Source organism: Pelobates fuscus, chromosome 2 (assembly GCF_036172605.1).
Source record: "Pelobates fuscus isolate aPelFus1 chromosome 2, aPelFus1.pri, whole genome shotgun sequence".
Taxonomy (NCBI): domain Eukaryota; kingdom Metazoa; phylum Chordata; class Amphibia; order Anura; family Pelobatidae; genus Pelobates; species Pelobates fuscus.
The window spans coordinates 14,010,549-14,528,316 of NC_086318.1; the positions used below are offsets into that span (position 1 = coordinate 14,010,549).

The window sequence follows — 517,768 nt, forward strand, 5'->3', positions numbered from 1 at the left end:
TTACTTGTACAAAAAGTAATGGTATGCAACACAATTTTGGCCTGCACAAATATGTAGAACAGGGCTGGACATACCTGGTTTGGGGCAAGGACCATGTTTCCTCTTGAAGACCTTTGATATTCAAAGCTCTTTAGATTTGGCCTCATCACACACAGAAGACTAACCCGGAACAGTTTCCAAAAATCTGCTCTTTTTCTTTCTTTCTTTGTTATAGGGTATTGATTTGAGAAAAAAAAAACCTCCAATATAAACAATTCTAGCTTAATGCTGCAACAAAAAAATGAAGGTCTCTGTACACTTTATGAATGCACTGCAGCAAATAATTCTCATTTATTTAACATGCATGTGCCATAGGTCCATAAACATTAAAATGGATAGAAATCATTGTGTATTGTTGCTCAGTAGGTGAATCAGGCTGTAGAGAGAATACGATTGACTGTGCTGGATTGCAGCTAAGTTTAATTATTGGATATTTTATTTATCCAGACATTAGGCCAGAGGGAGTAATGGTACAGTTAATCAAAACTGGTTTTGAACCTGTTAAATGACACGTTTTTGTCTCCATTTGCAGAAGCACCAACTAGTATAAATGCTTTTCTTGATTTAGCAATAACTAATAATGTTGACCTATTTTCAAGTTAGGGGGCCAAGGCGGAAATAGTGATCATAATATGGTATTACTTGGGATTAACTGATTACAAAAACGCTTAAAGGAACACTATAGGCACTTAGACCACCAAGTGGTCTGGTTGCAATTTCCATGTCACTTTAAGAGAACCTGTAATATTTACATTGCAGGGTTAAGCCTGCCTCTAGTGGCTGACTAAACGACGGCCACTAGAGGCGCTTACTGGCCTTTCACAGAGTTGACTCCGTGAAACAACGCTGGATGTTCACGCTTTGCAGGAGGCCGTCCAGGGTCTTCTAAATCCCCACAGGAAAGCACTGATTCAATGCTTTCCTATGGGGAAGGCCTAGTGCACGCGCACTTAGTTTTGTATTCCTAACATTATAGTGTCTTATAAAAGGCCAATTTCAACAGAATAATGGCATCGTTACAACAAATTGACTGCCAGGAACAACTTACTGACAAAAGCACAGAGGATAAATGAAAAGCATTTAAAGATATAATGCGTAAATACATTTTCACCCCAGATTAGAGGCAGTGCAAAATAACAATCACCTCGTGCAGCAAAAGAGGCAGGCAAAACTGTAAACAAATTCAGCCCCTTCTCATCCTCCACCTACTCCCAACACCAATATGCTCCGTGTTGTCTGCCTCGGAGCAAGTAGGTAGGACTTTATTTTCCAGACCAGGTAAGGCAGCTGTGGCTGGGAAGGGCTCCCCTTGACTGGAGAGCAGCTCTGCATGTGTGACTGGCCCTCATCCATCGAATGCTGGAACACATGCCTGTGCTCTGCGCTCCTATTGCTTCTGCCCAATTTATTCCTGTCCAGTCTCCAACAAACCTTTAGTGAGATAAAGGAAGCAGATCAGTCATCTGCTACCCCCTGAATGGGATGTAAAACCCTCACAGAAAAATAAAAAGTGTAAACACAGAGTTTTCAGATTCAAGTACCGATTCATCAGGAAGTTCAACTTCTAAAGACTTAGATGCTTCATCAGTGAGGATTTTGCCTTTCCCGGTGAATTTTTACATAAATTCATTAAAGAAGTTATTTGTTTATGGAAGATAATGTAGATCCAAGCAAGCATAAGAAAATTAAATACTTTTCTTTTCACCCCAATCTTAAAGATTTCATGCTTCGAAAGTGGAGATTTCTCTCCAAGAAGGCATTTCTTAACATACATTTTAAAACTATATTTTCTATTAAGGAAGATGACCATAAGAAATTAGAAGACCTTCCAAAGTCAACTACTGTGCCAATTATGCAGCTAGTCAAAAAGACCACTCTGCGTATTGGAGACTCAAGTTGCACGATGCCATGTTCAAAAAAGATTTTTCTAACCAATGCAGCACAAAGTTAAGCCTTGATTACAGGTTCTGCTGTAGCTAAGGCACAAGGTGCTTTTCTGGATTCACTAGATAAATTGTATACGTCGAAAGAAGATGCGGCCAAACGTGTGCAAAATTTCAGAATGACCTTTCTTAGCAGATTCGTCTTCAGAACCTTTGAAACTGGTGGCCAAATACATGGATCTCTCTAAAGTAGCAAGAAGGTGAAAGGCAACTTCTATCCTAAGTGACTCGGTCCCACTTAGGCGTTCTCTGGTCTCCGTTGCCGGCTGAATTCAGGGAAGAACGATGGAGCAAATAATGACACACGCACACAGTTTGCTTTCCAAAGATCTTTCAAATGTATTAGGGATTGATTGTTATATTTATACGGTATTGGATATGAACTTTGACTTACATAATATGCAATAAATGGTTACACAGGATACATGTTTATGCAACAAGCGGATATAGCTGATCTTGCACAAAAACCACACATACCTTGTGGTCAAGCATGTCTTATTCCGCGTGCTTCTTTTCACGGAATTATCAGGTCAATGTTAGTTTACGGATGCGTCTGGTTGTTATCAAAAGCAGAAGTTTAATATCAAAATACAGAAGTCCAAAATCAAAATAATCCTGTGGTTAGTCTGGTATTTAGCTATTGAGTAAATCATTAGAAAGAGAATATATTATCTGAATTTCTAAAATGAGATTCATTAACCCACATTAACTCTTTCTATCCCTTCATTTCCCCTCTTTGAGCAAAACTTGCTCATACCCTTTTAGGGTTGTTTTAGCCAGGGTAGCTGATCATGGTATATTCAGAATTGCTAGTCAATTCTGCAGGACTTTCATTACTTCTTCGGCCACTATTCCCATGGCATATACCCTGGCTAATGTAGATCACATGTAGATATTTTCAGGAGCATGGCTATCATGTATGTAAAATTGTAAGTATTCTGCATAAACTGGTGGTGGAGGTATTGGACGTGACGGTGGTGTGTTTTTGTAGATGCAGCATATCACTCTTATGAGTACATAAAAGAGGAGAGATATAGATGCTCCCATAACTATGATCAGGCCTAAGGTTTTTACTGTATTAAGGATGGAGGAGAAATTACACAAATCACCCCAGTAATTAACTATCCCAGAGTTACTCTTCATTTCCTTTGCTAAATCTTCTAATTTCTGTATAGCTAAAGTTACTTTTCCATTGGGGACAGTATTCTGGGGTATATAGGTGCAACATACCCCTGAGGCAATGTATTTACAAATTCCCCATTTTTCTGCTAGAATCATGTCCAGGGCCATTCTATTTTGGAAAGTCATTTGTGAAGTAGCTTGTAATTGTTCAGCAAGGCCTTGTAGGGCATCTCTAGTATAATTAATAAACCTTTGCTGGTTATAATATATGTAATTAATCCAATCAACATTTTTACTGGCGGTAATCATAGGAAGTATGGATTCAAATCCAGCTGCTACTTCATCTCTTGCCTTAAACTATTTAGGAACACCCCGTGGGATACCTATAGTATCTAAATAAATGTGTGGATCAAGGCTACCAATGGGCACTGCCCTCTTCCTGCGACTGGAGACATGTATTGCTTTGGATACAGAAAGAGAATCACTAAAGATATGTAATGGCATGATAATTTTAGCTGGGGTGCATTCGCCTCTCCATGGAGTGGGGAGCCTATATCTAATCTTCATGTCCCCACAGATCCAATATACATCTCCAACTGATAGTCTGGTTTAGTAAGGTGATGTTACTATATGAGGGACAAAAACCATTGGAAAAATTACCAAAATGTTTTCCTTTGTTATCAGTATTGTTACCCTTAAAACATGTATAATTACCAGGATAAATGGAGACGGCATCGTGTAATTTAACTTTAGACTCGCCTAAAGGATGCATTACTTTCCAGGTCTCACAACCATCTGTAGAATCATTTGTACCAGTGAATAGACTAAGAAAACAGTTCCAATATTCATCAGGGACAAAGAGTGGGGCTGTCCCTAAATGAGGCCTGGAACTGCCGCACACATAACAATTGGACCTGTTATTACAATGAGCATTATATTTCATCCATTCCAACCAGAGATTAGTGTCGGTGTATCCGGTTTCTAGGTCAACAGTATCCTCAAAAGTTGCATCTGCTATGGCCATCATATCTCCAAGGGTGTGGATATGTGGTTTGAGGGGGTTAACAAGTGTCTGATGTGAAGTAAGCTCCTCCCATTCTGTTGAGTTCCACATATCCTTAAATTGGAACCGTCCTTTAGTGGCAGGGGATACCATATCAATATAGGTAGATAATATGTACAGACCTTCATCATTTTTATTGGGGTTTTCTAGGTTAAGTATCAAGGGCATTCGTTTACCCAATTTCTTCCTATAACAGGAATATATGTTCGGCCTAGGATCAGTTCTAGTTAGGGTCAAACGGTCCTTAAGTGGTCTACCTGATTTGTCTATTCTGGTCATAGCACTATATGGTCTATATTCCCAATCTGTACCAGTGTTCCAGCCTACCGAGCCCCAATAATCACAATTGTTTCCCCAGTAGTCGTCAGTAATGCAAATATACTGTTGACTTGGTGGAGTGTATAGATAACATTCATTAGTACGTTCCTTAGGATTACAGGGTACTATATTACAGTAATCAAATGTAAATGTTGCTACTGATGTACTGGATGAGTTAAACCAGAACTGGAAAATGTTGTCTGTTCCCTTAATAATGGGTTACCTGAGGTTTGTTCTCAGAGAGACTACGTGGCCTACGTTTGAGGCTCCTTAATTTCCTTGGTAGGCTATAAGATGAATTGTAAGGAATGTTAGGGTGGTAGGTATGAGTGTTGTGAGGAATATGAGTGTGGTTGGTGTTGGTGGTAACCCCTGTCTCAGAATCATTCTGTCTATATTTGCAAAAAGGTAGTATAGGATTAGTGAAGTGATATGTAGAAAAATGCAAAGTTATGCACTTCGGGGTTAAGAATGCACAAGCAATGTACACCCTAAATGGTAGTGAACTAGGGATAACCACACACGAGAAGGATTTGGGAATTGTTATAGACAACAAATTAGGTAGCAATATGCAATGTCAATCTGCCGTTGCTAAGGCCAGTAAGGTTTTGTCATGTATAAATAGGGGCATAAATTCTCGAGATGAAAATATAATTTTGCCTCTTTATAAATCGCTGGTAAGACCACACCTTGAATATGCTGTGCAATTTTGGGCACCTGTTCTAAAGAAGGATATCATGGCACTAGAAAAAGTGCAGAGACGAGCTACAAAATTGATAAAAGGAATGGAGCATTTTAGTTATGAAGAAAGGTTAAAAAATTTAAATCTCTTCAGTTTGGAAAAACGGCGCCTTAGGGGATATGATAACATTATACAAATATATTCGGGGCCAGTACAAACCATTATCTGGAAATCTATTCATAAACAGGGCTATACATAGGACACGAGGTCACACATTTAGGCTTGAAGAAAGGAGATTTCATCTAAGGCAAAGAAAAGGTTTTTTTTACAGTAAGAGCAATAAGGATATGGAATTCATTGCCGGAAGAGGTGGTTTTGTCAGAGTCTATACAGATGTTTAAGTTGCAATTGGATAAATACTTGCAAAAACATAATATACAGGGATACAATTTCTAATTAGTGAGGTAATAGCTGCTTGATCCAAGGAGACATCTGACTAATATTTTGGGGTCAAGAAGGAATTTTTTCCTAGTTTGTTGCAAAATTGGAAGCGCTTCAGACTGGGTTTTTTGCCTTCTTTTAGATCAACAGCAAAAGCATATGTGAGGAAGGCTGAACTTGATGGACGCAAGTCTCTTTTCAGCTATGTAACTATGTAACTATGTAACTATGATATATACAGTCACTAATCAAATAGATCGGGAGATAATCACATAGGGAACATATCAGTAGCAGGAGCATTAATCTGGCATCGCCGGTCAGTAGTGTCGGCATTCTCGTCTTCGTCTGTATCGTTGCCTTTATCGATCTCTTTGTCTTTGCCTTTGTCTTGATCTTTATCTTTGTCTTTGTCTTGATCTTTGTCTTTGTCTTGATCTGTGTCTTTATCTTTGTCTTTTCCTTTTCACTCGCGATGCATGGATCCAGAGGTCCTGGGAATCTGTGAGGACAGCCATCCGAGTCACAGCGATGACGGTGGTTGGTGGGCCAAAAGGATATCCACCCTTCTTTTTCCGGTTACGTTGTCGAATGTATACGGTATCTCCAGGCTTGAAAGAATGAGTAGGTTCCTGTGAAGGCAAAGGAAACTGCGAAGAAACATGCCATATATACCATTCAATTTGATCAATAATTCATGCACATATTGTTCTTGTATTAAGTGTAGATCACCAGGCATAATTACCAAAGGTTCCTTGGCCCAGGGAGTGGGAAATGGACGTCCCATAAGAACTTCAAATGGAGATAATTTAGTCACTTTATGGGTAGTCATTCTTATCTCAGCCAAAATGGCTGGAAGATATTTTGTCCAATCTACCCAAGTGCCAGCAGTCGCCTTCATCAATTTATCTTTTATAGTCCTGTTCATTCGCTCTACAACCCCTGAACTCTGTGGGTGATAGGGAATGTGAAATTTCCAAGTTATCTGTAGCCATTTGGTTAGTTATTGAGTTATTTTGCATGCAAATGCAGGACCATTATCTGATTTGAAGCGGGCACCCATATCGTGGGATAATATCTGTGGTTAGGATTTTCACCACAGTCTTAGCATCTTCTTTATTAGTTACAAATGCTTCTGGCCAACGACTAAAGTGGTCTACAATGACTCGGTCCCACTTAGGCGTTCTCTGGTCTCCGTTGCCGGCTGAATTCAGTTAAGAACGATGGAGCAAAAAATTTACACACGCACACAGTTTGCTTTCCAAAGATCTTCAAATGTATTAGGGATTGATTGTTATATTTATACGGTATTGGATATGAACTTTGACTTACATAATATGCAATAAATGGTTACACAGGATACATTTATGCAACAAGCGGATAAAAACCACACATACCTTGTGGTCAAGCATGTCTTATTCCACGATTCTTTTCACGGAATTATCAGGTTAATTTTAATTTTAGTTTACAGATGCGTCTGGTTGTTATCAAAAGCAGAAGTTTAATATCAAAATACAGAAGTCCAAAATCAAAATAATCCTGTGGTTAGTCTGGTATTTAGCTATTGAGTAAATCATTAGAAAGAGAATATATTATCTGAATTTATAAAATGAGATTCATTAACCTACATTAACTCTTTCTATCCCTTCAGAAGGGTGGTCCGGCTAATAGGTTAGTCTACGGACTCTGCATGCAAACACTCCTTATGTGATATCCCAATCAAGCAAGGCAAACTGTGATGGATGATCTTCCAGTAGAGAAAAAGTATCGTTGGAATAGGAGATTCTTCAATAAAAGTAGATCTTTTTACAGAGATTCGTTTTGCAAAACCAGCTCACACAGCTATTAAAGACAGCCCTTTTGATAACAAGAACAAAGGCAAGTACTTGGGAAAGTAAAAAGAATATAAATTCTGACACAAAAAAAGACTCCTGGAGTATTTCGAAAAATGACATGATTTAGCAAAAGACGAATGGGTCACACAGAACTTGACAGTTCTCCTCAAACTTATTTCCTTTGTTCTATCATTCAATCTCACATGCCAGAAAATCTCCATCTAGAAGTTCAAACCCAGTCCAGAAAAGCGTAATTAAAGAACTTCAGCCTACACTCTACTTCAAATGGACCTACTCCAGACTGCTCTATCCTGAGAACATGGAGCAGAGATTAATCTACGCTACGTCACCTAATGAATATTTGACCGGACACAATAAAAAGTTTCAGTTGGTGGTAACATTCAAAGTTCCTCTCAGCCACCGGAGAGCATGAGATACGCTCGTGAAGACATGGTCTCGGTCACATACAACGTTCATGGACTCAACACTAGAGAAAAGTGCATGTGCTTCCTGAGGGACTTGAAGAAATTTGAGACCACGGTTGCGTTCTTTCAGGAGACACACTTTCAGGAGGGGAGAGCTCTGGCGCTATTTAGTCCTAATTCATGAAGGAAATCTCGGGGCATGAGGATCTTATTCTCTGACCTATAAGATTACCTTTATGGTACTGGAAACTGTGAGAGATCCACATGGCAAGTACCTTTTCACTAAGGCCATGATACAGGACCAGAAATACATCTACCTACATCAGGAGATGGACACCCGTACAACAACTGTAGGGACTCCAGACAATAGGCACGCTAAGACAATACGCCTTCTTCACACTTATCAATTAACGGACTACTGAAGAGCACTCAATCCAACCGTTTGGGACTACACGTTTTATTCTATGACTCACGACATATACACAACACTTGAGAAAGGAGAGAAAAAATGGAGGAACACTCACCAATATAGTGGGTGTAGTCCAGATTATCTCTCAAAAGAATATACCTCTTAATGTAAATGTCACATATATGAAAAAGGGGAACAAGAGTGGGGAAAGGAAGGGGGGGGTAAACCTTTATTAACACAACGTAAGAAAATATAATATAATACAAGTTGGTAAGTGGATAACCAATAGAAAAAGAATATCTCTAAACGGTGGGTGAGTAAACTAGAGTTAGAATGCTCAAATATAGGAGATATGTCCAGGGTAGAAAAGTACCTGGCTGGCTCCCAAATGTCTCTATGTAGGCTGGCTGGGGACTGCTTCTGTATAAAATACAGATAAATTGAACCAAAACCCTTTGTAAAAGGTGAAAAAGCAGTATAAGAATTAGTAGAAAGGGGCGGAGGGTGCCTGGCAGTGGTTGTGGTCAAGAGAGGGAGCAAAAGAAATGTTGTCTCTAATATAGGCAGCTGTATTAGCGGGGTATATACAGGGTAAACAAAATCTTATAATGGAGTAAAGTGGACTGTATCCACAGATCCCCTGTTATATGTCAGAATATGGGGATATCCACAAATATCCAAATATCATATATATCCAAAATAGGAAGGAGGTGTACATAGATAAAAGGATATCCCTCAGAGAACATGGAATACTCTCGCTTATACCATGCAAGAAAAAGCCACTTCACATCCCACCAAAGCAGTGCCCTAACGTTGCCCTAGGCTAGCTGTCTGGCTCACACACTGTGAGAGTATAACTAAACTGCTACTTCAAAGCAGCCTCAACACAAATCCCTATCATAGACACCCCATATCAGCCTAGCAAAAAACGGTGTAAAGGCAACGTTGCCTACTCCATGAGCCTAATAGCAATAAAAACCCACGAAAAAAAACCCTGATCCGAAGTATAAAGTAATGAAATTTAAAATAGTGAAGTAATAGGCATCGGCAGGGAGAAAAACGCTCAACGCGCGTTTCGGCGTTCAAACACGCCTTTGTCAAGAGCTGAATTAAAAAGCCGGGCTAGATGATAAGGGAGATAAGTCCCTCCCATCCTAGAGGGACCGCCAATCAGCGTGTGGGTCCCCTTCGTGCGGTTGCGTCAGAGTTATAACCCATCCCCTGTGTGTTCGTCCAATCGGGGGGGTGGGGGGGGGGGTGGGAGTGGTTTCTCTCCGTATCTCATTCATAATTGTTACGTGGTACTTGGAGAGACACCCCTCTTGCTCGTACCCAATGGGGGACCGGAATGGAAGTATTAGGAACTCCGTATAGGTGACTGTACTGGACACTATTTGTCCGTATCGGGGAGGTACTTCAAATGCCTATATATCAGAAAAAACAGATGAGTAAATGACCCTTCAAAGGTACTGTAATACAGGGACTTATAATCTAGAGGAAAAATAACGTATATAGGCAGAATCTGAAATATGTTCGAAATAGGGGAGCTTGAAAAGGGATCCTGTTCATTCAATAAACGATCACATAGTTTGCTACCCAATATAAAAGGTATTGCACCTATTCGATCCTTTATGGATTGCATCAAAAACAATCAATCTAGATTCAGCCAAAATGGATACATTAAATATGTGAAAAATGATTACGTTCATATATTATTCGTGGGATACCAGGAAAAAAAAAAGTCTTGATAGAATTAACTCATACTGTAAAAGGGGAAGGCAAATTGACTAAGTACAGACATCCAGAGGCAGTCTAAATGGGGAGGAAACTGAAATATGCCCCAGAAAAATGTGTACAGAAAATAAACACTTAAATACTTAAAAATAGACTAATTTGGCGGGTTAACTGTATCCGATGGTACTTCAATGAAGAAGAGGGTTCTTTTGGATACTATATTGTGCAAAACATACACAGAGCGATCAAGCAGTATATCAAATATATATATGTATACAGAACGGTCAAATCAATTATATTCGAATGAATCCATGTTTTATGGAGTCACAAAAAGATTGTATATATACATCAAAGGTGGAAGTTGGGAAGAAAATAAATATGAATGATAGAATGATGGAAAGAGGGAGAGAAACGGGTACGTATTGAATATTCAAAAATAGGTGTTTTACAAAACCGGGGGGGGGGGGGGGGGTAAATCATATGAAGGGGGAGAAAGAGAAACCCTCATTAAGGCCTCTAGGGCTTAGGGTGTTCAGTTTATAAATCCACCTGCACTCTTTTTGGCGCAGGATTCTGTCAAAGTCTCCCCGTCTCTGTTCACGTTTAACCAGTTCTAACCCACAGAACCGTATGTCTTTAGAGGACCCCCCATGTTTATCTTTGAGGTGTCTAGAGATAGGTGTCTCCATACGGTTTTTTGTACATCTCGCATGTTCTTTTATGCGTTCCTTAAAGGGCCGGAACGTCTTCCCCACATACATCAGTTTGCAGCTACAGGTAAGTAAATAAATTACACCCGTAGAGTTGCAATTGAAAAAATGTGCAATCTGGAAGGACTGTTTTCCTTCACTGTCATTAACTCTTTTAGAGTCTCTCAAAATGAACTTGCAGGCTACACACCTGCCACATTTATACGTGCCTACTGGAATTTTACTGCCAAGCCATGTGGTTTGAGGTTTTTGCTTTACCATAAAGTGGCTAGGAACCAGAATGTCACGCAAGTTTTTGCCTCTCCGGGCTGTGATTGAAACTTGTGGTGTGAGGACAGTTTTAAGGTGAGTGTCCTTAAGTAAAATTGGCCAGAATTTTTGGAGAGACCCTTTAACCTCGTTCCAGCCACTATCAAATGTTCCTATCATTCTGATGGTTTTATCTGCAGTAGTTTTGGAGTTCAGAGATTCCGACAGGAGATCATCCCTGTTGGTCATAAGGGCCCTTTTATATGCTCTCTTGAGGCATTTGTTCGGGTATCCCTTCTCTTTAAATTGTAGTCTCAGAGATTTCGCTTTCATTTGAAAGTCCTCTAGGTCTGAACAATTTCGTCGGAGTCTCAGGTATTGTCCAGTAGGGATCCCCTGTTTGAGAGCTCTAGGGTGATGACTCTCCCATTTAAGGAGGGAGTTTGATGCCGAAGGTTTCCTGTACAAGGTAGTTTTAAGGGAGCCATCATTACATTTTGAGATTGTTAGGTCGAGAAAGTTCAAAGAGTCGCCGCCGAACTCGGCGGTAAACCTAAGGTTATCCTCATTGTTATTAAGGAGAGAAACAAATTGATTAAACTCGTTGCTATCCCCTTGCCAGACTAGTAGGACATCATCGATGTACCTATACCAGGATGTGATCTTGGATATAAAGGGCATTAGTAAGCTAGAAGTCTTAATTTGTTCTTCCCACCATCCCAGGTGGAGGTTGGCATATGATGGCGCACAAGCCGTGCCCATTGCCGTACCTCTCACCTGGTGGTAGAATTTTTGTTAAATAGGAAGAAATTGTGTGACAGAATAAACTTCATTAGCTTAGTGATGAAGTCAGTATGTGCCTGGTATTCTATACCCCTTTTGGCTAGGAAGAACTGGATATGTTCAATTCCCCTTTGGTGTGGAATAGATGAATATAACGCTTCCACGTCTAAACTGCATAGGTTGGATGTGGGCAAAATCTTGAGGTTTGAAAGGAGGTGTGCAGCTTGTTTGGTGTCTCTGATGTAAGAGGGGAGAAGTTCCACAAAGGGTCTGAGGATCTGGTCAATATATAGGCTCCCATTTTGGGTCAGATTATCAATCCCAGAAACTATGGGATGGCCTGGTGGGTCCTCCATGTTCTTGTGGACTTTCGGGAGGCAGTAGAAGGTTGCTATCTTAGGGCAGGGATTGAGGATAAAGGAGTATTCCTCATTAGATAGCAACCCTCTACTGCGACCCTCATTCAAGATCTCCTTGTAACTCCCAAGAAAGGCATTTGTGGGATCGGTCTGTAGTACCGCATAGGTGTCTCTGTTACCAAGAACATCTTGGACCATCTTCTCATACTTGGGTACATCCATTAACACTACATTACCCCCCTTGTCTGCTTGTTTAATAATTATAGTCTCGTTATCTCTGAGATCTTTCAAAGCTCTCTGTTCTTTCTTGGAGAGATTCTCATTAGGAAATTGTCAGGGCTTACCTGGGTGTGGGAGTCCGGCAGGCAGAGAAGTATGCTCACCCTTGCAAGAAAACACAGGCCAAGGTGATCAGGCAAGAATTCACCTGACCTGTGAGTCGGTGCACGGGGGCTGTGCAGGGTAAATCCAAAACGCAGTACTGGAGCAATAAACCAGGAGAATAGTCGTGGGAAGCCAAGGGTCAAAGGAAGCCAGAAGTCAGGATAATCGGTGTACCAAGCCAGAGGTCAATAACAAACTGGAGAACAGGAAACAGCAGGATGATCACCAGAGTCAAGGAACTGACACTGCCTTCTGGGAGAGGCAGTGTTATATACCTGGCTAACGAGACATCAGGCTCAGGTGTAACTTGAGTGACAGGAGAAGTTCCAACAAATGTCCAGCTTCAGTACTAAATACTAGACAGGGCTAGATACAGGAAACAGAAGCGGAGAGATGGCTCAGAGGTAAGCCAAAGCACCAGAGCTGCCAAAGTCCCAGGTTCGAATCCTGACAGAAATGAGGCAAGGTTTTTAATTTCTATGCCGTCAATCTCATTTTTAACGGCTTCCAGGAACAAATCAATGTTTCTGAAGGTTGAGAAGTTTGGGGTAAAGCGGCTCTTAGGTTTAAGGCCTGTGTGTTTAAAGGATGGTCGAATTTTGTTCTCTTCAAGTAAAGACACCAGGTTATTAAGGCACTCAACGTCACTACTAGAGAGGCGTAAAGATCTTGCCCTCTTCTCCTTGTTTATTTCGTGAAATTTATGCAGTGCTAGCTTCCTCACAAAGAGGTGTAAGTCCTTTATCCATATAAACCTGGGGGGTCGGAACAAAGGATAGGCCCTTTTCCAAGATTTTATAGTGGGAGTCCTCGAGCTGAAAAGAGGATAGGTTAATGACTTGTAGCCTGGGGGTATCAGAGGATTGGGGAGTTAGTCTATCGGTTAGTACCGTCTTTTCCTCCCTCCCTCTCCCCTTCTCCCTGCTCTCCCTCCTTGGTTTCTTGATTGGTAGCGTGTTTGGTAGTTTGGGTATTCCTCCTGATGGCTCATTTCTAAAAAATCTACCCCTTTTTTAAGGATACCACGGGGATTGCTAGCGCTGGGTACTGCTGGAGTTTGGGAGGCTGGAGGTACCGTATTGCCGTCGGTGTCTGATGAGTCATATTCTGAAGTGATATAGTTTTCAGAATTTTGTCTCACTCGACGGTTAGGAAACTTGTAAATATTGCCCGTCTGATAATCTCGAGAGTCTCTAACAAATTTTTGGTGTTTCCTAAACTTGATGGATTCTTGGTACCTATCTAGGTTAAATTTCAGTTTGTTTTCTAGGTTAGGGAAATTAGGTTCGCCTTTGAATTGATTTAGTTTTTCAATTTCTTCCCATAGTTTTAGGTTGGTACTATCAAGTTTCGCTTTTTCAAAGGTGCAAATGATTTCCATAAACCTCCTCGAACAGGTACCTGCTGATAGTTCCCATTCCTTCAGTCGGGGTTATCAGTATAAGCTGTTGGGATATTCCGTACTCTCAAGACTCTGGGGATCATTTCTTTTTTAATATAATTTTCTAAAGAGGACACTTCCCAACACGTCCTAATTTGCTGTTTATAAAGTTTAGTGATTGAATTGAAAGATTGATTAATGTCTAAAGGGAGATGTTCATTTTCTAGTCTCTCATTGGAAAAGACATTATCGGCGTCTTTACACCATGTATTAAAATCCTGTTTGTTGGATAGAAAACCCGCCATAATTAAATTTGTCGTATAGGTAAGAGGATATAGTAACCTGTAGGTATTAAAACCTTTTGAATTGTAAAGAGAGAGAAGAGTATATGGTGCTGGGCAAACCAGCTCCACAGACTCAAGGGTAGGTTACACAAGGTATAAGGGGCTTAACCCCAGGTAAGTCAAAACAGAGAAAGGAGAGAAAAAATGGAGGAACAACAACTGTAGGGACTCCAGACAATAGGCACGCTAAGACAATACGCCTTCTTCACACTTATCAATTAACGGACTGCTGAAGAGCACTCAATCCAACCGTTTGGGACTACACGTTTTATTCTATGACTCACGACATATACACAACACTTGATTACTTTTTTTTTTTATGCCGTTCACCAGCCTAAAGCTCCTGACTGGATCGGACATTCTCCTGATGACCTGATCTGATCACTGCCAACTCGAATCAATACTATCCGGTCCTACCCTGGTTGCAGCTGCAACACAAATCCTACCGGAATATTTTAAATATAATGAAACTCCTGACATGTCTGCTCTGACACAGTGTTCAGCTAGAAAACGAGCAATGACCCAGGAGCTAGTGATCCTAAGCAAAGATATAGCAGACCTGGAGGCGGTACCACAAGCGCACATTGAATAAAAACACTTACAAGAACCTACTTCCTACTGAAGCAAAACCAGCTTTCAACGGTCATCCACCGTTTCATGCAATGCTCTTTCCAACACTTCAAACACCTAATGCCTGAGCATGGCAATAAATGCGACCGCCTCCTGGCACATCTCCTCAGACAATGCAGAACACTGTTATATATACCCAAGATCAAAGTTACGTCTCAAAACATCCATCACCTCCCGGATCGAATATCAGAGACGTTTCTTCGATACTATCGATCTCTATATAAATCTCAGCCAGACACCACGATAACAGACACAGAACGAATGTGGAGATTTGCAACTTCCTGCACTCGGCTAATCTGACACGCCTGTAGGACGAAGATTTGGAGTCACTGGAAACCCCAATAAGGATTGAAGAATTATCTAAGTGGCCAGGTCAAGATGGATTTCCACTTCTACACTACAAAACCTTCATACAGGAGTTACTTTCGAAGCTGTTGGCGGCGCTGAACTCCATCCTTGACGGCGCACAGCCCTCCCCACATTTCACCTCAGTAAATGTTACGCTCTTGCCCAAGAAGAGAAAAGCTCAAACGGTCTGTCAAAGCTACCGACCGATCTCCATGCTAAATGTAGATCTTAAGTCATTCTCTAAAGTTCTAGCCAACCGCATAGCACCCCTTCTGTCAGGGATCATACATACAGACCAAACAGGGTGTATCATGGGCAGGGAGGTCGGGAATAATACCATGAGGGCCCTGAAACTGATCGCAGTGGCCAAACTAAGCAAAACCTTGTCTACGGATGTGGAAAAAGCATTTGACTGGGTGGACTGGGAGCTAATACACAGTGTCCTACAAGAGATTGGTATAGGGCCTCAGTTCCGCATCAGCAAGATTGAGAATAAAAGGTGCCCTATCAGATCTATTCACGATACAAAATGGCATGTGGCAGGGATGTCCCTTGTCCACCCCCCTCCTTTTTTGATGTTGCTCGAACCATTCCTGAATAAGATAAGAGGGAGCGCCCACATTAGTGGTCTCACAATGGAGAAGAGCCAGCATAAGATCATGGCATATGCAGACGACCTTCTCTTCATTTTAACAGACCCGAATAAATCCCTAATGCTATGGCTCCAATTCGAACCTGCAAATAAATTACTCAAAGTCCGAGATCATGGATCTGTCCATCAGCTCGACACAACGCAAAACCCTTACATGCAGATTCCCCTTTAGATAGTGCGACACTCACATTCGATATTTAGAGGTGTGGCTCATGAAGCGACTGGCGAACTTATACGCGAATAACTTCCAACCGATCCTGCAGAAGGTGACCTAGGAAATGAGACAATGGAATACTTTATACACCTCCTGGGTGGGCCGCATAAACGCAGTAAAGATGACATTGTTGCCACAGCTGCTGTTCATATTCCAAACGTTATCAATTTTAGTTCCGTTTTCCTTTTCAAGACGTAGATTAGGAGATTTAATAGGAGGGGACAGTCGCCACTCCCAACTGGCACTCCCTACGATCCAAGGCAGGCTAGCCGTACGTGATTTCAAGTACTACCTAGCAGCTCATTTTATGAGAATTCTTAGTTGGACAATGCCATACAGTTGGAAGGAATGGGTACGACTCGAATCGGAGAGCATCCGTACAGACCTACAGGCACTGGATTGGGATTGGGAAGCGAGGATATGATCGCGGCAGACACCAACCCTTTTGTGAAGGCGACTATGTCAATGTGAACTGATTTGGACCCAAATACTTCTTGACCACAACCCTGAGCCCACTGCTTCCATTGAGAAGTAACCCTGACTTCCTGGCAGGAAATCTGGAACCCATGCACAGGCTTCAGGGGGGGTTTTAATCCCCCGAGTTAGGGACATGCTAGAACTGGAGTAACTAGTGAGGCAGGTCGAGAAAGTTTTTTTTCTGGATACACAACATACGTTTCTACACACTCGAACACAACTGGTTGGGTATATTTCATCCATTCCCCTGAAACCTTGCCTGAGGAGAGAAACTACAGATTTTGAACCTTTATGCCTTCAGGACTCCATAACACCGAGGAGTATCTCAATAATCTACAGCATGCTAGTGATAAACTGCTACTTGCTAGCCCCACCTGGACAGGGCAGCTGGGAGGAGGACCTTTAACAGCCCTTGACAGAGGCAAAATGGTATAAGCTGATGCTCCTCATCCAGAACACTCTGGTATCCGCTCGAATACAGGAAAACGCTTATAAGCTGTTTACACCATGGTATCTGCCCCCGGTGGCTCTACGCAGGTGAGGCCCCTCGGTTTTGGACAGTTGTTGGCGCTGCGGGGAGGAGAGAGAGGAATGTTAAGTCGCATTTGGTGGTAATGCTTTCGTCTCTGGCCATTGTGGGAGACGGTGAGTGGTTGACCCTCCTCCAGTGGACCCAGCAACCTAGTTACTACATAACACAGTGGAAGCGACTCAGAGCTACAAACAGAGATCCAGAGATTGCTAAATGTAGCATGGGGAAGATCGCGAGGAGGGTACAACAACTCCCTGCTTATGAGAGTTGAATAAGGGTGAAGCCCAAGATTGCCCACTCACAGTCTGGCATTCCTTTATTTATTAAGACTTGGATTTGAATATGCCCCTGTGGCTTCCAAGTTTCTACAGCCTCTGATGAAGTGGGGCGTGAGCCCCTCGAAACGCGTAGGGCATAAAGCATTCGGAAGCTCTTTGCAATAGACTACCGCTTGCTGCTGCCTCCAAAGTGATACCGGAAATCGATCCGTGAGGTGTAACAGGAGAGCCTTGGTGTTAGGCTTCAAATCCTATAGACTGTAAGCTCGTTAGAGCAGGGCCCTCTTGAACCTATCATTCCTGTAAGTTTTCTTGTAACTGTCCTATTTATAGTTAAAGGAACACTATAGTCACCTAAATTACTTTAGCTAAATAAAGCAGTTTTAGTGTATAGATCGTTCCCCTGCAATTTCACTGCTCAATTCACTGTCATTTAGGAGTTAAATCACTTTGTTTCTGTTTATGCAGCCCTAGCCACACCTCCCCTGGCTATGATTGACAGAGCCTGCATGAAAAAAATAACTGGTTTCACTTTCAAACAGATGTAATTTACCTTAAATAATTGTATCTCAATCTCTAAATTGAACTTTAATCACCTACAGGAGGCTCTTGCAGGGTCTAGCAAGCTATTAACATAGCAGGGGTTAAGAAAATCTTAATTAAACAGAACTTGCAATAAAGAAAGCCTAAATAGGGCTCTCTTTACAGGAAGTGTTTATGGAAGGCTGTGCAAGTCACATGCAGGGAGGTGTGACTAGGGTTCATAAACAAAGGGATTTAACTCCTAAATGGCAGAGGATTGAGCAGGGGCATGTTCTATACACCGAAACTGCTTCATTAAGCTAAAGTTGTTCAGGTGACTATAGTGTCCCTTTAAATCCCCCCTCTAATAATATTGTAAAGCGCTACGGAATCTGTTGGCGCCATTTAAATGGCGATGATAATAATAACGCACTGTGAAATGCACGCCGACCTCACAGGCTGCTCAGACACAGGACGGACTGCAGCTCCCACATACCTCATCCATCCATAGGGTCGCAGCATCAGGAATATTCTATTCAAATATATTTGTGAGGTTATTAATCTCCTGGACATTTCATTCTGGTATTTTAGTGACATGCTGATTATTTATAAGGATTGGTGACCCTATTCTCCAGTTTCAGCCAGGCTATCTCCCTTTATTTTATTGGACTTTTCTTACTCCCTCTACACTCTGTGTGCTATTTTTCTCCCTTTTCTGTTTTAATTGTTTGATTTCCATGGTGTAGCTATATCTCAAATTTATATATTTCTTTGGTGTTTATTTACTAAAGAGCAAATTGCAGTATATTTAATTATAAAACTGATGTAAAATGAGTTAAACCGTGCTTATAGTCAGAGAACTCTCCCACATTTATTATTATTATTATTTATTATTATTAGTATTAGTATTGTTTATTAGTATTTATTATTAGTATTTATTATTATTATTATTTATTATTAATTATTATTATGTTATTAATTATTATTTATTAGTATTATTTATTATTATTATTAGTAGTAGTATTATTTATTATTATTAGTATTATTTATTTTATTAGTATTAGTATTTGTTATTAGTATTTATTATTAGTATTTATTAGTATTATTATTATTATTATTATTATTATTATTTATTATTATTATTATTATGTGATTAATTATTATTATTAGTAGTATTATTATTTATTATTAGTAGTATTATTTATTATTAGTAGTATTAGTATTGGTTATTAGTATTTATTATTTGTATTAGTATTATTATCATTAGTATCATTATTTATTATTATTTTATTAATTATTATTTATTAGTATTATTATTTATTATTATTATTTTATTATTTATTATTATTATTATTATTTTATTAATTATTATTTATTATTATTATTTATTAGTATTATTTATTATTATTATGATTATTTTATTAATTATTATTTATTAGTATTATTTATTATCTCAGGCACACTGTTATTGTATTGGGATGAATTGCTCAGTGCCCTGTCACTAAGAGAACATGCTCATATGAGGAATCGATTGATTGACACTCTCCTATCGACCGCAATACGTTGCTAAGCAACCAGTTATCGCACCCCCTCTTGGGATAAGTGCGCATGCGCAGTAAGTTCCAGGGGGATCACGTTTCGGCCATTTTGAGTGTGGGCACCGCTGGGAACGCAGACCCCGCCCCATCACAGGGGACCAATAGCGGCTCATCTTAGGGTGGGGGAGAGAGAATGTGCTTTGATTGGCCAGACCGTAGTATCTGCGTCTCCTAGCAACGGAGACACCGCAATACTCGCTGATACAGACTGCGGGAGACAGGTATCCGACACCCAGGGGCCACAGCTATAAACAGGGGCCACAGGTACAATCAGGGGCCACACCTATAAATAGGGGCCACAGCTATAATAAGGGGCCACAGGTACAAACAGGGGCCACACCTATAAATAGGGGCCACAGCTATAATCAGGGGCCACGGCTATAAAATGGGGCCACAGGTACAAACAGGGGCCACTGCTATAATAAGGGGCCACAGGTACAAACAGGGGCCACGGCTATAAAATGGGGCCACAGGTACAAACAGGGGCCACTGCTATAATAAGGGGCCACAGGTACAAACAGGGGCCACTGCTATAATAAGGGGCCATAGGTACAAACAGGGACCACAGGTACAATAAGGGGCCACAGCTATAAACAGGGGCCACAGCTATAAACAGGGGCCACACCTATAAACAGGGGCCACAGCTATAAACAGGGGCCACAGGTACAATCAGGGGCCACAGGTACAAACAGGGGCCACAGCTACAATCAGGGGCCACAGCTACAATCAGGGGCCACAGCTATAATAAGGGGCCACACCTATAGACAGGGGCCACAGGTACAATCAGGGGCCACAGGTACAATCAGGGGCCACTGCTATAAACAGGGGCCACAGCTATAAACAGGGGCCACAGGTGCAATCGGGGGCCACAGCTATAATAAGGGGCCACACTTATAAACAGGGGCCACAGGTACAATCAGGGGCCACTGCTATAAACAGGGGCCACAGGTACAATCAGGGGCCACAGCTATAAACAGGGGCCACAGCTATAAACAGGGGCCACAGCTATAAACAGGGGCCACTGGTACAATCAGGGGCCACTGGTATAAACAGGGGCCACTGGTATAAACAGGGGCCACTGCTATAAACAGGGGCCACACCTATAAACAGGGGCCACAGCTATAAACAGGGGCCACAGGTACAATCAGGGACCACAGCTATAATCAGGGACCACAGCTATAATCAGGGGCCACAGCTATAAACAGGGGCCACAGCTATAAACAGGGGCCAAAGATACAATCAGGGGCCACAGCTATAATCAGGGGCCACAGCTATAATCAGGGGCCACAGCTATAATCAGGGGCCACAGCTATAAACAGGGGCCACTGCTATAAACAGGGGCCACTGCTATAAACAGGGGCCACTGCTATAAACAGGGGCCACAGATACAATCAGGGGCCACAGCTATAATCAGGGGCCACAGCTATAATCAGGGGCCACAGCTATAATCAGGGGCCACAGGTACAATTAGGGGCCACAGCTATAAACAGGGGCCACAGGTAGAAACTGGGGCCACGCTATGTAAAGGGCCACAGGAGACAGGTAGCCAGAGCAGGGGCAGCAGGTAGCCAGAGCAGGGGCAGCAGGTAGCCAGAGCGGGGGCCGCAGGGGCAGCAGGTAGCCAGAGCAGGGGCCGCAGGAGACAGGTAGCCAGAGCGGGGGCCACAGGGGCCAGGTAGCCAGAGCGAGGGCCACAGGAGACAGGTAGCCAGAGCTGGGGCCACAGGAGACAGGTAGCCAGAGTGGGGGCCACAGGGGCCAGGTAGCCAGAGCGAGGGCCACAGGGGCCAGGTAGCCAGAGCTGGGGCCACAGGAGACAGGTAGCCAGAGCTGGGGCCACAGGGGCCAGGTAGCCAGAGCGAGGGTCACAGGAGACAGGAAGCCAGAGCTGGGGCCACAGGAGACAGGTAGCCAGAGCCCGGCCACAGGAGACAGGTAGCCAGAGCTGGGGCCACAGGAGACAGGTAGCCAGAGCTGGGGCCACAGGAGACAGGTAGCCAGAGCTGGGGCCACAGGAGACAGGTAGCCAGAGCTGGGGCCACAGGAGACAGGTAGCCAGAGCTGGGGCCACAGGAGACAGGTAGCCAGAGCTGGGGCCACAGGAGACAGGTAGCCAGAGCTGGGGCCACAGGGGCCAGGTAGCCAGAGCGAGGGCCACAGGAGACAGGAAGCCAGAGCTGGGGCCACAGGAGACAGGAAGCCAGAGCTGGGGCCACAGGAGACAGGTAGCCAGAGCGGGGGCCACAGGAGACAGGTAGCCAGAGCGGGGGCCACAGGAGACAGGTAACCAGACCTGGGGCCACAGGAGACAGGTAGCCAGAGCTGGGGCCTCAGGAGACAGGTAGCCAGAGCGGGGGCCACAGGAGACAGGTAGCCAGAGCGGCGGCCACAGGAGACAGGTAGCCCCCCAGCATACTGTATATTACACAGACAGCGCAGCCCCCCAGCATACTGTATATTAAACAGACAGTGCAGCCCCCCCAGCATACTGTATATTAAACAGACAGCGCAGCCCCCCAGCATACTGTATATTACACAGACAGCGCAGCCCCCCAGCATACTGTATATTACACAGACAGCGCAGCCCCCCAGCATACTGTATATTAAACAGACAGTGCAGCCCCCCCAGCATACTGTATATTAAACAGACAGCTTCACATCCTGACACTGTTGTCTATCTAAGCAGTAATTCAGAGCCACTTGGCAATGTTTGCACAACTTTTCACAACTCAAATGGGGTTCTAGAAAGGCCTTTGGGGGAGGGGAAGCATGGCACCGCTGCCACTGGTTTTCCATTTGCAAATATACCAGACTGTGACCTAACAGCCCTGCATTTAGTGCATATTCCTATAAAGAAAAACTAACAAACAAAAAATATGTGTTTTATTTTTTCATTAGGTTTTTCAGTACTTCACCTGCTGTGCATTTACTATGTAGGCACCCCTGACTTGTAGCTAGCTGTGCCAAGCCAGCATCCAACTTGTTATACTGAACCTAAAAATGCAAATCTGCTGTTTGGCTGATATTGGGCCTAGGTTTTACAAGCCAGCTGTCGTCCAGCCACAGCTCACTAATTACTCACTAATTACTGAATAAACATGTTGGTGTGAGCCTGTGTACTGTGCATTATGATTCTTAGATGATTCCTGTCTATTCTGATACAGTGCCGGAAATATCATGAGTCTGAACTTAGATTTAAATGACGATGAAGAAAACAAAAACACCGGTCCATCTCTAAATTCAGAGGACCAGCAAGAACGAATCCAGGCACGGCGACTCCGTATAGCTGCTAGAATAGAAGCCAAGAGACGGTAAACTTTACATTTGTTTTTCAGAGGAATATTTTTCCACCCCACAAGGACAGGAGGCGTCCTTACTCTATGACCTTATATCTGCAGTTATAATAAACTGTGTGCAGGGAGACAGGAGATCTCTTTACACCATAACCTTATATCTGCAGTTATAATACACTGTGTGCAGGGAGACAGGGGACCTCCTTACACCATAACCTTATAGCTGCCATTATAATACACTGTGATGGAGACAGGGGACCTCCTTACACCATAACCTTATATCTGCAGTTATAATAAACTGTGTGCGTGGAGACAGGGGACCTCCTTACACCATAACCTTATAGCTGCCATTATAATACACTGTGTGCGGGGAGACAGGGGACCTTCTTACACCATAACCTTATAGCTGCAGTTATAATACACTGTGTGCAGGGAGACAGGGGATCTCCTTACACCATAACCTTATAGCTGCAGTTATAATACACTGTGTGCTGGGAGACAGGGGACCTCCTTACACCATAACCTTATAGCTGCAGTTATAATACACTGTGTGCAGAGAGACAGGGGACCTCCTTACACCATAACCTTATAGCTGCAGTTATAATACACTGTGTGCGGGGAGACAGGGGACCTCCTTACACCATAACCTTATAGCTGCAGTTATAATACACAGTGTGCGGGGAGACGAGGGTCTCCTTACACCATAACCTTATAGCTGCAGTTATAATACACTGTGTGCGGGGAGACAGGGGACCTCCTTACACCATAACCTTATAGCTGCAGTTATAATACACTGTGTGCGGGGAGACAGGGGACCTCCTTACACCATAACCTTATAGCTGCAGTTATAATACACTGTGTGCAGGGAGACAGGGGACCTCCTTACACCATAACCTTATAGCTGCAGTTATAATACACTGTGTGCGGGGAGACAGGGGACCTCCTTACACCATAACCTTATAGCTGCAGTTATAATACACAGTGTGTGGGGAGACAGGGGACCTCCTTACACCATAACCTTATAGCTGCTGTTATAATACACTGTGTGAGGGGAGACAGGGGACCTCCTTACACCATAACCTTATAGCTGCAGTTCTAATACACTGTGTGCAGGGAGACAGGGGACCTCCTTACACCATAACCTTATAGCTGCAGTTATAATACACTGTGTGCGGGGAGACAGGAGACCTCCTTACACCATAACCTTATAGCTGCAGTTATAATACACTGTGTGCGGGGAGATGGGGGACCTCCTTACACCATAATCTTATAGCTGCAGTTATAACACACTGTGTTCGGGAAGACAGGGGACCTCCTTACACCATAACCTTATAGCTGCAGTTATAATACACTGTGTACGGGGAGACAGGGGACCTCCTTACACCATAACCTTATAGCTGCAGTTATAATACACTGTGTGCGGGGAGACAGGGGACCTTCTTACACAATAACCTTATAGCTGCAGTTATAATACACTGTGTGCGGGGATACAGGGGACCTCCTTACACCATAACCTTATAGCTGCAGTTGTAATACACTGTGTGCGGGGAGACAGGAGACCTCCTTACACCATAACCTTATAGCTGCAGTTATAACACACTGTGTGCGGGGAGACAGGGGACCTCCTTACACCATAACCTTATAGCTGCAGTTATAATACACGGTGTGTGGGGAGACAGGGGACCTCCTTACACCATAACCTTATAGCTGCAGTTATAATACACTATGTGCAGGGAGACAGAGGATCTCCTAACACCATAACCTTATAGCTGCAGTTATAATACACTGTGTGCAGGGAGACAGGGGGCCTCCTTACACCATAACCTTATAGCTGCAGTTATATTACACTGTGTGCAGGGAGACAGGGGACCTCCTTACACCATAACCTTATAGCTGCAGTTATAATACACTGTGTGCGGGGAGACAGGGGACCTCCTTACACCATAACCTTATAGCTGCAGTTATAATACACTGTGTGCGGGGAGACAGGGGACCTCCTAACACCATAACCTTATAGCTGCAGTTATAATACACTGTGTGCGGGGAGACAGGGGACCTCCTTACACCATAACTTTATAGCTGCAGTTATAATACACTGTGTGCTGGGAGACAGGGGACCTCCTTACACCATAACCTTATAGCTACAGTTATAATACACTGTGTGCGGGGAGACAGGGGACCTCCTTACCCCATAACCTTATAGCTGCAGTTATATTACACTGTGTGCAGGGAGACAGAGGATCTCCTTACACCATAACCTTATAGCTGCAGTTATAATACACTGTGTGCAGGGAGACAGGGGACCTCCTTACACCATAACCTTATAGCTGCAGTTATAATACACTGTGTGCGGGGAGACGAGGGTCTCCTTACACCATAACCTTATAGCTGCAGTTATAATACACTGTGTGCTGGGAGACAGGGGACCTCCTTACACCATAACCTTATAGCCGCAGTTATAATACACTGTGTTCGGGGAGACAGGGAACCTCCTCACACCATAACCTTATAGCTGCAGTTATAATACACTGTGTGCGGGGAGACAGGGAACCTCCTCACACCATAACCTTATAGCTGCAGTTATAATACACTGTGTGCAGGGAGACAGGGGGCCTCCTTACACCATAACCTTATAGCTGCAGTTATAATACACTGTGTGCTGGGAGACAGGGGGCCTCCTTTACACCGTAATCTATGCAATAAACACTTAAAGAACCACAAGTTATTCTTGAAACTACAATTCAGACTGGATGTGAATTAATCTCTAATTTTAATGAAATTTGGGTAAAACAATGGTCTAATTGCAATGAGCACCAAGACAACGTTACTGCTCAATTCTCTGCCAAGTCAAATCACTTTGTTCATGCAGCTCTAGCCAAACCTCATCTAGCTGTGACTTACACAGCCTTTTTACACACTTCTTAAGAGGTTTGTTTTTTAAACCTACTTTATTGCACAGTGTGTTTTAAAGGGACAATATAGGCACCCAGACCACTTCAGCTCATTGAAGAGGTGTGGGTACAATGCCCCAGGTCCCTTAACCCTGCAATTGTAATTATTTAATACATTTAATTATTAAATAATTCATTTAATAATCTGTAATAATTACCTTTGAGGGTTAATTCCACCTCTAGTGGCTGTTTATCAGACAGCTACTAGAGGGACTTCCGACTTTTGGTCGCCTAATTGACGCTGGATATCCTCACACTATGCAGAAGGACATCCATTGACACCTGAAATCCAATGGGAAAGCCATTGACTTGCATTAGGTTCCCTATGTCAGCAGGTCCCAGCGCCGAGGGAATCAGGTAAGTGAAAGAAGTGTTTTTTTAACCCCATGGGAGTGAGGAAGGGGGAAATTTAGGGGCTACATTGCCAGGAAAACAACTTTTTTCCTGGCACTAAAGTTTCCCTTTCATTTCAAATCTCCTGCTCTGTAATTTACCTGCTAGAGCCCACAGCAGCCTCCTATGTGTCATTAAAGTTCAATTAAAAGAGCAGGAGATATAAACTCCTGACGCAAACACCCCGTGCTGTAAGATTTGATTGAAAATGAAACTATTTTTTAAATGTAGCCTGTGTGGTTAGGGCAGCATAAACAGAAACAATCGGGATTTAACTCCTAAATAGCAGATTGAGCGGTGAGACTGCAGGGGCATTTACACCCCAAACTGCTTCATTAAATGAAAGCTGTTTTGGTGCTTAGGAAAGTGTCCCATGAAATATCAGTGATTACTAAACGCAAATATATTTTATTTATTTATTTATAAAATATTTTACCAGGAAAGATACATTGAGATTTCTCTCGTTTTCAAGCATGTCCCTTATAGAAGTAAGGGATACGGGCGCTTCGGTAGGGAATGCAGACTTGAAATGGACACAATACAAAATTATGAATCTTTGACTAGTCAATGTGGTCCTTATCAAATCTGACATCTGGTATAATCTGAATTTGATAAATCTGATATATTCTAGATTTGATTAAGACCACATTGTGTGGTCAAAATGTCATTATTTTGTATCTTGTGTCCGATTAAAGTCTGCGTGCCCGGATCCTTTTCTTCCATATCTGCATTTGCAAGGGGTTTGCCCACTTTGTGTCCTCAGCTGCACTAATGGGTTATTATTCTATTGCAAGTGTGCAGTCCCTAAACACTGACCTGCCTTGTCACACTCTTAATAGGGAAGCACTTGGGGAGGATCCTAATGTTCACAAGGATAAGAAGGAAGAGCCCAGAAAGAGCCATAAGCAGATTGAGCACAGCAGACAGGTGAGCTTGCAATCTAAGACCGATGGTTTGCTGCTGGTTGAATGTTGCCAGTGTTTGCTTAAATCTCTCTCAGACATTTTCTAGATGTCACTGTGTACAGTCATGTCATTAAATGCATGATTCCTGAGTATAAATGTTTTTGGAGTGCACATGATGTGGAAACAAGCCACGGACACACTTTATATGACACACTATTTTCTAAAAACCAGGAAGTGCCTCTAGTCGCTGTCTGATTGACAGCCACTAGAGGCTGTCTTAACCCTGCAATGTAATTCTTGCAGTTTATCAGAATTTCCAATAACAAACATTGCAGGGTTACGGGGACAGGTACATTGCACCCAGACTACTTCAATGAGCTCTAAATATAACTGGGGGCAGGAAGACTATAGCATTAGAATTCCTATTCATAATGCTATAATGTCCCTTGAAGTAGCACACTGCCTATATTGTTTCCCATCTATATAAATTCAAGTTACTGGATCAGCACTGTTTAGCTAATTTTCTAATGGACCTTGCCTCACCCATAACTAATCAGTATTGCTTTGAGTCTTTATTCATCTATTCTCTACTAACTGTAACCGTTTAGCAGTCCACATTCTATAAAGAGTGGTGCTACAGCATGTATTTCATTTCTGAATTGTGAATTGACCATCGATAATGCCTCTTTCATGCTTTATAATGCCTTTTCGTGTTTATAGAATGATTAAACGTAGTTTCTATACAGTGTTAATCTTGCTTTCAATAAATGCAGCTTTCTTTATTCAGAAGTTGGTTGTGGTTATTGGTGACTATCGTCCACAAGGCTATACCTGTTGTTTAGTACCTGTGCAAATTCAATAAATAATTCAGGTTTATTTCCTTATAAAGCTTACATACACTAAGCGTATTCCACTGCACGTGGAATCTGAATGTAAATCATTTGTGATATCTCTCTCTCCTTCTCAGCGATTGACCAAACTGTTGAGGGATGGCACAGAGCTAGTGACTAATGTTCAGATAGCAGCTGATGCCAGGGAGACCCAAAGAAGGGCAGAAGAAGAAGAGCTGAGGAGACTAAGGTATGGGTTGTGGACACCATCCAACGATATATACATGTGGCGAACATGAAGTCACAAACATGTCTCGTCTGAACTTATTAATGGTTTTACACCCATTTAGAAAGACCGGCAGCTCTTCGTCATGAATAGTGGGTTATAGCATTAACTGATAGTAGCCATACCACTTTTGCTATCTTATACAAAACTAGTTTCAGGCTGTGAGTAGTGATCTACTAAGTTGTGATCCGTACATGTATGCAGAAAGTCTTGCTACTCTCCGGGAACGAAGAATATGGTTCCTGGTGGTAAATCCAGAGTGCACACACAATACACATCTCACTCAGAGGAGAACATCTGAGAGCCAGATCTGTATTCCTGAAATTGCAAAGTCTTGATGTGCTCACTTCGTTTCAGGGCCTCACCAGTGTTAGTAATTAAAACAAAAATAAATAGGGAAAAAAATGACTCACCTTCTCTCCACCATCGGGTCTTTCGCAACCTGCTCCTCGTCTGATGTTTCCTGGATGATGGTCCAATCTATTGCTCCTGAAAGATTAGCATTGAAGACTGTAGGTGAATGCACGGCGCTCCTGCCTATGATCCTGCCAAAGAGATTCTTTGAATACAGTGATACTCTATGGTAGACCGTGAGAGCACTGCGGATGCGCAGATGGCGTCACGGTATATTAGAGTGTGAAAGACGGGAAGTAACGGTCTCGGCTGGAGGTGTGGCTTGAAGCTTTGCTTCCGAGCCTTCAAATATTCAAATAAAATGTTTTTAGGAGGAAGGACTAAAGGCACTGTAACAACTTCCATAACATGAAGGTTGTTTAGATTTATTTATTTTTTGCTGGGCATGAAGTACAAAACACACCTACCACGCCATAATAGCATGCATAGGCTCAGTAATATCAAACAATTAGAAACACAGATGTGGCATGAGAAACAATAGCACAATTTTAAGGTATATTAAGCAGGCTAAGTAAGTATGTCTAGATAGCCAGAGAAATATATATGTGTGACGGTAGTAGAAAATATCCCCGTCAAGCATTCCCTTCTTCCCATAAAAGTAAAATCACCCAATATTCCACAAGTAGAAATATCCCTGGAATCGCCGAATAATCCACACATGAGCCAAAACTTAATGCTGGAACAAGACTGATTTACTGGCACACAGAACTCACAATTTATGCAACACAAAACTCCTCCTCTGGGCCAGGCTAGATAATTGAGTTTTAGCAATATACATAGCTCAATTATCTGCTGGCCAGAACATTTACAGTTTAACATACTTTTTACCTAACATTCATAACTATAAAACCATACATCACATTCACATAAAAATTACATATTCACAATCAATCCATTCGGGGGACAACATACTCAAAAATCATACGAATTGGACCAGGGGTTCAAAAGTTAGTACAAATGTGCATTTGACCTTCTGGAAGCATGGTTTAAGCAGATTTTATAGAGGCCTATATCCTGGAGACAAAGGGGAAAGTAATTCAATTATCCAGGGCTAGAGGCAGACTACATTAACCACATGGTTACAAAAAGACATAAAACACTTTAAAATACATTCATTCTTGACATTTGGAACCGAACAATATAGACCTTAAAATAGCAGGGAGAGAATTAAACTGAAGCATATAGGCAATTGAATAAAAGTCCTTCACAATGGCCCCCCTTTTTCTCCCTGCTCCGGCAACTCGGTTGGACCTTTCCTGGTCCAGTAGGGTTGACGGGTTCAGAGCTTTTAGTCCGAGGTTAAATCAGTTTGGCGTGACAATCCATCGGCATTCCCGTTTTGCTTGCCTGGGCGATAATGAATCGTAAAGTCATAGGGCTGTAAGGCCAAGCTCCAGCGTAGCAACCGGGCGTTGTCCCCTGAAACCCGGTTAAGCCACACCAAGGGGTTGTGATCGGTGATGAGAGTGAAAGCCCGGCCATAAAGGTAAGGTGTGAGTTTTTTGAGTGCCCATACTAAGGCCAAACACTCTTTTTCAATGGTGGCATAACTGACCTCCCTTGGTAACAGCTTCCGACTCAGGTATGCCACCGGGTGCTCTCCTCCATCCTCCCCGATCTGGCTTAGTACTGCCCCCAGTCCAAACATTGAAGCGTCTGTGTGGACAATAAATCTTTTGTTAGGATCTGGGGTAACCAACACCGGAGCATTAACCAGAGCAGTCTTTAGTGCTTGGAAAGCCACCTCGCATTCCGGGGACCACAGGACTTGTCGGGGTAGCTTCTTTTTGGTCAAGTCGGTCAAGGGTTTGGCCAGGGTGCTATAGTCGGGTACAAAGCGTCTGTATTAGCCGGCTGTGCCCAGGAAAGCCATGACTTGTGTCTTGGTGTGGGGAGTGGGCCAATTGGCAACGGCCTCGATCTTAGCCGGCTCCGGCCGTTGCTTACCACATCCTACTCGGTGGCCCAAATATTGTACCTCCGCCATACCCAAATGACATTTGTCGGGTTTCAGGGTCAGCCCGGCCCCCCTGATCCTATCTAATACTACCCCTACGTGCTCTAAGTGCGCTTCCCATGTATCGCTGTGGATGGCGATGTCATCCAGGTAAGCGCATGCGAAGCTCTGGAGACCCCCAAGTAACTGATCCACCATCCGTTGGAAGGTGGCCGGGGCGTTCTTCATCCCGAACGGCATAACCCGGAATTGGTATAGACCGAACGGGGTGATGAAGGCTGACTTGGGTATGGCATCTTCTGCTAGGGGAATCTGACAATATCCCTTGCATAGGTCTATTGTGGTCAGATACTTCCCTGCAGAGATACGGTCAAGCAGCTCGTCCATCCGTGGCATCGGATAGGCGTCCGTAACTGTCTTGTCGTTGAGGCGCCGGTAGTCTACACAGAAGCGGGTTGTCCCATCCTTCTTTGGCACTAAGACTACCGGCGAGGCCCAAGGACTTTTTAAGGGTTCGATTACGCCTAGCCGAAGCATCTCATCTATTTCCTTCCGCATCCCTTCCCGGACTGCTTCGGGGATACGGTAGGGAGGCTGTCTCAGGGGTGCCTGTCCTGGAGTCTCTACCTTGTGTATGGCTAGGAGTGTGTATCCAGGCTCCTGAGAGAATGTGACCTGTTTTGTTTTTAGTAAGCGGACAGCTTGAGCCCGCTCTTGCGGCTCCAGCTGTTCACCTAGTTGGACTTTCTCTATCTGGGTCATCCCTTCGTTACTGCCCAATAGGTCGGGAAGGGGTAGGGTCTCTGTGTCTTCTCCTGCTGGTGCACAGATAGCGGCTACCTCCTCTGCCCGTTCCCGATAGGCCTTGAGCATGTTGATGTGAAAGGTTCGTTTCACATCTTCATCCTCGCAGCTGGCTATCGTGTAGGTAGTGTCGCATATCTGTCCTATAACTTTATAGGGGCCCTGCCAGGCGGCCTGGAGCTTGTCTGTTCGGACCGGCCTTAATACCATGACCTTTTGGCCTATCTGAAAGCTCCGGTGCCTAGCCCGTCGGTCATACCATACCTTCTGGCGCTGTTGGGCCGCCTGGAGGTTCTCTCGCACTGTCTGGGCTAATTCCTCCATGCGGTCCCTCAGCTCCAGGACATAAGGTACAACCGGGGTCCCCTCAATCTCTGTCTGCCCCTCCCAGTGATCCTTGATGAGATCTAAGGGCCCCCTCACCCGCCTCCCATAGAGAAGTTCGAAGGGTGAGAATCCGGTCGATTCCTGCGGCACCTCTCGGTAGGCAAAGAGAAGGTGTGGCAGGAATCGCTCCCAATCCTTGTACGCCCCCGTGAACGACTTCAACATTTGCTTTAGCGTTCCGTTGAAGCGCTCGCACAGGCCATTAGTCTGGGGGTGGTATGGGGAGCTAGTCAGGGATTTAACTCCACAGGTTTTCCATATCTGCTGGGTTATCTCGGCCGTGAATTGGGTACCTTGGTCGGACAGAACCTCCTTGGGAAAGCCTACTCGGGAAAATACTTTAACTAGGGCCTTTGCTACGTTCTCAGCCTGTATGTTCGAGAGAGCTACCGCTTCGGGGTAACGGGTGGCGTAGTCTACTATGGTGAGTATATACCGCTTGCCGGAACGGCTAGGTTGGGCCAGGGGCCCTATAATGTCCACGGCTACCCTTGTGAACGATTCTTCAATAATGGGCATGGAAACTAGTTTAGCCTTTGGGTGGTCTCCCTTTTTACCTATACGTTGGCATACCTCGCACGTTTGACAATATGCCCTGACGTCGTCGGATACGCCAGGCCAGAAGAAGTTCTGGGTTATCCGATACCCTGTCTTGCGTATTCCCAAATGGCCTGCCAAGGGTACGTCGTGCCCAATCCTCAACAACTCCTGCCGGTATTTCCGGGGAACTACCAGCTGGCGTTTTTGCTTAGGCCCTGGTGCATTACCCCGGGTCTCGGTGAGCCTGTACAAGCGGCCTTTCTCCCAGATAAATTGCTCCTTCTCCAACCCCCCTTGGCCCCTCCTGGCTTTCTCTCGATACTTTCTGAGGGAAGGGTCTCTGGTCACCTCCCGCCCAAAGTCTTCTGGGGTGTCCCAGGGTAGGGGTTCTACAGTCAAGGGTAGGTTGGGTTGGCTTACCTGGGTCTCAGTAGGAAGCGAATGGCTCTCGGCAGCGCGACTTTGTGCTCTGGTGGTTACTGCGTGGGCCTCCTGAGCGGGGGTAGAGGCAAACGTCGAAGTCAGGGGGCCAATGTCGTTGCCCAAGATGACTTCAGAAGGTAAGTCTTTCATGACGCCCACATGAACATTGCCAGCTCCCGCACCCCAGTCTAGGTGTACCAGTGCAGTAGGAATACGGTATACTGCCCCCCCGCCACTCTCACAGCAATTGATTTCCCCGGTCTCTCTGATGCCTTAATAAGGTGTCTTTGTACCAACGTGATGGTCGCCCCACTGTCTCTTAATCCCCGGGCGGTTTTTCCGTTAACCATGACCAGCTGACAATGGTGTTTCCTGTTGTCCGTAATAACAGATTGTACCATGAGGGCTTCATAAAGGGTGCCCAATGGTTCTTCCTGACCCAGCTCCTGGGGATCCCAAGCCGAGTCTACACAATGGGCTGCTGCTGGTGGGCGGTAACCAGGTCGAGACCAATTTGACCTGGTGTTGTTGTCCATGGGGCAATTCTGCTTGATGTGACCCAGCTTTTCGCACCGGAAGCAGCGTTGTTCCTTGTCCTCCTGGCGTGGATAGCGAGGGTTAGATGTCACCGGTCGGTCTGTTAGGAGGTCGGTATCTAGCGGCTGGTGGGTGGTAGGGCACCGTTGGTCGTGGAGGTTGTACCCGTGGCGTGACTGGGTTTGTCTTGCGGGTATCCGCATATTCATCCGCCAACTTAGCGGCCTCTGGTAGAGTCATGAGCCTGCGATCTCTCACCCAGTCTTTGACATCCGTCTGGATGTTATCGTAAAATTGCTCCAGGAGCATTAGTTGCAAAATGTCCTCTGCGGTGGTGGCCTGGCTGCTGTTAACCCAGTTAGAGGCCGACAGGGATAACTGGCATGCCCATTCCACGTAAGAGTCTTTCGTGGTTTTGCGTGAGTCCCTGAACTTTTGTCGGTAGGACTCTGGGGTTACTGCATAACGAGCCAGGAGCACTTCTTTAACCCTGGCGTAGCTATGGATCTCCTGCTCTGGCACGGTCCGGAAAGCATCAGAAGCTTTGCCTGACAGTTTGCCGGCCAATATTGAAACCCACTCTCCTCTATCTATTCGGTGCAGGTTACATTGTCGCTCAAAATCTGCCAGGTAATTATCAATTTCACAGTCTTCTTCATTAAAAGCTTTAAAAGCGCTAAACGGAATCTTCCTTGTGTCTGCTGTGCTGTACTCACTGTTTGGAGAACGTGTGGCTGCTTGTTGGACTGCTGCCAGTTCTAACTGTAGCTTTGCGTCTCTTATTTGTTTAGCCTCCTCCGCTAACAGGTTCATCACTTTCAGCACCACATCCGCCGTTGGGTTCGGACCGAACCATGCTAGCTTCTCTCTCATTGCCTTGTTGGCTGGTGATTCCTCCTCCTGAATCACTGGTGTCTCCATCTCTTGTACTGCTGGCGTTGCTGCAACCAAGTTCTCCTGGTCTAGCTCCATTAATTCTGCTATGATGACCCGCTTGGTTTTGTTGCTAGCAATCCTTCCACGGACTTCCAGTAGTTCTTTCAGTGTATTTCTTTTAAGCAGGGTGTACCAGCCGTCCATTCACTGTTCCCAGTGTCTGCTTGGAATCCTGGTGTAAAGGAAAGTAGAAGGGAAAATCCCGCCGCTGCCAACCAGTTGTGACGGTAGTAGAAAATATCCCCGTCAAGCATTCCCTTCTTCCCATAAAAGTAAAATCACCCAATATTCCACAAGTAGAAATATCCCTGGAATCGCCGAATAATCCACACATGAGCCAAAACTTAATGCTGGAACAAGACTGATTTACTGGCACACAGAACTCACAATTTATGCAACACAAAACTCCTCCTCTGGGCCAGGCTAGATAATTGAGTTTTAGCAATATACATAGCTCAATTATCTGCTGGCCAGAACATTTACAGTTTAACATACTTTTTACCTAACATTCATAACTATAAAACCATACATCACATTCACATAAAAATTACATATTCACAATCAATCCATTCGGGGGAACAACATACTCAAAAATCATACGAATTGGACCAGGGGTTCAAAAGTTAGTACAAATGTGCATTTGACCTTCTGGAAGCATGGTTTAAGCAGATTTTATAGAGGCCTCTATCCTGGAGACAAAGGGGAAAGTAATTCAATTATCCAAGGCTAGAGGCAGACTCCATTAACCACATGGTTACAAAAAGACATAAAACACTTTAAAATACATTCATTCTTGACATTTGGAACCGAACAATATAGACCTTAAAATAGCAGGGAGAGAATTAAACTGAAGCAAATAGGCAATTGAATAAAAGTCCTTCACAATATGCTTGCTAGTAATCAAAACTTCCAGACATTCTAGATGTAAGACAGTAGAATATTCCACCCCAAAGATCCCCAAATCTATTAAGTAAGCTTCCAGGGAATAATGAGGCCTACACAGTGCTGCAGCCATCCACACTGTATGGGGAAACATGTCCTCCGCATGTGCAGGCTTGAGGGTAAGTTGCACCTGACTCTCACCCTTCTGGCCGAGTGTCTCTGCCGCTGCCGGGTCCTACGTTTGTTTGCGGTCCAGACCTTCCGCTTTGTTCCATGCGTTGGGTCCTGAGATGGCTGGTTAACAGAGGTAGCAGGCCTATTAATGACAGGAAAAGAAAGTGCAGCGCCTGAAGTATCCTTAAGGGAATGTATGCAATGACAAAAAAAGGGAAAACAAAAATGACTGATAGCGTATTAAGTTAAAAACGTCTTGTTAGAGTAAGGAGAATTAAAATTTGTACACTCACACATTCAGGGAGCTTAAATACAGCTCCGACCTGGGCAAAATGATCCACGCCTATGGATACATTGTAGTACAGATTCTTCAAGTTTTCCTTACTGCGATGGGTATCCTCATAAAACACAAAAGACTAAATAAAAGTATATAGTATAGTATGGTGAGCTAATAAGCAGGGGTAGGTATGTAGGTAGGTGTACACTCACATATTTTGAAGCCAAGGTATTGGCTTCAGAAGTTATACGTGAAGTGGTATGATGTGGATATTCCTCTGCGTATATATAAAAGAGAAATAAAAAGCCAAAATAGTGCGCACCATAAAACAGATTATAAAAACCTACACACATGCTCCAGAGCAAAATGAGGTTTGCTCAATCTACTTGGCTTGGGTGGTATTCTCCCCACCAAGGATATATAACTCAGGATTCAGCAGCAGAAGATCATGTCAAATAAAAAAGGCCTAGTAATGAGCTTGCAAGCGGTTAGTTTCTTTCAGAACAGGGCAAAGATCTTATTCAGCTTGTCCAGCACAGTCATCTCTCGACAACTGGGTTCGGAGAAGCACTGCTGCATGATATCAGCACTTCTGGGGCTCTAAGGCAGAGGAGCCACCTGGGTATAGACTTGGATCACCTCCACCAGTTCAAAGGGGTGGGGGGGCAGGGCACTAACTGGCAGTTTTCATCAGCTCTGGTCACTCCGGGCGGGAGAGCGGCTGCCTCTACCTTCTTCAGTGCGCACCAGGTCACAGAGTATTTAGAGCCTTCGCCCAAGGTGTGTCCATAGATAGATAGATATCTGTCGCTTATATTAGGTAGACCCAAGTTGGAGCAACGTACAAGTCAATGTAGAGTGTTGATGAGTCTGGTAATTAACCCCAAAACGTCTGATTTGCGAGCAATTGCCTGGAGTTCATGCAGGTCACGTCTTGCTGGCATAGCAGTCAGGCTGCCCACCCCTATGAAGGTTGTTTTAGTGCCTACAGTATTCATTTAATTTTGCAAATCAATGTAACTTCAAGGCACGCTTGGCAGGAAGACAAATCCTTTGTAATGGTACAATTTGTTATGGTGCTTAGACTGACCACTTTATGCTGGCAGGGGATTTGTGATACACTTTGTATTATTTACATGTTATTTAAGGCTTACAAAATAGAGCATGTAATGTAAATGTGATGCTATGTTTACATCTGCGGACATAGCCATGTGGTAGAGGAAAAAGTAAACGTCGGGTCCGTATAAAATTAACAACAGCAACAGAGGCTCCGAGTTTTCTCTCTAATCATTTGTTATCTATGCCAGTGACATTATCTGTGTTGTTCCTATTAAAACTCGGTATTTGAGATACCGCTTCTCTGGTAGAAATTCCTAGTCTGACACTACTATATCCTCTGCTCATTTTACCAGAATAGAGAAATTAGATAATGAGGCCAAGACAAGCCTGGACAAATTTGAGGAAATCACAAAAAAATGGTTGTCCACTGGAACTAAGAAGATCCCTCAGGAGCAGTGGGAGTTACTGAACTCTCAGCAGCAGCAATGCGGCCAACTCATCGAGGACAAGAACAAGCTCATTGGCGAGCTGCAACAGGTGGGTCTTCTGGGTAATACTTCACATATTTTAGAAAGCAGGGGTTCAGGTTAATATTGTGTATAATTTGGGGGGAGGGTACCTGGTAATCCACTCTGTCATGTTTATAATGTAGGGGTATCGGGTAATGGCCGCTGATATGTGTATAATGTGGGATACAGGGTAATACACTGACATGTGTATAATGGGGGGGTACCGCGTGATACACGCTGCCATATGTATAATGGGGGGGTATAGCATTATACACTCTGACATGTGTGTAATGTGGGATACAGGGTAATACACTCTGACATGTGTATAATGGGGGGAGGGGGTGCCACGTGATATACTCTGACATATGTATAATGGGGGGTACCGTGTGATACACTCTGACATGTGTGTAATGTGGGATACAGGGTAATACACTGACATGTGTATAATGGGGGGGTACCGCGTGATACACGCTGCCATATGTATAATGGGGGGGTATAGCATTATACACTCTGACATGTGTGTAATGTGGGATACAGGGTAATACACTCTGACATGTGTATAATGGGGGGAAGGGGTGCCGCGTGATATACTCTGACATATGTATAATGGGGGGTACCGTGTGATACACTCTGACATGTGTGTAATGTGGGATACAGGGTAATACACTCTGACATGTGTATAATGTCGGGGTATCGGGTAATGGCGCTGATATGTGTATAATGTGGGATACAGGGTAATACACTGACATGTGTATAATGGGGGGGTACCGCGTGATACACGCTGACATATGTATAATGGGGGGATATAGCATTATACACTCTGACATGTGTGTAATGTGGGATACAGGGTAATACACTCTGACATGTGTATAATGGGGGGAGGGGGTGCCGCGTGATACACGCTGACATATGTATAATGGGGGGTACCGTGTGATACACTCTGACATGTGTGTAATGTGGGATACAGGGTAATACACTCTGACATGTGTATAATGTCGGGGTATCGGGTAATGGCGCTGATATGTGTATAATGTGGGATACAGGGTAATACACTCTGACATGTGTATAATGGGGGGTACCGCGTGGTACACTCTGACATTTGTGTAATGTGAGGGGCCCCGGTTATACCTTTTGCCATGTGTATAATTGGGGGTAAAATTTATAATTTGTATCAGGTTAGGTAACATTGTAAAAGTCCTTGGTATGTGTTCTATAGAGTGTACCTCGTGATAGACTCTGGCATGTGTATTAGGTGTGTACTGATAAATTTTGTATGTAAATATGTTACTGCTGTCAATGAGCGTTTATTACCCTTTATCTTACTGCATGAAAACCCTGCATGACCGATTGCGTGTCTCTATAGGAGCTGAAAAGAAAAGATGATCACTACGTCAAGGACCTGAAGAAACAGGCAGAAGACATTGACATTCTGATTGAAAGGATGGAGGAGCAGATAAAGAATTTAATGAAGACCTACCGGGAGGAACTCCTGGAGATTGAGGTAGACAGACGCACGGCACTGCTCTGACATCACATACGTATCGGAAAGCTATTTACAGTTTGTAGGGATGGCACCTCTTACTGATTCTACCAGCCATTACACCATATACCAATAACTAGTGTTGTTGCAAATGCTTTGTTTCACCTTGTGCTGATGTTTGTATTTCGCAGAGAGCCTTCGAATCGGAGAGACGTGAGCTTTTAAACAGTAGCAGAAACAAGTGGGAGAAGGGAATGCAGGCTCGCAGGGACAAGGAGGTAACAACGTGTATAGGAACCAGCCTCTAACATGGAGTCCAGCATGTGTTATTTCACGCTTATTGCCACATCTTCAATGCTTCCCTGGCATTCACTGGCTCCATGACTGCCTGACTTCTGTATTCATAATGTGACTCTGGGATTTCTTTACACATTCTGAATTCTCTGCTGGCACAAGGCTGGTAGAGCATTCTGGGATTTGTAGTCCAAGAACCACTAATTCTTAGAAAAACTTTATACTAGGGTCACTGTTTGTGCTCTTGTGTCTGGATTAATACTTTATTTTCTTGTTAGAAAGTAGGGTTTATAAAAAGTATCCCCTTCCTCTTCTGCTAATAGATAAATAGCTGCACATTCACGTTGATTATACGATGCCCTGTGCAGGTTGTTTGTATGAGCCACGTCAATACACAGATTACAATATTAGTTCTTCTTAACGTTCGTTACGATGTATGCTTGGCCGGACATTATGAACTGAACACGTTCAACTTCCTCTTTCACAGCTGGAAGACCTGATGAACCGAATGAAGAAAGTGGAGGAATACGAGAATCAACTAAACCAACTACGGGTCCAGGATGGCGAGGAATACAACTTGATCAAAATCAAACTGGAGAATGACGTGCAGGTTTGAGAGGGGATTGTCCTGAGATCTACTTGGAGAATGATATGTAGAATATAGATGGTACTATGATCAATGATCTTACTCGAGAATGATATACAGGACAGAGAGGGGACTATGGCTCAGATAGTAACTGGAGAATGACGGAGAATGATATGTAGAAAATAGATGGTACTATGATCAATGATCTTACTCGAGAATGATATACAGGACAGAGAGGGGACTATGGCTCAGATAGTAACTGGAGAATGACGGAGAATGATATATAGAATATAGATGGTACTATGATCAATGATCTTACTCGAGAATGATATACAGGACAGAGAGGGGACTATGGCTCAGATAGTAACTGGAGAATGACGGAGAATGATATATAGAATATAGATGGTACTATGATCAATGATCTTACTCGAGAATGATATACAGGACAGAGAGGGGACTATGGCTCAGATAGTAACTGGAGAATGACGGAGAATGATATATAGAATATAGATGGTACTATGATCAATGATCTTACTCGAGAATGATATACAGGACAGAGAGGGGACTATGGCTCAGATAGTAACTGGAGAATGACGGAGAATGATATATAGAATATAGATGGTACGATGATCAATGAACTTACTCGAGAATTATATACAGGACAGAGAGGGGACCATGGCTCAGATAGTAACTGGAGAATGACGGAGAATGATATATAGAATATAGATGGTACTATGATCAATGATCTTACTCGAGAATGATATACAGGACAGAGAGGGGACTATGGCTCAGATAGTAACTGGAGAATGACGGAGAATGATATATAGAATATAGATGGTACTATGATCAATGATCTTACTCGAAGATGATATACAGGACAGAGAGGGGACTATGGCTCAGATAGTAACTGGAGAATGACGGAGAATGATATATAGAATATAGATGGTACTATGATCAATGATCTTACTCGAGAATGATATACAGGACAGAGAGGGGACTATGGCTAAGATAGTAACAGGATACAGATGTGCAGGGTGTAGGGAACATGATATTGTGGAACTGGATACAGATGTGCAGGGTGGAGGGAACATGATATTGTGGAACTGGATACAGATGTGCAGAGCAGTGCAGGAAAACAATGAGAAAATGGCTAAAGGGTCACTGTAGACACTGGAACTGCTTCATCTTATTGAAGTGATTATGATATCTGGCTGTCCTCTCCGTGGTCCTTGGGTTCATGCAGCAATGAGTGGCTGTGATTGTCTGAGAGTGTCAGCTGACCACTTTCAGCCTAACAGAGCTTTTATTGCTGGTATGAGTTGGTATGGGTAGAAGGAAGTGTATGATCTCTGCCTGGGATGTCGGTGGCCAGAACCCTCATTCAGTGTTAAAGTTCATGAAAATGAATGGGAGGATTGAAACAGTTCTAGTGCCTACAGTGTCTGTTTAATGTGGAACTGGACACAGATATGCAGGATGGAGTGGAGAATACTAATTCTGTTTTATTACCATTGTTTTCTCCTAATAATAAATAAATAATAAACCTGGAAAAGGTACAGATGAGAAGAGAAGAGTCACAAACATGTTTGTCCATAAACTGCATTAATAACAAGGACATATCCCTGTGGGCAGCTAAAATGACCGAGTGTTTATCCATCGACTGATATGTGTGATCTCTCCTCTACACATTGATATGATGACATAGTCAGCTGGACCCGGGGCAATTACCGGGGATATGATGACATAGTCAGCTGGGCCCGGGGCAATTACCGCTGTTATAATGACATAGTCAGCTGGACCCAGGGCAATTACCGGGGATATGATGACATAGTCAGCTGGACCCGGGGCAATTACTGGTGTTATGATGACATAGTCAGCTGGACCCGGGGCAATTACCGCTGTTATGATGACATAGTCAGCTGGACCCGGGGCAATTACCGGTGTTATGATGACATAGTCAGCTGGACCCGGGGCAATTACTGGTGTTATAATGACATAGTCAGCTGGACCCGGGGGAATTACTGGTGTTATAATGACATAGTCAGCTGGACCCAGGGCAATTACCGCTGTTATAATGATATAGTCAGCTGGACCTGGGGCAATTACCGCTTTTATAATGACATAGTCAGCTTGGCCCGGGGCAATTACCGCTGTTATAATGACATAGTCAGCTGGACCCGGGGCAATTACCGCTGTTATAATGACATAGTCAGCTGGACCCGGGGCAATTACCGCTGTTATAATGACATAGTCAGCCGGACCCGGGGCAATTACCGCTGTTATAATGACATAGTCAGCCGGACCCGGGGCAATTACCGCTGTTATAATGACATAGTCAGCTGGATCCGGGGCAATTACCGCTGTTATAATAACATAGTCAGCCGGACCCGGGGCAATTACCGCTGTTATAAATGTCTGTTTTATCACGTTAGCTCCTTCAGCAGCAGCTGCAGCAGATGAAAGCAACCTACCAGCTAAACCAGGAGAAGCTGGAGTATAACTACCAGGTGCTAAAGAAGCGGGATGAGGAAAATACAGTCACCAAGTCTCAGCAGAAACGGAGGATTACACGGTAAGGGCAGCCAAACGGTGCATTGTGTCCGTAACCGACAGATTCGAATCCATATTTCTTCTGGAGGAATTTTTTGAGTAAAAGTTTTATTTTGCTGACTTGCCATCTTCAATGAACGTAGGTCGGAATCTGACACTCGTGGTCTGTCTTGCTGTGGTACCGCGCATCCACACTGGACAATGACGTCTTCCCTCACCTCCTTGTGTTTGTGCGTTTTACAGCAGGGTGGGCTTTGCGCGTAATGCCAGAATCCGACAGTCAATCGAGAGAACATGGGGACATTTCTAAAGGAAATCTATATACAGCATTTCAAAAAAATCAGTACATTAAAGTAGTTGACATAAACTTTCAGCAATTACATTTTAAAATTTTCATATCAGTGTTACTTTAAAGGGACACTATAGGCACCCAGCAGACTTTATTTCAATGATCGATCTCAATGAAGTGGTCTTTTTTATTATTGGTATTTATATAGCACCAAATTATTCTGCAGCGCTTTCCAATGTTAAAAAAGGGGGAAATTTAACAATAAACGAGACCGTTACAACATGTTACGTTACAAGAACAATAGGTAGATGAGGATCCTGCTCAGACGAGCTCACAGTCTAAAGGAGGTGGGGTATAAAACACAATAGGAAGGGCAGAGTTGGGAATAGCAAACCGACAACAAGGTGGGGAAGTAGCAAAACTGGATGTGAGTGGAGTGTGGTCCTTTAGGAGAAAGTAAGAGACAATTTGTGAAATAAAAGTTACTCCGTGAGGACATAAGCATTTCTGAAAACTAGGTTTTGATGGACTTCATAAACGACTGAAAACTAATTGAGAGTCTGACGGGGGTAGGCAGGCTATTCCAAAGGAATGGAGCCACCTGCGAGAACTCCTGCAAGCGTGAGTTAGCTGTAAGGGTGTGAGCTGTGGACAGGAGAAGGTCACCGTAGCATGAGTTTGTAACGTAGGAAATCAGGTGTGGTGGGAGACTTTGTCCAGCAACGTTCTGCAGTATGGCAGCGCTGTTTGGTGCAGCCATATCTAGAGGGAATTGAAAGATATATAATAATTAGGAAATAGAAAGTAATGGATGATCATGTACCACAGAGAATTGATTGGAGTGCATGGTGTACAACACACTTCATACTTTATTAAGGCAGAGACAAGGCTTTCTCTGTCACTATGTCTCATCCCTTTTAGAATATTTCATTCTCGTGTTTGTGTTGAAGTGCAAATTCTTCCTTTCCCATATTCCTCTGATCTGTACTGAGAAAAGATTGCCACCGCTTAGGCTCAGCTCCCAGCACAGTCACAGTGAGTGCTGACTTGTTTTACTGTCCCTGCTAATTCCTTTCTCGTATGACAAATGCAGTTATTTATTTAGCACCAACATATTCCGCAGTGCAGTACAATAGGTAAAACAAGACCAGCAATTCTAACTAAACACGTTTGACATCCAGAAACCGTAGGTGACGAATGCTCTGCCCAAACAAGCGTAGAATCTAAAGGGATGAGGGACACATGCACAGAGGGAAGTGAGGAAATCAAACGCTGTGGATCGACCTGAAATAATAATTGCAAATAAACTTTTTATTTACAACCTTATTAGTGTAAGTGTATGCTGCACCTCGCAGGTTTAGTCACTAAACAGTAAAATAAATTGATGGTCCAAGCACTCAAGTTGATCGCAAAACAGCAGCTTGATTGGGGCAAGCACCCAGCAATATTTCAACCCGACCAGGTCTTTATCTAACTCAATAAACCTCATGCTCCACAAAGACACGGTCGGGTCGATACGTTGCTGTGTGTTTCCCCTATTAAAGCTGCTGTGTTGCTATTTACTTGAGTGCCTGGACCATCATTTTATTTGACATACTCAATGTGGGATCTGGGGGCTGGCCTGCCCCGGATCCGGTGTGGTAGCCAGGTGAGTGTAGTCCCCTTCAATTTAATACTAGTCACTAAACAGAGACACAAAGTGTATTGTCCATCAGGAGCTAGAGTTACTGTAAATAGGTTTATATCTGGCTGTAGATTTCTCATTCCATGTAAATTCCTTGTGATTGTCCATCAGGAGCTATAGTTACTGTAAATAGGTTTATATCCGGCTGTAGATTTCTCATTCCATGTAAATTCCCTGTGCCTGTCCATCGGGAGCTATAGTTACTGTAAATAGGTTTATATCCGGCTGTAGATTTCTCATTCCATGTAAATTCCCTGTGCCTGTCCATCGGGAGCTATAGTTACTGTAAATAGGTTTATATCCGGCTGTAGATTTCTCATTCCATGTAAATTCCCTGTGATTGTCCATCGGGAGCTATAGTTACTGTAAATAGGTTTATATCCGGCTGTAGATTTCTCATTCAATGTAAATTCCCTGTGCCTGTCCATTAGGAGCTATAGTTACTGTAAATAGGTTTATATCCGGCTGTAGATTTCTCATTCCATGTAAATTCCCTGTGCCTGTCCATCGGGAGCTATAGTTACTGTAAATAGGTTTATATCCGGCTGTAGATTTCTCATTCCATGTAAATTCCCTGTGCCTGTCCATCGGGAGCTATAGTTACTGTAAATAGGTTTATATCCGGCTGTAGATTTCTCAGTCCATGTAAATTCCCTGTGCCTGTCCTTCGGGAGCTATAGTTACTGTAAATAGGTTTATATCTGGCTGTAGATTTCTCATTCAATGTAAATTCCCTGTGCCTGTCCATCAGGAGCTATAGTTACTGTAAATAGGTTTATATCCGGCTGTAGATTTCTCATTCAATGTAAATTCCCTGTGCCTGTCCATTAGGAGCTATAGTTACTGTAAATAGGTTTATATCCGGCTGTAGATTTCTCATTCCATGTAAATTCCCTGTGCCTGTCCATCGGGAGCTATAGTTACTGTAAATAGGTTTATATCCGGCTGTAGATTTCTCATTCCATGTAAATTCCCTGTGCCTGTCCATCGGGAGCTATAGTTACTGTAAATAGGTTTATATCCGGCTGTAGATTTCTCAGTCCATGTAAATTCCCTGTGCCTGTCCTTCGGGAGCTATAGTTACTGTAAATAGGTTTATATCTGGCTGTAGATTTCTCATTCAATGTAAATTCCCTGTGCCTGTCCATCAGGAGCTATAGTTACTGTAAATAGGTTTATATCCGGCTGTAGATTTCTCATTCCATGTAAATTCCCTGTGATTGTCCATCGGGAGCTATAGTTACTGTAAATAGGTTTATATCCGGCTGTAGATTTCTCATTCCATGTAAATTCCCTGTGCCTGTCCATCGGGAGCTATAGTTACTGTAAATAGGTTTATATCCGGCTGTAGATTTCTCATTCCATGTAAATTCCCTGTGCCTGTCCATCGGGAGCTATAGTTACTGTAAATAGGTTTATATCCGGCTGTAGATTTCTCATTCCATGTAAATTCCCTGTGCCTGTCCATCAGGAGCTATAGTTACTGTAAATAGGTTTATATCTGGCTGTAGATTTCTCATTCCATGTAAATTCCCTGTGCCTGTCCATCAGGAGCTATAGTTACTGTAAATAGGTTTATATCCGGCTGTAGATTTCTCAGTCCATGTAAATTCCCTGTGCCTGTCCATCGGGAGCTATAGTTACTGTAAATAGGTTTATATCCGGCTGTAGATTTCTCATTCCATGTAAATTCCCTGTGCCTGTCCATCGGGAGCTATAGTTACTGTAAATAGGTTTATATCCGGCTGTAGATTTCTCATTCCATGTAAATTCCCTGTGCCTGTCCATCGGGAGCTATAGTTACTGTAAATAGGTTTATATCCGGCTGTAGATTTCTCATTCCATGTAAATTCCCTGTGCCTGTCCATCAGGAGCTATAGTTACTGTAAATAGGTTTATATCCGGCTGTAGATTTCTCCTTCCATGTAAATTCCCTGTGCCTGTCCATCAGGAGCTATAGTTACTTTAAATAGGTTTATATCCGGCTGTACATTTCTCATTCCATGTAAATTCCCTGTGCCTGTCCATCGGGAGCTATAGTTACTGTAAATAGGTTTATATCCGGCTGTAGATTTCTCATTCCATGTAAATTCCCTATGCCTGTCCATCAGGAGCTATAGTTACTGTAAATAGGTTTATATCCGGCTGTAGATTTCTCATTCCATGTAAATTCCCTGTGCCTGTCCATCGGGAGCTATAGTTACTGTAAATAGGTTTATATCCGGCTGTAGCTTTCTCATTCCATGTAAATTCCCTGTGCCTGTCCATCAGGAGCTATAGTTACTGTAAATAGGTTTATATCCGTCTGTAGATTTCTCATTCCATGTAAATTCCCTGTGCCTGTCCATCGGGAGCTATAGTTACTGTAAATAGGTTTATATCCAGCTGTAGATTTCTCATTCCATGTAAATTCCCTGTGCCTGTCCATCAGGAGCTACAGTTACTGTAAATAGGTTTATATCCAGCTGTAGATTTCTCATTCCATGTAAATTCCCTGTGCCTGTCCATCAGGAGCTACAGTTACTGTAAATAGGTTTATATCCGGCTGTAGCTTTCTCATTCCATGTAAATTCCCTGTGCCTGTCCATCAGGAGCTATAGTTACTGTAAATAGGTTTATATCCGGCTGTAGCTTTCTCATTCCATGTAAATTCCCTGTGCCTGTCCATCAGGAGCTTCAGTTACTGTAAATAGGTTTATATCCGGCTGTAGATTTCTCATTCCATGTAAATTCCCTGTGCCTGTCCATCGGGAGCTATAGTTACTGTAAATAGGTTTATATCCGGCTGTAGATTTCTCATTCCATGTAAATTCCCTGTGTCTGTCCATCGGGAGCTATAGTTACTGTAAATAGGTTTATATCCGGCTGTAGATTTCTCATTCCATGTAAATTCCCTGTGATTGTCCATCGGGAGCTATAGTTACTGTAAATAGGTTTATATCCGGCTGTAGATTTCTCATTCCATGTAAATTCCCTGTGCCTGTCCATCGGGAGCTATAGTTACTGTAAATAGGTTTATATCCGGCTGTAGATTTCTCATTCCATGTAAATTCCCTGTGATTGTCCATCGGGAGCTATAGTTACTGTAAATAGGTTTATATCCGGCTGTAGATTTCTCATTCCATGTAAATTCCCTGTGCCTGTCCATCGGGAGCTATAGTTACTGTAAATAGGTTTATATCCGGCTGTAGATTTCTCATTCCATGTAAATTCCCTGTGCCTGTCCATCGGGAGCTATAGTTACTGTAAATAGGTTTATATCCGGCTGTAGATTTCTCATTCCATGTAAATTCCCTGTGCCTGTCCATCGGGAGCTATAGTTACTGTAAATAGGTTTATATCCGGCTGTAGATTTCTCATTCCATGTAAATTCCCTGTGCCTGTCCATCGGGAGCTGTAGCGGCACCCCGGTGTAGTAGGGGTTTACGCCGCTGAGAAGGTGTCCTTTCCCCCAAGCACGAAGTCAGCTAAAGCATAACAGGTTCCCCATAATTACGACATCCAAGTAATAGTCATCCCCTCCAAGCACGAGACAAGACTCTGTGTTGAGGGTCAAAGTAGGAATAATGTTTATTCTGCAACTCGGGCTTTTATGCCGTACAACAACTCCTCCCCGTATCCGGAGGAGATAATACATTTACAGTGGGAGTCACTCCCACTGTACCGAGCAGAATATTATACAAAAATTACAGGTTTAATAATACACATAATATATAACGAAAATACAATGTGCTACGTGTACTAGGGAACGGAGATCTAGGGGAACAATATACGTGAAAATCCCCTAGATCGGTTGGGCCGTTCGCTAGATACACGTTCGCACCATTTACTCAGGAACCATATAACATAAACAAAAACTCTCTCTTGGATCCGGTGTCTCTATTTCGGTACTTTGGATCTATCGACCAGTATGGGCGTACGTTACCGGTAAGGTTGGAATTCATCGTGTGGAAAGTTCGTGATTGTTCGGTCATTAGTCCATGCGGTCAAAATGGCCGCGACCCATTGTTCTTTCCATGTGGCGGCGTGTATCGTACGGATCCACAAGTACCCGAAATCCCCAATAATCCAAATACAACGACAATTCTCCGAGATGGTATCTGTCACTCCCAAAAGGGGTCTGTCACACGGCTCCCTCCTAGTGGTACACTCCGGCAGACCTGGCTTGATCCTTTCGGATGAACTTAGGGATGACCGGAATTTACTTATCCGGAGAATTGTCAAGTTGTCGAGACAGCCAATCGGCGTTGCCATTTAGCTTACCGGGTCGATAGCTGATGGTGAAATTGTACGTTTGCAGGGCCAAGCTCCATCTTAACAATCGGCCATTGTCTCCTGCGACCCGGTTAAGCCATACCAATGGGTTGTGATCGGTTACCAAGGAAAATTCTTGTCCATACAGATAGGGAGTTAGTTTTTTCAATGCCCATACCAGGGCCAGGCACTCTTTCTCTACGGCCGCATAACTCACTTCCCTCGGTAACAACTTTCGGCTGAGGTATGCGACCGGATGCTCCTTTCCATCTTCCCCGATCTGGCTCAGCACAGCCCCCAGTCCATACATGGAAGCGTCTGTATGTACAAGGAAACGTTTGTTAGGCACTGGGGCAGCCAAGACAGGAGCATTAACAAGAGCATGTTTGAGGGATTGGAATGCGGCTTCGCAAGCGGGAGACCACAGGACCTGTCTGGGTAAATTCTTTTTGGTCAAGTCAGTCAAGGGCTTGGCTACCGTACTATAATCAGGGACAAAGCGCCTATAATACCCGGCGGTCCCTAAGAAGGCCAATACCTGGGTCTTGGTATTCGGTGTGGGCCAGTTCGCTACTGCTTCAACCTTGGCAGGCTCCGGTCTCTGGTTTCCACACCCTACCCGGTGTCCCAGGTATTGGACCTCGGCCATTCCTAAATGGCATTTCTCGGGTTTTAGTGTCAGGCCCGCGGCCCGAATCTTATCTAGTACTACCCCTACGTGGACTAAATGTTCTTCCCAAGACTCACTGTAGATCGCAATGTCATCCAGGTATGCACACGCAAACTCCTGGAAGCCATCGAGGAGCCGATCCACCATTCGCTGGAACGTAGCCGGGGCATTTTTCATCCCGAATGGCATGACCTTAAATTGGTATAAGCCAAACGGGGTGACAAAGGCCGACTTGGGGACGGCATCCTCGGCCAGGGGAATCTGTCAATAACCCTTGCAGAGGTCTATGGTAGAGAGATAGTTACCCCTGGCTATGCGATCTAATAATTCGTCTACCCGGGGCATGGGGTAAGCGTCAGTGGTAGTCTTTTCATTTAGTCGCCTGTAGTCGACGCAGAACCGAGTGGTTCCGTCTTTCTTGGGGACTAGGACTACGGGAGAGGCCCAGGGACTGTCTGATGGCTCAATGACCCCCAGCTGGGTCATTTCCCGTATTTCCTTCAGCATCCCGTCCCGGACGGCTTCCGGAATACGGTAAGGGGGTTGTCGGAGGGGGGCCTGCCCTGGGGTTTCTACTTTGTGCATGGCCAGGGTGGTGTATCTGGGCTCCTGGGAGAAGGTACTCTGTTTTTCCCATAGGAGCTGTCTAGCTTGCTCTAGCTCCGTAGGGTTCAGTCGTTCTCCCAGCTTCACTAGGCTAACTGGTTCGGGGTGAGTCTCCCTTTCTAGCAGGTCAGGTAGGGGTAAATTTTCGGGGTCATCAGTAGCTGGGGCACAAACAGCGTTAACATCTTCCTGTCGCTCTTGGTATTCCTTCAACATGTTCACATGAAAGGATCGTTGGATCCTTTCATCTGCACAGCTGGCAATAAGGTAGGTGGTATCACAGAGTTGGGCTAGAACCTTGTAAGGACCCTGCCACGCAGCTTGCAGTTTGTTGTCCTTTACCGGTTTTAGCACCAATACCTTCTGCCCTATGTGGAATAGTCGTTGCCGGGCACCCCTATCGTACCATCGTTTCTGTCGCCCCTGGGCCGTCTGGAGATTCTCCCTCACCAATAGGGAGAGTTGCTCCATGCGGTCCCGGAGTTTCAGGACATATGGTACAATAGGTGTCCCTGCCTGTTCGGTTTCCCCTTCCCAGTGGTCCCGAATGAGATCGAGGGGTCCTCGCACCCTCCTCCCATACAATAACTCAAAGGGGGAAAAACCCGTAGATTCTTGGGGGACCTCCCTATACGCAAATAACAGGTGGGGTAAGAATCTCTCCCAGTCTCTGCAACCGTCCGTAAAGGTCCTCAACATTTGTTTGAGAGTCCCATTAAAGCGCTCACAGAGACCGTTAGTTTGGGGATGGTACGGGGAACTGAGCAGGGGTTTAATGTGGCACACTTTCCATAACTGCTGTGTGAGTACAGCAGTGAACTGGGTTCCTTGGTCGGATAGGATTTCTTTAGGGAACCCCACCCGAGTGAATATCTTAACCAAGGCATCGGCTACCGTCTCAGCTTCAATATTCGGCAGGGGTACTGCCTCGGGGTACCGGGTCCCATAGTCCACCACGGTAAGAATGTACTTCTTACCGGACGGGCTAGGTCGCGCTAGGGGGCCTACAATGTCGACGGCGACCCTATAGAAAGGTTCCCCAATGATCGGCATCGACATTAATTTAGCCTTCGGGCGATCTCCCCTCTTACCCACCCGTTGGCAAGTGTCACAGGTTCTGCAATATTGTCGCACGTCCCGGTTAAACCCTGGCCAGAAGAAATTCTGGGTAATCCTATGGCCCGTGCGACGTACTCCTAAATGGCCAGCTAAGGGTATATCGTGAGCGATCCTCATGATTTCTTGCCTGTATTTTTTCGGTAGCACTAGTTGCTTCTGCGGGACGGGGTTTTTACCTGCTGCGGGCTCCTGGGGGATCCTATACAGTCTATCCCCCACCCACTCGTAGCTTTTCCCATCTGTCCCCGGTTCCCCTTTATCTGCCTTATCCCTATACTTCCGTAGAGTGACGTCTTCCCGCGTCTCCCTCCCAAAAGTCTCAGGGGTATCCCAGTCTAAGGGGGTTTGTCCTAAGGTCACAGTCGGAGGGTTAGATCTTACCTGGGTCTCCGCGACTGGCGGGCCGATTCCAATAGCACGAGCCTGAGCCCGGGTGGTGACAGGGCAGGCTCCAGCAGGGCCTTGAGGGGCAAAAGCGGACAATAGCGGGGCTAAATCATTTCCCAAGAGTACTTCCGCTGGTAGTCCTTTCATCAGGCCCACATTCACTTGGCCAGCTCCCACCCCCCAGTCCAAATGCACTCGGGCCGTGGGGAGACGATGCACCGCACCCCCGGCCACTCTGACGGCCACCGTTTGGCCAGTGTGTTCTTTTTCTGGGACCAGGTCGTGTCTCGTAATCCACTGACAACTTGTCCATTAACTCAGACTGTTTGTCGGTGATGTTGACGGTTGTCTACGGCAGCCGCATATAGGGGGTTGGCCTCGTGCAAAATTTCCCATTGCTCTTCCCCCAGGGGCTGGGCTTCAATGCAATGGGCCCCTGAGGTAAAGGGCCGGTGTAGCGGATTGGTACCGGGCTGTCCCACGACATGTATGAGAATAAGTGTATTTGGTCATATGGCTGGTTTAATGTGTATGTACATGTATAGAAAGCATGGTATCCGGGTATAATGACAGTTAAATGGATGTAAAGAATTGTATTCCTCTAGTTGTTCGGTAGAATCATTCAAATAAAACAAGGGAATGAAACTACCGAACAACCAGACCACCCAGGAATGAGTGTGCCTCCAATTACCGTTTGCAACAATGTTGCAAACAGGTAATTGGCAATCAGTGCAGTGTGGTCTTTGTCCTCTGGGTGGCCGCCATTCGGGAAACAAACACGTGGCGGCGGCCATCTTAAACTACCGAACAGCGGTGTTTTGCCGTCGAGTGTCTGGAACTAAAATCGGACACTTGACTAGGCAAACACCGCTGAGACCTCCATACTTCCAGAAATTCGTATGGAAACTACCGAATGACCCGCCGTTCGGTAGAAAGAGCCCCATAAACAAGGGAATTCATTCAAACCCTCTCCAGGCTCTATAACACAGGCAATTCGCCTGTTTTCATTCCCTTGTTTGTGACCGACCGCAGGGCCAAAATGCATGGAACTGTTTTCGGATACTTTACCCATGCGGTCGGTCAAATCTTTGGAAGCCCATATCTCACGAACCATTCATCCGAATGGGCTAATTTTTAAGTATGTTGGTCCCCCAGAATAGAGCTATCTGGGGATGTTGGATTTGTGGATGTACCCCAAGTATTTAGGGTACATCCAAAACTCGGGGAAAACTGTGTACACAATAAGGGGATTATGATGCTAGAGGAGGGGAGGAGATCTGTGGGAGGTTACTACTTAGAGATTGGATAATGTCTTAAGTGATAGAACCTCCTCCCTTGCATGGGAGAGGGCTTTATAAGGAACTGTGGAATAAAGCTTGTCAGTCTACTCCTGAAACTGTGTGTCGTCCAGTTATTGGGATTGCGATGGGGATACTGCTGTATTACTTTACCTGCTGGAAACCTTGCCTATGGACTTAACATCACCTTGTTCCTGAGCCTCACTGGAATCTCTAGTGGAGAATAGCTGTGCAAGATCGGCTCTCCGCTACAGCCGGGCGTTCCCTTCAGCGGGCTTCCTCCAAGAAGCTTGTCGAGCTGGATCTAGTGGGCATTTGTCTCTCAGGTGGCCCACCTGTTGGCACCTATGGCACCGCCGGCGGTCCGGGGCACTGGACTGGGCGAAGCGGGAGGGGGTGTTGTAGCTAGGTTGATTAGCGGAGGTGGTTGGAGTAGGGCCGACGGGGCGGCTTTCTACTCGGGGAGCTGCCTTTTGGACCGAGGGGTCGGGTTTGCGGGCGTCCGCATACTCGTCAGCCAGCCGGGCGGCTTCGGGTAGGGTAAGTGGTCGCCTATCCCGAATCCACTCCCTGAGCTCCTTGTCCACCTTTTCAAAAAAATGCTCCAACAAAAACAATTGTAATACCTCCTCCGCGGTGGTAGCTTGGCACCCATCCATCCAGTGGCCAGCCGTGCGTTGTAGTCGGCAGGCCCATTCGGTGTAGGAGTCACCGGTTTGCTTTCGGGATTCCCGGAAGCGTCTCCGAAATGCTTCGGGGGTTACTGCATATCGGGACAGTAGAGCTTCCTTGACCAATCGATAATTTCCCACCTCATGGTCCGGGATCGCCCGGAAAGCATCACTGGCTCGTCCGGATAATTTGCCAGACAAAATTTTAACCCACTCCTCGGAGGGTACTTTATGTAGGGCACATTGACGCTCAAAATCCGCCAGGTATTGGTCAATCTCCCCCTCTGTTTCTACAAAATTTTTAAAAGCGGCAAAGTGGACTTTCCTCTTTTCCTCGGGAGTTTGAAAAGTCCCAGCAATTGGACTGGCGCTGGTTGAAGTCTGGCGCCGGTTGGCATCGACCGCCGCAATTACTTGGGTCACGATCCTAGGTGAGGGGTTTGGTCCGTAGTGAGCCAACCTTACCCTCACCTCGTGGTCGAATCGTTCATCTTCCGGGGTTCGGACCAAGGCGATCTCCGGTTCTGGGTTTGGTTCGACACCCAGTTCGCCATTCTGTTCAGCTAAGTCCAATGCGACCAATTCTGCCAAAATGTCTCTTTTCTTTTTGTTGCTAGCCGAACGACCACGGCTCTCCAACAAGTCTTTTAGGGTAGATCGTTTCAACCTTCCGTAGTAGGCCTCCATCCTGATTGCTCTCGGTAGCTGTCCTTCTGGGGTGAAAGAACGATCCCGCCGCTGCCACCAATTGTAGCGGCACCCCGGTGTAGTAGGGGTTTACGCTGCTGAGAAGGTGTCCTTTCCCCCAAGCACGAAGTCAGCTAAAGCATAACAGGTTCCCCATAATTACGACATCCAAGTAATAGTCATCCCCTCCAAGCACGAGACGAGACTCTGTGTTGAGGGTCAAAGTAGGAATAATGTTTATTCTGCAACTCGGGCTTTTATGCCGTACAACAACTCCTCCCCGTATCCGGAGGAGATAATACATTTACAGTGGGAGTCACTCCCACTGTACCGAGCAGAATATTATACAAAAATTACAGGTTTAATAATACACATAATATATAACGAAAATACAATGTGCTACGTGTACTAGGGAACGGAGATCTAGGGGAACAATATACGTGAAAATCCCCTAGATCGGTTGGGCCGTTCGCTAGATACACGTTCGCACCATTTACTCAGGAACCATATAACATAAACAAAAACTCTCTCTTGGATCCGGTGTCTCTATTTCGGTACTTTGGATCTGTCGACCAGTATGGGCGTACGTTACCGGTAAGGTTGGTATTCATCGTGTGGAAAGTTTGTGATTGTTCGGTCATTAGTCCATGCGGTCAAAATGGCCGCGACCCATTGTTCTTTCCACGTGGCGGCGTGTATCGTACGGATCCACAAGTACCCGAATGTCAGGATCGGGACAGGGATCCAACACGCAGAGTACAAAGAGTGGAAAGGTACGTATACCGGGCCTTAGAATGGCCGGACTAACGTACCGAGAGTAATAGAGAATAGTCAGAGACAAGCCGAGGTCGAGGGAACGAGAAGACAGATAAGCGAGAGACAAGCCGGGTCAAGGGATAACAGAGATAAGCAGGGTAGTACAACAAGCCGAGTCAAAACCAATAGAGCAAACTAGAATACCAGAGCACTGAGTGACTAGACAAGCTAGAACCACGACAGGGCAATGAGCTGAAGTGAGAAGTAAGCTTAAATACCCTGGCTCCGGATGGTAGACACGCCTCTGACAAGTACCGATTGGATATCGGACACTTGAGTGGCAGGTCGCTCGTGATAGCGTCATGACGTCACGTATTGAGCGTCCCGCTAGAAAAGGACGTGGATTCCTCGCGGTCGGTGTTTAAGTGACTGGATGAACCGCGAGGAACGAAGGAAACAGCTCGTTTGGAGGGATAAACTACTAAGTCTCTACCTCTTTTAGAGGTAGAGACCTCAGGTACCCTGACAGTACCCCCCCTCTCAGATACGCCCACCGGGCGGAAGGAACCGGGACGAGATGGGAAGCGGAGGTGAAATGCTCTGCGAAGGCGAGAAGCATGAACGTCCTCCTGAGGTACCCAACTCCTCTCCTCAGGACCATATCCCCTCCAGTTGACCAGATATTGCAATTTTCCCCTTGAAATTCTGGAATCAATGATGGAGCTGACCTCGTACTCCTCCCGACCCTCCACCTGAACAGGACGAGGTGAGGAAACCTTAGAGGAGAATTTGTTGCAAATAAGAGGTTTCAACAAGGAGACATGAAAAGAGTTAGGAATGCGTAAGGCAGGTGGCAGAGCAAGGCGATACGCAACCGGGTTGATACGAGTGAGAACCCTGTAAGGACCTATGTAGCGAGGAGCAAATTTCATAGATGGAACTTTTAGGCGAATATTCTTAGTACTCAACCACACCCTATCCCCAGGAACAAAGACAGGAGCCGCTCTTCTATGCTTGTCAGCGTGTTTCTTGAACAACGAGGAGTTATGTAACAGAATTTGCCGAGTCTGATCCCATAATTTCTTCAGGTTGGCGACATGATCATCAACCGACGGTATCCCCTGAGAAGAGGAAACCGAAGGAAAAATTGAAGGATGAAAGCCATAGTTCATGAAGAAAGGGCTAGAGCGAGTTGAATCACAAACAAGGTTATTGTGTGCGAACTCCGCCCAAGGAATCAAACCGACCCAATCGTCCTGGTGTTCGGAAACAAAGCAACGTAGATACTGCTCGATCTTTTGATTGGTACGTTCAGCAGCTCCGTTAGACTGAGGGTGATAGGCAGAGGAGAAGTTCAATTTGATTCCCATTTGAGAACAAAAGGATCTCCAGAAACGTGAGACAAATTGAGAACCTCTATCAGAAACAATCTCCGAAGGAATCCCATGTAGGCGAAAAACTTCTCTCGCAAAAATCTCTGCCAATTCAGGAGAAGTCGGAAGTTTAGGTAATGGCACGAAATGGGCCATCTTAGTAAATCTATCCACCACCGTGAGAATAACAGTCTGTCTCTTGGAAGCAGGCAAATCTACGATAAAGTCTATGGACAAACAGGACCAAGGTTTCTCAGGAATGTCCAAGGGGTGTAACAGACCACAAGGAGATGTATGAGGTTGTTTAGTCTTGGCACAAGTCTCACAAGCTGCGACGAACTCCTCAATATCTTTTCGTAGTGAAGACCACCAGAAATCCTTGGATATCAGAGAGTATGTCTTGCGAATACCAGGATGGCCAGCTACTTTACTTTCGTGAAAACATTGTAAGAGCTCCAGTTGGAGTTCAGGAGGGACAAAGTTTCTTCCCTCAGGAGTGTTTCCGGGTGCCAGATGTTGTGACTTCAAGATCTGGTCAAGTAGCGGAGAATGGATCTTGAGACTGGTATTAGCAATAATATTGCATTTGGGTACAATGGAGGACAAAAGTGGTTCAACTGAAGCAGAAGGCTCATATTGGCGAGATAGCGCATCGGCTTTAGAATTTTTAGACCCAGGTCTGTAAGTCAGAACGTAATTGAAATGGGTAAGAAATAACGACCAACGAGCCTGCCTGGAGGACAAACGCTTGGCCTCTCCGATATAAGACAAATTTTTGTGGTCCGTTAGAATGGTAACAGGATGTAATGTACCCTCCAACAAATGTCTCCACTCTTTCAAAGCCTTGATAACCGCTAGTAATTCTCTGTCACCAATGTCATATCTGCTCTCTGTACCAGACAATTTTTTAGAGAAAAATCCACATGGATGTAATGGTTTATCAACACCCAACCTTTGAGATAGGACAGCACCTAAACCAGTCTCTGATGCGTCTACCTCAAGTAGAAAAGGCAGGGAAGTGTCGGGGTGAACTAAAATTGGAGCGGAAGCGAAAAGCTCCTTGAGAGTTTTGAACGCAAGAAGAGCTTCAGTAGTCCAATTCTTAGTATCAGCCCCCTGTTTGGTCATATTGGTGATAGGTGCGATAATTGAAGAATAACCCTTAATAAAGCGCCTATAGTAATTAGAAAAAACAATAAATCTCTGTACGGCTTTAAGACCCTTGGGCAAAGGCCACTCTAGAATGGACTGAAGCTTATCCGGATCCATCTTAAATCCCTCCCCAGAGATCACATAGCCGAGAAAGGTTACCTGGGTTTGATCAAAGCTACATTTCTCCAACTTGCAGTACAAGCCATGCTGGAGAAGCTTGTGCAAAACCCTCCTGACTTGCTTGTGATGAGTCTCAATCTCACTAGAATGTATGAGTATATCATCTAGGTATACAATGACGCAATCTTGCTGAAATTCCCTAAGAACCTCATTTATCAGATCCTGGAATACAGCTGGTGCATTGCATAACCCAAAAGGCATAACTGTATATTCATAGTGGCCATATCGAGTATTGAATGCCGTCATCCACTCATGTCCCTGCTGGATTCTCACCAAGTTATATGCCCCTCTGAGATCTAACTTGGTGAAAATTGTAGAGCCCTTCAAACGATCGAAGAGTTCGGTGATCAAGGGAATCGGGTAGGCATTTTTAATGGTTATCTTATTTAGGCCTCGATAATCAATACAAGGTCTTAAAGAACCATCCTTCTTTTTAACAAAAAAAAATCCAGCCCCGGCAGGAGAGGAGGACCTCCTAATGAATCCCTTGTCTAAATTTTCGTGAATATACTCCTCTAGAACTGAGTTCTCTTTCGTAGATAACGGGTATACATGACCTCTAGGCGGCATGGTACCAGGGAGTAGGTTAATTTTGCAATCAAAGGACCTGTGTGGGGGTAAGGTATCGGCTTTCTTTTTGTCAAATACTGCCTTTAAATCTAGATACTGAGACGGAATTTGTGTCTCTGTAGGATTGTCAGAGTTAGCCGAGGTGTTGGTTAAGCAGAGAGGTGAGACCTTCCGCAAGCATTTCTCTTGACAATTCTGTCCCCATGAAACTATCTCCCCTGACTCCCAATTAATAATAGGGTTATGTCTCCTCAACCAGGAGTACCCCAGGACTATGGGAATAGACGGAGAAGAAATGAGCAGTAAGGATATGTCCTCTCTATGTAGGATGCCAGCAGTTAAGTTAATCGGTATGGTCTCACGGAAAATAACAGGCTCAAGTAACGGTCTACCATCGATGGCCTCAACAGCCAGTGGTGTCTCTTTTAACTGGGATGGGATAGCATGCTTGGCAGCAAAACCCTGATCTATAAAGCTCTCAGCAGCTCCAGAATCGATTAGTGCAATAGTCTTTACTACTCCCTTTTCCCACTTTAAAGAAACGGGTAACAGAAGCCTGAGCTCTTTGTAGTTGTGAATAGAGGACAAAGTAGAAACACCCAAGGCCTGTCCTCTAGAGAAACTTAGGTGCGAGCGTTTCCCGAACGATTAGGACAATTTAGGCGTAAATGACCTCTGACTCCACAATACATACATAAACCCTCCCTTCTCCTGTACTGTCTCTCCCTCTCTGTGAGATGAGTACTGCCTATCTGCATAGGTTCAGAAATACGTAAGTCCTCGAACTCAGAATTTTGAAAGGTAGGCGCTAGTTTAAAGGAGGGTCTACGGGTCCTATCTCGAGTGTTCTGCCTCTCTCTTAGGCGTTCATCAATACGAGATATAAAAGAAATTAAATCCTCCAAATTCTCAGGGAGTTCTCTAGTAGCGACCTCGTCAAGAATTACATCTGATAACCCATTCAGAAACACATCTATATAAGCCTGTTCGTTCCACTTAACTTCTGCCGCCAAGGACCTGAACTCTAGTGCATAATCCACAAGTGTTCGATCGTCCTGTCTAAGGCGCAACAGTAATCTAGCTGCATTGACCTTTCTACCAGGAGGGTCAAAAGTTCTTCTAAACGCAGCTACAAAGGCATTATAATTATAGACTAGTGGATTATCATTCTCCCATAAAGGATTGGCCCATCTCAGAGCTTTCTCAATGAGTAAAGTAATAACAAATCCAACCTTCGCTCTATCTGTAGGATAAGAGCGGGGTTGTAATTCGAAATGGATGCTAATCTGGTTCAGAAAGCCACGGCACTTCTCCGGTGACCCGCCATAACGTACTGGTGGGGTAATACGGGAAGAAGCACCTACAGTGGCTACCTCTAGACCTGAGACTGCAGGAGAAATAGAAGGAGTACGTGTCTCCTCAGGTGGGTTACTAGCACGAGACAAAAGTGCCTGTAGTGCTAGAGCCATCTGATCCATCCTATGCTCCATGGCGTCAAACCTGGGATCAGAAGAACCAAGCTGACTGTTTGTACCTGCAGGATCCATTGGCCCTGTCGTAATGTCAGGATCGGGACAGGGATCCAACACGCAGAGTACAAAGAGTGGAAAGGTACGTATACCGGGCCTTAGAATGGCCGGACTAACGTACCGAGAGTAATAGAGAATAGTCAGAGACAAGCCGAGGTCGAGGGAACGAGAAGACAGATAAGCGAGAGACAAGCCGGGTCAAGGGATAACAGAGATAAGCAGGGTAGTACAACAAGCCGAGTCAAAACCAATAGAGCAAACTAGAATACCAGAGCACTGAGTGACTAGACAAGCTAGAACCACGACAGGGCAATGAGCTGAAGTGAGAAGTAAGCTTAAATACCCTGGCTCCGGATGGTAGACACGCCTCTGACAAGTACCGATTGGATATCGGACACTTGAGTGGCAGGTCGCTCGTGATAGCGTCATGACGTCACGTATTGAGCGTCCCGCTAGAAAAGGACGTGGATTCCTCGCGGTCGGTGTTTAAGTGACTGGATGAACCGCGAGGAACGAAGGAAACAGGTAGAAAGAGCCCCATAAACAAGGGAATTCATTCAAACCCTCTCCAGGCTCTATAACACAGGCAATTCGCCTGTTTTCATTCCCTTGTTTGTGACCGACCGCAGGGCCAAAATGCATGGAACTGTTTTCGGATACTTTACCCATGCGGTCGGTCAAATCTTTGGAAGCCCATATCTCACGAACCATTCATCCGAATGGGCTAATTTTTAAGTATGTTGGTCCCCCAGAATAGAGCTATCTGGGGATGTTGGATTTGTGGATGTACCCCAAGTATTTAGGGTACATCCAAAACTCGGGGAAAACTGTGTACACAATAAGGGGATTATGATGCTAGAGGAGGGGAGGAGATCTGTGGGAGGTTACTACTTAGAGATTGGATAATGTCTTAAGTGATAGAACCTCCTCCCTTGCATGGGAGAGGGCTTTATAAGGAACTGTGGAATAAAGCTTGTCAGTCTACTCCTGAAACTGTGTGTCGTCCAGTTATTGGGATTGCGATGGGGATACTGCTGTATTACTTTACCTGCTGGAAACCTTGCCTATGGACTTAACATCACCTTGTTCCTGAGCCTCACTGGAATCTCTAGTGGAGAATAGCTGTGCAAGATCGGCTCTCCGCTACAGCCGGGCGTTCCCTTCAGCGGGCTTTCTCCAAGAAGCTTGTCGAGCTGGATCTAGTGGGCATTTGTCTCTCAGGTGGCCCACCTGTTGGCACCTATGGCACCGCCGGCGGTCCGGGGCACTGGACTGGGCGAAGCGGGAGGGGGTGTTGTAGCTAGGTTGATTAGCGGAGGTGGTTGGAGTAGGGCCGACGGGGCGGCTTTCTACTCGGGGAGCTGCCTTTTGGACCGAGGGGTCGGGTTTGCGGGCGTCCGCATACTCGTCAGCCAGCCGGGCGGCTTCGGGTAGGGTAAGTGGTCGCCTATCCCGAATCCACTCCCTGAGCTCCTTGTCCACCTTTTCAAAAAAATGCTCCAACAAAAACAATTGTAATACCTCCTCCGCGGTGGTAGCTTGGCACCCATCCATCCAGTGGCCAGCCGTGCGTTGTAGTCGGCAGGCCCATTCGGTGTAGGAGTCACCGGTTTGCTTTCGGGATTCCCGGAAGCGTCTCCGAAATGCTTCGGGGGTTACTGCATATCGGGACAGTAGAGCTTCCTTGACCAATCGATAATTTCCCACCTCATGGTCCGGGATCGCCCGGAAAGCATCACTGGCTCGTCCGGATAATTTGCCAGACAAAATTTTAACCCACTCCTCGGAGGGTACTTTATGTAGGGCACATTGACGCTCAAAATCCGCCAGGTATTGGTCAATCTCCCCCTCTGTTTCTACGAAATTTTTAAAAGCGGCAAAGTGGACTTTCCTCTTTTCCTCGGGAGTTTGAAAAGTCCCAGCAATTGGACTGGCGCTGGTTGAAGTCTGGCGCCGGTTGGCATCGACCGCCGCAATTACTTGGGTCACGATCCTAGGTGAGGGGTTTGGTCCGTAGTGAGCCAACCTTACCCTCACCTCGTGGTCGAATCGTTCATCTTCCGGGGTTCGGACCAAGGCGATCTCCGGTTCTGGGTTTGGTTCGACACCCAGTTCGCCATTCTGTTCAGCTAAGTCCAATGCGACCAATTCTGCCAAAATGTCTCTTTTCTTTTTGTTGCTAGCCGAACGACCACGGCTCTCCAACAAGTCTTTTAGGGTAGATCGTTTCAACCTTCCGTAGTAGGCCTCCATCCTGATTGCTCTCGGTAGCTGTCCTTCTGGGGTGAAAGAACGATCCCGCCGCTGCCACCAATTGTAGCGGCACCCCGGTGTAGTAGGGGTTTACGCTGCTGAGAAGGTGTCCTTTCCCCCAAGCACGAAGTCAGCTAAAGCATAACAGGTTCCCCATAATTACGACATCCAAGTAATAGTCATCCCCTCCAAGCACGAGACGAGACTCTGTGTTGAGGGTCAAAGTAGGAATAATGTTTATTCTGCAACTCGGGCTTTTATGCCGTACAACAACTCCTCCCCGTATCCGGAGGAGATAATACATTTACAGTGGGAGTCACTCCCACTGTACCGAGCAGAATATTATACAAAAATTACAGGTTTAATAATACACATAATATATAACGAAAATACAATGTGCTACGTGTACTAGGGAACGGAGATCTAGGGGAACAATATACGTGAAAATCCCCTAGATCGGTTGGGCCGTTCGCTAGATACACGTTCGCACCATTTACTCAGGAACCATATAACATAAACAAAAACTCTCTCTTGGATCCGGTGTCTCTATTTCGGTACTTTGGATCTGTCGACCAGTATGGGCGTACGTTACCGGTAAGGTTGGAATTCATCGTGTGGAAAGTTTGTGATTGTTCGGTCATTAGTCCATGCGGTCAAAATGGCCGCGACCCATTGTTCTTTCCACGTGGCGGCGTGTATCGTACGGATCCACAAGTACCCGAATGTCAGGATCGGGACAGGGATCCAACACGCAGAGTACAAAGAGTGGAAAGGTACGTATACCGGGCCTTAGAATGGCCGGACTAACGTACCGAGAGTAATAGAGAATAGTCAGAGACAAGCCGAGGTCGAGGGAACGAGAAGACAGATAAGCGAGAGACAAGCCGGGTCAAGGGATAACAGAGATAAGCAGGGTAGTACAACAAGCCGAGTCAAAACCAATAGAGCAAACTAGAATACCAGAGCACTGAGTGACTAGACAAGCTAGAACCACGACAGGGCAATGAGCTGAAGTGAGAAGTAAGCTTAAATACCCTGGCTCCGGATGGTAGACACGCCTCTGACAAGTACCGATTGGATATCGGACACTTGAGTGGCAGGTCGCTCGTGATAGCGTCATGACGTCACGTATTGAGCGTCCCGCTAGAAAAGGACGTGGATTCCTCGCGGTCGGTGTTTAAGTGACTGGATGAACCGCGAGGAACGAAGGAAACAGCTCGTTTGGAGGGATAAACTACTAAGTCTCTACCTCTTTTAGAGGTAGAGACCTCAGGTACCCTGACACCGAAATCCCCAATAATCCAAATACAACGACAATTCTCCGAGATGGTATCTGTCACTCCCAAAAGGGGTCTGTCACAGGAGCTATAGTTACTGTAAATAGGTTTATATCCGGCTGTAGATTTCTCATTCCATGTAAATTCCCTGTGCCTGTCCATCAGGAGCTATAGTTACTGTAAATAGGTTTATATCCGGCTGTAGATTTCTCATTCCATGTAAATTCCCTGTGCCTGTCCATCGGGAGCTATAGTTACTGTAAATAGGTTTATATCCGGCTGTAGATTTCTCATTCCATGTAAGTTCCCTGTGCCTGTCCATCGGGAGCTATAGTTACTGTAAATAGGTTTATATCCGGCTGTAGATTTCTCATTCCATGTAAATTTCCTGTGCCTATCCATCGGGAGCTATAGTTACTGTAAATAGGTTTATATCCGGCTGTAGATTTCTCATTCCATGTAAATTCCCTGTGCCTGTCCATCAGGAGCTATAGTTACTGTAAATAGGTTTATAATCGGCTGTAGATTTCTCATTCCATGTAAATTCCCTGTGCCTGTCCATCGGGAGCTATAGTTACTGTAAATAGGTTTATATCCGGCTGTAGATTTCTCATTCCATGTAAATTCCCTGTGCCTGTCCATCGGGAGCTATAGTTACTGTAAATAGGTTTATATCCGGCTGTAGATTTCTCATTCCATGTAAATAACCTGTGATTGTCCATCGGGAGCTATAGTTACTGTAAATAGGTTTATATCCGGCTGTAGATTTCTCATTCCATGTAAATTCCCTGTGCCTGTCCATCAGGAGCTATAGTTACTGTAAATAGGTTTATATCCGGCTGTAGATTTCTCATTCCATGTAAATTCCCTGTGCCTGTCCATCAGGAGCTATAGTTACTGTAAATAGGTTTATATCCGGCTGTAGATTTCTCATTCCATGTAAATTCCCTGTGCCTGTCCATCAGGAGCTATAGTTACTGTAAATAGGTTTATATCCGGCTGTAGATTTCTCATTCCATGTAAATTCTCTGTGCCTGTCCATCAGGAGCTATAGTTACTGTAAATAGGTTTATATCCGGCTGTAGATTTCTCATTCCATGTAAATTCCCTGTGCCTGTCCATCAGGAGCTATAGTTACTGTAAATAGGTTTATATCCGGCTGTAGATTTCTCATTCCATGTAAATTCCCTGTGCCTGTCCATCGGGAGCTATAGTTACTGTAAATACGTTTATATCCGGCTGTAGATTTCTCATTCCATGTAAATTCCCTGTGATTGTCCATCAGGAGCTATAGTTACTGTAAATAGGTTTATATCCGGCTGTAGATTTCTCATTCCATGTAAATTCCCTGTGCCTGTCCATCAGGAGCTATAGTTACTGTAAATAGGTTTATATCCGGCTGTAGATTTCTCATTCCATGTAAATTCTCTGTGCCTGTCCATCAGGAGCTATAGTTACTGTAAATAGGTTTATATCCGGCTGTAGATTTCTCATTCCATGTAAATTCCCTGTGCCTGTCCATCAGGAGCTATAGTTACTGTAAATAGGTTTATATCCGGCTGTAGATTTCTCATTCCATGTAAATTCCCTGTGATTGTCCATCAGGAGCTATAGTTACTGTAAATAGGTTTATATCCGACTGTAGATTTCTCATTCCATGTAAATTCCCTGTGCCTGTCCATTAGGAGCTATAGTTACTGTAAATAGGTTTATATCCGGCTGTAGATTTCTCATTCCATGTAAATTCCCTGTGCCTGTCCATCAGGAGCTATAGTTACTGTAAATAGGTTTATATCCGGCTGTAGATTTCTCATTCCATGTAAATTCCCTGTGCCTGTCCATCGGGAGCTATAGTTACTGTAAATAGGTTTATATCCGGCTGTAGATTTCTCATTCCATGTAAATTCCCTGTGCCTGTCCATCAGGAGCTATAGTTACTGTAAATAGGTTAATATCCGGCTGTAGATTTCTCATTCCATGTAAATTCCCTGCGCCTGTCCATCAGGAGCTATAGTTACTGTAAATAGGTTAATATCCGGCTGTAGATTTCTCATTCCATGTAAATTCCCTGTGCCTGTCCATCAGGAGCTATAGTTACTGTAAATAGGTTTATATCCGGCTGTAGATTTCTCATTCCATGTAAATTCCCTGTGCCTGTCCATCGGGAGCTATAGTTACTGTAAATAGGTTTATATCCGGCTGTAGCTTTCTCATTCCATGTAAATTCCCTGTGCCTGTCCATCAGGAGCTATAGTTACTGTAAATAGGTTTATATCCGGCTGTAGATTTCTCATTCCATGTAAATTCCCTGTGCCTGTCCATCGGGAGCTACAGTTACTGTAAATAGGTTTATATCCGGCTGTAGATTTCTCATTCCATGTAAATTCCCTGTGCCTGTCCATTAGGAGCTATAGTTACTGTAAATAGGTTTATATCCGGCTGTAGATTTCTCATTCCATGTAAATTCCCTGTGCCTGTCCATCAGGAGCTATAGTTACTGTAAATAGGTTTATATCCGGCTGTAGATTTCTCATTCCATGTAAATTCCCTGTGCCTGTCCATCGGGAGCTATAGTTACTGTAAATAGGTTTATATCCGGCTGTAGATTTCTCATTCCATGTAAATTCCCTGTGCCTGTCCATCAGGAGCTATAGTTACTGTAAATAGGTTTATATCCGGCTGTAGATTTCTCATTCCATGTAAATTCCCTGTGCCTGTCCATCGGGAGCTATAGTTACTGTAAATAGGTTTATATCCGGCTGTAGATTTCTCATTCCATGTAAATTCCCTGTGCCTGTCCATCAGGAGCTATAGTTACTGTAAATAGGTTTATATCCAGCTGTAGATTTCTCATTCCATGTAAATTCCCTGTGATTGTCCATCGGGAGCTATAGTTACTGTAAATAGGTTTATATCCGGCTGTAGATTTCTCATTCCATGTAAATTCCCTGTGCCTGTCCATCAGGAGCTATAGTTACTGTAAATAGGTTTATATCCGGCTGTAGATTTCTCATTCCATGTAAATTCCCTGTGCCTGTCCATCGGGAGCTATAGTTACTGTAAATAGGTTTATATCCGGCTGTAGATTTCTCATTCCATGTAAATTCCCTGTGCCTGTCCATCAGGAGCTATAGTTACTGTAAATAGGTTTATATCTGGCTGTAGATTTCTCATTCCATGTAAATTCCCTGTGCCTGTCCATCAGGAGCTATAGTTACTGTAAATAGGTTTATATCCGGCTGTAGATTTCTCATTCCATGTAAATTCCCTGTGCCTGTCCATCAGGAGCTATAGTTACTGTAAATTGGTTTATATCCCGCTGTAGATTTCTCATTCCATGTAAATTCCCTGTGCCTGTCCATCAGGAGCTATAGTTACTGTAAATAGGTTTATATCCGGCTGTAGATTTCTCATTCCATGTAAATTCCCTGTGCCTGTCCATCGGGAGCTATAGTTACTGTAAATAGGTTTATATCTGGCTGTAGATTTCTCATTCCATGTAAATTCCCTGTGCCTGTCCATCGGGAGCTATAGTTACTGTAAATAGGTTTATATCCGGCTGTAGATTTCTCATTCCATGTAAATTCCCTGTGCCTGTCCATCGGGAGCTATAGTTACTGTAAATAGGTTTATATCCGGCTGTAGATTTCTCATTCCATGTAAATTCCCTGTGCCTGTCCATCAGCAGCTATAGTTACTGTAAATAGGTTTATATCTGGCTGTAGATTTCTCATTCCATGTAAATTCCCTGTGCCTGTCCATCGGGAGCTATAGTTACTGTAAATAGGTTTATATCCGGCTGTAGATTTCTCATTCCATGTAAATTCCCTGTGCCTGTCCATCGGGAGCTATAGTTACTGTAAATAGGTTTATATCTGGCTGTAGATTTCTCATTCCATGTAAATTCCCTGTGCCTGTCCATCGGGAGCTATAGTTCCTGTAAATAGGTTTATATCCAGCTGTAGATTTCTCATTCCATGTAAATTCCCTGTGCCTGTCCATTGGGAGCTATAGTTACTGTAAATAGGTTTATATCCGGCTGTAGATTTCTCATTCCATGTAAATTCCCTGTGCCTGTCCATTGGGAGCTATAGTTACTGTAAATAGGTTTATATCCGGCTGTAGATTTCTCATTCCATGTAAATTCCCTGTGCCTGTCCATCAGGAGCTATAGTTACTGTAAATAGGTTTATATCCGGCTGTAGATTTCTCATTCCACGTAAATTCCCTGTGCCTGTCCATCAGGAGCTATAGTTACTGTAAATAGGTTTATATCCGGCTGTAGATTTCTCATTCCATGTAAATTCCCTGTGCCTGTCCATCGGGAGCTATAGTTACTGTAAATAGGTTTATATCCGGCTGTAGATTTCTCATTCCATGTAAATTCCCTGTGCCTGTCCGTCAGGAGCTATAGTTACTGTAAATAGGTTTATATCCGGCTGTAGATTTCTCATTCCATGTAAATTCCCTGTGCCTGTCCATCGGGAGCTATAGTTACTGTAAATAGGTTTATATCCGGCTGTAGATTTCGCATTCCATGTAAATTCCCTGTGCCTGTCCATCGGGAGCTATAGTTACTGTAAATAGGTTTATATCCGGCTGTAGATTTCTCATTCCATGTAAATTCCCTGTGCCTGTCCATCGGGAGCTATAGTTACTGTAAATAGGTTTATAGCCCGCTGTAGATTTCTCATTCCCTGTAAATTCCCTGTGATTGTCCATCAGGAGCTATAGTTACTGTAAATAGGTTTATATCCGGCTGTAGATTTCTCATTCCATGTAAATTCCCTGTGCCTGTCCATCGGGAGCTATAGTTACTGTAAATAGGTTTATATCCGGCTGTAGATTTCTCATTCCATGTAAATTCCCTGTGCCTGTCCATCGGGAGCTATAGTTACTGTAAATAGGTTTATAGCCCGCTGTAGATTTCTCATTCCCTGTAAATTCCCTGTGATTGTCCATCAGGAGCTATAGTTACTGTAAATAGGTTTATATCCGGCTGTAGATTTCTCATTCCATGTAAATTCCCTGTGCCTGTCCATCGGGAGCTATAGTTACTGTAAATAGGTTTATATCCGGCTGTAGATTTCTCATTACATGTAAATTCCCTGTGCCTGTCCATCAGGAGCTATAGTTACTGTAAATAGGTTTATATCCGGCTGTAGATTTCTCATTCCATGTAAATTCCCTGTGCCTGTCCATCGGGAGCTATAGTTACTGTAAATAGGTTTATAGCCGGCTGTAGATTTCTCATTCCATGTAAATTCCCTGTGTCTGTCCATCGGGAGCTATAGTTACTGTAAATAGGTTTATATCCGGCTGTAGATTTCTCATTCCATGTAAATTCCCTGTGCCTGTCCATCAGGAGCTATAGTTACTGTAAATAGGTTTATATCCGGCTGTAGATTTCTCATTCAATGTAAATTCCCTGTGCCTGTCCATCAGGAGCTATAGTTACTGTAAATAGGTTTATATCCGGCTGTAGATTTCTCATTCCATGTAAATTCACTGTGCCTGTCCATCGGGAGCTATAGTTACTGTAAATAGGTTTATATCCGGCTGTAGATTTCTCATTCCATGTAAATTCCCTGTGCCTGTCCATCGGGAGCTATAGTTACTGTAAATAGGTTTATATCCGGCTGTAGATTTCTCATTCCATGTAAATTCCCTGTGCCTGTCCATCGGGAGCTATAGTTACTGTAAATAGGTTTATATCTGGCTGAAGATTTCTCATTCCATGTAAATTCCCTGTGCCTGTCCATCGGGAGCTATAGTTACTGTAAATAGGTTTATATCCGGCTGTAGATTTCTCATTCCATGTAAATTCCCTGTGCCTGTCCATCAGGAGCTATAGTTACTGTAAATAGGTTTATATCCGGCTGTAGATTTCTCATTCCATGTAAATTCCCTGTGCCTGTCCATCAGGAGCTATAGTTACTGTAAATAGGTTTATATCTGGCTGTAGATTTCTCATTCCATGTAAATTCCCTGTGCCTGTCCATCGGGAGCTATAGTTACTGTAAATAGGTTTATATCCGGCTGTAGATTTCTCATTCCATGTAAATTCCCTGTGCCTGTCCATCGGGAGCTATAGTTACTGTAAATAGGTTTATATCTGGCTGTAGATTTCTCATTCCATGTAAATTCCCTGTGCCTGTCCATCGGGAGCTATAGTTCCTGTAAATAGGTTTATATCCAGCTGTAGATTTCTCATTCCATGTAAATTCCCTGTGCCTGTCCATTGGGAGCTATAGTTACTGTAAATAGGTTTATATCCGGCTGTAGATTTCTCATTCCATGTAAATTCCCTGTGCCTGTCCATTGGGAGCTATAGTTACTGTAAATAGGTTTATATCCGGCTGTAGATTTCTCATTCCATGTAAATTCCCTGTGATTGTCCATCAGGAGCTATAGTTACTGTAAATAGGTTTATATCCGGCTGTAGATTTCTCATTCCATGTAAATTCCCTGTGCCTGTCCATCAGGAGCTATAGTTACTGTAAATAGGTTTATATCTGGCTGTAGATTTCTCATTCCATGTAAATTCCCTGTGCCTGTCCATCAGGAGCTATAGTTACTGTAAATAGGTTTATATCCGGCTGTAGATTTCTCATTCCATGTAAATTCCCTGTGATTGTCCATCAGGAGCTATAGTTACTGTAAATAGGTTTATATCCGGCTGTAGATTTCTCATTCCATGTAAATTTCCTGTGCCTGTCAATCAGGAGCTATAGTTACTGTAAATAGGTTTATATCCGGCTGTAGATTTCTCATTCCATGTAAATTCCCTGTGCCTGTCCATCAGGAGCTATAGTTACTGTAAATAGGTTTATATCCGGCTGTAGATTTCTCATTCCATGTAAATTCCCTGTGCCTGTCAATCAGGAGCTATAGTTACTGTAAATAGGTTTATATCCGGCTGTAGATTTCTCATTCCATGTAAATTCCCTGTGCCTGTCCATCAGGAGTTATAGTTACTGTAAATAGGTTTATATCCGGCTGTAGATTTCTCATTCCATGTAAATTCCCTGTGCCTGTCCATCAGGAGCTATAGTTACTGTAAATAGGTTTATATCCGGCTGTAGATTTCTCATTCCATGTAAATTCCCTGTGCCTGTCCATCGGGAGCTATAGTTACTGTAAATAGGTTTATATCTGGCTGTAGATTTCTCATTCCATGTAAATTCCCTGTGCCTGTCCATCGGGAGCTATAGTTACTGTAAATAGGTTTATATCCGGCTGTAGATTTCTCCTTCCATGTAAATTCCCTGTGCCTGTCAATCAGGAGCTATAGTTACTGTAAATAGGTTTATATCCGGCTGTAGATTTCTCATTCCATGTAAATTCCCTGTGCCTGTCCATCAGGAGTTATAGTGACTGTAAATAGGTTTATATCCGGCTGTAGATTTCTCATTCCATGTAAATTCCCTGTGCCTGTCCATCAGGAGCTATAGTTACTGTAAATAGGTTTATATCCGGCTGTAGATTTCTCATTCCATGTAAATTCCCTGTGCCTGTCCATCGGGAGCTATAGTTACTGTAAATAGGTTTATATCTGGCTGTAGATTTCTCATTCCATGTAAATTCCCTGTGCCTGTCCATCGGGAGCTATAGTTACTGTAAATAGGTTTATATCCGGCTGTAGATTTCTCCTTCCATGTAAATTCCCTGTGCCTGTCCATCAGGAGGTATAGTTACTGTAAATAGGTTTATATCCGGCTGTAGATTTCTCATTCCATGTAAATTCCCTGTGCCTATCCATCAGGAGCTATAGTTACTGTAAATAGGTTTATATCCGGCTGTAGAGTTCTCATTCCCTGTAAATTCCCTGTGCCTGTCCATCGGGAGCTATAGTTACTGTAAATAGGTTTATATCTGGCTGTAGATTTCTCATTCCCTGTAAATTCCCTGTGCCTGTCCATCGGGAGCTATAGTTACTGTAAATAGGTTTATATCTGGCTGTAGATTTCTCATTCCATGTAAATTCCCTGTGCCTGTCCATCGGGAGCTATAGTTACTGTAAATAGGTTTATATCCGGCTGTAGATTTCTCATTCCATGTAAATTCCCTGTGCCTGTCCATCGGGAGCTATAGTTACTGTAAATAGGTTTATATCTGGCTGTAGATTTCTCATTCCATGTAAATTCCCTGTGCCTGTCCATCGGGAGCTATAGTTCCTGTAAATAGGTTTATATCCAGCTGTAGATTTCTCATTCCATGTAAATTCCCTGTGCCTGTCCATTGGGAGCTATAGTTACTGTAAATAGGTTTATATCCGGCTGTAGATTTCTCATTCCATGTAAATTCCCTGTGCCTGTCCATTGGGAGCTATAGTTACTGTAAATAGGTTTATATCCGGCTGTAGATTTCTCATTCCATGTAAATTCCCTGTGCCTGTCCATCAGGAGCTATAGTTACTGTAAATAGGTTTATATCCGGCTGTAGATTTCTCATTCCACGTAAATTCCCTGTGCCTGTCCATCAGGAGCTATAGTTACTGTAAATAGGTTTATATCCGGCTGTAGATTTCTCATTCCATGTAAATTCCCTGTGCCTGTCCATCGGGAGCTATAGTTACTGTAAATAGGTTTATATCCGGCTGTAGATTTCTCATTCCATGTAAATTCCCTGTGCCTGTCCGTCAGGAGCTATAGTTACTGTAAATAGGTTTATATCCGGCTGTAGATTTCTCATTCCATGTAAATTCCCTGTGCCTGTCCATCGGGAGCTATAGTTACTGTAAATAGGTTTATATCCGGCTGTAGATTTCGCATTCCATGTAAATTCCCTGTGCCTGTCCATCGGGAGCTATAGTTACTGTAAATAGGTTTATATCCGGCTGTAGATTTCTCATTCCATGTAAATTCCCTGTGCCTGTCCATCGGGAGCTATAGTTACTGTAAATAGGTTTATAGCCCGCTGTAGATTTCTCATTCCCTGTAAATTCCCTGTGATTGTCCATCAGGAGCTATAGTTACTGTAAATAGGTTTATATCCGGCTGTAGATTTCTCATTCCATGTAAATTCCCTGTGCCTGTCTATCGGGAGCTATAGTTACTGTAAATAGGTTTATATCCGGCTGTAGATTTCTCATTCCATGTAAATTCCCTGTGCCTGTCCATCGGGAGCTATAGTTACTGTAAATAGGTTTATAGCCCGCTGTAGATTTCTCATTCCCTGTAAATTCCCTGTGATTGTCCATCAGGAGCTATAGTTACTGTAAATAGGTTTATATCCGGCTGTAGATTTCTCATTCCATGTAAATTCCCTGTGCCTGTCCATCGGGAGCTATAGTTACTGTAAATAGGTTTATATCCGGCTGTAGATTTCTCATTACATGTAAATTCCCTGTGCCTGTCCATCAGGAGCTATAGTTACTGTAAATAGGTTTATATCCGGCTGTAGATTTCTCATTCCATGTAAATTCCCTGTGCCTGTCCATCGGGAGCTATAGTTACTGTAAATAGGTTTATAGCCGGCTGTAGATTTCTCATTCCATGTAAATTCCCTGTGTCTGTCCATCGGGAGCTATAGTTACTGTAAATAGGTTTATATCCGGCTGTAGATTTCTCATTCCATGTAAATTCCCTGTGCCTGTCCATCAGGAGCTATAGTTACTGTAAATAGGTTTATATCCGGCTGTAGATTTCTCATTCAATGTAAATTCCCTGTGCCTGTCCATCAGGAGCTATAGTTACTGTAAATAGGTTTATATCCGGCTGTAGATTTCTCATTCCATGTAAATTCACTGTGCCTGTCCATCGGGAGCTATAGTTACTGTAAATAGGTTTATATCCGGCTGTAGATTTCTCATTCCATGTAAATTCCCTGTGCCTGTCCATCGGGAGCTATAGTTACTGTAAATAGGTTTATATCCGGCTGTAGATTTCTCATTCCATGTAAATTCCCTGTGCCTGTCCATCGGGAGCTATAGTTACTGTAAATAGGTTTATATCTGGCTGAAGATTTCTCATTCCATGTAAATTCCCTGTGCCTGTCCATCGGGAGCTATAGTTACTGTAAATAGGTTTATATCCGGCTGTAGATTTCTCATTCCATGTAAATTCCCTGTGCCTGTCCATCAGGAGCTATAGTTACTGTAAATAGGTTTATATCCGGCTGTAGATTTCTCATTCCATGTAAATTCCCTGTGCCTGTCCATCAGGAGCTATAGTTACTGTAAATAGGTTTATATCTGGCTGTAGATTTCTCATTCCATGTAAATTCCCTGTGCCTGTCCATCGGGAGCTATAGTTACTGTAAATAGGTTTATATCCGGCTGTAGATTTCTCATTCCATGTAAATTCCCTGTGCCTGTCCATCGGGAGCTATAGTTACTGTAAATAGGTTTATATCTGGCTGTAGATTTCTCATTCCATGTAAATTCCCTGTGCCTGTCCATCGGGAGCTATAGTTCCTGTAAATAGGTTTATATCCAGCTGTAGATTTCTCATTCCATGTAAATTCCCTGTGCCTGTCCATTGGGAGCTATAGTTACTGTAAATAGGTTTATATCCGGCTGTAGATTTCTCATTCCATGTAAATTCCCTGTGCCTGTCCATTGGGAGCTATAGTTACTGTAAATAGGTTTATATCCGGCTGTAGATTTCTCATTCCATGTAAATTCCCTGTGATTGTCCATCAGGAGCTATAGTTACTGTAAATAGGTTTATATCCGGCTGTAGATTTCTCATTCCATGTAAATTCCCTGTGCCTGTCCATCAGGAGCTATAGTTACTGTAAATAGGTTTATATCTGGCTGTAGATTTCTCATTCCATGTAAATTCCCTGTGCCTGTCCATCAGGAGCTATAGTTACTGTAAATAGGTTTATATCCGGCTGTAGATTTCTCATTCCATGTAAATTCCCTGTGATTGTCCATCAGGAGCTATAGTTACTGTAAATAGGTTTATATCCGGCTGTAGATTTCTCATTCCATGTAAATTTCCTGTGCCTGTCAATCAGGAGCTATAGTTACTGTAAATAGGTTTATATCCGGCTGTAGATTTCTCATTCCATGTAAATTCCCTGTGCCTGTCCATCAGGAGCTATAGTTACTGTAAATAGGTTTATATCCGGCTGTAGATTTCTCATTCCATGTAAATTCCCTGTGCCTGTCAATCAGGAGCTATAGTTACTGTAAATAGGTTTATATCCGGCTGTAGATTTCTCATTCCATGTAAATTCCCTGTGCCTGTCCATCAGGAGTTATAGTTACTGTAAATAGGTTTATATCCGGCTGTAGATTTCTCATTCCATGTAAATTCCCTGTGCCTGTCCATCAGGAGCTATAGTTACTGTAAATAGGTTTATATCCGGCTGTAGATTTCTCATTCCATGTAAATTCCCTGTGCCTGTCCATCGGGAGCTATAGTTACTGTAAATAGGTTTATATCTGGCTGTAGATTTCTCATTCCATGTAAATTCCCTGTGCCTGTCCATCGGGAGCTATAGTTACTGTAAATAGGTTTATATCCGGCTGTAGATTTCTCCTTCCATGTAAATTCCCTGTGCCTGTCAATCAGGAGCTATAGTTACTGTAAATAGGTTTATATCCGGCTGTAGATTTCTCATTCCATGTAAATTCCCTGTGCCTGTCCATCAGGAGTTATAGTGACTGTAAATAGGTTTATATCCGGCTGTAGATTTCTCATTCCATGTAAATTCCCTGTGCCTGTCCATCAGGAGCTATAGTTACTGTAAATAGGTTTATATCCGGCTGTAGATTTCTCATTCCATGTAAATTCCCTGTGCCTGTCCATCGGGAGCTATAGTTACTGTAAATAGGTTTATATCTGGCTGTAGATTTCTCATTCCATGTAAATTCCCTGTGCCTGTCCATCGGGAGCTATAGTTACTGTAAATAGGTTTATATCCGGCTGTAGATTTCTCCTTCCATGTAAATTCCCTGTGCCTGTCCATCAGGAGGTATAGTTACTGTAAATAGGTTTATATCCGGCTGTAGATTTCTCATTCCATGTAAATTCCCTGTGCCTATCCATCAGGAGCTATAGTTACTGTAAATAGGTTTATATCCGGCTGTAGAGTTCTCATTCCCTGTAAATTCCCTGTGCCTGTCCATCGGGAGCTATAGTTACTGTAAATAGGTTTATATCTGGCTGTAGATTTCTCATTCCCTGTAAATTCCCTGTGCCTGTCCATCGGGAGCTATAGTTACTGTAAATAGGTTTATAGCCGGCTGTAGATTTCTCATTCCATGTAAATTCCCTGTGCCTGTCCATCAGGAGCTATAGTTACTGTAAATAGGTTTATATCCGGCTGTAGATTTCTCATTCCATGTAAATTCCCTGTGCCTGTCCATCAGGAGCTATAGTTACTGTAAATAGGTTTATATCCGGCTGTAGATTTCTCATTCCATGTAAATTCCCTGTGCCTGTCCATCAGGAGCTATAGTTACTGTAAATAGGTTTATATTAGGCTGTAGATTTCTCATTCCCTGTAAATTCCCTGTGATTGTCCATCGGGAGCTATAGTTACTGTAAATAGGTTTATATCCGGCTGTAGATTTCTCATTCCATGTAAATTCCCTGTGATTGTCCATCGGGAGCTATAGTTACTGTAAATAGGTTTATATCCGGCTGTAGATTTCTCATTCCATGTAAATTCCCTGTGATTGTCCATCGGGAGCTATAGTTACTGTAAATAGGTTTATATCCGGCTGTAGATTTCTCATTCCATGTAAATTCCCTGTGCCTGTCCATCGGGAGCTATAGTTACTGTAAATAGGTTTATATCCGGCTGTAGATTTCTCATTCCATGTAAATTCCCTGTGCCTGTCCATCGGGAGCTATAGTTACTGTAAATAGGTTTATATCTGGCTGTAGATTTCACATTCCATGTAAATTCCCTGTGCCTGTCCATCCGGAGCTATAGTTACTGTAAATAGGTTTATATCCGTCTGTAGATTTCTCATTCCATGTAAATTCCCTGTGCCTGTCCATCGGGAGCTATAGTTACTGTAAATAGGTTTATATCCGGCTGTAGATTTCTCATTTCAGACATTATCTGATCTCTAATCCTGCTGACACTTTCTTTTCTTTAGCTTACAGGACGCCCTTAATAACCTGAGAATAAAGTTAGACAAGCAAATAAAACAGTGCAAGGCTGATAACCAGGCGCTGACAGACGACTTGAAGCGGATTGTAGATCAGTACAAGGAGCTTCAGAAGAAAATGAGGTAAGTTGTCTGCTTTCCAAGGTACTTTCTTTTTTTGAAATTCTTTATTTTTATTGTGCAGGTGGTTACAGGCTATCACATACGCCACAGCAGCGTGTTTCAAAGGTTCACAAGAGTTAGGTAGTGGCATGAGAGTTTGCACATTTTTATATTTATAACAAGTTTGGTTCAACGATATACTGTGTGTGCTTCTACGTGCTGACATGAAGGGTATTGGGTATAGAGAGGTTATGTGCACAAGACTAAGTAGAAAGATTTAACAATGCTTTTTGTAAACATTTTTAAGCAGTATGCAATATAAGCCGCATTGCATTAACAGTACAGATAATGCAGTTTTTACTCGCTAGTAACGTCACTTGACTAATGCTTTTGTTTCTGGTAATTGTTTAACAGTTAGCTTGTGCGGGATAACCTGTTAGGGTAGGGACACTGATAGTTGTACTGGTTACGCTTATGGCAGTGAATGTGCAGCTTGTTTGTAATGCGACATATTTGCTGCTAAGGCATAGTGTTGGGGCGGTCCAGTTGCTAAACTAGCAGAGATAACATTATGTGGTGGTCTGCAAACTAGTGTGTAAGGTGCATGTCTATGTTGCATACTAAATAAACAAAGAAATGATGGCGAAGACATTGCTCCTAGCCCTTCGCTAGCCAAATGTACATACAAGTGTCCAGGAGACAGCTGGGCAACGTATTGTGGTGCACCGAGAGTCTGTGAGGTGGTGCTGGTACTTCCCCCGGTGCTTAATAGAGGTGGTTAGGCCTCTGCCCATAGTTATTCCCTGTCAGCCGACGCCTGTTCTGCTGGGCCGTTGGCGTTGCACGTGGGCCCCTTGGATCGAGGTTCTGTCCCCTGCCTGTGTCTCTCGCTGGTATCCAGCCTCACTGCCCCCTGATTAGCGGCGCGGCCGGTGCTGTGAGTATTCAAACGTGGGGCACCACCTTGCCTGGTGGTGTCGGTTGGTGCTGGTGGGACCCCCTCCGGGGCTTGGGTGCGCAAGTGCTGGTGCCCCAGTCCCCTGGCGTTGCTTCTCTCTATGCTGGTCTCCTGTCCCGTCGGGGGGCCACTCTGGGTGTACAAGGAGGATTCCTGCCCATGTGGCGCCGGATTGCCGGGCGGAACCACGCCGCCACCTCTCTGATCGCCATCTTGTAGGGCTGTCTCTGGGCCCGGAGCCTAATCCACAGGCTGGCGCAGATCTGGTTGAAGAACTCCTGTAAGTTCCTGGGAGGCTTAAGTAGTGTGCGTTTTTTAGTAGGCTGTTTTTTAGTAGGCTGTAGCAGTGCCAACATCTTGTGTGGGCCGGGACAGACCCACATTGCTTTGGACTTTGTCGCTTGGTCAGGTGCTGGTGTGGGGGTAATCGTCCCCAGCGAGGACTGGGATATCCCCCGCCGGTCCAGAGGGGGGTTAGTAGGGTTGTGCTGGGTTCATGCCTGTGAGCAGGTCCCGTGCCGGGAGTTCGGCCATCACCCCCAGGCCTTAGGCTCCGCTCTGTTGCAGGCCGCATGGTTGTTTTGTGTCGTTCTGCCCCACATCGGTGCCGGACCGGTACCATTCTGTTTCTCACAATTTCGCGAGTGGATCCCTGGTCACCGTGAGTCGATTGCGTTACTGGGTCGATCAGTGGTGGCGTGTTTGTACTCTGTAGTGCACGAGCTCTTAGAGTGTGCGACCGACCATCTTGGCTGCCAGGCCCCGCCCCCTCCAAGGTACTTTCTGTGCTTAGAGTGAGAGAACAGAGATCTTGTCCTCTGGCCGCACCATCTCTCCAAAATAGTTGGTAAATATGGACAAAAGTCTGAACCCTTTATATATTTTTAACACATTTTTTTGAAACATCAAATGTAATAGTAGAGGTAAATATAGATCAGACTTGGACAATACCAAAACAACAATCCTATAGACTGTAAGCTCGTCCTATAGACTGTAAGCTCGTCCTATAGACTGTGAGCCCGTCCTATAGCCTGTAAGCTCGTCCTATAGACTGTAAGCTCGTCCTATAGACTGTGAGCTCGTTTGAGCAGGGCCCTCTCCCACCTATTGTTCCGGTAAGTATTTGTAATTATTAAATCTCCCCCTCTGATAATATTGTAAAGCGCTACTGAATATGCTGGTGCTATATAAATACCAGTAATAATAACAATCAGACGAGGAGGTGTATCAAGTTCACGGAGGGTCTCTGGCTCCCAAAGTCAAGTTAGAACTACAGATGCACTATTGGAACTATGCACACTCGAAAGTACAATCACAAAAATAATTTTTATTTAAACAAAGCAAATGTTTGTGGGTGTCCTGATCTGCACTGTTATCAGAATCCATGAAAATGCAATCACTGAAAGTGACAGAAAAATAAACCAAAATAATAAATAAAAGCAAAAATAAATACTCCTCATAGTGGGCGCTCTGATATCCCTTTAGTGGGACGGTCCGACAGTAATAAGTTCACATGGCAGGTAGGTGACAACCACGGTACTTGCTTGTAACGGACCGTTTCACACACACGAGGATAAAACCCAGTTTAGGCGATAATCCCCTTTCCAGATGCACAGGCAGCTACTGCAAACACCATTCTCCCGACTGGAACCACAAGAACACTGGAACAGCTGAACAAGAAAAGCAGACCTCGGCTTACACTCTTGGCAGTCAGCATACAATCCCATTCCCCCAAAGACCGAGACGACACATCGCTTTGAGGGTTAAGCAAGAACTCTAGACTGGGACACCCAGTCTGGCTTTTATTTCCAACTCACACATACAGGCCACACCCAGGGGGAGGCATAAAAGAACCAATGACATAGATGTTACCTCCCACACATCCCCTCCCCTTAGTGTGACACATAATCCCATTATGCATACAGAGTAAAATATACTTTTACACAACTTTCATAACTTTAAAACCATACATCACATTCACATAAAAATACATATCCACAATCAATCCATTCAGGGGAACAACATATTAAAAAATGGCATGAATCCGACCAGGGGTTTAAAAGTTACTAAAAGTATCTTTTGGGCCTGGGCTTGCAGCATGGCACAATCTGGCTCAAACAGAAGTAAAACATCCCCCACAATGCATCCCGGCTTCCTCCCTTCTGCCCTGGAGATAATTGGAGAAGTAATTCAATTATCTAGGACTAGAGTCAGACTCCATTAACCACATGGTTGCAAAAAGACAGTAAAAGACATAAAATTACATACTGATACATTTAACACATAAAACACACATTTCTACATATCCCCAGTTTAACTGAACACATAAATACCTACATAATATTTAAGACAGTATTACTGTGATATGTTACAAAGTCTTAAAGGGACATTAGTTCCAAAAGTCCCAATATGTCCATCGCTGATTTTAAAGGGCCAGCAGCAGCAATACAAATTATTACCTGCCCAAATATAGTTTCTAAAGTGCAACACGTCCAGGGGCCATAGTCAGCGGGCAGGAGGCCAGCAGCCAGGCCTCTCCAGTTCACAGTGGCGAAGCTGGTTTCGCCACATTTCTCCCCTTTGCCAATTAGACTAACAGGGTACCTGACTCTCTGCCGGTCAGTGCCCTGGTTAGTCCAGCAACCCACCCACAAAACAGAAATAACAGAGCAGCCCACCCACACTAACCGGTTACTACATCTGGGTGAGGAAGGCTTTTGTCCAAGTTCTGGTGTTTCACCCCTGCTGGGTGGGAGACGGGTAGGCTGCCTTGGTGGGTTGCTGAGGGGGCAGAGACCAGCGGTACTCTGTCCTGTTGCCAGCACTACCACGGGAGTAGTCTGGTGGGCGTCTGGTTGCTGGAGACTGGCTGTCTCCCCTTTAGGTGCGCAGCTCGACTGCCGGAGGGGGAGACCGACTGTCTCCCCTTTGGATCCATCACACTGAGGCTGGGGAACAGGACCGACCGTCCCTATCCCTTGTGCTGTAAGTGCAGAGACTACGGTCCCATCTGCACAGTTGTGGGGCTTAACATCTCCCCTTGGTGAGTTAGGCTGCCGCTGGAGAGAGGGTGTAACAAGCTCCTCTCTCTGGACGGTAAACTGCCGCTGGGGAGGGGGGTTAGCAGGCTCCTCTCCCTGCCACTCTCTCTGCTGGTGGAAAGGGGGACCAGCTGTCTCCCCTTTCATTCTCTTGTCCGGCTGCTGGGGTGCGAGACGGATTGTCTCTGCTCCCTGCAGGACACACTGCCGCTGGGGAGGATGGACGACACCATCAGCTCCCTGGGGCACACACTGCCGCTGGGGAGGGAGGACGCTGCTCTCCTCTCCCTTCGCTTCACACTGCCGTCTTGGCATCTCACTTTGCTGCTGGGGGGCAGGAACAACAACCTCTGCCCCCTGTAACTCAGCCTGCCGCTGGGGAGGAAGGACTGCACCTTCGGCTCCTTTGGACACACACGGCTGCCGGGGAGGATGGACGACACCATCAGCTCCCTGGGGCACACATTGCCGCTGGGGAGGGAGGACGCTGCTCTCCTCTCCCTTCACTTCACACTGCCTTCTTGGCATATCACTTTGCTGCTGGGGGGCAGGAACAACAACCTCTGCCCCCTGTAACTCAGCCTGCCGCTGGGGAGGAAGGACTGCACCTTCGGCTCCTTTGGACACACACGGCTGCCGGGGAGGATGGACGACACCATCAGCTCCCTGGGATACACACTGCCGCTGGGGAGGAAGGACGGCACCTTCATCTCCCTGGGACTTACTCTGCCGCTGGGGACCTGGGCCTGCTGCCCACCATCCCGTTGGGCCCGGTGGAGAGACCTCGGTCCCATCTCCACCTGCCTGTTGTGGTTCCTCACAGGACCAATCTATGAGGACCCCTACTTCGGGTTCTTCCTGCCGCCTCAGGCGGGGGCGGCTAACCTCCTCGGATGCAGCCTCTACTCTGCTACTGTACCACTCTTCCTGCTCATCATACTCTCCGTCCATCTTTGAGTTTTGCTCAGCCATGACCTGGTTCCAGATCCCCTGGAATATGTCCATGGATATATAACCCCCATACTGGGCCACTTGCTGCCTCACCTTGGCCATAAAATCATCTTCAGCGTCAGAGCCTTCCATACTTGTCTGCTCCAAGTCGCTGGATACCTCTGCTGCCAGGGGCGCTGCACGAGTGCTAACGTTGCCCTCAATTTGTAACTCCAAGGAATTGCTGTTCTGTAGCTGTCCTTCTGGCTGTGGGAACAATCCCGCAGCTTGTTGGTTCCTCTGCGTCGTTCGCAGCATGAGGTACGCCTGTACATCGTTGTAGACCCGGTCTGCCATCTGCTCCGCTCGGGCTGGTGAGAATAGAGCCATCCTGCTCCTATATTCCCTGGCAAACTCGGATTCCTCCTCCTCCCTCGGAGGTGCTGCAGCAGCTGCGACTCTGTCTCCTTCCATTTTCCTGATTTCCTTTGTAGATAGGGTCGCTGTACGGATACTAGCGTTGCCCTCAATTTGTAATCCAGAAATGGTGTTGTCTGTAGCTGTCCCTCTGGTTGTAGGAATGATCCCGCCGCTTGCCACCAATTGTAACGGACCGTTTCACACACAAGAGGATAAAACCCAGTTAGGCGATAATCCCCTTTCCAGATGCACAGGCAGCTACTGCAAACACCATTCTCCCGACTGGAACCACAAGAACACTGGAACAGCTGAACAAGAAAAGCAGACCTCGGCTTACACTCTTGGCAGTCAGCATACAATCCCATTCCCCCAAAGACCGAGACGACACATCGCTTTGAGGGTTAAGCAAGAACTCTAGACTGGGACACCCAGTCTGGCTTTTATTTCCAACTCACACATACAGGCCACACCCAGGGGGAGGCATAAAAGAACCAATGACATAGATGTTACCTCCCACACAGCCCCTCCCCTTAGTGTGACACATAATCCCATTATGCATACAGAGTAAAATATACTTTTACACAACTTTCATAACTTTAAAACCATACATCACATTCACATAAAAATACATATCCACAATCAATCCATTCAGGGGAACAACATATTAAAAAATGGCATGAATCCGACCAGGGGTTTAAAAGTTACTAAAAGTATCTTTTGGGCCTGGGCTTGCAGCATGGCACAATCTGGCTCAAACAGAAGTAAAACATCCCCCACAATGCATCCCGGCTTCCTCCCTTCTGCCCTGGAGATAATTGGAGAAGTAATCCAATTATCTAGGACTAGAGTCAGACTCCATTAACCACATGGTTGCAAAAAGACAGTAAAAGACATAAAATTACATACTGATACATTTAACACATAAAACACACATTTCTACATATCCCCAGTTTAACTGAACACATAAATACCTACATAATATTTAAGACAGTATTACTGTGATATGTTACAAAGTCTTAAAGGGACATTAGTTCCAAAAGTCCCAATATGTCCATCGCTGATTTTAAAGGGCCAGCAGCAGCAATACAAATTATTACCTGCCCAAATATAGTTTCTAAAGTGCAACACGTCCAGGGGCCATAGTCAGCGGGCAGGAGGCCAGCAGCCAGGCCTCTCCAGTTCACAGTGGCGAAGCTGGTTTCGCCACATTGCTGAATAAAGGTTCCTTTTAGGCATGGTGTATCACTGAGTAAGGTAGCTTCTTAGACCAGGTATATGCTTATATTAGACTATAATCCATGTAACTCTTAGAAAAGGTTTGTTTAGCCAAAATAGAGGTTATTCATCATACTATGGTGTCCCAAAAGGCAGACACTCAAAAACCCCACAAAAATAGAAGTGGGCTTCGCATGCCCATTCAATCACAAAGCAAAGGGTCTTACTGCAGTAAATGTCGTATGACGAGAAACAATGCAAAGTCCTTGTGTCAGCCAAACGAGCAGCAACCAGTAATGTACAGCAGACGAGGTTCTCCTCCTTTTCTGCTAATGCTATGTGACCAAGTGGGACATGTGTTCAGCAAGCACCTATGTTGTCACCTACTTGCAGTGTGGAGTTACTGTATTTAACTCTGGTGTCTGATGTCACAGGAAAGGGATATTAAAGAGCCCATAAAGGTTGAGTTTTTATAGATTTTTGCTTTTTTTTAATATATAGTTCTAGACAAGAATTAGTAATAATGTCATCCCTGAGACACTTGAGGTCACGTGATAACATAAAGAAAGGTATAGACTGCAAGAGAAATATTTTAATCCTCACCCTCTCAATCACAAACCATACCCTCCAAGAAAACGTATTCTAGCAATGCAGGAAGATGTTCTGTCTCTGGTGAGGAATAGGTGGAGTACTGAGGGTATTTGGAAAGGAATATGGCTCCTTCGTTTTCTTTTGCTTGGGAGTGAAACTTCCAACTAGTACATCCTTCAAATAGGGAACGTTTCACATGAACAAGGCAGAAGTGTTGGTGGGTCACAGCGGATCCCCTGCCATATTGTATGATGGTTTGAGTTCCCTTTCCAGGGAGAAACTAGATGGGCCAATTGAAAACATATGCGTCCATTGCTTAACTGACTTGTTTCTGCTTTTTCAAAATGAGGCAAAAAGTGAACACAACAAGCGTTTCTATCTCATTTTTAAAGGTAATTCAGAACGTCATTGTCTTAAAGGGATACTATAGTGGCCAAAATAAATTTTGCTTAATAAAGCAGTTTTTGTGTATAGATCATGTTCCTGCTGTCTCATTTCTCAATTCACTGTCATTTAGGAGTTAAATCACTTTTGTTTATGCCCATGGAGCCCAAGCCACACCTCCCCTGGCTGTCACTGACACAGCCTGCATGAAAAAAATGTTTAATTAGAAAAGCTTTTAAGGTTTCATTTTCAATTAGATGTTAACTTACTTTCAAAGTTTTTATTTCCTGCTCTGTAAATTGAACTTGGCTTCTGCAAGGTCTAACGAACTATTAACAGAGCAGGAGATAAGAAATTCGAAATTAAACAGAATGTGCAAGAATGAAAGTAGATCTCTCTTTACAGGAAGTGGTTAGGAAGTCACATGCAGGGAGGTGTGACTAGGGCTGCATAAACCATATGATTTAACTCCTAAATGGCAGAGAATTGAGCAGTGAGATTGCACGGACGAGTTATATATGCTTCAATAACTAACACTGTTTTGGTGATTATAGTGTCCCATTAATTTGATGCATGATCTCATGTCCTGGCTGACACTCTGACTCTCATGTCCTGCCTGACACTAAATAAATGTCTTTACCAGCCTGTGAAACAAGGGGTCTTGTCTCTATAAATCAGTAATGACTGTGAAAAGGGCCCTTTATTTAGGACATATTTGAAAGGTGCAGGATGTGAGAATAGGTAGGTAGGAGCAGTGTTATGTAGAGATTTGTAACTAAGCACCAGAATTGTAAATGAAGGCCTGTATTTTACGGGAAGCCAATGTAAGAACTGTCTAAGGGTGGAGCTGTTGGAGGTGTGGGCGTACAGAGAGATGAGCCTTACCGCCACATTCATTATAGACTGTAACGGGGCCAACTACGAGTGTGTGAGACCATTTAGAAGTAGATTGCAGTAGTTAAGATGAGAGAAGATAGTGGCATAGACCAGCACCATATTTTTCAGATGAGAGCGGCAGGATTTGGCAATTGACATCATTGAAGATCTCGCCAATGACTGCAGAATGCTGTAACTTTCGTAATGAGGCTAGCTGGAGCTCACAGCACAGGCAAACACTGTCCCCCAGCTGGTCATCCATCTTAGACAACTACAACCCTGATGGAGGGTAGCTAGGCCTCATGACAGTGTTTGGTTGGCATGAAATGTTAGCCTCAGGCCTCATGACAGTGTTTGGTTGGCATGAAATGTTAGCCTCAGGCCTCATGACAGTGTTTGGTTGGCATGAAATGGTTTTCAGGCCGGTACTTTGAGACCCCTGCTCAATGCTTACAAAGCATCATATTGCAGTTTTATTAACAACTCGCTACCATGACAACAGAACCACCGGAGCACACCACCAATGAAGTTTATTAAGGGACTGTAAATGTCAGTGGAGCCAATTCATCATGTCTGTATATTATGTTTAAGGGATCTTCTGACTGCCTGTTTAAGGAGGACTCTCTCAGGCCTTGTCTCATACCGTTCTGTAATGCCTTATATTGCTAGACATTGTATGTACTTATTGTTGTGTTCAGTGAGAGCCCTGATCTTGATTTGTTTGACAGGCATTTCGCCATAGTGGATGAAAAGAAATTCACTGATATCTGGCTGATGAATGAAGAGGAGATGAAGGAGCTGGTGATTCGAGCTCTGGATTCTGACCGTATCATCCATGAGCAGCAGCTGGGTCTGCCCTGGAAAGCCCCTGACCTTTCATTCATGGACAATGTTGGACCTCTGGTGCGTCAGGAGAAGGTGAAGAAGACAGCCAGCATGCTGGCGCAGGAAGTGATGGCATCGTCAGGTAGGAAGGACATGTGTTATTTCTTTCTGTGATGTCCTATGAAGAGGTTCATTTAAATAATGAAGCAGATTGAATTTTGGCTTCTCTTAGAGAGCAAATAAACATGATCTAAAAAAATCATACATCGAATCATCTATATAATGCGTTACAAATACCATTTCCTGCTGCTTAATTGACAGCTACTAATTAATCCAAAACTTACATTTTAAATGTGTTGCAATACTAAGTGTTCTTGTTTGGAGACCCCACATATTTGTCTGACGTCCACAAAAAATATGAGAAACCTCTCTGATCCGAATAAAGATTTAATCTCGAGATTGTTCTGAGAAAACGCAGCATTTATAAATAGATTAATCTTAGCTGATTACAAGTTTATTTTCTAGTTTGTTTATTTAAAATGGTGGCTCAGTTATCTAAATAATTTGAATATCATTTTAACTTTCTTGTTTATTTAAGAAATATATTTGCTAGCATACCGGTAATAAATACATGGATAAGTAGATGTTATCACATTACAAAATCTTTCAAGAAAAATCTGTAAAAAAATACAAAATGTAGCAAATTAAAACCTGTTAGAAATTACCTATACTATTTAATTGTTTTCCTTTTTCACCACCTCATTTACAACATCCACAGGCAGTGAGGCATCGTAGCAATAGAATCTGATACATTGTTTGCTATGGAGCATCATTGACCATATACTGTGTGTTGTATGTTTGTGTGCAGGATGCTGGTTGAGTTTTGCTGTAATTATTTTATATGTGACTTTATTTCTCTTGCTTGCAGCAGATGGTTCCATGCCGCCACTTGGGGATGGGCAGAATATTAGTGATGGAGGCAGCCAGGCCGAGCCTTCTCCACCATTCTCTGCCAGGACAGTGAAACAGATTCTGGAACTTCTCAGTGATGAATCGGTAAAGGACGAGTTTTGGGCTGGGTGTCCTGTCATTGCGGGGCTTGCTGTTTACCTAGAGCAGTGACCTCCTAGGTGGCATTCAGTGCAGTGACCTCCTAGGTGGCATTCAGTGCAGTGACCTCCTAGGTAGCATTCAGTGCCTGCCTACAGAGAAGGTGCCCTAGAACAGTGACCTCCTAGTTGGCATTCATTGTCTGCCTACAGAGAAGGTGCCCTAGAGCAGTGACCTCCTAGGTGGCATTCAGTGTCTGCCTACAGAGAAGGAGTCCTAGAGCAGTCACCTCCTAGGTGGCATTCAGTGTCTGCCTACAGAGAAGGTGCCCTAGAGCAGTGACTTCCTCGTTGGCATTCATTGTCTGCCTACAGAGAAGGTGCCCTAGAACAGTGACCTCCTAGTTGGCATTCATTGTCTGCCTACAGAGAAGGTGCCCTAGAGCAGTGACCTCCTAGGTGGCATTCAGTGTCTGCCTACAGAGAAGGAGTCCTAGAGCAGTCACCTCCTAGGTGGCATTCAGTGTCTGCCTACAGAGAAGGTGCCCTAGAGCAGTGACCTCCTAGTTGGCATTCATTGTCTGCCTACAGAGAAGGTGCCCTAGAACAGTGACCTCCTAGTTGGCATTCATTGTCTGCCTACAGAGAAGGTGCCCTAGAGCAGTGACCTCCTAGGTGGCATTCAGTGTCTGCCTACAGAGAAGGAGTCCTAGAGCAGTCACCTCCTAGGTGGCATTCAGTGTCTGCCTACAGAGAAGGAGTCCTAGAGCAGTCACCTCCTAGGTGGCATTCAGTGTCTGCCTACAGAGAAGGTGCCCTAGAGCAGTGACCTCCTAGTTGGCATTCAGTGCCTGCCTACAGAGAAGGTGCCCTAGAACAGTGACCTCCTAGTTGGCATTCATTGTCTGCCTACAGAGAAGGTGCCCTAGAGCAGTGACCTCCTAGGTGGCATTGAGTGCAGTGACCTCCTAGGTGGCATTCAGTGTCTGCCTACAGAGAAGGTGCCCTAGAACAGTGACCTCCTAGTTGGCATTCATTGTCTGCCTACAGAGAAGGTGCCCTAGAGCAGTGACCTCCTAGGTGGCATTCAGTGCAGTGACCTCCTAGGTGGCATTCAGTGCCTGCCTACAGAGAAGGTGCCCTAGAACAGTGACCTCCGAGTTGGCATTCATTGTCTGCCTACAGAGAAGGTGCCCTAGAGCAGTGACCTCCTAGGTGGAATTCAGTGTCTGCCTACAGAGAAGGAGTCCTAGAGCTGTCACCTCCTAGGTGGCATTCAGTGTCTGCCTACAGAGAAGGTGCCCTAGAGCAGTGACCTCCTAGGTGGCATTCAGTGTCTGCCTACAGAGAAGGTGCCCTAGAGCAGTGACCTCCTAGGTGGCATTCATTGTCTGCCTACAGAGAAGGTGCCCTAGAGCAGTGACCTCCTTGGTGGCATTCAATGTCTGCCTACAGAGAAGGTGCCCTAGAGCAGTGACCTCCTTGGTGGCATTCAGTGTCTGCCTACAGAGAAGGTGCCCTAGAGCAGTGACCTCCTTGGTGGCATTCAATGTCTGCCTACAGAGAAGGTGCCCTAGAGCAGTGACCTCCTAGGTGGCATTCAGTGCAGTGACCTCCTAGGTGGCATTCAGTGCCTGCCTACAGAGAAGGTGCCCTAGAACAGTGACCTCCGAGTTGGCATTCATTGTCTGCCTACAGAGAAGGTGCCCTAGAGCAGTGACCTCCTAGGTGGCATTCAGTGTCTGCCTACATAGAAGGTGCCCTTGAGCAGTGACCTCCTTGGTGGCATTCAGTGTCTGCCTACAGAGAAGGTGCCCTAGAGCAGTGACCTCCTTGGTGGCATTCAATGTCTGCCTACATAGAAGGTGCCCTAGAGCAGTGACCTCCTAGGTGGCATTCATTGTCTGCCTACAGAGAAGGAGTCCTAGAGCAGTCACCTCCTAGGTGGCATTCAGTGTCTGCCTACAGAGAAGGTGCCCTAGAGCAGTGACCTCCTAGTTGGCATTCAGTGCCTGCCTACAGAGAAGGTGCCCTAGAACAGTGACCTCCTAGTTGGCATTCATTGTCTGCCTACAGAGAAGGTGCCCTAGAGCAGTGACCTCCTAGGTGGCATTGAGTGCAGTGACCTCCTAGGTGGCATTCAGTGTCTGCCTACAGAGAAGGTGCCCTAGAACAGTGACCTCCTAGTTGGCATTCATTGTCTGCCTACAGAGAAGGTGCCCTAGAGCAGTGACCTCCTAGGTGGAATTCAGTGTCTGCCTACAGAGAAGGAGTCCTAGAGCTGTCACCTCCTAGGTGGCATTCAGTGTCTGCCTACAGAGAAGGTGCCCTAGAGCAGTGACCTCCTAGGTGGCATTCAGTGTCTGCCTACAGAGAAGGTGCCCTAGAGCAGTGACCTCCTAGGTGGCATTCATTGTCTGCCTACAGAGAAGGTGCCCTAGAGCAGTGACCTCCTTGTTGGCATTCAATGTCTGCCTACAGAGAAGGTGCCCTAGAGCAGTGACCTCCTTGGTGGCATTCAGTGTCTGCCTACATAGAAGGTGCCTTAGAGCAGTGACCTAGGTGGCATTCAGTGTCTGCCTACAGAGAAGGAGTCCTAGAGCAGTCACCTCCTAGGTGGCATTCAGTGTCTGCCTACAGAGAAGGTGCCCTAGAGCAGTGACCTCCTAGGTGGCATTCAGTGTCTGCCTACAGAGAAGGTGCCCTAGAATAGTGACCTCCTAGGTGGCATTCAGTGTCTGCCTACAGAGAAGGTGCCCTAGAGCAGTGACCTCATAGGTGGCATTCAGTGTCTGCCTACAGAGAAGGTGCCCTAGAATAGTGACCTCCTAGGTGGCATTCAGTGTCTGCCTACAGAGAAGGTGCCCTAGAGCAGTGACCTCCTAGGTGGCATTCAGTGTCTGCCTACATAGAAGGTGCCCTTGAGCAGTGACCTCCTTGGTGGCATTCAGTGTCTGCCTACAGAGAAGGTGCCCTAGAGCAGTGACCTCCTAGGTGGCATTCAGTGTCTGCCTACAGAGAAGGTGCCCTAGAGCAGTGACCTCCTTGGTGGCATTCAATGTCTGCCTACAGAGAAGGTGCCCTAGAGCAGTGACCTCCTAGGTGGCATTCAGTGCAGTGACCTCCTAGGTGGCATTCAGTGCCTGCCTACAGAGAAGGTGCCCTAGAACAGTGACCTCCGAGTTGGCATTCATGGTCTGCCTACAGAGAAGGTGCCCTAGAGCAGTGACCTCCTAGGTGGCATTCAGTGTCTGCCTACATAGAAGGTGCCCTTGAGCAGTGACCTCCTTGGTGGCATTCAGTGTCTGCCTACAGAGAAGGTGCCCTAGAGCAGTGACCTCCTTGGTGGCATTCAATGTCTGCCTACATAGAAGGTGCCCTAGAGCAGTGACCTCCTTGGTGGCATTCAATGTCTGCCTACATAGAAGGTGCCCTAGAGCAGTGACCTAGGTGGCATTCAGTGTCTGCCTACAGAGAAGGAGTCCTAGAGCAGTGACCTCCTTGGTGGCATTCAGTGTCTGCCTACAGAGAAGGTGCCTTAGAGCAGTGACCTCCTTGGTGGCATTCAGTGTCTGCCTACAGAGAAGGTGCCTTAGAGCAGTGACCTCCTAGGTGGCATTCAGTGTCTGCCTACAGAGAAGGTGCCCTAGAGCAGTGACCTCCTAGGTGGCATTCAGTGTCTGCCTACAGAGAAGGTGCCCTAGAGCAGTGACCTCCTAGGTGGCATTCAGTGTCTGCCTACAGAGAAGGTGCCCTAGAGCAGTGACCTCCTAGGTGGCATTCAGTGTCTGCCTACAGAGAAGGTGCCCTAGAGCAGTGACCTCCTAGGTGGCATTCAATGTCTGCCTACAGAGAAGGTGCCCTCATAGGTGGCATTTAGTGTTTTTGAGCTGGTTTACACTTTGAAGTTCATTCATTAAACAGTAAATTGTAACAAACTTTCGAATGAGTATCCAAATAAAGGGGAAATTAGCTGACTTTGAAATGTTACAACTAAGCTTGTTACAGCTTGAATATTTTGCCTGATTTTTTTCCTGTAAAAAGTCCCGGCACTCGAATAAGCATGGCAAGAAATTCAAGACTCAGCAAGTCAGTTTTATTGAAGACGTTTCAGCATAAAAGGTTTCAAGTTGTATTGCTACTGAGTAAATGTGTGTGTTTCCTCCCGAGGTCTGAACTGGTGTTTCCGTATTATTACCGGTTAAAATCCCTGGTCCGATAGATTTCTGGATTTAGGTCTATGATGGGTTGAACACTGTGGTATTTTCCTCATCTTGTCTGGGAATTTTTGCAATTCAGTTTTCAGTCCAATCTTTTAATAATAAAACCGTGATTATGGGAAATAGAATGACGAGGCGTCAGTATGCGTACTCAGGGGATCCTCATTGGCTGTGTGTGCTATATTATAGCTTTATCTGGTAGAGCTTATACATCCGCAGCTTGGAGCAGGTGGACATATTGTGTTTTGTTTGTAAAATATAATGAAGAAAGATCAGCTTTACCCATGGCAATTCTCGATTCGACACAGGCTGTATAGCTTCAGGAGAAAACGTTGGAAGGGTTCATGGGATAAGTGGAACACAAGAAATTAAACCTTTAGTGGATTAGAATTGGCGACCGAGTGTCAGACGCCTCATGGAAAGTTTGCTGCAGAAGCCATTGTTATTATTGTTATTATTATTATTGTTATTATTATTATAGTTATTATTATTATTGTTATTATTTTTATTGTTATTATTATTGTTATTATTATTATTGTTATTATTATTATTGTTATTATTATTGGTATTGTTATTGTTAATATTATTATTGTTATTATTATTATTGTTATTGTTATTATTATTATTGTTATTATTTTTATTATTGTTATTATTGTTATTGTTATTATTATTATTGTTATTATTGTTATTGTTATTAGTATTGTTATTGTTATTAGTATTGTTATTGTTAATATTATTATTGTTATTATTATTATTGTTATTGTTATTATTATTATTGTTATTATTTTTATTATTGTTATTATTGTTATTGTTATTATTATTGTTATTATTATTATTGTTATTATTATTGTTATTGTTATTAGTATTGTTATTGTTATTAGTATTGTTATTGTTAATATTATTATTGTTATTATTGTTATTGTTATTATTATTGTTGTTATTATTGTTATTGTTATTATTATTATTGTTATTATTATTATTGTTATTATTATTGTTATTGTTATTGTTATTGTTATTAGTATTGTTATTGTTAATATTATTATTGTTATTATTATTGTTATTGTTATTATTATTATTATTGTTATTATTATTGTTATTATTATTATTGTTATTATTGTTATTGTTATTAGTATTGTTATTGTTATTAGTATTGTTATTGTTAATATTATTATTGTTATTATTATTATTGTTATTGTTATTGTTATTGTTATTATTTTTATTATTGTTATTATTGTTATTGTTATTATTATTATTGTTATTATTATTGTTATTATTATTATTGTTATTATTATTGTTATTATTATTATTGTTATTATTATTGTTATTGTTATTAGTATTGTTATTGTTAATATTATTATTGTTATTATTATTGTTATTATTATTATTATTATTGTTATTATTATTATTGTTATTATTTTGTTTGCACTTTGTATCCATTTTATACAATTCACTAATTCTGTGATATGATCAGTGATCAGCTCCAATTACTTTGGTGTTTTTTTCACACAAAACAAATTCTAAGAATTTCACTCACAATCGAGTTTTACCATTATTGTTACGGTGTACCAACACAGTGATTTAATAACAAATGATGTATTCGCTTTTAATACCGATGTCTACATGTTTGTAAAGATTTCTCTTCCTGTATAACCGGTAATATCCTGTCTCCTTGCCAGGGTTTCCTTCTTGAGAGCAAGCTCATTCATTTGCTCTCCCCATTGGAAAAAAACGAGAGCTCTCTCATAAAGCTGGACTCCATTTTCGGGGTAAGTCTTTCAGCTAGCAGATTTAAAAGGGACACTCGCCTATTCCATCTGTAGCTATGCTGGATATGTTTGACTTGCCTGTAAGGTCCGTGAGGCTCAGATTAAAACTGGTTATATGTACTTTACTCTTTGCCTATTTCCATATCGAGCCGTACATATTCTTTGTATATCAAACAACATACAGTCAGCCTGTACATGTAGGACTGTCTGTATAATGCTTTGGTATGATATATTTATGTATACGTACTAGTCTCTCTCTCTGTTTAACACAATACATATAACCTTTAAGTACTTGTATCTCTTTGAATAGCACAATTACACAACATACATCGTACATGCCTAACCTGTGTGTATCTGCCTGTATAACACAATACAAATAATGCCCTCATTCAATGTAACTGGAATATCTGAATACCTTCCATCACTGATATTATGATCCTTCCAGGCCCTTGGAATTGAAGTGGAAGACGATGTGTACAAACTCGTGGAATTTTTCTTAAAATACAAAGAGCAAACGTTAACACAGGTAAGAGACTTCATTAATATTGATTAACCAGACGCATAGAAGGAATCTATAAACATGGAGGATGACTGTCCAGACGTGTAGCCAATCAGTGACCCACTTACTGTGCATGAACTACAACTTTATGATCCCCTGCTCAATATAGTCATTCTGTGACTCACTTCCTGTCTCTGGACTATAACTCTATAATCCCCTGCTCGATATAGTCATTCTGTGACTCACTTCCTGTCTCTGGACTATAACTCTATAATCCCCTGCTCAATATAGTCATTCTGTGACTCACTTCCTGTCTCTGGACTATAACTCTATAATCCCCTGCTCAATATAGTCATTCTGTGACTCACTTCCTGTCTCTGGACTATAACTCTATGATCCCCTGCTCGATATAGCCAGTCAGTCACTCGCTTCCTGTGCCTAGACTATAACTCTATAATCCCATGCTTGATATAGCCAGTCAGTAACTCACTTCCTGTGCCTGGACTATAACACTATGATCCCCTGCTCGATATAGCCAGTCAGTCACTCGCTTCCTGTGCCTGGACTATAACACTATGATCCCCTGCTCGATATAGCCAGTCAGTCACTCGCTTCCTGTGCCTAGACTATAACTCTATAATCCCCTGCTTGATATAGCCAGTCAGTAACTCACTTCCTGTGCCTGGACTATAACACTATGATCCCCTGCTCGATATAGCCAGTCAGTTACTCGCTTCCTGTGCCTGGACTATAACTCTATGATCCCCTGCTTGATATAGCCAGTCAGTCACTCGCTTCTTGTGCCTAGACTATAACACTATGATCCCCTGCTCGATATAGCCAGTCAGTTACTCGCTTCCTGTGCCTAGACTATAACACTATGATCCCCTGCTTGATATAGCCAGTCAGTTACTCGCTTCCTGTGCCTGGACTATAACACTATGATCCCCTGCTTGATATAGCCAGTCAGTTACTCACTTCCTGTGCCTAGACTATAACTCTATGATCCCCTGCTTGATATAGCCAGTCAGTTACTCACTTCCTGTGCCTAGACTATAACTCTATGATCCCCTGCTTGATATAGCCAGTCAGTTACTCGCTTCCTGTGCCTGGACGTGATGCCAGAGTGTTCACACGAATACCCGAGGCATCATGGGACAGGGAAGTTGCCACAACATGAAAGTGCAGTGGAGGTAACTAAGTGTTTATTGCTTTTTTTTACTTTCCTCCATTGCAATATTCACACTAGTAAAAACTGAAATAGCATTTTACGAAACACTCCAAAACTGAGGGTGGAGGGGAATATAAATACAGGATTATTTTTTTATGATCTGTCCATTGGCTGATGACCTCTTTAGCTAGTGCATCTTTTACCTATGGTGAAATCACATGGAGAAAACAAGGTCTCCTCAAGATTAGCTGAGCAAATCTGTAAAACGCCTCTGATTCCCATTGTGTATGTTATGTGTTTTAGGAGGAAGATAGAGATTCAAATGATAGCAGCCCTGATAGCGATGCTGGAGAAAGCCAGCCTCAAACCAGCGCCCTTATCCACCCAAATGATGTGATACGTGCTCTCCGTGCCTTTCTCTTGGAATGCCGAGTATCAAGGTTTGTTTCCGATCCTGTCAATGAGTGCACATATATACACTGCACACGTATGTACACTGCACACACTCACACACTGTCTAGGAAGTGTGGAAATGAAACTGTGTAAAACTGTACAGGGCCAGTCAGCTTTTTAAATCAAGAAGGTACAAAGGTCAAGGCAGGCGACTAGCGTTCAATGTCAGCATACTGAGTCAATGGACAGGGAGCTGGGCATACTGAGTCAATGGACAGGGAGCTGGGCATACTGAGTCAATGGACAGGGAGCTGGGCATACTGAGTCAATGGACAGGGAGCTGGGCATACTGAGTCAATGGACCGGGAGCTGGGCATACTGAGTCAATGGACCGGGAGCTGGGCATACTGAGTCAATGGACAGGGAGCTGGGCATACTGAGTCAATGGACAGGGAGCTGGGCATACTGAGTCAATGGACAGGGAGCTGGGCATACTGAGTCAATGGACAGGGAGCTGGGCATACTGAGTCAATGGACAGGGAGCTGGGCATACTGAGTCAATGGACAGGGAGCTGGGCATACTGAGTCAATGGACAGGGAGCTGGGCATACTGAGTCAATGGACAGGGAGCTGGGCATACTGAGTCAATGGACAGGGAGCTGGGCATACTGAGTCAATGGACCGGGAGCTGGGCATACTGAGTCAATGGACAGGGAGCTGGGCATACTGAGTCAATGGACAGGGAGCTGGGCATACTGAGTCAATGGACAGGGAGCTGGGCATACTGAGTCAATGGACAGGGAGCTGGGCATACTGAGTCAATGGACAGGGAGCTGGGCATACTGAGTCAATGGACAGGGAGCTGGGCATACTGAGTCAATGGACAGGGAGCTGGGCATACTGAGTCAATGGACAGGGAGCTGGGCATACTGAGTCAATGGACAGGGAGCTGGGCATACTGAGTCAATGGACCGGGAGCTGGGCATACTGAGTCAATGGACAGGGAGCTGGGCATACTGAGTCAATGGACAGGGAGCTGGGCATACTGAGTCAATGGACAGGGAGCTGGGCATACTGAGTCAATGGACAGGGAGCTGGGCATACTGAGTCAATGGACAGGGAGCTGGGCATACTGAGTCAATGGACAGGGAGCTGGGCATACTGAGTCAATGGACAGGGAGCTGGGCATACTGAGTCAATGGACCGGGAGCTGGGCATACTGAGTCAATGGACAGGGAGCTGGGCATACTGAGTCAATGGACAGGGAGCTGGGCATACTGAGTCAATGGACAGGGAGCTGGGCATACTGAGTCAATGGACAGGGAGCTGGGCATACTGAGTCAATGGACCGGGAGCTGGGCATACTGAGTCAATGGACAGGGAGCTGGGCATACTGAGTCAATGGACAGGGAGCTGGGCATACTGAGTCAATGGACAGGGAGCTGGGCATACTGAGTCAATGGACAGGGAGCTGGGCATACTGAGTCAATGGACAGGGAGCTGGGCATACTGAGTCAATGGACAGGGAGCTGGGCATACTGAGTCAATGGACAGGGAGCTGGGCATACTGAGTCAATGGACAGGGAGCTGGGCATACTGAGTCAATGGACCGGGAGCTGGGCATACTGAGTCAATGGACCGGGAGCTGGGCATACTGAGTCAATGGACAGGGAGCTGGGCATACTGAGTCAATGGACAGGGAGCTGGGCATACTGAGTCAATGGACAGGGAGCTGGGCATACTGAGTCAATGGACAGGGAGCTGGGCATACTGAGTCAATGGACCGGGAGCTGGGCATACTGAGTCAATGGACAGGGAGCTGGGCATACTGAGTCAATGGACAGGGAGCTGGGCATACTGAGTCAATGGACAGGGAGCTGGGCATACTGAGTCAATGGACAGGGAGCTGGGCATACTGAGTCAATGGACAGGGAGCTGGGCATACTGAGTCAATGGACCGGGAGCTGGGCATACTGAGTCAATGGACAGGGAGCTGGGCATACTGAGTCAATGGACAGGGAGCTGGGCATACTGAGTCAATGGACAGGGAGCTGGGCATACTGAGTCAATGGACAGGGAGCTGGGCATACTGAGTCAATGGACAGGGAGCTGGGCATACTGAGTCAATGGACAGGGAGCTGGGCATACTGAGTCAATGGACAGGGAGCTGGGCATACTGAGTCAATGGACAGGGAGCTGGGCATACTGAGTCAATGGACAGGGAGCTGGGCATACTGAGTCAATGGACAGGGAGCTGGGCATACTGAGTCAATGGACAGGGAGCTGGGTATTAAGTGTAATAACTGACTCGGAACGTGCACCTTCAGTTACTTGGCAAATTTTTCTATCTGCGATTAGAGATTTGAGGAAAGATTTTGGGTAAAACTTTCAAGCCTTTTGTATGTTTTTTTGTAATGAAATTGTTGCATGGACCTTCTTGCACCTAGCTTGAATAAATGTTCACACTGGCCTAAAATTGTGTGTGTATCATTTAAACTGCACCTGGTAACAATCACTAGGCAGGAATTTGCAAACTCTACTGAATTAGGTTAAAGGGACACTATAGTCACCTGAACAACTTTAGCTTAATGAAGCAGTTTTGGTGTATAGAACATGCCCCATGCAGCCTCACTGCTCAATCCTCTGCCATTTAGGAGTTAAATCCCTTTGTTTATGAACCCTAGTCACACCTCCCTGCATGTGACTTGCACAGCCTTCCATAAACACTTCCTGTAAAGAGAGCCCTATTTAGGCTTTCTTTATTGCAAGTTCTGTTTAATTAAGATTTTCTTATCCCCTGCTAGGTTAATAGCTTGCTAGACCCTGCAAGAGCCTCCTGTATGTGATTAAAGTTCAAGTTAGAGATTGAGATACAATTATTTAAGGTAAATTACATCTGTTTGAAAGTGAAACCAGTTTTTTTTTTCCATGCAGGCTCTGTCAATCATAGCCAGGGGAGGTGTGGCTAGGGCTGCATAAACAGAAAAAAGGTGATTTAACTCCTAAATGACAGTGAATTGAGCAGTGAAATTGCAGGGGAATGATCTATACACTAAAACTGCTTTATTTAGCTAAAGTAATTTAGGTGACTATAGTGTTCCTTTAATATCAATAACTTTCTGAACTATTTGTGTGTGATAAATGGGTTTCAGGGAGAAACTCGCACTGTCGCGACTGGCTGGGCTGGAAGAACGTGATGCAAGTGAGGATGCGGCTTACTGGTCTGCAGCTGCTCACATAATCCCTGAATCTCGGCTCAAGGTGTGGGAAGCTTTGGAGTCCGCGCTGCAAAAGTATTAGTAAGTACCACTGGTTGCCATGATTCAAACCTTGGAAGATGCAGCAGTGTCTGGGTTAAGTCATTTCGGTTTACACTCATGACTCTGACAGCCATTCTTAGATTGACATTTTCTCCTGGTTTATTAGTGACGTCTTGAGCAGCCGATCACAGCTGATAAAGGAGACATCGGGTCTCAGACAGCAGAACACTGAGCTGCGCATGCTCCTGCACCAGTACCTAAAATCCAAGGTATGAATTCATATCATTTTCTACCTTAAATGTAATACTTTAATTATCTTTCATTACAACTTAATGTCTTTTATATACCGGATGTATCTTCAACATCAACCTTGCAGCCATTCAAATACTGTTACTATTCTGGCAGACTGAGTGCAGTTCTTGGAGCAATTTGCTAATGTTAAAAATCCTGATGTCAAAATAAACAATCCAATCAAATGTTTCTCTATGAGAAGAGTTAACCTTAGTCGGCAGCACTGCACTGTGCATGAAGAGCTTCGAAAATTGTCATAAAGGTGGCGGCTCTAGTGGTTGTTTGTCTGACATCCATAAAATGCATGTTTTTGGCCAAGTTTAAGCATTGCATTTCTCAGAAACATTATATGAATTAAAGGGACTCTATAGTCACCAGAACAACTACAGCTTATTGTATTTGTTCTGTTGAGTAGAATCATTCCCTTCAGGCTTTTTGCAGTAAACACAGTTTTTTCAGAGAAAATGCAGTGTTTACATTACAGCATATTGATTACTCCACTGGCCACTCAGATGGCTACTAGAGGTTCAGTGTCTCCACCCACTGCATGGAGACACTGAACGTTCCTCATAGAGATGCATTGATTCAATGTATCTCTATGAGGAGATGCTGATTGGCCAGGGCTGTGTTTGACTTGTGCTGGCTCTGCCCCTGATCTGCCTCCTTGACAAGCTCAGCCAATCCAATGCTTTCCTATGGGAAAGCATTGTGATTGGCTCAGATCTACACTTCTAATGATGTAGGCAAAGCAGGCAGACCAGGGACAGAGCCAGCAGCAGCACACTGGAATAAATGTAAGATTTTACTATATTTAGAGGGGCTGGGGAGGGGGTGAGCTAGATGGTATTTTAACGATATAGGGTCAGCAATACATGTTTGTGTTCCTGACCCTATAGTGTTCCTTTAAGTTAAACAATTAAAGCACAGACAGTGCACCTTTCATATTATTTATGTCTTTTTGTGATCATGACCATACGCTCTAGGATTTGTTTTGCTTTTCATTAAATGTATCTTAAAATCTTTTCTTTCCACAAACTTGGTTAATTGTACAAAAGCAAATGAGTGTCTTTTCTAGGAAATGTTTGTTCTTTTCTTGCTTGCGTTGCTAATATTCTCAACCATTTTAATAAAGGTCAACACAGAACTGGAAATCCCACCCACTCAGATGCTTCGAGTCGAGTTTTCCAAGAACTAAACCCATATCTCATTACTAAGGAAGTCTTACAGACTGTCATCATGCTTACATGTGTGTCCTCCTCAATAAAATATCAAGAAGTCGTATACAGCGGATGAACCTTTTGTTCTCTGTTTGCTTTATATAATGTGTGTTGCATGATGGGAGCACGTTTAGGGTGAGCTGCACTGTGAGCTTTAGCGTTTGTCAAAATGCAAGTGTAGGACCAGTGAGAGGTTTAAATGTGGGAGAGACTCCATTTATTTAGTAACATTCAGTTTATTTAGCAAGATGCATTAATAGAATACTCCGAACACTATAACCACTGCCACTCAGGTTTGACTTTTAACCTTTATCAATGTATCAATGCCAGAGAGACGGAAGTTCCAAAGCTGGGCTTAGCTCACTGGCTGAGAATGACCAGCAGATACTCCTCCTCTGTCCTCCATCAAATCAACATCTGAAAGGCTCTCCTCTTCTGCCCTCCCTCAAAACAGCCTATGAAAGGCTGCCCTTCATGAAATCAGGCTCTAAAAGGCTCTTCTTCTCTGTCCTCCATCAAATCAACCTCTGAAAGGCTCTCATCCTCTGTCCTCCATCAAATCAGCCTCTGAAATGTCTCCCCCTTTGTCCTCCATCAATTCAGCCACTTAAAAGCAGTCCTCCATCAAATCAGACACTAAAAAGCCCTCCTTCTCTATTGTCCATCAATTCAGCAATTTAAAAGCTGTCCTCCATCAAAAGTAAAGACAAATAAGTCAATGGGACCTGATGGAATACACCCAAAGCTATTAAAAGAGCTTATTGGTGTATTAGCAAAACCATTAACAGATTTATTTAACCAATCATTGATAACAGGAGTAGTCCCAGAAGATTGGAAGTTGGCGAATGTTGTGCCCATTCACAAGAAAGGTAATAGGGAGGAGTCGGGCAACTATAGGAAACCATGTTAAAGGATAGGATTGTTGAACATCTAAAAACACATGGATTTCAAGATCAGAGACAACATGGGTTTACTTCAGGGAGATCATGCCAAACTAATCATATTGATATTTTTTATTGGGTAACTAAAATTATAGATCAGGGAGGTGCAGTAGACATTGCTTACCTAGATTTCAGTAAGGCTTTTGACACTGTTGCACATAGAAGACTTATCAATAAACTGCAATCTTTAAGCTTGGATTCCAATATTGTCTTTTTGCTGATGATACAAAGATATGTAACAGGGTTGATGTTCCAGGAGGGATAAGCCAAATGGAAAATGATTTAGGTAAACTAGAAAAATGGTCAGAGTTGTGGCAACTGACATTTAATGTGGATAAGTGCAAGATAATGCATCTTGGACGTAAAAACCCAAGGGCAGAGTACAGAATATTTGATCGAATCCTAACCTCAACATCTGAGGAAAGGGATTTAGGGGTGATTATTTCTGATGACTTAAAGGACCACTCTAGGCACCCAGACCAGTTCAGCTTAATGAGGTGGTCTGGGTGCCAGGTCCTTCTAGGGTTAACCCATTTTTTCATAAACATAGCAGTTTCAGAGAATCTGCTATGTTTATGAATGGGTTAAGCCTTCCCCCTAATCCTCTAGTGGCTGTCTCATTGACAGCCGCTAGAGGCGCTTGCGTGCTTCTCACTGTGATTTTCACAGTGAGAGCACGCCAGCGTTCATAGGAAAGCATTATGAATGCTTTCCTATGTGACCGGCTGAATGCGCGCGCAGCTCTCGCCACGCGTGCGCATTCAGCCGACGGGGAGGAGAAGAGGCGGATCGGAGGAGGAGAGCAGGAGGAGAGCTCTCCGCCCAGCGCTGGAAAAAGGTAAGATTTAACCCCTTTCCCCTTTCCAGAGACGGGCGGGAGGGGGTCCCTGAGGGTGGGGGCACCCTCAGGGCACTCTAGTGCCAGGAAAACGAGTATGTTTTCCTGGCACTAGAGTGGTCCTTTAAAGGTAGGCAGACAATATAATAGAGCAGCAGGAAATGCTAGCAGAATGCTGGGTTGTATAGGGAGAGGTATTAGCAGTAGAAAGAGGGAAGTGCTCATGCCATTGTACAGAACACTGGTGAGACCTCACTTGGAGTATTGTACGCAGTACTGGAGACCATATCTCCAGAAGGATATTGATACCTTAGAGAGAGTTCAGAGAAGGGCTACTAAACTGGTTCATGGATTGCAGGATAAAACTTACCAGGAAAGGTTAAAGGATCTTAACATGTATAGCTTGGAGGAAAGACGAGACAGGGGGGATATGATAGAAACATTTAAATACATAAAGGGAATCAACACAGCAAAGGAGGAGACTATATTTAAAAGAAGAAAAACTACCACAACAAGAGGACATAGTCTTAAATTAGAGGGGCAAAGGTTTAAAAATATCAGGAAGTATTACTTTACTGAGAGGGTAGTGGATGCATGGAATAGCCTTCCAGCTGAAGTGGTAGAGGTTAACACAGTAAAGGAGTTTAAGCATGCGTGGGATAGGCATAAGGCTATCCTAACTATAAGATAAGGCCAGGGACTAATGAAAGTATTTAGAAAATTGGACAGACTAGATGGGCCGAATGGTTCTTATCTGCCGTCACATTCTATGTTTCTATCAAATCAGCCACTTAAAGGCTCTCCTTCTCTGTCCTTAAAGAGCCCCCACCCCCATGCCACATCACATCTTAAAAGTTGATCCAACCCATTTGTGCAAATTGCTTTATTTTTATATATAATAGGTCTCCCTCCCTTACTATAATAAAAACTAGGTCACTCCAGTGCCAATATTGGGAGGCAGTGGGGTTGGACAGAGGGAGGAGGAATTGTATACGGTGAAAGTGTTCTCATGCAGTATTCTGAGACTGTAATTGTAATAGTCCACACTGTATATTGGACAGTCCAAAGTATGTCACATGTATTTCGACATTGTGTTCGACTTTCCAGCAAAGTCTGCGTTTTGGAATATTGTTTTTTTAGTTATACCATATACATTACATCATGAAAGCTTGTGAGCGTCCTATTAAACTGCAAAAAGTATTTCTAATTAATTGTTGGGCTATATCCTCTGAGCACAACAATGCCCCACATGCCTGTTTGCCGTATTTGCGTAAGCCGAATGTAAAATTTGGAGTGATTGCTCTTCCTGACGTTGCAACATTCTAGTTGGCTACCAATTCAAATAAACCCCACATGTATAATTTATAATAAAGTAACACAGGGTATTTTACACGGAGTATGTTTACACTTTTGACGTATTGTACACATATTGCGTCGTAGCTGCGTGTGCTGTGCAATCTGTGTGTGTCAATGCGGACGTGAGTGATCCATGCTGTCAGATTGATTTATTTATGGTTCACATTGAAATTTAGGGCATAATAATTCTACTTTGCAAGGTTTGCAGAACCAAAGTCTGATTTAAGGTAGTTTTAAAGCGCACCAACTCTGTAAACGTATTAAAAGAGGTTTATTGAAGGCATTTGAATACAAGTTTATAAAATGACTTCTGAATGGTGAAAACAATCACTAATCACAATCAGTGATTAACACAGTGTTCAATGGGTTAAACTTCAATCCAGCAGAGAATACTGACTAACTGCATGTTTAGCCGTGACAATAACATCCTAATGTGATTGTTTGAGAAAAAAAACACTGACGTCATTTTTTTCTTTTTTTTTCTTTTATTACATTGTTAATGGGTGAAAACATTCATGCTTTAAATACAAAACACAGATTTAGAAAAATAGTGAATTTAAACATTCTTAATTTTAGCCAGTTGTTTTAAGCTTCCCAGCCTGTCTTGTTCTGCAACGCCCAAAGTATCTAGTTAACTTCTAAATGAAGGAGGATCATTGGGGTTGCAGTCCGTCCAGCAGATCTAGAATGCAAAAACCACTGGCCTTCCCTGCCCTATTTTGTGCTTTTCGCTTGTGTTTTAAAGTAAAAAAAAAGAAAGGTTTGGAAATAAAGCTTTTATTATCAAAATCTCCCTACGGCTTTTACTTCGGATCAGACATTTTCATCCCATCACTGCTGGGTGCTGTTATTAATTGAAAAAGGACAACACTTGCCCAGCCCAGAACATGCATGATTTAATAGGGACCACAGATTTATACCAAGATATAAAGTAATCGTGAGCTGACAAAATACATCCATTTTACATTTTTAAGACGGTTTAAAACACAATGTTTGTATTATCCTGCTTCCTCCACCTTTACTTACACTATACTAGATTTCTGCGTTCGGTTCTAAACAAATTGCAATTCGGACAGATTTGATATGATCGGTTGACTGAATTCTATAAATCCGGAACGGCAGGTAAATGAATCATGAAACAAACAGAACGGACAATGGACAAACTGTTTAGTTTGTTTCATGATTCGGAGTTCTCTCCATGGCGCCAAAGAAAGATGTTTGATGGAAAAACAGATGGTCAGTGGACAGCCACTAAATGTTGATTTTATTCACAGAGCAAGTGAGAAGTGATTCAATGGAGGGAAAAATGCCTATATTTATATATTATCTATTTAATAAATAGAGATTTTTCACTGCTCCTCCTCTTCTTCCCTGTACTGGTTACTGCATCTCTGGTTAATCTGTGCATTAAATGATGCAGGCATGCGCCTAGCAGTGCACTGTAAAATATATACATTAGAACATATACATTATATTTTGCAGTATGCTGGCCAATTTTGCACCATTTTTGATTTGTCCTACTTGTTTTCCCTAAATTGTTCGCGTTGGCGATATTGGTCTGATTTGAAACGCTGTATGAACACGTTTTGGACAACCTGAAGTTTTTTGTTTTTTTTCCTGGCCGAATCTATTTGCACAGTACATTTATTTTTGGCGTCTACGCTATGCCTCCGTCCAGACTATTATCTACTTACAAACGTCCCGGAACTCTTGCTATGGGGCATCAGTGAATAGAGGAATGGAATACTTGACCCAAGGAAAGCAGTCATTAATATATACATAAAAACCAAATAGGAAGGATGGCCCAGACCAGTTTACAATCTAACCATTTGTTGTGACCCACTTCTGCTAATTTCCTCAGATCTTCGATGTTTCTCATGGGTTGTGTGCACTGTGTGTGCTCTGTTATTATATACCATGTCAGAACCAGTAGCGTCTTCGTACTGTTTTCGACCATGCTTTGTATATGTCACTGGGTTGGATGGATCACTTTCAGTTTATTTTCTTGCATTATAACAAACTAACAATTTTGTTTTTAGCGTTTTTTTTAATTTTATTTTTATAGTACTAAGTGAAATGATTTGTAGTGTGCAATCACTTTTGGTTGTGCAAGCGGTATATCGTTTTATTTCCCCTACCCATTCTGTACCATTAAAAGGGTAAAACCATTTTTAGTCTGATTAATATAAGAAATGTCCATTGTCAAATTTTCTATTTTGAAATAGGTGTTGCCAGAAGCTACTTGTATTAGATAGTAAACTTGTGCATAAAACAGTTTCAGCTCCTACAAACTAATCAAATGCCTTTTAATCGGTCTGGGATTTACCAGTTGATTCTTATTTATTGAATAAGACGTTAATCACAGACAGAATGATTTGTGGGGGCACAGATTAAAAGGCATTTGATTCGATCATAGCAATCGATTTGTTCACAATATCAGATAGCAGTGTGGTATCAATCCTATTTGAGAACTCGTCAGTCTGTGGATATTTAATTATTGCACAATCTCCTGCCATGAAGCAGTGGGGTTGGAGTCTGTGCAACTACTATAACTAAGGCTACCTAGCCTAACTACAGAGGGAAAAGGTATGTCTGGTTTATGGTGTTTCCAAAGGAACGACCCTGTTTCTGCTGAGGATTTCTTTAATTACAGCTGAACTCTTTGCATTTGTCTTAATGATGACTCGGATCCTGGCTGCTCAGGGGCAGGGTTTTATCACTGGCATGATTTCAGCAGGGGCGTGTCATTGACAATGGACAGATCAGAATATTCTGCCTGCAAGCTGACCTGCAGAGAGCACAATGGGATGGCACCGCATGCCAGCCAGCTCTCTGTGTGCACACTTCTCAATATTACTTAATGTAGCCATGTATGCGCTGGGGTATCGCTGAAAGTCATTTCATTTATGGGCTTGAAACCCAGGACAACGTGGAACCACCCCGAAAAAAGGGTTTGAGGTCCAAAACTGGAACAGTCTCTGGTAGTAGACCCTCAACAGGGTCTTTAACAACTAATGCATTTAATATCTATATCATAATGTAGGTTAATGATAATAATGGAATTAAAATAATGGAACTGAACAGATTGTGATTGCAAATCTCTGGTAAACATAATATCTATTCAATGCTGTAAAAAACTGAAAAAAAGTTTCACAACTGTCCATGTAATAAATTGTGGGGATTTCAGTGATTGCTGGGCACTTGGGTATCCTAAACACCATAAGCACTGCAGTTCACTATAAAGCGGCAGCTCATTGTAGTAGTTATGGTGTTAAAAACCTATGGTGGCCACCCTCCTTTTTTTTGTCATCCTATTACAGGGTTTTCTTTGTCAGCTTCTATAGCTAGTGATTGCATTTTTTTTCATGAAACATCAAAATTTAAAATAAATTCCTGAAATGTCTGGAACCTGCCATCAGGGTTTATTTGCAACTAGTCTAAAGATACAACTATAGAATATTTTTGTTATTATTTATACATAAATAAAATAATTTATGACTGTGTCTTAGAAATTGTTAATTCTCTTTCTAGGTTTATAGTCTTCTTTTTTTGCACTTAAACTTTTTATACATAAATCTACTTCGTTGTACAAGTGTACCACAAAGCAACCTGTCAAAGTTTAGAAGAATGTAATCATCTATGCATTGTGCTAGTAGAATTACTAGTAAATATATACATTTTATTCAAGAATCTATATTAAATTCTGGTCCCTAAATCACCTGTCAATCAAGTGCCAAGCGACCATTCCTATATACAGACAGCGTTTCTCCAAAACGCGTCGGTCATTAGGGAGAATTTCCTGCTTGGGGAACATTTCAAAATAAGGGGTGAGAACTGATGGTGGATGTTTTATCAGTGTAATGCCCAAAGACCTCTGAGCGCGGTAGCGCTGAAACATTTTAGAGGAGGTGAGCAAGATTGTAATAACAATTAAAGCAATTCAATATATAATTTTTCTGTATAATATATGATTATAAAGTCATTGCTTTATGAGTTGAAAGAAGTTAAAACGTTCCTGTTGTGACAGGTTTACAATATCTTCCCCAGCAGTATAACTTATCCCATTTTCCAATCAATAAAGAAAATATGTAGCAATTTGGGCTAACTATAAGTTTAAAGAAGACTCTGGTCTTCATCCATGCAGGAATTACTCCTAAACCTGTTAGTTTCATTACATCCCCCGTAAAGATCTACAGTTACCAACCAAGTTATTTAAATGGGATGAAAATAAGAAGGCAGAGACAAATATAATACACCTGATAAGAAAAAATATCATGCTAAACTCTAAATTGTTTGGTTCCTGATCATGCCAACCTGCCTTTTAAAATCTAAAACTGGCACAATGCAAAATGCGTTGACAGCAGCCAACAGCAAGCTTATCTACCAGGGTTAATGAATCTTTCATTAAGAATCCCAGGTAAGGTATATAACGAAAGGGCTATGAAGATCAAAATGATGAGTCCCAGCAGCAAGCCGAAGAAGTGCCATTTGTACTGTCTCCATACGAGCACGCACACAATACGCAGGGGGTTCAGGAGCCACGCCAGACTGGTATTAGGACGACTGCAATTATAGAGTCACCATTTTATTGTAAAGAAAAAAAAAGTCAAAACACAAAAAGACAAACAAAAAACAAAGGCAAATGAAATCACACACAATAAAACTTACAAATTAAGCACTTTACAAATTACACAAACTCAAATTAGTGCAAACCAGGGAGACATTCCCCTAAAACCAGAGAACAAAAAATGAAATTAAATAAACATTATTAAAATGAATGGAAGTAAACCATGTCTATTGAATTCTGTTAATTCACACGCCAACACACTGCTACAGAGATTGATAATCCTAATGGCCTTATTTTGCTTGATAATTGAGAGTCACATTATGTTTAGAGCTTTTAGTGAATACAGTTCATTTTTGTTGCAAAGCTGAAATCTATCTTATGTTTAAAGATTAATCAGTTCAGACCCCGAATCCAGCTTATTACATCCAACCCATTACAACATCTAACATTCACGGTGGCATAGCAAATGTAAAATGTGCGTAATGCCCCAAAATGAAAAAGCAAACCCTTTTATTAAAGACAGCATTAATGCGTGTGTGTAGGTAGTTTGAGCACTTGGGAACACGAGGAAGTCCAAGTTTGATTTATTAAAAAAAATATGCACTAATATTGCATTTAATACAAGTTTGATTTGCTCTGAGGACCTATTCCTTTATCGCTTTCATACTGAGTCTCCGGAATATTGGAACCATCCCCCCAGTTGTAACGTACAGTGATACACTCACAGGTGTGCACATTGTACTACATTCGAGTTTGTACCGGATAAAATACAATCATATCTTATCGGGCAGGGAAGAAGAGGGTGGGCCAAAGATGCCCATCACATGTAATGAGGTGCATGCGTTACATTTTGGGGGGAACAGTTCCTTAATGTCCCCAAAAGTGGAAATGTCCCACCAAATTAGGGAGGGTTGGGAGGCATGCTTAAAACTGGAATCCTGACTTTTTTTCTGTATGGATTGAGTATGTAGGGACTGAAACTGCAGACTATGTAGGCCAGTATTAGAGTACCGGATCATTACTGTATCTTGAATGAAAATGCCCCTGTTTAAAACTCACTATTGTAAAAAAGATAGATATAGAATTAAGATTCTCTAATGTATGCGATTCATCAACCCCTTTCCTTCAGTAACGTAAAGCAAGTTTAAATGGTGATCACTTCTCTGATTAGATCCTTTTTTAGAAATTCATTTTCTAGGAAAATATATTATTCTATCTGCATAGTTTTGTTTTCCACCCCAGTTATCCCTCTGGGAACTTACGTAACTCCTATATATATTTTGGAGAATTACTTAAAACTAATAATTGCATCAATAGATTGATACAGAATAATGCAATTCGCCCTACAATTTGTTCCATGCTCAATAATATTGTCTAGGTAGTTATTATGACATCCCAAAATGAAGAAGATGTTGTGGCCAACATTTCATATAAATATCGAGAACGTCAACAAAAAAAGATTCCCTATTGAAATGTGGAAGCACACTAGTCTTCATTTAATCATTGTAATCTAAAGATTCATGATTGAAGAGAGGTTTTTAATTTTGTGGGGATCTTGAAACATATATCACTGATTTCAAGAGTGTGGCATGTTACTCCAATGTATAAAAATGCTACAGTAGGCTAAAGATTTAAGCTTAAATCACACCTGGAACATATCATCTGTTGGGGGAGCTCACCTGAATTAAATACCTATAATTCACTCTTCGAAACAATATTTAAGAAACTGGATTCCTAAAAACAAGTTCACTGCAGCTGGTAACTATTAAAGTTAAACTATCATCTTGATAGACAGGACGAATCTACATTGTGTAACTTTTGCCCCCAGCAGACTAAGATCTTTTATATTTGATGTTCTCTCGCTATTTTGCTTCTTTAACCCCTTAAGGACCAAACTTCTGGAATAAAAGGGAATCATGACATGTCACACATGTCATGTGTCCTTAAGGGGTTAAAGAACCCCCACCCCCCAAATAATCACGCAAAACAGATGTGTTTATGGAAAGCCATCACAAAACCCCACAGTTGGAGATGGAGAAAATAAAAGTTTCGGCCACGGAAGAGTCCGTCCCACTGATCACATCTCATGCTCCAAGCAACTTCTTCACCATATAACCAGGCATGCTGTACAAGAAGAGCGCCACCATAGCCAATAGTAGCAACGCCAGGACAATCTTAATGATGAGCCACTTGTAGCGATTACAGATGAGGTACTTGATGGATTTAAGTGGGTTGAGAAACCAGATGAAGGAGGTGTCAGGCCGACTGTCCATGGCAGCATAAAAAGAGTAGGGGTAGTAGAGAAGGTGGAATGGGTAGGAAAAAAGTATTATTGAGTTAGTAGTGATATTAATCAAGGTCACATTCCTGAAATGGAAGATTAGTGGTATTAGTGATCACATGGTAATTATCTTTTTTTATTATTATTATTACGAATGAAGACATACGGCTCAGCTTTTGAAAGCTGATTTCTGGATAAATCAGTTGTGTGGCATAGTCTGGGCTAATCTCTCACACCAGGACAAATAACAGAGAATCAAAACAAGCTGGGTTTACATCTCAGGTGTACTTTAGTACCAACACTACAGGTCAACCTAACCAAGACATACATGAGAGGCACAGTCCAGCCCTACGAGTTCCCATGTATGCTGATGTGTAATCTATGAGTAATGAGTCTATTGTGCTAGTAAATTGTGAAAATATTAACAACGTAGAGAGGGAAAGGAAAGTACCATCAGAGGTAAGTACCCTCAGGCTCCCAGAATCTTCTTCACTAGGTATCCCGGTAAAGAGTAAAGGAAAAGCCCCACCATGAGAAGAACAAGGATGAGAATGAGGATTTTCAGTATCAGCCAGCGGTAAGTGTGCCAGATGAAGTAACGAATAGACTTCAGTGGGTTCAGGAACCAAATGAAGCTTGTATCTGGACGGCTGGTGTAGAGATGGTAAGCAGGAGGAAAGAAAAGGAAGGGAAATCAGAAAATCAACAAAAGAAAACTGAGAATGGATAGTGAGTGAAGGCAAGGTATGTTACAGGTTGTGACCTGGTGAACTGTCTGTAGAGAGTTGAAATATGATGTGTCCTTTAAGTAAGTTGGAGGACATTGTGGTATTAGTAATCAGATAGATCCAGTAATCCATATCACAACCTGCAACAAACTCAACCTTTTGTCAGGGCAAATTGTCCTCTGGGTTGATGGAGTGAACTTCTCTAAATCTACGCAGAAACACACAGACCTCCGGAAGTATTTGTCAGAAACATTTAAAAAAAAAAAAAGTTTTTAAAGTCTTTTTTTGTTTGTTTGTTAATTAATACCACATATCTATTATTATGACAGTCTCGATATGCTTTTATATACTAGATATCTATAAGTAGAATTCACTTGTGTTTTTGTACAGCTTTCATACTTCTGTTTCAAGATGGAAAGTTGATACCATAGGGGTGAACACAAATTACAAAGTGTTGCAATGGCTCGACTTTTGTCAAATACTCTCCATCAGATTTTGATAATATTGCGAAATGGCAGTTTGTTGACCACAGACAAAGTAACAAAGTCCTGAGGCAAGAAGAATTGGAACTAATTTGTGTATCAATGGTTGAATTAAATTGGTTTGTCCTGTATGCAGGGCTTTGGAGTTAGTACACAAAACCTTCTCCTGACTCCTCAAGGTATGGTGCCTCCGACCCCATAACTCTGTAAATAAGTAGTTGGGGTTGAAGGTTTTGTTTATTGACTCCACAGCCATAAGAGGATCCATGACGACTCCTCCTTAATACAGTATCTCAGATTGGCCTCCTGGGCTCATATAAAGCCCCTATGTTAGGAAAAACAAAACAAAAAAAACTTGCTGGGCCCCACTATTAATACCCAGTCAAGCTCTTCAGTGGAACATATACAAATCACCATAGAAGAGCGGTTACATTAATATACAAACCACGGGGCCTTGAAGTACAGATTATCAGTTTTTTGACATACAATTGACACACTAAGGACTGGTCATTCCTGTAACACACCGTGTGATATTAAAGCTATTAGTTATGTTATTTGTGCCCACAGATTTACCTGAGCACAGAGCAACATCGAATGTTTGGGAAGGTAACGAATTATTTTGCAGCATTGCACAGTCAGTGTCAATAAAGCGGAGTGAGATTAGAATGGAAGGCATTAAATGTGTTAATTCTAATAACGCCATTCCAGGGCTTACATTATTACCATTAGCAATGTTGGTATGAAAGGGCTTGGGGCGTGCAGGTAGTATAAATAATTTAATGCACCTGAGATGTAAAGCTTTTACTTTATTGATCTGATGAATTAAAACATTATTAAATACAGTTTTGAAGCCTTTCTACAACTTACTATTAACATATAGTGATCAATAGTGATGTCCCGAATGGTTCATTGGCGAATAGTTCCTGGCGAACATAGCGTGTTCGCGACGGACGGCGAACATATGCAATGTTCGGTCCGCCCCCTATTCGTCATCATTGAGTAAACTTTGACCCTGTACCTCACAGTCAGCAGACACATTCCAGCCAATCAGCAGCAGGCCCTCCCTCCCAGGCCCTCCCACCTCCTAGACAGCATACAATTTAGATTAATTCTGAAGCTGCATTCATTTTTAAAAAAAAAAATTGTGTTTGTGTTTATTATACATTATCCCCCATAGCCAGTAACCTGTGTTTATTATACATTATCCCCCCCATAGCCAGTAACCTGTGTTTATTATACATTATCCCTCCATAGCCATTAACCTGTGTTTATTATACATTATCCCTCCATAGCCATTAACCTGTGTTTATTATACATTATCCCCCATAGCCAGTAACCTGTGTTTATTATACATTATCCCCCCCATAGCCAGTAACCTGTGTTTATTATACAGTATCCTCCCATAGCCAGTAACCTGTGTTTATTATACATTATCCTCCCATAGCCAGTAACCTGTGTTTATTATACATTATCCTCCCATAGCCAGTAACCTGTGTTTATTATGCATTATCCCTCCATAGCCAGTAACCTGTGTTTATTATACATTATCCCCCCATAGCCAGTAACCTGTGTTTATTATACATTATCCCTCCATAGCCATTAACCTGTGTTTATTATACATTATCCCTCCATAGCCATTAACCTGTGTTTATTATACATTAATCCCCCATAGCCAGTAACCTGTGTTTATTATACATTATCCCCCCATAGCCAGTAACCTGTGTTTATTATACATTATCCCCCCATAGCCAGTAACCTGTGTTTATTATACATTAATCCCCCATAGCCAGTAACCTGTGTTTATTATACATTAATCCCCCATAGCCAGTAACCTGTGTTTATTATACAGTATCCTCCCATAGCCAATAACCTGTGTTTATTATACATTATCCTCCCATAGCCAGTAACCTGTGTTTATTATACATTATCCTCCCATAGCCAGTAACCTGTGTTTATTATACATTATCCCTCCATAGCCAGTAACCTGTGTTTATTATACATTATCCCCCCATAGCCAGTAACCTGTGTTTATTATACATTATCCCTCCATAGCCATTAACCTGTGTTTATTATACATTATCCCTCCATAGCCATTAACCTGTGTTTATTATACATTAATCCCCCATAGCCAGTAACCTGTGTTTATTATACATTATCCCCCCCATAGCCAGTAACCTGTGTTTATTATACATTATCCTCCCATAGCCAGTAACCTGTGTTTATTATACATTATCCTCCCATAGCCAGTAACCTGTGTTTATTATACATTATCCTCCCATAGCCAGTAACCTGTGTTTATTATACATTATCCCTCCATAGCCAGTAACCTGTGTTTATTATACATTATCCCCCCATAGCCAGTAACCTGTGTTTATTACACATTATCCCCCATAGCCAGTCACCTGTGTTTATTATACATTATCCCCCCATAACCAGTAACCTGGGTTTATTATACATTATCCCCCCATAGCCAGTAACCTGTGTTTATTATACATTATCCCCACATAGCCAGTAACCTGTGTTTATTATACATTACCCCCCCATAGCCAGTAACCTGTGTTTATTATACATTATCCCCCCATAGCCAGTAACCTGTGCTTATTATACATTATCCTACAATAGCCAGTAACCTGTGTTTATTATACATTATCCCCCCCATAGCCAGTAACCTGTGTTTATTATACATTATCCCCCCATAGCCAGTAACCTGTGTTTATTATACATTACCCCCCCCATAGCCAGTAACCTGTGTTTATTATACAGTATCCCCCCATAGCCAGTAACCTGTGCTTATTATACATTATCCTACAATAGCCAGTAACCTGTGTTTATTATACATTATCCCCCCCATAGCCAGTAACCTGTGCTTATTATACATTATCTCCCCCAAAGCCAGTAACCTGTGTTTATTATACATTATCCTCCCATAGCCAGTAACCTGTGTTTATTATACATTATCCCCCATAGTCATTTATCGTTGGACCTAGGCAGCATGATGTCTTAGGCCGGCCCAGAGAGTGAGTGAGTGAGTGAGTGAATAATATAATAAATATGTTCAGAAACATATTAGTAATATATGTAAATCTGGTTCATGCAAAGAGGGTGAAAAGGTATTAAAGAAAAACACACTTATTGCATCAAATTTACAAAGCCAAACTTTTAAAAGCTTTCCTCATTTCTTTCTCGGGATGAGGAATATATCGGTTGTAGACTGAGGATTTCCATCTGCCAATCTTTTAATAATATGCACTGGAGTGTCAGTGTTGAAGGAGACCGAAGCTGCCCCTATTCTAATGAAAGACCCGAGACATGGATACAACCCAATCTTAGGAGTAGTGTTCTGATGTAGAAGATGAATTTAGCCGTAGACAGAGGGATTCAGTGAGAGTAGTGGTGAAATGTGTGTGGCATGACTGAGTGTGGGTAAGTAAGAGTCAAGTATTTTAACTGGGCACTAGTTCTAGGTGGGATAAAGTGGTATAGCGGATGGATGAATAGTTTGTTTTGTTTTAGAGGTTTGTAGAGAAAGTATATAGTGATCATGAGTTTTAGCGATATCCAATATTTTTAAGGTGGTCACAGTGCCACCACTCATATCTGGTGTCACAATAGCTTGTATTTAAAAAACAACAACTTTTTGACTGTACTATAATAGCAGTCAGTTTCCTTCACACGTGTGCGTTTCAGGGCTTGCCAGGGCACAGTGTCACACCAGTGCAACTCATATCTGGTGTAACAGTAGTGTACATTTAAAAAAAAAAATACAGGGGGCTTGTTGTCACCTTTCGGGGACCCTTGGTGTTGTACGTGCCTGGGTGGAGGAAGAGACCTTCAATGACATCAGTGAGGACAAGGAACGGGACATGGCTAGCTTGGTATCCAACCTTGTGCAAATGGGGAGTTTGCGGTTGTATGCGGGGCGTTTAACGGGGAGTTTGGTCTGTTACTGTGAAGCGGGCGTAACCCTTACACTACCTGATCGATACAACATCATACCTGATGTTTTAAAGCACGTTATTCCAAACAATTTAGGAATGTTAGGTGATTTATGCCCTTTATGGATTAAAACCAGACTCTGCATCAACTATGTAATTTTCCATGGCAGTTTTGCCATGGATCCCCCTCCGGCATGCCACAGTCCAGGTGTTAGTCCCCTTGAAACAACCTTTCCATCACTATTGTGGCCAGAAAGAGTCCCTGTGGGTTTTAAAATTCGCCTGCCTATTGAAGTCTATGGCGGTTCGCCCGTTCGCGAACATTTGCGGAAGTTCGCGTTCGCTGTTCGCGAACGGAACATTTAATGTTCGCGACATCACTAGTGATCAATAACAAGAACTATATCTATAACTACACTGATACAACTCCACTATAATCCTAATAAAAACAATGTAACGATGTTCTAGGAATCTAGGAGCTTGAATATCATTTTCAGATACAGATTCTTGGTTTTAGCCTGACTATAATATTTATCATGTGTGAATTTATAGAATGATTACAACCTGCAGGGATTTTAGGAAATCTGAATTTCTTAAAAAAACTTGCAATTTCTTTACAATTACTGATAGCAGAGAATATTACTATTTTTCAATTCATATTTTACTTATTTTCAACAGAAATCTAGAGTCTTAAAATTGAAATGCTGGTCCAATTCTTTTCTTGCATAAAAAACTCTGTATTAATGAATCTCTAAATAGTAACTTACGTTTTATTTCATATCGAAATATATGAGTGACCTTAGGATTTATAAAATCATTTATCGAAGAATATCTGTTACACATGTCTTTCAATGAGTGCTCAAGCACCAGCTGACAAAGTCCCTTAACTGTTGGTTATTTTGATTAAGAACGCAAGACTGCAAAGTTCAAGAGGTTTGGTGAAAATGTCACTGTATGTGGACTGGATCTGTTCTGTGCTCCATCTATACTGTAATAAAACATGTTCAACCACAACATTAAACCAACTGACAGGTGAAGTGATTATATCGTTACAATGGCGCCTGTCAAGGGGTGAGAAACATTCGGCAGCAAATTAAGAGTCGGTTCTTGAATTTCTTGTGTTGGAAGCAGAGAAAATATGCAAACGAAAAGATCTGAGTGACTTTGACAAGGGCCAAATAGTGATGGTAAGACAACTGTGTCAGAGCATCTCCAAAACGGCAAGTCTTTCTGGGTGTTCCCGGTCTGCAGTGGTTAGTACCTACCAAAAGTGGTGAAAGCAAAGACAACCAGTGAACTATCGTCAGGGTCATTGGTGGCCAAGGCTAATTAATGCATGTGTGAAGGAATACCCCATCACTTTCGGCTCCTTTTCGTTGTCTGGATTCGTGCTCAAGTTTATTTCATTTATTTTGTTCAGTTCCCGAACTGAGACCACCCCTGAGACCCATTGGAACGTGGAACGTTAAGTATATTCTATGTGAACCACAATTGAACGAACTAATTGAATGCTTCACTGCTCGGCCGCCATTACGTGCATGCGAACGCACGTGTTCAGTGGATGGTGGACATTTTGTCTCCCAAACTTATTTTGGCCAGGCACTCCTGTGAACCAGGTCATCATGACCCTGCTGCCCGTTCTCATTCCCCTTCACCTACACTAACGGCGTTCGGGAGATATATACTACTGATCTGCTTTCATCTAACTTGTGTGGTTTTCGTACAAAACCCCACGAACGGAGACCGGCTCTTGCAACAAATTCCCTGGAACTATTTTGAGTTTCAACCTCGTGGCAGACCGGTCAAAACTTCCCCGCGATGGCGATCAAAAAATACCGAATGGATGTGTGGTTTCCATGTATGTAGGGGGTACTTTGTGTGTCTTCAGAAATAGTTATACTTTTCTGTTCCTGGAGATAATTGAGTTTGTACAGTTCCTGACTCAACCTTGCAACTTGCAGGATCTGCTGCAAATGTCCTGGTGCCAGTTAGCACAAGACACATTCAGAGGTCTTATGGAGTCCATGCCTCAACATATCAGAGCTGTTTAGGCAACATTAGGGAGACCTACACGATATTAGGCAAGTGGTTTTAATGTTGTGGCTGATCAGTGTATTTTGGACATGTCTTGCCTGTGTGTATTGTACATGTTGCTGCAGCTTTAGTGGTAGATATATTTTCAGTTGTCATTAAACAGTAAACATGGCTTGTCACTTGTCTTCACTTCAGACATCTGAAAACTGCCCAAACAAAAACTCATCCCAAAATACTTCCATCTGGATTTGATAAATGTGGTCTATGTCTAGATAAGTCTATGTTTAGATATGTCTATGTCAGTAACCAATAGATTTGTTCTTACAATTAACAATCCAAGCAGGATTTTAGAGAAGGTAATTAAGGATATCAAGGATATAAATGAAATGGGAGCATATAGGATAGCCGACGTAGAAGGGCTGCAGAAACACAAGGGGAACTTAGACTAAGAGATAAAATAATATGAATCTGACTGAAAACAAGTGAAACGATAACGTGCTAAAAGCAGACATGATAGTCAAAAACACTCAATGGAGAACGGAATATTATTACACAATATTTATTATAGAGAGAGATCCCCACATTCTAATATTTACCCCAATAAAACATTTTGTAGTTGTTGGAATTTGATGGATAACAGCTGATACAATATATAGAGATGGATTAATAATTAATGTTATACTATATAAAGATGGATTAATAATTAATGTTATAATATATATATAATAATATAAGTTTGATATTAACTGTGTTACAATTCATAGAGTTAGATAGTAGTTATGTTACAATATATAGAATGGATAGTAGTTATGTTACAATATATAGAATGGATAGTAATGTTACAATATATAGATTGGATAGTAGTTATGTTACAATATATAGATTGGTTAGTCGTTATGTTATAATATATAGAATGGATAGTAATGTTACAATATATAGATTGGATAGTAGTTATGTTGTAATTTATAGAATGATAGTAGTTATGTTGTAATTTATAGAATGGATAATAGTTATGTTGTAATTTATAGAATGGCTAGTAGTTATGTTATAATTTATAGATTGGATAGTAGTTATGTTACAATATATAGAATGGATAATAGTTATGTTGTAATTTATAGAATGGATAATAGTTATGTTGTAATTTATAGAATGGATAGTAGTTATGTTATAATTTATAGATTGGATAGTAGTTATGTTACAATATATAGATTGGATATTAGTTATGTTGTAATATATAGATTGCATAGTAGTTATGTTGTAATTTATAGATTGGATAGTAGTTATGTAATAATTTATAGATTGGATAGTAGTTATTTTACAATATATAGATTTGATATTAGTTATTAGTAATATATAGATTGGATAGTAGTTATGTTGTAATTTATAGAATGGATAGTAGTTATGTTACAATATATAGATTTGATATTAGTTATTAGTAATATATAGATTGGATAGTAGTTATGTTATAATTTATAGATTGGATAGTAGTTATGTTACAATATATAGATTGGATATTAGTTATGTTGTAATATATAGATTGCATAGTAGTTATGTTGTAATTTATAGATTGGATAGTAGTTATGTAATAATTTATAGATTGGATAGTAGTTATGTTACAATATATAGATTTGATATTAGTTATTAGTAATATATAGATTGGATAGTAGTTATGTTGTAATTTATAGAATGGATAGTAGTTATGTTACAATATATAGATTGGATAGTAGTTATGTTACAATATATAGAATGGATAGTAGTTATGTTGTAATATATAGATTTGATATTAGTTATTAGTAATATATAGAATGGATAGTAGTTATGTTGTAATTTATAGATTGGATAGTAGTTATGTAATAATTTATAGATTGGATAGTAGTTATGTAATAATTTATAGATTGGATAGTAGTTATGTTACAATATATAGATTGGATAGTAGTTATGTTACAATATATAGATTGGATAGTAGTTATGTTACAATATATAGAATGGATAGTAGTTATGTTGTAATATATAGAATGGATAGTAGTTATGTTGTAATTTATAGAATGGATAGTAGTTATGTTACAATATATAGATTGGATAGTAGTTATGTTACAATATATAGAATGGATAGTAGTTATGTTGTAATATATAGATTGGATATTAGTTATTAGTAATATATAGAATGGATATTAGTTATTAGTAATATATAGATTGAATAGTAGTTATGTTGTAATATATAGATTGGATAGTAGTTATGTTGTAATATATAGAATGGATAGTAGTTGTGTTGTAATATATAGATTGGATTGTAGTAATGTTGTTATATATAAACGAAGAAAGAGAATTCATGGGACATATGTTAACGTTTGCACAGAGAAGTGAGACCCGTAGCACCATCCCTGGGGGCACAGAGGGTTTGCAGCTAATTACCTATAATCAGGTGTAACAGACTTGTATAACATGGACACATGTTCAGTTCCAGAAAGTGGGACAAATACTCACTTTGGTTTTTCAAGTGGATCGGGTTCATTACGCCCCAGTCCTGCAGGACATTTCTCTGCCTCCTCTGCAGTCAGGAGATGGAGCTCTGCCTCGACTTTGCCCTGAGCAGACACAATATTCACATTGGTTTATATGCTTATAGAGTGAACGCTATTTGTTGGCTGTAAGTGAAAGGTGGATAATGAATACTATTTTTAAAAAATGATTAAGTACCAAAAGGAATCATCACGTTGCCTCCCCTTTTAGCAAGGAACCATCAAACAAAGGACTATGTTCTGACAGTCTGCCATCAGACTAAACATTGGATTCACTTATAAAATAATTTAACCATTTTCTTACAATGCACTTTCTTGTAGAATAAGGCAAACAGTAACAAAGTGACTGATAAACAGTTTTTTCTTCTTTTTTTTGAGTTTAGACAATGAGAACAGTCTTTAGAAATATTGTGAATTTCTTGTCATTGTATCTGGATTATACTCCCTTTTCTCACTGCTGAGGCTAGTCTAAATCCTACGTACAACCTACATCCACTGGTTAACCCTACATTTAATTTTCTCAGTAGCTTAAACTCACAGTGTTATGAATATGTCTCTAAGATTTTGTCTGCTTAGGTATAGCCTCCATTACATATCAGCCGATCACGTTTGGCTTTTTATCTGCTCCCAATAAGTCCTTTATTGGTTCGAATTTATTTATTTACTGCCATAAAAAGCTCATGAGACGGGGCTTCAATGAAAAAAAAACTGGGCTAGACAGATCACTAACCCCCCCCATAGAAACTTGGAGCCAGCTGAGGAGGGGAATTTGAGGACTATAAAGGGTTTGTACAATGGCCTTTATATTTAATTAGAGTCCCCAACCACCGTCCACGGGTGGGTCCTTTGGGGAGGCATTAAGTCTCCCTATTTCTTAATTTAATACACCCCACCACCTGTGGGTGAGGACTGAGTGGATAATATGTTTTCCCAGATCTTTTAATTAGATCTTCCACTCACTGCTCATGGGTGTAGACAATATGATCCCTTGGTTATTATTATTATAGCCTCGACATGCTGACCACTAAGCCCCCCACATTAATTTTAGTTAGAGCCACCTGCTGACCATGGCTGGAGGCATAGAGGGCACTATGTCCCCCTCTCATTATTATTTAAATTAGTAGTCACACAGTTGGGCACAGGGGGTGGACAGTAGGTATGTGCAAACATTTATTTGAGCCGGTTTCTCAGAATAATATTGTACGGTAAGATTTATTCAGAGATCTGGCATTGTTTAATTATCATAATTATTAACAGGCATTTTATTATTATACATGTACCAGATCCCCCCTATACGTTACTAGTGACTGGGCACCAATAGCTGCTCAGTCGCTAGTCTTTTATTACAAACAGGATGGCGAGTGGGGGCATGGGGAAGGTATTACATCTCCCTTGTTCCAAAATGGGGGTCATTATGACCCCACATGGACTTTTGATTTATTTTTTAATGACGAGCAGGGTTTGATAAATGTGATTGGAAGCCCATTTTTCAGAGGATTTTTCTCAAGCAGTCAACGCATTTTTTTGGGATCAGTCTCTAGACTTTTGGCTGGTATTAAATCCAGTCGAAATCCGATAAAAGTACTGGCCAAATCCAGTTAATAATGTTCAACAAGGTTTTGCCAATAATATAGAATTGAGGTCATAGCTTGAAAATGATAAGCATGTATCTTCTATCAAATCTCTATATCTCCATTTAAAAACAATCTAAAGCAGGAGATAATTCCTTTAAGATTCCAAATATTTGTGTAGAGATTCATTCCAATATCCCTGTGAATTATTTTACACAATTATGTATCAGTTCATGTAAACGTCTTTGGTATCACTAAGTACACTTTCAGCATCTTACAGTCAGTTCCAGCTCATCGTTCTCGTTCCTGGCAACAAATGGCCACCATCCTTTGACCCTCTTCTGTTTGAAGATAGAGACCATCGGCAAATCGACATCTGGGGCCACCATATCTATCGAACATTGTTTTGCTGTTTTTGCTCCTCGGGGAAAACGATTCAAGTCTAATTCAATTGCACCTATTAGATAAACATATTATAGTGTTTTAATGACTGCATGGGAGATATTCAAATATTTAAACCTTACCTTTAAGGGACGAATTTATTTTGTGGATATGGACTCAAAACTTATTAAAAAAATTACCTGAAAAACATTATAAAATAGATTATCTGATTTTCTAGAAAATAGAGTAATATGCAAAAATATTGAAAAGCTACGATATTAAACCATCTTAAAGGGTTATTTCCTAGAGTTAGAATTCAAAGTGAAGTCAAGTTTTGAGGCCTAAATAGCAGGCCTATGCTTCAGGTTTGCCTACTTAGGTTTATAATTTGAAATTCAGTTTGAATCCTCAATTTACTGAATAACCTTGTCAGTGTTATTTTTTTTCAGAGGGAAACGCTACACAAACAGACTCTAGACACCATGACCACTTAAAATCCCAGAATTGGTCATGGTGATTTTGAATTAACCTTTTAAAGACACAGCTCTTTTGCGATAAACAATGCTTACAGTACATATTTCAGTGCATACCGAGAAAATCATCCGCAGAGAAGTGATCGGCATCCCAGACTTGCATCGTAAGACGAGCTGGAATCTTATACTCTGTCTCATCCCATGAGAACATGGACTCTTTCTTTGAGATGACAATCTTTTCCTCAGCCACCAGATAATCGAACGGGAATAGAAACCTCCAGTTGAAATTTCCCTCCCCAGTAAGGGAGTGATAGTGTACATCGGTATCTTGCTTGTCCTCTTGTTGCCCTTTGAGCCACCTAAACAGTAGATATGATCCAAAGGCAGAACCAAGTAAAGTTAGCACAGAAATATAAGCACAGGAGTGTGTTTTAGGGTACATTATGTTTTTATTGTGTTGGTTAGGTGGTTTGATTAGAGTGGGAATATTAAATGAATTAATTGTTAAATTGTGGCAGCCATGTTGGGTCACTTTGATTTATATTGAAGTAGACATCTCACCATGTACGTGATATTAACTATGATCAATATGTTTATTAACTAGTTCATGGGAGCCTTTGGTCAATACACCAAGAGCTTAGTCCTCTGATTTTTGGGAAATTCTTAAATATATCTCTACACCGAAACTGAAATATAGTGAACATCAAATGGACTATCTCTATTAGGATTTATATATAAATATATATGACGTAACAGCCATTATTTAACACTATCTTGCGAAAATAACTGTTTCAGAATAACTATCACGATTATAATCTACAGATTCATATATTCTAAGTAAATGTCCTCGACTGTTAGATGTAGCTGATTACAATTATTTCATGGAATTGTATAATGTGTTATACTCATGTATGAATGCAACAATTTTAAGAACTAGTCCATAATATACATGTATAATCATACTACTATCATATTATATTTAAATTTATATGAATTCATTATATATATATATAAAGTGCTTTTTAGAAGATACTCTTAACTGGTGTTTATTTTCTCAGACTGTGTATTGAAGTTAAAAGATGTTTTATTTAACTCTAGTCAGTGAGGCTGCATTTGATTTTTTATTTTTTATTTTTTTGCAGTACCTAATTGGATCCCAATTAAGAACTGATGGTTGTTTTTACAAATTGGCTAAATAATTCATACAATAAATATTTTGGGTAGGTTCAATGTATGCATATTACAAAGTAAGGAACGAAAGAGAACTAGCAAGTCTGTACTATAGTCTCATTGCAATTGTATTCTCAAGTGTTCTCATTGTAATTTTTTAACATTCTATTTAAATCTTATTTATTAGAAAAATTTTTTTAACTTAATTTAGGAATTGTACAGAAAAAGTGATTTTACCATTTTTTCACTAGCAGTTTGACACTCTCTCACATGAGAAAGGATGGGATGTTAGAATAGATAAGTTTAGATTAGTCTCTTTTTTTTAATTTCCTGCACAGCAGAAGAATTAAGGTTTCGATTTAATATTGTAAGATAAGCTTTCCAAATGATTTAATATTTAAAATACATAAAATATAAAAATTATAAAATCAATAATAAAAAATAGCAATACATAAAGATATCACAATATTACAAAATTAAAATATTTTTCATAAAAATATTAGATAATATTTTTTAAGTTTATCCAAACATATTAAATCATTTGGAAAACATATCCAACAATATTAAATTGAGGCATACGTCTTTTTATTCTCATAGGCCAATTTGTGTGATGGCCCACCCAGTAGAATTCAGACACCCTCTCCCAGAATACCAATGAGATGCTTTACAAAGCCTCTAATTTAAAAGGTTAGATTGTCAACACAGGCCTGACGCATTTCACCTCTCTGCTTAATTTGTTATTTCCTGTCTCAGGTAAGTGCACTTTTTTCTGAATTTAGGTGGAGTTTATCTTTATTTCATGATTATCCAGAAATGATTCACCCACTTGCTGTTTAGTTTGGGGTATCTAACATATCTGTGTAATGTTTGATATCTATTTATCAGAGTTTCCTTACAATCCTACAGTATGGAGGTTGTTATATTTTCTTCTTTAGTGAAGGTAACACCTATTCGATTATGCTGCTGTGGTTTGATTAGGAATAAGGAAAACATTTCGATACATACAGTAATTTCCGTTTTCTGACCAACCACCAGGGGAGTATCCCCTCTCCACCTAGCTTTCATGATGTTAGGGAGCTAGTTACTAAGACATCAGAGTTGTGTTCCCTGTCCTTTTTGTGATTGTACAGAGCTAACCCATCAGATAACGCTACCATTGTGATTGATCAGGAGAACAAATTCATGTTAATTATGGAATCAATTTTCCTAATTTTCCCATAACAAAAAAATGATATTTGTATTTTATAGAACATATAAAAATCGAACTCAAAGCGCAAATGTTATTACTATGTATAACTAACAAAGTTACTTTTATCTATAATGAGTATTTGCAAAGTAGGTTTGTTTGATATCTGATGTGTTAAAATACATTAGAACGTATATTAATATTTATAAATTCGTCTTTCTGATGATTACATCAAAGAGCTTTTATTAATTCCTTCCTTTATCTCAAACTGTCATTTTTATGTGTTTTAAGCTTTGACATTTGTCAAACATTTCTTACAGGATTGATCTGGTTGGAGAGACTACAGGAACATCGATGTATCACTAAGTGAGGATATGCTAAACATTCTATATGCTATGGAGCTTTGCATTTTTGTAATGCAATTTCTTTTTTGGGGCATGAAATCTAAAAATCTACTATACTGATCTAAAATCTTCTTTACAACGTGACAAACTGTTAATGTCACAATTAAACATACAAAATCATGCAAATTCACACCAAACAAATGCCAACCACAAACATGCCCCACAGCCACAAAGTAGGAATTGCAGTCATATTGATGAACGACCAGCATAGAGGTTTCAAAAACAGAATTAAACTTGACAAATTATATGTACAGAGGCTCCATGCAGTGTGCATTATATTCCCTCGTAAAACCGGAGAAAGCTTTGTCTCAATTAGCCGCTTTGTTGCTACAGGGGCTATCAGTGGGTTTTTTCACACCACTTCAAAAACAGGCAGATTTTAATGAAACTTACCTGGATACAACAAATACAACTCATAACATACTAAAAAAAAAATTAAATAAAAAAAATAACAAAACAAAAAATAAAGAAAAGTAAAACAACTTTTTCTTGGTGCAAACACATGAAGCACACTGTGTGCAGTCACACTCACTCCTGAAGTCATCTCTAGCTGGTGGGATTGTGCGGTGGAACGAGGGTAAGAAAGATCTCTCCAGTGCTGAGGATTAGGAAAGCTGGAGGAATGTGCTCATTTTATAAAACTATTTTACCTGCAATGCTACACAATCACATGGCAAGGGGAGATCTCAAGGACATCATCCAGCCTTTAGACAGCTGTGCTTCTCTAAAAATATAGTATTTGGCTTCTCGGAGATGTTGGATACCACCCAGCCTTTAGACAGCAGTGCTTCTCTAAAACTATAGTATTTGGCTTCTCGGAGATGTTGGATACCACCCAGCCTTTAGACAGCAGCGCTTCTCTAAAACTATAGTATTTGGCTTCTCGGAGACGTCTATGCCTGTCTTGGAGTTCATATTTTGACAATCCAGCATGCTGTCACTATATCCTGCAGGTAAATCTGATCACCTAAAAGAGTGTAGTCAGATGTACTATCATTTTTTAATGGTTAATGCTAATTAACTTTGTCCTGATCCTACTTCTAATTACACAACTCACTAATAAAACCCCAAATATATGAACAACTCTACAAGCATAACCAGATATTACTGATTCATTATAATTTCATGATAATGAACTAGATATCCAAACTTAGATTTTATATATTTACGTGTACACTGTGTTTATAGAATGTTTAGGCATACACAGTCAGTATACCAGAACGGTTCATTATGGTGACTTGTGGGACCTGATTCTGGAGATTCTCATGACTAGAACATACCATGCATGTTCTTCGGTGACATACGAGGCAGACATTCACACGGGTTTACACACTGTCAAACATTTTACCAGAGTCAGGAGGAATGGGGGAAAAAACCAAACACACACACAAACAAAACACACGCACACACACACACACACACACACAAAACACACCCTCTCTCTCATAACCCTCCCCTTAGTGCTCATATAGTTGAGGGGAAAGTGGGGGATTAATTCTGGGTGTATAATTTCCCACACTAGGAAGAGGTGAGTGAATGTCTACATAACTACCATCGGGTGTCTGTTGCCTTTGTGGGTATTATTATATAATTTGCCAGGACAGATGCAATTATTAGATTAATTTTTTCTCCAACTGAAAAAAATATACATTTATTTTTGTCATCTAATACAATGTATGAGATTTCAGTTACTGTTTGCCCCAAACTATTCTTTTTAACATTTCCTTTCACTATGTTTTATAATAATTTATTACCAGATGTTTTTGAACTTTTAATTAGTACCTGGTGAATAAGCCCTGGTGCCCTACTTAATATTAGACTATATCTAACTTGCATTGTTAAATAAGTGACTTTGTTGAGTTTTTCATTATAGTGTAAAAAATGACAGGTTGAGAATTATGGAAATAGAATGTTGAATTCCCGGGAATAGAATGTTGAATACCTGGGAATAGAATGTTGAATACCTGAGAATAGAATGTTCAACACCCTTGTGCAGGGTTTTCAAATCTTATGCTACTATTGTTTTGGTTATATCCAGCCATCCCTTTAATTTGGCTAGTTCCCACTCAATTTAGTAGCCTCAAAAACTGAAGAGTAGTTTCATTTTTTAACAGCCCAACGGGACCACCACATGGCAACCCAGAAACAAGCTAGAGACGGGAATGAGCAGGGGAAGGTGCAGTGCAGTGCAGTTCAGTGCAGTGACACAAGCAGTGGTCAGTTGCAGGGGATGTGCACATTCTGTATGCCCAGGGAAGACGGGTTAGGAAGGGAAGGAGGGGTCGGTGGCGGGGGAGGTGAGGGGAACGGGCCGTGCAGCATTACCCCTTGACATAGATGTCAGACATCTTCTCTCCTGTCATGAAAGCATCGTCTTCTAGAATCACTTCATCAGTATTCCAAATAATTACACGGAGCTCAAAACTAGGTGGCAACCGCACGATGAGGTAAACGAGGGGGGGTGAGGGAGACAAAAAAAGAAGAAACCAAACAAAAGGAAGCAAAAGAAAGCAAAATTCTGTTAATCACACACACAACACAAAAGCGTATAAAACCGGCGACAGCAGCGGTATGAAGTCTAGTGTGTGCGGCACGAATATACACAGAAGCCCACACACAACACAAAGTCAAAGTTTGTGCTTGTACGTACCCCCTGACAAAAATGTCACTAGATTTTTCTCCTGTGAAGTAATCATCATCTTCCAGGATTACCTCATCGGTATTCCATATTATCACTCTAAGCTCGTATCTGGCAGAGAAGACAGTGAGAGAAGGTGAGACGCAATAGAGGGGAACGGGGCAGGCAGGACGTTAGCAGGAAGTGCTGGAGAATGTAGCTCCCCAATATCCTAAACCCTCCAAGGCGTCAAGTTGAGGGTACAAAATATAACTATAAAAGTTGGCATGACTAACTATTTTTTTTTTTATTTTTTTTAAAATTTTTTTTTAGCTTTGGATGTTTACAAACAGACTCTACTTCAAAGAGTAGATGTTTCTTTCAATTGTAATGGGTGGGGAGAATACGATACGTCGTAATTTGCACATTTCCAGAATTACGCAGCATGGTGTCTGCTGAACGAATGCCTTCTAATGCCAGAGGTTTCCACCTAAAAAGCGAGGTCAGAGTGATACCAAACATTATTAATACTTTGTACACAAATAGCCTATTTTAATCATCTCAAGATCCTACATCCAATATTTTAAAATGTCAGATGGTTCTACCTATGTATTTGTATAAACCTATCCTTCGTGCTAAGGTCTACAGGTCATCAGCTGATAGATAGGTTTCACTAATCTATTGCTCATTGTGATCATTTTCTTCTAATTGACCACATATAGATCTACGGACATACAGAAATAGACAACCCTGATGTTTGAGTATGTACTACAATTAGAACATCAACCAACTGAATTATCTCCACTGACTACTGTCATCAATTTGAGTGTGTGGTTATTGAAACTAGACCCGCAAGGAGGCTTGTGCCTTAAGAGAAATGGCGACTATAAGTTCTAAAAATACTTAGTCAAATGCTCCGTCCGTCCTAAAAACAGACGCACTTACAGATACATTAATACGATTATCCTCTACAAAGACTTAGTGACTATATGAGAAAACCCTGGACACCTGTCTAAGAATTTGTTCATAATATATATGAAAAAAATATATATTGACATTATCTGGACAATTCTGGATGTAAAATTATTTACGGATTCTGCCTATATATGGCTTTCCTATTCATATAATGCCTCTGATGGAATGATGCATTGCAGAGTGTGGAGTGGTCAGGAGACAGCACAAGTTTTAGCAAAAATATTCAAGGACCTTGAGATGGCTAAATTTGAAGTGCCAAAATCGATATGCTATAACATAAGTCTTGGATATGCAGGTAGCTTCACTAGAACATTTTTGTCAATGCTTTTATTAATAGACATATGGCTTGTTAATTAACTTACCTTTTGCTATGTATTTGTCAGGACTGAGTAAACGGCACACAGTAACAATCTCAATCATTAGACAATAATTATATAACAGATAGTTTTTGTTGTTAAATTGTCAGCTAAAACTGACATGAGCTACCAGCATAAAAAGATTGACTCTGAAGACTGTTGCTGTGGATGAACTCTGTCAACCACGGTTGTTACTTGATGTTTGTGTGCATACTGCAACTTCTGATACTGTCATGTTAAAGTATACTGCATTTATTTGCTCTTGTTAAAATAAAGAATTGGAAAAATATAACTATTTTTACTAAAATATTATACTAAAAATATTATACAAAAAAAAAAAACAAGCTAATGTAAAAAAGGAACACACCAATGTAAAACATATATATCTGTACACATATTTAATATTAGCGTTTCCCTTGAGTGTTACTTTAATTAAATGGAGTGTAAGTAAACATTCTGAGGACTACTAATCACATCAATGGTTTGAAAATGGAAACAGTTTTAATTCAGCTAATCTAGTCAGTCAGCAGTTGCAAAAGTCAATACATTAGTACCATAGTCATTATTTAAAAAAATAAAATAAAAAGAGATCGATATAATTTAAGATCCCACCTTTAATTTGTGCTGTAGTTTTGGGCACCAGTTTTTACAACGGACATTAACATGGAAAACATTCAGAGGTGGACTACAAAATCAGTAAGGGGAATGAAAGATTTAATTAAGAAGAAAGGCCACTATTTGCTGAAATATATATTGTAACAATAATAGTCCAACTGCCAGGTGGTAAGCCATGCTAGCCCTTAGTATACAATTAATAAATGATGAAGGGTGCAGCATGAAAATCGTTTACCTCAGTTATAGCACTCACTAATGTATTCAAAATTGATTCTGGACGTCATGTCAGCACGATCTATGACCATCATGAGATTTAATAAACTGGTTTCCATGACTGTGCACACACCTAAAATCTCCCCTAAACTCTGCATGTAACGCTCTGGAGTATGTTAAATACATTCTCAAATGATGAATTGGGTTTATCCATCTATTAGTCTAAAGGATGACCCATAATTTGGTGAATGCCTGGATTGCATGGTCTGCTTGTGGTAGTTTGGTGGTGAGAAGATAATTCTCTCCTGCTGGTGTTGTGTTGAATCGTAAATCCACAATAGTGGAATGGGATGTTTGATAAGCCGGTATCCCCATAGTTTCAGTGACCTAGTGAATTTTCTCAGCTTTGCAAATTTCTACTTATGTGAAGAAATTAGATTTCAATTGGCTACAATTTCACTATTTGGAGAATAAACCCTGGGGTGATTAGAGTATCTGTGTTTGGGATGGGGAACTGCCGCTATATTCAAGGCCCCATGTCTCCTTGTGTTAATGGGCAATTGGAAAAAAACAGAGCAGATCATGCCTTTATCCTGAATTGTAACAGGTGCATACTCCTTTAGAAGGGGAAGTAGAAATCTACTGATAAACCACATTCCATGTAATTATGTTTTTCATGTAATATCTGACATCTGGCTTGGTGATATAAAATGCCAATAATAATAATATTAATAATAATAACAATAATAATAAGTAGGAAGAATAGATAGAGAGTAAATGAAAGGCTATGGAGAGCCTTTACTTTGTTCCTCTACTGTTGCAGACCTAGAAATTCCATGAAGCTTTGTCAGACTAGCAGAGCATCATGGGATTTGGAGTTCTGGCTGTTGGCTACATACTGGAAACTTTTTGTTTCTATAGTGACAGTTCAAATTCTCATATCGTCTCTAAGGATGTTTTCTCGTTAACAAAAAGGTTAGCTTGGTTAAAGTGGACCAAATCACATAATACCAGCTTCATGTCTTAAAAGGTATAGTGACATTTTGCACTTAATGACATGTAATGGTTTTGCTTTGCACCTTTTTGGCTTCCTCGGTGAAATATCAAGGGCAGGTCCTGGAGCCGGCATGTCCATGGGGAACATATCCACCCACATCTCTAAGCGACCCTGACAAAAATGAACATCATATTAGTTTTACATCATGGAGCCTGCGGCATAGTCCACGGTGGTTAGCAATGAACAGAGCAAGGCAGGCTTTGGTAATTTAATTTCAAATCACACGTTCCAAAAACTGATGACGTTTCATAAGGAATTGATTCTTTTTTCAAAAAACAACAGAGCAGACAGAAGCCATGACAGGTAAATCTAATTGGGGTATTCACTAAATGCAGTGTACATGGACGAATTCCGACCAAAATGGCAATTCTCATTTTTAGCCAAATGTGTCAGATTTCAGTCAGTCCGACCAGATTTACAGAAAATACCCAAATGCATTTGGTGTCTCGGTTAAAATCTGTGATTTTGCACCCAACCCTATACAAAGTATAAGATTCTGAAGATTCCCGAATTCCAAGTTTTAACATAATTCGGAACCGAATGTATCAAGTAGGATGCACATTCTCAAATTATTGGTTTTTGCAAGTGAATGATCATTTGAATTACTGTTATCCAACTGGCAGAGAACTATCTACCTCTCATTAAATAATTTAAAGTCCCCCGCATTAATATCTCAATATCTCGTAAATGCAATCCTATTTAGTGCTATTTACTGTACTACACTATGCTATGTTTATTTGTATTCTAGGAAACAGCTGAATCTCTATTTTTTGGGGGTATACTGTTATTTTGTAATGACTAGCTGAGAACGAGTCTGGCTTTACACAGCTCGTTTTCACTCAACAGGTTTGAGAGACTGAAATTGCTGCCTCTGGCTCTGAAGAAGTTAAAAGCCAGCATTACCTGCTCAATGCCAGGTTTATCTGGGTTTAGTAACGGTCGGGTTTCAACATGTTCTGGAACCAGTCTACACCCCACACGTGGGATCTCTTCCCAGTGCTGGAGAACGGAGAGAGCCAAATGTTCATCGGTCTGTTTCTTCTGACCTAAGAACAAACAAGCAAAAACCATTGCATAATCAACACGTTAAATTTAGCAAACATCATTAAACGACAATTTAATGTAAAAAAAGAAAATTACCATTTTCATCTTCAATTTCTGTGGGACCAGTGAACACACGGTTTGTGACTTTTACTCTTCCACCAGGTCCAAAGTGAGGTCCATCAACCTTTCCTTCCTTACAAAGCTTGGACAATATCTGCGTTGGCTTCACTGGGTCCCGCCACATGTTATAGCCATGACTATTAGATGCAAAAAATAATTTTTTTACCAAAATATTTACCAACACAGTAACATACTGCAGGAAATTAGAGAATTCCTTTCAACAAAGACGTTTTACTTTGAGCGTCTGGCCTAGAAAATGTATCTTGCTTGACATTAAAGAAATGCTAAAGATCAGAAACATATTGTTATGGACGGTTATAACAGAATAAGATTTTGATCCCCATTCCTATGTACTAATGGACTAAATCCTTTATTCCGTCTGTATTTTTTGTTTGTTTTCTGATTTCAGCACCCTTCCCAGTCTATTTCGCTTTCAGTGGGAGCTGCATTGTTTTATATTGAACGTAAAGTGCATTTAAAGCATGCCACTAATTCTGTCTAACAGAGTTATTCACTAATGGGAGTATTCAAGGTGGATTCAAAGGGAATTTCAAATTGCTCAATTATTGGTCAGCTATTCTTTCAGTTACTCTGGCATTAAATGTAAAAGTCACTTTGAATTCTCACGGGTAAATAGCCATGTGAGTGTTTGTCATGAATTTGCTTCACAGCCAACACGGAACTTCCTGAGTCCTTCAACTGGTGAGATAACTCAGTGGATAGGATTCCAACTGCAGTATCTGAGACTCACAGACAAAGTTCAGACCAAATGGAACTTAGGTCAACAAAGTAATAGAATGCCAGTAAACCTCATTGGCTTCCAATATCTCTTCCTCCAAGGTGTGAGATTGTACCTGGAAAGCCACACATCCCTCTATACTACACTGAGTGCCACATGCCGTTTATGGAATGAGAGAATGAGTGAATGAAAGTGTTTGCAAGGTGTATTGTGACACACATACATGGCATAACTCTGTGCAATGCCGCAAGTCGCCCTATGCTTGCTGTAATAGCGGTTTTCAAGGTCTATCTTGGTTTCTCCAATCAAGTCATCTGTTCCCACCAAGTCCCAGTCATACACGGCCACCGTCAGCATTGATTCCATGGGAAATGTGGCTTCAATGTCGAATGATCTGAAAACAACATTATAGTTCACATTATATATTCCAATACAATAGATGCTTTGGTCATGATAACTCATTGGTCTGGCCCAGGCATGGGCAACCATGATGGACAACACCTACCATGATGCTTTGCCAGCATTATGGGTGTAAGAGCATTATGGAGGATGTAATCCACTACATCTGGAGTGCCGAAGGTTGCCTATCCCTGGTCTAGCCCACACTGGCCTACAATAATCCAAGTCAATAACCCAACTTTCTAAACAAAAGGTGTTACGTTGAGTGACATCTAGTGGACACATTGCAGTATTGCAGTTGATTTTACACAGTATAGTCATTGATCATGCATAAACACTGAACAGCTACAACATGAATAACATTGATTAAATACATATTGGATATTGAGAGTTATTTACAGTAAGTACGATACCGACGTGAGATTAAAAATGTTGTATAAACAGATTATGTACAATGGCAGCTGTCAGGGGATGCAATATATTAGGCAGCAATTGAACAGGCAGTTCTTGAATTCCATGTGTTGTAAACAGGAATATTGGGCAAGTGAAAAGACTTTGACAAGGGCCAAATAATGATGTCTAGACGACTGGGTCAGAGCATCTCCAAACGGCAGGTCTTGTGGGGTGTTCCCGGTATGCAGTGGCTAGTTGTGTTCGTTTTGACTGATCAGTGTATAATTACTGTAGTAATTAATAAAATGTTGCTTTCGGTTATCAAGGATAATTTGCCACTGAGAGCTACAGAAGAGAACGAATAGTTGGGAATTAAAGCTAATTAAAACTAAGTTATAATGAAACTCTACAGATATAATTGTTTGTTGATTGTAACTATCAGAATGACTCACTTTCCGAAGACGGGATTGAGCTGCTTGGATATGTAGTTCTCTTTGTCTTTTATTTCTGTTTTTCCCAGTTTTATAACAACGTATGGATCTGCTTTTCCATTGATGTCGGCAGGATGAAGGTCTGTTGCCTGTAATATAGAACAAGATATTTATCCTAGTTTTCAAACTTCAGCCATTGGAGATACTAAGACTTTGTCCTGTGTAGGTAAACCCCGTTATTTCGAGGAACAGGGATGATATTTTTATTTGTGAACAGTAACCTCTTTCACCAGTACAAACAGCTCCCGGGTAACACATTCATTAACAGGACTATACAAAAATACATATTGGATATTGAGAGTTATTTACAGTAAGTACGATACCGACGTGAGATTAAAAATGTTGTATAAACAGATTATGTAGCAATTGTTTTTAATTAAATTATTTGGATTATTTTTGGAAAATCATTTTAAAAGTTTCTCCAAAAATAACAATATTAAATTGAGGCTCAATGTTTTTTCAGTCTTTCTGAACCACATTAAAAACATATCTGCGTGAAAGGTTGAAGTAACTATGTAAGATATATTGTGTGCACATGGACTTACCCGTACTACATACACCCTAACGAGGACATTAATTGGGTCGTTATTGGGAATGCCTTGAAACATGCCAAAATTTGGGTCGTATCCAGCTTCCTTAGTTATGTCATCAGGTAAGGGCACTTTATAGACACACATTGAGCCCTGCGACATTACACAAACACACAGGAGAAAAAAGCAAGTCAAATACAAAGCTGTAATTATTAAACAGAGAGTTGTATAATTCATTATGTCTATTGATGAAGGTATGCCCATACAGGTCTAGGCTTTCACACACATATACCATTGGACTATATTGATAAGGGGATGCCAGCAGATTTACCAGGATGATTATTTATCACACTGCACAGTGTACTGATACAATCTATTCTGCACAATTCCAAAGATTCCGTTTGGCTGATGATAATGCGCTCTGCAGCCTTTTCTATTAGTCAATGATACCAAGCATATACAATTGTATTACCCACAAACGATGGCCATCTCTACAGCAAATAACTGGTAGAACCAAAATGAAACTAAATGTATATTAACCTAATTATTATTACATTTATGTTTTTTAATGGAATTTGGGGTGACTGTCCTTTCTGATGCCACTTTCTAATACTTCACTACAGGACTGAGTATTAACAATCTATGGATGGGGCTTAGTGACTCGGTAAATATAATATCCCAGATGAAAAATGGGGAATACTTACTTTAAATCTTCCCACTATACGTTCCTCCTCACTCATGGTATCATCATCGTCCCCCGTCTTCCCTCGCAATAAGTTAAACGTATGTAACCAGTCTTCAAAGTTGTCAAATTCCATCTCAAGTTCCTTATTGAACACCTGGGAGGATATTAATGCATGGTTTGAAAACATGGCAAGCTATAAACCACCGAGAACATAAACAGGGTTATTTACCAAAGTAAGATTCGAATTTTGACTAATTTGGTTATTTGAATGTGAAATTCACTTTAAATTCATTGTCAATTTCAGACAATTCTCCCTTAAGTGTATATCCATGAAAATATCCATGAGTTTCATTAGGTGTAAATAGTCACCTTTGTTAATGGTAAAAATGCTCCCTATAAATAAAGACTTAGAGATATAATAGAGATATAGAGATGTAAAATAGATATAGAGATATAAAATAGATATAGAGATATAATAGAGATATAATAGCGATATATAGATATAATAGAGATATAATATAATAGAGATATAATATATTAGAGAGATAATAGATTAGAGATATAATAGATATAGATAAAATAGATATAGAGATATAATAGATATAGAGATATAATAGATATAGAGATATAATAGAGATATAATAGCGATATATAGATATAATAGAGATATAATATATTAGAGATTTAATAGATTAGAGATATAATAGATTAGAGATATAATAGAGATATATAGATATAATAAATTAGAGATATAGAGATATGATATATATATATATATATATATATATATATATATATATATATATAATAGATTAAAGATAAAATAAGCCATAAATAGTCTGCACATTGTCCACAATCAGGGTTATTTACTAACGTGTGAATTTGTTGGTTATCCAAAGTGAATCAAAAGTGTATTTCAAGTGATAGAAACATGGCTGAATCATAAAAAATCTCAAATTCAGATTTATTTTAGATTTGGCCTAAAATTTGGAACCCACTTTGAATTCCAGGTAATTCTCATTTAAGTCAATAATCTTAAATGGGTTCTGCACCCTTTTCTTTTTCAATTCTTTTCCCTTTTTTGGAGGTGTCTTTCAGGTAAATGTGAACAAAAATGAAAGAAAGCGGATATTTGTGGATAAATCCTATTAGACATATACACTTTTATAATCATTCTAGAGGTTATTAACATGCTGAAGATTTGATTAGTACCTTTAATTCATCGATTTTCTGCTTGTTCTTCTTTTCTGCCTGCTCAGCCAGCAGCTTCTTCTTCTTGTCCTCCTTGGGGACTTTCATTTTGTCCTTGTTCTTCACTTGTCCCTTGGAGCCTTTCATGGAAGATTCATCAATTTTGATCTCTGATCCATCAAACAAGGTTGGTAGAGTGGAAAATGGGAGCCAAACACAAAACACTCAACGATGGTGAGCATGAAAGTTGACCGATAGTTTAGAGCGCAGGTGGCTTGTGCCTCCAATGTCTACTATCACCTTCCAAATGCATAAATCCTTCATCTATGATTGTTTACATAATGAGGTCCAATGAGATTCCATCAAACCTCAATGCAAACAATACATGCATTCTAGAAGTCTCTATACTTACCGATAATATCCCATTATTCATACATGCAACAACTATCGTCTACGTCTGTGTTTTATCGATATCGCCTTTAAAATAAAGCTAGAAACAATCTGTGCTAAACCAGAATTACAGAGTTAATTCTACACATATTTGGATCAATTAAAAAAAACATACGAACAACTTGAGGCAATGTTTCCCCCCTGATTTTCTGGACTAGTGAGAAGACCATTGTCTGGTTACCCTTTACATGAATATATTAATTTTGTTTTTTGCCAAGTAAAGCACGTCGGCCTGAAGGTTATATGAAGAAATATAATAGAAAGATTGTAAGCATCAGATGTATTGTTCTGATTATTGAAGTGATCTTATTAATGCACTAGGGGTCCCGTTGCAATGTCAGGCTGGAGATTACAATCAGATGACACCATGCAATAGACTTTTCATGGCCAAAAAGAACTGAGGAAACATAAAACAGATGAAAAGGGCTCCCTATTCTTGAATACACATATACACTTGTTATATCCTCCATGCATTAAACACAAAACATTGATACAATGGATTTATACTGCGTATCGGTTTTAATACGGAAAAATTGTGTCAGAAGTGGGATACCAGTTATAAGCCAATAAGTAATGCTGATACCTCTTTGCTGCTGGCAGTGTGGTATAAGTCAAATCTGACCTAAAATATCTACCAATAAAACTCAATTTATTTCTAAGGATTATTTTTGCCAACTTTCATAGCCTTTTACAATGTGGAGGGGGTGAAGTGAAGCACAGAACAGAACAAATACATAAGGAACAACAAACATTCACATTGAGGGTTAACATATTTGGCTATTTAGTACAGAGAAGGATTGCGCATGCAGACGGTGATACATTCTATCAGTGGAAGCTGCATCATATACTAATGTAGGAATGGGCACGGTTTATGAATTCCACTATTTAGGTGCAGGGAATCCGGGGGCAGCACAGTATTTTGGTTTCTCTAAAACTGATGATTGAACAAATGCAAATGAATTGTTTGGAAAGCGTTTTAAACTGAGGCCTTAATACAATCTAAGTTTCACTGACTGTTTTAGGTTATAAAACACGATGGGATGAATGCCATTTGTACTGATTAGGATATACTAGCACATTTGTCTTCCCAGTAGTCTAATCAAGCTCTACAAATATTTGAAACCTGCTTGTGGTTAATCTTGAAGGCAAACCTTTCATTCTGAGAGTACTGGGAGTTAGAGTAGATCTCGATTGAGGGAGCAATATATACACAGTATTCACATTCTACAAATTACCCTCCGCAATCTCCATCTCTTCTTTCTCCTCGGCTTCTGCCGCTGCTGCCTCTTGTTGGCGCAATTGCTGGATAAAACGAGAAATATGCTGATATTAGGATTTCAGCCGGAGCCTCCTGGACCCTCTGTACATTATCCTTCCGGTATGTGATACAATAGATATATAGACGGTATGTCATTCCGGGAACCATTTTCTCCATTTAATTTTCCTTATTCTCTCTCTCTTATCGCTCTACAAAAATGTATTTCCTCCCTTCTTTTTTCTATATTGTGTCCCTTTTTAAAGTATTTTATTTTTCACTTCCTTTCCTAGTCTTCATTGGGTTTCTGTTGTCTGTATTGATGGATGCTATTGGCTAGTATAAAACTGTTCATGGCTATCACGCTTTACATATAGTCCGATGTTCTGATGCTCATTTCTCTTTCCTTTCTGTATTACATGAGACTTAGAAAATAAATAAATGAAATATGGTAAAAATTGCAGTGAGAATCTATTGGATTTCAGCAACAAGAGGGTTAAATTAACTTATTTACACGTGATGCATGATATGGCACAAAATAAACGTGTTACGAGTCACGGCACAGTTTTATGATCACTTAGATGATATATCTGTAGCCCAGGTGGACAACATGTTGAACTGTTTGGTTGTTCTTCCCCTTGTATTGAAAATAGATGGCCTACCCTTAGATGTGGCTAGGGCAAGATTTCCCATTATGCAGAGTAGGCACCTGCCTACAGGTGCCTGGCCACTAGGGGTGCCTGTTTTTGGCACTTATAGTGTGCCTTTTTGAGGTTACGTAGGCTGGTGGAGAGCCTTGACCACTGTCCTCGGTAGCCCAGTCATCCTTAATAGCAGAGCTGAAGGAACAGTTATAGAGGGTGTAAAGCTCAGAGCTGTATGAACTCCTCCAGTGTCTGAGTTTGAGGCTGGACAGGAAGTAGAAGGGATCCCTTCCTATCTGCCACTAGCACAGGAGCAGCTTCTAACATTGCAGGAGGGGCAGGAGGAGCTCTATAAACTGTATATCATAGCCTAGAACTGAGTGATGCACACTGTATTACAGCTACTGCAGGTCTAAAATATAATCAATCTGACTGGTCTATAGAAGACATAGGAGGTGAGAACTTTGTAAATAACCCTTCAAACTTCAGCACTCAAAGCATACACCTTAACATAAACCTTTTACCTTAATCCTATGTTTAACTTCTCTTAATAACTAAACACCTCAATTCTAAATTTAACCGAACTCTAGACTTAAACTCAATAATCCTACACAGCCCTTGCACTTCGACCTCTCTCGAACTGCTAATTTAAGTAACACTAATCACCCTATGTTACGCCCTTTCTCCTAACCACTTCTAACATTATCTTTAACCCTGAATTCATTTATATTACAAGTAGAAATTAGCACATACATATATATATAAATGTTGTTGGCCTGCAATGTCCTGTTAATAAATTAATTATACTTATTTATATGGTTGATTTGGTTGGGTTGGGGAGCCTACAGGCGCCTGACATGTAAATATGGCCCTGGATGTGGCTATTAACAACAAACACTGGGCTATTGATAAGGGAAAGGAAATATGACTTGATGATGTTGAATGAAGCGATCTCCATCTGCAGTGATCATGCTATTGGTCTGTAAGGACTATATCCCACCTCTTTCAGAGTTTCAATGGAAGCAAAGTATTTTGACCACCAGTCAAGCATGCTCTCATCCGGTTCCTCCTCTTCGATCTCTTCACCTTTCTTTTTCTTCTTCTTTTTTTCCTTCTCGTCTTCATTCTGGAAATGTACAAAGGATTAAATGAAGCCACGTAGGGCAAATCATAATTATATAAATGCCAGAGGGTGATAAACAGAGCTAGATTCATCCATCAAACATTGTTTGGCAGCTATACAATCCCTATTGGGTCAGGGGAGGGACACATGGGTGGCATGGGCAAGAAAACCATTAAGACATCTTTCATTATGGTGGCAACCTTTATTAAATAGCACTTTAAGTGACTACTTTGTTTTGTGTATATGAATCCAGTTATATTCTGTACTCCTGTGGCTTAGCACATTGTGATGATAAAATTGTTCATATTTTACTTTTCACTGTCTATTTTTGTTAGCTATCCAGTGGCAAAATAACAAAAGTTTTACGAGCAAAGAAGTGAAAATTGTCCGTAGAAATTATGGAGCCTGCTCCTCCTAAACAGGAATTGTGAGGTTTGGTAACACAGTGGTGAAGCCATGTGAAGCAACCGGCGTACGCAGTGAATGGCGCAGCCGCATGTGTCCACACCAGATAAATAGTCACTTACCACATCTACTTTAACAACCGCATCAGAATTCTTCCACACAGAAATGGAAAACAAAAATGAGAAGAGACGGCATTTATTCACAAATGCAATGATAATGGAAGACACATAAAACACGTAACAATAATCCCACCATGACTAAACTGGACATAATGAGCATGGAATTAGCTACCACCACATTTATTAAAAAATCCTAATGTGCTTTTTCCAGATGTTTTGCGTTCTTTTCCCTCAAGACAGCAAGAGGACGCTTGAAATAGTTTTATTTTGAGAGGGGAGGATTCTCATAAAGAAAATGTTACTTAAAAAAGGCATTAAAGGACACCTTTAAAATCTTCAAATGTTTACTTCTCGTTTTTTTAATGTTTATGACAATTGCTGAAACTTGCAATGCCTTATTAAGTTAGATTTTGTTATGGTTTTCCAGTTTTTGGTGTTTGCACTACAACCCCCTCTCCTCTAATATAAAAACCATTAAAGCGGGTTTGTCACTTTTCAGGTCTATGTATGTTTGCAAAGACCTCTAAAAGTGAAATCGCCAGTTAGGTGCGATCAAAGGTTGATGGGCTTTTACTTACCTGAAGCCTCCTCGATCATTATCAGGGGGATCCTCTTCAGCTTCTGGGTCTTCATCTGCCTGGAGCTGGGTCGTAACAGTTAGGTCTATGGAGGATCCTGCAAGTCCACAAGAACCTCCATAGAACAGGTCTCACAATGAGTGAGACCATGACTGAATCCCAAAGCTGTCACTTGTGATGGCTGCTGGTATTCGACAAAAGTCAATGGTGGAATTCTGCTATTTGTCAACTTTTGTCAAACTTAGGCTTGCCCATAAAACATAGTTGTATTTTCTTATGGAATCTTTGGATAGAGTTGGAATTTTAATTAAATTCCAAAACAGTCATTATTAGTATATTCTAAATATTCTATTTTTATGAAATGCTAAGTAATGATAAATGAGCTATAGGTAGCAAAGTGAACAGCAGAGGGCAGATAATGCTAAGTTAAAAATTCTGACTTCTCAACTCCACTCATTTTTTGAGCCATGCTATTTCTTTCTGACAGCTAATAGACCCGCGTATCTCATCGTTGTTATCATCACTAGTTTTTCTTTATTTCTGTCACTGTAAAACAAGCCCCAGTTGTCATGTAATAGTCGATGTAGTAAATAGTAATGTAAGATGGTAAGCCCGTCTTGGTCAGGTGCCTTTTATATATATAGCAATATTAAATCCCCATTATTATGTGCTGTGGAGTATGTTGGCATTTATAAATCATAATATTAGTAATAATAAATCTAGGAATGAGTATATGCCACTTACAGCCTCCAGTTTCACCATAGTTTCCATTTTCTTGATGGGAACTTCTGGCTCCATGTTGACAACTATTTCACCTGTGGGGCGAGAGTAGGGCCCGCCATTGGCCAGTGCCAAATATCCATTCATCAATTTAACTACAGATGGAAGACAGGAAGAGACAGGGCACAGGACAGACTCGAAATGAGAGATACCCGGAGATAAAGTAGTGTGAATTCATATCAAGGTAAATAGTGGCAGAAAAAATAAATAAAAGATGGAAGCACACCATGCGGGTTAGCTGGAGTGAATGTTCAGTAGAAAGCAGACATGAAATGGAAATAAATGAAATGACACATTCTTAGAATCAATACAGCATCTTCATAATGTAAGTTTTAATAATTATTCATACAAAAAATAAAAATATAAAGAATTAAACATCAGAATTGTAGGATGGTTTGTAAAGCACATTCTTCTGACAATGAGTACTCACCAAAACATTCTGTCCTCTGTGACCCATGGGGGATAGTCAAAGCCGCCCCTGGGTACAAATACTGCAGCTACCCCTCCGTGCAGAAAACGTATAAAATGGAATTAAATGGAATGCATGAATGCATTGTGGGATTGGAGCCTGGCGTAGGCCGAAACTGATGCAATATGGACAAACTGGGGGTCCAAGGAACTTTGGCCGTGAATTAATATTAGTTGGATAAGCTTTTCAAATCAGTTAATATTTTTGGAGACATTTTTAAAATGATTTAATATTATACAAAAAAAACATTTTAATTGTGTAATATTTTGACGTTTTAATGATTTTTTATATTTTGATATTTTTGATATTTTAATATTTTTTATATATTATATCCAAAAACATAAAATAATTGGAAAAAAATATTCTAAAATATAAACTCGAGACCTTAATCAGACAAATATAGTTATTGCTTCAGCCATGTACCCTATACATGCAGGGTGCCCTAGGGAAACAAAGCAGGGCATGCATAATGGTAATTGATTTTCTTAACCCACCCCAGATGCACTGTGTAGGTTAGGTTACAGTTAGACTGGGTGGGTTAATATTATTAAAGGGACACTCCAGGCTCCCACACACGTTAGATGCACTGTGTAGGTTAGGTTACAGTTAGTTATACTGGGTGGGTTTATATTATTAAAGGGACACTCCAGACTCCCACACACGTTAGATGCACTGTGTAGGTTAGGTTACAGTTAGTTATACTAGGTGGGTTTATATTATTAAAGGGACACTCCAGGCTCCCACACACGTTAGGTGCACTGTGTAGGTTAGGTTACAGTTAGTTATACTGGGTGGGTTTATATTATTAAAGGGACACTCCAGGCTCCCACACACGTTAGGTGCACTGTGTAGGTTAGGTTACAGTTAGTTATACTGGGTGGGTTAATATTATTAAAGGGACACTCCAGGCTCCCACACACATTAGATGCACTGTGTAGGTTAGGTTACAGTTAGTTATACTAGGTGGGTTTATATTATTAAAGGGACACTCCAGGCTCCCACACACGTTAGGTGCACTGTGTAGGTTAGGTTACAGTTAGTTATACTGGGTGGGTTTATATTATTAAAGGGACACTCCAGGCTCCCACACACGTTAGGTGCACTGTGTAGGTTAGGTTACAGTTAGTTATACTGGGTGGGTTAATATTATTAAAGGGACACTCCAGGCTCCCACACACATTAGATGCACTGTGTAGGTTAGGTTACAGTTAGTTATACTGGGTGGGTTTATATTATTAAAGGGACACTCCAGACTCCCACACACGTTAGATGCACTGTGTAGGTTAGGTTACAGTTAGTTATACTAGGTGGGTTTATATTATTAAAGGGACACTCCAGGCTCCCACACACGTTAGGTGCACTGTGTAGGTTAGGTTACAGTTAGTTATACTGGGTGGGTTTATATTATTAAAGGGACACTCCAGGCTCCCACACACGTTAGGTGCACTGTGTAGGTTAGGTTACAGTTAGTTATACTGGGTGGGTTAATATTATTAAAGGGACACTCCAGGCTCCCACACACATTAGATGCACTGTGTAGGTTAGGTTACAGTTAGTTATACTGGGTGGGTTTATATTATTAAAGGGACACTCCAGGCTCCCACACACGTTAGATGCACTGTGTAGGTTAGGTTACAGTTAGTTATACTGGGTGGGTTTATATTATTAAAGGGACACTCCAGGCTCCCACACACGTTACGTGCACTGTGTAGGTTAGGTTACAGTTCGTTATACTGGGTGGGTTTATATTATTAAAGGGACACTCCAGGCTCTCACACACGTTAGGTGCACTGTGTAGGTTAGGTTACAGTTAGTTATACTGGGTGGGTTTATATTATTAAAGGGACACTCCAGGCTCCCACACACGTTAGATGCACTGTGTAGGTTAGGTTACAGTTAGTTATACTAGGTGGGTTTATATTATTAAAGGGACACTCCAGGCTCCCACACACGTTAGGTGCACTGTGTAGGTTTGGTTGCAGTTAGTTATACTGGGTGGGTTAATATTATTAAAGGGACACTCCAGGCTCCCACACACGTTAGATGCACTGTGTAGGTTAGGTTACAGTTAGTTATACTGGGTGGGTTTATATTATTAAAGGGACACTCCAGGCTCCCACACACGTTAGATGCACTGTGTAGGTTAGGTTACAGTTAGTTATACTAGGTGGGTTTATATTATTAAAGGGACACTCCAGGCTCCCACACACGTTAGGTGCACTGTGTAGGTTAGGTTACAGTTAGTTATACTGGGTGGGTTAATATTATTAAAGGGACACTCCAGGCTCCCACACACATTAGATGCACTGTGTAGGTTAGGTTACAGTTAGTTATACTGGGTGGGTTTATATTATTAAAGGGACACTCCAGGCTCCCACACACGTTAGATGCACTGTGTAGGTTAGGTTACAGTTAGTTATACTGGGTGGGTTTATATTATTAAAGGGACACTCCAGGCTCCCACACACGTTACGTGCACTGTGTAGGTTAGGTTACAGTTCGTTATACTGGGTGGGTTTATATTATTAAAGGGACACTCCAGGCTCTCACACACGTTAGGTGCACTGTGTAGGTTAGGTTACAGTTAGTTATACTGGGTGGGTTTATATTATTAAAGGGACACTCCAGGCTCTCACACACGTTAGGTGTACTGTGTAGGTTAGGTTACAGTTAGTTATACTGGGTGGGTTTATATTATTAAAGGGACACTCCAGGCTCTCACACACGTTAGATGCACTGTGTAGGTTAGGTTACAGTTAGTTACACTGGGTGGGTTTATATTATTAAAGGGACACTCCAGGCTCCCACACACGTTAGGTGCACTGTGTAGGTTAGGTTACAGTTAGTTATACTGGGTGGGTTTATATTATTAAAGGGACACTCCAGGCTCCCACACACGTTACGTGCACTGTGTAGGTTAGGTTACAGTTCGTTATACTGGGTGGGTTTATATTATTAAAGGGACACTCCAGGCTCCCACACACGTTAGATGCACTGTGTAGGTTAGGTTACAGTTAGTTATACTGGGTGGGTTTATATTATTAAAGGGACACTCCAGGCTCCCACACACGTTAGATGCACTGTGTAGGTTAGGTTACAGTTAGTTATACTGGGTGGGTTTATATTATTAAAGGGACACTCCAGGCTCCCACACACGTTACGTGCACTGTGTAGGTTAGGTTACAGTTCGTTATACTGGGTGGGTTTATATTATTAAAGGGACACTCCAGGCTCTCACACACGTTAGGTGCACTGTGTAGGTTAGGTTACAGTTAGTTATACTGGGTGGGTTTATATTATTAAAGGGACACTCCAGGCTCTCACACACGTTAGGTGTACTGTGTAGGTTAGGTTACAGTTAGTTATACTGGGTGGGTTTATATTATTAAAGGGACACTCCAGGCTCTCACACACGTTAGATGCACTGTGTAGGTTAGGTTACAGTTAGTTACACTGGGTGGGTTTATATTATTAAAGGGACACTCCAGGCTCCCACACACGTTAGGTGCACTGTGTAGGTTAGGTTACAGTTAGTTATACTGGGTGGGTTTATATTATTAAAGGGACACTCCAGGCTCCCACACACGTTACGTGCACTGTGTAGGTTAGGTTACAGTTCGTTATACTGGGTGGGTTTATATTATTAAAGGGACACTCCAGGCTCCCACACATGTTAGATGCACTGTGTAGGTTAGGTAACAGTTAGTTATACCGGGTGGGTTTATATTATTAAAGGGACACTCCAGGCTCCCACACACGTTAGATGCACTGTGTAGGTTAGGTTACAGTTCGTTATACTGGGTGGGTTTATATTATTAAAGGGACACTCCAGGCTCTCACACACGTTAGGTGCACTGTGTAGGTTAGGTTACAGTTAGTTATACTGGGTGGGTTTATATTATTAAAGGGACACTCCAGGCTCCCACACACGTTAGATGCACTGTGTAGGTTAGGTTACAGTTAGTTATACTAGGTGGGTTTATATTATTAAAGGGACACTCCAGGCTCCCACACACGTTAGGTGCACTGTGTAGGTTTGGTTGCAGTTAGTTATACTGGGTGGGTTAATATTATTAAAGGGACACTCCAGGCTCCCACACACGTTAGATGCACTGTGTAGGTTAGGTTACAGTTAGTTATACTGGGTGGGTTTATATTATTAAAGGGACACTCCAGGCTCCCACACACGTTAGATGCACTGTGTAGGTTAGGTTACAGTTAGTTATACTAGGTGGGTTTATATTATTAAAGGGACACTCCAGGCTCCCACACACGTTAGGTGCACTGTGTAGGTTAGGTTACAGTTAGTTATACTGGGTGGGTTAATATTATTAAAGGGACACTCCAGGCTCCCACACACATTAGATGCACTGTGTAGGTTAGGTTACAGTTAGTTATACTGGGTGGGTTTATATTATTAAAGGGACACTCCAGGCTCCCACACACGTTAGATGCACTGTGTAGGTTAGGTTACAGTTAGTTATACTGGGTGGGTTTATATTATTAAAGGGACACTCCAGGCTCCCACACACGTTACGTGCACTGTGTAGGTTAGGTTACAGTTCGTTATACTGGGTGTGTTTATATTATTAAAGGGACACTCCAGGCTCTCACACACGTTAGGTGCACTGTGTAGGTTAGGTTACAGTTAGTTATACTGGGTGGGTTTATATTATTAAAGGGACACTCCAGGCTCTCACACACGTTAGGTGTACTGTGTAGGTTAGGTTACAGTTAGTTATACTGGGTGGGTTTATATTATTAAAGGGACACTCCAGGCTCTCACACACGTTAGATGCACTGTGTAGGTTAGGTTACAGTTAGTTACACTGGGTGGGTTTATATTATTAAAGGGACACTCCAGGCTCCCACACACGTTAGGTGCACTGTGTAGGTTAGGTTACAGTTAGTTATACTGGGTGGGTTTATATTATTAAAGGGACACTCCAGGCTCCCACACACGTTACGTGCACTGTGTAGGTTAGGTTACAGTTCGTTATACTGGGTGGGTTTATATTATTAAAGGGACACTCCAGGCTCCCACACACGTTAGATGCACTGTGTAGGTTAGGTTACAGTTAGTTATACTGGGTGGGTTTATATTATTAAAGGGACACTCCAGGCTCCCACACACGTTAGATGCACTGTGTAGGTTAGGTTACAGTTAGTTATACTGGGTGGGTTTATATTATTAAAGGGACACTCCAGGCTCCCACACACGTTACGTGCACTGTGTAGGTTAGGTTACAGTTCGTTATACTGGGTGGGTTTATATTATTAAAGGGACACTCCAGGCTCTCACACACGTTAGGTGCACTGTGTAGGTTAGGTTACAGTTAGTTATACTGGGTGGGTTTATATTATTAAAGGGACACTCCAGGCTCTCACACACGTTAGGTGTACTGTGTAGGTTAGGTTACAGTTAGTTATACTGGGTGGGTTTATATTATTAAAGGGACACTCCAGGCTCTCACACACGTTAGATGCACTGTGTAGGTTAGGTTACAGTTAGTTACACTGGGTGGGTTTATATTATTAAAGGGACACTCCAGGCTCCCACACACGTTAGGTGCACTGTGTAGGTTAGGTTACAGTTAGTTATACTGGGTGGGTTTATATTATTAAAGGGACACTCCAGGCTCCCACACACGTTACGTGCACTGTGTAGGTTAGGTTACAGTTCGTTATACTGGGTGGGTTTATATTATTAAAGGGACACTCCAGGCTCCCACACATGTTAGATGCACTGTGTAGGTTAGGTAACAGTTAGTTATACCGGGTGGGTTTATATTATTAAAGGGACACTCCAGGCTCCCACACACGTTAGATGCACTGTGTAGGTTAGGTTACAGTTAGTTATACTAGGTGGGTTTATATTATTAAAGGGACACTCCAGGCTCCCACACACGTTAGGTGCACTGTGTAGGTTAGGTTACAGTTAGTTATACTGGGTGGGTTAATATTATTAAAGGGACACTCCAGGCTCCCACACACATTAGATGCACTGTGTAGGTTAGGTTACAGTTAGTTATACTGGGTGGGTTTATATTATTAAAGGGACACTCCAGGCTCCCACACACGTTACGTGCACTGTGTAGGTTAGGTTACAGTTCGTTATACTGGGTGGGTTTATATTATTAAAGGGACACTCCAGGCTCTCACACACGTTAGGTGTACTGTGTAGGTTAGGTTACAGTTAGTTATACTGGGTGGGTTTATATTATTAAAGGGACACTCCAGGCTCTCACACACGTTAGATGCACTGTGTAGGTTAGGTTACAGTTAGTTACACTGGGTGGGTTTATATTATTAAAGGGACACTCCAGGCTCCCACACACGTTAGGTGCACTGTGTAGGTTAGGTTACAGTTAGTTATACTGGGTGGGTTTATATTATTAAAGGGACACTCCAGGCTCCCACACACGTTACGTGCACTGTGTAGGTTAGGTTACAGTTCGTTATACTGGGTGGGTTTATATTATTAAAGGGACACTCCAGGCTCTCACACACGTTAGGTGCACTGTGTAGGTTAGGTTACAGTTAGTTATACTGGGTGGGTTTATATTATTAAAGGGACACTCCAGGCTCTCACACACGTTAGGTGTACTGTGTAGGTTAGGTTACAGTTAGTTATACTGGGTGGGTTTATATTATTAAAGGGACACTCCAGGCTCTCACACACGTTAGATGCACTGTGTAGGTTAGGTTACAGTTCGTTATACTGGGTGGGTTTATATTATTAAAGGGACACTCCAGGCTCCCACACACGTTAGGTGCACTGTGTAGGTTAGGTTACAGTTAGTTATACTGGGTGGGTTTATATTATTAAAGGGACACTCCAGGCTCTCACACACGTTAGGTGTACTGTGTAGGTTAGGTTACAGTTAGTTATACTGGGTGGGTTTATATTATTAAAGGGACACTCCAGGCTCTCACACACGTTAGATGCACTGTGTAGGTTAGGTTACAGTTAGTTACACTGGGTGGGTTTATATTATTAAAGGGACACTCCAGGCTCCCACACACGTTAGATGCACTGTGTAGGTTAGGTTACAGTTAGTTATACTGAGTGGGTTTATATTATTAAAGGGACACTCCAGGCTCTCACACATGTTAGGTGCACTGTGTATGTTAGGTTACAGTTAGTTATACTGGGTGGGTTTATATTATTAAAGGGACACTCCAGGCTCCCACACACGTTAGATGCATTGTGTAGGTTAGGTTACAGTTAGTTATACTGGGTGGGTTTATATTATTAAAGGGACACTCCAGGCTCTCACACATGTTAGGTGCACTGTGTATGTTAGGTTACAGTTAGTTATACTGGGTGGGTTTATATTATTAAAGGGACACTCCAGGCTCTCACACATGTTAGGTGCACTGTGTAGGTTAGGTTACAGTTAGTTATACTGGGTGGGTTTATATTATTAAAGGGACACTCCAGGCTCCCACACATGTTAGGTGCACTGTGTAGGTTAGGTTACAGTTAGTTATACTGAGTGGGTTTATATTATTAAAGGGACACTCCAGGCTCTCACACATGTTGGGTGCACTGTGGAGGTTAGGTTACAGTTAGTTATACTGAGTGGGTTTATATTATTAAAGGGACACTCCAGGCTCCTACACACGTTAGGTGCACTGTGTAGGTTTGGTTGCAGTTAGTTGTACTGGGTGGGTTTATATTATTAAAGGGACACTCCAGGCTCCCACACACGTTAGATGCATTGTGTAGGTTAGGTTACAGTTAGTTATACTGGGTGGGTTTATATTATTAAAGAGACACTCCAGGCTCCCACACATGTTGGGTGCACTGTGTAGGTTAGGTTACAGTTAGTTATACTGGGTGGGTTTATATTATTAAAGGGACACTCCAGGCTCCCACACACGTTGGGTGCACTGTGTAGGTTAGGTTACAGTTAGTTATACTGGGTGGGTTTATATTATTAAAGGGACACTCCAGGCTCCCACACACGTTGGGTGCACTGTGTAGGTTAGGTTACAGTTAGTTATACTGGGTGGGTTAATATTATTAAAGGGACACTCCAGGCTCCCACACACATTAGATGCACTGTGTAGGTTAGGTTACAGTTCGTTATACTGGGTGGGTTTATATTATTAAAGGGACACTCCAGGCTCTCACACACGTTAGGTGTACTGTGTAGGTTAGGTTACAGTTAGTTATACTGGGTGGGTTTATATTATTAAAGGGACACTCCAGGCTCTCACACACGTTAGATGCACTGTGTAGGTTAGGTTACAGTTAGTTACACTGGGTGGGTTTATATTATTAAAGGGACACTCCAGGCTCCCACACACGTTAGATGCACTGTGTAGGTTAGGTTACAGTTAGTTATACTGGGTGGGTTTATATTATTAAAGGGACACTCCAGGCTCTCACACACGTTAGATGCACTGTGTAGGTTAGGTTACAGTTAGTTATACTGGGTGGGTTTATATTATTAAAGGGACACCCCAGGCTCCCACACGTTGGGTGCACTGTGTAGGTTAGGTTACAGTTAGTTATACTGGGTGGGTTTATATTATTAAAGGGACACTCCAGGCTCTCACACACGTTAGATGCACTGTGTAGGTTAGGTTACAGTTAGTTATACTGGGTGGGTTTATATTATTAAAGGGACACTCCAGGCTCTCACACACGTTAGATGCACTGTGTAGGTTAGGTTACAGTTAGTTATACTGGGTGGGTTTATATTATTAAAGGGACACTCCAGGCTCTCACACATGTTAGGTGCACTGTGTAGGTTAGGTTACAGTTAGTTATACTGGGTGGGTTTATATTATTAAAGGGACACTCCAGGCTCCCACACATGTTAGGTGCACTGTGTAGGTTAGGTTACAGTTAGTTATACTGAGTGGGTTTATATTATTAAAGGGACACTCCAGGCTCTCACACATGTTAGGTGCACTGTGTATGTTAGGTTACAGTTAGTTATACTGGGTGGGTTTATATTATTAAAGGGACACTCCAGGCTCCCACACACGTTAGATGCATTGTGTAGGTTAGGTTACAGTTAGTTATACTGGGTGGGTTTATATTATTAAAGGGACACTCCAGGCTCTCACACATGTTAGGTGCACTGTGTATGTTAGGTTACAGTTAGTTATACTGGGTGGGTTTATATTATTAAAGGGACACTCCAGGCTCTCACACATGTTAGGTGCACTGTGTAGGTTAGGTTACAGTTAGTTATACTGGGTGGGTTTATATTATTAAAGGGACACTCCAGGCTCCCACACATGTTAGGTGCACTGTGTAGGTTAGGTTACAGTTAGTTATACTGAGTGGGTTTATATTATTAAAGGGACACTCCAGGCTCTCACACATGTTGGGTGCACTGTGGAGGTTAGGTTACAGTTAGTTATACTGAGTGGGTTTATATTATTAAAGGGACACTCCAGGCTCCTACACACGTTAGGTGCACTGTGTAGGTTTGGTTGCAGTTAGTTGTACTGGGTGGGTTTATATTATTAAAGGGACACTCCAGGCTCCCACACACGTTAGATGCATTGTGTAGGTTAGGTTACAGTTAGTTATACTGGGTGGGTTTATATTATTAAAGAGACACTCCAGGCTCCCACACATGTTGGGTGCACTGTGTAGGTTAGGTTACAGTTAGTTATACTGGGTGGGTTTATATTATTAAAGGGACACTCCAGGCTCCCACACACGTTGGGTGCACTGTGTAGGTTAGGTTACAGTTAGTTATACTGGGTGGGTTTATATTATTAAAGGGACACTCCAGGCTCCCACACACGTTGGGTGCACTGTGTAGGTTAGGTTACAGTTAGTTATACTAGGTGGGTTTATATTATTAAAGGGACACTCCAGGCTCCCACACACGTTGGGTGCACTGTGTAGGTTAGGTTACAGTTAGTTATACTGGGTGGGTTTATATTATTAAAGGGACACTCCAGGCTCCCACACACGTTAGATGCATTGTGTAGGTTAGGTTACAGTTAGTTATACTGGGTGGGTTTATATTATTAAAGAGACACTCCAGGCTCCCACACATGTTGGGTGCACTGTGTAGGTTAGGTTACAGTTAGTTATACTGGGTGGGTTTATATTATTAAAGGGACACTCCAGGCTCCCACACACGTTAGATGCACTGTGTAGGTTAGGTTACAGTTAGTTATACTGGGTGGGTTTATATTATTAAAGGGACACTCCAGGCTCCCACACATGTTGGGTGCACTGTGTAGGTTAGGTTACAGTTAGTTATACTGGGTGGGTTTATATTATTAAAGGGACACTCCAGGCTCCCACACACGTTGGATGCACTGTGTAGGTTAGGTTACAGTTAGTTATACTGGGTGGGTATATATTATTAAAGGGACACTCCAGGCTCCCACACACATTAGGTGCACTGTGTAGGTTAGGTTACAGTTAGTTATACTGGGTGGGTTTATATTATTAAAGAGACACTCCAGGCTCCCACACATGTTGGGTGCACTGTGTAGGTTAGGTTACAGTTAGTTATACTGGGTGGGTTTATATTATTAAAGGGACACTCCAGGCTCCCCCACACGTTAGATGCACTGTGTAGGTTAGGTTACAGTTAGTTATACTGGGTGGGTTTATATTATTAAAGGGACACTCCAGGCTCCCACACACGTTAGGTGCACTGTGTAGGTTAGGTTACAGTTAGTTATACTGGGTGGGTTTATATTATTAAAGGGACACTCCAGGCTCCCACACACGTTGGGTGCACTGTGTAGGTTAGGTTACAGTTAGTTATACTGGGTAGATTTATATTATTAGCATTACCTTTAATCCTAAATCTGTGATGGAAACTATATTTCTTGGCCTGTTGACCATCATGGGAAAGATGACAAAGATATCTACATCATAAATAAATATATCTGAAATATCTGTGGTGCGAAGATTGTCCCTCACTGCCCTTTACAATCTGCTGAGGATGTTAGTAAGTTAGAGCCAGCATGCCATGGTGCGCACGTTCTGCTCAGTGAAACATAGATCACAATACTTATATGAGGGATGCCAGTACCTGCTGTGTTCCACTGCTGAGATTTCTTATCAGGGGGGCGGTAGATAAATTTCCGCAGTGAGCTTACGGCATGCGATCCCACCAATGTGTATCTGCCAAACGCCCTACAATCCACCACCCGGATATTGAGAGGTGGATGGAGTAGTTCATTCTCTGGTAAGTCCTGTAAAGGGATTTCAGAAAGAGCGGTTACTTCTTGTATTTATACATCAGTGGAAGCACTATCAATGCTAGATAAACATGCATACTAAATTCACACTGAATTTAGGCAACAATAAGGCTATAACCACGCGGACTTGGTGAGCGTTCATGGTTCTGATCCCAAAACGTGGACAGTGGTACTAATGACTTCAGTTTTGATTTTTGGCTTGTCTTGACAATTCCAATTTCTGGTCCTCTGACTTTGAGATTTGAAGTTGTGATTTTTATTATAACTGAAAATGTAAGACCCCACATTGTTGGCTTTAGGGAATTCTGTCATTTACCTAGGGTGTTCTATAACTCAGACCAATCTAAGGTCCAACACATAACTTTTTCTTCCTTACGTTTTGCTCTTACTATCTTGTTACCTCCATCATGGGGGTTGGATAATTTAAATTTACATGGATGTATACCAGGTTATCAGGCTTATTGGATGCCCCCAATAAACTGTGTATTTTTTTAGGTTTTAAGATGCATTTTAATTTAGTGAGAATTTGTAGACATGCTCTCCTTCCTCTCATCACTTACCACCTCAAACCATTTGACAAGCGTGCTAAAGTTTGGATTCTTCTTGTAATTCTGGATCAATGCTGACTGGACCCCTTTTCCAGCACATTCAATATCAACTCGTGGCCTGTCCACCTGTGCTAGATTTACCCTCTTGAGATCCCTCAGTCCCCAGAAAAGAATCTAAAAGAGAGAAAACATGCTCATGTTTAGTAAACAGAAGGATCGGTTTAGGCTATAAATATGATTTGTAGTTCCTCCACTCATACCTCCACTCTGTACTTGCTCAGCACAGGTCGAATTCCCAGAGGAACAGGCAGGATTGGTCCTCTCTCCAGGTCCGTTGGTCCATCAATTGGTGGTAAGTCAGATTTACCTCCTGAGCCAATCTATATGTTTCACAATATGAAAGGAATTAATGTTACATGAGCAAATAAACTATGTTTCAGACACCTACACATATATTTATATATTTAATGTGGAAATCAGGAAAACCATGGACCTTTCACTCAGACCTTTTCACCAGCAGTTATAACTAAGCATTGTGGAATAGCAACAAGCACAACTGGTAATCCCAAATGTTAGGAGACATTTGTTTAATTGTTTTGTTGGCATCAGCACTAAACGGATTATCTAGAGATATTACCCAAAATATTAAGCTGGTATTAAACTGAAGGGTATAAAGAATACATTCTCCAGATGTTCAGCAAAGACAATTAAATGAGCAATATCTACAATTCTAAAGTGCACTTCCCGTGACAATAATAAAAATATTTCTTAAGGGTTACTCTAAGCACCATAACCACTTCCCTTGCAAATTCCCTGGTCTTGCAACAGTTTGTTCTCTTACCTGGGTCCCCACCTGCAGAGCTACAGAAGCTGGATGCCAATCCCACTGGCCATTCATTGGCTGAGAATGTCAGCTAACCACTTACAGAAAATTAATGCAGCTCTGTGCATAAAAATAATGGTGCCTTAATGGCACAGCCAGACCTTTTTTCAAAGGCCTTTATGATCATTTTTATATGTAGTTGTTCATCCAATCTCTGAGAAATTTAGAATGACGTTCTCTACCTGTAGGAGTTCAAAGGCTGCCAAGAGGTCTCCAGCTGTGGAATTCCCCCGATATATCTGGTAATACTCCAGCTGTGGTGGGAAGCGCGGACTAGAATATCCCTCATCGGACATCTTCACTAATGGCTTGGCAAAGGTTCTACCCATGAAATCGGCTTTTCCCTAAAATTGGACCAGATCAATCACAGACAAAACATGGGTCAGGTTAACATCATCGAAAGACAAAAAAAAAAACCTAAGTAAAATGGTTTAAAATAAATAGCATTTAATGGAAAGAATGTAAGCACTGCTGCATTGTGAGATGTGATTGCTATACATGATACTGGTCACGATGATATAAAGCAGGGCTGTCCAACCTGCGGCCCCCCAGATGTTGCTGAACTACAACTCCTATGATTCCCTGGCTATCTGTTTAATTGAAAGAATCATGGGAGTTGTAGTTCAACAACATCTGGGGGGCCGCAGGTTGGACAGGACTGATATAAAGGGTTCTCTGGCAAACAAAGCAGTAAAGATGAAGGCTGCATAGCGCAGAGGAGTAAAAATGATATGCTGTGATAAAGGCTGCATAGTGTAGAGGAGTGAGAACGATATGCTGTGATGAAGGCTGCATAGTGTAGAGGAATGAGAATGATATGCTGTTTTGAAGGCTGCATAGTGCAGAGGAGTGAGAATGATATGCTGTGATGAAGGCTGCATATTGTAGAGGAATGAGAATGATATGCCGTGATGAAGGCTGCATAGTGAAGAGGAGTGAGAATGATATGCCGTGTTGAAGGCTGCATAGTGCAGAGGAGTGAGAATGATATGCTGTGATGAAGGCTGCATAGTGTAGAGGAATGAGAATGATATGCCGTGATGAAGGCTGCATAGTGCAGAGGAATGAGAAAGATATGACGTGTTGAAGGCTGCATAGCGTAGAGGAGTGAGAATGATATGCTGTGATAAAGGCTGCATAGTGCAGAGGAGTGAGAATGATATGCTGTGATGAAGGCTGCATAGTGTAGAGGAGTGAGAATGATATGCTGTGATGAAAGCTGCATAGTGCAGAGGAGTGAGAATGATATGCCGAGATGAAGGCTTCATAGTGCAGAGGAGTGAGAACTATATGCTTTGATGGAGGCTGCATAGTGCAGAGAAGTGGGCATGATATGCTGTGATAAAGGCTGCATAGTGCAGAGGAGTGAGAATGATATGCCGAGATGAAGGCTGCATAGTGCAGAGGAGTGAGAATGATATGCTGTGATGAAGGCTGCATAGTGCAGAGGGGTGAGAATGATATGCCGTGATGAAGGCTGCACATTGTAGAGGAATTAGAATGATATGCAGTGATGAAGGCTGCATAGTGCAGAGGAGTGAGAATGATATGCTGTGATGAAGGCTGCATAGTGCAGAGGAGTGAGAATGATATGCCGTGTTGAAGGCTGCATAGTGCAGAGGAGTGAGAATGATATGCCGTGATGAAGGCTGCATAGTGTAGAGGAATGAGAATGATATGCTGTGATGAAGGCTGCATAGTGCAGAGGAGTGAAAATGATATGCTGTGATGAAGGCTGCATAGTGCAGAGGAGTGAGAATGATATGCCGTGTTGAAGGCTGCATAGTGCAGAGGAGTGAGAATGATATGCCGTGATGAAGGCTGCATAGTGTAGAGGAATGAGAATGATATGCTGTGATGAAGGCTGCATAGTGCAGAGGAGTGAAAATGATATGCTGTGATGAAGGCTGCATAGTGCAGAGGAGTGAGAATGATATGCCGTGATGAAGGCTGCATAGTGTAGAGGAATGAGAATGATATGCTGTGATGAAGGCTGCATAGTGCAGAGGAGTGAAAATGATATGCTGTGATGAAGGCTGCATAGTGCAGAGGAGTGAGAATGATATGCCGTGTTGAAGGCTGCATAGTGCAGAGGAGTGAGAATGATATGCCGTGATGAAGGCTGCATAGTGTAGAGGAATGAGAATGATATGCTGTGATGAAGGCTGCATAGTGCAGAGGAGTGAAAATGATATGCTGTGATGAAGGCTGCATAGTGCAGAGGAGTGAGAATGATATGCCGTGTTGAAGGCTGCATAGTGTAGAGGAATGAGAATGATATGCCGAGATGAAGGCTGCATAGTGTAGAGGAATGAGAATGATATGCTGTGATGAAGGCTGCATAGTGCAGAGGAGTGAAAATGATATGCTGTGATGAAGGCTGCATAGTGCAGAGGAGTGAGAATGATATGCCGTGTTGAAGGCTGCATAGTGCAGAGGAGTGAGAATGATATGCCGTGATGAAGGCTGCATAGTGTAGAGGAATGAGAATGATATGCTGTGATGAAGGCTGCATAGTGCAGAGGAGTGAAAATGATATGCTGTGATGAAGGCTGCATAGTGCAGAGGAGTGAGAATGATATGCCGTGATGAAGGCTGCATAGTGTAGAGGAATGAGAATGATATGCTGTGATGAAGGCTGCATAGTGCAGAGGAGTGAAAATGATATGCTGTGATGAAGGCTGCATAGTGCAGAGGAGTGAGAATGATATGCCGTGTTGAAGGCTGCATAGTGTAGAGGAATGAGAATGATATGCCGAGATGAAGGCTGCATAGTGCAGAGGAGTGAAAATGATATGCTGTGATGAAGGCTGCATAGTGCAGAGGAGTGAGAATGATATGCCGTGATGAAGGCTGCATAGTGTAGAGGAATGAGAATGATATGCTGTGATGAAGGCTGCATAGTGCAGAGGAGTGAAAATGATATGCTGTGATGAAGGCTGCATAGTGCAGAGGAGTGAGAATGATATGCCGTGTTGAAGGCTGCATAGTGCAGAGGAGTGAGAATGATATGCCGTGATGAAGGCTGCATAGTGTAGAGGAATGAGAATGATATGCTGTGATGAAGGCTGCATAGTGCAGAGGAGTGAAAATGATATGCTGTGATGAAGGCTGCATAGTGCAGAGGAGTGAGAATGATATGCCGTGATGAAGGCTGCATAGTGTAGAGGAATGAGAATGATATGCTGTGATGAAGGCTGCATAGTGCAGAGGAGTGAAAATGATATGCTGTGATGAAGGCTGCATAGTGCAGAGGAGTGAGAATGATATGCCGTGTTGAAGGCTGCATAGTGCAGAGGAGTGAGAATGATATGCCGTGATGAAGGCTGCATAGTGTAGAGGAATGAGAATGATATGCTGTGATGAAGGCTGCATAGTGCAGAGGAGTGAAAATGATATGCTGTGATGAAGGCTGCATAGTGCAGAGGAGTGAGAATGATATGCCGTGTTGAAGGCTGCATAGTGTAGAGGAATGAGAATGATATGCCGAGATGAAGGCTGCATAGTGTAGAGGAATGAGAATGATATGCTGTGATGAAGGCTGCATAGTGCAGAGGAGTGAAAATGATATGCTGTGATGAAGGCTGCATAGTGCAGAGGAGTGAGAATGATATGCCGTGTTGAAGGCTGCATAGTGCAGAGGAGTGAGAATGATATGCCGTGATGAAGGCTGCATAGTGTAGAGGAATGAGAATGATATGCTGTGATGAAGGCTGCATAGTGCAGAGGAGTGAAAATGATATGCTGTGATGAAGGCTGCATAGTGCAGAGGAGTGAGAATGATATGCCGTGATGAAGGCTGCATAGTGTAGAGGAATGAGAATGATATGCTGTGATGAAGGCTGCATAGTGCAGAGGAGTGAAAATGATATGCTGTGATGAAGGCTGCATAGTGCAGAGGAGTGAGAATGATATGCCGTGTTGAAGGCTGCATAGTGTAGAGGAATGAGAATGATATGCTGTGATGAAGGCTGCATAGTGCAGAGGAGTGAAAATGATATGCTGTGATGAAGGCTGCATAGTGCAGAGGAGTGAGAATGATATGCCGTGATGAAGGCTGCATAGTGTAGAGGAATGAGAATGATATGCTGTGATGAAGGCTGCATAGTGCAGAGGAGTGAAAATGATATGCTGTGATGAAGGCTGCATAGTGCAGAGGAGTGAGAATGATATGCCGTGTTGAAGGCTGCATAGTGCAGAGGAGTGAGAATGATATGCCGTGATGAAGGCTGCATAGTGTAGAGGAATGAGAATGATATGCTGTGATGAAGGCTGCATAGTGCAGAGGAGTGAAAATGATATGCTGTGATGAAGGCTGCATAGTGCAGAGGAGTGAGAATGATATGCCGTGTTGAAGGCTGCATAGTGTAGAGGAATGAGAATGATATGCCGAGATGAAGGCTGCATAGTGCAGAGGAGTGAAAATGATATGCTGTGATGAAGGCTGCATAGTGCAGAGGAGTGAGAATGATATGCCGTGATGAAGGCTGCATAGTGTAGAGGAATGAGAATGATATGCTGTGATGAAGGCTGCATAGTGCAGAGGAGTGAAAATGATATGCTGTGATGAAGGCTGCATAGTGCAGAGGAGTGAGAATGATATGCCGTGTTGAAGGCTGCATAGTGCAGAGGAGTGAGAATGATATGCCGTGATGAAGGCTGCATAGTGTAGAGGAATGAGAATGATATGCTGTGATGAAGGCTGCATAGTGCAGAGGAGTGAAAATGATATGCTGTGATGAAGGCTGCATAGTGCAGAGGAGTGAGAATGATATGCCGAGATGAAGGCTACATAGTGCAGAGGAGTGAGAATAATATGCCGAGATGAAGGCTGCATAGTGCAGAGGAGTGAGAATGATATGCCGTGATGAAGACTGCATAGTGTAGGGCAATGTGAATGAACATGTTGCACACTTGCTTGACATGAGGGTGTATAGATTTTTTTCCCAGCTTTTTATTGGAGCCTTAATGTAAGTGGAGTTCCCTCTCAACACAAGTCACAGCTCAAAGTTAAAAAGGAAAGCAAGTAAACAATGCCTACAGTGTCCCTCTATATGCAAACTAACCTACAGTGAAGTAACTAATATAAACTTGTAAAATCAAGGGGAAAAATAATCAGTGACTGTGTTCCTTTAATATTAGCTGAAAGATTGAATATGGATATAAATATCTGTAATATTAATTATGGATCTGTGATGTCCCTGAGGTATAAAAGGCATTATTTGCCATTGAAATGACGGGTTATTTTCTTACCACTGTATCTTGGTCATAGATTTCAATGACAATGATTGGAGGGTCATCTCGCATCTCATTGGCTTCTCCATAGAGTTCTATGTTGTCAAACACCAGAAGTTGGTCCCAGGTTGGGCAGAGGGTCTCGTTCAGCACCTAGAAGATTAAACAGATTTAAGTAAATGTAAAAATATCTCCAATTGTAGAGGTGGCACAGAAATTGGGGTTTCAGTATTACATTTTGTATGCGGCTGAGCTAAGTAGATAACAGAACAAAATGGTTATTAACATAAATCTTTACTATCTGGATCAAGATTACCGTGATCCAGAACTCAGGATAGAGCTAAACATATCTAATTGTCATACAATTGTACCGAAGATGAAACTTTACAAGTGCACACATGAAGATTCATGATGGATTAAATCTACACATCGAGGAATTTTTACTAAGCTCCCCCATTCAATGTGCATTTAATAACATAAGATCTTCTCTCTGATTATATCCTCCTCTTAGTAAATATTTCTCACAGTGTCAGAATACTGATAAGATATTCCATGTTTTACCTCTGTACACTGGCTCTGCGTGTTGAAGAAGACACGAGCAAAGGGATCGGATAGACCACTGCTGTCTGCTGCAAACAGGCTGCGCGCCTGGTACATGTGTGCCCGCAGCTGGAAAACCTGCTTCTCTACAAAGAGACAATAAGAAAATCATTTTCACATCCAAACAGAGAATCACAGAAAAATGATACCCAACGTGCACATGTATCAGATATACTAATATAATGTTTAACTTGTAACTCTGCAGATTGAAAGCAGAACTCGTTTATTGCCAGGCCTGTGACTTGTGCAAGAAGCAGCGCTACCAAGACCTAAAGGTTGTGTCTAACTCAGACGGATACATATAACATGTTACATAGAAGTTGTGTTTCTCGCACTTGTGTAGCCGAGGCTTATTGGTGGAAAGGACTGCAGGCCTGGTCCCTTTACAGCTTTGTTTTCCTCGAACCCGCATGGGAGGCCGCACAGGAAGTCTTTACGCTGCTTGTTAAGGCCCAGCCACAGGTAGACTTCCATTTTGGCTTGCACTGTCCATCCTGCGGGGCCGAATCCTCGTTTGCCTGGTAACTGAGAGAATAATTGTAAATAATACACAGTAAATAGGCATGAGGAGAGCAATGTAAACATAGTAAACATTTTGCTTTACAAATGGCACATTTTTATGATTCTGAAATCTATGGCACGTTTTAGGAGTCGTCACTTCTGTCTTCTTCTGTCACAACCTGTCTTGCAATTATCTTCCCTTGCCCGCTTTACACCGTTCTACTTTAGTTGTCCATCTCCTTCTGTCCTCTCTCCCTTCTCTTTTCTTTTATACAGGGTGTGCCAAAATTCAGAGTAAGATTTGACAGGAAATAACTTATTTGTTAGTAGTTTAACTATTCTTTTGTTGTAGGTACATATTCTTGGGAGATTAATCATGGGTAATTTCACAAGGAACAACGAATTTCAATTTATTCATCAACTAATCATGTCTAACAAAGCTCATTTTAATTTAAAAAGCTTTGTCAATAAGCAGAACTGGTGTTTCTGGGGTACTGAAAATCCATGGATAATTCGTCAGCGCCAACTGATGCAGGGTGACCTCGCAGTAAGTTATCGGGAAGAAATACCAGCGCTAGAGCCTCAAACAATAACTAATGCTATAAACAATGCAATCGATAGAGCCGACTTTGCGTGGCAGAAAATGGAGTTCATCTAAAAGATGTCTTCTTCCGTACCTAGTCAAACAAATCTTCATACTTTAATAATTCATTGTATGTAATATCATTGAAATTAGTTCATTAATAAAAAAATAAAAAAAAAAAGGTTTTTGACTCCTCAAACCATACTCTGAATTTTGGCCCACCATGTATTTGTTCTTCATTTGGAATGACAGATACTGATTGGACAGACACATGGCCAGAGATTGACTGTCTCAGATTGAAAAAAACAAGAACGTGTGTTGGTTTGCTATATTGTAAAATGGAATAAAGGCATATATGGAAAAAGATAATGCCGGTTAATAATTGGCTAATTAGCTAATTAGTAGAGGGGAAGAAAAGCAAAAAACAAACAAAAAACAAACTAAAAGGCCTAAATCAGACAGCTGTTACCCAACTTAAAAGGATGTAGAGTGTTTAATTCTATGTTATCGTTTTACAATGTATAAGCAGCAAATTATGCTTCCCATTTTCAATTTCTTACTACATGAAGAATTTTGAGCTGCAAACACACAAAATTAATTTGATGCCTTTGGTTAATCCAGTGGGTGGAAGACTTAGAATGAAACCATTTAATAGGAAGCACAGCAATGTAATGAGACGCTCCATTGCCCACACTAATGGAGGTTATATATCAGGGAAGATGGAGATGCCAGAGCAGTAAGCATGGCTGAGACTCCTAGAAAACGTTCTCGACTGCCAAACTAGCCGAGCACGAATACAAGGTCGATCTCAATTAGCTGGCGAGCACCCACTCAGAGCTGACTCCGTAACAATGCGGCTGTAAGGGGAGTTATATATGAGACATGCCTGCATGGGGTTAGGCAGCAGGCAGTCCTCCAGCTGTAAAAAAAACTCTCATTACTATCAGGCAGCCAAGAACTTGCTCCTCAGTGCAGCTCAGCATAATCAAGTTGGAAAACAAATTTAATTCAGCTATTTCTTTCTTCCCTAAACTTTTGCAATTTGGTATTCAATTGACTTTTGAGTAATAAGATGTATAAACGTCATCCATTTAGTTTGGGAATTAGACCTCTCTGATAAGGTTTCACAGATATCAATATGAGCAGCTCTTGAAGATTAAAGATTAATTTATGACAGATTTTTTATCATTATTTTAATGCAGTGCAGCCCACAATTAGATTTTTGCAGACAGTTTAGGGAACTCATTTTTCCTCTTTAATGTTTCCTGAAATTCCTGTGCCTATCTAAACAGGAGGCTACGACTAGAGACAGCAGGAAGTGGGGCCTGTTTTGGAAAATAGACTCCCTGATATGCTGCACCTCAAGCATCTTAGAATGTTGACAATATATTAACACGTTTTTTCCAGACATTATAGAACAGTTTGTAAAACAAGAATATCTTGTAGTAGAGTTACATGACGTACAGTCACAGTACCTGACCAGGTAATAACATCACTCACCTTGAGGAAGACACACTTGACTTTTCCACAGTCTTTTCCAGTCTCTTCATCCACAATAGAGTAGAGGATATCTTTGGATGGAATGCGAGCGTACGCGATGCGTTTATTGTTACTCATCATCCATATGAAGATATCGGGGATGCTGTGCTGAGGCTGTCAGGAGAAAGTCACGTTAGTTTGAATGGGGAATGAATGTGAGTTTGATCTCTTGTGTTGGTGTAACCAGGACAAAACCTACACTTCAGATGTCCTAACATAGAAAATGAAGACACGCTAAATGGGATCAGGTCTTCATGAAATACGCCTAGCCCATATTTGTTTTGTACTGAAACGCCCTTATTTCTAAATGTGGTGTTGAAATAAAAGCCCCCCCCCCCCCCCACCCTCCTTAGCTGTTGTAGAACTTTGATGATTTTTTTTTTTTTGTTTTGGCCAAACCTGCCCCAAGGCATTACGCATCCCAGATCCCATCTGCAAATACTTATACATTGAATGCAAACTGAAGGTCACCCAATATTTATTATATTTTAATTTGTATTGAATGCAATGCTTTACTGGCACACTCTGACAATCAGTGCAGATTCCAAAAACAGCCAGTTGCTCTTTAAGTGGTTCTACAACAAAGTACACCTATACACTCCAAGTGGTTCCAGTGAGCAGACTGTATAGTTTAGGAGCCTTTATCACGCGTGTGTGTGCTCCTGTTCTTTAGGCTGATGCTCTGTAAGTGTTTGTTAGTGAGAGCTTTACCTTGCATGGCAACATCACGCTCTGTAATGATACCTAATGCAGGGCAGTCCTTTTAACGAATGTAGCACTGACTATCAGGGATTGGAGTTGGACAGAGCACGGACAACATAAATGTGTCAGAACTCCTTTGTAATACGCTTTATGGAGGAGATTCGTTCACCAAGCTCTCTGACACTATATTGGTCAAACCCACTGACAAATCTATATGTCACCATCGAACAATAATCAAACATTTATAAAAAAAATTTACTCTTTGGGAAGTCCCACTGAGGAGAAATATTTTATATTTATTTTATACCTCGTCAGCAAGGAATCGCAACTTCTGTAGGAAATTCTGGACCAGTTTCATTTTGTCCTTCACTGTGTTTTTCTTTACTTGTGATCTCAAGGTCTTGGCTTGAGTGCCCATGTTTTCCTGTGACAAAACAAGGGATTTCACATTAACTATGCGGTGCAATAAAAAAAAATGGCCAAACAAATGCCTGTTCCTAACTAGGCTATATGTGGGGAGGGTTCCAACATGCAATCTAAGAATGAATTCTAGAAAGAGAGTCTAAATGAATAAAGATAAAGGGGAATTGGTGGCACACCCAGAACACACATTTTTCAGGAATGGTGATGTAGAGACCAACATTTCTACAACATACAAATTAAGGATCAGCACAGAAAAAAAAAATACAGTTTAAAATTGTATAAGGTTACTTAAAATCACCTATCTCAGCCAGTGGCGTACACACAACCCATGGGGCCCCGGTGCGAAAACTGATCCGTGGACCCCCCGCGCGTGCGCTTACTCTGCGCGGGCTGGGGCCGCAACACATGGCGGCGGGCACCTGGTTGCAGGGCTGCGACCCGTGCGACCGCGGTGTGTACGCCAGTGCATGCATAAACACATACACTTAAAGGACCACTACAGACACCCAGATCACATCAGCTCAATGAAGTGGTCTGGATACCAGATCTCTCTAGTTTTAACCCTGCAGCTGAAAACATAGCAGTTTCAGAGAAACTGCTATGTTTCACTGAGGGTTAATCCAGCCTCTAGTGGTTGTCTCATTGACAGCCGCTAGAGGAGCTTCTGCGATTCTCACTGTGAAAATCACAGTGAGAAGACGCTGAACGTCCATAGGAAAGCATTGAGTAATGCTTTCCTATGGGCGGTTTAAAAGTGCGCGTGACACACACTCTCATGAACAGACGCACACATTTACTGACAGACACACACTCAGTGACAGACATACATACACACTCACTGACAGACACACACTCACTAACAGACGCACACAAACATACTCAGTAACAGACACACACTCTAACACACACACACACTCTAACACTAACACACACATTCTAACACTAACACACACTAACACACACACTCTAACACTAACACACACACACACTAACACACACACACACACACACTCTAACACTAACACACTCTAACACTAACACACACACACACTAACACACATGCTCACACACACACTAACATACACTCACACACACACACACACACACACTAACATACACTCACAGACACTAACACACTCACACACTAACTAACACACACTCACACATGCTCACACACACACTAACATACACTCACACAAACTAACACACACACAAACTAACTAACTAACTAACACACACACTAACTAACACACACACACTAACACACACTCACACACGCTCACACACACACTAACATACACTCACACACACACACTAACATACACACACACACTAACATACACACACACACACTAACATACACACACTAACATACACACACACTAACATACACTCACACACACTAACATACACACACTCACACACACTAACATACACTCACACGTTTTTTTTTTTTTTTTTTATTTAATCCCCCAGCCTCCTTACCTGTGGGAGAGCTGAGGGGATTCCCTGGGGTCCAGTGCTGCTGCTGGCCCTGCTGTCACCCGGCTGGCTGGTCCTGCGGGCGCGCGAGGGAGCACTCTCCCTGACTGAGTGCTTCCTCTTCAGCTCTCTCGTGCACCGTACTGATGCCGGAGCCGGAAGATGACGTCATCTTCCGGCTCCGGTTTCAGTGCGGTGCTTGAGGGAGCTTAAGAGGAAGCACTCAGGGGAGAGTGCTCCCTCGCGCGCCCGCCAGCCGGGTGACAGCAGGGCCAGCCTCGGGGGGCCCCTGAGGTGGCCGGTTCCTGGACCCCCCAGGAGAAGAGGTTGGCCCAGTGACATACTGTGACCCCGGTATGTACGCCACTGATCTCAGCAAACACATATGGGGATTTGGTTACACCATATGGCCATATCGTGTTATGCCCACCACTACTTCACAGTACATCCATAAAGTAGCATTGTAACATTTTAAACTATTTTTAAGTGTGCGCTGTTCCTTGATCTGTATATTGTGAAAACATGAATAAAGCCCATGTTCCCTGTACATTTCCTCAGGGCCCCTTTAAATTCTAGCTGTGAGCACGGACAATGTTCTCCGGTCTCTTAACGCCACCCTCGCTTGCGCTACGCAGGGTCAGTGGAGACAGTTACCAGTTCTCTCATGCAAGACTTCAGTCTCTCTCTGTCCAGTTTAGTTCGGCCATTCTGACCAAGGTCTTTATTTGCAAGGGTGACAAACCGGCTTCAAGAGAACAAAAAAAAACACAATTTTAAGATGTACAACCATTTAATCGATTATTAATTATTAAAAGACATGTATACATGTATGTGTTTTATTACATGTAAAGACTGATCACTGAGTTATTTTAGTAGATTATTACCCATTAATACCCAGGCTCAGTCTTGTTTTGTACTTTCATCAATGCATTAGATTTGACCCGGTACATGTTTATGCAATTCTAAGCTCACAGCACAAAGCAGACAATGATTTATCGTGTTAGAGTCTAAAAGCTAGCTGAGCATCATGGGAAATGTAGTCCAGAAAAAATGTATGGTGTCAAGGTTAGCCATCACTGATCTAGGATCTTCCCGGTTCTATACCTCAACAGGACACAGACTTTAGCCCTGAGATACGAAATATTATGCTAACAATGAATACTAAAGTTCCAGAGCCTTCAAGACTTTAATAAAAAATAATGTAAGGTTTATTATAACTCTTAATAATATTCTATCCAGGGAGTCTTGTTGTAGAGATAATTGTGAGGACAAAATATTAAAAATAATATTTTGTGAAAATTATGAAAAATGAACACTTTTTATTAATATTAAATATAATAATAATTATTTATATGAACATTAATATGGTTATATTAATTATAAAATAGACACTGTGTGTAGGGAGACACTGTGTGAATCGTAGACACTGTGTGTAGGGTAGACATTGAGTGAATCGTAGACACTGAGTGAATCGTAGACACTGTGTGTAGGGTAGACATTGAGCGTAGGATAGACACTGTGCATAGGGTAGACACTGTGCGTAGGGTAGACATGGTGTGTAGAGTAGATGTTGTGTGTAGGGTAGATGTTGTGCGTAGGATAGACACTGTGCATAGGGTAAACACTGTGCATACAGATTCTGATTGGGCCTTTTCCCAAGGCACACTGCATACGTCATTAGTTTATAGCAAAATCAGTTATCTCTGGTAATATGGTTATATTAATTATTAAATAGACACTGTGTGTAGGGACACACTGTGTGAATCGTAGACACTGTATGTAGGGTAGACATTGAGTGAATCGTAGACACTGAGTGAATCGTAGACACTGTGTGTAGGGTAGACATTGAGCGTAGGATTGTCACGGTAATATACCCCAACACGCAGGAATAGTTCACAGTCAAGAGACAAGAAACAGTGTTCGTCTTACCGGACCTTAGAATGGCCGGACTAGGACGAGAGAAAGACAGAGTCAGAACAAGCCGAGGTCAAGGGAACTGAGAGACAGCGTAACGTAGAACAAGCCGAGGACTGGTACACAGAGGACAAAACAGCGGATAAGCAAGCAAGGATAAGGAGAGAGCGGAGTCAGGAACAAAGCCAAGGTCAAGCACCAAAAAACCAACTGAACGATACAAGCACTAAAGGGAACTGGACAGAAACCACGATAGGGCAAGGAGCAAGGGGAAACAGGTGAGTATAAAAACCCTAAGGTTCACTTTGATTGGCTCCTGTCATATCCACGCCCCCAAAACGTGAGTGAATGGGGAATGTGGCCTGACAGGGGCCAATGGGAGACTGATTCTAATTTAGTCTCCCACTGTCCCTTTAAGAGCGCGCCCGAGACGCGCGGCGCGCTCTTAGTGTCGGGCGGGACATGTGACCGCTTCTCGCGGTCACTGCCCGTCTGACTGATCCCATCGTTGGCTGAGCCGCGCGCGGCTCGTGCAGGAGCAGGACCGCGCGCGGCGAGAAGGGAGGACCCCGGCCGGCCCCTGGAGAGGGTAAGTACCGCTACAAGGATAGACACTGTGCGTAGGGTAGACATGGTGTGTAGAGTAGATGTTGTGTGTAGGGTAGATGTTGTGCGTAAGATAGACACTGTGCATACAGATTCTGATTGGGCCTTTTCCCAAGGCACACTGCATACGTCATTAGTTTATAGCAAAATCAGTTATCTCTGTCTAATTCAATTTAACCTACGCCCACATAAATTAAAGCTACAGCCATATGCACTGCCACTTTATGTCCCCATACCACACCTATATCAATGCTTTAGTACCAAGTCAGAATTTCTAGGTTGTATATCTGTACAGCGCTGCAGCATTTATTGGCACTATTGTGAAATGTATAGTGTTAATGTTTGTAGGGATGCTTGTATATCTTTTTGGAGTTTGAATGCAGGGTTGTGTTTGTATGTAATATTTGTGTTAGATTGCAAGAGTGTGTTTGTATGTTGTGCTGGTGTTTGACTGCTTTGATGTATGCACATAAACTACCACATACATACTTACACAGATATACATGCACATTAACACACAGATACATATAAATACACCGACACATACACACACTGACACATACACACACCTTAACACATGCATACACACGGCATACACACACACAAACATTGATACATGCACACACCATGACCCAGATACACACACTGACATAAAAACACACACCCTGACACACAGATGTGTGCGCACACACAGACACACACACTGACACAGAAGCATACTGACATATATACACAGATGCACAACCTGACACACACACACACAGATGCACAACCTGACACACACACACACACACAGATGCACACCCTGACACTCATGCATACACACACACACACACACACTCATACATACACACACACTCATAAATACACACACACTCATACACACACACACACACACACACAGATGCACACCCTGACACTCATGCATACACACACACACACACACTCATACATACACACACACACACTCATAAATACACACACTCATACACACACACACACACACACACACACACAGATGCACACCCTGACACTCATGCATACACACACACTCATACATACACACACACACACTCATACATACACACACACACACACACACGCACATACTCATACACAAGTGATATTTTGAATATCTCCAGTCACCCTCCTGTTAGTTTATCTTGTGTGTCCAGGAGGGTGGCTTGGAGTCCTGGTCCTGTGGCTGCTGGTGGAAGTGAGGGGTCTGGAGCTCTACATGCTCCTCTCCCCTCACGCTGCGGCTGCCTCCTGCGCTGTCTCCCTGCATGATGCTGGGAGGAAGGGACAGACTCAGTGGCGTACATACCAGGGTCGCGGCTGCGACCGGGCCCGGCCCACCAGGGGGCCCGGCCGCCCCTGCGACCCGGTATGTACCCACAGGGGCAGCCTCTTCTGCTGGGGGGCCCAGGAGCCAGCCACCTCCGGGCCCCCCGAGGCTGGCCCTGCTGTCACCCGGCTGGCGGGCGCGCGAGGGAGCACTGTCCCCTGAGTGCTCCCTCTTCAGCTCCCTCGCGCGCCGCACTGAAACCGGAGCCGGAAGATGACGTCATCTTCCGGCTCCAGTATCAGTACGCGGCGCGCGAGGGAGCTGAAGAGGGAGCACTCAGGAGACAGTGCTCGCGCGCCCGCCAGCCGGGTGACAGCAGGGCCAGCAACACCACTGGACCCCAGGGAATCCCCTCAGCTCTCACACAGGTAAGGAGGCTGGGGGGATTAACCCCTTAAGGACACATGACATGTGTGACATGTCATGATTCCCTTTTATTCCAGAAGTTTGGTCCTTAAGGGGTTAAATTTAAAAAAAACAAAAAACGTGTGAGTGTGTTTAGTGAGTGTGTTTAGTGAGAGTGTTAGTGAGAGTGTTAGTGAGAGTGTTAGTGAGAGTGTTAGTTAGTGAGTGTGTGTGTGTGTGTTAGTGTTAGTGAGTGTGTTAGTGAGAGTGTTAGTGAGTGAGTGTGTTAATGTGAGTGTGTTAGTGAGAGTGTTACTGAGTGTGTTAGTTAGTGAGTGTGTGTGTGTTAGTGTTAGTGAGTGTGTTAGTGAGAGTGTTAGTGAGTGAGTGTGTTAATGTGAGTGTGTTAGTGTTAGTGTGTGTGTTAGTGAGTGTGTTAGTGTTAGTTTGTGTTAGTGTGAGTGTGTTAGTGTGAGTGTGTTAGTGTGAGTGTGTTAGTGTGAGTGTGTTAGTGTGAGTGTGTTAGTGTGAGTGTGTTAGTGTGAGTGTGTTAGTGTGAGTGTGTGTGAGTGTTAGTGAGTGTGTTAGTGTGAGTGATTGTGTTAGTGTGAGTGATTGTGTTAGTGTGAGTGATTGTGTTAGTGTGAGTGATTGTGTTAGTGAGTGTGTTAGTGTTAGTGAGTGTGTTAGTGTTAGTGAGTGTGTTAGTGTTGGTGAGTGTGTTAGTGTGTGTTAGTGAGTGTGTTAGTGTGTGTTAGTGTTAGTGAGTGTGTGTGTGTGTGTTAGTGTTAGTGAGTGTGTTAGTGTTAGTGAGAGTGTTAGTGAGTGAGTGTGTTAATGTGAGTGTTAGTGTGAGTGTGTTAGTGTGTGTTAGTGAGTGTGTTAGTGTTAGTGTGTGTGTTAGTGTGTGTTAGTGTTAGTGTGTTAGTGTGAGTGTGTTAGTGTGAGTGTGTGTGAGTGTGTTAGTGAGTGTGTTAGTGTGAGTGATTGTGTTAGTGTGAGTGATTGTGTTAGTGTGAGTGATTGTGTTAGTGTGAGTGTGTTAGTGTTAGTGAGTGTGTTAGTGTTAGTGAGTGTGTTAGTGTTAGTGAGTGTGTTAGTGTGTGTTAGTGTTAGTGTGTGTTAGTGTTAGTGTGTGTTAGTGTTAGTGAGTGTGTGTTAGTGTTAGTGAGTGTGTTAGTGTTAGTGTGTGTTAGTGTGTCTGTTACTGAGTATGTTTGTGTGCGTCTGTCACTGAGTGTGTGTCTGTCAGTAAATGTGTGCGTCTGTTCATGAGAGTGTGTGTGTGTCTAAAAGCACTTACCTTTCTCCAGCGCCGGGCTCCCTTGGCGCTGGTGATCTCTCCGTCCCGATCCGCCTCTCAGCTCCGAATGCACATGCGTGGCAAGAGCCACGCGCGCATTCAAACCGCCCATAGGAAAGCATTACTCAATGCTTTCCTATGGACGTTCAGCGTCTTCTCACTGTGATTTTCACAGTGAGAATCGCAGAAAATCCTCTAGCGGCTGTCAATGAGACAGCCACTAGAGGCTGGATTAACCCTCAGTGAAACATAGCAGTTTCTCTGAAACTGCTATGTTTTCAGCTGCAGGGTTAAAACTAGAGAGACCTGGCACCCAGACCACTTCATTGAGCTGATTTGATCTGGGTGTCTGTAGTGGTCCTTTAAGTGTATGTGTTTATGCATGCACTGGCGTACATACCGCGGTCGCACGCCTGCGCAGAGTAAGCGCGGGGGGGGCCCACAGATCAGTTTTCGCACCGGGGCCCCATGGGTTGTGAGTACGCCACTGGACAGACTGTCACTTCCTCCTAGCCGGCCGACATTACAGGGGCCCAGTCGGGGTCTTAAAGGACCGTGGCACCCAACCTGGCCCCTGTTCAGCAGTAATATTTCCCCAGTGCTCTAATCATAGCCTGTCGGCACACAGTTTGGGAACCACTGCTTTATATGATAGATTTCCAATCTATTTCTCTTATTATATTTGCAATTTACTGGGCCACATGTACAGATTTTGTTACGTGATTTGTTCACCTTATGGTGTATCTTTAGCTTTGTATTTTGATACTCTGTACCTCCCATTGCTCGCTCAGTAGAAACGCTGCTTGTTTCACAAGAAACTAACTTACTCTCACACCAGCTGGTATATAGAGTCTGTGATCAGTCCAATGAGAATCTTATAGTGAAAGAGGGATTATTATAAAAGCTGAAAACGACACATAAGCGGTGTGAATTTACTTATATTTTAATTGATCTGATTTCAAATAATCTGCTTGCTAATAGGTATGAATACACTAATGGCCAATACCGTCTGGATTGTGTGTTATAGTAATTATAATATAGTGAAATTAAATTCACCCTTTTCTCTGACGTAATCCCAGATAAGGAACTTTCTTTCAGCCCATTTAGTGAAGGTAATAATGGCAGCTCTATAAAGCAGTTAAATTATCCTCAGACATATACACAGAATGCATTAATCCCTCTCCCTGAGAGCTTACAATCTAATATTCTATGGCTACAGCATTTTTAGATAGGAACCTGTGTGCTAATTAAGGGTTACCACTGGATTGGCTGTTTAGTTTCAGTTAGTGTACTAACTAGCTGAGTTACACTTAGATAAATAGAAATTCTCTCCTTGGTAATGCTGGAAGTCCGTTTTACTCCCCCAGGGTGCGGTAACTGTAATAGGTCTTTAATGGATGCTTTCTTGAAAGATCCTTTCTGTTATCGTGTTTGTGCTGCTGCATGCTTTGGATGAGTGATTATTTAATTAACTTTTATGGGGTTCCTAGGTCTGTCTTTATTCATTTCTCGGTTATTACACTGGATGCTACGCCGGAGACATTGTGACTTGTGAGACTGCAGACACAGGTCGACCTTCTTGCAATGACACAAAAAACTCCGTAATAGAATACGGGGACACGGGCCGGATTACCAATATGCAATGAACGTTCTCTCCACTAAGATATCATTTATATATTAAAAATTCATAGTTACTTACAAACAGCTGCTGCTGAGTTCCTCCAGAACTCCGCGCAGCCTCCTTTCTGGATACGCCTTTTCGGTTTTCATCATCTCGTGGACATCATTTAAACCTTCCTCCTGCAGAGAAGAGGAAGTTATGTTATTATTGAGTCTGTGCTTCTGTGAAACGCGTGGTTGAGTATTGGAAGCACAATGCATTCTTCATCGTTCATGGACTGGAAAAATATTATTTGCAGCAATTTGGTTCTAAATCTATCACCAAGCGGTGCCTTTCTCACAGAATTAAACGTTTAATAACAGAAGATGTGCAAATCTGCCCTACATGGTCACGGGCAGAACACACGCTGCGCGCAAGACGTTTAGATGGATATTAGGATAAGTAATGAGTCAGCCTGGTTACACGTTGATTGATGGCATAGTGAAACCACAACTCTGATGAGAGACAAAAAAGTAATATATTAAAGGGACACTCTAAGTACCAAAACATCTTAATGACACAGTTTTGATGTATAGATCATGTTCCTGTAGTCTCATTGCTCAATTTTCTGCTTTTTAGGATTGAAATCAGTTTGTTTATACAGCCGTAGTCACACCTCCCTGCATGAGTCTCTCACTGTCTCCCTACACACTTCCTTAAAAATAGTGTACTTTTTTAGCATCCCATATTGCACAGTGTGTTTCATTTAGAACTTATTTTATCTATGGCTCTGATATAGCCTGTTAGAACTTGCAATATCATCTTGGATGGAGGAGATAACATTTCTAAAGTAAACACACTGTGATGTCAGATTCTGATTGAGCTGAAGCCATTTTACCATGGAGGCTGTGTGAACAAAGGTGCTTGAACTCCTAAATGGCAGAGAATTGAGCAGCGAGACTGTAGGGGCATGATCTATACACCAAAACTGCTTATTTAAGCTAAAGTTGTTTTGGTGGTTAAAGTCTCCCTTTAAGCCTGCCAGTGTTGTGTTGCTGATAATTATCATTATTTTCCATTCTACTTTGCATTACACAGCAACCTGTAATGCCATAGTGATTACTTTTCCAACTTTAAACACTTTTTATCCTAATTTGCATAAAAATAAAACATTAATTTGACCACGAGTAATATTGATAAACACGGATACATCTCTTAAGATTTCCCTTCTATACAAATGACAAGTAAAAACCAGCATGACGTGGTTTCTCTACATTGTGTGCTTAAAGGACCACTCTAGTGCCAGGAAAACATACTCGTTTTCCTGGCACTAGAGTACCCTGAGGGTGCCCCCACCCTCAGGGACCCCCTCCCGTCGGGCTCTGGAGAGAGGAAGGGGTTAAACTTACCTCTTTTTCCAGCGCCGGGCGGGGAGCTTTCCTCCTCCTCTCCATCTTGATCGCGACGTCATCGGCTGAATGCGCATGCGCGGCAGGAGCCGCGCTCGCATTCAGCCGGTCGCATAGGAAAGCATTTACAATGCTTTCCTATGGACGCTTGCGTGCTCTCACTGTGATTTTCACAGTGAGAATCACGCAAGCGCCTCTAGCGGCTGTCAGTGAGACAGCCACTAGAGGATTTGGAGGCTGGATTAACCCTCATTATAAACATAGCAGTTTCTCTGAAACTGCTATGTTTATAAAAAAAAGGGTTAATCCTAGAGGTACCTGGCACCCAGACCACTTCATTAAGCTGAAGTCGTCTGGGTGCCTAGAGTGGTCCTTTAAATAAAATATCTCATGATTCTCTGCCTCTTGTCAATATCTTTTATCGCTTTGTTTCCTTCTCTATAACTAACTATATTTTGTTTGTACATTTAGCAGGTTTGTTTCCCTGTGTGTCTGGCCAACAATTACAATATGTAGTCCATTTCCATGAGGCCTTGCATCTCACAAAGCATGTTTAAACATTGTCACGGTTTGCTGGTAACTAGCTCGTAGTACAATGAGATTTACAAATATTGTCTCTGTGCTGAAACATTTTATCAACAGCCAAAAATGAAAAAGCAAAATGCAGAAAATCTTGGTAACATCTTGCAGTATTGTAACAAATTAATTTCAAACCGAAGTATCTGAGATTAGCATCACAATATCCCCCATTTATCAAGCCTATATTTCTGAAATCTAAAATGTCAACAATGGACAAAGCCCTTGCAGTTTGCACTGGATTTGGACTGGTGACAGGGTCCGTGAATGGTGGAAATGCCTGAGATGACTTAAGGAAATGGTTAATAAAATAGTTTGAAGTTAGAATAATGATGGGAATAGCAGGGTTCTGGTGAGACAAAGGTGGAGAAGGAAGCACGGATTGGGTCAATGGTCAGAATACTATTTTGATAGGCAGGCATAATCACTTTATGGTCTACTTTATCATTTTCACGTTTATAAATATTTTGGGCATCCAAAAAGATACATGTGGACAAAACCAACACTTGCATTAAACATTTTGGATATTTCTCATCAAACACCCCTCCTTTAATATAGGATCTTAGTAAGTGGGTGATGTATGTGTATTTATCTACATTGAAAGACTAGTCTGCTTGGATCACATGGGAATTGTCTAGAATACTGCTGTTTGTTGTTATTTTTATGTCTTTTTGTAGTCAAACAGCGATAGTATTAGTAGTGCATTTTAGCAACGTTAATGAATATCACTGACCAATTTGTCCGCGATCTTGTCCATGATGTTAGCATTGTAAAGTCTTCTCCTTTGATCTTGCCACCAGCTTTTGATATAGATGCATGGCTTTTTGTCAAAGTACGGTAAATGGAAGTAGTTCCTGCATGGACACATTAAAGCAAAGTTACTTTCTAAGACATAGCTAACTGTCAAAACCATAGATTAGTGGGTTTTATCCAGACTTCAATGGCCAGGTTTTAAAAATGTAAAGTTTGCTTTGTACTTTGTAAATCCACTGTCAGATAAATAGATGGATTGATAAAGAAATCTGGAGATTACAAAACATTAAAAAACATTGATAATTCATATAAATCCATAACATAAAAATAGTGTTAAATCACCTCTCCCTTTAAGTTCCCTTGAAGTTCTGATACATTTTGTGTATAAATCGTTACCATGGTGGTGTTCTAAGAGTTACCTGTCCGTTACAAGTGGTTTCATTGCTGGGGTTGAAGAGACTGATTGCATCTCTCCATCATCATCTCCCTCATCTTCGCTTGAATTCTGTAAAAGCTCAGACTCTTCCTCTACTCCATCCCCTCCATCTTTTTTCTTCCGCGTGCTGGGCTTAGTTGTACCATCAATTTGATTGCCATAGTTACCTTAAAACCCCAAGCATAACAATTTCTGCCTCATTAATACATTCAATGTATAAGTAACATTTCGACATGGCGTCTGCTGTTAAACTGGCTGGCAACTTTTTTTATAACTATATATCTTTGCGCCATATGGCACAATGGTGGGTAAAGGTGACTTGACGGACAGTAGGTGGGATGTTAATAAAATCAATATTCAGGACAAATAAGTTGCATTGGTTTATCAGTAACTTGAATGTTTGGAAGGTCAAAATGATCTAAATATGCCAATTGTAGAGATGGAATACCCACCTATAGTAACTTCAAAGTTCATTGGTTTATCTCCACTCCTCCGGTCGATCATGGTGGATTCTAGAAAGGCCCCAAACAGAAAGAATTCCTCCATTTTTCCAGTGCAGTTCTACAAATGGAACATACTAACAATGAGACATCCAATACATCATGGGGCATGACCCTCAACCAGAGAGAACCAGAAACTTCAATGGCCTCCAAAATAAAACCGGATTTTATCTCTAAGAGAGAACGATAGTCACCAAACATCTACTATAATGCAGGAAGCAGCTTATAGCATGTCAGAATAAATGTAAGCTTACAACACACTCAAGCTATTGTCATTAATTTACTTTCATATTAATGTTCACTATTGTAAAACAGCCAGCCTGGCTAGCAAAGATCAGTATAGTTTTAGTTTGCCATGATTTCACAGGTGTCAAATCAATTAAAATTAGCCACAATGTCCTCCTTGGTATGCCAACTGTGAGACGTTAATTGATTTGACACTTGGAGCACATTAATTCTTCATACTGCTGGGCAGCACTTTGAAGCCCTGACCAAGAGAAATAAGAATTCATTTTAATTATTCTTACAGACAGTAATCTTGCAACTCCAGAGGTTTGATGCCTCCACAGCTTGTCACGTGGTAATATTGTAAATCAGACAGTAGTTTGTGTGGGATCAATTCTGCCATTGCTGAGCGTGGAGGGGTAAGCAGGTTAAAATACTCACTGCTTTTTTCCCTTTTGTTTTAATATGACAAGGCAGACTTTAACGTTTTACCTTTAAGTTCATAAAATAACGTCAGGAAATATTTTATAGAAATAAAGTTATTTTTGTTATCTGTAATTAAAAATCAGCAGGTTTGGAACAATATGCTGAAGATCTGCTAAAAATGTAAAAAGTTAAATATTGCAATCGCTCATGTTAGTTGAAGGATTCTTGTTTCCAAGTTGTTTAATGAGTACAATAGACTAACACAGATGGAGATTTATTTCACTAAAATGTTACTTGCTGGGAATTCAAAGTGAATTTAACATTTAATGCCAAAAAAAAACTGAGCTGGAGTTCATCCAAGTGAGCTTTCTTGTATTTTCATATTTTTCCTTGATTTTTTTGGCTTAAAATGTGAAATTTGCTAGGCATTCCCAACAATTCCCATTTTAGAAACTACGTTTTTATTCTCTGACATGACAGCAGTTTGGGCATAATATCCTCCCTCCTAAGAGTGACAATGTCATTAGCTAACAGAGATTTAGGTCACAGAGAGAGGTTTGTAACGTGAGATGATAGTAACGGCAGCCAAATTAGTGATTTTCATTAAATGAAATGGTTAAACCTATCACTAACGCATAGCTTTTTCCAAATTAGGATTCGGTTACACCGGGTGTTGACAGAAGGTTCGGAACTGGCAGTAACATTGGAAAATCCAGATCAAAGTTGAGAGATAGGAAGAGTAATGTATTCTTACATCAGCCACTGGTGGAGCACCTTCAATTTGCACATCTGTGGAGCTGGTCAGTTCAGGAGACGTTGTGTCTAAAATTTCGACAGCAAGGCTCAACAGCAACCGAGCACGAAACGAGACACCTTCTCCAAGTCCCTCATTTAAATCTTGGTGTTCATCCATTAGCGTGTAATTACGAGTCGAACCATACATATTTACCCATGCGGGGCCAAACGTGGGAAGAAAACCTAGGTTCAACGCAGAAACAAACGGATATTGGCTTTTGTTTCAGGACTTAAAGAAACATTCCATAAAAAAAATAAAAATAAAAAGAATATAACAATTAAGTATATATATATATATCCCCCAAAACAATTATTCATGTAATTTGTTTTGCATATTATGGTTTGCATTAGTTGCAGAATAGCTACCTGTCTCAACCAGCCCTCATCCCCAGCCCAGACGTTCTGTGACTGTCCAATCACAGGCTCCCAATGCAGCTCAATGAGAAGTCTCTGCAAAGCAGGTGCTCTGGGCAATTGCTGCCTCTTGAGTTTAGCTCCCCTGAGCTAAACAAACCAGGAAGTAACAGGATCGGCTATCTGATTGACAGCCAGGGGGTTGTAACAAGGTCAATTTTCTATTGAAATATGTCCTTTTGTAAAATGAATAAAGGGGACACACTGTTTTGAGTGTCCCTTTAACGAAACATGCTTTTTAGAGAAGGTGGTAGATCAATTATTTTGCGTTCCAGTAGAGAGTAGTAGAGTATACTTCAGGTGGATTTATATCAGCATGCAGGTATCCTGGATTATCTGATCTTTTAGAGAATTAGATTAGTATTACAAGCAATAACTAGTTAACACAAAAAGCACAGGAAAGCTTGTTCACTGACTAATGAAAATACATTAAAACATAAACCATTATGGTGGAATACGAGTGCATGACTGTGGGCTAACCTTTGTCTCCTTCATTAGAGATTTTACGTAGATCAATAAAATGAGTTCCAATGGCTACATCGTTCACTTTGTCCGAGTCCCGGATTTGTACTTTCATCCTCTTGCATAGTGGTGGGAACATTTCCGTGAAGATAATCTGTTCATTCCACATCGGTTCATAGCTGCTCTTTTGCACCGATGTCTTACCCTATTTTATTAAGGATGGATATGTTAGTCAAACAAAGACCTACGGTATGTCTGTACTGTTCTTGCATATGTGACACGGGTCAGAGGCAGTTTTTAGGGGGAAAATTGAGGTTGCTAAACTAACTCCATACTCAACTCCATGTATTTCATGATTCATATCCATCTATGCTGCCTTAGATTGTTCTTGTACACTGTGAGAAAGCTTCTGTGGCGAAATGCGTTAGAGTTTTTATAAGTGTTTTTAGCTGTATATTGGGTTTATTAAGTTGCCTTAAATAACACTATTTTTTACTGAAATTGGACCTTATTTTACCATTGACGATTTTATCTGGAGGATTCATCCTTTTAATTCCCTGGTGGGGGAGATACCACCTATGCTGTCTGGGATTGAGCAACACCTGGGTCGCTCTCCCTATGTGAGTATACCTCCTTTTATTATTTTCTCTTTATATATATAACAGAGAGCACTATATTGTCAGGATTATAGTTGATCCAGCACGCAGAATAGTATCACACCTAAAGACTAAGGATAACGTCTTACCGGACCTTGGAATGGCCGGTATTAATGTACCAGAAATTAGTCAGAATACTTGCTGAGGTCAGGGACACAGAATGAGACACAATGATGGGGAAAGCCAAAAGTCAAGGATACCAGAAATCAGGGAAGTCAAAATAAAGCCACAGTCAAATACCAGAAAAACACGATCAGGAACACACTCTCGGATAACCAGCTAGTGGAAACCATGACAGGGCACTGACCAAAAGGTAATTTGGGTTTAAATGACTTGAGGCTGTAATTGGCTGTCTCTGGCCTCTGTGCCCAAAATGTGCGTGCGCATCTATGACGTGACATCGCAGCACTTTGGCGCCATCTTTGATGTGTGCGAAGGTAAGTTTCCTATTAAAACCCGAACCGCATAGGCCGGCGTCTCTAGGAACGTCGTACTTGCTGGGGACTGGAACAGAAGGAGATCGGGCAGCGGTTTGCCACGACCAAGGTAAGTATAAAACATCTCTGTGTCAGGTTACCTTATGTATCAGGCTGGCATCTCATTGCAGGGTACTGGGGACACTCCTACAAACTTTCAGCTTGTCCCTAGCGATTCTCACGCCAGCCGCGATAAACCCGCCTCCTTTTATGACGTGGCTAATGAGCGCTGACGTCATGACGCTAAGAATGCCCGCCAAGGTGTTCGAACAAGAACATTTTGGCGATGTGGGTACCTACCTAAGTGAACACAGTATTTAAAGAGAAACCAGGGAGAGACTCATTGCCCTGTTGTGGTTCTTGTTTAACCCAAGAGCGCGTATTCTGTATTGGTATTCTTGTATTCTCACTTTGGCTTCGTTTGACTATTCCTCCTCCTGTGTTCCTTTGCCTTTGGCTATTGCATTATCGTTGATCCTGATTTCTGGTACCCATGACATCGGCTCGCTATTTGACTATTCTTTGTGTGTGTAGTGTTAGTCCGGCCATCCTCGGGTCCGGTGTACATTACTTGTATTTGCATTCTGTGTGTAGGATCCCCGAACGTTCCTGACACTCTGCACATAAAGAGAGCGGCCACGCCGGCAGAAGAGCGGGGAGCCGTGACATATATCCTGTTTTATTTTAATTTCTATACGGGAGAATTTCATGCTGCAATTGAAGATAAATACACCCACTCCTGACACCAAAGCGACCCATTGACCTGGGACATTCACCCTAAAAGGACCAGAAGCACCCATATATCCAGAGCCGGGGATCATACCGTCCAGGCGTATACATCTGGAGCTGATCATAAGCTCCAGAAAATTGTGAGTGTTTTTCCTTTATTCTTATATTCACCAGTCTGAAGAAATATGACACTATATTCAATCTCTTTTTTTTTTTTTTTTAAGATATACCACACAACACCTATATGGACCTGTGTGCACCCTGAAGGAGCTGCTTCCCTACACCCCTTTCCAGTATCACCTATTCTGCGGCCAGTAAGAAGAGACTCGGGTTTGGGAATTTTATAAAACATTTATAAAACAAGTGCCAGAAATCTTTCCTCTCATTTATTCTAATTTTGTTCTTGGTCTATGTCTATACAAAGATTACCTAATGGTATCTGTTGTATGATTCTATCCCTGTCTGCTATCTGGCTGCCTAGGCACACCAAGTAGCTTCCTTAATAGGCAGTTTATATTTCAGGAACAAGTTATAGCAACATTTTGGCTCATAGCCTAAGGCTTGACAAAGGCTATACTAAGAGCCCAAAAATTGCTGTAACTTGTACATGAAGTAAAGACTGCCTATTTAGGAAGCTACTTGGTGTGCATACGCTTTTTTGTATGCCTATGCAGTTTTGGGATTCTCATTACCTTCCTGGACACAGTAGTGGGGACCCTTTTCTCCTTATGTGTGCATTCTTCTTCTATGCTAGAGCTATGCGGTCTGGCTGCCCACACTTTTATCAATCAAACGACTGTACAACTCTGCTTTTTCACAATAGCACATCGGCAGTGCAATCAGTTATTTTAACCACTAAGTGGCGCTCTTGAATCAAAACTATATTGCAGAACAGCTCGATAGAATCCTGAAGTCTAATGATGGGCGGCAGTATTTTATATTTTTCTGTCAATCTTTCTTTTATTATGGCATTTGACTCACGTTTTACAGAATAGAAAAAAAGAGTTAAAACAGATGGACGTAAGACAAATGTATCAACGTATAACAGAGGAAGCTCCTAAGCGAGGCTGCCACATTGTTATAATAGTAATGGGCGGTAGTAATGTGCATGCTATTTAAACTGTAGTGCTTTTACTATAAATAACTCAAATTCTGCCACTACATGAATGAGAAAGACTGGCCATATCACCAAGTGTCTCACTTTTTCTATTGCACACAAGAAGCAATTTTGAGTTAAATGATTAACAGAGAGGATCACATTTTCAAATAGGAAATACACACATATATTCAAAGTTCTAAATAATCATGGATGTCCAAGGTCTTCAGAGATCATTAAGCTATTTGAATATTCTAAAAAATTATTTCTGCCTCTTGGTACTCTCTTAGAAATATTAACCAAAACATAATTTAGCAAAAGACAAATGTTTCATTCTATCACTGCATTTCTAGGTTCTAGTGGACAATCCAAGGGACATATTCATCTGCAGTGTTGAAGATCGAGCATTTGTGTGATATTGTCAACTATCAATCCATACTATGCATAAAGTTGAGTGGCACATATTTCCATCGATAGTACCTCCAGACCAGGGTGGACCATTCTCAATATGTCAATAATTATGAGACAAGTCTGACCGGGCACATGTAGATGGTGTCTAGGCAGATTCTATTGGAAAACCCACAGGAGTCTTTATCAAGGCCTCAATTTATTATTTGTGTATAAGCTTTTTAAATGATAAGACTCAGAAAAAATTAAATTAAATGTTTTATCTACACAAATTTCCTATATACTTTGATGTTGACTTCTGTAGATAAATCAATTGGAAAAGTTTTTCTAACAGATTGTGGTCATCTAAACAGCTTATACCAAAGAATGAAATCAAAGTCATCCAGCCTTCACTGTTCTACAATATGCAATCTGCTTGATAATGTTGAGTTCACAATGTGAAGTGGTCAGTGTATGTGTATGACAGCTGAAGGTTTATACCTTTTGGCCTGCAAAGTAAACTTGTACATATGGATCCACCAGGTCCTTGTTCTCCCCGATGAGCGCTTTCTTCACGTTAGCCATGATGCTTGTGTTCATTCTAGGCAAACCTTCAGCTCGGAAAATCTTGACATAAAATCGAGCCCACTGTCGTTCAGGTGGAACCCCATCAGGAAGGAGCAAGTTCCTGCAGGGATTTGGGTATATTGATGACATTGAAATATTTAAAACCCAAATATATTCTCCTGACTTCTTGACTAACATTTTACTGATTACCAATGAATTATGTGCTGGGAGGTTCAGTAATATTTAGCAATATTTTAAAGAACCAAAAATATAAAATAAAGAATATTTTATCATAAGAAATGAAATTAACAAAAACATGCACAACCTTAACAGTCATCACATTCTCAGGACTGATATTATTTAAAATTCTTCCCCATTTTTTATGAATTTGAATTTTTTTATTTTTTTTTTTAAATATGGGTAGACAATGGTTCCTTTATTAATTTGATTTTAAAATTTTCCAACGTTAGTGGTTGTCTGTCTGTTTTAGATACTGGATGTTAACGCCCGAGGCATACTCTGGATGTATGCGGTTGTTAAAGCCTATATGCTATAGCCGTAGTATTTGTCCTATGTATCAATCTGCTCTAGACCTTGTTATTTCTGGTATATGCTATATATCTTTGTACTCACTGACAAATTTATTAAACAATCCTCTTCCAAGTTGTCACGTTTGATGTGATAGTTCACAGTTCCCTGCTCGAAGTTTTGGTGAAATATATCAAAGGCACCTGTATTCTCCTGAGCAGCAGGCAAATTAATCATTAAGTAATCTTGTCTACAATGGCCATTTCGAAATTAGTTTGCTCTCTATGTCTGGCCGTTTCTTTAATGCCAGGCTCTTTGAAATCGCAGGAGTGTCACCAAGTTAGCCATCTGTGAAAGGAATGCATTAACCAACGTGGAGAGAGATCTGGAGGAGGGATGTTCACTTGGCATTGCCATAGATTTGATGATGTGTAGTGAAATGATTTATCCTGTGTGCACAATATATAAATGATTGACTGCTACTATCACTTTAGAACAGATTATTTTATATATATATCATGACAGTATAGCTCTCCAAAACTTGTGGAAATACATATCCCAAGGTGCTGTGCCAAAAGGTAAGTTAGAAGATAACAGTAAGTGTGTAAGCTACGGTCCCTATGTGATTCAAGGGAGACCTTTTGACACCCATATAATGAAAATATCCTCCTCGGATCCCCAAATTCCCCGTTCACTACACATACCCTTTAGAAGCGAGTCTAACATTCTGCTTTTCATAAAATTCAGTGGAATCTAATTGCTTTTCTTTACATTTCCACAGAAAGCAGAGCTGTTATTCTGAGCTCTCAATATGTTTCATCAGCTCTTCATTGTGCAGTGTATTTCAATATTGTGACATTTTATTTTCTAATGAACGTTCTGCATGTTTTACTGAGACGTCACCTTTCCAAATGGCACCTGGGGCTTTACTTACTTACTTGTGGCTTACGGGTAATGAGACCCCACATGGATCAGTGAGAGATAGACTTTCTATCCGGGTACGTGGCAGAATGAACCATTCCCACTATAACCATACTAACACCACTCATTAAATATTGAGACAACTGAATGATTGCTCTCCATATATATACACACACACAACACAGCACGGGGTACATTTTATACCACATTCCTGTTTTCATCACCTGCCTGATATGTGAGGGGCAATGGTACAACCTGGGGGGGGCTGGGAGGGGCTTGTCCAACCTAGGTGACAGGTGGAAGGGAGATGCACAGAAAATCTGTATGTATATCTTTTTTGTGTATGAATGTTTGTGTATCTATATCAGTGTTTGTCTATTAATGTGTGTTTGTTTGTGTATCTATATCAGTGTTTGTCTATTAATATGTGTTTGTTTGTGTATCTATGTCAGTGTTTGTCTATTAATATGTGTTTGTTTGTGTATCTATATCAGTGTTTGTCGATTAATGTGTGTTTGTTTGTGTATCTATATCAGTGTTTGTCGATTAATGTGTGTGTGTTTGTGTATCTATATCAGTGTTTGTCTATTAATATGTGTGTGTTTGTGTATCTATATCAGTGTTTGTCTATTAATGTGTGTGTTTGTGTATCTATATCAGTGTTTGTCTATTAATGTGTGTTTGTTTGTGTATCTATATCAGTGTTTGTCTATTAATGTGTGTTTGTGAGTATATATGCATGCTGTGTATAAATGTGTGTGCATATATATATATCAGTGTGTGTATATGAATGTATATGTAAATCAGTGTGTGTATAACTGCATTTATGTAATTATAATGTGTATATGGATGTTTGTGTGTATGAATGTGTTTGTATATATGTTGAAAATGTGAATATGTGCAATTTCTATAATAAAAGGCTGGGGGGTGCCAACATACATTTTAGCCTCAGGTAAAGTAATTAAGTAACCCATGTGTACTTCTGGTGAGGGTTGTAAGGGCAAATGTAATATTTAAAAGGAAAAGGCTTAGAAATGACATTAAACACACTGAATACAACTCTCAAATCTTACATTTTATTTACACATTGGACTTGTGCTGTTCAGGTCTAGAATTGTGCTATTCCAATCCCAAACTTGTTAATTTACCTTTCTGAATGATTCTCTGGCAATTATGTATCTATTACTCATTGAGTAAGGAAAATCCTTACAGCTACTCTATGAATGTTTAAAATACTTACTGTATTCATTTCTACCATACTTGGTGGGAGGTGATTCCATGCATCCAACACTCTTTACATATAGCGTAGTTCTGTGACTATTATACACAGGAATTCCTGGCTAAATATAATGACACCTCTGCTGTAAGATCAGTCCATGCAGCCACCACCCTTTTTTTGTACTATATATTCCATACCTGTTTACATTCCCTCACTATACCACCTCTGCTGGAAAGTTGTTCCATGTAACCACCACTTTCTTTGTACTGTATAGCCCATACATATATACATTTCCTCACTATACCACCTCTGCTGGAAAGTAATTCCATGTAACCACCACCCTTTCTTTGTACTGTATATCCCATGTTTTCATTCCCTCACCACCTCTGCTGGCAGTTTACTCTGTGTGTGTGTGTGTGTGTGTGTGTGTACAATAACATCACTCAGAGCTTACCCTTCAATGTCATCCTCATCTGTCTCATTGGCTTTATGTGGGGTCTTTATATTATCCCCCTTTCCAACTACCGCAACGTCGCACTTGAGATAACCTTTGACCCCAGCTGTGATGTCATCTGGGTCTGAGAGAATCGCCCATTTGTGATAAAATTGATGCTCTGTGTAAATAATTAAAAAGCAAATCATTTTTCCCCTTCACGTGGCGTTATAAAAGATGCACATTTGTATCTGTAAATCCCAAGTGTCAGCATTGTCACATAATACAGACGCTTTGCTTATAATGTACAGTGTTCATGTATTGGTTTGTCACTCTGTATGTATCCAAATATCCGTATTAAAATAATAAATACATGCTTTTTCCCACAAAGAATTAATGAAAGTATATTGGTGATTTAGACTCATAATTGCTATGTTTGCTATTGTTACGTGTGAGATAGACATCTGGTGTTTCAAATAAACATTTGGCTTTATCTCTTGGCTACCACACAGTATGAATGGGTTAAAAAGGAATACATTTGGAGTGATTAATAAGTTTTTTGTCACCTGGCTGAGTGTAGACAGTTCCAACATCAAGTTTAAAGGATCCGACCAACGTTCCGCTTCGCAGTAGGTTCTTAGAATGAATGACCTGCGTATTACACCAGGTTGATAATTAGCTACAAAATCTCCTGAGACATTTAATGATGAAGTTCTTGCAGTGCATGATGGGTGATGAGCACATGTACTATGAATATAACCTTATTGAGGTAAATTACGTGAAGGGCTATTCGTATCGTATCACACCATGTAGCATTCGTACCAAGACCATAGACACAGCAAACAAATACTTACGGACAGTTTGATTATTTTGTCGAACATTACATCTGGAGGGACATGAAAGTCAAACACAAAGTACTGGAAGAAAGAAAAAAACATATAGATTACTTTCAATCAATATTATTGGATATTTTATATGTCAGTTCATGGTTTAAATATTATTTTTAGCTGAAGAGATAACTCCAGCAGTATTATGTCCGACGGTTTGATTCTTGACACGGTCAGCCATCATTCTGATAAAGGTTGATAAAATGAGTAACATAAAGTTGGGTAATTATAACTTGTAGATCATTGTCCTAATTTGGGAACTAGTGACAATATGAAACCTTTCAGAAATGTACATTTCACGCGGTCTTTTCGGAGAACATTTTAAAAACCCAAATTTTAATTTATCAGAGAAGAGTCTAGAAAATCACCTCCTTTTGGGACAGTTCTTTTAGGAAAATAAATATTTAAAAATTCTTCTGTGGTTCTTTTAAAGGTTTATAGACCTAGGTTTTGATGGACAGCCCTGCATATATTGAAAAAATATTTTGAAAAGGTTTACAGACTCCCCCCCCCCATATATAATTACGATCATGGGGAGAAGGAAGTATTTGCTTGGTATCAATTAAATAGACATTATTCTTTTTTACGTCCTGTCAATTTTTTCAGTATAGAAATATGGCCAGGGAAACCAAGACCCTATGGTGCTGTAATTGGTGGTTTTTGGCTGTGCTCTTGCAGAGGGCATCGGTACTGACATGGTTTTTACAGATAGCCTAATGTATGTCTGTAAGCGGTTGGCCTGTGAAGACTAACCATTCCATGAAACCATTTATTTTAGCACATGGGGAAGTGATAATAACAGAATCAAAGCCCAGGTTCCAAGTAAAGAGTTCCATATTTCTAGTGATGAGAATATGACGGCGGACTCACCTCGTTGTAATAAGGGCAGTTGGTTGATTCTTTCATTGATGTGTACTTCTTCTCATCTCCAACGTCCACACAAACTACTGGGTCCATATTTAATCCTACAAGCTGCCGTGCCTCGATCACTGTGATGCTAACCTTTAAACATAAATGGAGAGAGATCTCATCACACCAAAAGCCTACAGAGACACCTACTGGGAGTAGGTAGGTGAGTGGCAACCTTCAGCCTCCTAATAAACTCCATGTCCAATGAATTTGCCAGGCTGAAGGCTGGGGGGATAGGGGAGGGGGGCACATGTTGGGGTTACACAGTTTGGGTCCTGATTATTTAGGCAGGATTTAGAGACAAGCTCCTCCAGTAATGGGGACCACTGATAGGCTTTCCTCTTGGAGTCTTGCCATTACTAGCTGGGTAACTCTCTTTAACAAAATACAATGTAACTAGAATAAATATGGCTACTGGCAGATGTTATAATCACACAGGGAGTTGGCGTTTATTGTTATCATTTTATTTGAATATCAGTGTGATATTTTGACCATGCTTAGGCGGCATGGTACATTGTGTTCAGTGTTACGTGTTTGAAGGATACTAGTCCTTCAATAGCGATAGAGGTACAATGTGCCTTTAGAATAGATGGATAGGACAGAAAGAATACAGTGAGATATGGCCCCTTAACCTACCTGGTAATCCATCGGTCGCCCAGCGCTTGGCTCCATTTTAATATCAGGTTTTGACCTTTGAATAATGATAAGATAAACAATGCTTATATGAAGACTTGTGGCATATCTGTACCCTCACGGTACCCACAACACAGGCATCATACGAGCCACCAATCGCAGACAGCGCCCACAGCACCCACCACTGACAGCGTTCACATAAGATCTTTCCCACAGCACCCATCACAGACAGTGCCAATAGCAGACAATGCTGACATCACCTACCACATGTAGTACCCACACAACCTTCCACAGACAGTGCACACAGCACTCACTGCAGACAGCACCCACAGCACAGGCAGCACCACCACAGGAAGCACCTACAACACGGACAGCATTACAAACAACCAATCACAGACAGCGCCCACAGCACCCACCACAGACAGTACCCACAGCACCTACCACAGACAGCACCCACAGCACCTACCACAGACAGCACCCACAGCACAGACAGCACCCACTGCACCCACCACAGACAGCACCCACTACAGACAGTCCCCACAGCACCTACCACAGAAAGCACCCCCAGCACCTATCCCAGACAGCACCCACAGCACCTACAATAGACAGCACCCACAACACAGGCAGCATCCACTGCACCCACCACATCTACTACAGGCAGTGCCCACAGCACCTACCACAGACAGCACCCACAGCACTTATTTACATCACTCATAACACACACTGCACATATCACCTACCACAGACAGCATCCACTGTGTGTCCACCTAAGGCTTATAGTCTTGGGACAACATCGTATAATAAAGACCGATGTACAGCCTGGGCAAAGCTCTCCCAAAGTAGCAGTGAAGCACAGGCCATTAATCGTTGCTGACACTCATACTCACCTCTTATTAGACACATTGGTTGTGACAGCAGTGACCGAGGCCAGGGATATAGTGTCTGGGTCCAGACCCCCACCCAGGCGGATGGCCTTCCTGTCCAGGTCTTCTGTTTCAAGAACCGCAGGTTCATCTGCAAAGAGATGAAATTAGCCTGCATGTCGGCCATACACTGACCTTCCTGGGCTCCTGTTATTGGCTCTCTCTGTATTAGAATAATAACAGTTGGAGATATAGATGTTCTACAAAAGTAAACTTGTGTTAATTATTTCAGAAACGTTTCTTTACTTCGATAAATATTTTAGGAATTCCGACTGAATAGCTAAGAAAGTATTGTGACATTTACATAAAAAAATAAAAAAGCACTTCTCGCTTTAAACCATCCAGATAAACATAAATGAAGATCCCCGCAGGATATGATGTGTAATTTGAAACTCATAAAAAATTCACAGTAAAGTGACATTTATGGGTATAAATTGAATTTTTGTTCTGCGAACAGTTGAAGCTGCGTTTTTGGAAAACAAATAATTTTTTTTATAGAGATTATCACGAGCTAATTCAGTTCACTAAGCATATAGCGAGAATGACATTCTCTCATTCCTAGTAAAGTTAAAGCATTAAAAGTCTTGAACTGACGTTTCCCCATAATACTCTGTCTCAGTTAATGCATGCATCGAATTGTTCAAATACAAAATCTCGATTGTCCACCTGAGTTTGTCACTATAGATATTGTCGAACAACATTTACTATGATACTCAGCTATTATTAATGAGTTAGTTCCCATGAAATCTAGGAGGAAGAATGGGTACAATGGGCAAATGGGTGCAGGAGGCAAATACAATAATACTGACATAGATTGAGAGCAAGGGGTTTAATTAGCTATAAAAAAAAAAACTACACTTTGTGCGCATAGAGAACCCAAGCAGTAATTCATCCTTGGTCCTTTTCAGATTAACAGTCTATAGCAAGTAATGAGAGAAGAAGAGCAGAGTTTGAGAAACATGAACCAAAAATCCGTAACGGAAGAGCCAAACTCAATCATTTCCCTTGTCAGTTTCACATATTATTCTGGGTTAGTTCCAAAGTCCTTCTATTTTTTGGTAAAATGTAGTTTCAGTTATGACCAGAGGAGGGCGACATGTATAAGCCAGTCACCAGGCGATGGCACATCTCTCCTCAACGTTGGGGTCCAGTTCTCTAAACCCCACACGCTACATGCAGTTTGGCTCTCTGGTTCGGTCAGTCCAGTTTGATTTGATCTAGTGTTAATGTATTGGGATTGTCTTTGCAAGACATGGTTTAGCTACCATAACAGATTACTTTTGTTGGGATATTCATCCTGAATAGTGACTATTGGATGACACATTGTAACTCTGTATACATTGGCAGAATTCTTACAGCATTGCACACTGGGTAATTATTCTTCTGGTACAAGCTAATCATTACACTAAGTAATACCTTAATGCATTTATCAGACTTGATCTGACAGTTTTTTACTAAAGGGAGAATTCAAGGGTAATTTAAAAATATTTATAAAAATAGTCAAATTGGAAAATTTTTTTAGCTCAGCTATTTTCACCTTAAAGGGACACTCTATAACCCAAATATAAAAAATAAAAATTTTATTAGCAGACGTGCCCCTAATTGAAACCTTCCCTGCATTTAATTATGTATTTTTGCATTGATGGTATATCTAAAAACATTTTGTAAAAGCTGCAGTTCTCTTGTCTGCAGCCCTTGCAAGCCCTCCCCTTCTAACCCCGCCCAGACTTTCAGTGGCTGTCCAATCATAGACTCCCCAATGCAGCTCAATGAGAAGTCATTGCAAGGCAGGTGCCCCGGGCAATTACTGCCTCTGGAGTTTAGATCCACTGGGCTAACCAAACCAGGAAGTAACAAACTGATTGTCTGATTGACAGCCAGGGGGGTGTAACATAGTTAAATTATAAACGTTTCTTTATGTAAAACGCAAAAAGAGGACACACTCTTCATACATAAAGCATTTAAGCAATCTAAAGTACTTTTGGACTCCAGAGTGTCTCTTTAAACTTGAAATTCACTTTGAATTCTCCGTTTGGTAAATAACCCTGTGAGGCTTTTTAAAGTGATTTTGGCTGTAAGCCGATTCATAGCATGTGTTTGAGGTGTTGTCACTTTGCAGCTGTTTTGGGTCTGCAGCAGTTCAGAGCTTACAGTAAACTCTATAGAAATGGCATAGAACCAAGAGTCAGAGGCTCCCAAGCACGTGAAGAACCAGCGTACCTTGTCTTTTATTATCGTCCTTCGATGGACGTGTCTTTCCAAGCTTCATTGCAGAAAATACTCCTTTACCGACTCTGCAAAGAAAATGAAAGCTCATAATATTGGGTGATTGGTAAATATGAGAATTAAAAGAAAATGCCTTCAATACTGGAAGGGGAACCATAAATCAGTCTGGTAAACCGGTGGAAATACTCACTGCTGTGTGGGTATCACAAAACACTAGTGAAATTCAAAAAAACAACAGTGACATTGTGAATAGGACAAACTACCCTAAGCATCATATTGTGAAAAAAGAAAGCACATACAATTTATTTCAATGGATTATTTCAACCACAATCTTTTTTTCTTCTTCATATTTTCACGCTGGTTCATTGTAATGTCAGCCGATTACATTGTTACCTTCTAAAAGGACAAGATGTTGATAATAAATATAATGTATTGCGCTGAAAAGAATACAAACAATTGCTTTTATTTTTACGTGGTATTACCTGTCTTCCCAGTAGCGTAATAAAGTGAATAATAGCCCATTATTGGTCGTGTGTTTATTGTGTGGCTCCAACCTTTTATTTTCGATTGCTGTAAGGTTTATTATATACATATATTAACCATTCCCTTGCCAGCCTGATGGCTTTGTATTGTCATCGAATATCTCATATATAGAGGTCCCCCCTAGCCAGCCCCAGCCTGACAGAGTAGAGGGAATTATGGATAAACATTACGGATCCAGACGGGCAAAACTTGGGGTAAGTCACCCCAAAACAACTTACAGCTGTAATTACAGCCAAAGGCTGCATACCCGTGACTCCCCATAATGCCCTCTTAGAGGACTGCGATTCAGAGTTTGGGCGGCTGGCAGACGGTGTTTTTTCGAAGATAGTGAAGTGTTATGTTAAGCTGGGTCATATAATGTTTGATCAATAAAGCTGTTAAAGTGGTAAATAAATTATAAAGCTGTGGCCAAGCACTACCCCACTAGCTCTGTGTCTGCGTACATTTGTTGGTGGTTACAGGTTTCATCTTAATGTTTTATTTTCGTTTGTTAGCTTTTATGCCACAATAAAAAATTCACACTACATAAATCAATATGTAAATATTGTAAGTCGGAACATTACAAACCGAGGGGGTGAATATTTTTTGCTAAGGCTTTGCTTCTTCCATATTTAGTATGGCGGCTAGAAATGGCACGAGCAGGATTTCTTGGATTCTGGAGACAGATCGTGGTATTAAAAGTAAGGAGAGCCCTGCTCCAAGGAGCTTACAATTCACAGCAGGTGGGGCTCTTCGGCTCCTGTTATAATTTCTAGAATTCTATTCATGGATCATGCGGTATGAGAAGTTGTGACACCCCTGCTGTAACGGAAGGCACTCAGAAGATAAAGTGCAAAAAATGTTCTTTAATTGCATTAATTGGCAGGTGAGATAGCTCAGTGGATAGAGTTCCAGCCAGTGGCTACATACCAGGGTCGCAGGGGTCGCGGCTGCGACCGGGCCCGGCCCACCAGGGGGCCCGGACGCCCCTGCGACCCGGTATGTAGCCACTGGGCCAGCCTCTTCTCCTGGGGGGCCCTAGAGCCGGCCACCTCCGGGCCCCCCCGAGGCTGGCCCTGCTGCCACTCGGCTGGCCGGTCCTGCGGGCGCGCGAGGGAGCACTCTCCCCTGAGTGCTTCCTCTTCAGCTCCCTCGCGCACCGCGTAGGGATGCCGGCGCCGGAAGATTACGTCATCTTCCGGCGCCGGTATCAGTACGCGGCGCGCGAGGGAGCTGAAGAGGAAGCACTCAGGGGAGAGTGCTCCCTCGCGCGCCCGCCAGCCTGACTGCCCGCCGGGTGACCGGACCCCCAGGAGCCCAGCAGCACCACTGGACCCCAGGGAATCCCCTCAGCACTCCAAAAGGTAAGGAGGCTGGGGGGATTAAATACAAAAAAACGTTAGTGTGTGTGAGTGTTAGTGTGTGAGTGTTAGTGTGTGAGTGTTAGTGTGTGTTAGTGTGAGTGTGTGTGTGTTAGTGTGTGAGTGTTAGTGTGTGAGTGTTAGTGTGTGAGTGTTAGTGTGTGAGTGTTAGTGTGTGTGTGTGAGTGTTAGTGTGTGTTAGTGTGAGTGTGTGTGTTAGTGTGAGTGTGTGTGTCTGCTAGTGTCAGTGAGTGAGTGTGTGTCTGCTAGTGAGTGTCAGTGATTGTGTTACTGTGTGTGTCTGTTACTGAGTGTGTTTGTGTGTGTGTTAGTGAGTCTGTTTGATGTCTGTTAGTGAGTGTGTGTTTGTCAGTGAGAGTGTATGTTTTGTAAGTGAGTGTGTATGTATGTCTGTCGCTGAGTGTGTCTCTGTCAGTAAATGTGTGTGTCTGTTAGCTAGTGTGTATGCGTCTGTTCGTGAGAGTGTGTGTGTGTGTCTTCAGCACTTACCTTTCTCCAGCGCCGGACTCCCTTGGCGCAGGGGAACCCTCCGCCTCTCAGCTCCGAATGCGCATGCGCGGCAAGAGCCGCGCACGCATTCAAACCGCCCATAGGAAAGCATTACTCAATGCTTTTCTATGGACGTTCAGTGTCTTAGAATCGCGGAAGCGCCTCTAGCGGCTGTCAGTGAGACAGCCACTAGAGGCTGGATTAACCCTCAGTGAAACATAGCAGTTTCTCTGAAACTGCTATGTTTTCAGCTGCAGGGTTAAAACCAGAGGGACCTGACACCCAGACCACTTCATTGAGCTGATGTGATCTGGGTGTCTGTAGTGGTTCTTTTAAGTGTGTGCATCTGTATGCACTGGCGTACATACCGCGGTCGCAGGGTTCGCAGCCCTGCAACCCCTGCGACCAGGTGCCCGCCGCAATGTGTTGCGGCCCCGGTCCGCCAGAGTAAGCGCGGGGGGTTGGGGGGGGGGGGCCCACGGATCAATTTTCGCACCGGGGCCCCATGGGTCATGTGTACGCCACTGGTTCCAGCCAAGCTTAGAAATAGATATGGATCTCTTTTAGTACATTTACATCACAATCAGATAGAAAAGGAACATCCATAAAGCTGTAAGAAAGTTATCAGGTTTTCGGGCTAAAATATATTGTAACACACATAAACAAACAAACAAACAATAATGTACATATAATCTGCAATAATAAATCTAGATTGCCTGTTACTGTGTGAGATGATTTCACTAACTATATAGTACTCACAACTAGATTAAAACAGCTGGAAATAAGAAATCGATGTTTAGGGCCCAGCCAGTGTGTTCTGACAATAAATAGTAAAAATAGAAAACAGGAAAACAGTGTTTTCATTTAAGACCAAACTAGCTGAAATTGAAAATTCTCCCAGTCAGCTATAATAACAGTTTGACTATTTTGGTCTATAATTCACTTTGAATTTACTAATTAAATTCCTGCCAATTCTCCCTTTAGTGCATAACCCTGCAAATCACTAATCTCACGCTGATTGTGAAACCACTATGGGGTTGATTCACTAACAAGTGAACTGTGATTGGTTGAAGCTGATGTGCACAATGTACGCCTAGACAGACGCTCTGGGAAGCAGGTAGAAAACAATCAGATTTGATGTAAGCCTTCCTCACCCACAGCTTAATGAACAAACACCTGATATAAACAGGTTCACAAATCACACAAACACCAGGACCGAGCTCCTGCACCATCTTAGTGGGTCAGAAGAGACAAGTAATATTAATTATGTACCGGCAGCCTCTTATAACGAATGGTTGGGGTAATGGCACAGCCAATTCCAATGCAATAGAGACCAATTGGTTGCAAAGCTCATCTTAGGTATGAAGACTTGGTTGCCAAGTTAATGCAATGGACGTAATTTGGGTCTCACTCAAAGAAGGACAAGGACATCCATAAAGAGCCATGCACAGGTATAAAGAGCCATATACAGGTATTAATAGCCATATACAGGTATTAATAGCCATACATAGGTATAAAGAGCCATATACAGGTATAAAAAGCCATACATAGGTATAAAGAGCCATATATAGGTATAACGAGCCATATACAGGTATAAAGAGCCATATACAGGTATAAAGAGCCATACATAGGTATAACGAGCCATATACAGGTATAAAAAGCCATACATAGGTATAACGAGCCATATACAGGTATAAAGAGCCATATACAGGTATAAAGAGCCATATATAGGTATAAAGAGCCATACATAGGTATAAAGAGCCATATATAGGTATAAAGAGCCATATACAGGTATAAAGAGCCATATACAGGTATAAAGAGCCATACATAGGTATAAAGAGCCATATACAGGTATAAAAAGCCATACATAGTTATAAAGAGCCATATACAGGTATAAAGAGCCATATACAGGTATAAAAAGCCATGCATAGGTATAACGAGCCATATACAGGTATAAAGAGCCATATACAGGTATAAAAAGCCATATACAGGTATAAAGAGCCATATACAGGTATAAAGAGCCATATACAGGTATAAAGAGCCATATACAGGTATAAAGAGCCATATACAGGTATAAAAAGCCATACATAGGTATAACGAGCCATATACAGGTATAAAAAGCCATACATAGGTATAAAGAGCCATATATAGGTATAACGAGCCATATACAGGTATAAAGAGCCATATACAGGTATAACGAGCCATATACAGGTATAAAAAGCCATACATAGGTATAACGAGCCATATACAGGTATAAAGAGCCATATACAGGTATAAAGAGCCATATATAGGTATAAAGAGCCATACATAGGTATAAAGAGCCATACATAGGTATAAAGAGCCATACATAGGTATAAAAAGCCATATACAGGTATAAAGAGCCATATACAGGTATAAAGCGCCATATACAGGTATAAAGAGCCATATACAGGTATAAAGAGCCATATACAGGTATAAAGAGCCATATACAGGTATAAAGAGCCATATACAGGTATAAAGAGCCATACATAGGTATAAAGAGCCATATATAGGTATAACGAGCCATATACAGGTATAAAGAGCCATATACAGGTATAAAGAGCCATATACAGGTATAAAGCGCCATATACAGGTATAAAGAGCCATATACAGGTATAAAGAGCCATATACAGGTATAAAGAGCCATATATAGGTATAAAGAGCCATATACAGGTATAAAGAGCCATATACAGGTATAAAGAGCCATATACAGGTATAAAGAGCCATATACAGGTATAAAGAGCCATATATAGGTATAAAGAGCCATATACAGGTATAAAGAGCCATATACAGGTATAAAGAGCCATACATAGGTATAAAGCGCCATATACAGGTATAAAGAGCCATATACAGGTATAAAGAGCCATATACAGGTATAAAGAGCCATACATAGGTATAAAGAGCCATACATAGGTATAAAGAGCCATATACAGGTATAAAGAGCCATATACAGGTATAAAGAGCCATACATAGGTATAACGAGCCATATACAGGTATAAAAAGCCATACATAGGTATAAAGAGCCATATACAGGTATAAAGAGCCATATACAGGTATAAAGAGCCATATACAGGTATAAAGAGCCATATACAGGTATAAAAAGCCATACATAGGTTCACTTCATGATTTTTTTAAATAAATAAAATGTGGCTATATTTGTGCATGTTGACTGTACAGGTGCTCTCATTGAAAACCACGTGAAACCCTGTACAGTCACTGCAGATCCATATTCTCCATCAGTTTAGAGTCAGTGCTTGGGGATCCCAATAATGTGATTACAGCAAGGGATGTATAAACCAATCTGTGTGTTTTTAGGATTCCTATGAATGCTGTTTACCCAAGGACGTCATAATACAAGTAGAATTATGTTTGTTACACATTTAAACCAACATTTACATGGAAAGAAATTCTCCTTCCCTTATATTTCTCTATCCTCATGTCATTTGTTGTATCTATAAGAATCCTCTCCCCCTAGATCTAACTCATTTCCAGGATCACATTTTAGAGAGACCATGCCGTCTTAAATTCCGTCCCCTATCCCTCATGCTTCTTCTTGCATACCGTATGACTGTTCACGAGATTTTAATGAGCCCGTCCGAGTTCATTCACTAAAACCAGAATGATCAAACTCGGTATAAATGCATCGGTTTCTTTAATAGCCTAATGGCACCTGACCTGCTAAGTGCACAGACTAAGTGTTGGCTGTTGAGGAGGAATATAAAACGCGGAGATTAATTGTCATGATGTCTAGATGGGAGATTCTACGAGGGGTCCGGTGAGACGTCAATAAGTGTTATGTCGGCAGAATTGGATCAGCAACTAATGATCCCTGGCTAATGAGCTATCATCACTGAGATGCCACCAAGCTCTTAAAAAGAGATTGACCTGGAGTGTGACAGAATTAACACCCCTGGAGGCCAGAATCGAGCCGGCTGCCGGGTAAACTGCCATTAATGTGCTTTCATGTCAGTAATATCAGTATTATTCACTAAAGTGAGAATTCAAAGTGAATTCAAAAGAAAAAATTTCACATTTCAGGCCACAGTAGCCAAACTGGAAGTATGTCTGACTTTTGCAATTCAGGGATTTGGGGCTTAAAAGGCCAATAAAGTTACCCAGACTGCCCATCTCAATGTTCACTGGTCCTGTCATTTTAACTCTTCAAGGTAAAATATTGCTGTTTTACAAAAAAGGCAGTGTTTACCTTGAAGGGTTATAAAGGCCTCTAGTGGCTGTAATACTGACAGCCACTAGGGGCACTTCCGCAGCTCCGATCGAGTAAAAGTCAGTCATGTGACCCAGAACTCATAGGAAACATTGGATTCCGTGCCCTCCTATGAGAGGCATTGGATGCTCACACAGCACTCGCTCTCCTACTACAAGCAGCATTGGATTGGACTATCACCGAGAGGGGCCCTGCCTCTTTCATAACGTATCGGGGGAGGGAAGAGAAGGAAGGAATCCCTGCGCTGGAAAAAGAGAAGTAAAACATTTTTTTGAGAGGTGGAGATTGGAAGAATACATTGTTATTGATAGGGACAGGGACACAATAGTGTTAGAAATACAGGTTTTATTCGTAATGCTATAGTGAAATTCACTTTAGTGAATAATGCTCTGTGAGTTTGATTGCTGTGGAGCTTCGTGAAAAGAAGTTAAATGGCTGACATTGCAATCTTTCTGCTCTTCCCGACCAATACAAATCGGAATAGGAGATCACATGACCATTGACATCACCAATACCATAGCGCATTGCGAAGGTGACTGTGACGCGAACCAAGTAAACATTTCATCTTGTAAAGAGTTCATTGAATTTATCGAGTGCAATTTAACTGTAACTAATAATTCTAAACAGGAAATAAATCCCAGGATTTCACAGAAGTTAGGAATATTTAATAAAGCGTGAAATTAAATGTTATCTACAGAAATGAGTGACAGATCCCATGTGAAATGCTAAAGTTACTGTGCAATCAGTGTGTAAGAATGGGGACATTTAAAGTCTGCTTCGTTCATAGAGTCCAATACATTCTTTGTTTGGAGGAATCAGCACGTACTTTATAGATTACCGCACTCTGTTGGCTTCCAGGTGTAGGCAACCGTCGGCACTCCAAATGTTGTAAACTACATTACCACTAATGCTCGTACAGTCATAATGCTTGCAAAGCATCAGGGGAAATGTAGTCCACAAAACATGGATTGGCGAAGGTTGAGGACTCCTGTGAGTAGACTAAATAAAATCCTGGTTATTACTTCAATAACTTTTTATTTCTTGTTTCCTCATTTTTAACTGTATCTGTTTTGTTTCGTAACTCTTAATTTGTGTCTTACTGACCACAATGCTGTAAATTAAAGAATTAAATTAAAGTGTAATCAGATAATTAACTAAATCCCCTTCCATCTATTGACTTCTATGGGAAATCCGTCTATGTATTGCCATAGCACAGCAATAGTTTGCACAAAAGTCAAACAGTAATGCCTGCATGAGTTTATAACAGAGCTCCACAGTGCCCCTATTTAGGAGGACAGTCCCTATTTTGGCCCAAATCCCCCAGTCCCACTTTTCCCTTTTAATGTCTCTTGTTTCTAAGAGCTCCATATTGTTGGTGTGTCTGAGTGTATAACAGAGCTCCACAGCAATAATACTCCCAGTAATGTGTCTGAGTGTATAACAGAGCTCCATAGCAATAATACTCTCAGTAATGTGACTGAGTGTATAACAGAGCTCCACAGCAATAATACTCCCAGTAATGTGACTGAGTGTATAACAGAGCTCCACAGCAATAATACTCCCAGTAATGTGTCTGAGTGTATAACAGAGCTCCACAGTAATAATACTCCCAGTAATGTGTCTGGGTGTATAACAGAGCTCCACAGCAATAATACTCCCAGTAATGTGTCTGAGTGTATAACAGAGCTCCACAGTAATAATACTCCCAGTAATGTGTCTGAGTGTATAACAGAGCTCCACAGTAATAACACTCCCAGTAATGTGTCTGAGTGTATCACAGAGCTCCACAGCAATAATACTCCCAGTAATGTGTCTGAGTGTATCACAGAGCTCCACAGCAATAATAATCCCAGTAATGTGTCTGAGTGTATAACAGAGCTCCACAGCAATAATACTCCCAGTAATGTGTCTGAGTGTATAACAGAGCTCCACAGTAATAATACTCCCAGTAATGTGTCTGAGTGTATAACAGAGCTCCACAGTAATAATACTCCCAGTAATGTGTCTGAGTGTATAACAGAGCTCCACAGCAATAACACTCCCAGTAATGTGACTAAGTGTATAACAGAGCTCCACAGCAATAATCCCAGTAATGTGTCTGAGTGTATAACAGAGCTCCACAGTAATAATACTCCCAGTAATGTGTCTGGGTGTATAACAGAGCTCCACAGCAATAATACTCCCAGTAATGTGACTGAGTGTATAACAGAGCTCCACAGTAATAACACTCCCAGTAATGTGACTAAGTGTATAACAGAGCTCCACAGCAATAATAATCCCAGTAATGTGTCTGCGTGTATAACAGAGCTCCACAGCAATAACACTCCCAGTAATGTGTCTGAGTGTATAACAGAGCTCCACAGCAATAATACTCCCAGCAATGTATCTGAGTGTATAACAGAGCTCCACAGCAATAATACTCCCAGTAATGTGTCTGAGTGTATAACGGAGCTCCACAGCAATAATACTCCCAGTAATGTGTCTGAGTGTATAACAGAGCTCCACAGCAATAATACTCCCAGTAATGTGTCTGAGTGTATAACAGAGCTCCACAGCAATAATACTCCCAGTAATGTGTCTGAGTGTATAACGGAGCTCCACAGCAATAATACTCCCAGTAATGTGTCTGAGTGTATAACAGAGCTCCACAGCAATAATACTCCCAGTAATGTGTCTGAGTGTATAACAGAGCTCCACAGCAATAATACTCCCAGTAATGTGTCTGAGTGTATAACGGAGCGCCACAGCAATAATACTCCCAGTAATGTGTCTGAGTGTATAACAGAGCTCCACAGCAATAATACTCCCAGTAATGTGTCTGAGTGTATAACAGAGCTCCACAGCAATAATACTCCCAGTAATGTGTCTGAGTGTATAACGGAGCTCCACAGCAATAATACTCCCAGTAATGTGTCTGAGTGTATAACAGAGCTCCACAGCAATAATACTCCCAGTAATGTGTCTGAGTGTATAACAGAGCTCCACAGCAATAATACTCCCAGTAATGTGTCTGAGTGTATAACAGAGCTCCACAGCAATAATACTCCCAGTAATGTGTCTGAGTGTATAACGGAGCTCCACAGCAATAATACTCCCAGTAATGTGTCTGAGTGTATAACAGAGCTCCACAGCAATAATACTCCCAGTAATGTGTCTGAGTGTATAACAGAGCTCCACAGCAATAATACTCCCAGTAATGTGTCTGAGTGTATAACAGAGCTCAACAGTAATAATACTCCCAGTAATGTGTCTGAGTGTATAACAGAGCTCCACGGCAATGATACTCCCAGTAAAGTGAGTGTATAACATAGCTCCACAGCAGTAATACTCCCAGTAATGTGTCCGAGTGTATAACAGAGCTCCACGGCAGTAATACTCCCAGTAATGTGTCTGAGTGTATAACAGAGCTCCACAGCAATAATACTCCCAGTAATGTGTCTGAGTGTATAACAGAGCTCCACAGCAATAATACTCCCAGTAATGTGTCTGAGTGTATAACGGAGCTCCACAGCAATAATACTCCCAGTAATGTGTCTGAGTGTATAACAGAGCTCCACAGCAATAATACTCCCAGTAATGTGTCTGAGTGTATAACAGAGCTCCACAGCAATAATACTCCCAGTAATGTGTCTGAGTGTATAACAGAGCTCAACAGTAATAATACTCCCAGTAATGTGTCTGAGTGTATAACAGAGCTCCACGGCAATGATACTCCCAGTAAAGTGAGTGTATAACATAGCTCCACAGCAGTAATACTCCCAGTAATGTGTCCGAGTGTATAACAGAGCTCCACGGCAGTAATACTCCCAGTAATGTGTCTGAGTGTATAACAGAGCTCCACAGCAATAATACTCCCAGTAATGTGTCTGAGTGTATAACAGAGCTCCACAGCAATAATACTCCCAGTAATGTGTCTGAGTGAATAACAGAGCTCCACAGCAATAATACTCCCAGTAATGTGTCTGAGTGTATAACAGAGATCCACAGCAATAATACTCCCAGTAATGTGTCTGAGTGTATAACAGAGCTCCACAGCAATAATACTCCCAGTAATGTGTCTGAGTGTATAACAGAGCTCCACAGCAATAATACTCCCAGTAATGTGTCTGAGTGTATAACAGAGCTCCACAGCAATAATACTCCCAGTAAAGTGAGTGTATAACAGAGCTCCACAGCAATAAATCTCCCAGTAATGTGTCTGAGTGTATAACAGAGCTCCACAGCAATAATACTCCCAGTAATGTGTCTTTAAACTCCTATAAGTGTGTTTAGAAATCAGTCTGTTTAAATAAGATACATTGTTCTTGTTATAAATTACATTTTAGGTGTATAAATTGTTATTAATAAGTAATCTAAACATTTTTTAAACTGCCCTGACCCCACTCACACCCCTAAAATGTAAGTGTCCTGTTAGGGGGTATGGCATCTGCTCGAAACTTGATGCCCTCCACACAGGAACCAGCAAACAGACAAGAAGCATACACAGTGCTGTTGTGGGAGAAACTATATAAAATAGCAGTTACCATGGAAACTAAAAGAATGTCTCATTATTTCGCATTTTGCACCGATAAAAGCATGTGTGTTGCACAGAAAAATATCCCCTTTAGGAAATCTTGTGTTGATTGTATGACTGAAATGATCAGATTCTCAGCTGTAGATTATAGCAGAAACTAAGGACTTTGTAAAATCTCTCTTTTTTCTGTCTAACATGATGTCAGCCCAGTCTTCCCCGTACGTAGACAGTTACCTGGGACGATGTTGGTTTCAGTGTTCGGTAAGTAGCCTTTTAGAAGCCAAATTTGTCATGTGTTTATGTTTGTAAATAGAAGTGGGTCTTACAGGGGGTCTATCAAACAATCTGACCATGGACTCTCTTATGTTGGGATCTGTCACTCCTGGCACTATAACCACTACAACACGCTAAGACCAGGCAGAAACTAGATATCACAAGGTCTGCACTCTATAGAGTGACAATTCTTCCTGTGGTCACATAGTATTCTCGGAGAACAGGGCTTTACACTCAGCAGGTACTGTGTGCATCAATGAAAGTTCAGAAACGCTCTGTTTTTAACAACGGGCCTCACCAAGTAACCTGGTAAAGTTTGTCTGACTTTAAACAAGATAGAGTTTATGGAAGTAGTAACAGTCATTGGCAAAGACCTGCTCTCTCTTTGTTACTGTCATCAGTTATTGAGATGTGATCTCATATTCTGTGACCCCAGCCTGTATCTGTGCTATCTGTGAAATAGAGGAGGAAGGAGATTAGTTCTGGTATATAGGTGCCTGGCTCATCTACAAGACACATAGATTAGCGCCTGCTTCACTACTAAACATCAGAGATTCTCTCATACTCCTTCACTACACACCAGAAATTTTCTCCGGATCCCTCACTAGACACCAGAAATTCTTTCCGACTCCTTTACTAGACACCAGCAATTTTCTCCGGCTCCTCCACTACACACCAGAAATTTTCTCCGGCTCCCTCACTACACACCAGAAATTTTCTCCGGCTCCCTCACTACACACCAGAAATTCTCTCCGGCTCCTTCACTACACACCAGAAATTCTCTCCGGCTCCTTCACTACACACCAGAAATTCTCTCCGGCTCCCTCAGTAGACACTAGAAATTTTCTCCGGCTCCTCCACTAGACACCAGAAATTCTCTCCGGCTCCCTCACTAGACACCAGAAATTTTCTCCGGCTCCTCCACTAGACACTAGAAATTTTCTCCGGCTCCTCCACTAGACACCAGAAATTTTCTCCGGCTCCCTCACTAGACACCAGAAATTCTCTCCGGCTCCTTCACTACACACCAGAAATTCTCTCCGGCTCCTTCACTAGACACCAGAAATTCTCTCCGGCTCCCTCACTAGACACCAGAAATTCTCTCCGGCTCCTTCACTAGACACCAGACATTCTCTCCAGCTCCCTCACTAGACACCAGACATTCTCTCCGGCTCCTTCACTAGACACCAGACATTCTCTCCGGCTCCCTCACTACACACCAGAAATTCTCTCCGACTCCTTCACTAGACACCAGAAATTCTCTCCGGCTCCTTCACTAGACACCAGAAATTCTCTCCGGCTCCTTCACTAGACACCAGAAATTCTCTCCGGCTCCTTCACTAGACACCAGAAATTCTCTCCGGCTCCTTCACTAGACACCAGAAATTCTCTCCGGCTCCCTCACTAGACACCAGAAATTCTCTCCGGCTCCTTCACTAGACACCAGACATTCTCTCCGGCTCCCTCACTAGACACCAGAAATTTTCTCCGGCTCCTTCACTAGACACCAGAAATTCTCTCCGGCTCCTTCACTAGACACCAGAAATTCTCTCCGGCTCCTTCACTAGACACCAGAAATTCTCTCCGGCTCCTTCACTACACACCAGAAATTCTCTCCGGCTCCTTCACTACACACCAGAAATTCTCTCCGGCTCCTTCACTAGACACCAGAAATTTTCTCCGGCTCAGCAGGATTGGGCAGCAGGTATTAATAAACTGTCGTGTGACTGTATATGTATGTGTTTACATGTGATAGTTTAATTAGTAATGTGTGAGAAATTATGGCTAATTAGATGGTATTTGTGTGTCTGAGGATGGTTAGGTGTGTGTCAGATTGTAGCTAGCCATGTATTTCAGGTGTGCACATGTTTAGGAGTTTTGCTTATTTTATTTATGATTAATTAATTATGTACATATCTATTTAAATGTGACTAATTACATATGCATGTGGTCAATAAACTATATTGTGCAGGAATGGGATTTAATTAGGGGTTCCACACCCCCTGAAAAGGACACATATCTACATAGTGAGAGATAGTTTAACAGTGCACAGATTGAGTCTGCAGAACCTCAAAAAGAGATATTAAAGTTAACCTTTCCTCTGTGGCTGCAAAGAGCAAGATGTTTCTGCTGTGAGGATTAATAGGAATTAGGTGTGGATCATTTGTGCTCTTTACCTCCCACAGCTATGTGAGGTTTACTGCCGCACAGATTTCTCTCCCACTGAGCCCGTAGTACTGACAAACTGTGCAAGGCATTTAATGGTGTGCGCCTGTGTGTCTGCGCAGAGACATGTTAAGAACATTACCCCATCAGACATTTATAGTCAAAGGAAGCAGCGAAAGCCTGTAGACAGTATTCTAGGAATGACTCTGGCGTTTATTCACTACAATCAGAATTGTAGCAAATTGAAATCTGATTTGTAAAATTCTAGAAAAATTCTCCAACTCAGCTATAATCACAGCTTGGCTATTTCAAAAATTTGCAATTTGATTTTCAATTCACTACAATTTAGACTTAAGTCAATAAACCAGTCAGTTCCACTTTGTTTTTGTAGCAGAGCTCCCTGTACCCCGGCTGGGTACCTCCGCCAAGGACCGCTTCCTAGCTGGAACAGGGGACAAACCGGAGCACTTCGGCCCACAGTCACCGTGGCTTGACTGGGGCCCTGGAACCACTCCCTCCTGGAGCTGAATGGGGAATAAGCTCTAGACACCCCCAGGCACTGGACGTCACTCAGTCCTGGGACCTCTAGTCCCTACAAGGACTTTCCCCATTGAATCCCCTGCAAGCTGGAACAGCAGACACAGGAGTAAATCTTCTTTCCCTCCAATAACCGGATGACACACAGTTTTGGAGTGGAAGCTGGAATCGGATTTTAATGGAGGCACACTGGCCTTTTATGCAAGTTTCCGAACAAGGGCGACACCCAGGTGGACCTTGTTGGGCACAGGGACACAAAGTGAACAAACCAATAAAAACAGAGTCATACAGTGAGACACTCCCATACACAAACAAACAATAGAATCCTTCCTCTGTGCTTGGGAGATAATTTAATCAGGAACTGTACTAATCTAACCCAATTATCCCTAAACACAGAAAAACATACCATTTTATGAAACCACAAAAAGTACCTTAAAACACATAAAACCCCATAAAGGTTACATCCCCTGATAGCCCCAATCTGGGTGAACAACATATCCAAAAATCACCCAGATCGGTTCAGGAATTTCCTGGAAGTCATAGTTTTGACCGACCCCAAGCATTGCCCCATGCCCAAAACAGTTCCAGGGAAATCAGTGCTAACAGTCAGTCAAGTTGAGTAGTCTTTTACAGGTTTCCCTGCAGGGCCCATAGTCTGTGGGCAGGAGGTTGGCAAGCAGGCTTCTCCAGGAGCTCGTGGCAAACTCAGGTAAAAAGGGGAGTTTGCCACAGTTTTTATATATCAGTATAAGGTATTTTTTTTACTTTTGCATTTTTAATTGAAATATACACAACCTGGGTAAGCATAGGGACATTCAGAAGGTTCCCATCTTCCTGGCTTGGTTTAACCACCAGTACAGTAGGGACCTCATATGATATCAGGAAAGGGACGGCTTGGTTACTTGTTGCACTGATTCACTGTGACGCAATATAACATGAAGGCTTTGGTCTTTATATATTTGTATATAGAATATATATATTTTCTAGTTAAACACGTGGGTTACATGTATCATGAAGAGGTGAGACAGTGCCTGTGATTAAGTGCCACAATGTAACAAATAGTAGATCTAGGCACTCAATACATTCTTTGAATGTGCAGTCTAATGAAATAGCAAGCAAAAAGGGACAATGTTTCTCCCTGCATTGACCTTTGTCAGGACAAGCCTCTTTAAGGCTGTTAGTCTGTATTTTAGTCTGTTTTTTTGAGTTAACAAGCTGTCTTTCTGCTGGTAAAAATGGTTATCTAATGGCAGGTTGGGTTAGGTAGGTTAAAAAGTAGATGTCATGTCTGGGCATTTCTCATAGTTGAAATCAGCCTAAGGGAAAACAATGCCTGCAAGGGGAGGTAGGGAGGAGGGGCAGGCTCTGAGTGAGAGCAGCACAGAAAGAGGAGAGAAACAGCCAGAGAGAGTGATTTATTGCTGGACTGAGTCTGAGAATGAAGAGAGAGAACAAATATTTTATTTATTTTATTAACACAAAGCCAACATAACGTGTTGGGGACTTTTAGCCTGTTACAGGAAGCAAGACGGTGCTTCCTATAACAGGGGTATACAGGAGAGGTATAAATTTTACCACCCACTGAAACATGATCAATGTAATGGAAATAGATTAAAATATGAGCTTTTAACAGAAGAGGTATAAATTTTACCACCCACTGAAACATGATCAATGTAATGGAAATAGATTAAAATATGAGCTTTTAAGAGTATTAAGGGAAGAAACTCTTAACTGTACAACATGAGTCAAGCCAGATGTTAAAGAAACTGCAAACTTATATCTGTCTTGACAGGTTCACTTTAACTCCTATCAAAACTAATGGTGTCTGTTAGAAATTAGTTCTCTCAGCTTGAAGCACTTCACTCTCCACTAATAGGACTGAGTAATTGACGATCACATTGAAGAGGCCAGAAAGTATGATAGTTTCATGACTATGTTTAACTTCATGAGGTATCCATTATTCCCACCAGATTTTAGTGAATTAACACCAACCAGTGGTTCGGAGCCTTCGAATAAGCAGTGAAGGTCTGGAGTGAGCTAACACCAGACCCATTCCTTCTGAGATTTTACCACCATCAATAAAACCATCAATAAAACCCATCATTCAGAAATTTAGAATAAATTCAGTCTTCAATTTCACAAGGACTAATCACCGTAGATGTGTTGAGGCAAACAATGTTGATATCATTGACGGTCAAAACGTAATAGTTCACTCTTTGTTTAGTTCTAATACAGGTTTCAAACAGATTACTGCCCACTCGTGCCAGTACAAAGAACCTATACTATTTGTTTATTAGACTGGTCTGGCCCATAGGTGCAACCCAGAGCTTAAATTCCTGCAACTTCTCTCTGAACGAGAAACAGAGCAACCCCAGATAATCATTTGGCCTTCATCATGTCTCATAAGTGATATTTTCATACCCCAACAGAAATAGTGAGCAAGCATCCACTTCTAGATACCATTTTAACTAGGGAGACTCTACGCAAATAAAACAAAACCAACCAAACAAAAAAACACCCCACAGATGATATGAGAAGCCAAAAAATTTAAAAATAATATAATAGTTTACAGATTGGTCAGTCCTTTCCCTGGTTTCAATCACATTTAGCCCATGTGTCATTACAGAGACAAGCTATACCATTTGATCCCAGCCAAAAGAGCAGTCCAGCAAGTTCATTAAACGTAACCATGTAACGGCTATATAGACGTGAGATGTCTTCGGTGCATAATTAAACCTGTCCAGATATTTTTTTTGCTTTATCTCACAGTTATCCCCAGTTCAGCCTAGTTATCAGGACAGATATCTGGAGAGGGCATGGCAGGGCCCATGGATGGGCATGTCTGTGAACACAGCGTGCAAGTACAAAAAGAGGCGTGTCATCAAGATGTGCATGCGCACCAGGCTGGCAGGGTGCCCAGCAATCAGTGCTGCCCTCGTGCCTAGAGCATTGGTTTAAATGCCCTGAAATTCAGTCCGAGCGATGATAATCAAGCCCTCACGGTGCACTTTCAGCCGGTGACTGTGTTTGTGTATGCTACATGAGTAAATGTCTTTATCTCAGAGCAGTTTATACTAATTGACTGCTTCTTGTGCAGCCAGTAGGAAATCATTATTCGATAATGCCGAGGCCATCACTTGATTCTAGACATGTTAGTGCAGGTTATGTAATGAAAGACGTTTAGTTGCCAACGTTATCATAGATGATGCAAGCTGGGATGTAATATAAGGAGGCGTGACATTATGCGCTGGGTCACAGAGAACATATTAATATCAAACCTTCTCAGTGTCAGAGAACGGTGTTCCCTCTACGGCATGAGAAATACATGGTGCAGCTAACAGGGTGTGATAGCCACACAGAGACCACCGTTCACTGATCTAGTAGTTTGTGGACTTGTGGACAAATGTGTTTCAGCTGATACAAACTAATCAAATGCCTTTTAACACTGCAAGGGTCCACGCTCTGCAAAGCATATTAAATCAAACATACAATACAGTCAGTGAGCTAGAGTCAGCGAGAGATAGAACATCCACCACCTGTTCATTGTGATGGGTGGGACATCATGTGTTGTCCTGCAATTATTATCACAATATGAAGGAGAACATCAATGCTACTAGCCCTGTTAATACTCTATAGGAATGCCATTGACAAGATGTGTAAGTTTGTAATTACTAGACGTTGAATGACATAATATATCGTTCTGTGAGTCATTGACGGCAAAGACCCCTATAAGCCATCAATATGCTAACTTAGAATGGGCAAGTTACTAAACAATCAGGTGTCATGAGTTGAAAATCATTTTGTAATAATAGGGGTTTATCTCTAAACGCTGAATTGTAGATAAGCTAAAAACACAATTACGAAACGTAGAGATAAATAGCTGATTTGAAACATATATTATTTTTTTGTATTAATCAAATCTTGTACTTGGGTTTTCAATTCACTACAACTTACTGTTTATTGAATTCAGCTCTACATCTCTTGCAATTTCACCCTAAATCGCTGTGTAGAGCTTAGACCCTGAGGACATTTCTCTGTGCTCCTGACAGTTATAGAACAGAGCCTGTCACCATCACCAATCAATTACTTTAATTACTGGCTGTAAACATGTGCATTATGCTACCTTTCACAATATACACAAGAGAACTCAATTTTGTGTAAAAAATCAATATTATGCAAAGCAGACATCACTGAAAATGACTATACACATCAGAGGTAAAAGAATGAATTTCTTAGTAAATAGCAAAATATTCAACTTACTAAGAGCAGATATTGGGTCATCAATGTCACGGCTCCAAATGAAGATCTTCTACACCATTAAATGGGTTGGATCTATTAACATCCCCAGCAGAACATTATTCCATAAAACAACTTTTTTTGGACTTTTTATTTTGCGTCAGATGCAAGGAAAACCGATAAAAATGATGTCCGGAGGAGGCGAAGGGCTGATCTGAGCAGAAAGGTGTATGGGGACAGCTGTGAGCAGCTAGCTGATACCTGGTATAAATATTGTATGAATCGGGGGGAATCGGAGAAGCCTGGCATTATTTGGTGATGAGAATACGTAACATACAAAATAGGAGACGTAAGGTCTTCGAGGTTGGAAAATATTCCAAAAGACACTGAAATTAACATGTTTTTCTGAGTAGGAGGAAATAAATGGCCACAAACTTTATACAACAAAAAGGCGATTTTTTTAAAACCAATTACAGTTAAAAAAAAAAACAGGAACCATCCACCGACACCTCTCCCTGCTTTTCATGGCGGAGTCTTGGTTTTGTATCCAGTTACGGGCATTAAATATTTATGGACAGACACGACACATACAGCTTTAGTTTCGTATTCTGAATGGGCCTTTTATGTTACAGATGCCGATCAAAACTATATCTTTTTTTGGCACATAAAGTGTCCTTTAATCAGGCTTACAATCAAGATACGCTTTAACCCCTCGAGGGAACTGTAAGATCCTTGAGATATGGTTTAATCTGATTTTCTTTCAAGAGCACAGTCCTGCCTGCGAGAGGCTGAAGGTTATACCATCTATGTGACAGTTACCCCAACTTAACTTTCAGATTAAACTGGAAGGGTTTGTATAAAGTGCAATTCTGGGGCAGAGTTATACAAGTGGAGAAATCACAGTGAAAAGAAAGGCAAGGATCCTGCTGATTGCTCTAATTGGATTTCTTCATTTTTCAAAAACTGTTCATGCGCCAATTTTATATTCCAATTGTGGAGATGTTTATTAAGTTAAAGGGACACTGTAGGCACCCAGACCACTTCAGCCCATTGAAGTGGTCTGGGTGCCAACTCCCATCATCCTTAACTCTGCAAGTGCATGAGGACCTCCAGCATCGCCGGAATCCCCATAGGAAAGCATTGAATAATGCTTTCCTATGGGGAGGTCTAATGCGTGCCACCATTGGCGCGCATTCGCATTAGGTCTCCCCCGTCGCAGGGGAGGAGCGTGGGTGGGGCCTGACCAAGCTCCAAGGGATAACGGCGCTGGATTCAGGTAAGTGTCTGAAGGGGATTTAACCCCTTCAGCAACGTGGCATGGGGGGTGGAAGGGAGGTGGGCACGCCAGGATTCTCTAGTGCCAGGAAAACGGGTTTGTTTTTCTGGCACTGGAGAATCCCTTTAAAATCACAAACTGTAGCAAAGCTCATTGAAAACAAAGACATTTTTTTGATAGACAGACAGACAGACAGATAGATGGAGAGAGAGAGAGAGAGATTGAGAGATAGACATATATATAGATAGAGCGATATACAGATGGGGAGATAGATAGAGAGATAGATAGATAGATAGATAGATAGATAGACGGAGATATAGATAGATGGAGAGAGATAGATAGATGGAGGGAGAAAGAGATGGAGGGAGAGAGAGATGGAGGGATAGAGAGATGGAGGGAGAGATAGATAGATGGAGGGAGAGATAGATAGATGGAGAGATAGATGGATGGAGAGATAGATGGAGGGAGAGAGAGGTGGAGGGAGAGATAGATGGAGGGAGAGATAGATAGATGGAGGGAGAGAGAGGTGGAGGGAGAGAGAGGTGGAGGGAGAGATAGATATATGGAGGGAGAGATAGATGGAGGGAGAGATAGATGGAAAGATAGATAGATAATTCTGCTGATGACAAATAAATGTAGATTTACTCTTTAACATCAACATCTACAAAAATATTTAAATCAGCATCAAACTTAGTTTAAAAAAAATCTCCTTCTTACGATCACTCTTATACCATAGTTTACATTCTAAATTATAGAAAAGACATCAAAGGTAAATTTTTATCACCACAATCCCCAATCACATTAAAATGACACCGCTCGGCGCTTAGCGCTTTCTGTGGGAGAGGACGTGGAAAACAGAGCAACAGAGAGAACAAAATATGGAGAAACACAAACACACCCACACAGACAAAAACAAAGTGGGCTCCTGGGATCCCAGCCCTTAAAATGAGCCTATTTGCCTATTTATGTAATGGGGAAGCCATGGAAGAGGGGTGCCATGAGTCCCCAATTCAGTTCCAGTGACTCTCACCCAATAACACAGGGAGGAAGGAGATCACAAGATCTTTTTTAATCAAAAATCAATTTTCCCTGTGTGAATTCAGAGGAGTTTCTATATTTTGTAAATACGTTTCTTAGTATTCACCCTAATGAATGTAAGGACATAACACACTCAATAGGGATTCCTCTAGAATTTACCTCCTTGAACAAAACATTAAATGGCACCTGTAACTCAGAGCTCCATGTCTTTTTAAATTTGTATTGAAGATTTAGCAAATTACATAATTACCGAGGTCAAACAAGGCACAGCCAGGGCACACATTGCAAATGCTGAGGACAAACAGCAACATTGTTTCATTTCTCCCTTTCTCTGTATGCTCTCTCTATGACTGCCAGGTGTAAAGGGCGGAGCTTATAACAATGATTGACAGGGAGCTAAGATGGAGGCGGCTCTCTCTATGACTGCCAGGTGTAAAGGGAGGAGCTTATAACAATGATTGACAGGGAGCTAAGATGGAGGCGGCTCTCTCTATACTGACTGCCAGGTGTAAAGGGCGGAGCTTATAACAATGATTGACAGGGAGCTAAGATGGAGTTGGCTCTCTCTATACTGACTGCCAGGTGTAAAGGGAGGAGCTTATAACAATGATTGACAGGGAGCTAAAATGGAGGCGGCTCTCTCTATGACTGCAAGGTGTAAAGGGAGGAGCTTATAACAATGATTGACAGGGAGCTAAGATGGGGATGGCTCTCTCTATACTGACTGCCAGGTGTAAAGGGCGGAGCTTATAACAATGATTGACAGGGAGCTAAGATGGAGGTGGCTCTCTCTATACTGACTGCCAGGTGTAAAGGGCATAGCTTATAACAATGATTGACAGGGAGCTAAGATGGAGGTGGCTCTCTCTATACTGACTGCCAGGTGTAAAGGGCGGAGCTTATAACAATGATTGACAGGGAGCTAAGATGGAGGGGGCTCTCTCTATACTGACTGCCAGGTGTAAAGGGAAGAGCTTATAACAATGATTGACAGGGAGCTAAGATGGAGGTGGCTCTCTCTATACTGACTGCCAGGTGTAAAGGGCGGAGCTTATAACAATGATTGACAGGGAGCTAAGATGGAGGCGGCTCTCTCTATGACTGCCAGGTGTAAAGGGAGGAGCTTATAACAATGATTGACAGGGAGCTAAGATGGAGGTGGCTCTCTCCATACTGACTGCCAGGTGTAAAGGGCGGAGCTTATAACAATGATTGACAGGGAGCTAAAATGGAGGCGGCTCTCTCTATGACTGCAAGGTGTAAAGGGAGGAGCTTATAACAATGATTGACAGGGAGCTAAGATGGGGATGGCTCTCTCTATACTGACTGCCAGGTGTAAAGGGCGGAGCTTATAACAATGATTGACAGGGAGCTAAGATGGAGGTGGCTCTCTCTATACTGACTGCCAGGTGTAAAGGGCATAGCTTATAACAATGATTGACAGGGAGCTAAGATGGAGGTGGCTCTCTCTATACTGACTGCCAGGTGTAAAGGGCGGAGCTTATAACAATGATTGACAGGGAGCTAAGATGGAGGGGGCTCTCTCTATACTGACTGCCAGGTGTAAAGGGAAGAGCTTATAACAATGATTGACAGGGAGCTAAGATGGAGGTGGCTCTCTCTATACTGACTGCCAGGTGTAAAGGGCGGAGCTTATAACAATGATTGACAGGGAGCTAAGATGGAGGGGGCTCTTTCTATACTGACTGCCAGGTGTAAAGGGCGGAGCTTATAACAATGATTGACAGGGAGCTAAGATGGAGGTGGCTCTCTCTATACTGACTGCCAGGTGTAAAGGGCGGAGCTTATAACAATGATTGACAGGGCGCTAAGATGGAGGTGGCTCTCTCTATACTGACTGCCAGGTGTAAAGGGCGGAGCTTATAACAATGATTGACAGGGAGCTAACATGGAGGTGGCTCTCTCTATACTGACTGCCAGGTGTAAAGGGCGGAGCTTATAACAATGATTGACAGGGCGCTAAGATGGAGGCGGCTCTCTCTATACTGACTGCCTGGTGTAAAGGGCGGAGCTTATAACAATGATTGACAGGGAGCTAACATGGAGGTGGCTCTCTCTATACTGACTGCCAGGTGTAAAGGGCGGAGCTTATAACAATGATTGACAGGGAGCTAAGATGGAGGCGGCTCTCTCTATGACTGCCAGGTGTAAAGGGCGGAGCTTATAACAATGATTGACAGGGAGCTAAGATGGAGGCGGCTCTCTCTATGACTGCCAGGTGTAAAGGGCGGAGCTTATAACAATGATTGACAGGGAGCTAAAATGGAGGCGGCTCTCTCTATGACTGCCAGGTGTAAAGGGAGGAGCTTATAACAATGATTGACAGGGAGCTAAGATGGGGATGGCTCTCTCTATACTGACTGCCAGGTGTAAAGGGCGGAGCTTATAACAATGATTGACAGGGAGCTAAGATGGAGGTGGCTCTCTCTATACTGACTGCCAGGTGTAAAGGGCGGAGCTTATAACAATGATTGACAGGGAGCTAAGATGGAGGTGGCTCTCTCTATACTGACTGCCAGGTGTAAAGGGCGGAGCTTATAACAATGATTGACAGGGAGCTAAGATGGAGGGGGCTCTTTCTATACTGACTGCCAGGTGTAAAGGGCGGAGCTTATAACAATGATTGACAGGGAGCTAAGATGGAGGTGGCTCTCTCTATACTGACTGCCAGGTGTAAAGGGCGGAGCTTATAACAATGATTGACAGGGCGCTAAGATGGAGGTGGCTCTCTCTATACTGACTGCCAGGTGTAAAGGGCGGAGCTTATAACAATGATTGACAGGGAGCTAACATGGAGGTGGCTCTCTCTATACTGACTGCCAGGTGTAAAGGGCGGAGCTTATAACAATGATTGACAGGGAGCTATGATGGAGGCGGCTCTCTCTATACTGACTGCCAGGTGTAAAGGGCGGAGCTTATAACAATGATTGACAGGGCGCTAAGATGGAGGCGGCTCTCTCTATACTGACTGCCTGGTGTAAAGGGCAGGAGCTTATAACAATGATTGACAGGGAGCTAACATGGAGGTGGCTCTCTCTATACTGACTGCCAGGTGTAAAGGGCGGAGCTTATAACAATGATTGACAGGGAGCTATGATGGAGGCGGCTCTCTCTATACTGACTGCCTGGTGTAAAGGGCGGAGCTTATAACAATGATTGACAGGGAGCTAACATGGAGGTGGCTCTCTCTATACTGACTGCCAGGTGTAAAGGGCGGAGCTTATAACAATGATTGACAGGGAGCTATGATGGAGGCGGCTCTCTCTATACTGACTGCCAGGTGTAAAGGGCGGAACTTATAACAATGATTGACAGGAATCTAAGATGGAGGTGGCTCTCTCTATACTGACTGCCAGGTGTAAAGGGCGGAGCTTATAACAATGACTGACAGGGAGCTAAGATGGAGGTGGCGCTCTCTATGCTGACTGCCAAGTGTAATGGGCGGAGCTTATAACAATGATTGACAGGGAGATAAGATGGAGGTGGCTCTCTCTATACTGACTGCCAGGTGTAAAGAGCGGAGCTTATAACAATGATTGACAGAGAGCTAAGATGGAGGCACCCAGCAGCAGGATATAGAGGGGTGGACTTTTACATTTAAATGTATTTATCACAGCTCACAAATACATAGTTTTTAAGTATGCCTGCAGGTATAAGTGAATTCATATTTAATAATCACGGGAAGCGCCAGTTTCTCTCTAATAGGCGGTTTGCCATTTTATCCATTTCATTTGGGTGATAACACATAAACCCCAAGATGTACTTACAGAGGGAAACAGGTAAAAGCTAATCTAAGGCTCGAGTCCTGCAGGAACGCGTGGGAACGGCGTTCCTGCACTTTTTTCACAGCAGGAAGGCCATTCCCCCTGCAGGCACTAACCAGGGGGCGGAAAAAAACGCCACCCCCAAGTGCCCTTTGTGTTCCCCCTGTCATGGGGGCCACCTGATGGGCCCCCCTGGCAGGCGTCTATCTACCTATTAGACGCGGCGAGGGAGCTGTGATCTCTCTGCTCTGCTCCCTCGCACGCTGTTTGCGGATGCTGGGAGCTGGAATATGACGTCATATTCTGGCTCCCGGCATCACAATACAGCCCGTGAGGGAGCAGAGCTGGGAGAACATTGCTCCCTCGCCGCGTCTGATTAGAACAGCCGCCCGCCTCACTGCAGCCCCACTGGACCCATCCATGCCAGCTTTCCCAAAAGTTAGGGAGACTGGGTGGATGGGAAATGTTAATTATAATAATATTAATAATTTGTATATATGTCTGTTTGTGTGTATGTCTGTTAGTGTATGTATGTGTGTGTATATGTCTGTTAGTGTATATGTGTGTGTGGGTGTGTCAGTGTCTGTATGTGTGTGTGTATGTCTGTTAGTGTGCGTGTGTGTATTTCAGTTAGTATATATCTGTTAGTGTATGTGTGTGTTCGTGTCAGTGTGTGTTAGCGTAGGTATGTCTGTTAGTGTATGAGTGTATGTATGTATGTTAGTGTATGTGTGTGTATGAGTGCATTTACGTCTGTTAGCGTATGTACGTGTGTGTATTAGTGTATGAGCTTCTGTTAGTGTATGCATCTGTATGTTTGTGTGTATGTGCTTCTGTTAGTGTATGCATGTGTATGTTTGTGAGTGTCTGTCAAATCAGTGAGAGTCTGTTTGTCATTGAGTGTGTGTGTGACTATTAATGTGTGTCTGTCAGTGCGTTTGTGTGTGTCTCTCTGTCAATGAATGTGTGTCAAATCAGTGACGTCTGTGTGTTTTTCACTGAGTGTGTGTGTTATTGTCAGTGTGTATCTGCCAGTGTGTGTCAGTGAATGTGTGTGTGTCTGTCAGAGAGTGTGCTTAAAGGAACACTATAGGCACCCAGACAACTTCAGCTCATTGCAGTATCCCAGTACCCTTAAACATGCAAGTGTAATTATCGCAGTTTCTCTACCAGACAGCCACTAGAGGGACTTTCGGGTAGTTAGGTGACCAAATGTTGCCTAACTGATGCTGGATGTCCTCACGCTGTGCATGTGGACATCAGGCGTCAAGTCCTGGGGGAAAAAGTGTGGGAACTCAACCAAGATCCCCTTCCCAAAGCCCCTCCCCCAAAACACTCGTATGCATATATAAACGCGTGCACACACATACTCAGACACTCACACAGTGGTGTATCCTAATTTTGTGCTGCCCTAGGATATGACTATACCTGAGCACCCCCCCTACCAGACAGCCACTAGAGGGACTTTCGGGTGGTTAGGTGACCAAAAGTTGCCTAACTGATGCTGGACATCCTCACCCTGTGCATGCAGGGGTAACAGCATTCCTGCTGTGAAAAAAGTGCAAGTACGCCGTTCCCACGCGTTCCTGCAGGATTCGAGCCCTGGAGGACCCATAGGATTTTAACCCCTTCAGTGTCACGTGGGGGAGGGAAGGACACGATGGAGGGGGGCACTATAGCGAACAGCTCAGTTTTCCTGGCACTATAGTATTTCTTTAAAAGGAGCAGGAAAAAGTGGAGTCTAATGAGGAAGGGGTGGGTTCTTAATCAGGAAGAGGTGTGCTCTTGACAGGAAGGGGTGGTAAATTTAGATTAGAGGGGTGCTCAGGTTTAGTCATGCCTAGGGCAGCACGACATTAAAATACACCACTGTGTGAGTGTCTGAGTATGTGTGTGCGTCTGTGAGTGTCTGTGAGTCTATGTGTGTGTCTGTGAGTGTACGTGTGTGTCTGAGTGTGTGTGTGTCTGAGTGTGTGTGTGTCTGTGTGCACCTGTCAGTCTGTGTGTGAGTTTATTAAACACATTTTCCGATTGCCTTTCTTTAAAATTTCAATTTTAAATACTATCAGATAAAACTATTAGAGGACTACAGTTTTCTTTCAAGATCCAAGTTTTGCAATGATCATAGCAAACATGAGGCTTCCTGGGACACGTTTTATTACCGATTGATACAATAAATATGGCCTTTTAGGGTCAGTCACTAAAATATGAATTGTGAGGAGTTTAAAGAAAATTCCAAGTTCATTTAAAATGTATGGCTATAAAAGTCAAATTTAAAACATAACTGGCTCCTGGAATGTTTCCAATTTGCTACTGAAACTGACTTTTACTGGAAAATCCCTGAAAATTCACAGTGAATACCCGTGATTAGCTGATCAGGCAGATTAAAGATGGTGCATATGTGTAGCAACCCGAATGATTAAAAAAAAAAAAAGAATACAATCATAATGCTGAAGAAAAATACATATTGGGAAGAAACGGTCAATATCTCTAAAAACACACTGGGCATCACATCCATTATTTTGGCTCATAGTGGTCTGATCTTTACCAGACAGCCAAACCGGTTTAAATGAGTCAGACTTCAAAACAACACAATTTCACCAATCAAAATAAAAGAAATCCCATGCATAACTGGATGTAGAGCATAAAATATACATATATAAATAAATATCCATGTATCTAGAATTGTAAACATGTATGTATATAAATATATTACAGCTGAAATAATCTGGGCACTTGTTTTCATGGAGATCGATTATAGTGCCTGTCACTTTTAAAATACAAAAAATAAAAGAGTGTAATTAATGTAGGAAACTGGAACTCTTCAGAATTTAGTGGGAAAAAAATACTTTATTATTTTATATCGTGAAAAAATTATGTTTTATCAGGAATATTTATATACATATGTATATATACGGTAGTTATAAAGGGGCACTCCAGTCACCATAACAACTTCATCTAAATAAAGTTCTTATGGTGCCAGGAGGCCCCCAGGCACACTCTTACCTTAAGGGGTGGAACCATTCTCGAATTGTTTAGCCCCAAAGGTTGCTTCCAGCGCCAATCTCCAGGTCCCCCAGGTGGCATCAGGGTTCTGAATCTGAGTTACAGGAAGCGTGTTGCCAGGTAGGGGTGCCACCGATTGGCTACAGCGGTCAGCTGAAGCTCTAAACCAATCAGTAGCTCCCCATCGAGGGACCTGGTGATTGGCGCTGGAGGCAACTTTTGGAGATAAACCTTTTGATAACGGTTTAACCCCTTAAGAAAGGAGTGAACTTGGGGCCCCATGGCACCATAACCACTTCATTTAGTTGTTATGATGACCGGAGTGTCCCTTTAAGGAGCAGTGCGTACCATCATCTCATTTTGGGGTTCACACCAATCTAAAACAGACATGCAGGGCGCACACTATACCTACTTGTCTTTGCTGTCCTTGGAAGCTTTATTTTTCTCCTTATTTTTGCTATTAAAGACACACATGCAGGATATGAATGGTAATATGCCGTCTTGTACATATTAAGATATAAAACACTAACATTGCTGATTTTCAGATAACTTGGGATATATTTAGGAAATAAAAAATATGGCTTGTTCACTTTTTTTGTTACCATAAATATTTATGTTTTTGGATTAAAAGGAAATGAAACTGGCGGAGAGAATGAATATTAATGAAAAAATGCTTTTTGTTCTGTTTGGCAATGTTTTAGACATTCTAGCTGTGAAATCTGGGAGGACATTATTGTAAGAGTGGGAATAATATCATATTATATCACTGACGCCTCGTTCCAAAGGCTGTCACTGCATTTCTCTTTCAAACCGTCTAGAAAAGTTTCAAACAGTTTTCATTATTCATTTAAGAAATCACGAATATACAGTATATCTAGAGATATGTCTACTATACGGAGATGTAACTAAGCTAGATGTATCTGATAAACCTTTGTAGCAATGAGTGGAAGAGATCGGTGAGAGCCTGGACTCCATGCAGTCAGTGAGTTCTATACAGTGTCAAATAATGTCTCCAGCCTAGAAAAAATATTTTCTTCCAAATTGGCAAGCATCAAAGAGACAGAAGGATGGGCTGAATACTCCACTGATAACAGTAAGTTATTTAGTCTGATGTCAAAGAGAGAATCCAAGATTTAAGTACAATATGGCTCAGTTATTGCTCGGTTAATGTAGGTCTGAAAAAGGGGTTTAGTAGAAGAGGGTGCTGGGGTTTAGTAGTGGGGGGCTGGGGTTTAGTATAGAGGGGGGGGACTGGAATTTAGTATAGAGGGGGGGCTGGGGTTTAGTATAGAGGGGGGGACTGGAATTTAGTATAGAGATGGTGCTGGGGTTTAGTAGTGGGGGGACTGGAATTTAGTATAGAGGGGGGGACTGGAATTTAGTATAGAGATGGTGCTGGGGTTTAGTAGTGGGGGGACTGGAATTTAGTATAGAGGGGGGGACTGGAATTTAGTATAGAGGGGGGGCTGGGGTTTAGTATAGACGGGGGGGACTGGAATTTAGTATAGAGAGGGTGCTGGGGTTTAGTAGTGGGGGGGACTCGAATTTAGTATAGAGGGGGGGTCTGGAATTTAGTATAGAGGGGGGGCTGGGTTTAGTATAGACGGGGGACTGGGGTTTAGAAGGGGGGGGACTGGGGTTTAGTATAAAGGGGGGACTGGGATTTAGTAGAGGGGGGCTGGGATTTCGTAGAGAGGGTACTCGGGTTTAGAAGACGGGGGGGACTGGGATTTAGTATAGGGGGGGGGGGGCTGGGATTTAGTATAGAATGGGGGACTGGGGTTTAGTATAGAGGGGGGGGCTGGGATTTAGTATAGAGGGGGGACTGGGATTTAGTATAGAGGGGGGACTGGAATTTAGTATAGAGGGGGGCTGGGATTTAGTATAGAGGGGGAGACTGGAATTTAGTATAGAGAGGGTGCTGGGATTTAGTAGTGGGGGGACTGGAATTTAGTATAGAGGGGGACTGGAATTTAGTATAGAGGGGGGGCTGGGGTTTAGTATAGACGGGGGGACTGGAATTTAGTATAGAGAGGGTGCTGGGGTTTAGTAGTGGGGGGACTCGAATTTAGTATAGAGGGGGGGACTCGAATTTAGTATAGAGGGGGGCTGGGGTTTAGTATAGACGGGGGACTTAGTAGAGGGGGACTGGGATTTAGTATAGAGGGGAGGACTGGGATTTAGTATAGGGGGGGACTGGGATTTAGCATAGAGGGGGGGGGACTGGGATTTAGTATAGAGGTGGGACTGGGATTTAGTATAGAGGGGGGACTGGGATTTAGTATAGAGGGGGACTGGGATTTAGTATAGAGGTGGGGACTGGGATTTAGTATAGAGGGGGGACTGGGATTTAGTATAGAGGGGGGGCTGGGATTTAGTATAGAGGGGGGACTGGGATTTAGTATAGAGAGGGGGACTGGGATTTAGTATAGAGGGGGGACTGGGATTTAGTATAGAGGGGAGGACTGGGATTTAGTATAGAGGTGGGGACTGGGATTTAGTATAGAGGGGGGACTGGGATTTAGTATAGAGGGGGAGACTGGGATTTAGTAGAGGGGGGACTGGGATTTAGTATAGAGGGGGGGACTGGGATTTAGTATAGAGGGGGGACTGGGATTTAGTATAGAGGGGGGGACTGGGATTTAGTATAGAGGGGGGGACTGGGATTTAGTATAGAGGGGGGACTGGGATTTAGTATAGAGGGGAGGACTGGGTTTTAGTATAGAGGGGGAGACTGGGATTTAGTATAGAGGGGGGCTGGGATTTAGCATAGGGGGGGACTGGGATTTAGTATAGAGGGGGGACTGGGATTTAGTATAGAGGGGGGACTGGGATTTAGTATAGAGGGGGACTGGGATTTAGTATAGAGGTGGGGACTGGGATTTAGTATAGAGGGGGGACTGGGATTTAGTATAGAGGGGGCTGGGATTTAGTATAGAGGGGGGACTGGGATTTACTATAGAGGGGGGGACTGGGATTTAGTATAGAGGGGGGACTGGGATTTAGTATAGAGGTGGGGACTGGGATTTAGTATAGAGGGGGGTCTGGGATTTAGTATAGAGGGGGGGACTGGGATTTAGTATAGAGGGGGGACTGGGATTTAGTATAGAGGGGGGACTGGGATTTAGTATAGGGGGGGACTGGGATTTAGTATAGAGGTGGGGACTGGGATTTAGTATAGAGGGGGGACTGGGATTTAGTATAGAGGGGGGGCTGGGATTTAGTATAGAGGGGGGGCTGGGATTTAGTATAGAGGGGGGACTGGGATTTAGTATAGAGAGGGGGACTGGGATTTAGTATAGAGGGGGGACTGGGATTTAGTATAGAGGGGAGGACTGGGATTTAGTATAGAGGTGGGGACTGGGATTTAGTATAGAGGGGGGACTGGGATTTAGTATAGAGGGGGAGACTGGGATTTAGTAGAGGGGGGACTGGGATTTAGTATGGAGTGGGGGGACTGGGATTTAGTATAGAGGGGGGACTGGGATTTAGTATAGAGGGGGGACTGGGATTTAGTATAGAGGGGGGGACTGGGATTTAGTATAGAGGGGGGACTGGGATTTAGTATAGAGGGGAGGACTGGGTTTTAGTATAGAGGGGGAGACTGGGATTTAGTATAGAGGGGGGCTGGGATTTAGCATAGGGGGGGACTGGGATTTAGTATAGAGGGGGGACTGGGATTTAGTATAGAGGGGGGACTGGGATTTAGTATAGAGGGGGACTGGGATTTAGTATAGAGGTGGGGACTGGGATTTAGTATAGAGGGGGGACTGGGATTTAGTATAGAGGGGGCTGGGATTTAGTATAGAGGGGGGACTGGGATTTACTATAGAGGGGGGACTGGGATTTAGTATAGAGGGGGGGGACTGGGATTTAGTATAGAGGGGGGGACTGGGATTTAGTATAGAGGGGAGGACTGTGATTTAGTATAGAGGTGGGGACTGGGATTTAGTATAGAGGGGGGTCTGGGATTTAGTATAGAGGGGGACTGGGATTTAGTATAGAGGGGGACTGAGATTTAGTATAGAGGGGAGGACTGGGATTTAGTATAGAGGGAGGACTGGGATTTAGTATAGAGGGGGGACTGGGATTTAGTATAGAGGGGGGACTGGGATTTAGTATAGAGGGGGGACTGGGATTTAGTATAGAGGGGGACTGGGATTTGGTATAGAGGGGGGACTGGGATTTAGTATAGAGGGGGAGACTGGGATTTAGTATAGAGGGGGTGACTGGGATTTAGTACAGAGGGGGGGGGGCTGGGGTTTAGTATAGAGGGGGGACTGGGATTTAGTATAGAGGGGGACTGTGATTTAGTATAGAGGGGGGGACTGGGATTTAGTATAGAGGGGGAGACTGGGATTTAGTATAGAGGGGGACTGGGATTTAGTATAGAGGGGGACAGGGATTTATTATAGAGGGGGGGACTGGGATTTAGTATAGAGGGGGTGACTGGGATTTAGTATAGAGGGGGACTGAGATTTAGTATAGAGGGGGGACTGGGATTTAGTATAGAGGGGAGGACTGGGATTTAGTTTAGAGGGGGGACTGGGATTTAGTATAGAGGGGGTGACTGGGATTTAGTATAGAGGGGAGGACTGGGATTTAGTATAGAAGGGGACTGGGATTTAGTATAGAGGGGGGGACTTGGGTTTAGTATAGAGGGGGGACTGGGATTTAGTATAGAGGGGAGGACTGGGATTTAGTATAGAGGGAGGACTGGGATTTAGTATAGAGGGGGTGACTGGGATTTAGTATAGAGGGGGGACTGGGATTTAGTATAGAGGGGGACTGGGATTTAGTATAGAGGGGGGACTGGGATTTCGTATAGAGGGGGAGACTGGGATTTAGTATAGAGGGGGTGACTGGGATTTAGTATAGAGGGGGGGCTGGGGTTTATTATAGAGGGAGGACTGGGATTTAGTATAGAGGGGGGATTGGGATTTAGTATAGAGGGGGACTGGGATTTAGTATAGAGGGGGGGACTTGGATTTACTATAGAGGGGGGGACTGGGATTTAGTATAGAGGGGGTACTGGGATTTAGTATAGAGTGGGGGACTGGGATTTAGTATAGAGGGGGGGCTGGGATTTAGTATAGAGGGGGGGACTGGGATTTACTATAGAGGGGGGGACTGGGATTTAGTATAGAGGGGGTACTGGGATTTAGTATAGAGTGGGGGACTGGGATTTAGTATAGAGGGGGGGCTGGGATTTAGTATAGAGTGGGGGACTGGGATTTAGTATAGAGGGGGGGCTGGGATTTAGTATAGAGGGGGGACTGGGATTTAGTATAGAGGCGGGGACTCTGGTTTAGAAGAGGGGGGACTGGGATTTAGTATAGAGGGTGCTGGGGTTTAGAAGAGGAGGATGCTGTTTTTTTTATACTGTACGTTTCAAAATAAACCTACGTTTCTATGAGAATTTAAGTTTAGTTTTTTTTGTGGCCCACACAAACATAAACCTTGTTTATTTGGCCCGTGTTAGCCTTTGAGTTTGACATTGTTGCTTTAAACACAGCTTTCAAACCATAGTTTTATTGAAAGTAAAGACACTCTGATAGGAGAATGGGAAAATATGTTTTTACATTAAACATACATTTTTGCACAAATTGCATTTCACAATAGCAATATATAGCTCTGTGCAACAACACCATAACCACCACAACACTTAGAATATTTACACGGTTAATGCTGTGTGTTGTACAAATAATAAAATTTTCTAATGGGCTACTTGCAGATATAAGTCCTTTCTTGTTAAATTTGTAATTTGTATTAATTACGCTGCAGTGTCGTATCTCTGTAAAGCACCTTAGCGGCCTATATAGTATTTGCAATAAAATCCTCCCCGGACTCCATCATTATCTGTTAGATATGAAACAATCAATAATCTGGAAAAAAACAAAAAAAAAACCTTTAGCTCAGGATTAATTCCCATTAAAATGAGGAATCTTGATTTTCCTGAGAGACTTTAATTATTATCAAATGTCAATACACTAAATCAGTTAATGTTAATTTCTGGTGACTAACGTGTCCATACATTACTTCTTGTGTGGACTAGATGCCAAAAAGTAAACGTATTATCAGGCTCAACCTGTTAATGTCTGACTTTCCATTGAGTTTTGAGTTAAAGTTAGTTGGAAAACGTCAGATGAGGTCAGTTCAAATCAGGTTCCTGTTTTTTTGAAGCAGAATGTAACAAATGTAAACTATTGAATCGCTATTTCAATGGAATATATACAGCGACTACATATTGTCATGTATGATAGTAGTAAAACTGAGTTAATAAATGAACGTCTGACGGCATGATTAACGTCTGACTTTCCGAATTCCCATGAGTCACCACTCTTATAAATGCTTTCATTCGCCACGTACATAATATTAAATAAAGAGCTAAATAATTGTCTTCTGTGAAGCTGGACATTGTTTTATTTCTATGACAAAAATCAACTCTCTAATTTCCATAAATTGTGTTTATTAGGGTAATGCTTGCTTCGTTATTTCCTGACTCTAAGAACGTCGTCCTGTGCGAGCGAAGTGGCACATTAATGCAATTTAATTGGGTTAAGTTCAGCCCCAATTAAGCTGACATGTGGAGGTCTAAAATAGAACTATTATTTAACATCCTTGGCCTGATAAAATCTTTTATTATTATTTGGATGCTTGACATTAGTTTGCAGAGATCCCTAACGGGCTCTCCACGTTTGTATGTTTTCACTGCCTTTGTCATTTCAGAATTCGGTTTATTTATGTTTTTCCTGTTTATGTGACCATGAAAAAAAATAACTTTGTAAAATTGTTCTCAGTAATAATATACAAGTTCATTGTAGAACGAAACATCCTCCATGTTCATTGGACGGAGAAAAATCCCCAAATGTGCCCTTCACGTAGTAGGATGTGATGTCTAAAAGTATATAGTGTGCGACTTAAAAATAAACAGTGGAAGAATAAAATGGAGGAAGCCCTGTTGATGTTGGGGGAGAAAAGATGTACGTGATCTGGAAAAATCCAATCTCTCTAGAAATCTCTCTCGAGTTAATGAACCATGGGTTTAAACGTTGAACATTGAATAAAAGCCAATATGCTAATCTCAGAGGATAAAGTTTGGATTCCAACCAAGTTAAGCCTGGATTCTAGAAGGATCCCAATTCTAGAGAGCACTGTCCACACAGCAGGGATGTGATAAGGCCTGCCCTCCATCGAGGACCAGATGATGCCGGTCACATTACTCTCCTGATAGACCATGCTGTTTATTTTAAGCACAGTGCAGATGGTGTATTTAAACAAACATAGTATGACTCTCTGCTTATAGCACGTGCTTTCACCTGGCTGCCAGAATTATAGCAAACGTCTGTTTTACTCTAACGAGCTTATTAAGACATCATGCTCCGTGTAGACAGAATGACAGTAATGCCAAGAGATCCACAAATCTGCCTTAAACCAGCCTCCCCACATCTTTCCTAAACCTCATAAAATACAGAGAATCTTCACCTACATTCCTTTATACTGATATAATTCTTATTCCAACTGGCTGTGTTTCATTTGTCAGCAACCATTCTCCCTGTACCCTGTCATATCGCCATATCTTATCGAGAGGATTCTCAGAAGACATTTGGAAGAATTCAGATAAGGCAGATATTTTAGTGTTTTCTAAAGTGTCAGTAATGTTTTAGACTTGCAATAGAATTGTGTGACAAAAAAAAGGAACCCAGAGAATCAATGCATTAAATAAAATTAATATGCAGACAAACCATAAAGGCTTACAGTCTAAAGAGGTAAAAGGCTTGTGCATTTTTTGGGGGGGGGAACAAGTGCAGTTCAGCTCTGTCTTGGTTTTCATTGATTATTAATACGTGACTGGAGATTTGATATTCTGAATTAATTTGAAATCTGACTGCCTGTCTGGGGTCAAAAAGGAATTTTGTCTTAGTTTGTTGCAAAATTGGAAGTGCTTCAAACTGGGTTTTTTGCCTTCTTTTGGATCAACAGCAAAAACAGATGTGAGAAAGGCTGAGCTATGTAACTATGTAACTGCTAAATCTCAAATAAGAGTTTCTGACAATTAGAAAATAGATAAGGAGCAGCCTAGTGGCTGGGCTCTATGGCCAGACTTACTTAACCCCTTAAGGACCAAACTTCTGGAATAAAAGGGAATCATGACGTGTCACACATGTCATGTGTCCTTAAGGGGTTAAAGGGACACTGTAGGTACCCAGACCACGCCAGCTAATCAAAAAGAGACCTGCAATGTTTACATTAAGTCTGCCCTCAGTGGCTGTCTACCAGCCACTAGAGGGCTTCCGGAATCCAAACGGACTGGCGCTAGATGTCCTCACTGACCCCCAGCGTCAGATTTTCTCCATAGGAAAGCATTGAATAATGCTTTCCTATGGTGAGGTCTAATGTGCATGTGGCCATTGCCGAGCATGCGCATTAGGTCTCCCTCGTCGGCTGACGTCGTTGAGTGAGGAGCGTGGGCGGAACTTGATTCAGGTAAGGGGGGTAACCTATTGACCCTATAGTGCCAAGAAAACGGCTTTGTTTTTCTGGCACTATAGAACCCCTTTAATGCAGACACAATAAAGTGACCTCATTTTATAACAGTTCCATTCCAATAATGTTGTTATGGTGCCTGGAGGTTCCCTGGTAAAGACAGTAGTCACATCGATTAGCATAGGATGTAAAAGGCGATTATGACCAATATAAAGAATATTTTACAGCTTTGGCTGGGTTTAGTTAGGAAAACAGAGTATGAGATCATGGAAGGGAAAGGGACAATCAGAGAGGGGTCTATCAAGGAAGGGGTATCAAGAAGGTCATAGACAGGAAGGTGGGACAGTGTTAGGAAAGAGGAGGTTGTAAAGGTTGGTGAGCGACACAAGTTTGAATGAAGGGTGTCAATCCCCATAGAAGGAGTATTATGTCTTTATTATGTCTTACAGTAAAATATTTTCTGTCTGAGTTTACCTGAATGGCAAAATGCCCTTTTTGTCTTTCGCCTTAGCTTTGTCTCTGAAATCACAAAAAAACAACATGTTTACAACCAGTCTGTTAAAAAAGGAAAGTGTCCATGTTCTTCAGGATTCTTCTTAAAACAAATCTGGTTTATTACGACAAGCCTAGAAAGTATTTTCAGATTCTCTTAGTTGTCCATCCTTTTTGAGTTTTTGATAAAAGCTATGCGGTATAATTCTATAAACCTGGTTTTTGATCCTGTTTCTTGGCGATGGCTTCGTACTAGTTCACACTTTGTAGTTATTAGTTTGTCTCTCTCGTTTGGATCCTAACACTCCTGAGCATTGGGAAGTCTCCTTGAAGCTGTTACTCATACTTGTAAACATGTGTGACTGTCCCACCAGTGCTTATCTAATGGATATGAAGTAATCAGGCCCAGGCACTCAGGATCTCTCATAAAGCAGTTTTTTTAGAACACGTCTTGGCCTACACAAAGTCTTTTGTCCAGCTCTGTGCAGGCTAAAACCTTGCACTTCTAATAAAGCTGCTTGATGAGACATCCTGAGTGCCTGGGCCTGATTACTTCTCATCTACTAAACTGGGGTTTGCCTGCTCCGGGCCTGGAGCCCCTGGATTCTGATGCCAGAGTGCGGCATCCTTTGCTTTGTGTTGGTTAATCTAGTGAGCGTGTTTCTTGTAACTGTAACAAAAATCACAAACGTATAAAGAAAGGTCGGAGGCTCTAAGAATGCCAGAATAACGGAAAGTGTTTCAACACAAAGAGGAGTGAACTCATCTGACATTAACATTGCTTTGAATGTGTTCACGTTTGGGGTCTTAAAAAGGTGCCAACCAAAGCATTAAGGAGTGGCAGGAGGTGACCATAATCATGTAAATAATTGTTTAATACTAATATAATACATCACTTAAGTCTCAAAATATAAAAAGACCCCAGAAGGAGACAGAGATTTTTAGGGCTCATTTTTTGTTGTTGTTCTGATGCAAACTACTGCTAGTTTTTACACATCTCACCCTCTATCAGATATTAAATGTTCCTGCTGTTTATACATGTAAATATCACAGGAAGTGGAACAGATAGGACTAATGATTAGACTTCATTGCAGTTATTTATATTCTGTGCTACTTTTTTCTGGAGATTAATTGCCTTTTTTTGTTTCCCCTGTCTGAATCTGAAATAAAAAGTGTCAAATACGTCAACTTATAGCATGAATTAGAACTTGATTAGTTCAATTAATTCGTAAATCAAGCACACTGCACACACAACAAAGATTTGCCAATAGTAGAGAGAAAGATAAAACCATAGTAAGACAATAATAAAAATATTAAAAACCTGCCGCTAACTTAGCACTGCCAGCCAATAATGATTGAATTATTAAGAAGTGCCTGCTGGCTTCTCAGTAGGACTTTGGTGGTCAGTTCCCCTCTGTCCAAATCAGACCGTCTGCTTTGTATTACTCACTTTCACCATCGTAGAGATATGGGAAGTTTTTTTTATCACTAAAAATGTAAAATGCTCAAAAAGCTTTGCTAAATGTGATTAATAAATTAGTATTTTCTGAAAACAATTTAATTTAAAAAAAAAAGAGTATTTATTTCTTAATTGCGGTTCTGTGTCTTTCGTTTAGAACGAATAATGATGATTGAATGTCTCTGAACAGACGGGAGGCGGCAATGCACCAGCCACCAGGCTGAGACAGGGGTTTGAGTTTGCAGCGGTTGTAAAGCAATCGTGCTGCTTCCATTAGTGTGGCCCTGTTACAGTTTGTTCCACGTCGTTCCATTTATTTCAAAATGACCGATTAAGGGTCAGCGCACACACAGATATACAGCTTTACGTTTTATAGGGCTATTTGAAACCACCCATCTCAGCAAAAAATCTGGGATTACTTTCGTGTTTTCGCTGTTCCTAATTCTGTATTTTTTACACATTTTGTTTTCTATAGCACCACCGCTGAAAAATGCATGTTCCGGGTGTGCCCCCAATTCCCTTTTTTTTATTCGAATTATTTCGAAACAGCAGAGATTTTCTATTCCAACGAGCACCTTGCTTGACCACTCTAACTGGACGAAGTTAAGACCATGGCGGTTCCATTTTTACTGGGGATTTAGACTAAATCATAATTTTATCCAAAGAAGTAATACATTACACAAGTTTTATATTTTGTTGAAATCAAACAACTTCCTATAAGACATGCAATTAATTCGGAAAAGAAAACACACCGTTCACCGCACAAACTAGTAATAAAGATGAACTAATCACAGCAAATGTAAGACCAATACCTCAGCTCATCCAGCTCCTCTCTGTCAGCATAAGAACAAGTTATTATTCATCTTAAACACAATTTATTGCTGAGTAATTAAACATGTGGCAATCTTTATAAAGTAAACATAACGAGAATGGTTGTCCTAACGTCTGCGACACTCGCTCCCCGAGACCTAATTTACAGATCCGATGGGAATCAAGGACAATTTACTGAACAAGGAGGTTAGGAAAATAATAAAGTGCAAATGTTAAACAAATTTGACATGTTTGAAGAGTTATCTCAGTTTGGAAATGTACTACACTGTAACAAACTTGGACATTTTGTCTTCATTTTGCATGTTGCTTGTCAAAATGGTGTCTGCGATGGGCTGAAGATGGAGAATTGACTTAGTGGAAGACAGTCAGACGCAGGAATCACACTGGGTACTGAGGTGAAGGGGGGCAGGGCCGCCATCAGGGCATGACAACCGCAACGGTTGTCATGGGCCTGGCGGTCCTGGGGGGCCCGGACTGCTCAGGTCGTCCGGGCCCCACATTCAGTGGGAACATACCGGGTCGCAGGGGGCCCTGCGACCCGGTATGTTCCCACTGGGCCAGCCTCTTCTCCTGGGGGCCCAGCAGCCGGTCACCTCAGGGCCCCCCAGAGGCTGGCCCTGCTGACACCCGGCGGGCGCACGAGGGAGCACTCTCCTCTGAGTGCTTCCTCTTCAGCTCCCTCGCGCACGTACTGATGCCGGAGCCGGAAGATGACGTCATCTTCCGGCTCCGGCATCAGTACGCGGCGCGCGAGGGAGCTGAAGAGGAAGCACTCAGAGGAGAGTGCTCCCTCGCGCGCCCGCCGGGTGTCAGGAAATTTGAGTGGGTGGGGGTGGGGGTGGGGGGGAGAGGGAAGGGAGGAAATTTGAGGGAGGGGGAGGGAGGAAATATGAATGAGTGGGGGGGAGAGGGGGGAAATTTGAGGGAGGGGGGATTTGAATGAGTGGGGGGGAGAGGGAAGAGAGGAAATTTGAGGGGGGGAGGGAGGAAATATGAATGAGTGGGGGGGGAAAGGGAGGAAATTGGGGGGGAGGGAGAGGTAGGAATTTGAGGGGGGAGAGGAAGGGAGGAAATTTGAGGGAGGGGGAGAGGAAGGGAGGACATTTGAGGGGGGGAGAGGAAGGGAGGACATTTGAGGGGGGAGAGGAAGGGAGGACATTTGAGGGGGGAGAGGAAGGGAGGACATTTGAGGGGGGAGAGGAAGGGAGGACATTTGAGGGGGGGAGAGGAAGGGAGGACATTTGAGGGGGGGAGAGGAAGGGAGGACATTTGAGGGGGGGAGAGGAAGGGAGGACATTTGAGGGGGGAGAGGAAGGGAGGACATTTGAGGGGGGAGAGGAAGGGAGGACATTTGAGGGGGGAGAGGAAGGGAGGACATTTGAGGGGGGAGAGGAAGGTAGGACATTTGGGGGGGAGAGGAAGGAAATTTGAGGGAGGGGAGGGAGAGGTAGGAATTTGAGGGGGGAGAGGAAGGGAGGAAATTTGAGGGGGGGAGAGGAAGGGAGGAAATTTGAGGGAGGGGGAGAGGAAGGGAGGACATTTGAGGGGGGAGAGGAAGGGAGGAAATTTGAGGGGGGGAGAGGAAGGGAGGAAATTTGAGGGGGGAGGAAGGAAATTTGAGGGAGGGGGGAGAGGAAGGAAATGTGAGGGAGGGGGAGAGGAAGGAAATGTGAGGGAGGGGGAGAGGAAGGAAATTTGAGGGAGGGAGAAGGAAGGAAATTGGAGGGGGGGAGAAGGAAGGAAATTGGAGGGGGGGAGAAGGAAGGAAATTGGAGGGGGGGAGAAGAAGGAAATTGGAGGGGGTAGAGGGAGAGATTGACATCCATCACACACACACACAATGCACCCCTTGCACACAGAAAAACACACAATGCATTACACACAGACACACATACACAAGCAATGCATCCCTTACACACAGCAACAAACAATGCACCCCTTCCACACACTCAGGGCATCCCTTACAGACACACACACTGCATCCCATACATACACAAACTCACCTTGCAGCCCTTACACATACAAACACAGATTCACACAATGCATTCCTTACACACATCAGGACATCCCCCCCCACACACCCCTGTGAACAAACTCATTCGTGGAACATGAAGGTGGACCCTGGGATCCAGACCTTGAGCTGTGTAAAGGGCCCTCAAAAAATGGAGCTGCTTCCCGTTCTCCCAGAGCATTGATTTTTGTGACCACAGTTACAAACCGCCTCTAGAGAGCCTGTTCTACACCAGACCAGTGGAGCCAGACGGCAGCTGAAGCCCATCATCATCCTCATCTGGTTGTAAGTAGGCAATCTAGTATATTATTCGTGGCACTAATCTTTAATTTACCTCACATTAAAGGGACACTATAGTCCCCAGAACCACTGCAGCTTAATGTAGTGGTTCTGGTGTCTATAGCCAGTCCCTGCAGGCCTTTTATTGTAAACACGGCGGCACTGCAGCACTGTGTTAATTAACATGGCAGATCATATGGGTGGGGCACTGTGATGTCACATGGGGGGGCGGCAAACTTTACTTTTGCCTAGGGCGGCAAAAATCCTTGCACCGGCCCTGCAGACACTGCATCCCTGTGGGCGGACTCGGGGGGGGGGGGGGGGGGGACGACTCGGTTGCAGGCGCCAGGGGGCCCAGACCTTGAGCTGTGTCAGGGGCCCCAAAATTTCTGATGGCAGCCCTGAAGGGGGGTGTGACAAATCCATCTGTATAGACTTATATTGCTGGTTCGTCTGTTTGCCTTGATTTCGTTGGATTTCCTGTCCGTATGCCCCTGTTCGTGTGTTTCCCCTAATACCGATTGAAACTACCGAACAAACGGCCACCTGGGAGAGGAGTGTGCTGCTCGTTAACTCATTGACCTCAATTAGAACGTTGCGGTTAACCGCAGACACCTCTCCATTCCATTCATACGGGTGGTCGTTGTTAGTATGCCGACCACGAGGCGGCAGCCATTTTGGGACACGAGGAGAATCAGCGGTGTTCGGTACAAATCCTTTGGAACTAAAAACGGATACTTTATCTGCCGAACACCGCTGGAAGCTGCCGCCCGCCTTCTATTTCGTTGAGGCGTACGAACACCGGTCAGTTCGGGAGTTTCTATCCTTCGTATGGACTTTACCCAGGTAGCCGTCCCATGGAGTCATTCGTATACCGAAGGACTTGTGAAAGACTTTGACTCCATGGCAATTAGACTATGTACATCGGATCTGAAAGCTATTCAGTAGGAATATGCACTCAGATCCAGGCTATCTGGGGATACGTTACACGAACCATATGCAATCGGTATTTCTGAATTTATGTATTTTATTGTATTTTTCTTATTGTATTTTTGTATTTTAAAATGGTGGTTGCCTCTGTCCTGGGAGATAATTAGGTTTCTTCCTAATTATCTCCGGGATAGAGAAGAAGGATTTATGGGTAAAATGGGAAGGGCTTATATTGCAGCCACTGCGATTGGCTACTGTCCAATATGTTTTACAGTCTTCCACAAGGTCCCCTAGGGGAGTGTCCACCTTGTGGAGACCCGCATAAATACCGGGCAGGTAGCCCCCATTAAACACATTCCTGTTTGACCTTCAAGACGGAGCTTGGTCTCGTTTGTGGAGGGATTTATTATTGGGACAGTGCTTTTCGTATTTCTAGCTGTGGAAGGATTTCGGATGGTTTGCTGATCGGGAGTTGCCATGTTCGTATGCTCCGTTCGGGAGTTTGACGATCGGCTGGATTAAAACTGCATTTCTGGAGAAAGGGGATTATCTACTAAGCGGCGGCTTCATTCCCCTGGCGGTGAGTGTCGTAACAGGGGGTAATAGCTAAATGTCCCTTGCTAGTTGCTAAATATAATTTTTTTAATGGTGACCAGACACATAACATGAAAGGATGGGTGGCATGCAAGAAGTGGATTCATATTCTATAGGGAAATCCATTAAAGGGTTACTCCAACCACCATCACAACTTCTGTGTTTACAAGTGGTCAAAAAAAAAAACAGAGTAACTTTATTTCCACTGAGGCTCTACCCAACCTGGGTCCCTCTTACTTTATATCATTCTCCTGCAGCTGTTTGATATCACACTAAATTATTTCCTTATTCCCTTTATTTATAACCAGGGACTTGAATTATCCAACAATTCTCTCTGACCATCACTTCTTTATTCCGCCTGTTATGTATTGTCCCCTATCCCCATTTTAACCTTTAGATTGTAAGCTCAGGGGCCTTCTAGCTAAGTACTTTCTATATAAACGAGCTTTAATGGCTAGACCTCAGCTCACATTGTGTATTGGTCTGTGTATATTGTGCTGTATTGTTCCTCATGTTAAGTTGGCGCTGTATACGTGCCAGTAGTAATAATAGTAATAATATCATTAAAATCCATAAACCATTTCATGCTGTGCCCATCAACACGTTGAGGTGATGTGTGTCCAGGAAACGGGGAAACAAAACAAAACACGTATCATCCCTGCGATCACAACATGAATAGCAATCTTCTCTCGCAATAGGAAAACATATTAGATGATGCACAGGCTGAAGGGCACAGGGTAATTGCTCCCGTTATATCTCCCCCTAGAAGCAGCCCTCTCTTGCGGTGAGATTAATTGTGGGATCGATTGGACTAATCCCTGCCTTGATTTGAAAACGGCTAATTATCTTTCTTGAAGTATCTTTAAATAGCCGTGCCTTCCATCCTGCCCGTTCACACCTTTCTGAAACAGACTCTGCGTTGTTTAACCCTTTATAGCGCAGAAGGAATGAGAAAACAATTGACTGGCCACCTATTCCTCCACCCTCTGGCGCTTAGAAAGCTTTTAACTATTGACTGAGGTAATGAGAATACACAGGTCTCTCCGTGTCTCGTGTCTCGTGGGAAATGTTAGCGCCATCCAGGTGAACTAAAGGTAGATCCATTACCCCGTCTTCTCGTTTTTACTTTAGTCTTTATTTTAATTCCATAAAAATAAAGTGGGATCAAACAGTGATTGAACACAGAACTCCCACTGCAAAAACTGCATATTGCAGATAAATAATGACCACGCTCTATGCAATCCAGTAATGAAAGAGTTAAAGCAAATCACCCTTATATGGGATCTCATTAAAGAACAGTTTCCATGGCGTGTTTGTTCCCAGGAAAGTGATGGTCTTTTATTCATTGTTTTACTCCAAATCCTATCACTCCAAATCCTGCTCAGTTGTAGATTTAAACCACCTTCCCTTCTAATTATATAACAAGCAGGTCATGTTTTAATGAACAGATCACTTGCATTCTGGGCCCATTATCTCAGGCAGAACCAGGATATGTATATCTGATTAATAGGAACTATCCTCCTGATTGGCACCTGCTTGTAATGACGCCCGGGGTAACTCCCACCAATCTCAGGTAACAGTGGTTTATGTATGACCCAGTGCTGCCCATATAATGAAGTCCTACCCTCAATATTAACTACCCTAAAACACTACACATTAACCCTTACACTACACGGCACTATTACTAAAGATAGAATGTACTGCGCAATAAGTATGGGGGCTGTGACTGTGAATTCCGCCTGTCACGCCAAAGAAAGAGGTGATTGATGGGAATAAAGATGATTGATGGCTGAATGTTGATTTTATTCAAAGACTAAGTAAGAAGTGAGCAACAGAGGGGAAAACAGGAGGAACAGTAAAACAATCCGTATTGATATAAAATATACACAGTATTTAATAGATGTACAATGTATAAATAGATAAATAGAGAGCTTTATACTGCTCCCCCTGTTGATAATTTTTTCTCACTTGTTCTGTGAACCAAATGGTGCGAACGTGCTCCTATCAGTGTCCTATAAAATAAATGCTTTATATTATATTGCCACTGATTGGTCCATTTTCTCTCCCTTTTTGTTTTGTTGTTGTTCTGATTTAATTCCCGAATCATAATATTGGTTCTCAAATTGTGCCAAATGAAACCGACTTCTGAAAAATGTTTCTCCGACTTGAATTTTCTCTTTTTTTTTTTTTGTATATTGGCTAAAGTAACATTCCTTTGTCAGTTTTCTGCTCTTTCTGTTTTAGTGAATAATCCCGCAGGACACCGGATAACACTGGTTGGGGATGGATGTGAAGGGGTTCAGGAAGACTTGATATATAACGCTTTGTCAGAGAATATTTCAAGGCACAGGAGACCATAAATCTCCCAGCACGCACACTCTGATTCCTGCCTTATTTTTATTTAACACTATCTCTGTTTTGACAATATTTATTTCTGGGTTTGCAGGCAGCCCACTCGCTACACACAGCTTGGCTTTAGGCTTCCAATCCTCCCTTCGAATTAAAGCAATCTCTGTGCGATACTGGCTGAGCACCAAAGAGAAGACGGGAGGGAGTTCAGCGGTTGGAAATCGAAATAGTGTCTTGCAGCTAGATACACAATATAACTGATATTGTCACGGTAGCTAGCTCTTGGAGGACACTCATTACAGGGTTCAGTGGATTGGATTCCCGTGGCAGCAGGTGCATGCGACATAGTGACAGTTTGTACAATAAACGCACTAAGCTACATTCGAGGGGCTTATATCTAAAAATCGAGAAACTTGGATTTTTTGCACCATGCTAAAATCAAACGGATCTATTCGTCTGGCAATTAAATGTTTGCTGCAATGTATCACCTGCTGTGGTTCTATCTTGTAAAGTATTGAAACTAAATGAATTTGCAGAGGACACCTGCCGAAGCCCCTATCCCATCAAAAAAAGCTCCCACCCAAAAGTAGAAAGTCCTCACTACATTAACAAGACCCAGTGAGTACTGAGTGATATTCAGCGCCAGGAATAGGATTCTCTCCTGGGTAAAATGTATTCACCAGTCTGCTAACCCCCATGCATTCTGTGTACCTCTTAAAGGAGCATTTTCTCATTCTTTTAGTCCCTTGGGCAAACTTTCTCTAAAACATTTCTAGCTCATCGGAAAATATTTCCCAAGGACATCAGGGGGTTAAAACACTGGTGGAAGTGGAACCCCCTCCCCTATATATTTATTTGCCATATCCCTATAGAAATCTAGAATAGACCATGAGAATTGTGGGTAGAGAGTTGTTCGTGACTGGCATTTGTCCCACGCAGAGACAGGGAGGGGGATAGACAGCTAGTTCTCACAGCACACAGCACTTGCCTTGTCACGGGTTTGTAGCCATCATTGGTCTTGCCGCGTGTTTCAGACACTTTGCTGATGTACACAGGGGGGAAAGGGACATTAGTGCACAATGTAACAATGTGGATTGTACAATCAGAATAAAACAAAGAATGACACCACAGCACACAATCAAAGCACTAGCAGACTTTTTTTGGACATTTATTTAGAATATCTCAATCTCTGTTTTATCTCCTAATTCTGAAAAATAAGGAGAGACGTGAACTGTCCTTGTAAAGAGTATCACTAGTAAGGTTAAAACATAATATTTATTATAAATACAGATAAAAATACTAAGTAAGCCTAAACCAAGGGAAATAAAATTATAATATATATATATAGTGGTGAAATAATAGAATTGGTAGTAAATACCTAATAACCAGAATCCAACCGCTATTTAAATGTATATTTATATTAATAAGTCGACTGCATGATATAAAGTAGCCCAAAGAGGTTATCAATGTATTCTGATGCCCATCATGGAGATTGTACAACTAAGTTAAAGGTAGTGGAACCCAGGTGCAGCGATCAATACAGCCACTGCACATCACTTACAGACAAAAAAAGAGAAAATGGTGAATATTACCTAAACGATCACAGGGTACTGCATAATTATGATACAAGCACTGTATATATGGTAATACCCCAAAAATAATCGAGATAAGTAAGATTCTTAACAGGACAAAATAAATACACTAAAGACACCAATATAGCTGTTGCAAAGAGCGGATACTGTTAGGGTGCATAGGTAAAGCTGGTCTGAGGTAGGTAAGGTTTGAACGTAATCTGGGCCTTCGTGGGCACGTAATAAGAAAAACGTAAAAAAGTATGAAAGAACAACTCTCTTGACAATGTCTGGAAAGAGACAGTATCCCAAGGTTAGCCCTAAAGCCCTCCGAGGGCACCTAATTCTCTAACACACTATTAAATACAGAGAGTTGCACTGTAATCCTACATAGATTGATCTACACCTCTTCCTGCTAATCTCGGTAAAAATATATCTAATCAGCTGAATAGGCAAATAAATGAACCGGAAATTCAAAAGAGAGGTACGAATTCCAAAATAGGATCGGGTGTCTAGCTGAGCCACGACGCGCGTTTCCCTCCCAGCCCAGTTGTGACTATAATAGGACAATGAGGGATGGTATGCTACCATAGTGGGGCAATGAGGAGTGGACTGACCATAATGGGCAATGAGGAGTGGACTGACCATAATGGGCAATGAGGAGTGGACTGACCATAATGGGGCAATGAGGAGTGGACTGACCATAATGTAACAATGAGGGGTGGTGAGTGACCATAATAGGGACAATGAGGGGTGGGTTCTGATCTTAATGTGGCAATGAAGAGCGGACTGACCTTAATGGGGCAATCAGGGATGGACTCTGACCATAATGCGGCAATGAGATGTGGACTGACCATAATGGGGGCAATGAGGGGTGGGTTCTGATCATATTGGGACAATGAGGAGTGGACTGACCATAATGAGGCAATGAGGGGTGGGCTCTGACCATAATACGGCAATGAGATGTGGACTGACCATGGTGGCAATGAGAGGTGGGTTCTGATCATAATGGGACAATGAGGAGTGGACTGACCATAATGCGGCAATGAGGGGTGGGCTCTGACCATAATGCGGCAATGAGATGTGGACTGACCATAATGTGGCAATGAGGGGTGGGTTCTTATCATAATTGGGCAATGAAGAATGGACTGACCATAATGTGACAATGAGAGTTGGGCTGTGTCCATAGTGGGGCAATGAGGAGTGGACTGACCACATTGAGGCAATGAGGGGTGCGAAGTGACCATAATGGGGACAATGAGGTGTGTGTTCTGACATAATGGGGCTGGGGCAATGAGATATGGACTTACCATAATGTGGCAATGAGGTGTGATTGTGACAGTGCAAGTATAATGTATCATCTGCACAGAAAAAGGTTTGTGAAAATATAGCGTGCCATCCTGAAGCTGACATGTTGATGAATGCTTACTGTGAAAACTGCAATGAATTCCTGTCACCAGACACTAATTGGTCTCTAGACAAATCAGTCCATCTCGTACATATACTGCTTCTCTTTCCTTGTCATTACTTGAGACATGCTGTGCCCCAGTGGAAAATAGATTTTATTTTATCTTAGCTAAAGAATTGGAGGTATCTGCAAGTCACAGTTCATTAGCTGGACAGAACGATGGAACACGGACGATGTGTGCTTTGTGAGGATCAGATGGATGTCTACAAGAATTGGAACGTGAAGCCTCCTCTGTACACGAGCTGCTCTTCTAATGCAAATGTTTTATCTGCAAAATGTTCAACTTTACTTTATTCTAAGTTATCAATCTGGCATGTATCCACTAATATATCAGCATGCAGCGCACCTCGTGTTATGATAGATCTGAACATCTGCTAGTGTGGGAAAATAAGGAATCTGACGCATTATTATTTTATAAATAGAAATGTGCTTTTATGAACATATAAATACTTTGTAATCCAGGCTGATTCACGCATTGGCAGTATTTTTGAAGCAATATCTAAGGAATCTATTCATAACACAATTTGTTACCATGAGTTTATGTACTGACTAGTAAAGAGGAGGTAAACAATCAATTATGAATCCTAAACTCATCAACTTTATAATGCCCCATTATCTGGCCAATTATTTGCAGAACACCCATTCTGTTACTTTGCAGTTCTCCAAAAAACCCTTTCTGCCTATCAGATCTGGATTCCAAGACATTACACTGGACATAAATCTGGTCCTTTTGCACCATTACTTCTTCGCCCTCTTTTCCCATCCTTCCATCACCATCTCCACTTCACCTATAGCCATGTGTCATCTTCTCTTTGACAAACTCGTCATCACTATTATCTCCACCATTTATGGTCATTTAAACCTCTTTAAAATAAAAATAAACAAATAATCATCTTCTGCTCAGTAAATCCCTATTCACAAATGTTTTCATTGACCCTCCATAATTTGACCCCTTTCCTGATGTCACCTGACCTCACCTTCCCTCACTATTCTCCCCTTTAGCCCCTGCTATCCACCAGTTACCATTGACCTGATCAATACTTGTCTTTCCTCCAGCTGCTACTATTAGTCTGACCAAAACGGAATGTTGAATGTTTGACGATAAATTCAATGTTTGTGAATAGATCCCTGTAGCGGAGAGGTAGTATAATCCACAGTATCTCAGCTGGGTAACAGGAACAGCATGAAATAATCCAGGCAAATAAATACAGCATACAATAATTCCGGTAGCGTTGTAAGAATCCTTCCTTCCCAAGAACTAGACCACACATAGGCTGGGAGTCAACTGAGCTTTTAATCACAGGTCACAGTATTTATGGGATTCCCCATGCAAGGGGTTTCCCTACTGACATTACAGGGGTTGTACAGTAAGGGACTACATGGGGAACTTAACAACCTGGACATTTCTCCCATCATGCACTGCTGTACGAGAGGGATACTCCCACTAGAATATACAGTTAAGTGGATTATCCCTCCATACAGCAGAACTGACATTTTACATGAAAATACATAACTTTTAGAATATTCATTATATTTAAACGAATTGACGTTCAGTAGATGGCTGGGGTCTGAGCGCACATTTCGTGAAAGTACCGCTCAGATCCCAGCACAACCAACCTAACGCCGCACGAAACATACATTATTTTCAAGATACATTCAAACTACCAATTGACCTTAGGGAAACAAACTACCGAAGGACCGGGGCTCCTAAACGGCTTGGAAGCCCAGCAGTATTCGTGCCATAGAGTAGCCGATTTTAGTTCCAGGCGCTCGACGACTAAATACCGCTGGGCTAACAAAGGATCCAAGATGGACGACCGCCGCGTGGTCGGTAGCCGAACAGCGGCCACCCTGAATCTCGCTAATTGCCGATGGAAACAATGTTTCAATATTTAATGGGAGCCACACAACCTCCTTTGTGTAGTCTCCCATTCGGTAGTTTGTTAGTTTCACGAACAGTGTTGAAATTCACTGTTCGTGAAACTTCTGTATGAATGCTGGTGGCATGAAATACATATACATGAATACACTTGGTTCTAACAACCTTAAAGCTACAGAAACACATTTATGCAATTACAGTCTTAAGTGGCTAGTTTTGCCACAATCCCCTATAGTTGAAATAAATCAGGGATATTTGTATGCTTGGGGTTGTAGACCAATGGTTTTACATTGCAGTTCTTAGTATTCATATGTCTTACCTTTCAAAATGCACGAGGAATCGACCCATCTGATATTATACTACACAAAAATGTATCTAAACCCAGAAATACCTCCGATATGAATACTTTTCATTGATCACATACTGGTTTGCCTCCTTAAGGAGTTGATGATCAATGTATATGCCCATCATGGGACATTAATGGGTTACATTTCTTTGTATTGTAACATCACAGCGAATAAAGTGCTATACAACGAAGAGACTTATTACGGATTTTTTTTTCGTGTTAGGTTTTCCCTAATCTATGGAAGGTTTATTAAGTGACTGATCAATGTGGAACATGTCAGTTTCGTCGATAAGACTTAGCGCTTGCACCCTGCAGGTTACTTGAATGAGTTACTGTAACTGTAAGTAGAAATCTGACAAACGCAGTCAAACTCTTCTTCCCAAGAGACAGATAGTACAGCAAAAATCCACAGTGTACAGCTAGCCGAGAGCGCACAGGGAATTCACCATTTTAAATTCTGACACTTTATGTCATCATATTTCACAAGCGCTTACCAGCAACGGGAAACCCAGGAATCTTAGAGTTAGACAGCCATTATTAACTGCACATCGTGCTTCATAATAATATAATCCTTCTGGGTCTTATTCCTATAATATTCAGCCTACGCATTAACGCGTGGACAGGCAAATTCTCGTCAGGGAGCTATTCATTAGAGAGATACTAATAATTCAGATTAATCTTCATTTATGTAAATGAGAATACTTAAATAACTTCAAGTATCTATAGAAAACCTCGATCGTATTTACTCATATCGAACCATGAAAACTGCACTCACAGTAGACAGACGGCAATGTATATTGATTTCTCACCACTTGTCCCCTTCTCTTCTCACTCTCCCCAGCTACTGAGACGATATGTCTCCCTCTCGTATAACTCTCCCCAGCTACTGAGACGATATGTCTCCCTCTCGTATAACTCTCCCCAGCTACTGAGACGATATGTCTCCCTCTCGTATAACTCTCCCCAGCTACTGAGACAATATGTCTCCCTCTCGTATTACTCTCCCCAGCTACTGAGACGATATGTCTCCCTGTCGTATTACTCTCCCCAGCTACTGAGACGATATGTCTCCCGCTCGTATTACTTTCCCCAGCTACTGAGACGATATGTCTCCCTCTCGTATTACTCTCCCCAGCTACTGAGACAATATGTCCCCCTCTCGTATTACTCTCCCCAGCTACTGAGACGATATGTCTTCCTCTCGTATTACTCTCCCCAGCTACTGAGACGATATGTCTCCCTCTCATATAACTCTCCCCAGCTACTGAGACGATATGTCTCCCTCTCGTATTACTCTCCCCAGCTACTGAGACAATATGTCTCCCTCTCGTATTACTCTCCCCAGCTACTGAGACGATATGTCTCCCTCTCGTATAACTCTCCCCAGCTACTGAAACGATATGTCTCCCGCTCGTATTACTCTCCCCAGCTACTGAGACGATATGTCTCCCTCTCGTATTACTCTCCCCAGCTACTGAGACAATATGTCCCCCTCTCGTATTACTCTCCCCAGCTACTGAGACGATATGTCTCCCGCTCGTATTACTCACCACAGCTACTGAGACGAAATGTCTCCCTCTCGTATAACTCTCCCCAGCTACTGAGACGATATGTCCCCCTCTCCTATTACTCTCCCCAGCTAGCCAGACGATATGTCTCCCTTCTCATATCAACAACTTGTCCCCCTCTCGTATCACTCTCCCCAGCTACTGAGACAATATGTCTCCCTCTCCTATCACTCTCCCCAGCTACTGAGACGATATGTCTCCCTCTCCTATCACTCTCCCCAGCTACTGAGACGATATGTCTCCCTCTCGTATTACTCTCCCCAGCTACCCAGACGATATGTCTCCCTCTCGTATTACTCTCCCCAGCTACTGAGACGATATGTCTCCCTCTCGTATTACTCTCCCCAGCTACTGAGACGATATGTCTCCCTGTCGTATTACTCTCCCCAGCTACTGAGACGATATGTCTCCCTCTCCTATCACTCTCCCCAGCTACTGAGATGATATGTCTCCCTCTCCTATCACTCTCCCCAGCTACTGAGACGATATGTCTCCCTCTCGTATTACTCTCCCCAGCTAGTGAGACGATATGTCTCCCTCTCGTATTACTCTCCCCAGCTACTGAGACGATATGTCTCCCTCTCGTATTACTCTCCCCAGCTACTGAGACGATATGTCTCCCTCTCGTATTACTCTCCCCAGCTACTGAGACGATATGTCTCCCTCTCGTATTACTCACCCCAGCTACTGAGACGATATGTCTCCCTCTCGTATTACTCTCCCCAGCTAGTGAGACGATATGTCTCCCTCTCGTATTACTCTCCCCAGCTACTGAGACGATATGTCTCCCTCTCGTATTACTCTCCCCAGCTACCCAGACGATATGTCCCCCTCTCTTCTCACTGACCCCAGCTAGTGAGACAATATGTCTCCCTCGCGTATTACTCTCCCCAGCTACTGAGACGATATGTCCCCTCTCTTCTCACTGACCCCAGCTAGTGAAACGATATATCCCCCTCTCTTATTAATCTTCCCAGCTACTGAGATGATATGTCCCCCTCTCTTATTACTCTCCCTAGCTACCCAGATGATATGTCCCCCTCTCTTCTCACTGACCCCAGCTAGTGAGACAATATGTCTCCCTCTCGTATTACTCTCCCCAGCTACTGAGACGATATGTCTCCCTCTCCTATCACTCTCCCCAGCTACTCAGACGATATGTCTCCCTCTCGTATTACTCTCCCCAGCTACTGAGACAATATGTCTCCCTCTCGTATTACTCACCCCAGCTACTGAGACGATATGCCCCCTCTCTTCTCACTGACCCCAGCTAGTGAGACGATATATCCCCCTCTCTTATTACTCTCCCCAGCTACTGAGATGATATGCACCCCTCTCTTATTACTCTACCCAGCTACTGAGACGATATGTCCCCCTCTCTTCTCACTGACCCCAGCTACTGAGACGATATGTCCCCCTCTCGTATTACTCTCCCCAGCTAGTGAGACGATATGTCTCCCTCTCGTATAACTCACCCCAGCTACTGAGACGATATGTCCCCCTCTCTTCTCACTGACCCCAGCTAGTGAGACAATATGTCTCCCTCTCGTATTACTCTCCCCAGCTACTGAGACGATATGTCCCCTCTCTTCTCACTGACCCCAGCTAGTGAAACGATATATCCCCCTCTCTTATTAATCTCCCCAGCTACTGAGATGATATGTCCCCCTCTCTTATTACCCTCCCTAGCTACCCAGATGATATGTCCCCCTCTCTTCTCACTGACCCCAGCTAGTGAGACAATATGTCTCCCTCTCGTATTACTCTACCCAGCTACTGAGACAATATGTCTCCCTCTCCTATCACTCTCCCCAGCTACTGAGACGATATGTCTCCCTCTCGTATTACTCTCCCCAGCTACTGAGACAATATGTCTCCCTCTCGTATTACTCTCCCCAGCTACTGAGACGATATGTCTCCCTCTCGTATTACTCTCCCCAGCTCCTGAGACGATATGTCTCCCTCTCCTATCACTCTCCCTAGCTACTGAGACGATATGTCTCCCTCTCGTATTACTCTCCCCAGCTACTGAGACAATATGTCTCCCTCTCGTATTACTCTCCCCAGCTACTGAGACGATATGTCTCCCTCTCGTATTACTCTCCCCAGCTACTGAGACGATATGTCTCCCTCTCGTATTACTCTCCCCAGCTACCCAGACGATATGTCTCCCTCTCGTATTACTCTCCCCAGCTACTGAGACGATATGTCTCCCTCTCGTATAACTCTCCCCAGCTACTGAAACGATATGTCCCCCTCTCTTATTACTCACCCCAGCTACTGAGACGATATGTCTCCCTCTCGTATTACTCTCCCCAGCTACTGAGACGATATGTCTCCCGCTCGTATTACTCACCACAGCTACTGAGACGAAATGTCTCCCTCTCGTATAACTCTCCCCAGCTACTGAGACGATATGTCCCCCTCTCCTATTACTCTCCCCAGCTAGCCAGACGATATGTCTCCCTTCTCATATCAACAACTTGTCCCCCTCTCTTATCACTCTCCCCAGCTACTGAGACAATATGTCTCCCTCTCCTATCACTCTCCCCAGCTACTGAGACGATATGTCTCCCTCTCCTATCACTCTCCCCAGCTACTGAGACGATATGTCTCCCTCTCGTATTACTCTCCCCAGCTACCCAGACGATATGTCTCCCTCTCGTATTACTCTCCCCAGCTACTGAGACGATATGTCTCCCTCTCGTATTACTCTCCCCAGCTACTGAGACGATATGTCTCCCTGTCGTATTACTCTCCCCAGCTACTGAGACGATATGTCTCCCTCTCCTATCACTCTCCCCAGCTACTGAGATGATATGTCTCCCTCTCCTATCACTCTCCCCAGCTACTGAGACGATATGTCTCCCTCTCGTATTACTCTCCCCAGCTACCCAGACGACATGTCTCCCTCTCGTATTACTCTCCCCAGCTACTGAGACGATATGTCTCCCTCTCGTATTACTCTCCCCAGCTACTGAGACGATATGTCTCCCTCTCGTATTACTCTCCCCAGCTACTGAGACGATATGTCTCCCTCTCGTATTACTCACCCCAGCTACTGAGACGATATGTCTCCCTCTCGTATTACTCTCCCCAGCTAGTGAGACGATATGTCTCCCTCTCGTATTACTCTCCCCAGCTACTGAGACGATATGTCTCCCTCTCGTATTACTCTCCCCAGCTACCCAGACGATATGTCCCCCTCTCTTCTCACTGACCCCAGCTAGTGAGACAATATGTCTCCCTCTCGTATTACTCTCCCCAGCTACTGAGACGATATGTCCCCTCTCTTCTCACTGACCCCAGCTAGTGAAACGATATATCCCCCTCTCTTATTAATCTCCCCAGCTACTGAGATGATATGTCCCCCTCTCTTATTACTCTCCCTAGCTACCCAGATGATATGTCCCCCTCTCTTCTCACTGACCCCAGCTAGTGAGACAATATGTCTCCCTCTCGTATTACTCTCCCCAGCTACTGAGACGATATGTCTCCCTCTCCTATCACTCTCCCCAGCTACTCAGACGATATGTCTCCCTCTCGTATTACTCTCCCCAGCTACTGAGACAATATGTCTCCCTCTCGTATTACTCACCCCAGCTACTGAGACGATATGCCCCCTCTCTTCTCACTGACCCCAGCTAGTGAGACGATATATCCCCCTCTCTTATTACTCTCCCCAGCTAGTGAGATGATATGTCCCCCTCTCTTATTACTCTACCCAGCTACTGAGACGATATGTCCCCCTCTCTTCTCACTGACCCCAGCTACTGAGACGATATGTCCCCCTCTCATATTACTCTCCCCAGCTAGTGAGACGATATGTCTCCCTCTCGTATAACTCACCCCAGCTACTGAGACGATATGTCCCCCTCTCTTCTCACTGACCCCAGCTAGTGAGACAATATGTCTCCCTCTCGTATTACTCTCCCCAGCTACTGAGACGATATGTCCCCTCTCTTCTCACTGACCCCAGCTAGTGAAACGATATATCCCCCTCTCTTATTAATCTCCCCAGCTACTGAGATGATATGTCCCCCTCTCTTATTACTCTCCCTAGCTACCCAGATGATATGTCCCCCTCTCTTCTCACTGACCCCAGCTAGTGAGACAATATGTCTCCCTCTCGTATTACTCTCCCCAGCTACTGAGACGATATGTCTCCCTCTCCTATCACTCTCCCCAGCTACTCAGACGATATGTCTCCCTCTCGTATTACTCTCCCCAGCTACTGAGACAATATGTCTCCCTCTCGTATTACTCACCCCAGCTACTGAGACGATATGCCCCCTCTCTTCTCACTGACCCCAGCTAGTGAGACGATATATCCCCCTCTCTTATTACTCTCCCCAGCTACTGAGATGATATGTCCCCCTCTCTTATTACTCTACCCAGCTACTGAGACGATATGTCCCCCTCTCTTCTCACTGACCCAGCTACTGAGACGATATGTCCCCCTCTCGTATTACTCTCCCCAGCTAGTGAGACGATATGTCTCCCTCTCGTATAACTCACCCCAGCTACTGAGACGATATGTCCGCCTCTCTTCTCACTGACCCCAGCTAGTGAGACGATGTATCCCCAGGGCTGGATTTAGATGAAAAGAGGCCCTAGGCTATTCCACTTATGAGGCCCTTTCACCTCCCATTTTTAAGTTTGTAAATTACATGAGAGACAATAAAATACATCATTACTGTGATATATATCAATATGTTAAATGAAACATATTGTGATTGGTACTAACCTTTATAAAAAATGTGGCACGGAGGGGGCGGAGCCAGCGCCTGAGCGAGAGAGTCGCAGCTTCCAACAGCTCCGACACCGAGACCCGTTAAACTCGGTGTTATAACCCTAAAAGCGAATTCCGGGACCAACTACTTGGACCCCCGGACTCCTCAAGCTATGGGGAAAAAGACAAAAAAAAGCCGGGCTGATCCTACCTCCGGATCGCAAGATATCGGCAACTTTCTACGCCCGACTCAAAGAAACGAGCCCGCCAAGATGGCGCCGCATGAGGCCTACACCACGCAATCCTCAGATGAGGAGAGCCTGTCCGACCCTGCCTGCGTTCCCGGTAGGACACTACACAAAGCCCCACAGTCACACGACCTCGGAGACGCAGCTCCAGCTACAAAAGCTGATATAAAGACCCTGATGCTGAACATAAAAGCAATGTTTGATGCCGACATGGCGCTCGTCCGCAGTGAGATCTCCACGTTGTCTGGCCGCATGACAACGGCTGAGGAGTCCCTCAAGAGTACCAAGGTGGCACAATCAGCCACGGATGCATCGTTGGGGTCTCTCCAAAAACAATGCGCGACGCTGACGGCCCAGATGGCTGGCATGGAGGACAAGGCAAAGGCCAGGAACCTGAGAATCAGGGGGGTGCCCGAATCGGTTACTAACGCAGAGCTGCCGCACTACTGCAGAAGGCTTGTGGCTACGCTGCTGATCCCAAAACAGGCCAAGCAAGTGGGGCTAGACTCCTGTTTCCGACTGCCTAAAGCTACTAAAGCGCCGGAGGAAGCACCCAGGGACGTGCTCATCAAATTTAACCGGGACTCAGACAGAGGGACTTTGATGGGCGCCGCTAAGGGCTCCCCAACGGTGACCTTTGAAGGGGACACCCTGACGTTCTATAGGGACCTTTCCAGGCAGACCCTCACATGGCGTAGATCCCTCCGACAGGTTACTACACTGCTGCGAGAGAATTCCATCACGTACAAATGGGGGCAGCACCGCCTCATCATGGAGCAGGCCGGCAAGACCTCTTACATCTCCCATATCTCCGAGGCACCCAGCTTCCTCAGACCGCTAGGACTTACTCTCACTACAGCATCTGCGAGTACTCGGCCAACGTGGAACGTAGAGGACATAACCCCGTTTGCACCCAGAGACTTGGTCCCGAAGGCGGCAGGCCGTTTGACCTGAGCTCATGGCCCAGCGGACTTACTACCCACTTTTGACCCACACGGGTCGATAATACAGGACGTTGACCTGGACTCTCTGTTAAAGCCTAAGTACTTGCGTTATCACAGCAGTTTTATTTTACGTTACGATATGTTTAATTTTTGAGCGCATGTTTAGCCTTAGTTCATACCAAACTCCCATTATGGCACTACGACTCTAGCATTCAGCGTCAATGGTAGTCACTAACGCATGCTCACTGGCTCCGTAAGCATACAGTGTGAGATGACATTTAAGCCGTTTCCTCCCCACCATTCTTTGGTTGCTCAGGCGGCCTAAGGCCACATTCCCACGAGTTGTTAACTCTAAACCTTAGGGCCCCTTTACTTACTACACCCCGACGTCCTCGAGCAGGGCCCACCTAGCTGGCGCCACGCACCCTCACACCAAACGGCATTCTGGCTGACAACCAGGCAAGAGGTGTACTAGCTTAGATAATATCAATAAAAAAGGGTAGCCTAGCAAATGTGTAATAAATGCCATTAGACTTTCTTGTTAGTCGTATATGTGTGTACAATATGAAAATACTACACTTGATGTACAGCTGACTTATACTCTGCATACCCGCAAAAAATAAAGAATTTCAAAAAAAAAAAAAAAAAATGTGGCACGCATAATAAATAAAAAAAAAGTCGAGATTAGCAGGGGGGGGGGGTGATTGTGAGGGTGGGGTGATGAGGAGAGGGGGTGATTGTTAGAGGGAGAGGGTGATGAGGAGAGGGGGGGTGATTGTGAGAGGGAGGGGGGTGATGAGGAGAGGTGGGGTGACTAAAAAAATTACCTTAAATCCCTGGCGGTCCAATGGGGGCTGCCTCGTGGTCCGGTGGGGTCCCTGGTGGTCCGGTGGCCCTCATTTCCGGTCTGCAGCTCCGCAGAGCTGCAGACCATGGATCTCGCGAGACCCAATCAGAGTGTTGCCGTGGTAACCCGCGGCAACGCTCTGATTGGGCAGTGCACGCGAGATCCATGGTCTGCAGCTCTGCACATTGCGGAGCTGCAGACCGCCGGTCTCAGCGATCGCGGCAGGAGGGGCATTGCAGTCTGCCCTGGGCACCCCCCTAGTAAGTGGCACCAGGGGCGCACCGCCCCCCCCACCTTCCCCTTAGTACACCACTGGTCATATCATATGCGTAGAATTTCTCCTTATTTTCGGTTCAGTGTTTTAGTGTTCACTGTTTTTAGAATAGTGTAATTTTAATTTTGCTAACAATTTGAATGTAGGCCCCTCTTGATCTTGAGGCCCTAGGCAGAAGCCTAGTTAGCCTATAGGAAAATCCGGCCCTGTATATCCCCCTCTCTTATCACTCACCCCAGCTACTGAGACGATATGTCCCCCTATTTTATCACTCTCCCCAGCTACTAAGACAATATGTCCCCCTATCTTATCACTCTCCCCAGCTACTGAGATGATATGTCTTCCTCTCTTATTACTCTACCCAGCTACCCAGACGAAATGTCCCCCTCTCTTCTCACTCTCCCCAGCTACTGAGACAATATGTCCCCCTCTCTTATTACTCTCCCCAGCTACTGAGATATGTCCCCCTCTCTTATTACTCTAGCCAGCTACCCAGACGATATGTCCCCCTCTCCTATTACTCTCCCCAGCTACTGAGACGATATGTCCCCCTCTCTTATTACTCTCCCCAGCTACTGAGACAATATGCTCCCCTCTCTTATTACTCTACCCAGCTACCCAGACGATATGTCCCCCTCTCCTATTACTCTCCCCAGCTACTGAGACAATATGTCCCCCTCTCTTATCACTCTCACCAGCTACTGAGACGATATGTCCCCCTTTCGTATTACTCTCCCCAGCTACTGAGACAATATGTCCCCCTCTCTTATTACTCTCCCCAGCTACCCAGACGATATGTCCCCCTCTCTTATCAACAACTTGTCCCCCTCTCTTATTACTCTCCCCAGCTACGACGACAATATGTCCCCCTCTCTTATTACTCTCCCCAGCTACCGAGACAATATGTCCCCCTCTCTTATTAATCTCCCCAGCTACTGAGACAATATGTCCCCCTCTTTTATTACTCTCCCCAGCTACTGAGACGATATGTCTCCCTCTCGTATTACTCTCCCCAGCTACTGAGACGATATGTCCCCCTCTCTTATTACTCTCCCCAGCTACTGAGACGATATGTCCCCCTCTCCTATCACTCTCCCCAGCTACTGAAACGATATGTCCCCCTCTATTATCACTGACCCCAGCTAGTGAGACGATATGTCCCCCTCTCTTATAACTCTCCCCAGCTACTGAGACAATATGTCCCCCTCTCGTATTACTCTCCCCAGCTACTGAGACGATATGTCCCCCTCTCTTATTACTCTCCCCAGCTACCCAGAGAGTACTGGGTACTCCCGAGCTACTGAGACAATATGTCCCTCTCTCTTATCACTCTCACCAGCTACTAAGACAATATGTCCCCCTCTCTTACTACTCTCCCCAGCTACTGAGACGATATGTCCCCCTCTCCTATTACTCTCCCCAGCTACCAAGACGATATGTCCCCCTTCTCGTATCAACAACTTGTCCCCCTCTCTTATCACTCTCCCCAGCTACTGAGACGATATGTCCCCCTCTCCTATTACTCTCCCCAGCTAACCAGACAATATGTCCCCCTTCTCATATCAACAACTTGTCCCACTCTCTTATCACTCTCCCCAGCTACTGAGACGATATGTTCCTCTCTCTTATTACTCTCCACAGCTACCAAGACGATATGTCCTCCCTATCTAATCACTCTCCACAGCTAGCCAGACAAATTGTCCCCCTCTATTCTCACTCTCCTCAGCTACCCAGATGATATGTCCCCCTTCTCTTATCACTCTTCTGCTTACCCAGATGATATGTCCTCCTCTCTTATCACTCTCCCCAGCTACTGAGTCGATATGTCCCCCTCTCCTATTACTCTCCCCAGCTACCAAGACGATATGTCCCCCTTCTCGTATCAACAACTTGTCCCCCTCTCTTATCACTCTCCCCAGCTACTGAGACGATATGTCCCCCTCTCCTATTACTCTCCACAGCTAGCCAGACAAATTGTCCCCCTCTATTCTCAGTCTCCTCAGCTACCTAGATGATATGTCCCCCTTCTCTTATCACTCTTCTGCTTACCCAGATGATATGTCCTCCTCTCTTATCACTCTCCCCAGCTACTGAGTCGATATGTCCCCCTCTCCTATTACTTTCCCCAGCTACTGAGACGATATGTCCCCCTCTCCTATTACTCTCCCCAGCTACCAAGACGATATGTCCCCATCTCGTATCAACAACTTGTCCCCCTCTCTTATCACTCTCCCCAGCTACTGAGACGATATGTCCCCCTCTCCTATTACTCTCCCCAGCTACCAAGACGATATGTCCCCCATCTCGTATCAACAACTTGTCCCCCTCTCTTATCACTCTCCCCAGCTACTGAGACGATATGTCCCCCTCTCCTATTACTCTCCACAGCTAGCCAGACAAATTGTCCCCCTCTATTCTCACTCTCCTCAGCTACCCAGATGATATGACCCCCTTCTCTTATCACTCTTCTGCTTACCCAGATGATATGTCCTCCTCTCTTATCACTCTCCCCAGCTACTGAGTCGATATGTCCCCCTCTCCTATTACTCTCCCCAGCTACTGAGACGATATGTCCCCCTCTCCTATTACTCTCCCCAGCTACCAAGACGATATGTCCCCCATCTCGTATCAACAACTTGTCCCCCTCTCTTATCACTCTCCCCAGCTACTGAGACGATATGTCCCCCTCTCCTATTACTCTCCCCAGCTACCAAGACGATATGTCCCCCATCTCGTATCAACAACTTGTCCCCCTCTCTTATCACTCTCCCCAGCTACTGAGACGATATGTCCCCCTCTCCTATTACTCTCCACAGCTAGCCAGACAAATTGTCCCCCTCTATTCTCACTCTCCTCAGCTACCCAGATGATATGACCCCCTTCTCTTATCACTCTTCTGCTTACCCAGATGATATGTCCTCCTCTCTTATCACTCTCCCCAGCTACTGAGTCGATATGTCCCCCTCTCCTATTACTCTCCCCAGCTACTGAAACGATATGTCCCCCTCTATTATCACTGACCCCAGCTACTGAGACAATATGTCTCCCTCTCCTATCACTCTCCCCAGCTACTGAGACGATATGTCTCCCTCTCCTATCACTCTCCCCAGCTACTGAGACGATATGTCTCCCTCTCGTATTACTCTCCCCAGCTACCCAGACGATATGTCCCCCTCTCCTATTACTCTCCCCAGCTACCAAGACGATATGTCCCCCATCTCGTATCAACAACTTGTCCCCCTCTCTTATCACTCTCCCCAGCTACTGAGACGATATGTCCCCCTCTCCTATTACTCTCCACAGCTAGCCAGACAAATTGTCCCCCTCTATTCTCACTCTCCTCAGCTACCCAGATGATATGACCCCCTTCTCTTATCACTCTTCTGCTTACCCAGATGATATGTCCTCCTCTCTTATCACTCTCCCCAGCTACTGAGTCGATATGTCCCCCTCTCTTATCACTCTCCCCAGCTACTGAGACGATATGTCCCCCTCTCTTATCACTCTCCCCAGCTACTGAGACGATATGTCCCCCTCTCGTATTACTCTCCCCAGCTAACCAGACGATATGTCCCCCTTCTCATATCAACAACTTGTCCCCCTCTCTTATCACTCTCCACAGCTAGTCAGACAACTTGTCCCCCTCTTTTCTCACTCTCCTCAGCTACCCAGATGATATGTCCCCCCTTCTCTGATCACTCTCCCTAGTTAGCTAGACAATTTGTCCTATACTAATTTTGGCCCTGATTAAAATTATTTTTTGCACCCATGTAACATGGAGTTTAGGAGTTCTATAAAAAAGAAATGAAAATAACAATAAATGCAATCAAAATATAATTACATTGATACGCATTGTTGATGTTCCTTCATTTTCTGCAAGTCTCCATGATTTGCAGCTTCTACTTTGAGCTTTGCCCAGATCAGAGAGTGAATTAACCGGTCTTGGGCACAACCCCAGAGAATAAGCTAAAGGTCTCGAAATTGGTGAGGATTGCCCTATAACTTGCTATTGTGGTTCTCAGGTTACAAGCCTTTTCACCTTTATGGCTGTTTTGGCACATTGACAACCTGGACCACTTTCAGCTCACCTTTGAGATTACTGTTTGCGAAGGAATGTGCACAATTATAAATATGCGTTAAAGTTGAAGGAATGAAAATCAGACCTCAGTTTATTTCCTATTCAACGCGATGACAATGTGACAGTCACAGCATTATTCTGAGTTACGGATTAGCAGGCGTTGGCTTGGCAACGTGCGGTAATACTATCGGGCTTCACGGTTGGCGGACAATGTCATATTGTATTACACTCAGTGCAGACGGATTGTGACTTATGTTCGTCACTGGGAAAGAAGAAGCCGTTTGATGACGGGGGTTACGTTTCAATGTTTATATTTTCCTTTTTTTTCCAATCTAGCTATAAGTAGCTCTGTGCACTGACCCATTCTCTGGGGCCCTCCTCACACTATAACCTGTGCAGGAAACAAAAGTAGTTATGGTGTTTGTTGTGCCTCTTTAATGAGCTAGTCCAAAGAGTCCTGCAATATTTAGGACGTGCAATATGTTACGTTTGTTATATCTTTAATATTGTACAATATTTGTTTTATCCGTTTTTTTTTCATGTAAAAAAAAAAGGAAATTAATCTGTAATGTACAGATCTCGTCAGGTTTATTATGGGAAGAACCTTCAATTAAACTGTGAAATGTTAGCTCCGAGCGACGAGCCTTATATTAAATATAGAAAGCCTTTCACCATTTAATGAAGAGTTTTGTCTGGTGTTTCACATTCTGTAGCTCTTAGCTACGTTTTCTGTATCTATGTAATTGAAATGTAATGTCTGGATCCTGACAGCTGTCAAAGTCAAACCCCGTCAGGAATCGTACGCGATATGTTAGGAGTGATATCAGCCAGTAACGACCTTTGTCCTTTAAAATGCCTTTTTTAACTCTTTATGTGCTTTTCACTCTCATCACAAACGTGATTTCTTGTCTTCCCATCATATTAATTAATGAGCATCGAACATAAATCATTGGATATTTTTAAATAATTTTAATTTGTCAAATCGTCAAAACACCCTAGGACCCCTTGTCCTATACAACTGGGATGAGGTGTAAAACAACTGTCAATAATAAAAATAATATTTTGGCTCACCCTGGGTGACTATTTCATTGGTCCGTGACTTTCTTTGTAAACGTTACTATGATGTGTCCAATAGTCACACACCAGTTCTTTGCCTTGCTAGCTCCATCGGGAACAGCAGCTCAACTAATTTGGCAAATATCCCCTCTGTGCCTTTATCATTATGGTTCTCAGCTCTCGTGCTGTGAATCTCATTTGCAAGTGTTCCAAGCACCCACTAAAGTCACATGACCATTTCAGCTCAATGACGTGGTCTGGGTGCACTAGTCCTGACATTTTAACCTCTCCGTGTAAAACATCTGGATTTCGTAGAAACCGTAATGTTTGTATTGACGGGTTAAATCCACCAGTGGCTGTCTTCCTGAGGGTGCTTGGACACTTTTCTGTTAAGAGCTAAGGATTACTGAGTGAAAATACAGTGTCTCACAACGTGTGACCTTCAGTGACATGACAAGCCGGGCTTCCTATAACGAAAGCCAGCTCTTTGTGACCCTGCCCGTATTGTATTGCTTTGTCTGTATAATGTGTTTCATTGAATACATATCGAACGAGGACACATATTAAATTGTTTTCGATGATGTCTCATGCCTGATTCCCTGCACATTTGGATCGCCCCGAGTCCTCTCCCCAGATACTGAGTCAGATGTGTCACAGTTTCTAGGCTCGTTGCTAAAGCCAAAATGTTTGTGTTACGATTACCAAGAGCCCTGTTTTATTATATGAGATCTGTTTGCATCCTTTAACATTTCTGTCGAATATTTTCATTAATTTATATATATATATGAATGTATATACTCCATCTAGGTGGAGGACCTATACTCATTTACTGATTCTGAAACCAAGTAACTATTTATTGACTAATATATCAATCCTGTATTTATTACACTATCATTAATAGGCACATAGCGATTCATGTTAATGTTTAGTCTAGATAGAATATAATTAATCCATTGCTGCATTGTGTCTCATTATTTGTTTAGTTTTTGTGTGTGTCATCTGGTGAATGAGCAAAGTGAATCCCAGACGGGGTGAGGGAAGTGGGGGAGTCAATCCTTGCTTCATCGTGGTCCTTAAGGGGACTGTCTCCCACCATAACCACAGTGCTCATTGTTATCTAAAAATGAGTGGATAATAAGGATGTGAATTTCATACCAGCAGCAGAGGAGAATGGATTTGGGAAACTCAGAAAACAGTTTGAAAAGAACACTATAACCACTGCAATGAGCGGTCACACAATGGCTGTAATACAATTCTGCTATTTATGTCTGCCGTTTTTTTTTTTTTTGCAGACAGATCTCTATGGTAGTATCCCATTTATAAAAGAATCATCTGAAAATATAAATGTTCTCATTAGAAAAAACAATAAGGAACATACAGGATCAGAACAGGACCAGAACATGTGTAGGATCATAGCACACATTAGATCTTAACATAGATTGGGCCATAGCCCTCATTAGATCCTAGCATAGTTTGGGTCTTGGCCCTCATTAGGTCATAGCACAGTTTGGGTCATGGTCCTCATTAGATCTTAACATAGATTGAGCCATAGTTCTCATTAGATCTTAGCATAGTTTGGGTCTTGGTCCTTATTAGGTCATAGCACAGTTTGGGTCATGGTCCTCATTAGATCTTAGCATAGATTGGGCCATAGCCCTCATTAGATCCTAGCATAGTTTGGGTCATGGTCCTCATTAGATCTTAACATAGATTGAGCCATAGTTCTCATTAGATCTTAGCATAGTTTGGGTCTTGGTCCTCATTAGGTCATAGCACAGTTTGGGTCATGGTCCTCATTAGATCTTAACATAGATTGAGCCATAGTTCTCATTAGATCTTAGCATAGTTTGGGTCTTGGTCCTTATTAGGTCATAGCACAGTTTGGGTCATGGTCCTCATTAGATCTTAGCATAGATTGGGCCATAGCCCTCATTAGACCCTAGCATAGTTTGGGTCATGGTCCTCATTAGCTCCCAGCACAGTTTGGGTCATGGTCTTTATTAGATACTTGTGCAGTTTGGGTCATGGTCTCCATTAGATCCTAGCACAATTTGGGTCATGGTCATTATTAAATTCTAGCATAGATGTGGCCATGGTCCTCATTATATCTTAACACAGTTTTGGTCATGGTCCTCCTTATATCATAGCATGGTCATGGTTCTCATTAAAACTTAGCACAGTTTGGGTCATGATCCTCCTCAGATCCTAACATGGATTGAGTCATGGTTCCCTTTAAATCTTAGCACAGTTTGTGTCAAGGTTAACAACAGATCTTAGCACTAATTTGATGGTTTCTCATTAAATTATGGCAAACATTAAGTCACAGCACCCACAGAATAATGTCACATATTAAATCACAGCACCCATTGAATAATGGCACACATCAGATCACAGCACCCATTGGATCATTGTAACAATATGACACACCATGCCTTCTACCTTGATAAGAGAGAGCACTGGCTGTTATTGTCTCCCTCATCCTCTTCACTGTTGTAATATTCTCCTTCATCTTCCCTGGGAGTGATGATAACAGAAGGGAAACAATGAGCACCTACCTATAATTAAATATCCTAGCATTGTCTCACACACCATGCAAGGACCTAGCACTGCCTCACACATAGAGGTCCTAGCACTGTCTCAGACATCACACATGGTCCTAGCAGTGCCTCACACAGAGGTCCTAGCACTGTCTCAGACATCACGCATGGTCCTAGCATTGCCTCACACAGAGGTCCTAGCACTGTCTCACACACAGAGGTCCTAACACTGTCTCACACACTGAGGCCCTAGCACTGTCTCACACACCATGCATGGTCCTAGCATTGTCTCACACCCTATGCATGCATTGGTTGGTGGTGAAATCAATTTTATTGTGTTAAATTTGCTGATTTCTAGAAAGAGTCCAGAAAACAATATTTTCATGTATAAAGCATGATATAGCTTATTAAAGTGTGTATTTGTTTTATTTAATGTCCTACAGATACTTGCTCTCAGATAATACAAATTTAAATAAATAATACATCGAATGTCTCTATGTAAATACAAACAGGATGCTTTTTTGAATTTTGAGTTACGGTAATTTGATTAGACACCTCATTCCTTTATCTTTCTGTCTGTCTGTCTGTCTTCGGAACATTCTTTTTATTGAGCAAACAGTCACAGTACAATGTAATGACACACGTACAATTGAACGGTAGATACCATGGATACTTAATACAAAGGATAGAAAATTAAGAACAAAAGAATAACAAGTAACAGAAGGTTAAGAACGTACTGGAATAGAATGATATTAATAGCATTTTATTCAATACAGAGATATTCATGGGTAGGCCACAGTGTTCCTAGCGGGTCTGGGGCAACCTTTTTTTCTGATAGAACCAGCACCACGCCCCTTGCGACCCCAAATGTTTCTGCCGGGGTCAGGTGGTCATATGCTGTTCTTTGAGATCATGCACCAACCTACAATATCCAAGATTGCATCATGGCTATTCTTAGTGTTTCTAGCTGAGTGTGCTGGTAGTCCAAGTTATTTGATAGAAATGACCTGCGAGAATGGGGGCTGGGGGCTGTGGTGGACTTCCAAAGGCTGGCAATTAATGATTTTAACGCTAGCAAGATGAGGGTAACTGTCTTAGACTGGTTAACAGAGAGCGTGGATGGATAAACACCCATAATTGCACATTTCGGCTTAAAGGGCGGTGTAATGTCTGTATTTTCCTTAATAAGTGTAAAGGTAGCTTCCCAAACCATGGACAATTTTGGGCACCCCCATCACATCTGATGAATGATTGAATAGGCGGAATTCCCGTCTGAATTTTGGACAATAGCAAATTCCCAAGTGTTCAATTGGGCATTCGTGGGAATTTCACTGTGCTACCTAGTGTGGGCAGGTGTCATGTCCCACAGGGCCTTCATCTGCCCACACTAAGACGGCGGCACCTAGGACCTAGATCCCGGCAAGAAATATTAAGGTAAAAAAGTGTGAAATGGGTGACCTAGAGGCATTTGGGAGTGACTAGGGGACAATAAAAAATGTAGTGTAATCAGGTTGGGGTGGGGAGGTTTTAAAAAGAAATTGATGAGGCTATAACAGTGCTGCTTTAAGGATGCAATATTTCAGAGGAAAAATGTAATATTATCTCATGTTTTAGGCTGTTTAAATATTTTGTTTATGTGTTATGTTGCATACTATATTTGGATACACATTGGATTTTTTTTTTTGCAGGTGTCTAATTGACTTTGCTAATATGTATTTATTTAGCTTTTCCTTCCCTTGTTTTCCAGTTTAAAGGGACACTATAGTCACCAGTGCAACTACATGTATTCCTGACCCTATAGTGTTAACACCATCATCTAGCCATCTAAATATATTAAAAATCTTACTGTATTCAAGCCAGAAGCTGTAAATCTGCATGCTGTTAGACTCAGGAAAAACAAGCAGTCTGCTGACATGTGATAGCCTGATCCAATCACAATGCTTCCCCATAGGATTGGCTGAGACTGACAAGGAGGCAGATCGGGGCAGAGCCAGCACGATTCAAACACAACCCTGGCCAGGGGGCGGGGCCTGACCGTGGAGCCGAGAGGACGTTAACCTCAACAGCTCCGGCCAAAGGCGGCAGGAAAAATGACTACGCAAAGAAAACTGCAACCAAATGGCAAATAAAGGCTACCAGACAAAGGGAGACACCGGGACTCACTCAACGATACCCTCCAAGCGACTATTGCTCCGGCATACACCCGATACCCTGGTGAGGCCTCCCAGCATGGCGGGCGCGGGAGAGACGGCCGCTCTCCTGCCGCTGGGAACGGCTGGAATATTGCCACGGAACCCTCGTTCCCCCCCCCTCTGGTCCGGCGGGGGTTATCCCGGACCGACCCCACATGATCCCCCTGACAAGATGAAGCCAGACAACCCGAACAAGCAATATAGAGACGGGCAGGGCCCACAAAATGGCGGACGGCAAACACAATGCAGTCCTAAACAAAGTCTGGAGGGACACAGAAGTTCGACTAAACGACATATTCTGCTCCTTTTGGAGAAAGCTAGAGAGGCACATGTGGCCACCGGAATCGAAGATCCTAGCCGATGGCACGCCACAAGGCCCGCCAAAGGAGACCCAAAAGAGAGGCACGACACACTCAGACCCCCAACCCAGGCTAAGCAAGCACCGGAAAAGGGCCGCCTGGGTGACAGAGGCCCAGTACCGCGCCAATGGCAGAGATCAGCAGACAAAGGCGAGGAAAATCAACGAGACCCCCAAGATGTTGTGCCAAACTCCACCACGCTTACCTGCAGCGTCTCAGTACCGGGGCAAAGGCTACCACAACCGACCAAGGAAGAGGCGGCCTATGAGGCCCAAATTGGCGTCAGCGGCACACCGACAGTATAGCTGCAGCCGACGACCACACCTAAAGGTGGGACTCACAACCGGGACTATACTTCACCTGACAAGAGGACCACTTCATCGTGCAGAGGCACCGTGCTCCCACATCATCAGAACGCAAGCATCGAAGCATGCACCAGTACTAGAGGCCCACAAGATTCTGCAAGGCATCGGCTGACGGACTCGATATTGGGGCAGCCACATGAACTCTGGGACTGCAGCCTCCATCACAGATGCAACTAACACAAGCTCTTACCGGTCAAGCGGTAACCTAAGTATACCATATTGTGTCAGTATAGCATAAACAGACAATTTAATGTTAAAATATTACATATTTTACATATTACCTGATATATCACTTTGCTTTACTTAATATGTAGGCCAATACGCTAGTCTCATTAATTCTATGTTCATAATAGTGCAGTGGCATCTTGAGAGAGGGGTCTGCCGCCATTTAAAAAATGCTCCAGCCGGTTTACTTACTGTCGCTGGAAAGTTGGATTGCATAGGAGGCGCCATAGGCGTGGGGCTACCTAAGCCTGCTTAGATATAATCGTTAAACGCATAACATAGACAGGGTATATTTCAAATGCTATAGACAACGCTAGCATATTATATGTTATGTTTTCCCACTGTCTAATCCTTATACCATCAAAACCAAAAATCTGTGCTGTTTACCCATTATCATCTTAGGGGGACCTGGGGCGATGCAACGTTAGATCAAATAGGATCTATGTAACGTGTAAAATTCACCCTATGCAAACCTGTACACTTAAGTTACAGGGTACGCAACACTACAGGCTACACGTACCATTACTGTTCAGTTACTATTTTTGCAACTTGTTTTTTGTTTGTCTTTGTTTTTTCTTCAATACCAAGCTCCGAACTTAACTATAGATAATGCAGCCATATAACTAACTAGTCTACCATGTTTATTACAAGCTAGCAAGGTCTCATAACCAGTCTTTATTCAGGGGATGAGCAAAATGTTACTGTTTAATCTGCTAAACTTCGCGAGGAAAATCTTGGTACTACTTATTGTCTTATATAAATGGAACGTAAATCTATGCTGTCAACTTCCTTACCAAAAAATGTGCAAGACCTACTGTTTACCCTTATGTATTAACTGTATACGCTACGCTAGAGGAATGCCTTTGGGGTACCTCTTAAGCATTTGTTACCATCATATGCACTACAAAAATAAAGAATTTAAAAAAAAAACACAGCCCTGGCCAATCAGCATCTCCTCATAGAGATGAATTGAATCAATGAGTCTCTATGAGGAAAGTTCAGTGTCTGCATGCAGAGGGAGGAGACACTGAATCACAGGATGCTGTGCACAGTGCTGCCCTGTGCTCTGCTGACAGCAGATCTGAGTGGATGGAGGCATATAATGCCTCCATCAACTCCGAAGTCCCTCTGGTTCACTCTTTCAATGTAAACACTGTATATTCTCAGAAAATACAGTGTTTACATGAGAAATGCTGCAGGGAGCTATAGTTCTCACCTGAACAACCTCATTAAGCTGAAGTTGTTCAGGTGACTGTAGTGTCCCTTTAAGTATAATCTCCTTTCTTTAATTCCTACCATAGTTTTTAGAATTTGATGGCTGCAGTCCCTGATAACACGGTTTTTGAATGGTTAATTAATGAGCCCATAAAGTTTACTTAAATTTGATTATACACATTTTGTTAGTATCTGTGATTAAGTGTGGATTCTCCAAAAAAACACGAGAGGTGGTGGGAATTTTTTTCCTGTTCTGCTGTACTCCGTTACTTTATATTCTTGAAATACAATTGGACACTTTTCTCCTGATCCTGCCGGGTTAAAGCATTTATTCTACATGAGTCTTTGTGTGAGGAAATAATGCGTAGCTTGCAGACCACCAGCTAAAGCAAAACCAATGCAATGCTGGGATAGCGCTGCGCAATTCATGCCCGCTGCGTCAGTCCCGCAATACTGCGCCAAAGGCATCCCAATGCAATCCAGAGCCGATTAAACAGCAGACTTTGAATGTTGCCGTGGGCAGGAATTACCCCTCTGCTGTGTCTGTCTGTCTATATATTTGTTCTTCTTTTTGTTTTGTACAGAGTGTAAACAGGGCACCGTGTGAACCCAGTCTCTGTCTACTTCATTCGAAGGGCATCCTAGGCATTGATTTAGGCATCGAAGACAGATACCAGGCCCACTCATAACACCAGAAATAGCAATCACAAACACAATTCCATTTATAATCATCTCAGGATCTCAAGCATTAACCTCAATACTCCATCTAGAACCAGTGCTGCTGGACTTTCCTGGCCGCAGATCCTCTGTTTGATGTATGCTTCCATTAATTTGTCGGAGATCTTAACTCCTGAGTGTTAATAACAAGATGCACTTAACAATAATTAACTGCCTCGCTGGGTACTCTGTGCACAGCATAGATTGGCACCACTAAAATTAACCAGGAAATTGGTTTCTGAGAGCACACGTACATGGAGAGGGACACGCACTACCCCAGCACACATACCGAATGAGCCCATGCACAGATACTGTTACTAAAAATCTCTAAACAAGGAATGTAGTGAATGTACAGCCGAATTGCTAACTGTTGTATAAAATTAGACACATGTATCCATCTCGTATATCCTCAGTCATGTATCATGGTTGCACCTGCCCTGATGTTGGACTATTTCCCGAAGCTGAACCCACCATACTAGCAGCCCGTACAGGGCCGGATTAACATAGGGGCTGATGGAGCTGCAGCTCCAGGCCCAGGCCCATGGAATAGGCCCATTTAAAAAAAAAAATTTTTTTTTTTTTTTTTTTTTACACACTACTCTTAGGTTTGCCACCAGACTGGTATTTTACTGGCACAGCCGGTATTTGAGGCTGTCTGGCCATGCCGGTATTGCAGTAATACCAGCAATACAAATGCAGGTAATTTTCTCAGAATAAATGGAGATTACTCTGCAATACCAGCACCGGCCACTAGGGGTCACTGTGTGTGGAGAGAGGCAGGTATAGGAAGTTACAGCATATCCCTGCCTCTCTCTACTACTCACTGATCCATGAGGGAGCAGCAACACAGCACAGAGTCCAGACATCAGCTCTACAGTAAGTGAGGGATGGGGGCAAAGATAGTAGGGACACATGGGGACACTGAGACACTAGGGGACACATGGGGACACTGAGACACTAGGGGACACTAAGGGACATATGGGGACACTCAGACACTAGGGAACACAGACACTAGGGGACACTAAGGGACATATGGGGAAACTCAGACACTAGGGGACACAGACACTAGGACATATGGGGACACAGACACTGGGAGACCTGGGAACACAGACACTTGGGGACACTGGAAAACATGGGTACACTGAGACACTAGGGTACACTGGGGACACATGGGGATGCTGAGACACATGGGGACGCTGTGAGACATAGGGACATTGGGAGACACTATGTCCCCATTTCTCCCAGTGTCCCCATGTCCCCCAGCCAGTGTCTCTGGTGTCTCAGTGTCCCCAAGTCTCCCAGTGTCTGTGTCCCATGTCTCTCAGTGTGCCTAGTGTCCCCATGTGTCCCTATATGTCCCAGTGTCCCCATGTCTATGTCCACAACTGTCCCCATGTCTCCCAGTGTCCCCAAGTGTCTGTCTCCTAGCCAGTGTCCCCTAGTCTCCCAGTGTCCCCTAGTCTCCCAGTGTCCCCTAGTCTCCCAGTGTCTGTGTTCCCATGTCTCTGTGTCCCTAGTGTCTTAGTGTCCCCAAATGTTTCAGTGTCCCCATGTCTCTCAGTGTCCCCAAGTGTCTGTCTCCCAGCCAGTGTCCCCTAGTCTCCCAGTGTCTGTGTTCCCATGTCTCTGTGTCCTTAGTGTCTTAGTGTCCCCAAATATTGCAGTGTCCCCATGTCTCCCAGTGTCTGTGTGCCTAGTGTCCCATGTCTCCCAGTGTCCCTATATGTCCCAGTGTCCCCATGTCTATGTCCACAACTGTCCCCATGTCTCCCAGTGTCCCCAAGTGTCTGTCTCCCAGCCAGTGTCCCCCTAGTCTCCCAGTGTCTGTGTTTCCATGTCTCTGTGTCCCTAGTGTCTTAGTGTCCCAAAATGTTTCAGTGTCCCCATGTCTCAGTGTCTGTGTCCCTAGTGTCTCAGTGTCCCCATTTCTCCCAGTTTCCCTAAATGTCTCAGTGTCCCCATGTCTCCCAGTGTCCCCATGTCTGTGTGTCCCCATGTCTCTCAGTGTCCCTGGGTCTCACTGTGTCCCCAATATCCTAGTGACATGGGGACACACTGAGACATTGGGACACTGGGAGAAATGGGGACACTGAGACACTGGGAGACTAGGGGACTGGGCGACATGGGGACACTGACACTGTGATACATAGGGACACTGAGACACTCGGTGACTAGCGAGACTGAGACACTGGGAGACAGGGAGACATTGGGAGCAATCCATCTATACAGCTGAATCAAACTGTGAGTAGTTTGTTGGTGATTTTACAGAATTTTCTCTGATGTCACTCCTTGTGATTATACAAATGATTAAGGCTGGTATTTTTTCCAAAGAAAGGTGGCAACCCTAACTACTCTTCACATATTCTTGCTTAAAGGAGCACTACAGGGTCAGGAACACAATCATGTATTTCTGACCCTATTATGTTAAAACCACCACCCTGGCCCCTTCTTGCCTCCCTAAGTATAGTAAAATATAACTTGTATTCAAGTCTGCAGCTCCTGGCTCTGCCTCTGAACTGACTGTCTGCTGACATCATCAGAAGTGGTGGTCTAAGCAAATTACAATACTTGCCCATAGGATTGGCTGAGACTGTTAACTAGGCAGATCAGGGGCAGAGCCAGCACAAGTCCAACATAGCCCTGGCCAATCAGCATCTCCTCATAAAGATAAATTGAATCAATGCATCTCTATGAGGAAAGTTCAGCGTCTGCATGCAGAGGGGGGAGACACTGAATGGCAGTGCTGCACACTAGGCAATACTGCCCCAGGAAGCACCTCTAGCAGCCATCTAAGGAGTGGCCAGTGGAGTTATTTTCTCTGAAAAGACAGTGTTTACTGCAAAAGGCCCGAATGGAATGATTCTACTTACCAGAACAAATACAATAAGCTGGCGTTGTTCAGGTGACTATAGTGTCCCTTTAAGTTTGGAAGCTTAAGAGGGATGTATGGGAAAAAAAACCTGTGTGGACTGGCTGACAATAAAATTAGTTTAGGTAATGCAGACGCTGGTCTCTCTAACACTGTGGTATGTCCCCTCCTTTCTTCTACACTCACTACATACACATTTTCTCTGTCTCAGACTGTATACCAGGAACTTCTGCCTGCTAGTAAGAAGATAAGGAGACAAGTGGACCAGCGAGTGCTAGGGGACAGTCCTTAGAAAGCATGGAGTGAGCGCATCATTAGACGCATTTATGTCAAGCTCAGAATGCTGCCTGCATAGTATGCCCTTAGTTGGACAGCCTGCAGGATTGGCGGGCAGCCTGACATGCATTCATGCCAGGCTGTCCTTCAAATTCTTTGGACAGACATGCCCCCTTTTTGGGCATGTTCTCCCCTTTTGGCAGGTCTGGTGACGTGATTCGCACCAGTGGCCCACCCTTTTACCCCGCCCATTGACTTCCTGCTTCACTGGACACTGCTGTTAGGGGGTATGGATTTACTTGAAAGATGAAAGCATAAATTAGAGAGAGATTAGCATAGCGTATGTGTTTTCTTATAGCTGCATCCTATGAGTTTCCCTCCAACACCATCTCCATCAGATACATGATGCTTGGGAGGTATGACCGTTTTAGTGTTTTTGGTCAATAAGGTTCTGTAAATAGGCCCATCATAATTGTAAGCACCAGGCCCACTGGGCTCTTAATCCGGCCCTGAGCCCTGACCTTTGACCTGTCTGATTCTGCCCTCCATGTTCCGAATGAGCGTCCACAAAACTCCCATAGTTCCGCTTTGGTGGGATGTGGGTATCTCTCGATTTCTCTCCACCGCTCCATGTGTGTATATTTTTCCTCACAGCAGTATTTACACAATCATGTCTCCTTACTGTCTAGAAGAATTAAATGCTAACTGACGTGAATCAAAATATAATGATCAATCAATGTCAAGTATCTGATAACTGAAATCACCTCAATTTACAGAATGAAACACCCACCATTTTCACTTGTAATGAGTAGCGAAGAGATGTCAGTCTTCATCAACCCTACATACAAAGAGCAGCTGTTTTAATAAAGGGGTTTGTTCCCTAAACATCGAGTTGCAGTCTACGAGCCGCCTGTTCATTATTGGCTTTTCGGGTTACCCCACGGAGCTGTTACTGCAGCATTTTGTCTGTTGAGGCCTCGGTGACATGTCTAATAGTTGCTGAGACATTTCATTTTCAATTTTTTTCTTCTATAAATGTATCCTGCTCAGGGCCGGACTGGGAAAAAAATTAGGCCCGGGCATTTTTCAATCAGAGCGGCCCCCTAAGAAGGGGGTGGGGCCAGAGAGGGTGTGTTTTGTCATCACTAATGACAAGCACGCCCCCTCTCAAAGTGAGCATGTTGGTTCAATGCGCAGAGCCACGTTGAAGAGCTCTGGCAATAATAAAAAAGGCCCTGTATTTGTTCTGCGCAGCGCAAGCAAATTTAATAACATGCTTGCACTGTGTTTGCTTTTAACTTGTCTCTGGTAACTCCACAAGTGGGATACCAGAGGACAAAAGGGCCAGGAAAGTGTATGGTGCATGTGTTTGGAGCCTGCTTGTGGGATTGCGTGTGTGCAGAGTGTGGTGTGGTATTGTGTAAATAGGTCAATTTCATTTGTGTTTGTGGTGTAATATGTGTGGCTAGGGGCTGTAGAGAGTGTGTGTATAGGGGGGCATAGTGTTATAGGGGATGTAGCGAGTGTGTGCATACGGGCTGTAGTGTGTGTGTATAGGTGACGTAGTTGTAGAGAGGGTGTGTTTAGAGAATGTTGTATGCGTTTGCTGACAAGTAGTGTGCGTGTAGGTGGTGCAGTGTGTGTGCGTAGGAGATCTAGTGTGTAAAGGACCCAGAGTGTGTATAGGAGATTGTGTGTGTGTGTAAAGAGGATTACGAGTGCATATAGGGTAAGGGATCTAGCGTGTATCTGGAGCGTAATGTGTGTAGTGGTGCAGTGTGAGGGGTGCTGTAGTGTGTGTGTGTGTATATATATATATATTTATTTGGACGTATTGTATGTGTGAGGGGCGCAGTGTGTGTGTATGTAAGAGGGGTGCTGTGTGTGAGGGTGTTTTTATCTGCCGTCACATTCTAGGTTTCTAATTTACTTTGTCTGTTAACTCACTGAGGGTTATTTTATATGTTATATATATATGTGTGTGTGTGTGTGTGTGTGTGTGTGAGCGAGGGTGCTGTCTGTCTGAGGGTGCTGTCTGTCTGAGGGTGCTGTGTGTGAGTGAGGGTGCTGTGTGTGTCTGAAGGTGCTGTGTGTGTCTGGGTGCTGTGTGTGTGTTTGGGTGCAGTGTGTGTGTTTGGGTGCTGTGTGTGTCTGGGGGTGCTGTGTGTTTCTGGGTGCTGTGTGTGTCTGGGTGCTGTGTGTGTCTGGGTGCTGTGTGTCTGGGGGTGCTCTGTGTGTCTGGGTTTTGTGTGTGTCTGGGGGTGCTGTGTGTGTCTGGGGGTGCTGTGTGTCTGGGGGTGCTGTGTGTGTCTGGGTGCTGTTTGTGTCTGGGGGTGATGTGCGCCATCCGGTAATAATGTGCGCTCAGATCTAAGCTATCTGGGGATAGGTAGAATGTCTGTATTTTATGTAATAAATGTAATCTTGTGTATTTTATTGTATTTTTATGTCTTTTATTGTCCTTTGTCTGCCATGTGGCTAATGGAGTTTTGCCTCTGTCCTTGGAGATTATTGGATTACTTCTCAATTATCTCCAGGATAGAAGACTCTGTGGAACTGGTTTTGGGCAGAAAAGCCATGCTTCATTTGGTCACAAAGGACTTCAATCTATCTTTTGAACCAATGGACCAATTTGGATGATTTTGACATATGTTTGTATTTGGAGTATGCTGCTTATGAACATGTATGTTTTATGTTTGTGACATGTATATTTTAGAAGTTATAAATATTGTGTAAAAACTGTATTCCTCTGCCTGTGATAATGAGATTACCCATTGTGTTCAGTAATCATATCACAGGCAGAGGGGAGGATTTTGTGTGGGAGTGTCTGTGTGTATTGTACAGATTGATTGGTTGTTATGTAATACCCTGTGGGCTGTACTGTGGTTGTGGATTGGGAATAAAAGAGACTGTATGTGCCAGGACAGTCAGATTCTGCTTAACCCTCAAACTGAAGTGTCGTCTCGTTATTGGGGGAATTGGATTGTATGCTGACTGCCAGGAGTGTAACCCTTTTGTATGGTTTTCCTGTTCGGCTGTTTCCAGGATTCGTAGAGTTTGCAGTTCGGGAGATTGGTGCTTACAGTTGCTGCCTGTGCATCTGGAAAGGGGAATATCGCCTAAACGGTTTTTAACCTCTGGTGAGCAAAACGGTCCGTTACAGTGTGTTACTACAAAAATTAGTTCATGTTCAATAGTGTTGAAAAAAGGCAATTTGTTTTAAACTCCTGACTGCTTTGAAGTGGAACTATGCGTTCTTTGGAAATTACATAACTGAATTAAATAAAACATTGGGAATCCCCTGTAATGTATGTAACTTGTATGTACCGTCTATGCTAACTGCACAGTGCCATCCATACTGACGGCTGCACAGTGCCATTCATACTGACAGCTGCACAGTGCCATCCATACTGACGGCTGTACAGTGCCATCCATACTGACGGCTGTACAGTGCCATCCATACTGACGGCTGCACAGTGCCATCCATACTGACGGCTGCACAGTGCCATCCATACTGACGGCTGTACAGTGCCATCCATACTGACGGCTGTACAGTTCCATCCATAGTAACTATACAGTGCAATTTATACTGACTGTACAGTGCCATCCATAATAACTATACAGTGCAATGTATACTGACTGTACAGTGCCATCCATAATAACTATACAGTGCAATGTATACTGACTGTACAGTGCCATCCATACTGACGGCTGTACAGTACCATCCATACTGACGGCTGTACAGCTCCATCCATACTGACGGCTGTACAGTACCATCCATACTGACGGCTGTACAGCGCCATCCATACTGACGGCTGTACAGTGCCATCCATATTGACGGCTGTACAGTGCCATCCATACTGACGGCTGTACAGAGCCATCCATACTGACGGCTGTACAGCGCCATCCATACTGACGGCTGTACAGTGCCATCCATACTGACAGCTGCACAGAGCCATCCATACTGACGGCTGTACAGCGCCATCCATACTGACGGCTGTACAGCGCCATCCATACTGACGGCTGTACAGCGCCATCCATACTGACGGCTGTACAGCGCCATCCATACTGACAGCTGTACAGTGCCATCCATACTCCCTGTACAGTGTGATGTATATTTACTGTAGAGTGCCATCCATACTAACTGTACAGTGTGATGTATACTGACTGTACAGTGCCATCCATACTAACTGTACAGTGCAATGTATACTGACTGTACAGTGCCATCCATACTAACTGTACAGTGCAATGTATACTAACTGTATAGTGTGATGTATACTGACTGTATAGTGCCATCTATACTAACTGTACAGTGCAATGTATACTAACTGTGCAGTGCAGGAGTAGTCCCAGAAGATTGGAAATTAGCAAATGTTGTGCACATTCACAAGAAAGGTAGTAGGGATGAGTTGGGTAACTATAGGCCAGTAAGCCTTACTTCAGTAGTGGGAAAAGTAATGGAAACCACTGTGGCGGGACCTGTTTGTGAATTGCTGTGTGTACTCCCCGTGTCTTCACGCGTATTGTACTGTATTCTTGTGCTCTACCTACTCCCTGTTCGGGAGGGCCCAGACGAACAGGTTCTGTTCGCTTCCCGAACGGCGACCACCTTGATACCCTATTTAGAATGTGTATTTAGGATGTTCACACCTCGTTGATGAGGTGTGAAAACCACAAACCGCAAGGAAAGCCTCGGAGGGTGCGGACGCTGGATGGCGCCCCGTTCGTTAGATGAACGCAATCTAGAGGGAACATTTGTGGATTGCTTCCCACCTCCTTCGGTTCCCGAATGAGGACCTCCCCAGTGCCCCTTGGAATGTTCACACCAATCAATTAGAACGTTGGCAACTTGAAACATAAGTGTGAAACCGCAAGGCAAGCATGTAATGAGCACTTCTCAGGGGGAGCGTTCGTGTCCTGAGAGGAGACGCTTCCCTTGCCTGGTTTCACCCAGGAACCCTGAAAACAGAGACGGTTCATGACGGTTACCGTTCTGGGGGTCCCTGAGATTGGTGGGGACACTCTTTGGGGACAATGGTGGTTTGGCAGGCTTTCTGGGCCTGGGAGCCCAGGTACGGAGGGTCATGGGAAGTCCCACGCTGGGACTCCCAGGTACAGAGGGTCATGGGACGAAGACTCCCTGCCATGGGAAGTGGGAAACACTGGATTTGGGTGTCGGGAACCGGGGACAAGGAAACAAGGATTCCGTCCTACGACCCCTTTATTGGCTGAGTGTGGCCAATAAAGTGTTGTTGTACCCCTGGACGGCGTGTCGCCAGTTACTGTGGAAAATGGGTCTCTTAATTAATTTATAGTGGGGGTAACCAGACGGTATACCCAGGGCCCACCACCAGGGCTGCCACCAAAAATTTTGGGGCCCCTGACACAGCCTACGGTCTGGGCCCCCCGGGGCCCGCCCCCAAGTCAGTCCACATAACCCGCCCCCAAATGCACCCATAGGGCCCATCTTAAGTCCACCCACAAGGATGAAGTGTCTGTGTACTGAATTTGTTTGTGTGTGTGTATAGTGGCTATAAAATGTGTGTAGTGGATACAAAGTGCGTGAGTAAAGTGGATACGCTGTTTATAGTGGATTCAGATTGTATGTTTGTGTAGTGGACAGAGTGTGTGTGTATAGTGAATGCAGAGTGTGTGTTTGTGTAGTGGAAGTAGTGTGTGTATAGTGAATGCAGTGTGTGTTTGTGTAGTAGATGCTGTGTGTGTGTGTAGTGGATTATGTGTGTAGTGGATGCAGTATGTGTGTTTATGTAGTGGATGATGTGTGTGGTTGTGTAGTGGATGCAGTTAGTGTGGTTGTGTAGTGGATGATGTGTATGGTTGTGTAGTGGATGCAGTGTGTGTGGTTGTGTAGTGGATGCAGTGTGTGTATTTGTGCAGTGGATGACGTGTATGGTTCTGTAGTGGATGATGTGTATGGTTGTGTAGTGGATGCAGTTTGTGTGTTTATGTAGTGGATGATGTGTATGGTTGTGTAGTGGATGCAGTTTGTGTGTTTATGTAGTGGATGATGTGTATGGTTGTGTAGTGGAGGCAGTTTGTGTGTTTATGTAGTGGATTATGTGTATGGTTGTGTAGTGGATGCAGTTTGTGTGTTTATGTAGTGGATGATGTGTATGGTTGTGTAGTGGATGCAGTTTGTGTGTTTATGTAGTGGATGATGTGTATGGTTGTGTAGTGGATGCAGTTTGTGTGTTTATGTAGTGGATGATGTGTATGGTTGTGTAGTGGATGATGTGTATGGTTGTGTAGTGGATGCAGTTTGTGTGTTTATGTAGTGGATTATGTGTGTGGTTGTGTAGTGGATGATGTGTGTGGTTGTGTAGTGGATGATGTGTATGGTTGTGTAGTGGATGCAGTTTGTGTGTTTGTGTAGTGGATGATGTGTATGGTTGTGTAGTGGATGATGTGTATGGTTGTGTAGTGGATGATGTGTGTGGTTGTGTAGTGGATGATGTGTATGGTTGTGTAGTGGATGCAGTTTGTGTGTTTGTGTAGTGGATGATGTGTGTGGTTGTGTAGTGGATGATGTGTATGGTTGTGTAGTGGATGATGTGTATGGTTGTGTAGTGGATGATGTGTGTGGTTGTGTAGTGGATGATGTGTGTGGTTGTGTAGTGGATGCAGTTTGTGTGTTTATGTAGTGAATGATGTGTATGGTTGTGTAGTGGATGATGTGTATGGTTGTGTAGTGGATGATGTGTATGGTTGTGTAGTGGATGATGTGTATGGTTGTGTAGTGGATGATGTGTGTGGTTGTGTAGTGGATGATGTGTGTGGTTGTGTAGTGGATGCAGTTTGTGTGTTTATGTAGTGAATGATGTGTATGGTTGTGTAGTGGATGATGTGTATGGTTGTGTAGTGGATGATGTGTATGGTTGTGTAGTGGATGATGTGTGTGGTTATGTAGTGGATGATGTGTGTGGTTATGTAGTGGATGATGTGTATGGTTGTGTAGTGGATGATGTGTGTGGTTGTGTAGTGGATGCAGTTTGTGTGTTTATGTAGTGAATGATGTGTATGGTTGTGTAGTGGATGATGTGTATGGTTGTGTAGTGGATGATGTGTGTGGTTATGTAGTGGATGATGTGTGTGGTTGTGTAGTGGATGATGTGTATGGTTGTGTAGTGGATGATGTGTATGGTTGTGTAGTGGATGCAGTTTGTGTGTTTATGTAGTGAATGATGTGTATGGTTGTGTAGTGGATGATGTGTGTGGTTATGTAGTGGATGGTGTGTGTGGTTGTGTAGTGGATGATGTGTATGGTTGTGTAGTGGATGATGTGTATGGTTGTGTAGTGGATGATGTGTGTGGTTGTGTAGTGGATGATGTGTGTGGTTATGTAGTGGATGATGTGTGTGGTTGTGTAGTGGATGATGTGTGTGGTTGTGTAGTGGATGATGTGTGTGGTTGTGTAGTGGATGATGTGTGTGGTTATGTAGTGGATGATGTGTGTGGTTGTGTAGTGGATGATGTGTGTGGTTGTGTAGTGGATGATGTGTGTGGTTGTGTAGTGGATGATGTGTGTGGTTATGTAGTGGATGATGTGTATGGTTGTGTAGTGGATGATGTGTGTGGTTGTGTAGTGGATGATGTGTGTGGTTATGTAGTGGATGATGTGTGTGGTTGTGTAGTGGATGATGTGTATGGTTGTGTAGTGGATGATGTGTGTGGTTGTGTAGTGGATTATGTGCGTGGTTATGTAGTGGATGATGTGTGTGGTTGTGTAGTGGATGATGTGTATGGTTGTGTAGTGGATGATGTGTGTGGTTGTGTAGTGGATGATGTGTGTGGTTGTGTAGTGGATGATGTGTGTGGTTGTGTAGTGGATGATGTGTATGGTTGTGTAGTGGATGCAGTTTGTCTGTGTGTGTGTGTGTGTGTGTGTGTTTTGGATGTGTGACAAATGCTGCTGGGATTTTTTTTTTTTTTTAAGAATTTGTATAATTAAAAAAGAAGTATTCCCCCCTCCCTGCCTCTTACCTGTAGCCAGGAAGGGGGGACACTGGATTCCCTGGTGGTCCGGTGGCTCCGCTTGTTGGGGCAGCAAGGAGGAGCCCAGCAGACTCCCTCCATGTTCTCCCTCCTGTCAGCCACTGCTCTATGCGAGCCCAGCATGCATTGCGTGCCGCGGAGCGTTGTCATGACAACCCGCGGCAACGCTTTACTGCTGTGGCTCGCGAGAGTGCTGGAGGGGAAGGTAAGTATATCCTGGGCCCTGCTTGGAAGCCAGCAGGGCCCGCAGAGGCATATATACATAGCGGTACTCGCTATGTATATATGCAGATTGAAGGGCTGGGGGCCCGGGCATGCAGAGGATTACCTGTGCAGTCCGGGCCCCCCAGGACCGCCGGGCCCGTGACAACCATTATGGTTGTCACCCCCTGATGGCGGCCCTGCCCACCACAACCATGTTAAAAGATAGGATTGCTGAACATCTAAAATCACATGGATTTTAAGATCAGAGACAACATGGGTTTACTTCAAGGAGATCATGCCAAACTAATCTTATTGATTTTTTTGATTGGGTAACTAAAAAGAGCAGGGTGGTGCTGTAGACATTGCTTACCTAGATTTCAGTAAGGCTTTTGACACTGTTGCACATAGAAGGCTTATCAATAAACTACAATCTTTAAGTTTGGATTCCAATATTGTTGAATGGGTAAGGCAGTGGCTGAGTGACAGGCAACAGAGGGTTGTAGTCAATGGAGTATATTCGAAGCTTGGGCTTGTCACCAGTGGGGTACCTCAGGGATCTGTACTTGGACCCATTCTCTTTAATATTTTCATTAGTGATATTGCAGAAGGTCTTGATGGTAAGGTGTGTCTTTTTGCGGATGATACTAAGATATGTAACAGGGTTGATGTTCCAGGAGGGATAAGACAAATGGCAAATGATTTAGGTAAACTAGAAAAATGGTCAGAGCTGTAGCAACTGACATTTAATGTGTATAAGTGCAAGATAATGCATCTCGGATGTAAAAACCCAAGGGCAGAGTACAGAATATTTGATAGAGTCCTAACCTCAACATCTAAGGAAAGGGATTTAGGGGTGATTATTTCTGATGACTTAAAGGTAGGCAGACAATGTAATAGAGCAGCAGGAAATGCTAGCAGAATGCTTGGTTGTATAGGGAGAGGTATTAGCAGTAGAAAGAGGGAAGTGCTCATGCCATTGTACAGAACACTGGTGAGACCTCACCTGGAGTATTGTACGCAGTACTGGAGACCGTATCTCCAGAAGGATATTGATACCTTAGAGAGAGTTCAAAGAAGGGCTACTGAACTGGTTCATGGATTGCAGGATAAAACTTACCAGGAAAGGTTAAAGGATCTTAACATGTATAGCTTGGAGGAAAGACGAGACAGGGGGGATATGATAGAAACATTTAAATACATAAAGGGAATCAACACAGCAAAGGAGGAGACTATATTTAAAAGAAGAAAAACTACCACAACAAGAGGACATAGTCTTAAATTAGAGGGACAAAGGTTTAAAAATAATATCAGAAAGTATTACTTTACTGAGAGGGTAGTGGATGCATGGAATAGCCTTCCAGCTGAAGGGGTAGAGGTTAACACAGTAAAGGAGTTTAAGCATGCGTGGGATATGCATAAGGCTATCCTAGCTATAAGATAAGGCCAGGGACTAATGAAAGTAGTTAGAACATTGGGCAGACTAGATGGGCCGAATGGTTCTTATCTGCCGTCACATTCTATGTTTCCATGCTGACTGTATAGTGCAATGTATACTGACTGTACAGTGCCATCCACACTGACGGCTGAACAGTGCTACCTATAATGACCATATCAGTACAGCTGGTCCATTCATCTCATTTACCTTTTTTAGAACAGGATTTTTCATGAGATTTCTCTTAGACTGGAAACCTTTACCGGGACTCCCCAGACAGCTAATTATACTCGGCCCATTACTCACAGCATTGATTTCCTTTCTCAGTACATTTTAAGTGACTTCAGTGATAAACCAAACACCTATGGGTCTCCTCGGCAGGAACGATGCTCGTTCCTAGTTCTAGGCAGCACAGCCCCTTATCGGAAAGCACAATCGTCAATAATAGGAGAATTAACCCCGTAAGGACAAACTGCTATCCTTACTGCCATCACAGCCTGGTCCATACAGACCTATATCAGCACACAGCAGCTCCATTACCTACTTTCAGCAGCTATATAGAGAGTGGGGGTCACAGAATGAGAACAGCATTCAATGTCAGGGTCTTCACCCGATTGTGGTGATGGTATAGATTATCACTGTCTCCATGTCATGTTCAGAGATACTGGGTTTTACCACATTACCAGCAGTTACCGAGAACACAATATTGCATGCCTTCTACACAACAAGTTCAGACATCTCCTGGATGAGGATGTAAAAGATGAGCCTTGGTCCATGTCTCCGAAAAGCTCCTCATCAGACTATAAAACTCTTCTCTGGTGGTGGCCACATCTAAGTCATACTTCTAAAACACTATTAACTTAATTACAAATATCCACCAGGTTAAAGGGAAACTATAGTCACTCATACAATCCTCTTGTCCTCTTAAACCTGCATTGTCCTGTCCTCTTAAACCTGCATTGTCAAAAGGTGAGTGTGGCAGTAGTCACCATCACTGGGAGCAGTGCCCCTGTCCTCTTTAACCTGTAATGTCAAAAGGTGAGTCAAATTATTTTTTTGTAATACTTTGTATGCAGGCATGGGTGGGTAGGGCCTAATACCATTAGGGACAAGAACACTATAGCACATACAGGTTTGTTTTCCTAACGATATAGTGTTCATTGAAAGATTCTGCTCTCTGTGACCATCTGACCATCTGTTGGAAATAGCAGGGGTCACTCGGCTACATCTTTTGAAGAGCCTCCAGTGGCTGTCAGAAGTCTACTCTGCATTCCCACCCTCTCTTCCACACTTGCTGGTACAGGGATGTATGTATTTTAATTGTTGTTTTTTATCTTGATTGTACATGTTGCTTCAAGTAGAGCCGTAGAACATGTATGTGTTTTATTCGGATTGTATATAAGACAATTTGGTTTCTTCGTATCATTCCTCTGTTAAAATAGATTTTTTTTCAGTGAAATGCGTTAGATCTTGTTGTTTTGTACCCGAAGATAGAGGAAACTCCTACTGATGGTAATAATTGCAGAGATGCTGTCACTACTGTAAGAAGTGATACTCCTGATATAATTTTGCTTTCACAGACTCCATTTGACTCTACTGACATTGTAATTGTTGTAATCCCACAGATATAGAGATGTGTGAACTATAAAACAAGATTTTTGGACTTCTCTGATATATTTTCTTTCAATATTTTTAGCTGAAGCACCGTGCAATTGTTACATTTTTGAGTCTCTGTTTTCTGTTGGTAGCTTCCTTTGGGGTTAGTTCCTATTTATCCCCTGTCATTCACAGGAGGCAATCTAGAGTATTCAGCCTAGGAAGTTTTGTGTTTAGCATTGGAGGCCCTTTTTCTGATGTCCCCCCGCCTCCTTATTTGTATCATTGTCGTGGTGTTTGCCGATGACCAGTGAAGTTACCAATGGTAAAGGACTAATTATATCCTTTGTTGTGAGCAACTGCTTACAGAGTGTCATGGTACCTTGTGTTACCCAGGCCTGTTGCATGGCCTGGAGGCAGCCTGTGGGTGGTTAGGGACCTTCCTAATGGTCCTCTCTCCAGTGGTCCCGATGCCGGCCGATGTGACTCCGCACACTTTAGGAGTCCTTGAGTGCTTGGTGCTTCTACTGGTATTTAACTTGCTGTGCTTGTGCTGGCCCTGGGTCTGGTAAAGCACCTAATTTAGCTCATTTTATTTGAATGCACTTCCTATTTCTTCTTTTATGTAATCTGTGCTCTTTTATGACACAGCGTGCCAAAATCTTTTAATTTTTTTAATGTGAAAATTGTTGGTGTGTGGCTAGGGCTCAGGTACTACACCCTTTTGTGGTTTTGTGTTGGTGTGTGTGCTAGGGCTCAGGTACTACACCCTTTTGTGGTTCTATTTTGGTTTCCAATAGAGTGTTATTCTCCACTCATTGGATTTCTGCTTTTGATCTTTTACTGACTATTTTCCTTTCTATACTTATTGACTTGGCTATTGGACCCCGCTATTCCTGATTTCTGGATTCCCTCCGGCTGGTCCCAGACTATTCTCTGTCTTTTTACATGTTAGGCCCGGCCACTCTAAGGTCCAATATCCATTTATACTTGGTTAATCTTTTACACACTGAGTGTTGGGTCTCCCAGTACTACTGACACACAGCCATCCATTCAAATACTCAGGGAAAAAATAAGAGGTAAGTCTAATTAAAGACCAATTGCAGCAAAATCTAAAGGGTCAATAAATGGATCCTCATGGTTTAGGAGGTGATGTTGGGATTATCCGGTATTGAGGGGTGATTGAGTTTTGCTTTCAGCACAAGCTCCGGGTTTTTTGGATATGAGTAATTGACTCTATAGCCCATGTTTTCCGTACGGACATATAAAATATTTAACACAGATAACCGAGCAGCTGTCATTGGCCTGTGGACTGTACAGAGATCATTCATTTTCAGAGAGCTGTTTCAATCACCAGGAATCTCTGTGGTCAAGTAGATGGAATAAAAGCTATGTTGGGGCGAAAGTGCCAGAATCTGTTTGGATAAAAGCCGCAGGCTGTTTGCCTTCTCGTCTCGGAAGCCTATAAGGACGCTATGTCCTGGTTCTTGGCTTTTTTCAGGCTGCTAGCATTTATTAAAAGCAAAGAAGGAATGGAACAATAAAGCATCATTCGTTTGCGGACCGTCGAGAACATTCCCTGCGGGGAGCTGAGCAGTTTTCTCTCTCATTATCCAGATTGCGCTTTGTTTGGCCTTATCGGTGGCATCCTCTGCTATTGATCTTTCCTGCTGGTTCTTTCGCTCGGTCTTTTCCCTTTTGTTTTTAAAATGAATGTGAACGGCTTTTATTCGAGGATTTTGCTGAAATTACTCAGTCCAACAGAGGAGCGTTCACAGCAATACCAGTCATTATTATCCTTTAAAGAGGAACGGTCACTCTGGAGATTTTTGCACAAACCACGTAGTTAACTAAAAGTTATCTATTTTGCTTTATTTTTCATTCTCACACATTCTTATCCTTTCTTTACATGTAGCGGCTGTTCATGCCGGGGTGGAATGTAAAATGTACCGGTAACATGGGACGAAGATGTCCGTAATATAGAATTGCAGTAGAAGTTTTTTACTATCTCTGCGTCGTTGATCATCCTGGTAAATGCGGCAATCGACTTTGACAGCCATTTCATACACCGAGATGTGGACTAAATGGTATCGATCAGGACTGCTCGTTGTAGGTAGATGTAAGTTGACTCGAATTCCCATCATCCCTGCTTAGGACAGCACTGAATATGATTTGCAGTGTTTTTATTATAAATAAAATGAAAACAAGGTAGCAATAACAAACACTTTTTTCCAATCTCTCTAATAATTCCGATTTCCACCAACATCAGCATCCTTTAAAGTCTTTGATATCATGAAAATTGTTTAGACATATTGCACTGTTTGCTTAGCTTACCCACAATGCAGCCTGCTGTGAGCAAAGTGTGCGCTGCTGTAATTCACCGATACAACAGCAGAGATTCCACAGCACCATGAAAAACGTCACAGCACTGATACATTCACAGCATTTATACATTCACAGCACTGATACATTCACAGCATTTATACATTCACAGCACTGATACATTCACAGCATTTGTACATTCACAGCATTGATACATTCACAGCATTGATACATTCACAGCATTGATACATTCACATCTCTGATACATTCACAGCATTGGTACATTCACAGCATTGATACATTCACAGAATTGATACATTCACAGCTCTGATACATTCACAGCTCTGATACATTCACAGCTCTGATACATTCACAGCTCTGATACATTCACAGCTCTGAAACACTCACAGCACCGATACATTCACAGCACCGATACATTCACAGCTCTGACACATTCACAGCATTGATACATTCACAGCTCTGACACATTCACAGTTCTGATACATTCACAGCTCTGACACATTCACAGCACTGTTACGTTCAGAGCATTGATACATTCACAGCTCTGATACATTCACAGCATTGGTACATTCATAGCATTGATACATTCACAGCTCTGACACATTCACAGCTCTGACACATTCACAGCTCTGATACATTCACAGCACTGTTACATTCACAAAATTGATACATTCACAGCACTGATACATTCACAGCTCTGATACATTCACAGCACTGCTACATTCACAGCTCTGATACATTCACATCATTGATACATTTACAGCATTGATACATTTACAGCACTGATACATTCACAGCTCTGATACATTCACAGCTCTGATACATTCACAGCTCTGATACATTCACAGCTCTGATACATTCACAGCTCTGATACATTCACAGCTCTGATACATTCACAGCACTGATACATTAACCCCGTTACATGAGTTCACAGTAGTGATGGTCAGGCCATGTGATACATTCAAAGCATTGGTACCATAGCCCCTGTGTCACAAGTTCACAGAAGTGATGCTGCGTTCACCCATGACGTCCCTTTACAAAGACTTATTGCGTGTTGCTGCCACTTATTGAATGATCAGGCACATAGCTGTTGGTCTGCCATCCCTCTAAATAACTCCAGAAGAAATTAAATATTTTGTATGTTGGAAAATCTGTAAATCAATTTTTGTTATTTAACCCCTCCAGGAGCAGGGTTATGCATGATTACTGAGGGACCTCTGAGCTGAAATCAGTTAATTGCTGGAGTGCCATGGGGCGAAATCGGGGATTTATATTTCAAATTTGAGCTGACAATAGTGGATGAACATTTAAAAACTTTAATAGATTGATTTAAGTTTAAAACATCAAAAGATAAATTTTTTAATGATAGCTGAAAATAATCATAAAGAAAAAAACAAAATGTAGAAAAAAAAAATCTATATTAACAAAAACAATCTAAATTCTAAAGCTGGCTGGACCAAGATGGCTGTTTGCAATGCATACAGCGTCTGTAATGAGTGCCCCTGATGTTCCGGCTCTGTACAGAGAATTCAGGCCAGACACTAGAACAAGGCGGACACAACGCGTCACAAAAAAACAACAAAAAAAGGATTTGAACCCCAGTACTGGAGTTTGTTATTTCGTCTTAATAGGCTGATTGTATCAGCCATTCAATGATTGAATCCCATTTTCTATCAAATCAAACCTTTCAATAGGATTTCATTTCAAAGTGACAGATTGTGAGAACTTTATTAAAGTGCATTATGCTTCGAGCTGAAGTGATTACATTTATCAGGCGTTTATCATCCTGGGTTAATCTATTCCACTTTACTCAGACGTTGTCACATCACATTTTTACAGAAGTGATTGCTTGTTTCATAATATCTACAACGGGGACAAAACGCACTCATTCATTACCACCACCGCTCATTGGAACACTATGGACAATGAGAGGTCACCTTGAACTTATCTTCTTCACTCCAGACCAGACATGCAGACCTTTCTGCTAACTTCACATAGCAGAACTTAAAATTACCTGATCTCTTCTATTTACGGGATTAAAAATTGTCATATAAAGCAATCCTTTATAATTTAAGTTCATGGATTTTCTCCGGTTTTCATAGATCCAATGATTTATGTTCCATAATGCTGAAAACATAGCTAAACCCTCTGGCATTATGTTTGAGTAGAATGTAGAAGATACATTAAAGATGACCTCTCGCTGATCATAGTGTTCTAATGAGCAGTGGTAGTAATGAATCGGTGCTTTGTCTCTGTTGTAGAAATTATGGAACGAAAAGTCACTTCTGTAAAGATGGTAAGTGATAACCTTTTCTCAACAATAACCACCAAACTATCTATATTTCACCCTTCCTCCCCCATGGTGGCCCACTATGAACTGCTATGCTTCCATAGAAACCTTTCCCCATCTAATTCTCCTACCTCCAGCCATGTCCACTAGTTCAAGTCTCACTTTCATCTTCTCCCACTCACAACCCTTCTACTGCTTGCTTCTGGTGGCATCACTCCTAACCCGGGTCCCGAAACTCTTCCCATACTCTCTTACCTCACCTCCCACAATACTGACAATCTCATTTCTATTACTTAAACCTGGATGTCTTCTTCTGACACTGCTTCCAAAAACAAAAAGACCAACAGCTATGATCAGGCACATAGCTGTCGCTCTGCCATCCACAGATTCCCTCTAAATAACTCCAGAAAAAATTGAATATTTTGTATGTTGGTGGCCTCCACTTTAGATATACCCCTAGGCCAGGTTAGAAACATGGTGGCCGTGTTAAAATCCTACTATTACCTCCTGCACCTGTCAGTCACTGCTTCTTCCCTGGGCTCTCCCTAGTCCACCTCCCTTTAAACGCACCTTAGATACACTACTGTTCAGGGAAGCCTACCAATCAATTCTTTAATTAATGAAATCCACTTACCCAATAAATGTCCTCATCTCACTCTGTTTTAACACCACTCTTAACCTTGCAGTCCACCTCGTTTCTCACCTCTCATCCATCTAGATTGTAAGTTCCCATGGGAATAGGGCCCTCAATGGCTCCGGAATTAGTTTATCAAATTTTGTATTGTCTCTTAGTTATATTGTACTGTGTCTTTTACTTGTACCAACTGTAACCATGGACACCGCTGCAGGATGTGATGTCACATAAAGTATAATAATATAATAATAAAATAATATACAATCACATGGGCGTGGCCATATAGCAGCTAAATTGTCACATTTTCATATATAAAACCTCACAGCACTAGCTTACAGAGATATAGGCCCTCTCGTAGATTAATGCTCAGATCTACAAGACTCCATGCTCTGATGGATGTCAAACCTGTCTTATTTCAACAACTCCTCTCATTGTACAATATATCTCCACTTTACAAATATAAATAATGACAAACGCCCCAATGGTAATTTTACAGCAAGCTTCATTGTAGTGTATGAGAAAATGACAGTTCAAATGCAATATTATAAATATAAAGTATGCTTCAAGTACAGGTACATTTATAGAACACTCCAGTGTTATGGAGACTGTAATGTTTGTTACATATTGCCATAAAGCAATGCTTTGGGAATTGACAGTCAGTATTGATAAATGTGGTGATATAGAGCTTCAATGCAGCTGGACATCTTACCTTCTGAAGTTCAGGCTCTGGTGGGACCTTCCCGGGGACACAGCTGAGTTCTGGCTATTGGCAGATAGCAGGCTGTCCGTTTCAAAGAGGTAATTGCCATCAGCGGCAGTCATGTTGGAATTATCCATGAATTCCCCGTCATTCCAGGCTCCCACAGATCCATCCATAGTTTGATATCGGAGCTCTACGGTAACGCTGGTCTGAAAGGCGAACATGGGAAGTCATTTAGTTTAATGTGATAATTAAAATACAAACAAAAGAAAACAAAAACATAACTAAAGTGCTGACAATAGGAAATAGCCCCACATTATTTTATTATTGTTTTTTAAGCTTTGTGTCCTTTTTTTGTTCCTTGTTCACTAAGTATAACATTTAGGTTTTGTTGTCTTGTTTGTGACTTATCCGTCTACTCTGCGTATTACTTTTACATTTTTGTAGGCCCCACACTGTGGTTCTGGTATGTGGTTCATCTATTTTTCATTTATTATAACATCTTCATCCAATTTTAATAAAGAGGGGAAAAAAGGCACTTTTCATTTTGTGTTATTCCAATTTTCATATTTTGGCTAGTATTTAGTTTGACTAATTCTTGCAGTGTTTTTAAAGAATCGTTTTTGCAACGTTTCAAAATCACATGATATGCATTTTATTACTTCTTCTTTGTATTGTGTCAATTTAAACTATGACAGATTCTACAGCTACTGCGGAACTGCCTTTTCTCAAGCCTTGTCAAGTCCTTAGCTCTTTCTATGGAGGAACGTCTAGGCATGGAATCCATGGATCAGATTTGTTGTTCTAGCATATCCCACAGATTCGGGTAATACATTCGGATTGAGATCTGGGTAATCTGGAGGCCAAGATAACACCTTGAACTCTTCAAACCATACCTGAACTATGTTTGCAGTGTGGCAGGGGACATTATCCTGCTAAAAGAGGTCAATGCCATCAGCGAACATCATTGCCATGAAGGACAGGGGTCATGTTGAGCACTTTGACTGGTCTGCAGATACATAGCCCATAAGAAGCAAACTGTGATCCGCTGTTTGTTCTGACACCTTTCTATTATGGCCAGCAATACGTTTTTCAGTATGTTGAGCTAAAGTAGCTCTGCTGTGTGATCAGACCAGACAGGCTCGCCTTCGCTCCCTGCGTCAATCATTGAGCACCCAGGACCCTGATGTCAGTTTACCAGTTGTCCTTCCTTGCACCACATTTGGTAGGTATTAACCACTGCATACTGGCAGGGCTAGATTAACGTAGGTTCAGGCAATTCATGCAGCTCCAGGCCCATGCCCACGGAATAGGCCCATTGATTTTTTACTACTCTTCACATGCTCTTGCTTAAGTATGGAAGCATGATGGATGTAGGGGAGCAAACCTGGTGTGGACTGACTGACAATGAACTTAATTACTGTACAGCTGACTTTGCGCACTATGCGAATGCTCTTGCTGCTTCAGTCTATCTAACACTGTGGCATGTCCGCTTTCTTCTACACTCACTACATACATCTTTCCTCTGTCCCAGAATATATAAGATGAGTTTCTGCCTCCTAGAAGGTATGGGGAGTGGGAAAGTGAGTGCTGAGGGACAGTCCTTAGAAAGTGTGGAGAGAACACATCATTAGATGCATTTATGCCAAGCTCAGAGTGCTGTCTGCACAGTATGACCTTGGTTGGTCATCTGGCATATTTGGCCGTCAACCTGACGTGCATTCACGCCAGACTGACCATCTAAGTCTTCGGCAGACATGCCCCTTTTTGGGCATGTTCGCCTATTTGGCTGGTTCTGGTTAAGTGATTCACATCAGTGGCCCACCCTTTTAGCCCACCCACCGAAATCCTGCTTCACCGGACACTGCTGGATGTATCCTATGAGATTCCCTCTAGCACCACCTTCACCAGATACATGATGCTTGGGAGGTAAAACTGGTTCAGTGTTTTCTGTCGATAACATTCTGTAAATAGGTCCATCAAAAATTCCTGCCCAAATTAGAGAAAGCAGGTGCTACTTGTTTCTCTGCCATATCTAATTATCTGCCCTTGTAATAATAACAGATGGCTCCTCTTTCTTTCTATCACAATAAACACTAAACATAATCCTGTCAGTAGTTTTAATGTTGTGTCTGATCAGTTATATGACTTTCACTAAACGCAATATTCGCTCGATTCTGGAGCAATGAATGAAAATGACGAAGAACATGTGTCTACTGTACTGACTGGCAAACAGAAGATCGCAGGCAGCAACTATTCCCAGATCATTCTGGGGATTTCTAAATCCAATGGTTGTCTAATATATACGCTCTTCCCAGTTAATAAACATTATAACATTTATCTGCGTTATACATGTGGCAAATCGTTAGTCTCCTACAATTTACAGAGGTTTAAAAACGGTTGGGTAACCAGTTCCAATGAACTTTGTCAGACCTCCCAAAATCGCATTAATAACAAAGATGATTATTTCAAATTTGTACTTTCAGACTCAGACAGAGCGATGAAAGGAAAAAATAGTCTGCTTGAAAGGTCAGTACGTTATAGACGCAGAGAATGCCTTTTCATACAAAGAGATTATTTAATAGAGAAGCAATATGCGGAGACATAGAAGCCTTGTGAAGTATTATTGTAATACAGTACAAAGACTCGCTCGTGCAGGTTCTAATCTCCATGACTAATGCAGCCAGCCATGACCACAGAGCTATATTCTAATTGAAGTTACTCCGCTGGGTTCAATGTGGGAGATCACATCAGATTGATACATTGTCCCAGTTATCTGGGAATGGCGACTTGCTCTATCAGAACATTGATGATACATGGGAAAAGCAGGGGTTAAAGCCAGCTTTGGTTAACTTTGGTTATTCTGAGGATGTCCAAACCTTAAATGGACAGCAACACAATTACTATGAATGATACTACGGTGCAAAGGGCATCATGGATACATATATAACATGGGAAATGTAGTTCGGATAGGCCAAGGTTAGTGTTCGTTGAGTTGGATCATTTTAACTTGCGAGGTTTAGCACATTGCAGTTGGGAGTGGGACCATCTCTTGTTAATTTACTGCGGTATATTGTGAGATTGCTGGGCTGGCTAATTCTGTGGTCACTTTCAGTGTATGAAATAGTGTTTCCCTTATAGGGTTAAGAAACATCAAAAAGTCATACACTAAATTATCATGTTGCAAGGTGCTTTCTTGGTGGCAGGTGTGGTATACCTTAAGTTCTCCTCAGGTTAGCTTTGAGAAAACAAGACATTAAAAAATACTCCACCCACCATAACCACTGTAGTGTGATGTAAACATAGAAACATAGAAACCTAGAATGTGACGGTAGATAAGAACCATTCGGCCCATCTAGTCTGCCCAATTTTCTAAATACTTTCATTAGTCCCTGGCCTTATCTTATAGTGAGGATAGCCTTATGCCTATCCCACACATGCTTAAACTCCTTTACTGTGTTAACCTCTACCACTTCAGCTGGAAGGCTATTCCATGCATCCACTAGGGTTATGGTGCCAGAAGGGACATGGCACTCCTTCAATGTAAGTAGGCAAACTGTTTTGTGGGTACAGAGAAAGCACGGCCGACGCTTTGTGTGGTTTGGCTCGCGTGTGACTTGGCTAGAAGTATTTATGTGAATTTTAATTTGGAAATATTCCAATCTGATTTCTCTAAATAAATCACCAACCATATAAGACTACAGATTGAAAGCCAAGGCATTAGCTCTGCATTATTGCATTTATCCAAATCAGATCATTTATCATCTTTCTGCAAATTATGTCCCAGTTTTCAGGAGTAATTGCTTTTTAAAATAAAAACATCTTTGCAAGCGATTTTGAATGAATAATAGACAGCGGACCATGGCAGCATTAAATGAATGAGATGATGCGTTAAATTTCACAGAATCGTCACTACATTTTAAATAATACAAACAAGCCAACACGCAGTGTAATATAAGAAAACACAAAACGTTGTGGAGAGCATCTAAATAACTAAAAAAAAGGGTTCCATTTCTTCCCATTATATTCTGCTAAAATAATACAGCAACCATTATAATATTGCTCATAATACGGAGCAATAAAGGCACCCGTCCAGCTATGGTGGGTGTGGAGACAGGTAAATGGTTTGCAATAGGAAATAACGAATTGTTGTGTTTAAACTTTAAACCACACATAGAATATGATGGTCAGGAAATAAAGAATTAGAATGCTGATTTTAGACCTGCCTTAGTAATCTCTGAATATTAAAACGCACTCCTTCTGGAGTCAGTCAACACCTGACAACTGTTTGAAAGTTATAAGACTTAATAATAATAACAAAATTAGACTATTGGAGACATCTGAACTAGAATTGCGCAGGACAAATTATTTTGATTTCTTTTCAATCGGCTTTTTTCGGATTTTCAAACTTTTTTTAGTTCTGAAAAAATTCAGTAAAAAAAAAAAAAAAGTGGTTTGGCTCAAAACATGGTTGATATTGGGGCGTGGTTTCGGCTCCGTCTGAAATGGCCGCGTGAGAGAAGTGCTCCGCTCACCTAAACCCCCGATATAGCGTTTTACAGCGGCAACTCAGCTTTCATGGGGCGCACTAAACGCCCTGAGCATCCCCAGACCCCAGGGAACCCCCAGCAAGGCCCCCTGGACAGTTTCTTGCAGCCACAGCCCGGGGCGAGCGGCGACTCCGCAACACCCAAAATGGCGTCGGCCCCAGCACAAGGCCCAACACATGCTGCCCTGGAGAGGATTGAAAATTCCCTCCGGGATCTAACAGCTGCTATGGTCACTAAAACTGACCTCCAAGCAGTGGCCACAAACCTGCAGGATGCCTTGCGGACGGAGGTGGCTGGGCTCCGCGCCGAACTCACGACGCATGCAGGCCGCATTGCCGCGCTGGAGGAAGCAGATGTGACTATGACGACCCGCATAGCATCCACGGACACCGCGGTCGCTAGGCAAGGCGAGATGATCCTATCTATGCGCCGCCACCTCGAGGATGTGGATAACCGAGGTAGGCGATGTAACATCCGCGTACGCGGTGTACCAGAAGCCGATGGGACAGAGGAGGCTGCGGACACTCTCAGAGAGCTCTTCCACTTCATTATGCAGGTTACACCACCACCACCAATCCTCTTTGAAAGAGCACATAGGGCACTGCGCCCCAGGAACTCAGAGGACGGCCCGAGGGACCTCATTTGCTGTGTGAGCTCTTTCCCGGTGAAGAACGCCATCATGCTGAAAGCCCGGGAACAAGCTTTTTGGCCCTTCAGAGGGGCCCAAGTTGCGCTTTTTAACGACCTGTCTCCTATCACCCTGGAGGCCAGGCGAGCACTCCGACCTATTACAGCAACACTGCGGGAACACAATGTGACTTACAAATGGGGCTTCCCCTTCGCCGTGATGGCACGACACCAAAATCGGTGGGTTACTCTGAGATGGCCTGAGGAAGTCCCGCGTTTTCTGGGAGAATTGGGCCTTCCGCCTCAGCCGGTCACCAACTGGATTCTGGGCCCGCTGGGACCGCCACCGAGACCACAGAGAGAACCCAGACAACGTTCGGCTGGAGCCTCCTATGCCCCCCGGACTGGACGACACCGAGACCCGACGTCCCCGGAGGAAGAATAGTCGCGCTCCCCTGAACTTTCCATGATACAACACCCTCTACTCTAAGCGATGAAACCCTGATGCTGGACGACGACGGTTTCCGCTCTGGTTGTCTCTGGCTGTGTAAGTTTCACACGACAGACTTTGAGGTACTATGGGGCCCCCTCTTTTTCTTGTCATCTTGGGAGGGGGGTTATTGGGACATGTGGACTCTGGACTGGGCCCTCTACTGCTGTGTTTCCGTAACTAATTGCCTTATAATATGGCATTCCTGGTCCCATGATTTGTGACACCAACTGCATACGCACATGTTGAACCTTTGGGTGGGGGGATTGGGGGGGGGGGTTGATGCGGACTGTCCCCTCCGAGGTTCCGCTGTGAACAACACGGACTTGTGGGCCACTGGTTCTTGCCTGAGCTATGGGATGGATGTGAATTCGGGGGGGGGGGGGAGCGGGGCGGGGGTTGTAGGATGTATTCCATGCCTCCGCACTATTTGCCGTTTTCCATAGAGGGTCACATGTTGTTGTACTTAACTGCATATTACCTCGGGGTTTAGTACGTACAAGTGTCAAGATGGATGGCCTGCTCCGCACTCGTACCCTGCTCCTGAGACCTACACACCCATAACTAATTTGTGGGGGACCGGCTTGCGGCTCCTGCCCCGCTCCTTTCTCCCCCCCTCCCGCCCCCGCCCCTCTCTGTCCCCCCCCCCTCTCCCGCCCCCCCCCTTCTCACCCTCTCTCTCCCACCCCCTCCTTCCCTTTCCCCCCTGCCCCCCCCCCCCGCTCCCTCGGCCCCTTCTCCGGGTGTGTGCGGTGGCCTCCCAAGCCCCCCGCTCAGACACGCACATGGGATTGCAGGGATATCAGAACCATCTGTTCATCTCGGGGTGTATCCGCCTGTTAACCCCCACCCGGGAGCGCCCCCCTCACGCGTGTGCATTCCCCCCCTCCCGCTTGCCCCCCCTCACGCGTGTGCATTCCCCCCCTCCCGCTTGCCCCCCCTCCCTCTCGGATGCGGGGCGAGCTGGGGGAGGTGAACCGTGGTGAGGGAACGTACTTAAAGATGTTAACACTGTTTTAAGGTTTGCTAATCTTGTTTTGCTATATTGTGTTTTGCATGGATCACTACATATGCACGTGGTTATTTTTATCTTTAGGTTTTGCTCTCCATAGACTCCATTCCCCCTCATGACCCGGGGATTTGCCATATGTAAAATGTTCATTAATCCACAATATGATCACTAGCCAACCCGCAAGGGGCGGACTAGTGGGATAGGTGGGAGGACTAGAAGGAGGTGCTCTGAGCTGGGGCTGTACCTGGGAACACGGGATAGCTTTGGAATTCACTGACTAGCCTTGACAATTGTATTTATTGCCTAACCTACTTAACGATTACTGTCCGCGGGCTCCTTCATCGCTACTGCCCAAAAGGCCATTTACATTGCCCACTAACTCTCAACACGGGGGGTGGGTTGAGGCGAGTGCTGAATATCTTCTCGTGGGAGATCCTTTGAGCGGAGCCTGAACCGTGCTTCCACACACTCGTGCTAAAGGTGGTGCGGCCGCGCAACGAGTACTTTAATCTCCTGGGCTGGTACCGGAGTGAAGACCCATTGACGTCGGCTGCTGCACGAGACCACCCTCCTCCACCTTGGTGGGGGGTATAGATTTGGGATAGAACCCAAATTCTGTGAGGGTATCGACAATAGGGATACTTACCTCCTTTTAATCCCCTTACAGACGCCTGAACCTGTACCTCGGGCCCCTGGACGAACCTGCCCCTACACTCACTTTACCTATCTCTGACCCCCTCTCTTTCCCCTACCCGTTCTCTCACCCCCCCCCCTATCTTTTTTCTCCCTCTTTTCTTTCCTCTTCCTCCTCCCCCCCCCCCCTCCTGCATTGGACTGCCGGGCGTGTGGACTGGTTGCTCTTCACTAACCCACATTCCCGACGATACTGAGCACTATGGCCTACCGCACAGCACCCCTGAAGGTTGTCACGCAGAACTGTAGGGGACTTAACATCCCCGAACGCAGAACGCACCTATTGAGGGAACTACATCGAAAGCGGGTGTCAATCGCCCTGTTACAAGAAACACATTTTAAGGAAGGGTCACAACCCAGATTACGCAACCGACACTATGCTACCAACTACTTTTGCAATCATCCCGCATCGCACAAGACCGGTGTAGCCATTCTACTGGCGACCAACCTGGGATTTGAAGAACTCGACCGTGTACAGGACTCAATGGGGAGGTACCTCTTCCTTAAAGGGGTCATCGCGGACAAAATCTACACCATAGCCTCCATTTATGTACCTAATAAGAGGCAAGCTCCTTTCCTCCGCAACGCTCTCCAACAATTAGAGGACTTCTCCGACGGAATCCTAATCGTAGGAGGCGATTTTAACGCCCCACTGGACCCGACGTTGGATTCTTCCACGGGTCACAGCTGCATATCGCAGCACCATATTAGGTCCATTAGACAATCACTAGAGGCCCTCAGATTAGTGGACTGCTGGAGGACATTACACCCCTCGGTGAAGGATTACACCTACTTCTCGGCGCTTCATAACCGATATTCACGCATTGATTATCTTTTCCTTACTCAAGAGGGACTATCTTGCCTACTTGGAGCCGACATCACCCCTGCTACCTGGTCGGACCATGGATCTGTCACCATGGAATTGGCCTCCCCACTCTACAAACCAACAGGATGGACCTGGAGACTCAATGAGGCCCTGCTACTAGATATGGACACGAAGGACCAACTACATCAGGCACTAGAGCAGTACTTTAGGGAAAATGACACGACGGATGTCTCCCCGATCTCGCTCTGGGAAGCACACAAGAGCGTGATCCGCGGGACATTCATTCGCATCGCCTCGCAAAAACGGAAGGCATTCATGTCCGAGCTGACTGAGCTACATCGCACCATCTCGGCGCTGGAGCGCAGTCATAAGAGATCCCAACTGAATGCGGTCTATGGAGAACTGATGGAACATCGAAGACAACTTAAAGCCCTCCTCTTGAAGAGACACCTCAGGTCTGTACAACGCTCTAAGGGCTTCTACTATGCCCACGCCAACAAAGGTGGCAAGTACCTTGCACGACTGTTAAAAGGCCCCATGCCCCATAGGCAAATTCGACAAGTCCGCTTGACCTCCGGGGAGATATCTCCCTTCCCGGAGAAGATTGCGGAGGAATTCAGGCAGTTTTATGAAAAACTGTATAATCTATATCCACCTAAAGGGGAAGCTGAGACTGTGAGGCACCGCTCGATGGTTCAGGAATATCTATCTGAAATGGGCATTCACAGACTGGAGCAAGATTCTGCGGCACTCCTGGAAGCTCCAATTGGTATTGAAGAAATAGCTGCAGCCCTGAAATCCTCTAAGACCGGTAAGGCACCAGGACCAGACGGCTTCTCTGTGGGGTACTATAAAAGTTTCTCCGACATACTTTTACCTCGACTCACTGATGCCCTCAACGCAGTCGGAGAGGGGGGACATCTGGGGAGGGAATCAGTAGCTGCTACCATCTCCGTACTCCTGAAACCTGGGAAGGATCCGTTACACTGCGGCAGTTACCGCCCGATCTCATTACTTAATGTGGATTCCAAACTGTTCACAAAAGTCCTGGCTACCCGTCTCAAATGCCTTCTACCCGAGCTGATTCACGAGGACCAAACAGGGTTCATACCGGGTAGGGAAGCCAGAGACAGCACCATGAGATTATTCGCCATCCAGCATCATGCTAGGAGACATGGGACCCGATTGATGCTTCTCTCCACGGACGCGGAGAAGGCGTTTGATCGGGTCAACTGGTCATACCTTATGGAGATGCTGAGATGGCAGGGATGCGGTGAAAGGCTCCTCTCTTGGATATCTGCACTATATATGGACCCTCGAGCAACTGTGAGAATCAATGGGGCCACGACGACAGACTTCACGATCCGTAATGGAACCAGGCAGGGATGCCCGCTCTCACCACTGTTGTTCGCACTATACCTGGAACCCCTCTTACAAGCTATCAGGCAAAGCCCAGACATCAAGGGCTATGAGTGGGAAGGAGTGCACCATAAGGTGGCAGCTTACGCCGACGACCTCCTCTTTTTTGTCCGCAACCCCCGAACAACACTACCTTGCCTCCTCACAGAACTTGACAGATTCGGACAACTATCTGGATTTAAACTCAACATCCCTAAATGTGAGGCACTAAACATCACACTCCCCACAGAGGAGGCCCGCTCCCTGGAATCGCAATTCGCGTTCCGCTGGTGCTCCAACAAAATGAAGTACCTAGGCGTTTGGGTGACTACGGACCCGGAGGATATATACGACTGCAACTTTACACCCCTCCTCAAGAACGTCCTGATGGACCTCTCCAACTGGTCCTATCCACATGTTACATGGCACGGCAGAGTTGCCGTACTTAAAATGAATGTCCTACCAAGGATCCTCTATCTCCTGCAAACAACGCCCGTTGCCATTCCGGAGTCTTTCTTCTCGGCCCTAAAATCGGGAGTGCTTAAATATGTCTGGCGAGGCGGTCGCCCTCAACTTCGGCATGAAATCCTGTGCCGACCTAGGACACAAGGCGGTCTAGCGCTCCCTGATTTTAAAAAATATTATCAGGCCGCGGTAATGCAACGTGTTTTAGACTGGCATGTAACCTCGGCACCCAAACAATGGGTGACCCTGGATAGGGGACTCATAGGCTCATCGCTGGAGGCCCAGGTATGGGGGAATCCCGGAAGACGCATCACTCCGACTCGCACTGAGGGACTGGTCTCTCAGACCCTGATTGGTTGGCGAACACTGAGGAAGCAAGAACACATCTCCCCAACGCCTAGCCCAATGCTGCCGATCACACACAATGTAGAGGTAGGAGGTGGGCTCCCAGCGGGAGCATGGCCCATCGAGAGTGAACGTGCATATATACCCATACATACAATCCTCGCTGATGGGAAGCTTCGGGATCTCCCATCGCTGCTTGGAGACAGGCTCTGGACCCTTCTCTCCCAATTCCGTTACATGCAACTGAAACACTTCATTGCCTCCATCCCACACAATGCACGGTTGCGTAGGGACCTCACATGGTTCGAAAGACTCTGTGACCAAGGACTAGATCTGGCCCACGCAATCTCGATGCTCTATCAAAACCTATTGGTGGGAGGCACCCCCGCACCGTTGGCGTTTAAGCAGCAATGGGAAGGACAAATGGGGAAGGAACTTACCACCCAACAATGGGAATCCGCGCTGCTTTGGCAACATAAGAGCTCAATGAGCTCTTATTACCAGGAAATGAATTACAAGCTGATATCCCTGTGGTACCGGACACCGGCACTACTTCACCGAATCTTCCCATCAATCCCACCAGTGTGCTGGAGATGCCAGGAAGAACGCGGCACGGTACTACATATCTGGTGGGAATGCAAACTCATTACCCCATATTGGATCATGATCAGGACCGAGGTGACGCTCATCCTGAGGGACTTACCCAATTGGACTGCGGAATTGGCCTTGCTACACGCCTCATTCCATTCCAGCACATTGGAAAACAGATACGGTGCCAACTAAACAAGAATGGATTCACCGGGTCGAAGATATTCAGGGGGCGGAAGAGGCACACGCCACCATCACTGGTCGAAGAACCAGACACACCGACATGTGGATGCCCTGGTTTTACTATATTGCTCAGTACCGACAAGATGGAGGCAATCAGAGACACACGGCGCAGGCACCTATGCCCCCCTCCTCCTAATCCCCTTTCCTTTCTTCTCCTCCTTCTGATCGCAGGGTCTCGAGGGGTCTGGGATCGATACTGGACAGACTGGACTTAAGCAGATAGGTGGAGCTCCGTGACAACTGACAGGATAGAAACCACTGACTAGAAACCTACGAGTTAGGACTTGTCATTGGACGGCAGACACTGGGGGTGGACATCGCCTTCAGGGACACTTACTGTACTGGACATTCCACAATCTGAATACGCTCTGATTCAACTCACTAGCATTTTGACATATGGACTGACAGAAACCCTACACACACACTCGCAACTGAAAACACCGCCCGTGACAGGAGTGATCAGAGGCCCTTAGAACCATTTGGTGACTCAGCGCTGTTGAGGTAGAGGTGATCGGTAAGCATGTTTTGGGCTCCGCCTTGGATGGGTATCGCATGGGAGGGGTCAGCACTTGCATTAGGACTTAGTTTTCTACCTTTAGTCTGGGCATTTGGCTACTTATGGTGGGGGTGCCGGGTCCTGGAGGTGTTGTAAGATAGGTCTCCCACATACCTTACCTAACGGGAGGTACTTCAACATCACTGAACCGATTATAGCTCTCCCCGGATGTGCCCCGGATTACATCTAGACCCTACCACCAACGTCCCCACATATGTGGAAGATTTGCTGGTGTCATTGCCCATACGCTGTCTTCCGACCTTGGCTGACCCGACCCCGCATAGCCCTAAACTCGAGACTTACTGGTCTCCCTACCCTGAAACTATATTACGCCCCGAACTAGCCTTGAATATCTAAGGCAATAACTACCTATGTGACATATCCATCCCCTGTCCACCACCTGCAAGCGCCAACTGTAATCCATGTCTAGCCAGAATTATATCAGGCCGTGAATAAATACTTATACACACACAAATGCTACATGAAGGCGCTTAATACTGATTCCTGCTCTCTGCTTCCACATATAAAGGGAAGTAATCACGGAATTTGTCAACCTAGGTCAATACTTTGTTCACCTGACTTTGTGATGTTTAACTGTACTAAAATTGTTTTACTCAGACTGTACTGATACTAGAATATTTTATGCTGGCTTTATCTTGTTTTGGAAATATTACGTTTTTACTTGGCCTGCGAGCCACTTATGTTGATTATTTCATCTCAATAAACAGATTTACAAAAAAAACATGGTTGATATTGGAACATCCAGGGGAACCCTACAATTATGGGAAAAAATAAGGTGCCCAAAGAGTCCCTTTAACAAAAACACAACTCTCACAGTGTAAACTAGTGATTCAACAGCAGCAGGCCCCGCAACCCAAAATCTGAATTCCGAATCAGCCGAAACAGCTCACCTGGCGCGCTGTTTGGTTTATTTGGGAATTTGGATATTTGGCAGGGCACATGGCCTGGTAGCAATATACACAGCTTTATTGACAATAAAACAATCAGCTTCTATCTCAGGGTGAGAGGTGTCCATAACAGTTGTCTTCGTCTGATATTTAGTGGCCATGATATATAGTCAGAAAAGCAAACCAATTTAAGTCCAAATTTCACTAACATTCTGAATAATAAAACGATTCAGAAATAAAAAGAATGAAAAAAAATGGAGCCGAACTTGTAAAACGAATGAAGTCGGCTTAAAATGTTTGTGCAGTAAGTAACCCAGTAGCGAATATACTATGGGGAATATATTCTTCCAAAAATACATAGCATTGAGAAAATACAGTGATAAACGCTAAGGTACAGCTGAGGATCAGATTGTCTGATAGGTGAGATTGTGGACAAGACAAACAAGAGGAAGAAAACCACCACCCGTGCAGAAAAAAGAGACAGAGAATGAGAAACGCATCCACCAGTAACATTCGGCACAAACTTCTCGAGAACAGAAGAAAAGTCTTGTGGGAACGAGCCGGGAATATAAGTTAAGGAAGCAAACTGCAGAATCCACTACGACAGACATAGGGTGACCGCCGACAGCTGCCGAGGGTGAGCCCGCCGCTGATACTGAAAGCTGAGGATGCAAACGAAAAGGAAAACAAAAAGATAGTCGGGGACATCTGTAATATGAAATTACAAATAGAACCAGACAAAAAAAAGCTAATATGTAGCAAACAAAGAATGAATGAAAGGGTTATTCCTCCGAGAAGCAGAAAAGAAAAAGAAAGACGTTAACCCGTTTCATAGTTTACTTTATGGGCTAAGCTGATCGGCTGTTAGAAGTTTTATCCACATCACGTTTTGTTGTAGTTTTTGTTGATAATGTACGTTGATTGTTCACCAGTGTATGCTAACAATGTAACACTTCGTATAGGATACTCGCCTCCTGGCTGACATCCATTTAACAATTCTCAATTTAACAAATACATCCCATTTAATATATTCCTTCTGTCCCAGAGAATAAAATGGTCTATATTTATTGTGGGAGCAGAGTCTGGATAAGACGCAGAGCGTCACGCTGTGCTGAGATCTAGAAAGGTTGGAAGCTGTGATTTCCTGCCGTGACAGTTTAGCAGTGATTGCGATTGCCTGCCCGAGCACGAATGAAGCCCCAATGCCGTGCCTATTAATAAAAGGGAGGGAGCCGCACACTCTGATATTTGCTACAGTGTCATTTGTTTCAGTCAGGGAAGGGAGACCAAAGAGGCTAATTTGGTCTTTACTTTGCAAGTCTACTACAAACTCCCGCACGTCAAACACTGCGGCATAAAATCTCATGGGGTTTGTTCATTAAATAATTGTAGCGAGTTGAAAACAGAACTGAAAAATGTAGGAAAAACTAGCCGAGCTGTATCTATAGCTGAGATGGAGACTATTTTACAAATGAGCTATTGGGACCTAAAGTTTGCTATTCTGTTTTTAATTAACACAGTTTGTTTTTTAGTGAATAATTCCTTCATTTGTTCATATTCCTTCGGTATACATAGAACCAGACTTGGACTTTCGTTTTCAGAATAATAACCGGAGCAGTGCCCTGGACAAACAGAAGAAATTGATTATTTTCTAGTATTTCACTTTTGGTAAAAATATACTAAAACCAGACTTGGGCACCTGCTATTAAAAGGATCAAAATTCTGTCAATAATATTCCATCTCGGCCCTTTGTCTGAATTCCGAATCTCTAAATGTTACAATAGAAGAATTATTTCATGTACGATTAGATCATTTTTGCTAATTAGTTAAATTGATACCTTTCTATGGGAATACTATTAATTTAAGGGTACCAAATTAGGGAGCTATTGTATTCAGTAGTAGATAGATCCCTGATTTGGTATCCCACATGACTGTATAAATTTTATTTAGGGAGTTATCTACTAAACGGCTGGGAAATGTACATTGAAAACAAGGATTTTATTTATTTTGCTCTTGAAACTGTTTAGTAGATAGCTCCCTAATTGCCCTACATGGGAGTGCCATATTTAAAGATACCAAGTGAGAGCACTATCTACAGCTCTCTATCTTATTTCCCAGCCTTAGACATGGCACTCCATGTAAGGGAACCAATTAGGGAGCCATCTACTAAACACAACTCCCTCTCTGATTTGATAGTCTTAGACATGGCACTCCCATGTAAGGGAACCAATTAGGGAGCCATCTACTAAACACAACTCCCTCTCTGATTGGATAGCCTTAGACATGGCACTCCCATGTAAGGGAACCAATTAGGGAGCTATCTACTAAACACAACTCCCTCTCTGATTTGATAGTCTTAGACATGGCACTCCCATGTAAGGGAACCAATTAGGGAGCCATCTACTAAACACAACTCCCTCTCTGATTTGATAGTCTTAGACATGGCACTCCCATGTAAGGGAACCAATTAGGGAGCCATCTACTAAACACAACTCCCTCTCTGATTTGATAGTCTTAGACATGGCACTCCATGTAAGGGAACCAATTAGGGAGCCATCTACTAAACACAACTCCCTCTCTGATTGGATAGCCTTAGACATGGCACTCCCATGTAAGGGAACCAATTAGGGAGCCATCTACTAAACACAACTCCCTCTCTGATTGGATAGCCTTAGACATGGCACTCCCATGTAAGGGAACCAATTAGGGAGCCATCTACTAAACACAACTCCCTCTCTGATTGGATAGCCTTAGACATGGCACTCCCATGTAAGGGAACCAATTAGGGAGCTATCTACTAAACACAACTCCCTCTCTGATTTGATAGTCTTAGACATGGCACTCCCATGTAAGGGAACCAATTAGGGAGCCATCTACTAAACACAACTCCCTCTCTGATTTGATAGTCTTAGACATGGCACTCCCATGTAAGGGAACCAATTAGGGAGCCATCTACTAAACACAACTCCCTCTCTGATTGGATAGCCTTAGACATGGCACTCCCATGTAAGGGAACCAATTAGGGAGCCATCTACTAAACACAACTCCCTCTCTGATTTGATAGTCTTAGACATGGCACTCCCATGTAAGGGAACCAATTAGGGAGCCATCTACTAAACACAACTCCCTCTCTGATTGGATAGCCTTAGACATGGCACTCCATGTAAGGGAACCAATTAGGGAGCTATCTACTAAACACAACTCCCTCTCTGATTTGATAGTCTTAGACATGGCACTCCATGTAAGGGAACCAATTAGGGAGCCATCTACTAAACACAACTCCCTCTCTGATTTGATAGTCTTAGACATGGCACTCCATGTAAGGGAACCAATTAGGGAGCCATCTACTAAACACAACTCCCTCTCTGATTGGATAGCCTTAGACATGGCACTCCCATGTAAGGGAACCAATTAGGGAGCCATCTACTAAACACAACTCCCTCTCTGATTGGATAGCCTTAGACATGGCACTCCCATGTAAGGGAACCAATTAGGGAGCCATCTACTAAACACAACTCCCTCTCTGATTGGATAGCCTTAGACATGGCACTCCCATGTAAGGGAACCAATTAGGGAGCTATCTACTAAACACAACTCCCTCTCTGATTTGATAGTCTTAGACATGGCACTCCCATGTAAGGGAACCAATTAGGGAGCCATCTACTAAACACAACTCCCTCTCTGATTTGATAGTCTTAGACATGGCACTCCCATGTAAGGGAACCAATTAGGGAGCCATCTACTAAACACAACTCCCTCTCTGATTGGATAGCCTTAGACATGGCACTCCCATGTAAGGGAACCAATTAGGGAGCCATCTACTAAACACAACTCCCTCTCTGATTGGATAGCCTTAGACATGGCACTCCCATGTAAGGGAACCAATTAGGGAGCCATCTACTAAACACAACTCCCTCTCTGATTGGATAGCCTTAGACATGGCACTCCCATGTAAGGGAACCAATTAGGGAGCCATCTACTAAACACAACTCCCTCTCTGATTGGATAGCCTTAGACATGGCACTCCCATGTAAGGGAACCAATTAGGGAGCCATCTACTAAACACAACTCCCTCTCTGATTGGATAGCCTTAGACATGGCACTCCCATGTAAGGGAACCAATTAGGGAGCTATCTACTAAACACAACTCCCTCTCTGATTTGATAGTCTTAGACATGGCACTCCCATGTAAGGGAACCAATTAGGGAGCCATCTACTAAACACAACTCCCTCTCTGATTGGATAGCCTTAGACATGGCACTCCCATGTAAGGGAACCAATTAGGGAGCCATCTACTAAACACAACTCCCTCTCTGATTGGATAGCCTTAGACATGGCACTCCCATGTAAGGGAACCAATTAGGGAGCCATCTACTAAACACAACTCCCTCTCTGATTGGATAGCCTTAGACATGGCACTCCCATGTAAGGGAACCAATTAGGGAGCCATCTACTAAACACAACTCCCTCTCTGATTGGATAGCCTTAGACATGGCACTCCCATGTAAGGGAACCAATTAGCCGCTAGAGGCTGGATTAACCCTCAGTGAAACATAGCAGTTTCTCTGAAACTGCTATGCTTTTAGCTGCAGGGTTAAAACTAGAGGGACCTGACACTTAATTGAGCTGATGTGATCTGGGTGTCTGTAGTGGTCCTTTAAGTATGTGTGCATCTGCATGCACTGGTGTACATACCGCGGTCGCAGGGGTCGCAACCCTGCAACCCCTGTGACCAGGTGCCCGCCGCCATGTGTTGCGGCCCCGGCCTGCGCAGAGTAAGCGTGCGGGGGGGCCCACGGATCAATTTTCGCACCGGGGCCCCATAGGTCATGTGTACGCCACTGGTCAGAAGATACGAAAAGGTGGGGAAATACACAAGATCAGACAGGAAATTCACGAACAGGCAGCGGTCCCACCACAGGGGGCAATTAACCAAAACCCCAAAATCTTTTGTGCCTAAGAGATATTGCATTTTACAAAGTAGCTTATATCAACATGATTAACATACAATGTACTGAACCTTCATTTTTCTTGACAAAATTTATTTTTTAAGGGGGATTTACATAAACGATACTGTAAGTCCTTCTATATCAGATGAATGTAATTCAATTCAATTTACAGGAATAGCCTTTTATATGCAAGAGATGGGTGTGTCTTTAGATTTATATGGAGATGTAGGAAATCCATTTTACAAGAACAAATTATGTTTTTCTATCCCTGACCGACTCTCATGTTTAGCTACCCAACTTATATGAGACAATAAGACAGTTTGTGAGTGGCTAAGGTTATAAACTGAACCAATCTAAGTGTTCTGGTTTCAATGTACGAGGCGACCGTGATGTGTTTTTTCACTAGCAGAATTATTTCGATTCCAGATCTGTACTCGAGCTACGGACTGCCTGGGGATCAACCTCATTTCAAATAGAGACAATCTGTATTCTAAAAATTATGCTCCAATATCTGCTACGCTCAAGGGAATGTTCCACAATGGAAACACTCTGACTGGTCATTACTGAGCCGTGTTTATGCAGTAATGATGGTACTACTATCTACTTAAAATACTGTATCTGTTTCGCTGTCTCCAGAGACCTCTGGTGACGGACGATATTTCTGATCTGCAGAAGAATAGCATGCGGTTCATCTGGGATTACAGACATCCCCGTCTGTCACTGAGAGTGATAGTTCTAGACTTGACCACAGGTTCCGCTCAGCAGAATCTCAAAATTTAGTATAATATATTTAAAGACGCAGTAATTGTTAAACAATATTATACTAAATGTGCTTTACATATATCCCAAGTAATCTTCATAAGAACATCCGAGACAAGGAACCTTCTATGCTATACTCTAGGGGGGGAGGGGGGGTTCACCTATTCGTACCCACAGACCAGTCATACCTGAGCTAGGTGTTTTAGCTCTGAAGATTGTGAGTGCATCCAATTTAAATTTGATGCTATTACATTATTGTGTGTTATTTCTACGCTTTTTAAGGTTGCTAAATTAAGCCAGCTTTATTATACTGTAAGATAAGTGTGTTTTTAAAAAACAGGTTTTTCAGTCTGATTATTGCACTTTATATGTGGTATTATAATACACTATATGACACTTTGTTTTTTTATATACACACTACACTACTTATGTACATTTTGGATTGGAGTTCAGGAATTCAGCTGAACACCCAATCAGTCCAAATTTGGATGAATTGCTGTTCAGCAGAAAACAAACCTTCAAGTCTAGTATTATCATTCAGGGCTTTGCAATTGTCCCAGGAGAAAACTTGCAGGGCAGATATAGAGAGCAATGAATGGTCACCTTGATCCTGTGTCCCAGGGTCAAAAATACAGTCTTTTCTATCATTTATGCATCATACGTATACGTTAAGGAAATCAAGAAGTAGAAACGATGGCTTATCCACAGGCTGCTCCAAAATGCCACCAATTGTCATTCACTTACTTACTAAATAGAATAAAATCTGGCTGCTCTGGCATGGCTACTTCTCCAACACCACCTGAGGACAGGTGTCCAAAACACCCTTCCCTGGTTCCCATCCCCCCTTTTTGTTGCAATTCAAATATCTTTTAGAATTGTGAGAGTTTCTTTGTTATAATATGTAGTTTGATGCTATTATAATATAATTTCATTTTAGTTGTATTGCTCGTGACTGTTAATGAAAAATGCACTAGTAGATGAACATTTGAACTGTGCAATTAGACCAGAGAGTATATAATAGAAGGGAGAACCAAGAATGCCATCCTCTGATGAAGTGATCCTATTCTACATTGATTTCCAGGAGAGCAGGCTGGAACGCACGCGGCTGACAGCAAGTTCTTACACAGCACGAGGAGGTTCACACTCGATTTCATCTGGCTGGTGGTCTTTTGGACCCTCAGACTGTACACTTGGCAGCAACTGCTCTTCACATTTGGGAATGTAATTGTCTTTTATATAAAGTGTGTAAGTTTTAGACAGTATATTGCTGCTAATAAAATCTTTTATATTTTAAGCAATCTGTCGGCTACACTATATAAATGACATAGCACTTTGGATTTCTACTACAGTGGGATAGTTTATTTTACTACCTATTTGATTTATCTTTTAGTGTATTGGTTTTTGTATGTGATAGAACCTCTACTAGATTATCGACTCAGCTATTTTCTATTTGTCTTGCCCTTACATGGGAAGAAAGGATACAATTAGCTGATACATTTTATGCTTATTGTTGCTACTTTGTGAATACACATCGAAGCCACTGTTAAAATACCATTTCCACAGAGTCCTGCAATTACTATTGTTTATTCAATAGACACCAAATTCTTACATTTCTAACCGCAGGTGGCGGCTATTTCTGCAGTGACACAGTGGTTATGGTAACCATATCGGGTCTCATTGCCTAACTTTAGTAGCTAATCATCAGTGTTCATTGGTGCTTATCTATCAAGTTGCTTTTAATTTACAGTACAGTGTGTTTGCTTTAGAGGTTATTATCTCCTGCTATGCTAATTAAACTTTAATCACACACAGGATGATCCTTAAGGCTCTAGCAGACTATTAACAGAGCAGGCGATAAGAAATTCTAAATTAAACAGAAAGGGAATGTAAACATTAAAACTCGCATTACAGAAGGTGTTTAGGAAGACTGTGTTAATTTCTGCCAGGGGAGGAGTGGCTATAGCTGTATACACACTGTCATTTATTTCCTAAATAGCAGAGAATTGATAAGTGACACTGCAGGGGGATGATCTATACAGCAAAAACAGCCCCATTCAGCTAAAGTTGTTCTGGTGCTTAGAATGTCCCTTTAAACTCATCCAAATACGCCGTCATTCTCACTCTGCTACACAAAAGATAAAAAGGATAAACAAAAAGTATTAATGATGTTAAATGTAATAATTGGTGAATGGATGCTTTGTCTCAATTTGTGGAAACATTAAAATTGACATATTTATGTAAAATGTAACCTATATTAATTATTACTGATTGATTTGGGGATAAAGAGCGCAGTACTTACCCGGATGGCGGAATTATTGTCATCGATGAGAGTGTCTGTTACTTCGAGTTGTGCTTCTTCGACCACTTTCTGAAGAACCATACGGAATGTTCCGATCAATCTAAACAGAAAATAACCAGATGACGATACTATTCATTATAATAATCGCATTTCTATATTTTATATTGTAACAATTCCATCTAACGATAAATATATATGTGTTATTTTGTATTGACAATCTCCTGCAAGATAAAATAGAAAAGAAAGATAAATAAATAAATACATAAAACCTGGAGTAAAAATGAGCCTGCACGGTGTTATTCGTATTGTACTCTCAGCATTAAACGATAAATTACAAACTCTGGGGGTTTATTGGAGGAAATATTTTCCCAAAATGAATAAAAATGTTACAATTTTTCATGAAGCCAATCGGAAATGATTTCAATTTGACTTTCTGAAACATCTTTAACCTTTCCATATTTACTAATCCAGGTTCACCTCCCTCGATTCACTATTATTCCAATATTCCTTTATTCTTTTACTTCCTCCAGTGAACACATTGCAGCTACTCCTATGTGTCCATTCACACATTGCTCATATTAATACATACCTCCCAACTATCCCTATTTAGGAGGGACAGTCCCACTTTTGGTCCTAAATCCATCTGCCACTCTTTTCTAGGAGCTCCATATTGTAGTGTGTCTGATTGTATAACAGAGCTCCACATTAATAATACTCCCAGTAATGTGTCTGATTGTATAACAGAGCTCCACATTAATAATACTCCCAGTAATGTGTCTGAGTGTATAACAGAGCTCCACATTAATAATACTCCCAGTAATGTGTCTGAGTGTATAACAGAGCTCCACAGCAATAATACTCCCAGTAATGTGTCTGAGTGTATAACAGAGCTCCACAGCAATAATACTCCCAGTAATGTGTCTGAGTGTATAACAGAGCGCCACAGTAATAATACTCCCAGTAATGTGTCTGAGTGTATAACAGAGCTCCACAGCAATAATACTCCCAGTAATGTGTCTGATTGTATAACAGAGCTCCACATTAATAATACTCCCAGTAATGTGTCTGAGTGTATAACAGAGCTCCACATTAATAATACTCCCAGTAATGTGTCTGAGTGTATAACAGAGCTCCACAGCAATAATACTCCCAGTAATGTGTCTGAGTGTATAACAGAGCCCCACAGCAATAATACTCCCAGTAATGTGTCTGAGTGTATAACAGAGCTCCACAGCAATAATACTCCCAGTAATGTGTCTGAGTGTATAACAGAGCTCCACAGCAATAATACTCCCAGTAATGTGTCTGAGTGTATAACAGAGCCCCACAGCAATAATACTCCCAGTAATGTGTCTGAGTGTATAACAGAGCTCCGCAGCAATAATACTCCCAGTAATGTGTCTGAGTGTATAACAGAGCCCCGCAGCAATAATACTCTCAGTAATGTGTCTGAGTGTATAAGAGAGCTCCACAGCAATAATACTCCCAGTAATGTGTCTGAGTGTATAACAGAGCTCCACAGCTATAATATACTCCCAGTAATGTGTCTGAGTGTATAACAGAGCTCCACAGCAATAATACTCCCAGTAATGTGTCTGAGTGTATAACAGAACTCCACAGCAATAATACTCCCAGTAATGTGTCTGAGTGTATAACAGAGCTCCACAGCAATAATACTCCCATCAATGTGTCTGAGTGTATAACAGAGCTCCACAGCAATAATGCTCCCAGTAATGTGTCTGAGTGTATAACAGAGCTCCACAGCAATAATACTCCCATCAATGTGTCTGAGTGTATAACAGAGCTCCACAGCAATAATACTCCCAGTAATGTGTCTGAGTGTATAACAGAACTCCACAGCAATAATACTCCCAGTAATGTGTCTGAGTGTATAACAGAGCTCCACAGCAATAATACTCCCATCAATGTGTCTGAGTGTATAACAGAGCTCCACAGCAATAATGCTCCCAGTAATGTATCTGAGTGTATAACAGAGTTCCACAGCAATAATACTCCCAGTAATGTGACTGCGTGTATAACGGAGCTCCACAGCAATAATACTCCCAGTAATGTGTCTGAGTGTATAACAGAGCTCCACAGCAGTAATACTCCCAGTAATGTGACTGAGTGTATAACAGAGCTCCACAGCAATAATACTCCCAGTAATGTGACTGAGTGTATAACAGAGCTCCACAGCAATAATACTCCCAGTAATGTGTCTGAGTGTATAACAGAGCTCCCCAGCAATAATACTTCCAGTAATGTGTCTGAGTGTATAACAGAGCTCCACAGCAATAATACTCCCAGTAATGTGTCTGAGTGTGTAACAGAGCCCCACGGCAGTAATACTCCCAGTAATGTGTCTGAGTGTATAACAGAGCTCCACTGCAATAATACTCCCAATAATGTGTCTGAGTGTATAACAGAGCTCCACAGTGATAATACTCCCAGTAATGTGTCTGAGTGTATAACAGAGCTCCACAGCAATAATACTCCCAGTAATGTGTCTGAGTGTATAACAGAGCTCCACAGCAATAATACTCCCAGTAATGTGTCTGAGTGTATAACAGAGCTCCACAGCAATAATACTCCCAGTAATGTGTCTGAGTGTATAACAGAGCTCCACAGCAATAATACTCCCAGTAATGTGTCTGAGTGTATAACAGAGCCCCACAACAATAATACTCCCAGTAATGTGTCTGAGTGTATAACAGAGCTCCGCAGCAATAATACTCCCAGTAATGTGTCTGAGTGTATAACAGAGCTCCACAGCAATAATACTCCCAGTAATGTGTCTGATTGTATAACAGAGCTCCACATTAATAATACTCCCAGTAATGTGTCTGAGTGTATAACAGAGCTCCACATTAATAATACTCCCAGTAATGTGTCTGAGTGTATAACAGAGCTCCACAGCAATAATACTCCCAGTAATGTGTCTGAGTGTATAACAGAGCTCCACAGCAATAATACTCCCAGTAATGTGTCTGAGTGTATAACAGAGCTCCACAGCAATAATACTCCCAGTAATGTGTCTGAGTGTATAACAGAGCTCCACAGCAATAATACTCCCAGTAATGTGTCTGAGTGTATAACAGAGCCCCACAGCAATAATACTCCCAGTAATGTGTCTGAGTGTATAACAGAGCTCCGCAGCAATAATACTCCCAGTAATGTGTCTGAGTGTATAACAGAGCCCCGCAGCAATAATACTCTCAGTAATGTGTCTGAGTGTATAAGAGAGCTCCACAGCAATAATACTCCCAGTAATGTGTCTGAGTGTATAACAGAGCTCCACAGCTATAATACTCCCAGTAATGTGTCTGAGTGTATAACAGAGCTCCACAGCAATAATACTCCCAGTAATGTGTCTGAGTGTATAACAGAACTCCACAGCAATAATACTCCCAGTAATGTGTCTGAGTGTATAACAGAGCTCCACAGCAATAATACTCCCATCAATGTGTCTGAGTGTATAACAGAGCTCCACAGCAATAATGCTCCCAGTAATGTGTCTGAGTGTATAACAGAGCTCCACAGCAATAATACTCCCATCAATGTGTCTGAGTGTATAACAGAGCTCCACAGCAATAATACTCCCAGTAATGTGTCTGAGTGTATAACAGAACTCCACAGCAATAATACTCCCAGTAATGTGTCTGAGTGTATAACAGAGCTCCACAGCAATAATACTCCCATCAATGTGTCTGAGTGTATAACAGAGCTCCACAGCAATAATGCTCCCAGTAATGTATCTGAGTGTATAACAGAGTTCCACAGCAATAATACTCCCAGTAATGTGACTGCGTGTATAACAGAGCTCCACAGCAATAATACTCCCAGTAATGTGTCTGAGTGTATAACAGAGCTCCACAGCAGTAATACTCCCAGTAATGTGACTGAGTGTATAACAGAGCTCCACAGCAATAATACTCCCAGTAATGTGACTGAGTGTATAACAGAGCTCCACAGCAATAATACTCCCAGTAATGTGTCTGAGTGTATAACAGAGCTCCCCAGCAATAATACTTCCAGTAATGTGTCTGAGTGTATAACAGAGCTCCACAGCAATAATACTCCCAGTAATGTGTCTGAGTGTGTAACAGAGCCCCACGGCAGTAATACTCCCAGTAATGTGTCTGAGTGTATAACAGAGCTCCACTGCAATAATACTCCCAATAATGTGTCTGAGTGTATAACAGAGCTCCACAGTGATAATACTCCCAGTAATGTGTCTGAGTGTATAACAGAGCTCCACAGCAATAATACTCCCAGTAATGTGTCTGAGTGTATAACAGAGCCCCACAGCAATAATACTCCCAGTAATGTGTCTGAGTGTATAACAGAGCTCCACAGCAATAATACTCCCAATAATGTGTCTGAGTGTATAACAGAGCTCCACAGCAATAATACTCCCAGTAATGTGTCTGAGTGTATAACAGAGCTCCACAGTAATAATACTCCCAGTAATGTGTCTGAGTGTATAACAGAGCCCCACAGCAATAACACTCCCAGTAATGTGTCTGAGTGTATAACAGAGCTCCACAGCAATAATACTCCCAGTAATGTGTCTGGGTGTATAACAGAGCTCCACAGTAATAATACTCCCAGTAATGTGTCTGAGTGTATAACAGAGCTCCACAGCAATAATACTCCCAGTAATGTGTCTGAATGTATAACAGAGCTCCACAGCAATAATACTCCCAGGAATGTGTCTTTAAACTACAATAAATGTGTTTAGAAATTAGCTACATTGTTCTTGTTCTAAGTTACATTTTAGTTGCATAAATTGCTATTAGTATAACCTACAATTTCTTAGAATATCCATGCCCCTGGCCACAACCCACTCACACCGAATTGATGTCACCTAGCGAGCACAGTAATTCCACATACAGCCAGGATGGCCTGTCCCACTGAACGCACAGTTGACAAGTGTCCAAAACAATATTATGATCTGGCAATAATAGACTAATATAACATTAACCTATCGGATTAACACTGTAAGTGATACATTTTATTAGAGTGGTTATAGTTTCTGCAGTCCCCTGATAGAGTCACTCTATTCAGTGTTAAAATGTTAGAATGCTAAGCGAAAGTCCCCGGTAGCCCATCCCCTCTGTGCTGCTTGGAATAATAAGGAAGCATTAGCCAGAGCAGCAATGGGCATCTGTGATTGGCTAAAAGTGTGAGCAGACTGCTTTCAGCCTATCACAGCGCCTATTCCAGGTATGAATTCAGTATGCCTAGAAGGGAGTTTTTGATCTCCATCTTAGCCACATCTCCAGTGTGGGCCGGGCTGTGGGCATCCAAGGAACCTTAGTCAAAAAACCTCCAGGCACAATAACCACTTCAATAAGATGAAATGGTTATAGTGACTACTTTATTGACAGGAATTGTCTGACAATCCGTCCGATGTGAACACCCACAGTGATCTTATTTAACGCTGTGTACGTTAGAGACATGATGGGAAGTTTAGTCTGAAACCGGTACAAGGTCAGGTGTTTAATGTTTTGGAGTACAATGTGGTTACCTCTGTATTTTCTGGACTCATGGTAAAATAATCACATTTTAAAATAAACCCCGGGGATGAGACACTATTTATTATTATAATTTTTATTATTCACGAAGCTCTGGACTCTCAGCGTGGAAAGCATGATTATTGGCTCGGAGTATAATAGTTAGAAGCTTTAAGGTAACAGATTGCTCGCTCTTTGATCCACTTTCCTGCTTTAATAAACCACCTTAATAACCTGTCAGCAGTTCCTTATTAAACATTTAGTGGCACAATCATGCGGCAGGGAAGTCTACGAGCTCCCCCCGTGAACCTTTACGCTATGGCCGTCTCTATATTTATGCTTCGTGTTGGATTGCACTGACACACAAATAAAGGTCAGCGACTCAGCAGAGCCGTCACCTTACAGACTTTATATTATTGTTAAATCACTAAGTTACGGAGAGATATAACGCTACATTATGCCATAGACAATGAGAGATCAGAAAATACTGTGTAAGGTGACCTCGATCAATACAAAGGAAGGCCTGAAGGATATTATTATTATTATTTTATTATTTATATAGCGCCATCAGATTCCATAGCGCTGTACCAACTGCAATTGTGGCCAACTGCAAATCTGAGGCCAAACTTTATAAATTAGGATCATTTTCTCAAACAGCTGCAAGATTTAACACCTGGTTTGTTCACTAAATACAGATCTGTGGAAAAGTGAAAAACAAAATTGAAAAATAGCGGATTTAGAAAAATTCTCCAACCCGGCTATTCAAAGCACGCGTATATGTCAGTTGTTTAGCCTGTTTTAACCAATTTTTCTGCTGTACTGCAAGCCAGGGTTCGGATCGATAGAAAGTCACGCTTGTCAGAATTCACCTATCTTTGCTGCTTTCATTTCATACAAAGATATGCACAGCCCTTTATGTTACACTTTACTAAATTTAAACGTTATCAAGTATAAACTAATTTAATAAACAATGATGTGTTTGTTCTAGAGATAAGCACATACAGAGATATAAGAAATATAAACCAGTGATAACAATGGTCTCTCTTTCAGCAGGTCAGTCCTGATTTTGGGGTACTGGCTTGCCGTACTTGTGTCCCACATTTCTCTGGACAGCACAGCAGAGATGCTCTGACCCAGTTGTCCAGCCATCGCTATTTGGTCCTTGTCAGAGTCACTTCTTATCTTGTCCATTTTTCCTGTTTCCAACACGTGAAATTCAATAACTGATTGTTCACTTGCTGCCTAATACATCCCACCCTATGATAGGTGCCATTGCGACGATATCATTAATGTTATTCACGTCACCTGTCAGTGGGTTTAAAAGGACACTTTAGGCCTCCAAACCTCTTCAGCTCATTGAAGGGATCTTGGAGCACAGTCCCAGGTCGCTAATCCCTGCATTAATAAACCACAATAATTACCTTTATGGGTTAACTATATCTCTAGTGACTGTCTACCAGACAGCCACTAGTGGGACTTCCGCTGAGTCGCTGGGTCAGCAGTCTATGACATCTTCAGCTTTATGTCTGTTCTGGTCACAAACTCCAACCAAGGAGTTGTAATTAAAAGCTGAAAGTTACATCTCCTTTACCCTAGCAACCCATTGCTGGAAGGATGTTGCCCCCGTCTGTTTCCACATTGCCGTGATCAGGGACTAAGCAGCATTCAGTAAGTGCTTGGCCAATGGTTTCTTGTTAGTTGCTACGGCCTATTTTGTATGATGTAGAAGCACAGGGAGCGGCTGAAACGGGAGGTCTGCACTTCTCGCATGTACCATCCAACAGAAAATGACCGGACAAGACCACCAAACATGCAGATCTGATCCCACTTCGGTCCCACAACACCAACAAAGATCCAATATCTCTGCGTTCATGCGGTGTCGTATCTCTGGGGTTCTGTACCAGGTTCTTATTAGTTTGTAGCTCATTTAATGGAATTTGGAGCTGATTGAATATTTATGTGTCAGGACATACATTTTGTCCCATTCCTGTTCTTACAACTAGGTATGTGATGCTTGTAATTACATAAATGTCTTGCAAACTCGGTTAGTAGTGATCTGCTGCATTCCTTTTTTTTTTTTTTTTTTTTTTTTTTCAATTTGACAATTTTTATTATTTTCTTAGCATATTGCTTAAGTATTTCAGGGGTACAGAAGAAAAAGAAGGGGAGGGACATAAATTTTTGAGTGCTTACATTCGTAACATAATTCCATGAACACGTAAACAAGTTATACATTGCATTATACCGTGCATTATACGTAAACAATATCCACAACCTGGAAGGCAGGGGAGATGGTTGTCAATCACAGAAGGTTCTCTACCCTCTGAGACTTCCCTTGGAAGGATGCCCGTACCTACCCGGAGGTGCCTCTTACGAATGTGTTTCATACCTCCGTGGTGAATGGGAAGGGGGGGAGGGGTTAATGGGGATGTGTAGGGGAGGGGTCGGGGGGTAACTTATATACAAGTGGGTATATATCAAAACTGCACTACATTATTATCAGCACGATGTTACGAGTGCTACAGGTACCATCTATATTTCCAGTCCACCGTGTGACACTATGACTGTGGGTGAGAGGAGAAGGAACAATTTTGACCTCAGCCCATAGGTCCTTTAGTCCCGCTTAGCTTGTTTCAACACTTGGTATCTTTGTATCCTTTTACATCACTTTATATCACCCATCTCCCGGTGTTCCCATCCACTCTGATGTTCACTCTTCCCCATCTATCGTACATCCCGTCTGTTTCCAGTAGCTATCCCATATGCAGCGCGCCTCCGCTGTTGCCCCGTTATCCCTATTTGGCGATAGGCCATTGATTCATAATCCCAGTTTGTCTGGATTTGCCTAAGTAGTGCAGATTTCGTGGGGGCCGTTTGTGTTTTCCATGTTCTAGCTATGAGGAGGCAGGCGGCCACTATCGTATGAAATAATAGTTTTGTGTGTACCCTGGTAAGACCTTCTGGCCATATGTACAGGAGGCAGATTTCTGGTGTTAGTCTCATAGATACAGGCAATAGGTTCTTAATGATTTCGCTCACCATGGCCCAATAGGGTTGGATACGTGGGCATGACCACCATATGTGAAGTAGGGAGCCCCTGTCTGCCTCGCATCTCCAACAGCGGGAGGAGGTGCCCGGGTATACGTGTGCCAGTCTCGTAGGTACTAAGTACCAGCGGTACTGTAGTTTCCGTACCTGTTCGAAGTGTGTGATACAGGAGGTGTTACCCTTATGGACCGTGAAAGCCTGAGCCCATTGGTCCTCGTCGAAGGTGCATCCTAAATCTGCGTGCCATGCGTGTTTGAAATTGTCTACCATAAGTTTTTTACTCTCCAACAGTGTTGCGTACACTAAGCTAAAAATCTTTTTGTGTGGTGCCCCCTTGAAGCACCAGGCGTCGAATCTGGTCATTGTTGGCGTCTGGAGGCTGGCTGTGGTCTTTTGCAAAAGAGATTTAAGCTGTAAATACGGGAAGATTGCCCTATTAGGTAAATTGAACTGCTCCTGTAGGTCTGGGAATTGTTTTAGGGACGTTCCGTTATATAGGTGGTATACATGTGTGCATCCCGCTTTCTCCCATATGTTGTGATCAAATGTCTGGTTTCTCAAATGGATGCTATACATCGTTGTGGCTAGCGAAGTGGCCAGAGGGCCGCTTAGTTGGACTTGATGTGTATCCCATGTATTTAATAACAACTTGGTCTGTTCTAAGATGTATGGTGTATCAGGCCGTAGCCTTTTCGGTACCCAGAATAGGTGGTGTAGCCCCACTTTGCCCGCCCAATAGGATTCTATAGCCACCCATTGGGGTATTGAATCCGTCCTATGTGTGGTTGCGACTGTGGAGAGGAGTGCGGCCTTGTAGTATAAATGTATGTCAGGGAGATTCATTCCCCCTTGTTGTATTGGTTTCTTGAGTACTTGGAGTGCCACTCTGGGTTTTTTGTTTGCCCAAACGAAACGTGTAACTTGTTTCTGTAGAGCTAGTGTGTATTGTTTGGGGATGGGAATCTGTAGTGTACGAAACAGATATTGCAGTTTGGGGAGTAGTGACATTTTGAATGCCGCTATGCGCCCGTGCCAGGAGTGGAAGTCACTTTCCCACTGGTGAAGTATTTGTATTAGTTCACTGGACAGCTTTTCATAATTATATTTAAACATTAAGTGTGTCGACCTAGCCACCTTAATACCTAGAAAGGTTAGGTAATCATCCCTCCAGTCAAAGTTAAAGGAGTTTTTCAGGTTACGCAAGAGTTGGCCCGGTAGATCAATGCCCAACGCCTGCGTTTTCGTTAAGTTAAGTTTATAGTAAGATACTTTATTATAATCCTGTATACACTTTAACAAGTTTGGTAAAGAAATTTGTGGTTGCGTCAACGTTAGAAGTATGTCGTCCGCAAAGAGGTTTAGGGTATATTCCTTGTCGCCTACTTGTACTCCATTAATGGATGGGTGTGCCCTTATGACCGCCGCCAAGGGTTCCAGCGCCATCACATACAACAGTGGCGAGAGGGGGCACCCCTGCCGTGTCCCATTAGTTATCCTGATTTTGTCAGATACAAACCCCGAGTTTAGGACTTGGGCCACTGGTGCTGAATATAAGGCCCTGACCGCCGAGATGAAGCCCCCCGGGAGCCCGAACCTTCTCAGGGTCGCCTCCAGGAACCCCCATCCCAACCGGTCAAAGGCCTTCTCCGCATCCAAGGACAGCAATACTCCCCCCCCGGATCTCGCCGCTCTAAGGCTGTACATGAGGCTAAGGACTTTCCTTGTGTTATCTGCTCCCTGTCGGCCTCTCACAAACCCCACCTGGTCGTCATGTATAATATGGGGGAGCATGGGTCCCAGTCTCAGTGCAAATAGTTTAGCTAGGAGTTTGACGTCCGTATTGAGGAGCGAAATTGGTCTGAAGTTCTGTGGGCATGTCGGTTGTTTACCTGGTTTGGGGAGAGTGATAATATGGGCAACCTGCATCTCTCCAGGTAGTGTCCCCGTGTGTACCGCTTCATTGAACACTGCCGCTAAATGTGGCGCTAGAACCTCCCCAAATTTGTGATAGTAGGAATTTGCGAAGCCGTCTGGGCCCGGGGCTTTAGCATTCGGTAGGGTTTTAATTGTGTCTCTAACTTCCTCTGCGGTGATTGGTCTCGCCAATGCTTCTTGTTGTACAACCGTCAGGGTGGGGAGCTCTACTCTATCTAAATAATCAGCAATCTCTGTATCCAGTGGCTTGTGTGTTGTCGGATCATGTTTGAGATTATAGAGGCCTGAATAGTATTGTGCAAACTCATTACTAATGTCTATGGGGGTTATAGCCTTCCCTCCTGCACTGGTGCTTAAGTACGCTATTTTTTGTGCCTGTTGTTGTTTTTTTAACCTCGACGCCAGTAGTTTTCCTGCTCTATTCCCCTGAGAGTATTGTGTTGCCTTCATTCTTTTCAAATTATATCCCACTTTGTCAAGCGCATTTTGGCGCAGGTCGTGTCGTATTTGGGATATTTGATTTTTCCTCTGTGTTGTCGGGTTAATCTGGTTTTGGGCCGTCAGGGAGTATAGCTCTTTTTGCCACCCTAGCACTTTAGCATGTGTTTTGCGTTTTATATGTGATGCTTGTTTTATGAGTATTCCCCTTGCTACCGCTTTATGAGCTTGCCATATTGTGTGATGTGACAGCGAGGGGCTTGCGTTTTCCCTAAAATAGGTTTTAAGAGAGTCGTTCAATGAGGTTGAGAAGGTGGTATCGGTAAGGAGGGTCTCGTTTAGGCGCCAGGGGCTTTTATGCTTAAAATCGTACTTGTCTTTTAGAGTTAATTCCACGGGGGCATGGTCTGACCATACTATCTGTCCCACCTTGCTGTCTATTATCTGCTCCAAGTCCGCCCCCCCCCCACCAGAAACCCATCTATTCTGGAGTAAGTATTGTGGACTGACGAATGATAGGTGTATTCTCTGTCTTCGGCGTGTGTTACTCGCCATGCATCGTAATAGTGGTGCAGGGTCAATAGTTTCATCATGGCTGCACATTGTCGTTTTAGTGGCCTATATCTAGGGCTGTGCTGGGATAGTGTAGTGTCGAGGGTTGGGTTCAGAACGTGGTTTAAGTCCCCACAGATAATCGTCGTTCCTTGCTGTATCTTCGTCACCCTGCCTATTATTTTATGGAGAAAGTTTCTCTGATTGGTATTGGGGGCGTATATATTGGCTATCGTGTATAAAACATGGTTTATGCGGCCTACTATAATGGCATATCTGCCGTCTGTGTCTATGTCTTCCATAATTAGATCAAAGGCTACTTTTCTGCTTATGTAAGTGGATACTCCTCTAGATTTGGTAGCCGCTGTGGAATGGAACTGGTGTGGATATAAGGAGGTCAGGGGACGTGGGTGCGTTGTTCCCCTAAAGTGCGTCTCTTGTAAACACACTATGTCTGCGTCCTGTGCCCTGATGTCCCTCTCCAGGAGATGCCTTTGCACTGGGAGGTTGAGTCCCCTCACGTTATGACTATACAACTTTAGGGTGTCATATAAGGGAAGTGTCTGTATATTGCAATTGGAAGTAGTTCTAAACGAGGGCTCTGCCTTCCCCAGCCATGTCGAGCCAGGCAGATCCCCTCCTGCATTCTCCTTCGGGCACCTGTCTTGCAGCCCATTCCGGAGTCCAGCTCCAGGTTTGGGAGTGCAGCATATCTGTTATCATATAAGACAATTAAAATGGTTGGGCCACCCACTAGGCCCGTGCGGGGGTTGGTGAGGGATAGGTAAGGTGACATAACAGTGAAAAAACAAATGACATAACAATTAACAACACAACTTTGCCATACAATTACAAGTGAGAACAATATTGCCAAATTATTGGCTAGGTTCCCGTAGGGGGAACCTTGGGGGTCGGAGCTAAAAGCTTCGATCCTGGTTGATGGTGCTACCGCGAGGCTGGCCCTCGCTGACTCAATGACATTTTTATAGACCCTATACATACTTGTCTATTCAATACATTTATCCGCAAGCTAACTAGTCTCCGCAACATGGGGAATGTCTCGTGAGGCCATGTGGGCGGTGTGCCTGGGGGTTTAACCTACCCCGCTCCGGATAGAGTTGGCACTTTCTACTACTGCCATTGGGGTCGATTGGCGTTGGACGGCATCGTGCCCCCACCCGAGTGGTATCCGGACCTTGTGAATGATTCCCCTCTACCGCCTCCCTCACCCCCATGTTACCAAATTTGCATGTCACTCGGTTTGCTAGGCTAATCCAAAGCCTCCATTAAGGTAGTTAACACTAAACACAATCAATACTCATAAACTATGTACAAGCGGTGTCATCTGATACTTGCGGACTTGGGAAAGTTCTTGGCATTGTGGTGGTATTTATTTCCTCGCTTTCTTCCATGTTGAAGGCAAGCGGTTGTCCTGAGTCTGTTTTGCTTGAGAGGCAGGCAGGTCAATACCCCAGTCTTTTAGTATTTGTAGGCCGTTTTCCGGGCTTATGATAGCTGTGAGAGTCCCGTTGCGGTGAACTAGCAGCTTGGTCGGGTATCCCCACCTGTATGCGATGTTATTCGATCTGAGAACTTCCGTGATCATGCTGAAGGATTTTCTCGCCTTGAGTGTCATGGCGGAGATGTCTGCGAAAATCTTGATTTTCTGATATTCTAAAGGCAAGTCCGTGCGTGTGCGGCTGGCCTTGAGGACCGCTTCCTTGGCGTGAAAGTAATGCATTTTGAGCACTACATCCCTTGGGATGTCGGCAGGCAAGTATTGTGGTTTTGCGACTCTGTGAATACGGTCCAGCAGCAGGACGTCTTGCGGGAGGTCCGGTACCAAGAGGCGGAACAGCCCAGTTGCAAAGGCCTGTAGATCTTGCGGGCCTACTTGTTCCGGTATATTCCTCAGCCTCAAATTGCTTCGTCTTGCGCGATCTTCCATATCGGCGAGTTTCGCCTCGTATTGATTTAGTCGGTCCCATGCTTCCTCCATTCTGTCAGTTAGACGGTTATGTGCCTCAGTTTGTGCTTCCACAATATTTTCCAGTTCCGAGGTACGGGACCCCAGTTTTTGAATGTCTGTGCAGATGTCTGTGAATGATCTCTGCAGTGTACCTTGCAGCTTAGCCTCCATGCTGTCGAACATAGCCTGCAGGGTTTCTGCTGTCAGCACGAGGCCTGCAGTCTCCACATGTATTCCGTGCTCGTTATCTGACTCGGCGCCATCTTGCGAGTCTTCCGGTATCAGGGCCCCTTTTGGTTGCCCCTGTTTGTTGCCGAAAAAATTCAGTTTGTCCTGCTTGTCTGATCCCCTTTTGCTTCTGTGATGAGACATGGTATAAGAGTTCCCCGATTTTGTAATTTTCCGTCGATTTGGGTCTTTCTAAGTTATATGAGGGCCTAAATAGCCGCGGAGCTAACAAACCATGCGACTGCTCGCGTTCAGATCCAGGCCACGCCCGATCTGCTGCATTCCTAATAAATTTATCTACCATTCAACTATTTATTTCTTCAACTCTCAGATTAAACTCTTAACACATTATTTTCCTCTGATAATATAATTCTCTAGAAATCAATCCCAGCAGTCATACGAATCAATTGGTCTCAAGAGCTGCTATAATGTTAATTCTATTTATTAACAGTCTTTCTGCTGAGGGCTGGACACTTTGTTCTGATTTTTGTAGAATGTTACAGTATATTAATCTCTGTGTCTACTACTACTGATATATGATATATGATGTATGATGTATGACAGATGTGAGCTTCTTGAACAGGCTAATATGTACGCTCATTCTGAATATTTCATAATTTAGTTTTCCGATTCTTTAAGTAAACCATTGTTTTCAACACACAGAGACGAAGCCACATTGACTTCAATAAGGACTTGGAATTTGTTCAAAGGCTTTAAACATGATGAGAAGTAACGAGAGACGCAGGTTAATTTGCATTGAATTCCCTGATCGTGAACACATAGCAGACAGCAAAGATTATTAGAGTGAAGCTATGCCCCGCTCTCACATCCTGTCATTACGGTCCGAATTCAGACAGACAATAAGAACATGGAATTCATTATCTCACCGGCTGCGGAAGGCTTGGATTGCTATGCCTGTTAGACAAAAAATTGGAAGCATAGCACCTTAAGACTCCTTGTACCATAACCAGTATGATAAGCTGTGAGTGATGGTTATGGTGGTTAGAAAATCCCTTTACGTGATTTATTACAATGTAACAGAAGCTAACTCCTACGTAAAAAAGAAACCAGCCAAGTAATAGCAAGATACACTGGTTGCACTCAGATATGTCAAAAAGATGACCTGAGTGTTTGAACTGTTCTAGTAAATGTCGGACTGTCATATAGAAGCGCTCTGTGTATAATGACATCACTAGGCAGAACGTGGGGGATGAAGACTTGCCTGGGGATACTCTGGGATTGGCTGGCTTTGTATCAATCACAGTGAATTGATGAATCTTTAACTCCTTAAGGACCAAACTTCTGGAATAAAAGGGAATCATGACGTGTCACACATGTCATGTGTCCTTAAAGGGTTAAGGGGCTAAGCTTGTAAGAGCCCTCGTCAACTGAAGAACGTCTCATTCCTGAGACAATAGCTGGAGGGTCGGGATTATTAATCATATTTTGTTTTTTATTTTCTGTATATTTATGTTTCCATCGGGTATATTTTTATGATGAGGTTTTAGTTTTTAATTAAGTACAGTTCTATTTGGATACAATAGATTTTTTTTTTTTTTTTTTTTATCTTTAGGCTGTGCTATTTTTTTTTTAAAATAGAAAGATAGACATTAACACTTGACAATGTATTGTTTGGAAAAGATTTAAAGAGTTTTTCCTGGCTAATCCATGGCAGCATCGCTACAGGGCTAGCTCCACCCACTTGGCTGACTAGGATAAAAAATGCATTATAAATAGGACATATTGTCTGTCCTCTTGGCTGTAGACATGTTTTGAGGTAAATGTCTTATTACCTATTGGATTTATTTCCGCTTTCCCTGGCTAATTTTTATTTCGCATTTCCCAAGAGAGTTCAGCCTCTCTCTCTTGAAAGCCCCAGTATGTTGCCCTATTTAGGAAAAGTTCCTGGGGGATAGGTGCATCGTTAGTTACAGAATACCTATTAAAATCCACTGTGATCCTATGGGTAGCGGTATTATTGTGGGCGCACAGCATTGTTGCTCTAATTGCCCTCATTTTATGATGTTATGGGAGTCCTCTGGTTGAACTTAATGGATACTTGCCTTTCAATCACTCTGTATTTTTCTGTGAGGTACTCTTGCTCCTCTCCTCTTCTGGGCCGAACGTCTATTGTGCATGCGCAAGCTCAGAGCAAATTTGGCACAACTTCACAGCGAATTTATCATCAATTTGGTGCAAATTCAAAGCGAATTTGACCAAATTTGACCGTCTTCTGGCCTGACACATCTATGCCTTCTAAGTATGAGTGAAATCCATTGATTTGTGGATTCGCTAACTCATTTTGGTGCATTCACAGGCAGAGTCTAAACAGATTTGGATTTCTAATCGTTTGGTATTGTCCTACCATTAGGCTTTTTTCTCTGCGGTTTTGTGTAATGTTAGTTCAAGTAAGTGTTTTTCCATTGTATCTCTTTTATATGTGGCTTTCTCTTCAATATATGTGGCTTTCTCTTCATTACCTTGTTTTAGTTGCCCTTATGTCTACATCCAGGTCTTCCAGGGGATCTCCTTCAAGGTATACAAAGTAAGCTTTAAAAAATTTTTTAGCAAATGGAAAAGAGATAATTATTCAGCTCAGTAACACTGGACTCTTTTGCATCTTTGCAGTCCCTGAGCTTGAATCATCTGAAAGATCCACAGGAATAAGTTCCCACAAATCTGATTGTGATTGCTAAGTTTTTTAAGGGAAGAAATTATGTGTTTTCATGCAGCAGAACATTCTAAGGACCATCCTCAAGATAAGCTGAAATTGATCCAGATGGCACAGTATGGAATAGCATAGGTCCTGCAAAGGTCCTAGACATATGGCACATAAGGAATGGAATGACTCTCTATCTAATGTTTCAACTATGATTTCCCCTGTGAAGAATTTGAAGGTTTGTATTCTTCTGATGATTTGAATTTGATAGAGGATCAGATGGACCTAAAACAAGTGGAAACATTAATAAAGGCTGTAAACTTTAAAATTGAAGGAACCTTCTCAGGATAAACCATCTTCTTCCAATATTTTCTAGTACACGAGGCACTAAAATAGTTTTTTTTCCTGAGAATGGAAAAAAAACACACAGAAGAAGGAAGGGAAGATGACCAGAATGTATTCCTTCGCAGAAGAAGATTCATCTTAATGGGACACAATTCTCAAGATCAATGCTGCTATTATTAGATTTGGCAGGAATACTGCTTGACAAAGTGGCCTCTTCCAAGGAACCTATGGATCTTCGCATTAACATGAATTTATGTAAAAACAATGTTACTGATGTTACCGCAGGTGCAGCTTGTAGACCAGCCTTAACATCGGTGTGGTGTGGCTTCTTGGGCAGCAGAATTTATTTAACGTGCCTCCTTTTATCTAATCTGTATCCTGGCCTGAAATATGACCCTATCTGTGGCAGCTCTTTCTCCAAGAACAGCTTGTGTGGTATTCCTTTCCAAGGACATCTCCTTTTTGGGAAACCATTGGATGAGGCAATGAAAAGAGCAGCAGAAGGCAATGAAGTGTTTCTTCGTCAGTGTTGCCGGGATAAGAAGACCGACATTTCTTTTTGGATTAGACAGCCATTTCATGAATGCAGATCGTATAGGACCAAGATACCTTCATGCTCCAGAGTCTCTAATTCGTCATTATAAGAAATATAATTAACAATAATGTTGCAATTATCATAATGGTGATTTTATTGGAGTTAAGGACATACAAAGTTTATGTTTGTTACTGCTCAATGGTACCCCATTTTGACAGATTCTTTCTAATTCTTCATTTTATGCGACCAACGAAGATATTCAGAGGACAGATATCCCGCAATTCATGACATAAAAAATTATTCGTTTAGTAAAGTGAAAATGAGTTAATTTGGAATACTGGTGGACTTATGCATTTTATATCCATATTATGGGAATAAATCTCATTATTTTACCTAAAACCAGTGTTATTTTTATTCCTTTTTATACGTTTTATAAGTCTTCAAGCTGGTTTAGTGTTTAGTGAGCTGAATTTTGTATGTTGTATCTACATGACATGACAGAGGGCAGGTGGGATTTACTTCTTACTCACTGGGGTTAACAACAGTTATACGACAAATTATCCCATTATTTGCACTTAACTTGCAAAACCCTCATTCATTTTTTTTGCCACCTTCATCATAGACGACACGTAGACAATGAGGACATTGTCACCGCACAGGATAATGAGAATATCTTAGTGAACTGCATGTGTCATTATCCCTGTCCAACACAAGCGATCGGATGCCACTAATTAGCTCTCTGGTGATTGATGCGAGAGGACATTGACCGTCACAGAAGCAACACATATGAAGAAGATTTCTTATCTTTTCTTAGTTGAATAATTAATATCTGTGCTTCGCTTGACTTGGTCAATATCAGATATCTTCTGATTCTTTCATTTTTTCCTACTGATCATCCATTAATTATTCATCAGAGTCTCCTTTTGTTAAACCTGCCATGTGTCTGATCAGGCATCTTAATCAAAGTCCATTATTAATTGGAGTCTTCCATGCCAAAAGGCGACAGAGTGTCATTGCAAGTAGTTTATAATTAAATTAATTGGCCATGCACTTGTGTGTCTTCTTCTTAATCTAGTGTGGCCGATTATCAATGCCTCGAACATAATGCAACAATGTCATATTGAATTCTTTATTTTCTTCCTCAAATTTTTGTATTTCAGCATTATATTTCAAAAGAAAACAGAGAGGCATCCATTTCAGTTTTTTCCATTACCTGCATAAAAATGGTTAAAAGCAAAGGGCTTTCTTTCTGGTTCACGAATAATTCAATTGAGCTTCAGAGAAACATTCTATTAGCAGCAGGTAGACTTGTGCACAGAGGAAGAACTTGTTTCGGCTGAACCCCTTCCTCCAAAAATAAAGGCATTTTTCGAAAGGCAGAATTTTGTGCATGTGGTATTTCGGCACGACAGAAATTTATCCTCCAAAAAATATTTAGGTAAATGAATCAGATGAATCAAAAGGGCGTGAAATTGGGCCATAAAGAAGAAGATAAATAAAAAGACACAATATAAATATTATTTAGATATTTTGCAGTGCCCTGAAAGGAGATGATTATTCCACTATTTGGTTCACCGGTAAAGTGAAAAAAAAAAAGTTATCAATAAATATATAATATATCAATTTTTTTCTAGCGTTACTCTATTTTTCCTCCTCTGTTGGTCACAACTCACTTGATCTGAGAATAAAATCAACCTCTAGTGGTTCGCTAGTCAACAAACATCTTTTTTCCCATAAACCATCCATTTTATTGGCACCACCGGTGAAATTTCAAATCTCGAATCGAAAGAAACATACATCCATTGCCCGATTCATTTGGATCATGACTCGACTGCACTCCTGCTCAGAGTTTGGGAATTTAAACGATCACCAAAACGAAATTGCAATTTGTTACAAAATGAATCTCCAAGCCTGGAAGCAGCCGGAAAGCCAATTACAAATCCTGAAACAACTTGGGGTCGATATACAAAGGTATCAGGAAAAGTCACATAACAGAAAATTAGTTATTATTGGGATTCAGAAAGAAAAGTAAAGATTGGTTAGTTAATATCAGGACTCCGGGATCTGTGAGGATCTGGGATGGGTCACACACCGGGATGGGTGCCTCACTAATTTCAGCAAATGTTTTTGGAACTCAGAGTTTGCGCATTGTCTGAAGAAGACCTAGAGGAAGTGTTTAATAATATGTACAAACAACATAGTATCTGATTGTAAGCATAATGCTCCCATTTCAAAAATTATAAAAAAAATTAGATCTCACCACATAACCCAAGAGAGCCACATGGCTCTTCACCCCAAGCTACTACCGGTGTAGATTAAAAATACCTGAAACCTGGTTCTACAAAATAAAACATTCCTCCCAAACCTAGCGCCTTACCTGTTAAAATAATAATAATTATTATAGATTTATTTATTTATTTATAAAATATGTATTGCCAGTTTTCCTCCCAGAACTCCCTGGGAACTCGTTTTACATGGGTCGAGGAATTCAGAACATAGAATACTGACCGGTTAGTGAACACTTTGCTGTAGTTAAACACTTGGATTTCCAGCATTTCGTTGCCATCTATGTTGCTGGCAATCGGCCAACGGAAGGTCTGCAAGAAAAAGAGTAAGCAATCAATAAAAATATGCTTAGATTTCAGGGCATCCATCACTCGGTGTTCATTTAATAATTGTAATAAAATAAGAAGGAATGCTTTATTTATCATGAAATCATTTTTTTAGGTAAAAAAAATGGTTTTAATAAACAACAAACCTCCGCAGGTTAGTATTAATTTGTCACATTAATGAACTAGTTTATAATCTGGGTTTACTACCATCCACATGTATCATTTATAGAAGTAAAGATAAGTGTTGATAAAATGATGTACCAGGAGACAAAGTAACGTGTTATCTAATGATCTAAGAGTCCAACCAGCTCTGTGGGTGTAGATTAACCGTCTGCACCCTTTTAACTTGAAATATACCACCTCCCGCTGAGCTCCAGCCATCAGTGGCATTATTTGTACACCAATAATTTTAGTGCTTTTTCGAACTGCCGCATAAACCTGGAATTGTCCCATTGGTCCTCTTTAAATATATTATTTAAAGATAAAAGTGTAGCTCGTTCTGCAGATCAGTATGGGTTAAATAAAATATTTCACTAAATAAGTGAGTTAACATTACGAAGATCTTGTATATGTGTATGTATGTATGTGTATATATATATAATAAGAGAGAAAGAATATGAGTCTCTTCCCTCTCCAGAAAGAACGGTGTGTCCCTGGCTGCAATCAAATGTGTCAAATCCCAATTAGTAGTTTGGAAATATTAACCATAACTTATGGTTTTAACAGAGCAAAAGATCAGCGCTAACAAACCAACAAAAAATGTAGCACACCTAAAAGAATTGGGTTACCTCACAAACCCTAAAAAGTTAATTGAAAACAAAAAAAGAAAAAAGAGGAAGAGACCACCAGTGATATTGTGTGTATTAAATTGTATATATAAAATATATAAAAACTAAAAGAATTATACAATTTAATATAAAATGGAATAAAAAACAGTCCACACTAAAAAATTCAAATCTGAATAAAATACCACTTGTAACGTGTAACACTTTACACTGTTAAAACCAGAGCCGGCCTTAGCTCTGGTAAATGTGAGTAGGATTCAAACTGTTATTTACTCAACTATATTTTACTGAAAAAAACTGTACAGTTGGGACCTTTCTTTTGTTCTCTTACGAGCATCATCGGATTCCAAGCCTCCCCTGACTCGGAACTCCCCAGAAGAATACCACCTCTATTAAGACGTGGCTGTTCCCTTACAAGCAGTATTTTATTAGGATCTGGATTTTTATTGTGGATTGTTTTTATTCCATTTTATATTATATTTTATAATTCTTTTCGTTTTTATATATATTATATATATAATTTAACACATATTATCACTGGCGCTACCTTTTTTTCTTTTTCATTTTTTGTTTTCCAATAACAAGTTATGATCATGAGCGCATAAACAATGACCTCACATTGATCACTATTGCTTATTGATTGATTGGGGTGCAGCCTGAAATTAATATATAACAATGATATCTCATACATGGCTGTCCTTAATAAGAATGGTAATTATGGGGAAGGCTGTCTGAATATCATAGAACACACAAACCACGAGAAGGAGAAATAGGGAGGATAACTCCAACCTATGCTATCTCAGCAGCCAGCCAGCGAGAAGCTATCTCAGAGAAGAAAACACTTTGAATTTAGAGATATAAATCAAACAGAGCGAGTCCCTGCTAGCAGTACTCTTTATTATGATCAATTCTGTGTAAAACAATAAATAAATAGTTTATCATGAATGAAAGCAAGACTCACATTATGAGCAAGTCCCCCAAAGGCATGATTTATAATTTATCCCAAATCTCAAACATAGCACAGAGACTGCAATCCACGGAGAGAGGGGGAACAGAAAGAGAGAGCGTGAGCATTGCGAGAGAATGAGAGAGCGTGAGAGAGACAGGCATAAAATGATACAGAAAAGGATACAGCAATGCAGAGAGAGAGAGAGAGAGATACAGAACAAAATAGAGAAATAGAAAACAAGTGTGTGATAAAAGAAGAGGGAGATACAGAGAGGCAGGGGGAAGCAGAGAGAAAACCAGACAGATGAATAGAGAGACAGAGAGAAAGAGAGATGCAGAATGCAAGGGATGGAGAGAGACATGGAGGGAAAACAGAAAGACACAGATAGAGACACAAACAGACAGAGAAAGAGAAAAACAGAAGCAGGGAGACGGTAATAGAAAGAGAGAAAGGTAGAGAGAGACAGAGACATAAAAATACACGTTAGTGATACTGTTGAAATAGCCGCAATTACATAACGAAGACAAACAAAATGTTTCAAATCTTTCCATCTAAAATGGAAAATATGTGTAGCACCAAAAACATAGAAATGGTAAGTATTTAATGTTCATGTTAAATTAAAAAAGAGGCACCATTTCAGAGGGTAACATTCTGGTTGGGGGAGACTAGGATAAGATTAAAGCATGTTTAATCATATCTAACAGCACAGTGTGTTTACTTGAGTGTTTTTTTTTTAATCTCCTTTAATAACAGCCAAGGCTCCTACAGGCTCTAGCAGGCTATTACAAGAACAGTATATAAGACATTTGAAATTAAACAGACTGGGCAAAAAAGGACATTTAAAAATTAGAGCTCTCTTTACAGAATGTGTGTAGGGAGACTGTGTGAGTCCCATGCAGGGAGGTGTGACTATGCCAGCATCCGATCCTTTTTAATGCCTGATCCGGCTAAGGTGCTTGTCCATGCTGCTGTCCTCTCTCGCCTTGACTGCTGTAATTCACTTCTCAGTGGTATTACGTGTTCCCAACTAGCCCTGTTACAGTTTATAATGAATGCAGCAGTTAGGCTCCTCTTCCTGACCGCCGGCACCTCCCACACCTCCCCATCTGTCTGTCCCTACATTGTCTTCCTGTTAGATATGGGGCTCAGTTTAAGATCCTGGTTCCTGCTTACAAATCGCTACACAATGCTGCTCCAACCTACTTATCTTCACTAATACACAAATACGTCCTGTGTAGGCACCAACGCTCTGCCGTACTCCCACCTCTGACGCTCACCTTAAAGACTTCTCCAGGGTAGCCACGTTCCTTTAAAACACCCTTCCCCTTCCCTGAAAGCAATAAAGTCCCACCCTTCAGTAGATGGGGGTAACACAGACTCTCACTTATTTCCACCTGAATGCAGATACTAATGGGACAGAGATGGGTACCTCCTCCGTTCTGCCAGTCAGGCTATCACAGCCAGTCACTGGTAAACAGGTCTGGGCTGAAATGGGAGAATTTTAGAGGCTTGCAACACAGGAAGAGAAGCAGTGGATATTAGTGGAATTGTGAGTAGAAAGCAGTGGCTGGTCTAGGGCAGCGGTAGGCAAACTTTGGCACTAGATAGATCTTATAAACTACATCTCCCATAATGCTTTTGCTGCCATAGTGCTGGCAATGCATCAGGGGAAGTGTAGTCCTCAACATCTGGAGTGCCAAAGGCTGCCTACCCCTGGTGTAAGGGCTAATAGTACACATGTGGTAGAGGTGTGAAGGAAGAGAAGCAGTCATAATGGGTTATAATCATGACAAAAAAAAATCTGTTTGCGCATTTAAGGTTAAAAAATGTAAAGTTGCAGTGGTTGGTTGATTTGATTATTTGAGTTCATGTTTCCATACGATGCGACTTTCTCAGGAAGCTGTAATCCCCGAAGATTTCTGCAGCGAACAATTAATTTATAGTCTGTGCTTTTCTCTGTATCTTTTTGCTGAGTTCTTGCTACATTCTCTGGCTTAATGAACTGAATTCCCTCGTGCCACGGTACTTAGAGTCCTTCACATTTCACAAGACAATGCAGAGGAACTCTGAGCTCCCAAACGCTGCCGCACAGCTACGCAATTAATTATCCATTGATCAGAATCATGAATAAATATACAATCTGTCAAACATTGTCACTCGTAGGGTATCGTGTAAAACAATGTGTGAAAGGAATGTGGTGAGATAACATGTGACATAAAGAGAAAATTGATATTCATTACAGGAACGCAATATTCTGGAATCAATATACCTTTAATATCTTCAGTAGATGCAGAGTCTCTATAGCTACAAATATTCTAACACGCAAACTATTAAAGGGGAACTGTCAATTCTCTGGAATTTACAATAGACAGAATATTCAAGGATATAATCTTTCAATGTAGGGTAATAACTGCTTGATTCAAGGATAAATCTGACTGCCATTCTGGGGTCAAGAATGAATTTTTTGTCCTAGCTTGTTGCAAAATTGTGCTTCAAACTGGGGTTTTTTTTTATTTTTATTTTTTCTTTTGGATCAACAGCAAAAAACAGGTGTGAGGAAGGCTGAACTTGATGGATGCAAGTCTCTTTTCAGCTATCTAACTATGTAACTATGTGACTTAAACACTGAAAATCACCTAAAAATTGTGTTTACTTTTTTTTTATTTGATGCTTTATTTTCTTTTAAATTATTATTAAAGGATTACTCCAAGCACCTTGACCCCTTCAGTGATTTGAAGTGGTTATGGTGCCTGTCAGTGGCGTAGTTACCGGGGGGAGGGGCAGTGCAGTGAGTACAATGCACTTCCTCCCAGCTTATTAACGAGCCAAGGGAGAGAGAGAGGGGGAGGATCAAGATGTTAAATTCCGTTGTCTGTAGATGCCCCTCGGCCTGCGTGGTTGATGCGATGGGGCGATACCTTGGGAGGCTCTCAGCCCAGGTAGGTTAACAACAGGATAGAGTTACACTTGTGGTCTGATTCATCCTGAGGGAGTCCTTTCTGCCTCATGCGGAAGACTCTTGCATGGTCCCGCAGCTTATGCTAGAAGGCCTGGAAGATCAGTATGTAGTCAACAGAGCTGCGAAGAGGCTGCCAGGATGGGCCCAAGCCATGTGAGGCAGTTTTGAGTGTAGTCGCCATCTGCAATGTGAAGCATGGAGTAGTAGGTGGGTTTCAGTAAGGATATACCCCGCTGGTCTAGAGGAAGGGGTAGGAGTGTAGTGGGACCACACTGTGAGGAGCGAGGAGATCGGTTACCTTTTCCCAGCTCTATCCCAAGCAGGCTGCACCTCAGATTCTCGGGCTCCTGGTGGAGTTAAGTGTTGATTAGCAACTCTAAGAGATACCTGACGTAGATGGTGCACAGTTGGCGGATATATTTGTTTGTTGTAAAGAAAACTATCGGAGGTAAAGGATGGGAGGTGTAAGACAGTTCCTGGACAAGGATGAGCGCATAGCAGAGTTTGTTAAGATTACAATTTTTCAGTAAATGTAGGACGTTCTAAAATTACTTTTTTACCTTTTCAATTTACTTTAATTCTGGATGTTTATTAAGGACAGGGCTGTCAGACTGTCACATGTCTGTAGGGTACGTATGAATTTTGAACTCTCTGTGTGTGGTGGGAAATCAATAAATAACCTTCAGACATGATCACAAAGCAGCTCATGAATTCAATTGAGATGCCCACAGAATCCAGAATTCACATATTTTCCATAAATGTATGGGATCTGGCAACCTCTCTAAAACATTGAACAAACATGTATTCCTAATGCTAAAGGGCCCTGCTAATGATCTATCTACTCGTATCTACTGCGCCTTCGACTCTAACGAGCACCTCAATGTTTGAAACCTGGAAGCTTCAAAATGTTTTTGCTGGCGGATGTAATACACATTTATACAAGAAGATACTATTGCACAACATTGTGCTACAATGAAAATGTTTATTGCCATATACCATAGAAACATTTATGGTATTTCAATTTGAGTGTTACATATTAGGTATATTCTTTCTTAAGCCCTCTTTCAGGAATGAAATATGCCTGTATGAATGTGACGGAAAGAAATTTGCCAACTTTCATTCACTAGTTTTAATTCGCCAGAAAATTTCAAATTTTGCCCTGAATGTAATGAGTCATCAAATCTAATGCTCATTCAAATTTTGGAAACTTAATTTTCCTAAAAAGGGTTTGCATTAGATTCAAATAAATATGGTGTTAAGACACCCTCAGTGTCTGCAAGTAAAAGCGCCGTTTAGTTCACCTTCCCCTCTCACCGTATCAATTCTCCATTCGTATAAATTGTAATCCATGAACCATAACCAGGGGAAGCGGTAATCTCCTGAACGGGTTCCGTGAAGGGACTCCGGTTCCCGAACAGAACTCCACGAACTGCCGCTACTAGCCGAACCACGACATCCACCAAGCGGCATACGTTTCCAATAAGAAGTCTCTAAGCGTGAATAATAAATCCCCCCAATAACGAGACAGAAGCTCCGTATTGAGGGTCAAACAGGATCTGGTTTTACTGTGGGCTACCCGCCCGTATTTATGCGGGTCTCCCACTTGGTGGACACTCCCCTAGAGGACCAAATGGAAGACTGAAATTACAGAAGTACAGGAGGACATTCCAGACATACAGTCACATACTTTTCCCACAATGCAATATGGTTTCCTCCTCCCTGCCCTGGAGATAATTGGGAAGAAATGCAATTATCTCCAGGACAAAGACACATCACCATTTTAAATACAAAACCAGAAAATACATAAAAATACATAACTTTATAATAACCGAACATTTCACATTCACATCACATATCCCCAGATAGCCGGGATCTGAGGGCACATTATTGACGAATAGCGCTCAGATCCCATACGTATAGTTCAATCGCCATGGAGTCAAAGTTCTTACAGTTTTTCGGCAGGCGATTGACTCCATGGGAAGGCTATCTGGGTTAAGTACTTTTCGTCGACGGTAAAACTCCCGAACAGCCGGTGTTCGTACGGATTTGTCAAGACAGCCAGGTGACCCATGGTTTCAGCGGTGTTCGGCAGAAAGAGTGTCCGTTTTTAGTTCCATGGAATCAGAGCCGAACACCGCTGGGCTTTCGTATGGTTTAAAATGGCCGCTGCCTCGTGGTCGACATACGAACGACGGAAGTCAGTTTAATTGAGAAGTGTCTGCGGTTAACCACAACGTTCTAATTAGGATCAAAAGGTTAACCAGCAGCACACTTCTCTTCTGGGTGGCCATCCGTTCGGTAGCTTTATTCGTTGCAAACAGTCATTCGTATGGCTATGATACTGGAAACAGTCATTTATACGGACGGAATAAAATAGACGAATTCACCAAAAATAGACAGACGGATGGTTCTGTCACATATGGTATTTAGATCACAGTGTCCATCCTGTATGAACGGAATAGAGAATATCACATACTTTTAATCTATCGACTTAAAGTCCAATGTTTCCCCATTAGGAGGCTAGTGTGCATGTGCAGCCAATTGCCGTGCTGTTTCAAACAGCATGTACTCATAGAGATACCTTGAATTAATGCACATTTTTGTCGAGCTTTCATTGTCTCTATGAAGAGCAAAGTTTGCAGGACCTTGTCCAGGAAGTATCTCGGAGTGACAGCCACCAGATGTGGACCTCGGCAGCAATGTAAACACAGTTATTGTTCAGAAAAGGCAGCATTTACACTGCTCAGCCTGCTCAGGCTGCAGAGACAACAAGACCACTACAATACACTATACACCAAGACCACTACATTTAGCTGTATTAGTTATGGTCACTACAGTGTCTCTTTATTTACACACAAATGTATATGATATTCCAATAGTCATATTACGTGACAACAGTGCGACGTCATCTGTAAATAGTTAAATATTGAAAGTGTCTGATTCCAGACACATTATAAGACAGATTGCATCCAGTTATTCCAATATGATACAAGATAACTTCTGGATGAATTAATTAGTATCACTACGAGATGCACCCCTGGCGAGGTTAATTTACTGGCTGACAATACAATAAAACCGAAGCTGGTGTCTATTAACCCAGAACACGGAGAACATAAAAAGGTGGATCAGATAATTAGTAACACCTTTCACTATCAGACCGTGTTCTGCGATATCCTTTACTCTCAATATGTGTCAATTAGAATAAAATATTCTCTTTTATCTTTAACTCTCAAATCAATCATATTATTTATATTTTACACACAAAATGTGGATTTAATGTCACTGGTGCATGAAGTGATGTAACTGAATACACAATTACTGATATTTATTTATTTATAACATATTTTATCAGGAAGGATACATTGAGATGTCTCTCATTGCAAGTATGTCCTGGGTATTATGTTACAATGACCAGCAGGTAGGTAACTCTAACTGATATATGTCACCGTATTGGCAGTTGGGTAAACCTTGCTGATATATGTAAAAAATACAAGGCGGTAGGTGCAGTGTACTGATATGTAAACTGTAGCGGAGAGGTAGTATAATCCACAATATCTCCGCTGGTAGACAGGAACAGCATAGAATAATCCAGGTAAAACAAGTACAGCATACAATAATCCCGGTAGCGTTGTATAAATCCTTCCTTCCCAAGAACTAGATGACACATAGGCTGTGAGTCAACTGAGCTTTCAATCACAGGTCACAGTATTTATGTGGTTCCCCATGCAAGGGGTTTCCTTACTGATTTTACAGGGGTTGTACAGTAGTGGACCACATGGCGAACTCAACAACCAGGACATTTCTCCCACCATGCACTGCTGTACGAGAGGGATACTCCCACTAGAATATCCAGTTAAGTGGATTATCCCTCCGTGCAGCAGAACTGGCTTTTCACATAAAAATATATAACTTTAACATTGTTCGTGCTATTATACCGAATGACCGTTTGGCAGATAGCTGGGGTCTGAGCGCATACTTCCTGAAAGTACCGCTCAGATCCCAGCACAATTAGCCGACCGCCACACGAAGTACACTTGAACATAAATTTTTCACCAAAGTCACGAATACACATGCAGGGATAAACTACCGAAAGACCAGGGCTCCTGAACGGCCTGGAAGTCCAGCGGTATTCGTGCCGTCGAGTAGCCGATTTTAGTTCCAGGCACTCGATGACAAAATACCGCTGGGCTAATAAAGGATCCAAGATGGGCGACCGCCGCGTGGTCGGTATCCGAACGGCGGCCACCCTGAACATCTATTAACTACTGAAAGATACAATGTTGCGATCCATAATGGGAGCCACACGACCTCCTGTGTGTGGTCTCCCATTCGGTAGTTTGTTCGTTTCACGAACAGTGTTGAAATTCACTGTTCGTGAAACTACTATATGAATGCTGGTGGCTTTCGTGCCGCCAGCATACGAACGCTCTCGTTCGCATCAAATACAGACAAGGAAACATGCACAGTTCAGATAGCCTTAAAGCTACAACATCACATGAATGGAAATACAGTCTTAAGTGTCTAGTTTTGCCACATAAACCAATATTAGGAGGTAGGTACACCTGGCTAATATGTGTCACAATATTAAGAGATAGGTATTCCTTGTTGAGAAATGTGACAGTATTAGGAGGTAGGTACCTATAGGTCACAGTATGAGGAAGTAGGAATGCTCCACTGATATGTGTCAGATAATTGTGAGGTAGGTACAGCTCACTGTTATTTGTCACAATACTGGTAGGTAGGTTCATCTTGCTGGTATTGTCACAATATTGGTAGGTAGGTTAATCTTGCTGGCATTGTCACATTACTGAACTGTAGGTGCACTCTGTTATAATACTGATGGGTTGTTTCACATTACAGATATCTTTTACAGTGACTGTGAGGTAGGTGCACCTTAGCGGTATGTGTAAAAATACTATAAGATAGATACTTCTTACTGATATTTGTCACATTATTGTTTTTAGTTGACTTTTTTCCCGACCATATGAAATACGTAAACCCATGTAACATAGTGACATGTTAAAAAAACTAAACTGGCTGTCGCTGGAATCTCGACACACTCTTCATCTTTCCAGCCTTGTGCATAAGACAATTTCTGGGAAACTCCCATCCTACCTGAGTAGAATGCTCTCCCCGGCTGTTCCCACCTCCTATAACCTCCGATCCAGTACCAGCACTTTATTTAGCATATCGCAATACAAAAATAAAGTGGCTCGATCCTAGTTTTCCTACAGAGCACCACAATTATGGAATAACCTCAGGGACACAGTCACATCTCCATTCTATCTAAAATCTTTTAAGAGATCTATGGCAACACACCTCAATACAGCATGCACCTGTCATGATTGAATATATTTATTACCTGTAATGTGTTAGATTTATAAATGTGTGTATATATATATATATATATATTATAATGTATTCTTTTTTTGTAATATTATATGGTAACAATGCAATGTTTTGTAGACCCAGGACATACTTAAAAATGAGAGAAGTCTCAATGTATCCATCCTGGTAAATATGTTATAAATAAATCAATAACTATAAACACAGGGGGTTTGGAGTTAAAATTCTCATATCAGAAAAAAAAAAAAAAATGAGTAGCATCAGACATGACTAGTCTTAAGTCTTGTGGTCGCCAATCGACTAAAACGCCAGTTAGGAGAGAGAACTCAAATAAGATCTGTCCATTCCTATAGAACGCGATATTTACCGATACTGCGATGTGGTAAGTCAGGAGGTAGGTGGCTGTGCTCACTATGTGTCTATAAATTGCCTTGGGCCGCTTGCACTGATTATATTTATGTTCTGTCTGCTCAGACCTCGGGCAGCTGACGTGTTAAAGTCAGACTGTGAGTAATTGTTCACTCGTTTCATTTCTTCCTTTTTGTTTGTGTTTGTTCAACATCAGTAAATCTATCTCTGGATATTAAAGTCCCATCTGTTGCTCCAGACACAGAGAGGGAATTCCCTGCAGGGTCTGCGCACAGCGTGCTTGGATGTGTGAGCCAGAAAGCTGGAGATCATTGTTATTAATTAACCCCTGCAGCTTTATGCATGTTAATCAAATCATCGGTTCTAAGAGAACAAACAATATCTGTCTGTCTGTCTGTCTATCATTATAGAGAGGAGGATTTGTCTTTGACCTGTATAGAGAGCGCACAGACTATCCCAGCATAGTGTGACCGACTCAGTACACATAGACCTCTAGCGCTCATTAATAGGACTGTATAGAGAGCGCACAGACTATCCCAGCATAGTGTGACCGGCTCAGTACACATAGACCTCTAGCGCTCATTAATAGGACTGTATAGAAAGCACACAGACTATCCCAGCATAGTGTGACCGGCTCAGTACACACAGACCTCTAGCTCTCATTAATAGGACTGTATAGAAAGCACACAGACTATCCCAGCATAGTGTGACCGGCTCAGTACACATAGACCTCTAGCGCTCATTAATAGGAATGTATAGAAAGCACACAGACTATCCCAGCATAGTGTGACCGGCTCAGTACACATAGACCTCCAGCTCTCATTAATAGGACTGTATAGAAAGCACACAGACTATCCCAGTATAGTGTGACCGACTCAGTACACATAGACCTCTAGCTCTCATTAATAGGACTGTATAGAAAGCACACAGACTATCCCAGTATAGTGTGACCGACTCAGTACACATAGACCTCTAGCTCTCATTAATAGGACTGTATAGAAAGCGCACAGACTATCCCAGCATAGTGTGACCGACTCAGTACACATAGACCTCTAGCTCTCATTAATAGGACTGTATAGAATGCACACAGACTATCCCAGCATAGTGTGACCGGCTCAGTACACACAGACCTCTAGCTCTCATTAATAGGACTGTATAGAAAGCACACATACTATCCCAGCATAGCGTGACCGGCTCAGTACACATAGACCTCTAGCTCTCATTAATAGGACTGTATAGAAAGCACACAGACTATCTCAGCATAGTGTGACCGACTCAGTACACACAGACCTCTAGCTCTCATTAATAGGACTGTATAGAAAGCACACAGACTATCTCAGCATAGTGTGACCGACTCAGTACACACAGACCTCTAGCTCTCATTAATAGGACTGTATAGAAAGCACACAGACTATCCCAGCATAGTGTGACCGGCTCAGTACACATAGACCTCTAGCTCTCATTAATAGGACTGTATAGAAAGCGCACAGACTATCCCAGCACAGTGTGACCGACTCAGTACACGTAGACCTCTAGCTCTCATTAATAGGACTGTATAGAAAGCACACAGACTATCTCAGCATAGTGTGACCGGCTCAGTACACATAGACCTCTAGCTCTCATTAATAGGACTCTATAGAAAGCACACAGACTATCCCAGTATAGTGTGACCGGCTCAGTACACATAGACCTCTAGCTCTCATTAATAGGACTGTATAGAAAGCGCACAGACTATCCCAGCATAGTGTGACCGGCTCAGTACACATAGACCTCTAGCTCTCATTAATAGGACTGTATAGAAAGCACACAGACAATCCCAGTATAGTGTGACCGACTCAGTACACATAGACCTCTAGCTCTCATTAATAGGACTGTATAGAAAGCACACAGACTATCCCAGCATAGTGTGACCGACTCAGTACACGTAGACCTCTAGCTCTCATTAATAGGACTGTATAGAAAGCGCACAGACTATCCCAGTATAGTGTGACCGACTCAGTACACATAGACCTCTAGCTCTCATTAATAGGACTGTATAGAAAGCGCACAGATTATCCCAGCATAGTGTGACCGACTCAGTACACATAGACCTCTAGCTCTCATTAATAGGACTGTATAGAAAGCACACAGACTATCCCAGCATAGTGTGACCAGCTCAATACACATAGACCTCTAGCGCTCATTAATAGGAATGTATAGAAAGCACACATACTATCCCAGCATAGTGTGACCGGCTCAGTACACACAGACCCTTTAGCTCTCATTAATAGGACTGTATAGAAAGCACACAGACTATCCCAGTATAGTGTGACCGGCTCAGTACACATAGACCTCTAGCGCTCATTAATAGGACTGTATAGAAAGCACACATACTATCCCAGCATAGTGTGACCGGCTCAGTACACATAGACCTCTTGCTCTCATTAATAGGACTGTATAGAAAGCGCACAGACTATCCCAGTATAGTGTGACCGGCTCAGTACACATAGACCTCTAGCTCTCATTAATAGGACTGTATAGAAAGCGCACAGACTATCCCAGCATAGTGTGACCGACTCAGTACACATATACCTCTAGCTCTCATTAATAGGACTGTATAGAATGCACACAGACTATCCCAGCATAGTGTGACCGGCTCAGTACACACAGACCTCTAGCTCTCATTAATAGGACTGTATAGAAAGCACACAGACTATCCCAGCATAGTGCGACCGGCTCAGTACACATAGACCTCTAGCTCTCATTAATAGGACTGTATAGAAAGCACACAGACTATCCCAGCATAGTGTGACCGGCTCAGTACACATAGACCTCTAGCGCTCATTAATAGGAATGTATAGAAAGCACACAGACTATCCCAGCATAGCGTGACCGGCTCAGTACACATAGACCTCTAGCTCTCATTAATAGGACTGTATAGAAAGCACACATACTATCCCAGCATAGCGTGACCGGCTCAGTACACACAGACCTCTAGCTCTCATTAATAGGACTGTATAGAAAGCACACAGACTATCCCAGTATAGTGTGACCGGCTCAGTACACATAGACCTCTAGCTCTCATTAATAGGACTGTATAGAAAGCACACAGACTATCCCAGCATAGTGTGACCGGCTCAGTATACACAGACCTCTAGCTCTCATTAATAGGACTGTATAGAAAGCGCACAGACTATCCCAGCATAGTGTGACCGACTCAGTACACATAGACCTCTAGCTCTCATTAATAGGACTGTATAGAATGCACACAGACTATCCCAGCATAGTGTGACCGGCTCAGTACACACACACCTCTAGCTCTCATTAATAGGACTGTATAGAAAGCACACATACTATCCCAGTATAGTGTGACCGGCTCAGTACACATAGACCTCTAGCTCTCATTAATAGGACTGTATAGAATGCACACAGACTATCCCAGCATAGTGTGACCGGCTCAGTACACATAGACCTCTAGCTCTCATTAATAGGACTGTATAGGAAGCACACAGACTATCCCAGCATAGTGTGACCGGCTCAGTACACACAGACCTCTAGCTCTCATTAATAGGACTGTATAGAAAGCACACATACTATCCCAGTATAGTGTGACCGGCTCAGTACACATAGACCTCTAGCTCTCATTAATAGGACTGTATAGAAAGCGCACAGACTATCCCAGCATAGTGTGACCGGCTCAGTACACATAGACCTCTAGCTCTCATTAATAGGACTGTATAGAAAGCGCACAGACTATCCCAGCATAGTGTGACCGACTCAGTACACATAGACCTCTAGCTCTCATTAATAGGACTGTATAGAAAGCGCACAGACTATCCCAGCATAGTGTGACCGACTCAGTACACATAGACCTCTAGCTCTCATTAATAGGACTGTATAGAATGCACACAGACTATCCCAGCATAGTGTGACCGGCTCAGTACACACAGACCTCTAGCTCTCATTAATAGGACTGTATAGAAAGCACACATACTATCCCAGCATAGCGTGACCGGCTCAGTACACATAGACCTCTAGCTCTCATTAATAGGACTGTATAGAAAGCACACAGACTATCTCAGCATAGTGTGACCGACTCAGTACACACAGACCTCTAGCTCTCATTAATAGGACTGTATAGAAAGCAAACAGACTATCTCAGCATAGTGTGACCAGCTCAGTACACATAGACCTCTAGCTCTCATTAATAGGACTGTATAGGAAGCACACAGACTATCCCAGCATAGTGTGACCGACTCAGTACACACAGACCTCTAGCTCTCATTAATAGGACTGTATAGAAAGCACACAGACTATCCCAGCATAGTGTGACCGGCTCAGTACACATAGACCTCTAGCTCTCATTAATAGGACTGTATAGAAAGCACACAGACTATCCCAGCACAGTGTGACCGACTCAGTACACGTAGACCTCTAGCTCTCATTAATAGGACTGTATAGAAAGCGCACAGACTATCCCAGTATAGTGTGACCAGCTCAGTACACATAGACCTCTAGCTCTCATTAATAGGTCTGTATAGAAAGCACACAGACTATCCCAGCATAGTGTGACCGACTCAGTACACATAGACCTCTAGCTCTCATTAATAGGACTGTATAGAAAGCGCACAGACTATCCCAGTATAGTGTGACCGACTCAGTACACATAGACCTCTAGCTCTCATTAATAGGACTGTATAGAAAGCACACAGACTATCCCAGTATAGTGTGACCGACTCAGTACACATAGACCTCTAGCTCTCATTAATAGGACTGTATAGAAAGCACACAGACTATCCCAGCATAGTGTGACCGACTCAGTACACGTAGACCTCTAGCTCTCATTAATAGGACTGTATAGAAAGCGCACAGACTATCCCAGTATAGAATGACCGACTCAGTACACATAGACCTCTAGCTCTCATTAATAGGACTGTATAGAAAGCGCACAGATTATCCCAGCATAGTGTGACCGACTCAGTACACATAGACCTCTAGCTCTCATTAATAGGACTGTATAGAATGCACACAGACTATCCCAGCATAGTGTGACCGACTCAGTACACATAGACCTCTAGCTCTCATTAATAGGACTGTATAGAAAGCACACATACTATCCCAGCATAGTGTGACCGGCTCAGTACACACAGACCCTTTAGCTCTCATTAATAGGACTGTATAGAAAGCACACAGACTATCCCAGTATAGTGTGACCGGCTCAGTACACATAGACCTCTAGCGCTCATTAATAGGACTGTATAGAAAGCACACATACTATCCCAGCATAGTGTGACCGGCTCACTACACATAGACCTCTAGCTCTCATTAATAGGACTGTATAGAAAGCACACAGACTATCCCAGCATAGTGTGACCGGCTCAGTACACATAGACCTCTAGCTCTCATTAATAGGACTGTATAGAAAGCACACATACTATCCCAGCATAGTGTGACCGGCTCAGTACACATAGACCTCTAGCTCTCATTAATAGGACTGTATAGAAAGCACACATACTATCCCAGCATAGTGTGACCGGCTCAGTACACATAGACCTCTAGCTCTCATTAATAGGACTGTATAGAAAGCACACATACTATCCCAGCATAGTGTGACCGGCTCAGTACACATAGACCTCTAGCTCTCATTAATAGGACTGTATAGAAAGCACACAGACTATCCCAGCATAGTGTGACCGGCTCAGTACACATAGACCTCTAGCGCTCATTAATAGGACTGTATAGAAAGCGCACAGACTATCCCAGCATAGTGTGACTGGCTCAGTACACATAGACCTCTAGCTCTCATTAATAGGACTGTATAGAAAGCACACAGACTATCCCAGCATAGTGTGACCGGCTCAGAACACATAGACCTCTTGCGCTCATTAATAGGACTGTATAGAAAGCGCACAGACTATCCCAGCATAGTGTGACCGGCTCAGTACATATAGACCTCTAGCTCTCATTAATAGGACTGTATAGAAAGCACACAGACTATCCCAGCATAGTGTGACCAGCTCAGTACACATAGACCTCTAGCTCTCATTAATAGGACCGTATAGAAAGCACACAGACTATCCAAGCATAGTGTGACTGGCTCAGTACACATAGACCTCTAGCGCTCATTAATAGGACTGTATAGAAAGCACACAGACTATCCCAGCATAGTGTGACTGGCTCAGTACACATAGACCTCTAGCGCTCATTAATGGGACTGTATAGAAAGCACACAGACTATCCCAGCATAGTGTGACCGGCTCAGTACACATAGACCTCTAGCGCTCATTAATAGGACTGTATAGAAAGCACACAAACTATCCCAGCATAGTATGACCGGCTCAGTACACATAGACCTCTAGCTCTCATTAATAGGACTGTATAGAAAGCACACAGACTATCCCAGCATAGTGTGACCGGCTCAGTACACATAGACCTCTAGCTCTCATTAATAGGACTGTATAGAAAGCACACAGACTATCCCAGCATAGTGTGACCGGCTCAGAACACATAGACCTCTTGCGCTCATTAATAGGACTGTATAGAAAGCGCACAGACTATCCCAGCATAGTGTGACCGGCTCAGTACATATAGACCTCTAGCTCTCATTAATAGGACTGTATAGAAAGCACACAGACTATCCCAGCATAGTGTGACCAGCTCAGTACACATAGACCTCTAGCTCTCATTAATAGGACCGTATAGAAAGCACACAGACTATCCAAGCATAGTGTGACTGGCTCAGTACACATAGACCTCTAGCGCTCATTAATAGGACTGTATAGAAAGCACACAGACTATCCCAGCATAGTGTGACTGGCTCAGTACACATAGACCTCTAGCGCTCATTAATGGGACTGTATAGAAAGCACACAGACTATCCCAGCATAGTGTGACCGGCTCAGTACACATAGACCTCTAGCGCTCATTAATAGGACTGTATAGAAAGCACACAGACTATCCCAGCATAGTGTGACCGGCTCAGTACACATAGACCTCTAGCGCTCATTAATAGGACTGTATAGAAAGCACACAAACTATCCCAGCATAGTATGACCGGCTTAGTACACATAGACCTCTAGCTCTCATTAATAGGACTGTATAGAAAGCACACAAACTATCCCAGCATAGTATGACCGGCTCAGTACACATAGACCTCTAGCTCTCATTAATAGGACTGTATAGAAAGCACACAGACTATCCCAGCATAGTGTGACCGGCTCAGTACACATAGACCTCTAGCTCTCATTAATAGGGACTTCTTAATCAACAGTTACATTTACCAAATTAGCTTTTTCTTTCCTCCCCAAGGCAATTCATCAAATTAACCCTTATTAAAGCGATATTTCACACAGTTGAAGATTCGAGATGAACTTAACAATTCAAGCAGAAAAATTGTAAGAAAAATATCATTGGTATAAAATCTCACATTTGAAATGCAGTGATCTGTACATGTAGCCTGTAGTCAACATGTTGCATATCGAGACTCGTGCTTCATGAACGCTCTACTTGACAGTTAGTGACCTTTCTTGGCTTCTGGATGCAAAATGATACATCGATTTAACAAACCAGGCTTAGAGAATGAGTTTGGACCTGTCTACTTGAAACATCACTTAATCTTAGTCCAGCTTTACAGAGACAGTCAGTACAGTCATTGCAAATTGGTAAAACTCCTGGATTCAATGTCTGTTAATTGGTGGCAGAAGGTCAATCTGTATGATGAAAGGACTTTGAACTTTGTGTTTTCATCTTGTAATAAAAGAACCACTTTTTAACTCTTTTTTTTATATACTTATAAACGGATCAGCCACAACATTAAAACCTCCAACCTAATATCGTGTAGGTCCCTCTCATGTACCCAAAATAGCTATGATCAATTGAGGCATGGATTCCACAAGACCTCTGAATGTGTCCTGTGGTATCTGGCACCAAGACGTTAGCAGCAGATCCTTTAAGTTCTGCAAGTTGCGAGGTGGGGTCTCCATGGATCACGTTTGCTTTTCCTGCTCATCCCACAGACACTCTATTGCATTGGAATCTGCAGAATTTGGAGGCCAAGGTAACACTTTGAAGTCTTTGTCATATTCCATGTTGTTTTTGCAGTGGGGCAGGGTCCATTATCCTGCTGAAAGAGGCCATTGACATCAGGGAACTCTATTGCCATGCTGTAGAGTTCTCTAGGTAGTTGGTACATCCACATGAATGCCAGGACCCAAGGTTCTCAGTAGAACATTGCACAGAGCATAACTGCTGTACTGCCTTCTTCACATGCATCATGCTGCCATCTCTTCCTATGAAAGCAACGCACATTCACCTGGCCACCCACCTCATGTGAAAACAAAAACATCATTTATCAGACTAGGCAACCTTCCTCCATTACAAAGCAAACAGAAGGATTAGCGCTGTACAACCAAGAAGAAAAGAAAAGGCGGCAGCATACCTAAAAAATGTGTCCCCCTCAAAGAACCAACAGAAATAGAATAAAGCAGCCAAACAGGTAAAGATTGTGCTAACTATGAACAAATGTGTTTAGAATATTGAAACACTAAAACAAATAAACAAAGAACAAGTAGCAAATATAAAAGGGCAAAGGTAGCAGCCAAATCCCACAGAGGAGTCTTTGTGTCCTTTTCTATAGGGATACCAGATCCAAAGTGTCTTGGGAGCCGTATAGATATACAAAATAAAACAAAGAAGAAAGCCAGTAGTGCAATATGTTCCAACATTATGGGGTATTTTTAAAGTGCAAGTCTTGTATGGTCCGACTCACGTTTTATAGAGCCAAGACCAGCTCTAGTATGATGGAGTACAGTGCTAGAATCCCCACTTGTAGGCAGATTGGTTTTTAAAAGTATTCTAATTAGTGATTTTGGCTACTTTTATTCTGTGATTGTGCCATTTTCCTTTTTTATTGCTCATTTATTTTTGCCTGACATCCTGTTCATCACTCCAGAGAGGATCTCACAAAAGAATCCTAGGTGGGGGTTATACCACTCACACCTTATTCATTGAGTGCTGTGTCTGCTTAATTACATGTATTTTTATTAATCACTCTTGGTTTAGTGTACACAGTGAGCACTATTGTTGTTATTTTTATGGCATTTTTGGGTTCATGGTCCTTATACCACCGCTAGCCTTCACTCACCACATGCATCAACAAACATTGGGCACCCATGACCCTGATGCCGGTTCACCTGTTGTCCTTCATTGAACCACTTTTGGTAGGTACTAACCACTGCACACTGGGAACCCAACACAAAAATTGCTGTTTTGGAGATGACCCAGTTGCCCAGCCATCACTATTTGAACCTTGTCAAAACCACTCAGATCTTTTCACTTGCCAGTTTTTCTTGCTTCCAACATATGAAATTTAAGAACTGGCTGTTCACTTGCTCCCTAATATATCCCATCCCTTGACAGGTACCATTGTAACGATATAATCAATGTTATTCACTTCACCTGTCAGTGGGTATTATGTTGTGGCCGATCAGTGTAATTTGTGTTGATTTCATGACCTTCTTATATATTAAATGGCCAGATTAATAACCTCAGTGATTCAGGACCCAATGATGTCAAGAATCGTCTGGTTTTCATATGAGCAATTCCTGCCCAAATTAGAGAAAGTGGGTGCTACCTGTTTCTGTGCCATATCTAATTATCTGGCCTCGTAATATTAACAGATGTTCTATCACAATAAACACCAAACTTAATCTATCATAAGACAGTCCATCTGTGGCTTCTGCGGTTTGAATGTAAATTTTATAGCTAATATACTGAGTCCTTCAATTACCGGAGCGAACATCTGGAAAATAAACAAATACATAAAAACTAGTTATGTGTGAAAGGTGCAAAACTCATCAATACCTAGCGGTTTGGATACGAGCTGAATATTCCCACTCTTTATTGTGGTTATTATTTAAATAATGAGAAATAATGCAACCTTGAGATATGTCTGTTATTATACTGGGATGAATTTATTAATGTATTGTTTGTGTTCTCAAGAATGGTGAAAAGTACTAAAAGTTGGCCAATCACCATGGAAACCAGTGGAACCAGCAGGCACATTCCACTGTGCCTCCTCCCCTTTTGCATCTCTGGACCACTTCTCGGAACATAGCCCTTTGATAAATCTCCTCCTTTGTGTTTGTTTCTAGTATCCTGTGTTGTGTAGATGGATTTTATAGAGCTATGTAGAAGGTGGAGCCTACACAATCATTCATTGTTAGTGTCTTGCGGCTGATACATGTAAATAGACTTCCATAGAAAGAAGGGCCGACACATCCATTCTGTATTCAATAAATTGTCCAACATATGGTGCTTTATAGAGTTCTACATTCAAAGGATCCAATCTGTGTTCTATGTATTTATTGTCTGCAGCATGGAGATAGATAGACTTTGATGGGCACTGGACCTGTAGACTCTCCATACTGGCTCTGTGCGTTATTACAGTGTTCTGTTGTAGCAGCTTCGTTCTTCAGATTGACCAAGATACGTAGTTCTATAAGAGTTCTTTAGCAAGGAGGATACTACTAGATACATTGCAGAGGTTTGTTAGATTGTGTTGAGATCGGTCATGTTCTCTGAATTGACACTGGTCCTATTGGATTTTCACGTTCTCTAAATTGCTCGCATGCTTTCTGACAGTTTGACATATTGTGGAGATTGTTCCGAGGTATATTGTGTTCTCTAAATTGGCTCCTTGTTTACAGGCACTATATTCTGTGCTATAGATCGGTTATTTTCACTAGGTTTATTCTCGTTATTCCTGCAGCTTGACATGTTCTGCTGATTGGTGAAGTCAGATTCAGTACAGAAACACGTGTAACAGGATGCTTTGATGCTAATGAATTTGTGTAACACACCCATGCTTTTATCTCCTCAATTTAGACATAAAGAAGAGTTATAAACTCAGGAGGGATGTTCAAGTCGATATTTTAAAGGAACATGCATCACTTAGAGACAACTGTCTTATTCCAAGTTTTAGCAGGCAGAATTTTGGTTTTTTTTCATATTTACCTGCTTCTTCTTACTTGCAGTTTCCACGCCCTATCCAAGGGGGACATTCCTCTAATCAATCAATGTTCTATTGGTAGAAATTGTGGAAAGTCAATTGTGCATGAGTGACTCTGCTGTGCATGCACAGTTGAAACATCTGACAATGCTGAGGTCCTAGGACGCTTGCTGGAAGGGTATGTGTATTATGGTACTAAATGTTATACTTTAAAAGTTATATCTCGGCCATCTGCATAGAGCACGCAGTTGAAACATAGTGAAGAAATAATTGTTGTTTTGTGTGTGTTTAACCCCTCAAGGACCAAACTTCTGGAATAAAAGGGAATCACGACATGTCACAGATGTCATGTGTCCTTAAGGGGTTAAGGAGCTGTAGTTATATTGAAGCACTGGATACAATGAACCAGTCTCTGTATTCAGCATTCAGAGGCTTGCAGTATTGCGGCTCCCTGTGCCGTGAGCTCTCTGACAATAGTTATGGAATAATTAGTAAACTAAATCATTTTCCAATAAACAACTTTAATTTGCAATTATGCTAATCTTGTATACACAATTGTGGGTATGGTTGCATAGCCTGGCAGTCTTCTATATATAAGTACCAGTGTGAGGGGGTTATTGGAAACAAAAATTGATATTTTGTGTAGCAGGGGTCTCGAATCAACATAGGCGCAATGATTGTTCAAAACCATTATTGCAGACACATTAGTGTAATAACACAATTATCACCATGTGTGCTTATTCTCGTTAGGCAATAAAGCAGGACTTGATTTCCCATATGGTGTGTTAAACAATCTGCCTTCAATACAATGTTTATAGACTCTTTAAGAGACAAGTGGGTGTGAATACAGAGCTTTATCCATGATACAGACATTAAAGCCCAATATCTGTAATATTGGCCTGTAGTACGGCATGGTATGACGATAAGTCGTCCTGGGCTGTGAAACCAGCCATGTAATAAAATCTGCAGTCACATTTTCTTTGTGGGATGGTACGGCCCTGTATCTGCGTGATACTGATGTTGTAGCAAGTAGAATATCATAGACGGCAGATCACAAATAGTTTCAATCTTGATAATACAATTTATTACCATTCCCAAGTGCCAGAACTACTGCAAGCCAGCCGTCTGAATCATTAAGCTACGTTGGTAAATGTTCTGAAAACCCTGGTACGTTTATTGGGCTGTGGATAGAAACAGAATGATTTGTTTCATCGTCTCTGACTAAAATAACAGATTTTCCATAGAACAGTTTGAGATTTGCAGACATATGGCTGAACTGAGCAATGCCATGACGAATCCCGTGGGTTTTCTCACATCGGATCCAAGATAAACGTGTTATCGTGAATTAGCGAAACGTTGGGACAGCGGGAGTAGGGCAACAATAAAAAGTGGGAGAATAGTGGTTTATTTTTAGGAAGATAATTCTCATGTATCCAGGTCTCCCTTTAGGCTCTTCTTCGTCTCTGGATTATAGGAGAACGTTTGAATACACACACTAGATTTTATACAAAGTGTCCACATAAAGCAGTTATCCACCACCATTCCGCCCCCCCCCCCCCCCCCCCCCCAAAAAAAAAAGTGTATTTTTTAAATATAAAATGTTTTTTCAATATTTAAATTGACCATGTTGGAATTTTACTGAAACTCCAACTCAGTCTAAAGATATCATAAGACAAAGTCTACTTTGTCTTATATATTTTTTCTATGCTTGACAAAGGTCGACGAAAAAATGGAGCTAGGATTGTGAAGCTTTGTCAAGCTCCCACTAGTTACAGATGTAGTAAGAAAAACAAAAAACATTGTCTTTCCAGGCTCTAACGTCTGCACAGAATCCTCCTTAGACAATCGTTTTGGACTCCCGTAACGTGTGAGAGAGTACAACACCAACGTGGACTCCTGGCAGATGAAGCACCAGGAGCTAAAGAGGATCCTGCAGAAGAAGATAGAGGTGGCTGCTAAGGACAGCTTCAGGTAAGTAAAACCTACATTTCCCTTCACCCTGTGACCATTGCACTTCAAGCAACAATGTCTCCATCATTTAGGGTCTTTACGAAATATGCAAAGACCTCAGAAGATGACAGAGACAATTTAATTCAAAAGGAAACGTTTCTTTGTAATATAATTTAAGATGTTCACACAATGTTGTCTAGTTGATTGTCATCTAGTGGATCTACTAACAGTTAACTCATCAAGAGATGAAGTGGAAGATGTTCTCGCTGTATACACTTATCACGAATCGCACATTATGTCTACACATGGACGGCCTTTTTATGTTACTCTGACCTCCCTAAAGACCTAGTTTGGATAATGTATCTTAGAACAAGCACACATTTAATTGAAATAGCAATAATACAAGCAAACTCTCCCTAATGGGGTGTAGCCATGTGTGCTGCAAGAAACACTTAGATTCCCAGTAAGGAGAAATGATTAAATCAATAACCACTAATCTACTCTGAGTGGAAACATGACCCTGTAGTCATATGGAAAAGGATCTGCTGCTAATGTCTTGGTGCCAGATACCAAAGGACACGTTCAGTGGTCTCGTGGAGTCCATGCCTCAATGCATTAGAGCTGTTTTGGCAGCACAAGGGGGATCATTGATATTAGGCAGGTGGTTTTTAATGTTGTGGCTGATCAGTTATTATTATCATTATTATTATTATTATTATTATTATTATTATTATGTTATTTATATAGCGCCATCAAATTCCACGGCGCTTTACAGTGGGTGCACAAACAGACATGTAGTTGTAACCAGACAAGTTGGACACACAGTAACAGAGGGATTGAGGGCCCTGCTCAATGAGCTTACATGCTAGAGGGAGTGGGGTGTAGTGACACAGTAACAGAGGGATTGAGGGCCTGCTCAGTGAGTTTACATGTTAGAGGGAGTGGGGTATAGTGACACAGTAACAGAGGGATTGAGGGCCGCTCAGTGAGTTTACATGTTAGAGGGAGTGGGGTATAGTGACACAGTAATAGAGGGATTGAGGCCCTGCTCAGTGAGTTTACATGTTAGAGGGAGTGGGGTATAGTGACACAGTAACAGAGGGATTGAGGGCCCTGCTCAGTGAGTTTACATGTTAGAGGGAGTGGGGTATAGTGACACAGTAACAGAGGGATTGAGGGCCCTGCTCAGTGAGTTTACATGTTAGAGGGAGTGGGGTATAGTGACACAGTAACAGAGGGATTGAGGGCCCTGCTCAGTGAGTTTACATGTTAGAGGGAGTGGGGTATAGTGACACAGTAACAGAGGGATTGAGGGCCCTGCTCAGTGAGCTTACATGTTAGAGGGAGTGGGGTATAGTGACACAGTAACAGAGGGATTGAGGGCCCTGCTCAGTGAGTCTACATGTTAGAGGGAGTGGGGTATAGTGATACAGTAACAGAGGGGTTGAGGGCCTGCTCAGTGAGTTTACATGTTAGAGGGAGTGGGGTATAGTGACACAGTAACAGAGGGATTGAGGGCCCTGCTCAGTGAGTTTACATGTTAGAGGGAGTGGGGTATAGTGACACAGTAACAGAGGGATTGAGGGCCTGCTCAGTGAGTTTACATGTTAGAGGGAGTGGGTTATAGTGACACAGTAACAGAGGGATTGAGGGCCTGCTCAGTGAGTTTACATGTTAGATGGAGTGGGGTATAGTGACAGTAACAGAGGGATTAAGGGCCCTGCTCAGTGAGTTTACATGTTAGAGGGAGTGGGGCATAGTGACACAGTAACAGAGGGATTGAGGCCTGCTCAGTGAGCTTACATTTTAGATGGAGTGGGGTATAGTGACACAGTAACAGAGGGATTGAGGGCCCTGCTCAGTGAGTTTACATGTTAGAGGGAGTGGGGCATAGTGACACAGTAACAGAGGGATTGAGGGCCTGCTCAGTGAGTTTACATGTTAGAGGGAGTGGGGTATAGTGACACAGTAACAGAGGGATTGAGGGCCGCTCAGTGAGTTTACATGTTAGAGGGAGTGGGGTATAGTGACACAGTAATAGAGGGATTGAGGCCCTGCTCAGTGAGTTTACATGTTAGAGGGAGTGGGGTATAGTGACACAGTAACAGAGGGATTGAGGGCCCTGCTCAGTGAGTTTACATGTTAGAGGGAGTGGGGTATAGTGACACAGTAACAGAGGGATTGAGGGCCCTGCTCAGTGAGTTTACATGTTAGAGGGAGTGGGGTATAGTGACACAGTAACAGAGGGATTGAGGGCCCTGCTCAGTGAGTTTACATGTTAGAGGGAGTGGGGTATAGTGACACAGTAACAGAGGGATTGAGGGCCCTGCTCAGTGAGCTTACATGTTAGAGGGAGTGGGGTATAGTGACACAGTAACAGAGGGATTGAGGGCCCTGCTCAGTGAGTCTACATGTTAGAGGGAGTGGGGTATAGTGATACAGTAACAGAGGGGTTGAGGGCCTGCTCAGTGAGTTTACATGTTAGAGGGAGTGGGGTATAGTGACACAGTAACAGAGGGATTGAGGGCCCTGCTCAGTGAGTTTACATGTTAGAGGGAGTGGGGTATAGTGACACAGTAACAGAGGGATTGAGGGCCTGCTCAGTGAGTTTAAATGTTAGATGGAGTGGGGTATAGTGACAGTAACAGAGGGATTAAGGGCCCTGCTCAGTGAGTTTACATGTTAGAGGGAGTGGGGCATAGTGACACAGTAACAGAGGGATTGAGGCCTGCTCAGTGAGCTTACATTTTAGATGGAGTGGGGTATAGTGACACAGTAACAGAGGGATTGAGGGCCCTGCTCAGTGAGTTTACATGTTAGAGGGAGTGGGGCATAGTGACACAGTAACAGAGGGATTGAGGGCCGCTCAGTGAGTTCACATGTTAGAGGGAGTGGGGTAAAGTGACACAAAAGGTAAGGATAGTATTAGACTAGTGACAGTTGCAAGAGAGGAATCAGTCGGGAGCTATTTACAGTTTAATTGATACACTTTTATGAAGAAGTGGGTTTTTGAAGGAGTGCATGCTATGTCCCAGTAATATATATCTGGGTTACCTTATTTTCTTCAATATTTAATTTTCAATATATCATTTTCTTCAATATGATTCTTCTGAATGAAAGTGGCAGATCACGTCTTATTAAACTCGCAAAGAAACAATGAACTGTAAAATGAAAATTATCCCAAAACATTTACATATTTCCACCTTTTAACTTTGCCCAGATTTGCACTTTATGATTAGTGTGACAAGAGTGCGCACTCTAATATGTTTCATAGTTTCAATCGTTTCTTGTCATGCTTGGTAGACACAATGAGATCATGGAAAAGTAAACGGAAAAAAAAAACATTTTTAATCTTAAACAAATCCTAAACAAAAAATGCACCAACATCCATTTGTTTGGTTATGTTTTTTTTTTGTTTTTTAAGCTATGGTATGGGTTTTATTTAAGACAGGGGTGGGGAACCTTTTACCTGCCAAGGGCCATTTGGATATTTAAAACATCATTTGCGGGCCATACAAAATTATCAACTTAAAAACTAGCTTGCTGTATTTGGTCAAACATTTAATTAACTCAATAATGTGATGGCTGGAGCTGCTTCTCTTTGGTGTGATGTTAGCTGGCATTGATGATGTTGCTACTTGCAGTGTGTGTGTGTGAGAGGGGTATAGTGTGTGTGTTTGTGTGTGAGGGGTTCAGTGTGTGTGTGTGAGGGGTTCTGTGTGTGGGGTGTAGTGTGTGTGTGTGTGAGAGGGATGCTGTGTGTGTGTGAGGGGGTGCAGTGTGTGTGAGGGGTCCAGAGTGTGTGTTAGGGGTCCAGAGTATGTGTATGAGGGGTGCAGTGTGTATGTGTGTGAGGGATGATGTGTGTGTGTGTGAAGGGGTGCAGTGTGTTTGTGTGAGGGGTTCTGTGTGTGTTAGGGGTGCTGTGTGTGGGGGGTGGAGTTTGTTTGTGAGAGGGTTCTGTGTGTGGGGTGTATTCTGTGTGTGTGACGGATGCTGTGTGTGTGTGAGGGGGTCCAGTGTGTGAGGGATGCTGTTTTTGTGTGAGGGGTCCAGAGTGTGTGTGGGGTGCAGTGTGTATGTGTGTGAGTGATGCTGTATGTGTGTGTGAGGGGGTGCAGTGTGTTTGTGTGAGGGGTTCTTTGTGTTTATGTGAAGGGTGCTGTGTGTTTGTGTGAGGGGTTCTTTGTGTTTATGTGAAGGGTGCTGTGTGTTTGTGTGAGGGGTGCTGTGTGTGGGAGCTGTGTGTTTGCGTGAAGGGTGCTATGTGTGTTTGAGAGGTGCAGTGTGTGTGTGTGTGTGTGTGAAGGGTGCTATGTGTGTGTGAATGTTGCAGTGTGCGTGTGTGTGTGAGGGGTGCAGTGTGTGTGTGAGGAGTGCAATCTTTTTGTGAGAGGGGTTCTGTGTGTGTGTGACGTGCAGTCTGCTTGTGTGAGGGGGTGCAGTGTTTGTGTCTATATTTTTTATTTTTTTACTTAAAAAGAGGAAAAAAAAACTTTATACACTCCCCTTCCATCCCCCCCCCCCCCTCCACTTACCTCTGGCCTGGAAGGAGGGGACTTATCACAGCAATCCATGGTGGTCCAGTGGTTTTGCATGAACTTTAGCCAGCAGCTCCTCCTGCTGCAGGCGGACTTTAATATTATCTTCCTGCGAGCACAGCGCTGTTGGTGCATTGCCATGGTAAAGCGTAGCAACGCTCCGACCTGCCTGTTCGCATCAGGATCACAGCCTCCTGGGTCCTCCTCCTGTCCAGCAGACTCCCAAGTCCTAACTCCCTCCCTCTAGCTTGACAAACTGCCCAGAGACCGGTCAGGGAGATCTCTGATCTCCCCACCAGCCCGAAAAAGGCAGACAGTAAATCCGGCTCTCCACGGGCCAGTCCAAATGATTTTGCGGGTCTTATACGGCCTGCAGGCCGGACGTTCCCCACCCATGATTTAAGGTAATCCTGTGACTGATTAACTTTATTAAAGTCACATTAGGGAAGGAAACTGCTGTTAATTTTTTCTACGGATAGAATATTTACAAAATTGTCAATAGCATCGATATCTCAAAGAATCATATGAAGACGATATACAGGAGAGAAAGTAGGGACTATTCTGATGTAGAACCAAGTTCTGGGAAAATTTGGCAATTTGAACTTTTTAAAAATCCTGCATTAACCCTCATTCTTTGCTCATGACGGCTGATGCGCAAAAACATCATCTCATGTGAAAATTCGCTTCTCATGAAAAGAAGCCTATTACATCTTATTGTTCGGAATGTTTTGTGAGATCTTCAATAAATGATGGTCTAAAATATAGCTTTCCTAGCAGAACACCAAGCCACCATACAAGCGTACATGTCGCACGGAAACAGGGGTCTTAAATTACTTTTAAAAAAAAATTGTATCGTTAATGTCAAAGCTTGGAATCTTCATGTCGCGCTGGGAATGTTGCGGGAATTGTGAGACTATGTGTAAGCACAGTAACGTTCCAACCTGCTTTCAACGTGTCGGTATTTACAAAATTGCGCACAATAAAACTATTTCTTGTTTTAACTCACTTTACACCAGATGTAAACTGCTGATCACTAAATAAATGAATCCTGTGTTCATTATCTCTGGCATCCATCATACTGAAATTTGACGAATTAGCTGGTCATTCACTAAACAATGCAGTGCAGGAGACACGAACGCTATGAGATTTCGCAATTAGGTGCCGTTCGTTGCTTGACTAATGCACCTGTCACCATTCCTCTCAATCTCTTTTTCTAATCTGGCTTCTATTGTAAAAAGACTTAATGGAGGAGAACTAAAATCATTAAGAGAAAAATAAATATATGTCCTCTGTCATTCTAATTTCATTACAGTGGTTTCTACTCAGAAAATGCTAATCAGCAAATTACGATGATAGTGTAATAGCCACCATGGACCAGAATCCTTTGGGTAGGTCTAATGATGGCTCTCCAACTACCGTTCAAATTCCGCCTCTCTCCCTGAGGACCATGGGAGCTTTAGTTTAACCCCTTAAGGACCAAACTTCTGGAATAAAAGGGAATCATGACATGTCAGACATGTCATCTGTCCTTAAGGGGTTAAACTAGCTGGAGAGCCAATACTTATTACTCTATAAAAAACATAAAGATTGATGTTTTTCCAAAATATCTGTTAGGAACTGAGGGTGTTTTAACACTTTTGCTATTTGTTTGTTCCACCGTAAAGAGACACTATAAGCACCAAAACAACTTTAGCTAAATGAAGCAGTTTTGGTGTATAGATCATGCCCCTGCAGTCTCCCTGCTCATTTCTTTGCCATTTAGGAACCAACAACTTGTTTTTCTGTTTATGCAGCCATAGCCACACCTCCCCTGGCTGAGACTGACACAGCCTGCATGAAAAAAATGGTTTCATTTTTAAATCAGATCTGCTCACATTGGCCTCAATTTAAAGGACCACTCTAGGCACCCAGACCACGTCAGCTTAATGAAGTGGTCTGGGTGCCAGGTCCCTCTAGGATTAACCCTTTTTTTTATAAACATAGCAGTTTCAAAAAAACTGCTATGTTTATACTGAGGGTTAATCCAGCCTCCAAAACCTCTAGTGGCTGTCTCATTGACAGCCGCTAGAGGCGCTTGCGTGATTCTCACTGTGAAAATCACAGTGAGAACACGCCAGCGTCCATAGGAAAGCATTGTAAATGCTTTCCTATGCGACCGGCTGAATGCGAGCGCGGCTCCTGCCGCGCATGCGCATTCAGCCGATGACGTCGCAAGGAAGAAGGAGAGGAGGAGGAAAGCTCCCCGCCCGGCGCTGGAGAAAGAGGTAAGTTTAACCCCTTCCTCCCCCCAGAGCCCGGCGGGAGTGGGTCCCTGAGGGTGGGGGCACCCTCAGGGCACTATAGTGCCAGGAAAACGAGTATGTTTTCCTGGCACTATAGTGGTCCTTTAATGAGCTTTCTAAATGATTCGATAATGTTAGAAAAATTCCCAAAAGATTTATCTACAAAATTCCCCATGACTTTAATGGTGACCTCTGAAGATGAATGTCTTGGAAACTTTTCTAGCAGTATTGAATCATTTGGAACATTTATTAAAACGAGGATTTTCTTTTTATTCATTTTAAAACTTAGATCTCGCTTTACAGGAAACATGTAGGGAGACCGTATTGGTCACATGCAGGGAGGTGTGTCTAGAGCTGCATTAACAAAGTGATTTAACTGCTAAATGGCAGAGGATTGAGCAGTGAGGCTGCAGGGACATGATCTATACACCAAAGCTGCTTCATCAAGATAAAGTTGTTTCAGTACTTACAATGTCCCTTTAATTGTATGCAGTGTCATCAAATATAATATACATATTATATATGGTTTATGACTAACCGATCGACCAGGCTTTTTCCGACTTTATAAGATTATATGTATGTAGCGGAGGCCTGATATTCCACAGGTTAACTCCACTATAGATCCCAGTGAGGCTCAGGAACAAGTAGTAAAAACACCATGAAGCAGTAATTCCAGCAAATAAAGTAATCCCCGAATATCCCCATACAGATCCCAATGACTGGACGACAGACAGCATCAGGAGCAGAACTGACTTTTAATCCACACAGTCTCCTTATGAAGCATTCTCCCATGCAAGGGAGGGATTCACATTAATTAGGACAGTATCCAATAGTGTAACCGTTACCTCCCACACATCTCCTCCCCTCAGTATGATACTTAATCCCATTACACATACTGTAGTTTTCCCCGAGTTCTGAATGTACCCCAAAACAAGCAGTTACAATAATACTGGGGGTACCCCCTGGTAGCCCTGATCTGGGTGACTAACATATCCAAAAATCACCCAGATCGGACCCGGGATTCGGGAGTTAGGTGGAGGGTGTAATTTGACCGACCACACACGAGGTGGTATCCGAAAGGAGTTCCATGGGTTTTGGCCCTGCGGTCGGTCTTCGTTCGGGAGGTAAAACACACATCAAATACTGCCATCCACGATTAATCTTGTATTCGTATGAATCCCCTTGTTCGGTACTTTGAATCTACCGAACGGGAGGCTGATTAGCCTTCCCGTTCGTGAGTTCCGGAGCCAAGAAGGTCTCAGCGGTGTTCGGTAATTGAGTGTCCGATTTGAGTTCTAGACACTCGACGACCAAACACTGCTGAGGTTTTCGTGCGTAAGATGGCCGCCGCCACATGTTCATATACCGAACGGCGGCCACCCAGATACAGCACTAAAGTACTGATTAACCTGCGGTTAGAGAAGTGTGAACGCTTAATAAGGTACACACTTCTTTCTGGGGTGGTCTATTGGTTCGGTAGTTTACATTCGTATGGAGTACGGATGGAAACTACCGAACAATCATACGAATCCCACATACATTTTAACCCTAGAAACAGAAACAACACACATTGCAATATTAATACATTCTTTTACGACAGCCCTGGTACCATTTGCTACAATGTATATGTATTATATAGTTTTTGATATTTTAAGATGTTCAAAAAAAATTTTTACAATTTTATCCCAAAATATTACATGATTTGGAAAGCTAATCTAACAATATTAAAGTGAGGGATAAAAATGAAAAAAATTATATAATTTTACATATAATAATTTTTACTTTTGGGACAAAAAAAACCTTCACTTCACTTCAAGTCACAATCATTGGAATCATATCATTGATCACCTTATACATTTTGAGTTATTTCACATTGCTGTGCTATGAATGTTTTCTGCTAATTTTAAGAGCATACCTTTCACACATTTCGTACTTATGATGTGTCCACATTTTTGACTCAATAGCTGCCCCGGCATGCAAGTGACCCCAAATGTGACATTCTGTTCGTAAGAGTAGACAAACTGGCTATTCTAGATGTTATATTAAGTATTTTCACGTTTGTATCATCAAGAATTTCTGTGTCATTTAGTCATGTTTTACAGACACATTACTATTTGGTTGAACACTTGCAATATGTTGTGCTAGACGCCCTACATATATCGCTATATATACCTTAGTAAGGTCTGTGTATAGGTGAGGGGTCACATTATAGTCATTCCATCAATTTTGATGGGCTGATTTGCCAGACCAACTCTCCTTTCGTATAAAATAGCAGAACAATTATCTTTGCATACTATCAGGCTCTTTCACTTGAGATTATTGTATAGAAACATAGAATGTGACGGCAGATAAGAACCATTCTGCCCATCTAGTCTGCCCAATTTTCTAAATACTTTCATTAGTATCTGGCCTTATCTTATAGTTAGGATAGCCTTATGCCTATCCCACACATGCTTAAACTCCTTTACTGTGTTACCCTCTACCACTTCAGCTGGAAGGCTATTCCATGCATCCACTACCCTCTCAGTAAAGTAATACTTCCTGATATTATTTTTAAACCTTTGTCCCTCTAATTTAAGACTATGTCCTCTTGTTGTGGTAGTTTTTTTTCTTTTAAATAAAGTCTCCTCCTTTACTGTGTTGATTCCCTTTATGTATTTAAATGTTTCTATCATATCCCCCGTCTCGTCTTTCCTCCATGCTATACATGTTAAGATCCTTTAACCTTTCCCGGTAAGTTTTATCCTGCAATCCATGAACCAGTTTAGTAGCCCTTCTCTGAACTCTCTCTAAGGTATCAATATCCTTCTGGAGATACGGTCTCCAGTACTGTGTACAGTACTCCAAGTGAGGTCTCACCAGTGTTCTGTACAATGGCATGAGCACTTCCCTCTTTCTACTGCTAACACCTCTCCCTATACAACCAAGCATTCTGCTAGCATGTCCTGCTGCTCTATTACATTGTCTGCCTACCTTTAAGTCATCTTTGCTAAAATTACTTTAAACAGCCCCATTATATTCAGCTGCTTCCTCCCGCTGTGAATTGAGAGCGTTAACTCGGGACATGTCCTAATTCTGATTTCCAGTTACACTATCTGTGTCACCAGTCTCTCAAAAATTCTTCACTCAGTAATGTCATCACATAACCCCTTAAGGACAGAGCTTCGGAAGCTTGTCTTTCACTTAATGACAACGGCATTTTTTGCATTTTTTGCTGTTTGCGTTCAACTGCAATTTGCATTTTACTAATTTATTGCACCGACGCATATTATATACCGTTTTTTAAAGAACAGAAAGGGCTTTAATTTGATGTAACATATATATATATACATAAATGCTTATTTATTATAAAAAAAAATACAGAAAAAAAAAAAAATGAAAGATTGGAGTTTTTTTTTTTACAGTTTTTGCAATAATAATGTGTGCACAATTAGTGCAGGTTAAGGAAAGTAATTAAAAATAAATTCATTTAGTTGTTCTGATTTACAGAATATATAATGTGTCTGGCATTTTAAGTATTTTTTGGTAGTTACAGGTCACAAAGCACAAGGAGTAAAATAAACTTTTAATATGGAGCGATTTTAGAATTTGGTATGTTTGTCTTGTAAGCTTAATAGCCATAAAAGAAAACAAAATTGCCACACAAAAGTATATATTTATATAAAATAGACACCACAGGCTATTTACCTAAGGTTGTTTTAACACTTTCTACGTAGCCATTTTACCGCCAACCTCTGCTAAATATTGGAGTAAAATGGTGTTTTTTGGGGGTTTTGGCACACAAACTTATAACAAAGAACTTCTCATGTGTATTTTGTAAAGTTGGTGTGTGCTATTCCTGTACAAAGTTTTATTATGTGTTCAGTTACTTCTGCTGAGTACAACGGTACCCCCATTGTATGTCTTTGGCACTATTTCGTGAAGCTACAGTGCCATATAGGAGACCTGTCCTTTTCAGTATTCACAGTCGAATTTTGAGAGACGGATTTAATGAGCCTATGCTTCCATTTGGGGTATTATAGTAGTTTGACTGTTCAAAAACCCCCACAAAGGCCTACCATTTGTAAACATAGACACTCCAGGGTATCTCATAAGGTGCATATTGTGCCTTAACATTCCCCCATTATTTCACCAATATATGCCAAAGTATGTGGTAAAAAATAATTTTGTGCATTTTTTACATACGGATTGCATTTTTGCTGGACATTTTGTATATGTCATATGTGCCACTAAGTTCAAACCCCCCAAATTATGCTCAGCTAAGTCTTCTGAGTAAAAGGACACCCCCATTGTATGTCTTTGGCACTATTTCGTGAAGCTACAGTGCCATACAGGAGACCTGTCCTTTTCAGTATTCACAGTAGAGTTTTGAGAGACGGATTTAATGAGCCTATGCTTCCATTTGGGGTATTATAACAGTTTGACTGTTCAAAAAAAAAAAACCACAAAGGCCTACCATTTGTAAAAGTAGACACTCCAGGGTATATCATAAGGTGCATATTGTGCCTTAGCATGCCCCCATTTTTCCACCAATATATGCCAAAGTATGTGGTAAAAAAATAATTTTGTGCATTTTTTTACATACGGATTGCATTTTTGCTGGGCATTTTGTATATTTCATATGTGCCACTAAGTCCAAAACCCCCAAATTATGCTCAGCTAAGTCTTCTGAGTAAAAAGACATCCCCAATGAATGTCTTTAGCACTATTTCGTGAAGCTACAGTGCCATATAGGAGACCAAGCCATATCAGTTTTTCCCGAACTTTGAATTTTGACGCTGGGCCTATGTGCAATTTCCAAGCATCTTCGCAGGTTTTAAATTCAAACTACCCCACAAAGGCCTACCATTTCTTAAAGTAGACACCCCAGGGTATTTCAAACGGCATATTTTGAATCTTAGCGTGGGATAATTTTTCCGCTAGCGTGTACCAGGTGTAGTGGTAATAAGCGTTTTTTCTGCCTTTTTGACACACAAAGTGAGTTTGCGCAGTATATTTTGCAAACCTTATGTGTGCTACCACTGTATAATACTTCATATGTTGCTCAGCTATGTGGTCTGAGTACAGCAATACCCCCGTATGTAACTTTGCCAGGTATATGTGGATGTTGAAGGGGCACATTTGAGACGCAGCCATTCAGTTTTTTTCTAACTTTGAAGTTTTACGCTGTGTCCATGTTCCAATTTGGAGTAGTTTAGATGGTTGGTTATTGAAACTTCCGCACAAACACGTACTATTTATTAAAGAATACACCCTGGGGTAATTCAAAAGGCATATTTTGAACCTTGGCGTGGGATCATTTTTTCTCTAGTTTGTTCCAGGTGTAGTGGTAATGAGCGTTTTTAAATGTGTTTTTTAACTTTTTAAAACTTTTTAAACTTTTTAAACTATTTTTAAACTTTTGTTTTGCTTATTAATTTTTTTAAACTTTCCTAAACTTTCTTAAAACTTTTTTTTACAGATTTAACATTTTTCTAAGCTTTTTTTTTTACCGTTAACCCCTAACTAGCAGTAAGCAGCCCTAACCGTAAATTCCCCATTTTCCCATAACTCCCACCCACCGCAGCTAGAAAAAAATATTGAATTATACAATATTTAAACTAGTTAATTAAATAAATTGAACCCCTGAGGATTAAAAAATAAATAAAAGTTAATCGTCAGGGGGCGGGGCCGGACCGCCGAGCTGGATGGTCGCAAGCAACCTCAGCTCCTGCATTTTCCCACACAATAAGCTTCTAAAACACGATTTATTCCGGGATGGCAGATCAACAGCACCAGTCCTCAGGGCGCTGGGAACACTGGATCCAGGGAGAGGCTGACTCCTTGAGTTGCAGTCCCCTGGGGGAGAAACTGTCGCTCCAGATGGGGCCTTCTCCGGCAGTGAGTGAGGCGGACGGCCGCCGCCCCACTATCCTGCCTGACAGTGCCCGGCCAGAGGCCCGGACCGGCGAGGACCTGGCCCTGTTCCCCCCCCTATGGGCCGGTGGGGGTAATCCCGGCCCCCACCCTGTGTCTCGGAGAGCAACAAAGCAACCACAGCCCAGCAGTGTTACCAGCTTGAATGGCGGCCTGGGTGTCCCACCTAAGATGGCGGATGCCATGTGCACCGAACCCAGGGAGAGAAAATGCGGCACGCAGATGCTCATAACACATGGCACAGCTGCCAGGAGCAAGCCAAACCACTTCCCACAACAGCCACTTGTAGACACCCTTCAGAGCGCCCTAGCACAGTGCTTGCCTCAAGGGGTACAGTACTGGACTGAAGCTCCAACACAAGAACAGGCCAGTATCAAGCGGCAGAAACAGGGGCACGGCAAACCAACACCCGCATCAAAGAAGAACCCACTACAAAGAACTACGCAGAAACTAGCACCTCAGATATACCGGAGAGCTGATCCCCCATACAAAATGCCGCGCCCCACACCTGGATGGCTGCACACCACACTCCGACCAGCAATGAAGACGCCACGCGGCATACTGACAGCCGACCAGCGACGAGGCCCCTCTCAGCTCACAGAAGGCTCCAGCAAACCGGAGAACCGAGAGCGCATCCTGCACCCGTACACTACAGCCACCTTTCCAGCTGTCATCCCTGAAGCGACGGACTCACCAACTCAGCCCCGGAAGGGAGAAGGCTGATAGCCGACAAAGAAGGCACAGAATCTGGACGCTGCAGGCCACCACCAAATCCTGCCTGCCTTGATATATTACAGGAGGCAACCTACAGGACTTGGAGGCAGCTGATGCTGGGCATGCCAGAGTGACCTAACATGTAGATGTTCATGGAAAATTTATCTCGTTGTCAGCCCGAAACAAAGAACAAACTGTGTGTCTGCCAGCATCACCTTATGACTGCCCTTAGTAGCACAAGGCCATCTATTAGTCAAGAAGAGTGGAGAGTTTTCAATGATCTGTATGACAGTTTTAAAAATCCGAAGAGAATCCATGGCGAAGCCCCAAGGAGAAGCCAAAAAGTAACGCTGGCATAACTCTGTAATTGTGTTTATGCTGTGCTTACAGTTTGTAATTACTGACAATTGACCGAAAATGTAAAATGGATTAGATGTTTATTTTTTAATTCTGATATTCTGATCTTTATACAGAGATAAATATAACTAATCCGTAAAAAAAAAAAAAAAGTTAATCGTCAGGGGTTAAAAAAAATTAGATCACAGTATAATACTGTGATCTGTATTTTTAACCACTGTAGGCAGTGATCGACTGGCAGGGAAGGGGTTAATTTTTATTTAGACTGGGTAAAGGGGGGGGTTATTTTTTACTTAAACGTTATTAAAACTTTTTTTTACTTATTTTTTGAACTTTTTAAAGCTTATTTTAAAACTTTTTTTAATGTTAACCCCTAGTTAGCTTAACACTAAATCCCCCAATTCCCACTAACTTCTACCCCTCCCACTAATTTATAATTTTAAAATATTTAAATTAATTAATAAAATTAATTTAACCCCAGAGGGTTAAAAAAAAAAAGAATTAACCCTCAGGGGTTAAAAAAAAAAGTCAGATCATAGTAAAATGAAATCCCTGCCAATTGATCACTGTAGTCAGTGATCAATTGGCAGGGAAGGGGTTAATTTTTTATTAAACTGGGTAAACGGGGGTGGGATTGTAATTTAACTTTATTTTTTATTTTTTTTACAGGGGGCAGGATCAGCACTGATCCGTCTCCCTGCACTTCACAGTGAACCCGGAAGTGCAGGGAGGTGGAAGGTGAGTATACTGAGCACATGTGCCCGCTCTGACATGCTGTCAGAGCGGGCACATGAGCTGGGACAGCCGGATCCGGTGCTCCCGGTCTGCCTCTAATACAGAGGCAGACAGGAGAACCATTAACCCCGCGATCGCCGCGATTGCGGAGATCTGGGGTTAATTTTAACGGGTGACGGACGAGGTCCGTCACTCGTCGTTAAGGATTTCCCCTGAGTGACGGACTTCGTCTGTCACTCATCATTAAGGGGTTAAACCTCAGCACAAAATACAGCACAAAAATAGGACATTTCTATATAAACAGTACACTTACAAAACGTTCGTAACTTACTGGGTTTTACTTTTACAACCACTAAACCATGGAGCTACTGGCCAATTCATCTAAATAGTATTCCAAGCTGTCTTCACAAATACAAATCTGATTCTAACTCTTGTACGCTGTACATAAACTGGCTAGGTGTCCCTGAATGAAACAAGATGATTATATATCTATTTGGGATATTGGGGAGTGGGGTGGACTACCAGATAATTTCGGGGGTGGAGAGAAGGAAGAGCAGACGGACTCACCCCAATCTTAATGGTTTATGAGTAAATACTGAATGCTTTGTGGATTCATCAGGATTTTAAAAGCATTTTAACGTAATCTTCTTTAAACCACTTTTGACAATATTGAAATGCGAATTCAGTCTAATGGAAAACTAAAATATATAGCATTTATAGTACTTTGTTTCTTGATAATATCTCTGCCTTTGTGGATAAATACACTTTCCCCATGTTCTTTGTATATGTTGTGTTTATATATATTTTACATTTTTTATTTTCTTTTGTATTTTTTTTTTAGAAATGTATAGCTCATCATTTCTCATTAGGAATATCAAAATCCGTAAATAATTCTCTATAAAGAAAAAATGGAAAATAACAAAACTCACTGCACATTTTGAAAGCAAAAACACAAAAAATATTGCATGCTTCCTGCAACATGTGACATCTGCAGTGTCAGAAAAACATTCGTGCATCGATTAAACTGTGATTGTCTTTGTAACCCTGCATGCCTTAGGTCATACTCCAATATATTAGATGTTAGTATTAATTTAACTTATAGTGTTTCACCTTGAGCTTAATGCGCCCCCTAGCTGTTGGTACATGTAAATGAAACCCTGATAAGTCCCAGGTAATAGCTATATCCAGTCTGGAATCGTATTTCCACCCATGGCACACAGTAACAGTCTGCAGGGTGAACATTTTGTTTTTGGTTCTTCCATATTGATTCAGTTCATATTTCCAAAACTTTTCATATTGGAGGAATTTTGGTTAAAAATATCTAGTATCGGTTGGAATATTGTCATGGGAGGCCCTAAAATTAAGGACAAAGGTGTCTATAATGTCCATTCAAGACAACAACTCTCAAACTGTAAAATAGTGGTTCAGAGTTGGTTTTATCTAGCAATGGTTTCTCGCAGAAAACTTCGCAAACCGAAATCTGAATCAACTAAAACAGCTTGCTGGTGATGCTCATTGCGAGGAGAGATACTTTCATTTTAGGTTTTTAAGAAAGGGAGGGAGAAGGATAAAACTATTTTTCTCAATGATGAAAGCGTTATTATAATAGATTGTAACATATTGTGCTTGATTTCTGAGACAACTGTAATAGTCTTTAGATGTTGCTGCTAAGCAATGCAATATAAGATTTATTCTTCAATATAAATGATTTATTGTTACATTGGTTAAATGCAGTTCCAAATGCAATTATGCGTATATACAGAGATACAAATACTGCTTTCTATCTAGGGATAGAAATGTGGTCAATCTGAGCAGTAGCCCTGCTGGCCCTCCCGTCAGGTAGCCCATGCATAGAATTCAGAGTACGAGGGATCCTTATCATGTGCCTGAGGATTTGTCTCTGCATTTCCAAAAGTGGGACACCAGAGCTCACACTTAGAACAGAGGAGTAAGAGCCCCAAATCAGGATTAATCAGCTAAATCTGGGACCATACCAATACAGTGTAGATAAAGCACTTGTCTGGTCAAACTAAAAACATTCAGTCAAGAAACAAACATTATTCAGAATCAAATAAGATCTATCACTATTCTCAACAGCGTGTTCGGTGGTCAGCCATCTTAATGAGGGGGTAGCATCAGGCCTCCACAGAAATTATGTGAAATATAGTCTCATAACGGCTGGGGGGGCTGAGGGTGTCATCCTGTGTTTAATCCTCTTCCTGCAGCAGGAAAGATAGCATGATATATTTTAATGGGAGGAATAATCATGTAGACCAATCTAAGATGGTAAGTATTGAATGGCAAGAGTTCCCCTTTAGGTGAGATAATGGTGAGATAATGGTGAGATAATGGTGAGATAATGGTCAGTAAATGTTACTAGTTGTGTTGAATGTAATTTTGCGAAAAGTTTCCAATACGTTCCAAATCAGTAATGGTTAATATTGATGAGTTGCAGGTATCACCATTGCGACAACTAAGTGATTTAGCAATTTAGAAAGGACATATACAACTCGATTTATATCTCCATTTCTTTTTAGAAAGTGTGACGGAGCTCCCTGTACCCCGGCTGGGACCCTGTAATGCTTCTGCCCTAGTCGCCGCAGCTTGACTGTGGTCCTTCTGGAGCTCTTGCACACGACCATCCAGCAGCTCTCCTTTCAGTCAGGTATCGTCCCCTCTGCCTATTGCACTGCAGCTCAGCTTTACAAAGGTAACTGCGGCTCCTCAGGCCGAGCTCTCTTGATTTATCCCAGAGCTAGAGGGATCGTGCATCCAGAAAACAGGTCAGATGACTCTGTCAATTGGATCCCCAAAAATCCACACAGGACACAAGTTCCAAAAGGAACTGACATACAAAACTTTATTTTTCTCGGGACTAGCCCATAGACTCATTCCATGTAGATTGCTGTGACAAATTAAATAAAATACAAATAACCAAATCATAGAAGACAACAGACAGCAACTTATCATAACACAATGACACATTTATGAGGGGGTGGGGAAGATATTAATATACACAAAATATCTTTCCTGCCTGCAGAATTAGCAATATGCAAATCTACCCGAATTGCTGCTACCAACAGAGGGCGCTATACAGGCTCCATAGCCAAATTCTCTTCGATGGTAGAAAGCATCAGCATGACAGGGGAGCACACACACAATTAACAATAAATACCGTACTTATTGGCGTATAACACGCACTTTTTCTCCCTGAAAATAGGGGGCAAATGATGTGTGCGTGTTATATGCCGATATACATATTTTTCGCTCCATAAGACGCACTTTTTTCCCCCTCAAAAGTGAGGGGCGTCTTATGGAGCGAATGTGAAGGTTTACTTACCTGTCTTGAAGCGTGGGCTGGTGTTCAGCGCGCACCGCGGTACTGGAACTTCAATTTCAGGTTCCGGTTTCCGGCGGGACTGAAAGGAAGTGCGCACTCAGTGTGCACACTTCCTTTCAGTCCCGCCGGAAACCGGAACCTGAAATTTAAGGTTCTGTACCGCGGTGTGCGCTGTGAAGCCGGCCCACGCTTCAAGACAGGTAAGTAATTATGGGACAAGGGGAGGGAAAGTGCACTATGGGGCAAGGGGAGGGGGGGACACTATGGGAGGGGGGAGAACACTATGGGATGAGGGGGGAACACTATGGGAGGGGGTGGAAAATACTATGGGGGGGGAGAATACTATGGAAAGGGGGGGACACTATGGGATGAGGGTGGGGGAACACTATGGGAGGGGGGAGAATTCTATGGGAGGGGGGGAAACTTCCTTCTTAAAATGAGGTGTGTGTTATACGCTGGGCGTGTTATATGCCGATAAATATGGTACATAATACACATACATTACACACACACACCCTGCACCCACAATGGACACATGGTGACTTAAACATAGGAGCAGTCCAGGGTTCTACATAAAATGTCCTTATGAAACCCCAGGTGATGGTGACTACCGTCACATCAAGTATATTAGCCCAGTTAGAACAATGTAAGTCTTTTTTAAATATCAGTACACATTACTGTTTATCGAGATGATTCAGAGAAATGTAGCATTCTATGCTAGACTCCTCTCTGGTCGCCTAGAGCAAGTAGACTTGTTCCTTTAAGCAAAGCTCATTATGAAAGATACTAATGATCAGACACTACAAAAAGTCACACTCAGCCACAGGAGACCTGGAATAATAATCAATCACACTCACACCACGTCCCGCACAGATAAGGCGCTCCAGGAAATAAATTGTATAATGGATAGAAATTCCTCTATTGCGTTCAGCAAAGCATTCTGCAGCTCTCAGCTAATCTTTTCTGGTTCCCAAATCTCTAACTTTACAAAACATGCAATTAATCAATATTCACCCTATTTTCCTGATCTTTTCAAATCTCGTTTCATAATTAAAAAAAAAAAATGATCTTGTCACTGGAACACATGGAACGTCATCCCAAGCCGAGTAAAACCTGCTAAACCTTGCATAATGCAGAACCTGCTATTTCTATAAAATAGAATTTGGCAGCCGGAGGCAGACTGAGATTTCATCGTGTTGCCTTTAATATTTTCTGTGCTGCAGATTAACCGGGGACATTTACTCCAAGATACAAGTGTTTAGCATTAAAATTTCACTTTTTCTTTGAGAAATGTGGTTTATGTGCTCAATATGCAGGGGAAGCCAGGCTGATCTTTGCTTGTCTGAGCTGGTAAGATGATCCTCATTATATTATTTATGAGATATCATAAACACAGTGCAGAAACTATACATTCCGAGTCTATAAAATGCTCAGATAGTCAGCACTCTTGGCTAGATTTAGAGCAAGCCATTATAGAACCTATTTTTACCCCATGCTGGGCAATAACATATGTGCCTCAGCGGATTTAGTGCATCTCCTTGTGAGTGCATTCGTGAGGGTTTGGACCACATATATATGGAAAAACATGCTGCAGGTAAGTGGTTTTTCCCTTGACAAGATTAACAGAGAACGAGGGAGGCCGGGATGTCTGTTACTGCTGTTAGTGAAGGGAAATTATTAAGGTCTGTGGGACCTTCTGGACATGGCATGGGCTGGGAGTGGTGTTTGTTGTAAAGATCTGTAATTTTACTGAGCAGGCTATTTATTCAATACATGCAGTAGAGCTTGTAACAAATTAATATATATATATATATATATATGTATGTAAGGAAGTACCCTACCGTCTGTTATAGAATTACCTTGAGTATTAAGTTGCTGTTATTGTATCGGATTCCGTTTCCCCATTGAATTGTGTTTACAACGGTGATGACAACAATCATCGGAACTTTAGGGTTACGGGGAGGGTTACAATTAGGGACTCATTTTTTATTTCAAGTTTACTGACACCTATGGAAAAAACTTACATTTATAATAAAATCTAGATTTAATTTTATGACTTCTAAGATAAGAAAACGAAGTGAGAGAGACTAAATTAGATACTAACCCTAATTGTAACCCTAAATGTCCTAGGTCCCAGTGCTACAGTGAAGTCCCTAACTGAAAGATCAGTGTAACAGTAACTTTACCCACCTTGTAGGACCTCACCGAGCACCACTCATGAGAAGCTGTGCAGAGTGGAGATCCTGATGATTGCCGATCGCTGGGGGAAACATTACTCAACAAGGAAACGAAATTCGATAGAACAACATTGAAGAGACGCTCCTTACATTAACATTTCCTATCAAATCAAACTGGTACTGAGGAATTCCGTCACAATAACGACATGGATATAAAAACAGAGCTATACGACAGGTCAAGTTTACAGTCAAATCCTGTCGTTTTTTTTTGTTTTTTTTTACTGTAGAAAGAATGTTCACGAGTTATTATTATTATTATCGCCATTTATATAGCGCCTACAGATTCCGTAGCGCTTTACAATATCACAGTGTTTTCTGTAAATGTATCACTTCTTATAGCCTGTTCAATGTGTCAAAAATATTTGAACGCCAGAGAGGAAGTGACTTTGTTTAGACTACATCTCCAATAGTTATTTTCCAGGATCAGACATGTAAAAAAAAATTGCAAAAAATATAGCAGAACTGCAACTGAACGGGCTGTGTTTTGATATCCTGGGTGTGTAGGAGGTTCACACAAGTAATGGTCTCTAGGAAGGGAAGTGAGGCATAGGAGTAGGGATATTATACAGCCTCCTAACCAGATATCACGTGGTCACAACTTGAATTGTGCTTCTCAGCGAGGTGATGGTGTAAGTGATGTGAAGGTACAGCGAGGGAAAAAAGTATTTGATCCCCTGCTGATTTTTAACATTGTCCTGTCCCCTTAGCAGAAAGACACCCCAAATCATGGTGTTCTTGGGGTCATAGGCAGCATTCCTCCTCCTCCAAACACAGCGAGTTGAGTTCATGCCAAAGAGCTTGATTTTGGTCTAATCTGACCACAACACGTTTACCCAATTCTCCTCTGAATCATTCTGATGTTCATTGGCAAACTTCAGACGGGCCTGTATATGTGCTTTCTTGAGCAGGGGGACCTTGCGGGCGCTGCAGGATTTCAGTCCTCCACGGCGTAGTGTGTTACCAATTGTTTTCTTGGTGACTATGGTCCCAACTGCCTTGAGATCATTAACAAGATCCTCCCATGTAGTTCTGGGCTAATTCCTCACCATTTTTATGCTCATTGAAACTCCACAAGGTGAGATCTTGCATTGAGCACCAGACCAAGGGAGACTGACCGTTATTTTGTGTTTCTTCCATTTGTGAATAATCGCACCAGCTGTTGTCACCTTTCACCAAGCTGCTTGGTGATGGTCTTGTAGCCCATTCCAGCCTTGTGTAGGTCTACAATCTTGTCCCTGACATCCTTGGACAGGTCTTTGGTCTTGGCCATGGTGGAGAGTTTTGAATCTGATTAATTGATTGCCGCTCTGGACAGGTGTCCTTAATAGAGGTAACAAGCTAAGATTAGGGGCACTCCCTTCAAGAGAGTGCTCATAATCTTAGCTCCTTACCTGTATAAAAGACACCTGGGAGCCAGAAATCTTGCTGATTGATAGGGGATCAAATACTTATTTCACGCATTGACACGCAAATCAATTTATAACTTTTTTGACATGCGTTTTTCTGGATTTTTTTTTGTTATTCTGTCTCTCACTGTTAAAATACACCTACCAATCTGGGGCGGAGCCAGCGCCAGAGACAGCAAGACACACATTGCCGCAGCTCCGTCGGCTAATCCAGCTAAATACCGATATCGGCCCCGAAAAACACACACAGCTCCACTCTAAAGAGCCCCACGTGTGCTCTTCGGTATGGGGAAGAAAACAAAAAAGTCACGAGTGGACCCCGGCCCGGGTTCCCAAGATATTGGGGCTTATATGCGCACGGCCATGCGGACAGACTTTCCAAAGATGGCGCAGGTTGAGCCCTATTCCTCTCATTCGTCGGACGACGATGGCCTGCTCACCGAATTATCCGCTGCAGCACCGGCTCGGATAAAGCCCAAGTTGCCCATAGAGCTGGGGGACACTGCTCCGGCTACGAAAGCCGATATAAAGGCCCTGATGAAGGACATCCAAGCTATGTTTCAGGCTGACATGGCGCAGGTACGAGGGGAAGTTTCCACGCTTACCAGCAAGGTGAACTCAGTGGAAGAAAATGTCCACAATATCAAAGCGGCACAAACGATCGCAGATACAGCCTTACACTCACTGCAGCAGCAATGCAATGCACTGACAGCAGAACTAGCCAATATGGAGGACAGAGCTAAAGCACGCAACCTGAGAATCCGGGGAATCCCCGAAACAATCACTGCAGCCGAGCTGCCTCACTACTGCAGACGGCTTATAGCCACCCTCCTCTTACCTAAACAAGCGAAACAACTGGGAATAGACTCCTGCTTTCGCCTGCCCAGGGCCAGCAAAGCACCAAAAGAAGCCCTGAGTGATGTACTTATAAAATTGGTCAGAGACTCTGACCGGGGGGTGCTCATGGGGTCAACAAAAGGCTCTCCTACGGTTCCCTTTGAAGGGGCTCACCTGGCGTTTTTCCGGGACTACTCCAGACATACCCTAACATGGAGGAGATCTTTCAAGCAAATTGCACAGCAACTTCGGGACAATTCCATACCATACAAGTGGGGACTGCAATGCCTGCTGGCGGAAAAAGAAGGCAAGATGTACCCTCTTCTACATGTATCGGATGCTCCGGTTTTCCTCGAAGCTCTTGGGGTGCCGACTACAGCTTTACAAGCGGTGCAAGGCCCAACGTGGAATGTGGCCAATATCAGACCTTTCGTGCCCAGGGGACTTGTGCAAAGCAACACCGAACCCCCCGCATGAAGGCGATGACCGCTGCTATACCGGGACTATATTTACACTAATTTCAGATCTGTTTTCACTGTATATTTCCATGGACACATTAACAGGATATTCGTTACGTTTAAGTTTGTTTTTGTTTTATGTGTTTCCTAGTTTGTAAATACCCATAACTTCCTACTGGCTCCGTAAGCTTATAGTCAGACACCTAGCCTAGAATACACTCCCCCCCCACAACTTTAATTGGGACGTGCAAGCTCACACTCACACTTGTACGAGCTATTAGTAACACGCCCCGAGACCGACCTACTACGGCCTGCACTTACACCAGCTACCACAAAAAACGCAGTAGGCCACGACTGCTCCTCTGACCAAGCGACATCTTATTAGCACAAGCGCCTTAGTGAACGATCGACATGCCCAATATGGTAAGAGATCAGGACGCACCCCGCTCTTAGCAAGCACCCTCCAGACCGAACCGCACCTACCATGGCGCAGACATGAGGGAACCTAGCAAACAAATAAACCTAAAACAGGGTTAACATAATGCATGTGTTATTGTACTATATATTGAAAATGTACCTTATGTTGTTCAAAATCTCTTTAACACAAACTGAAAAATTCTGTATTCAAATACCCGCAAAAATAAAGAATTACAAAAAAAAATACACCTACCATTAAAATGATAAACTGATCATTTCTTTGTCAGTGGACAAACGTTCAAAATCAGCAGGGGACCAAATACTTTTCCCCTCACTGTAAGTATGTACTATACATACATACCTCCTCTGCACTATTCACTCCAGTAAGCTATTCAGTAGTGACTACTGGGGAGAAGGGGTGAGGAAGTTGTAGAGAATTGATAGCACTGCATTAAACATCTTCATTATGGGAAATCAGTGCCAACGTAACTCCAAGTCAGATGACATGCACTTTACTTCATTATCAGTCAGCCAAAGTGCTGGTTGTGATTGATGATACTTCGCTAAAGAAAATAAGCCACAGTTGCTCTAAAACCCTCTGCACATCTCTGAGATAAAATATCTAATAAAGGCTTGACGTGTCTTGTCATATCATTAAATGATCGCGATTAGCTATTATTAGCTCGTTACGCACAAATATTACTTCCATGCTATTAAAACCAAACCGGATATTATCAAAAACCAATACAAGAAAAGGGTTTATCTAAAACGATGTATATGCGCGAAATCTACTCAGCGAGACTTATTGTGTGTGTGCAAAGTCTCATCAATATGACTGAACGCACATACGATATTCTATTGGCTTATCTGGATAATCAAAGTCACAATCAAATGATTTTACAATTATCACTGTTAGTTCTTGGAGCTCATTTTATATTTATTCATATATGTTATCAAATTGATTTGATCCCCATAAATGATTTTCTACATTCAATTAGATTATCACATTTATGATTTTACAATTAAACTATTTATACATCTTATTAGATTTTTTTTAAATGATTGATGATTTATTTTCCTATATATAATCAATATTTGTGAGACCGTATATCTTCTTATGTATTGAATGAATCACTATATATTGTTCCGCACGATTTTATAAGTATTTGTCAGGAACTTGTGTCCGCTGGCGCATACTAACAATAAAGTTATTTGTGCTCCAGGCTAGACGCATGTGCGTGCGTGGGGGGACAGGGGAGCGTGATGGCGCTAGGTGTCTCGTTCCATGCGGTTTTGCGCACGCACGCACGCCAGTAGGAGGCGCAAAATATCACATTTAAACAATGGATTAAAAGATGATATACAGCTCTCGAAAGAGTCCGATAGGACTAAACGCATGAAGCCTAACAAGTACTCTGACAAGACTGTATCCACGTTCTACCATTTTCTTCATAGACTGGTCGAATCTACTGGTACCCTGAGGTACAACTGGCAGCTGTATACTTTATGGGAACAAAGCCCTTTTGTGGCTGAAATGCTTATTTGTACATTAAGGAATATTTCTTATTGTGCCATTTATTTGTGAGTGTATTTTTAATTGTTTTTCTTTTCAAACGTGTTCTTATAAAATGCTACACTATAAGTTATCTCATTGTATGTCTTTTCATGTTATCCCCTACCATCCGAGTGGTAGCTATAATCACTCATCGATGAAAGTGGCGCCCTACACTGTATATGGTTTTTAACTATACAGAACTGTTTTTGTTTCTTGCAGCTCAGTTCAAGCTGATGTGCTTCAATAAAATAAATATTTTTCAGTTTCTTGTTTGGTGTGTTTCCTCGGTCTGCGCTCAGATGAGAGGAGGCGAGCTGCAGATAGCAGGAAAATAGTTTTAGTGTCTCCGCATAGAGAAATCAATAACTGAACAAGCCTGTCGTATAATCAGGAAGTGACAATGGAAATAGCCCAAGTGACAACACTGGAATAAACACGAGCAATTAGACAGCAAGGGCTGTGTTATCGGACTGGGCAGACAGCATCATATTATGCCACTGGGAGCCATAATCATTTCTTAACATCTCACATAAGACAAATCAGTTCGAGCGGAAAAAAAAAGTACTGAAAGAGAAATTACACAGAAATAGTAGGAGTAATAATCTGTATAAAACACAGTGTGTCACCGGCCACCGGGATAGACAGGAAATACTAAGATAACATTCTAAAAGATGGCTGCTTGCAATGTCACTAAAATGGGGACTTTTAACAATATATAAACTGTCCAAGTGTGCTGAGGGTTTGACTCTGACATCCTGATGCCTAGTTTTTCAGCAGATGGATTGAATGAGAGAATGAAAAGCGCGCAGGACAGGGGGAGGTATCTGAAATCTAGAGAAACAAGACAAGAAAGATCACAGGAAGGGCTGACAGATAATTTATATAATTTTTTATATAGCACCAACATATTCTGCAGTGTTGTACAGTTACACTGTGAGGATATATAAAAACAACTGACACACAAAATAATGATGCACAGCAGGTTCAACTCAAACCAGCTTCCAATTTAGGAGGAGGTGGGGTAAAAGGTCACAGGGAGAATAAGAAAATATCATATGGAGGTGCGAGAATGAACGGACTATGGAAAAATATCAGATGGAGGTGAGAAAATGAACGGACTATGGAAAAATATCAGATGGAGATGAGAGAATGAAAGGACTATGGAAAAATATCATATGGAGGTGAGAGAATGAAAGGACTATGGAAAAATATTAGATGGAGGTGAGAGAATGAACGGACTATGGAAAAATATCAGATGGAGATGAGAGAATGAACGGAGTATGGAAAAATATCAGATGGAGGTGAGAGAATGAACGGACTATGGAAAAATATCAGATGGAGGTGAGAGAATAAATGGACTATGGAAAAATATCAGATGGAGGTGAGAGAATGAACGGACTATGGAAAATATCAGATGGAGGTGAGAGAATGAACGGACTATGGAAAAATATCAGATGGAGGTGAGAGAATGAACGGACTATGGAAAAATATCAGATGGAGGTGAGAGAATGAACGGACTGTGGAAAATATCAGATGGAGGTGAGAGAATGAACAGACTGTGGAAAATATCAGATGGAGGTGAGAGAATGAACGGACTACGGAAAAATATCAGATGGAGGTGAGAGAATGAACGGACTATGGAAACACAGACGAAGTATGGAAGAATGAAAGCTTATGATAGAAGATTTAGTGACCTTATATAGAAATGGTGGGAATTACATAGGGCAGGAAGATAACTCATAGAACCAAGTGATTGAGAAGGGAAGTTATTCTACTAGCTGATTGTATGATTGAGCACATGGAGTTTGATATCTGCCCCAGAAATAAAGTGTAAGCCCTACGTTCAAGTCACTGGATACAGTAACTGGTCTCAGCTCTAAGTGATACAGCTCGGGAACATAAACTTTATTATTAGCTTATTGTAATAATGGGGCTGGCAGGGCTATCAGGCTATCATTATTCCTGGACTATCAGGGATTAACTGGAGAATCACAGGTGCTCCTGATGTAATGCTAAGCATTATGGGAGTTGTAGTTTAACAGAGCTGGTGCTCTCCAGTTTGACTGTCGTGTAACGATGTTATCAGGTCAGCCTGCAGTTTGCCTGGAGCCAGCCCTGACATAAAGCATTATTCTGGTGGGATTTGCAGCCAAGCTCTCCGTTACCATCACACGGAGCGCCATGCTGAGACACGCACTCACCGCTGAGCTTACATAACCCGCAGCACTTCCAGAAAAAAAAACAGTTCCCAGCACACATTATTATTCAGTGTATTTACTCAGCTTTTAAATATTTCAACATTCTGTCAGCTCTTGCTTCCATCTCATTCTTCAAAAATCTGCGTCAACACGGCAGCTGCAAAGGTTTCTTCTCATGCAGTAATGTCTTCATCATCCAGCCCTCCAGATTATCACTTAATCATCCAGCCCTCCAGATTATCACTTCATTATCCAGCTCTCAAGATTATCACTTCATCATCCAGCCCTCCAGATTATCACTTCATCATCCAGCCCTCCAGATTATCACTTCACCATCCAGCCCTCCAGATTATCACTATATTATCCAGATCTCCAGATTATCACTTCATCATCCAGCTCTCCAGATTATCACTTCATCATCCAGCCCTCCAGATTATCACTTCATTATCCAGCTCTCCAGATTATCACTTCATTATCCAGCTCTCCAGATTATCCCTTCATCATCCAGCCCTCCAGATTATCACTTCATCATCCAGCCCTCCAGATTATCACTTCATCACCCAGCCCTCCAGATTATCACTTCATTATCCTGCTCTCCAAATTATCACTTCATCATCCAGCCCTCCAGATTATCACTTCATTATCCTGCTCTCCAGATTATCACTTCATCATCCAGCTCTCCAGATTATCACTTCATCATCCAGCCCTCCAGATTATCACTTCATTATCCAGCTCTCCAGATTATCACTTCATCATCCAACACTCCAGTTTTTCACTTCATTATCCAGCCCTCCAGATTATCACTTCATTACCCAGCTCCCCAGATTATCACTTCATTATCCAGCCCTCCAGATTATCACTTCATTATCCAGCTCTCCAGATTATCACTTCATCATCCAGCCCTCCAGATTATAATTTCATTATCCAGCTCCCCAGATTATCACTTCATTATCCAGCCCTCCAGATTATCACTTCATTATCCAGCTCTCCAGATTATCACTTCATCATCCAGCCCTCCAGATTATCACTTCATCATCCAGCCCTCCAGATTATCACTTCATTACCCAGCTCTCCAGATTATCACTTCATTATCCAGCCCTCCATATTATCACTTCATTACCCAGCTCTCCAGATTGTCACTTCATCATCCAGCCCTCCAGATTATCACGTTATCATCCAGCCCTCCAGATTATCACTTCATTATCCAGCCCTCCAGATTATCAATTCATCATTCAACACTCCAGATTATCACTTCATCATCCAGTCCTCCAGATTATCACTTCATCCTTCAACACTCCAGATTATCACTTCATTATCCAGCTCTCCAGATTATCACTTCATCATCCAGCCCTCCAGATTATAACTTCATTATCCAGCTCTCCAGATTATCACTTCATCATCCAGCCCTCCAGATTATCACTTCATCATCCAGCCCTCCAGATTATCACTTCATCATCCAGCCCTCCAGATTATCACTTCATCATCCAGCCCTCCAGATTATCACTTCATCACCCAGCTCTCCAGATTATCACTTCATCATCCAACTCTCCAGATTATCACTTCATCATCCTGCCCTCCAGATTATCACTTCATTATCCAGCCCTCCAGATTATCACTTCATCATCCAGCCCTCCAGATTATCACTTCATTATCCAGCCCTCCAGATTATTACTTAATTATCCAGCTCTCCAGATTATCACTTTATCATCCTGCTCTCCAGATTATCACTTCATTATCCAACACTCAAGATTATTACTTCATTATCCAGCTCTACAGATTATCACTTCATCATGCAGCTCTCCAGATTATCACTTCATAACCCTGCTCTCCAGATTATCACTTCATTATCCAGCCCTCCAGATTATCACTTCATAACCCTGCTCTCCAGATTATCACTTCATTATCCAGCCCTCCAGATTATCACTTCATCATGCAGCTCTCCAGATTATCACTTCATAACCCTGCTCTCCAGATTATCACTTTATTATCCAGCTCTCCAGATTTTAACTTCATTATCCAGCCTTCCAGGTTATCACTTGATCATCCAAAACTCCAGATTATCACTTCACTATCCAGCCCTCCAGATTATCACTTCATCATGCAGCTCTCCAGATTATCACTTCATAACCCTGCTCTCCAGATTATCACTTTATTATCCAGCTCTCCAGATTTTAACTTCATTATCCAGCCTTCCAGGTTATCACTTGATCATCCAAAACTCCAGATTATCACTTCACTATCCAGCCCTCCAGATTATCACTTCATCATCGAACACTCCAGATTATCACTTCACTATCCAGCTCTCCAGATTATCATTTAATCGTTCAGCTCTCCAGATTATCACTTCATCATCCAGCTCTGCAGATTATCACTTCATCATCCAGCTCTGCAGATTACACTTCATCATCCAGCCCTCCAGATTATCACTTCATCATCCAGCTCTCTAGAATTCTAAAAGCCCAAACCCTACAAGCACTCGAACCATTAGATTTAGTTTACTATCCCACCCTTGATTGCTAGCTTAGTCAGCAGTCTGACAGGTTTATACCGAAAACTATCATACAGAGAAGTCATATTAAGAGGGGCGTGTCTTGGCCACCATCTTTGATGGCCACGTTTTAGAGAGGCTCCTGGACAAGGGGGGCAATTTAACTCAAAAAGTGCCAATTTCAACTTTAATGAAGTAATTCTATCAATGAATATTAACAGCTAATAAGAATCCTAACATGGAGAAGCAGAAGAAACCTGAAAAATCCGTACCTGCAATAAAGAAATCGGGAGCAGGAGCTGCTGGGGTGAGTAAGGGTGCCCAGGCTCACTCCCCTGCTTCAAAATCCGGCTCGCGGCTGGTTTCGCCGCTTAAAATCTCATTGGTGGCGCCGGGGAAATCCCTCCCCACCTCCCTCCCGGTCTCCCATGTCAAATCTTATGCCTGTGCGGTCGCGACCCGCTCGCAGCATCCAGAGAGCGGCGGGACCGCGGCCGCACTAGCCGACGCCTCTGTGTGCGGCTCAGAGTGCTCCGAGCACTCTGCATGCTCGGAGCACAAAGCTGTGTCTCCCGCGAGCGGCAAGGACCACCCAGCAAGCCGCTCGCGGTCTCAGCATAGAGCAGCCCGGTCACTCACTTACAAAAGTGACCGGGCTGCAAGTAAAGGGGAGGGTAGTGTGAGGTCTCGCTCCCCATCGGGATCCTCGGCCTCTAGGTTGTCGGTCCCGGTGGGGGGGGGCTCTGCTATCCGACCCAAAATTCTTAAAGGGACAGTAAGGGCTATGGAAAGCCCAAATGTACAAAATATGGAAATAGGAGCTGAAATGCTCCAAACAAGTACTTTCTCTGCACTACCACAGAGAAAAGGTCAAGATGCCACAACAAAGATGGCTGCCAGACCAGACATTGCATATTCCACTCCCAAGATGGCCACTGCCACCTCCAATATGACTACCACCACATTTATAGCAGCGACTTACAATCCGAATATGCCACCTGAATTGGCAGATGATCTGCCACCATCAGCTGGCATGATAATACAACTAATTAAAGATTTGAGAGTCGATCTGAAAAACGACTTTAAGAAAGACTTTGACACTTTATACGGAGCCATGGAGGGCATTAATCAGCGGACGGAAATAATAGAGAATAGATTGCACTCTCAAGAGCAATCTCACCTGGATTTGGTTGAAACTGTAAAAGAGCTTCAGAAGCAAGTACACCAACAAGCGGAAAAGTTAGCGGACGCCGAGGACAGAAGTAGGCGTAATAACCTAAGGATCAGGGGGATCCCTGAAAATATAGACTCTCTGGAATTACAAAGTTATTTCCAGGCAATGGTGAAGTCAGCTCTACCAACTGCTAAAAATACAGATCTGCTACTGGACCGCATCCATAGATTGCCCAAACCCGGTAATGCGCCTGCGGCTGCACCCAAAGATGTGATAGTGAGATTTCACTATTACCACATTAAAGAGGAATTTCTGGGTGCAGTACGCACGTCAGGTCTCACGGGGGACTACAGCGGTATGAAGGTCTTCCAAGACTTCTCTGCCCAAACAATGAGGCGACGCAGAGAATTTCAACTTTTTACCGCGGATCTAAGACGAAGAGGGATAAGATATAGATGGGGATTCCCGGTTAAAGTCCTTTTCCGCATGGATGGCAGGAATTTCATAATCACGTCGCCTGAGGAAGGAATGGAACTCATCCAATCCATGAATAGAAGCCAGGTATCGCCTCATAGACTCTCGCCTTCTACTCCTCTGCAGGCCAGTAAGAGAAGCAAATCTGACACTTCCTGAGTTTCCAGTTTATAGAGCTACAGTCTTCATTTTCCACGGTCGTAAATCGTTCGACACTTCAAGTTTAGATGTTCTTCCTATCTTCACTAAGGAATTTTATTTACTTTTTTTTTATATACGTTTATTTTCGTGATTTTTTTCTCTCTCTTGATTTTTATGGCTTGGTTCCGAGAAAACTTTCTCTGCAACAGACTATTGAGTCCTGCTCCAGTCTGGAGATTTAACGGGATTACTTTGTATCTTGACTTGTTTCTCCTCGTTATGACTGTCCTTAGAGTTTGCACACCAATGATTATTTGATATGCAACTTAACAGTTTATTTCAGAAATCGATTTGACCACTTAAATATTTCCAAATTTTCACAATCAATATTATTTTGTGTTTTTTTTTATTTATTTATTATTATTTTTTATTTTTTATTTAATTTTTTTTATTTTTGGTGTGGTTTTTTTATTTATATTGCTCCCCTTGTACCCAGCAGCCTTCTCTCCCCCCAACCTGGGCCTAATACCCTGAGATGGAGAAACTTTTTTTGCTCTCCCTCATGGCCCTTTTTCACTGTTTGTTTATTTCCCCTGATAGGGGTATATACCCAAGTTTTTTGTACCCCGTTGATATTTTTATTTTTATATTTTCTTTGACCATCCATCCTTTAAAAATTGGTAGAAATGTTTCCAGATCACGAATCACAGAAATGCCTCATACAAAAATGCATATTATGTGGCATCAGCAACTTGCACAAATCTGTTTATTTATTCCTGTACACACATGTACACATCTTGAGTTTGTTGTGACAGTATTGTTGGATGTTTCTTTATTGGAAGGCGGTTGTTCGGACTCTCACAAAGTTGAATGTTCTTTTACTCTTTATCAAGCATTGCTGTTTCATAAATTATGGTTTTAAAATATATGTCATTTAATGTGAGAGGCCTGAACACCGCCCACAAAAGACGCTTACTATTTAAAGAAGCAAAATCCAACAAATCAGATGTCATCTGTGTACAGGAAACGCATTTTAAAAATGATAAAACACATAAGATTATGTCAAAGCTTTTCCCAGTCTAATATCATAGCACTTATAAATCCAAGTCTAGAGGTACATTGATTTTCTTCCACAGGAATGTAGCATGTTCGACGAATAAAGTAATGACGGATGATGACGGGAGGTATTTAATATGGATAGGTTCACTTAACACTATTGAATATACTATAGTGAACATGTATTTTCCCAACACCGGTCAGTTGCAGTTCTTTAGGAAATTGATGGACTTAGTGAATGAGAATGTGAGAGGCAGCTTAGTAATGTGTGGCGATACGAATTTTGTTATGGACGGTGAATTGGATAACGCTAGGGAAGACAGTGATCAACAACATAGAGGGGACAACGACAGATTAGCAAACAAATGTTCCAGATACATGATTGAATGTGGTTTATATGATTCCTGGAGACTGATGCATGAGAATGAAAGAGATTTTACGTATTATTCTGTATCTAAAAATATGTATTCCAGGCTGGATAGGTTTATGGTCCAGAGCGCTTTAATCCCGCACATCTTGAAATCTGATATCTTAGACATTAACTGGTCTGACCATGCTCCAATCATAATGCATATTGACGAAATTGTTTCTTCAGCCCCGAATAGAACCTGGAAATTAGGCGATTATTTATTAAACGATGTTGTGAACAGATCATTGACGGAGAAAGCCTTGAGCGATTATTTTTTGGAAAATGCCTCACCCGAGGTTCCTGGTGAGGTGTCTTGGAATGCGCATAAGGCTGTGTTAAGAGGTCATTTTATTTCTAGAGCGTCTCACCTGAAGAAAATTAATAGCAATAATTTAAGAACATTGGAAAAAGAACTGTACAATTTGAACCAGGCTAATAAATTTGGCCCCTCGTCTTCCCTATCAGCAATGATAGGAGAAATTAAGACTAAAATTAACAAAATTAATTTAGATCGTACATCTCTTATGGTGAGACGTCTCAGGAAAACATTTTATTTAAAAGGCAACAGGGCCTCTACTCTTTTGGCATCTAAACTCCGGCATGTAAATGCACAATCAAAAATAGCGTATATACTTGATGATCAGGGGCGAAAAGTGTTTCATCCTACTAAAATCAGTGACATGTTTGCAGAGTACTATAGCAAACTTTATAATTTAGAATGTGATTCGAACCTTACCCAGCCTTCTGCAACGACCATTGATAAATTTTTAGACAGAGTGACATTGCCTCGGCTGTCTCCAGGACACTTAGAAAGCTTAGGATGTGAAATATCAGCAAAAGAGATAGCTGAGGCGATCAAACTTATGCCATCCGGAAAAGCCCCTGGTCCCGATGGATTCACTATTTTATATTATAAAACTTTTCAAGAAATTTTAATTCCCCACATGACCAAATTATTCAACTCCTATAAGTCCGGGGGAACGATGTCAGAGGAGTCCTTGTGCGCACGAATAGTCACCTTGCCAAAACCGGGAAAAACTCCTGATAGATGCCACAATTTTAGACCCATTTCTCTAATCAATAATGACTCAAAGATTTATTCTAAAGTTCTCGCAAATAGATTAACCAAATAAATCCCATTGCTAATAAACAAGGATCAAGTGGGTTTTGTAAAGGATAGACAGGCGCCCGACGGGACTAGAAGATTCATAAACTTGATTCAGCACATAAATATGACCAAAACGCCTTCATTGCTTCTATCTCTAGACGCAGAGAAGGCGTTTGACAGGATACATTGGGGATATTTATGGAGAACGTTAGAAAGATTCAACATACCATCATCCTTTATCACAGCAATCAAGGCGCTATATTGTGCACCTTCCGCCCATGTCTCAGCTTCCGGTTTTACATCCAAAACGTTTTCTCTAACCAATGGGACGAGACAAGGGTGCCCTTTATCTCCAATTTTATTTGTTCTAGCAATAGAACCCCTGGCTGAACTAATTAGAACAACCCCACAAATTGCAGGAATTGTTGTTAAAGAATCCGCACACAAAATTGGCTTGTTTGCAGACGATATAATTCTAGCTGTCAAAAACCCAAAAGAATCTTTGAGCCACCTCAAAGACATTTTAACTCAATTTGGCGAGATATCGTACTACAAATTAAACGAGTCTAAGTCTCAGGCCCTTCCATTTCATTTAAAAAATTCGGAAACCAATGCCCTTAAGAAATTATATTTATTTGATTGGAGAGCTGACTATATGGAGTATCTTGGCATTAATTTATGCAAAAATTTGGTAAATATGCATAATCACAACTTGAGGAAAGCATGGTCGGACCTACAAAAGGAGATGGAGAGATGGGGCGGAATGGAACTTTCATGGCTGGGGAGGGTCGCATCTGTTAAAATGACGATACTACCAAAAATTCTATATTTCTTTAGGACCATCCCTTTATCCATCCCATTATCATTTTTTAATAAAGTTCACTCGACAATGATGAAGTTCATCTGGGGGAACAAGCCTGCTCGAGTGAAGCTCACTTCCTTGCAGCATCACAAATCGAATGGCGGTATCGGTGTTCCCGATATCCGCAAATATTATTTCGCCACTAACGCTGCAGTGGCTGTGAGCTTTAATAATCAGGTTGATAAACCCAGATGGATGGAAATAGAAGAATCAAAAATTTTACCGGTTAGATTGTCAGAATTACCTTGGTTAAATCCTAAGAAAAGACCTGGAATTACAAAGTTATTTTTATCTACCAAGACTACACTTAAGGCCTGGGATATTGTTTTTAAAAATGATCATTCTCCCAGCTTATACAGAGCAATGCCAATTGAGCTATTGAAGGATTATATTCCATCTTTAAAAACAGAACTGTTGAAGGAATGCTCTATAACTAATCTTGACAATGTTTTTCATGGCAATGCTATTCTTTCTTTGGAAAAATTGAAACTTAAGTATGGATTAACGAATGTATGTGAATTGGAATGTATGTTAATCATTGACAAATTGAAAGAAATATATAAGGTACCTGAAACAGATAAAAATTATAAAACGCTTGAGATGTCCCCATTAGAGAAAGCTTTTTTATGCAGCCCCACTAGTAAAGGCATGATATCCTTATGCTACTCGTTTTATAACGCCAAGCCCCTAGTTAAATTAAAACACATGTTGTCATGGGAGGCGGAGTTGGGTGCCCAGTACGATCTCGAAGAATGGTTCGGTTTTTTTAAAGCTTTAAAAGGTATTTCGTATTGCACCGACCACTTTGAAAATCATTATAAAATTTTATATCGCTGGTACCTGGCCCCGTCTAGATTGCACAACATGAACAATATGTATTCTGACCGGTGTTGGAGAGATTGTGGGGGTGTGGGCAATATGGCCCATATTTGGTGGTTCTGTCCTAAATTAACTAAATATTGGAAATTGATTCACAACCTAATTATTAAAGTGGACAGAACCATTAGCATTTTAACCTCGGAACTAGCCTTATTCAAAAAACTCCCGGAGTCCATTAATAGAACAGACAAAATAATCATAGGTCACATTTTGATCGCTGCTACATCCTGTTTACCTAGACATTGGAAGTCCCAAGATGTGCCATCTCTCAGGGAAGTTTTTAATTTGATTCTAGAAAACAAGGCACACGAATTATCACATAGAGCTAATATGCGTGGTTTCCCAATATTAAAATACAATTGGGATAAGTGGGAAGAAAAAATCAAAACAACATATGGTCTTTGACATATTTATTATTAAAGTGCATTGATGTAAAACATATTATTATTATTTTTTATTTATTTTTTTTGCCATATACACTGTTATGCCTATTTTAATAATGGATGGTTATTCTTTTCCATTTCCAAGTTCCCCTTCCCTTCCTACCCCCAAATACAATGTTTATATTCTTGTTGTTATACAAATATGTAAAACTTTAATAAAAATTATTTGAAAAGAAGTCATATTAACATTTGCTTTTAATGTTGTTTTTCGATTAAGTCAATATTTCAAGATGCCCTTTGAGTTTTTAGTGCTGTTCAATACCTTACACCCTGTATTTAGCTGATTCATTACTATAATAATAAATATATAAAACGTGTAAATATTTTGTCTTGTTGATACGTGATAAATACTGTTTCTTATTAGATTGCCAACATGTAAACATTTTTTTAATTATCATACGATGAAAAAAATATCATGAAGACAATTTCTTAAAGAATTGCTTCAATTGGAGAACAATTGGCAAGATGCATTTCTAACAGTGATTATTTTTAAATTCATGTAATATAGCTATTTAAAAAAAAATATGTATTCCTACTCAAACTCACTGATGCGAGATAACAATCAAAGAACAAATACAGTCACATGTATAGTACATCAGTATATAGACAATCAAACCGAAAAAAGACCAAATGAGACATAATGTACCGTATCGATGATGCCAGTGATCTGAGGGTTTTATCATTTATTGTCGTCATGGACTAGCCCGCTAGTGGACTTAGAAGATGAACTCAGAACAGCACGTAATACATTATTAAAATGAGGCCTTGTAACTAAAATGTATAGTGGCAAACTAGCTGTGGTGAAGTTAAACAGAATAAAATATAAAATAACTGTGAAACCCTGAGTGGTGCTATAATCGTCCTGCACGTCTAATGTCACTGCTAAAAGTGCACCAGAAGCTTGCCACCAGTTGTAGCGGGACCGAGGCCACTAGGTAGGTTGACTTCGCTAAACTCACTCCTTCACCTGGAATAGAACCGAGTAAAGAATACAGAGACCCATTTCCTTCCCAGTAACCGGATGACACACAGTCCTGGGGGTACAACAGCACTTTATTTGCCACACTATGCTTTTATTCAAAACCCCATGCAAGGGGAGTACAGCACAGAACGACAATGTCCCCTCCCAGGGGTCTTGGGCAGAACAGGAACTCCAGTTCCGGCCCCCCAAGCACAAGGATTCCCATTTCCTGTGACAGGGTTCTTCTTCCCAAGGTCCTTCATGCCTGGGAGCCAAAGCGCAGGTGAGGGGGGTCGTTGTTCCTTTGTCTCCCAGGCACAGAAAGCCCGCCACTCAGGGCCCTCTTCACATGAGCCTCACTACTTGGGAATCACAGCGTGGGAAACCCTCCTGCCTCTTTGTTTCCCAGATACAGATAGCCGCCAAACCAGCCATTGTCCCCAAAGGGTGCCCACTGCCCACACAAACCCCCAGGGAAACCAGGCAAGGGAAGCATCTGCTTTCGGGATACGAATGCTCCCCCTGGATGGCGCTTGTCTATATGAACGGCAGCCAACCAGAGGGGCACTCATTAATTACATCCGTTGTGGTTTCACACTTATGTTGCGAATTGTGAACTTTAACTTAATTGGTGCGAGCACTCCAGTAGGCACTGGGGAGGTTCTCGTTCAGGAACTGAACGAGGTGGGATGCAGTCCACGAATGCTCCCCCTGGATGGCATTCGTCTATACGAAACAGCAGAAATTAAAAGTCAACTAAAAGATCTCTCTACCAGATTATGAGTAAATGAAGAAAAAACAATTAATTTAAAATATCAAGAAAACGCAAGAAGAGAGAACAAAATTCACATTCGACAAATCAATTAAGCAATATGGAATCAAAGCTGGGGAGTTTAGAAGATCGTACAAGACGAAACAATTTAAGAATACGTAATATTCTAGAGTCGATCACGCAAGAAAAGATCCCAGACTTCTTAGGAAAACTATGGATAGCAACGGATAAAGATGTAACCAAATATCACACTAACATGGGACGTGCCTATGATACAATGTATATGACTGCTTATATTATATATATATATATATATAAATATATATATATATATTGGTCCTCTATAGATCGGGCAAGCTGGCCAAACCCCCCTCAAAGCTTCCCATGGGTACAGCGCTGTCCAAGCATATCTAGTAACCAGAAAATACATGCAACTTTAAAATATATATAAATAATACGAGGACAAACACATACCCAGTTACGGAACTATATATTCTATTCTAATTCTCAATTCTATATCCACTAATAACTGATCATGATCCATATATCTTTGATTCTGTAATATTTTCTGTGTTAAACCAGTTTCAATCTCTATAAAGCTCCTGAACACTATTGTATTTAAATTATAAATGCATCACTGGTACATTGTTAAATATAAGCTGTGAGTAAAGCAGAACCATATATATATATATATGCCTTGCTGTTGTATTCAAGTAATTTCATTTAGAATGAAATCGTTGTTACTTGAAGCTAAGCTAATAACAAGAGAAGTTTTTGAAAAAAGTACTCACTGAATAAACACTGAATAAATACTGAATGGAGACATCTTTATTTTATCTGTATAAGTGCGTACACCATCAACACGTGCATACATGACTTTGTTACCATGTGTTTGTTTCTCAGTGAAGACATTTGGGGTAATATCTGTGTGTTCTTTTAAATTTGAACGTTGGGTCACATAATCTGCTGCTGTGTGTTCAGAGTCTTGGTGTAAAATTAGATTCCATTTTTGGTGCATTGGAATTCGCAATGATTAAATGCTGACATGATAAACACGTCCTGGTAAAGGCTTCAATTCTCAATGATTTCTACGTAACTGATTGCTAAACTGAATTGTGAGAACCTTTCTGATCCAGAAACCTGCCTCCAGCAGATGAAAGACAACATCCAATAGTAATTTGAGGGGCTCTGAAAATATGGAATATCGGATTCAATGGAATAAAAAGACCCTAGAACTAAATGATTTGCCAGGTGATTGACAGGTTATATTCCCTTATACACAATGTAGGTCACATTTAAAGAAACACACATTAACAAATTACTAATTTGTGTGAGGCGTTTTTTTTCATGTTTAAAGGAAAGTTAAATGGCATTTTAAATAATCAAATCCATTATGAGAATCGAAAAAGTCGACTAATGAAGTCATTCTCTCCTGCTGGTTGAAAGGTCAGTGACAAGTTAGTTACTCTCCTCCAACTTGCTCCAATTAAGTCACCACATATCCAAGCAATCACAGAAGGGCCTGGCACTCAAAGGTTGTTCCAAGAACTTTAATGTTTCGGCACAAATTGACAACATATCACCTCTAATTTATTTTTCAAGAGGCTTTCTAACTGACAGAGAATAAATTCCTTAGAACTAACTCTAGTTTCTGGTTATCTTGTGTGTTTACTCCAGGAGATCGTGACGCAAGACCTTTTGGAACCTGGGCGTCCAAAAGCCGACAAAGACAAAGAGCAGAATGTCCATATAACATTTTTGTTGAACCAAAGCAGATCCCTTCACCTGGATCCACATACATCATCAGAAATGAGAACATGTCAGTGCTGACCACTCAAGTCAACCACAATTAGATCAATAGCCAATGGAATATAAACATTGGAAACATTCATCTTACCTCATCAAACCGGGCCTCATCCTCGCAATTTTCTAACACGCGAGTGTAAAACGACAGCCCTGAAAATGAAAACAGAATGCAAACGGTTATAGTGCTTTCAGATCACTGTGTGGTCGTATTGAATACAGCTCATGGTAACACCGAGATTAAGGTTGAACAAAAAGACGCAAATCCTATAAATTGACCACGTACACATCCCTGTCAATTGCTGCCAATCAGAAAGGCAAGTATACTGGGGTTTATATACTAAATGGGAAATTGTAAAAGAAATGTGAGAATTGACAAGGGAATTGGAAGTTTATGGTAAAAAGTAAAAAAAAAAAAAAAATTTCTCAGCCTCAACTATTTTGGGGATATAAGATCTGACTTTGAAACACCTAGAAAAAACACAAAGTAAAATGTCAGACTCAATTCCCAATTCAACACAACTTTTTTTTCCAACCCTGATTCTACAACCGAGATTTTACAAATTGATTCTACAGTCACCTGTGTGGTGGACAGACATAGCAGTCCATTGATTAACTATATACAATGAAAATTGCTCGTCCATGTGGTAAATAATAGACTTTTAGCACAGCGAAAATATTTGTTCGACCAAATTGACTAGTACAAAAAAAAATGTATTACTACGTTGGTCTGAAATGTGTTCACATGTTTTTCAGTGCAGAGAATGTCATCCACGCGATCATCTCGGGAAAAATTATTCGGACAAACCGATAGGGTGTGAAAATGAGGTAATCAGTGTACTGTTACATATAATATTATGTATATACTTTGCAGTACACTGATTGGCGCATTATACGGCCATTTGGTTCACAGATGAAATGAGAAAAAGTAACAAATAGAGGGGGAAAAAATTAGAAGCAGTAAAATAAAATAAATCTATATTTATCTATATTAAAGGAACACTTTAGGGTCAGGAACACAAACAAGTATTCCGGACCCTATAGTGTTAAAGCCACCATCTAGCCCTCTCTTGCCTCCCTTAATACAGTAAAATAGTACTTGTATTCAAGTCTGCAGCTGCTGGATCTGCCCCTATCTGCCTCTGAACTGCCTCTGACTTCTGACATCATCAGAAGTGGTGGTCTGGGCCAATCACAATGCTTCCCTACAGAGTGGATACAAAATGGCAGTGCTGCTCACTGTGCAGCACTGCCCCAGGGAGAACCTCTAGCAGCCATCTGAGGAGTGGCCAGTGGAGGTATCTCTAGGCTTTAATATAAACACTGCATTTTCTCTGAAAAGTCAGTGTTTACAGCAAAAAGCCTGATGAGCATGATTCTACTCACCACAACAAATACAATAAGCTGTAGTTGTTCTGGTGACTATAGTTTCCAGGCACAAACTGTATTCCATGACGGGCCAGTGGAGAGATCAAAGATGGGGGATGCAATGCTTGTTTCTTTTTTAATAAAAATAAATAAATAATACATATATATTAATATATGCCTCCCCCAACACCCAATCCCTCCAAACATATTCAAACACAGCACCCTCACACACACTACACTTACACACACACACACACTCTGCACCCTCACACAAACACACAGCACTCACACACACACACTCTGCACCCTCAAACACACTGCACCCTCACACAAACACACAGCACACACACACACCCTGCACCCTCAAACACACTGCACCCTCACACAAACACACAGCACACACACTGCATCCTCACATTTTGAAAGTTCATTTTGAAAGTTTATTAAAACAAATATTAACTCATTTGAAAAGCTTATGCAAAAATATTTAATTGAGACCTTCTGAGACAATACTGTATTGTCTATTACTTTCTAATAATATTCAATACTTCCTTCACGGAGAAAGTCTGCAGGACTGCATTGCTCTCTGATTGTATCTGTAACTGTGTATAATCCCCGCTGCACTCTCAGTGGCTGTCTCTGTGATACCACAAGTTTTAAGACGTCTTCAGTGTTAAAGCTTTTGACAAGTTACAAAGAAGTGTATATGACTGTCACAGAAAAATCCAATTATTTCCTGCAGCAGAGACTACGAAGTGTCCCCAGGCACTGAATAGATTGGCCAGTGATCAAGGTCTGGTGGCCATCTGAGACTACAGCATGTTTCCCTCATTAACTTGTCTGAGACAGATACACAATTTATTATAATTTCAAACAGAACCATGCGATGCAATCACTAATTACTAAGGAGGATGTAGAAATTCCCCCATCCACCACCTATGACAATGCCTGCCTCATTCAACAGAGCTGACAAAACACTATATTAGTTAGTTTAACCATTTCATTCAATATGTGGGAATTGTTATAGACAACAAATTAGGCAGCAATATGCTTGAATACGCTGTGCAATTTTGGGCACCTGTTCTAAAGAAGGATATCATGGCACTAGAAAAAGTGTAGAGGCGGGCTACAAAATTGATAAAAGGAATGGAGCATTTTAGTTATGAAGAAAGGTTAAAAAATGTAAATCTCTTTAGTTTGGAAAAAACGGCGCCTCAGAGGGGATATGATAACATTATACAAATATATTCGGGGCCAGTACAAATCATTATCTGGAAATCTATTCATAAACAGGGCTATAAAGGCTCACACATTTAGGCTGGAAGAAAGGAGATTTCATCTAAGGCAAAGAAAAGGTTTTTTTTTACAGTAAGAGCAATAAGGAAATGGAATTCTCTGCCTGAAGAGGTGGTTTTGTCAGAGTCTATACAGATGTTTAAACTGCAATTTGATAAATACTTGCAAAAACATACCATACAGGGATATAATTTCTAATTAGTGGGGTAATAGCTGCTTGACCCAAGGAGACATCTGACTGCTATTTTGGGGTCAAGAAGGAATTTTTTTCCTAGTTTGTTGCAAAATTGGATGCGCTACAGACTGGGTTTTTTGCCTTCTTTTGGATCAACAGCAAAAACATATGTGAGGAAGGCTGAACTTGATGGACGCAAGTCTCTTTTCAGTCTATGTAACTATTTAACTATATTTAACTTTTCTACCAGTCTTGGACATCAACTGTTCACTACCACAATCTTATTGAAAATAAAAAAACAAAACTAATCTTTTTGGAGTTAAATTATGCAGTCTGAAATATTTTAACCGAAAAGTTAGCACAAGATAAAAAAGAACAAACAATAAAATGGTACACACATTTATCAAATGTATCTGTATATTCTCTCTTTTCCTTTTCCTGGTCTAAGATTGGTTTATTCACCAACCATCAAAACCGTCTCAGTGAGATGTGATCTCAGTCCAACAGAAGAAGGGAAATTTAAAGAACCATAAGCATCCCTATACAGGGTACTCCTGCCACCGTGGAGAATCATTTCTCTCCAGCAAGGTCTTAGAAACTCTGCTATACAATCTTTTAAATTATATTATGCAGATGTCACTTATTAATTACATTTTTAGGAATGAATAGCAGTCTATAAATGTATATCCTCTTTACACACGACATTGGAGGAAGAATTAGTATTAGCGGGCATCGTTTAAAACGTTTTATTTTTATTTAAATATAAAACATATCTATTTTTTAAATTATTTTTTTTCTTTACTTTTATGTCATGTTCTGTATTTTAATGTTTTACCAGCTGTACTTTGTATATTTGGCTTGTCTATTTATTTATTTTATTCACTAGTCTCTGTACTGTCTCTAATCACTCTAATGTTCCATTTTCTCTCTCTGACCACCATCTGCTGACCTTTGACTGCGGCATGCCCCATACCCAAATCATACCACCCTCGCTACATCAATCTCCAGGAAACCTCCACTGTCTTGACCTACAGCAATTCTCCACCAACCTCCAAACTCTCCTCTTACCTATCTCAAACCTCAACTGCCCTAGTTCTGCAACCTCCCTCTACAACTCCACTTTTTCCTCTGAACTAGACATCATGGCACCTCCTACATTTAAACATTGTAAGCAACCCCAGTTACAACTTTCGAACACTAAGCTGACCCGGTAACCTCAAAAAATGCTCCAGAACTACTCAAGCACGGCTGGTGAAAGTCTCATTCTGCAGCTGATTTCATCCACTATAAATTTATGCTACACTCGTACCATTTGGCTCTTTCCTATGCAAAACAAAATTACTTCAATACCCTTATAACTATGTTCTCTCAAGAACCCAAATGCCTCTTTCACACTTTTAATGGTCTACTTCGATCTGTCACTGCTCCTCCTCCTACTAACTTAACCACTACAAACTTTGCTACTCAATTTACTAAGAAGATTTCTGCGGTCAGTAAAGAGATCTCTAATCTCACTCATGCCCCTCCCAATACCATCCCCAACCCTGCTCCCTTCTCTCTTCTATGCTCAATTGCATCTATTATGCCAGAAGAAGTTTCTGCTCTGCTTCAGTCTTCCAGCCCCACCAATTGTTCTCTTGATAATATTAACTCACATCTCACTTGCACTCTGTCTCCTTCTCTTGCTCTGTGCCTCATTAAAATATTCAATCTCTCCTTCGTATCTGGCATATTTCCTTCACCCTTCAAGCATGCAACCCCAATTCTAAATATGCCAAACCTCAACCCTAACTCACCATCCTAATCCTGCTCTATATCGCTACTACAGTTTGCCTCAAAGATCCTCGAAAGAGTTGTGGACAGACTTCCTTGAATCCAGCTCTATGTTCAACCCACGTCACTCTGTGGATACGTATCCAATGATTTAATTGCTGCTAAACCCAGTGGTTGCTATTATCTTCTAATTCTTCTTCACCTTTCGGCAGTTTTTTACACTGTTGATCATTAACAACTTCTTCTCATTCTCTATAATCTTGGTCTATGTGACTCTGCTCTTTCCTGGTTCTTCTCCTCCCACCAGCTCTTTTTCAGTGTTTCCTTTTCTTTATCTTCCTCTTCTCTGCAAGCCTGCTCTCCTACTGTTCTTGATCTATACTGCTTCCCTTGGTAAACTCATCAGCTCTTTTGGCTTCCAATATCACTTCTATGTAGATGACATGCAAATCTAGCTGTCCTCTCCTGATCTTTATTGGTCCCTCTTGAATCATATCTCTAACTGGCTCTCTGATATTTCTAACAGGAGGACTGCTAACTTAATCTCTCCAAAATAGAACTTCTAGTCTTTCCAACCTCTAGTATTTCTACTCCCAAGTTAATGGCACTGAATTAGCTCACTGCCTAGGTATTCTCTTTGACTCTGACCTCTCATTTACCCCTCATCTCCAGTCACTTGCCAAATCCTGCCACTTCCATCTCAAAAACATAGCTTGCATCCGTCCATATCTAACACCATGATGCGGCTAAGGTGCTGGTCCATGCCTCTTAACTATTAAAATCCGCTTTTCAGTGATCTTACACTTCCCAACTTGTTCCGTTACAGTCTTTAATGCATGCGATGGTGAGACTCATCTTCCTGTCCTCCAGCTCATCCCATGCCTCACCCCTCTGCAGTGATTACCCTAACTTCACGTAAGACTTAGGGCACAATTTAAAATTCAGGCGCTTGCTTACAAATCTCTACATAATGCTGCTTCAACCTACCTATCCTCCCTAATACACAATTATGTCTTGCATCTATCCTCTATTTGTACTCGCACCTCTGATACCCACCTTCTCTAGGGCTGCACAGTTCCTGTGGAACTCCCTTCCCTTCTCTATTAGACTCTCACACAGTCTCAGTTCCTTCAAAAGATCATTAAAAACTCACTTTTTTAGTAAAGCATATCAATTAAACTTTTAGCTCTCCCCACACCTTGGTAACCCACCTTGCTTACTCTCCTGCAACAGTGTCATCCCATAAACTAACCCTTCATTGTAAACTATTCTAGTAACCTACTTTTTCCCATACATGAAATACATCCTACACTTACCTCCTGTGCCACTTTACCTGACTCCCTCTAGAATGTAAGTTGGTTTGAGCAGGACCCTCAACACCCATTGCTCCTGTGGGTCCAGCTCATCTTGTTGCAATTACATGGCTGTTAGTCCACCTATTGACCAGTGTTACGGAATTTGTTGATGCTTTATAAATATTAATACTAATACAAACAGCAGCCTCAAACCCCCTCTAAAACAGAGGTATTTCATTTTGGTTACTCAGCAGGGGAGCAAGTCTCTCGGCCCAGTCTATGACGCAGAAAGTGAAGTTACGAATGGAAATGGTTGTAAATGGATGGAGAGATAAATTAACTGCAAAAATAATATGATTTAGTAATACCAAAACATGTACAATTCAAAAACTATGAGACCCTCATTCAATTCTTGAGATACTAGCTAAAAAGATAAAATACTAGTTAAAATGATGGAATACTAGTTAAAAGTATAAAATATAAGTTAAAATGATGATATGCTGGTTTAAATGATGAGATCCTAGTTAAAAAGATGAAATGCTAGTTAAAAGGTTGAGCTACTAGTTAAAAGGATTAAATATTAGTTGAAAGAATGAGATGCTAGTTAAATGGTTTAGATACTAGTTAAAAGGTTGACATACTAGTTAAAAGGTTGATATATTTGTTAAAAGGATGAGATGCTAGTTAAAAGGTTGAAAAACTATCTAAAAATATGAGATGGTAGGAGCAAAGACGCCTAATTCCTTTATCTAATACAGAACACCTTTATGATTTCATTCTTAATTTAAGAAATCTGCTTATTTATAAGAAGGGCCTTTTTTCCCCTGTGTCTGATAGTTCACCATTAATGCCATGGCTCTCCGATCTCTGACGCTGTCTCTATTCTGACGGCAATATTCAGCCATGTCTCTTATTGCACTTTACTCTACTCCTATGATAATTCACTCACTGTCTTATGGCCCACTAAAAGGCATAATGACACGTTCTGTTCATCCAGAGCCCCAAACTTTCTCTGTTGGCAGACATTCTCTGCTGACTTTACACAACGTTTGTTTCTCTTAATGGAACTTGGCACCAGCATAGACAAACAGCGAGTGCGGCAGAAGCAGAGAGACTCAGTGATATTCTTCTTTGCCTGCAAGGTGTTAGAAATGGGCATTTTTATAGCTCAAACTCGTTATTTGAACAGAACCTTTTAAGTTTATGGGAAGGGATAATAGTCCGGATGACTACGAGCTATTAGACCTAATTAGCGTCTTCTCCTGGCGTGTCCCATTGCTCACTATGAGTGTCTCCATCTTCTAACCAATTCCCACACAATCTATTCTCTAATCTTCTCACTGCATCCTATGCCTATCTCTTAAATAACAAACCCTGCTGGTAGCTTCCCGTGTTCGTGTCTGTCTCCGTCGGCTTAGCCTCTGCCTGCAGCTCTGGCTGCGGCTGCTAATTCAGTTTTTCTGGACATAAAATAGCTTTTTTTGGATTCCTACTGCTAGGCGAGGCTGAGAGGATGAAGAGGCAGATAAAGCAATCACAATCTCAGCTTTAAGCCTTGCTGTTCAATAGCAGACCAATCCCTATATTTATATAGTAACACATGTATTTGTCGCACAATTCCTTAAAAATATAACATCACTCTTGCCGAGCCAGCATTTCAAATCCCTCAAAAAAGTCACTTTCTCCTTTAAATGCTATAGCTGAGGAGTGGAGCTTCATTTTCCATTTTTGTGACCTAAAAAGAAGAAAATGAGTCCGAGGCAGAGAAATTCCAACATGCAACGTGGGCTGCGGGGACAGCATTGAGGGACAAAGTGAAAATCAATAGAAAAGGCAAGTGTAATTAGGCTGCAGAGAAGAGTTATTTCACAGATGGAGGTGAACAGGGATTGGAAATTCTCACTGTTGGAGAATTAACTGAACTGATGACCAAAACCAGAGGGTAAATTTTCTTTTTTTTCTAATATTGGGTATTGTTTACTCAGTGGGTTAAATATATCATGAAAATGACTGACCGTCTGGTTAATTCAAAGTAGAACAATCTATAAAACAATATCAAAGTACTAGACATTAGATCAGGTATATCACTAACATTATACAGTGTAGCAGTAGATGTAACTATGAAGTATGTTACCCCTATGCCCACATTCGTGCTTTACTAATAGGTTACTTTGTAAACTCTGTATATATGCAAGATGAATATACAGAATCAACATTATTATTTCTTTCAAAAGTTTATTTAGTAAGTTTTTCTGGTGTGTGCCTCGTGTTTGGTGTATAGATGAAAATGTCAGTTCACACTCTGCTTCCAAACAGTACAGGAAGTTTCAATGGGTCATATCATTCCTACAGTCAGGAATGGGGGATGAGTGAATGATCTCTACCATTACACTGTTTGTATTACATTAGCATTCCAGAAATGGATAGAAATTATTATAGCCAGTTAATATACCTTTGTTTTATGAATATATGAGTTAACTGTATTTACAGTATGTGGGGATTATGCTCAACATAGACATTCTTTTTTACATTCTGTTGCAATTTTTAGTAAGCTATACTGCTAGTAATGCCTTCAGAGCCCTTATAAATACTGTAAGCAAGGTATTTGACCATTTTTATTTATCAATTGTTGTTACTCCTGCTGTATGTGTATTGCATGTTTTGTTTTATACTAACATTTCAGACCCCATGTGAAATATTGTGAAATGAAGGATGTTATATACTTTTTAAAGCCTTTTGCGACAAACGCGCCTAACCCTGGACGTTTGCCACGAACTCCTGGAGGAGTGTAGAAGCTGGCCTCCTGCCCACCGACTATGGGCAATATACATTGTGGCAAACTCACTATTTTCCCTTCTGTTTGCAAGACATTTCCCTCCTAGTTTGTGGTTTCCCGAACACAAATACATTTCCCCAGTTTGGCAGTTACAATCTACCAAACACCAACCACCCCCTTGCTCATTAACTATAAAGAAACCACAAACTTAAGCGATCTCCCTGTGTGGCCGCCGTTTGTACAACCGAACAACACGTTCTGGAGAAAACAACGGCCATCTTGTCGCACGAACCCAGGCAGCAGGACTTGGTTGTCGAGTGTCTGGAACTATAAGTCGGGCACTCGACCTTGCAAATGCCTGCTTTTTTTTCCCGACAAGCCAGGAGAGCTCTATCTGGTAGGATGATTTGCACGAACAAGGGGAACAATCACTACCTATGAGCCAGGGGAACTGTTTGTCTGTTTGTTCGTATGGAACTCCTGAAAGTGACTGACTGCTACCACTATTTCTCTGGAACTAATTTCGGCAGACGCGTGTGCGGTCGGTCAAACCTTACCCCTGTGGCGATTAGGCTGTGTTCGTGGGATCTGAGTGCTACTAGGACAGCTTGGGTGCTCAGATCCAGGCTATTCGGGGATATACTATTTGTGGGGGTTCCTATATGTGTTATATGTATTTTTTATATTTAATGTTTTATATTTTGTAACTCTAGTGCCCTGAAAGATTATTATTTTAAGCAAAGTACACTAAATTATCTCCCAGACACAGAGACTCCTGGGCGTGTTGTGGGATTGTCCTGGGCGTATTTTTTTTACTATGTTACTGCTGGAGACCCTATGCTGGGGGTCTGTGTATATAAGCTGGCCAGTGAGCCATAATAAATCAGTCTTCTTGTACCCTTCATCAAGTCTTGGCTGATGTTTGGGTATACCAGAGCTGTAATCACTGCTTCACTGGGGGACTTGGGAGAATTACAACGGATATACTCGGAGTCGGAGTATAGGGGGTTCGTTTCACCTTTAATTTCCTAAGTATTTCTATAAAGGCGGAATAAATAAGTGAAAAATACACATTTTGTAATTTTACATAAACATAGAGCGGATTGGTTAATCTTTGTACGTGCAGCGTCTCATAGTGAAAAAGCAGCGCGTACAGATACCAGGCACCATGACTACATCAAATAGAAGTTGGTCATTCAAATTTACAATTATTTTTCCATTTACATCTGGTTAGTACGTGCCTGTCTGGCTGTGAAGATAAACCGCATTGAATAACAAAACACGGTGTCACTTTTAAATATTTAAATAAAAAGGGATAACCAATCCACACAGAAAGTTTACTCTCAGATGGATAAAAACAGTAACACGTCAGGTCTCGATCGAGCTTTTTTCCAAATTCATTAAAAAAAATCTATTTTCTGGTGAATTCACCCACAAAGTTTATTGAACTCAGATTTGCCCATAGATTGCCCATTTGGATCCCTTTCATTATTTGCCAAAATAAAAGGTACCTTTCTCCCAAGTATATTCAGGTAAACCCACAACCAGCCAATGTAACCTTGCTGAGCGTTCTTCTAATAAAACACACACGGAACAGACGCATCCGGAGATCAGATACATTTTAGAAAAATCCCAGAGGACGGTACTCATGTTTAATTACTTGCAAAACATCTTTAAACAAATGTAGTTCTGCTGGGTGGTATTTGCAGACTGACTTTAAAATAATATGTAATTAAGGCCATTTATTCAGAAAATACTGTCAGATTTATTCACTAAGATGAGAATTGTTGGGAATAAAACGTGAATTTTAAATTGAAAGTCACCCCGATTACTTTGTCGTAAAACCCCTTTAACCCTGCATTGTAAAACCAGTTTTTTTAGACACTCTAATGATTATAAAGCTTGGTAAATCCACCGGTAATGGCTGCCATCCTGACAGCCACTAGAGACGCGAGACAGCGCTGGCAAAGTAAAGTAATGTGATACTGAAGCCAGTGGTGTATCCTGGTTTTGTGCTGCCCTAGGCAGGACAAAACTCAGGCGCCCCCCTCCCACCCACGCCACCCTCCCACCCACGCCACCCTCACCCAACCCTCCCCCCCCACCCGCGCCACCCCCACCGAACCCTTCCCCCGTCCCGCCTTCTAAATACACACACACACACATTCACTGACAAATACGCATACACTAGGTAACAGAAACACACTCACTAGCAGACACACACACAGTCTAACAGACACACACACAGTCTAACAGACACACACTTACAGACACACACACTGACATACACACACACTAACACACACACACACACAGACCCACACACATACACACATACACACACACACATACAGACATACACACACACACACACATACAGACATACAGACATACACACACACACTAACAGACACACACACAGACCCACTAACAGACATACACACACTCTTACAGACATACACTTACAGACATACACACACACACACACACACTAACAGACATACACACACACACTAACAGACATACACACACACACTAACAGACATACACAGACATACAAACACACTCAATCACTCACATATTTAATACATTTTTTTTTTTTTTTAATTTAACCCCCCCCAGCCTCCTTACCTTTGGGAAAGCTGGAGGGGGGATATCTGTCTCCCTGGTGGTCCAGTGGCTGCTGGGAAGTGCGGGTAGGTGGGTGGGCGGCCGGCGAGGGAGCACTTCCTCTGAGCTGTCTGCTCAGCTCCCTCGCGCGCCGCACAGTGATGCTGGGAGGCGGAACCGGAATATGACGTCATATTCCGGCTCCCAGCCTCACTCTGCGGCGCGCGAGGGAGCTGAGCAGACCGCTCAGAGGAAGTGCTCCCTCGCCGGCCGCCCACCCACCTACCCGCACTTCCCAGCAGCCCGCCGGCCGCCCAGCATGCCTTGTTAGCCGCAAGGCTAACAAGGCATTTGCCCTGGGCATTTGGGGGCGGCTTTTTTTGCCGCCCCCTGAAAAATGCCGCCCAAGGCAAATGCCTTGTTTGCCTCGCGGCAAATACACCCCTGACTGAAGCATTGAATAGAATTCAAAGTGAATTCACAATGAATTCCAAATTTAAGGCCAGAGTAGCTGAACTGAAAGCCTAGCTAAATTCGAGAATTTTTCATGTTTGGCTATTTTGACCTTAAATTTGAAATTCACCTTGAATTCTCACTTTATTGAATAACCCTGTGAATGTTTATGTTTTGTTTTTTCTATTTCCTTGTGGTAGGTAGTTATTTTCTCCTTTAAGATATCATAAACCTGTCTCTTTCTCATAATTTCTCTGCTTAACAGCTTCAACCATCTACATACATAGTGGCCGTTTTTTGCCAAACATTGCACTCAATGCAAATCCAAACAGAGACCTGCTTCTCAGCTCTTCAATGAAGTAGACTGGGTGCAGGGGTCCTCTCCTTTTAACCCTGCGCAGTTATAGCAGCGTTAAGTCAACCTGTAGACACTGTCACGTGAATGGCAAGCCCCGTAGGAAAGCATTGATTCTCTATGGAGGAGTTTGAATGTAGGCGGTGCTTGCCATGCATGCACGTTAGTTCCCTACGAGGTGCAATAAATCAGATTATCGCGGAGGAGGCCATGCCTCTTCTCTAATGTCACAGGAGGCGGGAGGTCAGCAGCGCTGGCAAAAGGCAAATGTAACATTTAAACTTTTTTTTTCTTAATTTGTATTGCAAATGATGGCAAGGGGAAGGCTTTACATACTTGATCCTTTACGCTTCTCATTATCTACGATTCTCCATGTCTTTCATCGCGTTCTCCCTCAACTCATCAGCTTGCTATCTCTAACTCCTTCGATCTTCAAATACCCTTTAAAACGTGTGTCTTTTAAGAGTCTTACTAATCTCATTACCCGGAGTCTCACAGTATACACAATCTAACCTTTACCTCTCTTACAGTATACAATTTACAGTATCGATCTGTTCTTGTCTGTCAAAATGTGTTTATTACATTATTTACTTATTGCTTTTTCCTCTGCCAAATTTGTCAGGAATAGATAAATAAATCAATAGTTACAAAAATGAAACCAAGTGTTTCTTACAGAAAGTAAAATATTATATTTCTGGAAAAAGTAACAATTTCTAGTTTGTAGATTTGTACTATTAACTGCATTTAACGGGTTTATTTTCACGTAATTGTAAGAAATTTAGTTCGTAAAGCCTCACTGAACCTCATTTATACTCTAGGAATAATTATCAACCTGTGGGTAAAAGGTCTAATAGCGGTCACTAGTCACAGATATAATTCTGGGAAATTTTATGAAACTATAAGCTCACCCCTGCTTTCAAACAGTACCGGAAATTTCAATAGGTCATATAATTCTTACAGTCAGGGAGAGGGAGGAGTGAATGGACTCTACCATTTCACTGTTAACACTACATTAGCATTTTAGAGATTGCTAAATATATCTATGGCAGTTTTAATTACTGTATATACTCGAGTATAAGACAAGTTTTTCAGCACATGTTTTGTGCTGAAAAACCCCCACTCGTCTTATACTCGAGTCAGTTGTCTGTATTATGGCAATTTACATTGCCATAATACAGACATGGACCGGGGGCTGGCAGGAAGCTGTAACTTACCTTCACAGCAGCTCCTGTCAGCTCCCTTCTCTCTTCTCCGGTGCGTGCAGCTCCCAGGTCAGCTCCCTCTGCAACTCTCGCGAGAGCTGCGGGGTCAGAGCGTTGCCACGGGTTACCGTGGCAACGCTCCGCGCGGCCGCGAGAGTTGCAGAGGGAGCTGACCTGGGAGCTGCACGCACCGGAGAAGAGAGAAGGGAGCTGACAGGAGCTGCTGTGAAGGTAAGTTACAGCTTCCTGACAGCCCCCTCCTACAGCCCATCCACTGGACCACCAGGGAGTGCGAGCCCCCCTCCCTGGCCAGCTAACAAGCAGGGAGGGGGGACGAAAACATATTAATAATAAAACAAATAATAATAAGAAAAAAAATATTAAAATAAAAACATAAAAAAATTATACAATTAATAATAAAATAAAAAAATAGTTACCTAAAAAAAATAATAACATTAAAAAAAATATTAAAATAATAATTAAATCATAATTAATAAAATGCTCACCCCCCACCAATGCACTGCACACACACACACTGCATTCATACACACACTGCACTGCATTTATTATATACACACTGCATTCATACACACTGCACTCACACACACTGCACTCATACACACTGCACTCACACACACTGCACTCATATACACACACTGCACTGCATTCATTATACACACTGCATTCATACACACACTGCATTCATACACACACACACTGCACTCACACACACACACACTGCACTGATACACACACAATGCACTCATACATACACACTGCATTCATACACACACTGCATACACACTGCACTCATACACACACTGCACTGCATTCATTGTACACACACTGCACTCATACACACACTGCACTCATATACACACACTGCACTCCATTCACTATATACACACTGCACTCATACACACTGCACTCATACACACTGCATACACACACACTGCATTCATATACACACTGCATTCATTATATACACACACTGTAAATAAATATTCAGTTAATATAATTTTTTTAGGATCTAATTTTATTTAGAAATGTACCAGTAGCTGCTGCATTTCCCACCCTAGTCTTATACTCGAGTCAATAAGTTTTCCCAGTTTTTTGGGGTAAAATTAGGGGCCTCGGCTTATATTCGGGTCAGCTTATACTCAAGTATATACGGTACCTTTATTTTTTAAATATGCTATTTAACAGTTTTTACTTTATGTTGATATTATGTTCAAATCAAGACATTCTTTTTACTTTATGTTGCTATTTAAACTCTAAGCTGTACTGCTACTAATGTCTTCAGGGTCTTTGTACTCTATACCTACAAGCAAGATATTTGGCCATTTTTGTTTATTATTTTGTGCCACACCTACTGTGTGTGATAATGGCATTTTTACTTTTATATTAATATTTCAGGCCCTCTGGGAAATGCTGCAAAATAAAGAAAGAACTGTGTTTTAATTCCCAAATATTTTTTATATAAGAATAATACAAATGGTGTAAATTTACAAAAGGTTGTCTGTAAAGCAATCTTCACACAAAATCACTGTTATAATTTATTGATATGCTAGTCATGGATCACTTGATTCAAATACATATTATGCTGATATTCTTTAACACAAAAAGTGCTCAGTAGTGAAGAGGTTAAAGTGACACTACAAGTTGTTTTATTTTGTATGGTGCTAGATGCATGTATGTACGTAGTGGGGAATCGCGATGCAGCCTAGAACAAAATCTAACCCCATTAAACCCCCCAATAACGACAGACCACTTAGTATGGATGAAACAGGCCACAGCATTTATTATCACAACTAAATTACTGCATAACACATCCATAACTTTATTTATTAATTCTCTTCTTTTCTGTAACCAAAACATTAGACATAAATAAGCATAAATTAACATATATACATATATAACTCCACCCATAGTGTTATACAGTGACCCAACCGTCCTTGCCAATAAAAACATGGAGTGGTTCCTAATCACCACTCCCTCTCACCTCCCCCCTCGTCATAAAAATCCTTCCAATGCCTGCCATCAGCCGACCTTATCCACGCTCGATGGGCACGAGACCTCAGGCAACCTAAAGTTAAACCTTTAGAGCAGGGGAGGTTTGAGACCTTAAAAAACTTGTTCATCTCATTCCATCTACTTAAACGTAACCTCAAACTCAATTGGCAAGGACATACCCCCGGCTAGCTGCGACAAAATATAGTATAGGGTGGGCGGGAGGGAAGCTGTTTGCTGGCCCGAATCCCAAGTGGCACTGAGGTAAGACCTCCCCCACACTGTCTTACACAGAACATAATCACACCCACAGATTCTTCCCAACCAATCCCATGCATCTATCCCCACACTCCTACATGTGCCCTTGTCCGCTTAGCTGCGCTATCTCCCCAGGGCCTTAATTTATGCATATATTTCTTGATAAGGTATTTCCCAATCTATGGTAGCTCAATATGTGGCAGGCCCTCAATATAAGGGGTGAAGAAGATTTAATTTTATTGCATTGCATTTTTAATTTTTTTATTTGCATCAATTATTATAGATTTTAATTATTGGCCTATTTGAGGGCTGAAGAAAAGAAGAGTTTGAAAATCAAGACTTCAGATGGGTAAGTATAATTTTATGTTACAGGTATTAGATTTTACTGGGACACTAATTGCGAATGCCTGGCACACTCATAGGGCACACCTGGCACACTCATAGGGCACGCCTGGCACACTCATAGGGCACGCCTGGCACACTCATGGCACACTCATAGCGCACACCTGGCACACTCATAGCGCACACCTGGCACACTCATGGCACACTCATAGCGCACACTCATTGCACACTCGTTGCACACACACTCATGGCACACTCATTGCATACTCATGGCACACTCATAGCGAACACTCATGGCATACTCATAGCGCACACTCATGGCACACTCATTGCACACTCATGGCACACTCATTGCACACTCATGGCACACTCATTGCACACATCTCTGTCATACTGAGTGATCTGCTGAACTTATTTTGGCCATGAAACATAAGGAAACATAAATGAATGTGATATAAAATGTGAGGAATAGAACCTAAGTAATGTTTTGTTCTGTGTTCTCTTGGCGTTGCTGCCCACTGGTTGGGCCCTTGCAATATACTAAAGTGATTACAGAGACTGACACCAAAAATAAACTTTATCTGCTTCTATACAGCTTTCTGAGTCTGAATCTCTTTATTTTCTTTCTGGTTTTCACAAAATACATAAAGAAAAGTAGGGACTATTTGTCCTCGTGTATAGCGTTCAGATAGACATAACTTAAAGCAAACTTCTGTTTCAATTGTCAATTCAATTTACCCACAATCCATCAGCAGAAATCATGGCAGAGCGGAACAAAATGGCTGCCCCCAGATATTGAGATCCAGAACAAGAATTAGAAAAACTAAATATAAATAAAGTGGGCAGAAAAGATACAGGAGGCATAAGGGAGAGAGAACCAAACGAAAAAAAAACATGACATTTAAATGGAATCCTCTTTTCTAAGTTATTAATCGATTTACACAAAGGAAGATGACAGCATTGGGCATTTCTCCAGTTACATTGATGCAACTATCACTTCCATTTCCAGACTGAATAAATACTAACGATTTTCTCTCTCTCCCATCAATAAAGTTGTTCTAGGGCTTGAATGGACGAATTAATTGCAAGTTCCCCAGTCAATGATGACTCCTGATAATTTGCAGGTCAGCAATATTTCATATTCTAAACCTCTTCACCATTTCAACAGATAACTGGATACTTGTCTTTGAAAAAAAGAAGTGTTGGTTTAAAAAAAAAATCTATTTTAAGGGACCAGTTTTATACACTCGGAGGCTGAAACTTCACTTAACACAGAACTGGGAAAACTGGTGGTCTTTGGTGGGCATTTGAATCAGGCTTACCTGGGGTATCATACCTGTGCTCCATATTGAGACAGCTGAGCCAAGTCTACATACAGCTTAGTGAAAGTAGGCCGGCTCGATTTAACGACTCCGCATGTCTAACAGTATTTCATTTAATTGTTTTTAATGGAGGATTAACATCAAGCTTTTCTTTGAGCACATTTTATCACAGATAAACTTTTTTTTGTAATGTAAAGTGACCAATTAAATAACCAGATAATGTTAATAATCAGTTAGATCGTGTAGAAATAAATCTTCTATTTCTGATGTTGTCGTTAACAGGACCATATGGCAGAAGTGAGCCATTTATCCTGCATTTATACTCTTTGTATAGATGACATCACAGGAGATGGCCTGTTATAACAGTTTACTATCTCTAAATCCATATCAAGCCCTAGCAGATACTGTTGAAGGATGTTTGCCACAATTCCTCGCAAGCAGCTCTCTGGAAGGTAATTATAAGAATTGAAGTCAAACAAGCAACACAATTATTATATTATATTGTTGGGAATTCCACGTGATTTCAAAGAGAATTTAACATTTTAAGCCATTATAAACAAAATGGAAAAATTTACATTTAAAACAGCAATGTACTTAATTTTAAATTAACTTTGAATTTCTGACAATCAATAAATATTTTAAGATTGCCACCACTGCCGCACCGATTTCAGAGGAGGTTTATCACTACAATGGTGTCGTGTTATTTATAGTTCCTTGATCAGTTGGATTTTCATGTTGAAAACTAAGTTTATTCAAGGAACCAAGATTCAGAATTTTTACAAGGGCAGCCATTAGAGGATTTCCTTAAGAAGACAATCTCTTTTCTATTCCTGTCTAGTTTGATGCATCCTGCGAGTTTGCCGTCACATACCGGGATTGTAATTTGCCAAACAGGCGTTAAGCATTACACATACCACTGCAGCTAAAGAAATACTGACAGATTTCATTGTCCAACCCTGCAAGGAAATCGCATCTGCCTCCGCTGATAGCGGCCACTAGTTAGTATTTACCATTTTGCAAATTTAACAAAAAGGTGTGTTTTTCAATAACCATAGCAACTCCACCAGGAAACAATGAAATGTTTGCTATTGAATGCACACTTCACCTGCAATTGGTTGTCCAAGTTACTCTTAAAGGGACACTGTGTGCACTGTAACTGCTTCACCTCGTTGAAGTGGTTATAGTGTCTGGAGTCCCCTGTCAACGTCCTTCCATTCAGTATTAAACAGTTTTTTTATGTTTTAATGCTAATAAGAGAGTCCCCAGTAACCCGTGCCCTCTGTAATGAGGAATCATTAAAGGGAAAATATAGTGCCAGGAAAACAAAGTTGTGCAGAAAGGGTTAAAACCCTATCACTTACCTGAGTTCAGCGCCGATGTCCCCCCAGCGCTGGTTCGGGCTCCACCTCTGCTGCTTCACTGGCGACGTCAGACGACGGGGAGACTGAATGCACATGTGCAGCAATGGCCACACTCGCATTAGTATTTCCTCCATAGAAAAGCATGTCTAATGCTTTCGTATGGGGTTTTACATGGCGCTGAATGTCCTCATGCTTAGAGTGAGGCCGTCCAGAGTCAGGCGAGACCCGCAAGTCCCTCTAGTGACTGTCTGGTAAATCTGATCCATGGAGACCCCACCTTGCAACTTGCAGGACCTAAAGGATCTGCTGTTAATGTGTTGGTGCCAGATACCACAGGATACATATTGTTGGGCAGCACATGAAAAGCATTGCCCTGTAGTATGAATCATTTGGAAGAAGGTGTATATGATTAGTTAAGATTGTAAGAATCCTGCAGAATACGCATAGAGACACACATGCAGACACACAGACAGAATCTGATATACATACAGATACACATGCAGACATAACAGAAATGACCGCACTCCAAGGACTTTGTAGAGATTTTTAAATAAAATTTAACTTTTATTTAATCCATTTAAAAAGTCAACGTTTCAGCTCCCACATGGAGCTTTCATCAGGACATGGACACACATGATACACATGCATATTTACATACAGACACATAGAAAAACAGACAGATACACAGACACACCGATAAACACATACAGACAAACAGATAAATACACAGACACACCGATATACATATGGACAAACAGACATATGCACAGAAATACAGGTACAGGTAGATATACAGATAAACATACAGTCAAACAGATACACAGACACACAAATACACATACAGATGCACAGACATACATACATGGCTCTCCAATCACAGACTCCAAATGCAGCTCAATGAGGAGCTCTGTGCAATTGCTGCCTCTTGAGTTCAGCTCCACCGAGCTAACCAAACCAGGAATTAACAGGACTGGATTGACAGCAAGGGGGGTGTAACAGGGATTAATTCTTAAAAAGCGAAATCTATTGAAATCTGCACTTTTTTTTATTTTGTTTTTTTGTTTAAATAAGAGGACACACTTTTAACACATGAAGCACTTCAGCAAGCTCAAGTGCTTTAGGGGTCTAGAGTGTCCCTTCAAAGAGCCATATCTTGCAAGACTATTTCTCGATCACTGTCAAGGTAGTGGAGTCTGTGGGTATAGAGTCAGGGAGAAGATATCAACGTTTGCTTTTGGTTCGATTCTCTAGTAACATAGTAAGGCTCAATAAAAGATTTATTTTATTTTATATAAATATATTTGTTTTGTTGTAATAGGATATAAATGAAGAATAGATTATATTTAAGCAACGTTATCTCACAAATGTCGATAATGCTGAAAAGGTCCAACTTCCTTCTAACAAATGTAGATAAAGTATAACCTCTTCTCGTTAGTATTATTCTGGAACGGCTGCAAAGGCTATGAATGTGGTTTTCAGGAGCACATGGCGCTCATTGCCCTGATGAGATTATCCATACAAAATCACCTTCCCAGATAGTTTACTCAGTCACAACTCACATGTAAGAAGATCTGGCGCTGTTTATTCGTCGTATGATCTGTAGAATGTGCAGTCACAACAGGTAAAAGAACGATTCTTCCATACAGGTAGGAGAGATATCACAAGTCACATATAGATGTACAGCATAGAATACACTAATACATGAGAGGGGGAGGGAATATCTGAAACAGCATGCAAACCATGGAGTGGCCCAAGAGACAAACTTAAGATGCACATTAAAGAAACAGTACATTATAATAAAACAATATCATGTAACATGACAAGTATTATTGATATAGCAAACTCCTGTTGACTAATGAGTCATTTCACAATACCTGCTTTAATATAATACAATATACTTCCCTGTTTCACCTCCCTATACTGTATACTCTGAAAGACTACATAAAATGAATTACCCTTGCATACATTTTGCGTGCAGGTTTTGGCAGGAGCCATTTATCTCCAGTCCCAGCTAATGCATGGCCCACATTCCTTACTGCAGAAAGCTATGGTTCCAGGAAGTGATTTAATAGCATTCCCGGGGAAGTGATCCAACGTGCTTTGATGTAACTCAATCAGTTTATAGCAGGAAGCGAGGAAGTTGCAGACCAGTGTATGAGTTTGATAAGAGATTCACAAGTTCCTTCAAACAATGTCTGAGAGCCTCACCAGCCGGCACCATTTCAGGCCGCGAGCTCTCCAGCAATCGATGCTCTGGATAAACATTCTTACTTTTGTCAACACTTCATTAAGGATGGTTAATTAAATGCAATAATCAAAATAGATTTGCCAGCGTTGACATTTTTCTCCCATTAAAATGACCCTACGACATTAATCAGAGAGTTTAGTTGTGTTATATACAGAGTTATATCAGAGTTGTTTGTTTTCTCGCTGCTTGCTGTTCAAGTATTGATTTAGAGGAGAGCTATTCACACCCCTCTCCCTACCGTGACCCCCTCCACTACAGAGTCCCAAACTGGAGGAGAAAAATAATTAAATGTGTAGCGGTAACAATGGCAGACAGCTCCTGTATCGTGTCGCCCATTTCAATCAATCAGTCTCTCACATGTAATATCCCAATCCTGTATCGTGTCGCCCATTTCAATCAGTCTCTCCCATGTAATATCCCAATCCTGTATCGTGTTGTCCATTTCACTCAGTCTCTCCCATGTAATATCCCAATCCTGTATCGTGTCGCCCATTTCACTCAGTCTCTCCCATGTAATATCCCAATCCTGTATCGTGTCGCCCATTTCACTCAGTCTCTCCCATGTAAGATCCCAATCCTGTATCGTGTCACCCATTTCACTCAGTCTCTCACATGTAATATCCCAATCCTGTATCGTGTCGCTCATTTCAATCAGTCTCTCCCATGTAATATCCCAATCCTGTATCGTGTCGCCCATTTCACTCAGTCTCTCCCATGTAAGATCCCAATCCTGTATCGTGTCGCCCATTTCACTCAGTCTCTCACATGTAATATCCCAATCCTGTATTGTGTCGCTCATTTCAATCAGTCTCTCCCATGTAATATCCCAATCCTGTATCGTGTTGTCCATTTCACTCAGTCTCTCCCATGTAATATCCCAATCCTGTATCGTGTCGTCCATTTCACTCAGTCTCTCCCATGTAATATCCCAATCCTGTATCGTGTCGCCCATTTCACTCAGTCTCTCCCATGTAATATCCCAATCCTGTATCGTGTCGCCCATTTCACTCAGTCTCTCCCATGTAATATCACAATCCTGTATCGTGTCGCCCATTTATCTCAGTCTCTCACATGTAATATACCAATCCTGTATCGTGTCGCCCATTTCACTCAGTCTCTCCCATGTAATATCCCAATCCTGTATCGTATCGCCCATTTCACTCGGTCTCTCCCACGTAATATCCCAATCCTGTATCGTGTCGTCCATTTCACTCAGCCTCATCTATGTAATATCCCAATCCTGTATCGTGTCGCCCATTTCACTCGGTCTCTCCCATGTAATATCCCAATCCTGTATCGTGTCGCCCATTTCACTCAGTCTCTCCCATGTAATATCCCAATCCTGTATCGTGTCGTCTATTTCACTCAGTCTCTCCCATGTTATATCCCAATCCTGTATCGTGTCGCCCATTTCACTCAGTCTCTCGCATGTAATATCCCAATCCTGTATCGTGTCGCCCATTTCACTCAGTCTCTCCCATGTAAGATCCCAATCCTGTATCGTATCGCCCATTTCACTCAGTCTCTCCCATGTAATATCCCAATCCTGTATCGTGTCGTCCATTTCACTCAGCCTCTCCCATGTAATATCCCAATCCTGTATCGTGTCGCCCATTTCACTCGGTCTCCCCATGTAATATCCCAATCCTGTATCGTGTCGCCCATTTCACTCGGTCTCTCCCATGTAATATCCCATTCTGTATCGTGTCGCCCATTTCACTCAGTCTCTCCCATGTAATATCCCAATCCTGTATCGTGTCGCCCATTTCACTCAGTCTCTCCCATGTAATGTCCCAATCCTGTATCGTGTCGCCCATTTCACTCAGTCTCTCCCATGTAATATCCCAATCCTGTATCGTGTCGCCCATTTCACTCGGTCTTTCCCATGTAAGATCCCAATCCTGTATCGTGTCGCCCATTTCACTCAGTCTTTCCCATGTAATATCCCAATCCTGTATCGTGTCGCCCATTTCACTCGGTCTCTCCCATGTAAGATCCCAATCCTGTATCGTGTCGCCCATTTCACTCGGTCTCTCCCATGTAAGATCCCAATCCTGTATCGTGTCGCCCATTTCACTCAGTCTCTCCCATGTAATGTCCCAATCCTGTATCGTGTCGCCCATTTCACTCAGTCTCTCCCATGTTATATCCCAATCCTGTATCGTGTCGCCCATTTCACTCGGTCTCTCCCATGTAATATCCCAATCCTGTATCGTGTCGCCCATTTCACTCAGTCTCTCCCATGTAATATCCCAATCCTGTATCGTGTCGCCCATTTCACTCAGTCTCTCCCATGTAATATCCCAATCCTGTATCGTGTCGCCCATTTCACTCAGTCTCTCCCATGTAATGTCCCAATCCTGTATCGTGTTGCCCATTTCACTCAGTCTCTCCCATGTAATGTCCCAATCCTGTATCGTGTCGCCCATTTCACTCAGTCTCTCCCATGTAATATCCCAATCCTGTATCGTGTCGCCCATTTCACTCAGTCTCTCCCATGTTATATCCCAATCCTGTATCGTGTCGCCCATTTCACTCGGTCTCTCCCATGTAATATCCCAATCCTGTATCGTGTCGCCCATTTCACTCAGTCTCTCCCATGTAATATCCCAATCCTGTATCGTGTCGCCCATTTCACTCAGTCTCTCCCATGTAATAACCCAATCCTGTATCGTGTCGCCCATTTCACTCAGTCTCTCCCATGTAATGTCCCAATCCTGTATCGTGTCGCCCATTTCCCTCAGTCTCTCCCATGTAATATCCCAATCCTGTATCGTATCGCCCATTTCACTCAGTCTTTCCCATGTAATATCCCAATCCTGTATCGTGTCGCCCATTTCACTCAGTCTTTCCCATTTAAGATCCCAATCCTGTATCGTGTCGCCCATTTCACTCGGTCTTTCCCATGTAAGATCCCAATCCTGTATCGTGTCGCCCATTTCACTCAGTCTGTCCCATGTAATGTCCCAATCCTGTATCGTGTCGCCCATTTCACTCAGTCTCTCCCATGTAATATCCCAATCCTGTATCGTGTCGCCCATTTCACTCAGTCTCTCCCATGTAATATCCCAATCCTGTATCGTGTCGCCCATTTCACTCAGTCTCTCCCATGTAATGTCCCAATCCTGTATCGTGTCGCCCATTTCACTCAGTCTCTCCCATGTAATATTCCAATCCTGTATCGTGTCGCCCATTTCACTCAGTCTCTCCCATGTAATATCCCAATCCTGTATCGTGTCGCCCATTTCACTCAGTCTCTCCCATGTAATATCCCAATCCTGTATCGTGTCGCCCATTACACTGAGTCTCTCTAATGTTAAATCTCAATCTTATATGATGTCGCCCATTTCATTCAGTGTATCGGATCTCATATCTAAATCCTGTATGGTGTGAAGTGGTCTGGGTGCAGTGTCCCTGGTGCAGTTTCACCCCGTAGCGTAAAACACTGCTGTTTTGTTGAAACGGCAATGTTTTAATCTCATGGTGTTCCTTACAGCCTCTAGAAGCATTGCCCTGTGAGAACCAAGTCAAACTCTTTCTCAATCACTCATGGGGAAGCATTGGACTGGTTGTGAACCTGTTTTACTTCATATGGGGAGCAGTAATATAAATAGACAGTAGGACACTATTGTGTTAGGAAGACATATTTGTATTCCTAATGCTATAGTGATCATTTAATGTTAATGTTCCTTCAATTCCCAAACGTTTGCCATCTTTGCTTACTTCCTATTAGGTTACAGCTTGGGGTGGACATAGAGGTTGAGGATGTTTACGGTGCCCTTTGTATAACTGCATGTCTCCTTCACAGGGCATAATGCAAGTTAAATGATTTATCTTTCCAATCTTCATGGCAATTATCCATTTAAATTAACCTCTTTTCATCTACTGCTCATATCCATTTCCCGGTTCTTTATTCCTGTATTCTCATCACTGTTTATTCATAGATATTGATCCTGTGAATTAGAATTGCTGAAGCCCTGAACGTTTAGTCCTGAAGGGATACATTGAAAGTAACAGGAAGTTCTACCACATCCCATATCCATATAGTGTCCTGAACCATGTGGGGATCCTTATCTGAGGAGGTAGAGAGACCACACGATCCAGAGATACTGGTGCATGTGGAGATATATGGAGCAGAAGTGTGATTTTAAATCACACCACATTACTGCCATGATTTCAAAATAATTGCAAACCAAAATGTTGTTACATCCTGTCCCCGTATTGTACAAACACCCAATCTGCTCTTCCCTAGACCTTAGATCTCCTGCCCTCTGGGGGAAATCCTGTTTGGTTTAGTGATAGCAGATAGTAAGAAGAACATTAGGATATCACTAAATCTTAAATCACTGAAGATCCTTAAAGGGACACTATGGCCGCCAAAACAACTTTAGCTTGAAGAAGCAGTTTTAGTGTATATTTCATGTCCCTGCAGTCTCACTGTCCAATTCTCTGTCATATAGGAGTTACATCACTTTGTTTATGCAGCCGAAGCCACACCTGCATGTGATGTACACAGCCTTCCTAAACACTTCCTGGAAAGAGTAATGGAATGTTTACACTTCCTTTATTTCAAATTATGATTTATTTAGAATTTCTTATCTCCAAATCTGTTAACAGCTTGTTAGACCCTGCAGTAGCATCCTGTATGTAATTAAGTTCAGTTTACAGAGCAAGAGATACAAACCTTTAAAGTAAGTTACATCTGATTGACAATGAGAATTTTTTTTTTCATGCAGGCTGTGTCAGTCACAGCCAGAGGAGGTGTGGCTAGGGCTGCATAAACAGAAACAAAGTGATTTAACTCCTAAATGGCAGAGAATTGAGCAATTAACTTCTGAGGCATGAGCTATATACACCAAAACTGCTTCATTAAGCTAAAGTTGTTTTTGTGACTACACTGTCCCTTTAAGGACTGGTTCTAAAAAAACACACACAAAAAAAAAAACCTATTTAGTGAAGTGGAAACATATTTATAAATGTGCATACAATTCTTATTTCTACTTTTCCTTCAGGAAAGCTCAATTTTATATAGAAAACAGGGCCATTGTTTGTGTTTTTATGTGTGTTTTTTTTGTCCTGACCCCAATATAATTCATCATTGGATTCAAGGAACAAATTAAAACACAGCTGTGACTGTTAGTGCATCTGTTATCTCCCTACAGTTCATACAACGTGTATAATAGTAACATGTTAACTGACATACAATGCTACAGTTCATACTGTGTACAATAGTAACTTGTTAAGGGAGATACAATGCTACAGTTCATACAACGCGTACAATAGTAACATGTTAAGTGACTTACAATGCTACAGTTCATACAACGCGTACAATAGTAACATGTTAAGTGACTTACATTGCTACAGTTCATACAACGTGTACAATAGTAACATGTTAAGTGACATACAATGCTACAGTTCATACAACGCGTACAATAGTAACATGTTAAGTGACTTACAATGCTACAGTTCATACAACGTGTACAATAGTAACATGTTAACTGACATACAATGCTACAGTTCATACAACATGTATAATAGTAACATGTTAACTGACATACAATGCTACAGTTCATACAACGTGTATAATAGTAACATGTTAACTGACATACAATGCTACAGTTCATACTGTGTACAATAGTAACTTGTTAAGGGAGATACAATGCTACAGTTCATACAACGCGTACAATAGTAACATGTTAAGTGACTTACAATGCTACAGTTCATACAACGTGTACAATAGTAACATGTTAAGTGACATACAATGCTACAGTTCATACAACGTGTACAATAGTAACATGTTAAGTGACATACAATGCTACAGTTCATACAACGCGTACAATAGTAACATGTTAAGTGACTTACAATGCTACAGTTCATACAACGCGTACAATAGTAACATGTTAAGTGACTTACAATGCTACAGTTCATACAACGTGTACAATAGTAACATGTTAAGTGACATACAATGCTACAGTTCATACAACGCGTACAATAGTAACATGTTAAGTGACTTACAATGCTACAGTTCATACAACGCGTACAATAGTAACATGTTAAGTGACATACAATGCTACAGTTCATACAACGTGTACAATAGTAACATGTTAAGTGACTTACAATGCTACAGTTCATACAACGTGTACAATAGTAACATGTTAAGTGACATACAATGCTACAGTTCATACAACGCGTACAATAGTAACATGTTAAGTGACTTACAATGCTACAGTTCATACAACGCGTACAATAGTAACATGTTAAGTGACATACAATGCTACAGTTCATACAACGTGTACAATAGTAACATGTTAACTGACATACAATGTTACAGTTCATACAACGTGTACAATGGTAACATGTAAGGTGACATACAATGCTACAGTTCAGACAATGCGTACAATAGTAACATGTAAGGTGACATACAATGCTACAGTTCATACAACATGTACAATAGTAACATGTTAAGTGACATACAATGCTACAGTTCATACAATGTGTACAATAGTAACATGTTAACTGACATACAATGTTACAGTTCATACAACGTGTACAATAGTAACATGTTAACTGACATACAATGTTACAGTTCATACAACGTGTACAATAGTAACATGTTAACTGACATACAATGTTACAGTTCATACAACGCGTACAATAGTAACATGTTAAGTGACATACAATGTTACAGTTCATACGTGTACAATAGTAACATGTTAACTGACATACAATGCTACAGTTCATACAACGTGTACAATAGTAACATGTTAAGTGACATACAATGCTACAGTTCATACGTGTACAATAGTAACATGTTAACTGACATACAATGCTACAGTTCATACAACATGTACAATAGTATCATGTTAACTGACATACAATGCTACAGTTCATACAACGTGTACAATAGTAACATGTTAACTGACATACAATGCTACAGTTCATACGTGTACAATAGTAACATGTTAACTGACATACAATGCTACAGTTCATACAACGTGTACAATAGTAACATGTTAAGTGACATACAATGTTACAGTTCATACGTGTACAATAGTAACATGTTAAGTGACATACAATGCTACAGTTCATACAACGTGTACAATAGTAACATGTTAACTGACATACAATGCTACAGTTCATACAACGTGTACAATAGTAACATGTTAAGTGACTTACAATGCTACAGTTCATACAACGTGTACAATAGTAACATGTTAAGTGACTTACAATGCTACAGTTCATACAACGTGTACAATAGTAACATGTTAACTGACATACAATGCTACAGTTCATACAACGTGTACAATAGTAACATGTTAAGTGACTTACAATGCTACAGTTCATACAACGTGTACAATAGTAACATGTTAACTGACATACAATGTTACAGTTCATACGTGTACAATAGTAACATGTTAACTGACATACAATGCTACAGTTCATACAACGTGTACAATAGTAACATGTTAAGGGACATACAATGCTACAGTTCATACAACGTGTACAATAGTAACATGTTAACTGACATACAATGCTACAGTTCATACAACGTGTACAATAGTAACATGTTAAGTGACATACAATGCTACAGTTCATACAACGTGTACAATAGTAACATGTTAAGTGACATACAATGTTACAGTTCATACAACGTGTACAATAGTAACATGTTAAGTGACATACAATGCTACAGTTCATACAACGTGTACAATAGTAACATGTTAAGTGACATACAATGCTACAGTTCATACAACGTGTACAATAGTAACATGTTAAGTGACATACAATGCTACAGTTCATACAACGTGTACAATAGTAACATGTTAACTGACATACAATGCTACAGTTCATACAACGTGTACACTAGTAACATGTTAAGTGACTTACAATGCTACAGTTCATACAACGTGTACAATAGTAACATGTTAACTGACATACAATGCTACAGTTCATACAACGTGTACAATAGTAACATGTTAACTGACATACAATGCTACAGTTCATACAACGTGTACAATAGTAACATGTTAAGTGACATACAATGCTACAGTTCATACAACGTGTACAATAGTAACATGTTAACTGACATACAATGCTACAGTTCATACAACGTGTACAATAGTAACATGTTAAGTGACTTACAATGCTACAGTTCATACAACGTGTACAATAGTAACATGTTAACTGACATACAATGCTACAGTTCATACAACGTGTACAATAGTAACATGTTAACTGACATACAATGCTACAGTTCATACAACGTGTACAATAGTAACATGTTAAGTGACATACAATGCTACAGTTCATACAACGTGTACAATAGTAACATGTTAAGTGACATACAATGCTACAGTTCATACAACGTGTACAATAGTAACATGTTAAGTGACATACAATGCTACAGTTCATACAACGTGTACAATAGTAACATGTTAACTGACATACAATGCTACAGTTCATACAACGTGTACAATAGTAACATGTTAACTGACATACAATGTTACAGTTCATACAACGCGTACAATAGTAACATGTTAAGTGACATACAATGCTACAGTTCATACAACGTGTACAATAGTAACATGTTAAGTGACATACAATGTTACAGTTCATACAACGTGTACAATAGTAACATGTTAAGTGACATACAATGCTACAGTTCATACAACGTGTACAATAGTAACATGTTAACTGACATACAATGTTACAGTTCATACAACGTGTACAATGGTAACATGTAAGGTGACATACAATGCTACAGTTCAGACAATGCGTACAATAGTAACATGTAAGGTGACATACAATGCTACAGTTCATACAACATGTACAATAGTAACATGTTAAGTGACATACAATGCTACAGTTCATACAACGTGTACAATAGTAACATGTTAACTGACATACAATGTTACAGTTCATACAACGTGTACAATAGTAACATGTTAAGTGACATACAATGTTACAGTTCATACGTGTACAATAGTAACATGTTAACTGACATACAATGCTACAGTTCATACAACGTGTACAATAGTAACATGTTAAGTGACATACAATGCTACAGTTCATACAACGTGTACAATAGTAACATGTTAACTGACATACAATGCTACAGTTCATACAACGTGTACAATAGTAACATGTTAAGTGACTTACAATGCTACAGTTCATACAACGTGTACAATAGTAACATGTTAAGTGACTTACAATGCTACAGTTCATACAACGTGTACAATAGTATCATGTTAACTGACATACAATGCTACAGTTCATACAACGTGTACAATAGTAACATGTTAAGTGACTTACAATGCTACAGTTCATACAACGTGTACAATAGTAACATGTTAACTGACATACAATGCTACAGTTCATACAACGTGTACAATAGTAACATGTTAAGTGACATACAATGCTACAGTTCATACAACGTGTACAATAGTAACATGTTAAGTGACATACAATGTTACAGTTCATACGTGTACAATAGTAACATGTTAACTGACATACAATGCTACAGTTCATACAACGTGTACAATAGTAACATGTTAAGGGACATACAATGCTACAGTTCATACAACGTGTACAATAGTAACATGTTAACTGACATACAATGCTACAGTTCATACAACGTGTACAATAGTAACATGTTAAGTGACATACAATGCTACAGTTCATACAACGTGTACAATAGTAACATGTTAAGTGACATACAATGTTACAGTTCATACAACGTGTACAATAGTAACATGTTAAGTGACATACAATGCTACAGTTCATACAACGTGTACAATAGTAACATGTTAAGTGACATACAATGCTACAGTTCATACAACGTGTACAATAGTAACATGTTAACTGACATACAATGCTACAGTTCATACAACGTGTACACTAGTAACATGTTAAGTGACTTACAATGCTACAGTTCATACAACGTGTACAATAGTAACATGTTAACTGACATACAATGCTACAGTTCATACAACGTGTACAATAGTAACATGTTAACTGACATACAATGCTACAGTTCATACAACGTGTACAATAGTAACATGTTAAGTGACATACAATGCTACAGTTCATACAACGTGTACAATAGTAACATGTTAACTGACATACAATGCTACAGTTCATACAACGTGTACAATAGTAACATGTTAAGTGACTTACAATGCTACAGTTCATACAACGTGTACAATAGTAACATGTTAAGTGACTTACAATGCTACAGTTCATACAACGTGTACAATAGTAACATGTTAAGTGACTTACAATGCTACAGTTCATACAACGTGTACAATAGTAACATGTTAACTGACATACAATGCTACAGTTCATACAACGTGTACAATAGTAACATGTTAAGTGACATACAATGCTACAGTTCATACAACGTGTACAATAGTAACATGTTAAGTGACATACAATGCTACAGTTCATACAACGTGTACAATAATAACATGTTAAGTGACATACAATGCTACAGTTCATACAACGTGTACAATAATAACATGTTAAGTGACATACAATGCTACAGTTCATACAACGTGTACAATAGTAACATGTTAACTGACATACAATGCTACAGTTCATACAACGTGTACAATAGTAACATGTTAAGTGACATACAATGTTACAGTTCATACAACTGATGTGGGATTATTTAAATAATCCCTATTGTACTTGTATTCAATTATTGCACTAACTCCATTTTAACTTTATACTGTGACAATCCTCCATTTTGTCCTCCTAACCTGACTTCTTCAATCCTCCATTTTGTCCTCATAACCTAACTTGTTCATTTTAAAACTACCTTACATGACAGAATTTCCCAGCACATCTAACACAATAGAACAAAGACTGTATTTTCTATAAAGACATGATTAACACAGGAATTGCTGACTTTTCCTTAACATTTGCAACATAGTATAGTTTGAAGGCCATGAGAACACAGTAGTAATGAAATGTTCTATTCATAAGAGACCTTGCACCTGGCCACGAGGCCTGAGATCACCGACCGTGTAAAATGACGCTCAAGACCCCTTGTCCCCCACCCGTGTCCAGAACAATCCCACCTCTTGGTGGGTGGACACGGGACTAACCACTTAGTTTTTGAGCCAATTAATAATATTGATAGGTGGACATTAATCCCGACACTTAACAATTAATCCAATTAATGATGTTTATTTGCTGATATTCTAATAATCAATGATGACGTAAAATGTCTCTTAAAAGGACCTGCGCGTCCGCTTTTTAATCACTTGCCAATAAATTTCCTCGAAGTTATTTTAACCTGAACCTTGTGTGTCAGACTTAATTACTTCAGCGTATATACGCAATTTATTTTATTGATTCGGACAGGAACAGATAGACATTTAAACATTTTGGTTTACTGCTAAAAAGTACCATAACAACTTGGCGCCCAACGTGGGGCATCGGGCTATGTCCGGCCGGTGAGCCGTCCTAAGGAAGACAAGGGTGGACGGAGGAATCCAGGGGGAAGGAAAGGAGACTGATCACCTCCAGGTACACGGTAGAGACTTCTGCAGAGCCACCGGTATGTTCCGGCCCCTTTGATTGACCCGTCCACGTGTCTGTGACTGCTTCCCGGGAGGACATCAAAGACAGGTAATATCTTGCCCGGTGTCTCGTTACTCATTTGCTTACCTGCATTTTTAGTCTATCTGTTGCCTGGGTGTGTTTGAATTGTGTTTGAATTGTTTGCCTGTTTCCCCATTTTGAGATAAAGGGGGGTGGACCTGCAGGGGATTTGCCTGGGGTTCTGTCTTGCTTGTTTTCCCCTTTTTGGGATAAAGGGGGGTGGACCTGAGGGGACTTGCCTGGGTCTTCGGTTTGTCTGTTTATCTGTTTGTATTTTTACCCCTTTTGGGATAAAGGGGGGTGGACCTGTGGATGCGTTCCTGGGGGTCTTCTTTGCCTGTTTACCTCTTTTAGGAGCCTCGTGGCTGTGGCTGTAAGGAAAAAGGGGATTGTTGGAACTGTGGATTTTGTGTAGACTCATAATTTCCTGTGATCCTTCTTGTGACACTTTGAGAGCCCAGCTAGCCTCATTGTGCACGTGGTAACCCACAGTTTCGAGTACTGGGGCTAGTGGAATTCCAAGTTTGGTAACCACTGTCTCGAGTACCGAGGTTGGGGGGATTCCAGTTTTGGTAAACCTCAGCTTCGGCTGGGGGGATTCCAGTTTTCTTTTGGTAACCACAACCCTGAGCGCTGGGGCTGGTGGAATTCCAGTTTTCTGTTTATTTGTGGTAGGGGACTTAGTCTTGTGGTAGGGGACTCTGTTTCCTGGGGGTATTCAAGTAGGCATTGCTTGTTTTCCGCATCACGTAGTAGTGAGACTTATAAGTGGGTTTTATAGGGGCACTACGTGTCAGGATCGGGACAGGGATCCAACACGCAGAGTACAAAGAGTGGAAAGGTACGTATACCGGGCCTTAGAATGGCCGGACTAACGTACCGAGAGTAAAGAATAGTCAGAGACAAGCCGAGGTCGAGGGAACGAGAAGACAGATAAGCGAGAGACAAGCCGGGTCAAGGGATAACAGAGAAGCAGGGTAGTACAACGAGCCGAGTCAAAACCAATAGAGCAAACTAGAATACCAGAGCACTGAGTGACTAGACAAGCTAGAACCACGACAGGGCAATGAGCTGAAGTAAGGAGTAAGCTTAAATACCCTGGCTCTGGATGGAAATCACGCCTCTGACAAGTACCGATTGGATATCGGACACTTGAGTGACAGATTGCTCGTGATAGCGTCATGACGTCACGTATTGAGCGTCCTGCTAGAAAAGGACGTGGATTCCTCGCGGCCGGTGTTTAAGTGACTGGATGAACCGCGAGGAACGGAGGAAACAGCTCGCCTGGACGGATAAACCACCAAGTCTCTACCTCCCTTAGAGGTAGAGGCCTCAGGTACCCTGACAGTACCCCCCCTCTCAGATACGCCCACCGGGCGGAATGAACCGGGGCGAGATGGGAAGCGGAGGTGAAATGCTCTGCGAAGGCGAGAAGCATGGACGTCCTCCTGAGGTACCCAACTCCTCTCCTCAGGACCATATCCCCTCCAGTTGACCAGATATTGCAATTTTCCCCTTGAAATTCTGGAGTCAATGATGGAGCTGACCTCGTACTCCTCCCGACCCTCCACCTGAACAGGACGAGGCGAGGGGACCTTAGAGGAGAATTTGTTGCAAATGAGGGGTTTCAACAAGGAGACATGAAAAGAGTTAGGAATGCGTAAGGCAGGTGGCAGAGCAAGGCGATACGCAACCGGGTTGATACGAGTGAGAACCCTGTAAGGACCTATGTAGCGAGGAGCAAATTTCATAGATGGAACTTTTAGGCGAATATTCTTGGTACTCAACCATACCCTATCCCCAGGAACAAAAACAGGAGCCGCTCTTCTATGTTTGTCAGCGTGTTTCTTGAACAGCGAGGAACTATGTAATAGAATTTGCCGAGTCTGATCCCATAATTTCTTCAGGTTGGCGACATGATCATCAACCGACGGTATCCCCTGAGAAGAGGAAACCGAAGGAAAAATCGAAGGATGAAAGCCATAGTTCATGAAGAAAGGGCTAGAGCGAGTTGAATCGCAAACAAGGTTATTGTGTGCGAACTCCGCCCAAGGAATCAGGCCGACCCAATCGTCCTGGTGTTCGGAAACAAAGCAACGCAGATACTGTTCGATCTTTTGATTAGTACGTTCAGCAGCTCCGTTAGACTGAGGGTGATAGGCAGAGGAGAAGTTCAATTTGATGCCCATTTGAGAACAAAAGGATCTCCAGAAACGTGAGACAAATTGAGAACCTCTATCAGAAACAATCTCTGAAGGAATCCCATGTAGGCGAAAAACCTCTCTCGCAAAAATCTCCGCCAATTCAGGAGAAGTCGGAAGTTTAGGTAATGGCACGAAATGGGCCATCTTAGTAAATCTATCCACCACCGTGAGAATAACAGTCTGTCTCTTGGAAGCAGGCAAATCAACGATAAAGTCTATGGACAAACAGGACCAAGGTTTCTCAGGAATGTCCAAGGGGTGTAACAGGCCACATGGAGATGCATGAGGTAGTTTAGTCTTGGCACAAGTCTCACAAGCTGCGACGAACTCCTCAATATCTTTTCGAAGTGAAGACCACCAGAAATCCTTGGATATCAGAGAGTATGTCTTGCGAATACCAGGATGACCAGCTATTTTACTTTCATGAAAACATTGTAAGAGCTCCAGTTGAAGTTCAGGAGGAACAAAGTTTCTTCCCTCAGGAGTGTTTCCGGGAGCTAGATGTTGTGACTTCAAGATCTGGTCAAGTAGCGGAGAATGAATTTTGAGACTGGTATTAGCAATAATATTGCATTTGGGTACAATGGAGGACAAAAGTGGTTCAACTGAAGCAGAGGGTTCATATTGGCGAGATAGCGCATCAGCTTTAGAATTCTTTGACCCAGGTCTGTAAGTCAGAACGTAATTGAAATGGGTAAGAAACAACGACCAACGAGCCTGCCTGGAGGACAGACGCTTGGCCTCTCCGATATAGGACAAGTTTTTGTGGTCTGTCAGAATGGTAACAGGATGTAATGTACCTTCCAATAAATGTCTCCATTCTTTCAAAGCCTTGATAACCGCTAGTAATTCTCTGTCACCAATGTCATACCTGCTTTCAGTACCGGTCAATTTTTTAGAGAAAAATCCACATGGATGTAATGGTTTATCAACACCCAACCTTTGAGATAGAACAGCACCTAAACCAGTCTCTGATGCGTCTACCTCAAGCAAAAAAGGCAGAGAAGTGTCAGGGTGAACTAAAATTGGAGCGGAAGCGAAAAGCTCCTTGAGAGTCTTGAACGCAAGGAGAGCTTCAGTAGTCCAATTCTTAGTATCAGCCCCCTGTTTGGTCATGTTAGTGATAGGTGCAATAATGGAAGAATAGCCCTTAATAAAGCGCCTATAATAATTGGAAAAACCAATAAATCTCTGTATGGCTTTAAGACCTGTGGGTAAAGGCCACTCTAGAATGGATTGGAGCTTATCCGGATCCATCTTAAATCCCTCCCCAGAGATCACATAGCCGAGAAAGGTTACCTGGGTTTGATCAAAGCTACATTTCTCCAACTTGCAGTACAAGCCATGCTGGAGAAGCTTGTGCAAAACCCTCCTGACTTGCTTGTGATGAATCTCAATCTCACTAGAATGAATGAGTATATCATCTAGGTATACAATGACGCAATCTTGCTGGAATTCCCTAAGAACCTCATTTATCAGATCCTGGAACACAGCTGGCGCATTGCATAACCCAAAAGGCATAACAGTATATTCATAGTGACCATATCGAGTATTGAATGCCGTCATCCACTCATGTCCCTGCTGGATTCTCACCAAGTTATATGCCCCTCTGAGGTCTAACTTGGTGAAAATTGTAGAGCCCTTCAAACGATCGAAGAGTTCGGTGATCAAGGGAATCGGGTAGGCATTTTTAATGGTTATCTTATTCAAGCCTCGATAATCAATACAAGGTCTCAAAGAACCATCTTTCTTTTTAACAAAAAAAAATCCAGCCCCGGCAGGGGAGGAGGACCTCCTGATGAATCCCTTGTCTAAATTCTCGTGAATATATTCCTCTAGGACTGAGTTCTCCTTTATAGATAATGGGTATACATGACCTCTGGGAGGCATGGTACCAGGGAGTAGGTTAATTTTGCAATCAAAGGACCTGTGTGGGGGTAAGGTATCGGCTTTCTTTTTGTCAAATACTGCCTTTAAATCTAGATACTGAGGCGGAATTTGTGTTTCTGTAGGATTGTCAGAGGTATTCGATGTATTAGTTAATCCAAGAGGTAAGACCTTCCGCAAGCATTTTTCTTGACAATTCTCTCCCCACGAAACTATCTCCCCTGATTCCCAATTAATCATAGGGTTGTGTCTCCTCAGCCAGGAGTACCCCAGGACTATGGGAATAGACGGAGAAGAAATGAGCATTAAGGATATATCCTCTTTATGCAGGATGCCAACAGTCAAGTTAATCGGTATGGTCTCATGGAAAATAACAGGCTCAAGTAACGGTCTACCATCGATGGCCTCGACAGCCAGAGGTGTCTCTTTTAACTGGGATGGAATAGCATGCTTGGCAGCAAAACCCTGATCTATAAAGCTCTCAGCAGCTCCAGAATCGATTAGTGCCATAGTCTTAACTACTCCCTTCTCCCACTTTAAAGAAACGGGTAACACAAGCCTGAGCTCCTTGTAGTTGTGAATAGAGGACAAAGTAGAAACACCCAAGGCCTGTCCTCTAGAGGAACTTAGGTGCGAGCGTTTCCCGAACGATTGGGACAATTTAGGCGTAAATGACCCCTGACTCCACAATACATACATAAACCCTCCCTTCTCCTGTACTGTCTCTCCCTTTCAGTGAGATGAGTACTGCCTATCTGCATAGGTTCAGGAATACGTAAGTCTTCGAACTCAGAGATTTGAAAGGTAGGCGCTAGTTTAAAGGAGGGTCTACGGGTCCTATCTCGAGTGTTCTGCCTCTCTCTTAAGCGTTCATCAATACGAGATATAAAAGAAATTAAATCCTCCAAATTTTCAGGGAGTTCTCTAGTAGCAACCTCGTCAAGAATTACATCTGATAACCCATTCAGAAACACATCTATATAAGCCTGTTCGTTCCACTTAACTTCTGCCGCCAAGGATCTGAACTCTAGTGCATAATCCACAAGTGTTCGATTGTCCTGTTTAAGGCGCAACATTAATCTAGCTGCATTGACCTTTCTGCCAGGAGGGTCAAAAGTTCTTCTAAACACAGCTACAAAGGCATTATAATTATAGACTAGTGGATTATCATTCTCCCATAAAGGATTGGCCCATCTCAAAGCTTTTTCAATGAGTAGAGTAATAATAAATCCAACCTTTGCTCTATCTGTAGGATAAGAGCGGGGTTGTAATTCGAAATGGATGCTAATCTGGTTTAGAAAGCCACGACACTTCTCCGGTGACCCGCCATAACGTACTGGTGGGGTAATACGGGAAGAAGCACCTACAGTGGCTACCTCTAGACCTGAGACTGCAGGAGAGATAGAAGGAGTACGTGTCTCCTCAGGTGGATTACTAGCACGAGACAAAAGTGCCTGTAGTGCCAAAGCCATCTGATCCATCCTATGTTCCATGGCGTCAAACCTGGGATCCGAAGAACCAAGCTGACTGTTTGTACCTGCAGGATCCATTGGCCCTGTCGTAATGTCAGGATCGGGACAGGGATCCAACACGCAGAGTACAAAGAGTGGAAAGGTACGTATACCGGGCCTTAGAATGGCCGGACTAACGTACCGAGAGTAAAGAATAGTCAGAGACAAGCCGAGGTCGAGGGAACGAGAAGACAGATAAGCGAGAGACAAGCCGGGTCAAGGGATAACAGAGAAGCAGGGTAGTACAACGAGCCGAGTCAAAACCAATAGAGCAAACTAGAATACCAGAGCACTGAGTGACTAGACAAGCTAGAACCACGACAGGGCAATGAGCTGAAGTAAGGAGTAAGCTTAAATACCCTGGCTCTGGATGGAAATCACGCCTCTGACAAGTACCGATTGGATATCGGACACTTGAGTGACAGATTGCTCGTGATAGCGTCATGACGTCACGTATTGAGCGTCCTGCTAGAAAAGGACGTGGATTCCTCGCGGCCGGTGTTTAAGTGACTGGATGAACCGCGAGGAACGGAGGAAACAGCTCGCCTGGACGGATAAACCACCAAGTCTCTACCTCCCTTAGAGGTAGAGGCCTCAGGTACCCTGACACTACGAGAGTGAGGATAGAGGTGGCCACACTCTTGTGGACTGCTGTGCAGAGGGAGGCTGACGGAACTCGGACCGGTGTCAGTTGTTTTCCGTGGCCGCTGGTAGTGAGACTTATGAAAGTCATTCTCCGAGCGGAGACACTACGGGGTTGAGGGAGGTGACTTTGGAGTAAGCACACGAGTAAAGGAAAGGAATTACTGTTGATTTCATTTGAACTGTGATGCATGCACTGTATTTCAACTGTATTGTTGTCTTGTTTGTTTAATGAGGAGTCTCATGTACTCCTGTGTCTGTCTCTAAGGATTTTTCCTTGCCTTTCATCTTTTCTACACTTTCTATATTATTATACTATCCACTCCCATTCCTCTTAAAAGAGAAGTGATTGGTCACACACTTCTCGCCTCGCTCCAATCCGTGTCTACCACCCCGGGTAGGCGGATTCAGTGACTGGTCTACGTTTTGGGAAGACGCACCTGAGAAAGTCCCACGATTCTCGGGTGGCAGTCGAGCATTGTAGACGTTCCTGTTCAATTTTTCTACTCTCCCTCTATATCTAGGACGCTGGTATAGGGGTAAAGGGACTATGGGACAGGATTTAGATAAGCCCAGTAAGGGCTGGTTAGCATGTGATTTAGTAGAGAACAGAGAGGGTGAAGAGATGGTTAAAGGTGTTGAAAAGATTGCAAAAGTATGTAAAATTGCTGTACCGACATGTGGAAGATTGCAACCAGAAAGTTGGCGCAAGTTACTAGCAGAGATGAAAGGCAAGCTTACAGATAATGGTTTATTAAAGACTGCCGAAGCATGGTATAGAGTAGCGAAGGCTATTCAGTTAGAAGGTTGGGTTGAAGAAGAGATAAATCACAAAGGTGTGAAATTGTTTGTGTATCATAAAAATTGTGTTGCTGGGGTTTACCCTCAGCCAGCGCCCCAAAATGGCGCCCAGGGGATGTCTATCCCCAAGGTTCAGTCAGCAATAGGTGATAGCCAGCTGACTGTGTTCCCCGCTCCCAATCCTCCCGAATCCCATCCCATCACCTCCCCTGTCTGCCCGGTCCTGAATTCTGATGGATCTTTCTTTACCCCTTCCCCCTCTCTAACGGTCCCATCATCCTCAGCCATCCCCACGCTGCCTAATCCTAACATCCCATCTGCCACCTCCTCCCTGCAATCCCTTTCTATGGTTAATCCCCTCCCATCGGCACCCGCTCAACTAACTACCCCTCCCTCCCTTGCTACGATTCCCCTTTCTGCATCCATCCCTACTAATCCCGTCCTGTCTCCTCCCATAACCAGCTCCGCCTCAGTCCAATATCCTACCTCCTTAACCGTACCTGCCCACCCTACTCTTCTGCCCTCCCCTGCCTGGCCCTACCCCTTCCCATATCCCATGGCCCTGCCCTACCCCGGTTACCCTCCCTTTCCCCAAGCCACTCCCCAGGTTCCGGTCATGCCCAGTCCGGCCCAGTCTGCCCCGGAAGTGCCCATATCAAATATGGCCGCCGCTTCTTCCCTTAATCCTGAAGCAACCCCTTTCCCCGCCTCCAATATGGCGGCCCCCAGTTCAGCCCTGATGCCGGTAATCCCCGGTGACTACCTGTCCCCAGGTTATGACTCGCTGGCCACCCCTGCATCGGGGGCTCATTCCCAACCACCGATCCTTTCACCTCACACGGGCCCTGCACCGCGTAGAAGAGCCAATATCATAGAATTCGATGATGACGAGGAGGACAGGGTGTCCCATGTCTCATCGGAGCTTGCTGCGGGAGCCCCAACTCATCGTTCTATCGATGATCCCTTCGGCCACAAGGGTCGGGGAGAACGGGCCCCTCCTAAGTATGTTGCTTTTAACCCCACTCAAGCCAGTGCTCTGATGAAATCACTCCCTGACCCAGAAAAACAGCCTATGCCCTTCTACCGAGGGATAGTTCAAATTCAAAAGACTTATTCAGCCGCATGGCGTGATCTACTGAGCATTTGTGCTATTAAAGCAGGGGATGCATATTGGCCAAGCATGGCCCGACACCTCAGTACAGATCTGCTCAACAGTGATGTTGACTACCCCTCTGGAGTAACTTTCTGCACCCAATTAAGAGAATGGGCTAAGGACAAGCTTGCAGATCAGGCTGCTGGCCTTACTGATGTTATTCAAGATAAAGGAGAATCAGTGGAAAGGTTTCATGCAAGACTGTATCAAATGTTTACAGATTTGGGGTTTGATCTTACTGACAAGATTCATTCACAAATGCTGTCAGGTGCGTTTGTCCAAGGTGTTAAAGACTCTATACGCAAGGGAATCATTGCTGCACGCCCTGAATATAAGGTTGTTCCCCTGGATACCCTACTTTTAGTTGCTAGAGGTTTGGAATCCGCTCAGACCCCAAGAAGATCCACTTCAGCTCCTCTCATGGTATCCCGCTCCACCCCAGTCCCAAAAGGTACTAGACCGGAGGAGGGGGGACATTGTTTTAATTGTGGAGCCAAGGGGCACTTTAGAAGTGACTGTCCAGAACCTAAAAAGGAGCCAAGGGAGCCCAGAAAGCCCTCCAAACCTGCCCCGGCTCCAAAAGCCACCAAACAGGTTCCGATAATTGAGGAACCGGATGATTAGGAAATTGGCAAGCCTGTGTCTGTAACCCCTGTAATGGCAGTGTCTACAGGGGATAAGGGGGGGCCGCTTGCCACAGTGACTTTGCCCATTGAAGGCCACCCTACCACCTTTCTAGTTGACACAGGTGCAGCCCGTAGTGTTCTGCGAGAACAAGACCTGCCAGACCCGTCATTTCTGTCAAATATTGATGTTTCTTGTGTTGGAGTAGATGGCCAGCCAAGACATAGCCCTTTAACAACTCCATTACGAGTTGGCTCTAGCCTGCTTGCTCGTTTTGTGGTATCCTCAACATGCCCAATTAACCTGTTAGGTGCTGATGTTCTCTCACGCCTGCAAGCATCCATCACCTTCACCCCGGATGGACAGGTAGAAATGTCCACACCTCTATCTGAATCAGACACCTCAGCCTTGTGCTCCTTGCCTCTAATGCTGCATTTAGAAAAGCCCCGAGAGAAAGCAGCAGAATTAAGGTCCAATTTCCCAGAGGCATTAAAAACACAGGTGCCCGCCAAGTTATGGTCCTCAGGCCCAGAGGACATAGGTCACCTAAATGTTCCCCCTGTGGTGGTAAAGCTGATTCCAGGAGCTAAATTACCAAGAAAACCACAATATCCATTAAAACCAGCACAGGCTGCTGCCATTTCCACCCACATCAAGGCACTCTTGGAGAAGGGTGCCCTGGTAAAATGTAAATCTGAGTGCAACACCCCATTATTCCTTGTGAAAAAGAAAACTCCAAAAGGTGAGCCAGAGAAGTACAGGATGGTTCAGGATCTTCGTGCTGTCAATGAAGCTACCGTCCTGGACACCCCTCTTGTACCAAATCCCCATACTCTACTCTCTGGAGTCCCACCATCTGCAAAATTTTTCACAGTCATCGACCTAGCAAATGCTTTTTTCAGTGTCCCACTGGACCCATCCTGCCAATACCTGTTTGCTTTCACCCATGAGATGCAACAGTATACCTGGACTGTCATGCCCCAAGGGGCACAAAATTCACCAAGTCAATTTGCAAAGGCCATGGCCACCATCCTTGACCCATGGCAAGCTGAGCACCCAGAAGTTGTTCTGCTCCAGTATGTGGATGATTTGCTGCTCTGTGGAGATGATATACCCACTACTGAAAAGTGCTCAATTAGTCTGCTTTGTTATTTGGCAGAACAAGGATGCAAAGCTTCGCTCATCAAGCTACAGTTCTGCCAACCCTCAGTAATTTTCCTTGGACATTGCCTATCTCAAGGTACCAGACATCTTACCCGGGACCGGGTGAGAGCTGTACTGGATATTCCAACTCCAAGGACTTCAAAATCTCTCCATGCCTTCCTAGGCCTCATTTCCTACTGCAGAGCATGGATCCCAGAAGCCTCTCTGCTTATGCAACCTCTCTATGATGCACTTAAGTCTGACCCATTCTGTTTGACTAATGAAGCTCTGGACAATTTCAATGCTCTCAAACGTGCCATTGCTTCTGCTCCTGCCCTGGGCCTACCTGACTACTCCAAACCTTTCAAATTATTTGTCTCTGAAAGACAAGGCCATGCAACAGGAGTTCTCACCCAAACTAATGACTTAAGAGGCCGCCAGAGGCCTATTGGATATTTCTCATGTCAACTGGACATTGTGGCCAGAGGGACTCCTTCCTGTCTCAGGGCTGTTTTTGCTGCAAGAGAGCTCATAGAAAGAACCTCAGACCTGGTCCTTGGCCACCCTCTGGTTGTCTTGGCCCCCCATGACATTTCTGCCATCATCAACCAAGTCCAGCTCAAGCACGTGTCTCCAGCCAGACACCTACGCCTACAGTGTCATCTTCTTCTACCTGACAACATTTCCATCCAAAGATGTCAAGTTCTTAACCCATCCACTCTTCTTCCACTCCCTGAGGGGGGTATCTACTATGGATTTATCACGGATGAAACCTACATTTACCTGCTCTGTGGATGTATCAAGAAAGTCATGCATCCACATTTGACATTTTATGAAGATGAAAAGCCTCTCTGTGAAGGCCCAGATTACGCCTTCTGTACCATGTGGTACAAACCAAACATTACTCCCGAACCTTGCTATGAAGATAAGCTTTACCACTGGACTGATGTGAAGCTCACTGCTCAAGATTTCTATTGTGACTCTGAAGGCAATAGCATGGTCTTGGTCCAACTACCTCAACAACTTAACTACCTCTACCGCCATTGGGATACTGCTATCCCACATATTCCTGTCACCAAATTGAAGACAAGGTCATGGAATGATCTTGGGCCCATGGCAAAATTATGGGCCACCATGGATGAAGAACAACTACAGGAAAATGGTATTGTCAAATACCCAACAACCGACCTTCTGGAAGCATGGCCACGCCATTTCCTAGAAAAGGAATTTCAAGATCTGGTCATAGTGAATGATTATGACCCCGAAACACCTCATGACTGTTTTGAACAGATGAAAATGGAGACAGTGCACCTACCAACTGTGCACGAGAGTCCATTACTAGATCCAGATTTTACCCTGTTTGTGGACGGCTCAAGATATGCTGATGAAGAAGGAAGATATCACACAGGATATGCCGTAACCACAACAGATGAAGTTATCAAATCATCATCCTTACCGCCAGCAATGTCTGCGCAAGAAGCTGAATTACAGGCTCTGACTTCAGCATGCAAAATTTCCGAAGGAAAACGTGCCAACATCTATACAGACTCAAGATATGCTCTGGGTGTGGCACATGACTTCGGCCTAATTTGGAAGACAAGAGGATTTCTTACCACCGCCGGTACACCAGTCAAGCATAGTACTGCAATCAAAGAGCTAATGGATGCCCTCCTACTCCCTAAAGAAGTGGCCGTTTTGAAGGTAAAGGCCCATGGGAAATTGGATACAGATGAAGCAAAGGGCAACCATTTGGCTGATCAGGCTGCTAAGCTAGCAGCCAGGGATCTGCAGGAAGTGGATGAAGAAGTGTCCGGACCAGAAGAAGAAGAAGAAGTCCCCATTTTTGCTCTGCAAACTCTTCCTACTGATTTGCGAATTCTGCGAGAACAACAAGCTGCAGTCACTCCTGAAGAAATTCAGAAATGGAAAAAGAAAGGAGCTGTCCAAAAGGACGGAGTATATTACAACAACTTCAAATTCTGCCTTCCAAAAAATTTATATCCAGCAGTTGTCCAATGGGCACATGGGCCTGCACACCTGTCAAAGGAATTGATGGCCGCCCTCATACAGAAGTATTATGAGGCACCCGGAATCACAACATTGATCAGCAGCTTCTGTAAGGCCTGTGTCATTTGTGCAAAATGCAATCCAGGAAGACCAATCAAGGTGCCTGCAAAACACCTGGCAAAGCCCATGTACCCCTTCCAGCGAATTCAAATTGACCACATCCAAATGCCCAAGAGTGGGCCCCATGAATATGCACTAGTCATAGTGGACATGTTCTCAGGATGGCCAGAGGCCTACCCAGTGGCCAATATCACTGCAAAAACAACCGCAAGACGCCTACTTACAGAGATAGTATGTAGGTTTGGACTCCCAGAAGTCATTGAAAGTGATCAAGGCCCAGCCTTCACAGCAACAGTGACTAAAGAAATTTGGACTGCTCTAGGGGTGACCCTAGCCTTCCACACCCCTTACCACCCACAAAGTAGTGGTAAAGTAGAGCGCATGAATGGCACTCTAAAAGCCAGAATGTTAAAAATGTCACAAGAAACAAAGATGCCCTGGCCAGAAAGCCTGTCAATAGCTTTATTTAGTGTTAGGCACACACCTAGAGGGAAGCATTCACTGTCCCCATATGAAATTCTATTTGGGACAGCACCCAGACTAGGTTGTTATTATCCGCAGCAGTTACAGCTCCAATCAGATGTTTTAGTAGATTATGTAACTGAACTTGCCTTGAACAAAATACATGCCCAAGTTTTCTCTTCAATTCCAGATCCCGATTTGGATACAGGTACCCATAACCTGCTTCCCGGAGATTGGGTTCTGGTCAAGAAGTTTGTGCGGAAAAACACCCTGGAACCAAGATTTGACGGTCCATTCCAAGTTCTCCTGATTACCGCAACCTCCGTCAAACTGGCCGGCAGGCCAAATTGGATCCACGCTTCCCACTGCAAGAAATCTCCAGCCCCCGAGGAAGCAGATACCGCACAAGCATGTACCTCTGGTACACCTTCTCCCTAATCAGCCTTATAAAGGCCCAACAAGTAGCCATCACCAAAGATATTAGTGGGTATACCTTCTGGTACAATTCATCATGCACCCATGTGGCTACTTACACCTTTGACTATTGTGACATTGTAGAATGCCCGTTCCCCACATCACAAATCCAGAGTATTTACAGAGATATCCCTCATTCAAAAGACCCATATGTTTGTGTAGTTGACAAGCAATGGGGGCACAATTGTAACCATTGGGGGGCGGCGGGATGGAATGCCGGGCCTGCCTGGGGTTACAAACCAAAAAGTGCCTTATCTAAAGTAGATGATCAAGGTAGATCCCTTCTCCAGAGAATGACTTTGAGAAAGCCTGGGGGGGGTACACCAATGAAATTAATCCTTAACATTGAGCATCCAAGCCCAACGGATGCAGACCAGTATGTGATGGGAATGTATTGGAAAAAGGGTTCCTACCGTAAATTAGGGCATTTCTTCTTAAAAGATATGTGCAACTCTTCTGAGTGGCAAGGGGCCACCCATATGGTCCCTAACCCATTAAAACCTCATATCCAGACCTTCCAAGACATGATGGCCATTGCTAACCCCACCTTTGAAGATACCATGGCCGCTGAAACAGGTTTTAATGATGTAAATTTATGGTTAGAATGGATGAAATATAATGCTAATAAGCATAATAAGACTGCATGCTATGTGTGTGGTGGTGCCCGGCCTCACCTGGGTACTGTACCTCTAATCCTGCCAGTAGATGTAGAGGAATGTGTTTTAAGCCTTTTTGCCTATCACTATGATTTTAACAGGTCCATATGTATTGCATGGACCAAGGAGTATCCTCTCCTAACCAAGGATGTCAAACCCCCAGATGGTATTACTGTGTATAAAGGTAATTACACTTGTTATGCTAATTATGATGGAATTGGTAGATTCTTGGGTAACTTCTCTAAGGGGTATTGTGCTACCTACAGGAGTGTCTCTATGAACTTGTTGCAGTTTCACACCAGGTCATTAGGAGATATCTACTGGTTGTGTGGGGATTTACAGCTGAGATCCAGAATGGACAAGGAATGGTGGGGGGAGTGTACTTTGGCTAAAGCCATTATGCCTATACATATCATCTCTGACACACACCTCGTCACCCATGAGTCCAGACACACTAAGGTTAAGCGTGACGCCCCAGTGAAAGGAAGTTTCGATCCTCATGTTTATATTGATGCTATTGGGGTGCCTAGGGGGGTGCCCAATGAATTTAAAGCAAGAGATGAAGTTGCTGCAGGATTTGAATCACTTTTTGCCATAGTTACCACAAACAAGAATTTAAATTGGATAAATTACATTTATTATAATCAACAGCGTTTTGTTAATTATACCAGAGACGCCCTCCAGGGATTGGCCGAACAATTGCAAGCCACATCCCAAATGGCTTTTCAGAATAGGATGGCCCTAGATATGATCTTAGCCGAAAAAGGAGGGGTTTGTAAAATTTTGCCCGACACCTTGACATGTTGTACCTATATCCCAGAAAACACAGGCCCTAATGGTAAAGTTACATTAGCCATAGAGAAATTAAATGACCTGTCCATAGAGTTGAAAAGGAATTCTGGGATACAAGATCCCTGGGAAAGATGGTTTGGTTGGATGACAGGATGGCAAAAGGCTTTAATGCATATTGGTATGGCTATACTAATTTTTCTTTTTATCTTTGCTCTTCTCTTTTGTTGTATACTCCCATGTTTGAGAAAATCCCTCATGAAGACTGTTGACCAAGCGGCACCCACTTTCACCCATCTCGAAGTTGATGACCAAGATTTCCAAGACATCGACTCACCCTGTCTGCCGTTGCAAACAATCCCTTTTGTTGATAAAGTGCAGGAATTCTAGGAAGGGACTAGCTCAGAGACAGCATCTGTCAGTGAATGGTAAAGGCCCCGTGTGGAGAAGTGGTGGGTTAGCTGCCATGGGATACCCGTGGGTGTGAAGTATTCGAGAGCCATACTGACGGATGAGTTAGCCTATTAGGGTCAGATCTAGGGACAGTCTTGCACTTTGCATTAACACCTAGCTAGCGGCCACGGGGTTTCTGTGCCTTTGGGTTAACACGTCTTCCTGGTACTAACTTAATAAAGTTTTATCTCTTAGAATCTAACATTTCATAGGGGGGACTGATGTGGGATTATTTAAATAATCCCTATTGTACTTGTATTCAATTATTGCACTAACTCCATTTTAACTTTATACTGTGACAATCCTCCATTTTGTCCTCCTAACCTGACTTCTTCAATCCTCCATTTTGTCCTCATAACCTAACTTGTTCATTTTAAAACTACCTTACATGACAGAATTTCCCAGCACATCTAACACAATAGAACAAAGACTGTATTTTCTATAAAGACATGATTAACACAGGAATTGCTGACTTTTCCTTAAGATTTGCAACATAGTATAGTTTGAAGGCCATGAGAACACAGTAGTAATGAAATGTTCTATTCATAAGAGACCTTGCACCTGGCCACGAGACCTGAGATCACCGACCGTGTAAAATGACGCTCAAGACCCCTTGTCCCCCACCCGTGTCCAGAACAATCCCACCTCTTGGTGGGTGGACACGGGACTAACCACTTAGTTTTTGAGCCAATTAATAATATTGATAGGTGGACATTAATCCCGACACTTAACAATTAATCCAATTAATGATGTTTATTTGCTGATATTCTAATAATCAATGATGACGTAAAATGTCTCTTAAAAGGACCTGCGCGTCCGCTTTTTAATCACTTGCCAATAAATTTCCTCGAAGTTATTTTAACCTGAACCTTGTGTGTCAGACTTAATTACTTCAGCGTATATACGCAATTTATTTTATTGATTCGGACAGGAACAGATAGACATTTAAACATTTTGGTTTACTGCTAAAAAGTACCATAACACAACGCGTACAATAGTAACATGTTAAGTGACATACAATGCTACAGTTCATACAACGTGTACAATAGTAACATGTTAAGTGACATACAATGTTACAGTTCATACAACGTGTACAATAGTAACATGTTAAGTGACATACAATGCTACAGTTCATACAACGTGTACAATAGTAACATGTTAACTGACATACAATGTTACAGTTCATACAACGTGTACAATGGTAACATGTAAGGTGACATACAATGCTACAGTTCAGACAATGCGTACAATAGTAACATGTAAGGTGACATACAATGCTACAGTTCATACAACATGTACAATAGTAACATGTTAAGTGACATACAATGCTACAGTTCATACAACGTGTACAATAGTAACATGTTAACTGACATACAATGTTACAGTTCATACAACGTGTACAATAGTAACATGTTAACTGACATACAATGTTACAGTTCATACAACGTGTACAATAGTAACATGTTAACTGACATACAATGTTACAGTTCATACAACGCGTACAATAGTAACATGTTAACTGACATACAATGCTACAGTTCATACAACGTGTACAATAGTAACATGTTAACTGACATACAATGTTACAGTTCATACAACGCGTACAATAGTAACATGTTAAGTGACTTACAATGCTACAGTTCATACAACGTGTACAATAGTAACATGTTAAGTGACATACAATGTTACAGTTCATCACTTTGTGATTTTTCTTAAAGCAAAACTGTCACATGCGAGATTATTGCGCCACCCAAAAACGTAGCTATTTGTGTTTAACCGTTTACATTCCATGTGAGGCAAGCTGGTCATAAATCTAAATAAGTTTAACCCCTGCAGTGCCAATTGCTTTATACATGGCGCCCATACGCCACTGCTGAAGGAATGCCAGAACATTCTTGGACTCCTCTGCATTTCTTTGTAGATGTCCGAACACTTGTGAGCAGGTTCGAGGAGCCACAGGGCAGCAAAGTCGCCCACAATGCAGTGGAGGTAAGTGTGTTTTTCCTTTCCTTTCCTGTTTTATTCACCCCATTAAATATTGCACCAGCAGTTCTAAAAACAGGTATTTATGTCATAGCAATCATAGGTGTTTAAGGCCAGGAGCCGCAACATGGCAGACTTGCATTGCAAGGGTCCGTATCTGTAAGGCTGTGCTGCTGGCGGACACGTAAGACACCAATTCCTGAAGGTAAGTACATGCATTCAGAGGGTCTGATGGTTTCCCATTACGCTCGGCTATCTAATACGTTCTACTTGTGTTTCCCTGCAGCAGCTTTCTAAATGAATAATTGAAAATGTTTTAAGGATACAATTTCCATTCAGATGTGTTTTCCATCTGACTGGATTGGCTTTCTCACTGAGCTTGTCACTGGACTATTCACAATATAAAGACAGACACGCAGACAGACAGACATATCAATACACAGTCAGACAGACATGATATTCCGAGCTGTCAAGTCATTTGAGGTCTATGATTGCCCTTAGAGATCTCTATCACAGACAGACGAATAGACACTCTCACCCAGCATTGGGAGGACTGACGGAAAGGGCAGCATTAGCACATGTTTAAATACATGGGAAACTAGACATATAGACAAACAGACATACAAAGAGACAGGTAGAAAGGTAACCAGATGGACACAGAGGAGAAGTGACCAGCAGCCATTGTTCCCTCTAAGGTGTGCGTTTGTGCACGCACACACCTTTTTGAGGCAGTGCACACATGGTAAGAACAGGTTTTTTGCCGTTTGAGTTTTTAAAAAAAATTACTTTTTTTTTTTAACCCCTTAAGGACACATGACATGTGTGACATGTCATGATTCCCTTTTATTCCAGAAGTTTGGTCCTTAAGGGGTTAAACATATCACCCGCCAGCAGATGCCAGAGGGTGGAGGGCGACACAAGAGTGGGTCAAATGGCACGTCACGGGGAGCTCAGGAGGTGGCCAACTGGCAATCTTAGGGCACCCCCAAAGATGGCACTTATTCAGTAATGCAGAGTAGGCACCTACTTATCCCACACAGCAGGTGACGTCTCTGCCAACAAGGGAGCATTGATGATGTATTTCCAGTTCCTCACTGCTTCCTCTCGCACCCCGCATAGTGATACCGGGAGATGGAATATGACATCACTCTGACCCGACATCACCATTAGAAAAAAATAGCAAGAGGAGGAATTTGTAGATACATTCCACACTGGACCCCAGGGAGAAAACCCCCATTCTCCAGGGAGAGAATCCTGACTGGACCCCGGGACTCCACTAGGCCCCAGAGAGAGGCTGAATGGGCCTACAAAAAAATAAATAAAAACAACAAGAAATAAAATGTATTTGTGAGTGTGTGCGTGTGTGCAAGGATGTGTAAATGAGTGAGTTAGTGTGTGTGAGTATGTCTGTCAGTGTGTGTGAGTATGTCTGTCAGTGTGTATGTGTGTGTCTGTCAGTGAGTGTTTCAAATCAATGAGATTGTATGTCTTTCATTGAGAGTGTGTCTGTCAGTGAGAGTGTGTGTGTGTGTGTGTGTGTGTGTGTCTGTCAGTGTGTGTGTGTCTGTCAGTGAGAGTGTGTCTGTCAATGTATGTGTCTGTCAGTGTGTGTGTGTGTGTGTGTGTCTGTCAGTAACTGTTTCAAATCTGTTAAATTGTGTATGTCTGTCATTGAGAGTGCTTTTTTTTTAGCGTGTCTGTCAGTGTGTTTATGGATTAAATTGCTATTTACTGTGGTGACGGTGAGGCAATTGGAAGCTTTTTACTGTTTAGTCCAGAATCTGGTCTAGTTTGTGCCTTTGGCGTGTTATTCCTGGCACTTTGGACATTTAATGTTGGGCTATACTCAATAAGTTGGATACATTGGATACATTTTAGATTGTGCGCCAACTCAACTTTTGTACAATTCACTGAGCCCTGCCTTCCCTGTAAAATAGAAAGGTTACATAGCTCTAATCCAGCGGAGAGAGAGCCTTCTCACCGCAGTTCCGCGCATTTCCATGATTCTCACAGTGAATAATACGGGTGCATGCCTGGCAATCATCGCATTGCATCAGCTCTGCTTCTCCTATAAAAGCACTGTATCCAATGCTTCTCTGGGAGAAACCCCACATCCGCTTTGAGAAACCCCACATCCGCTTTGAGAAACCCCACAATCGCTTCGAAAAAACCCACAATCGCTTCGAGAAACCCCACAATCGCTTTTAAGAAACCCCATATTCACTTAGCGAAACCCCACATCCACTTTGTGAAAACCCTCTTCCACTTTGGCAAACCTCACGTCCGCTTAGAGAAACCCCACAACCGCTTTAAGAAACCCCACATCCACTTAGACTTAGAGAAACCCACATCCGCTTAGAGAAACCCACATCCGCTTAGAGAAACCCCACATTTGTTTAGAGAAACCTCACATCCACTTAGACTTAGAGAAACCCACATCCGCTTAGAGAAACCCCACATTTGCTTAGAGAAACCTCACATCCACTTAGACTTAGAGAAACCCACATCCGCTTAGAGAAACCCCACATTTGCTTAGAGAAACCTCACATCCACTTTGAGGTGGTCTGATTGACATCTGGGAGAGTGCAGCCTAGCCAATTTCTCATGAAGAAAGACAAGACACTCCATTAACTCCAGTTCAGCAGGAAACAAATATTACTTGAATATTAACATTGACCTGACCTGGCTCTAGGCTAAGGTGCGGTACAAGTTTAGCAATGTACAAGGTTGATAAATCCAAACTGCTACTTAACTTTCACTATTCAGTTAATCAAAGAAGGTGTAAGAAAATATCCCTACAAGTCCATGACCTGGGAACCTCGGCAATGTTATGAGGTCAATTCATTGGGTAAAAAATCATTACCTCAACTGTTCTAACCAATAGTTTTCCTGGAATATGATTTTTTTACTGAAGTTTCACATTGAAAAACCTGAACTGGAGGTGAGCGATTCCATGCCTTTGGAGAAGCAGATTTCGACAGAAAGAGACCTTCTGATTTTACGCAAGCCGAGTGTTGCTACTCCATTTTATTTTTCAGCAAACCCAACGTGACAATAAACAGTAATTGTAGCAATGTGGTTTGCCAAGTATTTTATAATCAGGGATATAAATAATCAGTACGCAGGGTTTTTGTTTCTTAAAGGGTAATGAAGCAGTTAAGCTGATATAGAGCTGCATAATTTGGAGGAAATAATGATTTTCTCTGAAATTATCCTTATGTACTCCAGAGAGGCGTTCTGCCTCAATTGGTGTAATCCTGTAAGAACATCAAATTATACAGCACTCACGGCAAACAGCGCTGTCTGTAAGGTGAGCTGAACAATGCCTTCACCAGCTTAGTCATCACTCTGTTAGTGTAACATCCCGTAAACTGAATGTAAAGAGCCAGGCTGAATCAAAAAAAATGGTCCTTAACACCTTTTGAAAGGGACCATCATTATCTATATGACTTTAGCTTGGCAACCCATTCTCCAGTCGTAACATTGGTTCAGCGATTCATTCGTAAAGGAAACTTATAGCGTTAAATATAAAAACGTGTTAGATTGATGGGCCTCCAAAACTAATACAGAAAGGATTTATCCACCTTTACTCCATGGTTTCTGTGCAGCTAACCAATCATGTTCTTCTCTATAAGGAAGCATTGGGAGGCTACTGCGCATGCGTGCCTAACTGCCAATCTTTTAAAGGAAATTGATTCAGTGCATCTCTATGGCATCTCCTGTTCTGACCATGCAGGGACGCTATATGCTCCAGAACCATTACATGACGCTGTTGTGGTCCTAGTGACAATGGTGTCCCTTTAAATGGTTTGCAGTATGTGCTAAAATATATAAATCCTTCAGTAGACTCTTCCCAGTGTCACATGGATATCTATTCCACTAAGAATGCACCAAGCCTCCATCAGAGTTCGAGCTTCATTGCTATTCCCTGTGGATGGAACAGGTCCCAAGGGAGATGCCAAATCAAAATGAGTGATCTATCTAAGATACAAGAGTTACATGAGTTAGAATCCTACTAACCGAAGGTGGCCTTATTGCACAGATCAGACTGCACGGACGCTAATCGAAGAGCATCTCCACCTGGATGACCTGACCTTGCTGTACAGTTATGCAATATACCAGTTAAAAAGGGTCATTGGCAAAATGTAAATAAAGACATGATGCAAATCACTAAATTGGTCAATGTGCTTATTTATATTTTATTTCTTTTAAGTTTAAGTCAACAATCCCATGTCCTAGGTGACTGCACCACTAATAAAACAATGGTATGGATCTAGAACCGTCAAAGAAAAAGGGTCTCCATTGATTGAATGACTTTTCAACGGACCCAAGAGTGTCCCTACCTACCTAGTGATCTGGCCATATAATGACTAATCTAATAGTGCCTCTACTTCAATGATCTAGCTTTATGGGTGGTAGATTAATGGTTTCCCTGATAGTTTGACATGGATGTACAAACATGAAACCAAACAAACACCATAAAAAACGAACATGTAATAAATAGTTAGGATTTGCAGATGACGTCACAGTACTCCCTGTTGAGTACAGAGTGAATTACTGGCTCGTAATCAGCTAATAATGAATTTTTTAAAAGGTCAAAAATTAGAGAAATGGCGTTAGCCTTCCAGAAATGAACTTTCATGTTATTTCCCTCCGGTACAGAGAGAACGTGCAGCTATAACTTATTATAATTACTGAAAACACCCCATTCCAAACTAGCGTAGAATTTTTGTTCCATTTGTTTCCATGTTTTTAACGTAACACACCAGCATTTAGCAGAGGATAATCCTGCAACACACTAGGTGCATTGGGGGTCAAGCCTGGGTGACAGTTGTACTCATCATCCTGGCCAAATCTAAAGAACAGAGTGTCCCTCTCAGCACTAGAGGATGAGAAGATTGCCAGGGTATCGGGGGAAGAGAGATTTAAGTAGTGGTAGTCAGTCAAAGCGTGTGTGGTGAACACAGACCAAACTCTGAGTGTCCGCAGCGAGTTCAGTAAAAGGGCTGATCTTCTATCTCCGATTTTCAAACTGGAGTAAAATGAGTGAATGTTTGTGTTCACTGCTCAAACTCAGTGCGATGCTTTCACATATCATGAGAATATCAACTGGAAACATATATAGTCATAAAATAGTCTCCATCGTGTCGGTTGTTCTAATGTTTAGTCCCTTGTTATTGCTAAATCAGATAAAGTAAAGACTTAACTGAGAATCTGCTTCACTCTCCCAACAAAACCTAAACCGTAATATTTTTACAGATAGTAGTCATTCTATTGTGTAAATCCAGTGGAAACCCATTCCGATTTCTCATGGCATAAGCCTAAATAATAGCGAGTGCCAACGTTAGCAAACCCTGTTCTATGTTAACCTTTCCTAAACTGGATTCTGAGTTAATTAGCTAATCCTGAGCCATCACTGTGTCACTCGATTTGAGGATTTAGTTCAGTCTGAATTCCGAATACACCGAATAGTGCTATAGCCGGACCGTTTCGGTATATTCGGAATTCGGTTTGTGTGCCTACTGCTAGTAGTCACCAGTTAACAACAACTTTTAATCACTAGTTTACAATTTAAGGTTTGTTTTTTTTTGTTTTGTTTTTTCTATAAAACAAAATAGACCGAATTCCAACCAAAATAAATCAATTTGAAAGAACCAAAAATGATTTTCATTTTTCCCCTGATGAAAACACACCATTTGGGAGGGAAATACAATTTTATGTTTTTATTTTCTTTGTTTTTACTAAAATGATGATAATTTAACAGAAGCATTGCATATTTTAGAACAAAATAGCTGTATTGCAACAATAGTAGAAATTGGCAGTTTTTTTTAAGGCTAATTGTTTTGTTTTTTAAGGCTAATCTGAAGAAAATGGAATTCCCCCCGTAACACCCTACAAGTGAATGGTTTAAGAGAAGATTGATGTGAAAGCGGTAAATGTTACGCCATATAATTCCACCCACTTGAACTCTCTCCTCCGATAGCCACAAAGTATTAATGGGGATGATGAATCTGTGTTTTCTTGCGATGCACCAAGATTATTCTTGATCAGCTTAATTCATCATGGATATGCCAATCGTCATGCCTGTAAACAACTCTCTCAAGCAGAGCAAAGCCGTTAGAACTCTCAGTATTGATCGCTTCAGCAGCTGAAAGGGTTTTCTCTTTTTAATGCACGTAATAACCCGAAACAAAAGCACAAGAACAAATTAACCCTTTCACTAGATAGAGAAAGCATGACCATTTAGACCAGGGAAAGAATGCCTTCAGTGGGCTGCATCTCCCATAATGCACTTACTGACATAAACCTGTCAAAGCATCATGGGAGATGTAGTCCACAGCATCTGGAGTGCCGAACGTTGCCTACCCCTGATTTGGAGTATAGGCTTCCAATGTTTGATGTGTGATATCAATGTTAGCAGCTGGCTGTCACAGAGAGATGGCTACGATTAACCCCTCACACTGTACACATTAGCTGAACGATATGAGCATCTCACCCATTCAGTATTGGACGTAAGGTAAAAGGTGACCCTTAACCCCTCCCTGCCTCACATCGGGCTAACGTGGCCACTGGGTTCAGGTAAGAAGGGCCAATCGCTTGAATTCCCATAGTTAGTATGGAGTGAGAATATTTTATCAAGTAGACATTTAAATCGCTACTGAATTCTTTTTAATATGTATCTGGCTGCCAGTTCCAAGTCAGATTCTAGGAATTTCACCACAATTGGCATTTCATGCACCCAGAGATAGCATATTATTTAAAGGAGCACTCCACACCCATGGCGCACTGCATATTACTGAATTGCTATATGGCTATGGAGTATCCCTTTAAAATTCTCATTTATAAAAGTGCCAGTTTCACTGTGAAATTAGCACCTTTATATTTCAAAATAGAATCTCCTCCCCAGAATTCACTTCCTACGTCCACTGAGCTAACGGAAGTAGCAGGCGCTTTCTAATAGGTGGTCCAATAGTCGCGCAATTGTGTACCTTCAGGCTGGGCAGGCCTGGGGGCACAATCGTCATGCTCCCCTCCTGACGGTCACTTCTAGTAGCTTGGCTGTGCAGACCACAGGTATAGGATCTTCTGTAACCCCTACCCGGCCTGACAGGAAGTGTTCTCAGATCCTCCACTGAGGTCCGCGGCTCGGACACACTACAAGAAGGTTAGCTGGCACAGGAGGAAGGGGGGAGTAGAGACACATGGAGGGGCTGGGATTAATTGGATAATTCTCAGTGAAATGAATGGTGAAGAAGTGGAGGGCTTACAAAGGCTGCAGTCATAAGAACTGCAGCTTTTGCAAACTGTTTTAGGTTATACACCCAATGAATACATACATAAAATGATGCATTCATTTATTAATTGGGGGTGTATCTACTAAACATTGTCTTTTTTTTTTACACAGGTGTGGAGTGGTACTTTAATAATGTACCCATACCACTTTAGCAGGACTTAGTGTATGGACAGCCTGGTAAGTTGTCTTCTAAGACTGACATTAGAGCCAGGATGGCAGGGACCTCGGAACCCCAGCTAGAATCACTGATGCTGAAGCACCAGGAGCAGAAGAGGACCGCCAGGAGGTAGATGGCATTGAGGTCTAAGGAGGCGCCAGTGAGACTGCGGGACCCTCCATAGATACAGCTCACTGGTGACAGCTCGGAGATTGACACTTCTAGAAGGTGGTAGCTCTGCACAGAGACTAGACGTGTCAGGTGTAGGAAAATAATAATAATAAGATGCCTACCAACATTTTAAATAGCCATAGCAGGACACTATTTAATGTTGGTGGGTATGTGGGCTGGTTTTATCCATCACATTTTAGGTAGCTTCATTAATAACCTTTTAGATCAAAATTTAAATTTAGAAAAAAATATCTACTAAACTATACATTTCTAAATATATTTAATGTCAGCTCATTGAGCAGGTTACTCAATCCCTCTGTTTCTGTGCGTCCAACTCGTCTGGTTACACATACGTGTCTGTTAGTCCACCCATTGTACAGCGCTGCAGAATATGTTGGCACTTTATAAATAATAATAATTACAGTTTTTTATTGCTGTGAAGCTCTGTTACCCACTCAGCATTCCGAGCTCCGGGATAAATTAGAGATAAGGACAGAAAGGAAGGTCCAAGATTCGGCCACATGGGAGGGATGTAATGGTTGGCGTCTGCTTCTAGCAATAATGAAATGGTTAATAACTGAGCCCCGAATGAATCTAATATTGAACCCTTTGAGAGGTTACACAGAATTTGGTAATGGCTGTGTTAGGGGTAGACCTATCTCTGAATATGGGGCAATCTTCCATTTATTTGATTTTAATAGGAAGTCAAGTTCATGTTTGATAAAAGCATTACAACATAGATAGATTATAATTTCCTGTAAAAGACAATCCAATCTCAATCCAGAGTGCAGACAGCTGGGAACTGAATTGGGTGTTACATTAAGGTAATCCAACATACCTAGCTATTACAGACACACAGGTCATATGAGGTCACAATAGGCAGTCCCTACATCTTCCATTGTACCCAGTCATATATAGAGAGTGGCCAAATATACAGACTGGTTAAATATACAATATATAAAGAATGGTCATGATACATACAGAGAGGTCATATACACAGACTGACCATATATACAAAGCAGCCATTTATACAGAGTGGTCATATATAGAGAGCATCATATATACAGACTGGTCATATATACAGAGAGGTCATATACACAGACTGGTCATGAATACAGAGTGGGCAGACTGATAGGGCATAGGATTTCATGATGATCAGTCCATTGAGCCTACATTGTACCCCAGCCATACACACAGACAGGTCATATATACAGACCAGGAAGTCTGGGCACACAATGTTACAATAATCAGTCCATACAGCCCCACTGAGTCACTGTGATATACAGGCAGCCTGGAAACTAGGGCATAGAATGCCACAATAAAAAGGCACATATTGTTACATTGAACAGTCCATACAGCCTCCACTGAGCCCACAGCCATAGACATAGAGTGGGCAGTATACAGGACACTTAATGTAACAATAATTAGCACATACAGCAATATGCATTGTAACCAGCTGGCAGTGTGCTAGATGTTATAGTCATTCGATCTACCCCTTCCAGATCCACCCCACAATCAGGGCACAGGATAATACGGCAAGTTCTACCCCACAATCAGGGCACTGGATAATACACTAAGTTCTACCCCTTCCAGATCTACCCCACAATCAGGGCACAGGATAATACAGAAATGTCTACCCCTTCCAGATCCACCCCACAATCAGGGCACAGGATAATACAGCAAGTTCTACCCCACAATCAGGGCACAGGATAATACACTAAGTTCTACCCCTTCCAGATCTACCCCACAATCAGGGCACAGGGTAATACAGCAAGTTCTACCCCACTATCAGGGCACATGGTAATACAGCAAGTTCTACCCCACAGTGAGGGCACATGATAATACACTAAGTTCTACCCCTTCCAGATCCACCCCACAATCAGGGCACAGGATAATACAGCAAGTTCTACCCCACAATCAGGGCACAGGATAATACAGCAAGTTCTACCCCACAATCAGGGCACATGATAATACAGCAAGTTCTACCCCACAATCAGGGCACATGATAATACAGCAAGTTCTACCCCACAATCAGGGCACAGGATAATACAGCAAGTTCTACCCCACAATCAGGGCACTGGGTAATACAGCAAGTTCTACCCCTTCCAGATCTTCCCCACAATCAGGGCACAGGGTAATACAGTAAGTTCCAAACCAATGTTACAGATAAGACAGGGTGCAGGGCAGCATAACACATTAAGTACTGATAGAGTCCCAAAATGTACCTTACAGTCAGGGCAGCGTGCTATATATCTAAAGAGTTGGCCAGGTCCATGGGTCTACAACTTCCAATTTACCCATACAGTCAGGGCAGGGTGTGGGATATTATATATAGAACTGAACAGGTCCATGGGTCTACAGCTTCCAATTTACCCATACAGTCAGAGCAGAGTGTGGGATATTATATATAAAACTGGCATGGTCCATGGGTCTACAGCTTCCAATTTTCCCATACAGTCAGAGCAGGCTGTGGGATATTATATATAGAACTGACCAGGTCCATAGGTCTACAACCTCCAATTCACCCATACAGTCAGAGCAGGCTGTGGGATATTATATATAGAACTGACCAGGTCCATGGGTCTACAACCTCCAATTCACCCTTACAGTCAGAGCAGGGTGTCGGATATTGTATTTGGAACTGACCAGTTCCCTGGGTCTACAACCTCCAATTCACCCATACAGTCAGAGCAGGCTGTGGGATATTATATATAGAACTGACCAGGTCCATGGGTCTACAACCTCCAATTCACCCTTACAGTCAGAGCAGGGTGTCGGATATTGTATTTGGAACTGACCAGTTCCCTGGGTCTACAACCTCCAATTCACCCATACAGTCAGAGCAGGCTGTGGGATATTATATATAGAACTGACCAGGTCCATGGGTCTACAACCTCCAATTCACCCTTACAGTCAGAGCAGGGTGTCGGATATTGTATTTGGAACTGACCAGTTCCCTGGGTCTATAACCTCCAATTCACCCATACAGTCAGAGCAGGCTGTGGGATATTGTATATAGAACTGACCAGGTCCATGGGTCTACAGCTTCCAATTCACCCATACAGTCAGGGCAGGGTGTGGGATATTATATATAGAACTGGTACGGTCCGTGAGTTTACAACTTCCAATTCACCCATAGAGTCAGGGCATGGTTAATGAGTATTTATATAAAGTACTGATACGGTCCCAGGACTACCCATTTAGTATGTCTACTCTCCTGCCAGAACAGAGGGAAAGGTATCAAAGTTTCCAAACTGATAACACAGACAGGCCATGTGCAGTTTTGTGCAGGTACTTATCTCCCACTATCCATAATATAATGCAGTCTGTTATATAAAGCTGGCTGTATTGTTCTGTACCCACATGGACTTCACCATGCCTAGCAATGATACTGTATGGTGTATAACACAGACACCCCACCAGCCCTCCACTATCAAAGCCGTCAGCATCACACAACAATCTGCCCTTCAATGTCAAGTGTGCGTGGCAAACCCACATAACCAAGGATGCTCCAGAGAAGCCCTCCTGGCATGAAACTCACATTATGCCTGCGTGGGGACCACAGCACTGTGCGGCAGATCGACATGGAGAACATCATGGAACTATGTGTGCTGGTCCTTCTACGAGTTACTCTGTCTATGTGAGAAGGAACAAGAATAATCCTATACACAGACATATGCAATGCCTAGGGTCATGTTGGTGCCATGTATCGACGAGACTATAAAATGCATCGGAGAGAGTTAACCCTTTCTGGGCTAGAGGAGAGGAAAACCACCTGCAATGCAACGTGTTTCACCGCAGCACTCAAAGGTGTAATTAACCCTTTCCGGGTCAGCGCCACGAAAATACAAGTGGGGTGTAGATTCATGCTGAGATCTCCTCCGTGTAGTGGCACGGAAAGGGTTAAGCTCGGGCTGACCACCTCCTCCAGCTCTGCAGAGAACTTTTCCCACTCCTTTCGCAGCAAAAAACATTAACGCTACAGCTCTCTGCTCAACATGTACGATACGATGAAGAAAACCCAAAAAAGCCAGGTCTACCTCTGAATGTCACTTTGGCGATCTTATCCCCTCTTCCCCGTAGGTCGGTGACCGTCTTCAGGTGAACTACTAAAGCCATAATGACCGGCAGGAGGTCTACTCATCCAGGCAAAGTGATGCTGGGAAGGAGAGCGATGTAATCCCAAGCTTGCTGCCTTGGAAGCTGTATGTGGATGGGGAGCTGTGAATTAGCAGTGTGGAGAGGAGAAGGGGGAGCTTTCTCCATACAATGTAATCCCCTCCCCTCTCAGTGATTGAGCGGAGACTCCACTCTGCCCAACTCTGTCCCCTTTTCCTTCCTTTGGCTGATATGAAACCTTTAAATTATTCACGATCCCCCTCAGAGTTCCTTCGGTCAGCTGAAAAATAAATGCTTTGTTTTCAAAGACATAGTAAAAAGCAGCGATGTGTTAAACTGACTGAATGCAACCTACAAATGATAAATACGGCTGCGTTATCTGCAGCAGAAAGCACTATGTTGCAGGCTCAAAGTGCAGCACATTGATTGGAGAGCTAAGGCCCACGAAGGGTTAAACCAGCGCATCAATTGGCTTTATTGAACGTGAGCCGTGTAGGGATTCCCCACTGTGTACTTCACTGCAGTAACGTCCAGGCACACTGCACTACTGATGTGAGAGTAGCCAGAAATCTAAATTGAATTCAGAATTTTCCTGAAATAGCAATTTTAGTCTAAATATGGCAATTTTGTATTCTGTTCTCAAAGCCCCAAAGGGTTATTGGCTCTAGCGGAAAAAGAATTGTCAGAAATGAAAGAAAATTAAAAAATACATTTTACATTTTAGACCTCAAAGGCCAATTTCAAAATGTTCTTTAAATCAGCTTTTTTTTTGTTTTTTGTACAATTTTTAAAAATGTCAAATTCACTTGAGTTTATTCACTAACGTCTGAATGCCGCAGTCTGGTTTTGTAAAATGAATCTATCTCAGAATGTAATATCCTGCGGGAATGTAGTCTGGATTTTAGTAGATGTTCCTGTAAAATGCAGTGAGTTTATTTAGCAGGTTTCGCTGTGTCGGAGCAAGATCCTATAGATATCGGGACATTTGGTCATTCTGTACTGGACAGTAACCGTTTTATGTTTCAGGTGGTTATTCAATAAATCCGAATTGTGGAGACCTGACAGGGGAACCGAAAATGGTAGGTATAAAAAAAAGAACTTTTAAAAATGATTTAACACAGATACGGTTTCAAGTTGTAGTGTACAATTTGGACACCCACGTGTCCGCTCTGTGTTGTTACATCTACATGCAAGTGAATTCAGGAGTCATTTTCATATCTCATCCAAAGTGTGCAGCTCACCCTGGAGAGAAACGTACAATAAATAGACATATATATGGTATTGGAACAATATGTAATATAAATTATTACTTTGCACCCTGGATAACTGCTCTGGAGTCTCTCAATGAACGTTACGTTACTTGCACCGTTACAAAGATAATTTGTATTGTATGAACCTATCAGACTGCTCCCAAGCCATGGTACATAGCAGGGGAGCCCAGAAATGAAATCACAGGTAAGTACTCCAGGTAAGACGGCTGTTTTAGCCTCTCACAGGTCTTGTTTTTGAGGACAGCCTAAACCTTACAAGCACTGGGCAAGGGGCCCATATCTGTTTAAAAAATTGTAGGGATATCGAAGACTATACCAATGAGTCTACATGTACCTGGGAGATACTAACTAAGAACATACTAGATCAGGGGTAAGCAACCTTTTAGTAGTGATGTGCCAAATCAAGATCGAGAAGCCCCTTGGCGTACCAGTCCTATGCTTTTTAAATAGCGGTGTGTGTATGCATGTATGTGGATTGTCAGTGGTGTTTTGTTTGTGTGGACTGTGTGTTTGTTTGTGTGTGAACTGTTTGTATTATTTGTATGAAAAGGAGCCTTCTTCAGCAGCTCTGTGTATATTAAGCAGTGTGGGTGACTTCGCTGGGGTACAGTGGGTACCGGGCTGATCAGTTACAGGCAATAGCTGCTGCAGGCTGCCCTTAGAGGAAGTGATCTGAGATGCTGCAATGTGTAAATTGAGATGTGTAATGTGCAATGTGTAAATTGAGATGTGTAATGTGCAATGTGTAAATTTAGGATTGTCCCTCACCACTTGTAATCTCTGAATAGGTTGCACTAGCAGATAACTGAACATCCACTGGGACTCCTGATCCTGATGGCCAGAGTCAAACGACCTTGAGTGCCGTGTAAAGGCACCTCAAATGCCATGCATGGCACATGTGCCGTAGGTTGCTGACCCCTGTACTAGATACTAAGAACACGCCAGTTTGCCCTGTGGATTGTCACCCAGTAAGAAGCAGCAGAAACAAATTACAGCTCGTTTGGCCATTACACAGTAATAATTTCCATGAGTACATGTGATCAATGCCACCCGTGTGGGCAAGGTTAATTCAACTAATACGTTATATTATAAGTGCGAGGAGAGTTAATGGAACAGCATGCAGTGAGAACTCCTTTTAATTCCCATTCTGGCATTTCAGCTGTAGCTGGGCTGTAGGTTAAGTCTGAGAAATATCTATCCATACATCCTTCTATCTATCCATACATCCTTCTATCCATACATCCTTCTATCTATCCATACATCCTTCTATCCATACATCCTTCTATCTATCCATACATCCTTCTATCTATCCATACATCCTTCTATCCATACATCCTTCTATCCATACATCCTTCTATCTATCCATACATTATTCTATCTATACATCATTCTATCCATACATCCTTCTATCTATCCATACATTATTCTATCTATACATCATTCTATCCATACATCATTATATCTGTCCAGTATTCTATCCATACATTATTCTATCTGTCCAGTATTCTATCCATGCATTATTCCATACACCTTCTATCCGTACATCCTTCTATCTTTCTATCCATTTATTATTCTATCCATTTATTATTTTATCTATACATTATTCTATCCATACATCATTCTATCTATACATACTTCTACCCATACATTATTCTACCCATACATAATTCTATCCATGCATTATTCCATACATCCTTCTATCTATACATAATTCTATCCATACATAATTCTATCCATACATTATTCTATCCGTACATCCTTATATCTATACATAATTTTATCCATACTTCATTCTATCCATACATCATTCTATCCATACATCATTCTATCTATACATAATTCTATCCATGCATTATTCTATCCGTCCTTCTATCTATACATAATTCTATCCATACATCATTCTATCCATACATCATTCTATCCATACATCATTCTATACATACATAATTCTATCCATTCATTATTCCATACATCCTTCTATCTATACATAATTCTATCAATTTATTATTCTATCCATATATTATTCTATCTATACATTATTCTATCCATACATAATTCTATCCATACATCATTCTATCCATACATCATTCTATCCATACATCATTCTATCCATACATAATTCTATCCATGCATTATTCCATACATCCTTCTATCCGTACATCCTTCTATCTTTCTATCCATTTATTATTCTATCCATTTATTATTTTATCTATACATTATTCTATCCATACATCATTCTATCCATACATCATTCTATCCATACATCCTTCTATCTATACATAATTCTATCAATGTATTATTCTATCCATACATCATTCTATCTGTCCAGTATTCTATCCATGCATTATTCCATACATCCTTCTACCCGTACATCCTTCTAGCTATACATAATTCTATCCATACATTATTCTATCCATACATTATTCAATCCATACATTTTTCAGTAGAGATTTCAGGAAACTGAAATGAGCGTTAATTAGACTTGGAAATTCTATTCTGAACAAAACAAACTGCAATGTAGCCAAATTTTGGCCCATTGGGAGTTCGCCAGAATTCCCATATTTTTTTTTTTAAGGTAATATTATGTTATGTATATATTTTGACCCATTTATGCCTTTTTGGTTTGGTCTCCTGATTCGTTTTGCTGAATTAACATTCGGCGCAGCCAATGCGACTGAATTTCAGACATTCCAAAAATTATTCGTCAGAATTGACATTTCTCTCTATGCACAAGTCCAGTGTTAATAAAGTGGCTCTAACTGTACTAAATATGAAGGGATTACTAATTCATAATTTCAAACAGTCGCAATGTGATTGAAGTAGTTATGGTATGTCTCTGTGTCCTCTTTAAACATGACAACGATGACAGTGACATACATGAATGATTTATGAATACAGACCCAAAATAATGTAACATCAACCACTAGAGATTACAAAGCTGTCCATATGTTGAGTTAACATTTTTTACAAACAGGTCAGCAGTTAAATGTTTATTCCTGGGACCAGTAAAACAAGCCAAGATTTCCCCAGAGATATGGAATTCAGAGCAACATGTTACTGAATTGTGGGTCTGGTATTCTCATATATTTATATGTCAGATATCCATTGTATCTGGAGCCCATACAATCAGAACTCATCTTACCGAACTCACAACTATTACAGTGAGGAGGTCAAGGCAGACCGTGCAGGTTTATAATAATAGGTAGTAATAATAATATTAGCCAAAGGTCAAGGATTCGGAAATTAGAAGAAGGGTATGAGATAACAAGAATCACAATAGAGCCATGGTCAATGCACAAACATCAGCTGGAATTGTGACTTTTCAATACTCAGTGTGGGGGTTTAGACAGACAGACGGGGAGAGTACTATATAAATTGTGACAGGGATCACCACACCTGTCCATAGAGCCACAAACGGATCAATTATTCAGCATTAATAATGTAAGATGTCCCCGTGACCACACTTGGATGTGACTTAATTACCTCCTAGCAGCTGATCAAGAGTACTGAGTATTATTATTGCAATGAATTCCCAGTGCAAGCTGTGACTGTTTGATTATTTATTACTACGATCCCAATCAGGGTATCAGCCGCTAGGCATTGATACCAGGTGGCACAGCAAGCTGCTACAGCTCTGCCATCCCTGGGAAGGGCTTATTCACTAACGTGAGGATTGCAGGGAATCTCAAACTGGGGGCCGAAGTAGCCAAACTCGAAACAGAGCTTGTATGTACGTAGTGGGCATTGGATAGCATTCCTTTCATCCCTCATAAAACCATAACTAACCCCTTCAAATAACGACAGACAACTTCTTGGAGAAAACAGGCCACAGCATTTATTAACACAACCAAATACTGTATAACTCCTTTTAACATATAACGAAATAATAATTATCATAAATTAACATAAACAATTTGCATATAGTCATACAGTAACCAAAGAAACCGTCCTTGCCAATCTAACTTCCCCAAGGCTCTCACCTCCCCCCTCGGCATAATAAAAACATCTTCCTTTTCAGGGTTCCCCACCAACTCGGTGGGGCCCAACCATAATGCTCCCCACTGGTCGACTTACAACCCAGTGCAGTGGGGACACGTCCAACCTGGTACCTCCTCCAGGTTCACCATAAGAGACAGGGGGAGGATGAGACCCGGCCATTATCCCCCTTTTTCATCTAATCTACCAAACCATCCCTTATTTGGTAAAGACACCACCCCGCCTCGCTGTGACAACCCCCCGGGCCCAAAGCAGCAAAGGGAGGGTGGGCGGTAAACTTGTTGCTGGCCCGACTCCTAAGTGGCACTGAGGTCAGTCTGATCTGTCACCACCCACTTCCTCACATCTCACACTCCCACATGTAGCATATAGCCAATCATGCATCATCCATCCCACACTCATACATGTGCCCCTGTCCGCTAAGCTGCACCCTCTCCCTGGGGCCTGGAAGACTGGGTGATTTTTCAGGTTGGGCTATTTTGATGTTAAATTTGAAATTCACTTTGAATTGCCTGCAATATCCCAGTCTATGTGCTGGCTGAGGGTGGCAGGTGTTGTGATGGATGCAGTTAATATGATATGCATTAGAGATTTAAAGGGTCACTCCATTTGATTTCAAGTGGCTAGGGTGCTCGGACTCTGCATCTGCAACATTTTCTTTCTACCTTACCTTTTCCTTTCTGTTTTAATAAAATACAGCCTTTGTTTACAGTAACTCTGGGATAGCGATACATTAGAAAGGGCCAAGGATGTCACTGCCCTAGAGTTTGAGTATATCTGTATGGTCTAGATATGCCTCTCTCCTAGACTTTCTGTATATCTCTATGGTCTACAGATGTCTCTGCCCTAGACTTTAGGTATATCTGTATGGTCTAGAGATGTCTCTGCCTTAGACTTTGGTATATCTGTATAGTCTAGAGATGTCTCTGCCCTAGACTTTGGGTATATCTGTATGGTCTAGAGATGTCTCTGCCCTAGACTTTGGGTATATCTGTATGGTCTAGAGATGTCACTGCCATAGACTTTGGGTATATGTGTATGGTCTAGAGATGTCACTGCCCTAGACTTTAGGTATATCTGTATGGTCTAGAGATGTCTCTGCCCTAGACTTTGGGTATATCTGTATGGTCTAGAGATGTCTCTGCCCTAGACTTTGGTATATCTGTATGGTCTACAGATGTCTCTGCCCTAGACTTTTGGTATATCTGTATGGTCTAGAGATGTCTCTGCCCTAGACTTTGGGTATATCTGTATGGTCTAGAGATGTCTCTGCCCCATACTTTGGGTATGTTTGTATGTTCTAGATATGTCACTGCCCTAGACTTTGGGTATATCTGTATGTCCTAGAGATGTCACTGCCCTAGAGTTTGAGTATATCTGTATGGTCTAGATATGCCTCTCTCCTAGACTTTCTGTATATCTCGATGGTCTACAGATGTCTCTGCCCTAGACTTTAGGTATATCTGTATGGTCTAGAGATGTCTCTGGCTTAGACTTTGGTATATCTGTATAGTCTAGAGATGTCTCTGCCCTAGACTTTGGGTATATCTGTATGGTCTAGAGATGTCTCTGCCCTAGACTTTGGGTATATCTGTATGGTCTAGAGATGTCTCTGCCCTAGACTTTGGGTATATCTGTATGGTCTAGAGATGTCACTGCCATAGACTTTGGGTATATCTGTATGGTCTAGAGATGTCTCTGCCCTAGACTTTGGTATATCTGTATGGTCTCCAGATGTCTCTGGCCTAGACTTTGGGTATATCTGTATGGTCTAGAGATGTCTCTGCCTTAGACTTTGGGTATATCTGTATGGTCTAGAGATGTCTCTGCCCTAGACTTTGGGTATATCTGTATGGTCTAGAGATGTCTCTGAACCTAGACTTTCTGTATATCTGTATGGTCTAGAGATGTAACAGCCCTAAACTGTGGAGGTTAAACTCAATATTAAACTGCTAGAAATACTCCACCACCTCCTGAGCTCTGTCCCAAAAGGTGATGATTGCAGAACACTGTACGCAACTTATAAAGACTTTATCTTAATGTGTGGAGCTCCCACGGTGGGGCTCATAAAAGATAATAAGGAATCAGACTAGGAATACCACAGCCTGATAACATCAAGACACATACACACTGCAGGAGATAAAGGAGTTGATCTCATGCTGTATTCAAAGGAGAAATATGTCATTCTACAGGGATCAGGGGTTCACATATATAAAAGTGTTCCCAATATATGTTACCCCATCGGCAGGAGTCACATGCATTCTGTGAATTACCGTAATAATAATATTTGCACTATAGACCACTGGTTCCCATCCCAAACCTTGATATGGACCAGAGCCCAGGATTTAGGCATGGCCCACCACGACCCATATAGGATACTGACAAACCTGACTGTTGCTGTGCCTTGAGGAAAGGGTTGGGACCAACACTATGGACGATGCATTCTCTTTGGTCTAAGCATTATTTTGATCAGTCACCACTTGTTCTAACAGTTATTTTTTTCATGATTACGGTAATTTTTTCAAGCTGAAAAACATCTGCAAAAGAGGAAAATAAGACATATGTGACCCAGTCATGTTAATTATAATTATACGCCTGTCTGGAATCGCAATACAAAATTCAGGTAACTGAAAACATTGTTTCCTTTACGTTCTATTTATTTTGCAAATAACACGATATTTCTATGATGCAATTTAAGTTTTAAAACATTAAAGCCACAAAACACGTCAGTGGCAGTGTTAGCAGGGCATAACAGGGTGTACACATTGGACCTACATAATCACCTGGTATATTCTCCATATGTATAGCTTAACCATTTAATGCAGGGAGACACCTTCCTAACAATGGAGTAAAATACATACCCACCAGTGCCCACAAGGGTCCTGAATACAGTGAGACACTCGCTTTTGGGCATTCTGATTCCGAAACTGCCCCTAGCAAGCATAGGGTGAGTTAAAGCGCTATGGAATCTGTTGGCGCTATATAAATGGCAATAATAATAATAATAATAATACATCAATAGGTGTTCTTGTGATGGATCTACCCTTTACTATCCATTTTGCTTCCATCCCTATTTATTTTCTTTTTTTTTTTTTACAATCTTTATTTTTATTGGTATTTTATATGCGTCAATATGCGGTGTAACTACAAGCTTTTGAGCAAAGTAAATGTTCAGAGGCTTCTATACAACAGGCCAGTAGATTGTACAACCATCATTGACAAACAAAAGTGCACATTCAAGCTTGTAAGGTTACTTAGTCGCTGCTTCCTAGCAACACTGAGCACTCCCAAGCACTCCACCAGACACCATAACCACTGCAAACCCCACAGCCAGCGTTACAGCTTGGTTGGGGTCTCGCTGTCCTCCACCCACCCTGGACCCAAGACCAGGATCCAGCTTCCAGTAGGTTGACCTCTCCTAGTCCAGAGAGTAAAGCAGGCTGCTCTTACAAGAGCAAGTGTTGTAATCCAAGGGAGTATAGTGATTATAGCAATCCCCAGAGTGAATATAGCTGTCCCCTCCACACATGAGATGAGGCTCTATGTTGAGGGTGAAGAGGAACTGCTTTATATTATTCCCCACTAGACCTGAGAGGGGACTATGACAAAGTACACACTTTATTTACATTGGCTCTCAGGTCCAGGACACTCAAAATAGGATAATCCCTCCCCTGTGCCTGAGAGATAATTGAGTCAGGAACTGTACTAAACTCAATTATCTCTAGGCACAGAAAACATACATTTTACAATAACCCAAAAGTCAAATCCCCAAAACACATGGAAACCCCACGAAAGCCACATCCCCTGATAGCCCCGATCTGGGGGACCAACATATCCAACCGTGCATAGGATATTCTTGTGTGTTCACACTACATACAGTATGTATCACCTATAGACAGGTAAATAAAATACACATAGTGTAAACTGTAAAAAACAAATAATGTTTTAAAAGGGATGTATAACATCAAACTCACACTTTTCAGAGCCCATTTAAAGTTGGCTCTAGACTTATAGCGCTTTTCATCTCACTCTTGAGATATCCAGTATGGAAAGGTGTGTGTATCCACAGGAACTTGGAACTGGTAACTTGAAATGATGTCCCAAAACGTCCAAGGTAGGTGTGTAGTTAAAAAATGTTTTATTCCAAAAGTTTTTTAAAATACAAAATAAATATATATACACAGTGAAAGATATATATATTAGCAGCACAACGCGTTTCAACCTTTCAATAGGTCTTTTTCAAGTGCATCTGATTTTCCAATGGGCTCTAAAGCCCTAATATATGCCAAACAATCAGTTAATTACCTTAATATGTGGGTTAGTTCCCACCCATGTCCAAACATGGTCACAGCCGGAAGTGTTATGCCACACTCAATATGGCTACATTTCCGTCTGTGCACTCCTGTTTCCAGCCCCCCCCAACATGTCCGATATTGCATTTATCATTGTTAGTCCGTATTTCTTCAATTTGTTGTTTATTCTTTCGGCCTCCGTTTCGCCGCGTCACTTCCGTTGGTGACGTCGTGATGCAGTCCGATACGTCACTTCCGGTTGTAGTTTTTCCGGTCTTTCATGATCTTCCATACGGTTTTAGTGCACAATTGTCCATCATTGAAAAGGGCAAAAATGCCAGTAGTTCATATTATACATAGATGAAGAAACGTATAAAAGGAGAGAAAAAAACATATTAATGTTGGAAAAAAAGGGAAGGGATTCATGTCTGGACATTAGTGGAGCATCTTAAAATTATAGATAATACATAGCAGGATGGGAAGAACATATCCCAGAATAATTCGTTAGGAAATGCCACCATTACATGGACACTATCCCCTCCATCCAAAAGTGCAATTTTGAAGAAAGGAGACATGCAGGAAATGTATATAAAATATATATGTACATATATTCCCTATTATAAAATACTATTAATCTCAAAGTCAATGTTGAGACCCAAGGGAGATAAGGTGCGTATTTCGAAAATCCACTTTACTTCTTGAGTGCTTAATTTTTTAGGGAGATCCCCTCCTCTCCAGTGGGAATTGATTTTATCTATAGCAAAAAAGGTTAAAAAACTAGGGTCTGAGCTGTGTTTTTCTAAAAAGTGCTTCGATACACTGTGGTTTATAAAGCCATTTTTGATATTCCTCACATGTTCACTTATCCGTACTTTTAGTGGCCTCGACGTTTTACCCACATATTGAAGGCCACATGTGCAGTTTAGTAGGTATATCACATTTTTTGAGTGACATGTGATCATGGGTTTAATTTTAAATTCTTTTTTAGTGTTAAAAGATTTAAAAGCTGTTACGTGTTTTTCTTTTTTGTCTGTACTCTTACACGCATTGCACATCCCACAGTGATAAAAACCTTGTTGTGCTTTTGACCAATTGTTTAAAAAATTATCATTTTGAGGTGTAGGTTCTAAAAAGCTTCTGGTTAAAATTTGCTTTAAATTTCGCGCTCCTCTAAAAATAAATTTTGGTTTTGAACCTAAAAACTCATGTATCTCCTCATCCTGGCATAGGATGTTCCAATTTTTGTTAATAATTTTTTTGATCATCCCAACATTGCTAGAGTAGTCGAAAATAAAAGGGATCTGTTCTTTCCTATCAGTTGGCACATCACTTTTCCTCTTATACTTCAGAAGGGGGGACCTATTTAGTGCGGATATTTCCTGAATCTGAGTATCAAGGGCAGTCTTGTCGTATCCCTTTTGTATAAACTGTTTCTTTAACAGGCAGGCCTGGTTTGCAAAATCCTGTTGTTTTGTGCAATTTCTGCGTAGCCTGAGAAATTGTCCCCTAGGGATATTTGACAGCCAAGGCTTGTGGTGGCAGCTGTCAATCTCAATATAACTATTGATATCGACTTGTTTAAAAAAAGTGCGAGTGGCTAAAACACCATCACAAACATAAATATTGAGATCTAAAAAATCAATGCTTGTGTCACTCACACTTTTTGTTAAACGAATCCCCCAATCATTATGATTGAGAGAATTAAAAAAAGTGCTAAAAAGGTCACCAGATCCCTTCCAAATAATAAAAATGTCGTCTATATATCTTCGATATAGGACCAGGTTCGCACCGAAGCCATGCTCTTGGTAAATAAAAGTGTGTTCCCAAAACGCCATAAATAGGTTGGCATAGCTCGGTGCGAACCTGGTCCCCATGGCTGTACCTCTAATTTGTAAAAAGAAATCGTCTTTAAACCAAAAAAAATTATTGTCTAAAATCATCCGTATGCCATCTAAAATCAAATTGCGTTGGGTGATATTGTATTGGTTACACTTCTGTAGATAAAAATCAGTGGCCTCACACCCCTTCTCATGTTCGATAATGGTGTAGAGACTCGTTACATCGCATGTGATAAGGAGATAATCATCTTCCCATTTAAAATCGTTGAGGGTATTAAGTAAACTCATTGAATCCTGAAGATAGGATGGACATTTCTTCACCAAAGGCTGAAGATGGAAATCTATGTACTGGGACAAGGGTGATAGGATGGAGTTAATACCCGATATAATGGGGCGTCCCGGTGGGTTGATGGGATCTTTGTGCAGTTTTGGTAATACATATATCACCGGTATACGTGGGTGATCTGGAGATAAGAAAGATAATTCCCCTTTATTCAAGATACCTTCTTTTTCACCTCGGTCCAGGAAAATTTGGTATTTTTTCTTTATCTCTTGTGAAGGGTCTTTTTTCAATTTTTTATATGTATTAGTGTCCTCAAGTTGCTTTTCTATTTCCTTTAGATATTTTATTGTGTCCATTACGACCACCCCACCGCCTTTATCGGCCGGTTTTATAACTATCAGTGGATCGTCCTTTAATTCATCTAAACTTTTTTTCTCCTCAAATGTCAAATTGAGGCTATGTTTGGAAAGGGGTTTTATCTTATATATGTCTTCCAAACATGCCTTTTCAAAAACTTTCATCGAATCTGATTTAAGAAATGAGGGATAAAAATTCGATTTCTTTTTCAATTCTGTGTGTACAATACCCACACTATCCTCACTTGTTAAAAATGGTGTAATGGTCATACTAGGTTCTGATTCTTTCCTCTTAAAAAACTTTTTAAGGCATATTTTACGACTAAAACGATTAAGATCAACAAAAGTCTCAAATTTATTCAGAGGGCAGCTTGGCGCAAATTTAAAACCTTTGGTTAAAACCTTTGTCTGTGCAGTGGTTAAAACTTTTTCGGATAAATTAAACACCTCTATATCATTACACGTTTCCTCCTTGCTCCTAACATGATTTCTCCCTCCTCTCCTTCCTCTTCTATTGCTCTGTTTCTTTTTTGAGGGGTACTTTTTGGGTGGTTTGTCCACCTTCCTCCTTTTTCTAAAAAAATGTTGTCAGACTCATCTTTATTACCTCTTAAAGGTTCAAACCTATTTTCTAGTGGAGTTTCAAAATACCTTGTCCTTCGGGGGGTAGTGTATTTCCTAGGGCTCTTTCTCCAGTTCTCCTGATTTTTCTGTCTCTCCCCATACTGGGGCCATTTTTTGGGGGTAATAGGTTTTTGAGCCTTCACTGGTCTCTCCCTTAGTCTTTCATTTTTCCTAACTTGCATGTTTCCCTGGTATCTATCTCTCTCTTGAGTTTGGATTGGTCTTTCTTGTCTCTGGTTTGGGAATTTAACCGGGGATCTGTTATTTGTTACCCTTGGGCCTCGTTTACTTTTCTCATATAGGTTCTGGTCTTTATGGTGATGAGGGTTCTTTCTTACTCGGTTGTTGGCGTAATCATCCATATCTCTTTGGAATTTGCGTTTCTTAGTTGCTACCAAAGAATTCTCAATCCTCTCAATATTATGTTTTACTTTTTCGGCTAAACTTTCAAAATCTTTGGTGCCCACAAAAGGTTCTAGGCGTGATTTGATTTCTTTGATTTGTTCATCTATTTCTATTAGATTTTCTTTTCTCTCATGGATAATTATATTTATCATGGTTATAGAAAAAGATTCTAGGGCCGACGTCCAGATTTTTAAAAAACTTTCTTTTTCCCTATTAAAAGTTGGGAATTTGGTAAACCTTAGGCCTCTGGGAGTAATTTCTTTCTCTAGGTATTTTTCTAAGGTAAAAATCTCCCATTTCACTTTTACCTCTCTAATCATTAATTTTTCTAATTGGTTTACCATTTCATCCAAATTATCACTAATTGTGATGTTAGGTTTAGCTTCTGAATTAATTTCCTCAAATCTTTTTAAAGCATAGTTTTCCCAATTTTGTCTTAGTTGGAATAGGGACATATTGTCTGAGGTGTATAAAGCAGCCGTCCTTAGAAAGTGACACAAACAGTACAAAATTTAAAACAGAGAAAGGACACAAATGGCGCTAAATTGATAAGATCTGGTGCAGCAAAAAATCACCAAAGTGTAATGTCACCACTTACACTAAAATGTGATATATTCTGAAAGACAAAGTGATTTGCGCACACAAATGGGACAAGTGTGAGTTTTACCTCTTACATAGGATATTCTTGTGTGTTCACACTACATACAGTATGTATCACCTATAGACAGGTAAATAAAATACACATAGTGTAAACTGTAAAAAACAAATAATGTTTTAAAAGGGATGTATAACATCAAACTCACACTTTTCAGAGCCCATTTAAAGTTGGCTCTAGACTTATAGCGCTTTTCATCTCACTCTTGAGATATCCAGTATGGAAAGGTGTGTGTATCCACAGGAACTTGGAACTGGTAACTTGAAATGATGTCCCAAAACGTCCAAGGTAGGTGTGTAGTTAAAAAATGTTTTATTCCAAAAGTTTTTTAAAATACAAAATAAATATATATACACAGTGAAAGATATATATATTAGCAGCACAACGCGTTTCAACCTTTCAATAGGTCTTTTTCAAGTGCATCTGATTTTCCAATGGGCTCTAAAGCCCTAATATATGCCAAACAATCAGTTAATTACCTTAATATGTGGGTTAGTTCCCACCCATGTCCAAACATGGTCACAGCCGGAAGTGTTATGCCACACTCAATATGGCTACATTTCCGTCTGTGCACTCCTGTTTCCAGCCCCCCCCAACATGTCCGATATTGCATTTATCATTGTTAGTCCGTATTTCTTCAATTTGTTGTTTATTCTTTCGGCCTCCAGTGATAAAAGTGATAAAAACCTTGTTGTGCTTTTGACCAATTGTTTAAAAAATTATCATTTTGAGGTGTAGGTTCTAAAAAGCTTCTGGTTAAAATTTGCTTTAAATTTCGCGCTCCTCTAAAAATAAATTTTGGTTTTGAACCTAAAAACTCATGTATCTCCTCATCCTGGCATAGTATGGAAGATCATGAAAGACCGGAAAAACTACAACCGGAAGTGACGTATCGGACTGCATCACGACGTCACCAACGGAAGTGACGCGGCGAAACGGAGGCCGAAAGAATAAACAACAAATTGAAGAAATACGGACTAACAATGATAAATGCAATATCGGACATGTTGGGGGGGGCTGGAAACAGGAGTGCACAGACGGAAATGTAGCCATATTGAGTGTGGCATAACACTTCCGGCTGTGACCATGTTTGGACATGGGTGGGAACTAACCCACATATTAAGGTAATTAACTGATTGTTTGGCATATATTAGGGCTTTAGAGCCCATTGGAAAATCAGATGCACTTGAAAAAGACCTATTGAAAGGTTGAAACGCGTTGTGCTGCTAATATATATATCTTTCACTGTGTATATATATTTATTTTGTATTTTAAAAAACTTTTGGAATAAAACATTTTTTAACTACACACCTACCTTGGACGTTTTGGGACATCATTTCAAGTTACCAGTTCCAAGTTCCTGTGGATACACACACCTTTCCATACTGGATATCTCAAGAGTGAGATGAAAAGCGCTATAAGTCTAGAGCCAACTTTAAATGGGCTCTGAAAAGTGTGAGTTTGATGTTATACATCCCTTTTAAAACATTATTTGTTTTTTACAGTTTACACTATGTGTATTTTATTTACCTGTCTATAGGTGATACATACTGTATGTAGTGTGAACACACAAGAATATCCTATGTAAGAGGTAAAACTCACACTTGTCCCATTTGTGTGCGCAAATCACTTTGTCTTTCAGAATATATCACATTTTAGTGTAAGTGGTGACATTACACTTTGGTGATTTTTTGCTGCACCAGATCTTATCAATTTAGCGCCATTTGTGTCCTTTCTCTGTTTTAAATTTTGTACTGTTTGTGTCACTTTCTAAGGACGGCTGCTTTATACACCTCAGACAATATGTCCCTATTCCAACTAAGACAAAATTGGGAAAACTATGCTTTAAAAAGATTTGAGGAAATTAATTCAGAAGCTAAACCTAACATCACAATTAGTGATAATTTGGATGAAATGGTAAACCAATTAGAAAAATTAATGATTAGAGAGGTAAAAGTGAAATGGGAGATTTTTACCTTAGAAAAATACCTAGAGAAAGAAATTACTCCCAGAGGCCTAAGGTTTACCAAATTCCCAACTTTTAATAGGGAAAAAGAAAGTTTTTTAAAAATCTGGACGTCGGCCCTAGAATCTTTTTCTATAACCATGATAAATATAATTATCCATGAGAGAAAAGAAAATCTAATAGAAATAGATGAACAAATCAAAGAAATCAAATCACGCCTAGAACCTTTTGTGGGCACCAAAGATTTTGAAAGTTTAGCCGAAAAAGTAAAACATAATATTGAGAGGATTGAGAATTCTTTGGTAGCAACTAAGAAACGCAAATTCCAAAGAGATATGGATGATTACGCCAACAACCGAGTAAGAAAGAACCCTCATCACCATAAAGACCAGAACCTATATGAGAAAAGTAAACGAGGCCCAAGGGTAACAAATAACAGATCCCCGGTTAAATTCCCAAACCAGAGACAAGAAAGACCAATCCAAACTCAAGAGAGAGATAGATACCAGGGAAACATGCAAGTTAGGAAAAATGAAAGACTAAGGGAGAGACCAGTGAAGGCTCAAAAACCTATTACCCCCAAAAAATGGCCCCAGTATGGGGAGAGACAGAAAAATCAGGAGAACTGGAGAAAGAGCCCTAGGAAATACACTACCCCCCGAAGGACAAGGTATTTTGAAACTCCACTAGAAAATAGGTTTGAACCTTTAAGAGGTAATAAAGATGAGTCTGACAACATTTTTTTAGAAAAAGGAGGAAGGTGGACAAACCACCCAAAAAGTACCCCTCAAAAAAGAAACAGAGCAATAGAAGAGGAAGGAGAGGAGGGAGAAATCATGTTAGGAGCAAGGAGGAAACGTGTAATGATATAGAGGTGTTTAATTTATCCGAAAAAGTTTTAACCACTGCACAGACAAAGGTTTTAACCAAAGGTTTTAAATTTGCGCCAAGCTGCCCTCTGAATAAATTTGAGACTTTTGTTGATCTTAATCGTTTTAGTCGTAAAATATGCCTTAAAAAGTTTTTTAAGAGGAAAGAATCAGAACCTAGTATGACCATTACACCATTTTTAACAAGTGAGGATAGTGTGGGTATTGTACACACAGAATTGAAAAAGAAATCGAATTTTTATCCCTCATTTCTTAAATCAGATTCGATGAAAGTTTTTGAAAAGGCATGTTTGGAAGACATATATAAGATAAAACCCCTTTCCAAACATAGCCTCAATTTGACATTTGAGGAGAAAAAAAGTTTAGATGAATTAAAGGACGATCCACTGATAGTTATAAAACCGGCCGATAAAGGCGGTGGGGTGGTCGTAATGGACACAATAAAATATCTAAAGGAAATAGAAAAGCAACTTGAGGACACTAATACATATAAAAAATTGAAAAAAGACCCTTCACAAGAGATAAAGAAAAAATACCAAATTTTCCTGGACCGAGGTGAAAAAGAAGGTATCTTGAATAAAGGGGAATTATCTTTCTTATCTCCAGATCACCCACGTATACCGGTGATATATGTATTACCAAAACTGCACAAAGATCCCATCAACCCACCGGGACGCCCCATTATATCGGGTATTAACTCCATCCTATCACCCTTGTCCCAGTACATAGATTTCCATCTTCAGCCTTTGGTGAAGAAATGTCCATCCTATCTTCAGGATTCAATGAGTTTACTTAATACCCTCAACGATTTTAAATGGGAAGATGATTATCTCCTTATCACATGCGATGTAACGAGTCTCTACACCATTATCGAACATGAGAAGGGGTGTGAGGCCACTGATTTCTATCTACAGAAGTGTAACCAATACAATATCACCCAACGCAATTTGATTTTAGATGGCATACGGATGATTTTAGACAATAATTTTTTTTGGTTTAAAGACGATTTCTTTTTACAAATTAGAGGTACAGCCATGGGGACCAGGTTCGCACCGAGCTATGCCAACCTATTTATGGCGTTTTGGGAACACACTTTTATTTACCAAGAGCATGGCTTCGGTGCGAACCTGGTCCTATATCGAAGATATATAGACGACATTTTTATTATTTGGAAGGGATCTGGTGACCTTTTTAGCACTTTTTTTAATTCTCTCAATCATAATGATTGGGGGATTCGTTTAACAAAAAGTGTGAGTGACACAAGCATTGATTTTTTAGATCTCAATATTTATGTTTGTGATGGTGTTTTAGCCACTCGCACTTTTTTTAAACAAGTCGATATCAATAGTTATATTGAGATTGACAGCTGCCACCACAAGCCTTGGCTGTCAAATATCCCTAGGGGACAATTTCTCAGGCTACGCAGAAATTGCACAAAACAACAGGATTTTGCAAACCAGGCCTGCCTGTTAAAGAAACAGTTTATACAAAAGGGATACGACAAGACTGCCCTTGATACTCAGATTCAGGAAATATCCGCACTAAATAGGTCCCCCCTTCTGAAGTATAAGAGGAAAAGTGATGTGCCAACTGATAGGAAAGAACAGATCCCTTTTATTTTCGACTACTCTAGCAATGTTGGGATGATCAAAAAAATTATTAACAAAAATTGGAACATCCTATGCCAGGATGAGGAGATACATGAGTTTTTAGGTTCAAAACCAAAATTTATTTTTAGAGGAGCGCGAAATTTAAAGCAAATTTTAACCAGAAGCTTTTTAGAACCTACACCTCAAAATGATAATTTTTTAAACAATTGGTCAAAAGCACAACAAGGTTTTTATCACTGTGGGATGTGCAATGCGTGTAAGAGTACAGACAAAAAAGAAAAACACGTAACAGCTTTTAAATCTTTTAACACTAAAAAAGAATTTAAAATTAAACCCATGATCACATGTCACTCAAAAAATGTGATATACCTACTAAACTGCACATGTGGCCTTCAATATGTGGGTAAAACGTCGAGGCCACTAAAAGTACGGATAAGTGAACATGTGAGGAATATCAAAAATGGCTTTATAAACCACAGTGTATCGAAGCACTTTTTAGAAAAACACAGCTCAGACCCTAGTTTTTTAACCTTTTTTGCTATAGATAAAATCAATTCCCACTGGAGAGGAGGGGATCTCCCTAAAAAATTAAGCACTCAAGAAGTAAAGTGGATTTTCGAAATACGCACCTTATCTCCCTTGGGTCTCAACATTGACTTTGAGATTAATAGTATTTTATAATAGGGAATATATGTACATATATATTTTATATACATTTCCTGCATGTCTCCTTTCTTCAAAATTGCACTTTTGGATGGAGGGGATAGTGTCCATGTAATGGTGGCATTTCCTAACGAATTATTCTGGGATATGTTCTTCCCATCCTGCTATGTATTATCTATAATTTTAAGATGCTCCACTAATGTCCAGACATGAATCCCTTCCCTTTTTTTCCAACATTAATATGTTTTTTTCTCTCCTTTTATACGTTTCTTCATCTATGTATAATATGAACTACTGGCATTTTTGCCCTTTTCAATGATGGACAATTGTGCACTAAAACCGTATGGAAGATCATGAAAGACCGGAAAAACTACAACCGGAAGTGACGTATCGGACTGCATCACGACGTCACCAACGGAAGTGACGCGGCGAAACGGAGGCCGAAAGAATAAACAACAAATTGAAGAAATACGGACTAACAATGATAAATGCAATATCGGACATGTTGGGGGGGGCTGGAAACAGGAGTGCACAGACGGAAATGTAGCCATATTGAGTGTGGCATAACACTTCCGGCTGTGACCATGTTTGGACATGGGTGGGAACTAACCCACATATTAAGGTAATTAACTGATTGTTTGGCATATATTAGGGCTTTAGAGCCCATTGGAAAATCAGATGCACTTGAAAAAGACCTATTGAAAGGTTGAAACGCGTTGTGCTGCTAATATATATATCTTTCACTGTGTATATATATTTATTTTGTATTTTAAAAAACTTTTGGAATAAAACATTTTTTAACTACACACCTACCTTGGACGTTTTGGGACATCATTTCAAGTTACCAGTTCCAAGTTCCTGTGGATACACACACCTTTCCATACTGGATATCTCAAGAGTGAGATGAAAAGCGCTATAAGTCTAGAGCCAACTTTAAATGGGCTCTGAAAAGTGTGAGTTTGATGTTATACATCCCTTTTAAAACATTATTTGTTTTTTACAGTTTACACTATGTGTATTTTATTTACCTGTCTATAGGTGATACATACTGTATGTAGTGTGAACACACAAGAATATCCTATGTAAGAGGTAAAACTCACACTTGTCCCATTTGTGTGCGCAAATCACTTTGTCTTTCAGAATATATCACATTTTAGTGTAAGTGATGACATTACACTTTGGTGATTTTTTGCTGCACCAGATCTTATCAATTTAGCGCCATTTGTGTCCTTTCTCTGTTTTAAATTTTATATCCAACCGTGCGCATGGTCCTATGTACAAAAGTACATAAATCACATACGTTTTTAAAGGGCCCATAGTCTTTTGGCAAGAGGCTGGCCAGCAGGCCCATCCAAGAGCTTGTGGCGAGGTTACTTTCGCCACACGTCATCGCTCATTAACAGGTCGTGTTTTAAGTACATAACCGTAACTTTTCAGCTCGGGGCTGCTGCACAGGGCTATATACCTGTTTCATAGATGAGTTATTACCAAGTAATCGGTGAGGAGGGGATCTGTCTCGGTCAGGGGGTCGGGTTCAGGTAGTGAACCATCTATCCTCATTTATATGCCTCTAAATGTTGAGAGGAAAGCTTACCAGTAGACCATATTTAGAGCTGCCAAGATGGCTGCCTACTGCATGCAGGTGCGGTGTCTCATAATGCTTAGGGGCAGATGCCCATTTTACTTTGAAACATCCTTTTTTATTTACTGGTGGCCAGGTGGAGTCGCACGTGTGCACCTGAGGTATTTTAAGGTTCACCCCATTAGTGTAGGATAGGATACAGGTGTACCAGAGTTAATTGTCAGAAGGCAATAAATTATTTGGCTAGCATAATGTATTAAAAAGACATTACAGTGGGACTCTATCTGATATGGCCTGACAGAGACCCTTTAAGTAATATACATATATATTATATTATAATTGGAACTGTTAGCTTGTATAATGTGCTTGTTTAATTTTCATGGAAAACATATTTTGCTCTTATTTTGACAGATAAATGAATTAGACATGTTATTTTTTACATATTTATACTGAAAACCTACAGGGTTATTTACTAAATTAAGAATTCACTGTGAAATCAACGTGAATGATACATATAAGGCCAAAATAGCCAAACTGGAGAAATCCTCTTAAATCAACTGTTCTTTCAGCTCGGCTTCTCTGGCCTTAAATTAGAAATTCTCATTCAATTCACTTAGAATTTTCATTTCAGTAAGGGACCCCGCTAGACGCTAACAGAAATCAGCCTGAAACATGTTTGAGGACTCTTTTGATAGGCTGATATAGGAATCGGACAAATGTCATTATTGCAAATGTTCAAAGATTAAATACATACAAATATCTGCAGTATATATACACATAATGCATTCAATGAGTCAATGGGTATAATGTACTAAGAATGAAACTGCTGTTCTTTGCATGGGAATGTTAAAAGCCAAAAGGGGGATATCGGGGGATTACCCAAAAAGATCAACGAAGGTCTATGTGAAATGTCCAACAAGGTTGTGTCGTTGGCAGTCTAGCTTACCATGAGAGATGGATGTAGTAGGTCAATATATACAGGTTCTCTTAACCTCTTGTAGCTGTCAACATTTACACTCTTTCAGAATGATAGTAATAACACACATCTCACTCAACAACAGATCCGTAATTTCATTTTTCTGAATGCTTGTACTGTCTGTGGCATTGTCCACGTCAGGAGAATATTCTCTAGTGATTCGCCATATTATTGTGCGCAGTGTGTTAATATGAAATGCTGTTAGAATTTAACTGTGAGGAGTTTTGCCGCTAAAGAATCTCTCGGCGATCGAAGAGATAATATTCCTGGATATTTGTCCCTCAGTAGCTCAGTGAATCTGTGTTATTGACTTCTTTAAAATCTCAGAATGGCGCTGTGAGAGGTAAAATATCTTGGCTCCGTAATTACGTGAACCTCCTTTGCACTCGTTAGAAAGACTAGAGACATTTCTTCACTAAATCCCCAGAGCTGCTTTTGTTGCCAAATACATTATAAAGAATGAAGCTGCAGCCGGTAAAGCAGACAAATAATCATTTCACTTTCATCTATAGATACTTTATTTCAGCCACACGGGGGGTAAATATTACATTTTATCACGAGAAATAGCCAAATGGAGAATAATGGCCTTCTGGAAAAAGGAGGGGGCCTGGAAACATACTGCAATGCTCCAATCGTGCTCTCATCGAGTATCTTTCAGTAATTGTTGGTATGGTTGGGATGGTATAAGCACCATTGCATTAGTGCTGTGGTTATGGTGCAAAGAGTCTTTGGGAGCCAGCACACTTTGTTTTTGTTAAACAGTTTTTAAGCTGCTTTAAAAAAATGGAAGCACTTCTAACACCCAAAGCCCATCGCTGTGATGGCAACTCAATAATGAGAAGAGTCCTCCTCCCATCGCCTGTCTAAATATTAAAGGCAATGGTTGGCCTTGATTACTGGGGGGCAGCTCAGTGGGGGAGGTCAGGAGATCCCTGTCAAACTTCAAAAACTGGAAGCACTGCACACAAGGGCTCCCTGCACAATAACATCTACAATAACTGTTGTTATTATTATGGTTCCGTAAACAGTCTATTTCATACTTCCATCTTTGCGCGTGATCCAGTGGGCTATGTAAATGGATAACATGTCTGCATTCAGATAATGCACATTTTTGGGAAACACAATGGTTGTTTGTAAAACCGAAATCGGACCAGGTTCTTTCCTAAATATATACTTAAATAACATGTGTGTCTCTAAATGTATTAACTCCTTCACTAGGAAGCAGTCTGCAAAATCAATCATCTCCAGAATCCGAGTATATTAGCGTCCTGGAAAGTAATTTTTAAATGTATTTTTAATTTCAGTATAAATAGATAGCACATTATTGAATGGAAACAGAAACTAAAATTGTTTAAAAAAATCATTTACCAAATAATGTAGTTACAGATAAGGAAATTTTGTTGACAATATTTATATATATATGTATTGTATAATTATAAAATATGTTTCTACATTGCTATAACATTGACCATTCAGGTGTAGGGGGGCCAGGGCTGACATCTGCCCCCCCCCCCCCCCGCCTTCAGCCTGCCCACAGTACCCACTACCAAGGATGCAGTGTGTGTGTAAAGGATGCAGTGTCTGTAAGAATGATTTGGAGTATGTGTAGTGTGTGTGTGGTGGATGCAGTGTATGTAAGAATGATTTGGAGTATGTGTAGTGCATGTGTGGTGAATGCAGTGTCTGTAAGAATGATTCGGAGTATGTGTAGTGCGTGTGTGGTGAATGCAGTGTCTGTAAGAATGATTCGGAGTATGTGTAGTGCATGTGTGTTGGATGCAGTGTATGTAAGAATGATTTGGAGTATGTGTAGTGCGTGTGTGGTGAATGCAGTGTCTGTAAGAATGATTCGGAGTATGTGTTGTGCGTGTGTGGTGGATGCAGTGTCTGTAAGAATGATTCGGATTATGTGTAGTGCATGTGTGGTGAATGCAGTATCTGTAAGAATGATTTGGAGTATGTGCAGTGTGTGTGTGGTGGTTGCAGTGTCTGTAAGAATGATTTAGAGTATGTGTAGTGTGTGTGTAAAGGATGCAGTGTCTGTAAGAATGATTTGGAGTATGTGTAGTGCGTGTGTGGTAGATGCAGTGTCTGTAAGAATGATTTGGAGTATGTGTAGTGCGTGTGTGGTGGATGCAGTGTATGTAAGAATGATTTGGAGTATGTGTAGTGCGTGTGTGGCGAATGCAGTGTCTGTAAGAATGATTCGGAGTATGTGTAGTGAGTGTGTGGTGGATGCAGTGTATGTAAGAATGATTTGGAGTATGTGTAGTGCGTGTGTGGTGAATGCAGTGTATGTAAGAATGATTCGGAGTATGTGTAGTGCGTGTGTGGTGGATGCAGTGTCTGTAAGAATGATTCGGAATATGTGTAGTGTGTGTGTGTGGTGGATGCAGTGTCTGTTAGAATGATTCGGAGTATGTGTAGTGCGTGTGTGGTGAATGCAGTGTCTTTAAGAATGATTCGGAGTATGTGTAGTGCGTGTGTGGTGGATGCAGTGTCTGTAAGAATGATTCGGAATATGTGTAGTGTGTGTGTGTGGTGGATGCAGTGTCTGTTAGAATGATTCGGAGTATGTGTAGTGTGTGTGTTGGATGCAGTGTCTGTAAGAATGATTCGGAATATGTGTAGTGTGTGTGGTGGATGCAGTATGAGTATTGGGTGCAGAATTTGTTAGAATATATGTGGAGTAGGATAGGGGCTGCATTCTGTGGTAAAAAGTTGTTTTTTTTAAACTCATCATTAATTTACTAATTGTATTTCCCCCCGCATACATGCCACTCCCTGGTGGTCCGGTGGCATTGTGCAGGGTGCCAGGTGCTGTGTAGTGAAGATTAGGACCAACCAAGCTTTCAGCAGCTCCTCTCTCTAACTCTTGGAGAGAGTTTATGGAAACTGAGGATTGCGCCTGCTGGCTACAAATCGTATATACACATGACATGCGCATTGTCGTCTCTTTGGCCTATTCCAGTTATAACCAATTACCTCCAATAAACACAGACACAAGGATTATTTGGCAAAAATATTCCACGGCTTTATTAATTACATAAATATATAAATTAAAATATAAAATTTAAGAGGTCATTGTCACCAACATTTGAACAGACATTCCCCCAATTAACATAACTAAATACCCAGACAATGACCTCAAACATATTTACATAATACCATATAACAATGTAACATAAATAACATAAACAATTAACACAGCCACCCAGGGCAACCATTTCCAATTGTAGGGGCATACCGAGACACCCCTACACTATTATCATAGCCACCAAGGGCATCCCATTTCACAGTAGGGGCATACCAAGACACCCCTACACCATCACATAGCCACCAAGGGCATCCCTTTCCACTGTAGGGGCATACCAAGACACCCCTACACCATTGACCCAGCCACCAAGGGCATCCATTTCCAGTGTAGGGGCATACCGAGACACCCCTACACCCCCAGGTTCGTAGCTACCGCCGAGCTCGAACCTACCACCAAATCTAAAGGTAAGTATTCCTCTTGACCTATCCCACTTACCAAAAACCGACCTACCCCCAATTAAACTAAACCATCCCCCGCCACAGCACAGAGCTTGACCCCTCAAGCCTCCTGGGCGCCCCCACCCCGAATAAACAAAGCCTGCCGCAAACCATCCTGAAAGCCCAAATTAAGGAAATCCAAACCCACATCAGACAAATGCACCCCATCACGCCGGAAGTATCCCGGCAACATATCCTCCAGCTCCCTGTGCCGCACAACTACCCCCCCAGATCTCTTAATAAAAATCGCCAACAACTTATTGAACTTACGTCTATATCTTGCCATCGCTGCGAAATCCCTCGCATGACGCCAATGGAAACGCAGTACCGTTTCCAACCAAACAATAACCACCCCGGGGATCAAAGACCTCAACTTATCCAAGTCCCTTTTAATTCCACGAACTAATTCCCTTTGCGGGACCAACCCAAAATCATTCCCCCCCGTGTGGAACAATATTAAATCAGGGACTTCCCCCTGCCCTATCCTCCGAAATAAATCCAAACACGTATCTCTCCAACCATAACCCCGAAAGCCAAACCACAACACACGTAACACCTCCAACGGAAAGCCGAGCTGCGTGCCTTGTCTCTGAACTGCAGCCCTCCGTTCAGCCCAGTAGACATATGAATGGCCTACTATCCATGCGACTCCACCTGAAAAGAAAGGAAATAACTTATAACCACGGCCAACCTGAATTGTACCGCCAAAACATCAACATGATTATAACAACAGGTCAGGTCGTACATATGAACGGAATCTAAGCGATTCCCATCTCCCAATTTTCTTAACCAGCTCGTCCCCCAAGCCTAATCTCGCCGCCTCAGTGGCAGCCCCGATCCTGAACGAGTGGGTGCCAAATTGCGAGGGATCCATGCCCAAGCGCTCCAAACCCAACTTAAACACCCTGGTGAATTGGAACCTTGACAACGCCAAGCCGTCAGCATGGCGAAAAAAGGAACCCCTCCCTTCAGGGCGGACTTCCACATATCGCTGAGCACAGCCCACCGGGCAAGCCTCCCCTTGAGGTATAGCAGACAGCTTAATCGTCCGACCTCTCCCAAAGACATCAGTCTTCGAGCGCCGTAGCCGAATAGCTACTTCTGCTACCCTCAAGTCCACGTCCTCGAACTGAAGACCCCCTTGCCTAAGCTTACTCCCACTCACAATCTCGCTCACCCGAAATGCCCCGAAAAAGGCCCATACAAAAGCCACCTTAAATAGCAAGACCTCAAACAGCGAAAAACACAAACTAGGCAAGACCCCCAGAAGCTGCAGAAGCACCGTGAAAGACACCGGCCTCCTACTGTCAGGGACAGACCTCCCCTTGCGATAACCTTTAACTGCCTGCCGCACAATAAACGACTTCATCAAATCCTCCCACCCACGGAGCTTGAAGAGAAACGCTAGGGCTGCCAAGTTTCGACCAACCACTGCCGGGGAAGCACCCCCTGCGAACAGCCGGCAAAGCAACCATAATAAAGTCTCTAAACGTACCTTTGCCGATACCATGTCCCCTGTACAGCCTACTGCTTCGTCCCACCTTTCCCATACTTTACTATACGCTGCCCACGTGCCCGGAGCCAACGAATCCCTGATCAGTCTTCCAAGCAAGATGTCCCGAGCCGCCACATCTGATCCGGACATGGCAGACCCTCCTTTTGCGCGGTCGGAGCCTCCGCCCGAAACTTTTCCCACTGAAAGCGAGAAAGAGCATCCGCAATTACGTTTAAGAAACCTGGGACATGACGTGCACGAAAAACAATGTTTAACTGCATGCAGTACAAAACAAACCGGCGAAGCAAGCGGACCACTGGGACCGAGGACGCTGACAGATTGTTCACCGCCTCCACAACAGCCATGTTGTCAGTAAAGAAAACCACTCTCCTATTGCGTAAAACCTGGCCCCACAACGAGAGTGCCACCACCAATGGGAACAGCTCGAGGAAAGCCAAGTTCCGAATCAGCGGGCTGACTGCCCACTCTTCAGGCCATCTTTCCGCACACCACTGACCCGCGAAGTAGGCCCCGAAACCTACACTCCCAGATGCATCGGTAAAGAATTCCAACTCGGGCGATTCAATACACTTTTCCCTGAAAAAGACCTTCCCATTAAAATCCTTCAGGAAGGTCTCCCAAACCCACAAGTCCTCCTTGATCGGAGCGGTGACTCTAATAAAATGATGAGGTGACCGCACTCCCGCCGTGGCTTTGGCTAGGAACCGGTTAAACACCCTACCCACTGGAATAATGCGACAAGCGAAATTCAACCGTCCCAACAGCGATTGAATATCCCGCAGGGTCGCCTTCCTTGCCCCCCGCAACTCTGAAATAGCGTCGCGCAGGGACTCCAACTTATCCGCTGGCAACCTACATTCCCCGGCGACCGTGTCAATCTCAAGTCCTAGGAAACTAAGGCAAGTAACAGGCCCCACAGTCTTGTCGCGAGCCAGAGGTATCCCAAAAACCTGGCTAACCCATTCAAGACACCGCAACCGGAAACGGCAAGCGTCGGAGCCTGCCGGCCCCACACACAAGAAGTCATCCAAATAATGGACCACAAACTTGGTGCCCGCCTCCTTCCTCACTACCCATTCCACGAACGTACTAAATTTCTCAAAGTACGCACATGAAATGGAGCAACCCATGGGTAGACACAGATCCACAAAATAGCTGTCATCGATAATACAACCCAATAAGTGGTGACACATTGGGTGAATGGGCAAAAGGCGAAAAGCCGCTTCTATGTCCGCCTTAGCCAACAACGCTCCGCGTCCTGCCTCCCTTACCAGCTCGACCGCCTGGTCGAATGATGCGTAGGAAACAGAACAGAGCGCCCCGTCAATGTCATCATTGACCGATGACCCTTTCGGGTATGACAAGTGGTGGATGAGGCGAAATTTTCCCGCCTCCTTCTTTGGCACTAAGCCTAGAGGGGAAACCCTGAGATCAGGCAGCGGAGGCACTTTATACGGCCCCGCCATCCGGCCCAGGCGAACCTCATGAAGCAATTTCTCACACACTACATCATGATGTTCGCCAACGGAGCGCAGATTACGGAAACGAGGTGCCACAACCCGCTCCCGGAAGGGAATGATAAAACCCTTCGTAAATCCCTCAAACAACAAGCTGGCATCATCTCGTTTACCGAAGCTGTTTAGCCACGGGAGCATCGCGTCTACCTTCACTGGAGACCGACCCAGCGGCAGAGGATGGTGCCGAAGCCCCTCCGGCCGAGCTAGGTGCTGCAGACTTACCCCGCTTGAAACACTTGTTGTAACTGTGCCCCCCTCCACAACCGGAGCATTCATGCTTAAAGCGGCATGAGGCACCCCACTTACATTGGCCCTCGTTATAGAGCCAGCAAAAACCCTTCTTTTGCGCAGCCGACGCGGTGGAAGAGGCACCGGCGCCAGCCCCCCCTTGAAAGGGGGCCGCCTTTTGGGACATCATCAGCTTCATCCATAACGGTAGGTCCATCTGGTCCCATCTCATCCCTGGATTAGCTGATAGCCTCTGGCGAAATTGTTCATCGTACCGCCACCAGGCCAGCCCCCCATACGTGCGGTAAGATTCCCACACCCCGTCTAAGTAACAAAACAACTGGGAACATTTATCAGGGGCCTTTTCCCCCAGCACACTCGCCAGTATGCAAAATGCTCGCAACCAATTCCCGAAAGTTTTCGGGATTTTCATATACCGACGCCGCTTTTCCTCCTCCTCTTTCTTAGCGTCCTTTTTATCCTCCTCCTTCAAATCCAGGTACTCATCTAAAGGGAGAAGGGAGAAGATCTCCACAAATTCACCCTTCCACAACCTTTCTTTAACTTCCATCTTAAGGTGACACCCTAGCGGACCCGCAAACGACACGTGTACATTCTGCCGTGCTGCATCCGGAATCTCCCCCACTAGCGTGTCCCTCTCCACCGCCACTTCTGAGGCTACCGACCCCCCTACCGCTGCTGCCAACTCACCTGCCCCGCTCCCTGCCCGCTCGGGGACCGGAAGCACCCCCGACCCCAAACCCGACGATCCTGGCAACCAAGCCCTGCTAAAAGAAGCCCCTTTATCCAGCCCCGAACTCCAAGATGTAAGGAACGATTTTAAGCCCTCCAATAAATCTCCAGAGTGTGGTGTACTGTGCAACTCACCGACCAAACCCCGAGGTGTTGCTGATCCTGGGGCTGCATCCCGAACTCCGCCATGCGATGGGCCTGCGATGCTGCTGCGAATTCTCCGCCGTCCCTAGGCCTCCTACGGCCCGCTGACCCGACATCCAATGACCTGTGGACGAAAGAAGCACAACTGGGGAGGCCGTCTTCAGAATCCAAATCCTCCCTAACCTCAACCCTCGCGCTCCTATGCGTACTGCTACTCCTGGCCTGCCGGCCCTTTCTGCCACACCTGTCCCCGGACGAACTTCTGTCTCGCCTGTCAGGAGAGCCCCTGCTCTCCGACCTAGATGCACTCCCCCGCGAGACTGGACCCCGAACGGGAGAGCCGCGGTACCGCCCAACCGACGACTCCCCGCTGCTGCTGCGCTGTCTGCTCCGCCGGTTACTCCTGGAGCGATGACGGGATCCCCTATCACCCCCCCTGTCCCTGCGCCAACTAACGGGGCTGTCCGACCTATCCTGAGCGCGGCCTTCCCTGCCCGCCCGCTGATCTGCCGGCCTACAGCGCCCCATATCAGTGCCAGTTCTGGAGGGGGCCATGCCACTGCCTGCTGCGACCCCGCCACCCGTCACTAGCGCCCTATGAGCAGTCCTATCGCCTGTCACCTGCGGCCGCTGCACTGATGGAAGGGGTGCTTGCGGCCTAGCCCTCGCTTGCTGCAACCCGCTGCGTGCTCTGAGTGCCGCCCTACCCGCCCTGGAATGTTTGGCAGGTGCTGACTGTCCCCCGCTGTCCAAGCCCTTACTGGCTGCCCCATCATTCGCTGAACCTGAACGGGTTAAGAGGGCCGCATTTGACAACCCCTGCTTCTTACCCCTTTTTGCCCTAACTGACCCAGGGGGCGACTCACCGCGTCTACTCTGTCCTGCAGGCTGCTCCCTGCTCCCAACGGGACCCGCTGCCGATAACGAGCCCGCTGCCTCCGAGTTCCTCGGCGCCATCTTGTCCTGACCGCACACCTCAGATGCTGCTTGCCGACCTTGCTGCGCGGTCGCCTCCGGGCCGCTACCTCCGCGGATCCTAGCCCGGCCGCCACATCTCCTATTGCCGGTCCTTGTCCCGCCTGCTGACGGGCTGCGACTCCTAACCGCGCCAGCACCGGCCTCAGGGCTCAATCGCTGTGGAGGCCTGGTCCGGCGCGAAGTCCTCCGCGCCGGCGCCGCCGACGGACCCGCCATGCTCAGTGCTGCCCCCAGCTGCTGCTCCATCCAAGCTGTGCCATGCTGCCGGATCGCCGCCTTCACGCCCTCGAGGATCGCTGCCATATCACTCTCAGCCACGGAATCCATCTGAAAGACAAAAAAGAAGAAATCCCAACCAGAAGCCAGCAACAGCTAACAACAGGTAAAGATTTCGAATTAAAATGGAACCCAATTTTAAAATGGCGAATATTTATATGACTAAGCCACTCCCCTTATTTCAATTGACCAATCAATTAACACTCCTCCATAGGCCTGCCTCCTAGCTCTGTCAAGGCCGATTCCACCTAGCTTTGCTTATTCCATGGGCTTCAATTCCTGTAGTTAAGGCTGTATTTAGCCAACGCAAAAGAATGAGTGAAACTTTACAAACGTAAAAAAATACACTGACACTGAATTTCATGAAAGGTTTATTAGTTGTATTTATTTTATTTTTTTTATCATTTTCTTAATGCATTTATTTTTTACTTGTTTAAAAGCTGTAACGAAGGTAAAAGTAAATACAATCTATAAGGCAGAGAGAGAAAGGTGATATAGACTGTGTGCCAAGCACATCATTTCTTACCCAACAAAGCTTAAATCAAACAAAACCATGAACTACAAATCCTGTCTCATCTCTCCGATTCTCTGTTACTCTGTCTGTCATTATATTATCCTTCTGGAAAACCTTGTTTTTCTTCTTTCCTTTGGCCTTAGCCGTCTGCTGTCACCAGTCAATGCTGCGGATTGCAACTGCTTTCAATAAAAACCGTGAATCCTTCCTCAGGGACCGATATAGGAGAACGATCACATCCAGGGTAAACACAGCCAATCGTTTTATTCTACTGCTTTGATGTTTTATTATTACGACGAAGGAAACACATCGCAAATTATTCACTAAATCAGGAATGGTGGATAATTAATAAGTCAATTAAAATATTTCTTGAATTCTGCATGTTTTTAGTAAAAACCAACAAGAAATACCATCCTTTAAGTATTACCTGGGAGTGTTCATTCGTGTTTTGAATGTATTGCCCACAAGTTCATTACATTAAAATATGCAAACAAAATAAATACAGCTACAATATTATACTGAATGACCAGATCGTCAGATCTCTTTCATATGGAAGAAAAAAATGCCTCAATCCAAAACTAAGGGTCAATAAATTACCTTTATTCAGGTGAGGCAAATATACAGCTAGGACAAACAGGTGGGAAGATATAGACCACAACCAATGCATTTCGTGCCTTGCTGGCACTTTATCAGAAGAATCTAATGAAATGTCCTCACTGGCTCCTCAATTCGACGGCTAAGTATTTTCATGATCATTGTACATCTACCAGGCCAACGCCATCACCCATATCATGAGAGACATTAGAATGAGGTCCATTCCATAATCTTCACCTGGGCGAGGCAGTACTGTGTGTCACATTTCAAGGTGAGCAAATTCCAAGCATTTTTAATGCAAATGTCATGGACATGTCTTTCACAAATGTGGTGAAGGAAAATCACCTCACAATTACTGCCAAACTAATAGTGTGCAATCTTCATGCCACGTGGAATTAAGAAACATTCAAAATGCAAGTTACGTTTTATTCTGTGATCAAGTCTAAATTGGGCAGGCTAATACAAAACACAGATGGAAATACAGAGTAAACCCGTAATAATGCTGGCCACTTACACTGGTACTCTAGATATCAGATTATCCTCATTGCAATTAAACAAGCACTGAGAAAATACAATTATCAAGGGATTTCTAGAAACATTAATATATCATATTAGAAATAAACTTTTTTTTATCATCTTTCTATACACTTTTAGCAGATAACAATTAGAAGTCAATAAAAAAAATCAACAAACATCGGCTGGGTGAATCAGATAATTTAAAGCAGCCATTTTGAAAAGATGATGATAAATTTTCCCACTTTTTATGAAAATCGATTCTCGTGATACTTTCACCGTTTATCATGTATTAGAAAACCATGTGTTCAACTTGGGGCTATTACATTGTATTCGTTTTATTTATTAATCAGTAAAATATTTAATGTTAAAAAAAAAAAAAAACTGCATCCATAACTTTGTAGTGGTTTGAGAGATCCCCTCATAAAAAATGTGATCGACCAGTAGACTTGTGAATAAGAATATTTGATTAGGGCAGATGACTCATTCCAATGTTTTTCTCCTTTGGATTTCTTTGATTTTAATTACATAGTTACCGTATGGTTCAGTTTATAGTTATAAATATGTTGAAAACTACATTACAAGTAGGTTGACAGAAGCCAAGTCATATCGACAGACATGTTTCCCTTAAATTTAATTTGTAATAATTGCTTTGTCCCACCTACTTGACTTATTAACCACACAACCGCCACATATGAGTGAGATGGGTAGGGATAATCAGTCAGAAGGGACCTTTGTTTTGCCATGACCAAATATTAGATGAACAAGTTACATGGCCTGCTTGGTTAGTGAAGCTGTACGTTTTTCGAGTTTGGTGAAATGGGCACTCATTCGAATTAGATAAAAGTAAAAGATAAAATATCAGTTCATGTTTGAACTCATATGAAAAATTAATAGGTCGACAGTTCATTTGTACAACAATAAATGCAAAGACTGCTATGTATGTTTGTATCTTCAGATGAAATACTAATATATATATATATATATATCGGAAAATACTGTGTAATCTCCCTGTCTCTGTCACTGAATGACCGGAGAACGAAAGACATTCTTTGCGTTGATATAATAATGATATTAAAATAAGGCGTGCACTGATGGGAATTCAAAGTGACCTTCAATTTAATGTGAACTGAAAGCAAAGTTGACTAAAACGCTCCTAACTTGGATATTTGGCGTAAAATGTTAAATGTATTGTAAATGTTCAGATTGCAATTCTCCCAAATATGTTATGTGAGCCATGTATGAAATTCCTGTCAGAGTCCCAAAGTCACTCTTCCATTTAACACCATGTAATTTGGCTTAGGCATACCTTCAAAAATTAAAAGGACTCTTCAGTACCACAACCACTACAGCTTACTGTAACACTGCATCTTTTTTGAAGTAGCCACGGTCCAAATAAGCTTGGGACAGTCCCTCTGTTTTTTCCAAACAATTTGGAGCGGCTAGAGAGAAAAAATGAGGCTCAGCAGCACCAAGACCCCACCGACTGCTTTCATTTCCTCCTTACCCATCCAAAATAATTGTACGAAGTAATCAGGATTCCGACCTCGTGAGACACATAGGATCTGCTTCCAAAACCGATAACAGCAATTCGGTGGCACTGAAAGAGTCAATGCACAGCCAGATCGTGTCCACTACAATTATTTTGAAAAAAGTTAAACACTTATTTTTATCACTTTCCAACCAGACGATTGGCTACAAAAGAATCTTGCGGTTCTGCATCATACAGGTTAACTAAAGCAGAACAGACTGTGTCCACAGATTTTATTACTTGATAAATATCTCTACAAGCTGTAGTGGTTATGGTGGCTGGAAAGTTATCCCATATTGATGACCTTGAATAGTCCATCATAAGGGAGGCTGTTTCTGCCATTGACACTTTGACACAGATGTAACAAAATTAGATTCAAAGATACATCTCTATAAACCTTAGCTGAATAACTTCTTCTCACACATGAGAACTGTCATCCAGTGATATTTATCTGGAGTAGAGGTTTATAAAAAAAAAAAAAAAGTCATACTTAATCACAAAATGAAAATAGAATTTTTTTCTTATATGTAAAGTTCAGAGAGATCTTATTGATTCATTTATTTAAGGGAATATATTAGTTATAATTTATATATATGTTTTTGTTAATTTCATTATTATTATTTTATTTAAACAAGTAATACATTATATGACTATGATTATCCTTTTTGTTGCAGTTCTGTATTGAAGAGGTGTATGAATTAGAGGTGTAGGAAAAGACCGGAGGAATGAAGTCCAAAACTACTGAAACCACCATGTGGCCTGAAACTGCCACTCGGCCTGATATTGCCACTCGGCCTGATATTGCCACGTGGCCTGATATTGCCACGTGGCCTGAAACTGCCACTCGGCCTGATATTGCCACGTGGCCTGAAACTGCCACTCGGCCTGATATTGCCACTCGGCCTGAAACTGCCATGTGGCCTGAAACTGCCACTCGGCCTGATATTGCCACGTGGCCTGAAACTGCCACTCGGCCTGATATTTACACAATGACTGAAGCCTCCACGCTGGCTGAATCTGCCATGGTAGCTGAAACCGCCACGCTGTTGAAGCTGCCACAATGAATGATACTGCCACGATGGATCAAACTGTCACCGCGGATGATTGATGAAGCTGCCCATTTGACTACAACTGCCACAATGGATTAAATGACTACAGGGAAAACACGTTTCGGTGCAGACCTGCTCTCCTGTATTTAGGGGTTAAACAAAACAGGAAAAAATGAGCGTCTTTGTGTTAGACTTCAGTTCTCATTTCACTGGAGCTATCAAAGTGGCAAATGTCTCATTTCTCTGACACGTAAAGAAAATCTCCATTTGTGGCCTTGAAACACTCTGCTATACAATAAAAACAGGCAGATTATTAGTAATGACAAGGCTACATTCACAGCTGCCGTGTATCTGTCAGTCACCCAGCAGCAACGGCAAGACAAAGGCATTGCAGAAACCATAACATGCGCACAGTCGTTATTCGGCAGGTGCGATATTTACCCCAACACCCCAATAACTTACAGACACCGTATTTCTGTTGGAAATATAAAAGTCCACAGCTTTATTTATTATAATAAACAAGGTAACAAATTGGGGTCATTGCCACATAATGTCAATTTTCCCACCATCCCCCACCGTACATAAATTACCCCTGGCAATGACCCCGGCCAATAACAATACATAACATTATAAACAACAAATAATACATAACACATGGCCTACCAAAGAGGCCCCATATCCATAACTTTATTAACTGTAGGGGTGTACCGAGACCCCCCTACACCACCTGGTTCGGAGCCACCGATGAGCTCGAACTCACAAACCACTTAACACTCCGGTCTAATCCAGCCTAACTTTAGCCTAACCACTTGATACTCCTCCTACCTTCCAATTACCCAAGCCCTATCCCGCCACAGCAAGAGACTTGATACCTTAATGTCTCGAGCGTCCCCCACCACACATAAATAGGGCTCTAGCAATTCCGCCCTGGAAACCCAAATTCAATAATTCACACCCTACCTCAGACAGGTGTACCCCATCTCTTCGGAAGTAACCGGGTAACATTCCTTCCAGTTCCCTATGCCTCACCGGGACCCCCCCCTATCCTCCGAATAAAGACCGCCATGGCTTTATTAACTTTACCTCGGCAACGTGCCACTGCCGCTGAGTCCCTGGCGTGCCTCCAGTTAAACCGCGGCACCATCTCCGACCACACTACCACCACGCCAGGGATCAGCTCCCGCAGCCTATCTACGTCCCGCTTCATCCTCCTGATCAATACCCTTTGGGGAACCAAACCCAAATCATTACCCCCACCGTGAATTAACATTATGTCCGGGGCAGACCCCCCCAATATCCTCCTAAAAATCTCCCCGCTTATGCTCTGCCAACTAAAACCCCGAAAACCAAACCACTGAAGGTCCACCGTGTCCAGAAGAAAACCCAGTTGTGTGCCTTGTGTCCGAACTGCGGCCCTCTTCTGCGCCCAGTAAACAAACGAGTGACCCACCAACCAAGCGACCAAGCCTGAAAAGAAACAAAATCAGTTATCCGGCAGAGTACCTGTGTCCCACAACCATACCTTTCCTTTCACACCAACCTATCCGGCCTCACACATGCGCGGAACCGGATGGACTCCCATCTCCCAATCCGCTTTATCCGATCCTCTCCTAGCCCGAGTAGCGCCGCCTCGGTCGCAGCCCCTATGCGGAATGAGTGCGTCCCGAATTGCCCGGGCTGCAGGCCCAACTTCGTTAAACCCATGCGAAAGACCCACAAAAACTGAAAGTGCGACAGCGCTCGCCCGTCCTCATGTATCAGAAAGCAACCACCAACCTTTGGGCGAATTGGCAAGAACTTGCCCCCACATAACACCGGACACACTGCGGATCCCGCTAGAGAGAACAAGACGATCTTCTTACCCTTTCCGAAAACGTCCGTCTTTGAGTGCCGTAACCAAATTACAACCTTATCCTGCTCAACCACCACGTCCTCAAACCAGCCCCGTCGTCCCTGTCCTATTGGCGCTTACCAATTCTCCGATGCGAAACGCCCCAAAGAAAGCACATACGAAGGCCACGGAAAACAAAGTTACCTCGAATGACGATACGCACGTATCGTTCAAAATTCCCACCAGCCCTTGAAGGGCGGCAAAAGACACAGGCCTCCTCGCATCCATCGACTTCTTTCCTTTCCGGAAGCCCCGCAGGGTTTGTTTCACCAAGAAATGTTTAGTCAGGTCCTCCCACCCGTTAAACTTAAACAGGAATGCCAGGGCTGACATATAACGCTCGACCCTAGATGGGGACGACCCTCCCGCCACTAACCTGCATAGAAGCCACAACAATGTGTCCAACCTACCAGCTGCGGAGTTACCCACTCCAGCCTGATCCATCATCTCCTCCCATTCATTCCAAACCTTCGTATAAGCGGCCCATGTCCCAGGCGCTAACGAGCTCCTTATGTATCGCCCAAGCACGATGTCCCGAGCTGCCACATCTCCTCTGGGCACGCCTGCCCCTTCGCCTGTGCGTCCGGTGCTGCTTCCCGAAACCGTTCCCACTGCGAACGAGACAGAGCGTCAGCAACCACATTCAGCAGACCCGACACGTGCCGCGCTCTGAAGAGAATATTCCAAGACATACTCAGGAGAACTAGATGCCGTAACAACCTTACCACGGGAAGGGACGATGCCGAAAGACTATTAATCACCTGTACCACTGCCATATTATCAGAATGGAAGATAACCTTTTTGTCCCTGAGCTCCCCGCCCCAGAGCGATACCGCTACCACTACAGGAAAAAGCTCCAAGAAGGCCAGGTTCCTAATCAAGGGGCTCTCCGTCCAAGCTTTAGGCCAAACCTCGGCACACCACTTGCCCCCCAGGCATGCCCCGAAGCCAACGCTCCCCGAGGCGTCCGTAAACAGCCCGGCTTCTCCCGATGCTGCCGCCGCATCCCTAAAAAACACACGCCCGTTAAACTCAGTTAGGAAACGGTCCTAAATGTCCAAGTCCTCTCTCATGCCCACAGACACCCTGATGTAGTGACTCGGCAGCCGGACTCCACAGGTAGCCCTGGCCAGCAGTCTACAAAAAACCCTCCCCATGGGAATCACCTTACAAGCGAAGTTAAGGCTTCCCAACAGTGACTGCAGTCCCCTCAGGGTAACCTTCCTAGCGCCCTTCACTGCGCCCACTTGCTGGCGGAGCACCCTCAACTTCTCCGCTGGCAGCCGACATTCTTTCTGGACCGAGTCGATTTCCAACCCCAAAAAACTCAGGCACTCGGTCGGTCCCACCGTCTTATCCTCCGCCAAAGGAATCCCGAACTTCTGCGCTACCCCTTGAAAAACTCGTAGTATCTGGGCGCATCTGTCGGACCCCGCCGGGCCCACACACAAGAAGTCGTCCAGGTAATGGACCACTGTACCCCCGCCAGTTTCCCCACGCACTACCCATTCTAAAAACGTGCTGAACGTCTCAAAATTCGCACAGGAAATGGAGCAACTCATGGGTAGGCATAAATCCCCGAAAAAATTACCCTAGAAAAAAACACCCTAACAGGTGGTGACAGTCCGGATGAATAGGAAGGAGCCGGAAGGCTGCCTCCACGTCTACCTCCGCCATCAACGCCCCTCGCCCTGCTCTCCGAGCCAACTCGACCGCGTGGTCGAATGATGCATACGATACGGAGCACAGGGCCGCGTCAATGTCATAATTTACTGACGACACTTTCGGGTATGATAAATGATGAATCAAACGGAACTTGCCTGCTTCCTTCTTGGGGACCACCCCCAGCGGGGACACCCTCAAGTCCAACAACAGCGGGGATGAGTAATGCCCTGTCATCCTACCCAGTTGCACCTCCTTCAGCAACTTGTCCCGCACCACCTCTGGGTGTTCCCTAACAGATTTGAGGTTAATACCTCAAATGCAGGAGGTTTATTATGATGTCAGTAATAGTTGCAGGAGGTTTATTATGATGTCAGTAATGGTTGCAGGAGGTTTATTATGATGTCAGTAATAGTTACTGGAGGGTTATTATGATGTCACTAATGGTTGCAGGAGGTTTATTATGATGTCAGTGATAGTTGCAGGAGGTTTATTATGATGTCAGTAATAGTCGCAGGAGGTTTATTATGATGTCAGTAATAGTCGCAGGAGGTTTATTATGATGTCAGTAATGGTTGCTGGAGGTTTATTATGATGTCAGTAATAGTCGCAGGAGGTTTATTATGATGTCAGTAATAGTTGCTGGAGGTTTATTATGATGTCAGTGATAGTTGCTGGAGGTTTATTATGATGTCAGTGATAGTTGCTGGAGGGTTATTATGATGTCAGTAATAGTCGCAGGAGGTTTATTATGATGTTAGTAATAGTCACAGGAGGTTTATTATGATGTCAGTAATGGTTGCTGGAGGTTTATTATGATGTCAGTAATAGTTGCTGGAGGTTTATTATGATGTCAGTGATAGTTGCTGGAGGTTTATTATGATGTCAGTAATGGTTGCTGGAGGTTTATTATGATGTCAGTGATAGTTGCTGGAGGTTTATTATGATGTCAGTAATAGTCGCACAAAAGAGAGATTGGGGGCACACCCGAAAGATGCATTTTGCATGAAAGGTGCTGCCGCAGTGACCAAAATTCATACAGAAAAACTAGTTACGGCGCACTCAGACATGTAAAAATTCAAAACTAAGAAGGCTACTATAAAACGCCTATCTAAGAATAAATATGGGGATTTAGTTCCACCATATGGCCATATGATGTTAAGCCCACTACTGCTTCAAAGTACCCCAATATCAGTGGGTCCTACGCTAATAACAAAATGTGGGAGATAAATTAAATAGTACTGGTGCTAAACATAAGCTACAGTGTATTGTATTAATTTCTTAGTAAGAGCAAAGTGAGTATACAATAAAGAGTGATAAAAGCAATTAAAAACAGTGTAAAAACTAAACAATTAAACTGTTGATGTCAGTAATAGTTGCTGGAGGTTTATTATGATGTCAGTAATGGTTGCTGGAGGTTTATTATGATGTCAGTAATAATTGCTGGAGGTTTATTATGATGTCAGTAATGGTTGCTGGAGGTTTATTATGATGTCAGTAATGTTTGCTGGAGGTTTATTATGATGTCAGTAATAGTTGCAGGAGGTTTGTTATGATGTCAGTAATAGTTGCTGGAGGTTTATTATGATGTCAGTAATAGTTGCTGGAGGTTTATTATGATGTCAGTAATGGTTGCTGGAGGTTTATTATGATGTCAGTAATAGTTACTGGAGGTTTGTTATGATGTCAATAATAGTTGCTGGAGGTTTGTTATGATGTCAATAATAGTTGCTGGAGGTTTGTTATGATGTCAGTAATGGTTGCTGGAGGTTTATTATGATGTCAGTAATGGTTGCTGGAGGTTTATTATGATGTCAGTAATGGTTGCTGGAGGTTTGTTATGATGTCAGTAATGGTTGCTGGAGGTTTATTATGATGTCAGTAATGGTTGCTGGAGGTTTATTATGATGTCAGTAATGGTTGCTGGAGGTTTATTATAATGTCAGTGATGGTTGCTGGAGGGTTATTATGATGTCAGTAATGGTTGCTGGAGGTTTATTATGATTGATACCGGAGAAACTGACGGAAGCCAAGCACAGAGAGATGGACACAGGTTTCTTCAGGAAGGAAGAGATTCTTTATTGGATCACCGATCGGGACTCAGAGGGACTAGTGTCACCAAAATACAGCAAGTTCTAAGCCCCGGACAATAGTGCAAGCTCCTTATATAGGCACATAACTCCTCCCATATTAAGCTCCACCCGCACATTCTCTTGACCAATCAATACAAATAAGAATTAACTTCCTGCTTGACCACATGGCCTGTCTGGCACAATGGAGGAGGGGAATACTACATCCTGTATTCTTGCACATGCTCCGTACACTACTGATCGTATCTTGCCTCGTGCAACCAACTGATCGATACGTCAGCATAAGCACGTACACATGCCACGTGGTAATCTCGGCCTACTAAATTTATTTTTACCGAGATTCCACCACATTCCCCCCTTTGATGCCTCTTGATATTTCACAATTACTTGAGGCATCACTTAACCTTGGTTTGCATACACCGCAAGTTACCTTGAACCAGACCAGACTTATCTTATGATGTGAATCTTCAACACTCATCTTCCTGCATTGGTTCTCCCTGATCTAGAGCCTTATATTTATAAATTGCCATTATCTGTGCAGCAGCCTTCCTCTCTGCTATATTTTCTATCAGGCTTTGCACAGACCTAACTACTAAGGGTATAAGACACGGCAGGAGTAGACACAACATTAAAATCAGTAGGACTCCACCTACCACTGCCTTAAGCCCTCCAAACCACTCATACCAGCTACCAAACCAACTGCTTGGATTGTACCCTTTCCATACCTGAGTAGGCACATGCGCTAGTTTAACCATATGGCTAGTAAGCTCAGCTATTGCTTGCCCTTCGTCATCTATTTGAAGACAGCAATTGCTCAGGTTAAACTTCCCACATACACCTCCCTCTACTGCCAAAAGGTAATCCAAGGCTAATCTATTTTGGTATACTGCTGTCCTCATCCTGGTATTATGCTTCGCTAGAAGATTGAGCGCTTGTGATGTCTCGTTAGTAATAATCTCAACCACTGCCTGTAATCTTATAATAGGGTTGAGCATATAAATTGGGGTTCTATAACCAAAGGTACCATCCTCTGCCCACGTGGCTGGCCCATAGTAATCTATAATACGCTGGGGAGGCCATTCATTATCTTCCCAGGCGCCTATCTCTATGGGTCCCCTTTTCTTCCTATGATTCACATCATACACTTTAACACATAAAGTCTCACCTGTTTCGATAGGTAACAAGAAGAAGGATGGTTTGAGCATACCCAACACACATGCCCCTTCCCAGTCCTGTGGCAACTCCGAATAGGCTTTCTTACCACAGATCCAGTACAGATTGCATTCCATAGACTTACAATATGGGCTGGTAGGCAACTTAGTCACAATCATGTCTGTGGCGAAACCAGCTTCGCCACTGTGAACTGGAGAGGCCTGGCTGCTAGCCTCCTGCCCGCTGACTATGGCCCCTGGACATATTGCACTTTAGAAACTATATTTGGGCATGTAATAATTTGTATTGCTGCTGCTGGCCCTTTAAAAGCAGCGATGGACATATTGGAACTTTTGGGACTACTGTACCTTTAAGACTGTGGAGCGTAGTACAGTAATCCTGCCTTTAATACTTTCATGTCATGTATGTATTTTTGTATGCAGTTAACCTGGGTTATATATATATATGCAGCCTTCATCTGATTGTTCGGTAGAATCACTCCATTCATTATATTGAGGAAACTACCGAACAACCAGACCACCCAGGAATAAGTGTGCCTCCAATTACCGTTTGCAACAATGTTGCAAACGGGTAATTGGCAATCATGTAATGTGTTCTGTGTCCTCTGGGTGGCCGCCATTCAGGAAACAACCACGTGGCGGCGGCCATCTTAAACTACCGAACAGCGGTGTTTTGCCGTCGAGTGTCTGGAACTAAAATCGGACACTTGACTAGGCAAACACCGCTGAGACCTCCATACTTCCAGAAATTCGTATGGAAACTACCGAATGACCCGCCGTTCGGTAGAAAGAACCCCACAAACAAGGGAATTCATTCAAACCCTCTCCAGGCTCTATAACACAGGCAATTCGCCTGTTTTCATTCCCTTGTTTGTGACCGACCGCAGGGCCAAAATGCATGGAACTGTTTTCGGATACTTTACCCATGCGGTCGGTCAAATCTTTGGAACTTCATATCTCCCGAACCATTCATCCGAATGACCTGATTCTTGGATATGTTGTCCCCCTGAATAAGGGCTATCAGGGGATACCTGTTTTGGAGGTGTAGCATAGGTATTTGGGGTACATCCAGGAATTGGGGAAAAAGGTGTACAGTATAATTGTGTTAAGTGTTAATCCAAGGGGAGGAAATGTGTGGGAGGTACATCCATGTGATTGGTTAATTTCATCCTCCCCCTGGGAGTGTCCTGTATGTACTTGTTGGTAATAAAAGCCAGACTGGGTGTCCCAGTCTAGAGTCTTGCTTAACCCTCAAAGCGATGTGTCGTCTCGGTCTTTGGGGGAATGGGATTGTATGCTGACTGCCAAGAGTGTAAGCCGATGTCTGCTTTTCTTGTTCAGCTGTTCCAGTGTTCGTGTGGTTCCAGTCGGGAGAATGGTGTTTGCAGTAGCTGCCTGTGCATCTGGAAAGGGGATTATCGCCTAAACTGGGTTTTATCCTCTTGTAAGTGAAACGGTCCGTTACAATTGGTGGCAAGCGGCGGGATCGTTCCTACAACCAGAGGGACAGCTACAGACAACACCATTTCTGGATTACAAATTGAGGGCAACGCTAGTATCCGTACAGCGACCCTATCTACAAAGGAACTCAGAAAATGGAGGAGAAGTTGCAGGATAGATTGTACGGTTCCGTACTCCGGAGGTCTAGAGCAATGTCAGAAGAGGACATGTTGATGTACAGAGAGACTGTCAGAGCCGAATTGTGGGACGAAGCCCTAGAGGAAGTACAGTATTCACGAGGGGATCAGCGCCGCAGCAGAAGGCAGCGAATTCTGGCTAGAATGGCAGAGCGGATGCCCCTCCTGAGAAATCAGACCACAGAAAAGTGGGTGACTAGACTCGAGATTCTAGTATACGCAGAACTGGTGCTCGACGACGCATACCAGGCGCTACAGTGGTACGCGGCTCAGTGTGTCCCCAGGATGGCAGAGTATGAGTTCCCAGAAGGCGGAGATTACACTGGCCCCGGTCTATTTTGGGATAATAGTGGTGACGAGGACTTTGGGGAAGATACCGACTATCGTTTTTGGGACCTGTACGGCATCCGAGAGAACATGCTGGGTCTCTTTGGCGCTATTGACCTCGAGGCAGACCTACGATATTTAGTTAACCAGGAATGGAACCTGGAGGGGGATTACCTGCGACTCATCAATGAGGCCTGGGAAGAGACAACCGGCCCTCCCGCCCAACAGCAACCAGCAGTACCCGAGGTAGCAGAGTTCCTAGACTGGTCCTGTGAGCAACCCCAGGGAGATGAAGGTGTCGTCCTTCCTCCCCAGCGGCAGGCTGAGTTACAGGGGGCAGAGGTTGTTGTTCCTGCCCCCCAGCAGCAAAGTGAGATGCCAAGAAGGCAGTGTGAAGGGAAGGGAGAGGAGAGCAGCGTCCTCCCTCCCCAGCGGCAATGTGTGCCCCAGGGAGCTGATGGTGTCGTCCATCCTCCCCAGCAGCCGTGTGTGTCCAAAGGAGCCGAAGGTGCAGTCCTTCCTCCCCAGCGGCAGGCTGAGTTACAGGGGGCAGAGGTTGTTGTTCCTGCCCCCCAGCAGCAAAGTGATATGCCAAGAAGGCAGTGTGAAGGGAAGGGAGAGGAGAGCAGCGTCCTCCCTCCCCAGCGGCAATGTGTGCCCCAGGGAGCTGATGGTGTCGTCCATCCTCCCCAGCAGCCGTGTGTGTCCAAAGGAGCCGAAGGTGCAGTCCTTCCTCCCCAGCGGCAGGCTGAGTTACAGGGGGCAGAGGTTGTTGTTCCTGCCCCCCAGCAGCAAAGTGATATGCCAAGAAGGCAGTGTGAAGGGAAGGGAGAGGAGAGCAGCGTCCTCCCTCCCCAGCGGCAATGTGTGCCCCAGGGAGCTGATGGTGTCGTCCATCCTCCCCAGCAGCCGTGTGAGTCCAAGGAAGCCGAAGGTGCAGTCCTTCCTCCCCAGCGGCAGGCTGAGTTACAGGGGGCAGAGGTTGTTGTTCCTGCCCCCCAGCAGCAAAGTGATATGCCAAGACGGCAGTGTGAAGCGAAGGGAGAGGAGAGCAGCGTCCTCCCTCCCCAGCGGCAGTGTGTGCCCCAGGGAGCTGATGGTGTCGTCCATCCTCCCCAGCGGCAGTGTGTCCTGCAGGGAGCAGAGACAGTCAGTCTCGCACCCCAGCAGCCGGACAAGAGAATGAAAGGGGAGACAGCTGGTCCCCCTTTCCACCAGCAGAGAGAGTGGCAGGGAGAGGAGCCTGCTAACCCCCCTCCCCAGCGGCAGTTTACCGTCCAGAGAGAGGAGCTTGTTACACCCTCTCTCCAGCGGCAGCCTAACTCACCAAGGGGAGATGTTAAGCCCCACAACTGTGCAGATGGGACCGTAGTCTCTGCACTTACAGCACAAGGGATAGGGACGGTCGGTCCTGTTCCCCAGCCTCAGTGCGATGGATCCAAAGGGGAGACAGTCGGTCTCCCCCTCCGGCAGTCGAGCTGCGCACCTAACGGGGAGACAGCCAGTCTCCAGCAACCAGACGCCCACCAGACTACTCCCGTGGTAGTGCTGGCAACAGGACAGAGTACCGCTGGTCTCTGCCCCCTCAGCAACCCACCAAGGCAGCCTACCCGTCTCCCACCCAGCAGTGGTGAAACACCAGAACTTGGACAAAATCCTTCCTCACCCAGATTTAGTAACCGGTTAGTGTGGGTGGGCTGCTCTGTTATTTCTGTTTTGTGGGTGGGTTGCTGGACTAACCAGGGCACTGACCGGCAGAAAGTCAGGTACCCTGTTAGTCTAATTGGCCAAGGGGAGAAATGTGGCGAAACCAGCTTCGCCACTGTGAACTGGAGAGGCCTGGCTGCTAGCCTCCTGCCCGCTGACTATGGCCCCTGGACATATTGCACTTTAGAAACTATATTTGGGCATGTAATAATTTGTATTGCTGCTGCTGGCCCTTTAAAAGCAGCGATGGACATATTGGAACTTTTGGGACTACTGTACCTTTAAGACTGTGGAGCGTAGTACAGTAATCCTGCCTTTAATACTTTCATGTCATGTATGTATTTTTGTATGCAGTTAACCTGGGTTATATATATATATGCAGCCTTCATCTGATTGTTCGGTAGAATCACTCCATTCATTATATTGAGGAAACTACCGAACAACCAGACCACCCAGGAATAAGTGTGCCTCCAATTACCGTTTGCAACAATGTTGCAAACGGGTAATTGGCAATCATGTAATGTGTTCTGTGTCCTCTGGGTGGCCGCCATTCAGGAAACAACCACGTGGCGGCGGCCATCTTAAACTACCGAACAGCGGTGTTTTGCCGTCGAGTGTCTGGAACTAAAATCGGACACTTGACTAGGCAAACACCGCTGAGACCTCCATACTTCCAGAAATTCGTATGGAAACTACCGAATGACCCGCCGTTCGGTAGAAAGAACCCCACAAACAAGGGAATTCATTCAAACCCTCTCCAGGCTCTATAACACAGGCAATTCGCCAGTTTTCATTCCCTTGTTTGTGACCGACCGCAGGGCCAAAATGCATGGAACTGTTTTCGGATACTTTACCCATGCGGTCGGTCAAATCTTTGGAACTTCATATCTCCCGAACCATTCATCCGAATGACCTGATTCTTGGATATGTTGTCCCCCTGAATAAGGGCTATCAGGGGATACCTGTTTTGGAGGTGTAGCATAGGTATTTGGGGTACATCCAGGAATTGGGGAAAAAGGTGTACAGTATAATTGTGTTAAGTGTTAATCCAAGGGGAGGAAATGTGTGGGAGGTACATCCATGTGATTGGTTAATTTCATCCTCCCCCTGGGAGTGTCCTGTATGTACTTGTTGGTAATAAAAGCCAGACTGGGTGTCCCAGTCTAGAGTCTTGCTTAACCCTCAAAGCGATGTGTCGTCTCGGTCTTTGGGGGAATGGGATTGTATGCTGACTGCCAAGAGTGTAAGCCGATGTCTGCTTTTCTTGTTCAGCTGTTCCAGTGTTCGTGTGGTTCCAGTCGGGAGAATGGTGTTTGCAGTAGCTGCCTGTGCATCTGGAAAGGGGATTATCGCCTAAACTGGGTTTTATCCTCTTGTAAGTGAAACGGTCCGTTACAATGTCCTTGTCTACTGTCTGTCCCCAAGTTGCCCACCCCACACAAGACCAATATGGGCAAAAGTTATAATCTCTATTTGGGCATCTAGGACTCACATACTTATTTTTACTACTGGGACAAATATATTTATCGTTAGACCCATACGTCCTCTCCCATCTAAGATCCCCACATACATTCCACGGCTTTCTACCACTTGATATTGCCTTACACGCATCAAATAGCAGAACACCCGAAGAATGTACGGAATCTAATACCGTCTTATTAATTAGGGTCCCCTGAGGATCTCCATTCCTGAGAGTCAACCAAATTGTACGAGGTTGATACTCTGGACTGAAGCACTTAGGTTCTCCTACTCCTAAATGGCACACACTATATTCTATATTTAAGTATCTACATCTTGATACATCTCCTTTACACTCGTATTGCGAATGCCAAATTATGGTTTGGGAAATATGGTTACCTTTTCTTGCAGTCTTAATGCATACCTCACAGCTAGGAGTGTCGGTACCTCTACCTTCTTGAATATAAAAATACACATAAATAAACATTATCAAGAACACATCTTTCGTCGTCATCCTCAGTCTTCGTCCGTGCGAAGGCACCTCAGCTTCCAGGATGTAAGGGCTGCAGGGAATGGAGTTCTGCTCGTCTTCACAGGGGTCCCTTCGGGACTTTTCCTGGCTTATATACTATACGTCGGTGAGCGGACAGGCTTTATTATGGCCTTCTCACTCACTTACCAAATCTCTGAAACAATAAAATTTTGTAATCCACAAAGTTCCTCGTCACTCCGACTGAGTCGTGCGCTTTAACCGGATCTTGCAGGGATTCTCTGGATCTGCTGTAACTTGCCAAGAATCGACTGCTGCTGGTTTAACCCTGGAGTGATGTATCCACGGAGTCACTTCGGATACTTTTATCGCTGTAGGGGTAGACAAAAGAACAACATAAGGACCTCTCCACTTGGGCCCTAACGGTACATTATTCCACTCTTTAATCCACACTTGGTCTCCTGGGTGGTAACTATGAACTGGGGGATAAATATTCACAGGTAATCTATCTTGTACCCATTTCTGTACCTCCTCCATAGTCTTACCCAACTCTACAACCTGCTGCCGGGTAATTCCTTCTCCCAACTGACTCAAATCCCCCCTTAAGTTACCAAGTACGGGAGGTGGTCGCCCATACATGATTTCAAAAGGAGAGAGGCCCATTCTTCTGGTAGGTGTACTGCGGATTCGCAATAGAGCTATAGGCAAGAGAACGTTCCACTTAAGTTGGGTTTTCTGACACATTTTAGCCAACTGATTCTTAATAGTTCTATTCATTCTCTCTACCTTACCAGAACTCTGGGGTCTATATGCCGTATGAAGCCTCCACTTTATACCAAGCATATGAGTCAGTTGTTGTAGGCACTGATGAACAAAAGCTGGACCATTGTCCGATCCTATAGAGCAGGGTAGTCCATATCGGGGTATTATTTCTCGTAGCAGGAATCTCACAACTTCTCCTGCTTTCTTTGTACGAGTAGGACATGCTTCTACCCAGCCTGAATAGGTGCACACAACCACCAGCAGGTAGCGATGTCCACACGATTTAGGCATCACTGTATAGTCAATTTGTAAATCGGACATGGGGAGTCCCCCCATAAACTGGACTCCTGGTGGCTTTACTGGTCCTTGCCTTGCATTATTCTTAGCACACGTTACACATCTTCGTACAATGGCCTGAGTCAAGTTGTACAATCTTGGTATGTAGAAATGTTTTCTGAGAGATTCTTCTGTGCTGTCTCTCCCAGAATGTGTCCCGTTGTGATAGTTTTGGACAATTTCTACCGCTAGTGATGCTGGAATGACTATTCTTCCATCTTCTAACTGATACCATTTGTTCTCCAAATACTTTCCAGGTTCAGTCTTTAACCACTCCTCTTCTTGAGTTGTATAAACTGGAGTCCATTGAGACAGTGGAGTTGGTATAAGAGCAGCTATATGCCCCACATACTCCTGTCTTCCCGATTCAGCAGCACGCTTAGCTGCACTATCTGCCATCCGATTTCCTTTGGTTACATCACCATCTCCTGTCAGATGCGCTCGACAATGTATAATACCGACTTCTCTCGGCTCCCACACTGCTTCCAATAGTTGTAGGATTTCAGCTGCGTACTTGATTTCTTTGCCTTCTGAATTCAATAGTCCTCTTTCTTTATACAAAGCTCCGTGGGCATGAGTGGTTAAAAACGCATACTTGGAGTCCGTGTAGATGTTCACTCTTAAACCTTCAGCCAATTGTAACGCTCGTGTCAGTGTTATCAATTCTGCCTTTTGTGCTGATGTTCCTTTTGCCAGTGGCCGAGCTTCTATCACCTTGTCTATTGTTGTTACTGCATATCCTGCATAGCGGATCCCTTCTTTCACATAACTACTGCCGTCGGTGTAATATTGAACATCGGGGTTCTGGATGGGAAAATCACGAAGATCTGGTCTACTTGAAAATACTTCATCCATTACTTCCAAGCAATCATGTTGACTTTCAGTAGGTTGTGGCAAAAGGGTAGCTGGATTTAAGGTGTTTACAGTCTCTAAATGCACTCTTGGGTTTTCACACAACATTACTTGATACTTGGTCATACGGCTGTTACGAAACCAATGATTTCCTTTGTAATCCAACAACGTCTGTACTGCATGTGGGACTCGTACATAAAGTTCTTGACCCCGAGTGAGTTTATCGGCTTCAGCTACTAGCAGGGCGGCTGCAGCTACGGCTCTTAGACAAGGTGGAAGTCCGCTGGCCACTGCATCCAGTTGCTTAGACATGTAGGCGACAGGTCTTTGCCATGATCCCAAGTACTGTGTCAATACTCCCACAGCCATTCTTCTTTGCTCATGTACATACAGGTAGAATGGTCGTGTGTGATCAGGTAGACCTAATGCTGGGGCACTCATCAAAGCCTTCTTCACATCTTCAAATGCCGTTTGCTGTTCTTGAGTCCATAAGAAGGGGTCGTGCTCTGTACCTTTGATAGCTGCATACAGAGGTTTTGCCAGTATCGCGTAGCTGGGAATCCATATCCTACAGAAGCCTGCTGCCCCCAAGAATTCGCGCACTTGTCTTCTATTCTTGGGTATCGGTATTTGGCACACAGCTTCTTTTCTCTCTGGCCCCATAATTCTTTGACCTTCAGAGATATGGAATCCCAGATATTTGACAGTTGGCAAACACAACTGAGCCTTCTTTCTAGACACCTTGTATCCTGCCTTCCAGAGAATGTGTAGTAGATCGTGCGTCGCTTGCTGACATATTTCCTTTGTAACTGCTGCTATCAACAAGTCATCTACATATTGTAACAATACACACTCTCCTGGGATGGACTCGAAATCCAGTAGATCTTGACTTAGAGCTGAACTAAATAGGGTAGGTGAATTTTTAAACCCTTGGGGCAGTCTTGTCCAGGTCATTTGGCGTTTTGAGCCCGTTACAGCGTTTTCCCATTGGAAAGCGAAGATACATTGACTTTCTGCGGCAATTCGGAGGCAAAAGAAGGCATCTTTGAGGTCTAAGACTGTAAAATAAGTAGCCCCGCCCGGAATTAAAGCAAGCAGGTTATATGGATTGGGCACAACTGGATGTATACTAACAACCGCATCATTGACTGCTCTCAAGTCCTGCACAGGTCGATACTCATCTGTACCGGGCTTTTGAACAGGCAGCAATGGGGTGTTCCAGGGGGAAGTACAGAATTTTAGGATACCATACCGTATGAACTTATCCAGATAAGATTGGATGTTCTTCTTAGCCTTCTGCGGGATGTGATATTGTCTTAGGCTTACTGGATAAACCCCAAGTTTTAGTTCGATTTTAATAGGTGGAATATTGCGGGCCAGTCCTGGTGGGTTGTTCTCTGCCCAAACTCCTGGTATGTTGAATAAGGACTCATCACTCCTAGGGTTTTGGCTAGTCAACGCTGTATAAAGTCGCCACTCTTCTTCCTTTGGTACGGATAATGTCATAATACCTGAAGGTCCATTAAACTTTAAGGATGTTGTTCCATTTGGTAGGAACGTAATCTGCGCTTGTAACTTAGATAGCATATCACGTCCCAGCAATTGGACTGGACATTCAGGCATATAAAGGAATTGATGTTTTACTACGTGGCCTCCCAATGTACAGAGTCGACTTTTAAGAACCGGTTTTGCAGCACTTCTTCCAGTTGCTCCTATTACAGTAATAGTTCTTCCAGATGGAGGAGCAACTAGGTCAGTCACCACCGAATGTTCAGCACCAGTGTCGATCATGAACGCACTCCTTTTTCCCCCTATTGATACATCGACCATAGGCTCCGCTCGACCAAGGGGGATGGAGCCCGGTCGGTATCAATAGTCCTCCATGACCGTGTCAGCCAATCCTACAAAGTCCCTACCTTCTCTATCGCGGGACCTTTGCGCTGCTGGATAGTACCTATCTTCCCTTACACTTCCTCTGTTCCCATTACTCCCTCTATTACCATTGCTCCCTCCGGGGCCTCCTCTACCTCTCGCTCTGCCTCTAAAGTTTCCGTAACCTGCCCTGGGTAGGTCTCTCTCGTACTGCTCTCTTTGCGGACACTCGTTTCTCCAATGCCCTTCTTCCTTGCAATACGCGCACTGATTCCTACTCAAAGGCTCCCTATTCCATCTACTATCGCCTCTATCTGGGCCCCGTCTATCTACGCCTGCGATCGCTACCGCTAGCATATCAGCCTTTTTACGCATCTTGCGCTCTTCCTCTTTCTTCGTCTCTGTGTCCCTGTTCATGTACACTTTATTCGCTACCTCCATTAGTTGGGTGATAGACATACCTGCAAACCCTTCTAACTTTTGTAGCTTGCGCTTAATATCTCCGTAAGCTTGGCTGACAAAGGCGGAGTTCACCATTCGGGAATTATCTGCGTCTTCCGGATTAAAGGGGGTATACAAGCGGTATGCCTCCAATAATCGGTCATAAAAGACACTGGGCACTTCATCACTTTTCTGAATCACCTCAACTGTCTTCGACATATTAATGGCTTTCTTCCCTCCGGCTTTCATGCCAGCAATTATAGCGTCTCTATAGGCTTTAAGTTGGACCATATCTGCGCCATTAACATTCCAGTCGGGATCGGTGTTAGGATAATGTGTTGCGGCCCATGCTGCTGGATTGGCTTGGTTTAAAGCACGGGCTCTATCCTCTAGCGCTTTAATGGCCGCTTGATTAATCCTTGTCCTTTCCTCATTATTAAACAAAGTCATTAATAACTGCTGGCAATCAGCCCATGTCGGGTTATGTGTCTGAACTATCGAGGTGAACAGATCGGTCATAGCTTGTGGTTTCTCAGTGTACGAGGAATTGTGGGTCTTCCAATTCAAGAGATCGGTAGTCGTGAACGGGACATATACGAAGACTGGGTCAGCATGTGCCATTTGACCTGCGGCATCGATATAAGCTGACCCGGGATTCAGACGAAGAGGCATCTGATAATGTTTTAATTGTTGGGTACCGGTCAGTTGTCGGGTTAGTATAGGGCTACGTGGAGGGGCGTCAGTTATGGATTCCAGTCGGGGGGAAATAGGGCATGAGGATGTGGGAGCTTGATTTTGGGAAAAGTTAGTAAATAGAATACTCCCAGCCGAGCTAGAAGAAGCTTGACCGGAAGTTTGAAGTGGCGCCAAATCAGGGTATTTAGATCTAACGGGGGTTGGTTCTGGTTCCGGAAGGGGAGGTTTAATACGAGGGGGGGTGGATTCTGTACTAGAGGAGGAAGCGGAAGTGGATGAGGGCAATGAGGGGAGGGGTATAGAACTTCCTGCATTCGCGTTACCTCTTCCTGTAGGGAAGTAAGGGGGCGGCAAAGGGATCTCGGACTCAGGGGGCGTGTCCAAAATGGGCCTAACCACAGTCCTAGTGGACAAACAAGTCCTGGCCACCATGAGGCGACATTGCTCCTCGTGGCATATCTGAATCCATTTTGGCGAGTCGTTTACGGCCTGTCTCCAACAATCAATATATGGAAACTGTCCGTAAAGTTCAGGCCTACCTGACACAGCCACGTGTACGCGCTGTACCAGGGTTGGATCCAAACTACCACGTGGCGGCCATGCCGCAACCAAAGTAGGCCACTCCCTAGTGCACAAAGTGACCAAACGTACAGGAGACATTTTAACCCCAAAATCACAGGTTTTGAATCCCTTTTTAAAATTCTTTACCATACAACCTAAGGGATCCGGAATCGTTGACTCCGACGCGCCCATACTTATCAATGGAACGTCGTTGACAACGAATACTATGCACGCGTACTATTCAACAGTCACACCCGTTTCCTCTGGCAACAGCACCACGTGGTACGGTTACCAAGTGAAACGTACACAATAACACAATAAACACTCAGGGAATTCCCGTACACACACAGCTGTTACACCAGTCACTAGATAATCAATATTATGCCCTTTGGCGAAACTATACAGTCACCCACGCTATAATTCTCTATATATGAATTACCCGTCTATAACACACCCCAGTAACATCGTCTTTTACAAATAGCGGTTACAGTACGGTTAGCATAGGTCAAAGCACAATTTAAGGTCACAATACAATTATTAGTGGTTATGGTGTTAAACATGCAATGGACAACAGTGATTAGTACTTATATACAGTGTCAGTAAATATACAGGGTTATGGTACCGTGCACTATGATACAGCAACACACTATTAACACTCTCGCTAGACGGCTGAGCTCGCGCTATCTAACAAGATATACACTTTACTAAACAATCTTTAACACATTTACAATTCCCAACTAAACTATTGGCCAGTACCTTGAATGGACTACCTAAAACTATGTACACCCGTTTTGGTTAGCCACACTGCCCAAGCACCACATATAGCGAGCTAGAGGAACGAATTTACACAGACGCCTCTTAGTCGGTTACTATCAAAAATCTAGTGGGTTCCCACTTAGCCAAGATAGGTTGAGAGCTAGCGAACCGAATTTACACAGGCGCCGCTTAGTCTCCCGGTCCCTCCGACCTAGCGAACGTAATATACACCCTAGAACGCTAGTCTAGACAAGACACCGGTGTCCGGCTAGGGCTATTTACACCAGAACCCCGCCTGACTAACCAAATCAAACGGTCTTACTAAAGAGCGTTCGATTGAGCGGTGCACCTTCGCTCCTTCCCTCCGACAGAGGGGGCAGATTCCATACACAATTCAAACCCCTTATGGGCCTACCGCACAATCGGTATACCCCTAGTGGGTCTGCCGTCTAAAACAGCAGTTGTCTTACCTCCTCATTCCTGAACCTGAGTTCACACTCATCGACGGGGACACCCCAGCACTTCTTACGTAGAGGCCGATGATCTCCTGGACAACAGACCAGTGGCGCCGAGACGAAGGGAGGTCCACGCAGAAGTTCAGGGGTGCAGCCGTAGAGAACGTGGGCAAAGATAGACCGTCTCACGCCTCTGCCTCTCAGCTACCGTTGAACGATGAGCTTCCCGGCCAATGCACCAAATGATACCGGAGAAACTGACGGAAGCCAAGCACAGAGAGATGGACACAGGTTTCTTCAGGAAGGAAGAGATTCTTTATTGGATCACCGATCGGGACTCAGAGGGACTAGTGTCACCAAAATACAGCAAGTTCTGAGCCCCGGACAATAGTGCAAGCTCCTTATATAGGCACATAACTCCTCCCATATTAAGCTCCACCCGCACATTCTCTTGACCAATCAATACAAATAAGAATTAACTTCCTGCTTGACCACATGGCCTGTCCAGCACAATGGAGGAGGGGAATACTACATCCTGTATTCTTGCACATGCTCCGTACACTACTGATCGTATCTTGCCTCGTGCAACCAACTGATCGATACGTCAGCATATGCACGTACACATGCCACGTGGTAATCTCGGCCTACTAAATTTATTTTTACCGAGATTCCACCACATGATGTCAGTAATGGTTGCAGGAGGTTTATTATGATGTCAGTAATGGTTGCTGGAGGTTTATTATGATGTCAGTAATGGTTGCTGGAGGTTTATTATGATGTCAGTAATGGTTGCAGGAGGTTTATTATGATGTCAGTAATAGTTGCAGGAGGGTTATTATGATGTCAGTAATGGTTGCTGGAGGTTTATTATGATGTCAGTAATGGTTGCAGGAGGGTTATTATGATGTCAGTAATAGTTGCTGGAGGTTTATTATGATGTCAGTAATGGTTGCTGGGGGTTTATTATGATGTCAGTAATGGTTGCTGGAGGTTTATTATGATGTCAGTAATGGTTGCTGGAGGTTTATTATGATGCCAGTAATAGTTGCTGGAGGTTTATTATGATGTCAGTAATGGTTGCTGCAGGTTTATTATGATGTCAGTAATAGTTACTGGAGGTTTGTTATGATGTCAATAATAGTTGCTGGAGGTTTGTTATGATGTCAGTAATGGTTGCAGGAGGTTTATTATGATGTCAGTAATAGTTGCTGGAGGTTTATTATGATGTCAGTAATAGTTGCTGGAGGTTTATTATGATGTCAGTAATTGTTGCTGGAGGTTTGTTATGATGTCAGTAATGGTTGCAGGAGGTTTATTATGATGTCAGTAATGGTTGCTGGAGGTTTATTATGATGTCAGTAATGGTTGCAGGAGGTTTATTATGATGTCAGTGATGGTTGCTGGAGGTTTATTATGATGTCAGTGATGGTTACTGGAGGTTTATTATGATGTCAGTAATGGTTGCTGGAGGTTTATTATGATGTCAGTAATGGTTGCTGGAGGTTTATTATGATGTCAGTAATGGTTGCAGGAGGTTTGTTATGATGTCAGTAATAGTTGCTGGAGGTTTATTATGATGTCAGTAATAGTTGCTGGAGGTTTATTATGATGTCAGTAATGGTTGCTGGAGGTTTATTATGATGTCAGTAATGGTTACTGGAGGTTTATTATGATGTCAGTAATAGTTACTGGAGGTTTGTTATGATGTCAGTAATAGTTGCTGGAGGTTTATTATGATGTCAGTAATGGTTACTGGAGGTTTATTATGATGTCAGTAATTGTTGCTGGAGGTTTATTATGATGTCAGTAATAGTTGCAGGAGGTTTATTATGATGTCAGTAATGGTTGCTGGAGGTTTATTATGATGTCAGTAATGGTTGCTGGAGGTTTATTATGATGTCAGTAATAGTTGCGGGAGGTTTATTATGATGTCAGTAATGGTTGCTGGAGGTTTATTATGATGTCAGTAATAGTTGCGGGAGGTTTATTATGATGTCAGTAATGGTTGCTGGAGGGTTATTATGATGTCAGTAATAGTTGCAGGAGGTTTATTATGATGTCAGTGATAGTTGCTGGAGGTTTATTATGATGTCAGTAATTGTTGCTGGAGGTTTATTATGATGTCAGTAATAGTTGCTGGAGGTTTATTATGATGTCAGTAATGGTTGCAGGAGGTTTATTATGATGTCAGTAATGGTTGCTGGAGGTTTATTATGATGTCAGTAATGGTTGCAGGAGGTTTATTATGATGTCAGTGATAGTTGCTGGAGGTTTATTATGATGTCAGTAATAGTCGCAGGAGGTTTATTATGATGTTAGTAATAGTTGCTGGAGGGTTATTATGATGTCAGTAATAGTTACTGGAGGTTTATTATGATGTCAGTAATAGTTACTGGAGGTTTATTATGATGTCAGTAATAGTTGCAGGAGGTTTATTATGATGTCAGTAATGGTTGCTGGAGGTTTATTATGATGTCAGTAATGGTTGCTGGAGGTTTATTATGATGTCAGTGATGGTTGCTGGAGGGTTATTATGATGTCAGTAATGGTTGCTGGAGGTTTATTATGATGTCAGTAATAGTTGCGGGAGGTTTATTATGATGTCAGTAATGGTTGCTAGAGGTTTATTATGATGTCAGTAATAGTTACTGGAGGTTTGTTATGATGTCAGTAATAGTTGCTGGGGGGTTATTATGATGTCAGTAATAGTTGCTGGAGGTTTATTATGATGTCAGTAATGGTTGCTGGAGGTTTATTATGATGTCAGTAATGGTTGCAGGAGGTTTATTATGATGTCAATAATAGTTGCTGGAGGTTTATTATGATGTCAGTAATGGTTGCTGGAGGTTTATTATGATGTCAGTAATAGTTGCTGGAGGTTTATTATGATGTCAGTAATAGTTGCTGGAGGTTTGTTATGATGTCAGTAATAGTTGCTGGGGGGTTATTATGATGTCAGTAATAGTTGCTGGGGGGTTATTATGATGTCAGTAATAGTTGCTGGAGGTTTATTATGATGTCAGTAATGGTTGCTGGAGGTTTATTATGATGTCAGTAATGGTTGCTGGAGGTTTATTATGATGTCAGTAATAGTTGCGGGAGGTTTATTATGATGTCAGTAATAGTTGCTGGAGGTTTATTATGATGTCAGTAATAGTTGCTGGAGGTTTATTATGATGTCAGTAATGGTTGCTGGAGGTTTATTATGATGTCAGTAATGGTTGCTGGAGGTTTATTGTGATGTCAGTAATAGTTGCTGGAGGTTTATTATGATGTCAGTAATGGTTGCTGGAGGTTTATTATGATGTCAGTAATGGTTGCAGGAGGTTTATTATGATGTCAGTGATGGTTGCTGGAGGTTTATTATGATGTCAGTGATAGTTGCTGGAGGTTTATTATGATGTCAGTAATGGTTGCTGGAGGGTTATTATGATGTCAGTAATGGTTGCTGGAGGTTTATTATGATGTCAGTAATAGTTGCTGGAGGTTTATTATGATGTCAGTAATGGTTGCTGGAGGTTTATTATGATGTCAGTAATAGTTGCTGGAGGTTTATTATGATGTCAGTAATGGTTGCTGGAGGTTTATTATGATGTCAGTAATGGTTGCTGGAGGTTTATTATGATGTCAGTAATAGTTGCTGGAGGTTTATTATGATGTCAGTAATGGTTGCAGGAGGTTTATTATGATGTCAGTAATGGTTGCTGGAGGTTTATTATGATGTCAGTAATGGTTGCAGGAGGTTTATTATGATGTCAGTAATAGTTACTGGAGGTTTATTATGATGTCAGTAATGGTTGCTGGAGGTTTATTATGATGTCAGTAATAGTTGCTGGAGGTTTATTATGATGTTAGTAATAGTCACAGGAGGTTTATTATGATGTCAGTAATAGTTGCTGGAGGTTTATTATGATGTCAGTAATTGTCGCAGGAGGTTTATTATGATGTCAGTAATGGTTGCTGGAGGTTTATTATGATGTCAGTAATAGTTGCTGGAGGTTTATTATGATGTCAGTAATAGTTGCTGGAGGTTTATTATGATGTCAGTAATAGTTACTGGAGGGTTATTATGATGTCAGTAATAGTTACTGGAGGGTTATTATGATGTCAGTAATAGTTGCTGGAGGTTTATTATGATGTCAGTAATAGTTGCTGGAGGTTTATTATGATGTCAGTAATGGTTGCTGGAGGTTTATTATGATGTCAGTAATGGTTGCTGGAGGTTTATTATGATGTCAGTAATGGTTGCTGGAGGTTTATTATGATGTCAGTGATAGTTGCTGGAGGTTTATTATGATGTCAGTAATAGTTACTGGAGGGTTATTATGATGTCAGTAATAGTTACTGGAGGGTTATTATGATGTCAGTAATAGTTGCTGGAGGTTTATTATGATGTCAGTAATAGTTGCTGGAGGTTTATTATGATGTCAGTAATGGTTGCTGGAGGTTTATTATGATGTCAGTAATGGTTGCTGGAGGTTTATTATGATGTCAGTAATGGTTGCTGGAGGTTTATTATGATGTCAATAATGGTTGCTGGAGGTTTGTTATGATGTCAGTAATGGTTGCTGGAGGTTTATTATGATGTCAGTAATAGTTGCTGGAGGTTTATTATGATGTCAGTAATAGTTGCTGGAGGTTTATTATGATGTCAGTAATAGTTGCTGGAGGGTTATTATGATGTCAGTAATAGTTACTGGAGGGTTATTATGATGTCAGTAATAGTTACTGGAGGGTTATTATGATGTCAGTAATAGTTGCTGGAGGGTTATTATGATGTCAGTAATAGTTGCTGGAGGGTTATTATGATGTCAGTAATAGTTACTGGAGGGTTATTATGATGTCAGTAATAGTTGCTGGAGGTTTATTATGATGTCAGTAATAGTTGCAGGAGGTTTATTATGATGTCAGTAATGGTTGCTGGAGGTTTATTATGATGTCGGTAATAGTTACTGGAGGTTTATTATGATGTCAGTAATAGTTGCTGGAGGTTTATTATGATGTCAGTAATAGTTGCTGGAGGGTTAGTATGATATCAGTAATAGTAGCAGGAGTTTTACTATGAAGTTAGTGTTACACGCAGGAAGTTTATTGTCCCATGGTGAATCAGGCAGGGGGGGGGGAGGGGGGGAGGGGGAATTAGTGTAACTTAGGTGTTGTGTTGCCTAGTTACAGTTTGTTTGTTGTCACTCTCAGTAGATGCTGCTCTGGCTACATTGACTGACTGATTAAGGAAGGACACGGCCTCCTGCAGATTATTGTACATTGTGTGGATCACATTGCAGGACGAGAGCTGACAGATGGCAACCAGGAGTGCAGGAACGCTCATCACCCACAACAATGCCACCTACATCCCTCCGGCTCTAATGCCTGGGTAAGCAGATTCTGAGTGAATTCATGAACCCCTTCAGTAATACCAGACTCTGCACAATGTAACACTAAACAGCAGCTGTATAATGTAAGCTCAAATGCCAAACAGTGACTACATGAAAACAGCCAGTAAATACTCTGCCGCTCCATATATTGCACAGGAGACATATTCCAGTTGCCCTTTAGGGCACCTGGCAACATTTCGACTCTGCAAGAGGTGTTTGTCAAACCATCGTCAATAGCTGAGAATTAGATTGTCTGTAGATTTATTTCAGTTTAGTAAGTTTTCCTGAATTCCACAATATGGGTTATTGATATTTTATGCAGTTATTTTTCTCCAGTAATGCGTGTTTCTCTTCCGCACTTTAACTACACTTAGTGCCTACCTACCTACCTACCTTTTACCTACCCAACAAACTAACTAAACTGTCATGTGTCCACAAAATAACTGTTTTTCAGTCATCTTTGTAAATACATTTAGTTTATAAAGTCACATGAGTTTGGTTCACGACAAGTGTTAAAGGCCAAACGTTTCACTATAAACACTGAAAAATGAGGGGGAATGCCCGGCTCTACACTAATGGTAAACCTGGGACTGTTTAAGGGGTTAAAGAGACACACCAGCCTGGGAAAGGCACCAGGCCATTGCATTCTGCGTTATGTAGAATATGGAACAAAAGCAATTGTGCAATAATGGTTTTAAAAATAAAATGGAAACATTTAAAAAAAAAAAAAAAATGAGACAAAAACCTTTGAAATATACTGTGCTCTCCACTGTGGTAATGAAAGAGTTAACTTAGTTCTGTGTTGGGTTGATGACGCTATCGTTAGTGATAAATTGCCATCAGTTACGCTAATAGCTACTACTCATAGCAAATAACTGCGGACAGGACTGCAAATCATCTGACCTTTTGATTGCAAAGTCCCTTATAGAGTTTTAATTTATTCCCCAAACTTTGCATTTTAGCCGACTTGCGTCTAAGAGCTGGATCACTTGGTGAAGGAAGGGAGTGGACAGCAATTAAACAGTTAGATAAATATGTATTTACACTATAGAAATGTGAGCCCCCTACAGACAGCTGCTGGATGTCACCATGACAGGAGGGTTATTGTTCTAATAGGATGAGCTGTGTGATGGGGACTCCTACAGTGGTTGAATCCCTAGGACACCCTAATAATCAGATTAAAACAGCAGATCTTTGTAAATAAATCGTTGTAGAGCAGGATTAACCATAACAACTGCCTAGGTCCTTGTGGGATCATAATCATAGACATGCACAGCACATTTCATTACAATGTGATCCGGGGTGGGAGGGCCCAGGGGGGTCATGTCAGTGGTGCAGCTTGAGAGACTAAGGTTGCCCAGTGCCCTAGTGAGGGTGCCAGATTGTGGAGTCCCCTTCTAGAGCCCTGGGCTCTGGTTCTGTGAGTGGTGTATGAGAGCGTGTGTATTGGAGGAGGCTGAGAGCTGAATGCGGGGTCTGAGTGTTTCTAGCATTATGTATCTGAGTATGTGCCTGAGAGTGTGTTTGTGTTTCTGGCATTATGTATCTGAGTATGTGTCTGAGAGTGTGTTTGTGTTTCTGGCATTATGTATCAGAGTATGTGCCTGAGAGTGTGTTTGTGTTTCTGGCATTATGTATCTGTGTATGTGCCTGAGAGTGTGTTTGTGTTTCTGGCATTATGTATCTGTGTATGTGCCTGAGAGTGTGTTTGTGTTTCTGGCATTATGTATCGGAGTATGTGCCTGAGAGTGTGTTTGTGTTTCTGGCATTATGTATCCGAGTATGTGCCTGAGAGTGTGTTTGTGTTTCTGGCATTACGTATCAGAGTATGTGTCTGAGTGTGTTTGTGTTTCTGGCATTATGTATCGGAGTATGTGCCAGAGAGTGTGTTTGTGTTTCTGGCATTACGTATCAGAGTATGTGTCTGAGTGTGTTTGTGTTTCTGGCATTATGTATCGGAGTATGTGCCAGAGAGTGTGTTTGTGTTTCTGGCATTATGTATCTGTGTATGTGCCTGAGAGTGTGTTTGTGTTTCTGGCATTATGTATCTGTGTATGTGCCTGAGAGTGTGTTTGTGTTTCTGGCATTACGTATCGGAGTATGTGCCTGAGAGTGTGTTTGTGTTTCTGGCATTACGTATCTGAGTATGTGCCTGAGAGTGTGTTTGTGTTTCTGGCATTATGTATCTGAGTATGTGTCTGAGAGTGTGTTTGTGTTCCTGGGATTATGTATCTGAGTTTGTGTCTGAGAGTGTGTTTGTGTTTCTGGCATTGTGTACTTGTGCCTGAGTGTGTGTATTCTGATTGAATTTGTCTGTGTCTCTGGCTTTATGTACCCGTGTATGTGCCTTTCTGATTGAGTGTGTTTGTGTTCCTAGCATTATGTATCTGAGTATGTGTCTGAGAGTGTGTTTGTGTTTCTGGCATTGTGTACTTGTGCCTGAGTGTGTGTGTGTATTCTGATTGAATTTGTCTGTGTCTCTGGCTTTATGTACCCGTGTATGTGCCTTTCTGATTGAGTGCGTTTGTTTCTCTGGCATTGTGTACCTGAGTATATGCCTGTGTGTGTCTGGGAGTGTATGTGTGTGGAGTAGTTGCATTGTGTGTAAGGGGGGCTGCTAGTAGTCATTGTGTGTGGTGTTTTATTATTTTTTTATTACCCCCTCTCCTCCCCCCTGACAACCTCCTGTTTAGGAATTGAAACATAATACGCCCCCTGTCGGTCTAGTGGGCTGCAAGTTAATTTCCTGGTGGTCCAATAGCCCACTGGTGGATTTCCTGGTGGTCCAGTGGCCTGCTGGTGGATTTCCTTGTGGTCCAGTGGGGTCCTGGTGCAGCCGCTATTCTCCAAGTGCAACATTGTCGCCGAGGAGAATGTTGATAAATCAGTTCTGATTGGAATAGGTGCAAATTCTTGGAAGTTAATGTTTTAGTCCAGATTCTTGCACCTGTTTAACCTTGTAAATGCCCAATTCTTGGACTTTGCATGTCCCTTGCTCACAGCAGTGACAGCCCAGCTTATGATATATGATGTTTATACAAACAGAGCGTTTGGAATAAATACCAATGGGCGTATTCGCTGTGAGCTCAGTGTATTTCATGGATTTTGCATTTAGTGAAATGTCAGTCTTTAGTCATTTCATTAAACTGCCAAGCTGGTTTATATCGTTAGCTGTTAACTACCACACGGTGGGGCACAATGCAGCATTGGTGAGGAAAGCTGGGTTCATTTATTGTCTTGTTTCAGTATTAACGCAGAATACACTTCAGGTGATACGTTATAGCCAGGTGTGTCTCTGCGCAGATTAAAACAAACAATGCAGAGATTTTATAAAGTCGTCTAAAGGCTTTTATTTTTGGTGCGCAATCTGCTCCATTTATTGACTAAATAGTTCTAGAAATTATATAAAAAGAGTCAGTTTTTCTCACCATTTTTAACAGAAATGTATACATTTCAGAAAAGGCCAGCAGTTATAGAGTGGTGGAAAAAAGAAAAGTGAAAGAGAACATTTTTCAGGTGAAAAAAAAGGATAAAGAGATTGACAAAATGTTGCGCATTCAAAATGAGGTTTAGATAGCAAAAAGGAACCGATTTAAAGGGAAACAATAATGCCAGGAAAACAAGGTTTCTTTTCTGGCACTAAAGCTCCCTATAGAGCCCCCATTGTGTCATTTACCTTATTGTAGCGCTGCCTACGGGAGACCTAATGCTCATGGGCAGCGATGGCACCTCTTCACTGCTCTTAGTACATATCCCTCATGTTTTGTGTTTCAGTTTATCTGTGGGATCTGTCAGACGTGTTAATAACCATGATTTGTGACAGGTTTAATGGCCGGACTAGCAGAATTCTCTGTCCTGCAATCTTACTCAAAGATTGTTTGCCTTTAAAGGTCTGTGTCACAAAGACTGTTTCAATTATTCAGATAGAGACAGAGGCGTGAAAATGAAAATCGTGTCATTTTTCCAATCTTTTTTGCAGCCAATTTGTATCTGAGCCATTTTACTAAGAAGATACACATGATTATTAAGGAAGTATCAAAAGAATGTTGCGCCAAAAGAAATTATATTAAGAAGTAAACATTCAGGATACGTTGAACATGAAAGAAATATCTTGTATGTACGTAGTGGGGAATTGCGATGCAGCCTGCTAACATAGAACTATCCCAATTACCACCCAAATAATGACAGACAACGTAGTATGGAGGAAACAGGACACCACATTTATTATAACACATGATAAATACTGTATAACACATCCATCATTTATTTTAATATTCTTCTTTACTTGATATAAACCAAAGGTCAAACATAAATAACCATAACTTAACAAATAAGTTAACATATAGGGTCATACAGTATAACCCAACCGTCCTTGCCAATATACTGACCATGAGCTTATGTACCACTTCTCACCTCCCCCTTTGGCATAAATTCCTTTTCCTTCCAATGCTTACCACCAGCCGACCTTTTCCTTACTCGGTGGGCACATCCCATACAGGTTAACCCTTTAGAGCAGGGGAGGTTGAGACCTGAAACTTTGCCACCTTATTCCACATATTGACATAACCGCCTCAAACTTAATTGGCAAGTACATACCCCCGGCTAGTTGCGACTAAATAGGGCGGGCGGGAGGAAAGCTGTTTGCTGTCCCGAATCCCAAGTGGCACTGAAGTAAGACCAATAGATTGGTGCAATCACAGGGGATGTCAGCCTGGATCTTCAAAGGTGGCGAGGGCAGCTGCATCAGAGGAGCCCTGTACTGGAAATGAGGTGAGTAGCTTTTATTAAACGTAATGTTTCAACACAATAGGGGGGTGGACATAAAGGGTGAGGACAGAAGGGATCTATAGCTTGTTGGTTTGTTGGGTTTACCTCTTATGAGAAGGTATTAAACTAAATGCATTGTATCTAGCAAACACCAAAAGATAAAAAACAGAAAAAATGCAGACTTTCACTGCTGTAAAAAACACCTTTATTGAGTGATGGTTAGAATTGCTGCGTCAGGTTGGGACACAGCAACATAGACAGGACAGTCAGGAAACAAACGCGTTTCATGCCTTAAAGGCACTTCATCAGAAACACTGATATCTTGTCTCTCATGAAATGCGTTAACATCCGGTCTGTCCTGTCTATGTTGCTGTGTCCCAGCCTGATCATCACTCAATAAAGGTATTTTTTATGTTTTCTACCAGTGAAAGCAGCATTTTAATGGATGCTTTAACCCCTTAAGGACCAAACTTCTGGAATAAAAGGGAATCATGACATGTCACACATGGCATGTGTCCTTAACCCCTTAAGGACACATGACGTGTGACATGTCATGATTCCCTTTTATTCCAGAAGTTTGGTCCTTAAGGGGTTAAGGGGTTAAGGCAGGGACAGAGCATGCAGCTAACTCCCTTTGAATATATCCAAAACGATAGAAACATAGAAACATCGCCTAACATGTTCCTATGGCAGAAATTCAGAGAACTGACTTGTTGGAATTGGAAAGGTGTGATCCAACCCAATGACTGAATATTGTCAGTTTTGCAAAAATCCATTAGGTAGCTCATACTAAATGGGATTTCCACGTACGTTTGGCTCTTTACTCTAGCACCCTGTCAGTACAAGACAATGTAATCTTGGTGCTTGTTCTGGGGAGAATCAAATAATTGTTTAATACATCTATAATTAGCTTTCATTCACCCTTCCACCCCCCTAGTAAATCCATATTAATTGTGTTGGACTCTATTCTGTGTAGGGTTTCTGTGTTTAGACTTTGTATTGGTTGCTTGAGGAGTACTGCATATTCTGAATGTAGAGCAATAATTTGTTAGTACAGGGATCAGCTAAATGTCAGTAGCCGTGCTCTGCGTGTCAGGGTGTCTGATTCCAAAGAAGACGTATCTCTATACAGCCAGGTGTGATCTGATGGAATTCTAACACAATGTCAAGGTGACAAAATGACTGGAAAATGTTATATTGTGAGCTAAATTATAATTACTGGATAAAATAGCAAACTATAATGACACCTTACATTCTCTACCTGGCCGTACATCTCACACACGTCCTTCCTCTCTCCAGTTACCTGAGTAGCTCAGAGTATCAGGTAACTTGGACAAGGTTCAGGGGTCACCTGCAAGGTGACTAACCCAGCCTAGAAACCGTTAAAAACGGATGCCTCAAGAAATATGATATATGTCGTACACCCGTTCTTCCAAAATAAGTAACATTGTATTTCTGGCTGCAGAACGGTTAGATGGACCACTTTCCTTAGAGACAATGCTCGGAGGTGGGAAGGGTGTTTCTAGAAATGCTCTCCTAATTAGTGAGTAGATAAAGATTGTGGCGAAACCAACTTCGCCACTGTGGACTGGAGAAGCCTGGTTGCTAGCCTCCTGCCCTGCGACTATGGCCCTGGACATATTGTACTGTAAAAACTATATTTGGGCATGTAATAATGTATATTGCTGCTACCGGCCCTTTAAAAGCATCTAGGAACAGATTGGGACTTTTGGGACTACTGTCCCTTTAAGGCCGGGAAGCATATTCTAGTGTACTGCCTGTAATATTGTATATGTATTATGTGTTAAGTTTAACCTGGGTGATATATATGCAGCATTCATCTGATTGTCCGGTAGAATCACTCCATTCATTATATTGAGTGAGACTACCGAACAACCAGACCACCCAGGAATAAGTGTGCCTCCAATTACCGTTTGCAACAATGTTGCAAACAGGTAATTGGCAATCCATGTAATGTGTTCTGTGTCCTCTGGGTGGCCGCCATTCGGGAAACAACCACGTGGCGGCGGCCATCTTTAACTACCGAACAGCGGTGTTTTGCCGTCGAGTGTCTGGAACTGAAATCGGACACTCGACTAGGCAAACACCGCTGAGACCTCCAGACTTCCAGGATTTCGTGGGGAAACTACCGAACGGCCCGCCGTTCGGTAGAAAGAAACGTACGAACTAGGGGATTCATACGAATCCCCCTTAGTCTCTATAACACAGACAATTCGTCTGTTTCATTCACTTGTTTGTGACCGACCGCAGGGCCAAAATGCATGGAACTGTTTTCGGATACTTTACCCATGCGGTCGGTCAATACTTTAAAGTCCCATAACCCCCGAACCGTTTATCCGAATGGGCTGATTTTAACATATGTTGTCCCTCCAGACTAGGGCTATCTGGAGATACTGGATTTGTGGATGTACCCCAAGTATTTAGGGTACATCCAAAACTTGGGTAAAAATATGTCCCTGTTAATTGTGTTAACAGATATGTTGGAGGGAGGAGATGTGTGGGTTGTACCTTAAACTGGATTGGTGTACTGTAAACCCCTCCCTTGCATGGGAGAATCTCATATAAGCCTGTGTGTGAATAAATCAGTGTTGTTGCTGTTTAACCCTGAAGCTGGAGTGTGTCTCTTTCTTGGGGGGAAGGGGACTGTATGCCGACTGCCAGGAGTGTAAGCTGTTCATGCTTTTCCTGTTTGGCTGCTTCCAGGGTTCGTGTGTCTGCTGTTCGAGAGTTGGTGAATTCGTGCAGTTTGGGAGTTCGGGAAGTTGGTGCTTATGGTAGCTGCTGGTCTATCTAAAGGGGATGATCGCCTAAACGGATTTTTCCCCTTTTATGCTGAAACGGTCCGTTACAATTGGTGGCAAGCGGCGGGATCGTTCCTACAACCAGAGGGACAGCTACAGACAACACCATTCCTGGATTACAAAGTGAGGGCAACGCCAGTACCCGTACAGCGCCCCTATCTTCAAGGAACCAACTGCAGCAGAGCAAGCATGGCACCCAGCTACACTCAAGAGGCGTATGACAGAGAGGTCACCGCGATATTGGCTTTATGCGGACCCAACCTCTCAGAGGATATAGTACAGCGTGTGAAGAAAGCAGTGCGAGAGTACTTGCCGTGGGAATCAGAGAGGGCCAGGGGGTTTGCAGTCCTTCCTCCCCAGCGGCAGTGTGGGCCCCAGGGAGCTGATGGTGTCGTCCATCCTCCCCAGCAGCCGTGTGTGTCCCAGGGAGCCGAAGGTGCAGTCCTTCCTCCCCAGCGGCAGGCTGAGTTACAGGGGGCAGAGGTTGTTGTTCCTGCCCCCCAGCAGCAAAGTGATATGCCAAGAAGGCAGTGTGAAGCGAAGGGAGAGGAGAGCAGCGTCCTCCCTCCCCAGCGGCAGTGTGTGCCCCAGGGAGCTGATGGTGTCGTCCATCCTCCCCAGCGGCAGTGTCTGTCCCAGGGAGCAGAAGGTGCAGTCCTTCCCCCCCAGCGGCAGTGTGTGTCCCAGGGAGCAGAAGGTGTCGCCCTTCCTCCCCAGCGGCAGTGTGTACCCCAGGGAGCTGATGGTGTCGTCCATCCTCCCCAGCGGCAGTGTGTCCTGCAGGGAGCAGAGACAGTCAGTCTCGCACCCCAGCAGCCGGACAAGAGAATGAAAGGGGAGACAGCTGGTCCCCCTTTCCACCAGCAGAGAGAGTGGCAGGGAGAGGAGCCTGCTAACCCCCCTCCCCAGCGGCAGTTTACCGTCCAGAGAGAGGAGCTTGTTACACCCTCTCTCCAGCGGCAGCCTAACCCACCAAGGGGAGATGTTAAGCCCCACATCCGTGCAGATGGGACCGTAGTCTCTGCACTTACAGCACCAGGGGTAGGGACGGTCGGTCCTGTCCCCCAGCCACAGAGCGATATATCTAAAGGGGAGACAGTCGGTCTCCAGCAACCAGGCTCCCACCAGACTACTCCCGTGGTAGTGCTGGCAACAGGACAGAGTACTGCTGGTCTCGGCCCCCTCAGCAACCCACCAAGGCAGCCTACCAGTCCCCCTCACAGCCGTGGTGAGGCACCTGAACCCAGACAAGATTCTCCCTCACCCAGAGGTAGTAACTGTTTATTACGGGTGGGCTGCTCTACTACTTCTGTTTTGTGGGTGGGTTGCTGGACTAACCAGGGCACTGACCGGCAGGAGGTCAGATACCCTGTTAGTCTAATTGGTAAAGGGGAGAATTGTGGCGAAACCAACTTCGCCACTGTGGACTGGAGAAGCCTGGTTGCTAGCCTCCTGCCCTGCGACTATGGCCCTGGACATATTGTACTGTAAAAACTATATTTGGGCATGTAATAATGTATATTGCTGCTACCGGCCCTTTAAAAGCATCTAGGAACAGATTGGGACTTTTGGGACTACTGTCCCTTTAAGGCCGGGAAGCATATTCTAGTGTACTGCCTGTAATATTGTATATGTATTATGTGTTAAGTTTAACCTGGGTGATATATATGCAGCATTCATCTGATTGTTCGGTAGAATCACTCCATTCATTATATTGAGTGAGACTACCGAACAACCAGACCACCCAGGAATAAGTGTGCCTCCAATTACAGTTTGCAACAATGTTGCAAACAGGTAATTGGCAATCCATGTAATGTGTTCTGTGTCCTCTGGGTGGCCGCCATTCGGGAAACAACCACGTGGCGGCGGCCATCTTTAACTACCGAACAGCGGTACAAAGATACTAAAAAAACACCCAGAATAATGAAAAAAATAAAAGTATATTTAATGAAAGTACATGGATTATTAAAATATAAAGACACATTTAATCATGTTTATTAACAAAAACACAATTCAGTCTCCTTGACTGCATTAAAAAAAGAAATACGATTCTAAAATCGTCTGTTAGTCGACCTATAGTACCGCGCTGCGGAATTAGTTATTAGTAAATTATATTAATAAAAGGATGAGCCCTGGAAATGCAGAAAGCAAATTAAATGAAGAATATCAAAATACAAATATCATCAAAATTGATTTTTTTTCTTTTCTTATGCCCTCTTATCCAGGAAATTGTAAGTAAAATTAGTCATTGCAGATCTTGTAAAAACAAGATCAGTAATTAGCCAAAAAACAAGCAAATTAAAAATGAGATCTGAATCAAATGATTTTAGCATTGGCACTCGGAGGCAGGAAATAACGAGACAGGGTGAAGACATTCACAGGAGCCAAGGAGAACAGCAATCTGTGAAGAGGAGAGCTGGGGCTACCTGTAGGGGCCAGGAGGACAGCCCAAAGGGAATGTGTTTGAATAGGTAGTATGACATCTGGGAGGGAGGTGACGGAGTCCATTCTTTATATATTCTATCAGTGAGAAGAAAATATTCCATGGAGCGAGAATCTTATTAAATACTGATCTGTGCTTTTCTTTGAGCGTAGTTTGATGGGAGTCTGAATTCAGCATAGTGTAAATAGGAGTGCAGTTATTGTCATGCAATAATAAGACTATCTCCTTATACATTGAAGACTATCGCTGAATCTCACTTGTGAGTCTATTGCTAGATCTGGTAACACAAGCCGCCCCAGCCGGATACAGTATATCTGTATTATGTTTCAGTGTGAGGCCGGTCTGCTGCAGGTGGCAGGGAACCACGGTCCGGCTCCTCTTATTCAGTGATCTCTGCGTCCCCTCGCTCCTGAGATAAATGATTTTCTACAGGCTCCTTTCCAAGTGGCGATGGCTGTGTTTATCCAGAACACAATCATGACACACTGCTAGAGATTTAAAATAAAAGCACTTGCTGTAGAAATGAATGGAATGTTCCGACTGGTTCCATGGCGATAGCTCCACGTTCAGAACGTTACTGTTAATAATACGTTCAGATCTATCCACCAATAAACAGAGGGCACCACACTCCCATTTATTCACAAGTCAGAATTATTGAAAGATGAAAGTTAATTTGCAGTGAATTTCGAATTTGAGGCTAAAATAGCCAAACTAAAAATCATGGAGCTCAAGAACAAACTGTATTTGAAGAATCTTTTCTATTCATATTACGCTACGTGTGGGCTCATATTTGGAGATGACTTAACTTTATTCTTTAATATTATTTCTGATTTGATATTCATGTTTACAGAGTAGAGGCGTACTTAGGGAAAAAAAAATAGTTTTGACTTGTTAGATTTCAAATTTTACCCTTGAATGCATGTTATTCCCTATAGGGAGTGGTCACAGAGTTAGTGCTAATTTAGGGAGTTATCTGCTAAACTACTGAAATTAAAAAATCAGGAAAATCCCTCCCATAGCGCCCTCATTTACTATCCTTACTTGGGATTGCCATATTAACCCCTTAAGGACACATGATGGAAATATTCCGTCATGATTCCCCTTTATTCAAGAAGTTGTGTCCTTAAGGGGTTAAAGGATACCAAATAAAGGAACTATCTGCTAAACACTGCCCTAAATTCGGGTCCTTAATTATGGCAATCCCTCGTAAGGACAGCAAATGAGGGAGTTATCTACTAAACAAATGAAGAACTTGGCTTGCTTACGTTTGGTCTTTGAGGTGTTTAGTAAATAAATCCCTAATTATGGCAATCCCAAACAAGTTAGGAAGCTATTTACTAAACAGATGAAAGATGAACATTTCCTAATTTTTCTCCTTAAGTTGTTTACTATAAAACTCCCTAATTTGCTATCCATACCAAAACAAATGGATACCGAAGTAATCGATTCAATTTCTTTAAAGATCCATTTGTTTTCGTTTTTATTTCAGAATTCCAAGTTGCCGAATTGGATGAAATTTGATTTGAAACAAAACAAATCGTGCATGTCTAATATAGAGCTGAACATAATCGTGCATGTCTAATATAGAGCTGAACATTTCTAAACGTGTGCTCTACAAAAAGTGCTGCCTTAGAGATGCTCACATTTTTAGATTAACCCATAAACACACAGGAGCTTAAAGTTATATTAATTGACAGCTCTTTCTCAGTCATCTGTATCTGTTTTCT

At 42.5% G+C, this 517,768-nt stretch overlaps 3 protein-coding genes across 6 annotated transcripts in view; 2 read left to right on the forward strand and 1 right to left on the reverse strand.

Annotated features, from left to right (window-relative positions):
• The first annotated feature begins 19,607 nt into the window (after positions 1-19,607).
• DRC1 (dynein regulatory complex subunit 1) lies at positions 19,608-99,008 on the forward strand. 2 transcript variants are annotated; one of them, XM_063440780.1, is made up of 18 exons: positions 19,608-19,690; positions 22,634-22,780; positions 26,946-27,033; positions 27,979-28,091; positions 36,871-37,054; positions 38,390-38,527; positions 38,698-38,784; positions 39,288-39,410; positions 41,819-41,958; positions 75,755-75,889; positions 85,012-85,250; positions 86,037-86,164; positions 92,054-92,143; positions 92,589-92,669; positions 94,117-94,253; positions 97,359-97,505; positions 97,633-97,735; positions 98,890-99,008. In XM_063440780.1, exons 2-18 carry the CDS (start codon positions 22,647-22,649, stop codon positions 98,950-98,952), a joined length of 2,130 nt encoding a protein of 709 aa, XP_063296850.1. In that variant the 5' UTR covers positions 19,608-19,690; positions 22,634-22,646; the 3' UTR covers positions 98,953-99,008. The 2 variants fall into 2 exon arrangements, with proteins under 2 accessions (XP_063296850.1, XP_063296851.1); XM_063440781.1 differs by having other exon boundaries at positions 86,040-86,164.
• A 9,625-nt stretch (positions 99,009-108,633) lies between these two features.
• On the reverse strand, positions 108,634-446,986 carry OTOF (otoferlin). 2 transcript variants are annotated; one of them, XM_063441964.1, is made up of 46 exons: positions 446,837-446,986; positions 385,909-385,967; positions 322,803-322,891; positions 303,070-303,169; positions 282,371-282,570; positions 190,480-190,553; positions 188,224-188,350; positions 187,340-187,394; positions 186,665-186,796; positions 185,762-185,824; positions 185,474-185,558; positions 184,929-185,088; positions 181,741-181,927; positions 177,914-178,100; positions 176,979-177,202; positions 175,526-175,634; positions 175,057-175,240; positions 174,618-174,738; positions 171,999-172,099; positions 165,438-165,528; positions 163,186-163,302; positions 162,138-162,290; positions 159,889-160,078; positions 159,515-159,639; positions 158,972-159,106; positions 153,901-154,062; positions 153,096-153,215; positions 152,848-153,009; positions 152,119-152,281; positions 140,584-140,654; positions 139,265-139,294; positions 138,615-138,740; positions 136,951-137,017; positions 135,287-135,435; positions 134,094-134,228; positions 133,405-133,542; positions 132,821-132,948; positions 131,800-131,970; positions 130,814-130,974; positions 130,577-130,719; positions 129,696-129,784; positions 126,491-126,589; positions 121,198-121,439; positions 120,505-120,683; positions 118,621-118,721; positions 108,634-108,941 (listed from the first exon to the last, which is right to left on the reverse strand). In XM_063441964.1, exons 1-46 carry the CDS (start codon positions 446,913-446,915, stop codon positions 108,761-108,763), a joined length of 5,964 nt encoding a protein of 1,987 aa, XP_063298034.1. In that variant the 5' UTR covers positions 446,916-446,986; the 3' UTR covers positions 108,634-108,760. The 2 variants fall into 2 exon arrangements, with proteins under 2 accessions (XP_063298034.1, XP_063298032.1); XM_063441962.1 differs by having other exon boundaries at positions 135,287-135,405; positions 140,584-140,714.
• A 58,844-nt stretch (positions 446,987-505,830) lies between these two features.
• CIMIP2C (ciliary microtubule inner protein 2C) overlaps positions 505,831-517,768 on the forward strand; it is a 43,246-nt gene continuing 31,308 nt past the window's right edge. For both annotated transcript variants that reach the window (XM_063440782.1, XM_063440783.1), the window contains exon 1: positions 505,831-506,008. In XM_063440782.1, the coding sequence (XP_063296852.1) occupies positions 505,935-506,008 (74 nt within the window). In that variant the 5' untranslated portion in view covers positions 505,831-505,934. The remainder of the gene's footprint in view (positions 506,009-517,768) is intronic.

Coding starts and splice junctions, on each gene's coding strand:
- DRC1 (XM_063440780.1), top strand. CDS start 22,647: ATGAGTCTGAACTTAGATTTAAATGACGATGAAGAAAACAAAAACACC. Junction 27,034..27,978: donor AGATTGAGCACAGCAGACAG/GTGAGCTTGCAA, acceptor TCTCCTTCTCAG/CGATTGACCAAACTGTTGAG. Junction 28,092..36,870: donor GAAGAGCTGAGGAGACTAAG/GTATGGGTTGTG, acceptor TCATTTTACCAG/AATAGAGAAATTAGATAATG.
- OTOF (XM_063441962.1), bottom strand. CDS start 446,915: ATGGCTTTAGTAGTTCACCTGAAGACGGTCACCGACCTACGGGGAAGA. Junction 162,291..163,185: donor TGCGATTCCTTGCTGACGAG/GTATAAAATAAA, acceptor TTCTCCTGACAG/CCTCAGCACAGCATCCCCGA. Junction 153,216..153,900: donor CAGCCTTTGAACTCCTACAG/GTAGAGAACGTC, acceptor TGAAACATATAG/ATTGGCTCAGGAGGTAAATC.